The sequence below is a fragment of the Oculina patagonica genome, chromosome 4 (genome assembly GCF_052425735.1).
Source record: "Oculina patagonica isolate OP01 chromosome 4, crgOcupat, whole genome shotgun sequence".
Lineage (NCBI taxonomy): Eukaryota > Metazoa > Cnidaria > Anthozoa > Scleractinia > Oculinidae > Oculina > Oculina patagonica.
The window spans coordinates 24,601,656-25,110,795 of record NC_135761.1 but is presented as its reverse complement, the minus strand read 5'-3'; the positions used below and the strand labels follow the sequence as shown (position 1 = coordinate 25,110,795).

General features: G+C 38.6%; 31 protein-coding genes, 4 long non-coding RNA genes and 2 pseudogenes across 52 annotated transcripts in view; 13 read left to right on the top strand and 24 right to left on the bottom strand.

Moving 5' to 3' along the window:
* Positions 1-12,976, bottom strand: part of LOC144652054 (uncharacterized) — a gene marked incomplete at its 3' end in the record, with an annotated part of 17,565 nt that extends 4,589 nt beyond the window's left edge. Inside the window, exons 1-5 of the mRNA XM_078512093.1 lie at positions 12,804-12,976; positions 5,750-5,959; positions 4,911-5,126; positions 4,283-4,459; positions 2,593-2,772 (exon numbers count right to left, since the gene is read on the bottom strand). Of these exons, the coding sequence (XP_078368219.1) occupies positions 2,593-2,772; positions 4,283-4,459; positions 4,911-5,126; positions 5,750-5,959 (783 nt within the window). The remainder of the gene's footprint in view (positions 1-2,592; positions 2,773-4,282; positions 4,460-4,910; positions 5,127-5,749; positions 5,960-12,803) is intronic.
* The window catches only part of LOC144649952 (uncharacterized), a 73,237-nt gene extending 52,476 nt beyond the window's left edge, over positions 1-20,761 (bottom strand). Inside the window, exon 1 of the mRNA XM_078509548.1 lies at positions 20,604-20,761. Coding sequence (XP_078365674.1) covers positions 20,604-20,615 — 12 coding nt within the window. The 5' untranslated portion in view covers positions 20,616-20,761. The remainder of the gene's footprint in view (positions 1-20,603) is intronic.
* Positions 20,762-27,310: 6,549 nt separating this feature from the next.
* Positions 27,311-82,207, bottom strand: LOC144649961 (uncharacterized). Its single transcript, XM_078509563.1, has 11 exons — positions 82,034-82,207; positions 77,462-77,671; positions 76,206-76,418; positions 72,136-72,324; positions 35,639-35,818; positions 35,109-35,327; positions 34,800-34,943; positions 30,793-30,972; positions 30,384-30,620; positions 28,904-29,059; positions 27,311-27,941 (listed from the first exon to the last, which is right to left on the bottom strand). The coding sequence occupies exons 2-11, from the start codon at positions 77,669-77,671 to the stop codon at positions 27,741-27,743; spliced, it is 1,929 nt and encodes a 642-aa protein (XP_078365689.1). The 5' UTR covers positions 82,034-82,207; the 3' UTR covers positions 27,311-27,740.
* LOC144649972 (uncharacterized) lies at positions 53,838-67,870 on the bottom strand. The gene is made up of 7 exons (XM_078509588.1): positions 67,712-67,870; positions 65,970-66,188; positions 65,661-65,804; positions 58,072-58,251; positions 57,664-57,900; positions 55,824-55,979; positions 53,838-54,880 (listed from the first exon to the last, which is right to left on the bottom strand). Exons 1-7 carry the CDS (start codon positions 67,736-67,738, stop codon positions 54,680-54,682), a joined length of 1,164 nt encoding a protein of 387 aa, XP_078365714.1. The 5' UTR covers positions 67,739-67,870; the 3' UTR covers positions 53,838-54,679.
* On the top strand, positions 57,479-316,080 carry LOC144650012 (uncharacterized). Its single transcript, XR_013569997.1, has 2 exons — positions 57,479-57,649; positions 315,806-316,080. It is a non-coding gene; the product is annotated as an uncharacterized LOC144650012 (long non-coding RNA).
* LOC144650010 (uncharacterized) lies at positions 100,030-105,752 on the bottom strand. Its single transcript, XR_013569996.1, has 4 exons — positions 105,425-105,752; positions 103,045-103,138; positions 102,639-102,707; positions 100,030-101,255 (listed from the first exon to the last, which is right to left on the bottom strand). It is a non-coding gene; the product is annotated as an uncharacterized LOC144650010 (long non-coding RNA).
* On the bottom strand, positions 108,476-139,666 carry LOC144649965 (uncharacterized). Its single transcript, XM_078509572.1, has 12 exons — positions 139,431-139,666; positions 133,491-133,700; positions 132,588-132,800; positions 130,963-131,133; positions 129,826-130,005; positions 128,843-129,067; positions 127,896-128,054; positions 127,404-127,583; positions 116,093-116,315; positions 115,426-115,602; positions 113,811-113,990; positions 108,476-108,591 (listed from the first exon to the last, which is right to left on the bottom strand). The coding sequence occupies exons 2-9, from the start codon at positions 133,698-133,700 to the stop codon at positions 116,229-116,231; spliced, it is 1,425 nt and encodes a 474-aa protein (XP_078365698.1). The 5' UTR covers positions 139,431-139,666; the 3' UTR covers positions 108,476-108,591; positions 113,811-113,990; positions 115,426-115,602; positions 116,093-116,228.
* On the bottom strand, positions 141,731-153,793 carry LOC144649963 (uncharacterized). Its single transcript, XM_078509567.1, has 10 exons — positions 153,685-153,793; positions 152,161-152,387; positions 151,685-151,843; positions 151,059-151,238; positions 149,272-149,490; positions 148,962-149,105; positions 145,062-145,241; positions 144,654-144,890; positions 143,323-143,478; positions 141,731-142,365 (listed from the first exon to the last, which is right to left on the bottom strand). The coding sequence occupies exons 2-10, from the start codon at positions 152,368-152,370 to the stop codon at positions 142,165-142,167; spliced, it is 1,686 nt and encodes a 561-aa protein (XP_078365693.1). The 5' UTR covers positions 152,371-152,387; positions 153,685-153,793; the 3' UTR covers positions 141,731-142,164.
* Positions 164,920-194,068, bottom strand: LOC144649950 (uncharacterized). 5 transcript variants are annotated; one of them, XM_078509543.1, is made up of 14 exons: positions 193,668-194,068; positions 185,674-185,883; positions 184,909-185,121; positions 181,381-181,563; positions 180,368-180,547; positions 178,165-178,389; positions 177,258-177,425; positions 176,661-176,840; positions 172,510-172,728; positions 171,812-171,955; positions 170,949-171,128; positions 169,670-169,882; positions 168,440-168,589; positions 164,920-167,246 (listed from the first exon to the last, which is right to left on the bottom strand). In XM_078509543.1, the coding sequence occupies exons 2-14, from the start codon at positions 185,881-185,883 to the stop codon at positions 166,959-166,961; spliced, it is 2,553 nt and encodes an 850-aa protein (XP_078365669.1). In that variant the 5' UTR covers positions 193,668-194,068; the 3' UTR covers positions 164,920-166,958. The 5 variants fall into 5 exon arrangements, with proteins under 5 accessions (XP_078365669.1, XP_078365670.1, XP_078365668.1 ...); XM_078509544.1 differs by lacking the exon at positions 193,668-194,068 and adding an exon at positions 189,262-189,596 and having other exon boundaries at positions 180,368-180,481; XM_078509542.1 differs by lacking the exon at positions 193,668-194,068 and adding an exon at positions 189,262-189,595.
* Positions 189,618-191,097, top strand: LOC144649977 (uncharacterized). Its single transcript, XM_078509596.1, has 2 exons — positions 189,618-189,932; positions 190,358-191,097. The coding sequence occupies exons 1-2, from the start codon at positions 189,662-189,664 to the stop codon at positions 191,071-191,073; spliced, it is 987 nt and encodes a 328-aa protein (XP_078365722.1). The 5' UTR covers positions 189,618-189,661; the 3' UTR covers positions 191,074-191,097.
* LOC144649981 (uncharacterized) lies at positions 195,398-204,476 on the top strand. Its single transcript, XM_078509605.1, has 2 exons — positions 195,398-196,864; positions 204,051-204,476. The coding sequence occupies exon 1, from the start codon at positions 195,571-195,573 to the stop codon at positions 196,321-196,323; it is 753 nt and encodes a 250-aa protein (XP_078365731.1). The 5' UTR covers positions 195,398-195,570; the 3' UTR covers positions 196,324-196,864; positions 204,051-204,476.
* Positions 204,847-216,043, bottom strand: LOC144649966 (uncharacterized). Its single transcript, XM_078509573.1, has 7 exons — positions 215,370-216,043; positions 212,823-213,035; positions 211,555-211,731; positions 210,537-210,719; positions 208,624-208,848; positions 207,736-207,900; positions 204,847-207,359 (listed from the first exon to the last, which is right to left on the bottom strand). The coding sequence occupies exons 1-7, from the start codon at positions 215,577-215,579 to the stop codon at positions 207,132-207,134; spliced, it is 1,401 nt and encodes a 466-aa protein (XP_078365699.1). The 5' UTR covers positions 215,580-216,043; the 3' UTR covers positions 204,847-207,131.
* On the top strand, positions 219,968-225,697 carry LOC144649922 (uncharacterized). Its single transcript, XR_013569978.1, has 3 exons — positions 219,968-220,222; positions 223,184-223,211; positions 224,333-225,697. It is a non-coding gene; the product is annotated as an uncharacterized LOC144649922 (long non-coding RNA).
* LOC144649990 (uncharacterized) lies at positions 240,980-269,856 on the bottom strand. 5 transcript variants are annotated; one of them, XR_013569990.1, is made up of 8 exons: positions 269,718-269,856; positions 269,549-269,620; positions 264,932-265,102; positions 264,234-264,407; positions 263,187-263,318; positions 259,547-261,923; positions 241,966-242,408; positions 240,980-241,923 (listed from the first exon to the last, which is right to left on the bottom strand). XR_013569990.1 is itself a non-coding variant. In XM_078509618.1 (5 exons), exons 2-5 carry the CDS (start codon positions 265,079-265,081, stop codon positions 261,846-261,848), a joined length of 534 nt encoding a protein of 177 aa, XP_078365744.1. In that variant the 5' UTR covers positions 265,082-265,102; positions 269,549-269,706; the 3' UTR covers positions 259,039-261,845. The 5 variants fall into 5 exon arrangements, 1 of the variants encoding a protein (XP_078365744.1); XR_013569992.1 differs by lacking the exon at positions 269,718-269,856 and having other exon boundaries at positions 240,980-241,871; positions 242,024-242,408; positions 269,549-269,706; XR_013569993.1 differs by lacking the exon at positions 269,718-269,856 and having other exon boundaries at positions 240,980-241,817; positions 242,024-242,408; positions 269,549-269,706.
* Positions 243,030-252,471, bottom strand: LOC144649991 (plasmolipin-like). The gene is made up of 6 exons (XM_078509619.1): positions 252,334-252,471; positions 251,880-252,290; positions 250,722-250,886; positions 250,131-250,304; positions 245,511-245,624; positions 243,030-244,586 (listed from the first exon to the last, which is right to left on the bottom strand). Exons 3-6 carry the CDS (start codon positions 250,869-250,871, stop codon positions 244,509-244,511), a joined length of 516 nt encoding a protein of 171 aa, XP_078365745.1. The 5' UTR covers positions 250,872-250,886; positions 251,880-252,290; positions 252,334-252,471; the 3' UTR covers positions 243,030-244,508.
* LOC144650013 (uncharacterized) lies at positions 243,046-260,519 on the top strand. Its single transcript, XR_013569998.1, has 2 exons — positions 243,046-243,125; positions 260,307-260,519. It is a non-coding gene; the product is annotated as an uncharacterized LOC144650013 (long non-coding RNA).
* LOC144649995 (uncharacterized) lies at positions 271,163-276,926 on the bottom strand. The gene is made up of 5 exons (XM_078509625.1): positions 276,745-276,926; positions 274,761-274,868; positions 273,941-274,117; positions 272,842-272,976; positions 271,163-271,563 (listed from the first exon to the last, which is right to left on the bottom strand). The coding sequence occupies exons 2-5, from the start codon at positions 274,848-274,850 to the stop codon at positions 271,471-271,473; spliced, it is 495 nt and encodes a 164-aa protein (XP_078365751.1). The 5' UTR covers positions 274,851-274,868; positions 276,745-276,926; the 3' UTR covers positions 271,163-271,470.
* Positions 280,151-281,817, bottom strand: LOC144652723 (beta-1 adrenergic receptor-like). Its single transcript, XM_078512773.1, has one exon. The coding sequence runs from the start codon at positions 281,608-281,610 to the stop codon at positions 280,654-280,656; it is 957 nt and encodes a 318-aa protein (XP_078368899.1). The 5' UTR covers positions 281,611-281,817; the 3' UTR covers positions 280,151-280,653.
* Positions 283,616-285,810, bottom strand: LOC144652048 (tetratricopeptide repeat protein 28-like; annotated as a pseudogene).
* Positions 288,464-294,112, bottom strand: LOC144652722 (uncharacterized). Of its 3 annotated transcripts, none has more exons than XM_078512770.1 (5): positions 293,924-294,112; positions 292,126-292,199; positions 291,318-291,515; positions 289,414-289,560; positions 288,464-288,692 (listed from the first exon to the last, which is right to left on the bottom strand). In XM_078512770.1, the coding sequence occupies exons 2-5, from the start codon at positions 292,183-292,185 to the stop codon at positions 288,621-288,623; spliced, it is 477 nt and encodes a 158-aa protein (XP_078368896.1). In that variant the 5' UTR covers positions 292,186-292,199; positions 293,924-294,112; the 3' UTR covers positions 288,464-288,620. The 3 variants fall into 3 exon arrangements, with proteins under 3 accessions (XP_078368896.1, XP_078368897.1, XP_078368898.1); XM_078512771.1 differs by lacking the exon at positions 293,924-294,112 and adding an exon at positions 292,665-292,912; XM_078512772.1 differs by lacking the exon at positions 293,924-294,112 and adding an exon at positions 292,353-292,371.
* Positions 295,056-296,739, bottom strand: LOC144652721 (uncharacterized). Its single transcript, XM_078512768.1, has one exon. It carries the CDS (start codon positions 296,588-296,590, stop codon positions 295,562-295,564), a length of 1,029 nt encoding a protein of 342 aa, XP_078368894.1. The 5' UTR covers positions 296,591-296,739; the 3' UTR covers positions 295,056-295,561.
* Positions 299,533-323,020, bottom strand: LOC144649944 (trafficking protein particle complex subunit 8-like). The gene is made up of 28 exons (XM_078509533.1): positions 322,733-323,020; positions 321,247-321,429; positions 319,687-319,776; positions 318,858-319,029; positions 317,985-318,141; positions 317,382-317,834; positions 316,433-316,539; positions 315,396-315,546; positions 314,751-314,848; positions 313,785-313,890; positions 313,473-313,604; positions 312,765-312,836; positions 312,495-312,647; positions 311,595-312,012; positions 310,643-310,761; positions 310,435-310,509; positions 309,646-309,924; positions 308,480-308,847; positions 307,447-307,545; positions 306,993-307,047; positions 306,273-306,369; positions 306,057-306,122; positions 305,583-305,641; positions 304,725-304,868; positions 304,409-304,513; positions 303,971-304,104; positions 303,341-303,421; positions 299,533-303,249 (listed from the first exon to the last, which is right to left on the bottom strand). Exons 1-28 carry the CDS (start codon positions 322,887-322,889, stop codon positions 302,904-302,906), a joined length of 4,476 nt encoding a protein of 1,491 aa, XP_078365659.1. The 5' UTR covers positions 322,890-323,020; the 3' UTR covers positions 299,533-302,903.
* A 4,134-nt stretch (positions 323,021-327,154) lies between these two features.
* On the top strand, positions 327,155-332,791 carry LOC144649921 (calmodulin-alpha-like). The gene is made up of 5 exons (XM_078509515.1): positions 327,155-327,318; positions 329,908-329,938; positions 330,522-330,665; positions 331,338-331,583; positions 332,356-332,791. Exons 1-5 carry the CDS (start codon positions 327,316-327,318, stop codon positions 332,391-332,393), a joined length of 462 nt encoding a protein of 153 aa, XP_078365641.1. The 5' UTR covers positions 327,155-327,315; the 3' UTR covers positions 332,394-332,791.
* A 2,418-nt stretch (positions 332,792-335,209) lies between these two features.
* LOC144649999 (calmodulin-alpha-like) lies at positions 335,210-353,192 on the top strand. 2 transcript variants are annotated; one of them, XM_078509632.1, is made up of 5 exons: positions 335,210-335,325; positions 338,192-338,222; positions 338,691-338,834; positions 339,445-339,690; positions 340,457-340,667. In XM_078509632.1, exons 1-5 carry the CDS (start codon positions 335,323-335,325, stop codon positions 340,483-340,485), a joined length of 453 nt encoding a protein of 150 aa, XP_078365758.1. In that variant the 5' UTR covers positions 335,210-335,322; the 3' UTR covers positions 340,486-340,667. The 2 variants fall into 2 exon arrangements, with proteins under 2 accessions (XP_078365758.1, XP_078365757.1); XM_078509631.1 differs by lacking the exons at positions 338,192-338,222; positions 338,691-338,834; positions 339,445-339,690; positions 340,457-340,667 and adding exons at positions 350,735-350,765; positions 351,211-351,354; positions 351,900-352,145; positions 352,982-353,192 and having other exon boundaries at positions 335,224-335,325.
* LOC144650000 (calmodulin-alpha-like) lies at positions 346,052-358,624 on the top strand. Its single transcript, XM_078509633.1, has 5 exons — positions 346,052-346,179; positions 355,824-355,854; positions 356,529-356,672; positions 357,365-357,610; positions 358,419-358,624. Exons 1-5 carry the CDS (start codon positions 346,177-346,179, stop codon positions 358,445-358,447), a joined length of 453 nt encoding a protein of 150 aa, XP_078365759.1. The 5' UTR covers positions 346,052-346,176; the 3' UTR covers positions 358,448-358,624.
* LOC144652720 (uncharacterized) lies at positions 347,128-349,552 on the bottom strand (annotated as a pseudogene).
* Positions 358,625-359,026: 402 nt separating the features above from the next.
* LOC144649997 (uncharacterized) lies at positions 359,027-441,558 on the top strand. 2 transcript variants are annotated; one of them, XM_078509628.1, is made up of 5 exons: positions 359,042-359,558; positions 362,517-362,547; positions 363,732-363,875; positions 364,484-364,729; positions 365,827-366,121. In XM_078509628.1, the coding sequence occupies exons 1-5, from the start codon at positions 359,556-359,558 to the stop codon at positions 365,868-365,870; spliced, it is 468 nt and encodes a 155-aa protein (XP_078365754.1). In that variant the 5' UTR covers positions 359,042-359,555; the 3' UTR covers positions 365,871-366,121. The 2 variants fall into 2 exon arrangements, with proteins under 2 accessions (XP_078365755.1, XP_078365754.1); XM_078509629.1 differs by lacking the exons at positions 364,484-364,729; positions 365,827-366,121 and adding an exon at positions 441,271-441,558 and having other exon boundaries at positions 359,027-359,558.
* Positions 377,339-391,014, top strand: LOC144652717 (uncharacterized). Its single transcript, XM_078512766.1, has 14 exons — positions 377,339-377,447; positions 378,093-378,149; positions 378,644-378,787; positions 379,896-380,141; positions 380,488-380,529; positions 380,961-381,104; positions 382,533-382,778; positions 383,787-383,828; positions 384,785-384,928; positions 386,205-386,450; positions 387,198-387,236; positions 388,617-388,760; positions 389,531-389,779; positions 390,908-391,014. Exons 1-14 carry the CDS (start codon positions 377,351-377,353, stop codon positions 390,943-390,945), a joined length of 1,878 nt encoding a protein of 625 aa, XP_078368892.1. The 5' UTR covers positions 377,339-377,350; the 3' UTR covers positions 390,946-391,014.
* LOC144652045 (neuropeptide Y receptor type 4-2-like) lies at positions 412,948-414,123 on the bottom strand. Its single transcript, XM_078512086.1, has one exon. The coding sequence runs from the start codon at positions 413,947-413,949 to the stop codon at positions 412,948-412,950; it is 1,002 nt and encodes a 333-aa protein (XP_078368212.1). The 5' UTR covers positions 413,950-414,123.
* On the top strand, positions 421,589-425,037 carry LOC144650006 (calmodulin, striated muscle-like). Its single transcript, XM_078509643.1, has 3 exons — positions 421,589-422,204; positions 423,583-423,819; positions 424,509-425,037. The coding sequence occupies exons 1-3, from the start codon at positions 422,180-422,182 to the stop codon at positions 424,538-424,540; spliced, it is 294 nt and encodes a 97-aa protein (XP_078365769.1). The 5' UTR covers positions 421,589-422,179; the 3' UTR covers positions 424,541-425,037.
* Positions 432,929-469,753, bottom strand: LOC144649956 (protein VAC14 homolog). The gene is made up of 17 exons (XM_078509554.1): positions 469,570-469,753; positions 469,113-469,263; positions 467,291-467,458; positions 466,489-466,551; positions 465,985-466,092; positions 465,517-465,626; positions 464,640-464,746; positions 461,727-461,861; positions 460,687-460,934; positions 460,236-460,301; positions 459,186-459,415; positions 457,971-458,145; positions 457,453-457,571; positions 456,609-456,688; positions 456,008-456,164; positions 453,245-455,169; positions 432,929-434,239 (listed from the first exon to the last, which is right to left on the bottom strand). The coding sequence occupies exons 1-16, from the start codon at positions 469,668-469,670 to the stop codon at positions 455,013-455,015; spliced, it is 2,175 nt and encodes a 724-aa protein (XP_078365680.1). The 5' UTR covers positions 469,671-469,753; the 3' UTR covers positions 432,929-434,239; positions 453,245-455,012.
* LOC144649986 (retinitis pigmentosa 9 protein-like) lies at positions 441,413-447,840 on the bottom strand. 2 transcript variants are annotated; one of them, XM_078509611.1, is made up of 6 exons: positions 447,716-447,840; positions 447,536-447,566; positions 446,292-446,421; positions 445,316-445,407; positions 444,407-444,468; positions 441,413-441,825 (listed from the first exon to the last, which is right to left on the bottom strand). In XM_078509611.1, exons 1-6 carry the CDS (start codon positions 447,835-447,837, stop codon positions 441,759-441,761), a joined length of 504 nt encoding a protein of 167 aa, XP_078365737.1. In that variant the 5' UTR covers positions 447,838-447,840; the 3' UTR covers positions 441,413-441,758. The 2 variants fall into 2 exon arrangements, with proteins under 2 accessions (XP_078365737.1, XP_078365736.1); XM_078509610.1 differs by lacking the exon at positions 441,413-441,825 and adding an exon at positions 443,402-443,809.
* On the top strand, positions 447,912-451,307 carry LOC144652716 (NADH dehydrogenase [ubiquinone] iron-sulfur protein 6, mitochondrial-like). The gene is made up of 5 exons (XM_078512765.1): positions 447,912-448,051; positions 448,193-448,246; positions 449,623-449,704; positions 449,990-450,030; positions 450,938-451,307. The coding sequence occupies exons 1-5, from the start codon at positions 447,926-447,928 to the stop codon at positions 451,004-451,006; spliced, it is 372 nt and encodes a 123-aa protein (XP_078368891.1). The 5' UTR covers positions 447,912-447,925; the 3' UTR covers positions 451,007-451,307.
* A 2,932-nt stretch (positions 469,754-472,685) lies between the features above and the next one.
* LOC144649996 (uncharacterized) lies at positions 472,686-474,033 on the top strand. Its single transcript, XM_078509626.1, has one exon. It carries the CDS (start codon positions 472,805-472,807, stop codon positions 473,294-473,296), a length of 492 nt encoding a protein of 163 aa, XP_078365752.1. The 5' UTR covers positions 472,686-472,804; the 3' UTR covers positions 473,297-474,033.
* Positions 474,034-476,818: 2,785 nt separating this feature from the next.
* LOC144649978 (proline-rich transmembrane protein 4-like) lies at positions 476,819-505,827 on the bottom strand. Of its 2 annotated transcripts, none has more exons than XM_078509598.1 (2): positions 505,741-505,827; positions 476,819-479,074 (listed from the first exon to the last, which is right to left on the bottom strand). In XM_078509598.1, exon 2 carries the CDS (start codon positions 479,061-479,063, stop codon positions 478,080-478,082), a length of 984 nt encoding a protein of 327 aa, XP_078365724.1. In that variant the 5' UTR covers positions 479,064-479,074; positions 505,741-505,827; the 3' UTR covers positions 476,819-478,079. The 2 variants fall into 2 exon arrangements, with proteins under 2 accessions (XP_078365724.1, XP_078365725.1); XM_078509599.1 differs by lacking the exon at positions 505,741-505,827 and adding an exon at positions 480,996-481,037.
* Positions 482,949-506,667, bottom strand: LOC144649979 (proline-rich transmembrane protein 4-like). Of its 4 annotated transcripts, none has more exons than XM_078509600.1 (2): positions 506,606-506,667; positions 482,949-485,180 (listed from the first exon to the last, which is right to left on the bottom strand). In XM_078509600.1, exon 2 carries the CDS (start codon positions 485,161-485,163, stop codon positions 484,183-484,185), a length of 981 nt encoding a protein of 326 aa, XP_078365726.1. In that variant the 5' UTR covers positions 485,164-485,180; positions 506,606-506,667; the 3' UTR covers positions 482,949-484,182. The 4 variants fall into 4 exon arrangements, with proteins under 4 accessions (XP_078365726.1, XP_078365729.1, XP_078365727.1 ...); XM_078509603.1 differs by lacking the exon at positions 506,606-506,667 and adding an exon at positions 501,488-501,613; XM_078509601.1 differs by lacking the exon at positions 506,606-506,667 and adding an exon at positions 498,898-498,938.
* On the bottom strand, positions 501,495-503,274 carry LOC144649975 (proline-rich transmembrane protein 4-like). The gene has a single exon (XM_078509593.1). It carries the CDS (start codon positions 502,494-502,496, stop codon positions 501,495-501,497), a length of 1,002 nt encoding a protein of 333 aa, XP_078365719.1. The 5' UTR covers positions 502,497-503,274.
* Positions 506,668-509,140: the final 2,473 nt, after the last annotated feature.

The window sequence follows — 509,140 nt, the reverse complement described above, 5'->3', positions numbered from 1 at the left end:
TTCTGCACTTACTTTTTTTAACTGCGCACGAGTTCATGTTCTGCTCTTACTTTTTTTTAACTGCGCACGCAGTTCATGTTCTGCACTTACTTTTTTTAACTGCGCACGCAGTTCATGTTCTGCACTTACTTTTTTTTAACTGCGCACGCAGTTCATGTTCTGCACTTACTTTTTTTTAACTGCGCACGCAGTTCATGTTCTGCACTTACTTTTTTTAACTGCGCACGCAGTTCATGTTCTGCACTTACTTTTTTTAACTGCGCACGCAGTTCATGTTCTGCACTTACTTTTTTTAACTGCGCACGCAGTTCATGTTCTGCACTTACTTTTTTTAACTGCGCACGCAGTTCATGTTCTGCACTTACTTTTTTTTAACTGCGCACGCAGTTCATGTTCTGCACTTACTTTTTTTAACTGCGCACGCAGTTCATGTTCTGCACTTACTTTTTTTAACTGCGCACGCAGTTCATGTTCTGCACTTACTTTTTTTAACTGCGCACGCAGTTCATGTTCTGCACTTACTTTTTTTAACTGCGCACGCAGTTCATGTTCTGCACTTACTTTTTTTAACTGCGCACGCAGTTCATGTTCTGCACTTACTTTTTTTAACTGCGCACGCAGTTCATGTTCTGCACTTACTTTTTTTTAACTGCGCACGCAGTTCATGTTCTGCACTTACTTTTTTTAACTGCGCACGCAGTTCATGTTCTGCACTTACTTTTTTTAACTGCGCACGCAGTTCATGTTTTGCACTTACTTTTTTTTAACTGCGCACGCAGTTCATGTTCTGCACTTACTTTTTTTAACTGCGCACGCAGTTCATGTTCTGCACTTACTTTTTTTAACTGCGCACGCAGTTCATGTTCTGCACTTACTTTTTTTAACTGCGCACGCAGTTCATGTTCTGCACTTACTTTTTTTAACTGCGCACGCAGTTCATGTTCTGCACTTACTTTTTTTAACTGCGCACGCAGTTCATGTTCTGCACTTACTTTTTTTAACTGCGCACGCAGTTCATGTTCTGCACTTACTTTTTTAACTGCGCACGCAGTTCATGTTCTGCACTTACTTTTTTTTAACTGCGCACGCAGTTCATGTTCTGCACTTACTTTTTTTTAACTGCGCACGCAGTTCATGTTCTGCACTTACTTTTTTTTAACTGCGCACGCAGTTCATGTTCTGCACTTACTTTTTTTTAACTGCGCACGCAGTTCATGTTCTGCACTTACTTTTTTTTTCTCAGTGACCATACTGATGCCCCGCTCGGCCAGGCTCGGGTCACGCAATGTTTAAAAGCTATAAATAACTTACTAATGGGAAATTTTTAAATGCATTGGCTTTTAATAAGCATGTTTAGATGTCCGATTTTGAAGCGTTTTACTCAAAGAAAGTTCTCGATTTTCATGCGTTGAAAGAAAAATATATTTCCGCGGGCCAAAATCTGTAACTAAATACCATTGCGTTGGTCTCAAAGAATGTGCTGACATGACAGGTTTCACTTTCCATCGACTAGACATCGAGTCACGTAATGTTTTAAATAAATCAGCTTAAAAAAGGATTGATAGATAATCTAATTGTTCGAGTCTCAAGTCTATGCTCGAGTTTCGTGCTCGACGTATCCTTTTAAGGACGTTCGCGCGAAATTTTCTACTCGATCAGATAATGAGTGACTTGTGTCAGAAATTCCAAAAAAAGTTGGGATCACCAAATTCGTTTTAGAGAAAAAGCGTGTAGAAAATAAACTACCCTGAATTTGAAAAATTGGCGCACGCAATGCAGCACGGTTTACAGGGTTTATAGTTAAAAATACTAAAGATGCGTAAACGAAGGCAAACGACCTTGGGCATATTTTCGTCCGTTGCGTAAATAATTCCTTATGTTGCCATCCTTTTTGTAAGACTTAACCCTGAAAAAGGCACTTAAAACCGCCGTCGTACGGCAAAAAAAGAGAAAAGCTCAAAAGCGGAATTCGAACGTGCCTGGGACAAAAAAATCAAACTCTTAATCGATAGATTTTTCATTTTCTAGCAAAACGTAGATAATCGTTAACAAAAGTGATCCGTTACGAAAAAAGTAGGGGTAACCGAGAGCAAAGAGAGAGCAAACTGCAAGCGAAGTTATCGCAACGCCTACCGACCCTATATCATTTTTGTATGTTTTCCGGGCGCGGGTTCGATGCAAGACGTGGCATGACGCTGCGACACGAATTACGTGCACAGTAAGCAGGATGCTTATCCTAAATAGAACCTGCACTGAGATTTTTGTCAAACTTTGCCAATTCTTTATGTTATAGGAACTTAAATTTCGAAATTGGATTGCTCAACAAAAAGAATGCAGCCAAATTACAACTGTTCTTTTTTTAGCAATGTCCTTCCTTTTGTCGTTTTATTAATATTACATTATTTTGTCCTGTTTGCCTTTCATGAGAGCTCAGTGATTCGCATCTTCAAAACTATATTAAATAACAATTTTTTCTTTGAAGTTTTCTAGAGTGGGAATTTATTCACATCGTCCCCCGCTCCTAGCTTCAGATGCACATAAAAATAGGGTATGCATATTAACAAGCATATACAAATAGCAACGAGGACTTACAATTTCTATCAATTTCACATAAAACACCGGGGACCGTAAATAGTCCGTGTTGATATCCCAGGCCCGTCTTTGGGGAGAACCTTGGTCGGGGGGTGTCTCCTGCGCTCGCTGGCTCTGATACAACTTGTAGGTTAACACCATATCCACGATGAACATAATGCAGGATAAAATTCCAAAAGCCTGTCAAGATGAAGCACAGTTAGTACTTTCCGGGCCATATGCGCTTTTAGGGGGTTTTACCTAGGCTCTTACCGAAAGTGCTCGTAAAATAAGCATTAAATGCTAAAAGAAGTGCTCGTTTTTTGCCAAAAAAGTGCTAAAATAATGATATTTTTTTAAAAAGTGCTCGTGGGTAACATAAAAATGCTCACTTTTTTCCGATTTTTTTTAAACATAGAATATTACATTTTTCAGATTTTCAGTTACATTTTCAACAATAAAATGTAACGATCAATGTTTGATGTCAGAGTACGCTCTCGAGCTATCTCTGCCTTGGCTGGCTGACTTCCATTGTCCCTCGATGACAACGTGGATGACGTCATCTTGGAACGAGTGTGATGGACTGAGTTTCTAGAAGGCAACCACAAACGTATCAAACCTATTCCCCAGGCCTCCACGGCTCCCTTGACCAAAATGAGGGCTTATGCATCTTTGGACGCCATAAATAAAGTCAGATTGTGCTTTTTAACACAAAATATATTTATTATTATTATTATTATAAAATTAGACAAATAGTCAGTCGAAAATCCAAAATAATGCTAGCAGTGCTTTTTGGGATAAAATGTAAAAAAAGATGCTCGCGAAGCCAAATAATGCCAAAAAAAGTGCTAGCACTTTCGGTAAGAGCCTAGCTTTACCCTCGGACGAGCAAAGAAATTCATACCCCCACCGTGGTAACAGGGGGATGGATTCCCCGACCATAGGGTTTTCGTTCTATTAACGCGCAGCGACAGTATTTTTGCATTGAGTAGAAAGCCCTCAGCTTACTCTTTAAGGTGACATAATTTTTTGGGTGGTGAAGTCGAATGGCGTAATATGACGTCATTAGAGCAGCCATCTTGGATCCGTCATCTTGAATTTCACCATTTTCTTAGAAAGTCAGAAAATAACGGAAATTGATGCAAAAACAAACCAGGATGCTTATGCAATGCAAAATTAAACTAATCGTACAAATTTGTTTGAAAAAATGGAAAAATAAAGAAAAGTGACAAAGATGGCGATTTTTGGCCAGACTTGCTTGTAATTATGGCGTTGCCACCATGGCAACGTCAAAAATCATGGACACATGGCTACATATCAAAATTTCCACAAGAAGTAAATGAACAGCTACTGAACGTTTTAGTATTATATAGTAATCCGGCTTCTTTAAGGAAAAAACCTCCCCTGTACGTCCGAGGGTTAAGCAAGGACAACGTTGTTTAAAAAATGAATAAAAAATTCAGCATGTGAACGGAATGCATGGACAGTATGAAGTATGAAAAAAAAAATCGTTTTGGTTTAATCTGTTTTGTTGTTTAGATAAAAAAATGAACAGTTTTTAATTCATCGTCTTTCCAATCGTACCAATCAATTTGCTTTAAGATCGATATTCACTTGAGTTTCGAAAGTAGTTCGCATTAACTGAACATTCTCCTCTTGACAAATAAGCGTTTATGTAGTTTTGTAGTAAATAAATAATAAAACAACATACCGAGGAGACGCCAAGGGAAACGACAAGTGGCCTGTACATGTTTGTAACTTTATCTACAGACCTCTTATTGGCTTTAATAAACTTCTGCAACGAGTTTCCCAAGTGAGCAGTACGATACACCAGTTTTCCAGTATAGGCGAGCAGCAATGCAAACATGATGAAGTAAGATATCAAGCACTGCAATTTACAAAAAATATTAACAATTGACTCAGAATCTGCAGTCATACTTTAAGCTGATTTCCGGTCCATGGTTAATTTTTTGTTTGTTTTCGTATCTTTTTAATTTTGACTTCGTTGATACCTCAATACAATAAAGTTTGGGTCCACTAAGTCGTTTCGTTTAGGAATACTTGATAAAATGAAACGTCGGTTTAAAATATCGATGAGGTTCCTCTACTCGAGGATTTCTGACGTAATAATAAAAGAAAAAGTAAGTTTGTTTTCCCAGAAGTTTCATTTTGGCAAGTGAAGGGAGGCAGGAAGGGAAGGATGGATGGATGGATGGATGGATAGTTGATATGAAACGTGATAGCTAGTAAATAATTGTGAGTAAACGTAGTTCCGGTCTACAAATTAACTGGTTTAACAACAGTAATGTGGTGTTCTCCCTCTTTTTATGGAAACTTACCATTGCAGTGAACACAGACGGCCGTCTCCATTTGCAAAACGAAGTGACGCTGAACGTGTAAATTATCAGACAAAGAATAACCAACACCCAGCAAAATATTGCGACAAAGTTAAAGAATCTGGCTTCTTTGTCATCGATTTTGTAATAATATTTGTAAAGTTGTTGAAAGTCATCTATGTATTTCACGACACTTGCCCATGCACAGAGAAGAACGACCTGCAAAACGAGAAATCAGTTAAACATACGACCCTAATACACTGCAAAGTATATACGTAAAAGGGGATAGTTTCTGTGGCCATATTTGAACTCAAGATGTTTATACGTATACATCCTATATTTCAAAAGGAGTACTGATCAAATCTAACGGTTCAAGATCACTGGGGATTTCGGTAAAGAATACGAGTCATAAGCTTCATGAACAAAACAGTTAACAGACTTACGCTGCTTACGCTTAGGTGATAAATCTTACATTTCACTCATGTGGTGCCAGATCAGAACATCACATTCAAACAAGAGATGTAAAATCTACGTTGTGTCGAGCTCAAGAGACAAAGAAAAAACAAAGCTCACCTTTCAGCAACATTAACAAAAATAAAATGCAAGTTATTAACATCTCCACAGATAGATTCAAACCTTGTCCTTCCAGGGCGAATATTGTGAGAGGTTAAAACATATCTTGCCATTATCATCCAAATCAAACCTTATTTTGATCTTGTTAAATACTCAATAACAACATTGCTTCAATTTCAGTCTACTCGACCATGAAAAACTAACACTACATTAGAGGCAACCTCGTTCCGATGCAGAGCCTTTCCTTTTTCCAATGAATGAGTACTTACAAATTCTGCAATTTTAATGTAGCACAGAGGAGACTTGAGAAAATCGGTGTCAATAGTCAATTCAAATCCCTGCCCAGCCTGAGGTTGTTCTTGGTGACCAGGAGTGCTTTGATCATAAACCCGTTGTCCAGGTTGCACTGGTTGACCAGGAGGAGCCTGGGTCTGAATATCCGGTGTGACCGGAAGTTGAAATGGACGGCCATTATCCATCTGGGATAAAAAAAGAAGTAAAGTTGTGTGACGCAAATTAAATATTTTAGTCGAGGAAGGAGAGGACATTCAATACCCCTCCCCCGACATGCCCTGGGCAATTCACTTGAGGTTACCTCTGTAAAGCAGGGAATCTTACGCAAAACTTACCCCAGGTCGGGAATTGGACCATCGAAGAAACATGTGTCAGTGGTCGGCTCAAGCTAAAGGATTTCGTAATCCATTCGTAATCCAGTTTACTACGAAATCCAGTTTACTACGAATGTTTACATTGCATTACGATTCTTCGTGTTTAATTTGTTATGGCATCTTTTTACCTTTATCGTAAAACATTCAAGTGTAGATTATCTGTCAGAATAGCGGGTTTTTAACGCGTTATGCAAGAAACCTTTCGCAGAAAACGATGAGAAAGCTGCGTAGGTTGCTTGAGTGATTTAATACTGATGAGATGCTAAGTGAAGCGCGTGCGTTACTTACGTGTGTTGTTTTATTACAGGTTTTCAGTGCATGGAGCGGCTTATTCATATTATCTTTCTTTTTGCAACCCATTCTTAGACCAGGGGCGCTTTCCATTCAACCAAAAATTCCGGAGATTCCGGGTTGGGAAGCGAATGGAACAGAAATTTCCCGGAATGAAATTCCGGAAAATCGGAACAACCGGAAAATACCGTTCCATTCGACTGTTCCTGCTTGGGCCCAGCTTCTCCGAGCCGGAATCAAAGACAAGATGGCTTCTCAACACAGTGCTCGGCATGTTTGTTTGTCACCGAAAGCTTACAGCTCTTACTCGAGCATGAATAATTGGTAGTCCAGATCCGTTACGAAGTGGTATCCTTCGTGAGCATGGCCTGGCGAGTAAACAGCTCGCATGTTTCTCTCGTCCTTCGAAAGTGTCTCTTGGACTCGTCAGGAAAATATGCTGGTATCGTATATCAAAGTAGTCGCGGACATCTATTTAAATTCCTTCGCAGGTAACAGCTAGCTACACTGAAAAAAATATCATCCTCATCCCTTAAAATATCGTTCGTTTTAACTTCAGAGTCGTCGAACAACTGCAAAGCAAGTTAAAGAGGCAACGAGTCCGCCATTTGTTTTGCTTTGTTGGTGCAAACAACCGGAAAATACTATTCCATTCGCCACACGGAATACCCGGAATTTTAAAAAGCGCCCAGGTGTTGCTTCATAAGCCACGTTCACGCTTTTTCCGACAACCTTACACGAAATAGCTACTTCCCACGTGATCAAGCCGGAAGTACGTGAAACACGCCACGAACCTATTCTAGCACGCATTTACATTTATACACTGCGATCCGTCCATTCATCCATAGCTGACTCGAGTATGTTTTGCTAGCGACATTGAAGAAGTTAGTAAAATAATTTACTAAAGACAAAAGTTACAAAATGCGGCTTGTTTTAAAGGAAAAATTGTTCAACAAAGATCGATCAAAATTCTTCCAAAATGTACGCTGTGTAAGAACCAATGCATCCAAGCATCAATTTCGTTAAATGTAAATGTTTTTAATAGACTGGGACAACTTTGCTAAAAGTGAACTTCTGTCGGCAAATTCGAGGAAAAGTTGGTAAACACACTTTCCTAGATGAAAATTATGCGCTGAACACGAAAATTTTGTTTACCAAGCTGGATTCGGCCATTTTGACCTTAAAATCAGTCATTTTCATTTGCATTTACAATTAAGACATGAAAGCGAGGCTATATATCATATCTCCTTACAAAACACACAAAAACGGTTTAAATTTTACCCAGATCAGCAGAAGATACATACAGTGTTTATTAGAAAGATGCTGTGTCTACGACATGTTGATCACGTGGTCATCTGGTCACGTAACTTTTGAAAACGAGGCTAGAGTTTATATCGTAATTACGTGGAGGGAGGTGCACAAAAGTCGTCGAAACAGCGAAAAAGGAGTTGAAACTGTAATTGTTTTCTTCTAGCTTATGAAAATAAAGCAAGTGAATAAATTTAAATTAAGTTAACGTGACTCCATTGTGAGTTTTGGTCACGTGACTGGCGCTTCGATTATCGAATTCCACGTCAGCTATTTGAAAAACATATACTAAAAATAAAAATACTTTAAGGTGCTAAATTGTTTTACTCTACTGTACCATTTACTGTTCTTGGCTTCCAATAACACCACCACTAACATTATTTTGGCAGCAGTTCTCTGCAGCACTTCTACATTTGCATGCTACACTTCTTTGATTTGCATCCTGATTTGCACCCGCAGTTAACCATCTCATCACAACTTTCCGCTTCGGGGGCAAGAGACATCAGCTTGGGCACCAGCTTGTCATTCAGTTTTGTCCAACCCATGGTCTCTAGGAATGGAAGGATGGGTTGTGTAACATGCGCCTGTTTCCCCCGTCGGGGGAAGAGCTTCTGGTGACCGACATTTAGAAAACAACGTTGTGCGCGCTTCGTTGCAGCTCTCTGCGTCAGTTACTTTATAGATTCCGCTAATGAACTTCTCAACGGAACTCAGGGTGGAATCATCCAGATCTCCATTTCCTAAGTTTATTAGGAGCATGTGACGGTCTGTGAAGGTCTTCCACGATGTTTTCTTGCTGTGGCCAGCAAAGTAGGAGACTGTGTCACAGCCGGTTAATGCATGAAAGGAGAGAATGGTTTCCACATCAGAAATTTTTCTCTTCACATTCCGACGAATCGTGTGAATTGGGCTTCTTAGACGTCTCAGCTTTCATCCACAACTGCTTGCAGGACATTTTATCAAAGTGAGAAACTAAAAGGAGAAAGACATCCGTGCATGTCTTGGGATGAGACGACAAGGAACTCTGCATCTGAGTGTACACAAATTTATCCGCGAGATCATCAAAAGTGTTACACTCTGAAGGACGTCCCAGACCCTTGACTAATGCTTGACCATCTACTACTAGTGTCAATCGTCCTGCGACTGCATGGTGTGACCCGAGGACGTTCGGTCCCACTCGACAGCTGCTCTGAATCATCACCGACTTATTTCCAGTGCGCAGCTGACCATTGGTATCTGTGATAGCAAGAGGGACTGCCATTAAATCATGGCTGAGGATTCGAGGTAAATCTACACTTCTACCAGCATCATACGCTGTAATGATGCGTTGAAGGATATTTCTGTCGGCCTTGATGGCGGCAGACTTCTCACTCTCTTTCTTTTGGATTTCGTAAAGAGAAGAAAATGTCGGAGCTTTATTTTTGGGCAGAGGATCCCTGAGCTTCTTATGATGTCGATCTGCTTCCGGCGTCATAAGTCTTTTAGCCTTCACAAAGGTCAACAGTTTTTCCTGCCCAAGGCTGTTTGCTTTAAGTTAGGATTCTTCTATCCTTGGTGTTGCCACGTCTTTGGTGATGATGTTTTGCAACCTTTCAGGTACCGTTGGTTGTTAGTTGACATTGAAAACGTTGGCCTGATGCAGCAACTCGACCACTTTCTTCTCATCGGCATTATCCCGCAGTTTCCTGGACGGATTAGACTCATTGCAAATTATGTCGTCATCATCGTTAAAATGGTACATCTTCCTTGTTAATGCAGCAATATGCGCGCGAAGGTTAAACGACAGAGTCCATCTACGCAGCGCTGCTGTCGTCCTCGTAATGCCAACTATCCCTCCGCCTCTCTTTCCGGTACCATTGAGCCACTCCTGACTTTGGTCGGTATCGACCTGATTAAATCGCCAAGAGGAACCTTTAACGCCCCAGTTGCCCTTGTCAAACTCGGTTTGTAACTCTTCTGGGAGCTGCTTCATTTGCGCAAGGTACACAGGGCCCCATCGTGCATAATTTGTATGATCATAGCGATGGGAAAATGGCAGCATCTTGTGAAAGGCATAAAGATGTAGGTCCCAAATTCCCTTTCTTTGAGCTCTGATAAACAGCAGAAGGATACGGACCATTTCCATGTACTGCAACCAGTACTGGAGATTAGGATTCTTTTCCTTCTTCACCGCGATGAATGATGGTAGTAGTTCGCGGTACCTGCCAGATGATAGTAGATCAAGCAGATTCAAAAACTCTCCTTCCGTTTTTGACTGAACAGACTTCTCAAGACTTTGTTTCAGTTCGTTGCCTTTCTCTTCTATATGGGCCAAAAGTTGCGGCAGAAGTAATTGCCACATTGCCTGAAGAGTTATCTTGTGAACTCGTGTACCTTTGTTGTAATCTTTGCCTACGAGGGCACGCTCTACGGTTCGTGGACCTATATAAGATACCGATATATCTATGCTTATCTTACCCTTATCAGTATACTTTGCATAGCAGCTCTTGTGCCATTTTAATTCCTCTGGTTTCAGCTGCATTCAATATCCTGTCGATTGTTTCTGTGTTTGCAGTGTCTCTTAATTTTCGTCGCTCCTCGGATGATTCTTTCAATGAACGCAAACCTTGCACTGTTGCGCTGAACAGGATATCCTTTTTTGACTCCTGGCAAATAATACACTCATAATAATACATTCGCCCGTTCTTCAATTTTTTAAATGTTAACTTTGAAAACTGTACACAGCCCCTGCCATGGATCTCTCACAGTCAAATGCAACTAGTTCGAATTAGCAGCCAGGCAACTTAACTTTGCCCGATTGAGACTGTAACGTAGGCATTGCATTTAAACCTTTTGAACGAAACTCATATTTTCTTGAATGCAGCTGTCTTTCCCTTGAGCCAAAAAAATAATCTCTATCAGAACTTAGCGATTTTCTCTCCTAAGTCCTCTCCTAAGACTCAGCGCTTCATATTGTTTGTTTTTTCGAGTTCGATAACTTCGATTCCTTTGGGATAACAATTCGATTTATACACACATCGGCCGTTTCTGACCAGAATCAAACCGTAAAGCATATAAATGGGTTTGTTTTGAATGTTGAATCAAAACATTCATTTTCGTAAAGGACTGAAAAAGTCAAACCGAGTATTAGAATAACCACTTAACACCTAGAAAATTGTAGATTTAGTATATATTTTTTGACGCTTAAATTTCTCGAATGCAAAAAAAGCGTTTTTTGCTCCGCGCGCAACAAAACAAAAACACCAAAAAAAGAAAATTGTTTCAATGTGTCGTCTATTATTTAAGAAACCAAGATCAAATTATATTATAAAGATTAAGACAAGTATAGTTCGCTGTTTTGGAAAAAAAAATCGATTCCAAACAAGCTTTTAAATAAGGAAAACAGTTCAGCCTCGTTTCCATGTCGGGCATTTGGTTCCGTTTTTATTAAACCAGATTTCGAGATCTAAAACTCAAAATCCAGCTTGGTAAACAATTTTTTCGTATTCAGCACGTAATTTTGACTTAAAAAAGTGTGTTTACCAACTTTTCCTCGAATTTGCTGACAGAATTTTTAAAAGCAGCCTTTTTCTGAATTTGTCCCAGTCTATAATTCTGAGCTTAACCCTATCCAGACCGGGGGGGGGGGGGGGGAGAGTGCCCGCGCCGACTTTGAACGCTTATAACTTTTTTTAATATTCAACCAAACGCTGCCAAACTTTGCGACTTTATCTAAAATTTATCTGGGAATAATTTGGTAGGGTAGGTTGTTGTGTCAGAAACTTGACGTCACTATGGCAACGGCATTTTGACAGGCATTTTCCCAAATTTGTAATTTTCGTGTTTGTATTAATGAAAAATAACTTTGAAGCAATTATTTTCACCTGTTTACGGGTTTTAAGCACATTTTTATTGGTTTTGAGTATTTTCCAGTAATTTTGGGCGGTTTTCTGACGTTTTGGAAAAATTTCGAAATCCAAGATGGCGGATCCAAGATGGCGGCTGTTTTGACATTATGATGTTATTGTCACGTGGTGACGTCATCATCCCACGTGACATATACTAAAAGATAGATTTTGGGACATACTATTTATCCTGTTAGTTTCATTGCGATTGCTTAAATATTCTGGAAGTTACGGAGGGGGGGGGGGGGGGGGGGCAAGATCCGCCTCCCGTCGGTCTGAAAAGACCAAAAAAAGCCCGGTCTGAATAGGGTTAAAGCCCTGTTTACAAGGTAACCCTTCCGATTCCCTTTAGCTAGTGCTAGGGTTACCCTAGAGGGTAATAGACAACCCTGATTTTCACAGCTAAGGCTACTTTCGCCTTCTGCTCGAGCTAGACAACTGACAAGCTAGTCACCCTATTGTTGGTGACTTGATAAACAAAACACTTAACGGATAACATGTACGTTTAGCGTAAAAATCGATTTTTGCTTAATTTACGTAGTTTGGCTGTTAGAGTTAAATCGCCGGTATTTCTATGTTTGCTGAAACCCCAGATAGTATTTGACGGCATATATAATTATACCGAACAAATGACTTTTAATCGTGGAGCACCTGTAAACTAGCTAACAGCTAAGTGTGTACTTTTTTCCACGTAAAAAGTATGTATGTATGTATGTATGACTGGCATTCGCCGAATATTTTATAATGAGAGATAGTGGCAACAGGCATCGTAGCGAACATTTCCTCGATAAAACTGAACCCCTCGGTATATATCGGAAATGTTTTCTCCACTGACGCAAAATTTGAGCTGGATAAATTTGATGTTCCTTTGACCCGCACAATTTGTCGATTTATCGATGTTTTGGTCATATATTTTGTTTCTTGGAGCCAAAGTTAAGTTCTTGTTGTTCTGGGTACGCTAGTTGTAACTAGAAAACCGTTTTAAAACACCCTGACTTTCGCTGGGGTAGCCCAAGCGCACAGCTTGGGCTTTCTTATTGTCAGGGTAAGCCTGTTCTACTTTGTAAACACTCTGAATGTGCAAGTTCTCGGGTAAACCCGTGCTAGAGTAACCCTAGCACTAGGGGTACTCTATCTTTTTGTAAAAAGTATTGTTGATGCAAAGTGCTTACCGTATTTTTGGTTTATCTTCTTTGTGAAGTCTTTATAAGTACAGTTCAGCGACAAATATTGTAAGTTGAAACACTTATTTTCTTTTGTGAAGTCTTTCTGAGTACCGTTCAGCGAAAAATATTGTATGCTAAAACGCTTGCTGTAGAACTATCATTCCGTCCATCGAGTTGCGTACGACGAATGAGAACGCAAGCCCAATATTTTGTCGCGTGCTTTTTCGTGCCGTTTTCCTGTTTTGACATATAAAGATTTTTTAGGGACTAGCCTCGTTTTTAAGTTCGAATCCTCGCTTTCACGCATAAATCATGGAGTACTTCACGTCGGCAAGCCTCGTCTTCCGGAAAGTTGTTTTGAATAGCCGTGTGGTTTTGCGGTCAAAGATCCTGACGCTTTTGACGTTGACGTCCTGCGCTCAGTCATGCGTGTCGTCGCTTTCTTGCTTTATGTTGACACTTTTGCTCAGAATCTGACACATGTAATCAACGCATTTTATTGGAAATTTACTTTATCAGGCACTTGGAGTGGTCGCCTTAATGGGGTTTATTTCTAAAAAAAAAATGATGGGGACTCCAAAGCTGACACCAAAAGGCATGTTTAGTTTAACAAGGTTTCAGACAACAAATTGATTGAGCTTTTATTTGCTGGGACCGGTAAGGAATATAATAACAGGTCCGCAATGCAAACTTGTGTCTAGTGCAAGGTGGATACTGGTACTCGCGATCACACATGTAACTATGGTTGATTTCCGCTGATCTCTCGAGTCCAGATGTGTTTGGTTTTTCTGGAGGATTAGGATCTTCGTTTTGGGGATGAGCGTGGGCTGATTTTCTGGCTGCTAATTGAGCCTAAGATGTATGCTTTAGCTCTTTTCCTTCACGCTCTTTAATTATGGGTCGATTTGTACTCTTAAGAATAGATAATTCTGCAAAAAATTGTGTTACTCTGCCCCACCTCCCACCCCCCCCCCCCCCACCCCCCAAATCCCAATTCAAAGTTGTTTTCTGAATTTTGGAAATAAAATTGGGTGTCAATAGTCGAATGCGTGTCATAAATCTTAATAAGGTATTTAATTAGTTCACAGCAAAAATAGCTCTTAAAATCGACGTGTTTGGCAATAATATCTCATATTCAGCAATCTTTTCCAAAAATTATTTCTCAAAATGTGGATGTGTCTTCTAATGGCGGGCAATATAATAAACGGCACGCAGTGCATGCAGAGGGATGATGTTTCCTAACGGGATCTCAAATAAAGAAATTTGTAATAGCTGGCAACTTCTGTATTGAATGACTGTTCAACAAGATCTAAACAAAAGTTGCGTTATCTTGTAGCGTGACATTTGGTAATACATGCGACAGAGGTCAAACGTGGTCTCGTAATTGTATTACACAGGCCAATTGTAGAAGTTGTCTTTTTAAATATAATTTGTCTCATCCGTTTAAGTCCTTTCTAACTTTCCAGAAGAATTTTACTCTGTGCTCTTCGTGGCGATTTCTTGATGTGCCAATCGACGTTCACGTAGTTAGTTCGCAGTCCTATTTGGTCGGTCGAATAGCTACAAAACCATTACTTAAGACAAAAGACCTCACATCATCGCCTAAAATACTGTGTGTTTTTATACATTGCAAATTGTGAAAGGCGACAACCTTATCTCCACGATCTTGCCCTGTCGTCTTTTGAAAATGTTTGACGCACAAGCAATAGTGACAGTTTGACGCTTATTTTCTGTTCACACTGGAGGATCGCACTTCTTAGGCCTGTTTATACTTAAAACCCTGTTTTTTCAATTGCTTCTTTAGACATTAAAGCAGATTTGTTAATTTTATAAACAGCGTAAACACCAACAGCTTATCGCCGGGCCAACAAGGGATAACAAAAACTAACACTTTCGTGCCAATCACGATCAAAAGGAGGTAATGAAATTACTTCATTTATCTCGGAAGCACGCTTTTTCGCAATTCCGTAACAATACGTGCACGAACAAACTTTGCAAAACCTAAAACGTTTAAATTGACAGTAAATTGGAACAGGGTCAAACATTAGCGAAGTCTAAATTTATAAAGCGTGAGTAAAGTCAGCGCGCGTGCATTCATGCGGCGAATCATTGATCATCACAGATTAACATCGTAAGCGCGCGGCTTTATCTATTAAAGGAAACGAATGACAGAAGCTAACCTAACCCCAGTTGGCGCATTTCGCACGTAGTAGCGGGAGCAATAGAAGCGGCTGTATTCGCATAGTAATTAGAGTTTTGAGTTTCAAAAAATTTGTGGGCATTTGGAGGGCATTTGCACGCTTAATAAAGGCCATTGTTACCCCGAAAATTGTGATTTTTTTTAAGTGGTAGATATACTGTGTTTATAGAACTGTCTGCAATTTCTCGTGCTCTTAAAGGCAACAATCCCGTAAATATCGAAGCTCTCACTTTATAAGCCGTAATCAGTAGACGTAAATAGTAAAATTGACCAACGCTTACATGATTTGCAAGTAGTTTACCACTTCTATTATTACTTTGTCCACATAAATACTCAGCAGCTTTTGCAGATGTTTGGTCAGTCACAGGTGTTTTCAGTCGGGCAGCTTCAGCGTTTTCTTGCTCTACGAAATACAACTCTCAATAACTTCTCTGGGCTGGCTAGTTCCGCGGCAGTTCGCTACTAGAGGCAAATGCATTATCACTGACATAGAGCATCGCAAACGTCGCAGAATATTCGTTCTCAAATTCAATTGGTCCCGAATATCCCTTTTGTGATCATTCTCGAATTCAATTGGCTCCGAATATCCTCTTTGTGCTCGTGCTTGATTTCAATTGGGTTCCGAATATCTCCTTGTACTCGAGTGATTGCGAAATGGTCACGATGATATATCGAGTGGTTACACTTTTCCTGAATGTGTTCTTATCCTCATGTAAATGGTCACGGAACGGGAAACCCAGTGAAACTTTATGCGCATTTCTTGATATCTTAGGTTACATGAAGTATTTATCCGATTTTTCCCCTTCTGCATTGTGTCTGCACTAGACACAATAACTAGGTAATGACAATGTAAGGTTCCATGGTAATTTGGATTATTTTTCGTACATATGCAGAATTGTGGAAGATTACCATGGACATTTCATAAAGCCCCGTTTGTGCCAGTTTTTGGACATTTTATAAAGCCCTGCTTTTGCCAGTAATTTATGGACATTTCATAAAGCTCCGTTTGTGCCAATTTATGGAGATTTTATGTAGCCATGTTTGTGTCAATTTATAGAGATTTTATGGACGTTTTGTAAAGCCCCGCTTGTGCCAATTTATGGAGATTTTTTATATGAAGCCCCGCTTGTGTCAATTTATGGACATTTTATGAACTTTATATGAAGCCCGTTTGTGCCAATTTATGGACATTTTAGGGACATTTTATGAAGCCCCGTATGTGTCATTTTATAGAGTTTTTTGGACACCTCGTCAGTGTCATTTTATAATTTATTGTGTGTATTTTAAAAATGGACCTGTAACCAGGTGGTTGATTCATTAAGAAATAAAAACGTTACTCTGGTTAAAAAATTTTGTAGTAAAATGTTCGTAAAATATCTACAATGTCCCAACGTTTCGGCTTAAACTAAAGCCTTCATCAGGGGAAAGTGATAAGTGAATACAAAAAGCACGTTCTTATACAATATGCAAATCGAGAGCTAATGTTTGTCCCTAAAGGCTAAATTTAGAAATTCGTGCGGTAAATGCATGCCGTCATCGCGGTTTAGCGGATTATTGCAAGTGTTAATTTCCCAAGCCTCCAGAATACGTCTTTTGCGCCAATTTGTGCTTGTACGTAAGATCTTTGACGATTCCCACGAGATGGTGTGGCCAGAATGAAAACAATGTTCCGCTAAAGCTGACTTGTGTGAGTGTTTGTTTTCAACTGCTTTTTGATGCTCTTTGAGTCGGGTGGAAAATTTTCGTTTCGTTTCTCCGATGTAGCTTTTGTCACAAACTTGGCAGGGGATTGAATAAATTGCGCCACGAGTCTGATCTTTTGGCAATGGATCTTTCGGTTTTGGAAACAAATTGCCGATGGTTTGGTGTGGTTTTAAAGCGACTTTGATATTATAATTGCTTAAAATTCGCTTGATTGGTTCCGTAGTACCCTTGATGTACGGCAGAATGCAGAAACCTTTTTTGTCATCCGGTGCAGTTGCAGGCGTTTGTTGAGAAGGTCGTTTCGGTTTGCTTACATCAATCACAAAGCGCTTAGGGTAGCCATTCGCCCTGAGTGCCGCGGTCACATGTTGCATTTCCTTTGACTGTTGATCAACAGAAGATGGAATAGTTTTTGCACGATCAGTCAAAGACTTGACCACAGCCCTTTTGTGAGCAGCCGGATGGTGGGAGTCAAACGAGAGATATCTTTCTGTGTGTGTCGGTTTGCGATAGACTTTAGTGGAGAGTTGGCCATCGTCTTGTCGACAGACAGTGACGTCAAGAAAGGATATTTTCCGTTCTGTTTCTCTTTCAACCGTAAATTGGATAGATGGCTCGATACTGTTCAAATGATTCTGTAAGGTTAGCACCAGGTTGGATTTAACAGCGGCACATACATCATCTACATATCGTTTCCAAAAACACGGCTGGGAAAGGGAGGTGGATAGTGCTCGTTTTTCAAGGTCCTCCATGACCAGATTTGCCATAACAGCTGACACTGGAGAGCCCATGGCGGTTCCGAAGATCTGTTGGTAGTGATTGTTGTTGTACTTGAAGTTTGTTGTCGACAAACAAAAATCCAACAGATCGACAATGTCATTAACAGGTATGGTGGATCTATCCTGCAAGGTGACATCATTGGAAAGCAAATCTTTAGCAACTTGAATGGCGAGTTCCACCGGAATGGATGTAAATAAAGAAACAACGTCAAACGACACCAGCTCTTCATCTTCTTTGAGTGAGACATTTTTCATCTGTTCACAAAATTCCACACTGTTCTTGACCGTGAAATCTGTGTTGCCCATCAGAGGACTCAGGATCTGCGCCAAATGTTTCGATAACATGTAAGTTGGAGAGTCTATGAACGAAACAATAGGTCTTAAGGGGAAACCAGGCTTATGAATCTTTGGTAGACCATAAAAGCGAGGAGGCAGTCCGTCAGAACTGCGGAGTTTCTTGTAAAGGCTGTCACTGATCTTGTTTTCTCGTTTAAGGTTGGCCAATTTTTCATTGAGCTTCCTCTCCGTTCGCTGTGTAGGGTCTTTACCGCACGAATTTCTAAATTTAGCCTTTAGGGACAAACATTAGCTCTCGATTTGCATATTGTATAAGAACGTGCTTTTTGTATTCACTTATCACTTTCCCCTGATGAAGGCTTTAGTTTAAGCCGAAACGTTGGGACATTGTAGATATTTTACGAACATTTTACTACAAAATTTTTTAACCAGAGTAACGTTTTTATTTCTTAATGAATTATTGTGTGTAGTTCATAAAATTTCTTACGTGATTCCGGTACGTGTTTCAAACGTCAGAGTACATGTTGATTTACCGGCTCAGTTTAAAGCTTACCGAGGAACACGTGCATTGTAAAAGTTACACTACCAGACTGGATAACTCTTAAAACCGATCTTTTGTTTTTCGGACACCCATGGTCACTCACAAATAAATCAGCACTACTTTCTTAGTTCTTGCAATAACAATCTATAGCTTCAATAACGCACCTTCAATTATATGGTCCAACTGCAGTTGTCGGGTCTTAGTGTTATTTTCCCTCTTTATCACCCTCTCTCTCTTTTTTTCTCTGTATTCAGTACTGGTTTGGGGACATGAGGATGTGAAAATCTTACAGAGATTTTATGATGTTTTTTTAACCAATTCATTTGGTAAATGTACAGAGATTTTGTTACTTATCTTAAGAATTTATCATTTACAGACATTTAATGTGATAGTACTAAGCACAAAAACTCTCCAGATTTTCCCGGGAGTCTCCAAGTTTTTCCTCAAATCTCCTTTGATAGAGTTCCTTGTTTGTGATCTTCTGGGGCCAGTATATCCTGCGTATCTTTCTCAGGCAGGCTAAAATTGCTAGAATTTGCTAGAATTTACTAACATTTTACTAACTTTCTTTCAAACACAAGACAGAAAAACCATATAAAATGTCTGTAAAATTAATTCACAAACATTTTGTCTTTAACAGGCAAAACTGTAAGTCTATAAATTAGAGATTTACAGACATTTTATAAAGTGTGTAAATGGGTCAAATGTTCCAGCAATTGTCGACCGCGGGCCCACCCAGAACAACGACACTGGGTCATCTTGGCACTCCCTGAAGAAGGACAATAAAACTGTTCGAAACATCGATTTAAAAATACGTTTTAAAACCTCAAGGAAGTCCTGTCTAAACATAAAAAATAATTTTATTTTACAACGTTTTTCTTTTGTCTTAAGTTACTGGTTAGGAGGTGTTTTATTTTTTCTTGGCCAAAGACTTGTATTATATTAAGCATCTCTTTCTCTGCAAGCTAGCTGCCACACAAATGTCGTTCATTGCTAAAAAACTGAAACGTTTAAGTTAATATCTAAAAAAATTCCTTTTCTCACAAAGAGTTATTCTTACGGTAAGTGCTAAAGTTGCTGACATATGAAAAACCAAATAAATCTGTTTCAGCTGTAAATAACAGACAAAAAACACACAATGCCACTCTTAAAGCTGCAAAAAAAGTAGCGCTGCATTTGTAAATTTTTGTCTGATTTCACAATGAGACTACAGTTGAGTTAAACAACCTATTTGGTTTATAATGGCGTTTTTAAGATGGAGTCTCCAAGGAGTCGAGGGGCTCCAGGGCTCCGGAGCTGAACTAAACTGTACTACAGGCTCTGCGACTTACGCGCACACATCTCTTTTAAAATATATTGTTTTTATATGCAAATCAAAAGCCTTAGAATTTAAAATTGTATTGTATAGTTATCTTTACCCCTTTGTTGTAGGGGTGTATTCTATTAATGTTCTATTATATTCTATTCCATTCCATTCCATTCCATTCAACCTTGTTCTGTTCTATTCTATTCTAACAGTATGCTGCGGTTTGCAAAAATGTCAAACAAAGCTATCAACGTAATGAACCACTGCGGGTTGTCGCATATGTGTATCAGGTGCCTGGTCAGGTGCGGGTTGTCGCAGTTGTGTATAAGGTGCCTGGTCAAGTGCGGGTTGTCGCATATGTGTATAAGGTGCCTGGTCATGTGCGGGTTGTCGCAGTTGTGTATAAGGTGCCTGGTCAGGTGCGGGTTGTCGCAGTTGTGTATAAGGTGCCTGGTCAGGTGCGGGTTGTCGCAGTTGTGTATCAGGTGCCTGGTCAGCTTGTTGTGGGTGACGGACTTCTTCTGCTCTTTGCTTCCGGTACAACAATTCTCCAATCGAATATTTTAGCGACAGTGGCGACTGGCATTGTAGCGAAAATTTCGTCGCAAAAAGCCCTTATATTTGAAAATGTTTTGTTTTAAAGCAAAGTCTTGAACAAGTTTTGATTTAGTACTATGATGTTCCTTTTATCACAATTTGTCGTTTTGTCTCGTGGCCAAAATATTAAAAGTTGTTTAGGATAGGCGAGTTGTTCCTAGCAAAGCGTTTATAACGACAAAACATACGGACTGGCGCTATTGTAGCCCTAGCGCTTAGCTAGGGTTACCTTAGTGCCAGGGTAAACCTACTCTACAGAGTTAACGCAATGATGAAATGAAAAAAAAAATGTGCAAGTGCTGGATTAACCTCATGCTCTAGCACTGGGGTCACTCTACCTTCTTGTAAAGAGGGAATCGCTGGGATCGTCTTTGATGCTTACCGCAATTTCCATCTAATTTTCTTTTGTGAGGTCTCTTTGAGTACCGCTCTGCACAAAATGGAACTATTGCTGTAGAGCTACCAATCTGTTCAGCGGGTTGGAAAGGAGAACGCAAGCCTAATATTGTGTGTCATGTCCTTTCCCGTGTCGTTTTCCTATGTTTTTGATGACAATTAGGCCTTCAGCAGGTTGCCTCACTGCAGTAACTCACGTGTCTCCTTGACATCTGGAAGTTGTTTTGAATAGTGTGGTTTTGCGGTCTTAGATCATGACGCTTAACTTTGACGAAGTTTTGATTTACAAAGTTGTCTGTGTCTTCGCTTTTTTGCGTTATGTTGACACTTTAACTCAGAATCTGGCACATTTTATTAACGCATTTTTTTTTGCTATTCGAAATTTATTTCATTAGGCATTTCGAGAGGACGTGTCAATGGAATTTATTTTTAAACAAAATAAAGGTTGAGGACTTCAAAACTGACCAGTGGCGGATCTGGGAAGGGTCCTGGCCCCCCCTTTATTTTTAGAACAAATAGAGGCCCGGAGGGCCGAGAAAATGTTTTTCGAGGGCGTCCCGCTCTTATTCTAGGGTCTGGATGATTCCCCTCTCCCCCCCCCCCCCCCCTTATCTAAAGGATCTAAAGGTCTGGAGTCTGGATCCGCCACTGTTGACTGCTTTTGCTGGGAACAGAAAAGAAATGTAAAAACTACAATCTTGGACAAAACTGTTAAAAGACTTAGCAAATTTAATCCACTAATTTAGCTAACAGTGTTCAGTTTTGCAACCCCCTCTCCCCATTTCAATGTTGTTAATGCTTTAGTGCTTTCATAACAAAGCCTGTCGAACCGCAGACCTCAAGAAACAACATTGAGTATGGGGAAAGGGGAATAACATATTTTAACCCGTCATTTGTGAAAAATGCGTGAAATGCGTTTGTTTCAACAGTTCTGTCCAAGATTGTAGGTACAGAATCACAGTTAATGCAGCGTTCCATTTTTTTTTTTTTTTTTTTTTTTTTTTATATATATTTTTTTTTTTTATTTTTTTTTATTTTTTTTTTTTAATTCATTTATTCAAACAATGTAATACAAAATGAAAAGAAAGTTACATGCAAAAGGGAAAACAGAAAAAAAAATTAAACTAATAATAACACACTGTTTACATGTATAACTAGTGGGGATACATATGAAACAAAAGCCGTCAGTAGTGACCACTGATGATTAACAGGAAACTAATACTACTTTCTTAAATAAAAAGAAATTACAGCAAGGTTTACAGGCTAGGTCAAGATAAAAGTTACAGTTGAAAAGAAAGGGACGTTAATTACAATTTGACTTTACATTTAAGTTTTCTGACGGATATTGATTATTCAGTACATGTTAACAGACACACTGGAAAGACGTTAAGGAGGAGCGCATTTTTCTATTTTCCATTGCAGTAACATTTTTCTTCTGAACTCTTGAAGATGGGGTTTTCTTTCAAGCCTTTTACAGTTATATAAATACTGTTTAAGGTAAATGATGAACAGGTGTAATCTGTGTTTTGTTGGGGGATCAGACACCTGATATGCGGCAGTAGCGGTAATATCATTGAAAGTTATCTGTTTACTCGAAAAAAAGAAAGCAGAGCTATGAGCTTGATTAAACCAAGCAAAAGCGTCCGACCAAAAGGATGTTGTAATGTTACAATCTAAAAAAGCGTGTTCAATCGAATCGGGATTTTGACAAAAAATGCATGTTGCGTTATCGGCTAGACCATAGTTTTTAAGTTCTTTCTTTGTAACGATTATTCTATGTAGTAGTTTGAAGGAAAACTGCCTTAGCTTGTTATCTCGTGAAGATCTATAGATGAAGGAAAATTTGTTCTTCCATTCAGAAAAGTCTTCAGGGAACTTATCTTTCCATTTTTTGATACCGGTAGGTACAATGTTGCAGTTTTCATTGAAGAGTTTATAGTAGTGTTTGCAGCGCATGTTTGCTAAATCTAAAGTTATTTCCGTCCCAGCTGGAGAAAGAGCTATGATGGTCGAATACAGACTATCTGAGGACGGCTTATAGTCTTTAGCTTTCTTTTTTAAATTTGAAGGAATTGCTGCAATTAACTGAAAGTAGTGTAAATAGTTTGTCTTAATCTGAAATTTATTTTGAAATTCGCTTAAAGACAGGAAGTTTCCGCTTGAGTCTAAGAGGTCTTGTACAAAGTAAATCCCTTGGTCAAACCAGGTTTTCCAAAATAAAGGTTTATTTTCTATAGTTATAGTCTCGTTATTCCAAAGTATATATTCGCCATACGGGAAAAGGCCTTTACCTTGTTTTAATTCCTGAAAGTAAAACAGAAGTTCTCTGTAAAAGAGAGGCATTTTTTTGTCTATGGAGACAGGATTAAAATTACACCGGAGAAGAAATGACAAACCCCCATATTGTGAAAGGTAGTGATTTGGGATTGCTTTCCATACATCTTCAGAGTTACTCAATAGTCTGCTAATCCAGGCCAGGCGTAAAGATTTAACAACAGTTTCAAAGTTGACAAAATTTACACCTCCATGCTTAAGCGGTTGGTACATGACAGCTCTCTTGATTTTATCTTTTTTGTTGTTCCACAAAAAAGAGAATAACTGAGACTGAACCATTTTGATGACGTTCCCTGGGACAGAAAGCATAGATGCTGCATATATAAGTTGAGAGACACCTAGCGATTTAGCTAGAAGCGACTTTCCATAAAGGGTAAGATCTCTTGATAGCCACAAGTTCAATTTGGTTTTCATTTTCCGGATTTTTGCGAAAAAATTAGCTTCGATGTTCTTTCCTTGATTGTACGATAAAAAGGCTCCGAGAACTTTAATCGGATCCTTGGTAGTTCTAAAATCAAGAATCTTTAAGTTACTTTGTTTCATAGATCCTAGCCACATTGCTTGAGTTTTCTTTTTATTTAATTTAAGTCCAGAGAGGGACCCGAACCAATTTAAAATTTGTAAGCAAGACTTAAGAGAAGTCGTATTGTCGGCAATAATAGTTGTGTCATCCGCAAACTGTGAAATTTTTGCAACCGTATTATTTGGAAGTAGTATGCCTGTGCAAGTTGGGTCTTGACGGATCTTTAAACCTAGTAACTCAACCGCAAGAATAAAAAGAAAAGGACTAAGAGGACAGCCCTGTCTTACCCCCCTAGATATTTCAAAGTAATTTGTCAGGTAGCCACCATTCAATACGGCGCTTTGAGAGCCATTATAAATAGTAGAGAACCATTTGATGAAGTTTGAACCGAAGTTAAAAACTTTAAGAGTATCCAGAATAAAACTCCATTCTAAAGTGTCGAAAGCCTTTTCAAAATCGATAAATAGAAAAATTCCAGATAGATTCTTTTGATCTAGGTCTTCCATTAAGTCACTCATGAGTCTTATATTTTGACCTATGTATCTCCCTTTAACGAATCCCGTTTGGTCGCCATGAATCAACTTGGGTAAATATTTTTCTAGTCTCAATGCCAGAATCTTAGTCAGAATTTTGTAGTCGATGTTTAGAAGAGATATAGGTCGCCAGTTTGTCAGATCTGTCAGGTAAGTATCACCTTTAGGAAGGAGTGTTATTGTCCCTCTTCTCTGGGAGATGGATAGTATGCCTTTACTGAAAGCTTCGTTATACGAATTAAGAAGGTCGCCCCATAGAAGGTCAAAGAAAGCGACGTAAAATTCTTTTGTGAAGCCATCTTCACCTGGAGTTTTGTTTTCAGCAAAACAATTCAGTGCATCTTTTAGTTCTTGACATGATAAACTTTGATCCAGATCCTCTTGTTCTTCCTTGCTCAATCGGGGTGTATTGATATCCTTGATGTAATCACTGAAACCTTTACTTGGCTGCGATGTTTGTATATTATCAACCTTTGAAGTATACATATTTTTATAGAAGTTTTCGATTTCCTTGTTTATCATCGTGAAATTCGAAGTGATCTCCTCATTTTCTAATTTAATCTCGCGGATACATTTTTTATCATAATTAGTCTTCTCTAAATTATAAAAATATTTGGTTGGTTTTTCACCATGTTCCAACCATTTTGTTTTTGATCTAAACATAGCCTCTTTTCCTCTGGATTCGTGAATTTTTTTCAATTCTTCTTTAGCGGTTTCGTATCTGTCAAGTATGACCTCATCTAGCACATCGCCGTTGCAAATTTTAAAGTCAAGTTCTTGTAATTCTTTCTGAAGAGATTGCTCTTTGGTCTTCAGTTCACTTCTTTTTTGTTTTGAATATTTAATGGTTGTGGAGCGGAGCTCCATTTTTATTAGTTCCCATAATAATTGCTTGTCTGAAAGCTCAGAGTATTTTGCTTGTATCAGCGGATATTTAAATTCGATAAGTACTTTATAGCTTTCGTCTTCTAACAGAGTGTTGTTAAATTTCCACAAACCGGGTCCTCTTTTGAAATCACTTTTGATTTCTAAGCATAGAAATATTGATTTATGGTCGGGAGCAATGGACGTGCGGGTTTCGGATTTGAGCACATGAGAGACAAGGAAAAAATCGATTCTTGATTTTAACTTTAAAGGTTTTGATTCATATGTAAATGTTTTAGCATTCGGATGTAAATGTCGATATATGTCAATTAGATTAAGTTCGTCCATAAGATCAACAACGGCATTTCTGTAAGCTGTTGCTTTCCATGGTAGGCCACCGCGTTTATCTGTTTGATTAAGAGCAACATTCCAATCGCCGGAGGCAATAAGTCTAGAGGTATCTGACTTTGATATAATGTATTCGGTTAAATTTTGAATGAACATTTCTTGTTCGCGGTAGTCATTCGGAGCATAAATATTAACGACAAAAAAGGGCAGCTCGTCGATTGTAATTTTTGCAATTATATATCGCCCCTGAGGATCGGTTTGGATATTGCAAAGCTGAAAGGTTGAATTGGGATTTAGTAACATGCACACACCTTTTGAGTGTGCAGTCCCGTGAGAAAAAATCATTTGTCCGCCCCACTCCAGGGACCACACCTGTTCATCATTAGATTGAGAGTAAGTTTCCTGAAGACAATACAAGGTTGCCTTTTGTGATTTCAAATAGGAAAATATCGCTCCTCTTTTGTTCTGATTTCGTAATCCTCTCACATTTAGAGAAATGATTTTAAATTTACGTGACATTTCTGTGTTTTAAATTTCCATTGCAAATTTCTGGCTGACATCCCAATCTTTGTTGACAGTTCCAGCCGAGATCTTTTTCGCAACGCAATATTTTTTTTTTAAACCTTTGAAACCTTGGTACAAACACTTTTTTGGTTTTTCTTTTAAAGGTGGCTTTTTTACTAACTGAAGGAGTGATTCTGCATACTGGCTTGCTACACATGTTTACAAAAACGACAATAACAAAAACCGATCACAAGGACAATAAAAAAACACGGGGAAAATAATAATAATTATTTCTATATACCTTAAATAGAAAATGGAGTAATAAAAAAGTCTACTGTGAGCCTCTTACCTCCTTCACCTAAGCCTGTCCCCATCCTTTTTAGAATGTACAACGAGTAAGTTCAGTGTCTAATTGACTGATATTAAATAGTTCAAAAACTCGTAAACACAAGTTAATTTTGAAAGTTTTCCATGACGAAGACAGATTAAATTGCCTCAAGGTCCTCCTCGCAGCGGATTTTGGTAGGGCTACCATCCGGCGAAGTTTTTGCAAAAATCTTACCATCAATGCAGCGTTCCATGGTAATTTGAATTATGTTACGTATACAGATTGTGATAGATTACAAGTAAATTCTTTGAAGTAAGTTTTCCTGTTTACTTGTTCATAAACTGCCATGATCTACCACTAGGGACAGGGAGGCTAACAGACCAACAGAAACAGGAGGGCTTATTAGAAGAAATTAAAGAGGGGACTACAGAACTGAGGAGAGAAGTTTAATAAAGGTTTCATGAAGTAAAAAATATTTATTTGTCCACTACTAAAACAGTTAGATCGTCGAACATACACAATTTCCGTCTAATTATCTTAATACTTGCATGAAAAGAAGAACATTTTGTTCATTTCTTTAAGAGTCACTGTCTGGAAAAAACGTGAAAAAAATACCAAGAGGTGTGGGGAAACGTACTAGGGCTGTTCGAAAGTAATTTAGTACCCGATTTCGTGTCTTGTTTTTTATCCTGGTCAAAAGACTTGTATCACCCATTTCTTTCTCTGCCTAACATACAAATGTCTAAAAAATTTTTAAAGGTGCTGAAATACAGTAAAATCCCGCGTGTAAGAACCTAGGGATTTAAGAACCTTTTGGCAGAAATTTGCTTTTTTAATACCCCAAAATATAAGAACCTGTCTAGCCAAACAAATTTTAACAGGTTCATATATGTGGGGTTTAACTATTTAATTTATTTAATTTATTGGCAACATGGGCACATTAATAAATATTTATAATGAAGAACAGACCAGATTTTATACTATTTTCTGATAATCAACAAAAATGTCTACTCTGGAAATTAAGAACCTAATTAAAAACCTACCTAGCCTAAACTGTCAATAAGTACCCCATAATACAAGAACCTGTTTTGCCAAACTCTGAAAAAAGACGGTTTTTACATGCGGGTTTTTACTGTATGAAAAACGAAATAAATCATTAAGTGATACGCAAAAAAGTATAGTTTCATTTTTTTATTATTTTCTGATTCGGCAATGAGACTACACTTGAGTTTAACATCCTATTTGATTATAATGCCGTTTCTAAGACGGGGTCTCCAAGGAGTTGAGGAGCTCCAGGTGCTTCGAGACTCACCTAAACTGTACTTCAGGCTCTGCGACTAACAAGCACACATCTCTTTCGAAATATATCGTTTCGATTTGCAAAACAGTTTTGGTGCGTCTTAAAATGTCAGGTATTCACTTGCACAGCACAGCTATATAATGATATACGACCATAGTCTTTCAAATCTAGAACTCGGAGAACATGTATTTCCAATTATATTTGCAAGCCTTAGAATTGAGAAGTGTATTGTATAGTTATCTTTACCCCTTTTGTTGTACGGATGTATTTAATTAATGTTCTATTCTATTTTTTCTATTCCATTCCATTTTAATCTTTTCTATTCTATTTTACTTTTATGTTCTGTTCTATTTAAACAGTATATATGCCGCGGCCGGTTTGCAAAAATGTTAAACATAACTAGCCACCACAGCGGGTTGTCGCAGTTGTGTATCAGTTGTCTGGTCAGGTGCGGGTTGTCGCAGTTGTGTATAAGGTGGCTCGTCAGCTTGCTGTGGGTGATGGACTTCCTCCGCTCTTTGCTTCCGGTACAACATGCAAAGGAGGAAAATATCCAAGATGAAAATTAGCGAGGAGAGGTAACCAAAGGCCTGTCAAAACAAAGAACATAAACCATGTGTAATTGAGCCTGAATAGTAAAAGTATCCAATCATCATTTAATTTCTCTTTCAAAGTGACTGTACAAAGTTAAACATAGCTAAACTAAAAGCCCTTGAGAATAGAGGCATTGATGGCTGAGAGATCAACAGCAACAATTTACTCCAACCTATGATTTTTTAATCAAGTCATTTATCTGTTGGACTACATAGAGATCCAGTACATAACTAATTTGAAAAAAAAAACTGGTAGGTTGATACTAGAAGATGGAATTTAGTCTACCATTGATGTCATTCCTCGTGGATGATATCTCGAAGACAAAAGCAATACTAAAAGAACTTAGGTGTTCAAAAATGAGGGGGAGGGGTAGAAGAGAAATATTCGAATGTAGGGGAAGCAAGGGCGAACTGAGGATGGACCAGTTTCATGAACGAGGGCAAAGTAACGATGAGATTTATCTTCCATAAGTAGGCTAAACAAGGCGTTGATGACCTTATATTCTCCAATCAGAAAAGGTTTTGTCTCGTTCTGTTCTGCTTTGCTCGGCTCTGCTCTACTCTGTTCTGTTCATTCATGTCATGTCACGCCATATCATGTCATGTCACGTCATGTCTTAGCATAAAATGTCATGTCATGTTATGACATGTCGTGCTTTGAAATGACGTGACATGGCATGGCGGGCATGACGTGATGTGTCGTGATATGACGTGAAGTGACGTGACGTGACGTGACATGACATGTTATGTCATTTCGTGTTTCGTGTTTCGTGTTTCGTGTCAGGGCATTCGTGGTTAAACTGCCTGGCATATATATATAGTAAGCAAGTCGTTTTCGTCGTCTCTTGAGAACACTGGAAAGACCACATGGGAAGAAAAATGTCATCGTTTTTTGACCGCTGCATGCTAAAAAAGCTACAACTTGGATCAGTGTATTTACAGATGCGATATATACTTACTAAGCCAATCCGAAGGGCTACAGCCGGCCAATTTTCGTAATCTTTATTTGCCCAATTTTTGTATTCCTTTCCCAAGTCGATAGCCAGTGCACGTGGTGTAAGGTAACCGCAACAAGCGATCAACAAAATCAATAAGACGAAGTAGGTAATCAACGTCTGCAAATATTTCAAAAGAAACAAACAAAGACATAAATTAGTAAAAGTATTGAAATATATAACAGCTGTAGTATTTTGTCCTGGGAATTGTTCTTCAAGGCATCCCCACAATGACAAACATGCAAATCTTAATCACGGAGGCTTTAAACCACGCAGGTAGGGCTTGATGGCGCTGACTGTAGTGGAGTGCAAATGTGAAAATGCCCATTTTATTTTAATATGTATTATTATTATTATTATTATTATTATTATTATTATTATTATTATTATTATTATTATAATTAGTTGTTGTAGTAGAATTTTTATTATTATTATTATTATTATTATTATTATTATTAGATAGGAGGAGCATGCAAGAAGCTAGGGACACTGCGGTGACAAACATGACAAATAAACTCGAGTCGTCAAAACTTTGATTTTAAAAATAAAAAATAAAAGACTCAGCACTTGAATATATTATATTCCTTTCTAGCTAAAAATCTTAACCCTGGTTCGTGCGATCCTCTGCCATTTTTGATTGGTTCGTTTTGACCATGAGTATGCATTGCCAGGTTATTCTAAACTTTCACTTCTTCCGCCTGGGTCAACCCTATATATAAGGCGAGGAAGGAGGAATTTACGGTCTAGACTAGACTAATTCGATGATGTTGATGATGAAGATGACGTCGCAATTCGCCCGAAACAGCATTAGGTTTTCTATTCGAGCCGTTCTCTTATACATTTAAGAGAAATGTTTTTTTTTATCAGAAGGAAAATTTTAAAAGCTTTATGCTGATACTTAGTTTGTAGCGCTAACATTGTTATGCTAAAAAAGAGATGCCACTAAAAATTGAGTAAACAAATAAGTCCCAACTGGCAAGAGGAAGACCAGTTGGCTATTTACCAAAGGGTACCCGCGAATATGAACTCAGAGCGACCGACAACAAATCTACAACCATCGTCAGAAGTGTTGGCACGATTACCAAATTAATTCCTTCTCTCCCCCTCCCCTTCTCAATGTTGAGCTCCCGAACATATTGCACAAACAATCCATAGCCACAATGGGTTCAACATTAAAAGGGGGGAGGGGGCTCTTAAAATATTTGTATGCACCATTGAGAAAGTTTAAGCGTCAAGTTTACGCATATTTTATCTTCTTAGCGTAAGCGTTCCAACTTCTTCTGACTAGGTTTGTAGCTAGTGGCAGGGTGGAGGGATTGAACCTGGTTCCCTTTGGATTGCAAAAACAGCGCCCTAAGCCACTTTGCCTCCTCGTGTTTTTGGCTAAGGTAGCGTTATTATCTGAGATGTGGGCAGTTATTAATTAAACTGTGCCGTGATTTACCGTCAAAGTGCACCGGGAGGAGCGGCTGTAAAGTTTGTCCAAACGTAATGTGAATGTCAAAGCCAAGATATTGACCATCACCCAGCAAAGGACTGTGACTCCTTGAAAGAAATCTGCTTTTAAATCTTTATGAATGTTGTCTGGCCTGGTAACTCTGTACAAGTAACCCTTCATATTATATAAAAGGGCAAAGTCGAAGTAATTTACGATGCACACCCATGCTACAAACAGGAGAACCTGCAAATTGTATATATATAGATATATATTAACATATATGGCAAGAATAAAGTCAGACACTTTAATTAATTATTTAGTATAAGGTTGTCCAAAAATGGGATTAAGAATTAAAAAATTACAAAATCATATAAAAACGAAATTAATTTCTGATTGTGAGACTTCTAGGACTTACAATTTCTGCCAATTTCACATAAAACACTGAAGATCGCAGGTAATTGATGTTCACATTTTCGGCTTGTCTCTGGGGAGGTCCTTGATCGGGGGATGTCTCCTGCGCTCGCTGGGTCAGATACAACTTGTAGTTCAACACCATATCCACGACGAACAATAAACAGGATACAAATCCAAAGGCCTGTGAAATACAAACAAAAGGGAAGATGTCGGCCATGGTAACAGGGCTATATAACAGCAATCCAATCAATTGCAAACACGCAATTAAAGAACATCGTAGCCTTCTCTAAATAATTTATTTTTAAAAACTTTTAGCTAAGCTAGAATCGTTACTTAAGAACACCCACTCAAATTCGCGTCAAAAATTTTTTTTGCCTGAAACTCTAGCAAATGAAAGACTTTACTATGGCTAGAACTGAAACATATTTGGTTTGATTCAAAATGATTTTCAGGCGGCGTTAGGAGCCATCAAATATTTTGCCCCTTCGGGACCCGCCACAACGTCTGAAAAATTAGAAAAATAGGAATTCTCGAGCCGCTTTCAAATACTTTATTCGCATCAAAAACCAATTATTTTTATATCAAATTGTTTATAAACGTTTCTAGATTGTTTTAGAAAGTAGCAACTTTCCCCTCGATTTATCTGGAAATGCGAAATCAAGGATACATGTATAATGACCACTACTGATCGGCATCGAACGAAGGTTGAAAAATGGCCTTGACTTACAAGCGAATATTTCAATTTTGGGACGCAGCTGATAGCTCAAATATGCAAAATCACCTGTACGTTTTCAGTATTTCAAAAGTTATAACCGTTTGTATCAGCACATGTGCGAGTAATGACGACAATATATGCGGATATATTGTTATTACTTGCACAATTTGTGCTGATACCACGCTGATACAAATGGTCTAACTTTTGAATTTCTGAAAACGTACGTTTGATTTTGCATATTTAAGCAGATAAAAAACTACACTTTTCAGCTGTCTAGAGTAGAGTTATCAGCTAGGTCCCGAAATTGAAATATTCGCTTCTACATAAATCAAGGCCATTTTTCAACCTTCTTTCGATGCCAATCAGTAGTGGTCATTATATCCTTGATTTCGCATTTCCCGATAAATCGGGGGAAAAATTGCTAACTTCTTAGAAAACTAGACATGTTTATGAGCAAATCGATATAACGATTGTCGGTGTTCGATGCAAATGAAATATTTGACAGCGACTTGAAAAATGCCTATTTTTCTTATTTTTCAGACGTTGCGGCGGGACCAAAAGGGCAAAATATTTAATGGCTTCTAACGTGGCCAGAAAATCATTCTGAATCAAACCAAATCTGATTAAGTTTTAGCCTTGGAAAAGTCTTCCAGTTGCCAGAGTTTCAGGCAAAATTATTTTTGACGCGAAATTGAGTGGGTGTTTTTAAGAAAGACAGCCTCTTAATTAATACCAGTGATAATGATAACGATAACACTTTACGCATATACCTATATTGCAGTAAAAATTAAACCAAGGCTAAGAAGTTAAACGATGTATGATATTACAGTTTTTGAATAAAAGCACTATTTATTGCAAACCAATTGTTCGTGTAAATACGACTAAAAATTGGATAAAAAGCATGGACTGTGGTATATCCAGTGAACTCTTCTTAGTTGCAGCAACTATGAAGCTACAGCTTCGAAAAGCATTACCACGAGATGAACGCTCGCGCAGGAAACAGCTAGACATTGCTGCCAAACTGAAGTGTCCCAACATCAAGAATGCGTTTGCCCTAGCTAGAACTGAGAAATATTTTAATGTGCTTTTTATGAAAACCGATGAAGAAGACCATGACATTGACATAAAATGGATTTCCATCAAGAACATATACTGTGAAAATACAAAGCATGTTGTCGGATCATGTTGAAGGAAGAAAAAAAGGAGTGGCTAACACGTGATAAATGGTCGGAGGTTGATGGAAGAAAAAAGCAAAGAACAACTTGCTCGACACCAAGGCTGCAGGAGCAGGTCCAAAATAGTCTATAAGAGTAAGGAAAAGGACGTGAAGAGGTGCGAAAGCACTGAAAAAAGGTGCTATATAGAGGAGCTGACTGATGATACTGAACAAGCTGCAGCAAAAAAGCGAGATGAGTGTCGTTTTCAAGATTACTTAATACGTTTGTGGTAACAGCATCAGACAGTCTGTCCCTGACAAAGAAAGGACTGGCAATGCAGCACTTCCAATTACAAGTGCTTAACCATATGCATGCACCCAGAACCAGATTAACCAGCTAATCTCCCCGAGGCTGATGATATGCACGACAGCCCGACATAATACTGAAGTTGAAGTTAGAACTGCCATGAAAGCCATGAAGAGTGGCAAAGCTTCTGGCAATGATTCCGTCCATACTTAGATGCTGAAAGCTGACATTGAGACATCGACAAAAAATCTGACTGACCTCTTCACAACCATCTGGATCAAGGATACCATCCCAGCTCTCACTTTGAATGCAGTGTCACATCCTGGATAATAATATACTGTCTCCGAGTGGTTCCAAGTCAAGTCTGAAGTGAGGCAGGGGTGTATCTAACCTAAAATCAGGCGTTATTTTTCTCGCGGCTCGCAGGCTAGTGTGTATCCTCTCACCCATCCTCTTCCTTCTCATCATTCACTGAACCATGTGAACGACCACCTCAGAAAAGCCCAGAGGCAACTAATGGAACTTCTTTTCTCACCTAGAGGACCTTAATTTTACCGATGACCTAGCTATTCTCTCCACAAACCGTTCCAACTTGTTGGAGGAGACGATATTCTGGAAATCTATGCTAAACAAAGAGGTATTAACATCAACACAACCAAGACTCGAGTGAGAGTATGTCATGATGAATGCCATCCCGATCGCACCAATCACAGTCACTGGTGACCCAATTAAGTTTGTGGGCGACTTCACGTACCTGGGAACTCTCTTCAATAAAGACAATGGAGATGCAGAAAGATACTAAGGCTAGACGTGGAAAAGCTCGCAATACACCCGCCAACTCCAGCTCATCTGGAAGTCAAACCGTTAGACTTAAGACAAAGGTCCGACTATATAACAGCAATGTGAAATATATCCTGCTGTACGGTTCTGAGTGCTGGCGTGTCATGAAGTCTGACATGAGCAAAAGTTCTTCCACATTAATGGGTGTCTCCAAAAACACGGCCACATCTTCTGGCCAAATAAGACCTTGAATAGGGACATTTACCAACAGTAATTTGGAAACAACATTTACCATGTTTTCAGACAGGAAGGCCGATTTGGGGTCGTATTTTAAAATGGCCGTCTTCCTACAGCCTCTAAAACCTATCAAAGTACTGTCCAGCAACATTAACAAAAAAATAAATACTTTACACCCCATCGACCGACCCACTGACCGGGTAAGCAAGTATGCTGTGAACATTATTTTTTTCAGAAAAGGGGGTGCCTACCCAAGATTCGCTCGCCACTAAATAAACTTTGTTTTTTTTTTTTTTTTTTTTTTTTTTTTTTTTTTTTTACGAGGGTTGCACATAACAGTCTTTCGACTGACAAACCTGTGGCCCTCGGATTCCCGATCGAATTGGAATTTAGAGGTTTAAGTAAAAGATAGTAAACCCCACAATAGAGACAAAGGTAAAAAACAATTATCACAGTTTAGAGAATGTCAGGGTGTGCATACCTCGTGACATAAATTCGACTGTCTAAGTAAGTTGTTTTAGGCGAAATGTCTAAGAGGACTTCCGATTCTGAGCGTGTCCGCTCTGATTGGTTAAAAAAAAAACATGTTTTGGCAGAGTATAAAACACAGAAAATCCATGCGTTGCTAAAAGTTATATCATAAAGCAGATAAAGAAAGCCAAATTATAAAACCTTTCACTCGTCTTGAAAACATGCACGAAATACATTTTCTAAAATTCTCTGGTGTTTTCGTCGTGTTATATTATAATAAATGGCTTTTTTGTTTATCTCAAAGTTACCAAGTACAACGGATCATGCAATCAATATACGTACCAGCCCAAGCAGAAGAGCTAATTTGAAAGGCTTGTCTGTCTCAACAGAACGTTTGTAGGATTCTCCCCATTCAACAGCCCGTGGTGTCAGGTTTCCGCAACAAGCGCTCAACAAAATGAGCAAGATGAAGTAGATAATCAGTGTCTGCAAACACAAAAGATGCAAAAAAGAAAATAAGCAAGATTAATGTAACAGTTGTAGCAGAGTTTCATATTAGGCTTCCGCCACAGCCCGTCTCTCTTTTTCAAGGATACCCGAAATGTAAAATCAGAAGGTCAACAGATGGTGTCAAGGTTGTCTGTTACCTACCATCAGAGTCCAGCAAGAAGATCGTCTAAAGAGCTTGTCAAAACTAAACACGGACGTCAAAGCCAAAAGAATGACCATCGCCCAGGAAAAGATTGTGATTCCTCTGAAGAGAATTGCTTTTGAATCTTTAAAGGCTCTAAAATTGAATTTCCCGTCGTCGAAAGGGCCGGGAAAGTGAAAATACTTTAGTATGCACACCCACGCCGCAAACAGAAAGGCCTGGAATGCAACAAAGAAATAATGTGATGTTGAGTCACTGTTTGCAACATTGCATATACAGCCTAAGGGATATTTTAACTTTTAAATCTTACCAAGAATTCTCAATTTTTTAACAAATTGTACGTCAGCCATTTCCTGTACTAACATAACATAAGTGGCATCCAAAATGTTACGTTTTTTGGTTTGGTGTTTTTACGGTATAGGAAATGCTTTGCACCTTCTTCGTCTCTAGCTGTTAGCAATAGTATAAGGACTGCAGTTAAGTTCTAGTCTTACAAACTTACATGTATGCAAATAACAACATGACTTACAATTTCCGCCAATTTTACATAAAACATCGGGGATCGCAAGTATTTGGTGTTGACATCTCCGGCTCGTCTTTGGTAAGGTCCATGGTCAAGGGATGTCTCCTGCGCTCGCTGGGCCAGATACAACTTGTAGTTCAACACCATATCCGCGACGAACAATATACAGCAAAAAAATCCGAAGGCCTGTCAAAGACGAACAAAAGGAGAGGTTACTGCAGCATGCGGTTTGTTATAGAGAGATGCGGTGACAACAACGGCTACGCCAAACTCGAGGACAATGTTAATTTTCTAATTAACAATTAGACTACTCGCCCTCGTTTTCTATGAGCGAATAGTCAACGAGACGCAGCCGAGTTGACTATCGCTCATAGAAAACGAGGGCGAGTAGTCTAATTGTTTTAGTAGAAACTCTAAAGGATTGCAATCCAAAACCTACAATTTTGTGCACTTTGAAGGCAAAAATCAAGAAAATTTACCGCTTTAAGTGCTAGGCGCGCGACTGTTTTCTATCGGCGAATAGAAAACAGTGGGAGAACCAATCAGATTCGCGGATTTCCAATAGAACAGAGCTGAGTTTCTACTAATTTTAGATAAACTTTCCTGAGCAAAGTAAAAAAAGAGCTTTTCTACTTAAGAGAAGGTGGCAAAATGGGAGGGGGAGGGGTGGAAAAATATTTTACCCTCTTGGATATTTTAACAAAAAGAGAAAACCTACAAAGTACCTAATGGGAAGGAGATTACCACGATAGAGATACATGTAATGGAAAAAAAGGAATCACCACCGGATAGTCAGGGTGTTCATGCCACATAATTAACAGAAAAGCAACTGGCTGCGCAAGGCGTGTTCAGCCTTACAGAATTTTCCTACAAGACACTTGAAAAACAGCATAGAAAAAGGTCTTGTTGTTTTCCTACAAATTACAACGTATCAGTGTATTAAATTCTGCAATATACTTACCAGCCCTATCTGAAGAGCTAATATGTTAAGCTTGGTCATTGACTCTCTGGCATATTTTCCTAACACAATATTTTCGCGCTTTTTTAGTTCGACAGCCCGTGGTGTCAGGTTTCCACAAGAAGCGATCAACAAAATGGACAAGATGAAATATATAAACACTGTCTGCAAGAATCATAAAAGATAAAAAAAAGTTACATAATGACAGCAAAGTAACAATAGACCACAATATAGTTAAGCTTTCACACCTTCCTTCCTTAAGGAGGGGAGGAGGGCGGGAGGAATGCAGGATCGGGAGGGGGCGCGAAATAGAACATCGGTGACGAACTGTTTGTGAAGAATAACGAAGTCACTCGCTCGCGCAGTCACTCGCTCGTTCAATTCGTTCTGTTATTCTTCACAACTCGCGAATAAGAATCGTATGTGCTCACTAAGGATGAATAATTCTCTCAAAAAAGCATTTTAGATGAAGGTCATGTTTGCAGTCCTTTATGAGTTTCGAACAACTGTTCTTAGTTTTATAGGAGAAAAGATATGGGGTCTAAAAATTACTTGATGCTGAACTTTGAAATCTCTCCTTGCTTCTGCCGAGTGTTTTTATAAACTTGAATTTAAATTATCTTACATGATAGCAGACAAATCTTGTACTTTTTGCACTCTTAGAAACATTTTCAGTAAACGAGTCTAGTAAAGCTTCAGCAGGCTGCTGAATATAATCTAATCCGGCAGCTACCAGTTAAAAAACGAGCCATTTTGTAACAAATGTAGGCGGTTTTGCTGGGCGATCTTTCCATTTTTACTCGCACCACGCTTCCTCTATATTACCAATCCAACATCAGGGGGCTAAAATACTCAATCGAAATATTCAGCACTCACTTGTCAAAAATATTCGCCTGCTATACAGACCTTTTTGATAAGTTTGAATAATGGTAAGAGGAACTAAATCGTAACCTACCGTCAGAGTCCAAGGAGAAGAGCGGCTGCAAAATTTGTCAAAACTTAACGCGGATGTCAAAGTTAAAAGAATGACCATCACCCAAGATAGGATTGTGACTCCTTTAAAGAAAGCTGCTTTGGAACCTTCGGGTTGATGTTCATAAAAGAATGGGACATGCTGGTTTGTACGTGTTATGTCTGCAAAGTACTTTACGATGCACACCCACGCCGCAAACAGTGAAGCCTGCAAAGTATAAAGAAGGGTTTATACGTGCAGTGTTTATGACAACAACAAGCTTTATTTGTATGACTGTAAATTTGTTACAATATTGCAAAAGCGTAAAATTATTAAGTAATAATAATAATAATAATAATAATAATAATAATAATAAAAAAATAATAATAATAATAATAAGTAATAATAATAATAAAATAATAACATAATAACATAATAAAAAATGATGAGATATAAATTAATTTCGTTGATAGTATTTTGTTACGTAAATCAAAACAAGATGATATAAATTTAATCAATTGCATGGTCACAAAATAATCGGATGAATTCATTCATTCTAAAATCAAGTCAGGCACTGGTAGCCGGCTGACATTTAAGATGATAGGTTGTATTTTCTTGTAAAAGTTATCTCTTATTGTTGCATATTTGGAACAATAAAAGAGAAAATGAATTTCATCTTCGGTTTTATTACAATCACAGACTGGGCAAAGCCTATTATCTCTGGGCGTATTGTTATATCTGCCTAGTTCGATCATTAACTTATGATTACTAATACGTAGTTTAGCTAATGTTCTCCTACCAGAAACTCTCCTAGTTAACTCTAGATAATTGGAGGTAGCATATTTGTTCTTAAAAGATCTGTATCGTCATGATCGTGTAAAACATTTATTTGACAGCAGTTCAACACTATATTAAAGAACACTTTTTTCTTTGAAGTTTTCTAGAGTGGGAATTTATTCACATCGTCCCCCGCTCCTAGCTTCAGATGCACATAAAAATAAGGTATGCATATTAACAAGCGTATACAAATAGCAACGAGGACTTACAATTTCTATCAATTTCACATAAAACACCGGGGACCGTAAATAGTCCTTGTTGATATCCCAGGCCCGTCTTTGGGGAGAACCTTGGTCGGGGGGTGTCTCCTGCCCTCGCTGGGTTTGAAACAACTTGTAGGTTAACACCATATCCACGATGAACATAATGCAGGATAAAAATCCAAAAGCCTGTCAAGATGAAGCACAGTTAGTACTTTCCGGGCCATGTGCGCTTTTAGGTGGTTTTACCCTCGGACGAGCAAAGAAATTCATACCCCCACCGTGGTAACAGGGGGATGGATTCCCCGACCACAGGGTTTTCGTTCTATTAACGCGCAGCGAAAGTGTTTTTGCATTGAGTAGAAAGCCCTCAGCTTACTCTTTAAGATGACATATTTTTTTGGTGGTGACGTCGAATGGCGTAATGTGACGTCATTAGAGCAGCCATCTTGGATCCGTCATCTTGAATTTCACCATTTTCTTAGAAAGTCAGAAAATAACGGAAATTGATGCATAAACAAACCAGGATGCTTATGCAATGCAAAATTAAACTAATCGTACAACTTTGTTTGAAAAAATGGAAAAATAAAGAAAAATGACAAAGATGGCGATTTTTGGCCAGACTTGCTTGTAATTATGGCGTTGCCACCATGGCAACGTCAAAAATCATGGACACATGGTTACATATCAAAATTTCCACAAGAGGTGAATGAACAGCTACTGAACGTTTTAGTATTATTTAGAAAATAGCACAAAGTAAATACGTGCGCTGATTGGTTAAAAATTGTGTTTCTATAACTCGATGGAGACACAGACAGTTGTCGTAGATACGGCAATCAATATTCACGGCGCTGAAACAAGCAATGCAAAAATAACAACTATGAATTGTGCCAAATTTTAATGTCACAGCTGACAAAAACCAGGTTAAGACTAAACAAATATTTGCACACTTGAAAACAAGCGAGTAAGATGTTTACAGAGCCCGCTACACATTCTAAAATAGTCTGTGAAAGAAATTATCGAAGCGGCTGACCTTTCAAAGAAGTATATGAATTGGCGCAACTTCACTCCATTCTAGGCTTTGCAGCACTTCAGAACTATTCACAGCTCCTCAACAGGACAAGGTATTCGTTCAGAATGCCGAGTCAAACTTCTTTTAACAGGAAAATAATGCACTTTCACCTCCAAGGTTCGAGTCGCTCGATCGACAGCATCGGTCGTCAAACCATTCGGTTAGTTCGATGAAGCGAAATAAAACCACAATTCTTGACTCCTTCCAGTGCTCGACTTCAGTTAAACCATCGGCTTAGTTATTTCTTATAATTACGTTAACTTTGGGGCCTGTTTCTTTGTTTGTTTGGCCAAAAAACGGTGAATTTTAGCCTTGAATCAAATGTTGAACAGTGATTTATTTCTGTTCATCGACTCCCTTACTATGATTGGCTGATTATGTTCATGACGTAAAACCGCGAGGTGAAGAGAATCTACGTTTTGATGTTAAATAAAGCGCTATGTAAATATTACTTTGATGTGCGTTATTTACTTTGTGCTGTTTTCTAAAAGAAATAGAAAACATGTTTCCCGTGTTTCTATCGAGTTATAGAAACACTCGTGAAAGTTTGGGAGAACTCGAAAAAGCTGTGGAAACACTCGTCTATCGACTCGTGTTCCCACAGCATTTCTCGTTCTCCCAAACTTCCACTCGTGTTTCTATAACTCGATAGAAACACGGAACATGTTTTCTATTTCTTAAATAGTAATCCGGCTTCTTTAAGGAAAAAACCTCAAGATAAAGAAATCCACCGCCCCCTCCCCTGTACGTCCGAGGGTAAAGCAAGGACAACGTTGATTAAAAAATGAATAAAAAAAATTCAGCATGTGAATGAAATGCATGAACAGTATGAAGTATGAAAAAAATCGTTTTGGTTTAATCTGTTTTGTTGTTTGGATAAAAAAATGAACAGTTTGTAATTCATCGTCTTTCCAATCGTACCAATCAATTTGCTTTAAGATCGATATTCACTTGAGTTTCGAAAGTAGTTCGCATTCACTGAACATTCTCCTGTTGACAAATAAGCGTTTATGTAGTTTTGTAGTAAATAAATAATAAAACAACATACCGAGCCGACGCCAAGGGAAACGACAAGTGGCCTGTGCATGTTTGTAACTTTATCTACAGACCTCTTATTGGCTTTAATAAAATTCTGCAACCAGTTTCCCAAGTGAGCAGTACGATACACCAGTTTTCCAGTATAGGCGAGCAGCAATGCAAACATGATGAAGTAAAATATCAAACACTGCAATTTACAAAAAAAATATTAACAATTGACTCAGAATCTGCAGTCATACTTTAAGCTGATTTCCGGTCCATGGTTCATTGTTTGTTTGTTTTCGTATCTTTTTAATTTTGACTTCGTTGATACCTCAATACAATAAAGTTTGGGTCCACTAAGTCGTTTCGTTTAGGAATACTTGATAAAATGAAACGTCGGTTTACAATATCGATGAGGTTCCTCTACTCGAGGATTTTTGACGTAATAATAAAAGAAAAAGTAAGTTTGTTTTCCCAGAAGTTTCATTTTGGCAAGTGAAGGGAGGCAGGAAGGGAAGGATGGATGGATGGATGGATGGATAGTTGATATGAAACGTGATAGCTAGTAAATGATTGTGAGTAAACGTAGTTCCGGTCTACAAATTAACTGGTTTAACAACAGTAATGTGGTGTTCTCCCTCTTTTTATGGAAACTTACCATTGCAGTGAACACAGACGGCCGTCTCCATTTGCAAAACGAAGTGACGCTGAACGTGTAAATTATCAGACAAAGAATAACCAACACCCAGCAAAATATTGCGACAAAGTTAAAGAATCTGGCTTCTTTGTCATCGATTTTGTAATAATATTTGTAAAGTTGTTGAAAGTCATCTATGTATTTCACGACACTTGCCCATGCACAGAGAAGAACGACCTGCAAAACGAGAAATCAGTTAAACATACGACCCTAATACACTGCAAAGTATATACGTAAAAGGGAATAGTTTCTGTGGCCATATTTGAACTCAAGATGTTTATACGTATACATTCTATATTTCAAAAGGAGTACTGATAACAACTTCATACAAGTGGCCAACGACGGACTCGCCATTTTACTTGTACCACGGGTGTAAAGCTTGAATGCCAGAGAAGAAACGCAAGAGACAGAGAGGCACTCTCCTAGTCTAGGCCCCTCCACGCATGAAAAACGGAAGTGCCTGTTTTCCTTGATGTCCTCACATGCCAACCGAGGGGTTCAAGAGGATAAAGAGACAAGAGACAAAGAAAAAAGAGACAAAGAAAAAACAAAGCTCACCTTCCAGCAACATTAACAAAAATAAAATGCAATATAAGTTATCAACATCTCTTCAGAGAGATTCAAACCTTGTCCTTCCAGGGCGAACATTGTGAGAGATAAAAACATATCTTGCCATTATCAGCCAAATCAAACCTTATTTTGATCTTGTTCAATGCTCAATAACAACATTGCTTCAATCTCAGTCTACTCGACCATCAAAAACTAACACTACATTAATGGCAACCTCGTTCCTATGCAGAGCCTTTCCTTTTTCCAATGAATGAGTACTTACAAATTCTGCTATTTTAATGTAGCACAGAGGAGACTTGAGAAAATCGGTGTCAATAGTCAAGTCAAATCCCTGCCCAGCCTGAGGTTGTTCTTGATGACCAGGAGTGCTTTGATCATAAACCCGTTGTCCAGGTTGCACTGGTTGACCAGGAGGAGCCTGGGTCTGAATATCCGGTGTGACCGGAAGTTGAACTGGACGGCCATTATCCATCTGGGATAAAAAAGAAGTGGAGTTGTATGACGCAAATTAAATATTTTAGTCGAGGAAGGAGAGGACATTCAATACCCCTCCCCCGACATGCCCTGGGCAATTCACTTGAGGTTACCTCTGTAAAGCAGGGAATCTTACGCAAAACTTACCCCAGGTCGGGAATTGGACCATGGAAGAAACATGTGTCAGTGGTCGGCTCAAGCTAAAGGATTTCGTAATCCATTCGTAATCCAGTTTACTACGAAATCCAGTTTACTACGAATGTTTACATTGCATTACGATTCTTCGTGTTTAATTTGTTATGGCATCTTTTTACCTTTATCGTAAAACATTCAAGTGTAGATTATCTGGCAGAATAGCGGGTTTTTAACGCGTTATGCAAGAAACCTTTCGCAGAAAACGATGAGAAAGCTGCGTAGGTTGCTTGAGTGATTTAATACTGATGAGATGCTAAGTGAAGCGCGTGCGTTACTTAGTGTTGTTTTATTACAGGTTTTCAGTGCATGGAGCGGCTTATTCATATTATCTTTCTTTTTGCAACCCATTCTTAGACCAGGGGCGCTTTCCATTCAACCAAAAATTCCGGAGATTCCGGGTTGGGAAGCGAATGGAACAGAAATTTCCCAGAATAAAATTCCGGAAAATCGGAACAACCGGAAAATACCGTTCCATTCGACTGTTCCTGCTTGGGCCCAGCTTCTCCGAGCCGGAATCAAAGACAAGATGGCTTCTCAACACAGTGCTCGGCGTGTTTGTTTGTCACCGAAAGCTTACAGCTCTTACTCGAGCATGAATAATTGCTAGTCCAGATCCGTTACGAAGTGGTATCCTTCGTGAGCATGGCCTGGCGAGTAAACAGCTCGCATGTTTCTCTCGTCCTTCGAAAGTGTCTCTTGGACTCGTCAGGAAAATATGCTGGTATCGTATATCAAAGTAGTCGCGGACATCTATTTAAATTCCTTCGCAGGTAACAGCTAGCTACACTGAAAAAAATATCATCCTCATCCCTTAAAATATCGTTCGTTTTAACTTCAGAGTCGTCGAACAACTGCAAAGCAAGTAAAAGAGGCAACGAGTCCGCCATTTGTTTTGCTTTGTTGGTGCAAACAACCGGAAAATACTGTTCCATTCGCCACACGGAATACACGGAATTTTAAAAAGCGCCCAGGTGTTGCTTCATAAGCCACGTTCACGCTTTTTCCGACAACCTTACACGAAATAGCTACTTCCCACGTGATCAAGCCTGAAGTACGTGAAACACGCCACGAACCTATTCTAGCATGCATTTACATTTATACACTGCGATCCGTCCATTCATCCATAGCTGACTCGAGTATGTTTTGCTAGCGACTTTGAAGAAGTTAGTAAAATAATTTACTAAAGACAAAAGTTACAAAATGCGGCTTGTTTTAACCCTATTCAGGCCGGGCTTTTTTTTGGTCTTTTCAGACCGGGGGGGGGGGGATTCCGCCTCCCTCCGTAACTTCCAGAATATTTAAGCAATCACAATGAAACTTACAGGATATATAGTATGTCCCAAAATCTATCTTTTGCTATATGTCACGTGGGATGATGACGTCATATCACGTGACAATGACATCATAATGTCAAAACAGGCGCCATCTTGGATTTCGAATTTTTTCAAAACGTCAGAAAACCGCCCAAAATTACTGGAAAATACTTAAAACCAATAAAAATGTGCTTAAAACCCGTAAACAGATGAAAATAATTGCTTTAAAGTTATTTTTCATTAATAGAAACAGGAAAATTACAAATTTGGGAAAACATGCCTGTCAAAATGCCGTTGCCATGGTGACGTCAAGTTCCTGACACAACAACCTACCCTACCAAATTATTCCCAGATAAATTTTAGATAAAGTCTCCAAGTTTGGCAGCGTTTGGTTGAATATTAAAAAAGTTATAAGCGTTCAAAGTCGGCGCGGGCACTTTCCGCCCCCCCCCCCCGGTCTGGATAGGGTTAAAGGAAAAATTGTTCAACAAAGATCGATCAAAATTCTTCCAAAATGTACGCTGTGTAAGAACCAATGCATCCAAGCATCAATTTCGTTAAATGTAAATGTTTTTAATTCTGAGCTTAACCCTATCCAGACCGGGGGGGGGGGGCGGAAAGTGCCCGCGTCGACTTTGAACGCTTATAACTTTTTTAATATTGAACCAAACGCTGCCAAACTTTGCGACTTTATCTAAAATTTATCTGGGAATAATTTGGTAGGGTAGGTTGTTGTGTCAGAAACTAGACGTCACTATGGCAACGGCATTTTGACAGGCATGTTTTCCCAAATTTGTAACTTTCGTGTTTGTATTAATGAAAAATAACTTTGAAGCAATTATTTTCACCTGTTTACGGGTTTTAAGCACATTTTTATTGGTTTTGAGTATTTTCCAGTAAATTTGGGCGGTTTTCTGACGTTTTGGAAAAATTTCGAAATCCAAGATGGCGGATCCAAGATGGCGGCTGTTTTGATATTATGATGTTATTGTCACGTGATGTGACGTCATCATCCCACGTGACATATACTAAAAGATAGATTTTGGGACATACTATTTATCCTGTTAGTTTCATTGCGATTTCTTAAATATTCTGGAAGTTACGGAGGGGGGGCGGAATCCGCCCCCCGCCGGTCTGAAAAGACCAAAAAAAGCCCGGTCTGAATAGGGTTAAAGCCCTGTTTACAAGGTAACCCTTCCGATTCCCTTTAGCTAGTGCTAGGGTTACCCTAGAGGGTAATAGACAACCCTGATTTTCACAGCTAAGGCTACTTTCGCCTTCTGCTCGAGCTAGACAACTGACAAGCTAGTCACCCTATTGTTGGTGACTTGATAAACAAAACACTTAACGGATAACACGTACGTTTAGCGTAAAAATCGATTTTTGCTTAATTTACGTAGTTTGGCTGTTAGAGTTAAATCGCCGGTATTTCTATGTTTGCTGAAACCCCAGATAGTATTTGACGGCATATATAATTATACCGAACAAATGACTGGCATTCGCCGAATATTTTATAATGAGAGATAGTGGCAACAGGCATCGTAGCGAACATTTCCTCGATAAAACTGAACCCCTCAGTATATATCGGAAATGTTTTCTCCTTGACGCAAAATTTGAGCTGGATAAATTTGATGTTCCTTTGACCCGCACAATTTGTCGATTTATCGATGTTTTGGTCATATATTTTGTTTCTTGGAGCCAAAGTTAAGTTCTTGTTGTTCTGGGTACGCTAGTTGTAACTAGAAAACCGTTTTAAAACACCCTGACTTTCGCTTGGGTAGCCCAAGCGCACAGCTTGGGCTTTCTTATTGTCAGGGTAAGCCTGTTCTACTTTGTAAACACTCTGAATGTGCAAGTGCTCGGGTAAACCCGTGCTAGAGTAACCCTAGCACTAGGGGTACTCTATCTTTTTGTAATAAGTATTGTTGATGCAATGTGCTTACCGTATTTTTGGTTTATCTTCTTTTGTGAAGTTTTTATAAGTACAGTTCAGCGACAAATATTGTAAGTTGAAACACTTATTTTCTTTTGTGAAGTCTTTCTGAGTACCGTTCAGCGAAAAATATTGTATGCTAAAACGCTTGCTGTAGAACTATCATTCCGTCCATCGAGTTGCGTACGACGAATGAGAACGCAAGCCCAATATTTTGTCGCGTGCTTTTTCGTGCCGTTTTCCTGTTTTGACATATAAAGATTTTTTAGGGGCTAGCCTCGTTTTTAAGTTCGAATCCTCGCTTTCACGCATAAATCATGGAGTACTTCACGTCGGCAAGCCTCGTCTTCCGGAAAGTTGTTTTGAATAGCCGTGTGGTTTTGCGGTCAAAGATCCTGACGCTTTTGACGTTGACGTCCTGCACTCAGTCATGCGTGTCGTCGCTTTCTTGCTTTATGTTGACACTTTTGCTCAGAATCTGACACATGTAATCAACGCATTTTATTGGAAATTTACTTTATCAGGCACTTGGAGTGGTCGCCTCAATGGGGTTTATTTCTAAAAAAAAATGATGGGGACTCCAAAGCTGACACCAAAAGGCATGTTTAGTTTAACAAGGTTTCAACAAATTGATTGAGCTTTTATTTGCTGGGACCGGTAAGGAATATAATAACAGGTCCGCAATGCGAACTTGTGTCTAGTGCAAGGTGGATACTGGTACTCGCGATCACCCATGTAACTATGGTTGATTTCCGCTGATCTCTCGAGTCCAGATGTGTTTGGTTTTTCTGGAGGATTAGGATCTTCGTTTTGGGGATGAGCGTGGGCTGATTTTCTGGCTGCTAATTGAGCCTAAGATGTATGCTTTTGCTCTTTTCCTTCACGCTCTTTAATTATGGGTCGACTTGTACCCTTAAGAATAGATAATTCTGCAAAAAATTGTGTTACTCTGCCCCACCTCCCACCCCCCCCCCCCCCCCCCCCCAAATCCCAATTCAAAGTTGTTTTCTGAATTTTGGAAATAAAATTGGGTGTCAGGAGTCGAATGCGTGTCATAAATCTTAATAAGGTATTTAATTAGTTCACAGCAAAAATAGCTCTTAAAATCGACGTGTTTGGCAATAATATCTCATATTCAGCAATCTTTTCCAAAAATTATTTCTCAAAATGTGGATGTGTCTTCTAATGGCGGGCAATATAATAAACGGCACGCAGTGCATGCAGAGGGATGACGTTTCCTAACGGGATCTCAAATAAAGAACATAGATGTTTGTAATAAAAATAGCTAGCAACTTCTGTATTGAATGACTGTTCAACAAGATCTAAACAAAAGTTGCGTTATCTTGTAGCGTGACATTTGGTAATACATGCGACAGAGGTCAAACGTGGTCTCGTAATTGTATTACACAGGCCAATTGTAGAAGTTGTCTTTTTAAATATAATTTGTCTCATCCGTTTAAGTCCTTTCTAACTTTCCAGAAGAATTTTACTCTGTGCTCTTCGTGGCGATTTCTTGATGTGCCATTCGACGTTCACGTAGTTAGTTCGCAGTCCTATTTGGTCGGTCGAACAGCTACAAAACCATTACTTAAGACAACAGACCTCACATCATCGCCTAAAATACTGTGTGTTTTTATACATTGCAAATTGTGAAAGGCGACAACCTTATCTCCACGATCTTGCCCTGTCGTCTTTTGAAAATGTTTGACGCACAAGCAATAGTGACAGTTTGACGCTTATTTTCTGTTCACACTGGAGGATCGCACTTCTTAGGCCTGTTTATACTTAAAACCCTGTTTTTTCAATTGCTTCTTTAGACATTAAAGCAGATTTGTTAATTTTATAAACAGCGTAAACACCAACAGCTTATCGCCGGGCCAACAAGGGATAACAAAAACTAACACTTTCGTGCCAATCACGATCAAAAGGAGGTAATGAAATTACTTCATTTATCTCGGAAGCACGCTTTTTCGCAATTCCGTAACAATACGTGCACGAACAAACTTTGCAAAACCTAAAACGTTTAAATTGACAGTAAATTGGAACAGGGTCAAACATTAGCGAAGTCTAAATTTATAAAGCGTGAGTAAAGTCAGCGCGCGTGCATTCATGCGGCGAATCATTGATAATCACAGATTAACATCGTAAGCGGCTTTATCTATTAAAGGAAACGAATGACAGAAGCTAACCTAACCCCAGTTGGCGCATTTCGCACGTAGCAGCGGGAGCAATAGAAGCGGCTGTATTCGCATAGTAATTAGAGTTTTGAGTTTCAAAAAATTTGTGGGCATTTGGAGGGCATTTGCACGCTTAATAAAGGCCATTGTTACCCCGAAAATTGTGATTTTTTTAAGTGGTAGATATACTGTGTTTATAGAACTGTCTGCAATTTCTCGTGCTCTTAAAGGCAACAATCCCGTAAATATCGAAGCTCTCACTTTATAAGCCGTAATCAGTAGACGTAAATAGTAAAATTGACCGACGCTTACATGATTTGCAAGTAGTTTACCACTTCTATTATTACTTTGTCCACATAAATACTCAGCAGCTTTTGCAGATGTTTGGTCAGTCACAGGTGTTTTCAGTCGGGCAGCTTCAGCGTTTTCTTGCTCTACGAAATACAACTCTCAATAACTTCTCTGGGCTAGCTAGTTCCGCGGCAGTTCGCTACTAGAGGCAAATGCATTATCACTGACATAGAGCATCGCAAACGTCGCAGAATATTCCTTCTCAAATTCAATTGGTCCCGAATATCCCTTTTGTGATCATTCTCGAATTCAATTGGCTCTGAATATCCTCTTTGTGCTCGTGCTTGATTTCAATTGGGTTCCGAACATCTCCTTGTACTCGAGTGATTGCGAAATGGTCACGATGATATATCGAGTGGTTACACTTTCCTGAATGTGTTCTTATCCTCATGTAAATGGTCACGGAACGGGAAACCCAGTGAAACTCTATGCGCATTTCTTGATATCTTAGGTTACATGAAGTATTTATCCGATTTTTTCCCCTTCTGCATTGTGTCTGCACTAGACACAATAACTAGGTAATGACAATGTAAGGTTCCATGGTAATTTGGATTATTTTTCGTACATATGCAGAATTGTGGAAGATTACCATGGACATTATTTTCATAAAGCCCCGTTTGTGCCAATTTTTGGACATTTTATAAAGCCCTGCTTTTGCCAGTAATTTATGGACATTTCATAAAGCTCCGTTTGTGCCAATTTATGGAGATTTTATGTAGCCCTGTTTGTGTCAATTTATAGAGATTTTATGGACGTTTTGTAAAGCCCCGCTTGTGCTAATTTATGGACATTTTTAAAACCCCCGTTTGTGCCAATTTATGGAGATTTTTATGAAGCCCCGCTTGTGTCAATTTATGGACATTTTATGAACTTTATATGAAGCCCGTTTGTGCCAATTTATGGACATTTTAGGGACATTTTATGAAGCCCCGTATGTGTCATTTTATAGAGTTTTTTGGACACCTCGTCAGTGTCATTTTATAATTTATTGTGTGTAGTTCATAAAATTTCTTACGTGATTCCGGTACGTGTTTCAAACGTCAGAGTACATGTTGATTTACCGGCTCAGTTTAAAGCTTACCGAGGAACACGTGCATTGTAAAAGTTACACTACCAGACTGGATAACTCTTAAAACCGATCCTTTGTTTTTTGGACACCCATGGCCACTCACAAATAAATCAGCACTACTTTCTTAGTTCTTGCAATAACAATCTATAGCTTCAATAACGCACCTTCAATTATATGGTCCAACTGCAGTTGTCGGGTCAGTGTTATTTTCCCTCTTTATCACCCTCTCTCTCTTTTTCGCTCTGTATTCAGTACTGGTTTGAAGACATGAGGATGTGAAAATTTTACAGAGATTTTATGATGTTTTTTTAACCAATTCATTTGGTAAATGTACAGAGATTTTGTTACTTATCTTAAGAATTTATCATTTACAGACATTTTATGTGATAGTACTAAGCACAAAAACTCTCCAGATTTTCCCGGGAGTCTCCAAGTTTTTCCTCAAATCTCCTTTGATAGAGTTCCTTGTTTGTGATCTTCTGGGGCCAGTATATGAGTCATTGCCGCTAGCATTGCGCATGCTCACTAGTTTTTCTAGTTTGAGCACTCTGGCATGGCTTAGATGATACCACAAGTGTGGGATCATTTGGGGTGGCTATACAGCTTAACCTCCATCCTAGATTCAGCACTGCACTGATGAGGCCCAGAAGGCCGAAACAGTACTGTCTGCAGTTATATATATATATATATATATATATATATATATATATATATATATATATATATATATGTCTGAATTTATCAAAATAGGGTCAGAATTTGGCATGGTTTTGTTGTGGTTTTTATGTTAATTTTATCTTTGGTTTAAATTTTTTCAAACCAGTTTGATTTTTAATTTTCATTGTCTTACATTCATTATCACAATGTGAAACAAAGGGAAATAGAAATCAAACTGGTTTGAAAAATATTAAGCCAAAGACAAAGTTAAACCACAACAGTTATATTTTGCTTTTCCTGAGTGGAAAGTTCTTTAATCTGCTGTTTAGCAGGAGAGGGAAGAAATACGGTTAGGACTAGCTAACTATCCAAGTGACTACTTTGGTTATCTAAGCAGCCATCTTTTGTCAGTCACAGCTAACTACACCATGAAATTCTACACTGATTTGACGAATTTTGGACTCCGCGAGCCATGCTTGAAGGCCGACGACAGTCGGCCTTCAAGCCAGCCGCACGCGTAAAAATTGAGGGGGGGCTCCGTCACCGGAGCCTGTGCTGGGTAGCTTAGTCAATGACCTAACAGCCCAAGGGAGACCAGGGTCAGTCATTGATTTGTGGGCTTGCTGGGGGGGTGGTCCTAGTCAGGGTTTGGTCACTTTCCAAAAGTGGGATTTTGGGGCTGAATTATCGTCTTTGAACTTCCAGGTGGCGGCTGGGTGCAGGGTTGAGAAGCTGCCATGAGGCTTTGACACACAAGCAAGGTTGGTGTGCATGCTAACAAGTGACAGTTTGTTTTTGATTGATTGATTGACAAGGACGGTGCTTTTGCTGGAAAAAGTGCAGACCAGGCTTTTTGGTCTTGACCCGGTTTTGATAAATCCAGACATATATATATATATATATATATATATATATATATATATATATATATATATATATATATATATATATATATAATATAACTTCAGGTGGGTTTCACACTGATAAATCCAGAATAGTGCTCAACAATGAAGGAGCGGTAATAACAGTGATTTTCTACTCAGTATCGTTTCATATGGGCTTTAATACAGGTCTGTTTCGTAGACCAACAAAGAGTTGATCCACTCATCAATTACCAACCACAGCGGGTTGTCGCAGTTCTGTATAAGGTGGCTGATCAGCTTGGTGTGGGTGATGGACTTCCTCCGCTTTTTGCTTCCGGTACAACATGCAAAGGAGGCAAATATCCAAGATGAAAATTAGCCAGAAGATGTAACCAAAGGGCTGTCAAAACAAAGAATATGAACTATGCATGTGTAATTGAGCCTGAATAGTCTGAATAGTAAAAATATTCAAACATCATTTAATTTCTCTTTCAAAGTGGCTGTGCAAAGTTAAACATAGCTAAACTTAAAGTCCTTGATAATGGTGGCATTGATGGCTGAGAGGTCAACAGCAACAATTTAGTCCAACCATGATTTTTTAATTAAGTCATTTATCTGTTGGACTACATAGAGATCCAGTACATAATTAATTTGAAGTTGATACTAGAAGATGGAATTTAGTCTATCATTGATGTCATTCTTTGTGGTTGATATCTCGAAGACAAAGGCAATACTAAAAGAACTTAGGTGTTCAAAAATGAGGGGGAGGGGTAGAAGAGAAAGATTCGAATGGAGGGGAAGCAAGCTGTTCGATGCAAAGGCAAACCTCGTGGCCTTCTATCTTCTCGTTATTGCCGTTTTACGGCGAAGAAGCAAAAGGGAGGCCAAAATTAATTAAATTAATGCCCCATGGGACAGTTTGGATCGCTTCGATCGTTTCCCTCTGTGGCAGTAGTTCTCATATAATCGTTTGCAATCGCCGCGGTCTGCGACCGATCGCCCGGATAGAACACGGGCGATCGAAGCGATCGGATCGCCCCGATCGTCGCAGACGTCTCTGTAATGTTCTCATATGATCGCCCCGATCGCGAGCAAACTTTTTGAAGCGACAGAGACGATCGGGGCGATCACATGAGAACCAGTAACTATAGCTAACCGTTTAAAAAAACCAGCGCAAGCGCTCAGCTTGGGATTTCGTAGTGTCATGATCAGGGCAAGCCTGTTATTTTGTAAACACTTTGAACGTGCAAGTGCTATAGCTAGAGTAACCCCGTGCTAGGGTGAAGTAACAAAATGATAAAAATAAATCCACTAGGGGTTACTTTTTGTAACGAGTATTGTTGATGTAATGTGCTTACCGTATTTTTGGCTTATCTTCTTTTGTGAAGTCTTTATAAGTACTGTTCAGCAACAGATGTTGTAAATTGAAACGCTTGAATTCTTTTGTGAAGTCTTTCTGAGTACCGTTCCTCCAAAAATATTGTAAGCTAAAACGCTTGCTGTAGAACTATCATTCCGTCCATCGAGTTGCGTCCGACGAAGTAGAACGCAAGCACAATATTGTGTGTCGCGTGCTTTCACATGCAGTTTTCCTGTTTTCGACATGTATGCAGATTTTTTAGGGGCTAGCTTAGCCTCAGGCTCGTTTTAAGTCTGAATCCTCGCTTTCACGCATCAGTCATGGAGTAGTTCACGTATCAAGCCTCAATTTCTGGTGAGTTGTTTTGAACAGCCGTGTGGTTTTGCATTCCTTGATCCTGGCGTTTTTGTCGTTGACTTCGTGCACTCAGTCATACGTGCCGTCGCTTTCTTTCTTTATGTTGACCCTTAAATTGCTCAGATCGTGACACACGTAATCAATGCATTTTATTTGCTTTTGGAAATTTACTTCACCAGGCACTTGGAGTGGTCGCCTTAAAGGGTTTCATTTATAAAGAGAATAAAGGTGGGTGACTCCAAAGCTGACTCCAAAAGACATGTTCAGTTACTTTCAGTTTAACAAGGTTTCAGACAACAAATTGATTGAGCTTTTTTCTGGGACCTGTAAAGGAATATAATAACTGGGTTATAAGGCTCCATGGGAATTTGGGTTATTGTTCGTATATATACAGAATTGTGGAAGATTATCATTTAATTTTTTTTTTACTGAAAAGCAAAGGCTACCAATGGGCGCCTGAAGTTTCCTTGTCTACCGCATATGCATGCTATGTCTTGGTCCTTGGTCAGTCTCACCTAGCTTGCTTTCGCGTTTTTTATCCTGTTTGAAAAAATCGCTGTGTTCTCTAATGTATACTTGTTCTTCTTATTCAGATGGTATTTTGTAAACTACGCCCGGTCGTTTCTATCCCGCCTTTCGTTTTCTTTTCTCCATCTTAAGTTCTCGCTGGCTTGAATATCACATTGAAGAAGTGTTTTTGAGCAATTCTCATAACATGTGTTTTATATCCTGCAAGTTTCTCTTTCTCGATCATTCTCATCTTGTTCTTCTGTACATTGTAAGTCTCCTTTCTTCCTTTTTTCATGTATACTTTTCACGATTTCTCTATTGTATCCGACTGCCACGAAACGTCAAAACTGACATCCTCTGTGGAGGCGATTTTCATCAAAACATGGCCCGGAGGCAATCGGGTACGTAATTATTTCTTACAGCTTGAACATTGGAAACACCTACTAAATTGCTTCTTAGGTTCAGAGAAAGATCGGAATATTACAAGAATAAATAAAAGTTGATTCATAATAATCCATATAACGTGAACAAATTCTGTCCAGAGACTGTCGACCGCGGGCCCACCAAAAAAAAACAACAGTGCGCCATCTTGGCACTCCCTGAAGTAGAACAATAAAACTGTTCAAAACAACGTTTTATAAATGCATTTTAATACCTCAAGAAAGTCCTGTCTAAGATTAAAATTAATATAATTTCATTTTACAACGTTTTTCTTTTGTCCAAAGTTACTTGCTAGGAGGTGTTTCTTTCATTTTCGTTTTAATTCTTTTCTTGGCCAAAGACTTTTGTATTGTATTACCTATTACCTTTCTCTGCATGCCACACAAATGTCTTTCATTGCTGTAAAACTGAGACGTTTAAATTAAAATCTAAAAACACTTCCTTAAGTCGCTGAAATATGAAAAACGATATAAATCCATGACAAACTATGACCCACAAAATCTCATTCAAAAGGACGCAAAAAAGTAGAGTTGCATTGTTTATTTTTGTCTGATTCGGCAATGAGACTACACTTGAGTTTAACAACCTTTTTAATTATAATGTCGTTTCTAAGACGGAGTCTCCAAGGAGTTGAGGGGCTCCGGGGCTCACCTTATCTGTACTACAGGCTCTGAGACTAACGCGCACACATCTCTTTCGAAATATATTGTTTCGATATGCAAAAAAGGTTTTGGTTCATCTTTAAACTAAATGTCTTGTATCCACTTGCACAGCCTCCGTGATATACGACCATAATGATATACGACCATAGTCTTTTCAATCTAGAACTCAGAGAAAATCTATTTCCCATTATATTTGTAAGGCTTAAAATTGAGAAGTGTATTGTATAGTTATTTTTAGCCCTTTTGTTGTAGGGGTGTATTTTATTAATGTTCTATTGTATTTCTTTTTATTTCATTACATTCTATTCTTTTCTATTCTATTTTACTTTTTCTGTTCTGTTCTATTTAAACAGTATGCCGCAGCCGGTTTGCAAAATTGTTAAACATTGCTAGCCACCACAGCGGGTTGTCGCAGTTGTGTATCAGGTGCCTGGTCAGGTGCGGGTTGTCGCAGTTCTGTATAAGGTGGCTCGTCAGCTTGCTGTGGGTGATGGACTTCCTCCGCTCTTTGCTTCCGGTACAACATGCAAAGAAGGCAAATATCCAAGATGAAAATTAGCGAGGAGAGGTAACCAAAGGCCTGTCAAAACAAAGAACATAAACCATGTGTAATTGAGCCTGAATAGTAAAAGTATCCAATCATCATTTCATTTCTCTTTCAAAGTGACTGTACAAAGTTAAACATAGCTAAACTAAAAGCCCTTGAGAATAGAGGCATTGATGGCTGAGAGGTCAACAGCAACAATTTACTCCAACCTATGATTTTTTAATCAAGTCATTTATCTGTTGGACTACATAGAGATCCAGTTCATAATTAATTTGAAAAAAAACTGGTAGGTTGATACTAGAAGATGGAATTTAGTCTATCATTGATGTCATTCCTCGTGGATGATATCTCGAAGACAAAGGCAATACTAAAAGAACTTAGGTGTTCAAAAATGAGGGGGAGGGGGAAAAGAGAAAGATCCGAATGGAGGGGAAGCAAGGGCGAACTGAGGATGGACCAGTTTCATGAACGAGGGCAAAGTAACGATGAGATTTATTTTCCATAAGTAGGCTAAACAAGGCGTTGATGACCTTATATTCTCCAATCAGAAAAGGTTTTGTCTCGTTCTGTTCTGCTTTGCTCGGCTCTGCTCTACTCTGTTCTGTTCATTCATGTCATGTCACGCCATATCATGTCATGTCACGTCATGTCTTAACATAAAATGTCATGTCATGTTATGACATGACGTGCCATGAAATGACGTGACATGGCAAGGCGGGCATGACGTGATGTGTCGTGACATGACGTGACGAGACGTGACGTGACATGACATGTTATGGCATGTCGTGTTACTGATAGTCAGGGCATTCGTGGTTGCAACTGCCTGGCATATATATAGTAAGCAAGTCGTTTTCGTCGTCTCTTGAGAACACTGGAAAGACCACATGGGAAGAAAGATGTCATCGTTTCTTGACCGCTGCATGCTAAAAAAGCTACAACTTGGATCAGTGTATTTACAGATTCGATATATACTTACTAAGCCAATCCGAAGGGCTACAGCCGGCCAATTTTCGTAATCTTTTTTTGTCGAATTTTTGTATTCCTTTCCCAAGTCGATAGCCAGTGCACGTGGTGTAAGGTAACCGCAACAAGCGAACAACAAAATCAATAAGACGAAGTAGATAATCAACGTCTGCAAATATTTCAAAAGAAACAAACAAAGACATAAATTAGTAAAAGTATTGAAATATATAACAGCTGACAGTATTTTGTCCTGGGAATTGTTCTTCAAGGCATCCTCACTACCATCCACCTCATCCACCCCCCTTAGTACAAAAAATACCCCCCTTGCTGATGTAAATACCTTATATTGTTCAGCAACCTGAATAGTAAGTAAGTACTACTACATATAACAAATTCGGCTCAACTGTACACCTTTTTTCTTGAATTACAGTAATTTCTTTGAAAATTGTAACCACCCCACCCTCCTTAGTACAAAATCACCCCCATGGCCGGGGTCCATAGCTAATATTGTTCAGCAACTTAAATACTATCACCATGCTAAATTTGGTGCTTTTACCCCGAAGTGCACAATTTTTTCACCATATGGCAGGACTACACAATGACAAACATGCAAATCTTAATCACGGAGGCTTTAAACCTCGCAGGTAGGTTAAACGTGATGCTTCTCACTCGATGGCGCTGACTGTAGTGGAGTGCAAATGTGAAAATGCCCATTTAATTTTAATATGTATTATTATTATTATTATTATTATTATTATTATTATTATTATGATTATGATTATTATTATTATTATAATTAGTTGTAGTAGTAGCATTTTTATTATTGTTATTATTATTATTATTATTATTATTATTATTATTATTATTATTATTATTAAGGAGGAGCATGCAAAAAGCTAGGGACACTGCGGTGACAAACATGACAAATAAACTCGAGTCGTAAAAACTTTGATTTTAAAAATAAAAAATAAAAGTCTCAGCACTTGCATATAATATATTCCTTTCTAGCTAAAAATCTTAACCCTGGTTCGTGCGATCCTCTGCCATTTTTGATTGGTTCGTTTTGACCATGAGTATGCATTGCCAGGTTATTCTAAACTTTCTCTTCTTCCGCCTGGGTCAACCCTATATATAAGGCGAGGAAGGAGGAATGGCAGGGTGGAGGGATTGAACCTGGTTCCCTTTGGATTGCAACACCAGCGCCCTTAGCCACTCGGCCACTTTGCCTCCTCGTGTTTTTGGCTAAGGTAGCGTTATTATCTGAGATGTGGGTTGTCAGTTCAAGTTGAATTATTTTGCAGTTACAGTCGAAGCTCTCTTAACGGACACTCTCGTAAGCGGACAGCTCTACTTACGGCCACCTTGTTGGAAACCCCGTTTTAACTCCCATACAAACTCTGTATTTTTACATTCTCGTAAGCGGACATTCCCGTAAGCGGCCGCGGACACTTTCCGAGATTACGACTTAGACTTTTTCTTTGTTTTTAAGCTCCCGTAAGCGGACACCGCAAAGAAAATCATATAAAAAACCTCTGTATCTTGTATTAATCAATCAACTTCACATCGCCGTTCGTCGCAATGATTTTACTGTAATTACAGTACCATATTTCAGTGTTTGTTTTGTCGTAATCCATGTCCTGTTACATTTTGAAACACCACTAACATGCATATTACCATTATGTTAGCTGGGCAAGCTCCCGTAAGCGGCCATCTATCCCCTACACCTCTGGTGGCCGCTTACAAGAACCATTCTCGTAAGCGGCCAGCTCCAGTTGCGGACACTTTTTTCGCGTCCCAAGGGTGTCCGCTTACGAGAGCTTCGACTGTATTAATTAAACTGTGCCGTGATTTACCGTCAGAGTGCACCGGGAGGAGCGGCTGTAAAGTTTGTCCAAACGTAATAGGAATGTCAAAGCCAAGATATTGACCATCACCCAGCAAAGGACTGTGACTCCTTGAAAGAAATCTGCTTTTAAATCTTTATGGATTTTGTCTGGCTTGGTAACTTTGTACAAGTAACCCCTCATATTATATAAAAGGGCAAAGTCGAAGTAATTTACGATGCACACCCATGCCACAAACAGGAGGACCTGCAAATGTATATATATAGATATATATTAACATATATGGCAAGAATGAAGTCAGACACTTTAATTAATTATTTAGTATAAGGTTGTACAAAAATGGGATTAAGAATTAAGAAATTACAAAATCATATAAAAACGAAATTAATTCCTGATTGTGAGATTTCTAAGACTTACAATTTCTGCCAATTTCACATAAAACACTGAAGATCGCAGGTAATTGGTGTTCATATTTTCGGCTTGTCTCTGGGGAGGTCCTTGATCGGGCGATGTCTCCTGCGCTCGCTGGGTCAGATACAACTTGTAGTTCAACACCACATCCACGACGAACAATAAACAGGATACAAATCCAAAGGCCTGTGAAATACAAACAAAAGTGATGTCGGCCATGGTAACAGGGCTAAGAGCAATCCAATCAATTGCAAACACGCAATTAAAGAACATCGTAGCCTTCCCTAAATAATTTATTTTTAAAAACTTTTAGCTAAGCTAGAATCGTTACTTAAGAAGCCGTCTTTCTTAAAAACACCCACTCAAATTCGCGTCAAAATTTTTTTGGCCTGAAACTCTAGCAAATGAAAGACTTTACTATGGCTAGGACTGAAACATATTTGGTTTGATTCACAATGATTTTCAGGCCGCGTTAAGAGCCATCAAATATTTTGCCCCTTCGGGACCCGCCACAACGTCTGAAAAACTAGAAAAATAGGCGTTCTCGAGCCGCTTTCAAATACTTTATTCGCATCAAACACCAATTATTTTTATATCAAATTGTTTATAAACGTTTCTAGATTGTTTTAGAAAGTAGCAACTTTCCCCTCGATTTATCTGGAAATGCGAAATCAAGGATACATGTATAATGACCACTACTGATCGGCATCGAACGAAGGTTGAAAAATGGCCTTGACTAGTGTCCCAAGCGAATATTTCAATTTTGGGACGCAGCTGATAGCTCTACTCTACAAAGTCGAAAGTGTAGTCCTTTATCTGCTAACATATGCAAAATCACCTGTACGTTTTCAGTATTTTAAAAGTTATAACCGTTTGTATCAGCACATGTGCGAGTAATGACGACAATATATGCGGATATGTTGTTATTACTTGCACATGTGCTGATACTACGCTGATATAAATGGTCTAACTTTTTAATTTATAGGATATTTAGCATATTTAGGCAGATAAAAGACTACACTTTTCAGCTGTCTAGAGTAGAGTTATCAGCTAGGTCCCGAAATTGAAATATTCGCTTCTACATAAATCAAGGCCATTTTTCAACCTTCTTTCGATGCCAATCAGTAGTGGTCATTATATCCTTGATTTCGCATTTCCGCGATAACTCGGGGGAAAAATTGCTAACTTCTTAGAAAATTAGAAATGTTTATGAGCAAAGCGATATAAAGATTGTCGGTGTTCGATGCAAATGAAATATTTCACAGCGGCTTGAAAACGCCTATTTTTCTTATTTTTCAGACGTTGCGGCGGGACCAAAAGGGCAACATATTTAATGTCTTCTAACGTGGCCAGAAAATCATTCTGAATCAAATCAAATCTGATTTAGTTTTAGCCTCGGAAAAGTCTTTCAGTTGCCAGAGTTTCAGGCAAAATTATTTTTGATGCGAAATTGAGTGGGTGTTTTTAAGAAAGACAGCCTCTTAATTAATACCAGTGATAATGATAATGATAACAGTTTATTTGTAGTCTTACGCATATACCTATATTGCAGTAAAAATTAAACCAAGGCTAAGAAGTAAACTTGGTAAAGCGAGACTGGCGTTCAACATGCTTAGACCAGTCTGGAATGCCTCCTCGATTTCCACCAAAACCATTGCGCATCTTCACCACTAACGTAAAAGCTACGCTTCTCTATGGCTCAGAGACCTGGAAAGTGACACAAGCTCTATCAAATAAGCTACAAAGCTTTGTCAGCAAGTGCCTCAGAAAGATCCTCAAGATTCACTGGCCAGAAAAGATCAGTAACAAAGAACTTTGGAGCAGGACAGGACAAGAGCACATACCAACTGAGATAGCAAGAAGGAAATGGGCTTGGATCGGCCACACACTAAGAAAACGAGGCACTGACACCACCAAGCAGGCCTTAAAGTGGAATCCGCAGGGGAAAAGAAAGGTGGGAAGACCTGCTAAGACCTGGAGAAGATCAACTGAGGAGGAGTTAAAGAAAGCTAACATCAGCTGGAACGCAGCAGAGAAGGCGGCAGCAAATAGAGTTCGGTGGCGAAGCATTGTTGACGCCCTTTGCTCCACCAGGAGCCTAAAGGAATAAGTCAAGTAAGAAGTAAACGCTGTATGATATTACAGTTTTTGAATAAAACCAATTTTTTGTGTAAATACGACTTAAAATTGGATAAAAAGCATGGACTGTGGTATATCCAGTGAACTCTTCTTAGTTGCAGCAACTATGAAGCTACAGCTTCGAACAGCATTACCACCAGATGAATGCTCGCGCAGGAAACAGCTAGACATTGCTGCCAAACTGAAGTGTCCCAACATCAAGAATGCGTTTGCCCTATAGCTAGAACTGAGAAATATTTTAGTGTGCTTTCTATCAAAACCGATGAAGAAGACCATGACATTGATTCCTCGCGAAGCGAGGCCGAAGGCCGAGCGTAGCGGGGTGTATAATTTTGTCCCTCAAAGGGCTCAGGCGGGATGAAATCTCGTGTGGAGTTTACGGTCATATATATATATTTATTTGTGAGCTTGGTGTGTGGCGGAAATGACGTCACACGGCCACCGCGCGCTGGTGGCCTAATGGTAAGGCGTCGGACTTGTAATCAGATCTTCGGGACTGAGGGCACGGGTTCGAATCCGGCTAGGGTTTTTTTTTTTTTTTTTCTTTTTTTTTGTGGGTTCGAATCCTGAGCCTTTCATTTTTATCGTTTTTCTTTTCGGATTAAAATAACACTGATTTCCACATAATACACCCTCAACGCCTATTCAGGCTATAAACCTTTCATCGCCATCAGGGGCGCGCGGGCGGAGGGTTCGAATCCTCCTGCCGTTCGTTCTTCTTTTTTTTAATGACCTCAAATAAATGTCCAAAATGCGACTATCCAATAATTTGTCGATGATTTTGAAAATAGCCTGCGCTTCCCAAGTCCCAACGCTTTATACCTCTTTACGAACCAGAAAGAGCCGCCATCTTCAAAGCTGAGTAGACCCTGGGAACGAGGGTGTCGCGGCCATGCCCGTTACTAATTTTTAACAAATATATCTTCCTGCCTACTGTGGGAAATTGAATATGTACAATGTTCAACTTCAAATAATCCACTCCTTATTTATAACACCACCCCCCCCCCCCCCCCACCTCCCCAACCCAGAGCTTCGCGAGGCCCTGCGAGTCACGTATTACTAGTATAAAATGGAGTTCCATCAAGAACATATACTGTGAAAATACAAAGCATGTTGTCGGATGTTGAAGGAAGAAAAAAAGGAGTGGCTAACACGTGATAAATGGTCGGAGGTTGATGGAAGAAATCAAAGGCTCTATGAGCAAAGTCGTGAATGTGGTATATTATAAACTGATAGCCCAGAATTAGCCAAAAAAATTTAAATGTCTGCTGACAAACAACATTTTTTGTAATTGTCTATGAAATCTGTTAACATATGTCACAGTTGAGTCATGTTTAAAATTCTAGCTGGTAAGTGATAAAAACCCCATATTCTAACTGAAAACTAACCATCCAGTAGTCCATCGAGGCCTTCTAGCTAAGCAGCTAGAAGTGAAGATATTTCAGAGCTTAAAATAATTAATGCTGAGAGAGACACGTATAGTGGTAACAAGATATGAGGTACCTTAAGATGCTGCCAAGGTGGTAATGGAAAGAAGCTAGGGATTTTTTTCCACCAAACTGTTTCACATTTGCTAAAGGGTTCTAAAACCAGGTAGCTCAGCCATTTTATACAGACAGTGGTATATCATCATTTTTCTCTGTTAATGGAGACACTGTGAAGAGGCAAAAATAAAAAAAAACAGATGCCTCTACATGTGACTTCTAAGATGAAATTGGCAGGAAACAGTAAGAACTAATTAATCAATTTAGAGGCGTGATACATGTAACAAATGAAAACTCTGCTTATTTCCTTTTCTGGTATCTTTACTTGCAAAATTTACTTTACCCCTTTACATGCCACGAAAATCATCAATGCATTTTAATCAGCCTTATTAATTCATTTTTAATAATCTCTATAATTGCCAGCCTCCTCAAGATTGGTGGCCATGTTGGATAAAGGATCTGAACCTTAAAGCTTTTACTTTTACTCTTTGTTTTCAGAGTCATAAAAAATCAAAATTTTATTTTTCGCTGTCAGTCTTTCTAAGAGCAGTATTCACTTTTGAAAAAATATGAGAGTAATTTGAAAAATTTCTGTTTTTTTACGGCAGGAGGTGTCCCAGCCCACCTCTTGACAGCTGCCCTATGCAGAGTTCAGTGATGTGTTGTATTGCAGGATATTGTTTTGGCGAATCTATAATATTCAAAATTTGTGCCTTGTTAAAATAAATCTGTAGGACAACACGTAAAAAACATTTAAGTGTAAGCAATTTGTTATTTATCAGATGGCATGCAACCAGGTTCCTTTTTGGCTGAGATGGGGGGGGGGGGGGGGGAGGCATAGGACATGTACAGAAATCGACCTTAAGGTTACTTTTGTTATATTAGTGGCTATTACATTTTAGCGCTTTTAGTACTTGCTAAAATTTGTCTTGGTCAAATTTCAAGTACCCCGGTACCTCCCCGTACCCCCTTCCCACCCTAATGGAACACAAAAATGGATACTGGTAACTTTGTTCTTTTAGGCAATGCAATTTATATGCATTCAATGTCAGATATGGTAGTCTTTTTCTTTTACTGAACATTTATTTTCATCTTAGCCATATATTCATCACCAGCCAGTAAAAGCTGGTTTACACGATATATTTACTATTTTTTGAAGTTTTTGGAAAATCCCTATATGTCGCTTCTTGCTCAATCGTAAATTGCTGCTAATAGTACTCTCTCATTTCTTTGTGTCTACCCCATAGCACTCAGTGGTGTTGACAAAGCAAAAAAACCTGTGCTGAACACCCCTGGAGAACTACATTAACAGTTGAACTAATATGTACCTTTTTTGACAGACTGTGTATGAAGAAAAAATAATTGTAAGGGTTTGATGCATACTGTGTATATGCTAAAGGAACCACAAATTAAGGCTTGCTACCTAATGAGCTACAATGCAGAGGAATTTTGATTTAAGTTTAATCATGAGTAGATGTACTTGGGAACTTCGAACGAGGGTGACAACGAATATAAAATTACGGATAAAAAACTGAGACGTGCAATGAATGATCGACCAAAAAAAGAAGCATTAGAATCTCTATTGTTTCCAAACGCTCAAATCTTGCTGAGTGAGACTATTTGTAGCGGAAAATACTGCCTTATTTAGGGTGATTTATACTTACCCACTATTTATTGCTCTGAAGAATTCATTCCGCGACTTCGCTCGGCGTGCAAGTTTCTTGCTTCCTTGCTTGGCCTCCTCCATTGCATTGTGTAATGTGGATTCGAGCACTGGCCTCACTAGAAAAATTCCTTCCAGAAAGGAAAAAAATCGATTCTCCTGATGTACATCCACAAGTTTGCATTACAACTCGAAACCAGCCCTTGTACACGTTCATCCGCCATTTTGAACTTAATTTAAACTTAATATAAAATTGCCAGGTTACCAAGGGAGTTTACACAAATTTAATTGAATTTCTCCAGCAAACCGCTATAAGTCGTTCTTTGCATTCACGACTTAAAAAGCAAAGAACGACTTGCTCGACACCAAGGCTGCAGGAGCAAATCCAAAATAGTCTATAAGAGCAAGGAAAGGGACGTGAAGAGGTGCGAAAGCACAGGCAAAAGGTGCTATGTAGAGGAGCTGACTGATGATAATGAACAAGCTGCAGCAAAGAGCGAGATGAGTGTCGTTTACAAGATTACTTAATGTATTTGTGGTAACAGCATCAGACAGTCTGTCCCTGACAAAGAAAGGAATGGCAATGCTTAAACATCAGAGCGAGCAGCAAGAAGGGTGCAGCACTTCCAATTACAAGTGCTTAACCATATGCATGCACCCAGAACCAGATTAACCAGCTAATCTCCCAGAGGCTGATGATATGCACGACATTAACATCAGCCCGACATAATATTGAAGTTGAAGTTAGAACTGCCATCAAAGCCATGAAGAGTGGCAAAGATCCCGGCAATGATTCCGTTCATACTTGATGCTGAAAGCTGACATTGAGACATCGACAAAAAAACTGACTGACCTCTTTACAACCATCTGGACCAAGGATACCATCCCAGCTCTCACTTTGAATGCAGTGACACATCCTGGATAATAATATACTCTCTCCGAGTGGTTCCAAGTCAAGTCTGAAGTGAGACAGGGGTGTATCTAACCTAAAATCAGGCAGTTATTTTTCTCGCGGCTCGCAGGCTAGGGTATATCCTCTCACCCATCCTCTTCCTTCTCATCATTCACTGAACCATGTGAACGACCACCTCAGAAAATCCCAGAGGCAACTAATGGAACTTCTTCTCTCACCTAGAGGACCTTAATTTTACCGATGACCTCGCTATTCTCTCCACAAACCGTTCCAACTTGCTGGAGGAGACGATATTCTGGAAATCTATGCTAAACAAAGAGGTATTAACATCAACACAACCAAGACTCGAGTGAGAGTATGTCATGATAAATGCCATCCCGACCGCACCAATCACAGTCACTGGTGACCCAATTAAGTTTGTGGGCGACTTCACGTACCTGGGAACTCTCTTCAATAAAGACAATGTAGATGCAGAAAGATACTAAGGCTAGACGTGGAAAAGCTCGCAGTACACTTGCCCGACTCCAGCTCATCTGGAAGTCAAACCATTAGACTTAAGACAAAGGTCCGACTATATAACAGCAATGTGAAATATGTCCTGCTGTACGGTTCTGAGTGCTGGCGTGTCATTAGGTCTGACATGAGCAAATTTGAGTTCTTCCACATTAATGGGTGTCTCCAAAAACACGGCCACATCTTCTGGCCAAATCAGACCTTGAATAGGGACATTTACCAACAGTAATTTGGAAACAACATTTACCATGTTTTCAGGCAGGAAGGCCGATTTGTGGTCATATTTTAAAATGGCCGTCTTCCTACAGCCTCTAAAACCTATCAAAGTACTGTCCAGCAAAATTAACAAAAAAATAAATACTTTACACCCCATCGACCGACCCACTGACCGGGTAAGCAAGTATACTGTGAACATCATTTTTTTCAGAAAAGGGGGTGCCTACCCAAGATTCGCTCGCCACTAAAGGTTTAAGTAAAAGATAGTAAACCCCACAATAGAGACAGGGGTAAAAAACAATTATCGCAGTTTAGAGAATGTCAGGGTGTGCATACCTCGTGACATAAATTCGACTGTCTAAGTAAGTTGTTTTAGGCGAAATCTCTAAGAGGACTTCCCATTCTGAGCGGGTCCGCTCTGATTGGTTACAAAAAAACATGTTTTGCCAGAGTATAAAACACAGAAAATCCATGCGTTGCTAAAAGTTATATCATAAAGCAGATAAAGAAAGCCAAATTATAAAACCTTTCACTCGTCTTGAAAACATGCACGAAATACATTTTCTAAAATTCTCTGGTGTTTTCGTCGTGTTATATTATAATAAATGGCTTTTTTGTTTATCTCAAAGTTACCAAGTACAACGGATCATGCAATCAATATACGTACCAGCCCAAGCAGAAGAGCTAATTTGAAAGGCTTGTCTGTCTCAACAGAACGTTTGTAGGATTCTCCCCATTCAACAGCCCGTGGTGTCAGGTTTCCGCAACAAGCGCTCAACAAAATGAGCAAGATGAAGTAGATAATCAGTGTCTGCGAACACAAAAGATGCAAAAAAGAAAATAAGCAAGATTAATGTAACAGTTGTAGCAGAGTTTCATATTAGGCTTCCGCCACAGCCCGTCTCTCTTTTTCAAGGATACCCGAAATGTAAAATCAGAAGGTCAACAGATGGTGTCAAGGTTGTCTGTTACCTACCATCAGAGACCAGCAAGGAGCTCGTCTAAAGAGCTTGTCAAAACTAAACACAGATGTCAAAGCCAAAAGAATGACCATCGCCCAGGAAAATATGATGATTTCTCTGAAGAGAATTGCTTTTGAATCTTTAAAGGCATCAAAATTGATTTTCCCGTCGTCGAAAGGGCCGGGAAAGTAAAAATACTTTAGTATGCACACCAACGCGGCAAACAGAAAGGCCTGAAAGGCAACAAAGAAATAATGTGATGTTGAGTCACTGTTTGCAACATTGCATACAGCCTAAGGGATATTTTAACTTTTAACTCTTACGGAGAATTGCCAATTTATTTAGTTACCCATCACTCCAAATGACGTGTGACTAGGCGACTGTGCAATAATTACCTGGAATGAGGATGGGGTGGGGGTCGGGAAATGGTAAAATACGGCTAAATGTAACCCTACCCCCCTCCCATCACTAAGCAAAATTTAATTTAAACTCCTCCTTACTCACTGATAGTATTAAGGTCAATCCCCAACCCTGCTCCTTTATCGGTTCCCTCGTACCTAATTTACGTGTGGGAGGTCTTCCTCATGTACAAACATTACTTCAGCTCACTCTTCAACGTATGCGATCTCTCCATCAGAATCACTTGAATCTGATTCTGAAGTTGTGTCGTTTCAACACAAGCTAACAAGTATTCCCTGATAATTTGGTTAGTCAGATCTGCCTAACTTCTGCTTATCTTAAGAGTTCAAGTTCAATTTAAGCTGGTTGTTCGTGAGCGCTAAATCCACATTTTTTTCATCTTTTTTTTTCATTTTTCGAACGATTATTAAATGGAAGAGTGTCCCTTTTCTTACTTATTTTTTCGCCTTTGTTTTCAAGAGCTTAAGGTGTTCTTTTACACGAAGTCTTTTACACGTTGTACTGTGAAGAGAAAAGTTTCTCTCGTTAAGCAACTTGCAATCTAATAGCTTTTTGATCATATATTTAGTTTAAAGAAATACCCCCCCCCCCCGCGCGCATAGGAGTGTATCAAACTTTACATCCAAACCCACTTTCTAGTTGTGATTCTCTCCTATACCCCCTTTGTTCCCCAACAACCAACCACCCCCCCCCCCCCCCACCTCCGGTTAATTATTGCACCAGTCCCTAAACATTGTTTTAGCATGGGCATCTTGATGGAGAACAGTCAGGGATCTACAATTTAAGGCTTTTTAATCCAAACCTAAAAAGTAATTTTGGCCTTCTGAGGCAAGGCTGCAAAGATTCTGCTAAAGTTGTTAAGGGAATGGCTTTAAATATTACAATCATCGACTGGCTGGTCAATAAACACTCCATCATTCGATCGATCGCTCAGACGTATTGTGAACACGACTAAGGAATAACTCCCTTTTTCGACAAATCCATCTCAGTGCTGAGCTCAAACGTGCGGCAAACGGCAAGTTGCTAGCCGCAAAAATTGTGCGCCGCGCTAACGAGTTTTACATTATATCAGCTCCATCAATATAATTATAGTTTTTTGGCCAAGAAAGTGAATTTTGCAACAAAATTTACGTCAGCCATTTAATTTCCTGTGTAATAACATACTAAGGATTGCGAAAGTGGCATCCGAAATGATAAGTTTTTTGAGAAATTGGTGTTTTTAGGGTAGGAAATGCTTTGCACCTTCTTCGTCTCTAGCTGTTGGCAATAGTATAAGGACTACAGTTAAGTTCTAATCTTACAAACTTACATGTATGCAAATAACAACATGACTTACAATTTCTGCCAATTTCACATAAAACATCAGGGATCGCAGGTATTTGGTGTTGACATCTCCTGCTTGTCTCTGGTGAGGTCCATGGTCGAGGGATGTCTCCTGCGCTCGCTGCGTCAGATACAACTTGAAAGCTCAATACCATATCCACGACGAACACTATACAGCATAAAAATCCGAAGGCCTGTCAAAGATGAACAAAGGGAAAGGGAAATGAAGCACGCGCATTGTTATGAAGAGCTTCAGCGACAACAACGGTTACGCCGAACTCGAGGATAATGTTAATTTTCTAATTTTGAGTAAAAATAGAGCTTTTCTTCTTAAAAAAAAGGTGGCAGAGTGGGAGGGGGGAGGGTGGCAAACAATTTTACCCTCCTGGTGTTTTTAACCAAAAAAAAAGAAAACCTACAAAGTACCTAGTGGGTAAGAGATAACCAAGATAGAGATAATGGTAAAAATGAATCACTACTGATAGTCAGGGCGTTCATGCCACATAAAAGAAGAGCTACTGGCTACGTAAGGCGTGTTCAGCCTTATCAGAGACTTCCTACAAAACACTTAAAAACAGCATAGAAAACGCTCTTGTGGTTTCTTATAAATTACATCGTATCAGTGTAATAAATTCTGCAATATACTTACAAGCCCTATCTGAAGAGCTATTATGCTAGGTTTGAATGTCCATTTGCCATCAAATCCAAACTCGTCGTCATGTATGTTAGACAAACTTTTTTCACGCTTTTTCAGTTCGACAGCCCGTGGTGTCAGGTTTCCACAAGAAGCGATCAATAAAATGGACAAGATGAAGTAGATAATCACTGTCTGCAGGAATCAGTGAAGAGATAAAAAAAGTTACTACATGTACTGAGTGACAGCAAAGTAACAATAGACCTCAATAGAGTTTAGCTTTAACACCGCCCTTCCTATAGAAAGGGGAGGAGGGCAGGAGGAATGGGCGATTGGGAAAATCAGTGACGAACTGCCGGATTGTAAAGAATAACGAAGTCACTCGAGCTCGTTCGTTGCGCTCGCTCCGCAAATAGGAATCGTACACGCTTACTAACCATGAAGTAATCTCTATTTATAGTCACGCCATGAGTTTTCTGGCCCCTCGTCATCGAATTAAAAAGCATTTTAGATGAAGGTCATGTCTCCAGTCCTTTACGAGTTTTGAAAAACTCATTTTCGTTTAAATGGAAAAAAATCTATGGGGTCTAGAAAACTAATTGATCCGGAATTTTGAAATCTCTCCTGGTTTCTGCCGGGTGTTTTCCCAACCCTATAGTGAATTTTAATTATCTTATTTGCCAGTAGAAAATCGTGTACTTTTCACACTCTTTCGACCATTTTCAGTCGTTAAGTAAAGCTTCAGCAAGCTGCCGAATGTAGTCAAATCCGTTATCTACCAGTTAAAAAACGAGTCATTTTGTAGCAAATGTAAGCGATTTTGCTGGGCGATCTTCCCAATTTTACACGCACCACGCTTCCTAGATCTTATCAATCCAACATGGCGGCTAAAATGTTCAATCGAAATATTCAGCACTCACTTGCCATAAATATTTGCCTGCTAAACAGGCCATTTTTGTTTGACCAGTTTGGATGATAGTAAGATAAACTAAATCGTGACTTACCGTCAGAGTCCAAGGAGAAGAGCGGCTGCAAAGTTTGTCAAAACTTAACACGGATGTCAAAGATATGAGTACGACCATCACCCAAGATAGGATTGTGACTCCTTTAAAAAGATCCACTTTTGAATCTTCGGGTTGCCGTAAAAAAAATAATGGGCTGTACGGTGTTGAAACTGTTATGTCCGCAAAGTACTTTATGATGCACACCCATGCCACAAACAGAAAAACCTGCAAAGTATAAAGCAGGGTTTTACGTATACACGGCCAATTTGTATGTAACAATTCAGTTTTATGTGACAAATATATTTGATCGTGTAGATGACACAACAATTATTTGTCAGCAGTCCAAAGTTTCGCCAGTAAGCCTTGGACAGCAGAGAAACGCACAGAATTGAAGCGCGCGCTCACAGTGCCCAGTGGTATAGTGAAAATTTTGGGCCACATCACCCTGGCGCAATATTTGCCACACTATATGTGCCGAGTCGTCTACACGAGCAATTTCTCGTATGTGAAAACTGTTATTTGTCACATAAAAGCTAAGACGCTAGTTTATCAACAAATATATTTGTCACATAAAAATTGACCAATTTTATCATCTACACGAGCAAATAAAAATTGTGACATTAAAACGTTTCCGGCTCAGCAATTCTTATATCCTTAACCATCGCCGCCTGAAGTGTAATGGTTATTTTAGGCTTTTTTCAATTACTCGTACGGAATGGTGGGTACCCACTCCACCAGGTAAATTTTTCATCAAAACGGGATTAATAAGCATTTAAACGACAAAACCCAAGTAATTTAGTGCACCTTTCAAGGGTTAGCTAGCTTACATCACGATAAAGTAAAACCAAAACCGCCGAGAAAAAAAGTCAAGAATTTGCAACGTGAAAATGATTGATAGATAATCTACTTTTTCGAGTCTCAAGTTTATACTCGACTTTCTCACTCGAGGTATCCTTTTAAAAAGAAGTTGAACACAAATTTAATTTATAGAGCTCAATATGGAAACGCCATATTGGTGCCCCTCCGCGGGGCCCTGATACACTGGGGCACTCCATTTTACCCCACATGAATGTCGAGCGATCGAGGAGCTGCAATTTAAGGCACAAGCCGTGTCAAAGGTTTTTGCTGCACAAGGCTTTTACACAATATCTTCTCACGAGCTGATCAGTTCGCATTGGCTTCGATCGGAGTTTTCTAGGGTGGGAATTTATTCACATCGTCCCCGCTTCTAGCTTTAGGTGCACACAACAACAGGGTGGCATAAGAGTATACAAATAGCAACGCAGACGTACAATTTCTGCCAATTTAACATAAAACACCGGGGATCTTATGTAGTCCTTGTTGATATACAAGGCTCGTCTCTGAATAGACCCATGGTCGGGGGATGTCTCATGCGCTCGCTGGGTCTGAAACAACTTGTAGCTCAACACCATATCCACGACGAACATAATGCAGGATAAAAATCCAAATGCCTGTCAAAGATGAAGCTACGATTAGTAATTTACAGGCCATGCGCATTTTTAGGGATTTTATCCCTTGGACATACAAGCAAATTCATACCCAAAGCGTTGTATGGCGGGGGGGGGGGGGGGGGGGTATGACATCCTTCGCAGGGTTTTCGTTGTTATAACGAGTAGCGAAACTATTTTGCACTGAGTAGAAAGCCCTCAGCTTACTCTACATGACGACATAATACCTGATATGACGTCATTAGAGCCGCCGTCTTGGAACCTCCGTCTTGGATTTCACCATTTTATTAGAAAGTTAAAAAATAACGGATATTGATGCAAAATCAAGCTAGAATGCTAATGGAATGTAACTATTAAAAAAAGGGAAAATAAAGAAAATGTAAAAACTGAATAGTTTTAGCCAAACCTGCTTGTAATTATGGCGTTACCAACATGGCAACGTCAAAAATCATGGACACATGGTTACAAATCAAAATTTCCACAAGGAATAAATGACTAGCTACTGAAAGCTTCAGCATTATACAGTAAACCCTACCTCATCATCATCATCATCATCATCATCATCATCATCATCATCATCATCAAAACCTTTATTTATACACGATTGGGGGTTTAAGCACAATGCTTGTGGGGTCGTGTGTTAAACTAAATATTACTTAATACAAAAAACTAATAAATTTCTTTATTACTACAAAATACTTTTACACAAAATTGGATCGCAACTACTGTAAAAATAATTAATTACACAACAATCAGTAACATTTAAAGTCATTGTAATGCCTAGGGAGCGACTGAACCGACTAATCATGAGCACTGAAATTAAGCTCCTTAATATAATTATCATTTTTCAGTTTTCAAAAGAACAACGAAAATTGGGATCCTGTATTATACGACGAAACAGCATTCCAAAGAATGGCCCCCCTATGTCCAATTGAATTTTTTACAAAGTATGAATTAAATCTAGGGACCACGATGTTATTGTTTCTTCTGAGGCTGTAAGAAATCCTGGCTTTTTTTGCTAAGTGTGACAATGCAGCTGGTGCAAGAGGGAGGCAACCCCCCCCCCTCTCCCCTCCGCTCTACATACAAGAGTTAGCAAGGACAACGTTGTTCAAAAAAATGAATGTGAATGAAATGCATGAACAGTATGAAGCATAACAAAATTCGTTTTGGTTTAATCTGGTTTGTTGTTTAAATAAAAAAGTGAACAGTCTTTCCAGTCGTACCAATCAATTGAGTTTTGAAAGTAGTTCATATTCACTGAAAATTCTCCTTTTGACAAATAAACGTTTATGTAGATTTGTAGTAAATAGATAATAAAGCAACATACCGAGGCGACGCCAAGGGATACGATAAGTGGCCTGACTAGGTTTATAACTTCATCTAAAGACCTCGAGCTCTTATTCTGATTGGCTTTAATATACTTCTGCAACCAGTTTTCCAAGAAAGCAGTACGAAATACCAGTTTTCCAGTACAGGCCAGCAGCAATGCAAATATGATGAAGGAAAATATCAAGCACTGCAATTAACAAAAATATTAACAATTGACTCAGAATCTGCAGTCATACTTTAGGGTGATTCCCGGTCCATGCTGCACACTCTCGTGATTTGGTTTGTTTTCGTATTCTTTTTAATTTTGACTCCGTTGATACGTCACACTTGGTAATAACGTACATGAAGTATGAGTCTGCCAAACAAGTCGTTTCGTTTAGGAAAAATTGATGAACTGAAATGTCGGTTTGGAATAACGTCGAGGTTCTTCTACTCAAAGTTTTCTGGCGTAAATAATACAGGGAAAAGTAACTAAGTTTTCCCAGAATATTTTGGCAAGTGAACATTATTTCTGGCGTGTGAGACTCATAAAAACATTGTAGGCGCAGCACGGACCGGAAATTAGTATCATAACTTAAAACATGTTCGTCGGAGAAATAAACTCAATAAATGTATCTCATTCGTTTCATTTTGGTGAGTAGTATAACTATCTATTTTTGAGTTATTTTTTCAAAAATAGCTCTTAGTCGGCACGATGGACCTGTAATCAATGATGTTTGTTTGTCACACCAATCAGATTTCAGGTACTATCAGAACCAATCAAATTGAAGTTTATAAAGGGGAAGCAATCTGACACAGTTGTAGTGAGCGATTTCGTTCGAAGATTTTAGATTTGAAGGAGACGGAATTGGTGAGTTGTAAATTAACCCTGGATTAAAAACATGTTTTTCGTAACGCTCACCTCCTGGGGCTCGACTGCTTACAACGCTCACGCCGCCAGCAAAAGGCCCAACACATATTTGTTATTCGTCGTATTCGAACGTTCGTTTTGAAGTGGCTAGGTTTTCTTACCGTGGTACAAATTACATAAAGCATTTCATGCACACAGCAGATTATTATGATGTTAATACTGTGGGTATATTTACAAAGAGTCGAAGAAATGAAAACTGGAAGGAAAGGAATCTTCTTTTATAGATTCCCTAATATGACTGACCTCGCCGGCGCCAACTCCAAACTCCAAACCGTCCGAGAAAGACGGCGAACGACGAGTTTAAGAATAAAATTGGTAGAAACCGAACTAAAAACCAAATCAAAGTATGATCCCATTGCAAGTGAATGTTGTCAATGATTATTTCAGACGCAAGTATTAAATAAATCTTGAGTTTCACTAGCCTGAGTTTTAGACCTCTCTTTCTGGTCGCTACTGAAATTCAGGCAAGAGTTTCCGTAAATAAAACCGGGTCTTAAATTTGTGTTGTAAAAATTCTGTAGTCGGCAAACGAAACATTCGACGTGAAAAACATTGGAGCCGTAAAGCCCTCTGTAAATAAACAAATAGCAACTAGACGCGATGGCAAGTGAATGTGTTTTATTTCTTGTGAATTTGCCATTAAGTTTTTAAAACCTAAATTCCTCTTGAATGAAACTTGTCTTCATGAATAACACAGATAACGGCATCAATTGTTATTACAGCTTTAGAAAAGTTATACAATTTTTGCTTTTTAAAACCGGCGCCGTTTTATATATAGTACAGAGGGTTTCACAAAACTTTTGACGCACGGGTTCCGAAGTTTGTTCGGAATTTCCGAAGTTGGCGACGAACTTGACTATTTACTTGACGTACTTGCAATTCAAGTTTCGAACTTCGCCACGAAGTTGGGAACTACGTTGCGAACTTTGCTACGATTATCCAAAGTTATGGCCGATTTAGAAAATTGGATGTCGCTGTTTAGGGACAAACTACACCACAAAACCTACGATTACATTTTTCAAACTCTAGTAGCCAACCAGTTCACCTCAAGGCTTCAACTAATGTTGCCGACATCAAATCAAATCGACTACATGTTTTCGAAAGATCTCGCGCTGGGAGCGAAAGCTCTTCTTATATATCATGTCGATTTATTAAAGAATGAATCGCCGTCACCGACGAGAACCAAAGAACGAAGGAAGGAAGTACAGGGAAACGAAACTTTGTCGGCAACAGAAACACGCAAAGTAAGTTGGACATGTACAAGTTTGCACGTGGTCACTCACTGCTGAACCAGACGGAACATTTTGCGGTAAAAAGACGTTATTTTCCACCAATTTCGTTTGGATCGGGTTGTATTTGCTTGCAGTACTCTACGTCGTAGTTAACATCATCAGTTCGAGCGGAGCGTATTTTGTTTCCTGCCTTTCTCGGCTCGACATGTCCTTTGCGAACGAAGTTGTCAACAATACTAGAAATGGTCTGTTTGTCGAGTTTCAGCTCTTTTCCGATTTCTGTTGGCCCTTTACCTTGTAACCAGTCATCTACAATTTTTCCCTCACATTATTTGGTAAAGGTTTACTTTGCCGGGTGAAAGGATTCAGAATTATACCTCCGCTTCAGCAAACTAAGTTTCCGAACTACGTTGCGAAGTTCACGTTGGAATTTCGAACTTCGCTGCGAAGTTCGAAACTTGAATTGCAACTATACGTAACCAAATTGTCAAGTTCGTCGCCAACTTCGGAAATTCCGAACAAACTTCGGAACCCGTGCGTCAAAAGTTTTGTGAAACCCTCTGTAAAACTGGCCAAAATTTGCATATGTCAAAAGTAATTTGAAACCTTTCGAATAACTCCAGCGTAAACCTTAATTTCATACACATGTAACTGGGTTTTTCAAAAGAAAACTAAATGACAGAGTGAACTTTAAGATTTAACACTTGCATTTTAAATCGTGGCACAAACGATTGTTATGCGTGTCGACACTTCACACGTGCTTTATGTTTGTCCTAAGAACGCCTGATTGCAAATTATGTTTGTCCATTTTATTTCGGCGGGACCTCGCTAATTCCAACTCGGTTATTTGAGCTTCTTGCTCAATTCACCAAAAGTTGGTTCCGTTACCAAGAGAAGATTTCTTCTCTTTATGTAATTCCATTTAACAAATAGATTCCATTCTGCCGTGCGTCTGTGCAGTTATAGATCACAGACGACGTCAAAATGTGGTCAGAACAAAAAAGTGGTCCACGAGCCGTTAGGTGAGTGGGTCACTGAATAAGATGCTCTTACTACATTTCAGTTGACGTCTTTTGTGATCTATAACTGAACAAACCCACGGCAAAATGAAACTTATTTGTTTTATACAATAACAGAAGATTTTAGTACACTTTCAAAACAAACCCGGAGCAACCGAGAGGAAAAGTTGTTTTCAGTTCATGATAAAGTTTTCCGTTATCACGAAACACTGTTAACAAAATTAAAAAAAAAAAATGAGTCGACGAAAAAAACTAACCTTTATTCCATTTGGAAAGTTGTTCAAATCTGTAAACTTTAAACTTAGTGTCCCAAGAGAAGCGTTCAATCACTATTCATTGAATTCGCGTGGCGTCGTCCAACTGTTCAACATCGAACAAACTCTTGCAGATTTCGATAATTTCTCAAATCCTTAACTGTCTACTTCAAACTTGTTTAGCCCAGTTAAATGTTCCGAAAGGTGATTGATACTTGGCGGATTGTTTCTCACTGTAGATTTATAATTAAGCTGAACTTGTTCGTTCTGTTGTGGCCCCGCGAGTTTTGAAAATTTTTGCCGACAACACTGATTTGGACTATGATGTGACTCTGCATTCTAAAAGATAACAAGCATCAACCAATCACAACTCGCGCAGTAGCTCGGTTATTGTATGAAGATAGATAGATGCATCCGTGAACAAATGGATGGATGGATGGATGGATGGATGGATGGATGGATGGATGGATGGATGGATGGATGGATGGATGGATGGATGGATGGATGGATGGATGGGGGAGAGAGATGGATGGATGGATGGATGGATGGATGGATAGTTAATATATATGGAACATAAAAGCTAATTTAGTCTACAAATTAACTTTTTTACCGAACAGTTATGCGGTGTTCTAAATCTTTTTGTGGAAACTTACCATTACAGTGAACTCGGACGACCGTTTCCATTTGCAAAACGTAGAGACGCTAAACGTGTAAATTATCAGACAAAGAATAACCATCACCCAGCAAAATATTGTGACGAATTTGAAGAAGCTGGCTTCTTTGTCATCTATTTCGTAATAAAGGAAATTTTGATGAAAGTCATCCAAGTATTTCACAGTACTTGCCCATGCACAGATAAGAACGACCTGCAAAACAAGAAATCAGTTTAACATACGATCCTAAAACACTGCGAAGTATCTACGTAAAAGGGAATACTTTCTGTGGCCATATTTGAATCAGGGAGTTTATTCCTTCGATATCATTAGAAATGGAAATCAATACTGATGATAACTTCATACAAGTGGGCAACGACGGACTCGCCGTTTTACTTATACCACAGGTGTAAGGCTTGAAGCCCGAAAAAGAAACGCAGGTGATAGAGAGGGACTCTCCTAGTCTAGACCTTGGGACATGTCAAATACACGCACGGAGAACAGAAGTGTCTGTTTTCATTGACGTCCGCACATGTCAATCAAGGGGTGAGAAATTCAATAACAAAAGCGGAAACGTTTTATGGATGAGAGGAAGTTGTGCCAAATGATATTTTCTTAGGGATTATTTCGGAATGGGAGAAATATTTTTTCAAATCTAACGGTTCAAGATCATTAGGAATTTCGGCGAAGAATACGAGTCATAAAGCTACATAAACAAAACCGTTAACTGACTTACGGTTGCAATTGGGTGATAAATCTTACATTTCACTCATGTGGTACCAGATCAGAACATCACGTTCGAACAAGAGATGTAAAATCTACGTTGTGTCGAGCTCAGGCGACAAAACGCCCGATCTTATTGGTGCAGGAAACATAACCTTTAAGACACAGATTTAAGGCTCTCAGGTAGTAAAGCTACGACAGTCTCTGACGGAACTGGACAAACTGATATGTCATTTGTGATAAGATACAACACGCCTTCCAGCAACATTTATTCCGGGCCCAGCGCAAGCGTCACAAAAATAAAATGCAACTAGTTATCAACATCTCCACAGAGAGTTTCAAATCTTGTCCTTCCAGGGCGAACATTGTGTGAGATAAAAACATATCTTGCCATTATCAGCCAGATCAAACCTTATAATTATTTTTGTTCTTGTTCGACACTCAATAGCAACATCGCTTCAATTTCTACTCGAACATCAAAAACTAACACAACATTAGAGACAAACTCGTTCTCAGAGAAATGTAGTACTTACAAATTCTGCAATTTTAATGTTGTACAGAGGAGACTTGAGAAAATCGGTGTCAATAGTCAAGTCAAATCCCTGCCCAGCCTGAGGTTGTTCTTGATGACCAGGAGTGCTTTGATCATAAACCCGTTGTCCAGGTTGCACTGGTTGACCAGGAGGAGCCTGGGTCTGAATATCCGGTGTGACCGGAAGTTGAACTGGACGGCCGTTATCCATCTGGAATAAAAAAAGAAGTAAAGTTGTATGACGCAAATTAAATACTTCAGTCGAGAAAGGGAAGGACATCTGGGTAATGTATCAGTCAATTTCAACACCCCTCCCCTGATATTCCCCGGTCAATTTACTTGAGTTTAGCCTCGTACAGCGGAGAATATTAAGCAAAACTTACGCCATGTCGGGCATTTGACCATCGTAGAAACATTTGTCAGTGGTCAGCTCAAGCTAAAGGATTTCGTAATCCATTCATTTTTAAGTCGTGAATGCAAAGAACGACTTATTGCGGTCTGCTGGAGAAATTCAATTAAATTTGTGTAAACTCCCTTGGTAACCTGGCAATTTTATATTAAGTTTAAATTAAGTTCAAAATCGCGGATGAACGTGCACAAGGGCTGGTTTCCCGAGTTGTAAAGCGAACTTGTGGATGTACATCAGGAGAATACGAATATTTTTTTTCCTTTCTGGAAGGAATTTTTCTAGTGAGGCCAGTGTTCGAATCCACATTTACACACAATGCAACGGAAAGGATGGCCAAGGAAGCAAGAAACTTGCACGCCGATCAGTAGCTTATTTTGAAAGTCCGCGGATATGAAATTATCTTTCATTGAAATGCAATCAAATAGTTGGTAAGTAATAAATCACCCTAAATAAGGCTGTATTTTCCGCTACAAATTAGTCTCACTCAGCAAGATTAAACTGATGCGTTTCGAAACAATTAGAGACATCTATAGTTGGCTTGCTTTGTCTTTCGGTCGATCATTCATTTGCACGTTCGTCAAGTTTTTGTATCTAGTAATATTTTCTATTCGTTGTCACACTTTCGTTAACGAAGTTCCCAAGTACATCTATCTCGTGACTTAAACTTAAATCAAAATTTCCTCTGGCATTCGTAGCTCATAATTTAGGTAGCAAGCCTTATGTGAATGATAAATTTGCTCTGTTTTTGAAAGGCAAAACTACATTTGTAAACACAGTATTATGCATCAGTCCCTTACAATTTTTTTTTCTTCATACACATGGTCTGTCAAAAAAGGGACATATTAGTTCAACTGTGGTAATTGTACTTCTCCAGGGGTGTATCATTGCACTCAGGTAATTTTTTGCTTTGTCAACATCCACTGAGTGCTATGGGGTAGACATTCAAAGAAATTTAATTCAAAGGGTGAGAGTACTATTGTTAGCGGCTATTAATTTTAGCGATTTTTTCTGAGCAAGATTTAGCGACTATTTAATATAGGGATTTTCCAAAAACTTCAAAAAATAGTAATATCGTGTAAACCAGCTTTTACTGGCCGGTGATGAACATATGGCTAAGATGAAAATAAATGTTCAGTAAAAGAAAAAAACTACCGTATCTTGACATTGAATGAACATAAATTGCATTGCCTAAAAGAACAAAGTTACCAGTATCCATTTTTGTGTTCCATTAGGGTGGGAAGTGGGTACCGGGGAGGTACTTGAAATTTGACCAAGACAAGTTTTAGCAAGTACTAAATTTAGCGATTTTCGCCCAACTCACTAAAATCGCTAAAATGTAATAGCCACTAATATAACAATAGTAACCTTAAGGTCGATTTCTGTACATGTCCTATGCCTCCCCCCCCCCCCAAATAAATTCATGCAGTCATCTCAGCCGAAAAGGAACCTGGTTGCATGCCATGCTGATAAATAACAAATTGCTTACACTTAGATGGTTTGTTGTATGTGTTGTGCTACAGATTTATTTTAACAAGGCACATAGAATTTTGAATTAATTTACAGATTCGCCAAAACAATATCCTGCAATACAGCACATCACTGAACTCTGCATGAGGCTAGGCTGTCAAGAGGTGTGGGCTGGAATGAACATCCTGCAGTAACTTGTATGAAACACATGATCAGAAAAAGAATTTTATTTCAAATTTACTCTCATTTCACAAACAGTGAATATTGCTCTCTATAAATTGACTTTTAGCAGACCAGTTGTACAGCTTGAAAAATAAAATATTTGGAAGTTATTGTTATTGACTGCTGAAAAACAAAGAGTAAAAGATAAACAAGCTTTAAGGTTCAGATCCTTTAATCCAACATGGCCACCAAATCTATGCAGGATGGCTGGCAATGTATAGAGATTATTTAAAAACGAATTAATAAGGCTGATTAAAATGCATTGATGATTTTTGTGGAATGTAAAGGGGTAAAGACTTTTTGGTTGCATGTAAAGATACCAGAAAAGGAAATAAGCAGCAGTTTTCATTTGTTACATGTATCAGGCCTCTAAATTGATAATAAATTATGTTGACTTTACTGTTTCCTGCCAATTTCAATTCTTAGAAGTCACATGTATGAGGCATCTGTTAGTTTCTTTTAATTATTTGCCTTCTGTCACAGTGTCTGCCATTCTTTAACAGAGAGAAATGTATGTCGAATAATACCACTGTCCTGTATAAAATGGCTGAGTTACCTGGTTATTAATTAAAGAACCCTTTAGCAAATGTGAAACAGTTTGGTGAAAAAAATTCCCTAGCTTCTTTCCATTACCAGCTTCGCAGCATCTTAAGGTACCTCATATCTTGTTACCACTATACGTGTCTCTCTCAGGGGTTATTTATCACTTACCAACTAGAATTTTAAACATGACTCAACTATGACGTACGTTTAACAGATTTCATAGACAATTACAAAAATTGTCGTTTGTCAGCAGACATTTAAAATTTATTTTGGCTAATTCTGGGCTATCAGTTTATAATATACCACATTCACGACTTTGCTCATAGAGCCTTTGATTAATAACTACGAATGTTTACATTACTCACATCATTCCACGATTCCAACTCTGTCTTATTTGTTATGGTATCTTTTTACCTTTATCGAAAAACATTCAAGTGTAGATTCTGTGACAGTTGAGCGTTTTTTAATGTGTTATGTAAGATAGAAAGCGCGATTTCAGACTACAGGGCGCGAAACCAAACATCGGTGTTTTATTTTTTTTGACTCCCTTTTGTCTTTAAAATGGAAAAGGTTGTGGGAAATTTGACGCTCTGTGAAGCCTTCACCGGTGGGACATTTGACCGTCTAAACTGTCGACAAAGCGGAGAATTTACCATTTTTTTCTCAAAAGTCAAGTGGCGGCCCCCAGGGTGAGGAGGGGAGGGGTTGCCCTGGAGGAGGGTATAAGAAAATGCTTCTTTTTTCCTTGTTTACCATCTGAATCCCCTTTATTAAGGCTCACGTAAGAACTTTTAATAGCAACGAAAACGCTAAAGCTTAAGCTAATATCACAATAAGAAAGCTGTGTGGGTTGCCTGCATGAGTACGTAATCTAATAATGAGATGCTAAGTGAAGCGTGTGCGTTACGTGTGCGGCTCATTCATATTATCTTTATTTTTGCAACCCATTCTTAGACCTGCAGGTGTTGCTTTATAAGCCACGTTCACGCTTTTTCCGACAGTTTTGCACGAAATAGCTAGTCCTCCCGTATTGAAACGTGATCAAGCCGGAAGTACGTGAAACACGCCACGAACCTTTTCTAGCACGCATTTAAATTTATACACTGCGATCCGTCCATTCATCCATAGCCGACTCGACTATGTTTTGCTAGCGACTTTGAAGAGGTTGGTAAAATAATTTACTAAAGATAAAAGTTACAAAATGCGGCTTGTTTTGAAGGAAAAACTGTTCAACAAAGATCAATCTAAATTCTTTCAAAATATACGCTGTGTAAGAACCGATGCATCCAAGAATAAATTTCGTCAAATGTAAATGTTTTTAATTCTCATCCTATTGTTGGTGACTTGATAAACAAAACACTTAACGGACAACACGTACGTTTAGTGTCAAAATCGTTTTTTTGCTTAATTTACGTAGTTTGGCTGTTAGAGTAAAATAGCTGGTATTTCTAAGTTCCCTGAAACCCCAGATAGTATTTAACGGCAAAATAATACCGAACAAATGACTGGCATTCGCCGAATATTTTATAATGAGAGATAGTGGCAACAGGCATCGGAGCAAAAATTTCCTCGGAAATGTTTTCTTCTCGACGCAAAATTTAAGCTGAATTAATTTGATCTTCCTTTGACCTGCACAATTTGTCGTTTTATCGGTGTTTTGGTCATATATTTTGTTTCTTGGAGCCAAAATTAAGTTCTTGTTAATCCGGGTACGCTAATTGTAACTAGCAAACCGTTTTAAAATAGTCACCCTGACTTTCGCTGGGGTAGCCCAAGCGCTTAGGTTGGGATTTCTTATTGTCAGGGTAAGCCTCTTCTAGTTTGCAAACACTCTGAATGTGCAAGTGCTAGGGTAACCCTGTGCTAGGGTAACCCAAGCACTGGAGGTACTCTACCTTTTTGTAATAAGTATTGTTGATGCAATATGCTTACCGTATTTTCGGCTTATCTTCTTTTGTGAAGTCTTTCTGAGTACCGTTCAGCGATAAATATTGTAAGCTAAACCGCTTGCTGTAGAACTGTCACTCCGTCCATCGAGTTGCGTCCAACGAATGATCGAAAACGCAAGCCCAATATTGTGTTTGTGCTTTTACGTGCGATTTTCCTGTTTCGACATGTATGCAGATTTTTCAGTGGCTAGCCCCGCTTTGAAGTTTGAATCCTCGCTTTCAAGCACGAGTCATGCAGTAACTCACGTGTCGCCTCGTCTTCCGATAAGTTGGCGTCCTGCACTCAGTCATCCGTGCCGTCGCTTTCTTGCTTACTGTTGACACTTTTGCTTAGAATCTGATCACGTAATCAACGCATTTTATTTGCTATTGGAAATTTACTTCATCAGGTACTTGGAGTGGTCGCCTCAATGGGGTTTATTTCTAAAGAACATAAAGATGGGGGACTCCAAAGCTGACCCCAAAAGGCACGTTCAGTTTAACAAGGTTACAAACAACAAATTGATTGAGCTTTTGCTGGGACCGGAAAGGAATATAATAACTAGGTAATGACAACGTAAGGTTCCATGGTAATTTGGATTACTTTTCGTACATATGCAGAATTGTGGAAAATAACCATGGACATTTTATAAAGCCCCGTTTGTGCCAATTTATGTAGATTTTATCTAGCCGCGTTTGTGCCAATTTATGGCCATTTTATGGACATTTTTAAAGCCCTGCTTGTGCCAATTTCTGGACATTTCATAAAGCTCCGTTTGTGCCAATTTATGGAGATTTTATGTAGCCCCGTTTGTGCCAATTTATGGACATTTCATAAAGCTCCGTTTGTGCCAATTTATGGGGATTTTATGTAGCCCCGTTTGTGCCAATTTATGGACATTTTATAAAGTCCCGCTTGTGCCAATTTACGGACATTTTATAAAGGCCCCGCTTGGGTCAATTTTTGGACATTTTATGGACTTTATATGAAGCCCCGTTTGTGTCAATTTATAGAGATTTTATAAAGCACCGTTTATGTCAATTTATGGAGATTTTATGGACATTTTATGAAGCCCGTTTGTGCCAATTTATGGACATTTTACGGACATTTTATGAAGCCCCGTATGTGTCATTTTATAGAGTTTTTTGGACGCCTCGTCAGTGTCATTTTATATTGTGTGTAGTTGAAAAAATTCCTTACGTGCTTCCGGTACGTGTTTCAAACGTCAGAGTACATGTTGATTTACCAGCTTAGTTTAAAGGGAAACAAGGGTCTAGAAAAATTTTACCTTAAATGAAAGCCCATGTGTTCAGGACTTCAAAAATAGTTGTTCAAAATCACCGCTTTCGAACACCGACGGCCGCCATCTTGAATGACGTAGGCTATGACGTAGCATTAGTCAAAGCTGGTTTTGCAATGACCCAGATCTTCGGTGCAAAAGTACGTAATATCTAATAAAGCCCAGAATATTATGGTGCGCTGCCTGGATGCTGGCTGTAGCAACACATACAAAAAACTAAGGGATGGGTCAGATCACCCTTCACAAGTTCCTGAGGGTGAAAAAATCGAAAAAGTGGCACGCCAAGACATAACGAGAGGGTAAATGCGGTAAATGACCGAAACGCGGGAACTGTTTTCTCTGATCCGACCATTTTACACTAATTATAAAATGACTACGAACAAGATTTCCAGGTACGTAAATTGTTTAAATGTAATTTATATTTTGCATCCTCATGATAAGTTGTGTGCGGTATTCCGAGTTTATAACATTTATTTTTAAGTAGATATATGCTAAATTTGTTACTGAAATCAGCGCGAATTTTCTGACCGTAAGCGGCGATTTGTTCACGAAAAAAGCCGCAGCACACACAATCAGCCAGTGTTTTATTTTATTTTGTCTCAGGAATAGTTGCTAAATTTAAAGGAATCCTCCCATCTCGTAGGGATATTACACTGTTTATTGTTATCATCGCCTTTCTGATCCTTGTGTCACGCAGTTGATATCACCAATATTACTGACTGGTACATACTAGTTATGCAACGCTTTCGAGTGGTATACTATGGAATATCCCACGAGTCACTTGTATTTTCTCGGTATACACACGAGCCTTTAGGCGAGTGTGTATACGAAGAAAATACAAGTGACAAGTGGGATATTCCATAGTATACCACGAGAAAGTGTTGTGTAACTATTTTATACCATGCCATAGAAAATACGCTCACTAAATTTCATCGAGAATAAGATCGCAGCGCACGATGGAAAGGTTGGGTTGAATACAACGGCTTTCCTGTATTCTGATTGGCTGTATTTTCTATGGCATGGTATAAATGTATTTCCTTACAGACGGAGCTACTTGGAACCCGGCTTGGAACAAAAGGAAAAAAAACGCCACTAAGGGAGGAAGCTATTCCTACCATTTTCAGCTACACTTCTGAAAATAGAGTCCGTCCAGCTAGTATTGAGCTAGCAATCGTTTAAAAAATCAGGCACATATCACTGAACATGAGCGACCATGAGCCGATCGGCGAATGGTTTGCGATGGCTTTATTTATATTTTTCACGTAGAATAACAAACCTCTGGCGCCCGGGATAGTAGAGTCGCAAACTTTTACGTTTATGAAAACTGCAAGACAAGAAGAAAATAAAGACACCTTAGACTCTGATCGGGCGAAAATATTTCCCTGGAAATATTTATACTCAGATGAAATCAAAACACAATATTAAATTTTTGCGAAGCGAAGGCCATCAAAGTTACGACGATGGTCAATGAAACTTCTACACTACTCTAATTTGATATCTGTCAGTGACCGAAACTCAGTGAAGAAAAATCTCGTTCAAAGAAATGTGAGCAAATAAAAAAACATCTGAGTTGCCGTGCGTGCAAATAATTATAATAGGCTCTGGCGACAACTCGAGACAACGCGAAGACTTAATTAAAATTCGTCGATAAGCGAATGTTGCCATAGCATTGTTGTTCTACTTTTTTCAAGCAAGTTTTTCTTCTCATTTCCAACGCGGTAAACCTTTTACCATTTTTAGGACGAGTTAGTAGCCTAAAATAGAAGCTACAAGTTGTAGGATTTCCGAGAAAATCCACCGCGACTTGAATAGTCCTTTTTACAGTTGCCTGCCAAGTGACCTGGCCTTTGAATGGTAGTGAGGCTGGAGGTGACCTTGCTTTGATACAAACCTATCTGCTTTATTATGTAAATGCAAACTAGTTATATTAATTAGCAACATGATTAACACAACAAAAGCAGTGAGGTCTGTATCAAAACAAGGTCACCTCCAGCCTCACTTGCATTCAAACGCCAGGTCACGGAGCAGACAACTGTAAAATGGTCTATTGGTGTAATTTAATTAGTTTTTAGTCTCGCATCGCATGCAGTCGTCTAAAAAATTGTTTTACGTCGCGCAGAATTTTTTGGTGATTTTACCACTGAAAGAAAAATTGCAATGTTTTACTTTTTTCTCGAGTTGTCTCTAACAAATAAGGAAAAAACAACTCACCTTTAAAGTCGCATTTGTGAACTGACAAGTGGCCTGCGTGCTGGCTCCGTAAGGTATCTCTGTATTAAAATGTTTTCCTTTGAGTAAAAGTTCAAAAAGTTCGAAAGGTTTAATTTAAATCTTCGAGGACCAAACGGCATTAAACCCAGAATGTCCATCTCCTGGTAACAAATACTTTCTGTTTTTGTGGGCTAAACTTGGAAATTGTTGCAGCTACACCGGTCGCGATTGCCAAGATGCGATTTAGTACTGGTTTGGAGACTTGAGGATGTGAAAATTTACAGATATTTTATGTTTTGTTTGAACCAATTCATTAGGTAAATGTACAGAGATTTTGTTACTTATCTTAAGAATTTATCATTTACAGACATTTTATGTGATAGAACTGAGCACGGTAAAATCTTTGTAAATTTAGATTTTATGAAGTCTGTAAATTTTTAGTCTTTTCGTGTAATCCTTGTTGCTCGGAATCTACTAACATTTTACTAACTTTCTTTCAAATACAAGACAAAAAAACCATGTAAAATGTCTGTAAAATTAATTTACAAACATTTTGTCTTTAACAGGCAAAACTATTAAGTCTATAAATAAGAGATTTACAGAAATTTTATAAAGTCTGTAAATGGGTCAAATGTTCCAGCGATTGTCGACCGCGGGCCCACCCAGAACAACGACTGTGGGTCATCTTGGAACTCTCTGAAAAAGGACAGTAAAACTGTTCGAAAGATCGATTTAAAAATACGTTTTAACACCCAAGGAAGTCCTGTCTAAACATAAAAAATAATTTTATTTTACAACGTTTTTCTTTTGTCTTAATTATAAGTTACTGGTTAGGAGGTGTTTTAATTTTTCTTGGCCAAAGACTTCTATTATATTACCCATCTCTTTCTCTGCCAGCTAGCTGCCACACAAATGTCTTTCATTGCTGATTAACTGAAACGTTTAAGTACATATCTAAAAAATTCCTTTTCTCACAAAGAGTTATTCTTACGGTAAGTGCTCAAGTTGCTGACATATGAAAGACCAAATAAATCTGTTTCAGCGGTAAATAACAGACAAAAAACACACAATGCCACTCTTAAAGCTGCAAAAAAGTAGCGCTGCATTTGTAAATTTTTGTCTGATTTGGCAATGAGACTACAGTTGAGTGGAACATGATGTCACAGTGCTGAAGGCAAATTTTCATTTTTTTGTTATGGCACGAAAAGTACATGATTCTCAAAGAAGTCGTTTAGATAAAGTGAAATGCGAAAAAAAAAAATTGAAAAAGCTCAATCAGCCTTAAAGATATAAAGATCTGAATTTTGTAAATGTTCTAAAAATAATAGCAAAGCGCAACCCTATATCTTCAAGACGGATCGAGCTTTTTCAATAATTTTTTCACATTTCACTTTATCTCAACAAGGTCTTTCAGAATGTGGTGTATTCTATTCTATTTTATTCTATTCTATTCTATTCCATTCCCTTTGTTCTGTTCTCTTCTATTCTAACAGTATGCTGCGGTTTGCAAAAATGTTAAACAAAGCTATCAACGTAATGAACCACTGCGGGTTGTCGCATATGTGTATCAGGTGCCTGGTCAGGTGCGGGTTGTCGCAGTTGTGTATAAGGTGCCTGGTCAGGTGTGGGTTGTCGTAGTTGTGTATAAGGTGCCTGGTCATGTGCGGGTTGTCGCAGTTGTGTATAAGGTGCCTGGTCAGGTGCGGGTTGTCGCAGTTGTGTATAAGGTGCCTGGTCAGGTGCGGGTTGTCGCAGTTGTGTATAAGGTGCCTGGTCAGGTGCGGGTTGTCGCAGTTGTGTATCAGGTGCCTGGTCAGCTTGTTGTGGGTGACGGACTTCTTCTGCTCTTTGCTTCCAGCACAACAATTCTCCAATCGAATATTTTAGCGACAGTGGCGACTGGCATTGTAGCGAAAATTTCGTCGCAAAAAGCCCTTATATTTGAAAATGTTTTGTTTAAGAGAGGGTCCATATGAAATCCATGCAATATTAAAATTTGAGTCTACATCGACCCTCTCAGATTTCCTTTATATTTTGCATGGGGCTACATATTGAGATGATAATGCTGTATGTAGAATATGATCGCAAAATTCTTTAACGTGTGGAAGATATCGTGGTCAACGTGCCCATGGTCGGTTTTGAGCCAAAAAAAAACCTAAATTTTGACCCATCTTTTGACCAAAATATCTCTGCAAGAATTGAAGCTTTCCATATAAAAATACCACTGTAATTAGTATCACCTAGTACAATTTAAATGATATCATTAAGATTTTTCATCGCTCTCACGTTTAGTAGTAAACCTATTTTAAAAATAAGGTATTTCGGGCAATGCGTGACACTGTACTAGAGATTTTAGGGTAAAATTACGTTTGAATATCGCCGATGCGGCGTTATTCTGATGGTTCCATTAGCCATTATTTTGTAAAACATTTACTAAATAATAAATTAAAGTCCAAAAAAGTATGTTAAGTTCAATCGGCACGTATGATTTTAGCGTACAAAGAAGTGGTACATGTGAGCAAAACAAATACAAAGTTCTGAAAGTTTTAGAACGAGTTTCATAACATGATGGATAGGTCGGCTGAGGACGTGAGAAATCCAATAAACTTTTAGCATCTAAAGTGGTTCGTGATGTTAATTATCCGGCTATTTAATGCCCATAAATACAGACTTACAGCGTGAGAAAAGGTAAACAAGCCTGCACTTGACATGTTCATCATCGATCGAATTCAAGCGTATCTTCACGTGCAGATTGGAAAGAGAAAACGTCGCTCACTCCTCTCTACCTGGTAGTTATAATGTTCACAAACAATTCTGCAAGGATTTAGTTTCCACTTGTCTCGTAAGCGATGGCCTCAGTACTTCACATTTTCATAAACCTGGTAAGTTACTTTTTACCCGGGCGCCATGTTGTTTTGGACTAGTACCCAGTCTCTCAAGACTTGCCTCAGTGCTCGATCGAAACGCTGGAATGGACCATTGTTTTACTCGAAGCGTAGTATAGTTAGGGCTTTCCACAAGTTGCTCGAGATTTCCCAAAAAATTGCCCGTAATTTCTCTAAAAGTTGCTCAAAAGTTGCTCCAAAAAAATCCAAAATGCTGCTTCTTATCAATATAATTTATTTAAATATAAGCTAATTTTCCTTTGAGGGTTAGATTTCTAAACAAGATAAAGATTTCTACGCAGTTTTTTTGCAATTTTACAGCAAATGAAGTATCTTTATAACATATCAAGACGAAAATTTGTAAAATGATGACGTCATGTTTGCTGAGGATTTTTTTGTAATGTTTTAATGCAGAATGAGCCGAAAGTTGAAACGTCTTATGAGACGTTTCTCAAAAATGTTCGCCAAACTTCGTAAATCTTCGGAAACGTTCGTATGGCCTTTGAACAACACTCGGATAATCTTCGGAGACCTTCGGTCTGGAAATTGCTCAAAATGCAACAAGTTGCTCGAGAGGAAAAAAGTTGCTCGAAGGGAAAAAAGTTGCTCGAAACATGAAAAGATGCCAAAAAGTTGCCGAGCAACTTGTGGAAAGCCCTAAGTATAGTACAGTAAAGACGATTTCTTTCCGTGGCGCTCTCTGTCCAAACAATTTTTCCAGCTGCATCTTTCTGCAGACAATGTTTTTTGATGTCTTCAAACAATTTATGTGGGCATTTTACTATTGCAAACAATTTTTTTTCAGGATTTTTGATCCCACTTGGCCACTCCTCCAAAATAATGTTGCTTCCCTAACTGAATGTTTGATTTATAGTGTGGATGTCAAAACCATTAATGCCAATTGAAAGGTCTTTCAAAGGCCTTGTTAACAAAATCGAACGACCGCGCAGTTCGATTTTGTTAATAACGCGTATAATTACATACCCAATTGGACTTCACTCAATCTTTATACACTGGGGTTATATCCACCATCTCTCTAGCTCCTGTTCGTACCATATTGCAGATCAATGTGATATATGAAAAAGTTGAAGTAGCTTATACACAATATTACTTTCAAATTAATGAAAACACTAATGAAGTACTAATAAACCTTAAGTGAGGTTCTCTGCGACAAATCGCTTCGTGTGTACTACTTCAAAAAGTCCCTGCAACAAGGCGTTTGTTCGGTGCACCTGCAGCGAATTTGGAAGAGGGAGAATGTAAACTAGTTTTTGAATTCAATACATGAAGCTCTTTCATTGGTTAGTTTATATTTTGTCGCAGAAGTGCACACACGCTGCGACAAGGCTGCTTTCACTCATTTTGTCACTGCGATCAGTCGCACGAATTTAAACTGGTTTGAGTTCGTGCCTGGTGCAGCCTCGCCCTCGTGGATCATGTCTTTCGTGCGCTGTCGACATGTCGTCATGCTGACGCGTATATTTGCATTCTGCTCGCTTGCTGCAAGTAGTTTCTTTTTCGTTGCTCTAGCCGTGCTCTCCACTGGCTTCGGGCAGTGCGACTTAGGGCTTTCCACAAGTTGCTCGAGATTTCCCAAAAAGTTGCCCGTTATATCTCAAAAAGTTGCTCCAAAGATCCAAAAACGTTGCTTCATATAATAAAGGTTGCTCGAAAGTTGCTCCAAAAAATCCAAAACGCTACTTCTAACCAAAATAATTTTTTCTAAATATATGTTAATTTCCCTTTGAGAGTAAGATCTTCAAAGCAGTTTTAAGCAATTTTACAGCAAAAGTATCTAAATAACAAATTAAAGGGAATATTATTTTGTTAAGTAACAAAGATTCCTTTAACTGGGAAAAATCGTGAAGATATTGATGACGTCATGTTTGCTAACGAGTTTTGTAATGTTTTATACAGAATGAGCCGAATGTTGAAACGTCTTCAGATGTCCCTCGAAAATCTTCGGAAACGTTCGTTTTGCCTTAGAACAGCACTCGTATAATCTTCGGAAATCTTCGGTCTGGAAATTGCTCAAAATGCAACAAGTTGTTCGAGAGGAAAAAAGTTGCTCCAAGGGGGAAAAAGTTGCTCGAAACATGAAAAAATGCCAAAAAGTTGCCGAGCAACTTGTGGAAAGCCCTAGTGTGACTCAAAGGGCCTCGATGTGGAGCCGTTTTCTATAGCAACCGTCCAAGCACTTACCTCTCAGTCGGGTTTCCGCTTTCGCCTCGGGGCCACTCCGCTGGTGCCTCATTCCTTTTCATTCCCAGCCAAACCCCGCCTTCAATTCGTTGCGTAGCTTAACAGACATTAACGGCAGAGGTCTCGATCCCTGGCGCAGAACAGAAGGACCGTAGACTCTGGAAGCGAGAACGGATCATTCCATCTCAAGTCTCCGGTGCATGCGCACAATTAAACCGGAACCACAAATGGCCCAGAGGGCAGAGGACGGCCCAGTTCGGTCAAGGCTGACGGAAAATGCGCAAGTTCTTGGAACGAAATTTAATATCTAAACTCGTTTATCAACCGCTGGTTTAGGGGAACGAAGACCCTGGGAACAAGGATCCAGAACAATCTCAACAAATTTGGAATCACCTGTATCTCTGATAGTGCTCCTACTGATTTCCTAATTTAAAGCTAGAATGACGGACCGACGTATCGACGGAATTAAATATTTGTATAAGTGTAGATCAGCGTGCCTTTTTACAACTCATGATTCGTCTTTGCCTTGACCAGGTTGTTGAAAGTTCGTTTTCAATGACACTCATAATCATACTCTTTTGTTCTATTTTATCTTTCCTGTAGGCAATCCTTAGAATAAATGTAAATGAGTGAAATACTGTAAATGATTTAATAAACGCCCCACTCTCAAATAAACGCCTCCCCCTGAGGTGTAAAATTTGTATTAGAGGCCTCTACTAATAAACGTCCCGTGTCTAATACACACCCCTGCTCCTCCCATCACCCCCCCCCCCCTCCTCAATAAAAAAAGAAAAAATATATTCGCCTCAAAATTCAAGTAAACGTTTCATGGAGTAAAAAACACGCAATTTTCTTTAGTTAGTTAATTGATTCACTCGGACATCGAAGGGACCAAAGGAGCTAGCTAGCCAACATGGTTAACCCCGATGCGATGACGATGAAGACATCGATATCGAACAATCTGTGAACGACATCTTTAGCCTTTGCATTAGAAAAGATGAGAGTAGTCTCCAACTCACAAAATCTGTTTCCTATCTTTATCCGGGAGCAAACTACGCGTCATATTTACATACTTGTTTGTCTATTTGTTTCGTTACAGTTAGAGTGAAATCATGGGCTCCTGGTGAAATGAATGCCCCTTTTCTACTAAACGCCTCATATTTATTTAAAACTCCCGCATGTACCCCTTAAATTAAAAAGCCCTGGCGTTTATAAGATTATTTACGGTAAGTCGGTATTAAAGGCTAATTTTTCGATTTCAGATTTTCAAAATTAAAAAAGGTGGAAAATTTAAGCCATGGCGATTTGTGGCGTATTGGATCATTTATAGATGACTCAATACATATCCCATGGCCCCTGAATGTCAGGTCCTTCTTGAAAGCACATAAACGAAGCCATGACGATCGCAATATGATCTGAGTCAGAGTGAAATTTGAGACATGAAATTTGAGATAAAATTCACAAGTCGGTCTGTCACGCAATCAACTATTGTCGGTTTTCTTCGAAGAACCACAGCACCAAAAACCACTTGTGCCGCAGATTCTTACTGGATGAAAACGAGGACTACATAATTTCTTTGCAGTGGAAACATGTTTTTTATATGTGAACAAAACACGCGACCGAATTCTAAAACAAGTCGGTTTTCATGATCGGTGGATATTATATTTGATGCCTCGCCGCCAACTTGTTTTGATAACATCTGTTCTTAAATTACTATGGTGCTGGCAAATACGGCAAAACGCAGCTTACACACCAAGAGGGCGATGCCAAAAACCCTTGAAGGAAATGACTTTTATGCAATGATGCTTGCTTGTGGGGATATCTTTCAAATTGGTGCAGTACGACCAGCAGGTCGGTATGACCTTCTTGTTCGTTTGAATTTGTTTAATTTGCTTATTACCAGCCAACGACTTCAAGTAGTTAAAACTACTAACGATTTAAAAGTATTTTATGCAAAAAGCTTCATAACGATGTTTTACTTCTTATAGCAACATTCTATTTAGTTTATATTTTACAAACTCTGAACTTATCACGATTTCCGTGTTGAGCTCATTTGCATATTGTCACGAAGTTAACACCATTTATTGATGCGAACCTGTAATTCCTCTTAAACTTAACAGAGATTTTATTTGATAAATAGGGACACCATTTCCTTGGCAATCTATTGATACTTTCAAATTCGATTGAAGAAACGCCGCATGTCTACAAACAACGACTTTTGAAACCCCACTTTTTTGATACGAATTGAATAAGGAGATTTGGAATTTTGCTTTCAGCCAAACGCAGCAAATGACACAAGTTTACTGAACGTTTTTCTATTGTTCGGGACTTGATTTGTCTTATGTAAAAGTTTCGTATCATTTCTTTTTATATTTAGCTTGTAGCAGGGGATCAAACATGGTGAATATTTTTAGGTCAAATTTAAGTACTTTCCACTGTCTGACAGTTTGATTGACATTTCTCCAAAACAATAAACAATTGAACCAAAATATTGCACATGGTTAATGTACTAGTGAAGTTACACAAGTGTGCCAAATTTGAGGGAAATCGGTGAGATGCGCTGTAGACTCGCCTGCATGGTTCTCGTGCGGACTCACTCTTAAAAGCAAAGTCTTGAACAAGTTTTGATTTAGTACTATGATGTTCCTTTTATCACAATTTGTCGTTTTGTCTCGTGGCCAAAATATTAAAAGTTGTTTAGGATAGGCGAGTTGTTCCTAGCAAAGCGTTTATAACGACAAAACATACTGACTGGCGCTATTGTAGCCCTAGCGCTTAGCTAGAGTTACCTTAGTGCCAGGGTAAACCTACTCTACAGAGTTAACACAATGATGAAATGAAAAAAAAAATGTGCAAGTGCCGGATTAACCTCATGCTCTAGCACTGGGGTCACTCTACCTTCTTGTAAAGAGGAAATCGCTGGGATCGTCTTTGATGCTTACCGCAATTTCCATCTAATTTTCTTTTGTGAGGTCTCTTTGAGTACCTCTCTGCAAAAAAATGGAACTATTACTGTAGAGCTACCAATCCGTTCAGCGGGTTGGAAAGGAGAACGCAAGCCCAATATTGTGTGTCACGTCCTTTCCCGTGTCGTTTTCCTATGTTTTTGATGACAATTTGGCCTTCAGCAGCTAGCCTCACTTTAGAGTTTGAATCCTTGCTGTCACGCATGAATCACGTGTCTCCTCGACATCTGGAAGTTGTTTTGAATATTGTGGTTTTGCGGTCTTAGATAGGCTCGATTTCGGGAAAATGAGCCCGCGCTCCTCCCCCCAAAAGCACGGCTGGACGCGTGAGGTCTCCTTTGTTTGCCTTAGCTAATCAGAATTCCGCCTGCAGATTTTTGTCAGGCCGAACAGGCCGCATAAATAATCTTGTCAGACAAAGATGTTCAAAATGACGAATGTTGCGTGTGGCACGTGGACGGATTTTAGAGACGTTTATTAGAGCAAAAAGCGATAGAAAAGCAGGTTAGCGGCCAGGATGTCTTCGTAGTCAGCCAACAGGGTCAGGAAAGTCGTTGATCTACAAATCTACATTCGAATCTTGTACGTGGTACCAACGTTATGGAACGAACAAAGGAGGTAAAACCCAAACATTGAGCTCAAAAGACAAAGCGCTCGATCAAAGCAAGAACCATATCCTTTAATTACAACACAGAATGTCTCTCTGCAAGCTCCACTGCTCGTGCAAGCTCCACTGGGATGGATGTAAATAGTGCTGAGGGACAACACTCCGCTATCAAGAGCTGCGAGTCTCGTCGCAATGCTCCTCGCAACGTTCCAAGCAGTGAGAGCGCATCTAGTGAGAGAACTACGCCGCCCAACTTCGTCGCACTTCCCTATGTCAAAGGAGTATCCGAGAAGATTGCAAGAGTGTTACGTACTAACAACGTTAAAGTTGGTTTCAAACCACTCAACCCATTGCGCACACAGTTCCCCAGACCCAAGGACAAGCCTTCCTCCGAACAAACAAGGTGCGTGGTGTACAAAGTCAGCTGCCTCGACTGCGACTTTGCATATTACGGACAAACTGACCGAGTCTTAGCCACAAGAATCAAAGAACACCAAAGGGCAGTCCGTGTTGCTGAACGTAATTCCAAAGTGGCACAACACGCAAATCAGTTTGGCCATAATGTGGATTTTGATCATGCCATCATTGTCGACAGAGCGAAGGACTACCACAAGAGGCTTTTTCTCGAGGCTTGGCACTCTGAGCGAGATCCTAATGCGGGCAACGAACGCATCGAAATTCCTGCAATATACAAGTTATTTGCGTGAATAGGTCTGACGCGCAACGATCTTATGTTGACGTTTTGTCCGCGTAGCACACGCAAGACGTGATCCGTTAAATAAAGCCGTTACGGCTTTTAAGACCTTTAAAAACCGATGAAGACCGAAGATTTTCGTGTCGAAACGTCTTTGTTTTAGTTTTCAACGTTGTTTTACAACGTTAAATATTTTATGTCAGTGACAAACATTTAAAAAACTTTGTTAAGGTCCAAAAAAGCCTGGTCTAAATAGGGTTAATATTTACATGAAAAGAAGCACATTTTGAAATTGATTGTTCATTTCTTAAAGAGTCACCGTCTGAAAAACGTAAAAAAAAAAAACAATAAAGTGTGGGCCGACTTACTGGGGCTGTTTGAAGGAAATTTAGTACCCGATCACTTATCGTGTTTTTTTTTTCCTGGTCAAAATACTTGAATCACCCTTTTTTCTCTGCCTGACATACAAATGTATTTTTCATGTCCTGTTTAAGTAAATTAAATGCCTTAAAAACCTTTCTTTTCCAGCAAAGAGTTATTCTAAACATTAGTCTCGTGTCTAAGAACCTAGAACCTCTGAGACTAACGCGCACACATCTCTTTTGAAACATATTGTTTCGATTTGCAAATATCTAGTAATCACTTGCACAACACAGCTATAATTTATAATGATATACGACCATAGTCTTTCAAATCTAGAACTCGAAGAACATTAATTTCCAATTAAATTTGTAAGCCTTCGAATTTATTGTAATTTTGGCTTTTAGGTTTTTTATTTAGCTTTTAGTTTTTTATTCCGTTTATAATCTTGTGATGCGCTTCTACTACTACTACTACTACTACCACTACCACTACCACTACCACTACCACTACCACTACCACTACCACTACCACTACCACTACCACTACCACTACCACTACCACTACCACTACCACTACCACTACCACTACCACTACCACTACCACTACTACTACTACTACTACTACTACTACTACTACTACTACTACTACTACTACTACTATTATTATTATTATTATTATTTATTAAGAGGTGTATTCTATAGCATGTTATTTTATTTTTTTTATTCTAATCTATTTCATTATATTCTATTCTATAGGTGGTAACAGGTTGTAGAAAGCTACTATATAAACTACTTTTCCAAGTCTCAGGTCTGAACGGCATCCCTTACTTGAGTAATCCATCAAAATGTTTCACGAAATTTAGAGAGCACAGTATGGAAACACCATGTTGTCCAACTGCTTGGGCTCCAACATGGCGGCCGGAAATTGGCAAAAACATCTGGTATTCACTTCTGCTACAAAAAGTGGTCAGATTTTTAACAAGATCGTGCACAAGTAAACATTCAGATGGACACTTCTCGCAAAACCTCAACTGTTCATATTATTCTAAATAAAGTAATAAAGTATACGTGACAGCCTTACTAGTGTGGCGTGAAACTCCGAAATTCAAAATGCTCTGACAGCGAATGCTTTCGAGCTAAAAACCTTCAACAAAATATATTTCAAGGACGTCTAATAATCAGTTTGAAAAAAAACTAAGGGGTCTTGCGATTCTGGACTTTAGAATGTTGATGACGTCACGTGAAAACCAAAAATGTTTGTTCTGTTCTGTTTTATTCTAACAGCAAGCCGAAGTTTTCAAAAATGTTAAACATAGCTAGCCACTACAGCGGGTTGTCGCAGTTGTGTATAAAATGGTTGAGCAGCTTGCTGTGGGTGACGGACTTCCTTCGCTCTTTGCTTCCGGTACAACATGCAAAGGAGACAAATATCCAAGATGAACATTAGACAGGAGATGTAACCACAGGCCTGTGAAAAGAAAGAACACGAACCATGTGCAATGAGCCTGAATAGTAAAAGTATATCCAATCATTTAATTTTTCTTTCAAAGAGAATGTACAAAGATAAACATAAATATACTTAAAGCCCTTAAGAATAGAGGCATTGATGGCTGAGAGTTTTACAATAACAATTTACTCCAAGCTACATAGAGATCCAGTACAAAACTGGTAAGTTAGTACTAGAAGATGGGGTTTTACAGCGTTAAAGATAATAGTGTGGTCTATCACTGATAGTATTCCGCGTGGAGTTGTGGTGATGTTTTGAAGGCAAAGACAATATTGAAACTACTAAGGTGTTCACAAATGAGGGGGAGAAAAGAAAGAGTTAAATGGAAGGGAGGCAAGGGCGAACTAAGGATGGTGTTCCAACAACTATTTATTGTTGAACCCAAGCAAAACTAAACTCATGGTGTTTGGCAGCAGGCAAATGCATTCCAGACTGGACACTCCCAGCCTCACTTTCATGGGAAGAGAACTCGTACCGGAACACACCGCTAAAGACCTTGGGGTGATTTTGGACAAGAACCTAACCTATGACGAACACATTACCAAAACTGTCTCCTCCTGTATGTCTTGTCTCGGTCAAATAAGCCGCACAAAGCACGTTTTTGACAAATGCACCCTACTAACTATTATAAATGCCTTAGTTTTTAGCAAGCTTTTTTATTGTTCGAACGTATGGGCGAATACATCAAAAAGTAATATAAATAAATTACAAGGTATTCAGAACTTTGCCGCTCGAATTGCGACCAGTACGCACAAATATGATCACATCACACCAGTTTTAAAAGAGCTTAAATGGCTACCAGTTGCGACTCAGTTATATTTCAGGAGCGCTATCATGGCCTTCAAATGTCTAACATCCCGCGTGCCGGAGTATCTGTCTTCCCAGTTTAGTAAGCGAGGAGAAATAAGCGGACGTGCCACAAGAAGTTCACAAATGCTCAGTGAACATTCCTCTTTTCAAGTCTGCCAGTGGTCAGAGGACGTTTTACTACAGAACAGTCAGTATCTGGAACTCCATGGATAGCTCTCTAAAAACTCTCGAGAATGTATCTGCTTTTAAGTTTTATCTTAAACGTAAACTTGTCAAAGATTTTATAGATTCTTAATCCTAGTTAATTAATTTTAAGTATGAATATCATCTTAGAGTTTTTAAGTAGTTTTAAATTATTATTGTATTTATTTCATTGTCTTTGAAAAGCCTCTAGGGGGAAAGTCAATAAAGTATGTATGTATGTATGTATGTATGTATGTATGTATGTATGTATGTATGTATGTATGTATGTATGTATGTATGTATGTATGTATGTATGTATGTATGTATGTATGTATGTATGTATGTATGTATGTATGTATGTATGTATGTATGTATGTATGTATGTATGTATGTATGTATGTATGTATGTATGTATGTATGTATGTATGTATGTATGTATGTATGTATGTATGTATGTATGTATGTATGTATGTATGTATGTATGTATGTATGTATGTATGTATGTATGTATGTATGTATGTATGTATGTATGTATGTATGTATGTATGTATGTATGTATGTATGTATGTATGTATGTATGTATGTATGTATGTATGTATGTATGTATGTATGTATGTATGTATGTATGTATGTATGTATGTATGTATGTATGTATGTATGTATGTATGTATGTATGTATGTATGTATGTATGTATGTATGTATGTATGTATGTATGTATGTATGTATGTATGTATGTATGTATGTATGTATGTATGTATGTATGTATGTATGTATGTATGTATGTATGTATGTATGTATGTATGTATGTATGTATGTATGTATGTATGTATGTATGTATGTATGTATGTATGTATGTATGTATGTATGTATGTATGTATGTATGTATTATTATTATTATGTATGTGGATGGAGAATTTTCAAGAATGAAGGCAAAGTAACGATGGTATTTGTCTTCCGTAAGGGGGCTACACATAGTGTTGATGGCCTTGTATTTTCCAATTGAAGGGTTCTGTTCTGTTCTGTTTTGCTCTGCTCTATTCTATTCGTTCACATCACGTCACGTCACGTCATGTCACCTCATCGCGTCATGTCATGCCATATCAGGTCATGCCATATCATGCTTTGTCATGTTATGTCATGTTATGATATACCATGTCATGTTATGTCATGTTACTGATAATCAGGGCATTCTTGGTGGCGACTGCCTGGCATATGGTAACACTGAGGTGTTCAAAAAAAGGAAAAGAGGGAGAGGATTGGAGGGGAGGCAAAGGACTGCCTGGCATGTTAAGCAAGTCATTTTCGTCGTCTTATGGAGAACACTGAAAAGACTGCAGTGGAAGGAAGCTCCCGTGGTTCCCTGACCACGGCTAAAAAATTACAACTTGGATCAGCGTATTTACAGATGCGATGAATACTTACTAAGCTAGTAAGAAGGGCTATAGCCGGCCAACTTTTGTAATCTTTTTTTGACAGACTTTTGTATTCCTTTTCAAAGTCGATAGCCCGAGATGTCAGATAACCGCAATTAGCGATCAGCTGTGAAAAATCAACAAGACGAAGTAGATAATTAACGTCTGCAAACATTACAAAAGATACAAACAAAGACATAAATTAGTAAACACAGGGCGAAATGACACTTTTAAGGTTTCTTAAAGGTAACTTAAAGGTACAGTAAAGAATTATTTCCTGTACCTTTCAGTTTATCTTAAATTTCTTAAATGTTCCTTTTCTTAATCTTTAAGTGGATCACTTAAATTCAGTAATGAACCATTTAATGCATCTTTAAGAAATGTACTTAAAGATGCATTAAATGATGTTTTAAGAAATTTTAAGTGATAAATTAAAGGAATTAAATAAAATCTTTAAGATGCTTAGGCGCATTAAATGTGACTTAAAGGTTAAGGAATGGTCGCGTTTAAGTGACTTAAAGCGTTTAACTTAAAGGAACAGTTAAGACTGCTTTAAGAACATTTAAGTGGCAGCTTAAAGAACAAGAAAGGAATCTTTAGGATACTTTGCCACATTAAATGTCACTTAAATGTAATCGGAAGATAACCTTAATGTTCAAAGAGACTTTAAGTGGCAGCTTAAAGAACTAGAAAGGAATCTTTAAGATTCTATGCACCATTAAATGTCACTTAAATGTAATTAAAAGATAACCTTTAAGTTAATTTAAAAATGTTTCACTTAAAGGACCAGTAAGGAAAGATATCACTCTTTCAGATACGATGACACATCTAAAGTCCATTAATTGTAATGTCAGGGAAAGATAACCTTTTACTGAGTTATTTGAATGTGATGTACATCATCATTAATGTACATCTGGGATCTGTAAAGAGTACAATCCAAAAGCAATGAATGTGCAAGTTAACATCAAGGGAATCTTCTTGCAAGGACCTTCTTAGCATTATGTTCACTAACACAAATACAAATTATTCATGTAAGATTTCAAAGTAATAAAAGTTTATTGTCTCTGTAATTCTTTTAATACAAACCTACATCAATAACTAAGGTGTTGACAGGTCTACTTTTGTTGTAATTACAAAACAATCACAGTAACAATTATCTCCATAAACTCAAAAATTATTCATATAAAAGATACATTCAATTTATATTGTAACTGTATGTGTTACTCAAATACCGGTGGGTTACCCTGCCTGGCAGAAATAAATACTCCTGCCAAATATAATATTTAAAAAATAAGTAAATGTGTGTCCAGCAGTAGCAATGAAATAAATATTTGAGAGAATATTCAGGCTCCCGCTCAGAGCCTGAATTTTTTTCAGGTTTTCAGTAGTATGGCCACATTTGCATCTCTCAAATATTTATAATAATTCAACTTTTCCAATTTAGCTCTATAAATGAATAATATATTTATGTCCTAAATTATTAAAAAAATATGCTAAATGTAACTGTTCCAATCATTTTTTTTAATGATAAATAAACATACAATATTTGTAACACATATGTTGCAAATTGCTTTATTTCAGTCTATGAAAGCTTAAAGGTTCCTAGTCAGCATCTGCCATCAATGGCATCGAATTCATATAAATGTATGGTGAAGTGAAGCCTTATTGTATTGCTACAAGTTGCGTTATTGGGAGTCTGTTTAATTACCTTGAGCACTGAGTTTTATGGTGAGCCTTTTCATTTAGACGTACTCCCAGAAAAATATAATACAGGAATTCTCGCATGTAAACAAAAACAAAGGTGTGGCTGACTAGGGTCCTTTAAAGAAAAAAAAACTGTCAAGGTAAGTTTGATGTATATATCTTGGAAAATAATCATTAACAAAAACCTCTGTAATTTTCAATTTCTACTGAAAAGACATATCAGTATTGTTCCAATATTGATAATCTATCAGATATGTCAAATATTTCAAGAAAATATAATACTGTAAAATGTCATAGTCCCATTTAAGCTCTTTAAGAACTTCTTTCTGCTTGTTCCAATTTCTCAACATGGTCTAATGCCAAGGCTCCTTTGGTTAATCCCTACAAACAAAAATGATCATCACCATGTCAACACTTGATAAAAAATATGTTTTTATACCATGCCAGGGAGGCGGACACCTCTCTAAGACAGACAGTTGAGGCCGGTCCAAATAGGGCCAACCTTACAGAGAGTTGACTGTATAACATACATTGTACAGTAACTGTTCTTATTGTTAACATCTAGGCTCCTTGATTGTAAATGCTTTTTATTCGATATTGTTTAAAAACACTGACAGACTCAAACCACCACATTCCCATAGTAGTGTATGTTAAAATTGTAGTGTCCCAAAAGGTAAAGAAGTATGGCTTAGTTAGTGTAAGAAGTGGACAATAACAAGGTCCTGATTGAAGTTGTTTTAAAAAATATATAATTTTCATTTTTGGATAAATGGTCAATTTGCTATGAGATGTTGACCAAGCTATACATTGCCAGGGCTGTCACCAAGATTTGATGTTTCATGGCTCTACTAGCTTTGGGTTAGTAGACAGCGAACCAAGCAGCAAAGCTGCAAGCAGCTAACAGTTTTGGTTCTATTATTCTGTGTAATTACACTGGTCTCATGTTGATGTTAGACTGGAAAATCTATGGCCCCTGGCCTTAGAAGAACAGCTCCCTGTAACCGACTGTGGGTCAACTGTCAGCCAACAGGTTACCGACACGCCACCGACAGTCTACTGACAATTTTTCCAAAACAGAAATTTTACTTTTACAAAGTTCAATTTGTAATAAATATGTCGGTTGACAGACGACTGACAGTCAACCAACAATTAAAAGGGAGCTGTTTTTTCACAAGTACACCAACATTTTCCATATACAACATATAATAGCATGTAATTGTATCAATGTTGTGTACTTATATAATGATAAATGGTGAAATGTAATTTGATAGAATATACACTATGTGCCATAACAACTGTGATAGAAAGTTAGTATATTGGGAAAAACATTGTTTTTATTTATTATTAGCCTCATATTTGTGAGATTTTTACAAAGATTTCTATGCATGGTAGTTACCGGGTAACTCAGGTTATGCCCTGGTCAACAACTCATAACCCAACTGTTCAAAAGTACACTTAAGAAAAATTGAATGAACTTGGATTAATGGCAAAGTTCAGGAAATATTTTTCTTTGGAATGCAATGCAGGGCTAGCTGCCACTATAGAGCCAGGGGCCACAGATTTCTTGGGCAAAAATACATATTTAACATGAGCCCAGTGTAGTTACACTGTAAAACAAAACCAAACCTCTTTGCTTCTTACAATTTTGCTGTTCAGTTTCCTGCTCTGAGAATGCTAGCTAAATTGTTGTTTACTCTAGTTTTCATGTTAGGCAAATCTTTTCAAGATTTAGTGGCAACTAGTGTGTTTCCAGTGAAACCTCACCTCTCCTTTCCTGCCTTGTTGCCTGCATTTTTTGCTTTGTTTGGACATAGCCGCAGCACTCGAGTGCCCCTAAAATTAAAATATATATTTTTTTAGATTTGGTAAATCAAATACACAGAGCTGTGCTCTAAGGGTGCCCAGGTGCCTCAGGGGACTTACTTTTGTCTTTGGGCGACCAGATAATCTTATTTCTTTCATATAAGCTTTATGCTGGGCACCCTGGATCTCATAGTCTGGAACCTTTGGGCTCCTTGTGATTTTTCTTAGAGCACAGCCTTGATACATGAAAAAATTATAGTAAAGAATCAACACTTTTACCATCATTAGCATGCCATTCTCAAGACATACAATAAAATTAGATATGCGATGAGATTAAAGTAAGACAATTACAAGCAAGAACACTTACCTCAATTTAGGCCTTTTTCCATATATTCAGTTTTTGTCTCTTGATTACTCTTACTAGTGTGTTTACATTTCTTGCTGAGTTGCATGACTGTCAACTAAAGCAAAAACAAAAAAATGTTTCTAATTGCCTCAATGATTCAGAGGTTTTATACATGGAAAATACACTAGATGTAATCATCTGTAACACTGTTTTTCATTTTATTAAGATGCCTTTCTATCCTTTTCTGGATGGGGTGAACCTTTTTTTTGGAAGGGCAGAAAGATGATAGTAAATTTCCCTGACAAACAAATTAAAGCCAACTGCAAACAAACCGGTGTAAAGCTAACTGCAAGAAAACCAGGCTGAACATTACTGAACGCAAACTAATGACATTCCCTTATACTGCTATTCCGCTGAATAGGCCATTTTTAAAAATACCATAATACTCTTTGTTGTCCCTCCAAAATTTTGCATATGCATTGTTTTCAATTTCTCTTGGGACAGCAAGAGATATTGAAAACAATGCTTATGTAAAATTTTGGAGGGACAGCAAAGAGTGTTGTGTTGAAAATGGCCCATAGGGCAGGGCTCAAAATAATGGCTGGTCAATGGACAATGTCCAGCCAAAATGACAATTTGTCCGGACAAAGTTTCAGTTTGCCGGTCATTTTGACCGGTCACGTACATGGCTTTGAGAATGATAACCGATGACCAGAAGGGTATTAGAAAGTGATCTATTCATAAAAGTTGCAGCTAAAACAGCAGAAATGAGTGCATGGTAGTTTAAAAGTGCTATTTTCAATATTTTGACCGTTCAGAAACGACACATGACCGAGCTAAAATCTGTCTGGCTGGACAACATGACCGGCAACTGTCCGAAAAATTATTTTGAGCCCGTGGGGCCAGCATCCTCTAGATGCAACCTAATGATCCTGTGATGAATATTCAACTAAAGTTTCCTAAGAATTAAAAAAGGATGATGCTAATAATCTCCCTCTGTTCTGAACTCATATACTCAGGACCTTTCTCCTCAGCCGTTTGGTCTATGGCCCTCGCCACCTTTCTTACCCTTCTCCACCCAAAACACCTCACTCCTTCCTCCCTAAATATGACAATGACAATAATTTGGTTTGCAATGAAATACAGTGTAGACAGGGCAATAAGAAATTTCCCTGAAGTGTCCCTTCTGTGTCTATCAGAAAACTTTTCGTGATTTTGTCTATAAGAAATTCGGTGTCTGGCATTAATAATTAATTAGCAGAAAACAGAATGCAAACTTTACACTCAAGGCAAATACGGCAATAACTGAAAATACTCAAAAATACTCAAATACGGCAGCTCCAATTATTACACATACTAGGAAATTCATTCATATTACCCCTGTGCTTAAGAAGCTACACTGGCTACCAGTCCGCTATCGTATAATTTACAAAATTCTCTTACTAGTCTACAAAGCTCTCCATGGGGCAGCGCCTTGCTACATGCAAGAGTTACTTTACTATCACACCTCTCGGAGATTTTTAAGATCATCTACACAGCACCTTCTGGCGACCCCCAAAGCAAAATTAAAAACATATGGAGAGAGAGCGTTTGCCGTGGCAGCCCCAAGGCTGTGGAACACAATCCCACTTGAACTTAGATTAAGTCCTTCTATTGACATTTTTAAGAGACATTTAAAAACGTACCTTTTTAAACAGGCTTTTTAATTATTATTATTTTTTTAGGTACATTTGAACTTATATTTGTAAATATCCGTTTTTAAAATTTTTAGAGTTTTTAACTTTTTAACATCATTTTATTAATATTTTTTATTGTAAAGCGCCATGAGCAATTAGTGGATTTTGGCGCTATAAAAATACTTTTTATTTTATTTTTTATTTTTTTAAGGCTAGCCTACTACGCACTCTGCATTTTGCACTCTACAGTCTGCAAATGTCAGACACTGAAAAATTTTTTTTAAGAAAACACAAAGAAGCCGTAAGTTCAGATTTATAACATGATTTCTCAATACAAAGATTCAAAATTACACTGTTTGCTGTCAGTGTAATAATGCAGTGCTAATATTTTCCAAAACAAAATCATCATTTGTTTAGTTTAGCTTATCTAAGATAAACTGGTTTTAAGCCTTCAGTTCAAAATAATGCTAAATAACCCACCCCCACGTTAAATTTAGGCTTCCTGTGTGACTCTGGCATATAAAACTAGACTGCCAGACTCATGACTGGGCTGAATATAACGACCGATCAGTTATAAGCTGACTATAAACATCTGAAAGCAAAATTATAATCCCATAAGATAAACGGAACATTCATTTTGTTTTGAATATATATTAAATGGTGTACATTCGGTAATTAATAAAGTAAACTGGTGATATAACACAAAATGAAGTTCAAACACTTACCCGACAGCTTTTCAGAACTTCGACTTTTTGTTTCTGCGAGTCATCGATTCCCTTGTGTCGTGTTTTGGCTCATTTCTTTCAGGCGATTCAGCTCTTACTTCACCGAGCACCCGGACCGAGCATTCTCTTCGCGAGCTTGCATTTCTACAGTAATTTCTCGTTTTCGACTGGTACTTCTTTGATTTTTGCAGCGTTTCTTCGAAAAGATCATTGCACTCCTCTTTGATCTCCGCCATGATCGCCGAAATAACGTAACGTATTTCAAGATTTTGGCGCTCAAATATGAATTATTGCTGATGTCTTGGGGAGGGGGTGAGTAGGGAAAGTTTTTCGCCGGCGTTGGCGTTCTCCAGCGTACCATCTTTAAATATATAACACCGGAAGATAAATGTTTTTGTTTATTTAAAGTAAATAAGCATTCGGAAAAAGGAAAGAAATAGGGTAGCTGGGCAGATAGACTAAAGATTAATATTTCTACCCCGGGGACGGTCGGTATTATATTCGTCCTTTCCCCAGTCTTCGGGCGGCAAATTTATGCAGAAGGATTTGGCGCCAAGAATCACGCTTTTTCGAGGGGTAGTAGCTGGGGATATCATTTAGATGTTATTGTGCAAACAAAATTTGTTTCAACTAACTTCATCTACTTTTTTCTTGTGTTTTAAATCATTTACTTTTTCTCTTGGTGTGGAAAAATATGTATTATCAAAGGTTTATGATCCAATCACCGGATAGTGTAATTCAACTGACGTCCCACCCCTGGATAAATTAGTTTTGATTCGCGCGTAAAAGAGTCATTTCGCGCGAATCTCTTGTTTGTTTTAAGGATGGGCCGATACAGTTTTTTCAAAACGATACGATATCGATACGATATTTGCCTTTTTTCTCGATATCGATATCGATATCGATATTATGACGTCATTTCCATCCTGACGTCATTGGTTTGTCACGTGACCATACAAAGGACAGACCTGGCGTTATAAATGTTAGCCAAGAATGTTGATTTTGGTCTTTTCGGTTCACTGTTGCATCAGCAATGTGTGGACATCAAGTCAAGGCAAGAAAAATTCAAATACTGACAAGAACATCAATATTTCTTTGAGCAAAATCGCATTTTCAAACCTCACGTGCTGACCAGAAGACCGCAGGTTCAGGTCACGTGTGCAGTATCGAAAACGTATCGAAAGTGCGATATTTTTCGAAAGTATCGATACTTTTCAAAATTGTCAAAATATCGGTGTATCGAATATTTGGTATCGAGTATCGGCCCATCCTTAGTTTGTTTGAGGCCAGAGCGAAATGCAGTCAAAGCAATGCGTTGTGCGTCCACATCATTGTCAGGAAAGCTCTTCATGGTCCACCTTTCGGCTTTCGGAGGCATCATTCTACTGGGGACAAATTCTACTGGGGTCAAAACTGAAATGGAAGCGCGAAGTGACAACTTCAAGCAGTTGAATTCCCGGTGAATTTCGTTAGCTGCGACGAGTGCTCAAATATTTATTCATGCGAATTATCGATCCGGTTATTCCGATTTCCGGCGATTTCTAGCTTCTCGATGCTGTATAACCATTTTGAGTCATTATAGTGAAATGCTGTTCAAGTGGAAGATTTCACTCCTCACAAGATTGTAATCTGTATGGATCGGTATCAAATACATTGTTGATTTTGTTTCGGCGACTTGAAATGGGGAATTACAGCGACAGTAGACACCGAACGGGTGCCGTACATCGACAACCGCTTTGCTTTTCAAAAATGTCTCGAGGTCTTGCAGTTGGTACAGATTTCTTTTACGCACGCAAACAAAATTGTTCTGTCGTCGATCGGTGGTGAATATCCGTTTTGGTCTGTAGTACTGAAGCACGTGGTCCTCAGTGAAAGCTGCTGGCATGCATGTATGCAACCAGGAAAATATTAGTCGCGTCTGTTTATAGGTGTTTTGACATTGTGGATCATTCATTCTTTAAATCATTCACGAGTGAGGAGGATTCCAGGTAAGTTTGTTACATACATTGTTTTAACGAACGATAATGCAACAGTGTATGCTATTGTGTTGTGTGACATTGCGTGACCATTGTGTGACCTATATGATTGTTTCAGATAACCTGCAAAGCTATCGTTTTAATTAGACCTGTACTATCGTGGTTAGTGTATAAATGATGGTTACAGATAACTTGCAACACTTTCGCTTAAATCCATGACGAGCTAAGCTCTCAAAAAATTCTGTCCAGGAGGTATTTTATTTTTTACGGCATGCCAGGAAATTTGAAATGAAACCAGTGTGATTGTTAGGATATGTTGGTGTGTCACGCAGTTTTTGCTCTGGCAGTTTTTTCATACAGTTTGATGTAACCTGCAAATCTAATACTGCCTGCTTATATTTTTCATCAGTACTGGTGGGTGGCACACCTTACACAGTTCGATGTCACCAGTAATACTAATAGAGATTGAAATTGACTAAGTACTACTAAGAGGGTTCTCTGAAGACCGAGTTTTCTTAGCATTTTATAGACACTTTCAATGAACAGTTGCTTTGTGCAACTTCATGTTTTATTATTATTCATTGTTTTGTTGTAAAACAAACTTTCTACTCTCAAGAAATGGCGAAAATGTAATAAGCGCCCAGCCTCGAATAAGTGTCCACCTCGAATAAGCGCCCAGCGCTTGATTGAATAAATACAGTACTTCATAGGAACTGGTGGTTGGCAAACCTATACAAGGCATGACTCGCCGAGTATTTGAACTCGGGACGACCGATAACAAATCCAGCTAGTGTCAGGGTGGAGGGATTGAACCACTCGGCAACGCTGCCTCATCGTGCTTTTGGGTAATGAAAGGACAGGCTATTCTTTGAGATGTGGGTAGTCAGTTCAAAACTGAGCCATTTTTTTCGGTTATTATTCAAACTGTGCCGACTGACTTACTGTCAGTGTCCAGCGGGAAGAGCGACTGCAAAGTTTGTCCAAACGTAGCGCGAATGCGAAAGCCAAAATATTGACCATTACCCAACAAAGGATTGTGACTCCTTGAAAGAAATCTGCTTTTAGATATTCCTCTGGCCAGGTACACCACGTACAAGCCACGTAAAAGTCGCCATAGTATTTTTTCGAACCCTCTAAAATGGCAAATTCAAAGTAGTTTACGATGCAAACCCATGCCACAAACAGGAGAACCTGCAAATGAAAATTGAAAAACTAGTCACCGAAATGAAGGTGGCTAATGGTGAATATTTAAAGGGCCGCAAAGCGGCGAGGTAAATATCCACTATTAGTAGAAACTCAGCTGTGTTCTATTGGAAATCCGCGAATCTGATTGGTTCTCCCACTGATTTCTATTTTAACAATAGGGTGTTTCTGTCGAGGAACTATCGGCTGATAGTTGCCCCGCGGAAATTTGATGTTCTTAAAACAAATATTAGCCCGAGAGCGAAGCTTCGAGGGCAAATATGCTAGTGCTAAATTTTCTTCCGCGCGCACATACAAAAACAAGCATCGAGAATTATTTTTACTTTTGAGGATAAAAAACTCAATTGAAAGCCGAAATTCAACAAACGAAACAAAACCAGACGAAAAACCCACTAAATGCAGTGAATTTGGTTGGGTTTTTTTGTCTGCAGGCAGCTTGTTTACAAAAAACAGTCACGGGCGGGCACTATCGATCCGGGCATTTTTCACGGGAGGGCACTATGGGCTGATAGTGCCCTCCGGCGGACGGGCACTATCGCGTCACGTGTTCAATTTAAACCAATCAGAATCGGAGAAAATTTAGTGGTGAACTATAATCGCCGATAGAAAACAGTCGCGTGCTCGCGTAGCTCTTTAAGCGGTAAATTTCTTGATTTTTGGCGTCAAAGTGTACAATATTGTAGGTTTTGGACTGCAATCCTTTAGAGTTTCTACTAAAACAATTAGACTACTCGCCCTCGTTTTCTATGAGCAATAGTCAACTCGGCTGCGCCTCGTTGACTATTTGCTCATAGAAAACTTGGGCTCATAGTCTTATTGTTAAATAGCCGCCGACACTGTAGCCTGAATTTCAGACATCCCTCTGTGCTCGCCTGCTTGCCAGAAGAGACGTCTGAACACATTTGAGCCTAATGCCGTCCGGTGACATCACTACCCGAAAACCGGGTAGTGATTTTGATTGGTTGATTTAAAAATTATTTGCATAATTATGTGAAATTATGACTGAATTTTACCGCGCGAGGATTGTAATTTGAAAACGTTTGGAAAGAGTTCGAAAGAGTTCACCTTCCCAGAAATGAATTTATTAGTCATTTACCTTGAGTTTATTACTTTATTAGTTTACCTACGGATGAAGAATAGTAATGGAAATCGGTAGGTTTTAAGTTGGCGGCATTCGTCGCTTCGACATGCAGTGTTTTGCCAAATTATTGTTTTGTCAACAAAGCCGCTCGACGCTTATGTCCTGCAGCCTCGATGAGCCAGTGATTTCTGAACTCAGTGCCCACAGTCAAGTAGGATATTTTTGTATTGAATTCCGTTTCTTGATGCCTCTGTAACCGTCTAAATTGATTCATTTAAGTACTCACGAGTGTGTTGTATTTGTCCGCTGCGTAACATATTAAGCTTATATTATATTTTGATCGCTAGATAAGCTTAAAGCAAATCAGTTCAGATTAAATCGGTTCCGTAAAAGAATATAGCCTGCAGTCGATTAAAATCTCATTCATTTGTCTCAAGTTTTCAATAGTTTACTATTAAAACAATTTTATACCCTGTAATCCTTTATTGAAGCGATTTTTCTTTCACAATTTCATGGCCTCGACAGAAACTTTTCCGCATGAATTAAAACCAAAGTGTTGTGACGTCACCGGACGGCATTAGGCTCAAATGTGTTCAGACGTCTCTTCTGGCAAGCAGGCGAGCACAGAGGGATGTCTGAAATTCAGGCTACCGACACTGAGGTTAATTATTGTTTTAGAATACAGTATTTATATAATTGAGGACGTTCGCGCAAAAGTTTTCTACTCCATAGATTTCTTTATTTTTTTTTTGCTGCGGTCAGATTATGAGTTACTTGTGCCGGAAAGGCAAAAAAAAGCGGGGAAAAAATGGGAGTCACCGACTTCGTTTCAGAGAATAAGCGCGTGAAAAACTACCCTAATTTAGGAAAATTGGCGCAAGCTAATTCAGCATGGTTTGCCGGGTTTATTGTTAAAAATATCGAAGATGAGTAAACGGAGGCTAACGATCTTAACCACTTTTTGTAAAAGTAAGTCTGTTGCGTAAACAATTGTTAGTTTTGCCATCTTTTTTGTAAAATTTAACCCTGATAAAACGAATTTGAAACTGACGTACGGAAAAAAGGAAAGCTCAAAAAGTGGAATTCAAACTGTAATTTGATAAAAAAAATCGAACTTCCTCTCGATAGATTTTTTTTTATTTTCTCACAAAACGTACATATCAATTAACAAAAGTAATCCATTAAGAAAAAAGTAGGGGTCACCAACCATTAAAGAGAGCAAATTGCAAGCGAAGCGGGCGGAACGGCAACTCACCCTTTTTGTTCTAAGAAATTTTACTCAGCGCGCGCGCTCAAAGTATGACGTGGCATGGCGTTGCGACATGAATTACGTGCGCAGTAGGGATGCGCATAAACAAGTAGGGCGAACGTCCTTACGCCCGGGCCAAACGAGGATGAGAGTTGATAAGAGTTCAAACTCTCACTCTCGTTTGGCTCTCATCAACTCTCGTGCGCTCTCATGTGCACTCATCGACTTTGAACGTATCTGTCAACAAATTTTTCATGAGGGTCGATGAGAGTTTGACGGACTCTCGTTCCGCACGAGTTGATGATAGTCGATGAGAGTTGACGAAAACTTTCATGAGAGTCAACTCTCATCAACTCTCATCCTCGTTTGGCCCGGACTTTAAGTTTATTCCTTTCAAAGATTACATTTTTCTCGAGCGCGTTGCTCGGAGGTGAATAGTTAACAATAATTCTACGAACACGTGTTGGACATGAGATGGTTGATAGACCAAGGAGGCGCGTAGCACCGAGTTGGCTATCAAATAGATTTAGCCAAGCCTAAAAGCGGAGCTCCCAATTTACCGACCAATAACATAAACTCAGAGACTCAAAGGGTAGTGCAGAATGCAATATTGCCAATCAATTGACATTGTTATAGTAATTTCGATTGAGAATAAGTACAATGAGTTTCATTTTATGTTTACTTGTAAGATGTTAAACGACCGATCGTGATACATTTCGATTTTGACATGAAGCAAATCACAAAATCATGTGAGAACCTATAAACGGGAGAAGGGTTTCCATTTTTGAAACGTCACACACACAGACTGATAAGTGACGTTAGAGTGCAGGTGTTAAGTCCAGGAAGCTAGCTTTCAATCATTTCAACCGTTCTTTTTATGCTAACTTTCACTAATTGAATTTCAACAAAGAATGCAAATGTTCGAAATTGCGGCTTTTCCTCCCGAAATGGTCGCTAAAAAATTGCGGCTTTTCCCCCGAAATTGTCGCATGTCGTGCGCCAGGTCATGCTCTCGCCACGCCACGGTCTGGTGAACACGTCACACGCTCACTCAAGCATGAAGCCAAGAAGCACGTAGTGCAAAGATTTCTTTCAAGAAATGTCGGAACCGTCACGAAAGCATGTTCGAACACTAAAGAGTTTTTCGCTTACAAACGCAGCCCCTCTCTGGCAGAGATTTTACATAATAATACGAAAGTTAGTTCAACCGATGGAGAACAAATGAAAGGAAAGGAAGTGACGGATGTAACATGATACTTTTGTTTATCTCTCAGATCGCTGTGTTGCCTTTAAAGTCTAACTAATTTAAAGCCACGTACTCTAAAAGAATTCTACCGCATTGAAAAGCACACCACGTTAGGCTTTATTACAAAATTTCTAAACACGTCCTTGTTATTTTAATTTTCGCTTGCTTGAATTTCAGTTTGATATTCAGACAGCAAAGAGATACTTTTATTTTTGTCAAAAACATGTAACATGATACGTTTGTTTTTGTCGAAACCGGATATTACATGATATTTTTGTTTTTGTCGAAAATGCAACATCGATTTTAACACAAATATTACTGATAAATTCAAGTAATGGTTTGTCTAAATTGTGCTACATGCTAGATCACCTTTTCTAAGAAAACAGCGTTGTAACGCCAATTAATTTGCAGTTTTAACTTGGCGCCACGGAGTCTATAGGAATCCGTTCACGGGAAGAAACACGCGATGTTCGTGACGCATATTAATCTTCGCATGCGTTTGGCACAAAGTGTTTTGTTCCAGAAAGAATAGTACCACAAGGAGAGCTTAGTGCTTTCTGAAACAAATATATACCTTTGAGTTCTTTAATATTGTAAGTATCGTAAGTATATACTTCCCGTTTTACCAAAGGCAAACGGTCACGTGCTCTCCATCTCCTTCCACCTTCACAGAAATAATTACTTAATTGATATTAATTAATTAATTGGTGATTAGAGCAGTTTTCAATTGAGTGTCGTAAAACCAAAACCAAAGTAATTACTCCGGCCAATCACAAAGGACACAGACAATCCAGTGAGCCAACCAAAACTCGAAGCAAATACATGTAGCTGGCACGAAGCGCGGGAAAACATGCGTGAGCGAGTCACGATTGATTTTGGTTTTACTTCTGTTTGGCTGAGAAAGTGGCGCGAGATTTTTAAGCCAATTACTAAGCGTAGTAGAGCGGTTTTCACTTGAGTGTCGAAAGTAATTCGCGTTTGCATTGGTTTTGCATTACTTCGCTCAATGATTGATACGCTTACTAAGTTTCGTCGAGAATCAGATCGCAGCGAACGATGGGAAGGTTGAGTTTAATACCGACGAAGATACAACGGCTTCCTGAATTCTAAAAATTATCAGTTTACTTATTACTAGATGTTAAACGAAAACAAAAGCCTAATACTAGGTGTCTAACGAAAATTAAAAACAGCTACTATGGTCTATAAGTCATTAAATGGTCATAAGCCTCCTGTATATATGACATCTATGTTCATAGACCGTAGTGAAATATCTACTCATTCACTAAGGGGCTCTAAAGGGCAAACTAGCTGTTCCACTGCCCCGCCCAACTTTCAAAAGCAGCTTTAGCTATAGGGGTGCAGTGTTGTGGAACAGTTTACCTGCTAAACAATACACGGCATTCATGGAAAGCAGCATTTTTTTCTTTTTCTTTCATAGTTGCTGTTTTTATATTTAAGTAATTAACTTTATAATGTGTATATGTAATGAATTATTGAAAGCATTTAATGTAGATAATGCCCTTGTAATGTTTTTAACCGTGTTTAAATCGTTTAAATAATAATACTGTTCTATTCTATTCTATTCTAAAACCGAATTTAAGTCTAAATTGTTAGTTGTTTTTATGACTTACAGTTTCTGTCAATTTCACATTAAACACCGTGGATCGCAAGTAATCGGTGTTTGCATTTTCTGCTCGTCTCTGGTGAGGTCCTTGATCGGGGGATGTCTCCTCGGCTCGCTGGGACTAAAACAACTTGTAGTTCAACACCATATCCACGACGAACAATAAACAGGATGAAAATCCAAAGGCCTGTCAAACACAAATAACAGGCAGACGAAGACTGCATGAGGATGCTGGCAGTTAACAAAATATCTACAAAATATCTACAAAATAACAAAATATCTACAAATATCTCAAATTATTATTCAACACATGAGCGCGCTGCCCATATATGGTCAAAATGTTAACGATATCTGTCATCCGTACATAACAGATATCCTGCGGTATACGTAGGTTGCGAAGATTCGTCCGAAATCTTGTAAAGCGCTGCATAATTACCGTTTTTCTTTCTGCAAAATGTGTTTCGTTGACAATTTGTCGAATAATAAAACAATTATCCTGCTCAATCTTGCGGAATATCGTCTGATTTTAGCCAACTCGGCCTACGGCCTCGTCGGCTAAGTATCAGGCGATATTCCGCGCAATTTCGCAGGATAATTGTTAAATACTCGGATACAAAGAATGTTACTTTTTAAACTGAACAATACCAATTCGCTGGTTCACGAATAGAATCTCCAAACCACATTTAGTAAAAATGCAGAGAAAAAGAGCAGTTTTAGTTTTTTTATACTTGAATATCGAAATATGGATGGACCCCCCCCCCCCCCCCCCTCGGAGTTTTCGTCATATTAAGGCGTAGCGAAATTATTTTGCACTGAAAAGAAAGCCCTTAGCTTACTCTACAAGATAACAATCTATGGCATCCACCCCCCCCCCCCCCCCTTTTACGTTCGAGGGTTAAGCTTAGTTCTCATGTAATCACCCCCGATCGTACGTTTCTATACGTACGTTTCCTCTCTCACTTTAAAAAAGTTTTCTTGCGATCGGGGCGATTATATGGGGAGATTACACAAACGATCGCTAACGTCTGCGGCGATTGGGGCGATCTTGATCGCTTGGATCGCCCATGTTCTATCCTTCCTGCTTCTCTTTCCCTTAAACGCCGTAAAATTGCAATAAATCTTTCATTGAAGGCTATCCTTGTGTTGAATCAAGGTCTAAAATGATTGTGTTTCGTAGGCCTATAGCTCATACCAGCCGTTTGTGACGGTCGTAAGAACCCCCGATTTCTTCCAATCGTTTCGATCGCACACGGTCGTCTCAGTATTTTCAAACGATCGATGCGATAGAAACGATCGGGGCGATCACATGAGAACCAATCATTAGCACTTTTAATTCGATTTGACAAAATAACTAAGATTCTGCGCGCGTCTGCTATGACTGGTTTAAAAAAATGTCTCATCAGAATATAAAACATAGAAAATCCATGCATTGGTAAAATTTATATCATAAAGCAAGCCAAATTGCAATAAAAAATTACACTTGTCTTTAAAACACGAAATATATTAATTAATATATTTTTTTTTTATTCGTGTGCTCGTTGTGTTGTTTTTTCTTAATCTTCCTTGTTTCAAAGTTACCAAATACAATATAATGCAACAGATCATGCAGTCAATATACGTACCAGCCCAAGCAGAAGAGCTAATTTGAAAGGCTGGAATGTCTCATCATACCCTCTGGCACCCAGCAGGGTAGTCTCATTAGTACGTTTGTAAGATTCTCCCCAAACAACAGCCCGAGGTGTCAGGTTTCCGCAACATGCAGTCAGCGAAATGAGCAAGATGAAGTAGATAATCAGCGTCTGCAAACACAAAAGATGCAAAAAAGGAAAATTTTATCACTATAAGCTGCCGAATAAGAAAATGCCTTCACGAAAGCACGCGTGAGTGGCGGGCGGTTTTGAATTTGAAGGGCTGCAAACGCATTTACGGCCATGTTTCGGATTAGTGTACAGTTCATCAACCGATGAATATAAACGGTTAATTGACGCGGGAAAACCATTCAGGTGCGTACGCGCACAGTCAATCAAAATCAATTAAAAGTCAATCAAAGTCTATATGTTGTAAATGGGACAAAATGCAGCCAACCAAATAGGAAAATTTGATATTAATAAAATAATACAATATTTGACAATAGTTAATTTACAGTGAATACAAATTCAAGTCTATTAAAGTTCGCTTATATAGTTAGAGTAGAACCCCTATATTATCTTAAGCGGCCACCCTCGCGGAAATGGCAACTGGCAGCTCTACTGCTTAATTGCAATGTTGTCAAGGTTGCCTGTCACCTACCATGAGAGTCCAGCAAGATGATCGTCTAAAGAGCTTGTCAAAACTAAACACGGATGTCAAAGCCAAAATGATGACCATCGCCAAGGAAGAGAATGTGATTCCTTTAAAAAGAACAGCTTTTGAATCTTTAAAGGCATCAAAAATGAGTTTCCCGTCGCCGAAAAGATCCGGAAAATAAAAATATTTTATTATGCACACCGGCCCATGCCGCAAACAAAAAGGCCTGGAAGGCAAGAGAGAAACAATTATGAAGTCGAGTTACTTTTTACAACAATGCAAACAGCATAGATAAACTAGTTTATTGCAATCATTAGACTTAAGTGCCACTGTCAGAGAAAGTGTTCCAGACCTTCGAAGTCGGGGTCAACCGATTTTCCTGAAACTTACTGCAGAAGTTGGCCTTGATGAGATATTCTAAAAGCCATTTGGGTTTGGTTTTCTGACTTTTACTTTCAAAGTTCCAGGGGTGGTCCCATATTGAGCCTTCAAATCATGAAAAATCCTGCTTTTGAAGGAGTATGTTTGCACTTGTATAAAATCAACCTCACAAAACCTTTTGACTAAATACTTGTAGGCTGTGATTCTACTATAAATGCTCTTTCATTTCATATATGCTGATTTGGCATAGAGGGTTCTGACAGTGTGAGGCATAACACGAAACTTGGCCAACTTTTGATGAGAAAACCACTACCCAAAATTGCCAAAATTTAGATGTTCATATTTTTTAACTGCCTAACTAGAAAAAAAGGACACTTATATCAGGAGTTATCCCAATGCATGTAGAACAAAATTCAGTTGAGAAAAATTTGGGCCGTGTAATGTTTTAGTTCTTTAATGACCCATTTTGAAGCACACCCTGACCTAATTTGCATATTGTCAAAACCAAAAGTTTAACATCCATACTCATTTTATTTATTTTTAAACACTTTAATTTGCCTTGGTGAGGCTTAAAGTTCTTAGGAAAGCTGTTGTTATCAGTAATAAGACGAGTAAACATAAATTTTGACTGATAAAATTAGCAAAAATTAGAAAATCAACACTGATGAAATCAGTTTGTTCTTCTCAAAAGCATGTTCCTTAAAATATAATGTGCATACAATAAATGGAGTCCGTATAAGGTCTACGTGATAGTTTACTATACTAATACACTTCTTTTAAACATATCCATGCTTAACTTGCCAAAGCTTAACTTACCAAAGCGTATTAAACGCTCTTCAAGTAAAGTAAGTTTCCATATTTTTGAAAATCGTGCGGGTACAAACATCCTACGGCGTAATCGTACTTCCTGATGATCGTTACATTCTGCATTTGTTGACAGAATTCCTTTATAGTCCATTACAATCAAATAACATTTCTGAAGCCGCTCAGTTCTTTGCCATTGCTGTTTCGGCTGCACACTGTCCATCCGCCATTTTAGATGTGGTCGCAAGAGAACTGGGTCGAGAGTCGCCTGACTAAAAACGTGTGGACTCGACCTACGCGTTTTACATTATGAAGTTTTCCTGTTCAGAGGTTTTTTCCAACAGAAGTCCTTTGCTCAACTTTAAAGACAGAACTGATCGTGACACTCTCATTTTGGTCACATTTTATTAGACCTGGGCCGGGTGGAACTTGACTTTAAAGCATATGACACGGACCCCAAAATCAACTAAGTGGCCAACAGTGGCTCAAGAGTTTTTTGTTTTTGTTTTTAGATTGATGTTGAATCGTATTCCTGGAACTTCCGCCTGTCATATCGTTAAAAATTAAAATTTCTACTGTTTTTTTTTTTTTCGAGTTTAAAACTGACTTAATACACGTAATGATCATAATGGTGTGCCTCACCAAGCTTAGCCTGCGTTGCAGACGAACAAAACCCCGGTTATATGCGTCTGCGAATTAGAGCACAAAAGCTTGTTCCGGCCCCCCGCGCGTTACCAGGGATTTCTATAATAACCTCTGATTGGCTCTTGAAAAGGGCTGTTCTTTTGAGCGCCGTTATTGGTCGGTTGATCTTGTGAAACCATAGTTACGCGTTCGATGAATACCAGATACCAGTTACACTGAGGCGTTCTTGTCGTATAATACACCGATTCGCGAAAAAACCGGAAGTTCCATGGAAGCGAGGCTAAGTGGCCCTCGCCAGCTAAAAAATGTAAAGTTTACATGAGCGCGTGGGGCATTTCAAGTCGGAAAAAGCATTTCATTCACAAATTCGCTACAAATCTTGATCCTTATGTGCTCAAAAGTATAAAAGAAGAAATTCAGTTAAGGTCTAACAGGCGAGAGGTGAAATTTTACTTTTACATACAGTTAAGCGGTAAGATGCTGTTGACTTTTCTGTAATCGAATAATTTAATACTCAAAACCTCAATTTTATTCCTTCTTTGCTCAATTTTGGATTTTGTTGATCAATAAAACACCTTGTGATTCACAAGAACTTTAAAAAACAGATTTTGTTTTGGTAGGCTCTTCGGTTTTCAGTCCGACTGAAATTCCGGTATAAACAGATAATCTAAGAGCAAGTAGCACCTGTGTAGGCGATGTCTCCGGCAAATATTTTGAAGATTCTAATTTTGTCACTTTGACACATGTGCGGCAACTTTTTTAGTAGAATTTCTGATGGACATGAACTGTTTCAGGTGTAAATTGAGTTGTATATGTTTTTGAGTAGCAAGGAAAGTCCGTTTAATATCAATTAAATAAAGCTGCCTTTCATATCAAAAGAAATATTTACAAATAGAGCGGTTTGTTTTGACAGAGAAACTCGCATGTCATGCGGTTTGTTGTTACATGTATTAGTCAGAAAAATCCCTCAACAATCGAAACATTCAGCCTTTTTTATTAGTTGAGAGCATTTTGCACAGACGTGAATTACTTCATTTGTGAACTGGATCGAATTTTAACAGCAAGCGAAGGTATGGTCTGTGCGTAGTAGCGGAAGCGATGAAAGGCAGGCAGGCAACAACTCAACATTTGCGTCTAACAATCTATACATTTACCGTAGATTAATTGTAATGTCTTACCGCATTTCGGTCACACAAATTGGAGCGACAGCTAGATACCTCCACTTATATTTTAACAGTAACAGAATGTAGAAACGGTAAGATTGTGAGACATGTAAATGCGAGCTTCTCTGTCTATAACAGTTCTATAACTTCTATATAAAACAAAACAACTCTGCTTCGGTTCCTTATAAATATTTTTTGGATACGAATGGCGGCTTTATTTTATCGATATTAACATGAATTTATTTTCTCTTGCAACACAAATGCATGTTAAATTTAATTTGATTTTAACTTGAAAAAGTTCATGCCTATCACAAATTCTCAAAAATATATGCTGTATTTTATCAGTCACAGAATTATGGAAACTTGACATGTTTGCCACTGACATGTTTACACAAGTTTCTCTGTCAATACTGGAAAGTTTTTGTTCATATCGAAAACCGGCAAGATTTCCGCACAGGACCCTACATTAATTATGCATACAATTTTCTGACTGATTCGTTCTTTTCATGATTGCTGTTTATGTATAGGGATAGTATGAAATAGTTGCATACATAATTAATGTAGGGTCCTCTGCGGAAATCTTTCCCGAAAACCAAAGGACCTCCCATAGCAAAATCTGTTTTTTAAAAGTTCTTGTGAATTATAAGGTTGTCATTTTATCGATCAACAAAATCTTAAATTGACTGTTATCCACCTCAAGCGAGCGGCTGAAATTCATCCTTCGTTGGCGGAGGAATATTCATTCGAGCTAGCGCTCAGAAGTCGGCAGCAAAATCCATCCGCCAAGCTGTTAAAACTTCACCTGTCACCTGCTAGACCATAAATTACTTCTCTTTTACTTTTGAACTTATAAGGATCAAGATTTGTGACGAATGTGTGAAGGAAATGCTTTTTCCGACTTGAAATGCCCCACGCGCTCATGTAAACTTTATATTTTTTAGCTGGCGAGGGCCACTAAGCCTCGCTTCCATGCAACTTCCGGTTTTTTCGCGAATCGATGTATTTGTATATTTGCCGCTCTGTGAAATGGGTCATCCAATTTATTTCGCTTTTCACTTGTTTAGAAAGGGCACTTTATGCTGTAGGCTGTATTATTTGGAGGCGTTTTAAATTGCGTAGAGCCATAAGACTGTCGCCTTAATAGCAAATGTGTAGAGGTCATAGTCTGCACGGCTTTTTGTTTGTATATTTTGACTGTTTTGACACCTCTGTGTTAAATTTAATTGTCATATGTATAGTAATTACTATTGCGGTTAGTCTTTGAACAACCTCGAACATTCATGTTTGCAAGATATTTTTTGAGCTCTCGAAATATTTGCTCTGGTCCTAAATTTTCCGTGAAGATGTCGACTACTTGCATTCTGCATTTGTAACGTCGGGTTCGGCTGCTTATTGTGTTGCAAGGTCACGTTGCTTCTCATCACGGATGACGGATGGTTCGTTGTGTGACATTCTTTCACCACAAGACAATGACCTTTTTGCTTTTCAGTTGTGTTTGCTTCTTGTCGTTATTGTTTTCTTTTTTTATCAGATAGTTCGGACCGGTTGCTTTTTTACCAATTCAAACGTTTATTCTCACCGATCTGCCGTGATCGCCGCTTGTTTATTGTTTTATTGTGTATCTGTTATTCATCAAAAGCGTAACTATGGTGTTACGTGATCCATTTGACCAATCACGGCGCACGAAAGAACGGCCTTATCGAAGAGCCAATCAGAGGTAATTATAGAAATCCCTGGTAACGCGCGGGGGGCCGGAACAAGCTTTTGTGCTCTAATTCGCAGACGCATATAACCGGGGTTTTGTTCGTCTGCAACGCAGGCTACACCAAGCTAAGACAGCTAAATAAATGAACGATCGGCCAGAAGAACTAGTAACAAGTAACAGCATGTATATTGTATATGGTGTAGATAAGAGCCATCAATCGACATCAAAATGTTGTCACAACTCTACAATGATGCACAAGACCGAAAACCAGTCCTAGTTGCAGTTGGCAAGAATAGCCACATTCGTATATATGCATGTCAATGGTGCGCTCACCATTTCCTTCAGCTTAGCAGTCAAAGTGACCTGACTAGTGAATTACAACAGAAAAACGACAACTCAGATTAGATTTAGGAAACTACTGCAACCTTTTCTTCCAGATGAGTGCTTACCTTAAACGGAATTAACTTTCAACCATTGTCATGCTCCGTACCCAACGGCTACTGCGTAGTTTCTCTTCTAGAACTGTTGATGAGCACGTTACAGTTCTTAAAAAAACAGTCTATATTACTTAACGTTTTTTCCCTCACATCCCGCTATTACGGACTCTCGCTAATATGGACACTAAACGACGACGTCCCAAGCGTGTTGCTATAACGAAAGTTGACTCACGGTATTAATTATTTTAGCACAACACGAAAATAATAGATCTTCAGGCCGGTCACGGTTTTCACCGCCATCTGGAAGGATATGCAACGCCGTCACAAATTACAGTGTCTTATGGGAATCTGATGGACTATCCGAAGGAGCCTAGCTTCTAGGTAAAATATTTAATCAAACAAATTTGAATGATGTAGCTGGGATATAAAGCGTTCAGTTACGTTTTTAATTTTCCATTAATTTCTGCGTTTAAATCCTCCCGGCTTGTTGCGTGGGTTCAGCGGGTAGAACTTAGGGCCTGTTTACATGGAAGGCGGGTGCCCCGGCTAACCGAGTTACCCGGCCAACCGAGCTACCCTGGGCGAACCAACTTTCCATACGTTTCTTTAAAACACGCATCGAAGCGTTTACATGCAAGACGGGAAACCCGCCTTGCCGGGGCACTCGGTCTACTTGCCCGGGGCACCCTTCTAGGCGAGATAGCTTTTTGCCATGTAAACGGTTGACCGGGCTATCCCAGCTTGCCGGGATAAGTCTTCGCGCGTGTTGGCATAAAATTTATAAATTCTGGACCCAAACAGTGCTATTTGACCAAAATTAGATCAAATTAGTTTTATCTGTAGGCTAGAAAATTTTTCTTTGAGCAACAGCTAATTAATTCGAAATTTTCGTAGGAATGATTATCCTTACTCACGAAACAACAAATTTAATTTCAATTTGGCGGCCAAAGACTGTTGAATTTCGATTGAATTCCCCCATAATTGGACGTAGTAAAGTTCTGAGAGCTTGCACATCAAAATAAAATAGGTTTAAAGACGGCTAGCCTTGATTATTTAGTAAAAAATCATATTTTTCTTCAATCATTTGGAGCTACATGGTTTTCCCACGCTGTGACACGCTTAAATGACGCTGTCTCAACTCGGGTAGAAGGGCTGTGAATTTTGCATGTTAAGGCGGGCTAGGTTTTATCCCTTCTAGCCGGGTAACTCGGTTAGCCGGGGCACCCTCCCTCCATGTAAACAGGCCCTTATAGGCAAACGCCATGGAATAGACTCTTACCGATAGTGCTAGGGCTAGCACTTATTTTGGCATTATTTGGCTTCGCGAGCATTTTTTTCTACATTTTATCCCAAAAAGCACTGCTAGCATTATTTTGAATTTTCGACTGATTATTTGTATAATTTTGTGTTAAAAAGCACAATCTGACTTTTTTATGGCGTCCAAAGCCTCCCAGAACCCAGATGCATTTTGCCCTCATTTTAGTCACAGGAGCCGAGGAGGCCTGAGGAATAGATTTGATAGGTCAGCGTTTTCCTTCTAAAAACCCAGTCCATCACACTCGATACAAGATGGCGTCATCCACGTTTTCAGCTAGGAACAATGGAAGACAGCCAGCCAAGGCAAAAAAATGAAAAATGTTACTGAAAATCTGAAAAATGTAATATTCTATGTTTAAAAAAATCGTAAAGAGAGAGCATTTTTATGTAGACCACGAGCACTTTTTAAAAAAAATTAGCATTATTTTAGCACTTTTTTGGCAATAAACGAGCACTGCTTTAAGCATTTAATGCTTTTAATTTTTACGAGCACTATCGGTAAGAGCCTACTATCGAATCTTGACAATGTGCGAGCCCTCGAGTCGTGCAAGCCATTGCCGTTTGCTTAAAAAGCACATCGGTTACTCTAATATAAGTGACATTACATTACAGTAAACTCTCGTTATAGCGGACACGCTCGAGGCGTCGTTTAGTGTCCGTAATAGCGAGAGTCCGTAATAGCGGGAGTCATTTCCAGTCAAACCTTATTCGCCGGGGATCTGGATTTTGTCCGTAATAGCGAGTGTCCGCAATAGCGGGGTGTCCGCAAAGCGAGAGTTGACTGTATGCGGATATGGTTAGCGTTTATATTAGGATTTGAGGACAGAAGGCCCAACTATTGTTAGTTCATCGCTATATTATAATCAACATTCGAATAAAAATGAGACACTTTCAGTGGAAGGGGAAAGGTGAAAAGCATAAAAAATTAAAAAATAGGGGGAGCTCGTGGAACGACTCGATTTTTCCTTCCTTCTTTCCCAGTGTCCCGAGCGCTTTTGTTTTTCACTCCTCAGCCTCGCGCTAACTTTTCACCTCTCCCCATTTCCCAGCCCTTACAAAAAATTAAAGAAGAGGCCTCTGTGGAGGACAGAGTAAAGTTCATGCATGTTTAAGGCAGACACTGCCGTTTACGTACACTCCTCTTGATCAAGCAATCAGCCACGGGTTTTTTAGCCAATTTTTCAATTACTTCCAAATTGAAGTTTGTCTAAAAATAATATTTTTCTCACATAAAAAATGGCAACAGAGTAATTATGCAAGTTATCAAAACCTGAGAAAAAACACAGATGTTTTTTTTTAATGCCTGATTATGACGAAAAACTTTAAAAAATTGTCATTTTTTTCAACTGTGATGTAGTTCCTTTATACCCCATTGAAGTGTAATCTGCCGAAAAGAGAATATTTAATGGCCCTCACTCGACACCAGAGATAAAACACGTGTTGATACTTGTTTCATTTCATTATAAGAATGATTTTAATAAGCCATTTGGTTTGTGTCGCATTATCAATTGTTCCTCCCAGGCTAGGTCTCGGGGGCTAGGTCTTATAAAATGCGACCAAAATGAAAAAGTCTTAATATTATGTCAACAAGTTTATAACACAGCGTCAAAAGAGGCTAATTTGAAAACAAAAATAATTTTCTCAGTACATTTTAAAGGTATCTTAATGCGTTCTATGGAAGTTTCGTTTGAAAAACGTTGGGTCCACACGTTTTCAGCCAGGCGACTCTCGCCCCAGTTCTCTTGCGACCATATGCAAAATGGCGGATGAACAGCGTGCAACCAAAATAGCAAAACTATATGGCATAATGGCGAGGAACTGAGCGGCTTCAGAAACGTTTCTTGATTGTAAGGGACTATTAAGGACTTCTGTCATCAAATGCAGAATGAAGCGATCATTGCAAAATACGATTTGGCCGTAGGATGTTTGTACTCACACGATTTTCAAAGATATGGAAATTTACCTTTACTATAAGAACGTTTAATACGCTTTGGTAAGTTAAGTTTTAGCAAGTTCAGCATGGATACGTTTCAAACAAGTGTATTTATTAGTATAGTAAACTATTACGTAGACGTTATACGGACTCCTGTATTGTATGCACATTATATTTTAGGGAACAAGCTTTGGAGGGGAACAAACTGATTTTTTTCAGTATTGTGTTTTTTAATTTTTGCTAATTTTAACAGTCAAAATTTATGTTTACTCGTCTTATTACTACTAATAATAGCTTTCCTAAGAACTTTAAGCCTCGCCAAGGCAAATTAAAGTGTTTAACAATAAATAAAATAAGTATGAATGTTAAACTTTTGGTTTTGACAATATGCAAATTAGGTCAGGGTGTGCTTCAAAATGGGTCATTAAAGAACTAAAACATTACACGGCCCAAATTTTTCTCAACTGAATTTTGTTCTACATGCATTGGGATAACTCCTGATATAAGTGTCCTTTTTTCTAGTTAGGCAGTTAAAAAATATGAACATCTAAATTTTGGCAATTTTGGGTAGTGGTTTTCTCATCAAAAGTTGGCCAAGTTTCGTGTTATGCCTCACACTGTCAGAACCCTCTATGCCAAATCAGCATATATGAAACGAAAGAGCATTTATAGTAGAATCACAGCCTACAAGTATTTAGTCAAAAGGTTTTGTGTGTTTGATTTTATACAAGTGCAAACATACTCCTTCAAAAGCAGGATTGTTCATGATTTGAAGGCTCAATATGGCACCACCCCTGGAACTTTGAAAGTAAAAGTCAGAAAACAAAACCCAAATGGCTTTTAGAATATCTCATCAAGGCCAACTTCTGCAGTAAGTTTCAGGAAAATCGGTTGACCCCGACTTCGAAGGTCTGGAACACTTTCTCTGACAGTGGCACTTAAGGAGGCTCGATGTAGTTTTTATTTAGCCCAAGGGTGGTCGTTTTGAAAATGAAAATTTACTGGGCACTTTTACTGATCACAAATGTTACCGTAGCAACGATTGTCGTTTTCTTTTGTTTTCAAACGAGCTTGATTTTCTCGAAATCTACCTTATTGTTATTTATTTTCGCGGGTACTTAATTTCGCGAAAATGAAACGGGAATATTTCGCGAGACTTAATTTTCGCGATTTGGCCTAAAATACTTACTTAGCATAAAAAATACAATAGACATCGTTTAAAATTAATTTTCGCGGGTCTTTAATTTCGCGATTTTTTAAAAAATCGCGAAAATCGCTAAAAATTAATTCCCGCGAAATTAAGTAACAATAAGGTAGATTGACTCTTGGCATTCAATTTTTGATATGTTTGAGTATAGCGGATTGACTACCCGTAGACACAATTTAAAAATAAAAAAGATATAAGTTATTTGTAACTTCTTGTAGTTTCCTAAAATAGGCAGTCGATATATTTTAACAAATTAAAGGAAAAGCTCTCTCGCTTTTAGTTAATGGTCTTTGATGGTTTAAGTATTTATATTTCATTTTTAATAGCTGCACTCAAATACTACGAAACAATTTAAAAGCGCCTTTTTCACATTAAAACGGGATTTTTCTGAAAACTTTATCCTTGAGTAACTTGAAGAATTTCTAAAATTTCGTCAACAGTAATTCAATCTACTAAAATTTAAAATATCAAAAAATAAATACCGAAAGTCAATCTAGATTTCCAGAAAAAAGGCTTGTTAAAAAACAATGGTAATTGTAATATGGTAACCTGTGTGACTTAGTGACCATTAAAAAAAATAAACTTTGGTCATAAAATTATTTGATCATTATGGTGTAACTTGACAAAAATTGTGCATTGTCTTCTTAGATAATTTTCTTTTTTTAAACGACCACCCTAGGGCTTAAAAAACTACGTACATTGAGCCTCCTTAATTGCGATAATAAAATTTTAATGCGAAAAATGGGTTAAATGTACGGCTTAATGTAAGACGTTCCCCCCTCCCCTCACTAGGCAAAGATTCATCTCAACTTCCCCTCACACTCTGATTATATGTGGGTCAACCCCCTACCATGCTCCCCTTCTTCATATCGGTTCCCTTACAGTTAAGGTGGCTGGTAACGGTTTCCAGCACTTTGCAGCTCTTATACGTTGACGGGTCAGTACAACACATTTTTATCAGTTAATGCTGCAATAATTGTATCAGATAAATTCCCAATGATTGCTGAATATGTTGTAGTAATTTTCATAACGTCACTGGTAACTATAGCAACAGTATAACCTGTTAAAAACACCCTTAATATTTGCCTTTAAGTGCTTATAACTCGGTGATCCCCATTTTTTTTATCAGGCAAGCCTTAATTTAAATAGGGTGCCTCCATCAGCTTTTACAATAAAAGCTGTTATCAATAGAAGCCCTAGTAAAAAGTACAAATTAAAAGTCGCTAAAAGCCTTACAGCGTACCTAAAATAAAAGTTAAAAATATTGTTAAAAACACCCTTAATTTTGGCTGCCGGGGACCCTTTTCGAACCGGGCTTTTTTGGATCTTTTCAGACCGGGGGGGAGGGCTCCGTAACTTCCAGAATATTTAAGCAATCACAATGAAACTTACTGGATATATAGTATGTCCAATAATCTAACTTTTGATATACGTCACATCACGTGATAATGACATCATGATGTCAAAACAGCCGCCGTCTTTGATTCGCCATTTTGGATTTCGAAATTTTTCCAAAACGTCAGAAAACCGCCCAAAAACTCTCGTCGCATGCTCTTTGCATTACAGCAGAACTTATTAGTAGCACGCATCTTTGGAATCCAAAACTGTTTTTAGGGTAGGCATTGCTTTGGACCTTCCCCTTCCCTAGCTTTTAGAAGTAGTGTAAGGACTACAGTTCCAGTATAAGAAACGTACATGTGTGCACATAACAACAGGACTTACAATTTCTGCGAATTTTACATAAAACATCGGGGATCGCAAGTATTTGGGGTTGACATGTCCTGCTTTTCTCTGATACGGTCCATGGTCGATGGATGTCTCCTGCGCTCGCTGGGTCAGATACAACTTGAAGCTTAACACCATATCCACGACGAACAGAATACAGCATAAAAATCCGCAGGCCTGTGAAATACGAAAAAGGGAGAGGACGATGTAGCAAGCCCATTGTTATGAGGAGCTCCAGCGACAACAATCGTTACGTCGAACTTGAGGACATGTTAATTTTAGATGAAATTTTCTTTAGCGTAGTAAACATGGAGTTAAAAAATAAGCTGAGGGCCATTATACCTGAATGGGAATGAAACGCGAGGAATGAAAGGCGTGTTCAGCCTTACAGAAATTTTCTAAAAAGCACTTGAAATACAGTATAAAAAGCTCTTGTGATATCCTACAAATTATAACGTATCAGTGTATTAAATTCTGCAATATACTTACCAGTCCTATCTGAACGGATAATATGTTAAGTTTGATTGGCTCATCGCGATATATTTTGAGCAACCTTTCTTCATGCTTTTTCAGTCCGACAGCCCGTGGTGTCAGGTTTGCACAAGAAGTGATTAACAAAACGAACAAGATTAAATAGATAAACACGGTCTGCAAACATCACAAAAGATAAAAAAGTTAGTATAATAACAGCAAAGTAACAATAGAGCTTATAGCTACTCGCTAAGGAGGAAGGGGGGGGGAGTGAGGAATGGGAAATTGGGAGGGGGGTGCGAAAAAAAATCTGTGAGGAAATTTTTTTGAAGAATAACGTCATAAAGTATGTTAATATCCCCGGCACAAAAAAACCAAGCTAAAGGTCTCTAATACTTAACGTCACTCACTCTCTGCGCTCGCTCGTTCGATTCGTTATGTTATTCTTCACAACTCGCGAATAAGAATCGTACCCGCTCTTCAGCCATACAATAATCTTTTTATAGTACACCGTAATTCTCCTGGCCCCTGGTCATCAAAATAAACTGAGCATTTAAGATGAAGGTCATATTTTAAGTCCTTTACGACTTTTGAACAACTCTTCTTCGTCTTACAGAAGAAAAAAAACTCTTTGATCCGGCACTTTGAAATCTCTCTAGGCTTTGGCGGTTTTTTTTTATAGACTCGAATTTAATAATCTTAGATGTCATCAGACTAATCTTGTACTATACGCACGCTTTGAAACATTTTCAGTAGTTTTATAAAACCTTAGCAGGCTGCTGAATCTATCCGGCAGCTACCAGTTAAAAAAAACATTTTGTATTGAAAGTTAGCAATTAACCTTAGCCTAGGCATTCTTCCCATTTTTACTTGCACCTTCCATCTTAGCAACCCAACATTGCAACTCAATCGAAATATTTAGCACTCCCATGCCAAAAATATTAAAAAGTCAAATCGTGACCTACCGTCAGAGTCCAAGGAGAAGAGCGGCCGCAAAGCTTGTCAAAACTTAACACGGAAGTCATAGCTAAAAGAATGACCATGACCCAGGAAAAGATTGCAACTCCTTTAAAGAAATCTGCTTTGAAATCTGCGACTTGCCGTGCACGAAGGAATGAGGAATTCGGCAAAGTAGTTGTTATGTCCGCAAAGTACTTAACGATGCACAACCATGCCGCAAACAGTAAAGCCTGCAAAGTGTAAATTACATACGCTTTCAGTGTTAAGTTCATAGCTTTCTGACACATGACGTTGTGATGACGTAATCATGACGAAATACGCGTCATAGCACCACATATTCGAATTTAAAAAAACTATACGGTTATATTTTATGCAGTAATACTATATATTGCGTTCGTTCTGTTGCAAATACATTCATTGTTTTCGCGTTGAAGTAGCCCTAAACTTTTGCTCATATGTGTTCATGTGGCGGGAAATTTGAATTTCTTTAAGTACCTGTAACTTTACGTCGTTTTATCCGATTGAGATGGGGTTTTCACCGTTAATATTGTTTTTCAGTAACACAAATGCCTGTAACGTTTTGAAATGTTGTTAATAAAAACAGGTGTTACTTACCTCGTCATACTTTCCAGAAAAGCCAAAATACCTTAACAATTGAAAAAGTTTAAAGGAAAATGCCCTTCAAATAATATTTTCTAATGTCTTGTTTCATTTAAAATATAAACTCCTTCTTTGTAAACCAAAAATGAAGTTTAAGAATCTTCCGAGAGAAAAACCCTATACTAGCAACCGACCATCGTGGTTGGTGGCAACCTCGTTCCCAGGGCTTTTCCCTTCCAAATCACCAAGGGAAAAGCCCTGGGAACGAGATTGGGTTGGCGGAGCGGGAAGCTGGAAGGCGTAACCCGTGCCAAAGGTTCTTGCAACACAAGGCTTTTACACAATATCTTCTCATGGGCAAACAATAACAACGATCGCGACGACTTACAGTTTCTGCTAATTTCACATAAAACACCGGGGACCTTATATAGTCCTTTTTGACATCCCAGGCTTTTCTCTGAGAGGGCCCTTGGTCGGGGGATGTCTCCTGCGCTCGCTGGGTCTGAAAAAACTTGTAGCTCAACACCATATCCACGACGAACACAATGCAGGAAATAAAGCCAAAGGCCTATCAAAGATAAAGCTACGATTAGTAATTTACAGGTCATACGCATTTTAAGGGATTTCAACCTTCGGACAAACAAGCAAATTCATACCCCCCCCCCCCCCCGTAGTAATGGTTTGGGTGGGGGGGGGGCAGTGGATGGAGCCCCTCCCAACGGTTTTTGCTCTGTTAACGCTCAGCGAAACTATTTTGCACCGAGAAGAAAGCCCAAATCTTACTACGGCAGACTACATAATTTTGTTCTTTTAACGTCATATGGCGTCATATGATGTCATTAGAGCCGGCATCTTGGACTTTATCATGCATTTTGTTAGAAAGAAACAAAATAAGGGAAATTGAGGCAAACATAACCCAGACTCCTTATGGAATGTCAAATTAAACAAATCATACAATTTTGTTAAATAAATAAAAAGATAAAGAAACATCTCAAAAAGGTCGATTTTTGGCCATACGTGCTTGTAATTATGACGTTGATACCATGGCATCGGCAAAAATTATGGAAACAGGTTTACAGATCAAAATTTCCGAAAGGGATGAGTGAAAGGCTACTGAAAGGTTCAGCATTATATAGTTAATCCCCTTTTACAATTTACGAACAAAACACAAGGGGGTGCCAGGTGCCATCTAGCCCCCAACCCCCCCCCCCTTTCACTCCTCTATGTCCGGGTAAAAACGGGGGGAGGGTAACGTTGCTTCAAAAATGAATTAAGGAAATGAAGCATTATAATGAAATTCACTGGAAGGATGAAGCAAGAAAATTGACGTTTTGGTTTATTCTGATTTTTTGTTAAGAAAACGAACAGTTTGTAATTTGTCGTTTACCCAATCGTACTCAATCAATTTGCTCGAAGAACAATTTTCACTTGCACGCATGAGTGTCGAAAGTAGTCTGCATTTATTGAACATTCTCCTCATGACAAATTAGTGTTTTTATAGTTAGTAGTTTATAAAACAACATACCGAGGCGACGGCAAGGCATTCCACAAGTGGCCTTAATAAGGTTAATATTCCTTTATCTTCCTCATCTTGACCATCCTTTTGAAACCAGTATCCAAAGTAGGCAGTCCGATACACCAGTTTTCCAGTACAGCCGAGCAGCAATGCAAATATAATGAAGTGGAATATCAAGGACTGCAATTTACAAAAAATAATAACAATTAACTCATGATCTGTAGTCATATTGTAAGATGATTTCCGGCGCATACTGCAGGTTTTTGTGGTTTGGTTTGTTTTCTTATTATTTTTTGACTTCGCTGATCCGTCACGCGTACGTAATAACGTACATGAAGTTTGGGCCCGTCAAACAAATCGTTTCGTTTAGGAATAGTCAGCTTAGAATAACGTTGAAGGTCTACGCAACGCTTTCCCTCCTTCCTACTTTTTTTGCGCCAATTTTTCCTTCCTTCCTACTTTCTGTACCAATTGCTCCCTCCGGAGTCACCATTTTTTTGGCCAAAATTTCTTCCTCCTCCCTATATTTTTTAGCCAAAATCCCCAACCCCCTCCCTAAGTTTTTTGGCCATTTCTCTCTCCTCCCTATTCTGTACCTACTCCCTCTTTTGACATTGCGGGCGGAGATTGCGCAGCACGGACTGGAAGCTCATAAATGTATCTCAATAGTTTCCTTTAGGTGAGCAGTATAACTGTCTGTTTTTACAATTGCAAGTGTTGCTGTATTTGGGTGAGCCCACCGGGTGGGACAGAATATGAATATATAAAAAATATATATTCATATAAACATAACCGGCTAATACTACTGTACAAACACCATGTGACGTCACGTTTGTACTCGTTTCTCGTTTAATTTATTTTGATTGGAGTTGGTAATCTTAGTCACTCCCCCAGGGGGCCGGGGGCCATCTACTGGACAAAGGTAGCAACGAAATAAAATCTGTGGGAAATAACTGAGCAGGAAAGGATTAACATCCAGATTAGAAGGCGAAAGTGGGACTGTATTGGACACACCTTAAGGAAAACTAACTGCAATGTCATCAAGCAGGAGCTGAGCTGGAACTCACAGAGGAAGAAGAGCCGATGCCGTCCCAGGAACAGCTGAGGAGGACGGACATGCTACACCTGGTGGCAGCTGGAAAGGATAGCCCCAAAAAAATATAACAATAGCGGGCGACAGTTTCCATGGACCTATCGACTTCACTGGGAGTGAAAGGAATTGAATCAAGTCCTCCCGGGGGCCCTTGGTATAGGCCAGAACAATTTACCCTTGTCTTACTCTTTTCGCCCTCTTCTTCTCTTTCTCCGTTTCTCGCCTACTTTACGTTACTGCATAGATGGATAGATGGATGGATGGATGAATGTTTGGACCGATGGATTTTTTTATATTTCACGTCGTCTTGTAATGCATTCCAGACCTTTGCCCCAGCTAAGTAAAGCTTTTCCGTTTAATAATCCGTTTAAACTACAGGTAAATCTAGATTCTAAATTTAAAATTATACACCGAACTTCCAATGTTACTAGACAAAAATAAATGGATGATAAGTAGTTCCAGTGAGTAGTTCCAGTTAATCTACAATTTAACTGTTTCAACAACAGTAATGTGGTACTTCCCCTTTTTTATGGAAACTTACCATTAGAGTCAACACGGAAGGCCGTCTCCATTTGCAAAGCTTAGGGACGCTGAACGTGTAAATTATCAGATAAAGAATAACCATCACCCAGCAAAGTATTGTGACGAATTTGAATAAGGTGGCTTCCTGGCCATCCGCTGTGTCATGCATGTTAAGTTGATGAAGTTTATCAAAGTATTTCACGATACTTGTCCATGCGCCGAGTAGAGCGACCTGCAAAACGAGAAATAAGTCAGTTAACATACGACCTTAATAGTACGCTGCTAAGTAAATAAGTAAAAGGAGGTTTTGTTGCCATATATTCTAACTCGGGGCCGGGTGTTATTGCCTTTGCTATAAGAAAAGAAGTATTGATAACAATTTTACACAAGTACAGTGGCTAAAGATGGACTTGCCGTTTTACTTATATCACGGTGTTAAAGTTCCGAACGTAACGAGAGTACGGTCCTTTCGTTTGTAACAGTCAATTATCACCGTTACCGGTAATTTTTTTTTTAAAGCAGACTGCAGACTAACCCAGAACCCAAACCAAAAAGAGAAACCGGCTATAGTTAAACTCTAACACTTGTAGCCGCAAAATACAGTACATAACTAATTTTATTATTCTACGTTGTATCGGTCTCCGCTTTTTTAATTCCAGTTTCCTAAATTCAAGCAGTAAGTCCTAAAGTTAGGTAACCATTCCATCGAACGAGAGTGGCATGCCTCCTGGAATTAATCGTAGAGAGCTATAGCGAAACAAAGGCATACTTTAACACCGAAACAAACAAATATAACCGTAGCAGAAACGCAAACCATCTCAATAACAACATCGCTTCAATTTCTACCCGACCATCAAAAACCATTACACAAGGAGAGGCAAACTCGTTGCCTCTTCTTTTTTCCAAGAAATCTAGTACTCACAAATTCTGCTTTTTTCATGTGACACCGATGAGACTTGAGAAAATCGGTGTCAATGGCCAAGCCAAGTTCCTGCCCAGCCTGAGGTTGTTCTTGTTGACCAGGAAAGCTTTGTACATAAATGCGTTGTCCAGGTTGCACTGGTTGACAAAAAGGAGCCTTTGCCTCAATGTGCCGTGTGACCGGAAGCTTAACTGGACGGCCACGTTCCATCTGGGTTAAGAAGGACTTTAAATAAAAACCGCGCTTGCATTGGCAGAAAATTGAAAAATCAAATTTCTTCATTTTTTTGCTCATTAATAGCTTTTAGGTAGATAAGAAACCTGATGTATTTTGTTCCCCCCAGAAGTCTTCTAATTTCGAGAAAAAAAAACAAAGTCAGTTTTCGTGATCGGAGCCTCAAAGTGACACAATTTTCAACCCGAATTCGCTATCGTTAACTCTCGTCGCGTTCACAAACAAAGCCACATTGAAAACTTTGGATGCTTTCTATCAACAGAGACACTCTTTTCCATTCGCTAAAATAAATTTCAGGGCTAAGCAAAACTCTTCGAACTGAAATAATTAAAAAGGTGTGGAATACTTTTCACGATACTAGAAAGTCGAATTAAACGGCAGTTTTCAACGGAATTATTTAATATGTGGTATAACTCCAAATTTTCTCAATTGTCGTTTAAACACAATGTAAATGTTTATCTAAGAATACCTGAGAATTGGCTCGGGTTGTTGAAGGCAGCATATTTACCAATGCATCGTAGTCCCACAAAATGTTGTGATATCGATCAAAATAGCCTAACTGACAGCTAAACATTACTTGGTTCCAAAATACAACAAAGCAACTGTTAAGCGCGAAATTCCTTTTGCATCTTCATCCTTAGCAATTTTCCTTTATCGTGGTTCTTTTCTCTTGACGAAAGTGTGTACAGAACTCCAGAACGATCAATTTGCTTCCTCAAACTGCGTTGGCGGTGCTGGAGAATTGTTTTGCGTTATTTTAACTCCGTGACATTCTCGACCCCAGAGCTCTTACTGCGCAGACTCACTTACGTCACAATATCGTGTTTCATGTCACGTGTATTATGTCACGTAAGTCAAAAATCTAATCTTGTGGCAAAATGGCGAAGAGGTTTTGCGATCAAAATGGACCTTAATTGACCCAGGTTGGCTTTTTTATCTCACTCTTTCGTTGAAAAGGGAATTTTGCAATGGAACATTCGGCAAGAAGAAGGAAAGACGAGCATTTGGGGTTAAAACATTCATTATCGTGGCGTTTGGCAATTAGAAGTATTTACACAGTTTACGGTCATGCTGTGAAAATTTGCCGAAGTTTGATGCCCTCTAAGTGAGAATCTTTCCAATAACCCGAGCCAATTCTCAGGTATGTTTAATAAGAATATCTGTATGCACGTTTGAGCAAGAATTGAAAAAAATTAATGTTATACCACATGCTAAATACTGCCGTTAAAAATTACTATTTCATTCAAATTTTTGTTATCGTAAAAAGCATTCCTCGTCAGTTCATTTTTTTCAGTTAGAAGAGTTGCGCTAAAGCCCTGAAATTATATTCCAGCGAAAGAAAAAGAGTTTTTATGTTGATAGGAAGTGACAAATTTCTCTGCGCGGTTTTGTAAGCGAACGCGAGTAGTGTTCATAATAGCTAATTTCGGGTTTAAAAGTTAGGAATTTGTGACTTCGACCACCGAAATCGATTTTCTTTGTTTTCTTAAAATAGAAGACCTCTAGGGGAAACAAACTACATCAGGTTTCTTATCTACCTTACAGCTAATAATGAGCAAAGAACGAAGAAAAATCGATTTTCCAATTTCTGCCAGTAAATCAAATTCTTGCTCGGCCGTTCGTAAAAGTCACTCTTAAAACAAGAAGTGGAGTTGTATTAAAGGGACTATGTCACTGATTTTACCAGATTTTTGAACAGTCAAAATTTATGTTTGTGCCGCATGAAACCTGGAAATAATTGTCCAGTTTTATTACATATTGCTATATTAGAGCACTGAATCTGTTAACTAGCATTATTAGCTGCGGATGACGCGGATGGAAACGGATTGCAATTTTAAAACGTTAGGCAATCGTTTTCAAAATGTTTTCGCGCGTCTTCAAAAAATCGATATTTGTAGCCCTAGCTTGATTTCTATCTGCAAATTAAGATTACATCTTCCTTTAGAAGTTCAGAGATATGGTTTTTTGCCGGTTTAGTTGCCTTTCACTAATTTCAGAACAGTTTAGACTAAAAATTTGCGAAATTTCCGTGACATAGTCCCTTTAAGGTGGATTTCCACTGATGCGTAATTTTTTACGTGCGTTTACGTGCGTGAAAAAAATAGAGACAATGTATGAACGACTTGCGTAAGCGTTTACGCAAGTCGTTCAAAAAATTGTCTCTAATTTTTTTACGCACGTAAACGCACGTAAAAATTTACGCATCAGTGGAAATCCACCTTTAAAGCAAAATACTTTACGAAACTATCCAAGTTAAAGAATGTAGATGTGTTTAATGAACTGTGCACGTACTGATGTCACTTCCTATGCCTCTCATGAGATCGCTTCACCTTCACGAGTCGCGTAAGGGAGATCTTTTGTAATGTATCAATCAATTCCAAAACCCGATACAGGGCCCATTTTCTTTCTCCCAACTCAACTGCCCGGGGGAAAGGGGTGTTGCCCGGGGTGCGGAAAGAATAGATTACATCTATTTTCTCAGTAAACTATATTAGCTTGATACAGGTAAAATAATTTTCTCCTTTTTTCGATATCATCCTTGCTTCCATTTGCACACAACGAAAATTGAGCTCTTATACTGCAGTTGACTAAGGCCAGAAAACTGTCCTTTCCTGGAAAATTGTGTGCTTAAAAGGGCTCAAGTAAGACTTTTTAAAAGCAACGAAAACAATTCTAATAACACAATAAGAAGGTAGGTTGCTTGAATGATCTCGAGAGTAAAAGGCCTTCTTTCTTAAATCCCAATCTTAGACCAAGTGTTTCCGCATAAGCTGCGTTGACGCTTTTTGCGACAACCCCTTCCACGAAACAACAACCTTCCGTATTGAAACGCGATCAAGCGGTTAGTACGTGAAACACGTCACGCACCGATTGTAGCATTCCTTTACATTTATACACTGCCATCCAACCATCCATCAATGCATCGCCGACTCGAAAACGTTTTGCGAGCGACTTGTTTTACTTCATTTTACTTTTAATTACTTGTTACAAAGAACGGCTTGTTTTGATGAAAAAAAATATCCAACAATGATTACGATCAAAACTCTTCCAAAATGTGCACCGTACATGAAGCAATGTATCCAAGCATCAATTTCGTTGTTAGTAACAATAAGACTCGAAGCAATATCGAATGTTAATGTTTTTAATTCTGAGCTTAAAGCCCTGTTTACAAGGTAACCATTCCGACTCCCTTTACCCAGTGCTGAGTTCACAGCTAAGGTTATTCCAAGTCTTCTGCTCGAGCTAGAGTAAATAACTTGCTAGCTGTTCACCCCATTGCTGTTGACTCAGTAAAGAAATTAAAGCATTTAACGGATAACACATTTAGTTTCAAAACCGATTTTCACAAAGTTTACGTAGTTTGGCAGTTCCAGTAAAATCGCATCTTATCATTAACTTCTAATATAAGTTCACTTAAAAACCCCAAAAAGTATTTTGCGGCAAAGTTATACCGAACAAATGCCGAATATGTTATGATGAGCGCTAATAGCAACAGGCATTGTAGCAAAAATTTCGTCCATAAAAGCCTGTCAGTATGTCAGAAATGATTTGTTCTCAACTCAAAACTTGAACAAGCTAGCCTGAGTAAATTTGATGTTCCTTTGATCCGCACAATTCGACGATGTATTGGTTTTTTGATCATATATTTTGTTTCTTGGAGCTAGAATTAAATTCATGTTGTTCCAGGTACGCTGTAGTTAAGCCTGATTCTCATATGATCGCCCCGATCGTCTCTGTCGCTGTTGTCGTTTGCAAACTCTGAGGCGATCGAAGCGATTGGAAGCGATAGTTTGCGATATATACATATTCCTTTTTTAACGCCAAATTAAAACTCGAAGCTATTTTTTGGTGTTTCATGTTATTTATCAGTAGGCCATATATCGATGGAGCAGGGCTCCAGGTAGTAAAATGATCGGGCTCCGGGCTCCAAAGCAGAAATTTCAGGGCTCCAGGGCTCCAGGGACCCCCCCCCCCCTCCCCCCCCCCCCCTTTGGGACCCTGTTCGATGCAAAGGCAAACCTCGTGGCCTTCTATCTTCTCGTTATTGCCGTTTTACGGCGAAGAAGCAAAAGGGAGGCCGAAAGGAAACGTAGTTCTTGGTAATATTAATGCCCCATGGGACAGTTTGGATCGCTTCGATCCTCTCCCTCTGTGGCAGTAGTTCTCATATAATCGTTTGCGATCGCCGCGGTCTGCGACCGATCGCCACGGGCGATCGAAGCGATCGGATCGCCCCGATCGTCGCAGACGTCTCAGTCTGTAATGTTCTCATATGATCGCCCCGAACGCGAGCAAACTTTTTAAAGCAACAGAAGCGACAGAGACGATCGGGGCGATCATATGAGAACCAGCCTTTAGTTGTCAGTAACTATAGCTAACCGTTTAAAAAAATGGCACGTAATGCATGCAGAAGCGATGACGTTTTACAAAGGGTTTTAAATATTTTTAGGAAATTTGTCAAAAATTAACGTAAATTAAAGTTCAGTGGAACACCGCTTTAGGGCACCTGCTTAACACGAACAGTTTTGTTTGTCCATACATTTTCTCTAACATTAATTTAATAACGGACAACAGACACTTTCTACTGTGACCGAAGTGAAACGGTCTCGTACAAAGTTTACCTTGCTTTACGGATACTTTTTGGTCACTGCTTATATTATCTTTGCACCATACATTTTTCCATTTGTATTGATTTTGTCCTTTTTGCACCTCGTTAGAAAAATGAAAACTTTCTTCAAGCTATGCGTTTAATTCTAGTTGCGTTACCTTATAGCGTGACATCTAATCTACGATACACGATACCTTTCGCGAACGACCGGATATGCAAGGTCAAGTTCTGTTTCTGACCGGACCACACAGACCCATTGTATGATTTCGGGCGACTGCGTAGCGTATATAAACAGTGATGTTATATGCTGATTTTAAATGGTGAACATGGCGACAGATAAAAGAAATATGTTCCATACGTTTCGGGGTTTCTGTCCCTTCTTCGGTGGAGAAAAATCAACTGGCATTTCAATTTATTCCACAGAAGAAGGGGCAGTAACCCCGAAACAAAAGCAACATATTTCTTCTATCTGGCGCATTATTCTCGTTTACACAGGTCAATTGTACATATGTCTGTTTACTGAATCTAATAGAATTTGTCAAATATAATTTGTCTCTTTCGTTCATATCTTTTATTAGTCTTTTCTAACTCCCCAGGAGTATTTTGCTTTGTGTTTTTCGCGGCGCATTTCTTGTTGAGCTAAACTTTTTCCCCAAAAAAAAAAAAAAAAAAAAAAAAAAAAAAAAAAAAAAAAAAAAAAAAAAAAAAAAAAAAAAAAAAAAAAAAAAAAAAAAAAAAAAAAAAAAAAAAAAAACCACCCCCAAACACAGAGACTTATCTCCTGTGCTAAACTTGATCTTTGTTCTTCCTGTAGTTAGTTTCCAGTCCTATTCGGTCGTTCGATCGGCCCGGACAGAACCGATCGAAGGGCTCCAGCATAAAGCGATGTAACGCCATCGCTTAAAAACCAGCGCAAGCGCTCAGCTTTGGATTTCTTAGTGTCATGATCAGGGCAAGCCTGTTATTTTGTAAACACTTTGAACGTGCAAGTGCTATAGCTAGAGTAACCCCGTGCTAGAGTGAAGTAAAAAAATAATAAAAATAAATGCACTAGGGGTAACGCTTTGTAATGAGTATTGTTGATGTAATGTGCTTACCGTATTTTTGGCTTATTTTCTTTTGTGAAGTCTTTATAAGTACTGTTCAGCAACAGATGTTGTAAATTGAAACGCTTGAATTCTTTTGTGAAGTCTTTCTGAGTACCGTTCCTCAAAAAATATTGTAAGCTAAAACGCTTGCTGTAGAACTATCATTCCGTCCATCGAGTCGCGTCCGACGAAGTAGAACGCAAGCACAATATTGTGTGTCGCGTGCTTTCACGTGCATTTTTCCTGTTTTCGACATGTATTCAGATGTATGTAGAACGCAAGCACAATATTGTGTGCCGCGTGCTTTCACGTGCAGTTTTCCTGTTTTCGACATGTATGCAGATTTTTTAGGGGCTAGCTTAGCCTCAGGCTCGTTTTAAGTCTGAATCCTCGCTTTCACGCATCAGTCATGGATTAGTTCACTTATCAAGCTTCAACTTCTGGTGTGTTGTTTTGAACAGCCGTGTGGTTTTGCATTCCTTGATCCTGGCGTTTTTGTCGTTGTCTTTGTGCACTCAGTCAAACGTGTCGTGGCTATCTTTCTTTATGTTGACCCTTAAATTTTTTTTTTTTTTTTTTTTTTTTTTTTATTTTTTTTTTTTTTTTTTTTTTTTTTTTTTTTTTTTTTTTTTTTTTTCTTTTTTTTTTTTTTTTTTTTTTTTTTTTTCTTCTTTCTTTTTAAAAAAAAAATTGCAAAAAAATTTGAAAAAAAAAAAATAAAAAAAAAAAAAAAAAAAAATAAATTAAATAAAAAAAAAGATAATAACTCCCCCCCAAAACGAAAAAAGTCGACTTTAGCAGTGAAAGAGTTAAATTGCTCAGAGCGTGACACATGTAATCAATCAATGCATTTTATTTGCTTTTGGAAATTTACTTCACCAGGCACTTGGAGTGGTCGCCTTAAAGGGTTTCATTTATCAGAAGAATAAAGGTGGGTGACTCCAAAGCTGACTCCAAAAGGCATGTTCAGTTTAACAAGGTTTCAGCTAACAACAAATTGATTGAGCTTTTTGCTGGGACCGGTAAAGGAATATAATAACTGGGTTATAAGGCTCTGTGGTAATTTGGGTTATTTTTCGTATATATGCAGAATTGTGGAAGATTACCATTTATTTATTTTTTTTTACTGGAAAGCAAAGGCTACCAATGGGCGCCTTGATCCTTGGTCAGTCTCACCTTGCTTTCGCGTTTTTTATCCTGTTTAAAAAAATCGCTGTGTTGTCTAATGTATACTTATTCTTCTTATTCACATATTTACACGCCTTTCGTTTTCTTTTCTCCATTTCAAGTTCTCGCTGGCTTGAATATTACATTGCCAAGTGTTTTTGAGCCATTCTCATAACATGTGTTTTATATACTGCAAGTTTCTCTTTCTCGATCATTCTCATCTTGTTCTTCTGTACATTATACGGCTCCTTTCTTCCTTCTTTCATGTATACTTTCACGATTTCTCTAGTTGTATCCGTATGCCACGAAACGTCAAAACTGACATCCTCTGTGGAGGCGTTTTTCATCAAAACATGGCCCGGAGGCAATCGGGTACGTAATTATTTCTTACAGCTTGAACATTGGAAACACCTACTAAATTGCTTCTTAGGTTCAGAGAAAGATCGGAATATTACAAGAATAAATAAAAGTTGATTCATAATAATCCATATAACGTGAACAAATCCTGTCCAGAGACTGTCGACCGCGGGCCCACCAAGAACAACAACAGTATGTCATCTTGGCACTCCCTGAAGAAGGACAATAAAACTGTTCAAAACATCGTTTTATAATTGCATTTTAATACCTCAAGAAAGTCCTGTCTAAGATTAAAATTACTATAATTTTATTTTACAACGTTTTTCTTTTGTCCAAAGTTACTTGCTAGGAGGTGTTTCTTTCATTTTCGTTTTAATTCTTTTCTTGGCCAAAGACTTGTATTGTATTACCTATCTCTTTCTCTGCATGCCACACAAATGTCTTTCATTGCTGTAAAACTGAGACGTTTAAATCAGCATCTAAAAACACTTCCTTAAGTCGCTGAAATATGAAAACCGAAATAAATCTTTGACAAACTATGACCCACAAAATTTCATTCAAAAGGACGCAAAAGAATAGAGTTGCATTGTTTATTTTTGTCTGATTCGGCAATGAGACTACACTTGAGTTTAACAATCGGGTACACGAGTCTTCCTCCGGTCTTCGCCCATCACGGCTACTCCATCAGCTTCAACGACCAGACTTCATCATCGACTACACACTCACTCTCGACTCCCTCACGTCAGTCACCACACAGTCTCTCACTCTCTCACCCACATCACACTTCGAACTACTTTTTAATTATAATGTCGTTTCTAAGACGGAGTCTCCAAGGAGTTGAGGGGCTCCGGGGCTCACCTTATCTGTACTACAGGCTCTGAGACTAACGCGCACACATCTCTTTCGAAATATATTGTTTCGATATGCAAAAAAGGTTCATCTTTAAATTAAATGTCTTGTATCCACTTGCATAGCACAGCTATATAATGATATACGACCATAGAACTCAGAGAAAATTTATTTCCCATTATATTTGTAAGGCTTAAAATTGAGAAGTGTATTGTATAGTTATTTTTAGCCCTTTTGTTGTAGGGGTGTATTTTATTAATGTTCTATTGTATTTTTTTCTATTTCATTCCATTCTATTCTTTTCTATTCTATTTTACTTTTTCTGTTCTGTTCTATTTAAACAGTATGCCGCAGCCGGTTTGCAAAATTGTTAAACATAGCTAGCCACCACAGCGGGTTGTCGCAGTTGTGTATCAGGTGCCTGGTCAGGTGCGGGTTGTCGCAGTTGTGAATAAGGTGGCTCGTCAGCTTGCTGTGGGTGATGGACTTCCTCCGCCCTTTGCTTCCGGTACAACATGCAAAGGAGGCAAATATCCAAGATGAAAATTAGCGACGAGAGGTAACCAAAGGCCTGTCAAAACAAAGAACATAAACCATGTGTAATTGAGCCTGAATAGTAAAAGTATCCAATCATCATTTAATTTCTCTTTCAAAGTGACTGTACAAAGTTAAACATAGCTAAACTAAAAGCCCTTGAGAATAGAGGCATTGATGGCTGAGGGGTCAACAGCAACAATGTACTCCAACCTATGATTTTTTAATCAAGTCATTTATCTGTTGGACTACATAAAGATCCAGTACATAACTAATTTGAAAAAAAAAACTGGTAGGTTGATACTAGAAGATGGAATTTAGTCTACCATTGATGTCATTCCTCGTGGATGATATCTCGAAGACAAAGGCAATACTAAAAGAACTTAGGTGTTCAAAAATGAAGGGGAGGGGGAGAAGAGAAAGATTCGAATGTAGGGGAAGCAAGGGCGAACTGAGGATGGACCAGTTTCATGAACGAGGGCAAAGTAACGATGAGATTTATCTTCCATAAGTAGGCTAAACAAGGCGTTGATGACCTTATATTCTCCAATCAGAAAAGGTTTTGTCTCGTTCTGTTCTGCTTTGCTCGGCTCTGCTCTACTCTGCTCTGTTCATTCATGTCATGTCACGCCATATCATGTCATGTCACGTCATGTCTTAACATAAAATGTCATGTCATGTTATGACATGTCGTGCTATGAAATGACGTGACATGGCATGGCGGGCATGACGTGATGTGTCGTGATATGACGTGACGTGACGTGACGTGACAATGACATGTTATGTCATTTCGTGTTACATGATACGTGTTTCGTGTCAGGGCATTCGTGGTTGCAACTGCCTGGCATATATATAGTGAGCAAGTCGTTTTCGTCGTCTCTTGAGAACACTGGAAAGACCACATGGGAAGAAAGATGTCATCGTTTTTTGACCGCTGCATGCTAAAAAAGCTACAACTTGGATCAGTGTATTTACAGATGCGATATATACTTACTAAGCCAATCCGAAGGGCTACAGCCGGCCAATTTTCGTAATCTTTTTTTGCCCAATTTTTGTATTCCTTTCCCAAGTCGATAGCCAGTGCACGTGGTGTAAGGTAACCGCAACAAGCGAACAACAAAATCAATAAGACGAAGTAGATAATCAACGTCTGCAAATATTTCAAAAGAAACAAACAAAGACATAAATTAGTAAAAGTATTGAAATATATAACAGCTGTAGTATTTTGTCCTGGGAATTGTTCTTCAAGGCATCCTCACAATGACAAACATGCAAATCTTAATCACGGAGGCTTTAAACCTCGCAGGTAGGTTAAACGTGATGCTTCTCGCACGATGGCGCTGACTGTAGTGGAGTGCAAATGTGAAAATGCCCATTTTATTTTAATATGTATTATTATTATTATTATTATTATTATTATTATTATTATTATTATTATATTTAGTAGTTGTAGTAGTAGAATTTTTATTATTTTATTATTATTGTTATTATTATTATTATTATTATTATTATTATTATTATTATTATTATTATTATTATTATTAAGATAGGAGGAGCATGCAAAAAGCTAGGGACACTGCGGTGACAAACATGACAAATAAACTCGAGTCGTCAAAACTTTGATTTTAAAAATAAAAAAATAAAAGTCTCAGCACTTGCATATAATATATTCCTTTCTAGCTAAAAATCTTAACCCTGGTTCGTGCGATCCTCTGCCATTTTTGATTGGTTCGTTTTGACCATGAGTATGCATTGCCAGGTTATTCTAAACTTTCTCTTCTTCCGCCTGGGTCAACGCCTATATATAAGGCGAGGAAGGAGGAATTTACGGTCTAGACTAGACAAATTCGATGATGTTGATGATGAAGATGACTTCGCAAATTCGCCCGAAACAGCATTAGGTTTTCTATTCGAGCCGTTCTCTTATACATTTAAGAGAAATGTTTATTTTTTATCAGGAGGAAAATTTTATAAGCTTTATGCTAATACTTAGTTTGTAGCGCTAACATTGTAATGCTAAAAAAGAGATGCCACTAAAAATTGAGTAAATAAATAAGTCCCACCTGGCAAGAGGAAGACCAGTTGGCTATTTATCAAAGGGTAACCGCGAATTTGAACTCAGAACGACGGAGAACAAATCTAGCTAGTGGCAGGGTGGAGGGATTGAACCTGGTTCCCTTTGGATTGCAACACCAGCGCCCTAAGCCACTCGGCCACTTTGCCTCCTCGTGTTTTTGGCTAACGTAACGTTATTATCTGAGATGTGGGTTGTCAGTTCAATTTGAATTATTTTGCAGTTATTAATTAAACTGTGCCGTGATTTACCGTCAGAGTGCACCGGGAGGAGCGGCTGTAAAGTTTGTCCAAACGTAATGTGAATGTCAAGGCCAAGATATTGACCATCACCCAGCAAAGGACTGTGACTCCTTGAAAGAAATCTGCTTTTAAATCTTTATGGATTTTGTCTGGCCTGGTAACTCTGTACAAGTAACCCCTCATATTATATAAAAGGGCAAAGTCGAAGTAATTTACGATGCACACCCATGCCACAAACAGGAGAACCTGCAAATGTATATATATAGACATATATTAACATAAATGTCAAGAATGAAGTCAGACACTTTAATTAATTATTTAGTATAAGGTTGTACAAAAATGGGATTAAGAATTAAGTAATTACAAAATCATATAAAAACGAAATTAATTCCTGATTGTGAGATTTCTAGGACTTACAATTTCTGTCAATTTCACATAAAACACTGAAGATCGCAGGTAATTGGTGTTCACATTTTCGGCTTGTCTCTGGGGAGGTCCTTGATCGGGGGATGTCTCCTGCGCTCGCTGGGTCAAATACAACTTGTAGTTCAACACCACATCCACGACGAACAATAAACAGGATACAAATCCAAAGGCCTGTGAAATACAAACAAAAGGGAAGATGTAGGCCATGGTAACAGGGCTAAGAGCAATCAAATCAATTGCAAACACGCAATTAAAGAACATCGTAGCCTTCCCTAAATAATTTATTTTTAAAAACTTTTAGCTAAGCTAGAATCGTTACTTAGGAACACCCACTCAAATTCGCGTCAAAAAATTTTTTTGCCTGAAACTCTAGCAAATGAAAGACTTTACTATGGCTAGAACTGAAACATATTTGGTTTGATTCAAAATGATTTTCAGGCGGCGTTAGGAGCCATCAAATATTTTGCCCCTTCGGGACCCGCCACAACGTCTGAAAAATTAGAAAAATAGGCATTCTCGAGCCGCTTTCAAATACTTTATTCGCATCAAACACCAATTATTTTTATATCAAATTGTTTATCAACGTTTCTAGATTGTTTTAGAAAGTAGCAACTTTCCCCTCGATTTATCTGGAAATGCGAAATCAAGGATACATGTATAATGACCACTACTGGTCGGCATCGAACGAAGGTTGAAAAATGGCATTGACTTACAAGCGAATATTTCAATTTCGGGACGCAGCTGATAGCTCTACTCTACAAAGTCGAAAGTGTAGTCCTTTATCTGCTAAAATATGCAAAATCTCCTCTACGTTTTCAGTATTTCAAAAGTTATGACCGTTTGTATCAGCACATGTGCGAGTAATGACGACAATATATGCAGATATGTTGTTATTACTTGCACATGTGCTGATACCACGCTGATACAAATGGTCTAACTTTTGAATTTCTGAAAACGTTCGTTTGATTTTGCATATTTAAGCAGATAAAAGACTACCTCTGGGACTTTTTCAGCTGTCTGAAAAAAAAAAAAAAAAAAAAAAAAAAAAAAAAAAAAAAAAAAAAAAAAAAAAAAAAAAAAAAAGAGTAGAGTTATCAGCTAGGTCCCGAAATTGAAATATTCGCTTCTACATAAATCAAGGCCATTTTTCAACCTTCTTTCGATGCCAATCAGTAGTGGTCATTATATCCTTGATTTCGCATTTCCCCGATAAATCGGGGGAAAAATTGCTAACTTCTTAGAAAACTAGAAATTTTTATGAGCAAATCGATATAAAGATTATCGGTGTTTGATGCAAATGAAATATTTGACAGCGGCTTGAAAAACGCCTATTTTTTCTTATTTTTCAGACGTTGCGGCGGGACCAAAAGGGCAAAATATTTAATGGCTTCTAACGTGGCCAGAAAATCATTCTGAATCCAACCAAATCTGATTTAGTTTTAGCCTCGGAAAAGTCTTTCAGTTGCCAGAGTTTCAGGCAAAATTATTTTTGACGCGAAATTGAGTGGGTGTTTTTAAGAAAGACAGCCTCTTAATTAATACCAGTGATAATGATAATGATAACACTTTATTTGTAGTACTTCCACGAAGTGGCTCTTACGCATATACCTTTATTGCAGTAAAAATTAAACCAAGGCTAAGAAGTAAACGATGTATGATATTACAGTTTTTGAATAAAAGTACTATTTATTGCAAACCAATTTTTCGTGTAAATACGACTAAAAATTGGATAAAAAGCATGGACTGTGGTATATCCAGTGGACTCTTCTTAGTTGCAGTAACTATGAAGCTACAGCTTCGAACAGCATTACCACGAGATGAACGCTCGCGCAGGAAACAGCTAGACATTGCTGCCAAACTGAAGTGTCCCAACATCAAGAATGTGTTTGCCCTAGCTAGAACTGAGAAATATTTTAGTGTGCTAATTCTATCAAAACAGATGAAGAAGACCATGACATTGACATAAAATGGAGTTCCATCAAGAACATATACTGTGAAAATACAAAGCATGTTGTCGGATGTTGAAGGAAGAAAAAAAAAGGAGTGGCTACCACGTGATAAATGGTCGGAGGTTGATGGAAGAAAAAAACACAGAACAACTTGCTCGACACCAAAGCTGCAGGAGCAGATCAAAAATAGTTTATAAGAGCAAGGAAAGGGACGTGAAGAGGTGCGAAAGCACAGACAAAAGGTGCTATATGGAGGAGCTGACTGATGATACTGAACAAGCTGCAGCAAAGAGCGAGATGAGTGTCGTTTACAAGATTACTTAATGCGTTTGTGGTAACAGCATCAGACAGTCTGTACCTGACAAAGAAATGAATGGCAATGCTTAAACATCAGAGCGAGCAGCAAGGTGGGTGCAGCACTTCCAATTACAAGTGCTTAACCATATGCCTGCACCCAGAACCAGATTAACCAGCTAATCTCCCAGAGGCTGATGATATGCACGAAATTAACATCAGCCCGACATAATACTGAAGTTGAAGTTAGAACTGTCATCAAAGCCATGAAGAGTGGCAAAGCTTCTGGCAATGATTCCGTCCATACTTAGATGCTGAAAGCTGACATTGAGACATCGACAAAAAAATCTGACTGACCTCTTCACAACCATCTGGACCAAGGATACCATCCCAGCTCTCACTTTGAATGCAATGTCACATCCTAGATAATAATATACTCTCTCCGAGTGGTTCCAAGTCAAGTCTGAAGTGAGACAGGAGTGTATCTAACCTAAAATCAGGCGTTATTTTTCTCGCGGCTCGCAGGCTAGGGTGTATCCTCTCACCCATCCTCTTCCTTCTCATCATTCACTGAACCATGTGAACGACCACCTCAGAAAAACCCAGAGGCAACTCATGGAACTTCGTTTCTCACCTAGAGGACCTTGATTTTATAGATGACCTCGCTATTCTCTCCACAAACCGTTCCAACTTGTTGGAGGAGACGATATTCTTGAAATCTATGCTAAACAAAGAGGTATTAACATCAGCACAGCCAAGACTCAAGTGAGATGAATGCCATCCTGACCGCACCAATCACAGTCACTTGTGACCCAAATAAGTTTGTGGGCGACTTCACGTAACTGGGAACTCTCTTCAATAAAGACAATGGAGATGCAGAAAGATACTAAGGCTAGACGTGAAAAGCTCGCGTACACTTGCCCGCTCCGCTCCTGGGTCAACCATAGCTGACAGGTTCGACTATACAGCAAGAGTGCTGGCTGTCGGTCCGGCTGTTCTCCACATGGGTGTCTCCCACGGCCACTCTTCCCAATGACCTTGATGGGAATCACAGTATGGAACAACATACCTGTTCGGCGGAGGCCAGTGTTGTATGCTCTTTCTCCCCTCTAACCTATCAAATTACTCTCAGCAAAATAACAAATACTCCCCCCGACCCACTGCCGGGTAGCAAGTTACTGTGAACATTATTTTTTTCGGGGCCTACCCAGATCGCTCGCCACTAAAGGTTTTAGTAAAAAATAGTAAACCCCACAATAGAGACAAAAGTTAAAAAACAATTATCACAGTTTAGAGAATGTCAGGGTGTGCATACCTCGCGACATAAATTCGACTGTCTAAGTAAGTTGTTTTAGGCGAAATGTCTTAGAGGACTTCCGATTCTGAGCGGGTCCGCTCTGTTTGGTTAAAAAACAAACATGTTTTGCCAAAGTATAAAACACAGAAAATCCATACGTTGCTAAAAGTTATATCATAAAGCAGATAAAGAAAGCCAAATTATAAAACATTTCACTCGTCTTGAAAACATGCACGAAATACATTTTCTAAATTTCTCTGGTGTTTTCGTCGTGTTATATTATAATAAATGGCTTTCCTTGTTTATCTCAAAGTTACCAAGTACAACGGATCATGCAATCAATATACGTACCAGCCCAAGCAGAAGAGCTAATTTGAAAGGCTTGTCTGTCTTAACAGAACGTTTGTAGGATTCTCCCCATTCAACAGCCCGTGGTGTCAGGTTTCCGCAACAAGCGCTCAACAAAATGAGCAAGATGAAGTGGATAATCAGTGTCTGCGAACACAAAAGATGCAAAAAAGAAAATAAGCAAGATTAATGTAACAGTTGTAGCAGAGCTTCATATTAAGCTTCCGCCACAGCCCGTCTCTCACTTTTCAAGGATACCCGAAATGTAAAATCAGAAGGTCAACAGATGGTGTCAAGGTTGTCTGTTACCTACCATCAAAGTCCAGCAAGGAGCTCGTCTAAAGAGCTTGTCAAAACTAAACATAGATGTCAAAGCCAAAAGAATGACCATCGCCCAGGAAAATATTATGATTTCTCTGAAGAGAATTGCTTTTGAATCTTCATAGGCATCAAAACTGAGTTTCCCGTCGTCGAAAGGGCCGGGAAAGTAAAAATACTTTAGTATGCACACCAACGCCGCAAACAGAAAGGCCTGAAAGGCAACAAAAGAAATAATGTGATGTTGAGTCACTGTTTGCAACATTGCATACAGCCTAAGGGATATTTTAACTTTTAACTCTTACGGAGAATTGCCAATTTATTTAGTGACCCATCACTCCAAATGACTTGTGACCTAGGCGACTGTGCAATAATTACCTGGAATGAGGATGGGGTGGAGGTCGGAAAATGGTAAAATACGGCTAAATGTAACCCTACCCCCCTCCCATCACTAAGCAAAATTTAATTTCAACTCCTCACTTACTGATAGTATTAAGGTCAATCTCCAACCCTGCTCCCCTATCGGTTCCCCCATACCTAATTTACGTGTTGGAGGTCTTCCTCATGCACAAACATTACTTCAGCTCACTCTTCAACGTATGCGATCTCTCCATCGGAATCACTAGTTGACTCTGATTCTGAAGTTGCGTCGTTTCAACAGAAGCTGTGAAATTCATCATTTTCAAAAACTCTGGAAGTATTCCCTGATAATTTGGTTAGTCAGATCTGCCTTACTTCTGCTTATCTTGGGACCATGCTGTTTCAAGTTCAATTTAAGCTTGTTGTTCGTGAGCGCTAAATCCACATCTTTTTCATCTTTTTTTTTCATTTTTCGAACAATTATTAAATGGAAGAGTGTCCCTTTTTCTTAATTCTTTTTTCGCCTTTGTATTCAAGAGCTTAAGGTGTTCTTTTACACGAAGTCTTTTACACGTTGTACTGTGAAGAGAAAAGTTTCCCTCGTTGACCATTTTGCATTCTAATAGTCTTTTGACCATATATTTAGTTTAAAGTAATACCCCCCCCCTACGCGCGTGCGCATAAGAGTGTATCAAACTTTACATCCAAACCCACTTTCTAGTTGTGATTCTCTCCTATACCCCCTTTATTCCCTAACAACCAACCACCCTCCCCCCCCCCCCCCCAATATCCGGTTAATTATTGCACCAGTCCCTAAACATTGTTTTAGCATGGGCATCTTGATGGAGAACAGTCAGAGACCTACAATTTAAGGCTTTTTAATCCAAACCTAAAAAGTAATTTTGGCCTTCTGAGGCAAGGCTGCGAAGATTCTTCTAAAGTTGTTAAGAGAGTGGCTTGAAATATTACAATCATCGACTGGCTGGTCAATAAACACTCCATCATTCGATCGATCGCTCAGACGTATTGTAAACACGACTAAGAAATAGCTCCCTTTTTCGACAAATCCATCTCAGTGCTGAGCTCAAACGTGCGGCAAACGGCAAGTTGCTAGCCGCAAAAATTGTGCGCCGCGCTAACGAGTTTTACATTACATCAGCTCCATCAATATGATTATATTTTTTTGGCCAAGAAAGTGAATTTTGCAACAAAATTTACGTCAGCCATTTCCTGTGTAATAACATACTAAGGATTGCGAAAGTGGCATCCGAAATGATAAGTTTTTTGGTAAAATTGGTGTTTTTAGGGACGTAGGAAATTCTTTGTACCTTCTTCGTCTCTAGCTTTTGGCAAAAGTATAAGGACTACAGTTAAATTCTAATCTTATAAACTTACATGTATGCAAATTACAACAGGACTTACAATTTCTGTTAATTTCACACAAAACATCGGGGATCGCAAGTATTTGGTGTTGACATCTCCTGCCTGTCTCTGGTGAGGTCCATGGTCGAGGGATGTCTCCTGCGCTCGCTGCGTCAGATACAACTTGAAGCTCAACACCATATCCACGACGAACACTATACAGCATAAAAATCCGAAGGCCTGTCAAAGACGAACAAAAGGAGTGGGTACTGAAGCATGCGGTTTGTTATGGAGAGATGCGGTGACAACAACGGTTACGCCAAACTCGAGGACAATGTTAATTTTCTAATTTTAGATAAACTTTCCTGAACAAAGTAAAAACAGAGCTTTTCTACTTAAGAGAAGGTGGCAAAGTGGAAGGGGGAGGGGTGGAAAAATATTTTACCCTCTTGGATATTTTAACAAAAAGAGAAAACCTACAAAGTACCTAGTGGGAAGGAGATTACCACGATAGAGATAATAGTAAAAAGGAATCAGCCACCAATGATAGTCAGGGTGTTCATGTCACATAATTAACAGAAAAGCAACTGACTTCGCAAGGCGTGTCAGAGTTCAGCCTTACAGAAATTTCTTACAGAAATTTTCTACAAGATGTATCAGTGCATTAAATTCGGTAATATACTTACCAGCCCTATCTGAAGGGCTAATATGTTAAGCTTGATTGACTCATCGTCAAATTCTTTAGACAAACTTTTGTCACGCTTTTTTAATTCGACAGCCCGTGGTGTCAGGTTTCCACAAGAAGCGATCAACAAAACGGACAAGATGAAGTAGATAATCACTGTCTGCAAGAATCACAAAAGATAAAAAAAAAGTTAGTATAATGACAGCAAAGAAACAATAGACCACAATGACTCTATTCTAATCTGGCAACTAACAGGTAAAAAACGAGCCATTTTGTAGCGAATGAAGGCGATTTTGCTGGGCGATCTTCTCATTTTTACTCGCACCACGCTCCCTCGATCTTATCAATCCAACATGGCGGATAAAATACTTAATCGAAATATTCAGCACTCACTTGCCATAAATATTTGCCTGCTATACAGGCCATTTTTGTTTGACCAGTTTGGATGATATCAAGAGAAACTAAATTGGGACCTACCGTCAGAGTCCAAGGAGAAGAGCGGCTGCAAAGTTTGTCAAAACTTAACACGGATGTCAAAGCTATGAGTACGACCATCACCCAAGATAGGATTGTGACTCCTTTAAAAAGATCCACTTTTGAATCTTCGGGTTGCCGTAAATAAAAGAATGGGATGTCCGGCGATGTATACGTGTTATGTCTGCAAAGTACTTTACGATGCACACCCATGCCGCAAACAATAAAGCCTGCAAAGTATAAAGCCGGGTGACAAATGTGACAAATATATTTGATCGTGTAGATGACACAACAATTATTAAATTTGTCAGCCGTCCAAAGTTAAGTGCGCCAGTAATGGCCTCGGACAGCAAAGAAACGCACAGAATTGAACTGCGCGTTCACAGTGCCTAGAGGTAGTTTGGGAGATTTTGGACCACATCACCCTGGCGCAATATTTGCCACATTTTATGTGCCGAGTCGTCTACACGAGCAATTCCTCGTATGTGACAGCTGTTATTTGTCACACATAAGCTAAGACGCTAGTTTGTCAACAAATATATTTGTCACATAAAAATTGACCAATTTTATCATCTACACGAGCAAATAAAAATTGTCAAATAAAAACGCTTCCGGCTCAACAATTCTTATATCCTGCACCGTCACCGCTGAAGTCTAATAGTTATTTTAGGCTTTTTTCAATTACTCGTACGGAATAGTGGTTACCCACTCCACCAGGTAAATTTTTCATCAAAATGGCATTAATAAGCATTTAAACGACAGAACTTGAGAAATTTATATATTGCACTTTTCAAGGGTTAGCTAGCTTACACCACGATAAAGTAAAACCAAAACTACCGAGTGAAAAAGTCAAGAATTTGAAACGTTAAAATGATTGATAGATAATCTACTTGTTCGAGTCTCGAGTCTATACTCGACTTTCGCACTCGAGGTATCCTTTTAAAAAGATGTTGAACACAAATTCAATTTATAGCGCTCAATATGGAAACGCCATAAGGGTGCCCCTCTGCGGGGCACTGATACATACACTGGGGCACTCCATTTTGCCCAACATGAATATTAAGCGAGAAGCTGCAAGTTAAGGCACAAGCCGTTCCAAAGGTTCTTGCTACACAAGGCTTTTACACAATATCTTCTCACAAGCTGATCAGTTCGCATTGGCTTCGATGGCGATTCGTTCGTATTTGGAATTTTTTGGTCGTTTCTTTATTTTTCATAGGAATTGAGGAATCAGTGCATGCATTTTCAGTTACCAGAATAACGCGCGCATAAAACTAAGCATCTAAAAGAATGCAGCCAAATTACAACTGATCTCTCTTTTTAATGGCCTCCCTATATATATATTACTTTATTTTGTCCTATTTGCCTTTCATGAGAGCTCGGTGATCTGCATCTTCAAAACTCAGGAACACTTTTTTCTTTGGAGTTTTCTAGGGTGGGAATTTATTTATATCGTCCCCGCTTTTAGCTTCAGATGCACACATAAACAGGTGGCTTAAGAGTATACAAATAGCAACGAAGACTTACAATTTCTGCCAATTTAGCATAAAACACCGAGGACCTTATGTAGTCCTTGTCGATATCCAAGGCCCGTCTCTGGAGAGACCCATGGTCGGAGGATGTCTTCTGCGCCCTCTGGGTCTGAAACAACTTGTAACTCACCACCATATCCACAACGAACACAATGCAGGATAAAAATCCTAATGCCTGTCAAAGATGAAGCTACGATTAGTAATTTACAGGCCATGCGCATTTTTAGAGATTTTAACTCTCAGACATACAAGCAAATTTATACTCCCACCTTGGTACCCGGGGGGGGGGGGGGGGTATGAAACCCTTCGCAAGGTTTCGTTGTTATAACGCGTAGCGAAACTAATTTGCACTGAGTAGAAAGCCTTCAGCTTACTCTACATGACGACATAATTTCTGCTGTATGTGACCTGATATGACGTCATTAGAGCCGCCATCGTGGAACCTCCGCCTTGGATTTTACCATTTTATTAGAAAGTTAAAAAAAATGGATGTTGATGCAAAATCAAGCCAGAATGCTTATGGAATGTAAAATGAAACAAATCTTACAACTATTAATAAGGGAAAATGAAGAATATGTAAAAATTGAATATTTTTAGCCAGACCTTGTAATTATGGCGTTGCCACCATGGCAACGTCCAAAATCATGGACACATGGTTACATATCAAAATTTCCACAAGGAATAAATGAACAGCTACTAAAAGTTTCGGCATTATATAGTAAACTCTACCTCAAGAGGGAGGCACCCCGCCTCCCCTCCGCTGTACATCCGAGGGTTACGCAAGGACAACGTTGTTAAAAAAAATGAATGTGAGTGAAATGCACGAACAGTTTGTTGTTGAGATAAAAAAAATGAACAGCTTGTAATTCATCGCTTTTCCAATCGTACCAATCAATTTGCTTTTAAGACTGATATTTACTTGAGTTTTGAAAGTAGTTCCCATTCACTGAACATTCTCCTTTTGACAAATAAGCGTTTATGTAGTGTTGTAGTAAATAGATAATAAAACAACATACCGAGGCGACGCCAAGGGATACGACAAGTGGCCTCACTAGGTTTATAATATCATCTAAAGAACTGTCATTCTGATTAGCTTTAATATACTTCTGCAACCAGTTTCCCAAGAAAGCAGTACGATACACCAGTTTTCCAGTACAGGCGAGCAGCAATGCAAACATGATGAGGTTAAATATCAAGGACTGCAATTAACAAAAATATTAACAATTGACTCAGAATCTGCAGTCATACTTTAGGGTGATGCCCGGTCCATGCTGTACACTCTCGTAAATTGGTATGTTTTCGTATTCTTTTTAATTTCGACTTCGTTGATACGTCACAATTGGTAATAACGTACATGAAGTAAGAGTCCGCCAAACAAGTCGTTTCGTTAAGAAAAAAATGATGAACTGAAACGTCGGTTTGGAATAACGTCGAGGTTCTTCTACTCAAAGTTTTTTGGCGTAAATAATAAAGGGAAAAGTAACTAAGTTTTCCTAGAATTTATTATTTTGGCAAATGAACATAGTTCTGGCGTGTAAAGACTCATAAAAACATTGTAGGCGCAGCACAGACCGGAAACTACCTTAACTTAAAACATGTTCGTCGGAGAAATAAACTCATCTCATTTTAGTGAGCAGTATAACTGTCTATCTTTAAAATTGCAAGACGTGCTGTATCTGGGCGAGCCCGCTGGATGGGACAAAATGTAAATATAAAGAAAAATAAAATACAGTTGAATCCCGATAACTTGAACCTTCAAGGGAAATCAAAAAAAGTTCAAGATGTCGGGAGTTCGAGTTATCGAGGGTAAAATTAGTAAGAAAATGACCTGAAGGGAAATCAGGAAAGGTTCGAGTTAGTGGGAGTTCGAGTTACTGATCGAGGGTTCGAGTTATCGGGATTTTGTATATATAAAAGTTAATACTACAGTACAAACACCATCTTACGTTTGTACTCGTTTCGTGTGTTATTCTTCCCTACCGATTGAAGTTATATAGATAATTATATGTAGATTATGAAGTCAGTCCTCCAGGGGGCGCTTGATACGGCCAGAACAACTTTGCTTTTCAAAAGTTGGTTCCGTTACCAAGAGAAGATTTCTTCTCTTTATGTAATTCCATTTAACAAAGATTCCATTCTGCCGTGCGTCTGTGCAGTTATAGATCACAGACGACGTCAAAATGTGGCCAGAACAGAAAAGTGGTCCACGAGCCGTTAGGTGAGTACACTTTCAGTGTAAGCAAAGCCCGGAGCAACCGATGAGGAAAAGTTGTTTTCAGTTCACGATAAAGTTTTCCGTTGTCACGAAACACTGTTAACAAAATTAAATCAACGAGTCGACGAAAAAACTAACCTTTATTCCATTTGGAAAGTTGTTCAAATCTGTAAACTTTAACCTAGCTTAGCGTCCCAAGAGAAGCGTTCAATCACTATTCATTGAATTCGCGTGGCGTCGTCCAACTGTTCAACATCGAACAAACTCTCTTGCAGATTTCGATAATTTCTCGAATCTTTAACTGTCTACTTTAAACTTGTTTAGCCCAGTTAAATGTTCCGAAAGGTGATCGATACTTGGCGGATTGTTTCTCACTGTAGATTTATAATTAAGCTGAACTTGTTCGTTCTGTTGTGGCCCCGCGAGTTTTGAAAAATTTTGCCGACAACACTGATTTGGACTATGAACTCGGATGACGCTCGCGAGTCACACCACGCTGTGAGGTCATATGTGCCTCTGTACTCTAAAAGATAACAGGCGTCAACCAATCACAACGCGCGCCGCGCAGTAGCTCGGTTATTGTATGGAGATAGATAGATGCATCCGTGGACAAATGGATGGATGGATGATGGATGGATGAATGGATGGATGGATAGATAGTTAATATGGAACATAATAGCTAATTTAGTCTACAAATTAACTTTTTTACCGAACAGTTATGCGGTTCTAAATCTTTTTAGCGGAGCTCGCCGCCGGGCGCCGCCCCCTTAGGAACACTAATGAGTTAAACGCACCGGCGCGTACCGGCGTCGAGTCCAAGCCATGGGTAGAAGTGAAGCAAGACAGCCGTAACGCCTAAGTGAAAAAAAAAAAAAATCCTAACTAGAAGTATCGCCGCATGAATTGGAGCCATTCTCGTGCTTCGCCGCATCGCAAACATTCGAAGCTTCGAGAAATTTTATTGCTACAGTAAAAAAAAAAAAAGAAAAAGAAAAAGAACTTGACCCTCTAACTCACGACCTCCGATCCGCAGACTCACCCCTCAACTCAACCAACTTTTTTTTAGTCTACACCTCATCGCAAATTAGCTGACCCCCTTTTCTCTGCTGACTGGTCAGCTATTCTTGAACAAACCGCCATAAACAAGCCGCTTTCACTAGAAAAAATTTAGCTCCAGTGAAAAAAGGTTTGAAAAGAAAAAGAAGCAATGAAAAAAAGGCCTGAACAAGCGCAAAAATGGACATTGAGACAATCGTCGTGCTCTCTTCTGAGCAGCTCGGGGCTTCGGCTTCGGGTTGAATCATTTTTGCACGGGGTACTCGGGACTGAACTACGACCTCCGGATCGCACTGCACCGATTAGCTCTCTCGCTCGGTCCTATATCATGTACAGATTTGTGGAGTCTACTAACTGCTGCGAAACTATTTTCTATTGCTAGAGCAGATACTGTCTCTAAGTATCGTCCTGAGTTGTTTCCCCGCTTAGTTTTTCTGTCGTCTGCTCCGGTTCCGTGGCTTTTAATTTGTCTTGACCTATACCGCATCTTATCTTGGCCGCTTTTCACTAGAAATGTAGCTCCAGTGAAAATTAAAAATGGGGAGATCCGCTTTTAGGCTTGCCTAAATCTATATATTATGGACACTTACCATTACAGTGAACTCGGACGACCGTTTCCATTTGCTAAACGTAGGGACGCTAAACGTGTAAATTATCAGACAAAGAATAACCATCACCCAGCAAAATATTGTGACGAATTTGAAGAAGCTGGCTTCTTTGTCATCGATTTCGTAATAAAGGTAATTTTGATGAAAGTCATTCAAGTATTTCACAGTACTTGCCCATGCACAGATAAGAACGACCTGCAAAACAAGAAATCAGTTAAACATACAACCCTAATACACTGCAAAGTATACTGTACGTAAAAGGGAATAGTTTCTGTTCCCATATTTGAACTCAGGGTGTTTATTCCTTCGATATCATTAGAAATGGAATACTGATGTTAACTTCATACAAGTGGCCAACGACGGACTCGCCGTTTTACTTATACCACAGGTGTAAGGCTTGAAGCCCGAAAAAGAAACGCAGGGGATAGTGAGGGACTCTAACAAAAGCGGAAACGGCCGCGTTAACGTTTTATGGATGAGAGGAAGTTGTACCTTATGATATTTTCTCAGGAATTTTTTTGGAATTGGAGATAGATTCTACATATTTTTTTTCAAATTTAACGGTTCAAGATCATTAGGAATTTCGGCAAAGAATACGAGTCATAAAGCTACATAAACAAAACAGTTAACTGACTTACGGTTGGGTGATAAATCTTACATTTCACTCATGTGGTGCCAGATCAGAACATCACGTTCGAACAAGAGATGTAAAATCTACGTTGTGTCGAGCTCAAGCGACAAAACGCCCGATCTTATTGGTGCAGGAAACATAACCTTTAAGGCACAGATTTATGGCTCTCACGTAGTAAAGCTACGACAGTCTCTGACGGAACTGGACAAACCGATATGTCATTTGTGATAAGATACAACACGCCTTCCAGCAACATTAATTCTGGGCCCAGCGTCACAAGAATAAAATGCAACTAGTTATCAACATCTCCACAGAGAGTTTCAAATCTTGTCCTTCCAGGGCGAACATTGTGTGAAATAAAAACATATCTTGCCATTATCAGCCAGATCGGCAAACCTTATTTTTGTTCTTGTTCGACACTCAATAGCAACATCGCTTCAATTTCTACTCGAACATCAAAAACTAACACAACATTAGACACAAACTTGTTCTCAGAGAAATGTAGTACTTACAAATTCTGCAATTTTAATGTTGTACAGAGGAGACTTGAGAAAATCGGTGTCAATAGCCAAGTCAAATCCCCGCCTAGCCTGAGATTGTTCTTGATGACCAGGTGTGCTTTGATCATAAACCCGTTGTCCAAGTTGCACTGGTTGACCAGGAGGAGCCTGGGTCTGAATATCCGGTGAAACCGGAAGTTGAACTGGACGGCCATTATCCATCTGGAATAAAAAAAGAAGTAAAGTTGTATGACGCAAATTAAATACTTCAGTCGAGAAAGGGAAGGACATCTGAGTAATGTATCAGTCAATTCCAGCACCCCTCCCCTGATATTCCCCGGTCAATTTACTTGAGTTTAGCTTCGTACAGCGGAGAATATTAAGCAAAACTTACGCCATGTCGGGCATTTGACCATCGTAGAAACATTTGTCAGTGGTCAGCTCAAGCTAAAGGATTTCGTAATCCATTCATTTTAACTACGAATGTTTACATTACTCGCATCATTCCACGATTCCAACTCTGTCTTATTTGTTATGGTATCTTTTTACCTTTATCGAAAAACATTCAGGTGTAGATTCTGTGACAGTTGAGCGTTTTTTAATGTGTTATGTAAGAAACCTTTCGCAGATAGAAAGCGCGATTTCAGATTACAGGGCGCGAAATCAAACATCGGTGTTTTATATTTTTTTTTTGACTCCCTTTTGTCTTTAAAATCCGAATGGAAAAGGGTGTGGGAAATTTGACGGTCTGTGAAGCCTTCACCGGTGGGTTATTTGACCGTCTAAACTGTCGACAGAGCGGAGAATTTACCAATTTTTTCTCAAAAGTCAAGTGGCGGCCCCCAGGGTGAGGAGGGAAGGGGGTTGCCCGGGAGGAGGGTATAAGAAAATGCTTCTTTTTTCGTTGTTTACCATCTGAATTCCCTTTATTAAGGTTTACGTAAGAACTTTTAATATCAACGAAAACGCTAAAGCTTAAGCTAATATCACAACAGGCGGTGTGGGCACTGGGATCGCTATGCATTGTGGATGTAAAATTTTCAAGATGGCGGCGAAGCTGGGAAAATTTAGTAAGTTACAAGCTTCGTTTATCGATAGAATTATTTCTTTTCTGAGCTCCTTTTCTACAGTTACAAAAACTTATACTCACTAAGATTGTATCTCTGACAACAAAATAAGAAATGTATATTATTTTCAGCAAAAACGCGGACAACGAAAATTCGTCCCGTATGAGCATGTAATTTGTATCCGTCTTGTCTTGAGCTATAATTTTTCGTACATTGCACATTGAACGAAGAAATTGGTAGAAATTGTTTCTACAATGCTTGTTCTAAGCCAGGGTATAAACGCTCCCAAACGCTCCCCTCGTTGTGTTGTAGAATTTCCGAATTAATACAGACATGTTTTGGTGGCAAATATGGCTTCGAAGAGGTGATAGATACAAGAAGTGATCGCATGGTGTGACTCGTTTAATCATGAGATAGCGACGAACCGTTTCCTCCAACATTGTTTAGATTACCAGCGGTGCTTAAAATGTTTTACATCGGTGCATGGCTGATAGAAATCAACAGGCTAACCCAAACTAAATAAAAAATAAAGATTGAATAAATTGAATAAAAGTCTGTATGCTTGACTTGTGTTCATTGTTTACTTGTATAAAATGTGCCCATTGAAGACAGGTAATTGTTAAAAAAGAAAAATACACCAATTTGTGAATTTTAAAGGTGACGGCATGATAAAGATCATTAGATGACAACAGAAATACTCAGGGATTTGCTTATTTTGGTAGGCAGAATGTATACTGAGTGCTAAAATGGTCACCAGGTGAACCAAGGGCAGGGAAAACAGCTATTGCCATAAATAACTGGCATCAAAGCAAGTGCAGTCATTGAGATAAGTGCTAATATGTCAATGATGAGAGAATACATTCAGATGAGAGAAATGACTTGCAAAAAATTGCCTTAGATCACTACATTCCAAGATCCAGGTGCTGACACCATTTTATAATTCAATAAATGGGAGAGGGAAGGAGTTAAAAGGCATGAAAGAAGACTTGCATCATAATTTCTGATCTTGTTGCTATTTATAACACCTGCTAATGTAGGCTGATCTAAAGCTGAAAGGTTCATGAGTATGCTATTCACTGTTTTACAATTCGAGCAAGCAATTGCATGCTCATTTATGTGCGAACCTGTTTCAGGAGGTATGTAAACATGGGAATGACTTGTAGGCTTTTTGGGACATGTTTTGATAGCCTAATATAACAACGAGAGAACTAACTGAACATAAACTATGAAATTCTCCCAAACTCTCCTGGTGACTCCATCAGGCTGTATACCGTATTTATTCGATTAAGCGCCCAACCTTAAATAAGCGCCCACCCCCTAGGTAGGAAAACTTAACCAGCGCCCAGCCTCGAATAAGCGCCCACCCCTCCACCCCCCTTCAAAAAATTCTGAAGTGCACAAGAGGAGTACTTTGATTATGATTGAAATTAAGATTGAAATTGACTAAGTACTACTAAGAGACTTCCCTGAAGACCGACTTTTCTTAGTATTTACAGACACTTTCAATGAACAGTTTAAATTTTGCTTTGGTGCATCTTCATTATTCATTGTTTTGTACATGTTGTAAAATAAACTAACTACTGTGAGAAATGGCGAAAATTTAATAAGCGCCCAGCCTCGCCGAATAAGCGCCCACCCTCAAGGTCCAAAAATTTAATAAGCGCCCAGGGCGCTTAATCGAATAAATACGGTAAGCACAAATGCCATTTGCTGTTTCATGGCTATAACAAAACAGTTAAACTACTTTTCATAAGAATTGTACCAAAAAACTGGCAATGACAAATAAACATACAGTAAAATTCAGTTTTTCTTTTATTTGATTTAACACTTTCTAAACCACCTGTTACAAGTATTACTGAAGTGTTCTAGTTTAAAAAGAACAAGCCCATGGGAAATGTTGCTCAATAATTTTTAAAAAATGTATATGCAGGAGGAAGTCAAACCTCAACCGTAAATAACAAAAAAGAACTGCAACAAGCAGCAAAAAGCCTGGAAAAGCTTGTAGGCTTTTTGGGACATGTTTTGATAGCCTAATATAACAACGAGAGAACTAACTGAACATAAACTATGAAATTCTCCCAAACTCTCCTGGTGACTCCATCAGGCTGTATACCGTATTTATTCGATTAAGCGCCCAACCTTAAATAAGCGCCCACCCCCTAGGTAGGAAAACTTAACCAGCGCCCACTTATAAAGGATCTTGTTTATAACATTTTGTACCAACTTTTGATCAGTTTGTATAAACATAAACACAAGAATACATCAGTACAATTCTTATCATGCAGACTCGGTAGCTTATACAACACAAGGCAGGTATTAAATCAAGCCTTTTTAACGCAATATTTCTACAGTTAAAGCTCGAAACGATCAAATCGATTTCACTACTCAAGGTGGCACTGAAGTGACTGAACGGACAGAGAAGTCAAAACATTCGAACAGGCCATCTTACCTTGAGTTTGCTCACGATTTTTTTGGGATCACTGACTTTAAGGAGAGTCAAAAAAGTGCTGACTGATCGTGAATGATCGAACAAAGTGATATTGGGCCCAGGTATTGAGTCGTCTTGCAGTAGATGGTAGGCTATCGACCGCTATCGATGCACCGGCAGGGCAGATAATTTATCCTTCGCTCACATGGACCAACATGCGAATGTACGTATAAACAAACGGTATGTATCAAGAAGCGAAGACTGTTTTCGCAACCAAACTCGAACTTGTTTGTTCATTAACGTTCTTTTAAAGAAAACATAGCAAATTCGCTGATTTTCGCAGTGTATTTAACGAGTACAGCTTGCCTTCGTCGCCTGCCACGAGATGTGCACTTATCCACGACTTGACACAAATGACCAGAATTTTAATTTCGACCATGATGCATAGCGATCCCAGTGCGCACACCGCCTGATATCACAATAAGAAAGCTGTGTGGGTTGTCTGAGTACGTGATCCAATAATGAGATGCTAAGTGAAGCGTGTGCGTTACGTGTGCGGCTCATTCATATTATCTTTCTTTTTGCAACCCATTCTTAGACCTGCAGGTGTTGCTTCATAAGCCACGTTCACGCTTTTCCGACAACTTTGCACGAAATAGCTAGTCCTCCCGTATTGAAACGTGATCAAGCCGGAAGTACGTGAAACACGCCACGAACCTTTTCTAGCACGCATTTACATTTATACACTGCGATCCGTCCATTCATCCATAGCCGACTCGAGTATGTTTTGCTAGCGACTTTGAAGAGGTTAGTAAAATAATTTACTAAAGATAAAAGTTACAAAATGCGGCTTGTTTTGAAGGAAAAACTGTTCAACAAAGATCGATTTAAATTCTTTCAAAATATACGCTGTGTAAGAACCGATGCATCCAAGAATCAATTTCGTTAAATGTAAATGTTTTTAATTCTCACGCTATTGTTGGTGACTTGATAAACAAAACACTTAACGGACAACACGTACGTTTAGTGTCAAACTCGATTTTTGCTTAATTTACGTAGTTTGGCTGTTAGAGCAAAAATGGCCGGTATTTCTAAGTTCCCTGAAACCCCAGATAGTATTTAACGGCAAAATAATACCCAACAAATGACTGGCATTCGCCGAATATTTTATAATGAGAGATAGTGGCAACAGGCATCGTAGAAAAAATTCCTCGATAAAAACCCCTCAGTATATATCGGAAATGTTTTCTTCTCCACGCAAAATTTAAGCTGAATAAATTTGATGTTCCTTTGACCTGCACAATTTGTCGTTTTATCGGTGTTTTGGTCATATATTTTGTTTCTTGGAGCCAAAATTAAGTTCTTGTTATTCCAGGTACGCTAGTTGTAACTAGCAAACCGTTTTAAAACACCCTGACTTTCGCTGGGGTAGCCCAAGCGCTCAGCTTGGGATTTCTTATTGTAAGCCTCTTCGACTTTGTAAACACTCTGAATGTGCAAGTGCTAGGGTAACCCCGTGCTAGGGTAACCCAAGCACTAGAGGTACTCTACCTTTTTGTAATAAGTATTGTTGATGCAATATGCTTACCGTATTTTCTTTTGTGAAGTCTTTATAAGTACAGTTCAACGACAAATATTGTAAGTTGAAACCCTTATTTTCTTTTGTGCATGTGAAGTCTTTCTGAGTACCGTTCAGCGAAAAATATTGTAAGCTAAAACGCTTGCTGTAGAACTATTATTCCGTCCATCGAGTTGCGTCCGACTTTCATGTGCGTTTTCCTGTTTTCGACGTATATGCAAATTTTTCAGTGGGTAACCTCGCTTTGAAGTTTGAATCCTTGCTTTTTGAAGCACGAGTCATGCAGTAACTCACGTGTCGCCTCGTCTTCCGGTAAGTTGTTTTGAATAGCCGTGCGGTTTTGCGGTCAAAGATCCTGACGCTTTTGTCGTTGACGTCCTGCACATAGTCATGCGTGTCGTCGCTTTCTTGCTTTATGTTGTCACTTGCTCAGAATCTGATCATGTAATCAACGCATTTTATTTGCTATTGAAAATTTACTTTATCAGGCACTTGGAGTGGTCGCCTCAATGGGGTTTATTTCTAAAGAAAATAAAGATGGGGGACTCCAAAGCTGACCACAAAAGGCATGTTCAGTTTAACCACATGCAGCCCAAGCTAACGATAAAAGCCACCGACAGTACTCTAAAACTCAGGGACCCGGAGAGGTTGGTTTTTCTACCGGAAATAAAAGCTGGCGTTTAAAAATCACGTGCCGGTGGTTTTCTATTTCCTGTAGAAAATCGACCTCTCCGGGTACCAAAGCGTATTTAAGGGTTAGTAATAATATCGCCATGTCCTCCACCTCTGAGGTCGATTTTGTCGCCCTGAAGCCATTTTGTGTGTGGTTTGATGGGCCGCGCATAACAAGAAAAGCAAAAATCGCACTTTGGAAGAATTTTCTACGCTTCACTAGAGCACTCGGAACCAAATGGACAACGAAAGGAAATAGAAATTACCGGAGATAACGGTGCTGGAAATTCTGTAGCGATTTGACCCATTTCACGGAAGATATTTCACTTCGAGTGAGATGCTGTCGAAAATAGTTTACAGCCTTGGGAATATTTAATATAGTACACGTGTTCAAAATTTTGCAAAGCAATAACTCGTCCAAATCGCTTCAAATTGGCTCGAGGAGCTGGCAAACAAGAAATAATACGACACAGCAACAGTGTAAGTCAATTTTATTCATAAAACGTTCGAATTTCTATATCGTTAAAGAAAATTGTTTCATTCCCATACAAATTGATTGGGGTTTTGCTGGGACCGGAAAGGAAAATAATAACTAGGTAATGACAACGTAAGGTTCCATGGTAATTTGGATTATTTTTTGTACATATGCAGAATTGTGGAAGATTACCATGGACATTTTATAAAGCCCTGCTTGTGCCATTTTATGGACATTTTATGGACATTTTGTAAAGCCCAGCTTGTGCAAATTTATGGACATTTTATGAAGCCCCGCTTGTGTCAATTTATGGACATTTTATGGACTTTATATGAAGCCCATTTGTATCATTTTATAGAGTTCATGTGTAGTTCATAAAATTTCTTACGTGATTCCGGTACGTGTTTCAAACGACAGAGTGCATGTTCATTAACCGGCTCAGTTTAAAGCTTACCGAGGAACACGTGCATTGTAAAAGTTACACTACCAGACTGGATAACTCTTAAAACCAATCTTTTGTTTTTCGGACACCCCACTCACAAAAAAATCAGCACTACTTTCTTAGTTCTTACAATAACAATCTATAGCTTCAAGGACGGGCACTAAACGCACGTCCAATTATTTAGTCAACTGCAGTTGTCGGGTCTTAGTGATTTTTTCCCTCTTTATCACCCTCTCTCTCTTTTTCGCTCTGTATTCAGTACTGGTTTGGGGACATGAGGATGTGAAAATTTTACAGAGATTTTATGATGTTTTTTTGAACCAATTCATTTGGTAAATGTACAGAGATTTTGTTACTTATCTTAAGAATTTATCATTTACAGACATTTTATGTGATAGTACTAAGCACAGTAAAATCTTTGTAAATTTATATTTACAAACATTTGTGTGATATTTTTTGAAGTCTGTAAATTTTTAGTCTTTTCGTCTAATCCCTGTTGCTAGAATTTACTAACATTTTACTAACTTTCTTTCAAACACAAGACAGAAAAACCATATAAAATGTCTGTAAAATTAATTTACAAACATTTTGTCTTTAACAGGCAAAACTATTAAGTCTATAAATTAGAGATTTACAGAAATTTTATAAAGTCTGTAAATGGGTCAAATGTTCCAGCGATTGTCGACCGCGGGCCCACCCAGAACAACGACAGTGGGTCATCTTGGCACTCCCTGAAGAAGGACAGTAAAACTGTCCGAAACTTCGATTTAAAAATACGTTTTAACACCTCAAGGAAGTCCTGTCTAAACGTAAAAAATAATTTTATTTTACAACGTTTTTCTTTTGTCTTAATTATAAGTTACTGGTTAGGAGGTGTTTTAATTTTTCTTGGCCAAAGACTTCTATTATATTACCCATCTCTTTCTCTACCAGCTAGCTGCCACACAAATGTCTTTCATTGCTGATTAACTGAAACGTTTAAGTACATATCTAAAAAATTCCTTTTCTCACAAAGAGTTATTCTTACGGTAAGTGCTCAAGTTGCTGACATATGAAAGACCAAATAAATCTGTTTCAGCTGTAAATAACAGACAAAAAACACACAATGCCACTCTTAAAGCTGCAAAAAAAGTAGCGCTGCATTTGTAAATTTCTGTCTGATTTGACAATGAGACTACAGTTGAGTTAAACAATCTAATTGGTTTATAATGGCGTTTTTAAGACGGAGTCTCCAAGGAGTTGAGGGGCTCCAGGGCTCCGGAGCTCAACTAAACTGTACTACAGGCTCTGCGACTAACGCGCACACATCTCTTTTAAAATATATTGTTTTGATATGCAAATCAGTTTTGGTGCGTCTTCAAATGTCTAGTATTCACTTGGACAACACAGATATATAATGATATACGACCATAGTATTTCGGAGAAAATTTATCTCCTATTTTATCTGTAAGCCTTAGAATTTAAAATTGTATTGTATAGTTTATCTTTACCCCTTTATTGTAGTGGTGTATTCTATTCTATTCTATTCTATTTTATTCTATTTCCCTTTGTTCTGTTCTTTTCTATTCTAACAGTATGCTGCGGTTTGCAAAAATGTTAAACAAAGCTATCAACGTAATGAACCACTGCGGGTTGTCGCATATGTGTATAAGGTGCCTGGTCAGGTGCGGGTTGTTGCAGTTGTGTATAAGGTGCCTGGTCAGGTGCGGGTTGTCGCAGTTGTGTATCAGGTGCCTGGTCAGGTGCGGGTTGTCGCAGTTGTGTATCAGGTGCCTGGTCAGCTTGCTGTGGGTGACGGACTTCCTCCGCTCTTTGTTTCTGGTACAACATGCAAAGGAGGCAAATATCCAATACGAAAATCAACCAGGAGATGTAACCAAAGCCCTGTCAAAACAAATAACATGAACTATGTGTAACTGAGCCTTAATAGTAAATGTATCCAGTCATCATTTAATTTCTATTTCAAAGTGACAGCAAAAAGTTAAACATAGCTTAACTTAAAGCCCTTGAGAATAGAGACATTGATGGCTGAGAGGTCAACAACCTATGTTTCTTTAATCAAGTCATTTATCTGTCGGACTACAAAGAGACCCAGTACAAAATTAATTTGTGCTTATGAACAAAACTGGTAGGTTAGTACTAGAAAATGGAATTTTACAGCGTTAAAGATAACTGTATGGGAGGCGCGGTGGCCTAATGGTTAGTGCGCCGGACTCCGGATCGAGCGGTCCAAGTTTGAGCCCCGGCCGGGGTCATTGCTGTTTTCTTGGGCATGACACTTTACTCTCATAGTGCCTCTCTCCATCCCGGTGTATAAATGGGTACCGGCGACATAATGCTGGGGGGGGGGGGGACCCTGCGATGGACTAGCATCCCATTCAAGGGGGAGTAGAAATATTCCTAGCCGCTTAATGCTACGGGAACCGGGATAAGCTCCGGCAGTGTGGACCACATGGCTCGTGGCTTCCCCTAAAGATAACTGTGTAGTCAATCATTGATGTCATTCCTCGTGGAGTTGTGGAGATGTCTCGAAGACAAAGGCAATATTGAAACAACTAAGGTGTTCAAAAATGAGGGGGAGAAGTGAAATAATTAAATGGGGGGTCGGGGGGGGGGGGGGGAGGCAAGCACGAACTGAGAATGGACCAGTTTCCAGAACGAGGGCAAAGTAACGATGGGATTTAGCTTCCATTAATAGGCTAAACAAGGTGTTGATGGCCTAGCTTATATTCTCCAATTAAAAGGTTTTGTTCTGTTCTGTTATGTTCTGCTCTGCTCTGCTTTGTTCTGTTCCGTTCGTTCATGTCATGTCATGTCACGTCACGTCATTTCATGTCATGTCATGTCATGTCATGTCAAGTCATGTCATGTCACCGTCACGTCACGTCACGTCACGTCACGCCACGTCATGCCATGTCATGTCATGTCATGTTTACTGATAGTCACGGCATTCGTGGTGGCGATTGCCTGGCATGGCTAGCAAGTCGTTTTCGTCGTCTCTGCTCTCGTGGTTTCTTGACCACTGTTTAAAAGTTACAACTTGGTTCAGTGTATTTACAGATGCGATATATACTTACTAAGCCAGTCAGAAGAGCTATAGCCGGCCAACTGTTGTAATCTTTTACTGACAGACTTTTGTATTGCTTTCCCAAGTCGATAGCCCGTGGTGTTAGGAAACCGCAACAAGTGATCAACAAAATGAACAGGATGAAGTGGATAATCAACGTCTGCAAACATTTCAATATATATATATTTATATATATAAAGACATAAATTAGAACATGACAGACATGTGAATCTTGATCCCGGTAGCCTGTAGTGCAGGCGTTATCCCTGGGTGCGCGTAGTACTAGTTCGCAATCGAGTAGATTCGCCGCCATCACTCTACTAACCTAGGGCACGTTTCTCCTATCCCCGATCACGGAGGCTTCAAACATCGCAGCGAGGTTGAACGGGATGCTCTCCGCTTGATAGCGCGGATTATAGTGGAGGACAAATGTGTAAATGCCCATTTATTATTATTATTATTATCATTATTATTATTATTATTTATTATTGTTTTTATTAGACAGGGGAGCATACAAAAAAGGGACACTTCGGTGACAAACGTGACAAAACGAATCAAATCGTCAAAACTTTGATTTTAAACTTTAACGTTTAGTCTTTGTCTTGGCAGCTATTTGCATATAACTTATTCATTTCTAGCGAGAAATTTCAACCCTAGCTCGTGCGTTCCTCTGTCATTTTTGACTGGTTCGTTTTGAGCATGAGCATCCTGAACTCTCTCTTCTTCCGCCTGGGTTCAACACCTATATATGAGGCGGGGAAGGGAGAGTTTACGGTCTAGACTAGACTAATTCGATTATGTTGATGATGAAGATGACGACGACGATTCACCCAAAACAGCATTAGGTTTTCTATGCGAGCCATTCCCTTATAAATTAAAAGGAACTATTTTTTATCGGAAGGAGACTTTTTTAAGCTTTATGCTGATACATAGTTTGTGGTGCTAACATTGAGTAAACCACTAAAATTGAGTAAACAAATATGTCCCAACTGGCAGGAGGAAGACCAGTTGGCTATATACAAAGCGTGATCGAGAATTTGATCTCAGGACGCCTGAGAACAAATCCAGCCAGTGGCAGGGTGGAAGGATTGAACCTGGTACCTCCAGATTACAACACCAGCGCCCTAAACCACTGCCTCCTCGTGTTTTTGGCTAAGGAAGCGTTACTATTTGAGATGTGGGTTGTCAATTCAAAGTTCAGCCTTTTTTCAGTTATTAATCAAACTGTGCTGTGATTTACCGTCAGAGTGCAGCGGGAAGGGAGACTGTAAAGTTTGTCCAAACGTAATGCGAATGACAAAGCCAAAATATTGGCCATCACCCAGCAAAGGACTGTGACTCCTTTAAAGAAATCTGCTTTTAAATCCTCGTGGATTTCGTCTGCCCTGAGAGCTATGTCCAAGGCAAAATCAAAGTAATTTACGATGCACACCCATGCCACAAACAGGAGAACCTGCAAATTGAAATTTATATATATATATTAATATATATGGCAAGAAATAAGTCAGATCACTAAAATTAATTAATTAATATAAGATGGCGCCAAGAATCGAGACCAGAGTTTACGTTAAGCCGACAAACACGGGGCTCCTTCTTCATTACCAAAGCCATGTTGATAGTCGATACAAGCGCTGCCTAATCACCACTATGCTCGATCGAGTTTACCGGCTGCGTCTGATTGGTCCTATTTTTCACAGGAATGTGATCGGTTGAAGGATGTGTTCTCAAAACGTAAATACCCGCAGCACTTATTCAACTCAGTTGTGAAGCGCTTCGTTGATTCCAAAGTATCTGACCAGCAGTACACCCCCTTGCAACACGAGAAAACGAGCACGGTTCGAGTCGTTCTCTCCTTTAAAGACAAAGACTCAGCGAATATTGTTAAATAGCGTCTTAACAACCTAAGCTTAAAGACCAAGACCGTAATCCAACCACTTTTTGTCAGCCGGAAACTACATGAAGGCCTCAAAGTGCAAGAAATCAAGCCAGGCATTGTTAACCAACAATGTTTAGTTTATAAATTTCAATGTGGCCTGTGCGATGCAGGCTATGTTGGTTACACTCGGGGCCACTTGCACCAACGTGTTGACGGACATAAACAGAAATCGTCGTCCATTTACAAGCACTACGTGGACGATCACAATGTTCCAATGCCTGCGTCTCTATTAAATCAATTCCACGTGCTTGCAAAGTGTAAGAACAAAATGGATTGCCTAATCAAAGAGATGCTTTTTATTCGCAAACTTAAACTAATACTAAAAGTGCAAACGGACTCCGTGCGTGTAAAAGTTTTCACCTAAGAATTTTTTGCTTTATGAAAATTAAGAAACTCTTAAGCTCTTTAATTGACATTGCATATTTAATTTTATCTCAGTCTTGATAATGGCATCAAGATGATGCCGAAACGTCGACTTTTTTCTATAATATAAGGTTGTACAAAAATGGAATTAAGAATTTAGAAACTACAAAATCATATAAAAACGAAATTAATTCCTAATTGTGAGATTTCTAGGACTTACAATTTCTGTCAATTTCACATCAAACACTGAGGATTGCAAGTAATTGGTGTTCACATTTTCGGCTCGTTTCTGGGGAGGTCCTTGGTCGGAAGATGCTTCCTGTGCTCGCTGGGTCTGATACAACTTGTAGTTCAACACCATATCCACGAAGAACAATAAACAGGATGAAAATCCAAAGGCCTTTAAAATAAAACAAAAGGAGAGATGTTGGCCATGGTAACAGGACTAGGAGGAGTGCAATTAAACACGCAATTAAATGGCTCTTAAATAACATCGTAGTCTTTCTTAAATATTTTTTGTTAAAAGCTTTAAGCTAGAATCGTTACTTAATTAATACCAATGATAATGATAATGATAACAGTTTATTTGTAGTATTTCCACTAAGTGGCTCTTATGAAAATACCTATATTACAGGAAAAATGAAACCAAGGCTAAGAAGCAAACAATGCATGATATTAAAATTTAAACTAATCACTAGACTACGAGCAGTCCCTATTTTTTCGCAGAGTCCGTCGAGCTTGAAGCGAATTTTTTTTTTCGAAGAGTCCGTCGAGCTTGAAGCAAAAAAAATCACGCGCGGGGGGAGGAGGTGGGGGCGAGGCGAGATTCGCTTCCAGCTCGACGGACTCTCTGCGAAAAAATGGGGACTGCTCGTAGTCTAACTAATCACAATTCAGTTTGTGAATTAAAGTATAATTATTAATTGCAATAAAATTCTAACCTAAGCTGCCTAAGTGTAAATTCGATTTAAAATTTAATAAAAAGCATGTACTGTGGATATCCAGTGACCTCTTCTTAGTTGCAGCAACTATCAACTTAATCTTTAATCCAAGTACAACAGATCAGGCAATCAATATACGTACCAGCCCAAGCAGACGGGCTAATGTGAAAGGCTGGACTGTCTCATCAGAACGTTTGTAGGATTCTCCCCAATAAACAGCCCATGGTGTCAGGTTTCCGCAACAAGCGCTCAACAAAATGAGCAAGATGAAGTAGATAATCAGTGTCTGCAGACACAAAAGATACAAAAAGAGTATGCAGAGTTCCATATTAAGCCTCCGCCACAGCTCGTCTCTCTTAAGGATACCCGAAATGAAAAATCGAAAGGACAACAGAATAACCAAAATTACTGAGTTTACATTCAAATACATTCTCAAACAGTAAACACCCCGATATAAGAACAAGTGGATTAAGAAAATTAGGCTAAAAAAAGCAAAAACAAGCTACTTCTGTTTTACCAGCCTCTCTCTAGATGGTAAGTGATGACTAGATAACTAGGTAACGTTTCGATTTCAAAGGTATTCAGCCACCACATTTCTTATTTTTGCTTTTTTATGAAAATATGTTACCAAACGACACTAAAACAATTGGGACTTTCCTTTTCTATGATTTGTTTTTCATATTCTCTCTAACTGATGTATAATTTGAAACAAGCCCCACATCTCTAAAAGCCGTAAGCCCACCGGGGGCGTAATACAGCCTTTAAGGTATGTGAGATATGCTTGCACAATGAGTCCGTGTTAGTTTAATTTCTATGGTGTCAAGGTGGTCTGCTACCTACCATCAGAGACCAGCTAGAAGATCGTCTAAAGAGCTTGTCAAAACTAAACACGGATGTCAAAGCCAAAAGAATGACCATCGCCCAGGAAAAGATTACGATTCCTCTGAAGAGAATTGTTTTTGAATCTGTAACGGCCCCAAAATTAAAGTACCCGTCGTCGAAAAGGACCGGAAAGTAAAAATACTTTAGTATGCACACCCATGCCGCAAACAGAAAGGCCTGGAAAGCAACAAAGAAATAATATGATGTTCAGTCACTGTTTGCAACAATGCGTACAGTATAAGGGATATTTTAAATTTTAACTCCTATGAAGAATTGGCAATTTATAGCAGGTGCGGATCTAGGGAGAGGGTGCAGGGTGCCCTCCCCTCGCTATGATACAACTGGTATTCTGCCAAAAAAAGTCAGTTACGCCACTCTTTAGTGGTACATCACGTCCTAAGAAAAATCCTTGATGCCCCCATGTAAAAAGTGAGCCATCACTCCAACTGGTATATGTTCCAAATGTAGACCAAAAATTGATTAAGCGATTGTGCAATAATTACCTGGAATGGGGAGGGGGGTCGGGAAATGGGTAAAATACGACCAAATTTAAGACATATCCCCTTCTTCTCTCACTAAGCAAAAATTTAATTTCAACTCCCCCTCATGATCACCCACTGATAATATTGAAAGAGCAATGTCGCGATATTTTAATTCATCTTACTGATAACTTCCAAATTAAAGAAAACCTCAAAGGAGTAGCCAAAACGCTAAATTAACCAAGGATGGTTTCGACTGACGAAGATTAAGACTGATTACGAGCGACAAACTTGAAAAACTTGCCAGTTTTTTTTTTTTTCAAGATGGGTTTCCGTGACGCAGCTCCTTTAAGGTCAACCCCCTACCCCACTCCCCTTCCCCCCATTAGATCAGGTATACCTAAGGCACAAACATTACTTCAACTGACTCTTCAACGTATGCGATCTCTCCATCGGAATCACTTGACTCTAATTCTGAAGTTGTGTCGTTTTCCGCGCCGACTTTGAACGCTTATGAAATTTTTTAATATTCAACCAAACGCTGCCAAACTTTGCGACTTTATCTAAAATTTATCGTGGCTGAATAATTTGGTAGGGTAGGTTGTTGTGTCAGGAACTTGACGTCACCATGGCTAACGCATTTTGACAGGCCATGTTTTCCCAAATTTGGAATTTTCGTGTTTCTATTAATGAAAAATAACTTTAAAGCAATTATTTTCACCTGTTTACGGGTTTTAAGCACACTTTTATTGGTTTTGAGTATTTTTCAGTAATTTTGGGCGGTTTTCTGACGTTTTGAAAATTTCGAAATCCAAGATGGGGGGGGCGGATCCAAGATGGCGGCTGTTTTGACATTATGATGTAATTGCTCACGTGATGTGACGTCATCATCCCACGTGACATATACCAAAAGATAGATTTTGGGACATACTATATATCCTGTAAGTTTCATTGTGATTGCTTTTAAAAATATTCTGGAAGTTACGGAGGGGGGGGGCGGAATCCGCCCCCCCCCCCCCCCGCGGTCTGAAAAGACCAAAAAAAAGCCCGGTCTGAATAGGTTAAATAAAAGAATAAGAATGAGAATTTTGAATGAATGAATAAAAAGGAAAATGCCCAGGAACATACGTCTGAACTTACAATTTCATGTTATTTACTGCTATAAAAAACTAATAACAAACTATTACAAAAATTATATAAAATTGAAAAGGCATCAGTTCACAAAACAGCGTTAATGACGTTCATTTCTGACACGTGGCAGAATGTAAGGGTTCCAAAGGCTCCTTGATCTGTGGGGTGGAAGCAGTTCGTGAAGGGGATGATCATGAGTACTATCATGGAAGAGTTTTCCTTTTTATTTCTCTTTTTTCGCTTTTGCATTCAAGAAGTTAAGGTGTTCTAGTTACACGTAGGTGATCTACGCGCAGTCTATTCCACTTTGTACTGGGAACATAACTCTTGCATAGACCATTCTTGAGAGGTTGAGAGGAGAAACTTTTCACTCGTTTAGCAATTTTAATTCTAATAGCTTTTTGACCACTTTTCCATTTAAAAGTTATGCCCCGCATATGTATGTATCAAGTAACTTTACATCCAAACACCCTCTCTCTAGATGTGACACTCCCCTATACCCCCCTCTGGTTTCCTAACACCCCCACCCCCAACCTCCGGGTAATCATTGCACCAGCCTCTACACATTGTCTTAGAACGAGCACTATAAAGGATAACAGTCAGAGAAATGCAATTTAAGGCATCATAATCCAAACCTAAAAAGTATGCCGTCGCATGCCTTTTGCTTTGTAAAGGAACTTAGTAGCACACATCTTTGGAACCAAAAGGAAAAATTACCACCCGAAATGTTAAGAAGGACTTTAAATAAAAACTGCGCTTGCACTGACAGAAAATTGAAAAATCAAATTCCTTCATTTTTTGCTCATTAATAGCTTTTAGGTAGATAAGAAACCTGATGTATTTTGTTCCCCCCAGAAGTCTTGTAATTTCGTGATCGGAGCCTCAAAGTGACACAATTTTCAACCCGAAATTCGCTATCGTTAACTCTCGCCGCGTTCACAAACAAAGCCACATTGAAAACTTTGGATGCTTTCTATCAACAGAGAAACTCTTTTCCATTCGCTAAAATATAATTTCAGGGCTTAAGCAAAACTCTTCGAACTGAAATAATTAAAAAGGTGGGAAATACTTTTCACGATACTAGAAAGTCGAATTAAACGGCAGCTTTCAACGGAATTATTTAATATGTGGTATAACTCCAAATTTTCTCAATTGTCGTTTAAACACACATGTAAATGTTTTTCTAAGACATACCTGAGAATTGGCTTGGGTTGTTGAAGGCAGCATATTTACCAATGCATCGTAGTCCCACAAAATGTTGTGATATCGATCAAAATAGCCTAACTTACAGCTAAACATTTCTTGGCTCCAAAATGCAACAAAGCAACTGTTAAGCGCGAAATTCCTTTTGCATCTTCATCCTTAGCAATTTTCCTTTATCGTGGTTCTTTTCTCTTGACGAAAGTGTGTACAGAACTCCAAAACGATCAATTTGTTTCCTCAAACTGCGTTGGCGGTGCTGGAGAATTGTTTTGCGTTATTTTAACTCCGTGACATTCTCGACCCCAGAGCTCTTACTGCGCAGACTCACTTACGTCACAATATCGTGTTTCATGTCACGTGTATTATGTCACGTAAGTCACAAATCTAATCTTGTGGCAAAATGGCGGAGAGGTTTTGCGATCAAAAGGGACCTTAATTGACCCAGGTTGGCCTTTTTATCTCACTCTTTCGTTGAAAAGGGAATTTTGCAATGGAACATTCGGCAAGAAGAAGGAAAGACGAGCATTTGGGGTTAAAACATTCATTATCGTGGCGTTTGGCAATTAGAAGTATTTACACAGTTTACGGTCAAGCTGTGAAAATTTGCCGAAGTTTGATGCCCTCTAAGTGAGAATCTTTTCAATAACCCAAGCCAATTCTCAGGTATGTTTAATAAGAATATCTGTATGCATGTTTGAGCGAGAATTGAAAAAAAATAATGTTAAACCACATGCTAAATACTGCCGTTGAAAATTACTATTTCATTCAAATTTTTGTTATCGTAAAAAGCATTCCTCGTCAGTTCATTTTTGTCAGTTGTAAGAGTTGCGATAAAGCCCTGAAATTATATTCTAGCGAAAGAAAAAGAGTTTTTATGTAGATAGGAAGTGACCAAATTTCTCTGCGCGGTTTTGTAAGTGAACGCGAGGAGTGTTCATAATAGCTAATTTCGGGTTTAAAAGTTAGGAAATTTGTGACTTCGACCACCGAAATCGATTTTCTTTGTTTTCTTAAAATTAGAAGACCTCTAGGGGAAACAAACTACATCAGGTTTCTGATCTACCTTAAAGGTTATAATGAGCAAAAAAAGAAGAAAAATCGATTTCCAATTTCTGCCAGGAAATCAAATTCTTGCTCGGCCGTTCGTAAAAGTCACTCTTAAGTTTTTTTTTAGTTCTGCGTTTTTTGGTTAGGAATTGCTTTGTACCTTCGCCGTGTATAGCTTTTGGCAATAGTATAAGGACTACAGTTCTAGTCTTACAAACTTACATGTATGCAAATAACAACAGGACTTACAATTTCTGCCAATTTCACATAAAACATCGGGGATCGCAAGTATTTGGTGTTGACATCTCCAGCTCGTCTCTGGTAAGGTCCATGGTGGAGGGATGTCTCCTGCGCTCTCTGGGTCAGATACAACTTGAAGCTCAACACCATATCCACGACGAACACTATACAGCATAAAAATCCGCAGGCCTGTCAAAGACAAACAAAAGGAGAGGGTACTGAAGCATGCGCTTGACGAATTTGAGGACAATGTTAATTTCTAATTTTAGATGAACTTTTTTTTAAAAAGAGCTTTTTTACTTAAAATAAGGTGGCAAAGTGGGAAGGGGAGGAGTGGCAAAATATGTTACCCTCTTGGATTTTTTTACAAAAAGAAAAAACTACAAAGTACCTAGTGGGAAGGAGATTACCACGATAGAGATAATGGAAAAAAGGAATCAGTCACCAATGATAGTGAGGGCGTTCAGGCCACATAAAAGAAGGCTACGCAAAGCGTGTTCAGCCTTACAGAAATTTCCTACAAAACACTTGAAAAACAGCAAAGAAAAACTCTTGTGATTTCCTAAAAAAAACGTATCAGTGTATTAAATTCTGCTGTATACTTACTAGTCCTATCTGAAGGGCTAATATGTTAAGCTTGACTGACTTTAGAAAAATTTCGTCATAGAATCTTAACACAATATTTTCACGCTTTTTCAGTTCGACAGCCCGCGGTGTCAGGTTTCCACAAGAAGCGATCAATAAAATGGACAAGATGAAGTAGATAATAACTGTCTGCAAGAATCATTAAAGATAAAAAAAAGTTACTATAACGACAGCAAAGTAAGAATAGACCACAACAGAGTTTAGCTTTCACACTGTCCTTCCTAAAGGAGGGGAGGAATGCAGGATTGGGAGGGGGCGCGAAATAGAGCATCGGTGACGAACTGTTTGTGAAGAATAACGAAGTCACTCGTTCGCGCAGTCACTCGCTCGCCCCTCGCCTTCAATTCCTTCTGTTATTCTTCACAACTCGCGAATAAGAATGAAGGTCATGTTTCCAGTCCATTATGAGTTTTGAACAACTCTTCTTAGTTTTAAAGGAAAAAATATATGGGGTCTAAAAAATTACTTGATGCTGAACTTTGAAATCTCTCCTTGCTTCTGCGAGTGTTTTTATAAACTTGAATTTAAATTATCTTAGATGCCACAAGAGAAATCTTGTACTTTTTGCACTCTTTGAAATATTTTCAGTAAACAAGTCTAGTAAAGCTTCAGCAGGCTGCTGAATATAATCTAATCCAGCAGCTACCAGTTAAAAAACGAGCCATTTTGTAACAAATGTAGGCGGTTTTGCTGGGCGATCTTTCCATTTTTACTCGCACCATGCTTCCTCGATCTTACCAATCCAACATGGCGGCTAAAATACTCTATCGAAATATTCAGCACTCACTTGTCAAAAACATTCGCCTGCTATACAGGCCATTTTGTGATAAGTTTGAATAATGGTAAGAGGAACTAAATCGTAACCTACCGTCAGAGTCCAAGGAGAAGAGCGGCTGCAAAATTTGTCAAAACTTAACGCGGATGTCAAAGCTAAAAGAATGACCATCACCCAAGATAGGATTGTGACTCCTTTAAAGAAATCTACTTTGGAATCTTCGGGTTGCCGTGCATAAAAGAATGGGACATCCGGATGTGTACGTGTTATGTCTGCAAAGTACTTTACGATGCACACCCATGCCGCAAACAGTAAAGCCTGCAAAGTATAAAGAAGGGTTTATACGTGCAGTTTTTATGTGACAAATATATTTGATCGTCATGATCGTGTAAAACATTTGTTTGTCAGCAGTTCAAAGTTTAGTGCGCCAGTAACGAGCAATTTTCCTATATATGTGACAACAAAAGCTAACACACCAGCTTGTCTACAAATATATTTGCCACATAAAATCTGATTAATTTTTATCATCTACACGAGCAAACAAAGATGTTCACAGAAAAATTGCTTGTGTACTAGGCTTGAACTAAAGTAATGCTGCCGACTCAACAATTCTTATATCCTGCATCATCACCACCCGTGAAGCCTAACGATTCTCTTAAACTTTTTAACTGCGCTGCGCAGTTCTTGCTCTGCGTTTCTTGCTCTGCGCGTTGTTTATTTTTTATTTTTTATTTTTTTAAATACGCACGCAGTTCATGTTCTGCACTTAGTTTTTTTTAACTGCGCACGCAGTTCATGTTCTGCACTTAGTTTTTTTTAACTGCCCACTCAGTACTTTTTTAACTGCGCCGCAGTTCATGTTCTGCACTAACTTTTATTTTCTCAATGACCATACTGATGCCCCGCTCGGCCAGACTCGGGTCACGCAATGTTTAAAAGCTATAAATCACTTACTAATGGGAAATTTTCAAATGCTTTGGTCTTTAATAAGAATGTTTAGCGTAAGATGTCCGATTTTGAAGCGTTTTACTCAAAGAAAATTCACGATTTTCATGCGTCCAAAGAAAAATATATTTCCGCGGGCTAAAATCTCTAACTAAATACCATTACGTTGGTCTCAAAGAATGTGCTGACATGACAGGTTTCACTTTCCATCGGCTAGACATCGAGTCACGTAATGTTTTAAATTAATCAGCTTAAAAAAGATTGATAGATAATCTAATTGTTCGAGTCTCAAGTCTATGCTCGAGTTTCGTTCTCGAGGTATCCTTTTAAGGACGTTCGCGCGAAAATTTTCTACTCGATAGATTTTTTTCTTGCGGTCAGATAATGAGTGACTTATGTCAGAAATGCCAAAAAAAGTTGGGATCACCGAATTCGTTTCAGAGAATTAGCTTGTACAAAATAAAATAAACTGATTTTGAAAAATTGGCGCACGCAATGCAGCATGGGTTACAGGGTTTATAGTTAAAAATACTAAAGATGCGTAAACGGAGGCAAACGACCTTGGGCATATTTAGTAAGTTCGTCTGTTGCGTAAATTATTCCTAATGTTGCCATCCTTTTTGTAAGACTTAACCCTGAAAGAGGCACTTGAAACCGTCGTACGGCAAAAAAAAAAAAAAGAAAAGCTCAAAAGCGGAATTCGAACGTGCCTGGGACAAAAAAATCAAACTCTTAATCGATAGATTTTTCATTTTCTAGCAAAACGTAGATAATCGTTTACAAAAGTGATCCGTTACGAAAAAAAGTAGGGGTAACCGAGAGCAAAGAGGGAGAGAGCAAACTTACCACAACGGCTACCGACCCTACATCTGTTTTGTACGTTTTCCCGGCGCGCGTTCGATGCAAGACGTGGCATGACGCTGCGACACGAATTACGTGCGCAGTAAGGATGCTTATAAACAATTGGCGCGAACGTCCTTAGGGTTATCTACTGAAATAAAACCTGCACTGAGATTTTTGTCAAACTTGTGCAATTGATTCTTTATGTTATAGGAACTTAAATTTTGAAAGTGGATTTCTCAACAAAAAGAATGCAGCCAAATTACAACTGTTCTTTTTTTGCAATGGCCTTCCTGTAGTCGTTTTATTAATATTACATTATTTTGTCCTGTTTGCCTTTCATAAGAGCTCAGTGATTCGCATCTTCAAAACTATATTAAAGAACACTTTTTTCTTTGAAGTTTTCTAGAGTGGCAATTTATTCACACCGTCCCCCGCTCCTAGCTTCAGATGCACATTAAAATAGGGTATGCATATTAACAAGCGTATACAAATAGCAACAAGGACTTACAATTTCTATCAATTTCACATAAAACACCGGGGACCGTAAATAGTCCGTGTTGATATCCCAGGCCCGTCTCTTGGGAGAACCTTGGTCGGGGGGTGTCTCCTGCGCTCGCTGGGTCTGAAAAAACTTGTAGGTTAACACCATATCCACGAGGAACATAATGCAGGATAAAAATCCAAATGCCTGTCAAGATGAAGCACAGTTAGTACTTTCTGGGCCATGTGCGTTTTAGGGGGTTTAACCCTCGGACGAGCAGAGAAATTCATACTCCCACCGTGGTAACAGGGAAATGGAATCCCTCCACAGGGTTTTCGATATATTAACGCGTAGCGAAAGTATTTTTGTACTGAGTAGAAAGCCCTCAGCTTACTCTTCAAGATGACATAATTTTTTTGGGTGGTGACGTCGAATGGCGTCATATAACGTCATAAGAGCAGCCATCTTGGATCCGTCATCTTGAATTTCACCATTTTCTCAGAAAGTCAGAAAATAGCGGAAATTAATGCAAAAACAAACCAGGATGGCCAGACTGGCATGTAATTATGGCTTTGCCACCATGGCAACGTCAAAAATCATGGACACATGGTTACATATCAAAATTTCCACAAGAGATGAATGAACAGCTACTGAACGTTTTAGTATCATGTAGTATTTGCTGCTTCTTTCACGAAAAAAAAACCTCAAGATGGAGAAATCGACTCCCCTCCCCCCTCCCATGTACGTCCGAAGGTTAAGCAAGGACAACGTTGTTTGAAAAACTGAATTAAAAAAATCAGCATGTGAATGAAATGCATGAACAGTATGAAGCATGACACAAATCGTTTTGGTTTGTTGTTTAGATAAAAAAAGAACAGTTTGTAATTCATCGTCTTTCCAATCGTACCAATCAATTTGTTTTAAGATCGATATTCACGTGAGTTCCGAAAGTAGTTCACATTCACTTGTACTGAACATTCTCCTCTTGACAAATTAGCGTTTATGTAGTTTGGTAGCAAATAGATAATAAAACAACATACCGAGGCGACGCCAAGGGAAACGACAAATGGCCTGATCCTGTTTGTAACTTTATCTAGATCTGCAGACCCCTTATTGTCTTTAGTATACTTCTGCAACCAGTTTCCCAAGAAAGCAGTACGATACACCAGTTTTCCAGTATAGGCGAGCAGCAATGCAAACATGATGAAGTAAAATATCAAGGACTGCAATTTACAAAAATATTAACAATTGACTCAGAATATGTAGTCTTAGTATAATTTACAGAGGTGAATTCAATTCTGATTGGTCGAGAAGCTCGGCCTATGTCGCAATATTCACCGCGCTAGGCGGTGAATATAGCATCTCAAGGTTTGGCCACTAAGCCATGCCACGTTTGCAATCCAGGCCAGTGAGCATGGCGAGATTTGCTGAATGAAAATTTCCCTCGTTTAAAAGAAATCACTCCAAGTCCTGGATATTTAAAACATTGAGGATTTTGCAATTTAACTACCAAGGCTTTTGGACCGTAAAATATTTTCAAGAGATGGTTTTCAAGGCATTAGAATTGATCGTAAACATGGTGGTTTTGGAGATCACACGCCGGGCCATGTACTCAGTCAGATCGACTGTCAAAACATTATTTAGTTCTCTTCTCACTGGAGCTAGTAATTTTAAGAGGATTCACACGTACAATTGCTCAGAAGTCACCAACGATTTAACAAAGGTACCAGATATGTATCTTTTTCGTAGTGTTTGTTTTGTTCCGTCTTCTTGCTAAAACTTGAGTGTAAATTATGATTTCAATCGATGAATTAAAGTTGGTTTACACGTATGCAAGCTAGCACTTGTGTTTTTTGTGTTCGTGTTTTCTGTTGTTAATTTGCAGTTTTTGATATTCACCTCTGAAAATTATATTAAAACAATTCGCCTCGGGCTCAGTGATTATTCGGCGAATAATTGTTAAATACTTTAAGCTGATTCCCGGTCCATGCTGTACACTCTCGTGATTTGGTTTGTTTTCGTATTTTTTTTAAATTTTGACTTCGTTAATACCACACACTTGGTAATAAAATACATGAAGTTTGAGTTTACTAAACAATACTCCTGAACTGAAACGTCGGTTTAAAAAATCGTTGAGGTTACTCTACTCGAGGATTTCTGACGTAATAATAAACGAAAAAGAAAGAAAGGTTTCCCAGAATTTTCATTTTGGCAAGTGATCATTCTTTCCGGCGAAAGAGACTCATAAAACATTGCAGGAGGAGATTGCGGAGCACGGACTGGAAATCACCTTAACCTAAAACATGTACGTCGGAGAGATAAACTCGATAAATGTATCTCATTAGTTCCATTTTGGTACTGAAGCAGTATAACTGTCTACCTTTGCAATTGCAAGACTTGCTGTATTTGGGCGATCCCACTGGATGGGACAAAATTAATTATAAAACAAAATACTATAATTAAAGACAGAGACTGTACGGACAGTTACTCGAGTTTCACGCACGAAGCGATCATCAGACTACGTGAAACTCGAGTAACTGAGTAACACGAGTAACACGCTTCGCGCGTGAAACTCGAGTAACTGTCCGTACCGTCTCTGTCTTTAATTATAGTGTTCCGCTCTGTCTGCATAGATTTACATCGAGCACTTCTACGATTGTGTGAAACCTTTTACATTTTTCTTTGTTTATAAAACAAAATAAAAACATATATATTAAAGTAACCAGCTAATACTACTACAAACACCATGTGACGTTTGTACTCGTTTCGCGTGTTATTTATCCTCTACTGATTGGATGGATGGTTGGTCGGATGGATGGATGGATGGATGGATGGATGGATGGATGGATGGATGGATGGATGGATGGATGGATGGATGGATGGATGGATGGAAGGATGGATGGATGGATGGATGGAAGGATGGGTAGGTGGATGGATGGATGGATGGATGGATGGATGGATGGATGGATGGATGGATGGATGGATGGATGGATGGATGGATGGATGGAAGGATGGATGGATGGATGGATGGATGGATGGATGGATGGATGGATGGATGGATGGATGGATGGATGGATGGATGGATGGATGGATGGATGGATGGATGGATGGATGGATGGATGGAAGGATGGATGGATGGATGGATGGATGGATGGAAGGATGGGTAGGTGGATGGATGGATGGATGGATGGATGGAGGGAGGGAGGGATGATCACTTGATGAGTTTCAACAGTTCGCTGTTTTGATTCTCATTCAGAGAGACAGATGTCCTCTTGATCATCCTTTCGGCCCTTCGGCGAAAAATCTTTCGTTCTCTCCTCACATTCTCCTGCCGCGCTTTTTGATTTGCTGGGCTCAAGATGGACAAACGAACTTTAGAAGAAGCCTGTTGTCTTTCTTGCCGAACAGTTTCGTCTAAGTTTTTCCTATTCTCACGCAAAGCTAACAATTTCCTTCGAACTAGCTTGCATTCGCCGCACATGTCTTCTCCATTTTCAGACATTCCTTGCTGCTTTCGAGGTTTGTGCCATAACTTGCACTTTCACTGCACCTACGTGTCTCCATGGCCACTCCTCTAGTTTGACAATCGATGTTTGAATGCGAATGTCTGCATCAATGGCATCGTAATCCACTATGCCAGGGCACATCACGAACCCAGAATTCGCTCGTAATTTACAAATCACACGTTCTACTGCCTTGTTGTCACTCAAATCGATGTCTCCTTCTTCGAGTGTTTTGTACACGAAGACTTGGAATTTGTAATGTCCTGTAGGAGTAAAGAGCACTCGAACCGGTCGAAAACTTCCGATGATTTCTCTGTAGCACTTTTCCTTTTTAGGAAAGATACTGAGACTTACACTGTTTTTATGTTCGGTTAAAACTTCCATTTCACAATGCAGTGAGCCATCGAGGTGAGAAATTCTCGCCTCGAGGTCTTGCAAGGTCTACACGTCGTTCGATTTACGAAGTTCTTCGAATGCCTTTTCATTTGAACGTTCGCTTGAGTCTTTTTAGACAGAACGCTCTTCAAAGCTGTTACGACAAGTCTTGGACTTTTTCTCTGGGCTTTTACAGTGGGAGAAACGGATGGTCCAGATTCTTCGCCGGGCGACGAATCTTCAATTCCACGCTTTTCTCCTCTCGAATGAGGACTTTGTAAACTCTCTGAAGAAACACTACTTGCACTACTTGCTGGCTCGTCACTTGTAATTCCGAATTCTAAACGCCTGTATATTGCGCGTGGAAGAGACATATTGAATATTCAATAGCCTTCTACGCGCTCCGCCATTGTGATTAAAATTTCTCTTTCACTTACAACCTCAGAGCGAGGCTAAGCTGAATGCGGACGTTTTGGAAACAGACTTCCGGTGAATCTATAAATAACTTTTCTGTCTTTGACATATCCCTGCTAACGCCCCTAAGTACCTCTCTGTCCCCTTATCATCTCTTGATGGATGGATGAAACGCGTACGTGATAGCTAGTAAATGATTGTGAGTAGTTCCAGTCTACAAATTAACTGGTTTAACAACAGTAATGCGGTGTTCTCCCTCTTTTTACGGAAACTTACCATTGCAGTGAACACAGACGGCCGTCTCCATTTGCAAAACGAAGGGACGCTGAACGTTTTTATTACCAGACAAAGAATAACCATCACCCAGCAAAATATTGCGATAAAGTTAAAGTATCTGGCTTCTTTGTCATCGGTTTGGTAATCAGGGTAAAGTTGATAAAAGTCATCCAAGTATTTCACGACACTTGCCCATGCACAGAGAAGAACGACCTGCAAAACGAGAAATCAGTTCAACATACGACCCTGATACACTGCAAAGTATACTGCAAAGTATCCAAACAAGACATGTAAACTCTACGTTAATACGTTGTGTCGAGCACAAGCGAAAAAAACGCCCGATCTTATTGGTGCAGAAAACATAATCTTTACGACACCGATCGTGTCCTTAAAACAGATTTGTGGCTCTCTCGTAATAAAGCTGTGACATGTACAGTCTCTGACGCAACCGGACAAACAGATCTGTGATAAGACACAGCACACCTTCCAGCAACATTAATTCAGGGCCCGGCGTCACAAAAATAAAATGCAAGTTATCAACATCTCCAAATAGAATTTCAAACCTTGTCCTTCCGGGGCGAACATTGTGAGAGTAAAAACATATCTTGCCATTATCATCCAGATCAAACCTTATTTTTGATCTTGTTCAACTCAATAGCAACATCGCTTCAATTTCTACTCGAACATAATAAACTAACACTACATTAGAGGCAAGGTCGTTCCCATGCAGAGCCTGTCCTTTTTTCCAAAAAATGCAGTACTTACAAATTCTGCTATTTTAATGTAGCACAGAGGAGACTTAAGAAAATCGGTGTCAATAGTCAGGTCCAGTCCCTGCCCAGCCTGAGGTTGTTCTTGATGACCAGGAGTACTTTGATCATAAACCCGTTGTCCAGGTTGCACTGGTTGATCAGGAGGAGCCTGGGTCTGAATATCCGGTGTGACCGGAAGTTGAACTGGACGGCCGTTATCCATCTGGGATAAAAAAGAAGTAAAGTTGTATGACGCAAATTAATTAAATACTTCAGTCGAGGAAGGGAAGGACATCTGGGTAATGTATCAGTCAAGTTCCAACACCCCTCCCCTGACATTCTCCGGGCAATTCACTTGGGTTAAGCTCCGTACAGCGGAGAATCTTACGCAAAACGTACGCCATGTCGGGCATTTGACCATCGTAGAAACACTTGTCAGTGGTCAGCTCAAGCTAAAGGATTTCGTAATCTATTCATGTTAACTACGAATGTTTACATTACTCACATCATTCCACGATTCCAGCTCTGCCTTATTTGTTATGGTATCTTTTTACCTTTATCGATAAACATTCTGTGACAGAAGAGCGATTTTTTAATGTGTTATGTAAGAAACCTTGGATCAATTTAGGTTTCTGGAAAACTGCTCACCTACCCCTCCCCAAACCTAACATTAACCCTTACTTATCGCTTTGGGCAAAATGTTAGGTTTGGGGAGGGGTAGGTTCTCAGATAGAAAGCGCGATTTCAGGCTACAGGGCGCGAAATCAAACATCAGTGTTTTCTTCTTTTTGATTCCCTTTTGTCTTTAAAATCCGAAAAGGGCCGTACTCAGTACGTCCTGTGTCAGTTTTCACACATGCTAGGAAGACGTACTCAGTACGTCCTCAGTTAAAGTATTTGTATGCACATTAACGCATAGCGTAAACACAATCTAACGGCATATAAAAATACTTATGGGGGCCTGGTAAAGACTTGTACATTTGGTGACAGATACAACACCAGAAAGCCTTCAACCTTCTTGCTCATTTCCCAAAACACATGCTATCCGCCATCTAGGATTTGCGACAAGTGATTCTTCGGTGAATTATGTGCTTGTTTCATTCTTTTTTAGCTTGAAACTGGCAAGCAATGAGCAGAATTAATGTAAACGAATCTCCAGAGAGATCGTGGAACAATTCTGACATCGAGGAAGATATTTCTGGCGATGAATTCGACAACGGAATGAAGATTATTTGGACGGGTGTAAAAGCTCAGACCATTGACCTTTTCACATGCTTCCGAGGAAGGATGAGTTTTTATTGTTGTTCTATCATGAGTTTTTAATGTATGTTTGGTTAAAATTTGATTTATGTAGCTCAAACCTGTTTAAAACGTTAAATATATCAACATATTATACAAATTTGCAAAATACTCATTTTTTGTCCGCACTCAGGTGGAAAAATGGCGCGCAGCAAAGGGGTTAACGCTATGTGAAGCCTTTACCGGTGGGTTATTTGACCGTCTAAACTGTCGCCAAAGCGGAGAATTTACCAATTTTTTCTCAAAAGTCAAGTGGCGGCCCCCAGGGTGAGGAGGGAAGGGGGTTGCCCGAGCGGAGGGATATAAGAAAATGTTCCTTTTTTCCTTGTTTACCATCTGAGTTCCCTTTGTCAAGGCTCACGTAAGACCTTTTAATAGCAACGGAAACGCTAAAGATTAGGCTAATATCACAATAAGAAAGCTGTATAGGTTGCCTGAGTACGTGATCTAATAATGAGATGCTAAGTGAAGCGCTTGCGTTACTTAGTGTTGATTTATTACAGGTTTTTAGCGCGTGGAGCGGCTCATTCATAGTGGCTACGGTCATATCTACGACGTAACTAAATTTTAACTATAGTTAGTCTCAAGCTACGTGACGTCATACCTAACTTAGTGCTTTCTGTCGTCTTTGCGGTCACACCAATGCACGCCAGTTAACTATAGTTAGTTCTGATTAGGTTGTGAATAATTTCATGGTATTTTAATAAGTTCATGACAGCCCTTGTTGTTTATTTGTGTCCAGTTGTTCCTCTATTTTTCTATTTTTGCACGGCATTTCGGCGTTGAAGAAAATAAAATGAAGACAAGTAAGGATGCTAGAAACCGAAGAATTCAAGCTTTATTTTTGCTAACATTGATGATATGTAATTTCTTGGCATGTTGTTTTTCTTGTTTTCCTTCCCTTGACGCTTTGTTTTGCATATTTATGTTCATCTCGCACGTGTGAAAAGAATTGTCGCATTCTGATTGGCTTTTCGTTTGTAAACTTAAGACTAACCCATGAACCTTGCTTGGGTATAACTATAGTTAGTGTGTATTGTTTTGGATCAGCGAGGCGTAAATTTCCTAACTATATATACTTAGGGCGAACAGAGAAGCGGTCACATTACCGAAATAGCTAACTATAGTTAACGCCATCCTAACTATAGTTAGCAGTCTAGATGTGACCGCAGCCAATATCTTTCTTTTTTGCATTCTTAGACCAGTACACGCTTTTTCCGACAACCTTACGCGAAATAGCTACTTCCCGTATTGAAACGTGATCAAGCCGAAAGTACGTGTAAACACGTCACGCACCTATTCTAGCATGCATTTACATTTATACACTGCGATCCGTCCATTCATCCACAGCCGACTCGAGTACGTTTTGCAAGCGACTTTGAAGAAGTTAGTAAAATAATTTACTAAAGACAAAAGTTGCAAAATGCGGCTCGTTTTGAAGGAAAAACTGTTAAACAAAGATCGATCAAAATTCTTTCAAAATGTACGCCGTGTAAGATCCAATGCATCCAAGCATCAATTTCGTCAAATGTAAACGATTTTAATTCTGGGGTTTAAAAAGCCCTGTTTACAAGGTAACCCTTCCGATTCCCTTTAGCTAGTGCTAGCGTTACCCTAGAGGGTAATGGACAACCCTGATTTTCACAGCTAAGGCTACTTTCGCCTTCTGCTCGAGCGAGACAACTGACAAGCTAGTCACCCTATTGTTGGTGACTTGATAAACAAAACACTTAACGGATAACACGTACGCTTAGTGTCAAAATCGATTTTTGCTTAATTTACGTAGTTTGGCTGTTAGAGTAAAATCGCCGGTATTTCTAAGTTCCCTGAAACCCCAGATAGTATTTAACGGCAAAATAATACCGAACAAATGACTGGCATTCGCCGAATATTTTATAATGAGAGATAGTGGCAACAGGCATCGTAGCAAAAATTTCCTCGATAAATACCCCTTAGTGTATGTATGGCGGAAATGTTTTCTTCTCTGACGCAACGTTTTAACGATTTAACGGTGTTTTGGTCATATATTTTGTTTCTTGGAGCCAAAAGTAGGTTCTTGTTGTTCCAGGTAGTACGCTAGTTGTAACTAGCAGACCGTTTTTAAACACCCTGACTTTCGCTAGGGTAGCCCAAGCGCTTAGGTTGGGCTTTCTTATTGTCAGGGTAAGCCTCTTATACTTTGTAAACACTCTGAATCGAATGTGCAAGTGCTTAAGGGTAACCCCGTGCAAGAGTAACCCTAGCACTAGGGGTATTCTACCGTTTTGTAATTAGTATTGTTGATGAAATAATATATACTTACCGTATTTTCGGCTTATTTTCTTTGGTGAAGTCTTTATAAGTACAGTTCAGCGACAAATATTGCAAGTTGAAACCCTTATTTTCCTTTATGAAGTCTTTCTGAGTACTGTATAGCGACAAATGTTGTAAGCTAAACCACTGATGCTGTAGACCTATTATTCCGTTCAGTGAGTTGCGTTCTCCTTCGTCTTATATTGTGTGTCGCGTGCTTTTACGTGCAATCTTCCTGTTTTCGACACGTATGCAGATCCCGATTTTAAGTTTGAATCCTCGGTTTCACGCACGAGTCATGCAGTAACTCACGCGTCGCCTCGACTTCCGGTAAGTTGTTTTGAAAAGCCGTGTGTCCTAGGGCGCGATCCATTGGACCAAAATTTCCGGAAATTCCGGTACAAAATCGAATGGAACAGAAAGTTTCCGAAAACTCATTTCGAAAATTGTGGTCAACTTCTGGAGGTTGCCCTAAAATTCCGGAAAATCGGAATTCTCGGAAAATCCTGTTCCATTGGACAATTTCTGCTCAGGCCCAGTTTCCCCCAACCCGGAAATCGACAAAGTTCAACATGGACAACATGGCGGGCAACCCTGCTCAACAGTTTATGTGCTCATATTGTTATCTTTTCGCAGACAGCTTAACTGCGTTGTTGGAGCACTACTGCCCAGCGAACGTTGGTAAGTAGTACGAAAATACGTGTACACCCCGTATAATTGTCTTAAACGAATGTGATAAGAGCACATCTTGTGCATCCTGTTTCCCGCCATTTACGCTTGTGAATGTCACAAGGACAGATGTATGTTTTTCCAGTGAAAACGTCTACTTTTCGCATTCTTTACGTTTAAAAAAGCGCAGAGCTACGTTTCTGAGCTAAGTGAAATGAGTAGATGGCTTCAGAATTTATCAAGAGAGGAGTAATATCTGTGAGAGATTCGAACAGCACTTCACTAGCTTATTTACCAGCTGTAAGCTTAATTATTTTAATTTCAGCTTATCTCAAAGGGTGTGTGTAAATTAGGCTTTGAAAAGGTGTTTTAAACTGAAGATATAAGAACCTAATAATACTTAGCCTTAAGTTTAACTTAAAGCTTGTCTTCTTTAGACCTTGTTGAAGAAACACAGCAAAATCAAACACAGCAAGTTGTATTGCCTGGAGAGGCTGATGGTCATCCTAACTTGCTTCAAAAGTGGGAAGACAAATATATTCTTCTCCTAATTGAGAAGTATATTAAGTCAAAACACTTGTTGAAGAAACCCAGGGTCACGAAAAAAGAGGTTTTCGAAACCATTGCCAAACAGTTCAATGAGGAAGCAGATGTTCTAGTTGATGGGACTCAGTGCATGCGAAAATGGTCCAAGTTGGAAACCCAGTTTAAGAAGATAGAGGACAACAACAAGCAGACAGGACGTGCAAACAAGTCATGGAAATTCTATAACCATTTAGAACAGTGCATTGGTGATAGTCCCAGAGTGCATCCAGCATACACATTTGACACTGCCATGCCATCCACATCCTCAGCAAGTAGCAGTACTGATTCCGAGAAAAGTAGTGTGGTCCACTCAGACAGCAATGGCACTGATGATGATGAATGTGATGTTGATGATAGCATGGCAAAGGGCAAAAAGCCAAAAACACTTAAAAAGAGGCAACGTAAGAGAAAAAGCCACTCTTCTGCTTCTGAAATGCTAGCTTTTTTAGAATCATATACTGCCAAGAGGGAGAAAGTAGAGGAGGAAAAGTTGCAATTGATGCGAGAAACACAACAGAAAAAAGACAATTTTTTTACCCAATTTCTTGATATTCTAAAAAATAAGTAATGGGCTGCACATTCAAAGCCCAAGCTTAAGGCTATTTGTTGATATTTACATCTAAACAGTGGTATTTCCTCTGTGTTTTAGGTTTCAAATGTTTGGGCAACTGTCACGTTTTGCACACAACTGAGTTTGTTAAAAACTGCAAGAGTTTTTTTTTTATTTTACTTTTTGTTGTTAAATGTATTGCACTGGAAAAATAGAAAATGAATAAAAAGTTTATGTTGACAGGAAGGTAGGGTGTGTTACATGTAACTACATATATCTAGTCATATGACACATAATCATAATTTGTTGTTCCAGAAAATATTCATACCCCTCCACAGAAGGTTTTTTGATCTGAATCCCCCCTCCCCTCTGGATATTCAAGTCAAGCCCCATACTTTCCTTTAAAAATTTTAAAATAAAAATTAAAGGAGAGACCCCCAACCCCCAAGGAATTTCCAAATGACCTTCCTTGGGGTGGGTATGGATATCTTCTGGAACTGCACAATCAAATAAAGGCAGGCTTATTGGCAGGGTGGGCTTATACCAGTATTAAGCAGTGTAAATGGGAATAAACACAAGTCAATGTGTACATCTGCTGATCATAGACCTTTATTTAAATGTGGTGGCTCCTAAAGGAGCCGTTTGAATGATTTCCAGAGCTTCATGGACCACACACAACATTCATCAGGTGCGTTCTTTTTTGTTCCGCTCTTCCATCTGGGCATGGCACTTGATTATCATCACGATCATTGTCATCGTTCCCATCAAGCATGTACCCTGCATCAAAATCATCATGTACCAAACAGAAATTGTGCAGGACACATGCAGCAATGATGATTTTTACTTCCAGTTCTAAATCCAAATGATCTAGAAAGAGAAGTCTCCTCCATCTTCCTTTCAAAAGTGCTATTGCCCTCTCTACTGTTTGTCTAATTGAGGAAAGGATCCTGTTGAACCTCTGTTGGCGTGCTGTCAGATGTCCATTGTCTCTGTAAGGTGTTATAAGCCACCTAGAAAAGAATATTGTACATCTTGTTGACTGTAGCTTTATTTTTTTCTTTACATGTAAGTCACTCAGCAGTGAGATTTTTCTCAACTGGAACTGTTAAACAGTTCCCTAAAATGTCCAAGAAGTTTAAAAAAGTATAAACTTTTGATTGTGATCAGCATCCAATTTCTCTAGAGTTACTGATATACCTGAATTGAGAACTGTTCACTAGCACTATGAGAAGTGCATAATGAAAAGACTACCAATATTAAAAGGAATTTCCCAGTACGAAATTAAATACCTTAATAATGGATATCCACCATCCCCCAGTAGATGAGTGTCACCAAGAAACTTGTTTGCAGATGTGTGCCACAGCCCTGAATTTCGAAGGACACGTGAGTCATGAACTGACCCAGGCCAGCCAGCAAGAACATCTGTGAATACCATGTTGTTGTCACATACAAGCTGAAGAAAAATTGAATTTTTGTGGCTTATAATTCTACATGGGTTAATTCCTACCAAAACAACTCTGAACGTGTAACAACTAGAATCACCTGAACATTCATCGAGTGGTATTTCTTCCTGTTGATATAGGCTTCCGGTTCGTGTTCAGGTGCACGGATCCGAATATGAGTCCCATCGATCAAACCGATTATACCGGGGAATCCCCCATCGTCTTCAAATGATGTTTTGATTTCATTTGCTTCATTTCCTTTAAATTTTGAATAAAAAGAATAGTTTATAACAACATATATATTATTTATATTGTAAATATAGTAATTTGTGCCAGTTTATAAATGTTATGTGAGCGCCACAACTCACCATTCGGCCATCTGATGTATTGACCTGAGAGGGAAACAGTAGCGTTCACGACTCTGCGAAAAACCCTGTTGACACTGCTGACTGTGATGTCAAATCGATCAGCCACGGCCCGTGCGGGTTCTTGGTTCGCAATCCTCCATAAAAAAAACTAAAACCTGCTTTTGGGGTGCAATGACTTCTCGGCCACTCGGATTTCCCAGCGGTATGTCTCCGCTACGTACAATTTCTCGCACAAGAAGTTCACATGTTTCCCTTGTCATGCGAAAATGACTTTTAAACTCATCAGGCAGGTATCTCGGAATAGTAACCTCCGAATAGTCCTGAATGCGGGTTAAATTTCTCCGCATGAAACAGCTAACAGCTGAAAATAGCACCACATCATCGTCCTCCTCCACAAGATCATTTAATTCAGAGTCTTCCAAACACTCCGAAACACACAAGTGCGACATCAAATCCGCCATTTTGAATCGTGGCGGGAAATTCGTTCCGAGTGGGAATGGACCTAGCCTGTCCGATTCAAGTGGAAAATACCGTTCCATTTGACAGATGAAAATTTCGGAAATACCGAAAATTTTGGTCCAATGGATCGCGCCCCTAGATTTTGACCTCCTGCACTCAATCATGCGTGTCGTCGCTTTCTTGCTCAGTTTATGTTGACACTTTTGCTCAGAATCTGATCACGTAGTCAACGCATTTTATTTGCTATAGGAAATTTATTCCATCAGGTATTTCGAGTGGTCGTATCAATTACGGGGTTAATTTGTAACGAAAATAAAAAGTAAAAAGTATTGTTGATGCTTACCGTAGATACGCTTATTTTCTTTTGTGGAGTCTTTATAAGTACAGTTCAGCGACTGAATCAGTAAGTTGAAACCCTTATTTTCTTTTGTGAAGTTTTTCAGTACCGTTCAGTGAGAAGTATTGTAAGCTAAAACGCTTGCTGTAGAACTATCAATTCGTTCTCCTTCGTCGAACGCAAGCCCAATTTTGTGCGTCACGTACTTTCACGTGCCGTCTCCTCTTTTCGACATGTGTGCAGTAGTTCACAAGTCTCGTCTTCTTGTGAGTTGTTTAGAATAGCCGTGACGCTTTTGTGTGAAACGCGTGACAAGCCCTAAGAACATCTGCGTAGGAGGAGGCTACTTTGTCGTTGACGTCTTTCACTCAGTCGTCCGTGTACGTGTTGTCACGTACGCTCAGTCTGACACGTGTAATCAGTGCATTTTATTCTTGGTTCTCACGTGAGGTCATCAAAATTCGAAAACCCAGAATCGAGGACCCCTGAGTTTTTATCCTTTACTGGCAGCCATATTAAACATCCTAAATATGTATCTTGTTGAAGGTTTTTAGCTCGATAGCCTTCGCCGTCATTAAGATTGAATTTCGGAAGATGCCACAAGAGATCAAAGATGGCCGCCAGAAGTCTGTCACGCTTTCTTAAAAAAATTCCTCATCATGCGATTTTTAACAATCTGAACAGTTGACTGTTATTGCAAAAAATGGTTATTTGAATGTTTACTTGTTAATGATGGTGATATGACCGCTTTCTGTAGCAAAATAGATAGATAGAAAGTTTATTTGATATTTCTACAAAACAGTCGGAAACTGAATTGCTACATTTTCCTGTGGCAAGAACTTATGTAATTTATGGCTTCTATCGAGCATGATCTTATTGAAGAGTTTCTTCAGTTTCTTGTTGAAGGTTCTGTCATATATAATGTTAGAAGTTCTATCCTATATAATGCTAGACGTTTTCATTGATTTCCGGCAGCATGATGTTGGAGCCCAAGCAGTTGGACTCCAACATGGCCGCGCGTTTCCATACTAGTCTCTAAATTTGAGTAAAACATTTTGAGGGATAACTCGAGTACGGAATAACGAACAGACCTGAGACTTTAACAAGAAGTTTATATAGTAATTTTCTACAACCTGTATTATTCTCCATTTTTGACTTAATAGTTTTGGATGTATTTTTCGCGGCGTGACAGTGGCGTCACAGTCAATTAAAACCACCTATTTGCTTTTGGATATTTATTTCATCAAAAAAAATAAATGTTGGGGACTTCAAAGCTAAATCTAAAAGGCACGTTGTTTAACAATGTTTCAGACAAGAAATTGATAGAGCTTTTGCTGAGACCAGAAAAGGAATATAATAACTAGGTAATAACAATGTTAAGTTCCTCGGTAATTTGGATAATTTTTCGTATACATGCAGAATTGTGGAAGATTACGATTAAAGTTCTTTTAAAAAGCGAAAGTTACCAATGGGCGCCTGATACTACCTGATACCACTGTATCTTTTTGCATTGTCTATTACGCAGGTCATATGGCATCATTTGTATGACACAAGTTCATGCAAGGACAAGGGCACATTGTATGCTGCAAGAAACATGATTGATGCAAGGAATGTGACAAATGACCCGCACGACAATTTCATGGCATGTGGCGAGTTCTTAGACAAAGTCACAGATTTGCCTGATTTGGGGGGCATTACACCACTTAGGGATGGAGACATTGGGGAAGAAATTAGAATCCAAAGAAGAATTTCTACCCTGGGGATCCTGACGATAAGCAAGCAAAGCAAGACTATGTCAAGAAAGTATTGAAATGCTTTATTGAAGACCATGTTGTGACAAATGTACCGGAGCTGAGCCAGCAAGCACCCACTTCGAACGATTTGAAGTGCCGCTTTTGTGCCAGGAAGTATGCCAGGCCAAGTGCGCTTAAGAACTACGAGGAAAAGGAACATGGTTTTGATGTTGCCCAAAGCAAAAGCTCATCCCAACCCCCCGCCCCCCGCTGAAAGTGATCAGGACAAAGTGGACAATTACACCCACCAAGCCCTTGTATTGCTGCTGCTGAGAAAGAATCATGAAGATGCCATTACACTTGCTGATGGGGAGAGAATTGTAAGACTTTACAAATTCTTTTGTCTGTTTAACAAAGTAAGCAAATGCCCCAAGTATGCCATCGGAACTCTGCATTTTCTAGCTCAGGTAAAGTGCTTCCTTAGCCCAAGGCTAGTTCATGCCCACTCTCTAACCTGGAACAGATTTGCCAATCATCAAGGAAACATTGACTCAAACTTTCCAAAGGATAAAGAAGTTGAGCATGACAATTTGGCATTCAAGACAGACATACATAGTTTCAAGGGTGAAATTACTGACAAGAGCATTGCCAGAGTGAGTCATTTAACTAGTCCTACAGACGAAATCCTCAGTAGCTTTGACAAGTGTACTCAGGTTCGGAAGCCATCTTGGAGGCACACAGCAATGTCCACAGAAAGTGATGTCATCGCATTGGTCGACCATTTTTTGGAGGTAGACCTGTATGACACTATCCCTGGAAGAAAGCACTCTGCATTCCCAGAAATGAAGCACAATTTGCTTACAGTCTTAAAGGTGGATGAACTTAAAAATTGGGTTTCAATGGTAAATGCAGAAAATAATGTTTATTGAACTATCAAAATATTATGTCAGTGATTCAAAAGAGGGTCTTGAAGGGGGGTCCTAAATCCCAGTTCCCAGCCCAATTTTCGTCCAAATCCCAGTTCCCAGGCTTCAAATCCCAGTTCCCAGCCTTATTGTGGTCCAAATCCCAGTTCATAAACAAGAAATCCTATTCCCATACGTACAGGTTAAAAACCTGTGCATATAAGGACTATAAATTTGGCTTCATCGGTTCTGGGGTAAAGACACCCCCTTTTCCCATTCTATGCCATATGGGACCTCTTATCATATTGACTGTATTCTGACCACCAAGCTATTTCAGAGATTTGAAAAAATCTATGACTTCAGGACCCCACGAATATTCTGATGGGGATACATACACTTGCAGGAATCTTTGAAGGTACTTATGGAAAATCCCATTTTTGGTATTTTGCCCTGTTTGACAAGTTTGTCTAATCATGTAAAAGCAACATCATCCGCTTGCTCAACACATATAGGAAGCATATTATATTCTGCGTAATTTATTCTAAGTTGATCATTAATGACACCAGTATCCACTGGAAAATTTGAACCATTTACAGACTTCAATAAAGTTAGTGAAATCTCAGTAAAATGTCTGCATTCTCCTTGTAAATTGCAATCTCTGTAAATGTGCACACTTACAGAGATTTTGTAAACTACATAAAAAGTCCGTAGATTTCAGCACTTTTTCTTCGTTGAAATCTCATAAAATGTCTATAAAATGTTGCTACTTTTCTTGTAAATTTGGTGCAAAATTTACAGAGATTCTATGACATATATATAAATCTCTGTAAATTAACCGTAAAATCTCCACGTTTTCTCTGTAAAAAAAGTGGGGGATAAAATCTCTGTAAAAGCGAAATTACAAAATCTCAATAGAATCTCTGAAAAAAGTGAACGAAAGTCATTGCATAAAATGTCAGTAAAATATGAACAAAATAACTACATAAAATGTATCACAAAAGTACACACAATGTCTATAAAATGTATACATTTTATTGCAATAAATCTCTGTAAACGTCCACATTTTCTCTGTAAAATCAACGTGGAAAAGCAAGAAGCGTATGTGAAATATAGCATATAATTTCAATAAAATCTCTGTAAAATCATTGCATAAAATGTCAGTGAAATGTACACAAATTAACTACACAGAATGTTCTTAAAAAGGACAGGAAATGTCTACAAAAAGGATATACTTCATTGCAATAAATCTTAATAAAATGTTGACATTTTCTCTGTAAAATCAACAGGAAAAAAAACATTGTTATATGAACCACTCTAAAAGTTGAATACAAAATTTAACAGTTCATGTTTAAATGCCACTGGTATGGTAACATGGCAAAGAATTCATGTTGATTTCGATTTAAAACATACATCTTTGAATAAGACTTTTGCCTTGGAATACAAGCAATATTCGGGGAAAAAAGAACTCACTTGAATGGCCGACATGTCAACTAGACGATGTTTGCTCGCAGCTTCTACATGAATGGTTAACAATGGGTAATTAAAATCTCGAGAGAAGTTAGAGCCGTGAACTTGCAGTTTTTTCAAGCGTTTCGCGAGACGAGAATCTCGTCTCGCGAGAGGGTGATAACTTACTTTTGCGGTACTGTAATAACCAGTTAGCCAGAGACCAAAAGGAAAAAGGTGGAGTATCCATGTTACAGAGGTGTGTCTTGCAGAGGTAGAGACTGAGTGAAGTATTTTTGTCTATTTAAGACCATGTGAACAGTCTGTAATAGGGAGATGTATGCATTATAGATGTGCTCATAAGTTCAACTGTATTGACCTAAATTATTACAGTCCAAATTCTTTTTTACAGAAACCTTTAAAATATGAACACCTCCCCAAAAGGGTACAGCTCAACTGAAAGAGGCAAAATTGATATGAACTCTTCAAATTGTACCTCTGTAATGGGCACCTCCATAACATGGACACTTTTTCAAGGACTGTTGTGTACATGAAGCAGGTTGTCATTATAACAACAGTTATCCTCTTTCATAGTTACATGTACAGTGTATGCTACCATACCAGCAGTACATACATGTATGGTAAAGGTATAGGAATTTAATTCAATTACTGTAAAATAAAAAAGGTATTACTGTACATTCATTTTGTGTAACACAAATTATAACTAAATACAGTTGAATCCCTATAACTCGAACCCTCAGTAACTCGAACCTCCCGCTAACTCTAATGATTTTACCCTTGATAACTCAAACTCCCGATATCTCAAACCTTTTTCGATTTCCCTTGAAGGTTTGAGTTATCAGGATTCAACTGTAATTCAAACACCTACCCTACTCTACTTATGTCCAGGCTATAAAATATTATTTACATGTATATAAATGACAGCTCATCATCATTCGGTAGCCATGACCATCTACAGTTTGTTTGGTCACCTCTGTTGCATCAAAATTGAGAACTTTGTATGTATGTTAATATTTTTTACTTACATAACAACAACACTTTAAACCAGTGTAGGTGTTTGTGCCAGTGATGAAGCTGGACTCTGTTCTATCTTTAGCCAACACGTTCACAAAAAATACTGATGGTGGTAAAAAATAAAGATGGCAAATTTCAAGCTCGGTGATAAATAGTCAAGAAATTATTCAACATGACCTAGCGTGGGACAAAGAAAAACTCTGAGTCCCCGACAGGAATCGAACACATGGCCTCTCCCAACCGGTGTCTGGGAGGCCATGGGTTCGATTCCCGTCGGGGAATCAGAGTTTTTATTTGTCCCACGCTCGTGTCATGTTGAATAATTTCTTCACTGGTGATGTTTTGTCAATGTTCATTCACTATTCAAGGACAGTGTACATGTAAAGGTAATATACAAAGGTAACAAAACAAATCAAGCATTTATATATATGTACATAGTAGACAATTTGGCCTCCTGAACATGTAGCTTGATGCCTTATTTCTTTTCACTTTGCCATGTTGCAAACGTGCATGGTCATGCCCTTTTCTGTGGTGAACAGAAAAAAATTCTGTTAGTTAACTGCACACAAAGGGCCAATGTTCTAAACAGAACAAGTAAGCAAAATTACACCAACAGAGTAGGTGACAATAATTATTAGACCAACAGCTAAGATAGTTGTAATGTAATTAACATTTTTAAATTTAAGTATTTACAAATAAAATTTAAATATGACATAAAGTATCTGACACTAAGGCACTGTTCACACACTCATTTGTATCCATACTGCCTTTGAACTGGGTACGGGTACGCCTTTGCTTTAAACAGCCCTGACAGGTGCAGGGATGTAGCTAAGAAAACACTAATCATCAACAAGCCCAGCTGGCTTTTCTGGCCTTGGGAGCTCTACAAGTTTACCCATTTGCAAGTCTTTGTTTTCATGTGAAACTTCAGCCGGTTTTAAGTTCTCTTTCAGCTGGTAAATTTAGCCGGCAGCCGGCCCTTAATAACATCCCTGGGATGTTGAAACAGCATTGTTTTGAAAATGCTGAGAAAGTGTTCTCAAAAATTATGGTTTCATTGGTCTGTAACAGCAAAACCGCTCTATTTAAAAAAAAAAAAGGATCGTTGTGTTTTGGTGTGAAATTGGCTGGCTCCTAAAAAGTAAATATGGCAAACCACAGAGTGTACTGCTTGCTTATACACTTGGAAAATGGCTTATTGGTTTCCGTGAACAGTTTAAAGCCATACAGCTTTTGATAGGTCATGCATATGTAAATCCCTGTTGATTGGAAACCGCATCTGTGTAAACAATGCCTCAATCTTATGTGCAGTTACCATAATATAAACAAATCAAAAAATGAACCAGGACATAAGGGTTGATTTGGTAGCTTGAGTAAAAACAAAGGCTCTTAAAATAATAAATAATTATTTTACTAATACAATAAGGTGCAAAAAAATAAAGGAACTGTAAATGTAATAAGAACAAAACAAACCAGCACATTAATCCCCCTTTCGCCTGGGGAAATTGGAGGGAAAAAAAACGCCCCCGGAAAAAAAAAAAAAAAAAAAAAAATGAAAAAATTTTAGGCCCAAAGGGCCAAAAGCCAAAAAAGAAAAAAATTAACCTGGAGGGTTGTTAATCTAAAAAATATAGAGAGGATATGCTGAAATATACATGTAACATTTTTCCCTAGTAACATGCAGCACAAAACCTATAGTTGATGTTTCACGGATATTGCAATAAACAGGGAGGTGTGGTTGACTTAATCCCAGATCATGCAATCCAGGTTTGAGCTCTAGCTGGGGTAGCAGTATTCTTTTCTTGGGACAAAAACACAATATTGGGATAACTGAATATATGTATCTGCTATTATTAAAAACAAGCCATGCTATATTCCAATTTCTGAGTTTTGCCTAGTTAATAGGCAATATAATTTTCAATATGAGCTCATATATACAATGTACTGTGGACCACAAAATATGGTGGGTGTATGCATTGACGAGAACAACCCGGCCGGGACCTTAAATATTTCATTTCCTTTGGTGTTTAGAATAAAACAACAGTTCCACTCGTACTTGTTGAATATGAGTTAGTTGTAGCCAACTGATATTCAAAACATGCTAGTGGAATGACTTCTAAAGAACAACTGGATTTCGAAACACAATTGAAGCAAGAAGAAAGGTATATTTTAAGAGATAAACTTCAGTAAATGCCAGGACTTGAGCTCTGAGGACTCAGCCAGGGCTAGGGACTCAAGTCAGAACTATTTTTTAGTTTTTGAACAGTGTGAAACTGTATTAAAAAGTCCTTGTTCTTATGATGTTGTAATCTTTACACTATTTACATGTATAGTAGTAGTGACCTAAACAACAAATAAAAGCTAACCAGTCCTGAGCTCGAGTCCTGGCTCAAATGCTAGCTCCTAGCTGAAGTCTTTTGTTTTATTGAAAATGCCAAAAGAATTGCAATATTTGAGCTCCCTAGCTATTTTCGTTGACGCGTATCCGCTGCCAAATTTGTGGCCAATGGTATATTTAATGGAATATCCCACGAGCCACTTGTATTTTGGCGGTATACACACAAGCCTTTAGGCGAGTGTGTATATGAAGAAAATACAAGTGACAAGTGGGATTTTCCACAGTATACCACTAGAAAGTGTTGTGTAAGTATATACATGTACCATGCCATATAGAAAATACGCTTACAAAATGTCGTTGAGATTAAGATCGCGGCACACAATGGGAAGGTTAGGTTGAATACCGTCGAATAAACAATGACTTTTTTTGTATTCTGATTGACTGTATTTCCTATGGCATGGTATAGAAGCTCACATGCCATTGCATGTAAACCAATCAAATCAAATCTCAGAAATTGCAACATAGGTACCCTGGCTGGTTGTTATGATTCATGTCGAAAAAAAGAAGGATAAAATCTTCTTTAATACTTTCAACAGGGAAAGATTATCGTACTGAACTTCAATTTTCCTTATAAAAAAGTCTTACATGTAAGCCTTACATTTTATCTCCCTCATACATGTGCACGAACTTTTTAAAGGGACTCACAAAATCGTAATGTATGTACGAAGACTTCATCATCACTTATAATAATTTATAATAGAAATCTCATCAAGTATCTACTACATAATCTAACAGACCAAGACTTTCTACATTTATAAACGTACCTTGAAGTCCACACGAAGCAGCAAGCATTACAAAACTGAACCAGTATGGCGAAATTTAAACATGGCGGAATACTCCACTCAGTGACACTCGATTTCACTCGACTCTGAGCAAAAGAAGCCGTCGGGAGAAGATTATCGTCAGAAATACCGATAACTGTCATGAAGCGAGCTTTAAACTAATAGAAAAGCGACTCGAGCATCGAATCTTCATGTATAAACATTTGTAAACGAATAAAAGTTCGTTATCATGATTATAAAACAAGCGCCAGAACCCTTCAAGCGTTTGCGCATGACCGTTTGGTACTCAGACCTCCTCCGTCCGACCCTCCGTCCAATCGTCAAGTCTCGTTCCCAGAGCCTTCTCATTGTCCTCCGTCCGTTTGTTCGTAAGCGTATCAGCGTATGGACGAAAAAAAAGCGTTCGACGAAATAAAATTTTATCTTTTCAGTAAAATAGGGAAAATGTACTCAACTTTCTTTGATGTAATTAGTCCTTTTGTTTTTTTTGGGGAGTTTTGAGGTTTTTGTCGTCATGTGTCGTAGCCATGATCTGAAGGCTACGACAAAATGAAGGCTACGACAAAAATACGACATAAATCATACATACGCTTACATAAATCATTCACACGTTTCATATAATTTTTCTTTTCCATCGATTTCTCGAATCGTGAGTTTTGGACGCCTGTGATTTTATTGACATTTTATGAAGCCCCGTTTGTGTCAATTTATGGACATTTTATGAACTTTTTATGAAGCCCCGTTTGTGTCAATTTATAGAGATTTTATGAAGCCCCGTTTGTGCCAATTTATGGAGATTTTATAAAGCCCCGTTTGTGCCAATTTATGGAGATTTTATGAAGTCCCGTTTGTGTCAATTTATGGACATTTTATGAACTTTTTATGAAGCCCCGTTTGTGTCAATTTATAGAGATTTTATGAAGCCCCGTTTGTGCCAATTTATGGAGATTTTATGAAGCCCCGTTTGTGCCAATTTATGGAGATTTTATGAAGTCCCGTTTGTGCCAATTTATGGAGATTTATGAAGCCCCATTTGTGCCAATTTACGGAGATTTTATGAACATTTTATGAAGCCCCATTTGTGTCAATTTATATAAATTTTATAAAGCCCTGCATGCGTCATTTTATATTTGTGTAGTTCCCCGTTTGTGTCAATTTATGGACATTTTACGGAAATTTTATAAAGCCCCGTTTGTGTCAATTTATGGACATTTTATGAACTTTTTATGAAGCCCCGTTTGCGTCAATTTATAGAGATTTTATGAAGCCCCGTTTGTGCCAATTTATTGAGACTTTATGAAGCCCCATTTGTGCCAATTTATATAGATTTTATAAAGCCCTGCATGCGTCATTTTATATTGTGTGTAGTTCATAAACATTTCTTACGTGATTCCGGTACGTGTTTCAAACGTCAGAGTGCATGTTGATTTACCGGCTTACTTTGTAAGAGACTACCAGACTGGATAACTCTTAAAACCAATCTCTTTTACCCTACTCACAGGTAAATCAGCCGGCACTACGTTCTTAGTTCTTGCAATAACAAGCTGGGACCTCAAGGACGGGCATTAATTAAACGCACATTACATTATATGGTCCGACTGCAATAGTCGAGTCTTCTAAGTTTTTTTCCCTCTTTATCCCTCTCAATATCTCTTTCTCTCTTTCGCTCTGTTTTACTGGTTTGGAGACTTGAAGATGTGAAAATTTACAGAGATTTTATGATGTTTTGCTTAGACAAATTCATTTGGTAAATTTACAGAGATTTTGTTACTTATTTTGAGAACTTATCATTTACAGACATTTTATGTGATGATACTAAGCCTGGTAAAGTCTTTGTAAATTAAGATTTACAAACATTTGTGTGAGATTTTATGAAGTCTGTAAATTTGTAGTCTTTACGTCTTTTCCTTGTTGCTAGAATTTACTAACATTTTACTAACTTTCTTTTAAATACAAGACCGAAAAACCATATAAAATGTCTCTAAAATAAATTTACAAACATTTTGTCTTTAACAGGCAAAACTACGAAGTCTGTAAATTAGAGATTTACAAACATTTTATAAAGTCTGTAAATGGGTCAAATTTTCCAGTGATCTTGTGAAGTTTCCTCATCGAGTATTACAGATTCTGCATCACTAATCATCTCTGTAGGAGGGGGCGTAAGGGGGGGGTCCGAAAACCGCGTGCTGACAAGTTTGCCATGTTCCAAAGGTGAATGCGCCAAAGTTTATCGATAATAATTCGGAAATCTTCGGTTAACTTCGGCAATCTAAGGAAAAGTTCGGAAACATTCGTATGACCTTCGGTCAACAGTTTGAAAATCTTCGGAAATGGTAGGAAATCTTGGGAATGATCATCAAAAACCTCGTAATTAGTAGGTTTATAAAATAAAAAAATAATACATGGTTACTTGGAGATATGAAATTTATCTTCTCGTGTTCAAATCGATATCTCACTCGTTCGCCATGGAGTTGAACACTAGAAGATAATTTCATATCTCCGCACGACCATATATTCTCCATGTATTCTCTATTTAAACAAACCACTGATCACGGACGTGATATGACCGCAGCGTAAAGCCTGGAAAAATGCTGACTTTTTTGTGTCATCAAAGTAGGATAATTCGAGTATTTGTGTGAAATTATGCGGGGAAATTATATATAGAGTCAGAGACTAGCAAGTCTAACAAGGAAGAGAAATCCCATTCCCATTTTCCAAAGTGTTTGTCCCATTCCCAGTGGTAAAATCCCAGTCCCAGTGCACGAATCCCATTTTCCCAGCCCAAAAAGAGGCAAATCCCAGCTCCCATTTTACCCCTTCAGGACCCTCTCAAAATGTTCAAACCCCCACCCTCATCCCTAGATATTAGGGTAACTCCATAGATATTAGGGTTTGCACCAATGTTCAAGACCCTTAGCCTGACCTGATATTTTGGTCATGTGCAGAGTAATTGCCCTTTTTTAACTAAGAGGACTTGTCAGATAGGATAATAAGTCCACTGAATAAGAGACTTCTGTGAGTGCTAGAGCCAGGCAGAGGTCTTGATCCTTGTCACACCCTAGATCCGATACCATTACAAAGAAGATCTGTTTTAATTAGAGGTTGTTTTGGTTCTAGCAATTGATTGTTTTAACTTTAAAGGCTTTTCACATTGTCTAATTTTGTAAATACATGTTCTTTTATTGACTTGCCAGGATGTTTAAAGCTTGCTGAAGAATTTATTAAAGAATTATTGTCTTGTTCAGATTTTCCAAGAGAAGAAAATGTATACTTTTTTGTATCCTGTTTGCATGTAAACTTCAAACTTTGGTTTACATGTAGGTTCAGTATAATTTATGCATTTAACACAAGAAGATTTAAAATCAAATAATTTCTTACACAGAACAATCAAGTAATAATCAATTCAAAAAGGACTTTGAAGACAATATTTATAGTTGATGTACAACCACTTAGTTATGTTTGTATTATTTCACTATGGAATTTATGATAATATCAATGATGGAAAGAGTTTTGTATTACATGACATAACAGAGTTTGAACTTGTAAAAGTAGATGCATACAGTCATGTCAGAAATAAATTTAATGAACTGCAACTGTTTATATAAGCACTATTGTCCACCTCTACTTTGTGGAGAGGAAAAAGCATGCAAAACAAACATTAGTATTTTTTGTTATCAATGGGTGATGGAATCCTTAATCACATTCAAGGTGGTATTGGGCTGTGTTTCAGAAACAATACTGACAAGATCACAAATTCCCTATTCATGGTGCCCAGTGTTCTTACTTTCTTTCACATATTTTTAGGGATAGACCATCATTTTTTAGGGGGAAGGGGGTCCATTACTAAAAAAAATCCTTTCAAATAGATACAGCAGAAAAAATGGAGCCACGAGAAGAGAAGACAAGGAAAACTCTTTAAGAAATATATGATGCCCAGACCCCCCCTTAAAAAGTAATGGTCCATCCCTTGTACCATTTTGACCATAACAACTGCATAAACCAGGGCAGATTTACTTCGACCCATAAACTAGCATTTGGTAATTTCTGTTCTTATCAAAAATGGCAACAGTTGTATTCATGAAATTAGCAAACAAAAGCCAGAAATAAATTGACTCTTAAGGACCTAAACTAACTTGAGTTCCATGGAAGCAGAAGTCACCATTGTTAAAAGGTATTAATAAAATTACTCACTGTCATCCGAATCACTGTAGCTAATGTGCCAAATTCGCTTTCTAATGTAAATGTCACTATCGTCACTGTCCTCGTCAGAGCTGGAGGTACTTGGATCGTCAAAGACACATTCGTTTCTGCAATCACTGTCAGCAGAAGGTGAGATGTTTCCTTTACATTGTCCAAAATTTACCATGCTTGAATTGCATGATCTTTACTGAAAAAGTTGAACATGTTCTTCATGCTTGGAAGACCATTGATTTTGTCAACATTTTGTTACAATATTTTCCACCAAAGAAATTGAGAAGCCTGTGGCGATGTCTATGCCTGTAAGTAATTTTTCATTGGGCATGTTCAGAGCAAGCTTAGATCTGTAATGCAACAGTTCATCTCTCAGTAGCTTTTGAGTTGCCTGTGATTGCCGGTTAGGAACAGATGCTGATTGACTAACTGTTCCACTTTTAACAAAAGTCATTTTGACACTGGCACTCTCTAAAATTGCTTCCACTGGTGAGAAGAACTCTTCGCTGTTACAAACAATGTCACATGTGCATTTACTCTTTCACGAGCACAAACATCTGCATGTCTTGGCACAAATGTCACAGCACAGATGTGATTCAAGTTTGTTTTCTTCAGTCTGGCTTTCTTGGCTTGCAAGGAATGGCTGCATTAACAATGACCGTCTGCCCACTTCATTATTTCTTACATACTTCTTCATCTCATCGTTGATGTTTCGGCTCCTTGTACATCCTTTGTTCTTGTCACTGTTTCGACCAATTCTACCAACTTTTTGCAGATAGTCATCGAGGCAACTAGAGGGGCCAAAATGCAATGCGAGGTAGGCACCTTAAACATTTCCACCCATTCCAAATGAAATTGTGCAGAACACTACTCTCACTGTACCGTCCACTGTACAAAATTCTTTTTCTACAACTACTTTCACTAAAGGGCGTGTCTTCTTATGGTACATGGCAAAGAGTCTGGTTCTGTCATCCTTGGGTTCATTTCCTGTGGGAAGAAAGTAACTGTGCGGTCCGGAAACGGACTTTGAGAAAGTCTAGGTCCATGGTAGACTTGCCCCAAGTCGACTCTTTGGAGCGACGAAGCCGCGGTAAATGAGCGACGAAGTCGCGATCGCGAGGTGTCTCCTGCTCTCGCTGCGTCAGAAACAACTTGAAGGTCAACACCATATCCACGACGAACACTATACAGCATAAAAATCCGAAGGCCTGTCAAAGACGAACAAAGGGAAAGGGCAGTGAAGCACGCGCATTGTTATGAAGAGATTCAGCGACAACAACGGTTACGCCGAACTCGAGGATAATATTAATTTCAGATATATTTTTCTTTAGCGAGGTAAAAATGGAGCTTTTCTAGTTTAAAAGAAGGTATCAAAGTGGGACGGGAGGGGCTGGCAAAAGATTTTGCTCTCTTGGATTATTTAACAAAGAGGGGGAACCTACAATGTATCTAGTGGGAAGGAGACACTGATAGGCGTTATGCGACAAAACAGAAGAGCTACTGGCTACGCAACGCGTATTCATGGTCTAGCGATTCCCTACAAAATACATCGTATCAGTGTATTAAATTCTGCAATTTACTTACCAGCCCTATCTGAAGGGCTAATATGTTAAGTTTGAATGTGACATTCCCTTTGACATATATTTTAGACAAACTTTTGTCACGCTTTTTCAGTTCCACAACCCCTAGTGTCAGGTTTCCACAAGAAGCGATCAACAGAACGGACAAGATGAAGTAGATAAACACTGTCTGTAAACATCAGAAAAGATAAAAAAAAGTTAAGATAAATAAGATAAATAAGTTAGTATAATAACAGCAAAGAAACAATAGAGTTAAGCCTTCACTCCGTCCTTTCAAAAGATGGAGAGGAGGGCAACAATGAGAGGTGGACGCGAAATAGAAAATGGGTGACGATTTTTGTGAAGAATATCGAATACGTTCTGTTATGTTTTACAACTCGCGAATAAAAATCATACACGCTCACTAACCATGACGTTTTCTCTATTTAAAGTACACGTCGTGAATTTTCTGGCCCCTGGTCATCAAATTAAACTGAGTATTTCAGATGAAGGTCATGTTTGAAGTCCTTTATGAGTTTCGAATAACTCTTCCTCGTTTTATAGTAAAAAATCTAAAAAATTAGTTACTTGATCCTGAACTTTGAAATTCGTTGCTTCTGCCAGGTGTTTTTATAGACTTGAATTAAAATCATCTTAGATACCAGTAGAGAAATCTTGTATTTTTGCACTCTTTGGAACATTTTAAGTAAAGCTTCAGCAGGCTGCTGAATCAAATCAAATACGGCAGCTACCATCGCACCACGCCCCTTCGGTGTTACAAATCCAACATGGCGGCTACTGAATGATACTCAATCGAAATATTCAGCACTCACTTGCCAAAATTATCAGCCTGCTATAAAGGCCATTTTTTGACAGTTTGGATAATGGTTAGAGAAACTAAATCGTGACCTACCATCATAGTCCAAAGATAAGAGCGGCTGCAAAGTTTGTCAAAACTTAACACGGATGTCAAAGCTAAAAGAATGACCATCACCCAAGAAAAAAACGCGATTCCTTTAAAGAAATCTGCTTTGGAATCTTCGGGTTGTCTGTCTTTAAGCAATGGGGGATCCTGCGATGTATCTGTTATGTCTGCAAAGTACTTTACGATGCACACCCAGGCCGCAAACAGTAAAGCCTGCAAAGTATAAAGCCAGGTTTATACGGGCAATTTTTATGTAAAAAAATATATATTTGATCGCAAAAAACAATTATTTGTCAGCAGTCCAAAGTCTAGTGCGCCAGTAATGGCCTTGGACAGTAAAGACACGCGCAGTCTCGCGCACAGTACCCAGTGGAAGATTGGTGACCACATTATATTACCCTGACCCAATATGTGCCACACTCTATGTGACGAGTCGTCTACACGAGCAATTTTGGTAAATGACAACTTTTATTTGTCACATAAAAGCTAACACGCCAGCTTGTTATGTAACAAATATATTTGTCACATAAAAATTGACCAGTTTTTTATCATGTACACGAGCAAATAAAAATTGTCATATAAAAAAAAGGTCGTGTTAACAAGGTTTAAATTAAAGTAATGCTGCCGACTCAATAGTTCTTATCCTGCATATCCACTACATGTATCATGAAGCCTAACGGTTAATAATCTACTTTTTAATTACTCATGCGGAATGGTGGGTACCCACTCCACCAGGTAAATTGCTCATCAAACGTGATTAAAAGGGGGGAGACCCTTATTAAACTACAAAATAGTTGTTATGGATGACTTCTAACCGTCATATCTTGAACTCCATTAATATCCTGTCTTTAGTTTTTGGCCATGTTTGTTCTATTGAAGGTTGCCTTCATTTTCGGTAGTCATGACCATATTTGGAAAGTCACCTGACCAGAAGACGAAAACTCTAAAAACTTACACAGCTCACATTTCACACAGTTCATTCTCCCTTCAAAACAACACCGCGGGTAGAGTGCATTTAGAAGAAAAATTTGTAGCATGGATTTGCGAAGATTCAGGATATAAAAAACTATGACGTCATAGAGTTTTGTGACGTCATACCTTTAAAATTAATGTAAATTTTAGCAAATCCATACTACAGATTTTGCTTCTAAATGCATTCTACTCGTGGAGTTGATTTTAACGGCGAAAAATGTGAGTTTTAAGGGTTTTTGTGTCCCGGTCAAGTGACTTATCAAATATGGTCATGACTACCGGGAATGAAGAAAACCTCCAGTACAACAAACAGGGCCAAACTAAACACAGTTTACTAAGGGAGGCCAAGATATGACGAGTAGAAGTCATCCCCCCTTAATAAGCCTTTAAAGGACAAAAGTCGAGTAATTTCTATCACCTTTCGAGAGTCAGCTAGCTCGTTTTCACTGTCACACCACGAAAGAGTAAAACCAAAACCACCGATTAAAAAATGTCAAGAATTTGAAAAGTTACAAAGGCTTGATAGATTATCTACTTGTTTGATTCTCAAGTCTATACTTGATTCTCAAGTCTATGCATTTGTCTTCCATGAGAGCTCAGTGATATGCATTTAAAGCAACTGTAAAGTCAGACAAACATGGGTATATCTTGTTAGAGTACTTTTAAAAACATGAATTGATTACCGTAATAACTGTTTAATACGTGTCAGGGTCCCCGTTCCCCCTTTTCAATGTTGGCAAGTAGTAAGACGCTCTCATATGTCAGAAGAATGTTTTTGTCAACATTGCATAGGGGGGGGGGGGGGGAGGGGGGAAAATGTGTGTGAATAACTTTTTGCCAATAGTTGTGACCCAACCTCGTGTAGCTTCAGCTGCACACGAAAAGGGTTGCAGATTAACACGCGTGTTTAAAAAACAACGAGGACTTACAATTTCTGCCAATTTCACATAAAACACCGGGGACCTGATAAAGTCCTTGTTGATATCCCAGGCCCGTCTCTGGGGAGGTCCTTGGCCGGGGGATGTCTCCAGCTGCGCTCGCTTGCTCTGAAACAACTTGTAGCTCAACACCATATCCACGACGAACATAATGCAGGATAAAAATCCAAATGCCTGTCAAAGATGAAGCTACGATGAGTAATTTACAGACCATGCGCATTTTTAGGGATTTTAACGCTCGGACATACAGGTCCTGGGGGGAGGGGATGAAACCCCTTCGCAGGGTTTTCATTCTATTAACGTGTAGCGAAACTATTTTGCACTGAGTAGAAAGCCCTCAGCTTACTCTACAAGACGACGTGTTTTTTTTACGTCATATGACGTCATTAGAGTCGCCATGTTGGATCCACAATCTTGAATTTCACCATTTTATTCAAGCCAGAATTGATTGATGCAAAATCAACCAGAATGCTTATGGAATGTTTAATAAAGCAAATCGTACAAGTTTTTGTTTAAAAAAAATGAAAAATATAGAAATATGTCAAAAATGAAGATTTTTTTCCAAACCACCATGGTAATATCAAAAATCATAGACAAAGACAGCAGCATGGACAAAATTTCCGCAAGGGATGAATGAACAGCTACTGAAAGTTTCAGCAGAGTAAATACTCTTTTTAGAATTGCGAATAAACCTCAAGAGGGTGGCATCCCGAGGGCTAAGTAAGACAACGCTTTTAAAAATAGGATAAATTAGTGAAGCATGTGAATGAAATGCATGAAAAGTATGTAGCATGAAAAATTGTTTTGGTTTAATCTGGTTTTTTGTTTACATAAACAAAAACAAAATGAACAGTTTATAATTCATCGTCTACCCAATCGTACCAATTAATTTGCTTTAAGATCGATATTCACATGACTGTTCAAAAGTAGTTCACATTCACTGAACATTCCCCCTCTTGACAAATAAACGTTTTTTTGTAGTAAAGTTCTAGATAATAAAACAACATACCGAGGCGACGCCAAGGGATATGAGTAATGACCTGAATAATTTTTCGTGTTGTTCTTCTAGATCTTCCTCTCCGCCATACCTATTCTGCAACCAATATCCCAAGTTGGCAGTACGATACACCAGTTTTCCGGTACAGGCGAGCAGCAATGCAATAATGATGAAGTAAAATATCAGGGACTGCAATTAACAAAAATATTAACAATTGACTCTGGATCTGCAGTCATACTTTAAGCTGATTCCCGGTCCATACTGAACACTCTCGTGGTTTGGTTTGTTTCCGTGTTCTTTTTCTTTTGGAAATCAAAAATTTGATCATAGTAGCACCTTAATAGTTATAAAGTACATGAAGATGAGTCCGCCAAACAAGTCGTTTCGTTTAGGAATACTTGATGAACTGAAATGTCGGTTTGGAATAACGTCGAGGTTTTTTCTACTGAAGGTTTTCACGCCTTAATAATAAAGGAAAAATTGAGTAAGGTATCCTAGAATTTTTATTTTGGCAAGTGAACATTGTTTCCGGCGTGTGAGACTCATTTAAAACATTTTAGGTGCAGCACGGACTGGAAATCCCCTTAACTTTAAAACATACATGTTTTATATATATAAAAGGCTAATGCAGCAATACAAACACCATATCATATATAATGGCGTTTTGTAATCGTTTCTCGTGTTATTTATTCTCTACTGATTGGAGTTGGATAATTAAGTCAGTCATCCAGGGGGCGCTTGGTATAGGCCAGAACAACTTACCCTTTTCAAAAGTCGGTTACGTAACCAAGAGAAGATATGCTATTTTCACGTGACTCCATGGACGGACGGACGAATGGATGGATGGATGGATGGATGGATGGATGGATGGATGGATGGATGGATGGATGGATGGATGGATGGATGGATGGATGGATGGATGGATGGATGGATGGATGGATGGATGGATGGATGGATGGATGGATGGATGGATGGATGGATGGAGGGATGGATGGATGGATGGATGGATGGATGGATGGATGGATGGATGGATGGATGGATGGATGGATGGATGGATGGATGGATGGATGGATGGATGGACGGATGGACGGATGGACGGATGGACGGATGGACGGATGGACGGATGGACGGATGGATGGACGGATGGACGGATGGACGGATGGATGGATGGATGGATGGATGGATGGATGGATGAATAGCTAGATAATGACTGTCACTAGTTCCAGTCTACAAATTGACAACAGTAATGCGGTGTTCTCCCTCTTTAAATGGAAACTTACCATTACAATGAACACAGACGACCGTCTCCATTTGCAAAACGTAGGGACGCTAAACGTGTAAATTATCAGACAAAGAATAGCCATCACCCAGCAAAATATTGTGACGAATTTGAAGAAGCTGGTATCTTTGTCTTCGTTTTCGAAAAAATGGTAATGTTGATGAAAGTCATTCAGGTGTTTCACGATACTTGCCCATGCACCGAGAAGAACGACCTGCAAAACAAGAAGTCAGTTTAACATACGACCCTGATACACTGTTAAGAGGCTTTATTTTTAAAAACCGCCCACTCAAATTGGCGTCAAAAAATATTTTTGCCTGAAACTCTGGCAACTGAAAAGACTTTACCGAGGCTAGAACAAAAACGGACTTAAGGTGGATTTCCACTGTCGCGTTTTTGTTGACGCACGTTAACGTACGTAAAAATTGTAAACGTACGTAAAAATGAAATTTTACGCGCGCGATTATGTGCGTCGAATTTACGTTGTCCAATTTCCAATGCCCCTTTGATTTTCTTGGTATTTACGTACGTTACACGCACGTAGCGATCGCGAGTGTTTTCAAAAAAGTTAAACTGAGTTCAACTTTTTTCGCGGCTGTCTGCGGTTACGCGCGATCTACTCAATCATATTTTTGGATTTTGTCACATGACACCACTTACCATGTGAAAAACCATTTTGTTTTAAATCGCCGTCGATTTACATAGGAAAACATTCAGATGCACAAGCACTTCTCATCGAGAAAGTCCGAAAATTTCCAGCAATAATCTATAGAACTGACTACAGAACCAAATTACACGAACGCAGTAGTGAAAGAAAACGCCTGGCGTCAGCTGGTCACGTAGGCTGTGAACCGGCAATCCGGGAAGGTCGTCTCAAATCTTTAATTTTTTACTTGATGGTGTCTTTCGGAAGTATTTATAAAATGCCTCTTGGTCATATTCAATCATTTCTTCTACTAGCGTGTGGTACAAAGTGTTTTCATGGCAGCCATGCTGAAAGAGTCAAACAACAAGATATTTGCATAAAAATGTTAATGATTTTTTTCCCAAAGGAAACAAATTTATTGTTTCACTCCTCCAATATGGCCGCCAATAACACACTCTATTAACCAACTTGATAATTCAGGATGGCGGGCATTTACGTACGTTCAACGCACGTAAAAAAGAAATGCTTTTTCTTCTTTACCGTATTTCCTACGCGACTAGTGGAAATTACGCGCTGGAAATCCACCTTTAGTTTGATTCGAAATAATTTTCTGGCCGCGTTAGGAGCCATTGAATTGAATTTTTTGCCCGTTCCGGTCCGCAGAAAAAGAAAACAGGCATTTTACGAGCCACTGTAAAATTTTTCATGCGCATCGAACACCGACAATTTTTATATCAATTTGTTCATAAACATTTCTAGGTTTCTGAGAAAGTAGAAAGTTTCCCTTGATTTACCTGGAAATGTGAAATCAAGGATATAATGACCACTACTGATCGGCATCGAACAAAACCTGAAAAATGACCTTGATTTAGAAGCGAATATTTTAATTTTGGTACCTAGCTGACAACTCTACTCTACACAACCAAAAGTGTAGTCCTTTATCTAATAGGATATGCAAAATCCCATGAATGTTTTTTAGTATTTCAAAAGTTATGATCATTTGTATCAGGACATGTGCGAGTAATAATAACATTTTCGCGTATATCAAAATGGAGCGACTAGAGCAGATTTTGTCACAAATACAGCTTACTGCTCGCTTTTCCACCCCGTGTTTAACCAGCCTTTTGCCATTTTGCAATCCTCCAGATGGTTGAATTCCAATACAGTTTAAACAAAAAGGCAGGTATGGCTTCTATCGATCGAGTCTCTTGTTTATAGCCAACCAAAACTCACAAGCATGTCCATCTTTTTAACCTAAATAGCGTATCGAAAAATCAATTCAGAGCTTAATTCTTTAAGAATCAGACAATAAACTGTCCAAGGTTGGTATTAAATGAAAAAATCGAGATTCGAGGACTTAAATTTTGAAGAAACCTCCCCATTTAGATCGTTGAAGGATCGGCAGCTGGTTGATGCTGCTTCCACTGGGGTCCGCTCAAACGGTGACATCGCTGTTCGCATGCCTCAAGAAGCTCAAGACCGCTGATGTTGAAATAACATACTTTTTAGTTCTAATTCATCAAAAAAAAACTGCATCGGAATTCAACCATCTGGAGGATTGGAAAATTGCAAAAGGTGCCATACCCGAGGTGGAAAGCAGGTAAGCTGTATTTATGACAAAATTTGCTCTTACTAGTGGCTCGATTTTGATATAAGCGGAAATGTTGTTATTACATCCAACAAAAGTTGTATGCCTCCTGGAATTAAACTCAGGGTAGAGCTACAACAAAACAAAACCAAACTTCAACACCGAAACAAAACAAAATTATTAATAACCGAAGGAACGCAAACCATCTTGTTCAACATTCACCATGTCTACTTGACCATCAAAAACTAATCACTACATTATAGGCAACCTCGTTCTCAGAGCTTCTCCACTTTCCCAGGAAATGCAGTACTTACAAATTCTGCAATTTTAATGTAGCTCAGAGGAGACTTTATATAATCAGTGTCAATAGTCAAGTCAAATCCCTGCCCAGCCTGAGGTTGTTCTTGATGACCAGGAGTGCTTTGATCATAAGCCCATTGTCCAGGTTGCACTGGTTGACCACGAGGAGCCTGGGCCTGAGTATCCTGTGTGACCGGAAGTTGAACTGGACGGCCACTTTCCATCTGGGATAAAAAAAGAAGTGGAGTTGCATGACGCAAAAAACTTAAGTCGGAGAAGGGAAGGACATCTGGGCAATGAATCTGTCAATTCCAATTCTAATCCATTTCTCGGTCTTTTGATATTATCATGATTGCTTACCATCTGAACACAAAAAAAACATTGCTAGTCCATAAAATTTCCCTTTTCTAGAAAATTGTGTAATTAATGCTGAAGTTAGATCTTTTAATAGCTAAGGTATGTAGGTTGCTTAAGTGATCTTGGGTATTTTGATTTAAACCGGAAACGGCTCAAGCTTTTAATAACTGAATGAGATTCTAATTATAAGTAGCACGTACGTCGCTGAGTTAATCTAACCCCGGCTAGTAACGGACTTTTAAGTCCGTTACTACCTTAAAAGGAATCAATTAAAAGGAAAATTGGAGTTTTCGTTCCAAGTGAAATTGTGTGCAAACCATCAATGGTAACCCCAATAAAGTATATATTTTCTGAAAGCTTTTTAAATAAAGATTGTAATTTTGGATTTTGTTTTGATCATATAGACCCTAATAAGCAACGTCAGCATTTTGTTTGCAATTATGATGTTGCGCAACATTGGGTTTATTTGAGAACACATTTACGTGAGAGCCTAAACTTTTATGTGGAATTTGTTCTACATATACAGTATGGGGCCCAGCTCTCGGCCGGGTCCAGTTCTCGGCCACTTTGTGTTCAACGCGTTTTTTCACGTCCCAGTTGAATTAAAAGAAAAAGTTATTTCCATCAAACGATAGACTGATTCTTGTGCTCTAAGTATCTTGATTTTGATCCTTCAACTCGCTATAGAAAGCTCAAACGTCGAGTTTACGCGGAGGTAGGTGAATATATTTTCCCGAAAACTTGTTTGTTTACGGCTCTCTAAAATTCATGGATGTAGTTAAATTCGTATTTTATCCGAAAGCCCCTACCAAACGAGCTAATTTTTGACATGTGAAACGTAGAATAATTCACCTTTCTGCTTAAGTTAACTTTTCGTTGAACTGTTGTATTTTTTTGGTCTTAATTTACTTCAAAATTTTTTCGTGCGACTTATGCGTATTTGCCAGAACCTGCACCTAGCTAGGCGCAGCAAAAACCTTCTTTTCTAAAGTAAAACAAAGCCTCATAAAAATAATTTGGGATCGATATAACATAAATAAAATTACAGAGTGATTTTATGACTAAGAAAATTAATTGAGCCTTTTTATACAGAAAATTACGTACATGCTCGTTTGTGGCCTAGAACTGGGCCCACAAATGGCTGCCTCGTCCCCAGGCGTCCTCGTCCTTGGTCGTGCACGGTTCGCTTGGTGTTGTGGGACTGACGTGCACGGTTCGCTTAGCGTTCTGGGCCTGCAATCCCCGCGCTCCCTATTTTCCCGCCTTACCGCCTCAACGTCCGGCCAATTGGCGCCTGGGGACGAGGCAGCACAAATGGAGCCTTTATTTTTATTGATTATTGGTCGGGCAAATCAAATATTGACCGGCCGATAGCTTTACATCAATAAGCTGAATGATGAAGCTAGCTCTGGGAGAAATTTCAAGTTTCTTTTGTTATTCTGAGGAAAGAAGTACAAGTTTAGGCCTGAAGTGGCCGAGAACTGGGCCCCATATACTGTACTGGTCTAAAAAACAATGTCTCAGATTTTTCTTTCCTTGCTCCATTAATTTTTTATCAATTTTGGCTTTTTTTAGGGCTTCTTTAGGATTAAACATTACAATCTTTATTCAATAAGCTTTCAGAAATTATCAAAAACTAGCAATGGTATATCCCTTTCGTGATACCTTAACCAAGGGTTAAGTATCATCTGCGGCGAAGGTCAGATGCTAAGTGAAGTGCGTGCGTTATTCAGTGCTGTTTTATTACAGCTTCTATAACATACTGTAGTATCATTTCTTTTCTGCAACCCAGTTTCAGCAGGTATTGCTACATAAGCTGCGTGCACGCTTTTTCCGACAACCTTTCACGAAATAGACGTCATCTCGCATTGAAAAAAAAATCAAACCGGAAGTACGTGAAACTCGCCACGACGAACCTAATGTGGCACTCATTTGCATTGGGACTTTGAAGTAGATAGATAATTTTCTAAAGACAAATGTCCCAAAATGAGGCTTGTTTTGAAGGAAAAACTATTTAGCAAAAATTTTGATCAAAATTCTCCCAAAATGTACGCTGATTAAATTAAACTAGAAGCAATACCAAATGTATAAAATGTTTTTAATTCTGGGCTTTAAGTCCTGTTTACAAGGTAACCGTTCCGATCCCCTTTAGCTAGTGCTAGGTTTACCCTAGAGGGTCAAAGACAGCCCTAAATTTCCAAAAGAGTTACTCTTGTCTTTTACTCGTGCTAGACAACAGACAAGCTATTCACTCTATAGTTTTGACTTGGTAAACAAAACACTTGACGGATAAAACATTTCGTGTCACACTGGAAAAGTTGAAAATTTACATGCACATGTAAATTACAATTTACAAAATGTAAATCTTATTTACATTCTTTGTAAATTAAAATTTACATGTTGGAGTTTTGTAAAACAAAATTTACATGAAATTTACAGTCTTCAACGGATCATGTAAATGTATTGTAAAAAGTGATTTACATGGTCCTTTATTACAACGCTAATTGTAAGAACATGTAAAAAACATGTCAACTGTATTAACCACTTTTACAGTTTCTTTCTTTGTAGAAAACATGTAAATTTCTTTACTAAATCATGTAAAGAACATGGAAAATTGACAAAGGGGCGCCGTTCGGAAACATGTAAAAACCATGGAAATCGACAATGGGGGCCTGTTTGGAAACATGTAAAAAACATGGAATTGACAAAGGGGGCCTGTTTGGAAACATGTAAATACCCTGGAAATCGACAAAGGGGGCCTGTTTGGAAACATGTAAATACCCTGGAAATTGACAAAGGGGGCTGTTTGAAAACATGTGAACATGAGCTTTTAATTCATGTTGTAACCCACCAAATAACTTTCGCGTGCATTCATTAGTTAGACAGAACGCATCACGTGGTACGAAATCAAACGACGAAGAAGAAATCGGAGGGATTTAAGAAAGTATAAAATAAATATTTCCCCTTCCGGCTTGCTGGAGGATAATACTCCTTGCCTGAAAGATTATCCTCAAAATTTCACAGTTGCCTTTGAAGCTTAGTCAACTGTTCATTTTTTCAGCCAAGGGCATTATCCTCCAATATGCAACCGCCTGAATGAGTTTTTATTATTTACTAATTATCTAGATGAACGAAGCGCAAGACGAAATTTAGCGACTGATATCAGTTTTAACATAACTCATTACAAAAGCTCTTAGTTACAAATCTTTTACTAATGTCAAAAAGTAAACAGATTATAAATAAAAACCTTTTGATGCAGAAAACGAAGGCGACTATGACTTCGTCTAACAATATTTTAAACAATCTGGAGCAGTGGGGGGAAAACGCTAGCGTCCAACAGTTTGGCTTATATATTTTTCGAGACATGCGTTTTGGTTATCTTTATATTATAGACAAGGAAATTTTGCACGCGAACGGCGGTAAAATATTAATTACGTTCTAATTCGCTACGCTCAAACGAACGTAAATTATTTTCTTCTTCAATACTGCAAAAAATACACACCAAGGGAATGATGGTTGGATGCTCAGGCAATCCAACCTACGCGAGACATCACAAAGTAAAAAATATAAGATCTTACCGCGAGAAGGCTAAATTGCTAGTTGGTTAGAACCTCTTGAGAATACTGCGAAATTAGCGTCCGAATCCGCCTTCTTCTTTTCGGCTGACAGTCAATTCTCTTTGCATCTTCTGACAAGCAAGCTCGTCCGACTCGTATACATGTAGAGCCGACCACTCGTCTTTGCTTCTATCCGCGAGATTTATCGCCTTCTGCCGCGTCGTTGTGAGCTGTCCTCCTTCCGTTACCAGCTTGCAGACTTCTGACGGTTTATCCAGGCTGATCTCTAGCTGAGCGAACGTTCAACTCAAACAGCTTATAATTACTATAAATTTAAACTACAATGCTTCAATGTCGATTTTCGACTTTCCTCCGAATTCTAATTGACTATCCGAACTAGGACGACAGGTAATTCTTGAACAGCGAGGACACTTAATTGACTAACTCTGGATTTGAAGACTCTTGCTGCAACCATAGGATTACTCAAAACTTCGGGTTTACAACTTCAATGTCAGCATGGAGTGCGAAAGCGAGAGGACTGAACAACTCTGAACAGTCTATAAATACCTTATCAAACCAATCAGAGATACCCAAGGGACACGCCCAAGCGGCGTGTCATACACAGCGAAATAAATAACCAAAAACCTGTTAATGAACTGTATTGACTGCATACCAGTAGAAAAAACATATTGGTCGTTTGCCGTGTTTGACCTGGTCGAGAGGTAAGGCCGAGAAGCACTGGCGCGAACGAAAATTAATCCCGGCGTCCTCTCTGGTACTTTTTGGCGCTCGGTTCAACGGTTCGAAGATCGATCATTGAGAGGCCTTTTATCTCGCTAAAAAGGGCAATTTTCCTCTCTTTAAGACCTTATAACTTCCAAATTAGCTGCATGGAGCCTTCTTTCACCGGATCTCCAATCAATACGCCTGTTTTAGCCAAGTTTCTTTCCAAGGTAAGCTTATATATGACCGTTCAAATCATGTTTTGGTTGATTTCCTCTATGTAGCTTCTAGGTGAGATTGGTTTTAATATTTTAATAGAAGTTCAAAATGTAGAATTTCGTGTTTGTTCTTGCACTTCATACGTATAATTCAGCACTTCTTAAACATGAAGTTATTGTTAGAATAAATTGAATAATTGCGTGTGCATATAGAGATGTCAACACAGGACAGTTCAACATGTTTTAAAATATAAGCTTATATAATTTAAGAGTGCAAGGCTTAGTTATTCATGTTATTGTATGTATAGTACCGTAAAAAGCCGCAGATAAGCCGCACCTTTTTTTCCAAAAATTTTCGCTCGAAAGCGGGGGTGCGGCTTATCTGCGGGAACATTCGGAAAAGGTGCCGTAAATTTTCGTGAACTGATGCTAATTTATGGAAAATTATGTAAATTAGTATAACATAAAACTACAAGAGAGTACCGGTCATTGCTTTTGCCAAGTTTGTCAGCTCCTATACTGTTTGCAGTGTTGACAATGGCCTATAACTTTAACAGTAATATTGATACTTTACGAGCGAGAAAATACCACGAGTATTCACGAGTAAGATGGCCAATTGTTTCTTTCTCATTTTTCACTTTGATGGAAAATTTGTCGAACTGATTACGAAACTCTCTTCATGCAACAAGTTTATCTCCAATAGATGGCTCCCAAATCTCTTTAATTTGTCGATATGATAGCCACGAAACCCGAACGCCTCCATCGCCATCTTGTTTTGCTTTTCGTTCTCGCCCTAGTCCCATATTTCGCGTCCGATCAAATGCCTGGTTACTAAGCTACGAACGTTCTGCAAACGCAAGTTCTTGTTGTTGTCACACAAAAATCTATGGAAAAACTGCGTTAAATGAAGAAATACCTGTCAACAAATGCCAGAAAAAGATCACCCATAATATGTCAAAGTTGGTTTTCATTATATTAAAGAGCTCAAATTGTGGGTAAGACTGAAGTATTTTCTGTTTTAATGTTCATTGAGTTTACGTTCGATGAAGAAGACTTCCTAAAGACTCAACTTTGGATTTTTAATTGGACTTTGGATTTTCTTTGATTTACTTTTAAAAAACTTTTTTTTCCAACATTTGTGTTGTTAAACTCAGGGTGCGGCTTATCCGCGGGTGTTTGCGGCTTATCCGCGGGTGTTTACGGTAATTATTATTTTGCCGATTTGCAACAGTTTAAACTCAGTGAGGTTTTCAACTGGCAAATTATAAAGCAAACTAAAACAGCTTTAAAATTATCACCAAAAGTATTTAGCAGTATTTATCAATCTTATCTATATAGTACTCCTGCATATCAAACTCATTCGATTGGTTTTGTTAGTCGAAAAAAATCGAACGTCTATTTTGCTGTGAGTTCGATTATTCCCAGGGTATCCAATCGAATGTTCGGTAATCGAACTCAATCGAACACCAATTGTTCGATTGGGTTCAGTAATCGTACATAATCAAACTCACAATAAAATTTGGTCAATCAAACTCAATCGAAAGTTCGATTACTGAACTCCTGTTTGTTTATACTGCGTATATATTGATTTATACTGCGTACATATCGATTGATTTCAAGAGCCACAGCTGGGGCAGTCAAACAACGTTCTCGTCCGAAACTGAAGTCAATTTTGCATGCAAGTTTTTTGCTTATTACGATGATTTTGATCTTAAGAAAAAAATTATTTTACTTGTTCACTTATTATTTTTGTCATCCATGTTGATAGTAAGCACTTCCACCAATGTAATTGTTATGCTGGAAATTGCTCTTCTCCTGTCAACGTCGCTTTTGGCCGCCCTCGAGGGCTAAGACAGACTGATGGCGGCAGCGTTTTGGCTCCCTATAATGATTCTTCACATATTGAACACACTGATTGCCTGTGTTGCAGTAAATGAAATGGTGCAACTTCTGTTTGAGTGTAACGGTAAAAACTGCAGGGCAGAAACCATATCCTTCCTTCTAATATAGAAATGTAAACAATAGTGCATTTCAGTTATTTTACCGTCCTTCTGTTCTCTTCTACCAAATATATTTTACTAAACATTGACATTCAGTTCGATATTTGGACGTTTTTATATTTATTCCATCCAATAAAAGTTAATTTTGATTAGTCCTGCGTGATTTACTTATCAAGAGAAAGATTCAGAACTAGATCAAACCCGATTGAGTTTGATTGTGTTTGATTATGTTCGATTGGTTCGAAAATCGGACTCACAGCAAAATAGATGTTTGATTTTGTTTGATTTTGTTTGATTTTGTTTGATTATGTTCGATTGGGTTCGATTGATTTTTGGTTCGATTTTGTTGGATTGGATACCCCGGGGAACCAATCATACACAACCTAACACAACCAAACTCAATGTGATTCGACTTTGTTCGGAATCCATCTCTTGATAAGTAAAACATGCAGGACTAATTAAACCGAGTGTCAATGTTTGTTTATACATATTTTGTATATAAGAGAACGAAACAACAGTTAAATACTGATATATGCACTTTTGTTTACTTTTTTATAGTGGTGGGAAGGAAATGGTTTCTGCCTTGTAGTCACAGTAAGACTCAAACAGAACATTTTTTTCTACTTAAACAGAACTTGCACCATTTCATTCACCGCAACATAGGCAGTAGTAAAAACAAAATAATAAATAAATAAAAAACAACAACAACAAAACATAGGCAGTAGTGCACCATAATAAATGTCTGCATAATATACAAACAAGCAAGAGTTCGTAATCAAACATTCCATTTTGTTGGATGGACCAAATTTTAATTTTAGTACGGTTATGTGCAATTACCATACCCAATCAACCATTGGTGTTCGCTGGGGTTTGAATATGGAATGTTCAATTGGTTACGTCGGGAGTACTGAAGTGACTTTCTAATTGAGTCAGCAAATGACATTGAATTGTTTGGATGTGTTATTATTTTCAGATGAAAGAGTTGATAGCAAGAGTGGCATGTAAGTACAAGCCTCAATTTATGTCTCAATGACTAGCAGCTAATCAAAGTTTTAAATCCAATGTAGACTTAATGACTTGCAGTCAAAGGCTTTTTTCTGTAAGTCGAATAGCACTGCAGTAAGCCCAAATAGGACTGAGGTTAGCTGAAATAACAACCTGGTTAACCTCAATACAGTGGAACCCAGATATAATGATCTTCAATATTCCCGATTTAACGATGAATATGTTATGTCCCGGCAAAAATAAAATGTATAGGACAGCACCCTGATATAACGATTCCTTGATATAACGATATAATTTTACTGCCCCCTTGGCATATCGTTATATCGGGGTTACACTGTACATGTAGCACTATTGTTAGCCTTAATAGCATTGCACTTACAATGTAGCCTAAATAGCACTCCAGTTGGCCTTAACAGCACTTTGTTTGACCCTAAATTTTAAAACTCTGGTAAGCATGTTTATGGTTAGCCTTAAAATAATTAATAGTGGTAATGGTAACATAAAGTGTACTTTAAACATTCTGACAGTTGGCAGCTGGCCACTGTGGTTCAGTGGTCATGAGTATAGCTTACCATGCAATCAACTTTGTAGGAAATTTGCTACATGTACATTTACAGCTGCAGGTCTAGTACAAATTCCTACATGTCCAAATGTGCATTGTAGAGTGCTTAAAAAATACATGTTCAATTGTACATGTGCATATTTTTATGAATTTTGTGATACCATAAGGTCTTTTATTCTTGTGTAAAGTTTATATTTGAGTGCAACCAGTGGACTGCAAAACTCTACTTCTCACGTCCTTGATAACAACTGGATGGCAATGTACATGGAGCAATGTCTGCATGTAAAAAATTACTTCCAGTCAGCTGTTCTCAAGGTCAGCCCTCCCAGTTATCTTGAAGTCCCTAATGTGCAGGTTCAGAAGTGGTGATGTTGTGGTTTCAACTCTTTGTTGGCTTTAATTTTTCAAACCGGTTTTGATTTTGATTTTCTTTTGTTTCAGATAATATTAAGAAATGAGACAGTGAAAAGTAAAAATTGGTTTGAAAATTTTTTAACCACAACATTGATCTAACCAGAATGTCATTCCTAATGATTCTTTATAATTTGTTGTTAGGTTAAAGAAGGCTCTACCACTTTCACTGATGAAGTCTTGTACATACAAATACTAAAAAAGGTGGCAATAACCAGAGGTGGTTAAGGTGTAAAATCGTTTCACCTCGGGGTCAGTATCAAGACTGTACCATCACAATGAAGCATCTTGCTGAATGGTCAGTTGGTGTACATACATGTACATGTCGTGTGGTTTTCTGGTGGAAATTTATTCCATCAGTTTTGTTCTACTTTTGTACAAATTATTTGAATTCATGGCAGTTTTTAAATAGGACCATGTTAACAAAACCTGACAATTACAGTGATAAATGTGTTAAGTGAACCTAGGCTGGTCAGTGTTCGAAATCATTATTCAAGAGGTTCTACTATGGTTATTTGATGCCATAGCTTTTTTATCGATTGTAGTGCTATGATAGTAGTTGAAGGGTTGGAACCTAAACCATTTGCCAAATAACCACTGTTAAAGGTGAAGAATTATTCTACATCAGTGTCAGTCTTAGGTCTGTACTTTCACAATTAAGTGTTTATTCGATTAAGCGCCCAACCTCAAATAAGCGCCCACCTCGAATAAGCGCCCACTCTGTAGGTAGGAAAAGTTAAAAATAAGGTCTTGTAAATGTACAACAAGAGCGACCGAGCAAAGATGAAAATCAGCTTTTGTACAATTTAAATTCAAGGCATTTTTTTGGGACAATTTTAACATAGCTTAGCAATGAATGGTGTTTGAACTTACCCTGCGGGAAGGCTCACCTTGGGGCACGAAATATACTTTGGGGCACTCACGACTGGCGGGCACAGCAATATGGTGGGGAGGAGACTGGTGAAGAGGCACCAGTAAATTTCATATCTCAATGAATGTCATATCTTGTCAACATTCCTGTCAAACTTCTACTTTCTTTGAAATTAAATTGGCTTGTCAGTATTCCTGCGGTTTTCGGGGTGGGAGTGAAAAATTAGCAGAGGTTGATGCAAGTTCACTCGCGGCTTTGCCACGTAAATGTCGTTCTCGTTCGTGCTCTAAGGTGAGCCTACTCGCAGGCTAGTGTGAACTTGGCTGTTCAGTGTTCAAAATCATTGTGCAAAAGGTTCTGCAATGTTTATTATTCGTTTGATTTCATAGTTTTATGATATGGAAGGGTTGTGGTAGTAACTGAAGGGCTGAAAGCAAAATCATGTGCCAAACATTACATGAATTGAAGCAAAAGAAAAACATTCAACAAAAATTTAATCCTGAAATACCATGGTTTCATTTCCAACCCTTCAGTTAATGTAAAGTATATTTTATGCGGTTATTCAAAAAGACCATTTACGCCTATTAATAAAAGTGATCAATATCTTACCCATAGTATAACTTTTAAAGGCTCATTTTCATCCTACAATACATGTCTTTCATGATATGGTACATTTTCATACATATGCTAAGCTATTGCATAATTCACTTCATATTGAGTGCATGAAGACACTTCAGTAGAGGAACATAGGATAAATCGGGGCACATGCCAAGCAAAAGAGATTGGCTTTTTAAGAGAAAAGCAAACACCAGTGCAACATGCAGGATCAAAACGGGCCTTTGCAATAGAGGAGTAGTATTATTACTATTTGGAAATGAAGTCACTGATATGTTATTAGACAGTTCTATCAATTAATCATGCATAAATTTATCTTAATCTTTATTGTTTTCCATAATGATTATGTGAAGTTGTAATAATTGGTATCAGCAATTTTTGACCTAGTAAAACTGCTTTATTTGAACTGAAAAAACTATACAAGACTATACGATCTAAATCATTTTATTCTGAATGAAATGCTAATTTTTATTATATTTTTAAAGAATATTCCAAGTTATATATACATGCTTTATTGCAAGATACATGCAGACGAACTTTATTACTTATGGGGTATAAAATCATTTGTATGTATTATTATTAACTGGAAAAATATATGCACTGACGTACTGAAAATGAATGTAGTTAGGATAGTATCAAAAAAAGGTTCTAGACGAATAAAAGAAAACAGTGCCAGGCATTCTGTTCTTCATTTTAATTACAGGGGCTAGGCAGGTCCCCTTTGTCAATTTCCATGTTTTTTACATTTTTCAAACAGGCCCCCTTTGTCAATTTCTATGCTTTTTACATGTTTCCAAACAGGCATCCTTTGTCAATTTCCATGTTTTTTTATGTTTCAAACAGGCCTCCTTTGTAAATTTCCATGTTTTTACATGTTTCAAACAGGCCCCCTTTGTCGATTTCCAGGGTATTTACATGTTTCAATCAGGCCCCCTTTGTCAATTTACATGTTTCCAAACAGCCCCCCTTTGTCGATTTCCAGGGTATTTACATGTTTCAATCAGGCCCCCTTTGTCAATTTACATGTTTCCAAACAGGCCCCCTTTGTCGATTTCCAGGGTATTTACATGGTTCCAAACAGGCCCCCTTTGTCGATTTCCAGGGTATTTACATGTTTCAATCAGGCCCCCTTTGTCAATTTACATGTTTCCAAACAGGCCCCCTTTGTCGATTTCCAGGGTATTTACATGTTTCACGGCCCCCTTTTCAAACATGTTTCAAACAGGCCCCCTTTGTCGATTTCCAGGGTATTTACATGTTTCCAAACAGGCCTCCTTTGTCAATTTCCATGTTTTTCATGTTTCAAACAGGCCCCCTTTGTCGATTTCCAGGGTATTTACATGTTTCAATCAGGCCCCCTTTGTCAATTTACATGTTTCCAAACAGGCCCCCTTTGTCAATTTACATGGTTTTTACATGTTTCCAAACAGGCCCCCTTTGTCAATTTCCATGGTTTTTACATGTTTCCAAACAGGCCCCCTTTGTCAATTTCCATGGTTTTTACATGTTCAGTCTATTTATAAGCATCAGGTATAAATGTTTTTACATGCTTTTTACAGTGTTGATCGGATAAATTGACATGTTATTTACATGGTCCGTGGTCTTTCGTTCTGGAAATTTACATGATGTTCTGTGTTTTTACATGTTTTACTTCAAATATTTACATGTTTTTACATGTTTTGAGAAGAACATGTAAAAGGGTAAAAACTATGTAAATCATCCTTTACAGTGTCTTTACATGTTATTTACATACTATGTAAATTTTCAACTTTTCCAGTGTCAAAACCGAGTTTCGCTTAATTTACGTAGTTTGGCTGTTGCAGTAAAATCGTATCTCAATTTCTAGGCGTACTCAAAACCCCAGATAGTAATTGACGGCAAAATTATACTGAACAAATGATTGCCACATGCCGAATATTTATTTTTGGCAACGGGCATCGTACCGAAAATTTCGTCAAAAAACCCTACAATGTGCTCAACGCAAATGTTTCTTTGACCACAATTTGTCGATTTAATTTCTCGGTGTTTGCATCATGTTTTGTTTATCGGAGCCAAAATTAATTTGTTCCGGGAGGCTATTTGTTAAGCCTGGTTTTCACTAGCGACGCAAAAAAAAAAAAAAAAAAAAAAAAAAAAAAAAAAACAACACAAAAAACGAGGCGAAACACCCAATTCACACAAGCACAAGCGCAAGCACAAGCGCGATCACGCAAAAAGGACAAGTTTTGATGTTTGTTCTTGTGCTTGCCGCAAGCACAAGGACAAGCATCAAAATGCAATGCGCTTGTGCTTTTGCTTGTGTCCAAGCCGTTTTCACGGAGAAATAAGGGCTGTTATCTTTGCGCTTGTGTTTGCGCTTGTGCTTGTGCCGCTAGTGAAAACCAGCCGCCAGGCTTTACAAGCAAACCATTTACAAACATCCTGACTTGCGTAAGGGTTTGGGCGTCTCAGTGTCAGGGTAAGCCTGTTCTACTTTGTAAACTCGTTGAACGTGCAAGTGCTACAGTATTGTTGATGCTTACCGTATTCTCCGCTTATTTTCTTTTGTGAAGTCTTTCTGAGTACCGTACAGCAACAGAATATTCCAGCAACAAATATTGTAAGCCAAACAGCTAATGCTGTAGACCTTATATTCCATTCAGTGAGTTCAGTTCTCCTTTGTCTATATTGTATGTTAATGTGTGTCGCGTGGGGCTTTCACGTGTCGTTTTCGTGTTTTCGACATATATGCAGATTTTTCAGTGTCTAACCCCGCTTTGAAGTTTGAATCCTCGCTTTCACGCATGAGTCATGCAGTAACTCACGTGTCGCTCGACTTCTGGTAAGTTGCCGTGTAGTTTTGCGGTCCTATATTCTGACACTTTTGAAGTTGACGTCCTGCACTCAGTCATGCGTGTCGTCGCTTCCTTGCTTTATGTTGACACTTTAGCTCAGAATCTTAAGCATGTAATTTACGCATTTTATTTGCTGTTGGAAATTCATTTCATCAGGCATTTCGGGTGGTCTTATCAATGACAGGGTTTTTAATTTGTAAAGAAAATTAAGGTTGACAAGGTTGGAGACTCCACAGCTGACTCTAAGAGGCCCGTTGTTCCCATTAACGAGGCGACTAATTGATTTTCAGATGCGAAATTGATAATGATAATTGAGAGTTGTGGAAGATCACCGATAAAAGTTCTTTTAAGCCTCGGGGGCTTTTCCCGGGGGGCCTTTCGTGGAGGGACTTATGGTCTCCGCACACGTGGGAACATGTCGCAGGGACACGACGCAGCGAAATGTAGCAGCGACACAACCATGTGTTGTTCACACTGAGGGGGAGTGAAATGGGGACATGTCAGTGAAACAACAAAATCACAATGTGTACACACGCAAGAAAATGTAGGAGGGACATGTTCCAGGGACATGTCGCAGTGACACGTCCACTCGTGTGTGTTGATTATATTTGGCACTTTGAAGCTGTTTTGTCCCTGCGACATGTTGCACTGAATTCAACTCGTTGAACTTCGTGCAACATGTCGCAGCACAGGGCTCCCAGGCTCACGCTTTGACAACTCGGTCAAAATGGCGGCGTCGAAATTATAAGGATTTGTATGAAACTGTATAGCTAAAATTCATATCAAAAGAAAATATAATACACAGCCAGGTAAGTTCACATTTTACATCATATGTTGTCTATGTGATGGTTTTTGACTGTTATATAGCATTTAAAGCCTATTTCACCGATATTTTTAATTTTAGTTTACCCTTACCTAAATATATGCAAGGGTGAACACTTCCGACGCTTGATAAACAACACTGTTCGACAAAAACAAGCCAAATATTGCTTTTAATTTCATCCGCTCACTCCAAACCTTCGCATGGGTATAGCTGAAGACCATACTTTCGATACAGTAAATGTTTGATCCGTTTGCTGGAATTCTCCAGCCGCAGGAGCAGTATCCAAGGCAAGTCACAAGGTTGATTTTCTAAAGCTTTAATAATGGTCACAAGTTCACAAAGGTTCCACAGTGTCTTAACTCGAAGCTATGCCGATCTGGACTAACACCTAAATTGTTGCGCAAACTCTTATAATTAAAATGATCAAATTTCACGATGACGTAATATATGCCCCAGCCCCCAACACCCTCCCCCATGTAGGTTCCGAGAAGGGACTAACATGTTTCGTTCGGACTGGGCACAAGTTTCAACTAACAAAAAACGAATAAATCTATAACTAAAATCAATGTTCGCTTTCTCAATGTTCACTTTCTTAACGATCTAATGTCAATGTTCAAAGTTCAGGCTGTTCTGCAATTTCTTGTATGCGCACTGCTGCCGCAGCAGCGGCATCTCTTTGAGGCCTCGCACGGAACTCAGGGGCAGCTGAGTTGAGTCTGGTTGTCGGTGGCATCTGGGCACAATGTAACTCCAGAGGGTAAAGGTGTTGGACGGCACGTTCGAGGATGTCTCTGCTTGTCTTCAGTTTGGCTCCTCTCACGATACCGTCTCTGCCTCTGATTAAGTCGGTGACAACTGCAAGTTTCCAGTGGTTTCGGTTTTTGTTGTCATCTGGTATAATGACAACATCTCCGGAGTTGGGGTGGGCTGTTTGATCTCCTCCTGCTCGGCGATGGCTTTCTCGAAGGCCTCTGACGTATTCTGCCGTCCATCGTTTCCACATCACATCTTTGCACTTTATAAGGAATTTGCTCGTTTTTGCAGATCCTTATCCGGCTCATGATGGGGCTGTAATTCAGGAAGGTTGCTCGGGTTGATGTGCAGCATGGAGGTCGGGGTCAACACAGGAAGCTGGATCTCCTCTTCAAGGTAGCTCAAGGGCCGGTTGTTGAGAGCAATCTCGACATCAAGCACGACTTCTTCTAGTTCTGACCAGCGGAGGGTCCCGTTGCCAATGGTCTTGTAAAATGCATTTTTGGAGTGGCCAATAAGACGTTCGAATTGACCTCCCCACCATGGGGCGCGACTCAGGTTGAAACGATTGGATAGGAACTCGTGGAATCTTTCTTCTTGTTGAACTTTCAGTAACCACTTCTCGGCGGCTTGAAATGTTGAACCATTGTCGGAATAGATAATTTCCGGTCGCCCTCTTCGAGCCACGAATCCCTTGAGGCTCGCAATAAATTCAGACGTTTCCAATGATTTTAACAGGTCAAGGTGGACAGCTCTGGTCAGGCTGCATGCATACAATGCCAGGTACGCCTTGCTTTCGGTTTTGGGTTTATATGTGTAGCGGATCGGTCCAGCGAAATCTACTCCTATTACTTGGAACGGCCTTGAACCCTCTGTTCTGGTTGTGGGTAGATTTCCTGGCGGCGGTGCTTGATAAGCTTTGGCCCGGAATCTTATGCACCCGTGACAGCTTCCTCTCAACTTCTTGACTAGGCGTCGTAGCCGGGGTACCCAGTATTTCTCGCGAACCTTAGCCATAGTGAGACCAACCCCTCCATGCAGGGTAGATAGGTGCGCATTGAAGACCGACTTCGCGGTGAAGGGATGGTTGTCTGGCAGATAAATTGGGTATTCTCCCATGATGCGTCCTCGGCATTCTAAAACTCGCTGGTTGTTTTTCTGAAGGTTTAGTTGCAGTTTGTCCGCTTGGAAGTTGGCTTGTTGCTCTGCTGATTGTTGAGCTTGCTTGATCCACCACAGTTCTTGGCGTTGCATTTCATCGGTAGTGATCGGACCCCTCATTCGGTTTCTGGGCTGCGCTTGGCAATTGTGAATAAACTGCCACACCCACGCTCCGATTTGCAGGACTCTTGGTAGTGAGTGGTTGCTAAGCACTTGGTCTAGAACATCGCGTTTAGGAATGGCGATGGAGAGGACTTCTCGTTTCACTTTAGCTTCAGCCATGGTTTCAGGTGTAGGTTCTAGTATTATGTCAGGTGGCCAGTTTGAAGCATCACTAAGCCAAGTTGGACCGTGTTTCCAGAGGTTGTTGTTGATCACATTTCCTCCTCGACTCCCCAGGTCGGCTGGATTGTCTTCAGTTGGGACGTGATGCCACTTGACTTGTTCATGTTGTTGGATCTTGTGCACTCTGTTCGAAACGAACTGTCGATACTCCCCTTGACCTTTGATCTAGTAGAGGGCCACAGTTGAGTCAAGCCAGCCGTGAGCTGTGTGAGTTGGAAACTTAAGGCTGCTTGCACATTTGTTATCAGGTTCACGGCCATGTGACCTGCGATCAGTTCAAGTCTTGGTATCGTCAGGTTTTTCTTTGCAAGTCTTGACTTCGCGCAAATGAGTTGCTGAGTGAGTCCTTGATCTTGATGGACGACGGCGTAAACTGCAGCACTGACACCCGTCGCACTAGCGTCGCCAAATGCGTGTAGTGTGAGGCTCAGAATCGGTTGATGATAGGGAGAAAGTGCTCGCGGGACTGTGAAGTTCGCGGTGAGTGTGGCATTCCACTCCTTCCAGCGTTTCAGTAAAGGCCCTGGGAGTTGAGTGTCCCATGGTATCTTGCTGTCACAGATGTCACGATAGAGTTGCTTCCCGATAAGTGTCACTGGCGACGCAAGTCCTAAAGGATCGTAGATCTTCGCTAAGTGGGACAGCACGCCTCTCTTGGTTGTTTCGATTTGGCTGCTCTGGAGAATATAACGCTGATGATATCTTACTCTCTATCCCAAGGAAGGCCTAACAGCTTTCCTTCTGACGGTTTTGCCCCTCCAAGTTGCTGTTTGGCGTACGTTAACTCTTCACACGGTGAGCCACTGTCTGCTTCTAATTCGCGTTTGAGTGCCATTTGTGAATGGTGAATGTGGCGTCTTTGAATACTTTTGTGGTGATGACTTTCTTTTCTGCATTGAGTTGGACAGTCTCCCCACCAGTCATTAGATCGTCAACGTACAAGCCATCGCCAATTTCTTTTATCAGCTCAGGGTTTTGGCTTTCCCACGTGTCGAGATGCTGGTTAATAACTCCACCGAGGAGGAAGGGCGAGCAAGTCATTCCAAAGAGCGCTCGGGTGAATCGGAGAACGGAGGTCTTGCTACTGTTTGGAGGTCTCCAGTGGAAGCGTAGGGAGACTCTCTCTTCTTTCTTTATGCGAACTTGAAGGAAGCTTTCTTAAGGTCACCCGTTAACAGTACTGGGTAGAATCTCCATCTCACTAGGATGTCCCACAGACGGTTCTGGAGCGGGGGCCCTGGGTGGAGGCAATCATTCAAGGATGGCTGGTTATCTTTCTCTCTTGCTGAGGCGTCGTACACGATTCTTAGCTTGGTACTTTCGGCATTTTCTCTATTCACTTCTTTGTGCGGGACATATAACTCTTTTCCAGTTGGAGTTTCAGGTGCTGGTTCGACAATTCCCTCTTGTAGTTGATCTTGAATTATGCTGTCATACTCTTCGTATTGACCGTTTCGCTCCAGTTTGCGGATTAGTTGATCCAACTTTCTCTTACTTCCAGCTTCGTTTGTCGGCAGTGTAGGGTGGTTTGCCTTCCATGGCAGCTTTGTTTCATACCAGCCGGCTGGGTACGTTTCTCTCAAGCTGTTCTTTGAACTCTTTGTAGACTGCTTGTTGGTCGTTCTCATGAGTGTCGGCCAGGCCAAGCACGTCCAAGGCACAGAGTTGCTCATAATCCATTAGAGCTGATTGCGTTAGAAGCATAGGACTACTGACGTCTTCTCTTCCAGGTGACATTAAAGTCCATCCAAGGAGTGTTTTCTCGGCAACAGGTTGTCCAGGTTTTCCCACTCTTTGCGCGGTACTTGTCTTGATTGTGGCATACTCACTTGCGCCTAAGACTACGTGAATGGGAATTTGAGGTCTTGACTCCTTTGAGGTGGCTGTATTTACTTAGCAGAGCCTCATAGTTAGGGTTATCGAGTGTCAGGAGTTGAGGCTTATGAACTTTTGTGAGTTCAATGTTCATGTCAAATTTTCCGTCCACTGCTCCAAGGGTCGCTGAATAAATCTCTACGTTCGTGGTTGATGAGCCAAGCATCATGTCTATTCTTTTAGTTGCTGTCTCTTTAGGCCTTTTGTTGAGAAGATTGTTAAGTTTAGCCGAGGCGTAAGAGCTTCCGGCGCCGGTGTCAAGTAAAGCGTGTGTTTTTATCCCGTCGATTTCCACGAGAACGATAGGATAGACGACTTCTTTGTTTTCAGGTTGATGAGCTGTCAGCACTCCTTCAGTTTTCACTTCCTTTGACAAACCGCAGATTGAAGTATGATGCCGTTTACCACAGGTTTGACATGTTGAGGTACTTTGGCATTCCGATGATTTGTGAGGGCCTGTGTAATTAAAACAAAGCTTCTTCGTGGTCAGAAATTCTTTGCGATCCGCCGGGGAGGTGATTTTGCCACATTCTGATGGTTTGTGGTCATCCGCTTGACAGTAAACACACTTGCGTGGCCTTTTCTGCTGAGTTTGAAACGTACTGTCTCGTTTCGAATTCCTGTGTTGCGGTGGATCTTCTGTTTTGAAAATAAACCATCGGGTTTCGGCGCGTCCATAGGCGAAGAGCTTCAGTAAATTGGACGAAATCCCAGGTTTCCCAGTCAGGATCGTTTCGTACGAGGTCTCCTCTGATTGTTGGAAGTTTCTCGAGCGTCAAGGAAACCATACCATTAACTTCATGAAGCGATTTGATTGTTTCCAGGGATTGCACGCTGTAGGAAAGCTTTTCGTAGAATTCGTGAATTATTTTGGGGTTTCCGCCTGGCGTGTATGGCAGGTCAAGAATTTCCTTTACGTAGGCCTTCACAATTTCGCTCTCTTTTCCAAATCGATCTTTGAGGATTGATAAGGCTCTATTGTAACCTTCGACTGTTTTTCTTACTCTGGCGTCCAGTAACTCACGCAGGTACATGAATTTGGTAACAGGCGGCACATTTGTCTTGTCGATAGATTCTGAATATTGGCCCCAGAATCTTGGCCAGTCGGCGTATGTCCCGTTGCATTGAACTAAGTACAGTCGAAGCTCTCATAAGCGGACACCCTCGGGACGCGAAAAAAGTGTCCGCAACTGGAGCTGGCCGCTTACGAGAATGGTTCTGGTAAGCGGCCACCAGAGGTGTAGGGGATAGATGGCCGCTTACGGCAGCTTGCCCAGCTAACATAATGGTAAGATGCATGTTGGTGGTGTTTCGAAATGTAACCGGACGTGGATGACGACAAAACAAACACTGAAATATGGTACTGTAATTACAGTAAAATCATTGTGACGAACGGCGATGTGAAGTTGATTGATTAATACAAGATACAGAGGTTTTTTATATGATTTTCTTTTCGGTGTCCGCTTACGGGAGCTTAAAAACAAAGAAAAAGTATAAGTCGTTATCTCGGAAAGTGTCCGCGGCCGCTTACGGGAATGTCCGCTTACGAGAATGTAAAAATACAGAGTTTGTATGGGAGTAAAAACGGGGCTTCTAACAAGGTGGCCGTAAGTAGAGCTGTCCGCTTACGAGAGAGTCCGTTAAGAGAGCTTCGACTGTAATTACAAGTTTAGGCAGCTTTGCTTGGCTGACAGGCGTTTCCGCGGGCTGGTTTTGGTTTCCGATTTTGAGCTGAAGATCTTCTTGTAATTTAAGTTTGTATACGTAATTGGACTACATGCTGTCCAATTTGGAAATAATTTGATGAAAAAATTCCGAGGGCAGCCACAATTGGACGAGGCAGTAGGCTGAGTCCAATTTGCCTGTCAGAGGAATTTTTTGAATCTAATTATTTCCAAATTGGACAAGCATGTAGTCCTGTTACATATTAATTATATAGCTTGTAGTCAGTCAATCCAGCGTAAGCAATAAACTTATGTCCAGAACGGGAAACGCATTCAACAATAGTAAGCATAACACAGCATATGCAACTCACTCAAAGCATTGTCTTCACAAATAAAACTTAAACAAAACAGTGCAATTTTATTCACCTGAGTTTGCGAAACTTGCTACGAAGTGAGTGAAAACACTGCATCAATCAATGAAAGTCGTAAACAAAGTGTCCGAAGAGCTTTACAACTTCTTGAATCTGACATACTCCTTTCCACTATCTCGTTCGTACTTCATTGCCGTCTTTTCTTTTCGAATTTCAGCAAAAAACGACAAAGAATTGCATCTAGCTCATGGCAATGAATATCTGACAGATTTCTTGCTTCGCTTCGCTGCACTTACGTTCACTCAAGTTTTGTACTATTGGAGGTGTTTTGCTCTTGGCTTTTGCTTCTTTGTGTAGCTAGCTCCTCTTCTGACAACGTAGAAAATTTCTCTCTGTTGTTACTATTGATGAAAAGCTCAAAAGGAATGGAAAAACGTAGCAAACTTGCCTTATAAAATTCCGCCATTGTCGACTAACAATGCGACAAGTTGACAGGGCTGACGCTATGCTTTGTGCTAATTGGGTAATATCTGTCACATGTTGTTTTTCTTCGATTTGATTGGCTGAGACAAAACTGTCCAATTTTTCTTAAATTGGACAGTTTATGCATTTTACCTGAAAGTCCTAATTGAAACTATCCAAATTTAATTCCAAATTGGACAGTTCTCAGAAATTAAGAAAAAATAGCTGGGCTGACAATATAGGATTTACTGACAGCTGTATAATTATATTTCAAACTGCATCTTCTCTTCTCGCTCCTGGTTTTCTACTTCCATTTTCCTTCTCGCCAACCATTCTTCGATGTTTTCAATCTGATCATCTGCTAATTCTATTTTTGCCATTATTCCATTATTCCACGCTCTGATTTCTTCATCGCTAACTTTCGCTGTTATCTTCTCCGCTTCGAACGCTCTTCGCGCGTTATCCACTTCTGTTAGTATTTCTTTCAGGTTTGTCAAGTGTCTCGATATCGAAGATCGCTTCCCGCCTTTAAGAACATCGTTGGTTTTCTCTTCGGTCCTTTAGTTTCGTTTCGAGGGTAGATTCGGCGTTTGCCATGTTTCGAGGTTTCGAGGCTTCGTGTTTGTTTAGACGCAAACGAAAAGCACAAGGTAAATTGAGGACGTAAATTATACTTACAATCCTCCCGTCGTGGTCGCCACGTTGGGGAAAAAGGGGGGGTGTTTCGGGGGGGGCAAAAAAAAAAAAAAAAAAAAAAAAAAAAAAAAAAAAAAATTTTTTTTTTTTTTTTTACACAGTAAAAAAAAAAATTTTTTTTTTTTTGAAAAGAAATTCCCAAAAAAAAAAAAAAAAAAAAAAAAAAAAAAAAAAAAAAAAAAAAAAAAAAAAAAAAAAAAAAAAAAAAAAAAAAAAAAAAAAAAAAAAAAAAAAAAAAAAAAAAAAAGCGCAAATTTTTTTCCATACACACAACACCCAAAAAAAAAAAAAAAAAAAAAAAAAAAAAAAAAAAAAAAAAAAAAAAAAAAAAAAAAAAAAAAAAACACAAAACAACCCAAAACCCCCCCACCCCCAAATTTTACTCACGGCGGAACGAAAAAAGCGCAAATTTAAAATTGGAAAAAAATACTTCCGGCAGCCGTAGTAGCGCCTCGCCGTAGCGTATCTTAAACTGCCTGTTTGCTGGAATTCTCCGGCCGCAGGAGAAAATTAATTAAAATGATCAAATTTCACGATGACGTAATATATGCCCCAGTCCCCGACATCCGGCTGCCTCTCTCCGTGATTAAGAAATACGGGAAAAATATCCAAGATTTGTACACTTTTGGCTTTCTCCAACACCTTGACTCCGATAGAGTCGACGCATTTTTAATTAGCCTTGCCTTTCAGTGCAGCCTCACGCTATGATTGGGCGATAGTTGTCAAGGCGACGACACTTCTTTCCCGTAGGGGAGGGAGGCAAATGAGACCTTCGAGGGTGCTTTGCCTTACACGTGTACACTAGCCCTAGTTCTGCTACACGTCCCTGCTATATTTCCCCGCTATGTGAACAACACACGATTTTGTCGCTGCTACATGTTGCTACGACATGTCCCTGCGTCTTGTCCCCACGTGTGCGGAGACCTTAAGAGTACATGTAAAAGAATTACTCTGGCCTTTTTATTATTCGGATCGTCTGGCAGACATTAAGAAGACATTTAGAAGACCTCAAATAAACATTGCACAATGTTTTAGAAATAAGCTGAGATTAAGTCGTAAAGAGGCATGCACTATGATTACGTCGTAAATTTTACTTCGAAACATTAATTTGACACTATAATATGAGCATTAAGACGTGTAAATGTGTTTGCACGTCTAAAAAAGTGTTTTGAGCAGCAACGAACGCCGTATTTTAAGCCTGGTTCAATTTCACCAACAATTAGCCTGTGTACAGCCATCCCGCTCCGCTCAAAAAAACAATACAAGAACAAGCATAAGGATCAAAATTCAACGCGCTTGTGCTTATGCTTGAGTCGAAGTCTTTTTCACAGTGAAATTAAAGAGCTGTTATGCTTGCGCTTGTGTTTGCATCGCTAGTGAAAACAAGGCTTAACACATTTTCACGAAATAGTAACAGTAAAATTTAAGTAAAAGGTTTAAGCATAAAGCTACCAATAATAATAATAATAATAATAATAATAATAATAATAATAATAATAATAATAATAATAATAATAATAATAATAATGTTCTTTACCCAGGGAGCTCACATCACCAAAGGTGTTATTCAGTGAGGCCCTGCAAAATAATAGTTCAAATTTAAAATTAAAAGATTAAAAAATAGTTTAAGAATTAAAAGAATTAAAAAAGTTACAAGATAAAAAATGTATAGTATTAAAGTTCACAATAAAAGGCATAGGATAAAAAATTTGGCTAAAAACTACATTCTTCAGGGCTTGCTTAAAAAGTAAAATGGACTTAATGTCTTGTATCGATTTGTCAAGCTTATTCCAGTCTGCAAGTCCTTGTTATAAAAGGCGTTGCTTGCCATAATTACGTCTAATTCTCGGTAAATAAAAATTGGTTTTGCCACGGGTATTATAAGAATGAATGTCAGAGTTTCTCTTTGTATCAAAATTAAAATCTATGAGGCCATTTACATATTTGAAAACGAAAACGCAGCGGTGAAATAACCTGCGTTTCACGAGTGTTGGCCAACCAAGTGTATTTAGTGCTTCTGTAGACGAGGAAAAACTTGGTAAACTAAGAATGGTCTTGGCAGCCTTGTTTTGAAGTAACTGTAGCTCACCCATTAGGGTAGCATTACCCTTATCGCTCCAGATAATATCGGCGTAATCGAACAGAGGGCAAACCAGGCTGTTGTACAAAGTAGTCCGCGTTTCAAGAGGCAGCAAGTGTCTAATTCGTTTCAGCAAACCAAGTCTTTGATTGATCTTAGTGGAAATGGCTTCAACATGGTCGCTCCAAGTCATAGTCTTGTTTATGGTTATACCAAGATATATATTTAAAGGTATCGGTGTATTCGAGTGACGAATTATCAATAACGACATTGATATCATTACAAGATTTAATCTTATGGGGACTACCAATTAAGATAAACTTAGATTTAGAAATATTCAAGGTTAGACGATTTTGTACTAAACCACGAAGAAAGTTTAGACAAGTCCTCGTTTATAAAATGTTCTATCTCGTTAACGCACAAGCTGCTGAAGTAGATCACTGTGTCGTCAGCGTAAAGGGCCACTTACAATGTTCCAAACAGGTGGGAAGATCGTTGATATAGACCAAGAACAAGAGAGGGCCGAGGATGCTTCCTTGAGGAACGCCGACTTGGATCGGTCTCAGCAAGGACTGGACATCTCCAACCGCAGTGAGTTGAAAGCGATTGTTTAGATACGATCTAAACCATCCAACTACGTTATCACCAGCACCGATTTGCTCCAGCTTTTCTAACAGGAGGCCATGATCGACGGTGTCAAAAGCCTTCGAAAGATTGAGAAACACTGCTCCTGTTAACATTCCATTATCGAGTTTATCAAGAACCCTGTCCGTAAAATAAGCGAGGGCGACTTCGGTTGATAGTTTAGGGCGAAAGCCAAACTGTTTTGGTGTAAGTATGCTTGACTCAGTCAAATAGCCATATAGTTGTTGATGTACTGCTCTCTCAAGAATCTTACTAACGGTCGGAAGCACTGTGATGGGCCTATAGTTATTGCAATCAGATTTGTCACCTGATTTAAAGAGTGCTGTTACTTTGCCTTGTTTCCAAATGGCGGGAAAGACGCTAGAGTCAAGAGAGCGGTTAAATAGCTTGAAGACATATACGTATTTATTACTGAACTGATCTTGTCCAATCCAATCGCCTTGTTTGTTTTCAAGGTCTTGAGTTGTTTCAAAACAAACGTTTCACTCACAGGCGTGAAGGAGAAATCATTCAAGTGACCACTGTGTTTTGAGGCTGATTTAAGACATCTGCATACAGATTGAAATTTTTCAGCTAGTTTACTTCCAACGGTTATGCCGAAGTGCTCATTCAATAGACAAGCAATGGACTTTGGATCAGTCACTTGTATTCCATTAGACTGAATGAAAGATGGCTGGGAAATGTCTTTGCGACACGTTATTTCATTTAATGTTCTCCACAATTCACCTGAATTCCTGCTGCTCTTCTCAATGAGATCTTTGTAGTAAGAGGCTTTACATTCCTTAACTTGTTTATTAACTGCCTGTCTTAGTTTTCTATACTTTGACCAATGATGCTTGGAGTTAAATTTCACAGCTTTAGTGTGGTGGTAGTCGCGGTCGTGCATAAGTTGGCTTAATTCAGATGTCATCCACGGTGCTGGTATGCCTTTAATTCTAGTCTTCTTAATAGGGGCGTGCGAATTGGCAACATTAGAAATAATGTATTCCAGAGGTTGACACCTGAATCAACATCCATACCTTCAATAACACTCCAGTTGATTTCGCTGATATCCTTAATGAAAGCGGACTTGTTGTATTGTTTGTACGTGCGATGTTCAACAATACGAGGAGGTGCCTTGGGAACTCCAGATTTGAAGATGCCGTAGATCAGTGAATGGTCGCTAATTGCAAGAGGGACTACGCCACTATCAACAACACGATGGTTAACTATCAACAACGCAATGGGCTCCTGAAGTTACCTTAATCAAATATAATATAGAAAAGAGGGACTCGATAGATACAATAGAGAATAATAAAAAAAATTAACTTCCAGATAAAGGCTTATTAGACCGGGGGCTAAAAAGTGAGACCAAGTGAGACCAAGGTTTATAAAGCCCTAAGCGAGACGAAGAGCATCCTAGACCCTTTCATTAGGAACTACCATTTGTGGGTGGCTGGCATATCAAAGTAACAAGCTTAAGAGACTGCGAGTACTGTGTAAGTTCACTTGTGGGTTCCCTTAACGTGACCCACAGGTCTACGTTCTCATTTTAATAATGGGTTTTTATTTACAGATCAACAATTCTCAGGCATAAATAACAATAATAAACACAGCAATGCTAACAACTACGTTTATTGGACTGTGCATTTCTCAACAAAGGTGAATATTATAAGACAGTAACTGTAAGTTACATATATCTATTTCTTAAAAACTAGCAATGGTATATTGCAATTCCTGCATGAGTTTTGATTGGTTAACGTTAACAGGCAATGGTATAGGAGCTCATATACCATTGACCACAAAAACTGAGGTATACGCGTCAACGAGAGCTGCTGGGGTGCTCAATAATAATAAAACAATTATTCCACTCGCGCTTGTTGGAAATGAGATAGTTATAGCCAACTCATGTCCAACGCGCGCGATTGGAATAATTGTTAAATAGTCTGGATAAAAGCAGACAAACTACTATTTTTAAAAAATGTACAACAACTTTTAGTTTGCAAGACATGTTTCGATCGTTCCAACGATCATCTTCAGTAAATGTAAACGATTCCACAACTGAAGATGATCGTTGGAACGATCGAAACATGTCTTGCAAACTAAAAACTGTTGTACATTTTTTAAAAAGAATTGTTAAATAATGAATACGTATATGTCTTCAACATTTACCTAAGGTACTAATTTTCTGAAATTCCCGTTTGGGAAATAACATCACTATTCAATAGCTTTTATTTTAATGGTGACACACACTACGATTTCATCCACACAGACTTAAAGCCATAACTACCTCTTACAACATAGTTTTAGTTTTATCATCCACACAGACTTAAAGCCATAACTACCTCTTACAACATAGTTTTAGTTTTATCATCCACACAGACTTAAAGCCATAACTACCTCTTACAACATAGATGTAGTTTTATCATCCACACAGACTTAAAGCCATAACTACCTCTTACAACATGGTTTAGTTTTATCATCCACACAGACTTAAAGCCATAACTACCTCTTACAACATAGTTTTAGTTTTATCATCCACACAGCTTAAGCCACTTCCTCTACAACATAGATGTAGTTTTCATCCACCAGACAAGCCATACTTCCTCTTACAACATAGATGTAGTTTTATCATCCACACAGACTTAAAGCCATAACTACCTTTTACAACATAGTTTTAGTTTTATCATCCACACAGACTTAAAGCCATAACTACCTCTTACAACATAGTTTTAGTTTTATCATCCACACAGACTTAAAGCCATAACTACCTCTTACAACATAGATGTAGTTTTATCATCCACACAGACTTAAAGCCATAACTACCTCTTACAACATAGTTTTAGTTTTATCATCCACACAGACTTAAAGCCATAACTACCTCTTACAACATAGATGTAGTTTTATCATCCACACAGACTTAAAGCCATAACTTCCTCTTACAACATAGATGTAGTTTTATCATCCACACAGACTTAAAGCCATAACTACCTCTTACAACATAGTTTTAGTTTTATCATCCACACAGACTTAAAGCCATAACTACCTCTTACAACATATGTAGATCCCACTTAAACCATACTTCCTCTTACAACATATGTAGTTTTATCATCCACAAACTTAAACCATAACTACCTCTTACAACATAGTTTTAGTTTTATCATCCACACAGACTTAAAGCCATAATACCTCTTAACATATTATATCCAACTTACCTTAACTAATAAAACTATACTCAAAATAAAAATCAAAAAAAGCAAAGTAGAAAATAATGGGAAACAAAGAACGGACGAGAAGAGAAACGGAGTCGGTGAAGTTAGCAGATGGTGTTGACTTAATCTCCCTGGAGAATCTTTGTTGATGAGCTATGATTTTGTCAGATCCATAGAAGAATCGAGAATGAAGTTTATAGCAGGTATTTGGCAATGTAATAAAAGATAATCGCGTGACACAGTCCCAAGTTATAACTACATTTTATTATCACTCAGTGGACTATACGGGGAGGCTCTACGCGAAAGGAATACCTTTATCAGGTTTTTGTTGTATAAAAATGTAAAGATTTCACGAGTTGGAGTATACAAAAGGGAAGGAAAAACGAACTTTCATTTAGGTCTTTAAAAGGACCTTTTTTTATCCTTGAACATATCCACTGAACGATCTATTCATTAAAGTATTTAAAGGGTTTTTTCAAGTGAAAAATGAAAACTAGAGATGTAGTATTCCTTCTGTAGACATGTGAAAGGGGTACCTTGCTTTATTGAAGGTATATGGATATAAGGTTACCTTCTTAGTCAAGAATTGTACATGAAACTGAGGGTTTGGATCTCGGACAGAGCCTCCCCGTAAAAAGAAAAAGAATTTTGTGAGCCCCCATCCACCCATGGCTACGCCGAAATAAGCGGCCCTCGAAAGTGGCTAAAAGTAGAAATAGGCTACTAAATCTGAACGCAACGCAGCCACGACAATGAACGTTAATTAATCGTCAAATTCGGAACTTTACATCGATTTAATAACAGTATAGTGACTCAAATTTCGAAGCCGTAAGAAGTTTTCATTAAAGAGTAACTTGAATCTTGATGATCAGAGGGAGCAATTATTTGAATGCCACAATATTGAATTTTACCGATTCTGATTCCGGCAAGAACAGCTATTAAAATTTACCTAAACTCCCACCAGATCAAATCTCTGTTTTTTTTTTTTCGTTACCGTTTTATTGCAAAGTTAGGGAGGCACGACATGAGAATAAAAATCCTGATCAGCTCGAGAATAAACGTTTTGACTAAAATCGAACTTCCATAATAAAGTGAATAATACAAAGAGTACGAAGATCGGTAAAGATAATTTTGATACAGACTCTGGTAATAAATGGCTGTTAAACTCTTACAAAACTAGCTCTAGCACGATGTTTTTCTTGTTTTACGTCAGTTCGATTTTTCATGTGTATCCTTTCTGAAAGTATTTAAGGGTTTAGCACTAATCAACTGGTAACTGAATTGTCTGAAATATCACAATACGGTTTAGCTTGAAGCTATAGAATGACACTTAAGAAGCAAAGAAAAGTCAAGAAGGATGTACAAAATTGGAGAAAACGGATTGCATGCATTTGGATAAACTTGAAAAACGTCATTTATGCTGTTTGGAAATGATCCTGGTTTGTTAGCCGTCATTTTACCAAAAAAAGACTGTTGCTTAGCCAGTTTAGACATTAGAGCTTATAATTAATGTGAACTAGCCCCTTTTAACCCAACTTTTCAATAAGTAAGCGATATCGATGTTCTATGTTTAACACATAGATCAAGCAGTCTGTTATTACAATTAGTTCATGATAGTTTTCTGAGGGTTTGTTCCTCGCCAACAACCAGCTATCATTAGTAGACACCCACCGGGTCTATTCCAAATCTTGCCAATCTGATTAGTTCTCTCATAATTGAAACACGTAAGCCAAAAGCAAAATGGCGCCTGGTCATTTCAAGAATGAGAGAATACAAAGGAAGTAATACTTATCTTGATTTCATTCTCAAACTAATTACTTCTCGTCTTTGTCCCACAACAAACCACTCGGTGAATATATAAGACATTTAACCTCTACGCCACAAAGATAACTATAAAAAGATAAGAACCACTCCTCCTTTAGGAATATGTTGGATTACATCTTTCCATTGATTTTCAAGAAGTGCAAAACAGCATCTCCGATGAACACAAACATGGAAATAAATCCAAAAGCCTTTAAAGATAAAAATGAAAATTTATCAAATAAACAAAATTCTGAAAAAAAACCCTAGAGAAGAGGATAGATGGTAACCTGGGAACGAGTTTGTAGGTGGTTGTCAGACAAGCCCTTTGTCTAATTTAGTGCTACACATTGTGATTGGTTTATTGGTGTTACAAGAACATAGTTCGCATTAGTAGATTATCATGCACATCTGTATTCGACCAGCTAAAACTTGTTTTCGTATTTAACTGGGAGGCCTGGGGATAACCAATAAACCTAGCTCTTGCTTTTGTCGCCTTGTCCTGTGATGTATCCTACACTCTGTGTGGCTAACAACACCTTCAAATACCTGGGATGGGATGGTGAGAAGTGGTCTTGCCCATAAAAGCGGGTGCGGAGGGAGGGGAGGCTGAGGGATCAAATATAAGAGAGAAGGGGTCGATAAGTGAAAGGAAAAAGAAAAGAAAGAAAAGGTGTATTTCGATGTATAAAAAATTTTGCAATCAAAACTGGAATCAAATTTATCCTTCCTCCTTGATGTGTTTTCTTTTTGTTTTACTCGAAGCCAAGTTAGATGTTAATTTATTATATCATCATTAAAATGCAAAATAAGCTTTCGTGCGAAAACATCATGTTACGTGTGAGAATAACATGTCATCTTTGTCATCTTTGTCATCTTTACCGTGAAAAGATCACCGTTGTTAGGGTATCATAATTAATGGCACCTTTCGCAGCGAGATAGTAATGGGTTGGTATTTTATTGGTGTTTATATAATAAATTTCTCCTCTGGTATTAAAAAATATTTCACTCGTTCGCTGCGCTCACTTGTGAAATATTTTTCAACATTTTGTATCTCCGCGGGGCCATGTAACAACCTCAATATATCGAATGAGCCAATCGAAGTATCTTATGCTAAATGCCAAAATAAAACTCACCGCGGCAGCACGTAATTTGTCAAACCAAGACCCCTTCCCACCGTGTGCACTGTCAGCCATCAAAGAAGAACTAATCAAAAGAAGAATTGCCACTACAACGGCAAAGACCAAGACCTAAAATCAACGAAAAACAAGAATGTTGATTAGAGAGGTTTGTCAAATACAGTTGTTACATTCGCCCAACAAAATTTCGCCTAAAAATGATTGTTTCATACTTTGTATTTTTGCTACTTAGCTCAAAGAGCAATGCAGAACTCTCTAAAATGCTTCGTAACTACGTAGAGCGCTTTTATTTATACGGGTATCTGTCTACAGATAAATAATTTTACAATTATACATCTATACCCCACAATCTCTAGCTACCAGCTATCTCAGACTTAGTATAAACGGTTGGTTAGAAGGCAAAAAGGGAAATTGATGTAAAAATAATAAAGAATATATTATATGTTGCAGAGCATAGAGCTTAGAGCTTTTCTGTGCCCTCTTATGAGCGTTTGTAAGGTTTTTGTGCGCAAAATTTATGGGTAAGTGTACTAGTGGCTATCTTTTTCGGTACGGTGGATTCAGACCCCGATTCACCAATATCCGAAGAATTGCGCGTATTTTATTATACGGACGACAACGACCTGAATACGGATAATACGGATATGAATACGGATAATATGGACCTGAACCTTGGAACGGACATGGACTATGACAACATGGACACGGAGACCACGAATTTGGAATTTGGACTGGACATGGACTACGGAATTGAGAGGTATGAATGCTGCGGAAAGCGATTCAAGACCTATCATGGGTTACGTATTCACCAAGGAAAAGTGTGCAAGGGAAGGGATCCTGCTCAGCAGCGCAGGCCGCATGGCCAAGAGACGTGTGGTCCAACTCCCCAGGTGCCTAACCACAGTGGGAGTTATACCACAGTTGAGCAGAGTGGAGAGGAAGCGAAGGTAGCTGAAAAGAAACCCAAGATTAAGTGGCCAAAGGCGAATGATACAGCAACATACAATCAGTTCGATGAAGAAGTGAGTAAATTAGTAAGAAGGTTCAAGGGTACGACTGAAGAGAGGCTTGAGAAGCTGGCAGAGGTTGTGTATGAGGAAGAGTTTGAGGAGGTTTGGCCTGGAGAAAGAGCAATCGCCAAGGCAGGGGCAGAAGAAGGGTGGACCGTTAAGAAGGAAGAGCAAAGCTGATGAGTTGCGTAAAGAGAAAAAGAGATTAAGGACGTTGTGGCTGAATGCTGAGGAGCATGAAAAGGAGAGCTTAAAAGTGTTGTACGAGCAAGTGAAAAGGCAACACAGGGATTTGATGAGAAGAGAAAGGAGGCTGAGTCGGAGGAAGGAAAAGAAGAAAGTTAGGCAGCAGTTCGTTAAAAACCCATACAAGTTTGCAAAAGGGCTCTTCGTGGAAAGTAAAAGTGGAAAGCTTGAATGCGCGAAAGAGGAGCTGGAAAACCATCTGAAGGCAACTTATAGTGACCCAAAGCGAGAGGACAAGCTGCCTAGAATGGCAGGGCTGCAAAAACCCACATCACCCGGTGTGGCATTTGACATGAGCGACATCAAGATGAAGGAAGTGGACGACTTTGTTAGGAAAGCTCGTGCCAAGAGTGCTCCTGGAAATGATGGCATTAGCTACAAGGTGTATAAGAAGTGCCCGCTACTTAGAAACCATCTTTTTCGTCTCCTACACGAAATGTGGAGAAAGAAATCAGTGGTGGACAGATGGTGTTTTGCTGAAGGAATATATCTACCAAAGGAAGAAAATGCTAAAGGGATAGCGCAGTTTAGACCCATTTCGCTGCTAAACATTGACGGTAAACGAGTCGGTAAACGAGTCGGTTCAGAAGGCTGGAATTCCAGGTATACCTGGGGGTGTGGAGCATGCGTTTGCCATCTGGGATGCAATACAGGAAGCAAAGTCATCAAAGGGAGATTTAACTGTGATCTGGTTGGACTTAGCAAATGCATATGGCTCTGTGCCCCATGGTCTGATCGAAATGGCAATGGAGAATTTCTGGTTCCCAGAACCAGTGAAAGCAATGCTGATGCAGTACTACAACAAATTTCGGATGCGTTTCACAACAGACGGCTTCACGACTAACTGGCAAAGGCTGGAGGTGGGAATAGCAGCTGGATGTACGATATCGGTAATCCTGTTTGTCCTAGTCATGGAGATGATATTAAAATCAACCAAGGCTGACATTGCTCTGCTAAGAACACCATTGAGAGCATTCATGGATGACATCACTGTGCTTGCAAAGTCTACGAACGCAGCGAATCAGATCCTAGAAAGGCTAGATGAGCTGATTACATGGTCAAGGATGAAGTTTAAGGCCAAGAAGGCAAGGAGCTGTTCATTTGTGAAGGGAAAGCAGAAAGAGATTCGCTTCTCAGTAGCTGGAGACACTATACCCACTGTGAGAGAACAACCAGTGAAGAGTCTTGGCAGGTGGTATAAGGGCACACTGACTGACCGTCACCAAGGAGTAGAGACCCTGAAGCAGGCAGAGGAAGGCCTAAAGGCTATTGATAAGACTCGACTTCCTGGAAAGTTCAAGGTGTGGTGTCTTCAGTTTGGACTGTACCCGAGACTGATGTGGCCTCTTATGATGTACGAGGTTGCAGCATCAAGGGTTGAGCGAATTGAGCAAAGATGTAGTGTTTATATACGGAAATGGCTCGGACTCCCAAGACAGCTTAATAACACAGCACTGTATGGGAAAGGTGGCCAACTAGAACTACCTCTTGCATCCATTTGTGAGGAGTACAAGGCGGGTAAGGTGAGAACGGTAATGATTTTGAGGTACTCAAAGGACCAGGGCATTCGAGAGGAACCCCCCGAGGTACGTACTGGCAAGAAGTGGAATGCAGAGGAAGAAGTAGACAAAGCGATGAGCAGTTTGAAGCATGGAGACATTGTCGGTGCAGTCCAAAGTGACAGGAGGGGACTCGGTACGTATAACTTCAAGCCCTTTTGCAAAAGTAGCGCGAAGGAGAGAAGAGATGCAGTTGTGAACGAGGTGAAGCGGGTTGAATGCGAGAGAAGGTACGTGCACTTGGTGCAGTGTAGTCAGCAAGGACAATGCTTGAGGTGGGAAGAGCTCGTGATTGGAAGGAAATTGGAAAGATTGGAAAGAGCTGTGGGCATGGGAACCGGCGCGACTGAGCTTCTTAGTTAAGTCAACGTATGACACGCTACCATCTCCAGCCAATCTTGTACGTTGGAAAGTGTCTGAAGAGAGTAAGTGCCAATGTGGACAGTATGGCACACTGCGTCACATCTCGTCTGCCTGTCCCATGGGTCTAAAAGATCGATACACCTGGCGACACAACCAGGTACTGAGGGTCATCGTGGAAGCCATTGAAACGAAGGTAGCTGATATTAATCAAGGGAAGTTGCCTGTGAAGGAATGTCAGAACAAAGTTGTGTTTCACCAAGAAAGGAAGAAGGGAGCGACAAAACCATCCCCAAAGAAACAAGTGGTGGACGAGAGGTGGCAGGGAACATGGAAGGTGGCGGCTGATTTGGACAGTGCCCTTGTTTTCCCCATTGTAACAACAAGCCAACGCCCGGATGTTGTAGTGTGGAGTGACGATGCCAAACAAGTGGTCTTGCTTGAATTAACAGTGCCGTGGGAAGAGAACTTTGGAGATGCAGAGGACCGGAAATACAGGCGGTACGAGGAACTAATTGACGCTTGTAAAGAGGCTGGCTGGAATCCAGAATATTACCACCTTGCTGTAGGTTGCCGTGGGTATGTTAGTCGAGAACTGGCAAACTTGATGCGTGGTCGGTTTGGATTCACCACAAGAGAACAGAGAACGTTGGTAGCCGCCCTGCAACAGGCAGCAGAGAAAGCCTCGTACTTTATCTGGCTAAAGCGTGATGACAAAGTGTGGCTCGGCTAGTTTTTTATTTTCTTTTTAACTCATGTCCCAGCCAGCACCAGCTCTTGTGAAGCCTCCTTAGGGAGGGGCCCCGCCATGGCAGAAGACAGTCGAGGAGTAGGGGCCGAAACTGTCTGCCATGGTTCCTCCTGACGACTTCCAAGCTGGATCCAGCATTGGAGCTGCTGGCTGGGAAGCACCGCAGTGTTTTACTACTTCTTTTTTTAAACCAGTTTTACGTTGGTAGAGTTTAGTTTAGTCTATTGTTTTTATTTTTTTACTTTATCACAAGTTTATAATTATTTGTTTATATTCCTTTTTTCTCATTTTCCTTCTTCTTTTCAATATTGTAAAATAGTGTGTACATCTTAAGACTAAAACTGCAAGGGACCGCAAACGACAATCCTGCTATTCGTAGGATCTACTTAAAGATCTTATCAGCAATAAAAATGAAATAACAGACAACTGAAAACAAGGCTGTCTGCGGTTGCAATCCTGCTGTATCGGTTCTAGTCGTGATGGTGTCTCGCAATGCCAACTTTTCACGTAGTACGATCAGCCTTGCTTTCAGTTGTTTGTGTAAATCTTGTTTTTAATTTTACCCTTGACGTCCCCGCCTCGATAAGTTATTACTAGTAGCGGGGACAAGCAATCTTGTAAATTGTATTATAGAGAAGAAATGAATTAAAATTCAGTTCAGTTCAGTTCAGTACGTAGTTGTCAGACCTACCGGCATATTCCAGTCAATGCTGAGGTTAATCTTTGAAACCACATTGAAGGCAAACAGGAGAAACACGGCGATTACCAGTATCCATGAAAAAATGGTGACGAAAAGGAAAAACTCCATTCGACTCCAGCGATATGATGTGTCGGCAGCCAAAGCAAATGCTAGCATCAGTGTGAACTGAAAAGATTAAAGAGGAAACAGAGAGAAAGAAATAAAATGTCTCATTCACATATGCTTTTCAACACAGCCGATATTACACGTTAATTAAATGCATCTAAACAGAACTTTTCGTAAATTTGCGTTAAATTTTATTTATTACGCATAAATTATGTTCGCAATGTTAAAATGCCTCGTTATATTACTATAATAAGGTATTTTTCGAGAAAAGAAGGGCTAAATTTGGCAAATCTGTTGACGCACTTCAAGGGTTTCCGAATGTTATCTCGCAATCCAAATAGCGGGAAACGTCATGTTCCTTAGCAACGGTGGCGAAAATCGCGGGCTCATTCAAGGCGAGTAATATTGCTTGCTCAAACATTCTGGCAAGTATGAACATGTTAGATAGAACAATTATTAAGGTGAAAAAATACATACAAATTCAACTATCTTCAATATTCCAGGAATTGATGTAATGTACGACATGGTCAGTCCTATGTCCCCTCCAGCCGCTCCACCGTCAGATTTATCCGTAGGGGCTGGGTCGGACTGGGCTGCGGTAGTTTCTTGTTTCTCTGGATCTCCCATTTTTTAAATGAGCCTCTAAATGGAAAACAAGAACGTGTTATTAACCACCAAGACTAGTAATTATATTATTTCCTCAGACCACGTCTAAATGACACTTTCTCCTCGAGTATACGAAATGAACACGGTCAGATCCCGGTGGACGTCAGATTGTGAGTAGATGAAATCTGAGTGCAAATTGTTATATGAACAAAGGCAGGTGATTTCAAAAAAGTGAGGTGTTTTGGTTTGAAATGAATTCGAAGTCGCTTTACTAGCTGTTTGACATGAAGACTGCAACAAAAACAAGCATCTTTAAGATTACGTATAAAGCAAATCTTCGATCGTGTTACATCTTAGTTCAACAACTTCAATACAGGTTATTAAGATTTATTATTACGTCAATGTAGTAATGTTCACTATTTTTGTGTTCTATGTTGGCGGAGGAGTGTGTGACCATAGGGAAATCGGAGCCAATCAAAGCTAAGAACTGACAAAATCGAAACAATCAGTGCTAGCGTCGTACGATCCAAGAGCTGATCGACACAACTTTGCATTTTGGGAATTTGTAACTATTTATAAGCTAAATCTCGCAAGTCAAAGAGTTCTGTTTCAATTCTGTTAGTTTCTGTTTATCGTGAGATCCATGGTGTTGCACCGGAATCGAAGGAACGCTTCTTGCTGTTGTATAAACAACCTTGATCCCGCTATAGGACAGGTTCTGTTTAGAGTGTGTTTCACACCAATCACAAGATCAACTGAAACATGTCAAACAACGATTTGGAAAATATTTCGTTCAAATCGGTTTTGCACTTCTCACGCAAAAGTACCCGCCTACTTCTAACATGCACAGCTCTCTAACTGTAGTGGCGCTTGTCCACCAGCAAGACGTACCGAACAAGGTTTATGACGCACAGAGAATACCGTCATTATACGGGCGACCTTTAATAGGTCGATCATAACGTGAAACTGAAAATCAATAAGGAAAACCTAGAAATGATGAAACAAACGTTTCAGGTGAAATAAACTTACATTATTGCCTTATTGCGCGAGAAGTCCAATCGACAGCAATTTTTCTTTCTTTCTTTTCGACTAACAGATAAATGGACCTTCTAAGAACTTCTACACTTGACCGCTACACGGGCTTGCGAAATCTGATTTGTTTCAAGTGACGTAGTAACCTGGTAACGTGCGTGACGGGTCACCTCGATTGACCGGAAAATCGACTCCAAAGAGAAATCAGGATAAATTCTCGTGCGTTAGGGACACTTAGACTAACAAGGAAATATAAAAGAAAAAAGAACACTAAAATTAATTCGAAACTCCGATAACAAAACAAAACAAAAAACAATCAATCGTTCGTTGAATGAGATCATGATTCTAGCATTTGTTACGAGATAAAAGCTGTTTTGGAAAGTCTTTCGAATGAAGTGAGGTTGCAAGCTCTATAGGGTCTTATCACACATAAAATTGCAAATATTGCAACCGGATGAATTGTTTATTAATTAAACATTTAACCTTTCAAAGAGCGGCACGTTTATTAACAGCTTCTGTGGGATAAAATTAATTATAACTCTTTTGCTCAGAATCTGATCAACGCATTTTATTTGCTATTGAAAATTTATTTTATCAGTGCAGGGACGGCGGAGCCTGGGGGTTGGGGGGGGGGGAGGGGGGCTTTAGCCCCCCCAGAATTTCCGAAAAAGTAAAGACTTACTAAGAGAAGAGTCTTTTCAGGTCCCCCACTTTAAGTCACTAGTCAGCCCCCCTACTTGGAAAAATGCTCCGCCGTCCCTGATTCAGGCATTTCGGGTGTTCTTATCAATAACGGGGTTTTAAATTTGTAAAGAAAATAAAGGTTGACAAGGTTGGGGACTCCACAGCTGACTCCAAGAGGCTCGTTGTTCCCATTAACGAGGCGACTAATTGATTTTCAGATGCGAAATTGATAAGAAATTAACTTCTGCCCGTATGCAGAATTGTGGTAGATTATCATAACAGTTCTTTTAAGCCTCGGGGGCCTTTCCCGGGGGGGGGGGGGCTTTTGCGGAGGGACTCCGCACACGTGGGGACATGTCGCAGGGACATGTCGCAGCGACAGAACCATGTGTTGTTCACACTGAGGGGACATGAAGTGGGGACATGTCAGTGAAACAACAAAATCACAATGTGTACACACGCAAGAAAATGTAAGAGGGACATGTTCCAGGGACATGTCGCAGTGACACGACCCCTCGTGTGTGCTGATTATTTTTTGGCCCGCGCAACACGAACGTTGAAGCTGTTTTGTCCCTGCGACATGTTGCACGGAATTCAACTCGTTAAACTTCGTGCAACATGTCGCAGGGACAAAATGTTGCAGGAATTCTTGCTGCACATGTTGCACTATGTAATTATCACTTGCACATTCATTTGCACCTAAGAATGTATTAATAATTATATGCAATAGCACCTTTATTGCACTGTCACCACGTATCCTAGTAGTATGTATTTATCCATTCTTCACATATAATAAATTCAGTTTCGTACATGTTACCGAACGATCAATATGGTGGCAGCGGTGAAAGTTCTCTAATCTAACGGATCTAGCGGATCTAGCGTTTTTAGGATACAGCGATATGGCTTTCAATACTAACACCATTTCCTGCGTTCAAGACGACAGGCGATGACAAACGCGACTTGGAAACGTATATAGAGGACTTAACAGATTACTGTATAATGCAAAATTGGTTCGATCCGTCGAAAGAATCTGACGCAGAGAAATGGACGAAGCCCGACAAGGCAATGGCTTGTCTCCGCGCATCATTATCCCCGGCAGCAAGAACAGTGTATAAATATAGCCTGGGCCTTAGCGAAGCCAATCTAAAGAAACCTCATTGTGTTGTTGCCGTCCTTAAAGGATATTATGGTGCTAGCATTGGAGTGTCAGGCGAACGACAAAAGTTTCTTCGCTTGCTGCAAAACGAAAACGAATCAATCGCCTCCTGGGAGACGCGAATACGTAACCAAGCAGCACAGTGTGAATACGAAGACTTCGCTGATGAGCTAATGAGGGACCAATTTATCGCCGGTTTAACGTCTGATGCTCTTCGAGTGAAACTTATCGGGAAAGGACACAAACACAAAGACGCCGCACAAACAAAGGTTAAGTTAAGAGAAGTTGTCGAAGTTGCCAAAACGTTCGAAGCGACTATGGTTGCGAATCAGCTCATGAAAACTGTCCGGGACACACAGCAGGAACAAGTAAACATACAACAGGAACAAGTAAATTTTACGAGCAAATTGACATCTGTACATCCGAGGCAAGAACAGCAATTTTCACAGTGTTTCTGGTGTGGAGGCATCCATCAACAGCCCCGTCAAAGGCACTGCCCAGTCTTTGGCAAAAGATGTGCTAAGTGTGGTATCACTGGCCATTTCGCACGTGCCTGTAAAGGTGGATCAAGACGTCGACAAGGGCGACAGCAGCAATCAAATTTTGTCGATGATGACAACGGAGAAGAAGCGTTTGTGGCGGATTGCGAGACACCCCCACAGCTTGCAAGGAAATATTTTGCTCATCTTCACCTCATACAAGGTGGGAAAACAAAAGTTGTGAAAGCACAGATCGACTCGGCATCCACGTGCAACACTATACCTAGCAGTCTACTAAGCCAGTTGTTTCCTGACGTAAAGATTTCGCGGACCAAAAGCAAGATTAACACATATGGAACTGAAACCATTCGTCCTGAAGGCCAAGTAACGCTGTGTTGTGACAGAAGGGGCAAGATTCACACCATTGATTTTCTTGTGGTAAACGTGCCTAATCAGAACCCCCCACTTCTCAGCGGGAGAGACGCGCAAGCCCTGGATTACTTGAAGGTGTACGCTGATGAAATAAACGCAGTTGAAGAAGAGATTCCGCGCAATACGCAGTCACTTCCACCACTGGGAAAACTGACAAAGGAAGACGTGTTACACAACTACTCAAACGTATTTAGGCCGGGTCGCGGAAATCCACTTGGAACCCCTTTGCACATCGATCTTGATCCTAATGTTACTCCAGTGCACGCCTCAACGCGTCGAGTTCCCGTGGCCAAGTTGGACAGAGTAAATGACGAGTTAAAGAGACTTTGTGATGAAGGCATCATAAAGCCGGTCACACAGCCTACAGACTGGCTCTCAAACATCCTGGTGAAAGAGAAACCGAACGGCAAACTTCGCATATGCATTGATCCTAGTCAAACGATAAACAAGGCCATCAGAAGACCCAAGTTCACAATTCCGACTATTGAAGAAAAGCTTCCACAATTGACTAAGGCCAAAGTGTTTACCATTGTCGATGTATCCGAAGCTTTTCACACCATTGTGATGGATGAAGAGTCTTCTCTACTCACTACGTTTCAGGGACCAAACGGTCGCTACTGCTACACCCGCATGCCATTTGGGATCGCCTCAGGACCGGAGGAATACCAACGGCGCCAACATGAATTCTTAGACGGTTTAGACGGGGTAATAAACATTGCCGATGACATCTGTGTGTTTGGATGGGGAGATTTAAAAGAGGAAGCTGACATCGATCACGACAAAAATCTCATGAGCCTGTTAGGAAAGTGCAGCAGCCATGACCTGCGACTCTCGGCGAAAAAATTGCAGTTTAAATCTCCCTCTGTTACCTTCATGGGGCACAAGCTTACCGACAAAGGCGTAGAGCCTGATCCAGCCAAAGTAGCAGCAATCACAGAGATGCCAACGCCCACTGACAAATCTGGGGTGCAGCGTTTTCTCGGCATGTGCCAATACTTAAGCAAGTTCTGCCATAATTTGTCAGAAACAGTTCTTCCATTGAGGGACTTGACCAAGCAGGATGTTTCATTCCTATGGTCAAACAATCATGAAAATGCATTTAACTCGGCAAAGAACCTCATTGCTTCAGCAACTGTATTACGCTACTACGACGCAAACCTTCCCGTCACGCTACAAGTGGATGCATCTGAAGATGCGATCGGGGGCGTATTGCTGCAAAATGATCAACCTGTTTGCTTTACATCACATACCCTCAACAGTACGGAGAAGAACTATGCTCAAATTGAGAAAGATTGCCTTGCAATCGTCTCTTGCATGGATAAGTGGCACCAGTACTTATACGGGAAACGCGACATAACGGTACATACAGATCACCAGCCGCTCGAGACGATTTTCAAGAAGCCTCTTAGCAAAGCTCCTCGCAGACTGCAAAGAATGATGCTGAAGTTACAGAGATATCAGTTCACTGTCCGATACAAGAAAGGAAAGGAACTTTACATTGCGGACACTTTGTCTCGCGCACCTGTCACTGATCAGCCCACCTCCACTGACAAGCAAGAATGCGAAGTGTTCCGTCTGGAAATGGCTGAGATGGAATTTGAACCAAATCAAGTTACACCCGACACTCTGCAACGAATAAGACGAGAAACTGCCAAAGACCCAGTGCTAGCAGCTCTACATACGGTGATAGTGAATGGATGGCCTTCAGAAAGAAAGGAAGCCAATGAGCAACTAAGGCTGTATTGGAACTTCAGAGATGTTTATGATGGTGTCCTCTACAGGTCCCATCAAGTTATTGTCCCAGCCACTCTACGAGACAAGATGTTACAGAAAATACACAAAGCGCACCAGGGAGCCGACAGCAGCATATAACGAGCACGCGAGTCTCTGTTCTGGCCAGGAATGCAAGCCGCAATCAGGGAGAAATGCTTATCATGTGGACTTTGTGCCCAGTACCTAAGCGAGCGACCGCGAGAACCAATGCAATCCCATGAGATACCCACCAGACCGTGGTCCAAAATAAGTGCCGACCTATTTCAGCTGGACGGAAACAACTACCTCGTTATGGTGGACCATTACAGCGACTTCTTTGAACTAGACCCCCTCGGCAGGAACACATCAGCCAACACAGTTGTCCGAGCCATGAAAAGGCAATTTGCTCGACATGGAATTCCAGACGAGTGCATAACCGATAACGGCCCGCAGTTTGAAAGCCATGAATACTCACGTTTTGCTCGAGAATACGGATTCATTACACGCAAATCATCACCATACCACAGCCGAGGGAACGGAAGGCGGAGTCCGCAGTCAAAATTGCAAAGAACATTCTGAAAAAGTCTCGCCACAAGGACCCCTACCTGGCCCTTTTGGCATACCGAAACACACCACAGCAAGGATACAATTATTCACCAGCACAACGCCTCATGTCTAGAAGACTACACGACATAATCCCTACAGCTCCGCATCAACTTTTTCCACAGACAGTGTCCCCAAGCCTAGTACAAGAAAACATTGGGGAAAGAAGACGGAGGTCAAAGGCCCAGTACGACAAGAGGGCATCGGCGCCGCTTACCGAATTCTCAAAAGGAGAAAAAGTGTACGTGAAACCTAGGCCTACAAACAAACATCGACCCTGGATCTATGGGGAGGTAATTGGAAAACCTGCCCCAAGTTCCTGCATCGTGAGCACAGCTGTGGGACCAGCAAGGCGAAACCACCCACAAATCAGGGAGGCAAAGGCAGAACAAGTCGACAACTATGATAGAGGATTGGACCGATTTGAAACTGCATCCCTACCGTCTGAAAGTGAACCAATAGAAGAACCTGATCACCCAATGGAACACGAACTTGCACCTCCACTTCGCCGTTCAACAAGAGAACGTAGACTCCCCGCAAGATTTAGTAACTTTATAATGGAATGAACGCTCAAGCGAATTGAACTTTGACTATAAATTTGGACATTGCTTTCGATATTTAAAGACTCTCCTTGACTAACAACAGCTAAGACAAATAGTGTTTCAATTTTAATTGATGGAGCGTGTATGGACATTTCATAATTATTTTTCATCTTCCAAAAGGGGAAAGGTGTTGCACTATGTAATTATCACTTGCACATTCATTTGCACCTAAGAATGTATTAATAATTATATGCAATAGCACCTTTATTGCACTGTCACGCACGTATCCTAGTAGTATGTATTTATCCATTCTTCACATATAATAAATTCAGCCTTTCGTACATGTTACCGAACGATCAACACACATGCCAAATTAACCACGTGCAAAATTTATCAACACACATGAGAGGATGTGTCGCTGCGACATGTTCCTGGTGCATGTCCCCGATATACTCGAGCTACACAGTTACTTGTGCGTGTACACATGTTGATTTTGTTGTTGCTACATGTCCCTGCTACATTTCCCCGCTATGCGTCCCTGCTGCATGTCCCCTCAGTGTAAACAACACACGATTTTGTCGCTGCTACATGTTGCTACGACATGTCCCTGCGTCTTGTCCCCATGTGTGCGGAGACCTTAAGAGTACATGTTAAAGAATTACATTGGCCTTTTTTATTTTTCGGATCGTCTAGCAGACGTTAAGAAAACATTTAGAAGACGTCAAATAAACACTGCACGATGTTTTAGAAATTAGGCTGAGATTAAGTCGTAAAGAGACATGCACTATGATTATGTCGTAAATTTTACTTCGTAACATTTGACACTGTAATATGAGCCTTAAGACGTGTAAATGTGTCTGCACGTCTAAAATTAAAAGTCCTTAAAGTGTTTTGAACAGCAATGAACGCCATACTTTAAGCCTGGTTCAGTTTCATCAACAATAAAAGAATAAGCATAAGTATTAAAATGCAACGCGCTTGTGCTTATGATTGCGTCGAAGTCCTTTTCACAGTGAAAATAAAGAGCTGTTATGCTTGCGCTTGTGTTTGCATCGCTAAAAAACAAGGCTTAGCACATTTTCACGAAATAGTAACAGTAAAATAAAGTAAAAGGTTTTCACATATAAAGCTACCAATGGGCTCCTGAAGTTACCTTGATGAAATATAATATAGAAAGAGGCACTCGATACAGACAATAGATAATGGTGCATATAACAAATTTAACTTCCAGAGAAAGGCTTATTAGACCGGGGGCTAAAAAGACAGAACATCCTAAGTAAGACCAAGGTTTATAAAGCCCTAAGCGAGACGACGAGCATCCTCGTTCCTTTCATAAGGGACCACATTTGTGGGTGGCTGGCATATCAAAGTAACAAGAGACTGCGAGTACTGTGTAAGTTCACTTGTGGGTTCCCTTAACGTGACCCACAGGTCTACGTCATTTGAATAATGGGTTTTTATTTACAGATCAACAATTCTCAGGCATAAGTAACAATAATAAACACAGCATTGCTAACAACTACGTTTATTGGACTGTGCATTTCTCTACAAAGGTAAATATTATAAGACAGCAACTGTAAGTTACATATATCTATTTATTAAAAACTAGCAATGGTAGATTGCAATTCCTCAGTTTTGATTGGTTAACAGGCAATGGTATATGAGCTGATATACCATTGACCACAAAAACTGAACGGAGGTATACGCGTCAACGACAGCTGCTAGGGAGCTCAAATATTGCAATTCTTTGCGTGTTTTTAATAAAACAATTATTCCACTTGCGCTTGTTGAATATGAGATAGTTATAGCCAACTTGGCGCTACGCGCCTGGTTGGCTATCTACCTTCTCATATCCAACGCGCGCTCGTGGAATAATTGTTAAATAATAAATACGTATATGACCTCAACCTTTACCTAAGGTACTAATTTTCTGAAATTCCCGTTTGGGAAATAACATGGGTGACCCTGGTGACACACACTACGATTTCATCCACACAGACTTAAAGTCATAACTACCTCTTACAACATAGTTTTAGTTTTATCATCCATATAGAATTAAAGAAGCTGTGTCAAGGATTTTAGCCAAATTTAGGCATCGGAAAATGGCGACCAAATTGGGTGAATAATAAAAATAACCACTTAGAACAATGAAGGAACATTTTAATAACACAGCAAATACAAAAGAAGGAACGGATAGACAATAATTGAAGAAGACTGAAACGGATTGCGATACAGTTTTTGATCATGATACTGTCAGGCTGAACAGTTTTCAAATTTAGCCTTGGTTGTTTGCAACTTTAAATTCTCATGCACTGGAGAAATCTTTGGTTAAAATGAAGCTATAATTTTGTCATTTAGATCCATAGAAGTATAATTTATTCGCAAACATGAAGTTTAATAGCAAGTATTTGGCAAAACGTAATAAAATAGACTAAATTCAGCGTGACACAGTCCCTTTAAAGTTATAACTACATTCATTTTATAACTCCCTACAGTGGACTAAACGGGGAGGCTCTACCCGAAAGGGACACCTTTATCAGGCTTTTGTTATATAAAAATACATGTAGAGATTTCTCGAGTTGGAGTATACAAAAAGGAAGGGAAAACGTAACTGCCAATTAGGTCTTTAATAGGACCTTTTTTGTCTCGAATATACGTACCCACCGAACGGTCGATTCATTTAAGTATTTTAAGGTTTTTCAAGTGAAAAAATTTAGAATAGAGATGTAGTATTTCTTCTAAAGGTATGTGGAAGGGGTACCTTGCTTTATCAAAGGTATATGAAAAGGTTACCTTTTCAGTCAAAAATGGTTCATGAAACTGAAGGTTTGGATCTCGGGCGGAGCCTCCCCGTAAAAAAAATTGTGAGCCCCCATCCACCCTTGGGTACACCGAAATAAGCGACCCTCGAAAGTGGCTACAAGTAGAAATAGGCTACTAAATCTGAACGCAACGCAGCCACAATGAACGTTAATTAGTCGTCAAATTCGGAACTTAACATCGATTTAATAACAGTATAGAAGAAGTAAGAAGTTTAAAGAGTAACTTGAATCTTGATGATGAGGGAGCAATTATTTGAATGCCACAATATTGAATTTTACCGATTCTGATTCCGGCAAGAACAGCAAAATTTACCGAAACTCCCACCAGATCAAATCTCTGTTTTTTCTTTACCTTTTTATTGCAAAGTTAGGGAGGCACGACATGAGAATAGAAATCCTGATCATTTCGAGAGAAAACGTTTGGACTAAAATCGAACTTCCATAAAAAAGTGAGTGATACAAAGAGTTCGAAGATCAGGAAAGATAATTTTGATACAGACTCTGGTAATAAATGGCTGTTTAACTCTTACAAAACTAGTTCTAGCACGATGCTTTTCTTGTTTTCCGTCAGTTCGGATTTTCCTCACTGAAAGTATTCAAGGGTCTATCACTAATCAACTGGTCATTAAATTGTCTGAAATATCACAGTACGGTTTAGCTTGAAGCTATAGAATGACACTAAAGAAACAAAGAAAAGGCAAGACGGATGTACAAAAATGGAGAAGAATTAAACAGATTACAAGCATTTGGATAAACTTGAAAAACGTCATTTATGCTGTTTGGAAATCATCCTTGTTTGTTATGTGGCCGTCATTTTGCCAATAGCAGAATGTTACTTAGCCAGTTTGGACTTAAGGGCATATAATTATCGTGATCTAGCCCCTTTTAACGAGACTGTTCAATAAGTCAGCCTTCGATATTCTATGCTTAACATATTTATTATAGATCAAGCAGTCTGTTATAGCAATTAGTAATTAGTTCACGATCGTAACGTGCCTATAATTTCGCACTCGTTTTCTCGGACCTCTTGTAGGAAACTCGGATTGACAGCTTGTCAAACTGTCTAAATTTTTCACATAAAGAACGCTTGTTGATGCATTTGACTTTAATTGATCAAACTTTCTTAATACATTTACTTCCTAAGCCCCTACCCCCACTGCCTAAATACATAATATTTGTTTTTAACAGACATTACGTGACACACGTGACAACACACAATACGGGACGTCAGAGTTGACGTCGAAACGTCCACTTATTTTCCGTCTTGTTTTCAGGGTTCGCACGTCCGCCAATAACAAAATGGCGCCTGATCATTTGAAGAACGAGAGAATACGAAGGAATTTATACCTATCTTAATTTCATTCTAAAATTAATTACTTCTCGCCTTTTCCCTACAATAAACAACTCGGGGAATATTTAAGACATTTAACCTCTACGCCACAAAGATAACTAAAGAAAAGATAAGAACCACTCTCCTTTTGGAATATGTTGAATTACATCTTTCCAGTGATTTTCAAGAAGTGCACAACACCATCTCCGATGAACACAAACATGGAGATGAATCCAAAAGCCTTTAAAGATAAAAATATGAATATAAATAAATATATCAAATAAACAAAATTCTGAAAGAGACCATAGAGAAGAGGATAGATGGTAACCTGGGAACGAGTTAGTAGGTGGTTGTCAGACAATCCCCTTGTTTAGTTGTGATACGTAATGTGATTGGTATATTTTTCTCGCTGTTTGCAGAGACGTGTTGCAAGAACAGTTCACACCAGTAGATCATTGTAGGTCATTATGCACTTTTGTATTTAACGGAAGAAAAAACTAACCTTCAGTAATTTTTTGCCTTTTGAAGGACAGACAATTTTAACAACTTTTAACAAGAACAAACACAGCGATCAGAAGAAGACGATGACCTGGAAACTTATATTAGATCAGGGTTGGCATTATAACACGATCACATGCACAAGGCGAGTGTCACACTGTGAATTAAACAACATTAAGCTTCTTGTTACGGCTTACTCTTTATTTGCAGAAATCAAGTTAAGGCAAGAAAGAGGCACGGCGCATGCGTAGATCACAAAAAATGCATCTGGATAGAAAGAAAGGGCTAATGAAAAATCCTTTTCATGTTATTCAAGCGTTGTTCTAGTTTCAGGAATTGGTGCGAATATTTAATATTCATACATGCTTGCCTCCAATGCAAGTTCCAAATTAAAACATTACGTCATAAGAGAAAAAATTATCTTCATAACTTTTTCACAAACCAACAGCGTTGGCTGAAAAAATAGGTTTAATTTCAAATATGCTAAGGAGAACTTGAAGGCCTAACATTCGTTTGCTAGCCATAACTTTTCAAAGGACTTTTCGGATGTTATTGTCTTACCAATTGAGAAACTCTCACCTTTTTTCGGCAGGCCTCATTACTTTTTTTATTATTTTTATTTTTTTAACAAAAAAATGAAGGTAATCTTCAAATGCCAGTTTAAAGCTTCTTCATATTTCTTGTTTAAATTTGAATTGCTGGGAAAAGAGGGACGTACTCGAGCAAGTCTGTGAAAAACCCGACGAGGCAAGACATTTTACGAGAAAAGGTGTATTTCGATACATTAAAATTTTAATTTGGTGCCGAAGCTAACGGGGAAAACTGGAATCAAATTTATCCGTCCACCTTGACGTGTTTTCCTCCGTTTTAATCACCTTAGCCTCGAATCCGTGTTCTATGTCGTTCCCAGATCTTCGTACACAAGTGGTCTGGGGACGAGATTAAGCCGATTCAGAATTTTAATACTTGCCAAATGCAACTTGTTAAATGCCAAACTAAAACTCACCGCGGCAGCACGTAATTTGTCTAAGAAACTGCCTAGCCAAGAACTGATATGCTTCAAATCCTCGGCATCGTCAGCTATCAAAGAAGAACTGATCAGAAGAAGAAATGCTACTACAACGGCAAAGACCAAGACCTAAAATGAATGGAAAACGAGAATATAACAATAGAGTTGACGTGGTTTGCTTATTTTTTTAGAGGCAATGTAACACCCGGGATGGAACCTCGATTTTTGGTAGTCAAGACCATGTTAAGGTAAAATAAACTCGCTACTGTTGTGATTCGTTTTAAAAACAAAGCGCGTATGAACGTTCAGCCACTATCTAAGGGCGCGTTTGTTTGGAATCATTCCGGAATAAGAATAGTTAGAATAATGGAGTAAGCGTTCGTTTGACTGCTCTTCCTATTCCGGAATACTTGGATTTACATTCTCTGGCTATTCTGCTTCCAGGAGCAGAATAGCCGGAATATATTCCAGAATAATATTCTTGTTTCAGAATATTCCCAAACGAACGCGCCCTTAGATATTTACATCACGAAATTTATTAATAATGCGTCACGAAATAAAAACTATACACAATATAATTTGAAATGTATAGGAATTATATGAAAACAAGGCTCCGTCATTGCAATAAAAAATGGTTAATTCAAGAAATCTCTTAAATTTAATACCTCACTCATCAGTAAAAAAAAAATAACCGCAATAATGTAAACACTTCAAAGCGTAAAAATTTGATTTACCACCTCCCCAGCGTCCAGCCAGTCTACAGCGCATACCCCAACAAACCATACACTTCTCACACCCAAGTTAGTTAGGGCTAAATGGTTGGTGAGAAGCAAAAGAGGAAAGAATGATGTAAACAATCTAAAGCAAAAATAATAACCTTGTTTTATTTTAACCATTGCCTCCGCCTTAAAAAAGTTATTACTAGCAACAGGGAAGCTATCTGGTGAATGAAATTCAGCTCATTTCAGCACGAAATTGCTGGACTTGTCTGAGCAATGTGTCGGAGCTTTATATAAGATTCTAGTCGCCAGTATAGAAACCTACCGGCATATTCCAGTCGATATTGAGGTTGATCTTTGAAACCACATTGAAGGCAAACAGGAGAAACACGGCGATTACCAGTATCCATGAAAAAATGGTGACAAAAAGGAAAAACTCCATTCGACTCCCGCGATATGATGTGTCGGCAGCCAAAGCAAATGCTAGCATCAGTGTGAACTGAAAAGATTGATGGGAAAACTAAAAAATTAATAAATAATACTTCTCAGCAGAAGTTCATAAAGTATTAAGTCTACATCTAGTATTTGGGCGCGTGCAACGTCATTCGCGAGCAAGCTGTTTTTAAAATAAACTTGCACGCGCGAAGGATAAATTGCTCTGCCTGGCAAATGACTAAATTATCACTCGTAACTTCGAAAAATGAAAATTACTTTTACGTGTAAACGATCACGTTACTGAGAAGGAAATAATAATATTTTTGCATTGATGCACGGTAGAACGATATTACTTTCTGTTACTCGTTTCAAAATGTCAAATTGTATTTAATTTTTTACCTTTTTTTACGTTCAGTTAGGATTAGCCCAGTGAAAACCGTTATCAGCCACCTTAAAGAATTTCGAATGTAATCATCTAAATAAGAAAAACGAGAAAACCTTATGTTGCTTAGCAACGGTGGCGAAAGTCATTCTGACAAGTAGGAACATATTAGGTAGAACAATTATTAAGGTAAAAAAAATACATACAAATTCAACGATCTTCAATATTCCAGGAATTGATGTTATGTACGACATGGTCAGTCCTATGTCCCCTCCAGCTGCTCCACCGCCAGATTTCTCCGCGGGGGCTGGGTCGGATTGGGCTGCGGTAGTTTCTTGTTTCTCCGGATCTGACATCTTTTTTCAGTAAATGAGCCTCTAAAATGAATGTAAAAAGTGTTATTAAACAGCAAAAAAACAGTAAGAGAAGAATTTTCTCAGACCACGTCTAAGGCCCTGTTTACACTAATCCGGATACATTTGAAAACCGAGTTTTCGCAACGAAAAGGGCTAAAATGTTTTCCGTTCACACTATCGTTTTTGTATCGTTTTCGAAATGTTCACCGTCCACACTAATCCGAATAAATTCGACAACGATACGCGGCATCGGCCATAGATGAATGGCAGAACATGCGTGCATTATTTACTGGAGCCCGCGCTAAATTCAAATTAGGGAATTTTTAACAATGAAATGTTTTTGAAGTCAACGTTTTGAAAAGTCCCGTTTTCTGCCGTACACACTACATCACCTAGCCGGCGTTTTTGAATTTCTCCAGTTTGGAGACCGTTTTCAAAAAGCTCCGTTTTCGATGACCAAAAACGCCGGATTAGTGTGGACGGTTGGCTTATCTCCGGAGAAAAAAAGCTGCATTTTCAAATTTACCCGGGTTAGTGTGGACAGGGTCTAAATGACACTTTCTCTGCTAGTATAAGAAATGAACACGGTCAGATCCCGGGGTTCAGTGTGGGTAATAACAAATTGTTGCATCAACAAAAACAGCGTTTTCAACAAAATGGGGTGCTTGGCTTGACCGAATGAAGTCGCTTTACTGTTTGACATGAAGGCTGCAACAAAAACAAGCATCCTGCACTGAGAATAAATAATATATGAGGCAAATCTTCGATCGAGTTACATCCGTCTCAACAACTACAATACAGGTCACTTAACATTACGTCAAGCTACTAATGTTTACTATTTTTTGTGCGTTCTATGTTGGCCGCGGTGGAGAATGACATTTGTGTAACAGTAGCCGAAATCGGAGCCAATCAAGGCTTAGAAATAACAGAATCGGAAACAATCAGTACTAGTGTCGTACGATCCGAGAGCTGATCGACTCAACTTTGCGAATTTGTAACTATTTATAAGCTAAATCTCACTAGTCAAAGAGTTCTGTTAGCTCCTCTGTATACCGTGAGATTCATAGTGTTTCACGAATCGATGGAACGCTTCTTGCTGTTGTCTAAAGAACGGTATTTTAAATGAATCTGTAAGCTAAATCCCGCTAAATTGTGCAGGTTCTGTTTAGAGTGTGTTTCACATCAGTCACAAGATCAACTGAATCCACGATTTGGAAAATGTTTCACTCAACTCGGTTCTGGACCCTCGTTCTGCAATTCTCACGCGAAAGTACCCCCTACTTCTAACATGCACAGCTCTCTAACTGTAGCGGCGCTTGTCCACAAGACGTACCGAACAAAGATTATGAGGCACAGAGAATACGGGCGACCTTAGGTCATAACGTGAAACTGAAACAATCAATTAGGAAAACCTCTAAAGGATGAAACAAACGTTTCAGGTGAAATAAACTTACATTATTTTGCCTTATTGCGCGAGAAGTCCAATCGACAGCAATTTTTCTTTCTTTCTTTTCGACGAACAGAGAAACGGACCTTCTAAGACCTTCTACACTTAACTTGCATACACAGGCTTGCGAAATCTGATTTGTTTCAAATGACATAGTAACGTGCGTGACGGATCACCTCGAATGACCGGAAAAACGACTCCAAAGAAAAATCATGATAAATTCTCGTGCGTTAGCAGGGCCGCATTTAGGGGGGGAGGGGGGGAGGGAATTTGCCCCCGCCAGAAAAATTACATTTCTAACATAGTGCTTGATTTTGCTGGGCTATTTCTTGTAGCTATATTAAAGTTTGCCCCCACAGCGGAGTTTAGCGGAGTTGGCCCCCTCAGACAAAAAAATCCTAGGTACGGTCCTGGAGGGGCACTTAGATAAACAAGGAAATAAAAAAGAAAAAAGAAAACTAAAATTTAGTTCGAAACTCCGATAACGAAAAAAACAACAATCAATCGTCCGTTGAATGAGATGATTTTAGCATTTGTTACAAGATAAAAGATGTTTTGGAAAGTTTTTCGAATGAAGTGAGGTTGCAAGCTCTATAGGTTCTTACCACTCATCTCATCGTTAATACTTCGTTTATTAATTAACATTTAATCTTTCAAAGAGCTGCACGTTTATTATCAGCTTCTGTGAGATAAAATTAATCATGACTCAACAAGAAACCACGTAGAACAAGAAGTTTAATAATCCGAAAGAGAGTTGTTATTTGACGAATTCTCTTGGACTTGAAATTAAAGCAGAAACGTCTATCATTCTAAAAATCAAGATGGGAAGAATTGACCCTGGAAGTTTCGTACATTGTGTTGTGAATGTCACGCTACAATATAACGCAACTTTTATCTAGTGGCGAAAGGAGTTATAATTTAATTCTTTAGTGGATGAGTGAAGGTCTAAAGAGGAATAATATATTTGGGGTGAAGAGTCTAAATGTTTCAATAAGTTAGTTGTATGGTTATCAATTTTTAATTTTTTTTTGACAGTCTGAAGCCAGCAAAGTCCCCAGCAAGATAGCTTGAAAGTTATCTCAGTTCCTTCGCGCTTCGCGCTCGCTGTGTTTAAAATGGAGCTTAATATCTTACCATTCAATATCATTTTTGTTTTCTTTATGATCCTTGGATAAAAAAACGATGTAATTTCCTTGAATGTTGCACTGCGTATGATCGGTAGCGGGCCTTATTAAGGACCTTAAGAATTGGTCTTCTGCAGTATTAAGATTATAAAGCCGAGTTGGGCCTTAACTGCAAGCAAAAAATCCATTGTACGACCATAACGTAAATATCTAGATATTTCACTTCCGCATAACTGAAGTTATAAATATTGCTACTTTTTCGTTGAGCGAATTCTTCTCGAATAATATTAAGCTTTTAGAACGCTTCCAATACTATAATCCCACTTAATCCACAATATAGACTTCATTGCACATTAAATTTGTTAACTGTTTTTTAATGTGTTACTGTTAATTTAACAGTAGTTTTCCAGGGATAACTTTCGACCTCGAGGGACATGTTTTTGGATGTATCGTAAAAAATGTGTCAAAAGCGATCAGTTAATTTTTTAAAATGAAGATTTATACAAGATTCGGTCAGGTTGAGCACGCAGCTTTATATTAAATGGAGCTTATATTACCATTCATAAGCATGCATTTTTGTTTTGTTATGCTTTTGAACGCGGAACCATTATTCGCATAAAGTACAGAGTCGAGATGCTTGAATAAAAAGTGATGTTATTTCCTTGAATGTTGCTCTGCGTATGTTTTATAATTTTTATCAGGCTGAATCACGCACAAGTTGCGCATTTTCGCTTTTTTCCTTGGCGTTCTAAAATTTGCCTTGTTCGAGTTGGGATTCACTTGCTTGCAAGAACATTTTAGAGGATAAGACTTGACTTATTGCTAGAAAACTTGGCCAAAAGAGGCATTTTTCAATATTTAAAACATTTCCAAGCGTGACTTTTTCAAACTTGACGGATATTTCAAAAGCAACCAATAAGCAGCTAGCAGACATGACAAGATTGACATTTCGAGAGTCGACAAAGTGTAGTTATTTTACCCTAAGCCCTTACCGCCTTAGAACTACGCATAATAAAAATAAAATTAAAATTTGAATAGAAAGATAATAGAAATTAAAGTTGCTTTCTTAGAAGCTGCTCGAGTTGTACTTCAAATTTACTACTGTACATGTACGATGGAAGCCTCGTCTCGCGTCAATTCATTTCTAGTACTTCGCAGAATCAAATCATTTGTTCTCGATCACTGAAGCGCATGTAGAATGTACTTAGAGCGGGCATATACTTGTCAGTCCTAGCGAACAAAAGCCTGGATTTTAGCAGTTTGAGGTCTTTCAAAAGTAATTCTTAATGATTTTTTAGTCTTTTTGTACTTTAAAAACAACGTAAAAGGGTTATATGCCGAATGTTACGAAATAGACGGGAACATACATGATTTACAGGCAAAATTTTCAAAGGAAGCTAAAGGAAATTAGTATGCATAAACAACTGTGTTTTGTTATCTTTTGCATATTCAGTTATAATTATTTTTAGAAAAAAATATTCTTAACTGCCCTGGTTCGTTTTTCGCCTAAAAAAAGTTTACAGGTATAGCTTGTTTTCGAAAGCTGACCAATTTGTAGTTGGCTCAAGCCGAAGCGTCTAACAAAGATCGGAGATCGTTGACTCAATTTAAGTCTTCCTCGATCTGAAGTTACAATTGAGAGCAGACCACTCTGTGTACTATACTTTTAATACCGTTGACTGCTTAAGGCCTTCGAGAATTTCACTGAAAGCTAGCCAAGCATATGCTAGCACTTCGTTAGGTGCATGGTAACCGAAGCACAAACCGAACAAACGAAAGCAAGATAAGTCAATCGGACAAGAGCCATCAAAGCCAACGGATACGAACGCTTTGTTATTGTTGAAAACCTTAAACTATTACTCGAAAATCGCCCATATAAATGACATTTATTCTCACCTTAGATAGCTTCACTTGCTGTTGTCTTCTGGTTTGCTGTGGTAGCTAACTGTTTCGAGGCAGTAAAATAGCCTGTGCAATACAGAGGGATGGATTCAGGAAGCCAGATGTCAGTTAATACTGCTAATAATAATGTTGGCGGTCGTATGAACTGCGAGTCAACGCCTACCTAATTTAGATTAATTTTATGCAATGCTCAGTATACTTGCTAAGAGATCACTCAACCATAAGGAACAGGATAGCGAGCACCCAGTTTGTCGATCAACGTGCTTCTAACGCGGATAATTTCTAACTCTTGAAACAACAAATGCAAATTTTCGTTCGTTTTGTTTAATTTAAATTCATAAAACTGTAATATACGCAAATGAATGAGTCAAAAGCGGCCAGAATACTAAAAATTAAAAATTCAACAGCTGTTATAGATGTTGTGTTGTATAAAAACTTTTCGCTTTAGGGACGTGCGGTCGCAAAGTTCAAATGTTATTTAGCTCTTCGAAAAAAAAATTTTACCACAAAGATGAGACATTTTTCAACATTTTTAGCCTAGAAAATAATTCAGATTATTAAGTTGGATAAATTAAAGCTTTTTATGACGCCAAAATATTAACAACAGACCACAATAAGTAGGCCACAATTCCACCCTCTTTTATCAATTTAATTTTACAAAAATAATATATTTATGAAAATTCCGAACACAAAGGCTTTCCAAAAGCAAATATAATGGCGTTCTGCTTCGTTTTCAATTATTCATCTTTAACAGAGTTGATGGCAAACGACAGAAAGGTTATTCCTGCTGTTTCTTTATTCAACAAAATTATTTTCTCGTTGGATTGGAACTTATATATGGTAATGAAAACAAATGTGAGATTGATTGAATTTGTCGCAGTCAATGTGGAAAAATATTTTGTTAATTTTGTAGATGATTTAATTTGACAGTAAAATATAATTAGTTTTGAAGTAACTTGTCCCCAGGGCTTTCAATATGGCGGGGCGTTCATAATATAGGCAAGCAAGGCGTGCACAGAAATGAAATATCAATTGTTTTTCCTTCATTTCTTTTATTTTATGTTGTGAGAATTTTGTGCCAGTTCAAGAATATATCTCCTATAGGTTCTACTTGATATTTACTAACCAGTGTGAATACACCAGAATCTTCGAAAACTTCAAAACTTCAACTCTTGAGTTTTAACGAACAAGTAACACAGAGATGTTTTTTTTTTTTTGCATTAGTTTATATTAAAATTGCAGTCACAACTGCTTCGACCGATTCATTTGTTTTACTTTGTTTTGACTTTACATTCCTTTCTGTTCATTACCCCTACAGCACTGGGTTTTGAGGTCAGAAGGTTTAAAAACAAAACAGCATCATTCTGTAGTTCGCTTAGTCACGCATCATGTAACAATCGAAAAAATGAAAAGTGACTTGATTTCTTGGAAATGCCAGCTTTCTACGCTGTATGACACAAATAACAAAATTTTCCGCCTATTAAGGAAATAACATTTTCTTTGAAAAACGCAAAGGTTTTCAATGGCCACTTTTATCCAACGCCTGTAACACCCCCTGTACAAAATGATAACCAAACGATAAAAGCAACAAAAACAACTAAGCAAACCTGAACCTTGCAATTAGTTTTTATTGTAGGTTGATTTCTTTTGCGACGCAAAAAAAAATTACATCCCTTTGTTAAAAAATTCTTCTAATAAATTATGACCTGGTTGCTACTACTAACTAAAATTGACTAGTGCTAGTAGCACTGGTCAATTTTTAAACTGGAAAATAGAAGCAAAACTAACTTCAAACCGACAAAATAACTTTGACAGCTCTATCTAGTCTAAACGCAGTCACGCAGTCACTCGAACTTTCAGAGGGAAACTTTGTGTGACGATGCAAAGGGCCTAGGAGATGATCCATCGTTTCCAGTTTATTGCTCCTGCCTTCGCCTTAAGCGGCGGTACTGGAACAAGCTAACAATAATATCGATGATGAGTAACAACACAACAATAAATGCCAGGACCTGAAGAGAAAAAAAAATGCAGTTAACATTAAATGTGTCACGCAAACTCCAGGGTCATTGTTCTCATATCTGGCTGGTTGGTTGGTTACAGTTTAGCAGTAGTGATTAACCATCTTCTGCCTATCGAGTACTAGGTACGGTAAAGCTTTATTTATGCAGGGTGGCCCATTCAGCACAGGGGCCCTGCTAAATACAATTTCTAAAAATTTTAAATATCTAATAGTTTAAAATAGTTATAAAAAAAAAAACGACTTTTGAAGGGTAACACAATTACTGGTGTCCCAGTAGTTTTCATTGTGGCCCTGAATCCCTGATAGAATTGGAATTTGGAAGTGTTGGTTTTTGAGGAGGGGAGGAAAACCGGAGAACCCGGAGAAAAACCCTCGGAGCAAGGACGAGAACCAACAACAAACTCAACCCACATATGACGCCGGGTCCGGGAATCGAACCCGGGCCACATTGGTGGGAAGCGAGCGCTCTCACCACTGCGCCATCCCTGCTCCCCTATTAGCTTTTGCTCCCTGCTCCCCTATTAGCTTTTAACTCTCCCCTAAAAAGAGTTAAAAGCTAATGTTTAGTAATTGAAATAGTTATATCAGTATCTATTAAAATATGATAGAACACACATGAACACACATGAACAGTTCAGGCTTCCTGAAATTCCTTGTCTTTCTTGGATATGAGACCTATCTTGGACTAAACTTGTCGAAATAATAACTTTTCGGCACAAAAAGTACCTTTTAAGGGGCCTATGAACTTTTATTTTGAATAAGCATGGAGATTTTCCCTTTTTTTAATTCCATACAAGATACGTATCAAACTTTTTTCTTTGCTAGGCAATATCACAGGGAACCCAAACGCTCATTAGTTATTTTTTACCGGTTTTGGGGGCGATTTGAATCAGAGCGAAGGCGGTTTACGTTGCGAGTTTTAAACGGTAAATATGACGCGCCTCAAGTTTCATACTAACACCATTAACTATTAACTCTCCTCGCGGGAAGTTTTGGAGTTAATAGTTAATAATAACAGTTAAAGTAAAATTTGAGACATAATTGAGGCGCGTCGTATTGACATTGCGACAGATCGATTACCGTTTAAAACTCGCAACGTAAACCGCCTTCGCTTCTGATTCAACTCGCCCCCAAAACCGGTAAAAAAACAACAACACAGGAACGCAGGTAAATAAGAACATTTTTATTTTAAGATTATGAATAACTAATACATCGTTTGGGTTCCCTGTGATCATATCGATCATCCTAGGACGTGGATCTTACGTACCACAGCAGCGACAAGCCGATCATAGACCCAGCTTGTGAAATCACTTCCATGCCTTTCCCTGAAGTCCGCTTCACGAGCAAGAAGTCCACCGCTAGCTATGAGAAACACGGCTAGACAGCCACTGAAGATGACATCCTATAACATGACATGGCGAGAGAAATAAAAGCATTATTCAGTGTTACACCTAGAAGTCTTTTTGGAATTTTTTTCCCAGGATACTGGTAGTAACCCCTTAGTAACCCCTTTAATACTTATGTTAAATAAATCAGCCATAAGGCGGGTCTGTTCGAGATCTTTTGAAAGGCCCTATTAAATTCCTAAATCACTGTTTTTCCTACCTTTTTCTGTACTCCAAACCGTTAATTCCCAATTTTTTTATAACTTCAGTTTGATAAAAGTTCCTCTTTCGGAGTGGGCCTTCCTGCATAGTTCACTCTTGTGAATACTCCCCATTCCCCTTCTCGGGAAGGATTAATAAAGCACACTTACTGTAGTAAGTAATGTGTAATAAAATAAGAGAAAGATGACTCAGAATCGAGACGATCTTACTCGAATAAAGATGTCTTTCAAGAAAAGTAATTTGCTCATTTATTTGATAACTTTGTTCTCTTTGGTAATCAACGATTTACATATATTTTTTGTATACCGTAATGATTCCATTTAGCGCCCGGGGCGCTTATTTACTTTTGGTACCTCACGGGAGGGTGCTTATTCGAGACAGGGCGCTTATTTTAATTTTTTAGAAACAACCCAAATCTCAAAACAAAACTGTAAAAAATTTAAAATAACTAACAATAACAGAAACTGTAACAGTAACAAATTGTTGAAAGTTCAGTTACTTTTGAAAGAATTGTTCATTTTAGCAGTAAATATATACATTAACTGTACGGTGAATGTTCATAAGTTTATTTATGTATCCTGTTCCTACAAGATTAAATGCTATTCATAAGTTTATTTAGTCGACGTCGATGACTTCAGTAGGGGCAGTTATTCACAACAGGGGGCGCTTTTTGGAATAGGGGCGCTTATTGACAAAAACACATTCGAAGGGGGTGCTTATTGGAAGGAGGGCGCTAAATAGAATCATTAAGGTACTTACCAGAAGATACCAGTTAAACGTATCAAAATGTTTGTCCAACGAGAAGAGAAAGAAGACATAAAGTAAAAGTAAGAGTACAAATCCAATGAACACAGCAACGAAGAAGAACGGAAGATGAGGCGGACTGTAAAACGACCTGTAAAGCTGGCCAAATATGAAAGCCACTAGTAGGAGTATCTGTAAAGAGATTAAAACACGACAATTTGAGAAAAATCAAAATCTCCTCTGGATTACACAAGTAATGCTGACTTGAACTGGCGGGAAAATCTCGCGGTTCCTGACATGATGACGTCACAGCCCGTTCTGAAACCCGGACTCTTAAGCTTTCTTGTCTTGACTCGCAGTTATGCATTAAAGAGATGTACAAAAACCACAAAAAAGGAAAGTAGGGACACGAACAGGCAATAGTCACTCATTTCTACTAGAAAGAAATAATATAAGATGACATAGAGAGGGATGTTCTACCTTACTATGCAATATAGGTATGTGCGGATCCAGGATTTTGCACCAATAAACCACATACTTTTTTGCAGAATAGCAGTTGTATTAGAAATGCGCAGGTCATCTCGGGGGTGGGGCTAGGCACCGCCTGCACATCCCCCTGAATCCGCCCCTGTGTGGTGCCAAAAGGTATGATTTCGAGCCGTTTTGGTTTGAAATAGGCAGGGCAAAGATTTTGTCCATTTTTGTCTGAAGTAGTACGGTTTGTGAACTATGGTAGATAATTAAGTATAATTCTTCTCCAACTGTCTCATTGGAATAGAATGTTTGGCCTTTCGCCGGAGCTTAACCTTGTCTCCGGAAAACATACTGGACTTACACTTTCTATTATCTTCAGAAATCCTCGTATGGACAGTACATAGTCGCCATTGATGACAATAGTCTTATCACGTTCTGGATAACTGCTCATTGTGTGTCGTTAATAAACCTGTTGATAAAAAAATTGTTTTGGTTAAATGTTATACGTGTTAGTTACTGTGAGTTGCTGCAGTGCCGTTACCTAGCTATTTTATCCTTTACAGAAACAGTGTAAGATTCGCTACATTATGACGAGGAAAAAATGTTACAGCGCTCGTCCGCTTTCAATTTGGTTCATTCTTTATCATGATCTCACCCTTTAATAGTAAAACACAAGTGAGTCAATCGCTAGGCGCTGGAAGACCTGGAATAAGGCGATAAACCAATCAGAGCTCGTAGCAAAACCTTGCATTCGGTGCTAGGGACCGTTCATTTTTTATGAGGTAGCCAAAATAACATTCAGGTTCTGAAAATTTAAATTTTTCCGGGGGGGGAGGCACATGCCCCTGGACCCCCTTAATTTTTTGGGACCAAACGCCATCAACTCAACCCAACAGCTTATTGGTTACAAATGCAGTCAACCTATATACTAACCGGCCGCATCCACAATAAACAGTTGAGGCTGAATGTCAGCTATTTGGGGGATGTGGTTTTTGTACACTGATACATTCTTTAGTCACAAGGCTTGATAAACATGATAAATTTAAATTTCACTTGATTATTGTTTTTGTTTTTTTGCGTGGGGGTTATCGAAAAAAATATGGACTTCGAGGGGGGGTGGCAGGTAAAAACTTCCGATGAAGAAGGGGGGCATTATATATAACAATGACTCTCTATCAAGTTTTTAGGCGCTTAGAAGTAAAATAAACGTAAAGAGCATAGGGGTTGCGAAGACAGGCAATAAAATTACAAGTGCCTCTATAACATTTTTCGATTTTGACAAGCCTATCAACTCTACAGTGCGGTCATCAGGCTCAGAATCAGGCAACATGTCATTTGAGTGGTTGAGCTTTTTTGATCTAATCGCTTCAACATACTCATCTTTAGCACTCTGGCGTTTCTTCAAAATTGCCCATAAAAGCGAATTTCTTCGGAAGACATTTTTAAGAGGATTGAAGCTTGATGAAGCAAATGACTCAGGTCTGAGATGCTTTCGTAACGCATCCCCCTTGCCTGCGTTGCAGCCGTAAGTGTCACGTGTCACAGCAGTGTAGACTTTCAGTGTCGCAGGACAAATTAAACGAGGAACTTTTTCAATTCCGATACGATCGATCAGTCCTGAGAATCTACAAGAATTTAACGAAGAAAGATTCATTCTGCTGCAAATGCATGGTTGATAAGAATCAGAAATTCATGCCATTTGTTTCTTTTCAGAGTGGTCACAATATCAGCACGAAAAAAGTTAAGTAACTCTCGACTGGCGTGTACAAAATGTTGAATGACCGGCAAAACGCTGTTTTGTTTCGTGTTTTTTTTTAGCAGGACGGCTTCTCCACAAGCTTGCGTCTGTTCGTTAAATTTAAACAATTGCAACTTTGTTGTATATATCTGGTAGTTGAAAGCACAACGCGGACTGCCATCATAACAAATAATGTAGTAGTTCATGTTATAAACGAGTACTAACCAGTAACGAGTAACGAGGTCCGTTATAATAGACTGAGATCGTAGCGAAACCACAAAGTATGATCTGATACAAGAGTAAGAAAAACCAAACAGCGAATCGAATCTTATTTTGTCTACATGTTTACATCAGATGTTTTGCCGTTTAATCATATACCAAACACCCTTAAATGTTTAAATATAGGTCTACAGTAAGCATTTACACAGTTCTAGTCTTGACTTTAAGTAAGATATAAGTAAAGACCTCACTGATTTCGTGTCATTTTCGATTCTAGCCACGAAGCGTTTTCTAGAATTCCTGCTTCGTTTTGGCAAAACGTAAACAGACGCCTGCCTAGACGTTTAAGCATTCATAAAGCGAATCGAAATCCTTGACATTTTCTTACCTGTTTGTCAAAGTTCCTTTTGCGTCAAGGAAAATGTAATTACAATTCTATTTGTCCCAAAGTAGCGAAGACAATTCTTACAACACAACCTTAACACTCGGAAAAGTTGCGATTCGGTTATCGAGTTATTTCACAGCAGTGTACAATATATGCAGTTAAACATGCTAATTGTCGAAGGTTATGCATGGCGTAGCTCAATATTTGCAAGTATTTTTGAGTGATTGGTTAAAGACTTTAACCTTTGATGACAAAGGGCTCGGCGTCCTTGAAATTTGCCGCATAACTTTATTTTAATTAGTAACCATTATTTCAGTTGTACAATACACAATGGTTTCCACACAGTAAGAGAGCAGTAGGCAATAACTGTAATTCAAAAAGAACTCAGTAAGCTTAGGGGCTCTTATAATATATTAGACGATATATTTAATTGCGATACCTGCCTGTTTTGGTGATATAGGCATCTTTCAAAAAAAGGTGACCTTCCCTTGATGCATGCAGTGTTGTCTGTAAAAAATCCAGGCTTAAGGATTCCAATTTCACTGGATTCTTCTCGCTATGTCGATATTTTGAGCGGAATGTTTCTTATCGTGACGTTTGTGTCACCGGGACATAATCCGTTTGGTAATAACTCAAATTATTCAGGACTTTAATATCAATTCCTTTGTAGTGACTAATCAGTCAGCATATGATGAACATCAAGTGATCAAAAGTTTGGATGGCAATAATTTGCACCCTTTTATCATATGCTCTACATCGAATAATACCAAGTCAAAACGTCAGAGGTTAAGCACACATGTATTTCTAGGATTTACCTTAATTTTAACTGCTCGCAAGGGCTCGTTATAGTTTATTAGTATATACTAAAACAGCGGATAGCGTTTTCGGCGCGCGCAGATTGGCTGTTCAAACTCCGAATATCCTTTGCTATTCACCTCCGAGCAACGCGTGCGAGAAAAAATGTAATATTTCACAGGAATAAACTGGTCAATAACCATCTTTTCGGGCTATATTTTATCACTGTTTTGGTATATACTATAACAACTATTCACCTCAGTGTCGGTGGCAAGTGGTGCTGAATATCAACCACTTGACATCTTCACTTCGGTGAAAAGTTGTTAACTATAACGGGCTAACGGGCCAACAAATCTACAGAATCTAAACAACACAAGCTAGCATACGTCAAGTTCTAACTTGAAATCGTGAAAAGTAGCATTGTGAGATTAATTGCGTCAAAGAAAGTAAAATGGGTCACTTGTACATCAAGTTAGTTGCTTGACACTATAAATATTAATCGCCAAAAAGTATTTCAAATCAAACCGATCGGTTATTTTAAAGAAAATTCTAGCAGGAAATTTTTGCAAGAAATTTTCTTTAAAATGACTGATGTTTTTTAAAAATGGATGAAAAACCGCAGCTTGAATTTGCAAAATATTTTTGAATCTAATTTGTGTCACCTGAAAGGGCGTTTTAGAATTTTTGTTTCTTTCATTTTTGGTAAGCGCGCACACAACAACTGGACATATTCTCCCCTCTAGAGCTCTCCGTTCCACTTTGGAAGAGAATGGGCCTGATACCTAGATCTGCTTCCGAGTTACGTGTGTGGCAATAAGTAAACCGTGTGTAAATTAAGCTGCCACTACATTGACTTAATCAAAGTTTTTTATGTTGACTTTAAGCTGCCGGTTCAACTTCCCAAATCGATGAGTGCTAATGGAAAACGCTGACAAAAAATTCGGAATACATCCTTTGCCGTTTGGAAGGTGCTAAAAGCAATATCCTAAGATATTGCACTGTTTGTACAGATTGAAAAAAATTATCAAACAAGTGCGAGGATAAGATTGTTGTAGGAGTATTTAATTTCTAGCGTTCGGTTAGTTTTTCTACCAAATGAGTGTGGTGTAGTGTTGTCAAGGGTTACTTGACAGTTCCTTGAATGAAAATCAGTAAGTGTTCCCTCAGAAACCGATCTGATGTGCCGAAATTTATAAAAAAATTTCCACATGTTTTTTTTAACCATGTAGCATAAAATTTGTCGATAAATGTTGAAACGTGCGCCTCAAAACTAGTCAAATAGCCTACTTTGTAAGTCGATCTTGCCTGATGAAAGCGCAAAGTTACAACTGAAGTTATGGCTTCGCAAAGTCGGGCATTAGAAAAAGCAAGTCTGCACCCCCCCTCCCCCTCCCCCACCACCACCACCACCAAAGTATACATACGTATGTACAATTTCCCGACTCCAGCCCTGTAAAACCACATTTGCGCTATTTTTTCAAGATCAGATGACTCTATAGCTTGGCGGGAAGTTGACTTATTTTTGTATGCTCTTTTGCGCGCAATGTTGATAGAATTTCGCTACTTTTTGGGCGATATATATATATACTGATCTAAAGTTAAACAAAACATGGACGGTATATTTACGTTAAAATGCCGGTCCAGAAATAACGACTACTTCTGACTTGCGGTATTTGTAAGCAGACAAGTGTTCGAAACGAGCCAAAGTCCCATTTTAGAAGTGTAGTTTTCTTCAATAATAACAAAGAATTTACCTTTAGTATAGCTCAGAAGCTGGCTAGAATTTATTGTTTGGACTTGCTTGAGAGCGAAATTGCTTTTTATCTTATTTTATTGCAGTCAGAAGGTATAGAGACTGAAAAGTCCAAAAAGAATAAAAAATTTCGCTGGAAAAAAGCGCCTCTTACAAATGCTTTCCACGTACCACCCCTTGATTAATATTTACTTTGTATGTTATTGTTATATGTAAATAGAGACATCGATCAATTTTTTGTGGGACTAGGCTAGGTTTCAACAGCTGCCGGTACTTCGAGGTGAAGCGCTGCTTATTGAAATGCATGAATTATACTGACTTTATTCAACTGTGAAAGCCTGCTAGGTTAAAGAACAATACGATAGTTAGTTTATAGATGTTTAAGCAGTTTTATAGAGACAAAAAGGCCGAAAAAGGGCAACAACAAAACATAGTTTCAATTTCCTTGATAAAGGACAACTTATCTTTACAAAGTTTCAATTTCCTTGATAAAGGACAACTTATCTTTACAGCTAGGCAATGAAGTCGAAAATTGGTAGCTTCAGCAAAGGATTCGGCTTTAATTTCGGCTTCTCGTATCATGTAATTTCTTTGCGACTTGTCATTTTTTTTAGCCGCTGGTCAACTTCTTAAAGAGCATACCATCAAAATAATCACTAGTCATATACTACCAGCTTTTGAATTCAATTTTATAATGAGAAGTCAAATACACAAAAATCAAATAGAGCGCACTACGATATCGCTAATGTTGAAGTGTCTGATGAAAGAGTCAAGAACCAATCGACATTAAGCAAAGTCAAATAACTCTTTGCTTTTATTAGAGGTAGATAAGGTTTCAAGCAATAAAGCAATAACAAAATGTCAACAGACATAGAGTCAATTTATTTTACCTGCCGGTAAATGTACTCAAATATACATACGTTTTACAGTTAAATAATGGTCTTCAAATTTAGCCCCCAGTTCGCGTCGTTTCCCGCGGGTAAAATATTGAGATCAGCTGCACAACTTCCTAAATAGAGGGTTCTATATATAACAATGCAACTTTAAAACGAAACTGGCTGCGAATACAACTGTAGTAAATTATATACATTTAGCATGTAATACAGGCTATTCACTGAACTAAACAAACGCTCTTAGGCTTAATGTAGTTTTTATTAATTTTCTTTCGTTCGTTTCAAAACATATGCCTTAAGATAAACTGTCTTGAACAGCCCTCGTACAAAATGCTGCCTTAACGGTAAATCGAAAGAAAGATAAATAAACCAAATATATACAAGAATGGGCGTTTTTTTCGATAGGTCAAAGTCCGGTGTTTTTCAAGTACTTCGATCACTGAAACTGTTTTTTGACAAAACAACTGAAAGTTACGCAGTCTTGCAAGTGATTGTTCTTTTGTATTCTGCGCGAAACGATCGATTCATGAGCCCGTACAACACAGGGTTTATGGCTGAAGACATATAGATCGACAATCCGTAAAAGTAATAAACTTGCCTTGGAAGCATTGGCGCGCCATTGTTCATGTCGATTTGATCGATAATCAAGATGGGAAACCAACAAACTGAGAACCCAACAAGAACTGCCGCCAAAGTTTTGGTCACTTTCACCTCTTGCACGTGCGCGGTACGTTGGCTTTCTGCCTCCGAGTTGTTTCCTTGCGGGAATACAGCCCTCCGTACAGAGAGATAAATGCGACAGTACAGGCAAGACATGATGATAAACGGGGATGTGATTAAAGCCAATCCCATGCAAAGAGCGAAAATGAAATTCTGTTCCATGGCGAAAGCGCAATAGCCTTTTCCCGGGTGAAACGTGTAGCCTTCTCGCTGGTAAAACATTGGGGACAGGGTCGGGAAACTGGCTAGGCAAACCATGCCTATGGCAAATCCAATCGATTTTTTCGTCGTGAAGACCTGGCGGTACAGGCTGGGCTTAACTACACACAGGTATCTGTTCACAGAAATAACCGTCATCAACAATAGAGAAGTCGCTGCCAATGTCAGAGGGAACGACCCTTGAAATTTGCAGACTTCCTTGCTGTAAATCCATCGCCCCGATATTAGGACACCAACGGTTAGAGGCATCGTAGCAACTGACATTGTTATATCGGTCATTGAAAGCGCGAAGATGAGTATATTTGTCGGCGTGCGAAGACGGGAGTTTCGCACGATCGCCACGCACACCAAAACGTTCCCCAGAAAAGCGCAGAGGGCCACAAATGCTGTCAGAGTCGATTCTGCTACAATCACAGGAGTTGCTCGGGTCGCAAGCTCGCGGGATAAACGTGCGTTGTGAAATTTCAGCAGCTCCTCCAGCTTTGACATGGCAGAGTTCTCGAAAATTAAAGCAGGGATATAAAATAACAAACCAACTGTGTTTGTAGTAACTTGTTCTCACGGCAGGTGTAAGGTAGTTGTGTTTCTAAGCTGTCTTGTTATGGACTCTTATATAAGAAGTCACGTGACGCTTTACAACTTTCCGAAGAAACACACAGGTGTTAATGAAAACTGGTCTCTTTCCAATATTGTTACCCTCTACCAATATTACTTAATTCTTCATAAATTTCTTGGTGGTCTATCGTATTCCAAACTGTTTCTTTTTTTGGCAGGAAAGACGCTATAAAAAAGAAAAACCCTCTGGCACCCAGGATAGGGTCTTAGTTGACAATGTCTTGATTTCCTTAAGAAAAATTGGACGTTATCACTTCTTGGAAGTTTCAAGACATGTTAATGAAAATGATGTGTTGGCATTGACTTCCTAAATTTTATACTTTCCTGTTGAAATAAAACTTCCGCAATTGAAAAAAGTAGCCAATTAACTGAACCTATTTATTTTGAGTCCAAGAGTCAGGCTTCTGTCAACAAATTCAATATTTAGTTTTCCATCCTGTACTTTCTAGTCTTTGTTTGAAGTAGGCATAAAAAACCCTTACTTTGTATTGGATAATGAAGAGTCGTAATATTTGCAGAAGAACGCCTTGGAGTTAATGACATTTTCTCTGAATGCATGCAATAGGATACGCAGCAATAATTTTGATTAGGAAATTCAAAATTTTAATTGTAGAGAAAATGAAAAATATGTGAAAATATGTTTGAAGAATTTTCATTTTCCATGATCGCCATCAATTAAATTTCCTCTCTTTCTAATACAATCATCGTTACCCAGCCATTATTTATTTTAGTTAGCATAATATTCTTCCTTAGTGTAAAAATTAATTAGCCCTCGCTGTTGATTAATATTATTTTTTCCGATTCTTCAAGTGCTTTCAATTATAACCACCCTCGCAAATTTACAATTATTCCACGAAATCGCGTAGCAAGGCACTAGTGTATACCGAAATGGCTATTTGTTTATGGACAAAATTCTATAGACAACCCCTGTTTTACCTGCAAGCAATGTTATTGATTTACAAACATGTATAGAACCATATCAGCGTTAAAGGAAACATTTGTAACTGCTATTGGGCATTATCTTGTTGTGTTGTCTTAATTCCCGCGAAATTGCAAATGTTACCGGCAGAGTAACTAAACAAACACGTATAATTTAAGTTATCACTTGAAGTGTTGCAACTAATATCTTACAACAAGAACTTTTATAATTACATCGATGATACAATACTGGAAAAAAAGCTGTAACTTTATCCCTACAAGCATTACGTAACATTCAAGGACAAGTTTACAAAACGTTTCTTCTCGGTACTCATGTATACAACAATGTTTTGTTATTATGATTCTGAGAAGCTTAGAACATAAATCCGAATTATGAGAAAACTAACAACAATGGGTTGATCTTGTGGGCCAAAAAACTACAGTATCCCCTGATAAAAGAATGTGTAGTGTGAGTCATTTTTCGCGCCAAACAGATGAAGAATAGAAGTCGAAATGTCGCGATCAACAACTCAAAGCAATTCCATTGTAAGAAAAACGAATAAACCGAGTCAATAAGGCCGTTGTCTTGATAAATGTTACACATACACATATCTTTTTTGTTTAACGCATGTGATGTAGTTTTAAAAGTGCTCAATTTGTAACGAAACACGAATAACAAAATTGGGAGAAAAGTTACGCATTACGTTCTCCGAACAACAGGTCGTAAGAAACGTTTAATAAGGATAAAGTTTAGAAATACCTTCCTAAAACTTACTTCTGTCATAGTAACAAGGCTGTTATTAATCTGCAAAGAATTACCTTAACTCGTTTATGCCTCAAAAAGACTGAAATTTAAACTATCAATACATTTTAAGCTGATAGGCGGTGATCTTGAAGGCTCACCAAATCTTCTTAGACTTAGAATGTATGACAACAAAATTGATAATTAATAAAGAAGCGTTCATGTTTTAAGCTTTGGGCTTAAAGAGTTAATAGTTACACCAACAATCGAGAACGCTGCCCAGTGCTGTGGACTTCGTGTGTTTTCTTTTGCTTGAAGATCCTTCATGGCCCTTTGTAACGATACTGCAGCATCACGGGAAGCCTTGTATTCGCGGTAAAATGACGTCAGGAGCTCAGAAGCAGATTGGTCATCAATCTTCCACAGCGTGACAATCACGGAAGCTGCGCCAGCTGCCAGAAACGCGCGTGACAGACCTGTAAGTAGAGATGCAGACACTCGTTAGCAACAATGCAGACAAAGCGATTTTCGATTGATTGTCGTAAAACCAAAACCAAAGTAATCACTCTGGCCAATCACAAAGGACACAAACAATCCAGTGAACCAATCAAAACTCGATGCAAATAATGTACTCAGCACGAAGCGCGAGGGAAAACGTGCGCGAGTAAGTTACGATTAAAAATGTTCGGTGTTTAGCCAGGCATGTTAAAAATTTGTAAAAACGAATTAAAAAGTTCACACTGGCTAAAAATATGGTTTTTGGACGTTTCGGCCACTACTGTTGCCTTCTTTAGCAAGATAAAAAATGCAAATGTTCAACGGCGTCCTGTTAAAAATTATGTAACAAAAGTGTGATAAAAAGTAAATGAACTTTCTGAGTGCAACAATAGTCTCTAGAGCATTCTTACTCATTAAGAATGCTCAAGAAACGCTCTAGAAAGAAATGCTCTATAAAAAATGCTCTATGAAAACTAAATGAACTTTCTGAGTTCAACAATAGTCTCTAGAGCATTCTTACTCATTAAGAATGCTCTAGAAGTTATTGTTGCACTCAGAAAGTTCATTTAGTTTTTATCACACTTTTGTTACATATTTTTTAAAAGGAACGCCATTGAACATTTGCATTTTTTATCTTGCTGAAGAAGGCAACAGTAGTGGCCGAAACGTCCAAAAACCATATTTTTAGCCAGTGTCAAATTTTTAATTCGTTTTTACAAATTGTTAAGTTACGATTAGTTTTGGCTTACTTTTGATTCGTTGAGAAAGTGGCGCGAATGTTTTTTAGCCAGTTACCGTGGAACCCCGATATAACGATCTTCGATATAACGATATTCCCGATATAACGATGAATATGTCCCGGCAAAAGTAAAATGTATGGGACGGAACCCCGATATAACGATTCCTCGATACAACGATATAATTTTACTGCCCCCTTGGCATATCGTTATATCGGGGTTCCACTGTACTAAGAATAAAATACAAAACCAAAATAAGCGCGAATTACTTTCGATACCAAAATGAAAATCGCTCAAGCTAGTATCCGTTAATGAACACGCCCATTTCTCGACTACAACATACATACTAGTTATGCAACGCTTTCGAGTGGTATACTATGGAATATCCCACGAGTCACTTGTATTTTCTCGGTATACACACGAGCCTTTAGGCGAGTGTGTATACCAAGAAAATACAAGTGACAAGTCGGATATTCCATAGTATACCACGAGAAAGTGTTGTGTAACTATTTTATACCATGCCATAGAAAATACGCTTACTAAATTTTGTCGAGAATACAATCGCGAATACAATCGAGAATACAATCGCAGTTCCATGCCCCTCACTTCCTTGGCAGTCAAAATACCGTTACACTCGACCCCAGACTTCGTCAGAATAATGAGCCCCTTCATGCTAAAATCGCCGTGGGAGTCTGCGTCGTCAATAATAGCATGGGTAGCAAAGTGTAGGATTTTGTGCTTTGGCATGGCTTTCATCACATCTTTCTTCTTGGCTCGTGTTCCTATAAGAACTTCTGACTTCGGCGATTTTATAATCTCGCTGATCATGCACACTTCGAGTTGGGCCGAGGGAAGCTGTGGAAGCTTTTCGAAAGGCATTATGGGATTTCCCACTGCGAGAAGACTGAGTTCTAGTGGTTCCGTGGCCTGTTCAGCGCTCTCACGAGAGGCGCCGGCTAGTTCAAGAAAGTGGATTGCCGGACTTGTCGAAATAACAAAGTCCTCCATCATATAATGATCTCTTGCGTCGCCTTGGAGAGCAGCAAAGGGAACTTTGAGCAAGAAGTCCTAAGGGATAAAGGTAACCCGCGGACTGTTTTCATCCTTGTTAGGCAGGAATTCCACAATGAGCTCAATGAGGACCTTGTGAAGCTGGCTTAGCATCGGTACCCACGTACGGGTCCAATTCAGGATCAGTCTCGCGTTCACCAGGTTGTCCTTCATGTGTACTTGAGGGCCCAGTCACGACATCATTCAAAGGACCAGTTGGAGTACTTTCAGGAATGTCACAACTTGTTGTCACAGAATCGTTCTCGTCGGTTACACATGGGTTCCCTGTGGTTGTTTTATTCAGTGAGCAGGTCGCTGGGTCGTCTGCTGAATTTCCAAGGGTTTTGTTTTCTTCTGAAAGCGAACCTTCTTCCGTTTCTACTTGACTTGCCGCGACAGCACTAGCTTTAGAACAACATGCTGTTGGAGTGGATTCATGCAGAGTTTTAGTAGTCTGTAGCGCTTGCTCTGATTTACTTGTACATTTCCAGTTTGCTTATCAGGTTCTTGATATGCTTTTACTACTAAAGTGTTTTCAAGAGAGGAAAACGGAGGTTTCTCTTGGGCTTGAGAAGCGTCGTGAATAGCAGCTTCTTCGGTTTCACCATTGGAACTTTTGTCAATTTTCTCTCTACTGTGGGTATCACTTTCTGGATTTAATGTGCCGCTCTGATCGTGAAAACTAGATCGATCATATAATGCCTTTTCCTTGGTTTTGTACGGAAGATTTAAACTAGAATGGATAAGATTATTTTCATTCTGAGTCCTACTTTCACCCAGGCCTGATGCAAACATGATTTGGAGTCCTTTTAGCGAGTCTAACACGTCCTCGCTTCGAAGCGTTTCCATATGCGCTTTGGCCTCTCTAGAAACACTTAGGTGCTTTTCACATCTGAGAATGTTACCCAGGTCCACTGTTTTGGATGGTTGACGCATGGACCGCCTAAGAGACAGGACAAATTCGTCGTTCACTTCAACCTTAGTCTCACGGATACCTTGCTGGAGACGAGATTTACTGAAATTGATGCGGCCGGATGGATGCAGCACCCACGCATACACCCAAGTATAGAAGGCTCCAGACTCATCAAATTCTTTCACTACAGAGTAAAAAACCAGAGTGGTGGAAAGTTTACGGCCGACCTCTAGCAGGTTATTAAAGGATTCCGCTATAAATTCTTCATTAAGAGTGGTTGCTTCTGTTCCTGAGGAATTGTGGCCGCATAATCGCTTTCAAACAATCTGCTAAAAAGCACGTCGAGGATGTTTCATTCAACGAAGTAGATAACACTTATGACAGGGAGCAGTGCGAAGAAGAAGCTAGCGGGGCTGAATCTGAAATAAGCAAGTTTTCGGAAACTAGTCAGGCAAAGAAACAAACATTCGCCGTACCTGCAAAAGGAATTTTTTTCTGTTGCTTTTCTTTGCGTCTTCTTCTTGAGTCTTGCAATGATGTTAAAAGTAGGAGTTTTGCTGCAATTTGGTAAACGGCGCCACTTGTGTTAAATTACCGCTGACTAATTGTTACGTAGCGTCAGTAAATCCTGAATTTGGTACGACTCTGGCACGACGTCTGAATCAGAGTCTTGTTTCTGCCGTAGCTACAGTCGAACCTAATTTCAATTTAGTTCGGCACGGCAGAAGCACAACGTCTGAACTAGGCCTTATATTGTCAAATTATCAAAACCAAACACCAATAACTAGCCATACTGTCTAACAGATATAACGTCAAAAAAATAGATTGATTTTTAGTTTCCGAAGAGCATTTTCTCACTGCTCATCTTGACAGGCAGCGTTCAGTAGAAATTCTGTATTTACCTCGATATTGTTTTGTGTATTGTGTAATTTAGTGACAAGATCATTGCCACTGATTCCAATCAAGATGTTTTAAAGATGTAAAGTAAGCTTTTACTTAGAATTAATGGTGTAACTTTTTTTCAAGCGATCGGTTAAGTTTATAAGGATCTACCTAATTGTTAGTTATTTTCGCGGTAACTTAATTTCGCGAAAATGGAACGGGCATATTTCGCGGGACTTAATTTTCGCGATTTGGCCAAAAATACGTAATTAACATAAAAAATACAATAGAAAACTTTTAAAATTAATTTTCGCGGGTCTTTAATTTCGCAATTTTTTGAAAATTAAAAATCGCGAAAATTAAGTCCCGCGAAAATAAGTAACAATAAGGTAAATAACTTCTCAGGATTGAGGCGGAGACGCAAAGAACTGTGGGAATGGCATCGAAGGGCTCTACGCCCCAGACTCCTCTCCTTTTTGACACCGCGTCGTTCTTCGCGCGCAATGTCACGATATTTTAAGTCATTTTTCTGATTCCTTTCAAATTGAAGGAAACCTCAAAATCATAGTTTCTTAACATAAAAAGACAACAGAGGAGTCATAAAAACGCAAAAATAACCAAGAATGGTTTCCACTGGCGAAGATTAAAACTGATTACGATCGACAAACTGAAAAAACTTTTCACGATGCGATGTCTGTGACGTAGCCCCTTTAACAACTAACCGATCGCAAACTCTCGGACGCAATTGTTATTTTGGAACAAAAGGCTTCGGTAATATAGTGAGTTTACATAATAATGACTGGGCTTCGGGGATTCCAGAGCGTTTTACGGGATATTGTTATAAGCCCATTTTTAAAGAAATGTGAAAAAGTCGATATTGCGCAAACAGCTCTGTTAAGATTGTCACCAACTGCGCGCTCCACCACCCTATTCCCAAATCAAATCCATTAAATGATCGAACTAGCAAACCTATGAAATAACGCGGACTAAAAAGTTGAGGAGTTTAATGAAATTTAAAAAAGGCTTCCAACCAAGATACTACAAACGTAATCTTCCATACAAGGCTAACCATAACTTTTCACTAACAGCGGTTATAACTATTTAAAAATTGTGAATTCCCGGCGACTTTCCAAAATGCTCTTATTCAACCATTGACTTTCTTGAAAACAAGAACAGCATCCACTACAAGAAGAACAGCGGAAACGAAGCCAAAAAACTAAAAAGAAAAAGAATAAAGCAAAAACACATTAGGGGAGACTATTGGCTCATCGGCGCTCCTTACACTTTACTTGGATCCGCTACCGCATAATACTCTCCTTGTTAAAACGTTCGAGGGTTGCGGGTTAACCACCGGCATTTTGTCCCGGCTTGTTTTCCTAACACTGAGCTCAATTATACTGACTTCTACGTAAGTGGATCAGTAAAGTCGCTCTAAGTAGTGTCTTGACCAAAACTGAACTCGACCAGGGCTCGATCCGGAGTCAGACGTTTTTAACTGAAATAGTCAAACAGGCTTCACGCAAGTATATTGTGGGAAAGAACTTGTCAAAAGGCTGCGTTCAACGTTTTAGGAAGCTTCAGTGTTACTATACTTTGTTTGTTTGTTTTGCAACTGATGTTGGGAAAAGGGTTTCATTGTTTATACGCCTGAGAAATAAATTTCAAAGGGTAAGAAGTCTTCATAAACTGAACGGCAAAATGGTTAATTCCGTCAATTCCATGCATTTTCCTCGTTCCCTTGGCAGCCATTTTGAATTTCAAAACGAGGGGATCTGGGAAGAGACAATAACGATGTGACGTGATGTGATGTGACAGATGTGATGTGACGTAACGTGATGTTATTCCCTTTTCAAGTTTCCTCGACATGCGATTCAAAATGGCTCCCAGAAAAAAACTTACAAGTTATACAGAAATTAATTTAAATTTCGAGCACTTACCACAGAGACGGTTAGAACGTTGACGAATTTCTTTAGACCACGGCTCTTGTGCCAGCGGGCATCGTATAAGCTGTCCAGCGGGTAGTCCGCAATAAGGGCGGAGGAGATAATAAACAGCAAGGCGAATAACACTGAGAAGACCAGAAGCTACATAAAGGATAAATCAAATAGAACCTGTTAGTACCTATTGCGTCGTATTACAAATAAATGAAATGAGACACTGTGAATCCTGGCCACTGAAAAAATTCAGTGGCTCAGGTGGGACTCGAACCCACGACCTTCAGGTTGCATGACCACTGCACTACCATCTGAGCTACAAAAAAACCTATTGCGTCGATTGGACAGATTGTAACAGAGTGCTGTGTATGTATCTTAAGCAAAACGACCCTTGCGCGTACGTATCCGCGACATACACGGTGGCGGATCTAGGGGAGGGGTCCAAGGGAGCCTGCCCCCCCCCCCCTTCCTCATTTTTGGTAAATGAGGTTTTTTTTAGGACTCGCTCAGCTAATTTTTTGGGGGGTGTACACACAATAAAGGGCCGTCCCCTTAGTTAGAGGTCTGGATCCGCCACTGATACAAGGCAGTGACGACGACATGGAAATAAAACGTTGCACTTAAGACATGGTAGGTACGTATACACTATGTGTTCTTTCGAAAAGTCTCCGAAGAGAATCCTGACAGGCAGCGTTCAGTAGAAATTCTGTATTCACCTGGATATTGTTTTGTGAACTTTTTTCTGAGTTCTTTCTCTCCACACATCTATCCATTAATATTTATTTATTGTTTTGTGGAGACGAAAAGGACGGCGTGGCTTGTTATCGAAGGCTTCACACCCCAAACTCCTCGCCTTTTTGACACCGCGCTGGTGTCCGTTATATGGTTATAGCGAGAGTTGACTGTACTTTCAAATTGAAGGAAACCTCGAAGCTAGCATCGCTATACCTTAGTTCTTTAGTAAGTGAGCTAAGCGAGCAAGTAAATAAGTTGGCGACATTACAGGCGGGGGGTGGGTGTGATCTGTTTAACAAATAGATTTCATTTTGCCGTGCGTCTGTTCAGTAATAGATCACAGATGACGTCAAAATGTGGTATGAACAGAGAAGTGGCCCACGAGGCGCTAGCCGAGTGGGTCACTGATGTTCATACCACATTTTGACGTCTTCTGTGATCTATTACTGAACAGACGCACGGCAAAATGAAATCTATTTGTTTTATATAATAACACAAGACTTCAGCACACTTCTGTGTGAGCAATGCTGCCGTACCGATGAGCTAAGTTGTTTTGATTTCACTATTGAGTTTTCGTTAACACGAAGCATTGTTAATCCGATTGAATAAACAGAAAAATGGTCAATTGAAAGTCAATGAAAAAACTAACCTTTATTTCGATTTGCAAAGTTGTTTAAATCTGTAAGCATTAACCGATGCGTTCAACCGCAATTCGTTTGTTTTCCGTGGCGTCGTCCAACTGTACAACATCGGTTAAACTTTCATACAGATTTCGGATAATTTCTCGAATAATTCACTGTCTTCTTCAAGCTTGTTTCGCCCAGTTAAATGCTTCGAAAGGTGAACGATGCTTGGCGTATTGTTTCTCACTGAAGATTTGTAATTAAGCTGAACTTTTTTGCTTTGTTGTGGCCTCGCAAGTTTGAAAAACTTTGCCGACAACTCTGATTTGGACTATGAACTCTGATCACGCGCGCGAGTCACACCACCGCGTGACGTCATCCATGTGTCTGTACTCTGATAGATCATAAGTAAGAACCAATCAAAATGCGCGTAGAATTCAGGTTATTATATAATTTCCCCTATTTATGAATGCTTCCATCCCTGTCTCGCCAACTATACCAGAATGAGTATCGTATGATTACTTTTCGTAGGCACACCATTATACTTACTAAGATGTTCCAGTTCTTTTCCGTGGTTATTTTGCCTTCCAGGGCAAAGAGGAAGACGAAGAACACAAAAAGAACAACAACCCAGCCAATCACAAACACCGCCATAAAGAAATCGAAGCGTCCTTCATATTTGCTTCCAAATACGACTACATCGCGATCAAAGTCAGCCAGACATGAAAATGCGACACAGATCGCAATCTGTTGATAGGAGGTAGAGAAATAAAACGGTTAATAAGTAGGTTTGCAAGTGGTTGGGCAACAAAATTAAATCGCTGGCCTTTCTGATAGGGAGTTGAACCCTTAGTGGGGAAGAAGAATCAAATTGCCAGACGTTCTAGCTCGTCATGCAATATTTTATCACAAAGAAGGGGCATGGGGCCGTCCGTGTGTAAGGGTAGCATTGAGTGTTGGGCTTATAAAACCTTGTTATGGGTTTTGGTTGGGTTGGGAAACTTTTATCCCGCGTGGGTTATTACCGTTATCAAAACAACCTCGGTTGGAAATGAGCTTAAAAGAATGTCTTTAAGAGGCCTGAAGACTCTTGTTGAGGGATTAGTTGTAAGAGGTCAATGTAATTCATTGAATTTAACACCGTCGAGAACTGAAGAGATCAGGTAAAAGTAACGAGGAAACAAATCAAATGCCGGTCTCGACCTACACTGAGATTTGGAAAAACCGTGTTCTTTAAGCTGGCAGTCACGGTTGATTTCTATTCATGTTCACATAATGTACAAAATCATAATACCCTGTTTTAAGCTGACAGATAAACTTAAAAAGTTGCACTTTATGTTAATTCACGCATACTTACAATTTCCAAGATTTTAAGAATTCCTTGAATGGACTTCAAGTAGGCTGTATTTAGAGACATCTTTCTTCTCTTATCTAGAGTATAAATACCAGATTAAAACGTGAGGTGTCAAAGAACACGGAACAATTCAAGTGTAACGCAGTAATTGTACTGAAAAAACGGCACGATCGATATATGGCTGTTTTTGCCAAAGCATAAACTGGAGTTAATGTTTAGCTCAATTAAACCTTGCTCTCCCCGTGGATGTGTTTTTCCGGCAATCCGTACCCCGCTCTTTGAACCGTAAACATGTACTTGTATCTCTCTCTATTTATACTGGCCAATGAACGATAAGCTTGCACGCGTTCACAGATTGTCGGCCAATCAGATCCACACAGCCTTCCTCTGTTTACTCTTGTGATCACAGACGATCTTCACTCGCAATTCAGTTAAGCTGCTGGACTCAAATAGGTACTTGGATATTACTAATTTTAAAAACACGAAACAACTTTTTAAAGACATGTTTCGGCATGACTTATGCCATCTTCAGTTTGACTTACTTGGATATATCTTCGCTGTTAGCTGAATTAAGAGGTTTACGTTTAAAATATATGGCCAATATAATTCTAAGGATAAAAAATGTCTAAGAAAGAAAGAAATAATAATTAATATTGCTAGACAGCCCTGTCTGTACTTTTCCTCCAAAACAGCACGGATAGCGTTCTTTTGTGCATGTTAATTTTTGAATTTTATGACTTCTTTTCTGCACCAACTTTGGCGACAGCTTGGCATGTTGCTTCACAGAGATAAAAGGGTTTTAACTGAATTAATTATATTGCCTTCTGAGGTGCAAGATTGTATTAATTTAATATTAAAACATGGGCGTTTAGAAATGCTCATTCGAATGTAAGTAAAAAAGCGAATATCAAGAGTTTTATATAGGAGTCGATGTCTGTGCAATATTGAAATAATGTAACAAACAATTTGAAAGGTTCTGAAAGACGATACTTTTAAAAGATAACAAGAGAAATGGTGTGCCAATATTCAATAAGTATAAGTAAATCTGGATCGTAAGAACTTTTAGCTCATTTTTTTGTCACGAGGTTGCTGCGCGAGATTTTTCTCGAACCGATCAAAGTAGAATCATCAAGACATGATTAACATACAGGGAGTAGACATAAACAAGTTAGTTAATTAAACATGAATATGACATCGCAAAAAAACGCTATTCAGTTGGTGCATAAGCTATGGTCTTCAATTTTTAAGGAAAGGAATAGTTGCTCGTAACGACCAGGTACTGGGTTAAATATTCTTGCAAAGTAGCGAAATGTTTCTATGAACAATCTTGGATAAACATAAAGGAGCTATTCGTTTTTTTTTTTATAAAATACGTTCATGTTCATTTTGATCAAAGAACGGGTAATTACTTCACTTCACTTGTCCCCTGGTGCCAAGTTGGCGCATAGGGCCTCAAAGAACGGATAATGCTATCCAGTTAATAAATCACAAAGGATTGCGCGGATTGATGGAGTTTTTTTAACACTCTACGTGGAAAATCATTTATTCGATACTATCTTTATCCACCATTTGAACAACCGGCGGCGCCTAATGTTTAGGTTTTAATAATTGGGTGAGAACTGACTTTGCTGGAGAAGTTTCGTCTTGTTGTACTATCTTAAACGAAAGCCCTTTCTTTTGTACAATTTGAATGTAATAGGAAAAAAGGAGCCTGAGTGGTAAAAAATTTGTAGGTATTATATGTTACAGACGATCATAATGCTGCTAAATATTTAAATCACTTTAAACAACACGGACTTACCTTTCAATTGTAACCAATGCACTTGGCGAATAAAGAGTTCTCAGAGATGGCAAAAGTAAACGAACCCACAAGCCTTTATATTGACCTCTTACTTGGGTAGCAAATTCTTGAAATTCAACCAAGAAATACGGTCGAATAAACGAGGCTTTGGTGTTGAGCTAAACAAATAATCCCCACTGCTCTTTTCAGTCCTAATTTATGCAACGGGAATCAAAGACACGGTCCTTTGAAGAGAAAGCAATTTATGTCAATCATATATGCGACGGCTCAAACGGAGCTTATACAGCGTATATATTTTGACATAAAGACCTTTCTCGAACTGTCAACGAGTAATTGCTCGAACTGTAAAAAAATAAATGTGCAACAAATTTTGTTGCGAAATTAAAAAAAGAGAGTCCGAGGTAAAGAGTAAATCAATATTGTAACCAATTTCCTTCCTCGGCATCGTCAGTAAACCTCACTTCATAATGGACTCCTGTCATTTGTCGGGCATTGCTGTACAAAATAAAACCTTTATTTTGTTTTATCTACGTTTGCTAGTGAGCTTTAACCTGTCATTTGTCGGGCATTGCTGTACAAAATAAAACCTTTATTTTGTTTTATCTACGTTTGCAAGTGAGCTTTAAGAAATGTTACTAAATGGACATTTCTCCCTTAATTAAAGTCACGATTACCAGCTGCTGTACGGGGAGCTTGAGTCCCCACCCCTCCCTCCCTCCTACTACTTTGGGAAGAAGGACACCGAGGGTACCACCCAAGGGGTATACTAAATATCACTGTAGGTTTGCTAATGTGCTAATACACCTGGCGTACCAAGACAGTCGAGGGCTGGGGGGATAAGAACCACAACAATTCCGTTTTTAACAGTTTACTGACCTCGCACGGGGGGGGGGGGGGGTGGGGATGTTAGGGGGGTTCACAATCACGCGCCAACCGTCACGTGATTGTGAAAACGGAAGTGCTAGACCTCTTGCCCGTCTTTCTAGGACACTTCACTATCTGAGTCTTTGTGAGTTTCTAATTTTACTCTTCTTGTCGTAGTTATTGTTGGCTACTGTTAGGGAGAATCGAAATGTCATCGGCTATGAACAAACCAGAAAAGTTATCGCAAAATAAACGCAAACTGGAAATATTCAATACAACATTTTTATTTGTTTCGAATCCGCCTTTGACATTAAATGGTCCGTAATATCTCCGACAAAAATAAAAATTGACAATAAAACACAAAAGTGACTCTTTCCATGTTATTTAATATCTCCTGATGTCATGTGACAGTCATTTAAGTCCTTTTTAGGCGAATTGTACTCATTGACTCCATGTGGCTAAACGTATGGGTTTTATACATAACAGGAACAAGATGGCGGATCCAGAAAAGCTAAAAAAGAAAGACTAGGGGAAGAGAGAAGTTTTCTTTTTCGAGATAGGTCAGATAAAAGGGGAAAGGGGTTAAGGTGGACGGGGAGTAAACAGACCTGGAGTAAATGAATTACGATGGGGTGCACGTGTTAAGGGTGACATGGAGTAAGGAGTAATGGTAATAAAAGGGGTCGGGAATGAAGGTTGGTCATTCTGTAAACATTATTATAAGGGGTGTGGGAAGAGGGGGAAGGAGCAAAAACATTTTTGTCTGTTGGGATATTACATTTTCAAGGGGTAATAGTTGAAGGGGAGGGGGATGGCTCTCCTAAACCCGCCACCGAGAAAATTCTGCCGCAGTTTCTTTTGCCTGTCAATCTTCTGCTGTTGCTTCATCTTTCTTTGCTCGGTCTTCTCCGCCTTCTGTTCAATGGACGACTGAAGCTGCGTCTTGGCAAAGGCCTGAGCTGCGACAATCCTGCTTCTATTCCGTGACGCTTTGTTCCTAGCTTGCTTTCGCTTCGCGATTTCTTCATTGCGCTTGCTCTCGGCTGCCGCCTGCTCAGCTCCGATTCTTGTAGCAGTAGCTTGAGCAGACGCCTCTGCTGGGTGTGGTCGTCTCTCTGCAGCCCTACTGCGCGCGCGCTCTCGGATGCGCTGTAATCTCTTTAGTTTCCTCTCCTCAGCAGCGCGCATTTTCTCCTTCACATCTTCCAAAGTGCGTTTAGGTGCGATCCTTCGTTTTCTAAGGCGCATCGGAACTCTCGCGGATGGGTAGATGGTCTTCTTGTCTCCAGTAGGAATGTCGAAAGTGATCGAGATGTTAACTTTTCCTGGCAGAGTGGAGTCAGTTGAGCTGAGTGGCTGAACAGCGCGAACAGTATTGGAACTTGAAGAAGCACCGTAAGCTTCGGATGATAGGATTTCGCGCGCAGTGTCCATAAACTGCTGATCGAGACTGACAACAGGAAGCCTGACAGCCTTGTGGTTTCGACACGGGCCTGTAGTCTCGAGATCTTTTTCGCTAGCAAATGCGCGCGCGGCATCATCTTGCGCCGATGAATCAGACTCTCTTGAATATTCATCTTTCAGTGAGCTCTTGCTGAGGAGTTTTGCCAAAGAATGATCACTCGGTTCACCATTTCGATCTCCCTCTTTCCAAGACATTTTGTCTTGAAGGCATGCTGAGCTCGAGTCTTCGTTGGTGAACTTCATTTGGCTCGGAAGCCGTTGCCGCTCCGGAAAGATCATTATTGCTGGATCGATCTTGCTGTTTGGCCCTTTAAACTTGGAAAGTAGCGATCCACACATCTTTATATTTGAACTCTGATGACAGTGTTATAAAAATCACCTCAGTAATATTTGCTGTAGAACAGTTGTTCGCAACACGCACAAACCGTGTCATCAACTTTCCGAAATGAAAAAACTTCGCGTTGCCTTGGAATCCTTTATTACGCGCGCAAGAGTCATTAATTAAGTTGACGTAAAAATTCTGGATGATAGTAAAACGTTCTAATCAAACGCTGACATAAAAAGCAAAAGTAACATCTTATCTTTAGAACTTTAAGGGTAATTTGTGTTCGACAAAAATGTAAATTAATGTTCCCGATTTTCATTGAGCGTCAGGAAACAAAAATAAAATAAAACCACTATTCGGCAAAGGTTGCAGGCGAAATAAATTGACTTATACGAAGTGCCCACAGTGTAGCTAAAGCGGCAAATCAGTTCATTAAGACTCACGAGAAGAAGCTAAAAAACCTCACAAGGAATTCTGTTCTACTTGCATGAAGCTAGGAACTTCATTATTGCGGGCAATTATTGCAAGTCACTCCACGACTTTCGAATTGCTTTCAACGCCACAATCCCAGTCTAGAATTTAGTACTACCACAAAGCGATAAAAGAACTGAAAAATCCATACTTAAATGTCATATCAATGTGAAATCCTACTTTTATTTGTGTTAATTACATAACAACGAGACGGGAAAAAGATAAATCCCAGTTTGTGCAGATTTTTCTCAGGTGTTTCTCTGAACGTGCCGGCCTAAATATTTGCGTTTTTCGCGCACTTTCTCTTGTGGCTATTGGTTTACTTCCCGAGGTGTGTGATGTGTGCTGCTAACGGAGGATTAACTGAGCCCACAATGGACGTTTTGTGGTCAGCTGGGTTACAATGCGACATCTGATTCAGCGGCATTCAAACTAATCAAGAGCTGAAACTAATCCTTAGCCTGCGAACGCAGACGTATTTCCGGTTGTCTTTTCTCTCCCTACTTTTCGGCGGAGAGAAACGACAACCGGAAATACGTCTGCGTTCGCAGGCTAACTAATCCTGAACCGACCCCGAAACTTCTAAGACAAACGCCTCTTACCGCGCTGACACTGAGACGGATTAAAAGTAACAACAGCTAGAGAATATTCGTGTACGCAATTTAAAAGCAAACGAAATTTTCAGTGTAAATAAAAGCAAGAGCGTTTGATGTGATACGCCGGCAATTACTTTAAAACCTCATAACTCGCGGCACCCTGTTTCCTTGATGTCTTTTAGCTGAATAATCCTCGAGGAAGGTTCAATTTTAAAACAACGACAGCAAACAGAGCAAAATGATCCAAAGAAAACTCGTAAATTCCTCCCGTAAACTAGAAAGTTTGTGGCATAAGTCATGAAAAACACAGCTCTGGCCACAACAATAGGGTCCACGGATTGTAACTTTCCATAATGTTGCAGGATATTCGTCAAAAACAACGGAATGTACACCACAACGAAACACACAAACATTTCGATCACTGTTCTCGCCATTTTTTTCTGTTTCATTCGGTCAGTTTTACGATTTAAGCCATGAAGTTCACTCATTATCCGGTTATGCCGCTTTAGGATGGATCGTACGCGCAAAAAAGAGTGCACCATGGACAAAAACGAAAGCATTCCAGCAACAAAAACCAAGATCCGTAAAATTAACCCGGCTTGGTACTTTGCGCTCGATAAGTCCGAATGTTGTAGAACAAATGGATCTTCCTCGCGCAAAGAGTGCACGAAAATGCCGACGCCCGACGCCGAGATTAACATGAGAACCAAAGCAGCTTGTATTCGCCGCTCCGTTAGAAAGGTTCCTCGCATTGTCATCTTTCTTAGAGTATCATTCATGTCGCAACCGATTAAAATAAAACAGAAATAGCTACACCACAGTATACAGTATGTCACAATATTATGGGCAAGTAATATGGTATGGAGCTCATCGCGAGCAGGGCGCAGAACAAGTGCGGCGAACGCCAAAGGTATATTCACAAGACATGCAGTTAAATCGACAGCAGCCAGCGCGGTCAAAATAACTCTTGTAGTCTTGCTAAACAACGCTGGGGTCTTTAAGAAGATAAAAATCACCCTCGAGTTGCCAAATCCACCAACGATACCAATCGCAGCAAGAGTAAGTCCGGTGACAATTCTGGCTGAAACTGTTGGGTGTTTGAGTTCGGAAATGTCGTTTGCAGAAGCAGTGAAATTCGATGAAACGTTCGCTGTCATATTTGGGACTCTGTGGAAGATCTCAGCTTCGTACAATGTTAACCTTTGAATAATTCACCCATGTGAATTCAATGATCCACTGTTTAGTGAATCAACTTTACCAAGAGGCGTATATTTTTGGCTTCAGCCACGCAAACTTCGAGTTTTGACAGTACAAATCAGTTTCGTCCACTCGAATTGGGAAACTTATACCACTGAAATACCTAAATTATTAATTTCCAGGAATTATCTGTTACGTAAATCATACATAATCACACAATGTTAAAATGGTACCAAATTAAATTTCGGTGCCAAAAAATATGCGTGGGTTTCTTTTTTCAAAATATTTATTTGAAACAAACGATTCCGTATTAGGCAAAAGGTTAGAAAGCCAGTGAGAAATCATGTACTATTCTTTAAAGGAAGTAAAGGAAATTGAAATTGTTTCATCGCCGATATCACTAGCTAAACAATTTTACGTACTTTAGCAAACGAACTCGCGCGAAGAGATTATAGCGGTTTCTTTTGATCAGCCCACAAACTTTTCACTAGATAATCCTTTATAATTGCATCTATACAAAGCTATCGATATTGATTGGTTCTGCGCGCGCCTCTTTGTCCGCGTAATTGCGCGCGATCACGTGGGTGTCTAATTACACTCTTTCGTAATTGGATACCTGTAATTGGACACCTACGTCACTCGCGCGTCAATAACGTACATTTAGATGGGTTCTTTCTCGCGTTTTCCAATGGTAAAACTGACTTAAAATTTAATTTTTACAAAGTTTCTAATTTTCCAATGGTTAAACTGACTTAAAATTTAATTTTTACAAAGTTTTTAATTTTCTCAGTTTTCATAAACTAGAAATTTGTTGTCGACACGATATTTAAGTAACTGGACCTCGTGTCGTGCAATTCATAATGGTAATAGGACTAAGTTGAGTCCAATTCGGTCTGTAATCATACAAGTGCACGTGTTTAACAAAATTGAACGACCGCAAAGCAAGAGTCCGATTTGTTTAATTACGAGTATGATTACAGGCAGAATTGGACAACACAAAGAAATCGTGCTCGTAATTTCAACTTGGCCAGAAATTACTTGCCCGATTACTTCAGTCCCTAAACTGTACTCCACTCCGTCCAATGACTATTACTAATACTGTACTAATCTTCTATCAAAAACTTGCAAGTTACATTCACGGCGACACGGTCATTGCTCCAAAGAGCTCAGAAGCCAACAACGAGAAGATATATTCACAAATAAAATATTGTGAAAGAAACTGCAAGTTACACAGAAGTACAAGGTCCATAAACTATTAATTTACATAACGTTGGCAGTCTGTGGTTATCATAAATTATTAACCTAAAACAGCAGGTGGCAAAAAGAGGGACATTTTTAATTGCAGATAATGCCTTTGTAAAAAGACCCTTTAAGATTGACATTCAACACGAGGTTAATTTGACACCGATGGCTTTGGCCATCCATAGCTCTCGAGCAACAGCAGTGATTTACAGCAACACGATAAGAGCACCTGGGCTTGCGTCAAGATCAACCGTAAATCTGCGAGTAAGGAATTTCCAGTAAATACACGACAGAATAGAGCGGTTTTTACTTGAGTGTCGAAAGTAAATTGCGTTTGCTTTGGTTTTGAATTACTACGCTTAGTGATTGGCTAAAAACTCTCGCGCCACTTTCTTAGCCAATCAGAAGTAAAACCAAAACCAATCGTGACTAGCTCGCGCACGTTTTCCCGCGCTTCGTGCCAGCTACATGTATTTGCTTCGAGTTTTGATTGGTTCTCTGGATTGTCTGTGTCCTTTGTGATTGGCCAGAGTAATTACTTTGGTTTTGGTTTTACGACACTCAATTGAAAACTGCTCTATACTTGCTTCGAATGTGAACATAAAGCTAACCATATAAACGAAGGACTGTGTTCTCGGTGCTAATATGCCTCAATTAAATACACGCTCAAAACAACATGAAATGTCCATTTATGGGTTATTACGCGGAACTACAATAGAAACAACAACGCAAAAATACCGTTATTGTATTTCTTTAGCCATATTGGTTTTATTGCTTTTCTTAAAGTTACACAAATTTCCAGTTGACAGCAGTCTCGAGAAAAACAAAGATAGACACGTGTTTTGGGAAAACAGTGGATACTGATTACACGACTACGTATGATCACGTGCACGTGATAGAGCGATTTTTCAATCGACTGTCAGAAATTATCTGTTCACTTTAGTTTCGCGTTTTGGTTTAAAAAGTTGTGCAAAATATTTTTACCAACCAAAGCAAAGAAGTTTTTCTTAACCAATCAGGGGCAAAACTAAAACCACACGTGACTTGGCTTATGTGCGTTTTCTCCGCTTAGCACGAGTTGCATGTTTTCCCGCGCTTGGTACGGGTACAAGTTTTCCCGCGTTTGGTAAAGGTTACGAATTTTCTCGCGATTTGCTTTGCAGTGGCTTTACGACAGTCCTCAAGAAAATCGCTCTATCTCTTTTGTGATTCGTCACTTTAACTCAAAAAACCAAAGAAGGCACAGCCTGGCTGGCAATTTACCGAATTCAGATTGAATATTAAACAACGCATGACCAACTTGTATTTGCTTTCGAGAGAACAAGAAATCACTCTGACAGAGATTTGGTGCATGTACCAAAATCGAGCTACTTCAGCGATCAAATGAAAACCAGTCTTTAAATTTATTATGAGCGAAAGGTTTAAGCTTATGTTGTCTTCTATCGGAAAATTACAAGAGTTCTAACTTACCGTCGAATCAAAATAGAACTTAAAAAATCCATTCTGGTCCCCAGCCAGAATGTCCATACAAAAGAGACGGTGGTACTCGTCTTATCTTTAATAAAAGGACCACTGTTAAAGAAATCCCGGTGTCTTTGGGGGTATTAAGCCGAAAAAAAAAAACAATATACAAAATAGGAGCTACATCTCGGAGAAAAAAGGTATTTGAAGTAATTGTCTTCAGCGCTATCAAAACTTTGAGATATCAGTTAATTTTTTCATTTAAAATTTGTACCTCTTTGGGATAAATGCCTTTGAGCCAAGCCCATGCACTGAGATTCCTTTGCCTGTCAGGGGATGTGATCCCTTCAAAATTTTGCAAAGACCAGCCACCGTCACTTTTATACAGGAGTTCGGTGAGGGGTAGAGGGCAATGACCTTTCCTGTCCTTCTTGTCAATAAGAAGGACAATTTGACGCGGACTTATGAAAAATTAGCCTGCGTTGCAGACGAACTACACCGGTGTGTAGATCGTTTGCAACGCAGGCTAATGGAAAATTCGACCACTGTGGACTTGACCATAACGGGAATATGACAACGTTAGTGCCAAGTTTCTCTGACCATAACCATCAAAGACAGTGAAGACACTAGAGAAGAGACAAGCGTTCGACGTTTGACTACATGGCAGCTTAAGTTTCTTGAAAACAGTCAACTCATAAGCTGTCTGGTGTCTAGTGTGAGTTATTTCTGTCAGGTCAGGAAACGGAGCGTTTTTTCAATCCTTCTCGAAGTACTCTAACATTTCCCGATTGCTTGGACACTTGTCGCGTCATCTCTACGTCATAATTTTACGTCATGTTGCCTAGCAACACCACTGACAACAACAACCACAGGCTCGGCCAGTTCTCGGAAGCAGGCTTGTGATCGATTGTCAAACACCTCCATCAGAGAGGTGAGCCATTCAGCTGAAGTATCAACTACGCCAAATCGCGAGATCTTTGGTAGTCTGTAATCATCAATGTCGGGATGAACTTTGCGTATAGCCATCATTTGGATCCTAGTGACATGCCGTCAACTGGTCCACTGTTCATTAAAAATATCTCTTCTTTGCCAGTATTGGATATGTCATTAAAACTATCGGATGAAACACCTGTGATTTTTCAGTTCTGCATTCAGAACGTTCATTCAAGCAATATGTTATTTTTCTAACGTCTTTTTCTTCCATTGATTTGTAATCCTAGCTTTTCTTCTCTTCCTATTTAGTTATTTACAGTTTCTCAGTTATATTATCCTCTGCAAAAAATCTTGCCCGGCAATATTCGCAACTTGAAATTTACTGAACTTGATCCTAAAACATCTATATTCCACTCTGGTCCCGCAATCAACCGAGGTCGTTAACATTTGTAAAAGTGTTCTCGACTACGACAAAACTTGGAGGACATGGTTTCTGGAGAATCATGGCGCCGCCTGGTTCGTGATCTTCGCCAATTCTCGCGAGAACACGCAGATTGTTTATGTTGTAGACTCCAGGGAGGGATATTAGAGCGTTAAATTTTAACGACGAAGTCCCGTTCGAGTCAATTTGAAATCTCCTCGACGTCTGCCCAACCCAAGTGAATGAACTAGGTGATGACTTTGACACCTGGTTGCTTTCTGTGTCAAAGGAAACAGCGCTGTTTTGGGTATTGTTGGATTCACTTTCTGTCACTGTTGTAGAGTTTCCAACGCTACGTGGAAAGAAAAAAAGTTAAATTCTTAGTGATCGAGATGGCAAAATGGATTAGAACAACAGAAGCGGGAAAACTAAACTGCACAAACCTTGGAGCTAACTCTACAAACACGTCAACAGGCGTCGAGCAACAGTTGTGTAACGAAAGATCTACAACGAGACGGGCCAACCTGAAAAAGATATTTGTTCGTAAATCGCGACATTTTTCATGAGGAGAAGCGCTGCACAACGACTTAAATACTTTTTCATCGCTTTTCAGTACGAAGACACTATCAGAAATGATAGCACCAGTCTTCAAAGGGGAATTAGGTTTTGTAAACGTTTGCAATATACTCCAAGATCTTCACCAAAACTGATAGTCGTGTATTTGAGCTTCGCAAACATGAGAAGTTACGCGCTGAATGAGAGTATGCTACGACGACGACGAAACGTGCGCTTGTAGTCAAGACTATTTTGTAAAACAAGACCTGCAAAATCCTTGTGTCCCGGCCGTGTTTTCTTTGATCAGAAGCGTATCGATATCAATGCGATAAGGCCAGCGAGTCAATACGATATCACTTCAAGAGTTCCATCGCCCAATACCATCAGAAGGCTTTTGTGATAACGCGAGGTCTTCCGAAGACCGAAACCACCCGAAAAATTTCAAGAATTATTGATATCAACCGAAGACGCCGTGAATAAAAACGAATATCAAGCTCTTAAATTGTAATATTATTTACCTGCTGGAGGCGAAGTCGACTTGTAGTGACGAGGGATGCCGCAGCGAATACTTGACAAGCAACTCTCTGTTACTGACGCCATTTAACGGACCTGGTGAGGCGGTTTCGTGTGAGGCTGTATCCACTTGTGGTAACTTAGTGAAGACACAAACACATGCAATCAACAAAGATGTTAATCTGATACATAGTGTTTAGCCCTTTGTTTATGGGAAGAAGAGAGAAGGGAAGGAGGGAGAGAGGGAGGGAGGGAGGAAAGGAGGGAGGGATGGAAGAAGAGAGAGAGAGAGAGGGAGAGAGGGCAGGAGGGAGGGGGAGGGAGGGGGAGGGAGGGTGGAAATGAGGGAGGACGGGAAGAAGGAAGGGAGGGAGAAAAGGAAAGGGAGAGGAAAGGAAGGAGAGAGGGGGAGGGAGGGAAAAGGAGGAAGACCAGTTCCTTACCTGTGTTTGTGTGACAGCTGATACTGTTTCTGCCAATCTGCTGATGTTCACGTGACTCTGACCTCTGACAATTTGCTTTTGAAAGTCCTTGTCTATGTACGAAGTCTGAGATTCAAGCAGAAAAAATTCATTACCGTCTTTTATGGAAAGTACATGTACACTATAGGCAAAATTCAAGCAATCTAATTTTGGCACTTTGACTGTGCAAATTTATCACTCTAAAGCGAAAGGGAAAAACGAGCGTTATGGGCGAGAATATTTCGAGGGTTTTACAAGTTACTTGTATTTTTTTTCGTTGTTTTTACAGCACCCTTACCTCCCAGAAGACAATCAAACCAATGTCCACTTGTGACGTGTCGTCAACACTCGCGGATTCAAGGTTCTCGGTGAGTTTTCTCTGTTCCTCCCAGGCTCCTGATCTGAAGAAGAAGTCAACTGCAGGAGAACGCGAGGCAGTAATCTACAAATACAAACAGAAAAAGTAAAGTAATCATTACCTATATGAAATAAGACACGGCAAATGGAAAAACTAATAATAAATCTCCGAAGTGCTAACATTTTAGGAATTGTATGCTAAATGGTGTGCTAAAGGCGAATTTACCGATTCAATTGTACAGTTGAACCATATGGACAGAATTGACCGACAGTTGTCAAAAGATGACCTTTTGTAGGAAGGTTTAAAAAAAATGGATTAGCCGTCGGTCGGGACAAGAACGACGTCTGACCGTTAGTGGACGTTTCACTGTTTTTTTGTTAGGCAGAGCCAATAAATCTACTGTCATGTCTACTACCTCTAAGACGAACGCTAAGAAATACATGTACTTTCTGTGTTTGATTTGTCGAAGACATGTTTCTGGACGAAACAAACACAGCTGATTAATCTATAGAGCAATTTCCACTTGAGTGTCATAAGCTATTCGAGTTTGGTTTGGTTTTGCATCTACTACGCTTAGTAATCGAAGAAAAATAAAAACCAATCACCAATCACTTGGCACCGGCTACATGAATTTGCTTCGAGTTTTGACTGGTTCATTGGATTGTCTGTGTCCTTTGTGATTGACCAGAGTGACTACTTTGGTTTTGGTTGACACTCGATCGAAAATCGCCCTTACACCGTCATTAGGAAATGGGAATAATATTAGCAATTTATTATTGGTAATTCTGAAATTCTTACTTCATTCTCCACAAAGCACACGTGACTGAAATGGAGTTCATCCGACGAATCACATTCACCTAACAGAATGAAGAAAATAATAATGCAACACCAATAGGCCTTATTCGTATTCTCGGTATTGGACTGGAACTAGCTTGCAATGGAGGCTAATGCGGGTCATCTTTTCAAATGCAAATGACATAAAGCTGTTTTTAATGATATTCCCCCGCATGAGCCTCCATTGCATGCTAGTTCCAGTTCAAAGCCGAGAATACGAATATGGTCTATTTGCTTGTGTAGCAGAGAATAACGACACAAAAATGTGAAATATATGGAACTAGACGCTTTTTAAAAGAATATATTTTTACTGATGTTTCATTTTCTGTCAGTTCTAAGCCATAAATCAGTTCTGAAACGTTGGTTGTGTATGGATACAATATCAACTAGTGTAACGCTATTTGTTCGTTTGAACAAAAAACAAAACAGTTCTGTTACCTTGTTGCCTTGTTGCTTTAAACTGGACGATTACTGTCTCTCCATATCTTACTTTGATTGTCCCATCTGTTCATAGAAATATCAAAGAATAAAGAAATATTACTTTTAATTAAGTAGAGTATCCTTCGACATATAGTCAGAGCTTTGCATTAGTAATCATATTTGTATTGAAGTCTCAAGGGAGTTATTATAGTATCTGTGGAAGTTTGACTGTACCTGTGTTATGATGGCTCAGGGGCTGTAAGCTCCATTTCTTGCTTGCACATGATACTTGAACGACATAAAACTCGATGTGTTTTCTTGCAACATCACCCTACAGAACAAACAAGAGATGCATTACACTCTTTTTATTTTATAAGAATCTAGTTTATAGGGATATTAAGGCTGAAAGTTGCGAATTTTTAATTCTTATAACTCGTTCGAACTTACAGTGGCACCCGTTTGAAACGGCCTGTAGACTCGTTTAAAACCCGTTCGATAGTCGTCTATTTCACCCATTTAAAGGAAAGTCATTAGCGTAAGTTTTCCCGTGCAAGGTCACATTTTAAGAATAAACCTGAGGCTGTGACTTTGAAAAGAATATAATTTTCGTATTAAATCATTTATCTCTCTAAACGGCAAAACCTTTAACTATCCAATAAAACGATAAAAAACCTACACTAGCCAAAATGTTCGATACTTATGAAAGTTCGATGGTACATTAGTTGATACTCTAATACATACTAAAACGGAAATGTCAAACGATATTTAAGAATGTTCATAAGAATATTTTCAGCTTTAAATAGGCAGAAAATAAGAATATTCAGCCTGGGTCGGAAAAACAATATTCTTATAAAATAAAAAGAGTGTAACAAGCAGAATAAGAGATGCATTTATGACATGCATGTAACCTTGACGGATAGCAGTACCCATAAGAAATCACAAAAGTTTACTGACCTGTACAAGACTTTCCACATCCAGTGCAATAATCAGCTGATTTTGATCCTCAGAACTACAGGACAATGAAATACGGTAAGCATGCTTCATATGATCTGTCATCATATACCTGCACCGATCTAGACTTAAACAGCCTTTTGCTTTCTAAACATGAATAAACCCACATGAAAACAACCTAAACGAATCAAGTTTTTTTAGTTCGCACTCGCTTCCAGTTCGCTCGCGGTTCTTTTCGCCTGTTCAACGATCAAGCAACAATCAATCGTTTGATTGATCGATCATTCAATCAATCAAGCTATCAATAAACAGTTCACATTTTCCTTAACGATCACTTTAATTTTTCTTCCGCTTTTTCCATGAACATTTCGTTAGTTTCATGTATTTGAAGCCAAAATGTTCCCCACAGGAACTCCTTTAGAGGGAAAAGATATAATGACGAACGAGCAAAACAAACCTGTCTTTAAGACCAGCGTGCCTGTTCCGTCTTGCAGTTGCCCGCACCGTAACAGAACTGTTTGTAGTGATATCAAAAGCATGTTGTAGCACTCGATAACTGCAAGAAAATGAACAATAATACAGGTACAATAAGTAATCATTATTCCAAATTCGGAATCTCCACAAACAGATACACTGTACTGTACTCAGTCGTAAACATAAAAAAATGTTTGAATTGATAGAGCCGTTTTCATTTGAGTGTCGTCGCCGTTAAACCTTGTCAAAGTAATCACTCTGGCTAATCACAAAGGGCACAACCAATTCATTCAACCAATCAAAACTGAAATACATGTAACCGGGGCAAGTGCCGAAAAATAGGTGCACGAGTCACGATTGGTTTGATTTTACTTCTGATTGGTTGAGAAAGTGGCACGAGTTTTTTGAACCAGCCAATAAACAAAGTAAGGCAAAACCAATGCACTTCAGGATTGCTTTCGACACTCTGCTCCTGCTCTAATAAGCTTTTGGTGTTTGACCAATAGAGCGGTTTTCACTTGAGTGTCGAAAGTAAATCGCGTTTGCTTTGGTTTTGCATTTCTACGCTCAGTGATTGGTTTAAAAATCTCGCGTCACTTTCTCGACCAATCAGAACTGAAACCAAAACCAATCGTGACTCACTCGCGCACGTTTTCCCGCGCTTCGCGTCAGCTACATGTATTGCTTCGAGTTTTGATTGGTTCACTGGATTGTCTGCGTCCTTTGTGATTGGCCTGAGTGATTACTTTGGTTTTGGTTTTATGACACTCAACTGAAAACTTCTCTATGCACAATGTACTAACGTGCACCTAACCACTGAAGACATGGAGAACATTAATTTTCTTGGTCCCTATCGAATTCAGGGCTTGTTATTTAAAAAAAAAAAACAGTATAACTCCTGGAAAGTCCAACCCATAGATACAAATATAAACAAAAGCTATAGGAAGTCAATCATCGGGGCTTATAAAGTTGAAAACGATTTCACAATGCTTTTAATATACACTGTAATTTTTTACCTCATTAGGGATTTTGTTTTTGCTGACTGGTAGTAAAACAGCACCTCTCGTTTGAATTTGCCTGGTTTCTTGTGACCTTGAATCCAAACTGGTAGCTTGGTCGTAAAGCCTGGAGCAAGACGGCCACCTGGAATGGGAACTTCAGAAACTCTTCTGATGTTGCTCACAGCAGAATCGCATTTGACATTGCTCTCAGTAGTTGGAGGTTCACTCGGTGTTGCTTGCGCTGCTCCAAAAGTGAAGAATTCAGGATTGGCTGTGGCGATGTAGAGGTTCTCAAGGTGACATTCACTACAGTTAGTGAACTCAGCCATTGTTTGCACCACTTCATCACAAAGAAGTTTGGTTGGAAATCCAGAGAATCGAACCTGTAAAAATGATGGCTAGCTTAGCAAGATTTTCAAAAGGTTAAAAAGTACCTTCATGTATATTAAAAACAAGAAACCCACCAATAATGGTTTTGTAGCGTAATTTTGCACAAGAGCCCTCAACAAATCGCAGGGTTTGTTCTAACTAACACTGGCAATTATGGAAAATAAATTACACTTAACCACAAAATTAAAAGCATGGAGCTTTGTTTAAAGTTTTGCCTGAGATGTGCAAACGGTTTTTTGTGTTACAAACGGAATTCCTTCCGTTGTTTTCTTTGATTAGTTGATATATATAATACAAGTATGGAAGGCGCAGTGACCTTAAAGGTTAGTGGACTGGACCACGGATCGTGCGGTCCGGGTTCGAGTCCTGGCCGGGGTCATTGTGTTGTGTTTTGGACAAGACACTTTACTTTCATAGTGCCTCTCTTCACCCAGGGGTATAAATGGGTACCGGCGAATTTACTGCTGGGGTAACGTTTCAATGGACTAGCATCCCATTCAGGGGGAGTAGAAATCCTTAAAAAGAAATAAAGAAATACTAATACTCCAAGTTGCTTCATGCTTGATGGGCCACTAGGCTCGTATACAGACTTAACTTTACCTTACCTACCTTATCGACCAAGTGGGAGGGCCATACTAGGAGAATATCAGCCCCAGCCCTTGCATATGGATCTTCACAACATGGTCTGTACAAAAAGACTGAGGGCCAATCTTCTTCCAGTTAATTTTTCCTTTTGAACTTCAGAGATGTTACCTCCCGAAAAAAAAATTACATGTAACCTCAGTCATTACCTTAAGCAATGGCATCGGTGGCACAACATCCAAGTTTAGACGATTGTCTGGACCGTGCATCACACTTGTCTTCTCTGCCTTGGTGTTGTTCAACCTTGGACCCTTGATGACCAAGTCTAACCTCCCCAGCATACTGACTGCAGTCATGGCCGACTGTGCCCCAGCAGGGATGGAGAATTTCTCATCAACTGGCCCATTGATGGCCACACTAGTCAAGCTGTATTTGATGCCTGTGATGTGAAGCTGTCCCGTCTGACAAGGGATTACAGTCAGATGGGCCTGTATAACAAAACAGGTAATAACGTTACAGTCCAATATTGATATACAGTAAACCAGTATTGGTTCCAATGGGCAAAGTACATTTACATGAAATGTTTTCCTCGGAAACACAATGAGAGGCGGGATACATGTAATTATTGTACAAGCCCTATGTTCTATGGGGAGATGATAGGGATAAGGAAAATACTGTTACGTTGGTTACTTGGTGTTGCAAATAGCTGTGTTGGTTAGCAATTCTGTTCAGGTGTGGGCATTGTTTTTTGTCATTTTAATCTTTGTGTTGTGTCAATGGTGATTGCGACAACAAACAAATGTGTCAAGTGGCCAAAACCAACAATTTTTATGTGAACCAGTACAAAGTAAATAAATTATGGTAGAGGAACTGGTGTAAGGGGTGGCAAAATGTCACATACAATCATGTTCACCAGGTAGAACAAGTGCTGAATTCTAGTATTACAAAAAGGTCCTTATTCAAATTGTCAATCACTAGTAATGTTTATTTTTACTTACAGCTTTAGTTTCATTTTCACTGATATCAAAACTCTTGATTACTTCTGTTTTGATAATATCTTCCCTTGGAGAAAACTACAAAAGAAAGAAAAATGAAAATGAAAAGCACAGTGTACCTAACTTTTAAAAATTAGAAAAAAACCTCTGTCAGTTTTGACAAGTTTAGTGAAGTAATATTAGCTATGATTTACAGTGTACTGTATCTAACCTCATTGGAAATGCTGTCAGCATTGTCTTTTGGAGTAAATTTCCACAATAACAAAAGGTCTGTCAGGTTTAATGGAATCTTTAAAGGATTTTTCAGAACAACTTCTACCCCAACAGTTTCTGAAATAGCAAAAGAATAACAAAGTTATCAGGTTTAAACTTGCACAACATGTGTCACTTTTCATTTACCATTCAAAGTATTTAACTACATGACCCTACTAGATAGATTTCTCTTGAATGTATACAGTTACTGTACTAATGTAGAGGGAAACCTTAACCCATTCTGAAATACATTGATTGTATACAGTCAACTCTCTCTAAGAAAAACACCACAGGGACCGGCTCAAACTGTCTGTCTTAGAGAGGTGTCTGTCTTATAGCTAGGGTGTAAAGTTACAGTAAAATGACTGGAAAATGATTGGGACGGAACCAACAACAGGTGTCCATCTTACAGAAGTGTCCGTCTTATAGAGGTGTCCGTTAAGAGAGAGTTGACTGTAATGCCAATGTTTCCAGTGTTGTTCTTCTCTTATAGAAAACTGTAGGTCAGCCCAGCCCTTTGTAAACAGAATTACTTTTGTATTATAACTGAAGTCTGTGAGAAGGCTCATGGTTCTTGCGGTTTCCCCGCTTTGGTGTGCATTTCCCAAACATGAGCCTGCTCACAGGCTAAAATGACTGAAGAAAAAATATTGTAGAATGATAAAACTAAGGAATGTAAGTTTCTTTTGTACTCCTTGTACATGTTATTTAGACTCTAGTGAGTTGGGTTAAATATTAAAATCACAATGAACAGTTTCCTCCAGTGCTTTCTTAACTTTAAGTTAAGGCAAATCACTGTTGGATTTGCCTTTACTCAAAGGTGAACCTACATGTATCAATATTTCAACGCCAACATGTACATTGTACAAGTAACAAAATTAATTAATTTAAACATTTTAAATATGACATACCTCCAACAACACACAAGGGCCTTGTGCTGTTATCTGTCTTCAAACTTAAACATGGTATGTGAGGTCGAAAAAATGGTGGCAAAGGAGTTATATTAACACTCTCATAAGCTTCCTCTTCAAGTTGAATCCACCGCCGAGCCAGCTTTGGGTCAATTTTGTCCTCAAAAGAAATGCGTCCGACTGATGTCCAGTGGCTATTTTTTGCCATTTCATCATTCGCACCAAATGTTTGATTAAAAAAGTTGTCTTTTGATTCAAGAGTACTGTTGACCATTGTTCTTTCAGAGTGTTTTCCTTGAAAGTTGCTATGTTGGTAGCATGGTATAACCCTTGTCAAATCTTGATCAATCATGGGTAAAGGTAAAATGGGAAGCTTATCCATTTGTGTTTTTTCCTTTTCTCTAATGTCTTTCAGTTGCTGAAAGAAAAAGCAAGAAACTTAACTTCTTAAATGAACCCTGTTTAATAATAAGCAGTACTTTTGGGAGTTGCTACATTTATTGTGCCTTACAAAGTGCATCTTACATTTAAGTCTGTAGATTAAACCCTAGTGTGCGTCTATTCAAATTAAAGCTACTAAGCAGCAATTTCATGAAGTGTTTATTATTTATTGTGCTGTACAAGGTGGGTATAACTTTTAAGTCAACTCTGTAGAGAAACCCTAGTGTTTGACTGTTATTTATAACAATATTAAATTAAAAATATACTATTTTTTTGTGCTGTACAATGTGGGTCTTAATTTGCAGTCTGCGGATAAAAACTTAAGTGTGAGACCATTCAAATTGAAGTTACTGAACTGTACTTTCACAGGCAGCTGTTTATTTAACATGGCACCAACAGTGAATCTTTATCATATAATTATGTAGCTATACGTGACTTGTATGTGCATAATCCAAATACCTTAAAAACAAAGAGAAATTCTCTGAGGTAAGATGCCTGTTGCTCTGGTGCTTGTAGGCTTTCATACTCTAAGAGTTGTCTAAAGAACGTTTGGGCATCTTCTAATAAACGAAGGTTAAATGACTGTCGGCCAATAGTGAAGTGAATGTGGTCCTGCAAGAATAGGAACTCAGAACTTAGTTTAACATTCGACTTAATATTTAAGATAAAATATGACTAAAGTAGTTACTGTAAAAAAATATATTTAAGTGTTAATACAGTAACATGTACCTCAGCAAGGTGCCATGACTTTTCATTGTACACATGGAGAGCTTGGCGATAACATCTCAAAGAATGCTTTCTCTGTTGAGCATGGGAAACAAAAGCAAACAAATTAGTTACATGTACAATGTATATGTATTCAATCAAATTTTATAATAACATGTCATTGCAAGTCTAAAGCAACTAAGCAGTTGCATAGAAGGCAAATAAAAAGTCTGAAGATTCAATAGGATTCAACCCTTGTAGTGGGGAGAAGGGTGGGAGCTGCAGTGGCCTAATGGTTAGCATGCTGGACTCCCGATCGAGTGAATCATGTTCAAGCCCTGGCCGGGGCACTGCATTGTGCTCTTGGGCAAGACACTTTACTCTCATAGTGCCCCACTTCACCCAGGTGTATGAATGGGTACCAGCTAATTTGATGCTCGAGGGTAACCCTGCGATGGACTAGCATCCCATCCAGGGAGAAGTAGAAATACCCCAGCCTGTAGTCCTAAAACCAGGATAAGCTCCAGCCTGATGGGCCCCTAGGCTCGAACGCAGACCTCTAGTGTGGAGGGAGGGGGTACAATATGCATGTACATTTGTAATACATGTAGTCACAAGGGTGATTGCTGTACCTTTTAGGGTTTAAATTTGTGGCTTGATACTAAACTTGGGAGTGAAAATGAATTCAACCCATGCCCCCAGAAAATAATAATGATAACTACTGTGTCTTACCTGTGCTGATTTGCTATAGCGATGGCCTGCCAAAATCATATTAAAAGCATACTTGCGGATCATGGGTGGATCACTGTGTAGAAAACAATGGCCTGCTTGTTCCAGAAACAAAGCACAAAGAAGATCAGAATCCTGTGAAACAAAAGAACAAAGGGGCCATGTGTAATTGTCAGTCATTTTACTTTATTTAAGACGGGTGTTTTTATACAAAACCTTGAAGACAGATTTTTCGATAATGCTCCAAATTGCATATACAGTAAGTACAGTGTGAAAGTATTCATGTGATATAATTTATTGGTCTGCGTTTGTTACCTCAGCAGTCATCCGCATGAACTGCATGGCAGCATCAAGATAAATGTTTCGTGACTTGAGTGTTTCACTGCTCAGGAGAGTGGCTCTAATAGCAAACTGGTGTTGTCTGAGAAAAAACCAACAATATTTAAATATTAAATGTAATTCACCAAAAATGATACATGTACATGTAAGTAGTATTACCTTGTAGATTTTAAAAGTAGTATTTTGAACTACTGCACAAAGCAGCAGTCCTGGCTAGGCATGGATTTAGCTAAAGAAAAACCAACAGGGTTTACAAACGTAGCCTGCTTCTCTTGCCTTTACACCTTTAAAAGTACATTCTGTATCTTTAGTCTTAGTCCTCTAGTGAGATTTCATTCAATATGTTATAATAAGCTCTTTTTTCAGCTGGTGAAATTAGCCAGTAGCTGGCTCTTAGCTGTTAGCTACATCCTGACAGGATAATTTGGCTGGACCAGTTGAGATGAATTCTGCCTTGAAGTCATGTGAAAAAAGCTTCAAACAGCCCAGAATAATTAATTTTATGAGGTGGATCACGAGGTCCCAATTTTAATACAGATTTGCATTTCACTAGATGCACATACAAATTTCTCACCAGAGCTTGGTTTAGTCGTTCATACGGAGTAACTGTCATTCTGCATCACACCTACCAAAATTTCCATCCCACCTGCTAGAATTGCGCTTACAAGGAAAGCCCAGTCTTTCATGGGAACACAACAACATTTAACAGGGAAATGGATGAAATGAAGTAAAAATTTGTCTCCATGTAACTTGTCTAGTCAAATTTATCAGGCTAGCTCGACACCAATATGAAGAGGTTCTCCATGCAAATAGTCTAAAACATGAATCAAGAAACTTTTGTCCTGCACCAGAAAGCAGGGCAAAAGTTCAACCCTACAAACAATTATGGTGGCAAAGTTGTAAAAATATTAAGACAAAACTTTATTATAATAAACAAAATACCTGCATGCATTAAGGTATGTGGTGATGGATGTTTCCATATAGTGGGTGGGATACGGGCGTTGATTTGAAGCCATGAATGCTGATACGGCAGCCATTTCCTAAAACAAAATAATTAGTTATTTAATATTATAATCAATTAATTAATTTGCCATAAAAGAACAGAGAAGATACAGATTGATATACACCTGCCAACTTTTTCTGGGTGAAAGGCGTGAGATTTTTATTCTGAGAGTGCCAAGATTTTGGAAGACTATACGACAATGTCCGAAGTTTTCCGAAGACGTCCGAAGACGTTCCGAACATATCCCGATCCCAGTGCGTGGACGTGTTTTGCTAAACACAACCTTGTTCCCAATGCTTTTTTTGTCAAAACTCTGTGATTTCGGGGAAAGTATCGCCATTTACTCATTTTACATGGAGTTTTCGTTTCTCACATTGGTTTGAGTTTACGTTTTTTTGGAAAGTGTGTCGTTTGTGGTTGTAATAACTCACATTTTTCAGCCAGGCGTGAGGTTTTGGTTCGTAAGCGTGAGTTGGCGTGAGATCAAAGTTTTCAACTCATAGGCATGAGACTCACGCCCAAGGTGTGAGAGTTGGCAGGTATAGATTAATCATTGCATGGGTAACTTGGAGTCCTTCACTTACCAGTGCACCAGCAAAGTAAAACCAAGCATGCTCATGGTTGAAGTCCCTCTTTGCTGTATGGTAACAGTTGTAAGCAAACTCATAGTTTTGGACCAAAAATGCCAGATCACCCAGTTTACGCTGAAACAGTTCTGGCGAGTCATTGGTGTAGCTGAAAACAAAATATTAAATTATGGTTTATTAAAAATCTACATTATGAAAAAGAAATGTTACATGTAGGTATACTCTTGTTGATGCTCCATGCTTTGAAAATCAAGATTTGAGGCTCAAGGCCCAAGGCCTGCGATTCGAGTTTTAAGATACCGTAAAATAAAAATGTACTTGGTAAATTTGTAGGGATCTCGAATAAGGATTTTGAGGAGACAATCTTTATAAAAAAAAAAAAAAAAAAAAAAAAATGTGTTTTAAAGTGGTCATGCACTTAGCTTCATATCTCAACGAGATAGCTAGTTTACAGGCATGCCACTGAAACAGAGGAAACAAATAATTTATAAATGAACATAACAAGGTTAAAAATCCCAACTGGCAGGAGACAGGCCAGTTGGCTATATACAAAGCGTGACCGAGGATTTGAACTCGGGACAACCGAGAAACAAATCCAGCTAGTGGCAAGGGCAGGCCTCGAACCGGTGACCTCCGGATTACAACACCAGCGCCCTAAACCACTCGGCCACGCTTGCCTCCTTTTCTTATCTCCAAAACAATTTGGCAAAAAACAACTTTTTACACATAATTCATGCAGAACCAAGTTTGAAGTCAAGACTGTCATTTTACTGTTAGTAACACATCACTGAGAAATAGAATGCAGGCACACATGACTGTTTACATGCAAACAAAAGACTGTGTGAACTTAAGCGCTTGGATAGTGTTTAATACATGTACATGTACCGTATGTAAGAACTTTTAATGCTTTCAATACCAAAACATTCATTGCAGTGTACGTGTTTGCAAAAGTTGCTATCTTTTTCTTTTACAGTAGGTCTACATGTAAATAACACAATTTTATAAAACTATTAGTAACTTAAATCAAATCTTACATTATTCCCGGCACCAGTCCAGAGGCCAGTCCAGCTGGTTTTCCTCCACCAAACCACTTCTTAGTCGCACTGAAGATAGAACGATGGAGACCTTTGCGGGAAACAATCTGAACACACAGAATAGATAGCTTTCATTAAGTGATCCTTGTTAGGTTACATCTAAACATTACTTTAAAAAATAAGTAGAACAGAACCCCTGACATGTAAGTGAGATATTATGTCCTGTTACAAGAACACTGTGACTTTCTTAAACAAAACTCAGAGCTACAAGTTGTACAGAATACAGGGAACAACTTCTCCACTACCCTTGTACTGTACATAGCTCAACAAGAGGAGGGTTAGTACATTTATTAATACAGTGTACATGTAAACTAAATTAATTTTACAAAGTTATCACAACCCTATTGTCAATAACATTATTCAGGCAAAGATTAAAATGCAGTTATTTACATTAAACAAAGTTACATGTAAGAACAAAAAGTGCCTGTATTCCCGCAGCAGTCAGCTGTGTGTTTTAATATGCGCTTGCATGTGCAACAGAATTCCATGTGTCCTCCAACTGAGATGTGTTGGTAGCCTTTACAGTCACTGTGATAGTGTTAACAGTGAGCATTGCTTTGTGTGGGAGCACGTCTTTGAGACTGTTCCTCCCCCCCCCCCCTTCCTCCCTCTCTTTCCACTGTTTAATCAGTGTGACAGGACCCTGTCTTCCAGGGCCTACATGTATGGCTGGGTTGCCAGGATTTACCAGCCATGGCAGCAGTCTCCATCTAGAAGCTGGCTGCCAATAGTGGAAGCTCCTGGACGTCTCAGGCACCCAACGTCCATTATTTAAGGGATGCAGTTGTTAAACATCCGCCCCACCCCCGCCTTAACCTAAAAATTAATAAAATCTTAAAAATAAAAGAAAATGTGGTATTCATAACAATAACAATAAATATAACTATACCAGATCATTAAGATGTCTCATCAATTTCTCAATATACTGGAGCAGTCCTCTATAAGCTAACTCATGAACAAATATCTTGATCCTGTCATGATCACTCAGACTTAGGCACAATCCATGATTTCTATGAGCTGCCACACCTCTTGTGCCCCCAGAAAACTGACGACTAGAGAAGTATCGGTAATGACTAGCAAGGTGATGATGATGTTTCTCATTCTGTTTCGCAGGAAAATGTTTTGTTGGTTTCTTATCAACCAAGTCATCATTGTCAGGTTCTGGGCCATCATCAAACGTCAGTGGACCAATCAGAATTGGTCCTGAACTGCTACGAACTCGTCCTCCATCCGTCTCTTCATTAACTGCAGCTTCAGGATCAAAGTTTTCATCAACAGCACAGTTCTCAGGGTCATCCTCAACGGACTGGGCATCTGCGTCAATTTCGTCATCATCCCAGTCCTAAAAAAACACACAAAACTTTAAATTACTGGAGAGTTACATGTAGACCAGAAGGGAACTGAAGGGAAGCCCAATAAAAAAGGGGTAGCTCCTTCTTCTTTTCATATATTTAATTTTCTATTGTGTAGTCAGTTACAGGTGGGAACTTACCAACGTGTCTTCACTGGTCGGTATGATAAACTGACTCCAGGGATCAGGAAGATTGGGAATCGGATTGGAACCTGTGCTACTAACAGAGTTGATCTGTAACATGTGACAAGCATGTGTACCATATACAGACTTCATACTCTGGTAAACAGCTTCTGCCCTGCAAAAAAATGAAAAAAAAAAATACAAATTAAAATGTATTCCTTACCAGTAATTAAAGTTCTCTTGGCATACTGTTTTGCTGGAATAGACAAGTGTCTGTTACTTCAATCAATAGCACCTAGTTTCTATTTTGAATTGAACATATTATACTCTAATTCTAAAAGTAACAGAAATTCAAATTGGTGAACAGTTGGCTTTCAATTTTGCCTTGAGCAGCAATTTGTCATACCCCCTTATACATTGTACACAGTCATGCAGAAAAGCACAGAGAGTAAGAAATCTTACCGAAAATCACTGTATAATACTCAGGGGTTCAATGACAATTTTTTATAAGCGGCATCCAATAGTAGAATAGGCGGCTCTGACCACAGAGGGGCCTTTCCTTCTCATGGAGGGACTGGGGGCATACTCCCCCAGAAAACATTGAAATCTAGAAGCTCAGAAATGCAATTTTCTGTTTGTTTACAGTGTCCCCGAAATTTTAGCACAGCAGTGCTTAAGACATTGACACTTAAAGAATAAAGTGACAGAAGTACATTTTGCCTCACTGCTTGTATCATTTTTGCTTTGCTCTTGAATTTCAATCAATAAACTTGGAAACCTTACTTTTGCCCTTTAATCTTCTTGGGTACGAAAAAACATGGTAAAATATGAGAAATAATAATCTGTTCCAAGGGTGTAAATTTAATATAACACACAACCATGGGATCTTACTTTGACTCCTCGCCAACACTGACGTCATGTAAAAGCAGGTGATACTTAAACACAGAGTTGCTGAACCACTTAAAGTGACCATGCTGTTCAGACTGCTGTTCTATCTGCTGTGAACTCATGGTGGCAAAAGCATTCATGGGATCAGGATGGTGCGAAGATACAACAATAAGACCTTTAATGCAATCAACTGTCAAGGATGATACTTTGTACAAAAATATATACCGTAATGATTATTTACTTTTGGCACCTCAAGGTAGGGCGCTTATTCGAGACAGGGTGCTTATTCGGGACAGGGCGCCTGCTTAATTTTTTGAGAAACAACCAAATGTTCAAAACAAAACTTTATAAATATTAAAATAACTAACAATAACAGAAACTGTAACAGTAACAAATTGTTGAAATTTCATTTATTTTTAAAAGAATTGTACCTTTTTGCAGACTTTAATATATACATGTATGGTACGGTGATTGTTCATAAGTTTATCTATTTGACATCGATGACTTCAGTATGGGCAGTTATCCACACTAGCCCATTAGATAAGGGCGCTTATAAGAATGGGGGTGCTAATTAGAATGGGGGCGCTTATTAGAATGGGGGCGCTTATAAGAATGGGGGCGCTTATTAGAATGGGGGCACTTATTGGAATAGCGGAATAGGGGCGCTTATTAAACAAAAATTAAGGGGGCGCTTATTCGAATACACAGGGGGCGCTTATTGGAATGAGGGTGCTAAATCGAAGTACATGTTGCATTTAGTTTTTGATCTCAGTTAATTTTTTTTAACTTGTTAGTTTTTTTTTCTGACTTGTTTAATCTAGTGAAAGGATACAAGCCAAAAAGTGCCTGATAAACTCATGATCAGATGGTTTCACCAGCTGAAAGAAGCAATCTCGAAAAGCTTCAAACCAAGGTGCGGATGCTGTCAAGGAAAAAAAAAAAACAAATGTCAAAAGTTATATCCTGTACATGTACAATCATGTAGTTACAGTCCAGGGCCGGGTTGTTCGAAAGACGATTAACACTAACCCAGGATTAAAAGATGATCAAGATTTTAATTTCTCTTGTTTTAAAGGGTTTTCCAAAGCTAATATTTTGTTAAGTTTGAGATTGGTCCATGTCAAAACTGTGAGACAGAAAATATTAACAGAAAACCTCAACGAAATTATTTAAAATTGAAATCAAATTTCACGCTAATCCTGGATTAGCTTAATCATGCTTTGAACAACCGGGCCTAGGACTACTGCAAGTTCATGACTTGGACAACAGCGTCACACAGGACTTCATTTATATACTGTGGAGTGCGCATCACAATTTATAAAATTACTCTATACATGACATACATAAGAAACAAACTTATCCTTACAACCATTAAAAAACTTTTTAAACATTCTACATGCACAAAGGATCTGTAGGTAGGGGAACCATAGTACATGTACATTGTTCTTGAATGAAAGCCATATACCTTATTATAGAAAATTAACGCGTCACGAAATCAAAGCAAATTTCAAAAGTTCGCGTTAATTTAAGTCACGTTTACTTAATTTTTGTTAATGTTAATTTTCGCACCGTTAATTACATTGTTAGTGGAGCGTTAATTGTCATGAAGTTAATTTCCAATATTTTGGCTCCAATTTTTTGTTACAGTCTAGACGTTCTTGACTCCAAAGAAAAAACATTATTTTAACTGCCACTATCATCGATACTGCGAAGAACGCTCAAAGTGGGAAAAGTACCATGTACATTGTTTTTGTTTAAGATTATACGCTCTACAAGTGTTGAAATTAACTTGTTCCTGTTGTGGACGTCACGTTAATTTCCTCACTTGTAGGAAATTTTACCCCATTTTTAATTTTCTTTATTGGAAATTAATTTTTCCTTTGATTCGCGTTAATTTTAGTCGCGTTAATTTGAAATACCTTAATTAACACAAGCGTTAATTTCCTATAATAAGGTAGGTCCCCCATGCTCGTCTCGCCAACTGTGTTAATCAATGATCAATAAGATAGTATTAACATTTAAAGAAGATTGTTTTAAGCCGATCTGTTTTTCTTTTCTAAATTTTCGGTGACATCGGTTCACCTTCATCAGAGTTAGTGAAAATTTGTTGGAGCTCGCGCTACCAATCCAACAAATTTTCACTAACTCTGATGAAGGTGAACAGATGTCACCGAAAATTTAGAAAACAGATCGGCTTAAAACAATCTTCTTTAAATGTCTTCTACCGATCGCACTACTGGTTCCAGTATTTTCAGTAATATATTTACATGTACATATGTACACTCATTAGCCAGTACTTCTAATCAAGATGGATTGTTAATTCTTGTTGTAAAAATGCTTCAGTTGATGGATTTTTAGCATTTTTTGTTAGAGCTCAATTTCTAATGCTTACCTCTTTCCTGAGCTTCTGGAGTCATGGTACTGGGATCAGTGTTAAGCGGCTGTGTTCGTGACACAACTTCACTCAACAGTTTGTTTACAACGTGCTGAGGTGGGTGTGTGGCAGACATTTCAACCAGTCGGATGCGCCAGTTTTTCACAGCATGGATTATACCAGAAGGATCTCTGATATGAGCTGTAATTAAACAAAATGGAAATCATCAAGGACAGCTAAGCTAAAATTAAAATACCAAAAAAATACATGTATGTGGTGTTTCAATTTTACCTACAGTTTATGGTGCAATTTGTTAGTTTTCTTTGTTCTGGTGTATGGTAACATAAGATAATAAAATAAAATAAAATGAAAATACCAAATATCATGCCAAGGATAAAATTGAACTACATGTAATATTTATGCACCACTAGACAAAATATAATGCAAATTAATCAAGCCCATTGTACTCAGCAGCAGTTTCTGGGCAATAACACGCTTTGGAGTGACATACACGGGGTATCACAAGGCTTACATGTATCTGTTTGGCATTACAGCTGTGGGACAACATACAGTTGCTTCAAGCTTCAAATATGATTGTGTTGCACATTTTACACCCACACCTCTCCTCCCTTGTTGGTGGATGTGGGTCGGTACATGTTTACAAGTCTCTCTATTGATTTAACATGGATCAGTGATGGTGCTTGATGGTTGCCTGGCAGTTGCCATGGATATCTACATGTCCTTCTTGATGCTTGCATCTCAACACCATCCCTTTGTGCACCTTCCCCAAGTTCATCAATTGGTAGGACATGTATAATGCCTACCCGGTAATTACATTTGTTAATTATCCATGAGTTCCAAAGTATTCAATCAATATTAAATGTTCTAGTCCCAAGCTATAAATTCGCTTTACTCTATTTAGTTTATTTCTCTTATAACTTGGCTCAGAGAATTTTTTAGTTAATCAAAACAATATCCCCAATTTGATGATTTTATGAACTACAAGCTTCTGACCTGTATGTTTCTCAGTACATTGCTATTATTGCTTGATCTAAAAGAAATTGACTTGATTACTGCCAGGAACTAATTAGGATTAAGCCTTTTCTTCCTTTAACTACATACAGTAACACAAATGGAACTTCAGTCGATACAATCATGTCTACTGACTACATGTACATGTTATTAATGTGATAACGATCTGTTTCAATTTGTTTTATAAGTTAACGGAGTTCTTACTGTTTTAAGAAGCTAAACAAATGATAACAAAGCATGTATACATAATATTTTCAAAGATGCATGGTCTTGAAGGTAACAACAAAAAGAAGATACAATTGTCACGAAATCAATGTAAAAATTTAATTGTTCTAATTGCTTCCGTTTTATGTACCCACCTACCAGAACAGACGACAATGTTTTGCGTTTTATCAGGCTTATGAATTACTTATAATAAAGTTAAACAGCAATCTGATAACACTCCAGTAAACTGTTATCTTAAGGTAATTACCTTCACTTGATAGATGGCAAAACGGACGCACCATTTCCACAAAACTCAGGTTGTTTTTCTGGCAAAGCTTTTCGGCGTCTTCGCTGCACATAACAGCAACCATAGGGCAAAAAGCGCTCTGTATAAATTCGAAAGCGCTCTGCGTACACTGAGCCATCGTGGGTGATTGGTGTGTTAACGTTTCCTGAAAGGTCTGTGCATAAAATCAAGAGTTTCCTGCATTTCGGAGGAGTATTTCAGGTCGAAGCGATAATGACGGTAACCCGTCTTCCGTCCGCCATGTTGATATTCAATACTGCCACTGCGCACGTGCAAATTATCTAGCCCATATTGCATTGCGAGTTATCAAGGAAATGATAGGTCTGCAAAGCATGCACGAAAAAGCGTTTTTGACACCGAAATCGAAAACAAACCAAAAATGCGACCACTCTCACAAAAGAGGCTTTTATTTTCTAAATAAAGCCACTGCTCATCACTCTCCACCCTTAAAAAGGGTCATTTCACGATACGTCCGACCTCTTGGGTAGTATTCGACGAGAAAGTAAAAAAAAAAATTAAAACTCACGATGTGAAAAATAAAAAACCAAAAAAATTGCCTCCTCTTTATCAAACTCAAAAAACAAACCTTATCTTAACCTTCAACTCATGAGTTAAAGATTGGGTTTAAAAATCCAAAATACGAATCACCAATATCATATCTAACAACCTCTTTCAGCGGCAGACAGAAACGTAATCCTCTTGATTAAAAATATAACACAAACAGCGGTGATAAATATTATGAAAAATCGCATTTTTATAAACTTGACGTTTCGTATGCTAAGCTACATACATTTTCAAAAGTAAGACCGTTAAAATTTTGGCAACTATTTATATATTGTTATGAAAGGGGTCTAGAACCGAGACTGAGACAATTGATCTTCAGCAGTAACTTAATATTTACATTTAGGTTAATAAAGTAACAACCTCTCACTGCCGACATTGGCATTTAAAGAAGGTTGTAGTTCATGAACAAAAAAAAAACTGAACACTTTAAGGCCCTCACTAAATGCGACCATCCATCAGCTATTGCTGATCACATAAAAACCACAGGCCATAACATCAAATGGGATCATTTTGAAATCCTTGCGTCAGGCAAAACTGACCTCCACTGCAAGATTAAAGAGACCTTATACATTCATGAACTACAACCTTCTTTAAATGCCAATGTCGGCAGTGAGAGGTTGTTACTTTATTAACCTAAATGTAAATACCGTAGAATTCCGGTTATAAGCCCAGGGCTTATACAACTTCGTAAGGGTTTTTTGAGTGGGCTTATAAGCGGAGGGGCTTATATTCGGGAGGGCTTATAAGCGGAAGGAAAAAAACGTTTCGAAACGAGCCTCGGGAGTGTTGATCGAAATACGTTTTTAAGTTAAAAACACACAAAAAAGCAACATTTAGCCCTGTTCAGTACTGTCATCCGGTAGAGGGGGGCTTATATCCGGGGGGGCTTATAACCGGATGTATTTTTTTGTTTCCAGGTTGATGGGCCTATAACCGGGGGGGCTTATAAGCGGGGGGGGCTTATAACGGGAATTTTACGGAATTAAGTTACTGGCTAATCAAGTTACGATGGCCTAAAACCAAGAGTCTATGTAATCCTCTTGCTAAAACAATTTTCTCGGCCTCTGTCAAGACATGATGTAAATAATTGAAGATGATATCATCGATATCAAGTTTGACAACTGAAATTATATTTTTTACTATAAAATTATTATTTTTTCTCAAGCTTAAATAAGATGCAATTTTTAAACTTCAATGCTTTTGACTTACTTTTTACGTAAAGCGTGATTAAGGCTATTTTTGCCGTAAAACGTGATTTGGGCTTTTATTTTTAATTTTTTGTGATCTTTCACGTGCGCGTGAGTGCAATTTTTAGCTTAAACGTGACTTGTGAACGAGGAGTCTAATTAGATTAGACGTGAATGGTGAAACATCTTTTTCGTGATTTTGTTTTTGACTCTTTAGGTTTTAGTAAACGTACGCCTTTGTTTTAGCTCTTTGGTTGGGTTTAAAACATGGCTCCTGTTTAAAACAGATGTAACTTTTGTCAGCTATTTTGCCGCGTGCGTGATCTTGACAGACACGATCAATATCCGGTCTTACACCTTTAGAGCGTGACGGTCTAAACAGGGATCGCCATGATTTTGAGTGAACGTGAAAACATTTTTAGATTTATGTGACGCGTGAAAAACCAAATATATTTACGTGATTTCATTTTGCAAAGAATTATTACATCGACCTCTCCGTCACTTTTACAACTAAATAAAAACGTGGAGTACTGGAAACTTCTTGGAGCATACCCTGCCTCTTTCACAGGGGGTCCTCCTCCTTGGTCATGCGTAGTGCACTTTGTGTTACGGGATTGATAGTTCGCGGGTCGCTTGGCATTGTAGGACTAGGGAGAACATGCGAACATTTACCCCCACCCTCCCTGTTTTTCCTCCTTAACCGACCGCGCCGCAAGCACAGCGCAAGCATAGGTAGTTTGTTCCAAGTGAAAACGAACGTCGACATAAGCATAAGCACATGATGTTTACTAGCTACAAGGCCCAAATGTTCGGACGTGGGGGAAACTGGAACGAGTGCTTTAATTGGCCAGTCACGGCCAGACGTCGAAAACTTCTTTGTGCTTATGCGGTGTTTTTTATGAGAGCTGTTATGCTTGAGTCTGTACTTGCGTCACTAGTGAAAACCAGGCTTAAAGCGACCGCCGGAAGTAAACTGAGAATTAAGTGGCAAGCGAAAGCGAGAACGCAACTTTCAAATTCTCTTTTCCCAATTTCCGTGCGGCGAAGATAAAATTATCGGATGGGCTGTCAAGCTGCCAGACAGTGTAATAAGCATGCGAGTCTTCTCTTTACATTAACATTTCCAATTTCATTTTATGAAAACATTTGATGGTCAACTTTATCAGCGTTTGCTTACTCAGATTTGGAATCAGCGAATAGCAGCTGCTAAAATATTTTGTTCTGGAATTAATTAGTGTTTGCTTTGAACTAATCGACAGTTATAGCAATACGCAGCAAACACAATTTGGCACATGACAGCCTCTAGATCAAAACATTATTATTTACATGCAGTGGTATAGCATAAGAGTGTTTTCCGTGCTTTGCATGCAGTATTTAAGTTCTTTTTGTCAACACTTTTAATTTGTCTGCGGATAAATTAGAACGAATAAATGTAAAGAAAGATTTGAATAAGAGCCCGGCGCGCGTTAAGGCTTTTTTATTTTTATTTTCCCCTTAATAATTTTTCTGGCAACTTGAAAAAGTGTTAAATTGTACTTCGGACGCAACTATTTCTTAGACTTTTTTACAGAGTATAGTGTTGTCATTGTTAAAAATTTAAGAGGAATTTGGCTTAAATATTTAAAATCCTATTATACTGACACCCTGAAAAAAACAACTAAAAACCTTGGCATAGTTTGTGGAATTATATTTTTGGCAGGGATATAGTATTAAAGTGCACGCAATATGAATTCTTTTGGATAAATTTGCCAAAGAAAGGTCGTTATTTTTCTGAAAAACAATAAAAAAGCAACGGCTCAATTTCACTGATTTAAGGATAACAGCAAGTCCTTCATTGCAAGTTTAATTGAAACGTTAAAGATTTTTTTGCTTCCCAGATTTCCGTTAGTCACGTAGTTATTTTTGCGCTGATGTAAATGGATACATGCCATCAGCAGGCTTATTTAGGCTTTTAGCCTAAAAAGCAGCTTTGGAAAGCAATATTCGTTGTTTGGCAAAAAGGATAAGCGATAATTAGCATAATGCTGTAGATACTTCTTTGGCTACATTAGAAAAATCAAGAGAGGCTTATACAAAATGCCAAAAACATGTTTGTCGCGTTCGAATTAAAGTGCATATTTTGATAAAGCTGCCAATCTATTACCCAAGTTAGTGGCCAAATCGTGGTTACAAATATTCACATTGCCTCAGCCGAGAGTCACTGAGAACAATAAAAACGATGACAATACCCGAATCTGATCTTCGTTAGTTTCGGCAAGCTTGCTCAAAGTGTTTCGCGTCCGACGAACGTTTTCGAACTTTTTCGCCAAGTGATCGGGAGTTCTCGACAACCTCTTGGAACTCAAGGGCAACAACAAAATAAACGCGCAAAGACCGCTTATATATTAAGACCATTTTTTGGTCGCGTTGTAGTGTTTTACGGTTTGCATTGCTGTTATTTTTGGCCGCGCAAGTTGACAGCTTCAATACTCGAATTAATTAAACCTGACAAGATTTCCCAGGATTAATAAGAACCTCCTCTACTGTTTGTTTGAGTTTGCAAAGATAGGCTCCCCAATGACAGGTGAATGTCAAACACATGTGAAAATTCATGAATATTCTAGCGTCTCTCCTTAGCAGGAAGCCTTTTGTTTTCGCGCATAATTTGTTATAAACTGTCCAACGAAGGTTGTGCGCTATTTATTTCTATTGAATTCTGACTGCGACAAGTCGAGACAAAACTCAACTTCATTTCTTCCATTTCCAGTAGCGAAACAAAACAATACTTCGCTGTTGTAATCGTTCCTATCACAAATGGTAAGTTTCCTGACAATTTTGCTGCTAATATATCTTATATAAAGCGCTTCTTTTCTGCGAAAAGTCTAGGTTTTAGAATCAGACTTGCTCCGGATCTTAAATTTACTGACGCTTTGATGATGTGCAATTTATGCTCAAGGTTAGCGGTGGACTAATGGGTTTTTCTTTTCTTTTTTGCAATGCTATTTCTCGCAAAATTCGTTTGAATATCAAACTGACACAAATGCCCGGTTTCTTACAACAGAGAGAAATGAATAAACTCAATATTTTTTGTATAGTCATGAACTTGAAAGCCCTTTTCAATCAATTCATTAGGCGCTCGCTTCGGGTTGGGAGTATCAAGATCATTTCAGTTAAAACCACAAATATTAAAAAAATAATACTTTTAAAATTTTGATAATGTTTGCCGCGAAAAACTCGAACAACTCAAAATAGAATATGCGTGACGTCTTCGAAACCGGGCGCAGATTATGCATGGTCAAAAGATGTCTTAAAAATAAGCCGTGTAAATTCAGGAGCGACTAATATTTTTTTAAGAAGAAAATGGTTCAGTTCTAGAATTATACATAATCTCTTCGTTAGCATACACGCGAGATCTCAATATCAAAGGAATGAATTTATGCCAGAAACGCTTGTTTCTAAATGCACTAGCATGAATGATGTATGCAATGTAACTATTTTATTCCTATTATTGTAAAATAGCTTTAAACAGATGCATTTATTGCCAAAATCGTCTTTGAAGTTGAACCGTACAATTGGTTTTATATTTCTCTCGGCGTTAACGGATTACGCCCTAAAATCTATTTACTTTAAAGTACATGGCATACATTAACTCAAACAAATTAATCCTTAAAAAAGCAGAGGGAGTCCTTTTTAAACACAAATGAGCTAAAGTTTTAAAAACCGAACGGCTCGGCTTAAAACTGAAATATATTCCTGCAACTTCTTTTTCAAGTGCCTTAGGGAAAGCAAGATGTTGTTTGCCAAAACTTTTTTTTCCTGTCCACTCCCTTTTTATTGAGTGTGGATGTAAATAAGGAAAAAATAGTCAAGATGGACACTTTTTGTTATTGACGATAATATAAATAATTAATGTTACCACCCACAGTATTTCTTTCATGGCGCGATGAAGTGAACTTCGCCGCCCTCGTTTTCAATCGCCGTGAACTTATTCTCAATGTATTTTTTCCTACTTTTCTTGCCAAAACAGGGATTAACTTAAATTATTTAAGCGTTGCAAGGTTGAAGTAAGAAAATTATACCGCTCTTTAAAACATAAATAAAACAATTCAACAACGCTACATCAAAGCGAAGATGGCGGCAATATCAATTTATTCATGAAGTTTGTTTCTATGGCGAATTTTTCGCGTGTTAATAACGAAAGTCCTCAAAGTTAATGAGAAAAAAAGCGTCTTAACAGCAGGATCTCACAATGAGCTGTTAGTAAAGAATATATTCTCGATACCTGATTGGAGATACACGGCTGAATATTAGTAAAATGAAGAGACATAATGTATTTAGTCAGTTTAGAATTTCAACAAGCACAAGCAATTTCATTTCACACAAAACCGCTTAGCCGATGCGGTGACTATGGAGCTTCAATAATGTCAAAACTTGTATCGTTAGAAGAAATAATCAACAAACTGTGTCAAAACCTGTCAATATTATACTATTTTTACCACAGGTAATGTCAACTATTAAAAACTTGGCAAAAGAAATCATCTCTAGATGAATTAAATGAATAGTTTTCAGAAACCATTTGGAATTCTGACTGATATTTCGAAAGCTAAAACATACGAAAACATAAGCCCCATAGGGTGATATTGCTTTTTATTTTAAAAATTAAAGTATATAAAGAGTAATATTAAGCAACTCGACAGAGGCAAAATTTACATGTTCGATTGGCAGAGCTAAACAACTTTACATTTCGTTTAAATTAAAAACAAATCATTATTTTTTTTTAAAAATCAGGCATCGAACACGCCAAAAAAAATTGTATATAACAATAATGGGACATTATTTTCATTTTCCTACAGCCTTTTAAAGGGACCGTGTCACGGATTTTAGCCAAACTTAGGCATAGGAAATGACCATCAAAGCGTGAAATAAAAAAAACCTCTAAACAGTGAGGAAATACACACAAAAAAAAGGGACGGAGGCAAAAGGCGGAGAAACGGATTGCGAGGGGTGAAATGGTCGTCGGAAAGGAAATCGCGCGTAACTGCGCAAAACATGGCGCAGGAGCATGGTGTCAGAATCACAAAAACCAAATAGTAGCGAAATGAAATACATCGAACGGTGACATAGTCCCTTTAATCGTGTGGAGTTTTGTAAGGCTCCCTCAGGAAAACTAAACGTAACTTTAATAAAGCATCAAGCATGTAGTTTGTAGTTGTTTTTTTTCATGCATGTTAAATACTAATGCTGGTTTGAAGGTCTCGTAGTGTGTAATATTTGTTTTGACGGATTTCTGTTGATAAATTGATCTGATATATATATATATACCTTCAAGAGGACACTCAAAACGATTACCCCAGTTCTATATGCATAGCTATGTTGTTTTATCATTTATTTTCTTTTGCTTTTCAGGCTAAACGATTGACTCAATGCCAGCGTGAAGGTAAGACTTGCAGAAGTGTGTAAATGACACAGCAGGCTAGCTACCCCGAGCAGGTTGCTTCTTCATGTCAGGAAAATAAAAGTCATTTCTGTTTTACAGAAAAATCTTTTCGATAAAATAGGTGATTGAGCCCACAGTAGTGAGCCCATAGCTAGGGGGCTGCCTGCTGATAAGCATGCATATCCCCATGGTAACAACCTAGCGTAATAGTCGAGGCCGCTGTCCACATGTTGAATTCCTGAGATGCACTCATTCCTAAAGTGTATTAATAGTAGCAATCTAGAGGAAGGAAGGGAGTGGGGTCGGGGTGGGATGGTAGGGGGCATCCTGTGATTGACTAAGATCCCATTTGAGGGAGAGTAGGAAATGCTTCCAGTTGCTTTAGATGGCACGCACAGGAGTTTAAGCGCAACTAGGCTCAAACAAAGATTTAACTGATTTTTATCATAGAATTTGGAAGTATCTAGGCCTTTTTTATCCAGTCTTCGTCCAAATAGTTGCTTTTTTTAATTCAGTCTTCAGTGCTCGTATCTCGCAATTTAACATTCTTATTTATTTCGTTGTTGTATTTTTCTCACATTAGAAATAGCGGCAGCCTTCAAATTGTTTGATAAAAATGGCGATGGACAGATTTCAGTGGAAGAGCTTGGGGAAGCTATGAAGCAAGCTGGACAGGAGATGTTAGTTGAAGACCTTAAAGCTATGATTAAAGCGGTGGACCGAAATGGTAACATAAACGAACTTACAAGAGTTTTACCCCCCCCCACCCCTCAAACCACCTGTTTTTCTCTCTACAATTATTTGAGTAGTCGGGACTTTTCGCAATTCATGATCAGGGACGGCGGGAAGCGCGGTTCTCTGGACAGTAGGAGCGTTTTCCATATATATAGAGAAACCAGTTGTACCGGTGGAAATCAAATGGAACGGTCCTTCCCGACTGTGAAAATCTTCGGGAAAATGGAATTCCTTCAGACGTACTTCTCAATTCTCGTTTTCATCGGAATGCTAGGACTATCAACTGTACCATTTTGCAGAGAGTTTTTCGTTCTATTACCATGAGTCCTGAGTGACAGTAAAAACATTTCCCATGCAAAATTTCCAGAGACGGTACCACACTCAGTGCCCGTACTTATATAGGTGTCCGATAAAAGATTGTACTGCTCCATTTGCCGGAAAATTCTGACCATTTCCTCGTTTTTACCAGATGGAAAGCGCTTTAGAGAACCTATAGATTTGCCACAAGTCGATTCTTTTGAGCGACGAAGTCTTGCCATGCGCCGCGATGAAGAGAGCGACGCATGCGCAGCGCCGAAGTCAAATGACCTAACTACCGGAAACGGGCTTTGAGAAATCTCTAGAGAAACTAGTACCAGTTCATATGTTCCCGTTTCCTCTCCAGGTAATGGAAAAGTGGAATATTCGGAATTTGAAGACATGATGGCCAGTCAAATAGGCGAACCAATTACTGGTGACGACATGAAGTACTACTTCAAAAAATTTGACACCAATGGAGATGGCTTCATTACTAACGATGAACTTGCCTTGGTGATGAAGACGTTTGGTGGAAAGAGCTACTCAAAGAAAGAAATCGATGACATGATTGCCGAGGCTGATGTGGATGCCGACGGGAAAGTCAGTTATGAAGGTACTGTGCCATGGGGCTTGAGTCAAGTTTCGAATCAATCTCCTTTCCAGGGCCCTTTCGCTCGAACTCATTCTCGTCCCCATAGCCCTTTTCGTTCTCTTTTCCGGCGGGCCTTGGCAGAAGAAACGAAGAGCTTAGGAGACGCCATTCTCGTCCCCATAGCCCTTTCGTTTCTCTTAGCTGGCTGGGCCTTGGCACGAGGAAACGAAGGGCTCTGGGGACACAGAATTTCCAGTCCAGATTCCAGCTTCCGGTCTTCATGTATGCAGTCATGAAGTTTCAAAAAAATGTGTGAGAAAGTCGTTTGGTTTTCGACTTCCGTTTAGGAATTCTTTGTTCAAAACAGCCAATCAAAAAAACTCGAATTAATTCAAAAATCCTATGTCCCCAGGCCCTCCGTTTTCTCGTGCCAAGCCGGCGAAGAGAAACGGAAGGGCTATGGGGACGAGAATGAGGAGACACAGGATTTCCAGTACTAAATTCTAGGACTTCCGCTCTTCATGTATGCAGACGTGATCTTTGTGTATAATGTACGAGAGAGTCATGGCGATTTTGACTTCCATTCAAGATTTCTTTGTTTCAAACAGCCAATCCCCAAAGCCCTTCGTTTCTTGTGCAAAGGCTTCAATGGCTAAGAGAAGAACTAAGGGCTATGGGACATGACTTGAGCTGCGAAGAAAGGGAAAGGGCCCTGGGAACGAGTTTCAAATGAGTCGATGAAAAGCTCTTTCTTTTTTCCGTCGCTAATTTCGATCTTCTTTATTTTTTACAGAGTTTTGCCTGATGGTCGGCAAATCAAAAGGTGATTGAGGTACCGGTAACCACATTGTGTCGGGTTTGGTATATTTCACTGAGCTTGATGAGCAAGAGGACTGATTTCAGCTTGATGTTCGCCTGCTGTTTTAATGATTTATGTATGCTGAATGCTATTTGTAATTTTGGTAAATTGAACGGACGAAAGAAAGGCTAGGTACTGGCAGAGATTCACTTCTCAAATAAGAGAAACTTGTGATTGTCCTTAATAGATAAATAAATAGAAAATGGATAAAAGCTTGTAGAATTAAACCTTAATTGCTGTCATTTTTTAAACTATACGCCACTCAATCCTTATATTATGAACTATTAATCTGAAAAGTATCTATAACACGTGCAAACTTGTTCTGTATTTCTAGACATTAAATATTCCAATAAAAAGGTTTTTGACTGTTCAGATGTTTTGTCCTGTTTTCTTGGAACAACAAAAAAATGTGCCCTTCATTGATAGGTGGAGCAGGGGGGACACCACTATAAACCAATAACGGGGAGGTGTGAGGGAACTTTCTTAACGTAACCCTGTAGCTCCTAAGAGGAGCAAGGAGCATCCACCAAGGCACGCCATTTAAAACGATATCGGGATAAGATAGCAATCTTTTGCCCATCCGACTCAACTTGGCGCAGTTTCTGTTTTCACTCAGACGTACGATTCCAGCTCAATTTAGGGCGGCCCGTTTCCTCTTGCCCTGCGGATACCAAGAAAGCGCTTGTCTTGTCGCACAGTCGTTGTGTTTTCTGAGCGAGTGACCGATCCACCTCCACTTTCCACTAGTGCAAATTTGGTTAGTTCAAGTGAGGGAAATACTGGGTCGAATTTGGCGATTTTTTACTTCTCTCTGGTCAACATATTTTGGGTCAGTCTTGTTCAAAGATATTGATTTTTGAGTTACAACAACGACCTTAACTAAGACATTTTGGGGCCCGGAAAAAATTGACGTATGTTCTGGAATCAAGGTTTTATTTACACTTCCCCCGGTTTCATATTTCCTGCAGCAAATTCCCCCCCCCCCCCCCCCCTTGTAGACGTATTTGCGGGGGGAAATAAGAGTAAATGAAGTAACGCAACTTTATAACTCAACCAGTCAACGAGAAAATGCTGACAAGGCTCGTAGAAGATCTACTCTGTGTGCTCTGTCAGGTGACAATGTTCATGAGTCCCATAATTCCACTACACCATCACGGACCTTCCACGCATACATTCAAACAAAATGTTAATTTTGTTTCTACCTCGCGTGTAGAAGTTCAACACAAGTACATATGAACACTTTTCAAATCTTGAATATTTATTAGACCTCTTGATAACGTAATCAGTTTTATTAAAGACTCGAGTAATTTTGCACCCCTCCCACAACACCCCTCTTGTTTACTCTGTTGGCAATCTTAGTTGACCCAAAGCGCCCAATGATCGAGTAAACAGGATGGAAAATAAGATATTTATTTTGCAAAAATAAATGGGTCTATGTAGCTTGTTTCGTAAGTCTTTCCCAGCTTCCGGTGTAATCCCTTCCAACGATTATTTCCGGTCACATTTTACGGGCTCTTACATGTACATGTAGGTCGTGCAGGCGTGGTTACATCGCCCCTTTTCCTCATGGCCGGCTTTCAAGTAGTCAAGTTAATTTTCCCCTCCCTCTCCTCCCTCTGTTCTGTCGTCGTTGATTTGGGTTGGCGGGTTCTCCCTCACCTTTGCTGGGATAATAGTTTAAGGTTTCCATATTTTAAGATTTCTATCCTTGATATAAAAATAAACGGCCACACCCGTGGCCAAAATCTGCCAAATGGTAGTCTTGTCTTTCATTATCCCAGCAAACAGAGCTTCGCCAAAGCAACACATACATACTTTTTATATGCATAGCATTTAATCTAGTAGGAACAGGATACATAAATACCATTTACATGGAAAATGTTGTCCCCAAAGGGGTAATCCCATACTCCTTTCTTCTTAAACCATCTTTGGCAGAGCAGTTTTTATTATATGAAAAGACTTTTCTTTGGTAGGCGAGAAAAATATAGCCAATGAAAACGTTTTTTTTTTTTTTATGGAAAACGGGTGGCTTGGCATAAGCTTAAAAATCGTTCTTTTTATGCTCATGTATATGCTAATGCCATGTGAGGACAGCTTATAATTAAGAAGAATGAGTGTCAGTGTTGGTTCTAATTGTGCACTTATATGGTTGTACAGTGTGCATGCTCAGTGGAAAATAGCCTTTTATATAGCGACCACTGCTCGATCCCACAGGGTCTGAAAGTAACATACAGGGTGTTTCAAAATTTCGTGCCCCATTGACACTTTACGAACTGGAAAAAATATTGCTTTCCAAGTACAAGATCCATTTTTCCTTATTTATCGCCGGACTGTCGTTGTAGCATCAGATTGCCAGGTCTCTACTCAGTAGTTGTTTGGCAATCTTCCTAGAAGTAGAGTTACTTTGTTTGTTTAAGCAGGGCAGCGCGGGTGTTCCCCGCCAAACTTGGCTTGTCTTCGAAACATGTTCATAACAAACTGTTCAGCCAGACCTTCATTTATCTGTAATAATTTCCATGTTTAAATACTAAAAAAACAACCTTTAAATTGACACTGAATCGTTCTTTCGTATATATATATTTTTCTTTTGAGAGGATTCATCCTTACAAATAAAGTCAAAATTTTAAAACAAAGAAATACTAGAAGTAAGACTGTGAAAATAACAAAATAAATAAAAATAAACGATAATTTCAAAAAAGTCGGGGATGTCTAGACCCATTCGTACATTATCCAATAATACGCCGCCAATTGGCTCACTGAAAGTGACAACCAATAATAACCAGAAAGCATGTAAATTTAAATTGTATTTTATAATTATCTCTGTTATCGGGGAGCGCCACGGTACAGTAAAGTCAAGACAAACCTTTTTCATTCCTAAAAGCACAGCAATTTCAGTTACAAATGGTAAGTAGCCGCATGATACTTTGCTGGTAATATTTTATTTTAGCATTTAGTTCAGTGCAATTAATAGGTAGAACTAACTACAGACGATTCTGGGTAAAATTCTGCACAAAAGCGCCTATATCGCATGTAATATGCGTCTTTGCTCAAATTTTCGCTGACTTCATGACTGTTAACCTGTAGAAATTAACAGATATGATAGAACTGAAACCACTGTTCAAGACGCGCACGGATCGGTAATCGAAATAAAAAATTTTAAGCGCAGCGAAATTTCCATTTTTGAATTACGTAGTATGTGGTGCAAAATAATTCAGTTAGCCAACTTATTCAGTAATCTAGTCAAGTTTTTAAGTGCTCTAATATTTTCTTTTATTTACAATTCTGCTTTTAGATAGCTTATCAAAAGAAACGAAATTGAGCCTTATCAAAAGCTTTGCGCGAACACACCTAAACGGTCCTAAACTATACATAAATTACGTGCATAGCAGGTACAAGAGTTGTCGTGGATGCAGGAATCATCATCGTTCCATTAGCTTGGCGGGGCAAACAGTGATGATGAAGGGAGCAAAAAGGGAGAAAAAAGTCCCTTTGTTTATTTCTTGTGTTAAAACCAGAATGTATAGGAGGTGCAGGTATTCCGTGATTATCAGCGAATAGCGCACGTTTTATGCCCAACTAATTGGCATTTACAGCTTTTATTTTGACAAGCCAGGAATTACCATATGGACAGGGTAGCTCAACAATGTCAAACAAGACGCTGTATTAGCGTTCATTCGAACTTCCTTTAGTTTTGCTAAGAAATTAAAGTAGGGACGCAGTAACTTTTTGCAGCATAATCGCTTTAATCAGTCGGCTTTATGGTAATATCAGACCTCGGAAAACTGCCAACTCAGTTTCTTTGTGCGTTGTTTTCTATTGTTACCGTATGTTATTACAAGAAATGATGCATGCAGTTTTGCATTGTTCGTTTTCAGGGGTTGGCTGACATGTTTTGCTTGGCTCAAGTTCAAAACCTTCTACTACTCCCCTCCCCTTTTCTGTTGCTATCGCACGCAGTATCACTAAAAGGCTGCGATATATTATTCCATCAAATATTTTCTCTCCTCCGCGCGATTGGTTAAAAAACGTCACGTGACACAATATGCCCCAACTAAAATTGGAGAATATCCGAGTGATATTACCCAAGTGATATTTGTGAATTATGTTCACGAGTTCAGTTTTTTTCAGTTTTCAGTTTTTTTGAATAGAATTAAACATTTTGACAGACCAACAATATTTTGAACGCCAACAGAATTAGTTAAACGTGTGTTAAAAAGGTTTAGAGAAGATTTTCCAAAGTAAGTGGCCTTGTGTAAAAATATTTGAAGGATAATAAAAATAATAGCCTTAATTTGGCTTCAAAGATATGCTCACAGTTTTCCTCGAGCGTAACTGTTCGCTTCTTAGAAGAGATAATGTTGGCGGACAAATATCCGTCGCGTGCATATTTTCGCGCCAAATGGAGGCTATTGTTTATATGAAGTCAGCTGCCTAAAATAAACACTGAACGTTTAAAGAAAAATTTTATCATAAGGCTTTGTTTTAGGTATAAATTATCAATTTAGATGTCACATTTTTTATTCATTTCATTAAGTTTGAAAAGCGTTCATAAGGTACTTTTGCATTTTTCAATGAATGGGACACTGTCACCAGTTTCACTTCAAAAACTCAAGAGTAAAGACATATGGAAACTACTAATAGTGGTCCAATTTTATTAAAAAATCACCATGCAAGTGTACTGAAGCTGCCTAAAATAAACACTGAACGTTTAAAGAAAAATTTTATCATAAGGCTTTGTTTTAGGTATAAATTATCAATTTAGATGTCACATTTTTTATTCATTTCATTAAGTTTGAAAAGCGTTCATAAGGTACTTTTGCATTTTTCAATGAATGGGACACTGTCACCAGTTTCACTTCAAAAACTCAAGAGTAAAGACATATGGAAACTACTAATAGTGGTCCAATTTTATTAAAAAATCACCATGCAAGTGTACTGAAGCGATACACGAGTGATATTATTGCAATGCCATCAGGAACTTAAGATCTCATCTTGAAAAAGTCAGGCCGATTTTTTTCAAGTTTTGTCCTTGTGGAATGAAAAAACACCTAAAAATTATTAGACGGAGAGATTTAGCGTAATCTAAATGTGAACTAGATTATCATTATCATGTCTCTTGAGTTTCTCTGGTGGTTTTTAAGACTGCAAAACAGTCGTTTTTCTCTTAAATCTCGAGAGAAGCGCCGAAAGTTTGGATCATCGTTCGCAAAGAGCACGCGAGCCTCACCAGGGCGGGGGAAGCCCGCCGTTCACCGCGGTCAAACGTCTCAGGCAGTTTTTCTTTCCATTTCGCCGTTTTTTGTTCAAATTGAAGTGATAACGAGCAAGGATAGATAAAAATAGTTGCCGAGTGAAAGCATAACCCCATTCCCTCAGGTAAACCAGTGTTTTTACTTTTTCGCATCCGAACCAAAGGTGCTTTGACAAATGGCGCCGACAAGTCCGCATATCGCTATTTTCAAACACGTAGAATTTTTTTAGTAAAGCTCCAAAAAACTTAGTAAACCCTTAGGATACCGGTTATGTATCGAACTTTAAACTGTGAAAATTAAAACCTTATCTTTGCAGTACTTTTCTTATTTTTTGCATATTTCTGTCGTTTGACCTCGGTGGACCCGGCGTGGCCTCTCACACCAGTCCCACTCTCCGTCTTGACATTCGTCCCAGACCTCTCTTTCTAAAACCGCGTGTGTTCGCACAAATACGACTGTTTTCCGGGTTATCCAACATGTGCAATCATAACTGCGTCTTCCCTCTTTTATTATCACAGGCTGGACGATTGACTGAAGACCAACGTAAAGGTAAGGCTTCTAGAGATGTGAACGTACTAACAGTACAACTAAATACAAATCCCCAGAAAAAAAAAAACATAATAAAAAATAACGACAAACCTTTGCATTCACCATATTTTGGAATTCCTTGTGTGCTGTACTCATAAAATTTTCGGTAATAAAATTAATCATTCTGCCGGTGACACAAATCAGTTTCAACTAGTTCCGGTTATAACATGATTAAACCTAATTATTATACCACTACTACGTCATTGCACCATATAAGGTCAAGAGAACACCCAAAATATGAGACCATTTCGTTCATACCATAAATGACCCCACATGGGTATCAAAATTTTCTGGTGCTTGTATCTTACAAGGCGAGCGTTTTTTCTCAATTCTACGGTACTCGCTTCCAGACCACTGGGCTCCTGTCCAGACTAGGTTAACTCAATTCTGCAATTCAATCACACAGTTGTATTTGTTTTTGCTTTATAGAAATATCAGAAGCCTTCAAAATGTTTGACAAGAACGGAAATGGACAGATTTCTGTGAAGGAGCTCGGTGAAGCCATGAAACAATGTGGGCAGGAGATGTCAGCTGAAGACCTGAAAGCTATGATTAAGGCGGTGGACCGAAATGGTAACATAAATTTAATTACCACCCTGTCTCCATTAAGGTGCCAGACAGCGTATAAAGTAATATTTTTTTCTGTATTTAGTTTATGGCACACTTGCTTGGGATGTGCTATTACAGTAAACTGGCGAAGTCACTATTTTGTGGCAAGGGGGAATGGGGGGAGTATTATAGTTTGGTAGGAGAGCTTTAAGGGGAGGGCCTTGGTGGAGTGGGGCGAGTAATGTTAAGCCCGGGCCAAACGAGGATGAGAGTTGATGAGAGTTCAAACTCTCGCCCACGCTTGGCCTGAAACTCTCATGCACTCTCATCGACTTTGAAAGTGCTCAAAGTTCCATGAAAGTTGATGAGAGTTTGACAAAAGGGGGAAGTTAAGTATCAGATTAGGGTCATTTCTATTTCAATTTTATTAACTGAGATGAATTTTGCCCTGACGGGGGGGGGGGAAGGGGGACTGAAAGGGGCGGGGATAGTCGTCGTCTCGCTTATGGTATAAACAAGAGAGGATCCTCTCTTGGTATAAACTTCGGATTTTGGTCTCATTTAGGGAGTTCTGGACAAAATGCTCCCCTCCCCTCCCCCCGGAGAATTAAGCCTTTTTCAATTTCATTTCCAGGGAATGGAAGCGTGGAATATTCGGAATTTGAAGACATGATGGCCAGTCAAATCGGGGAACCAATGACTGCCGACGACATGAAGTACTACTTCAAAAAATTTGACAAGGATGGCAATGGCTTCATCACTAGCGATGAACTTGGCCTGGTGATGGAGACGTTTGGCGGGAAGAGCTACTCAAAGAAAGAAATAGATGACATGATCAAAGAGGCTGATGTGGATTCTGACGGGAAAGTCAGCTATAACGGTACGATCTTGTCGAGAGGTTTTAGTTTAAGTTTACATCAACATTTTATTTAATTTAAGACTCTTTTTTGTTCCTTTCTGGGGGAAGGGAGAGACGCATGTGGAAACGAGTTTGGCCATTTCATCGTACGTTTCAAAACGAGAAATAATGCAAAGCTTTTGATAAGAAATGAGTAAAATTAAAATTTGCACAAAAGTAAAGAGTAAAAATAATTGAGTAAAAATCGTTTTCAAGTGAAAGTTTTACTCATTTTGTAACGTTGTAGGAAAAAGTTGACTTGGAATAACTTGTTTACTTGTGACCCGCAAAAGCATGAAACACAAACAAAAGAAGCAACTTCAAGCATAATTGTACTTAGCCTAGTAATAAAACAAAACTGCTGCAACCGGTTCACTTTCTTGGGAAGGGAAATTTCATCCGCTAGACAATCAGAATTTGATATTTCGTTACATGTTAACCGTCTGCCCTTTGTTTTCAAAAAAGAAAGGGGTTTTAAACGTAACTTGTTAAGCAAGTTTCACTGCGTTAAAAAAAAAAACAGTTCTTTATAATTCAACAAAAAACGGATCGCAAAAAAATTAAATTGCTGCGGGAACAGTACTAAGCTGCGAATGATTTGTGCATTGCCTCGGAAATGTTTTGATTTTAGTAAAGCATTAAGTACGCGAGGGTGAGTAACAAAAGAAAGATGGAAGAGAAAATATTTTGACATTATAATCCTAATAATGCCCACGCACATTAATTCTTGTTTTCATCATCTTTACAGAGTTTGTCCAGATGATCCAGCAGAAGTAGATGTGAAACGTGCAGAACAAGAGCGGGAGAAATGTTTTTGTTTTATCACAACTTTGTCAGCACAAGTAGAACTTGCACCTCACAAGCCTTAGAGTGAACTCCCGACTCTGTAAACACCCATCAGACTTTGTAGCTATCGCCAGTGGGTTTATAGTCCAATAAAAGCTTTTACATTGTTCAGACGTTTGTTTACTTTGTCTTTTAACATCTCAGAGAAAAGTGTAAATCGATCTCGAAGACTGATCTTTGCACATTTATAACACATGCGAAAGAACACAAATTGCAGTTTTTTTTATAAATTTTAAAACTCAAAAAGGCGTTTTTAGTGCTTCTTCAAGTGTAAAAATTCACAAAAAATAATGCAGCCAAAAATAAAAAAATCTGAGACACCCATTTTAGACCAATATATGTAGATCAAATTCCACATAAAAGTTTAAGGGCTCACCTAAACGGTTCTCCAATTAACCTAATGTTGCGCAACATCATAATTGCAAACAAAATACTGAAGTTGGCAACTGGTCTATATCATCAAAACAAAATCCAAAATTACAATCTATATTTAATAGGCTTTCAGGAAATATATACTTTATTGGGGTAGGCATTGATGGTTTGTAAACAACCAAATGATCTGCTGTTAGTGATGTATTTTCACATTCGTTAAAAAGTCACTCTATGTGTTACTGCTTATAAGATCTGACGAGGAACAATTTTGCACAAGGCATAGAGAAGAAGGAATAAAAATGTAGGGATAGCCGACATCGCTGAAGGGGAGGAGGGTGGGGATACAAAAGCAGCTTCCCCGAAAGTCAAACGAGCCAGCGTATAAATGGAAAACGAAGAGATACTGGACATGATTGCTTCGGGGGAACTCGTTAGGGAACAATATAAATGAATAATTGCTGCGCAGCGAGCGTAGCGAGCGAAGCAGCAGTTATAATCTTGCTTATAAGGCAATAAAGGGCCTCAAATTCTCGATTTCTTCAGTTTTTCATTTTGTACCATAATCCCTTGCGTTTAGATGCATTCTTTACCACAATGCCTTGCGGCAAGTAGGAAGCACATGGTTTGAGCTCGATCATCTTCAGCTTCGTGATCAGTGTGAGTATATATTCTTGGCAATCTATTTTCCTTCCATTTAACGTTTTGCGTTCATTCCTGTGTTATTCAGTTATCTCACTTCATTTGAGTACCTTCTGTTGAATTATTTACAGTTACCGATCTATTCGAATTCTTCTTTTCGATAGGTTTTGGTTCTCGTCTTCGTCTTCATTAGTGTGAGTATATCCTTTGCAAATGACCTAATTCCTAGCTCACCTGTGGGAGAATAGGGCCATATTCTTTGCAAAAACCTAACTTATTTTCCTTTCATTTAACGTTTTTTTTCATTCCTATGCTATTCACTAAACTCACTTTATTTGATGTTTGAGTGCCTTCTGTTTAATTATTTATGCACCTATCAATGTAAATCCCGCGGGGAGGGGGGGGGAGTGCGGGCAAAGGCACGGGATTTGACAACAAGAACGATCCCCTCTGTCGGGCATTTGACTGCGAGTCGCGTCCCGGGGGTTGGGACATTTGACTTTGACCGGGAAGCGCCTGGATCCAATCTTCAGACGCGGTTACCAAGTTCTTCCTTCTCGTGGCTTTGGAAATCATATGCTTCATTGCAAGGTACGATTCTGAGTTTTTCATCGGCATTTATCTGCCACTTTTAACGCCATTTAGTCATAAAATAGCGATTTTAAGAATATTTTACTTTCAAGTACATTTGGAGTAGGAATCCTGAGGGAAATCTAAGACGTCCGTGACCTTTTATTGTTTTCAATATGAATACCGAAACGGTTGGATTGACAGAAAATAAAGGTATGTAGAAAGTACTTGTTAATTTGTTTTAGAATTCTGCCCCTGGGTGGGTCTTCTTAGGTACATTTGAACAAAAATATTTTTCCCACCCTCGGGAACTTGACTGCAATTTTTACTTTTCTGTCAAATCCCCACCCCTGGCCCGCACTCCCCCCCCCCCCCCCCCGCGGGATTTACATTGATAGGTGCATTACAGTTACCGATCTAATCGACTTCGTTCATTTCTATGCTATTCACTAAACTATCTTCATTTGAGTGACTTCTGTTTAATTATTTACAGTTACCGATCTAATCGCATTCGTTCATTTCTATGCTATTCGCTTAACTCACTTCATTTGAGCGCCTTCTGTTGAATTATTTACACTTATCGCGCTAATCGAATTCGTCTTTTCGATAGGTTTTGCAACTCGTCTTTGTCATCAGTGTGAGTATTCTTTGCAATTTAACTTATTTTCGTTTCATTTAACGTTTTGCGTTCATTCCTATGCTATAATTTTACTTATCTCACTGCATTTGAATGCTTTCTGTTGAATTATTTTCAGTCACTGTACATGTACTGATCCGATCAAATTCGTCCATTGATAGGGTTTTTGAACAAGAACAGTCAACAATCGTCTATATTTGTTTTGCCATCCTACTCTTCTCTCACTTAACTTAATTTCTTGTTGACGATTTTGATTGCCTTCTATTAGTTTTATCGATCTGAACTGTAGTAATATTTTGACCATGTAAACACGAGCGTACACATACCCTCTTAATAATATCAACATATATTAAGCGTCCTTTTGGTTCCCAGTTAGCACAGTTTCGTATTTTGTGTCCATAATAATTTAGAACACAGAGATTCTCTTCCAAAATGATAACACTGATCAGTAAAGTCTTTACATTCTTAAAGAGTTTTTAACTTTTTACGTCATTTTATTAATATTTTTAATGTAAAGCGCCATGGGCAATTAGTGGATTTCGGCACTATATAAATACTTTTATTATTATTTATTATTATTATTATTAAAACATCAGTTCTTTTTTTTTTCTTTCCAGAAAATGTCATAGTTGGATACCAACAAGATACAAACCAGTACCAACATTTACCGGACAGTGTGCGTCTTACCAGAGACGCACCCTACTTTTCAAGCGCAAGTATGAATCATCATCTCCAATAAAGCTGACAAAATTTCAGCTAAAAAAATGAGAAGACTTCAGAACAGGAACTTCTGATCAACAAGAGAACCAAACTTTAAGATCCAAGTGACAAAGAATCAGAGTTTGACTATCGACCTATAAACACAGAAGAAAAACGAACAAAAGATGCCACAGCAGAGGAAATATTGGACGGTGAACCAAACACTTACATCAATATTTGTGGAATAATAGCATTCACCGATGAAACAAAAACCCTTAATATCAATAGTAAATCCCTCCAAATGCAAGAAGCTGTGTTCACTGATAACACTGGGTCGGTTCGCACGTATTATGGGAAAACTATATACATAACGTAACATCAAAGCACTATTACGACATCAAACAAATTTCAGTACGAGAATACCAAGACAGCAACTACATGTATTAAACATTCAACAAGCACACGACAGTTCAAGAGGTCAACAAAACAATCGAAAGACTCAATGACTTATCCAATGCAACAGAACAGCACAAAATTAACTTTCCACCAGAGGGTATAAACTATGTACAAAGATTCCTTTCCTGCAACAAGTGTCACGCCAAAGTCTGATTGCTGCAGACAGTGGGAAGAAAATTCTCCAGTGCACTGAGTGCAAATTGTCACAGTTGAACAGTAGTTGAAATCCAAACCAAAAGCAAAATCCTTGCCAGTGCTTTTTTATAAACAAAAACAAAGACACTATTTCACTTCAGATGTTTGACGATGTCATCCAACCTTTGTTCACTCTCTACCAAGAACAGAATCCGGATACCGACCACAAATTATTTCCTGATCTGACTGATGATGATAATATTGAAGTTCTTTTAACTGTTCAAGCCAAAGCAATTTTTAATAAAAAAAAGACTGTTGTCACAGTTGGAAAGCTATAGACACAAACACTTCTTAATAATAAACAAGCTTTCCAACCTTGACAACTGCAGCATGCTCATGTCTATTGCTGCTTATTGTTGCTCATATTTGTTGTTGTTTATTGTTGAGTTAAAAAAAATGCTCTTTTATGTTAATAAAAAACTGTTTATCATTGTCATTACAAACTCTTCTACATCGCCCACGCCACTCTGCGCAGCAATCACTATCTATAAGATACACTAGTAATATATATTATAAATAATTAATATAAATACGTTTAAAAACAGGATTCTTAAATGTGATATAAGTTTACTGGTTGATGATGGCTGCAAGGACTGTTTCCTCTCCTCATCATGATTATATAATCTTATCATTTTATCTACTTTTTAGCGATTATCATTAAATTATTACATTATCAGACTAGCTTGTATTAAATTAGTATGATTAGTATTACTGAGATTTTTATATTTGCGGGCCCAAGAGAGGCCCGCAACCCTAATCTTGACAGTGACCAGCGGATTGCGGATTACGCGTGCGCGCCACGTTTATAAAGGCTATCTGCAAACCGGAAGTTGAAAATTTTGTTCTTCCACTAAGAACGATCGGAATGCAAAAAATGTGTCAATCACGACAGTTTGTCGTAACACCGGAAGAGAAAAATTTTGTCTCCAAGAGCGATAAGAATGCGAAAAATCAACAGTTTGTCACATTAGATCGAGGCTTCTGTCTTGCAGACATTACGTTTTGCAGACGTTGTTTTATAGGTGTTGCTTTTGAGAAGATCTGCTGTGATTGCATCACAGATAAACTACGGCAAAGCGAATGATTCCAACAACGGTTATTCTCGAAAAATTCCTTATAACACTGACAACAAAGCGAGTTTGCCGACGGAGGAAAATCACATCTCAATTCACACCGCGTGCTCGACTACACTTCGCAAAACTGTCAATCAAAAAAACAACTCTGATTGGTTCGTTAGCGGCAATAGGAAACATTCGTGACTTAAGCGTGACGCGTTACTCGACCTTACTCGGAATAATTTTCTTTTGTCCAGTGATTTATCGACACTGTCTGAAAAATTTTCGTGACCTGTTGAAAAAATTGCCGTGAAATGAGGTGACTTAAGTTATTTCTTCTTCCATCATGAACGGTTACAATGCGAAAGGATCCGAAGTCGAGGAATCTTTTTTTTCCGCAAAGAACGATGCACTGTTATTCTCGGTGGACAGACTCCCAATAAAAAACCGCAGTTTATAAAAGAAATCTCAATTACCACAGTTATGCCAACTTCTGGAAAACTTCCCATAAACTTCGACTTGAAGTAATTTTCCAAACTAACAAAAAACACTTCCCTCCCAGTACCTTTTCTTAACTGCATCGAGGCCCACACTTTCTAACCTGTGGTTACCACTAGTATTATTTGATATATGAACCAGTTTTTTAAATGTTTTAAAATGGTCTTTTTGTATCCATTTATGTTGTGTCCCCAAATTAGTATGAGATTTTCCCAGGCTATGTGGTATTGGCACGTTAGTAGCGTTTCTATTCTATATTCTATTCTAAATGCTTGGAGCACGAACGAAAATTTAAATAAAGTCGAGAATGTCTAGTCCCATTCATACATTGTCGATGAATAAGTCAATACGCTCAAGGTGACAACCAACCATAACACGTCAGAGAGCATGTCATTTTAAACTTCACTGAATTATCTCTGTTATCGATCGGGGAGCGCCACTGCACGGTAAAGTCAAGACAAACCTTTTTCGTTCCTAGAAGCACAGCAATTTCAATTGGAAATGGTAAGTAGCCGCACGATATTTTGCTGGCAATAGTTTATTTTAGCATTTACTTTCGGTGCAATTAATAGATAGTGCTACAGAAGGTTATAGCTGGGTAAAATTCTGCACCAAAGCGCTATATCGCATGCAATATGCGTCTTTGCGCAAATTTCCGCTGATTTCACGACCGTTAACCTGTTACAAAATGCCAGGAATGATAGAACTGAAACCAGTGTTCAAAGCGCATCGATGATCGAAGTTTAGTTTTTAAGCACATCGCGAGCGAAATTTTCATTTTTGAACTACGCAGTATTTTTAGGTGGTGCAATATAACACAGTTAGCCAAACATTTCTGGTGATCTAGTCTAGATTTTCAGTGCTTTAATATTTTCTTTATACACAAGTCTGCTTGTGTATTATATATATATCTGCCAAACATTTCTGGTGATCTAGTCTAGATTTTCAGTGCTTTAATATTTTCTTTATACACAAGTCTGCTTTTCATTAAACGGTCAAATTCTTAGTTACGGGATAGCTTACCAAGCGAAACAAAAATTGAACCTTATCATAATTTTTTTGCTCGAACACTCTTAAACTGTCCTAAGTTATACAAAGACGGGACGCAGCTACTTTTTGCAGCGTAATCGCTTATCAGTCCGCTTTAAAACGGTTATAACAGACCTCGAAAAACTGCCAGCTTTCTTTGTATATTTTTTTTAAATTGCTGTCGTATGAAATTACAAGAAATGTTGCATACAGTTTTGCATTGTTCGTTTTCAGGGGTTGGCTGACATGTTTTGCATGGCTGAAGTTCAAAACCTTCTACCCGCCCCTTTTCTGTTCCTATCGAACGCAGTATCACTAGAAGGCTACGATATAATAGCAATCAGCTGCCTAAAATAAACACTGAACGTTGAAACAAAGATTTATCATAAGGCTTTGTTTTAGGTATAAATTATCAATTTAGATGTCACCTTTTTTATTAAATTTTGATAAACATTTGACAATAAAAATAAGCGGCAGTAAGACACAACGTTTCGATGTCATCCTGACATCATTTTCAAGTGACAAATGAAATAACGGTTCAACAGTGTTATATATGCGGTTAGAGGTGTGATGTTTCATTAACATATTTGTTTTAAACAAATAGTTTCGCGCGGATAGAATCCGATTGCGTATTCAGGCTAGGTTTCTTCTTTCTAATAAACAACATTTCGTAAATCAAGCAGTCCAGTTTTCCGCTGCATTTCTTTAAGACGGAAAAGTTACTGGCAAGGTCGCCGATGTTATTAAGGCCGTGATCGTTCTTTAAATACTTCCCGATTGCGGAGAACCTATGTTCATCAATACGTTGGTGTAAATGCCGGCTGGTATAGCCGACATAATCTGCATCGCACAGATCACATTGGTAATTGTTGTACACAACGCATTGTTGATTTATTAAAGGTGGTTTTGGTTCACGCATCTTGAGATCTTCACCAATTTTGCGACTCTTTAATACTGGTTGAAGAGTGTGATCGATTTTCTTGCTCAGGTTAGATAGTTGTTTTTTGACTCCATCGGTCGACGTTTGATCTTTAAAAGGTAATACCACTCGGTGAATGATATCCTTGTTGTTAGGGACTGGTCAATAAGTACAGGGGGGGGGGAGGGGGTGGGCCGGAGCAGAAAGGGGGTGGGTCATCAGTTTTTGAGCCCTCCAAAAGGGGTGGGTTATGTAATATTGATCTACACATAGGGGGTGGGTCATCTTATTTATTCATTAACTTTAAACTGTTATAGTTCCAACAAAAGTTGTATTCATCAGTATATAAAATTGATAAATTTCTCCATGTGAGCAGTTTTAAATAAATTTCTAGCGATTTTAAAAGGCCCAAATATAAAAATTTCCCGGGGGAGCATACCCCCTGACCCCCCTAGATGGCTTGTGATCATAACATCAGTTTTGCCTGTCTCTCTTCAACCTGCATAGATTCATGCTTGGCTTTAGGCCTTTTAATATCAGTAAACTCTTTAGTAAAACACTTTGCAAATATTATAAATGATGGACAGTGGTTGTAGTTTCTATTATTAGTTTCTGTGTAAAATTAATATGAACTCTTCCATAATTGATTATGAGTTAATACTACAAACAGGTTCAGTTTTTTGCATATGTTGGTGTCTAAATTTCCCCAAGGACTTTACACACAAATATGTGAAAAACGAACAAAAAACTAGTATAAGAAGTGATAAATTCGTCCTTCTTTGGTGTGTTAAGAATAAGATGTACATGGAACAGCAGTGTCCATCAGGGAAAATGTCTATGTAAGGAATTTCACTTTCAAAGCTGAAGTCAAATTAAAAGCCTTCAACCCCTAACAGATGATAAAGAAATGATTGGTCCCGTGATTGTTTTTAGCAAAGGGGGTGGGTCATGTAATTTTCAACCCCCTATCAGAGGTGGGTCAGTCAGTTTTGAGCCAGAAAGAAGGGGTGGGTCACAAATTTTCGAGCCACCACTTTTCCAATTGCTCCGGCCCACCCCCCCTGGTACTTATTGACCAGTCCCTTAGGTACTTCAGCTGGCACGAGAGGATCTTCGGTCATCACTGAGGTGACAAAGTGAGAAATGGTTGAGTTAATTAGGCTTGCAGGGTACTTGAGGTTCGTAAACATCAGCTTCAGGCGATCACATTCAGTCACGAAAGACTCCCATGTAGATGACAGATGAAAAGCAAGGTTTACCATGGTTTTTATGAGAGGTTTCTTGTACCTTTTGTCGACATGGCTTTGGTGATGGAGCAGTTGGCCGGTATTTGTTGGCTTCCGGTTAACACTGGTTTCCAGTTGGTGACCTTTCTTAAGTATTTCCATACCAACAAATGGTAACTTGTTGTCAGAAGCTAGTTCCATTGTGAATTGTATGGATGAGTGACAGTTGTTAAGTGTTGTTAAATAGGCTTCTGCTGCTGGCACATCTTTCATCGTGGCAAGCGTGTCGTCGACATATCGCCTGTAAAACTCTGGGAGCTTGTTGTCATGTTCTAATTTCTCTTCGATGGAGCAGAGAAATGCATTCGCCATAAGGGGTCCCAAAGGTGAGCCCATTGCCACTCCGTCAGTCTGTTCGTAAAGCTTGCCATCGAACTGGAACAATTGGTTCTTAGTTGCTACTTCAAGAAGTTGAATCAGATCAGGCTGAGTGATGTTCATCTTGTGGGTTTCGTTAAACCAGTTGTCTACGAACGCCTTTTCAGCGATCATTTCGATGGTTTCTTGAAGTGGTACATTGGTAAACAAAGATGTGACATCATAAGATACCAATATGTCGTTCTCGTCGACTTTTAGGTTTTGAATCGAGCCACTTGGCGAGGGCATAGTTGTAGGTACCCGTGGCAGACAAGATTGGTCTCATTGATAACCTTTTGATAACCTCATTGACAACCTTTTTTATTCATTTCAATAAGCTTGTAAAGAATTCATATAGCACTTTTGCATTTAATTATATTTTACGATCACACAATACGAACAAATTAATTGTAAAATTTAATATGTATTTTTTTAACAAATGAATAAATATAATATTGTTATATTATTATTACTACTAGCACCACTACTACAACAACAAAAATTGAAATACCTTCTACGTAGCTAGAAAATTTTCAATTAAGTTCTTCTTCGAAAAGTTGTAGATTAGCTACTGATTATCTCCCAAAGCAGGAGCGGCAATACGGGCAATAAGATACAGGATAGCTCACCTTAGATAATCAACTGGTGGGTGTCGATACTCCCGGTTACGGTCGAAACGGGGCCAAAAATAATATGCGCTCCTTTTTTCACTACGCCTCTCCCCACTACCACTACCACTACAACCCCCATAAACCAACCCCCCCCCCCCCCCCCACCTCTGGATCCGTCAATGATGATACGAAATCCAGATTGTGAGCGAGCAACATGAACTTCGTAATCCCTAGCTCTTGATTCGCTTCCTCCTTTATTTCACTTAATTGCTTTCTTCTAAGGACCTCGTGAAACTGTTAGATGAAAATAAACCTACTTTCCTCTTTTAATTTAGTGACTGTTCATTGTGTTCATTGGCTACTTAGGTAAACAGTCTACAAAACCACTAGAAGTCGGAAGTTTTGCGAACACACGCGGTCTTCGAACGAATGGTCTGGAGTACATGTCAAGACGCTAGACGGGGAGTGAGATTTAGCCTAATCTAAATGCGAGCTAGATTATTATTTTGAGAATTGAGTGCATGTGGATTAGAATGTCTTTTGAATTTCTCTAGTGGTTTTTTAGACTGCAAAACAGTCGTTTTTTTTTCTTTTAAATTGCTTCTCGGAAGGCGCGAAGCGCCGAATGTTTGGATTATTGCTCGCAAAGCGCGCGCGGGCCTCATCAGGGAGGAAGAAGCCTTCTTCCGCACTTCCGTCCTGTACTGGCCGCACACATCAGTCTCACTCACCGTCTTTGACATTCGCCCCAGACCTCTCTTTCTCATACCGCGTGTGTTCGCAAAAATACGACTGTTTTACGGGTTATCCAACAACATGTACAATCATAACTACGTCTTCTCCCTTTATTATCATAGGCTGGACGATTGACTCAAACCCAACGTGCAGGTAAGGTTTTAATTCCAATGTGTACGTTCTAACGGTACAACTAAATACAAATCCCCAGAAAAAAAAAACAGCAAAAACATAATAAAAAATAACGACAAAACCTTTGCATTCACCATATTTTGGAATTCCTTGTGTGCTGTACTCATAAAATCTTCGGTAATAATCATTCTGCATGCCGGTGACACAAATCAGCTCCAATTAGTTCCGGTTTCAACATGATTAAACCTAATTATTATACCACTACTACGTCATTGCCCAACCCCACATGGGTATCAAAATTTTCTGGTGCTTGTATCTTACAAGGCGAGCGTTTTTTTTTTCTCAATTCTACGGTACTCGCTTCCAGACCACTGGGCTCCTGTCCAGACTAGGTTAACTCAATTCTGCAATTCAATCACATAATTTCTCATATTAGGAGGTTGTTGTATTTGTTTTTGCTTAATAGAAATATCAGAAGCCTTCAAAATGTTTGACAAGAACGGCAATGGACAGATTTCAGTGAAGGAGCTCGGTGAAGCCATGAAACAATGTGGGCAGGAGATGTCAGCTGAAGACCTGAAAGCTATGATTAAAGCGGTGGACCGAAATGGTAACATAAATTTAATTACCACCCTGTCTCCATTAAGGTGCCAGACAGCGTATAAAGTAATATATTTTTTCTGTATTTAGTTTATGGCGCACTTACGTGGGATTTGATATTACAGTAAACTGGCGAAGTCTCTATTTTGTGGCAAGGGGGAATGGGGGAGGTATTATAGTTTGGTAGGAGAGCTTTAAGTGGAGGGCCTTCGTGGAGTGGGGCGAGTATAATGTTAAGCCTGGGCCAAACTAGGATGAGAGATTAATGAGAGTTCAAACTCTCGCCCATGCTTGGCCTGAAACTCTCATGCACTCTCATCGACTTTGAAAGTGCTCAAAGTTCCATGAAAGTTGATGAGAGTTTGACATTTCTATTTCAATTTTATTAACTGAGATGAATTTAGCCCTGGCGGGGAGAGGGAGACTGAAAGGGCCGGGGATAGTCGTCGTCTCGCTTATGGATTTTGGTCTCATTTAGGGAGTTCTGGGCAAAATGTCCCTCCCCCTCCCTCCCCCCCCCCCGGAGAATTAAGCCTTTTTCCATTTCATTTCCAGGGAATGGAAGCGTGGAATATTCCGAATTTGAAGACATGATGGCCAGTCAAATAGGCGAGCCAATGACTGCTGACGACATGAAGTACTACTTCAAAAAATTTGATAAGGATGGCAATGGCTTCATCACTAGTGATGAACTTGGCCTGGTGATGAAGACATTTGGTGGGAAGAGCTACTCAAAGAAAGAAATCGATGACATGATCAAAGAGATTGATGTGGATTCTGACGGAAAAGTCAGCTATAATGGTACGATCTTGTCGAGAGGTTTTAATTTAACGGAACGTCAACATTTTTTTTGTTTCAAGACCCTTTTTTGTTCCTCTCTGGAGGAAGGAAGAGGCGCACCTGGAAACGAGTTGGCCATTTCATCGTACGGTTTCACTCGGTTTCAAAACGAGAAATACTGCAAAGCTTTTGATAAAAAATGAGTTAAATTTGCACAGATATTTTAAATTTGCGCAGATATTTTTTTTTTCAAGTGAAAGGTTTTACATCAAGCCTCATTTTGCAAAGTTGTAGGCAAAACCAAAGTTGACTCGGAATAACCTACAGCTGTTTATACCTGTGACAAGCAAAAGCATGAAACATAAACAAAATAAGCAACTTCAAGCATAATTGTACTTAGCCTAGTGATAAAAAAACTTCTGCAACCGGTTCACTTGCTTGGGAAGAGAAATTTCAAGCGCTGTTTAATGTGAGAGTAGCACTTATATATAAGAGTCATCAACATCCGCAAGACAATCAGAATTTTGATATTTTGTTACATGTAAACCGTCTGCACTTTGTTTTCAAAAAAGGAGGGATTTTAAACGTAAAATGTTAAGCAAGTTTAACTGCGTTAAAAAAACAGTTCTTTATAATTCAACAAAAAACGGATCGCAAAAAAATTAAATTGCTGCGGGAACAGTACTAAGCTGCGAATGATTTGTGCATTGCCTCGGAAATGTTTTGATTTTAGTAAAGCATTAAGTATGCGAGGGTGAGTAACAAAAGAAAGATGGAAGAGAAAATATTTTGACATTATAATCCTAATAATGCCCAGGCTCAATTGACATTAATTCTTGTTTTCATCATCTTTACAGAGTTTGTCCAGATGATCCAGCAGAAGTAGATGTGAAACGTGCAGAACAAGAGCGGGAGAAATGTTTTTGTTTTATCACAACTTTGTCAGCACAAGTAGAACTTGCACCTCACAAGCCTTAGAGTGAACTCCCGACTCTGTAAACACCCATCAGACTTTGTAGCTATCGCCAGTGGGTTTATAGTCCAATAAAAGCTTTTACATTGTTCAGACGTTTGTTTACTTTGTCTTTTAACATCTCAGAGAAAAGTGTAAATCGATCTCGAAAACTGATCTTTGCACATTTTTGCACACATGCGAAAGAACACAAATTGCAGTTTTTTATAAATTTTAAAACTCAAAAAGGCGTTTTTAGTGCTTCTTCAAGTGTAAAAATTCACAAAAAATAATGCAGCCAAAAATAAAGAAATCTGAGACACCCATTTTAGACCAATATATGTAGATCAAATTCCACATAAAAGTTTAAGGGCTCACCTAAACGGTTCTCCAATTAACCTAATGTTGCGCGACATCATAATTGCAAACAAAATACTGAAGTTGGCAACTGGTCTATATCGTCAAAACAAAATCCAAAATTACAATCTATATTTAATAGGCTTTCAGGAAATATATACTTTATTGGGGTAGGCATTGATGGTTTGTAAACAACCAAATGATCTGCTGTTAGTGATGTATTTTCACATTCGTTAAAAAGTCACTCTATGTGTTACTGCTTATAAGATCTGACAAGGAACAATTTTGCACAAGGCATAGAGAAGAAGGAATAAAAATGTAGGGATAGCCGACATCGCTGAAGGGGAGGAGGGTGGGGATACAAAAGCAGCTTCCCCGAAAGTCAAACGAGCCAGCGTATAAATGGAAAACGAAGAGATACTGAACATGATTGCTTCGGGGGAACTCGTTAGGGAACAATATAAATGAATTATAATATAAATACGTTTAAAAACAGGATTCTTAAATGTGATATAAGTCAGTTTACTGGTTGATGATGGCTGCAAAGACTGTTTCCTCTCCTCATCATGATTTTATAATCTTATCATTTTTAAATCAACGTTTTAGCGATTATCATTAAATTATTACATTATCAGACTAGCTATTTAAAATTATTATTTATTAATTTATTGAATTATTAGATTAATATGATTAATAGTATTACATTTTTATTTTTTTGATATTTTACACAGTTTTAAATATTTTTTAATTGTCTTTTTTAGCATCTATTTATTTTGTGTCCCTAAATTAGTATGAGATTTTCCTCGGCTATGTGGTATTGACATGTTAGTAAAGTTTCTATTATATTCTAAATGCTTGGAGCACGAACGAAAATTTAAATAAAGTCGAGAATGTCTAGTCCCATTCATACATTATCGATGAATAAGTCAATAGGCTCAAGGTGACAAATCATACCGCCAGAGAGCATGTCATTTTAAACTTCACTGGATTATCTCTGTTATCGATCGGGGAGCGAAACTGCACGGTAAAGTCAAGACAAACCTTTTTAGTTCCTAGCCGAGCACAGCAATTTCAATTGGAAATGGTAAGTAGCCGCACGATATTTTGCTGGCAATAGTTTATTTTAGCACTTTATTTCAGTGCAAATTAATAGATAGTGCTACAGAAGGTTATAGCTGGGTAACATTCTGCACCATAACGCCTACATCGCATGCAATATGCGTCTTTGCGCAAATTTCCGCTGATTTCACGACCGTTAACCTGTTACAAAATGCCAGGAATGATAGAACTGAAACCAGTGTTCAAAGCGCATCGATGATCGAAGTTTAGTTTTTAAGCACATCGCGAGCGTAATTTTCATTTTTGAACTACGCAGTATTTTTAGGTGGTGCAATATAACACAGTTAGCCAAACATTTCTGGTGATCTAGTCTAGATTTTTAGTGCTTTAATATTTTCTTTATACACAAGTCTGCTTTTCATTAAACAGTCAAATTAGTTATAATTAGTTACGGGATAGCTTACCAAACGAAACGAAAATTGAACCTTATCATAATTGTTTTTGCTCGAACACTCTTAAAAAAAAGTTATACATAAATTACGTGCATAGCAGGTACAAGGGTTGTCGTGGATCTTGCAGAAATCATCATCGTTGTGTTATCTCGGCGAGCAAACCGTGATAATGAGGGAAGCAAAATTGAAGCAAAAAAATCCCTGTTTATTTCTTGTGCTAAAACCTGAAGTATATATAGGAGGTATAGGCATTCCGTGATAATTAGCGAATGGCACACATAATGATCAATATGCTCATTAAAGTGGCAGTCCGGCACACAGTATCTTTAAAAGGTATCAGTTAAAAGCTAGTTATTTTGAGAAGCCAGGAATTTTCATATGGACAGGGCAGCCAATAAAGCCAAACAAGACACTGTATGAGCGGTTATTCGGGCTTCCTTTAGGAAATTTACTTTCGCCAAGAAAGAAGGGACGCAGTTACTTTTTGCAGTGTTATCTCTTTAATCAGTCTGCTTTATAACTGCGGTGATATCAGACCTCGGAAAACTGCCAGCTTTCTTTGTGCGTCGTTTTCTATTGCTATCGAATGAGTGCCGTGAGTGTCTCTTAAGTTTCTCTGGCAGTTTTGTAGACTGCAAAACAGTTGTGTTTTTCTCTTTCTTTAATGATCATCACGCGCGAAGTACGCGCGGGGTTCACACACCAATCTTTGACTTGACGGTCGCAGGAGAAAAAAAAAAAGAAAAGAAAAGAAAAGTAAGACCGCGTGTATTCGCAAATATACGACTGTTTTTTTTTTCAATCTATTGTCGACCGTGCCCTCCACGCACATCCAACATGTACAATCATAACTAAGTCTTCCTTCTTTTATTATCATAGGCTGAGCGATTAACTGAAGACCAACGTGCAGGTAAGGCTCCTAGAGATGGGTACATACGTACGATTTTTTTTTTTTTTTTTTTTATTTCTTTCCCCCCCCTTAAAACCCCCTTCCCCCTTCCCGCAATTCATTTAGACAGCAAAAACTTGGTAACACACCAATAAAACTCTCTACGGTACAACTAAATACAAATCCCCTGAAAAAAAAAAAAAACAGCAAAAAAAAAAAATAACAATAAATAACGGCGAACCCTTTGTATTCAGTATATTGTAGAATTCCTTGGGTGCTGTACTTTTATAAATCTCCGGGTATAAAATCCATTCTGCCTGTTGACACAAATATAATCATGCAGTTCCAACTAGTTCCGGTCATAACACGATTTAAAACCTCCTTATTTTTTCACTACTACGTCGTGCACCATGTAAGGTCAAGAGAACACCCAAAATATGAGACCGTTTCGTTCCTTTCAGGAATAACCCCACCCCGGTATATCGAGGATTTTGTGACGCGTCCGGCTGCAACGCAGGCTACCCCACTTGGATATCAAAATTTTCTTGTACTCTTACAAGGCAAGCGCTGTTTCTCGATTCTACGGTACTCGCTTCCCGGCCAATGGGCCCCTTGTCTGGACTTACCCAGTTCTTCCATTTCAATCCCACAGTTCCTGTTACTAGGAGGTTGTTGTATTTGTTGTTGCTTTATAGACATAAAAACAGCCTTCGAAATGTTCGACAAAGATGGAAATGGACAGATTTCAGTAAGGGAGCTCGGTGAAGCTATGAAAGAATGTGGGCAGAAGTTGTCTTACGACGAGCTTAAAGAAATGATCAAAGCAGTGGACCGTAATGGTAATAACGTAAACTTAATTAACACTAAATCGGGTTTACTTCGGTGTAAGAACCTGTGATATTTTTCTTTGTTTATATTGTGTGGGGGTGTTTTGTAGCGTTTTTAAAAAATGTAAAAAAAAAATGTAAATGTTGTTTATAGTGGTCATGCACTTAGCTTCGAGATAGACAGTTTACAGGCATGCCACTGACACAGAGGAAACATATGGACATATATGTAACAAGGTTAAAAATCCTCACTGGCAGGAGGCAGACCAGTAGGCTATATACAAAGGGTGATCGAGGATTTGAACACAGCACTTCCGAGAAACAAATCCAGCTAGTGGCACTGGGGGGCAGGTCCTAAACCGGGGACCTCCGGATTACAACTCCAGCGCCCTAAACCACTCGGCCACGCTTGCCTCCCTTCACGCTTGCCTTAACATTTTAAATCTTAACTATAGCCGTATCAGTCAGTAATTCACAACATTCCAATTGGATCCATTTGAATTCTCTTACATACAATCAGTCCTTATGCGCCTACTGGCGCGACGAGAATTGGTGATGATGACATACAATCAGTCGATTGTTGCTAGGGGTAAGCTCCTCAAGGAAAGGAGGAACTTTGACAAACAACATGGAATGTTAAGTATCATTTCTATTTCTATTTCATTAACTGAGATGAATTTGGCCTTTTACCATTTCATAATTAGGAAATGGAAGCGTTGAATATTCCGAATTTGAAGACATGATGGCCAGTCAGCTAAGCGACCCAATTACTGGTGACGACATGAAGTACTACTTCAAAAAATTTGACACCAATGGAGATGGCTTCATCACTAGCGATGAACTGGCCTTGGTGATGAAGACGTTTGGCGGGAAGAGCTACTCAAAGGAAGAAATAGATGACATAATCAAAGCGGCTGACGTGGATTCCGACGGGAAAGTCAGTTATAATGGTGCGATCTTATTGAGAGGGTTTTAATTTAACTGAACGTCAGCATTTTTTTTTTTCAAGACCCTTTTTGGTCCTCTCTAGAGGAAGAAAGAGACGCACTCGGCGAATTTGGCCAGTTCAGTGTTCTTTTTGCGTCGATTTCAAAACGAGGCATGGTGCAAAGCTTTTGCTTAGAAAATGAGTTAAATTTGCATAAATATTAACACGTGGGTAAAAATCGTTTTCAAGTGAAAGTTTTACTCATTTTGTAACGTTGTAGGAAAAAGTTGACTTCAAATAACCTGTTTACTTGTGACCCGCAAAAGCATGAAACACAAACAAAAGAAGCAACTTCAAGCATAATTGTACTTAACCTGGTTATAAAACAAAACTGCTGCAACCGGTTCACTTGCTTGGGAAGAGAAATTTCAAGCGCTTTTTACCGTGAGAGTAGCATTTATATATAAATATTGAGTCATTAACATCCGCAAGACAATTAGAATTTGATATTTCGTTACATGCATAAACCATTTGCCCTTTGTTTTCAAAAAAAGGAAGGGGTTTAAACGTAATCTGTTAAGCAATTAAGTTTCACTGAGTTAAAAAAAAACAGTTCTTTATAATTCAACAAAAAACGGATCGCAAAAAAAAAATTGCCGCGGGAACAGCCCAAATGTTTTAATTTTAGTAAACATTAAGTACGCTAGGGTGAGTAACAAAAGAAAGATGGAGGAGAAAACAAAGAAAAGGCTTTGATTTTTGACATTATAATCCTAACTGAATGCTCACAGTCAATTGACATTAATTCTTGTATTCATCATCTTTTACAGAGTTTGTCCAGCTGATGCAGCAGAAATAGATGTGAAACGTGCAAAACAAGAGCGGGAGAAATGTTTTTGTTTCATCACAACTTTGTCAGCTCAAGTAGAACTTGCACGCTGCAAGGCTTAGAGTGAACTCCCGACTCTGTAAACACCCATCAGACTTTGTAGCTATCGCCAGTGGGTTTATAGTTCAATAAAAACTCTTTACATTGTTCAGATGTTTGTTTAATTTGTCTTTGAACATCTCAGAGAAGATTGTAAATCGATGTCCAAGACTGACCTTTGCACATTTATATAACATGGGAAAAAACACAAATTGCAATTTTTTTTTATAAATTTTAAAACTCAAAAAGGCGTTTTTAGTGCTTCTCTTAGTTTAAGAATTTACAAAAAATAATGTAGCAAGAATAGAAAAATCTGAGACACCCATTTTAGACCAATATATGTAGATCAAATTCCACATAAAAGTTTAGGCTCTCACGTAAACGGTTCTCAAATAAACCTAATGTTGCGCAACATCATATTTGAAAGCAAAATGCTGACGTAACTTATTATGGTCTATATGATCACCCCAAACAAAATCCAAAATTACAATTTATATTCAATAAGCTTTCAGAAAATATATACTTTATTTAGGTTAGCATAGATGGTTTGTAAACAACCAAATGATCTGTTAGTAATGTATTTTCACATTCATTAAAAAGTCACTCTATGTGTTACTATAGCAACCTATAAGATCTGATGATATGAGGAACAATTTTGCATAAGGCATACATAAAAATGTAGGGATGGCTGACGTCACTGAAGGGGAGAAGGGTGGGGATACAAAATCCTCCCCCGAAAATGAAACGAGCCTAAATGCAAAACAAAGAGATACTAGACAAGACGGCTTTATAATTAGGGGAACTATTTGGGGTATTATATAAATACTCGGAGCACGATGAACAAACATTTAAATAACGTTGAGGATGTCTAGGCCCATTCATGCATTATGATGGCGTGACAACCATGACAACCATGCAACCATAACACGGCAGAAAGCATGTCATTTTAAATTATATTTTTATCATCTCTGTTATCGGCGAACGCCACAGCACAGTAAAAGTCAAGACAAACCTTAAGCACAGCAATTTCTGTTACAAAATGGTAAGTGGCCGAATAGTATTTTGCTGGCAATAATTTATTTAAGCATTTGCGCTCGGTGAAATTAAAAGGTAAAACTACAGAACGTTACGTATTGGTAAGAGTCTGCGCCACAACGCCTCTATCGCATGCAATATGCGTCTTTGCTCAAATTTTCGCTGATTTTACGACTTTTAAACTGTTAAAAATTACCAGATATGATTGAACTGAAACCACTTTTCAAGACGCATCGGTAATCGAAATTCAATTTTTTAAGCAAAGCGAAAATTTCAGTTTTGAATTACGTAGTATGTGGTCCAAAATAATTCAGTTGGCCAAGCTTGCCTGGTGATGAAGTCTAGTTTTTCAGTGCTTTAATATTCTCTTTATATACAATTCTGCTTCCTGTTTAACGCTATAATTCTTGATTAGATAGATTATCAAGAGAAACAAAAGAAGAACCTGATGAAAAGCTTTGCCCAAACCCGCCTAAATATTACATAAATTACGTGCGTAGCAGGAACAAGACGGTTGTCGTGGATGCAGGAATCATCATCGTCGTATTAGCTTTTCGTGTCAAACAGTGATGATGGAGGGAGCAAAATTTGAGAAAAATGTCCCCCTGTTTTTTTCTTGTGTTAAAACGCGATGTGAAGGAAGTATAGGCATTTCGTGATTATCAACGAGCAATTTACGGGTGAATGATATGCCACATAAAGAGGCATTTACAGTATGTAACTTGAACGAAGGTATTATTTTGACAAGCCAGGAATTAACATATGGACAGGGCAGCACAACAAAGTCAAACAAGACCCTGTATGAGCGTTCACTAGTTTTGCTAAAAAAGAAGGGACGCGGTTAATTTTTGCAGCGTAATCGCTTTAAATAATGAAAACATTATACCACCATCAAGCGCATTTTTCATTTTAATTATCGTTTTCAATTCGCTGGCAGTATATGCGCTACACAGTCACACGAAATTTCTTTAGAGATTTCTATGTTACTATGATATGTTCCTCTGCTTTACTGACGGTTGACGGTAACATCAGACCTCCTAAAAACTGCGGCCAACTTTCTTTGTGCGTTCTTTTCTATTGTTATCGTATGTTATTCCTCGCGAAGCGAGGCCGAAGGCCGAGCGTAGCGGGGTGTATAATTTTGTCCCTCAAAGGGCTCAGGCGGGATGAAATCTCGTGTGGAGTTTACGGTCATGTATATATATATATATATTTGTGAGCTTGGTGTCTGGCGGAAATGACGTCACACGGCCGCCGCGCGCTGGTGGCCTAATGGTAAGGCGTCGCACTTGAAATCAGATCTTCGGGACTGAGGGCGCGGGTTCGAATCCGGCTAGGGTTTTTTTTTTTTTTTTTCCTTATTTTTTTGTGGGTTCGAATCCTGAGCCTTTCATTTTTATCGTTTTTCTTTTCGGATTAAAATAACACTGATTTCCACATAATACTCCCTCAACGCCTATTCAGGCTATAAACCTTTCATCGCCATCAGGGGCGCGCGGGCGGAGGGTTCGAACCCTCCTGCCGTTCGTTCTTCTTTTTTTTTTAATGCCCTCAAATAAATGTCCAAACTGCGACTATCCAATGATTTGTCGATGATTTTGAAAATAGCCTGCGCTTCCCAACGCTTTATACCTCTTTACGAACCTGAAAGAGCCGCAATCTTCAAAGCGGAGTAGACCCTGGGAACGAGGGTGTCGCGGCCATGCCCGTTACTAATTTTTAACAAATATATCTTCCTGCCTACTGTGGAAAATTGAATATGTACAATGTTCAACTTCAAATAATCCACTCCTTATTTATAACACCACCCCCCCCCCCCCCCGCCTCCCCAACCCAGAGCTTCGCGAGGCCCTGCGAGTCACGTATTACTAGTTACGTAAAATATATTTCATGCAGTTTTGCTTTGTTCTTTTTAAAGGATTGGTTGACATATTCTGACTTTTAGGCTTTGATATAATAGCAGACAAAACGTTTTCAAAAATTTAGGTAGTTTTATTTATTTTCGTTATTTAAGAGCTCTAAACTTCAAATGGGCAGAGCAAAAGTCTTTTATTGGCAAAATCACGGCTATATAACAAACAAGGATGATTTTGAGCACTGTAAATGACACTTTCATACAAATTGAGATAGACTTGAAAAAAGTTGGTCCGACGTTTTTCATTACCCTAACGCAATCCGTTTTAATCTTCGCGAATTTTGCCCATCCATGTCCCTTTTTGGCCTTTCTGTGTTTCTTTTGAGTTCTTCTACAATTTTAAGCCGTTATTGTGATACTTAAGTTTATTCTATGACCAGTTGTTCAGTGCCGAAATTGCCTAAAAAATGCCTGACATAGCCCCTTTTTAAAGGGGCTATGTCACGAAATGTAAACAGGCCCTTTTTTAAGGGCCTGGTTGCATGGAGGAGAGTTGTCCCGTGTAAGAAAGAGGGTTACCCTCCATACCGAGCCACCCGAGTGAAAGATTGTTTCGTAAGTTTCTTTATAAATAGCTACGAGCCGTTTGGCTCGGGGGGATAGGGTGGCCCTGGGTGGAGGGTCACTTGCTTTAAAGGTAGGGTGACCCTGGGGAGCGAGCCAACTTTTTCTCCACATATATATGAACAGATTGGTTGTTTTAATCTCGCCTGCCAAGAACAAGTTGTAACATACGGGACATGTGCAATTGCTACAATCGGCCAAAACAAAATTGTTCAAAAAATGGTCTTGGTCGAAGTTCCAGCGTACCTGATTTTAGAAAAGGCCGCCAAAATAGATGTTTCTTTTTAACCGAGAGGGCCAAGTTTTGGCTGGGACAACTTTCTCATATAAACGCTCGGCAAAAGATAGCTCGGGGAAGAGGGTAACCCTGCTACAAGGGATATAAACAAGCCCTTAGTCATTGTTTGTAATTGTCGACCGTGCTCTTCACGCAATATACATCATGTAGAACCATAACTGCGTCTTCTCTCTTTTTATCCATCACAGGCTGAGCGACTCACTGAAGCCCAACGCGAAGGTAAGGTGTACGTATATGGAGGCGCGGTGGTCTAATGGTTAGCACGCTTGACTCCGAGTCGAACGACCCGGGTTCGAGGCCTGGCCGGGGCGCTGCGTTGTGTTCTTGGGCAAGACACTGTACTCTCACAGTGCCTCTCTCCACCCAGGTGTATAAATGGGTACCGGCGAATTTACTGCTGGGGGGTAACTCTGCGATGGACTAGCATCCTATCCAGGGGGGAGTAGCAATACTCCTAGTCGCTTAATGCTACGGAAACCGGGATAAGCTTCGGCTGTATGGGCCTCATGGCTCGGAGACAGACTTTACCTACCTATAGCAACTTTACAACTTAATACAGATTAACGGAAAAACACACCAAAAATAATAAAAAATAAAAACCTAGCGATACCTTTGCATTCACTATATTTTAAAATTCCTTGTATGCTGTACTCATAAGTTCTTCGATTTATAAATCATTTTGCCGGTGACACAAATCAGATCCACCTAGTTCCGGTTATAACAGGTCAGGATAAAACCTCATTATTACACTACTTGCAAAAAATTTCGGACGATTTTAATTTCGGACAAAAGAGTGTCCGAAAATAAAACCGTCCAAACCTTTTAAGCGTCCGAAATATAAACCGTACAGTTTACAAAAAAACCCGATGTGACAAGGAAGGTTTTTGAGATGGGAGAAATAGTGGAAGTTGTAACTAAGAAACTACAACCAGATGACCCTTTTAAAGATCTTGTAACAGATCATTAAGGCACTTTGAGCGTCAAAGCTTTTAGTTTCCTTTGTGGAGCGAGCTCTAGTTGAGACACGGCTTGAGATACGTAACGACTTGATGCGGTATCTGTTTTATTTTCAAGTCGGTGTTTTTGTAAAACCTTGAGGGTGCAGTAAAACTATGTCGTTTCAGTCTAATTTGTGTTTTGTAGGCGTAAATTTACTTTAGCTATGTTTCAGCGAAGTGTCCAAAATCAAATAAAAAGGGTCCGGAAATTAAACGTCCGAAATTTTAATGTCCGAAATATTTTGCAATTCAAGTTATGTATTCCACTACTACGTCATTGCACCATATAAGGTCAAAAGAACACCCAAAATATGAGACCATTTCGTTCCACAAAAATTTCCTGGTGCAATTTAATCTCACAGATTCTCGTCTGAGAAGGTTGTTGTACTTTGTGTTGCTTTATAGAAATATTAGCAGCCTTCAAAGTATTTGACAAGAACGGCAATGGACAGATTTCAGTGGAGGAGCTCGGTGAAGCCATGAAACAATGTGGGCAAGAGGTGTCAGTTGAAGACCTTAAAGCTATGATTCAAGCAGTGGACCGAAATGGTAACATAAAGCACACTTGCGTGGGATGTGGTATTACAGTTAGCTGGTAGTCTCTATTTTGTGGCAGGGAGGAATGGGAAAGGTATTGTTGTTTGGTAGGAGAGCCTTAAAGAGGACTGCCTTGGTGGAGTGGGGCGAGTTATGTTAAATAGAGATCTTTTTTGTGTTGTGGTGAAGTTGACAGGCAGGTATTATAGTAAGGCACGTTAAGCTTCTTCTTTGTGGTGGAATCGTTCGGTCCTACCTCTATGTTTTAGTAGGAAAGGATACGGCATCGCAGTTCAAGTGCATGCAGAAGGCGGATTGATTGTGTTTGGGCTGGGGGAGGGGAGGTAAAGCCTTTTTGTGGTGTTTTAAGGTCGACTGTTTAAAATTACCATTTTTAAATCTTAATTGTACCCATATCAGTAGTTATTTCTAACATTCCATTCATAAGATTTCTCTCACACACATTAAATAGTCGATGATTGCCAGGGGTAAGCTTCTCAAGAAAAGGAGGAAAGTTTGACAAACAAGGATAAGGGAAATGTTAAATGTCAAATTAGAGGCATTTCTATCTGAATTTCATTTACTGAGATGAATTTAGCCGTTTTCCATTTCATTTCCAGGGAATGGATACGTGGAATATTCCGAATTTGAAGACATGATGGCCAGTCAAATGGGGGAACCAATGACTGCTGAGGACCTTAAGTACTACTTTAACAAATTTGACAGGGATGGCAATGGCTACATAACTAGCGACGAAGTTGCCCTGGTGATTAACACGTATGGTGGAAGGAGCTACTCAAAGCAAGAAATCGATGACATGATCAAAGATGCTGATTTGGATTCTGACGGACAAATTAGCTATGATGGTACGATCTTTTTGAGAGGTTTTAATTTAACTAAACGTTAACATTTTTTTTTTCAAGAGCCGTTATGTTCCCCCCTGGAGGGAGGAAGAGACGCACCTTGAAACGATTTTGGCCATTTCGTCGTGCTTTTTGCCTCGGTTTCAGAACGAGACATGGTGCAAAAAGTTTAATTTAAGGTTGCTGGTAATGGTTTATATATTCCCATCTTTGGCATTCTATTTCAGCTACACCAATAATGTTGAGGTTAAACTTTTAGTACAACGTTGTAAAGTTTTTACCAAAAAAACAAATTTAAGTCACCGTGACATCATAAATCGTTGCCATAGCAACGACCAAAATGGCCAAAGATACCTTATATTTTACATTGCGAGGCTAAAATCTTAAAAACTAGAGGGTGAAAGTTTTTGTTTTAAAGATATTTTTAAACTGACTAAACTATTATGAGCCACCTTAAAAAGGAAATGAGTTTGATTTGCACAAAAACTAACACCTAAATAAAACTCTTTTTCAAATGAACTGCTCTACACCAAGTATCATTGTAAAATGTAGACAAAATTTGACTCGGAATAACCTGTTTGCAATAAAAATTAACGATGAGTCATTTTTAGGTTTGGTTATAATTAAAGGTAGGCTCTATATTGTTTCTTAAACGACCCTAAACCGAACCGCAAATTTGTAGAAAGTTTTCGCAAGGTAATCAAAATTTTGATTTTAAACTCTGCTCGTTTCTATATATAAAAAAGAATGGTTCTTCGCGTAATTTGTTTAGCACGTTTTACCACGTAAAAACTCGTTTCTTTAAAATTAAAAAAACAGGTTGAAAAAAAAAACAGCGGTTTCCATACGTCTTGATCAGTCAGTTCACTTTTGTATACCAAATGTTGTAATGTTGTAAAATACAAACGGATCGAAAAATATTAACGCTTCGGGAAGAGTACCTGCGAATGATTTGTGCATTGTACTCAGAAATGTTTTGAGTTTAGAACGCGAGGGTGAGTAGCAAAAGAAAGATAAAAGAGAACAAAAGAGAAGACTTTGATTTTTTCCATTATAATCCTATAATTGTTTTTAATTCTTGTTTTCGTCATCTTTTACAGAGTTTGTCCAGCTGGTCACGATTGAACATGTAGTTACGAAGTGAGCAGAACAGGAGCGGGATAAATGTTTTTTTTTTTTTTTTTTGCAATTTTTTTTTTTTAAGTAGAACTAATATGCTGCAAGCCTTAGTGTGAACTCCCGACTCTGTAAACACCAGAGTTTTTTTGTGCATTTTTTTTTAAGTAGAACTAATATGCTGCAAGCCTTAGTGTGAACTTCCGACTCTGTAAACACCAGACTTCGCAGCTATTGCCAGTGGGGCTCTAAGCCAATAAAAACCTTTTACAATGTTGAGATATTTGTTTTGTCTTTAAACATCTTAGAAAATAAACGGCACGCAATGCACAATGCACATGCAATGCACATGCACAAGCGATAACGTTTCACAAGGAGTGAAAAAGTAACGTAATCAAAAGCAGCTCGTATGTCACAAAGAAGCATATAATTATTTTTTCCTTTGTTCGTTACCAGGCTACCCTTCTTTGCAGGATCGCGGTGCGCCTGGACTTGTGGGCCAGTTACACTCGAATAACCTGATGTTTTGGATATAATGGTACCATTTTCAACATTTTAAACTGAATTCTTTGTTTTCACGAGATGCCATCAAAATTCTAAAATCCAAACTGAATCGCAAGGGTCCTGAGTTTTATCTTCCCTTTGGCTACCAGCCGTCCTAAATATATATCTTGTTGAAGGTTTTCAGCTCGAAAGCGGCATCCTTTGTCTTTAAAGTAGAGCACAACACATGACATTAAAATAGCCGCCGGATTGCTGTCAACAGCGTATGCTTAAAAAAAAAAAAAAAAAAAAAAAAACTTTTTAATACTAAGTGAATAGATGTTCCGGCCGCCAAAATTGTGTCGAGCAGCCCTTCTGCGGGATGCAAATATGGCGTTTCCATTCTGAGTTCTACAAATTTGTGTGGAACATTTCGAAGAATAACTCGAGGACGGAATGCCGTACAGACCTGATGCTCACAAAAGCAGTTTATTTATTTATCTTTTAGACAACTTTAAGTTCTTGACTTTTCTTACTCAGTAGTTTTGGTTTTACGTTTTCGTGACGTGACAGTGAAAGTGCGCGTAACTCACAGAAAATCCGCGACGTATTCTGTACATTAAAACAATGGTGCAATTGTGAGAATGGAACTGGTTGAATTATATAAATATTTGTAAGCATAGAAAAGCCGACAATGAGCAGCATGTGAGAGTCGGGTAGCTGTGGCAACCACCTGTCTATCTGTATAACCACTGATTTACTTAATCGCGAAATTCTCTCGAGGCAACAGCCAGGGAAAGGTTTTGGTTATATTAACTGGCAATTTTTTTGGATTAAAAATCCAGGAATCAAAGGATAAACAGCAAATAAAGATCTATGTGTTTTTATTTAATGGACTGGATGTTATGCTTTTATAGTTTTTTCACGGAGTATCCTTTTTTAAATGTGAAAGAAATTGTACGTTATTTCAATCATAATTAATCCGATCCCTTCAAATTGTTATCTAAGATGTAGTAGAAAGGGTCGTTAGAGAAGATACGGTTATACTGATTTTATCATTTCTAAAGAAGTAAAGCTAATCACTACTGGCTTAAATTTCACGTAGCCAATCAATTGTAGCCACGGCTACGATGACCGCACTGTTAAACGTGCCAGAGCATTTTTAATTGCTTCACAATTCTCAAACGAGTTCGAGGAGGTTGGTCAACGTTTTCAGAAGCTTAACCTCTAAAGATCACAAGATCTCAGTGACGAAGACAATGACGCGATTCATGAGGACAGTCTGTATCTTCACGGTTGCCTTTCTGTACATAAGTGCAGAAAGTTGTAACGGTACTCGTTACTTCAAAAGAACAGGTAAAACCGCAAAGTCAGCCTTGCTGGCAAGAGAGGTAAGTCATAAATACGGTCGTTTCTTTACGAATTTATGGAGAAAAATCATACGTTTTATATATAACTGGATTTATGAAAACCTGGTCAACGAAAAGTGACCTGAGTGCTTTTGACGACGTACGTTACACTGCGATATGGCTTAAAACACGCCGAGAAAGAAAAAAATGAGCAACGGCGCCGAAAGGTAGAGACGTTAGTCGGCCTTCAAGCCAGTCCCGCAAGAAAAATTGAGGGGGGGCAACGTCTTGGAAGGTTGTGCCGGGTAGCTGAGTGGTAGGCTAGCAGCCCTAGGGAGCCCAGGGTCAGGGGTTAAATTGCTGGCTTTCTAGGGGGTGGGCATAGTGGAGTTGTTTTTGTGTCATTTTCACCAGACCTAGCCAGACACAGCAAGGTCATGGTATTTTAATGAGTATTTTCTTGTGACTGTCAGGCAGCTTCAGCCCTGTGGCAGCTTGGCTGTCACCGGGCTGGACTAGGCACTCTGCTCGGTTCCCCTGGTCCTGGTCTAGCCAGGGGACTTCAGGGGGAGAGAGGGTGGCTGTTGGTGAATTTCAAGCCTCTTTCTCAGCCGGCCGGGCACCTTTTGTTGAAACAAGTTAGATATATATGTGAAACAAAGGTGAAAAGAAAATCACACCCTGATCACAAAACAAGCAAACTAGTAAACTAAGATAGGGTCGGACTTTGTCCCATATTTTGTAATGTTCATTTTGCTCTATTTAGTAGGTTGTTTTAATCTTGCAATTGACAATGAAGATGTATATAGTAGATGTACGATGCTTAATTTTCTTTGCTTTTTTAAAATGAAAAATTTACCCCAAAATTTGGGAACAAATAATTTCAGAGATACTTTTTCACAGCCAATACGCACTTGGGACAAGTTTGCAATTGGTTACATTTGGTAGATTTCATCATTAATGTGTCAACTGTTGCAATGCACAAGTGCGAACTCTGTTTTATGTGGCGCAAAACTTGTTCAACAATACATAATAACAAAGAAGCAGTTGTACCACGACTTGGTCGCGTTACACGGGCGATATATTTTTTGATTTTAGTGAAAACAATCGCAAAAACAAGTGCGAACAACTTGACTGGGACACATTTTGTCAAAACTGTTAAACTTTATAGAGGCTGTCGTCCTGAATAAAGGCAGGACAACTCCCCCGTTTGTTATTAGGCCACTGTGTTTTCTGAGAATTAAGGCGCGGCCTCAGGTACCATCCCAAAACGGCCAGATGATTGGATGCCAGCAGCACGTGAAAAGTTATTGTTGTAGTCATTTCCTCTTTTGTTCTCTTAAAAATGCTTCTAAAAACTTGTCGCGACATTTTTTTTTTTCTCAAAAGTGTCAGGGCATTTTACAAACTTGTCCGCTAGTGCGAATCACGGCCCTATATAGCTATAGTGCTTGGGAAGGAAACAAAATAACAAATAATCATGATGACTAACGATCTGTGGTGAATGATATCAAATGATGGTGAATGACATCCAATGATAGTGAATGGTATCTGATAATAGAGAATGATGTCTTATGATGGTGAATGATATCTGTTGATGGTGAATGATGTCTAATGACAGTAAACTGAATGATATCTGATAAGGGTGAATGATATCTTATTGAGTGATGTCTATTGATGGCAAATACTGATATCCAATGACGGTGAATGATGTAAAGTGGATGTGAATGGTGTCTAATAATGGATACAGGAGAAAATTAAAAAATAAAAATAAATAAAAAAAAAAAAAAAAAAAAAAAAAAAAAAAAAAAAAAAAAAAAAAAAAAAAAAAAAAAAAAAATTTTTTAACTTCTTCATTCAATCATCTATCCTTTTTTTCTTGCCTTTTCGTTCCTCTCCTACTCCATGCCTTCTACACAAAACCACTGGTTATGAACGGGGCCTTTGAACGCATTCACGTCCCGTGCTATTCTACATTCGCATTTTGCTTGCATTGAATGTGTTCGTGATTGAAGATCATGCTTTATATTAGAAGTGGTATACAATCATAACTACAATAAAATCTGCTAATATAAGTAACTTGACTACTTGGCTATAGAAATTCATTCGTTTGACTTGTTTCACTTGACGCTAAGAGGAAAAAAGATGCTCGTAGTCTAATTGTATTCCTTCTATTTCAGTTCGCACAACTGGAACGGCGAATGACCACAGAGCAGTTTTTTGGTATGATGGTAGAATTCCTAACATATCTATAAAATGATAAATTCGTACCTGAGGATTCGTACCTTAAAAGATACATGTATCTCCCAGTTTTTTTTAAATTTTCGTTTCGTGTTTGACACGTTCAATATTTAGAACTTCTGTTTTGAACAGCATAGCAAGACTTCTGAACGCCTCAAAGCTGAATTACGTTGATATTGTACACTTGCTTTGCCAGAGACTAACACCCAGACCTTAATTTTCAACTCTTGGCTGTATAAAAATAGTCTCCGTAGCGTGCTTACAGTAAAAACCCCGGGTTTAAAGGGTTTAAAAAAAAATTTTAAAATTTTTTTTTTTTTAGGCCCCCTACGGGTTCTTTTTTGAAAAAGAATGGCAAATAACAAATTATTTCACAGTTCAGCATGTAGCATAGTTGTACATAACATTTTCATTTGTCATTTGTATTTTCACTGCTGACCTTGTGGGCCCATAAAATTATAGCGATTCTCTTTTTAAGTAAGAGTAAGCTAATACGTATATTGTTACTTGTTAGAAATGGTAGATTTATTCTTCAAGCTTGACGAAAATAAAGACGGGAATATTACAATGGGGGAGCTCGGAAGAGTTTTGAAGAAATCTGGGAAGGCGCTGTCAACCGACGACCTCAAAACTATGATCACAGCAATGGACGGCGATGGTAAAACTTATATGCTATCTCCAGAAATCACCTTTCTTATGTCCGGAATAGCACGAATTTGTACCACGCTACCTACTGAGACTATACCACTCAATTACTAACTAAATTGTTAGCTATGAGAACTAAGGCCAGTTGCTAATGAAAATTGTATCCTTCTTCTGAATCTTAAGAGCAATATTTTTTTTGATATGCAAAATTATTAAAATAAAACGGCATTTTGAAAGAAGGGTCTCGCGCAGCCTTCCGGTTAATAGAGAGATTATCAGGTATGACTTTTATTTTTCCCGCGAACGGCAAAAATTTGAATGTGGGATTTTTTTTCAATTTTTATGAGGGATTAATTTTAGAATTCTATAAAAAGGTAACAAAATGAATTTCTAGGCATTTTTATGACGAAGGACGAAATAATTGCAAAATTAAACGAAGATAAGAGAAAATTGCTTTCTCAGATTCAGTTCTATTTGAGAATGTCGATGAGAGTCTTTTCTGGTTATTTCATTCATACTGTCCAGTCCGTTCATTAACCCTTTTTCCTTTTTATTCCCTTCCAGGGGATGGAAAGGTGCACCTTCTGGAATTTGAAGATTACCGGTACAGCCAACTCAAAGACGCAATTACTGAGAAAGACCTAAAGCACCATTTCAAGACGCTTGATCTTAATAAAGATGGCTTCATTGTTAGCTATGAATTGGGACTGGTAAAGAAGGTGTTTGATGAAAAGAACTACACAAAGAAAGACATCGATGAAATGGTCGCTAAGGTTGATGTGAATTCTGATGGAAAAGTCACTTTTCAAGGTATTACCATATGAAGAGGTTTAAATCTAGTTAAAAGGGGTTTTATTTTCAGGAAACTAACATTTTTAAATGTAGGTTTAAATCTGTACTTTCTCAAAGTCATTAATAATCTAACAACTTAAAACAAAGAAAATCATAACCGTGAAGGAGGTTTGGATACCCTGTCTTAATTAGCATAGATTTTTACGATTTTATTTCTCTATTTACTCAGTAGTTTTTATTGCAATTGAGAAGATAAATCATATCGCAAACTCGAGACAGTGTTTCAGCGGCTATCCACACACCTCGAATTTCAATTCTCCGCTTCGCTCTCTACTCTTCTCGGTATTTGGATATCCCGAAGAAAAACTGCCTCTCATGTTTGGTATATTACTTCATACCTTGCAGCTCTAAAATAAAAATACGCAATGATGTGGAAATTCTATTGTAGGAGAAGCCAAGTCCCTTTCAGAGCATGCCCTTGTATGTAGGAAAACGACTCGCAGATACAGTCAACTCTCTCTTAACGGACACCTCTATAAGACGGACACCTCCATAAGACGGACACCTGGTGATGGGTCCCTGCCGTTTTTCAGTCGTTTTACTAACCAAACTCCCTATAAGACGGACACCTCTCTAAGACGGACAACGGACACTTTGGAATCATTAACGGACATTTGAGAAATGTTTTTTATCACGTATTATTGTTGAAAATACTTCCAAACTTCGTATCGACCTAAAGCAAAGTTAATCATACGTGTGTACCAAGTTACTAACCAAAAACAATGGCGCTTACCGGATTACTTCTCTGTTTACGTGTATGGACACTAAAGAGGTCGTTTTCTACTTACAGTATTACAGTTTGTAGAAGCTCTCAATTTTTGTTAACAAGCAAATACGGTCCTTTTATTATTTTTGTCTTGTTGCAGTTAGGCTAGTTAGCAAGGTTAGTTGCATTGTGCAAAGGTTTAGCTTTGTTATCTCAATACTGGTGTCATGTTACCTCGACTCTCTACAAGGCGGACACCTCTCTAAGACGGAGAGCTGCGGCCGGTCCCGAAGGCGTCCGTCTTAGAAAGAATTGACTGTACTACATAAATGTATCTGATCAGTGTCTTACCCCCTCCCCCCCCCCCCTCCGTCACCCCAGTGTACAAGGCTACTATTTTAAAACAAGGAAAGAAATGGTTACTTACAGATTGATCTTAATTACAGTTTTCATGATCTCTTACAGAGTTTATCCCGATGCTCAAGTCAAAATGGGGGCAATTGACCAACGCCCAGTTAAAAGGTATTTCATTAAAAACGTTTAAGTAAACATAAAACAGCTACGGTCGGGAGGAAGACTGTGTGCTACTACTGTCGGCGTAGCACACGTGTGTTTAGCATTTTTGGCTCATTTTTAACTCGGAAAAGAGTTGTAGTGGGCGAAGTGAATTCACTCCTTCACTCCTTCACTCGTTTCCTGTTAGACATATGCACGCAATGCGTGCAATTGTTTTAAGGCCTCTAGAGATGAGACCTTTTCTCTGATACCTACATTTCTTGTTAAATTACATAAAATTAACATGCTTAGTCACCAACCGAAATATTGTATTAATGTCAGTTTTCTTGAAATAATATTATGATATTTATTATTATATTTATTCAGCTATAAGCCGACACCGTAACATCATTTGTATTAGGAAACCTTTATTTGTCATTTTGTTGTTTTCGATTCTTGTTTCATAATAACTTTTCCGAGTTTAGTGGCTTATAGCCACTTTTAGTTATTTGTTACAAAACCAGTTATAATTTTATTGACTAAGTTTGTTTAGTCTTGTTTATTTTTTGTTCTCTACTATGAGTGGTTCCCAAATTCCTCTAATGAACTAAACAGTGAACAAAGTGAATATTTCTACCGAGCAAGCTTGATCAATATAAGCCAAGAATGGTTCAAAACCTGTGTATTGAACTCACTGCAGAATTTCTAGCATAAGGATTAATGTGTCAAATTGGAAACCCTACGGGCTGACTTTATTTGCTCCTAAAAATATATCAAGATCGGTAACCTTCAAGATTAACAGCGGTACGACCAATAAAATTTTAAACTAGGTTCATGTAAGCTAATACGTATGTTTTAACTTGCCTTATTAGTAATAGAAAAATATTTCAAGAGGTTTGACGAAAATGGTGATGGGAATATTACACTTGGAGAGCTCGAAAGTGTTATGAAGAAATTTGGAAAGATGCTGTCGGCCGACGACCTTAAAACTATGATCAAAGCAATGGACGGCAATGGTAATACAATTTGTAGATACTCCAATCTATTTCTAACAAAAAGTTAGCCATAAAATGTAATCAAGCTCAATTTCTAGAGTAGACGGTATCTGGCTTCTAAAGCTTTACTGTAATTATATTACAATAGGTTTTTATTGATTTACAGAATATATGACTCTTAAAAAATGGATAATGAGAGCAGGGTCGCTCGACCTATTTCATTTTAACGTCGCGATCGGGTGATAGTGGTGAAGGAATTCGCCTGCACTGTGATAGAGGCTCTATGGAGCGATGGGTTTCAAAACAAAAATTGAATTAAGGTAGTAAATACTTTATTTCATGGAGACGATTCCCTATATTTTGATTTAGTGGTGGAAGAACAATTGAAGTTAGAATCGCTTCAAGACACGAGCCATTTGATTGGTTAACATCGGTTTGCGAACGACAATAAAAAAAATTTATATTAAAAAAAAAAAAAAAAAAAAAAAAAAAAAAAAAAAAAAAAAAAAAAAAAAAAAAAAAAAAAAAAAAAAAAAAAAAAAAAACAAAAACCCAAAAAAAAACAAATTTTACGGAACACCTCAAATTCTTGAGTGATGACTTACTTAATCTGCGGTTTCTCAGTGGGTTAATCTCAGTACGCATGAAATAAAATATCAAACCATACCATACCATACCATTCCATTCCATACCCCTCCATCCATACTTCACCTACCCAAATTCGCAAGTAGCCAATCAGAAGTGCGATCTACTGTCCTGATATCCTATGATATCAAGTCACTGGACTGATATGCCCAGTCCTTATTACGTTCATTAAACGTTCTCCATTTCATTTCCTTCCAGGGAATGGATTAGTAAACTACTTTGAACTGGAAGACTACATGGCCTCTGTTATGGTAGATCCAGTTACTGAGGAAGTCGACTTAAAGCTTTACTTTAACGGCCATGACCTTAATGGCGATGGCTTTGTCACGAGCTATGACATGGACATCCTAATGAAAGTGTTTTTTAAAGCGAACTTCACAAAGAAAGAAATCGATGATATGGTCGCTGAGGCAGACGTAAATCTTGATGGAAAAAGTACCTACGAAGGTAAGATCATGTGAAGATGTTTACAACCACGTTGCCAGGGTCTTGCAGGGTCTTCTCCGTCAGTGCAGTAAAAAGAACGAAAAAAGGCCTGGGAATCAGATTTGACTTTACAGTAGGGCTAGTTGAACCGGGTCAATTGGAACAAAGTCAAACAATAAAAAATTAACGTTAAACGAAAACAAAAGATGGCGACAAGAAAGAACCAAAAATGTTTAAACAAACAATAAAATTAACTGCTTTCTTGCTTACAAATTGTCATGAACGACCATCTTAGAAAATTCAGCGGACGGTGTGTTTGTGTGTGTGTGTTGGGGGGGGGGGGGAGTGGAGTTAATAGAGAGTGTAAACGTGTTAAGAAAAAAATTGAACTGTCAGAGGGTTTTGAGGGGGGAGGGAGGCTTTATAGAGCTTTTCGGCAGTTACACTGTCTTAGCGGAAATTTGAAACAAACAACATTTTACATGATGGAACTAGATCAGGAAGGAGTAAATTTATAAGGTCTTGTTAAAAAAGAGTAGTTAACAAAGTACAGAACCCAAACTAGCTCATATTTTTTAGAAAGTTGTTTTAGGCTAGTAGGAAGAGATAAGCCGTTCACCATATTTTTAGTAGGACTCGATCAAGACAAATTACTGATACTGTTTTTACTTCCACATGCAACTTTAAAAAACAAATAACATGATGTAGAAATTCCACTGTAAGAGGAGCCAAGTCCTTTTCGAAGCATGCTTTTGTGTGTTGAGAAAAACTTATGTAACGCGTTTGACTCCGCACATGCACAGATACTCTCCATCGTACCCACCCACTAAACTACGCTCCCCTCCCCCCTCCTCCACCCAACTTTAAAAGGCTACTATTAATGGTTGCTTACAAATTGATCTTAATTTCAATTTTCATGATCTCTTACAGAGTTTGTCGAGACAGTCATGGAACTGAGAGAACAGCTGAAATGTATGTCATCTAGAAAACGTTTAAGTAAACACAAAAAAGAAGCTATCAGGGGAATAAGTACAGAATCGAGACTCAAAAGGAATTCGTTGGTTAAACGAGCACTCGCGAGATTTTCCATCTGGATTACTCACATTTTTTTCCAGACCTCTCACGTGCGCTGGGCATTTTTGGCTTCATTTTTATGTCAGTGGAAAACCAGTTGTAATTGCTTAGTCTTGGTCACGTTTTGTTCTTTAGTAATCCTTGGCTTCCACAATATTTTTTACTATAGAATTCAGGTAGAATTGTTTATAAATTAAGTGGTAATTGTCAAATAAGAATAGATAATCGCATGGAGCCGAATAAAATTAAGGATAAATATCGCCCATGTTTTGAGAAATTTGCAACCGAGTTGCGTAGCAACGAGGGCATTTTGCAAAATCGTTAAAAGGAATTCGTCGCCATATTATCGAAAATCTCCTCAAGTCTTCGGGGTGATCTTTGGAACTCTTCTAAAATACTCGGGTCAACCTTTAGATCTTCTTCGAAACTTATCGGGTCAACTTCGGAACTCTCCGGGCCATCTTTCTTTACTTTGGAAGTATTCGGGACATCTTCGGAAATCTTCGGAAGTCTTTCAATACCCTCGGCAGTCCTCGAGACATCCTCAGTAATCTCCGGATGTCTTGAGTCATCTTCGAAGGCTTAGCTTGGGTCAACTCTGGAATCTTGATCTTAGGAAACCTTCAGAGTAATTTGTCCGTAAGGAAATCACTGAATAACGAAATATGTCCTCTATCTAAGCCAAACAGAATGCAGTAATGTTGTCCTCTATGTTATAAGAGTAAGCTAATACGTCTCTTGTAACTTGTCAGATATAAAAGATTTCTTCAAGAAGTTTGACGAAAATGGCGATGGAAATATTACAATGGGGGAGATCGGAAGGGTATTGAAGAAATCTGGAAAGATACTATCAGCCGACGAGCTTAAAACTGTGATCACAAAGTTGGATGACAATGGTAATACAAACTACCTTCAAAGATCACCTTTCTTCTCTCGAGAAGACATGAATTTGTATTACGATACCACTGAGACAACCACACGATTAAATACTAAATCTTTAGCCATGGAATTGATAAGAGTTATAAAATTAATTGCCACTAAACCTAACTGAGAGAGTAGCTTACATTTTGTGGTGGGGCAGATAGATCTAAAGATTGAAGCTATCCTGTTAGCAGGGCAGTGGGGTGGGTTGCCTGTTATTCAGTAGATAGCAGACCCTCGAAGTTTAATTTTCTCCTTTCTTTATATTTTTAGATTTACTTTTTTTAAATAGTTGACTTACCAGTATAGAAATATAATGTATAACATACCAATTATAGCCATGTTAATAGTCGTTTATTGCTGGGGACATATTCTAGGACGATGGAAGAAATCATTGCCAAACGATGTGATGTTTTTTCAAATGCAGCTCCGAGTGCCGAATAAGAGTCGTTCAGATTCTGTTTTATTCACATTGCCCAGTCCTTGTTATGTCATTAACCATTATTTATTTCATCTCTTTCCAGGGAATGGAAAAGTGGACTTTGATGAATTTGAATACTACGTGTCCAGTCAATACAAAGAAAACCCAGTTACTGATGCCGCCGTAGAGGAAGACTTCAAAACGTATGACATTAATGGCGATGGCTTCGTTATAAGCTCTGAACTGGCCCTGGTAATGAAGGTGTTTTTTGAAGGAAATTACACAAAGAAAGAAATCGATGACATGCTCGCTAAGGGTGATATGAATTCTGATGGGAAAGGCACCTTAAAAGGTATGACTATGTAAAGAGGTTTGGGCTACCGTCAGAACTCAGCCACGCTCCCAGGGCCTTTGTCTCTTAAACTTCCTCCGTCAATAAACGTTGGAAAAGGTCCTGGGAACAAATTTGTCTTCTGAGGTCTTGCCTTTATAGTGCGGCTACTATAGCAGGGCCACTGGGAACAAAATCAACCAATCCTACCTTTAACCAAAAACAAAAGATAACGAAACGAGTCAAACAAGGTTGAAAAAAGCAAACAGAAGTTTTTCAATTAATTTGGAAATGTAGCAAAGTTCAGCCGGAAAGATGCGACAGCCCTCTCTCAGTAGAATTTTAATTTCCGATTTTAAGGGGTTAGTTTCGATCCTAAATTGTTTACTTGGTGTCTCTGGATGGTTTGGGTAGGAATTTCTGAAACGTCAAATAAATAGTCAAAGCAATTCTACGCCAAGTATCGGATTTGCGAAGGCCCCCTAAGAGTACGCCCTTGTGTGTAGGGAAAAACTGTTGTAAGTCAGAGCTACTACATAAATTTATGTGATCAGTGGCTCTCCTCTCCCCTTCCCCTTTCCTTGTCCCAGAGTACAAGGCTACCGTAACAAGGAATGTAATGGTTGCTAACAGACTGATCTGAATAATTGCCATGATCTCTTATAGAGTTTGCCCAGATGATCAAGAGGAGACAGTGGAAATTGAGCAGCGCCAAGTTACAAAGTATGTCATCGAAAGACGTTTAAATAAACCCACAACATCTGCTGTCACGAGAAATAAGTTTCATTTCTTCTTTTTCTGTTCCAATCCGTGCGCTGTAAAGATGAACTGAATCAACTGCAATCTGATTGGACGAGTGCTAGATATTTTTCACCCTGGCCACTTGCATTTTTTGGTATCAAGACCGCAAACGTGCACTGGGAATTTTTGGCTCCCTTTTTATGTTAAGAAAAAAAAATAATATTATAAAAACAATTATAGCCTTATTGACCAAGCTTCTTTAGTCTTGTTTAAATTTTTTGCACTTAAATGGTCCTCGACTTCAGTAATGAACAAAACAGTAACCGAAGTGAAAATTTCCACCAAACAAGCTAGATCGCTGCAAGCTAAGCGCGCATAAAACCTGTGTATTAAGTTCACTGTCGAATTCCTAATTAAGATGAGGATTGAGAAGTGTTAAAAAATAGTAAGCTTACACGTCTATTTTAACTTTTTAGTGATCGAAAAAACCTTCAAGAAGTTTGACGAAAATGGCGATAGGAATATTACAATGGGGGAGCTCGAAAGAGTTATGAAGAAATCTGGAAAGGTGCTCTCAACCGACGACCTCAAAACGATGATCAGAGTAATGAACGGCAATGGTAATACAAACTATCTCTTATAGAAATTAGCTTTTTTATGTCAAGATGACATGAATTTGAACATAGTCAATGAAAAGAAATGGTTAGGAAGCCCGGCAAACATCAAAGAAGCAAATAAAGTGCCCAAGATTTATGTTGGAAGGTCCACGACCCTGCACATCTTTTACGCTGATACACTTTGCCTGAAGTACGTCATCGCAATGTTTCTTTTGGTCAGTTGAATAAACACACGTAACCGCCCATTGTGTGTTGTAAGGTTTTGTGGAGTGAGGTTTTTGTCGAGGGTCGAGGGTAAAATGTCGAGGGTCGAGAGTAAAATGTCGAGGGTCGAGAGTAAAATGTCGAAGGTCGAGGGTAAAATGTCGAGGATTCACTAATGTCAACGATTTGTTTCGCAAATATATTGGAATACGTAAAAATTAAGTGCCACACAGTAATATTTTTATTATATAAGGATTAAAAAGTGATGTGAGCACTTTACAGGCAAAAAACGCACGCATTGGCCGCACGGGCTTCCTAACCATTTCCCTCTATTAACTATGGTATAACCACTCTAAGCTACTCTACCACTAAGACTACCACACTATTACTTACTAAATTGTTAGGCATGAAATTCTAGAGATGGTGTTTTCCTTTAAAGCTTTACAGAAACTATATACAATATTTGAATTTGAACTATTGCTTCGTGGAGTGGGGTGGCTGCTGTAATTTAGATGACAGAGCCGCTTAGTTTGATCTCTGATATATTTAGTTCTCAGTTTAATAACAATATAATCTACAACACACTAATAGGTCACCTTTATGTTTTTTACATCCATGTTAACGGTGGGTGATTCCAAGGGGAAGTTTTTGGACGAAGGAAAGGATATTTATTTTGCAAAAATAAATGGTTTTATGTAGCTTGTTTCGAAAGTCTTTACCAGCTTCCGGTGAAATCCCCTCCAACTATGGTCCCCCCCCCCCCCCTTTTTTTCCCAATACTTTTTCGGAATCAGTTCTAAGTCATAAAGAATATCAAATTACAGTCGTTTTCATTTCTCTTTTATTCATACTGCCCAGTCATTGTTACGTTTATAAAGACATAATACTATATTTTATTTCCTTTTAGAGCATGGAGTAGTAGACTTTTTTGAATTTGAAGATTACATGGCCATTCTACTGAAAAACCCAGTTACTGAGAGAGAGATAAAGCGCTACTTCGATGCGTATGACCTTAACGGCGACGGCGCCATTATAAGCTATGAATTGGGTCTGGTACTGAAGGTGTTCAGTAAAAACAACTTTACAAAGGAAGTACTCGAGAACATGCTCGCTGAGATAGAAGTGAATTTTGATGGGAAAATCATTTATAAAGGTATGACATGTCAAGAGGTTTAAACAACGGTTAAACTAATCACGCTTCCAGGGCCTTGTGTCTTTCTTCTTCACGACTAAAAAGAATGAATGAATGCTCAGATTTGGCTCGTGGTATTTTCTTCACAAAGCGGGTAGTTGAACTGGGTTGCAACAACGTCAACCAATGGAAACCTTGATTAATAGCAAAAAAACTGGGGACCTTTTTTTAGTAAAAGGACCAATTTTGTGTTTGTATCTGATCATTGCCCCCCCCCCCCCCCCCCTCCATCCTATTCTGCATCCAAGGCTACTGTTAATGGCTGCTCACAAACTAAGCTTAACTGAGTTTTCGTGATCTCTTACAGAAATGGAAATTACTGTAAATCACCTGAATCAACAGGCTGAAGGTATGTCATCTAGAAACGTTTAAGCATAGTTCATTCAGGGAAATATTTCCCTCTGTTAACTATGGTTTAAGTAAACACAAAACAGCAGCTGTTGAGATATGGAATAAGTACTAGACACAATTTGTTATTTTCCTACTCCAGGTTGAATGATTAGACCGCAATTTTGCCTTCCTTATTTTTATGTAAAAAAAGAAAAACAAACAATTATAGTCTTGATAGCCAAGCTCTGCTAGTTTTGTTTTTTCGACTTCCACTTATGAAAAAACAATTAACGAAGTGAATATATCTCAGTGCCGAACAGGTTTGATCGCTATAAGCTAAGCGCGCATAAAACCTGTGTATGATGCATGAGTTTGCTGTAGAGTTCCTTTCAAAATTGTGTGATAATCTTGAAAAAAGATTAAGCTTATACCTGTATTTTAACTTTCTAGAAATAAAAGAATCCTTCGAGAAGTTTGATGAAGATTGGGATGAGAAGGTTACATTGAAGGAGCTGGAAAAAGGATTGAAGAAATCTGGAAAGATGGTGTCAGCCGACGAGCTAAACACTGTGATCACAGCAATGGACAAAGATGGTAATACAAACTATCGCCAGAATTTGCCCCCTTTTAAAAAAGAAGAAAAAAAAAAAAAATATAATAAAAAAAAAAAAAAAAAGGGGATAATTTATAAAAAAAAGGAAGGGGTAAATAAAAAAAAAAAAAGCCAAAATTCTGAAGGAAATGCATGCATGGAAATGGAATCTTTCTTCTAAACCTTCGCAGTCACTGTATATGATACATACATTACATACATACATGTATCTTATTATTAAAAACTAGCAATGGTATATTGCAATTCCTGCGTTTTGATTGGTTAAAAGGCAATAGTATTTGAGCTCATATACCATTGGCCACTAGTATGGTAGCCGATACGCGTCAATAAAAACAGCTGGGGAGCTCAAATATTGCAATTCTTTGGGCGTTTTTAATAAAACAATTATTCCACTCGCGCTTGTTGGATATAGGATCGTTAAAGCCAACTCGGCGCTACGCGCTTTTTCAGTTTGGCTATTTACCATCTCACATCCAACACGCGCTCGTGGAAAATGGTTAATTATCCACTCCCCAATCCTCGTCACTCTGATAACATTTACATGCGTAATGAGAGCCGGCGGTCTTATATTTTTTGATGGGACTGTAATGGAGAGGGGAATCACCCACATAGTGATAGCTCCAGAGGAATTGTGTAGTGGCGAGATTGAGCATGTAACTTCATACAGTCTTCATACATTTGAGCAACAAAAGGCATTATTTCATGGAGAAGGGCCTCAATATTTCGATTTTCTGGTGGAAGAAAAACTCAAGTTAGGCTAGCTAGAAGTGGCGACCGGAAGTAAACAAAGAGAAGTCTTTTTTGAGGTGGTGTGGGAGGTATTGCCATTAGTAGGGCTGGAGTGGTACCCTGATGACAGTTCTTAGATATCTAAAGATCGAAACGACTCTGCTAGCAGTGTGGAGGTGTGGGGTAGCTGTTATAACTTAGGGTATGTTTTTATGGATGATTCCGAGCAGAATCATTGATCGAAGATCACTCAAATTATAGTGCATCAAAGAAAGCAATTCCTCGGTTCCTTATAAAAGCATCATGATCCGAGTGATCTTGAATCATCGATCCGGTTCCAAATAATCCCAAAGGAATGCATCGTTAGATAGCAAATCCCCTAAGTTTATTTTTTGGTACATTTAGTAGTTTAAAGTTAGCTTATTGTTTTTAGTTTGACCAAAGCAAATAATCTACAACACACTCAAGGAGGGCCCCCTTTTTCCCTTTTTACCCGTGTTTGTAGTTGATGGTTCTAGGGGTATTTTTGGATGGAGGAAGAAATAAAATATTATTTTACGATTCAGTTCCTTTTTTAAAGTGTCGAATTAAGAGTCGTTTCTGTTTTTATTTTGTTTATATCGCCTAGTCCTTGTTAAGTTAATTATTGAAAAAGCGTTTTCCGTTGCATTTCCTTCTAGGGGATGGAAACATAGACTTAGCTGAATTTCAAAAGTACCGGGACAGTCAAATAAAAATCAAAAGTACTGAAAAAGACATGAAGGAATACTTCAAAACTTTTGACCTTAATGGCGATGGCATTATCAAAATCTGTGAACTGTCCCTGGTAATGAAGGTGTTTGGTCACAAGAACTACACAAGGGAAGAGATACATGACATGTACGATGAGGCTGATGTGAATCATGATAGAAAAGTCACTTTTCAAGGTATGGCCACGTGTACAGGTTTGGACTACGGTTTATCTCAACCACGTTCCCAGGGATTTGTCTCTTCCTACGTAAGGAATGGAAAAGGCCCTGACCTGCTCACTTGAAACAAAATCATTCAATCAAAACGTTAATCGAAAACACCAGATGAAGACATATTTCACAAAAGAGCCAATCACGTCGAATACAAACAATAGTTGTACAAAATTTGAAACCCAGCACAGTGTCGAAGATATAAGGTTTAGTTACAATCCTTTATTGCGAGGGAATCGATCATTTTTAAGCTTGCAGAATAGATCAAGACAAGTTTCAGCTTGCATTTTTAATTTCTAAATTGGACAATCTTTCACAAACAATTACTATAAAATACCAATTGGATAGTGTGGATATTTCACTGTAGCAGAAGCAAAGGACCCCTTAAAACATGCGTTTGTGTGTAGGGTAAAAATTACTGTAAAACTTTTGACTCACAGATACAGTCAAACCTCTTTAAAGAGGGTGTCTCACGAGAAGTCCTCTAATTAATTATTCCACTATTCTAGAACTGAGCAATAACCTTTGAATGACAAAAGAGAGGGTGTAATATATTCATTCTCCAAAATGTGAACAAACCATAATCAATGGCTTTTAATAAAAGATTCTCTTCCAAGTAACACTATCAAAGTTGAAAACGTCGACCCGACGTTTATAATGAGAAGCAGAAAAAAAACCAAGACACCCGGGGCGTCGTTAATAAACGTAATAGTCCGTAATAGCGGGAGGCATTTCCAGTCAAACCTCTTTCGCCGGGGATCTGGATTTTGTCCGTAATAGCGAGTGTCCGCAATAGCGGGGTGTCCGCAAGGCAAGAGTTGACTGTATAATTAATGTATATGGAACACTAGTATTGCCCAATCCCACCCCCTCCCCCCCCCCAAAAAAAAATCCAATGTATAGGGATACGATAAGTAGAGAATGTAATGGTTGCTTACAGCCAGACTTTAACTCGTATTTCATTATCTCTTACAGAGATTGTCTCGATGCTCAAGACAAGGAGAGAACAGTATGAAGGTATGTCATAATGTCATCAAGAAACGTTTGAGCAAACAAAAAACAGCAGCTGTTTTGATATTTTCCTGCTCCAGATGAGCTGTAATTTGTTGTTACCCAATTGTTGGTTAAACGAGCACTAAAGATTTTTCATATGGATCACTCACATTTATTATCCTGTCCACTCACGGTACGCTGGGCATTTTTTGCTCAAAAAAAAAAAAAAAAAAAAAAAAAAATTGTTACGGGAAATACCTACATCACTTACTGGATAATTACTTACAATACAACCTTTTTATGTTACGAAATCAATTATAGTCTTGTTGGCCAAGCATTTGTAGTCTTTTTGTTCTAAAGTAGTCCTCGAATTCTACATGTACTAATAAACAAACTAATCAGCGAAGTGAATACTTCTACTGAACAAGCTTGATCGCCCAATGTACAGTCACGCTAAGCATGAATAAAAAAAACTGTGCATTGAGTTCACTGTAGAATTCCTCAATCGTGTGGAATGATTGCATATCTGAGGATTTTCTTCAAGAATAACATGCACGTTTTTTTCAGACTTCAAATTTGCGTTTCCCTTTTTGCTGTTATTTACACATCAGTTTTCGACCCAGTAAATTGTTAAATCGAAATGCACTCAATTTTTTGAACAGTACTGCAAGACATTTTATTCAACCCTTCGCTGTGGAGCAAAAAAAAATCCCCGTAGCGCAAGTGTGTGTATTTGTACAACAGAAAAAAACGTTTAAAGTTCCAATGCTCCTAGGTTTTCTGCAAAAACAAAACATAAAAAATAGTTCATAGTTGTCCCGATCGTTTTACATTTTTTCATTGTTATTTTTTTTTTCATTGTTGACCTCAGATATTGGCTTGCAAAACTTCAGCCAGACTGTTAAAATTATACGGCGATACTACACACTAAAATACTAAATAAGTCAGAGTAAGCTAATACGTGTACTCTTACCTTTTAGAAATAGCGGGGTCCTTCGCTAGGCTTGACGAAAATTGGAATGGCATAATTACAATGGAGGAGCTCGAAAGAGTAATGAAGAAATCTGGAAAGGCGCTGTCAACCGACGAGCTTAAAACTGTAATCACAGCAATGGACATAAATGGTAATACAAACTATCTTCAGAAATCATCCTTCTTATGTCTGGATGACATGAATCTGTATAACTCTACCACTAAGACTTTCAATCTACTAGTAACTTAACCGTTAGCCATCAAAACTTTCAAGCCCAACATAAACGTTTAGAGGAAATTAAATATAATCTTTGGTTTTACGCTTTACGGTAACCGCGTTACAATAATGGGCATTTTTTCCTGACGTTCAAAATTTTTTTTTTTTTTTTTTTTTTATTTTTTTTTTTTTAAAAAAAAAAAAATTTTAAAGGGGAAAAAAAGAGAATAAAAAATTCAAACCGAGGATTCCTTTGTTTTAACTAGATGAATTATTAAAGAGTTTGAGAAAATTACGTCAAAAAAACATGCAAAGTCAGAGCACAAGTCTCGCGTATTTTCTTAGGCTTTTATATATTTTATTTTGGAATGAGACAAAAAAAAAAAAACCCATGGGGAAGGAATTTGCCTGCATGCTGACTCAAGCTCTTCTATGTGGTGGTGGGATGTAGGAGAAGTAGTTAAAAAAGGCCTTTTTTATGGAGAAGAGCCTCTACATTCTGATTTTGTGGTGGAATAATTTGTAAGTTAAGTTCGCTAATAGTGGCGACTAAACATGAACATATAGTAGCTTCTATGTTGTGGTGGGGGGAGGCGCGGTGGCCTAATGGTTAGCGCGCTCGACCGTGAACTCTCCTCCCATGAAAGGGGCGAACTGGGGGGTACCCCGGGCGCCCCGGGGGTGCATACTCCTGTCGCTTAATGCTACGGGGGATAAGCTCTGGCTGTTGCCTCTGGCTCGGACACAGACTTTACTTTTATGTTGTGGTGGGGCGGGAGGAATTAACATTTGGTGTAGTGAGTCGGTATCCTGCTGGTCTTTGCTACAAATCTAAAGCTCGATACTTCTCTTCTAGCAGTGTTGTGGGGCTGAGTGCCTGTTTTAAGCTAAAGTCAAGAGCCTCTAAATTTGGTTTTTACTTATTAAAATTTTTAGATTTACTTATAATAATAATTTAACTTTTACGGATATAAACCTTCAGATAGGGTGCTTTTAGTTTTCTTTATATCCTCGTTAATAGTAGGTTATTGCTGGGGGTTTTTCTTGGACGAGAGCGGAAATAATTCACAAACAAAAATAAGGAAAAATACTTTTGTTCAGATTCAGTTTCGGTTTATGTGTAGAATTAAAATCGTTCCTGTTTCCATTGAATTCATACGGTGCAGCCCTTGTTTCGTTTTTTAATCGTTCTCCGTTTAATTTCCTTCTAGGAAATGGAAAAGTGGAGTTTATAGAATTTCAAGATTACCGGTCCAGTCAAATCAAACTGCCGAATACTGATGACGACATCGAGAAACACTTCAAAACGTATGACCTCAATGGCGATGGATTCATCATAAGCTCTGAACTGGCCCTGGTAATGAATGTGATTGATAAAAAGAACTTCACAAAAAAAGAAATCGATGACATATTCGATGAGGTCGATTCGAACTCTGATGGGAAAGCCACTTCTCAAGGTATAGAAAGAGCGCTCGCCTATCACCAATGAATCCCGGGTTCGATTCCGACCTGGTGTCATATGTGGGTTGAGTTTGTTGTCGGTCCTCGTCCTTGCTTCGAGGGTTTATCTCCGAGATCTCCGGTTTTCCTCTCTCCTGAAAAACCAACTTTTTTAAATTCTAGTTCGTCTTGGATTGAGGACCCGCACGAAAACCAGCTAGAGCTGATGTGGCTTCCTCTCTAAATATAGCAATTTATTTTTTAAGACCGTGTATAGAAGTTTAGGCTATGATTGAAATCAGCCGTGGCCCTTTCTCTTCTTTCATGACAAAAAGTAATGGAAAAATCCCTGGGATCAAATTTGGCTTCTGGTCCCACTTGTAACTGAAATCATCAAAATGTCTATCAAAACCAAAAGGTGGCGACACTTTTCGTAAACGAGCCAATAACGTTGAAGAATGCCAACAATAGTTTTACAAAATGGTTGTTGTTGTTTGTTGTTGTTGTTGTTGATGATGATGATGATGATGATGATGATGATGATGATGATGATGATGATGATGATGATGATGATGATGATAAGGAGGAGGAGGAGGAGGAGGAGGAGGAGGAGGATGTTGATGATGACACAAAAACCAACACTACTTAATTCCAATTCGATCTTGAGTCAGTGGGATCGGAAGAGTCACTATATGGAAGATGACAGCGAATGTAATGGTTGTTCACAGACGGAACTTAATTTAATTTTTTATGCTCTCTTACAGAGTTTGCCAAGATGATCAATAAACAAGAACAGATTGGAGGTATGTCATCTGGAAATGTTTGTTAATGTCTTATAATGGATTGAGTTCAATGTCATCATCATCGATCCTTATCGCGCCATTGACGCATAAGGCCTCTACAGTCTCTCTCCAGCGGGAGCGGTCTTGTGTGAGTTCAATGTAGAGTTCCCAAATTTACACGCTGCGACTCGTTGGCCCGACCTTCTTTGCCTTATTTAAATTGCAAGTTTAAAATCGGCTCGATTTCTAAAATCTGTACCATTGCAACAGATCTTAAAAAATCGGGCCAACTTTGATCTGCGCACTTATTTTCCTATCAAATCTGGGCCAAATCGACAAATCGTAAACACCGTGCTGTAAAGCGGCCTTTTCAGTGAGGTCTTCTAGCTTGCGTGGTGCGTAGGTGAGGGTTTTCTTCGAGACACGGTCGTTATTATCTAGTTCTTCGATGTACAGTACAAATAATTCAGTAAAAATTCTCGCAGCGTAAGCCTATCTACAGTAAGAAACCAGTGAAACAGGTGTATAGTTCTATTTCGCTTAGGTCTCCTGGGTACACGACACAGAAACAGATCATAGTCTGTAGTACACTCTTCAGTTTTATTTTATAAGAGTCTAGTTTATAAGAATATCGAGCCTAAAATTTTCGAATTTTTAAGAATATTTTAATAATAAACCCGAGGTTGAGATTTTGAAAAGAATATAATTTTGAGTTGAAAATTTGTAAATACAATACAATTAAATATGTTTTTGAGTTGAAACAAAATCGACTTTCATTTCCGTCATTGTATCTATGTGTGGAATGCTTTGTTTAAAACCAAGAGAAAATAATTTACTATTGTTAAAAACAAAACGGCCAAGTGTCGTCTGACGCGACATCTTGATCTTGCTGGCTGCAAAAAAAAAGCAATGGTACATGTGTATAATATAACCAATACAGATCTGGACACCAAACACTTGTAATTGATAACCCGATACATGCTAAAACAGAAATGTCAAACGGTATTATCTAAGATTGTTCAGAAGAATATTTTCAGCCAAAAATCGGAGGAAAAATAAGAATATTCAGCCCCGGTCGGAAAAGCAATATTCTTATAAAATAAAAAGAGTGTATTGTAGCACATCCGAAACGTGTTTTTCAAACTGAAAACCAGGTGTTATTGTCGAGGTTAATAGTTCCCGACAGTGCTTCTAGGTGTCATGCGCACTAAACTAAAAAAAAATACAATTGAAGTATCGTTGTATTTTTCTCCTCGTCATTAATGTATTTTTCACTGCTAACCCTATGTTGTCGTTAAAATAAAGCAAGCCACTTACAACTGTACAGCAATACTAGCAATACTACACACTTAAATGTCAAAAAAGAGAAAGCTTATACGTTTATTAATTGTATCTTTTTAGAAATAATAGAAACCTTCTATGCGTTTGACGAAAATTTTGATGGGAATATTACACTGGAGGAGCTCAAAAGCGTTATGAACAAATCTGGAAAGACGCTGTCAGCCGACGATCTTAAGACTGTTGTCACAGCAATGGATGACAATGGTAACACAAATTATTTCCTCTGATAAATCACCTTCTGTATCTCGGGATAACATGAATTTGTCTCACACTAGTGCAAAGTCTATACCGCTATAAATTACACAATTTTTAAAATTAAAAAAAAAAAATTTTAAAAAAAAATTATTTTTCTCCTTTAAATAATCTTTTAAATTTTTGTGACGTTCAAAAAAACTTAAAGGGGCCTGAAGCGGTAAAATGGGAACTGCAGTTTGGGCAAATTTGCACTGGGAAAAGGGAATTCGGGTCACTAGGATTTAGCATCATGAAACAAATAAACAATAGTCCTGGGACTGTGATTTGGAAAATTGGGAAAACAATAGGCTGGGTAACATTTGGACTGCAAGATGCGATTTCCCCTCCAACTCCCAACATCCCCCCGTCTCCCTCCCTCCCCCCCCCCCCCCTCCACCGCTCACAAGATTAGGACAGAAATTGGTACTTAGCTAAATTAAGACTTGTTACATTTAAAACAAAGACTATGAGTGCAAATGTGCTAATATAACCCACATTGAACACACCAGCTCGGCCCCTTTATTGTTTTCTACATCCAAGTTTATAGTCAATCATTTCTAGGGGAATTTGCGTGGATAGATACAAATAAATAATAAATAATTGACAAATGAAGACAAAGGAAATTTGTTTTCAGATTCAGAGTGGACTAAATTTGAGTCTTTTCTGTTCACTTCTTACATATACTGCCTGCCCAGTTTTTGTCAAGTTCGTTAAGCATTGTTCATTTCATTTCCTTCCAGGGGATAGAGTTGTGAACTATTCTGAATTTGAACAGTTCATGTACAGTGAAATCAAACACCCATTTACCGACGAAGACGATATAAAGCACAACTTCAAAGTGCTTGACCTAAATGGCGACGGCTTCATAAGTAACGATGAACTGTCCCTCGTAGCCAAGGTGTTTTATGATAGGCACTTATCAGAGGACGACATCGATGCCTTGATCGGTGAAGCTGATCTCAACTGTGATGGAAAAGCCACTTATCCAGGTATGGAGTGAGCATGTGAAGTAGTTTGGACTAAAGCAGAATTCAACCATGTGTCGCCTAAAATGCCCAATATAACCAAAACAAGTACTGTAAATAGCGAAGCGCGCGAGTGACGTCGCGACTCAGACAAGACTCAGAAAAACAACCGAAATGGTGGACGATTTTCCCACACTTTCTAACGCAGTGTTCCTAAACACTTTATAAACGAAAACTTCGCCTAGATTCCTTCTATTTCTCTTAGACAAGCGGATGTTTGTAAGCCTCGTGGTGGTTATATTCATTTGCATTCTATTTTTAGACCTCGCGCGCTTCGCTATTCGTGAAAACCAACCGTTTATTCACAACATGGCGACAACCAAGAGGTCGCTAATAAACTTCTAAACACGTGACATAAACGATAGGCAGGCAATACGTACAAAAATGGAATGTCAACGTTTAGTTGCGACACCATGGTGTTACTCAGGGCCTTGTTTCTTTCTCCATCAAAAATGAAACGAAAAAACTGGGATCAAATTTGGCTCCTGGACTTGTGTTAAAAGTGCGGGTACTTGAATCGTGCCACTTGGAACAAAATCAACAAATCAAAATTTCAATCGAAAACATAGCATGGCGACATTTTTCGTAAATGAACCCAAAACGTTGAAGAATCAACAAAGTTTTACAAAATTTAAACACAACAAACTAGCAACAACAAGATGCAGACCTTCGTAAAGCTCTCGGTTGTATTTGCAATATACGCGTGTAGCCGTTGCATTTGCTCTTTTGAATGTTTTATTATTTTTGAGCTAAAAAGCAATAAAAAAATCCAACGAGTAAATGCGATGGCTGTACACGTGTTGTGCAAATTAATTCCCCTTTTTTACATGAAAAAAAAAACTACTGTACATTCCTAAGTTCTCGTTAAAAGAGTGGAAAAAGTGGAGCTAACAGAGTACAGTGCCCAAACTAGCTAGTATTTGTAGGAATTTGTTTTAGGATGGTAGAAAGAGTTTAGCCGTTTAGACCTCTTCCGAGCATGCCTTTGTGTGTAGAAAAAAAGACTACCAGATGCTACATAAATGTGTTAACAGAGAATATAATGGCTTCTTACAAACTGATCTAAACTTCAGTTTTCATGATCTCTTACAGAGTTTTCCCAGATGGCCAAGGAGTATTATAACTTGTGATGCATGTGACATGCAAAACTGCAACAAAGGTGCATGGGTTTGGCGTATTTCAGCATGACCTGCTGTCAGTAGCTAGAGTGCAGTGTTGTCAGCACATGCATTCAATAGCTAGATTAACATATATTTAGTATATATAGTTTGGTAAATTGAAACACGGTACTCAAATGTAGTTATCGAGGAAATAGATAGATTAATAAAAAGGCATTCATCATATAGATGTTCTGTTTTGTCTTGTCTTGTCTTTTGTTTTGTCTTGATCGCACGTGGAACTAAATTGGCCGCGTTTCGAAATTGCGCAGGGAAGCGGGGCGAGATTCAAATTTCAAGCAAGTTTGATGCTTTTAGGATGAACAGAGACGAAGTTATGGACCTTGAAACACGGTTCAAAATCCATACAATTTTTTACGGCCAATTTTTGTATTTTATAGGCGATAGGTGGAATAGTTGCTTTTTAACCTCGCACTGGGCCGGGAGCGGTGCTTGTTCTACTCGATTTTATGTTTGGTTGGTGACAAGACTGAAACCCCCACCTGGCCAGACCGTATCGTGCAATATTCACCAAGAGCTATAAAAAATCATTTACCTGTGAAACATTTACAGATACTCTGCTCTAATAACAGACCTTGATTTGAAGAGTGTACTGAATATTCATGCTTTGAAGCCAGAAACGTGTTTTCAAATGCAACTTTTATACCGTTAATTACGTTAACCCCGAAATATTAACTGCCTTTTACAAAAACTTCAGGCATCTGTTGAACTCTCCAAACCTCATGAAAACTAACATTCGTGTCCGTCTTATGGTGGCTGAACACAGTTTTTAATACTTGTGCCGCATTTGCCATTTTTCTAAAACCGTTAATCCCTGGGTCCCCAGAGTTGACAAGACATAAGTTTAAAGGATGAACTTCGGTAATCTTACAGTTTAATTGACGTGTGTGTCGTTGCCATTGCAACATGAATGGATATTAACATACCTTTTAAACCGAGTTTTGTACATTTGCAGAAAACTTAATCTTTAGATTTCCTTCATTATTTGCCTGGAACAAACTTGTAACAATTCTCGCATGTTAACAGTACTTTAACATACAGAAAGGCTCTTAGCTATCCTCTGTTGAAGGATAACTCGATTATCCACAATTTTTTTTGATAAATTTCAACTGTTTTGCGATAGTCCACTTACTTGTTTCCTCAAGTATCTTCCTGTCAGATTTTATGAAATTCTCATGAGTGGTAATTGAGAAATATGCGCTTTTTCGAAAATGGCACTAAAGCATTCAATCGAAATTTTTTGGCTAACTACGCATGCGCTGCATTTAACTGGGTTCTTACAGTAATGATAAAAAATAGGTCACCAAGGGTGACATGAGTCTAATGCCGTATGGCATAGTGATACAGATTGCGCGGTTTTCGTAAGCCGGTTAAAATTGGTTAGAGGTTTGTGTTCGGGAGTTTAATTTAAAATGCTTATAGCAAGCTAGGGGCATCGTGGATGATTATGGATGAAAACGAAACAGTCATAAATGTTATATGCTTCACAAAATTTAAAGTATGAACAGGAGTTGATGTTACTTCTTCCGTATTGTCCGTAAAAGCAGAAACGATTAAACATTTGGACAAGATTGCGTGACGATTTACAAAAAGCATGTTCATTACAACAAGGGTTGAAGAACTTCACATCGTTTTCTTTCAGATTTTTCACCATTTTGATGATGACTCTTGAAACAGATTTTGCAATAAAAGCACTTGAAATAGTGACTGTTACTCCATTGTACTGTAAGCACTTAGTGACAGATTTTCCTAAAAACGGGTGTAAATGCTCACGTCAATATAATGATGACCTTTTGAACGCTGGAAACTAGGCAATTATTATCGAGCTACCATACACAGGAGCGAAGACTGTTTATCATGATGTACAAATTTCGCGAATCATCACTTCCATATCAATGTAACCATTTTATGATTTTTCTAGCTGTAAGAAGAACTTTTAAAAGATCTCTGAGAGTCGTAAAAGCATGAAATTCGATTTCAGTGTATGGCAAAGGCCGGGACAGTGTAATACTGCAAAGCGGCCAAACAAACGCATTTTGATTTAGTCGCGTAACTTGATTTACATTTATCCATGTACATCTTTTATTTTTGAAGGTTTTTGTTTGCACTGTAAAGAAAAAAATGGTCAAAATTCGAATGACTTAAATACAAAAACCGAGGTAAAGTTTTCTATTTTTTAAAACAAAATAAATATTTGGTCGCATTGTGTAAATAAACGCGAGTCGCCGTCGAAATATTTTTTCTCAAAGACGTCTTGCTTTTTAAGCAAGACGAAAACACAAGTGCTTAACTGAACTGAAAACGAAGATTTATTTTCACAAAAAGCTTACAAATGTCTTAACTGGAAAATTATTTCGTCCTGTTCAAGTGTTGAATAATCGTGACTTGAGAAAGAACTTTTAATTATGCGTGGGAACACGTGTCGCTGATTGGCTGTTTTTAATTGAAACTAATCGTGCGTGTCCGTACGGAGTCCGTTCTTGCAGCTGATCATTGTTTTCTACATTACAGCGAACGATTATCGATCCCGAACCATTCCCTTGGGATTGCTAACAGCTTTTTTCATATAACAAAGAGTCTAATGCGCATGCGCAAAGCGCACGCAAGCATTAGACTCAAAAAAATTCAAAATTGCAGGATTCTTTTCATCTTCACTAATCTGAAAGACACACACTTGCAATATGAGGGTTTTGGCGCAAATCCAAAAAAATGCGTTCGGGGCTTCGCCTGGCTCGCCTGCCGGCTTCGCCATTCTCGCCCCTCACTGTTTTTTTGGATTTGCGTCCAAAACCCTCATATTGCAAGTGTGTCGGGGTTAGATGACAGCCTTTCAACCCATGCACATGTATCTAGGCAAAGGCACCCTTTTAACACTTGTTGAGGACTGTCCTAAAACAAGTGGCCCCCGCCAAGCCCCAAAGAACAGGCGCGCCAGAATTATTTTTCAATTGAACAAATATTTTTTACTTTGTATATGCACCAAATGGCTGCCGCAAGATATTCGTCAGAAGTTTTGCAAGCTATGATGGAGGAAAACCTCCGTGAATTTCAAAGAAACCCGCAAAGAAATTTGTCTTTTTTACTGGCCAACACCGATTTTAACGATTGGCTCCGAGTATGGAAAATGGACATACCCGAAACCGAAAAAAACAACAAAGATCTTTTAATTTTTGCAAAAAAACACAAAAAAAAGTTTTATGATCTTTTGGAAAGTGAAATTGAAGAATTGAATGACATAAAAGCAAGCTTCGGGCTTAAAGTAAAATTTTCGATGAAAAGAAACGGAGTTACGCAACACATGGAGCACTATTTCAGAGAAAGAGAACCGCGTCTTTTTACAAAAAACACCAAAGACCGAATAAAAAAAGAGTTTGACGAATTTATTGACAAAGCAAAGGGAGAAATCGAGGCTTGGTCGGAGAGTGGCTCGGGGTGGGTTGTTGAAAGAATAACAAGGGCGTACACCTATGTTGCGCGTTATCGGCCATTGCGCGGAGGAACTTACTTGCCTTTGCCTCCCAAACTGGCAAACAAAAAAGCAATTATTAACGTGCAAAACAGTGACAACCAGTGTTTAAAATGGGCTTTGAGAGCTGCTTTATTCCCGCCTGCGAACGGAAAAGATCCTCAAAGAACAAGTAAATATCCCGTTGATGACGGCATAAACTACAACGGAATCGATTTTCCGACACCCCTAAAGCAGATTGACAGGCTTGAGGCGCAAAACAGAAACCTTGCAATAAATGTTTTTGGGTGGCACTTGAAAGACGGGTGTGTGATACCTCTCAGACAAAGCGAAAAAGAAAACAAAATACCCCGTATAAACCTTATGTTGATTGAGTCAGGATTGAAACAGCACTACTGTTTTATAAAAAGAATTAGCGCTTTGTTACACGACCAAACCAAACACAGTAACAAAAAACACTTTTGCATGATGTGTTTGACAAATTTTACAAGAGAAGACTTGCTTGAAAAGCACAAAAAGTATTGCAATGGGGTCAAAGGCAAGCCAACAAGAATCGAAATGCCAGATGAGGAGAAAAACACCCTTTCTTTTAAAAACTACCAAAAACAAATGAAAGCGCCTTATACGATTTACGCCGACGGCGAGGCATTGTTAAAAAAAGAGCGCCGAGAAACGCCCGAGAACCGCCAGAAAAGTTACACGTACAAAACAGAAAAGCACGAGGCATGCGGATTCGCTTACACGCGTGTAAGAAGTGATGGTGAACACGAAAAACCATTCGTTTACAGAGGAGAAAACGCCGTTGAAGTATTTTTGAACTGTCTTTTAATTGAAGAAAAGAAAATAAGATATGAATTGTCAAAGCCAAAACCTCTCCTTATGACGCAAAAAGACTGGGCAAACTTTAAAAAAGCCGAAAACTGCCACATCTGCGAAAAATCGTTGGTGAAACAAAACTTTTTAGACTCTTTGCCGGTTTGGCTTAAATCTAATAAAAAGGAGTTTGGTTACTTAGGACAGTTACACAAAAAATGCTATTACGAAAGAATAGAATTGGCGAATACTCTTAATAGCGGGAACCATTATAAGCTAAAAAAGCTTGAAAAAAAATCACACAAATTAGCCGCTGAAAACCAAAAAAACTGCCTAGCGTGCAAAGAGCCGCTTATCCAGCCGAACTACAAGGATGCGGTGAGGGATCATTGTCACATAACAGGCAATTTTCGAGGAGCCGCGCACAACGTGTGTAACTTAATGATGAAAATAAATCCAAAAAATATTCAAATACCAGTTGCATTTCATAACCTGAGTGGCTACGATGCTCACCATTTGATGCAGTCAATTTCGAAGATTTCAAAAGAGGCACAGAAAGAGGTAAAGTGTGTTGCAAACAACATGGAAAAATACATTACATTTTCACTGGGGGGTTTAAGGTTTATTGACACTTTGAACTTTTTACTTGGAAAGCTTGAAAAACTTGTAGAAGATACGCCGAAGGATGCATTAAATATGACGAAAAAGGTTTTCTTTGAAAAAAGTGAACTGTTGTTAGACAACGGAAAATATCCAAGCGAATACGTTGAAGTGTGGGAGGAATTTAATTATAACAACTTGAGTGAAAGTTTTTTTAAAGGTGGGGACGAAACTAAAGAAAAATGGCAAATTGTCAATAACATCCACATAACAGATGAAGGATACAAAGAAGCAAAAACCATTTTTATAGAAAAATTTGGCTTGTTAACACAAAAGGGGATTTATCCCTATGAATACATGGACTCATGGGAAAGATTTAAAGAAACAACTTTGCCGAAAAAAGAAAAGTTCTACAGTAAACTTACAGGCGAGCACATAACAGACAAAGAGTATGCACACGCGCAAAAAGTGTGGGAAACCTTTGGCTGCCAAAATCTTGGAGACTACCACGATTTGTATATCAAAACGGACGTTACCCTGTTAGCGGACGTTTTTGAAAACTTTCGAAAATTATGCCTTGAGAAGTACAATCTGGATCCCGCAAATTATTACACGTCGCCAGGTCTTTCTTGGGATGCGCTTTTGAAAAAGACAGGTGTGGAGCTTGAGTTACTCACAGACTACGAAATGCACCTCTTCGTCGAAAGGGGAATAAGAGGCGGGATTTCGTCGGTAAGCAAGAGATATGCAAAGGCGAACAACCCATATGTTAAGGGATTTGATCCGAGTCAACCAAAAAAATACATAATGTATCTCGATGCGAATAACCTTTACGGGTGGGCAATGAGCAAGCCGCTTCCGAAAAGTGGTTTTAGATGGAAAAAGGTTATGCCAACAGAAAAAGAAATAATGACAAAAAAAGAGCATGCAAAAACTGGATGGATTATGGAGGTGGAGTTAGAATATCCGAAAGAGCTGCATGACGCTCACGACAGTTACCCATTAGCGCCAGAGAAAAAGAAAATAGACAAAGAAATGTATTCGCCTTACCAAAAGAAATTAATGAATGATCTTGAATTAAACCCCCCAAACACTGAAAAGCTTGTTTTAACGCTTGAAGACAAAACCAATTACGTCGTGCATTACCGAAACTTGCAGTTTTATTTAAAACAGGGAATGAAACTCAAAAAAGTGCACAGGGTTTTAGAGTTTGAACAGGAATGCTGGATGGAGCCCTACATCCGGATGAACACAGAATTCCGAAAAAAAGCAAAAAACAACTTTGAAAAGACCTTTTACAAGCTAATGAACAACTCGGTTTTTGGAAAAACAATGGAAAACCTGAGAAACCGTGTAGACATAAGAATAGTAAGAAGCGACGAGACAAATAAAATAAGAAAATTGGTCGCAAGTCCATTGTATTCAAGGCACGTGATGTTTTCAAACGATCTTGTCGGAATAGACATGCGAAAAAGTAAGCTGTTTCTCAATAAACCGGTCTACACAGGCATGACTATCCTTGACGTAAGCAAGCTATGCATGTATGACTTCTTTTACAACCATCTGAAAAAGGAGTACGGGGAGCGTTGCGAGCTTTTGTATACAGACACAGACAGCCTTTTGCTTGTGATAGAAACAGAAGACGTTTACGCGGACATGGCAAAAAACATCGGCGAGTACGACACAAGCGACTACCCCGAAGAGCATTCACTTTATTCGAAAGAAAACAAAAAGGTGTTGGGGAAAATGAAAGACGAATGCGCAGGAAAACTGATTTCAGAGTGTGTTTGTTTGAGGCCGAAAATGTATTCAATAATGACAGAAGGTGAAAGCGAAAATGAAATCGAAAAAATAAAGAAAAACTTTCCTGAGGCAAAAATAAAAGAGTGCACTTGCGAAGGGGAAAAAATGCAGGTAATAATGGCAAACGACGAAGAATTGGTCAAAAAAATAAAAGAGAAACATCCGAAAGCAAGTGAGTCAAAATGTTGTAACACGCTGAAAGTGGACGAAAAAAATATAAAAAAGGCAAAGGGGGTGAAAGAGTGCGTGACGAAAAATGAGATAAATCATAAAGACTTCAAAGATGCACTTTTTCAAAACAAGGAAAGCTTTCACGAAATGCACATGCTAAGAAGCTATGCCCACGAGATGCATTCAATAGTGGTAAACAAAAAATCGCTGTCGCCATTTGACACAAAGAGATGGATAAATGAAGATGGGATAAACACTTTGGCATATGGGCACTATCGGATGGGTGCGGAGCACGAGAGCGAAGCTCTTGCAGAGAAGGGGCAAAAAAAAGAGCCCACCGCCCCATAAAAGGGAGTGAAAAAACTAACTAGCCGCCAAGCAAAGGTCTCTCTAGAGTGCTTTAATAAATAAAAAGCCACTCAGGAGTGCCCAAGGGGCTCAAGCACTAAGGGCTTGGTGGTAACTGTGTATTTGGAGGAATAACAAGCAATTCTTCACGCACGAAGCCGCGCTTTGGACCATCGTGCAAGTAATAAAGAACTGGCTGATTAGGTTTAGTAACAGACCTTTCAATGCTGTAGACTTTTAATGACCAAATCGGATCTGTAGCCCTTTTTACGCCGCCTTCCAGCTCGCCAGGTTGGTAGAGATAGCGCACATTAACGAGAGAGGGGAGTTTTTTTTCTTTCTTGCCAACAGGTCTTGTATATTTTGAGGACGGTTTTGACGAAACAGCCTTTTCTTTGATTGCAGCAGCAGGTTTCTTACCAGTAAGACTGGTTACTTCGTTGTTCAGAGCGGCAACAACTTCGGGTAGCCTTTTTACCCACGCTGTCGACCGCTGACCAGATGGCAGGTTCATCTCGACACCGTACTGATAACCAAACAGGCGCCCTGCCAGTGTTTGATTAAAACGTTCAACAATAGCTTGATCTCTGTGAATGTTAACACGCCCGCGTCTAATATAGGTTTTGTGATTTTCCATTTCTTTGGTAACAGCTCCCATGAATTCGCGACCAGGGTCAACTTGCAGCATCTGTGGCCATTTTAGTGCACTTCGCCTGTAAATTGTCTGAAAACCTTTTGCAACCTCAGTTGAATCTTTGGAGGTCAAAGGCTCGGCCTCTTTGAATCGGCTGGCAACGTCAACAACAGTCAGAGCGTATTTGTAAACTTTTCGCCCTCGCGGCAGTTTGTCGTGTGGCAGAAAAAGAAGGTCCGCCTGGTGGACCGCGTTTGGAGAAGAAACATCGAATTTTGGGCGAGGAACGTATCGTGGTGCCGGAAGGTAGATCTGCCAAAGGGCCTGCTTAACGAGCCACTTTTTTGCGGCATCTTCGGAAACCTTGGCCGCCTCGGCTAATTTTTTTATCGCTGCAATTCCCTTCCAGTAGCCCTGGGGGCTATAGTAGACTTTCGAGATTTTCTTCGAAAAGTTTTGCTCCGCAAAAATCTTTGCATCCATGTGTATACAAGAAAAAAAGAAAAGTTTAAAGAAACCGAAAGGCAGCGTACCCAAGTGCAAGCGCGCCAGCGCCAACGAACATAAGTTCACCTTGTTTCTGCTGCTCACTTGGCTGATAGAAATCAGAGAACTTGGGTTCTTTCGGAGGAATCATTTGTTTGTCAGGATGTGCCTGGTTGTAGAGTTTGAAAGCGTAGTCTGTGTTCGTAAAGTTTTGTTTCGCTTGCTGTTTGATCTCATTGTTGGTTTCGATCCAGTCGAGAAGCTTCGTGCGGTCGCGAGAGTACTTCGCGTAAGCTGCCTGGTAAGCCTCGAGAGCTTTGTCGTGTCTTTCTTTTTCTTTCAAAGCGGCGTCATCTCCGCCACCCAAAGCTCGAGCAAGATAGTTGCCGCCAATGAAAGCAGCAGCGTTCAAGATAGCTCCGCCAGCCATAATCGCGACGCTTGCCATTTTGTTATTATACTATTCTAATTTTTTTTTAATTGGTTGGGAGAATTTTCTGGTCCTCGAGATACTGTTTAAGTGCAACGCTGCCAGCCATGACGGCTGTGAACTTTACATAGTTCATAAAACTGCTGCTTGGGTCGGATGTGAAGTTTTCTTTTACAACTTTTTTGGCAGCCCAGCCGATTCCGGCGGCAAGGCCAGTGAGAGTCGCGGCATCCATGAGTGTTTTTACGAGTTTGTTGTCAGACATGGCGGTTCAGTATAAAATAATAAAAAATATTCAATTGAAAAATTTTTTTGTTTATTCTTCACCGTTTTGCGAAGCAAAGTTTGCAACTTCTTCACCAGATTCAACTTCTTTTGTTTTTTTTATACCTCTTTTAAAAATTGTATCCTCATCCTTTTGCACCCGAATAGCGGTTTTAACGCAAGTTTTGGAAAATTCAAACCAAAGTAATGCAATACCAGCCATAGCTGCACCTTTAACAAGGTTGTCAAGAATAAAACCAAGGGACATTGTCGGTATAATAAATGAAAAAGAAATGTTCAAAAGAAATTTTTTAATCCATCGGACGGATTCCTCTTTGTTTGCGAGGTCTAATGGCATTTTGGATTGTCGAAGGCGTGTCTGAAGAACGCGTTGCAACCCTTCCAATACTTTCTGCTGTAACGCGCAAAGCGCGGGGTTCCTCTGGGACCCCTGGTGTGTCATCAGTTATAAGAGTTGGCGGAGCTTTAAATGTTGGACTTCTTTTTTCGTTTATAAAGGCTTTTATGTCTTCGCGTTTCACATAAGTTGTAACGATTGCAACGCCGATACCAAGCAAAGATATCCATTGATTTGTGGTGAGACCGCTTGATTGCGGCTGAGCCTCGGGCGGAGCTGGTTCCGTTACGGCCGGTGGTGTTACATTTCGCTTTGCAGCAGCAGATTTCTTTTCCTTTTCTTTTGCAATTATTGCAGCAGCCTCGACAGCAGCTTTTTTCTGTGCTTCACGAGCCTGTTTTGTTTTTTCAGCTGCAAGCTTGCCAGCAGCAACTCGCTTTGGATTTTTGGCAGGCTTTGTTGCTGGAGTTGTTGAAGTAACTTGTTTCTGTTCTTCTTGAGCGATCGGAGTTGGTTCGAGCTCGGCCATTTATAATAAAAAAAAATAATATTTAAATAGAAAATTGCTCAGCAAGATTTTTTGCTAAGCAATTGCTAAGCATTGTTCAGTAATTACTTAGCATTTTCTTAGCATTGCTCAGAAAAATCTTCAGTAGTGTTTGTGTCCGCATCTTTGGAAGCACCTTTGGTTTCGCACAGCGAAGTGTGCGACTTTGTAGCTTCGTTTAAATCAATGTGCTTTGTTGTGATGAGCGCAGCATTTGCAACGGCAAGAAAGCGGCCGCATTTCAAAGCCAGACCGCCTGCCAAAGTGGACAGCTCTTTGCTGATGATGTAGTCGTTTTTGAGTTCCTTCTGATAATCATTGACGTCCTTGATATTTACGGCCATACCAACGACTTTAGTAACAAGAAAAATAAAGCTGTCAATCAAGCTGTCGGTTGTTTTGGATCCAACGTATGCCTCATATCTCTTTAAGTACTTTTCAACTTCTTTATCTGTCAAGCGCTTCACCTGCTCGTGTGTCAGTTGCACACCGATTGCTTCTTTGGCTTTTCCTGTTGAAACAAGGATTGCAAGCTGTTCACGCAAAGCAGGAATGTCAGGGCCTTGAATGAGTGCCATAGCGCTTTCTGTACTTTCTGGTTCAGCTCCTAGCAGTTCCATTACGGAAGCTAATTCTTGTTCACTTGCAGCGCCCTTGACGCTCTCGGGAGGAGAAGTTGCGAACGGGTCAGCCATTTATTACTCTAAAAAATATGTTCAATAAGAAAATTTTGTGCCGTAAGGGTGGCGATGAGAAATGACAAGATGCGAAAACTTATTTTTTTTTAGCTTTAAAATGATTTCTTTGTAATCCTCATGGGCAAGTTCGCCAGCGTAATCCTCAAAGATTGCCTTCGTGGTCTTGGCAGAGGGGGTGTAAAAGAAAACGATTGCCGCAACATTTTCGCGGAATGAGGATGTTATGCTTGTCAATTTTTGAGTTAACACCCATATGCTCAAGCCTGCGTGGCGAGCAGAGAAAGCAAGATTCACCAACTCCCCTGTTCTTCCTTTTACATCTTTCGAAGCAGCACAGTCGTCGAGGATGATAAGCGTGTTCGTACCCTCAAAAAGAAATCTTGAAAGCCTTAACCAAGATTCCACCTCGTGCTGCTCACAAATTAAAACAAAAAATCGAAGATCTTCCTCAGCAAAGCGATAATAAGTCTTGTTGTGCGCGAACGTCGGGCAGATGAGCACGATGTAGTCAAACTTGCCTCGGAAAGGGCCACAAAGCTGATTGACCACGTATCTTGTTTTTCCTGAGTTCGTTGGTCCCACAATGAGGGCGTTGAAGGGTATATTGGCAGGATCCATCTTCGTTCGTATATGTACCTAAGGTACACTTTTTCAAAGAAAAAATTATAAAAGCACAGATTCTAACTGCCTGCCAATTATATTCATTTGGGCGTCGCTGATTACGTAAATGTGGCAGTTCAAATTACCTGAGCCGCTTGCTTTCCTCTCTAGCTCAAGCTGGACACCGTCCTTTGTGTTCACAAGGCGCGTGCCGCTTCCGTGCATCGAGTGGTCAGCCATGGAACGCAGATCAATAAGAAGGCCAAACTTGTCTTCTGTGTAAAACTTTTGCAGAGTCATGTGCTGCGTTTTATTTTTTTCTTTCATGTAGAATCTTTTAACTTCTCCCCAAATGTCCATTCCTTCGATGCCGTTGTTGTACAGCATGTTTGGCGAGCCGTTGACAGTGATGCTTACTTTTGTAAGGTCCGGGTTAATGTACTTTTCCGAGCTCCTTGCACCTTTGTTATATTGCTCAATAAATAGGAGCAAGATACCTTTCATGGACCTCCTCTGCGGGTTGACCCTTAGATTCAGACGTGTGTCGGAGCCTTTTGCAAAAGTCACCACTTTAACACGCTGGATGTGGTCGTAAGCGAACTCTTTGCCGCCCGAATAAGCGCTGAACGCTTCATCTGCAATTTCCTTGCTTCTTATCATCTCGTACTCCAGCTGGATGTTTGTCAACTTGTATTTCAGTTTTGTTGTATCTGAGCCTCTGACCACATGTTCGGCTGCCGCGAGCTTCAGTTCGAACACAAGATCGTTGTATAGTGCCTGAGGATAAAATGCCCCATGGTCAGTTAAAATCTGGTGATCCAGGCGGATGCGGTATTTATTTCCATATAGCTCATTCAGCTTTTTTTCTGCTTCCACACCTGAAGTTTTCTTATCGCCAGCATTTGAGCGAATTTTGTTAAGGTCCTCGCTCTGAATGCCCTCTGGCACCCTGTCGTCGCGCTCCTCCTGCGAAAGGAAAAAATCCTCAAATATTTTGTAGATGTCATAGCCAACCGTGTCCTGCACGACGGTGCCTTCGTACTTTACAACAAAATCGTCGACCAGAGCTCGGCTGACGTTGTCAACCAGAAAGTTGTTGGCATGGCCTCCGCTCAAGTCGATGTTGAAGCGCAGCGCCAGCGAGCCGGGCACAATGACCTCGTTTTCGTTCAGCTTGGGCACTGAAACATACAACGTTTCCTCTGGATTGGCTTCTGTGCGGTCAAAAGTGATTCGTTTTACCGCGCGCTCGGCTTTCAGTGCGCCGAGTATTTTCTCTGTGCGTCCCGGTCGAAGGTTTTCTTGAACAGCAGCCATCTCTCGATTGGTTTTATTGTTAAATTGAAAAGTTTAATTTGAAAATATATATATATAAATTAAGTGATGGCGGAAGGTGGTGGTGAGTTTGGATACGAGGACCATGATTTGGACCGAGATCTTGACCACAACAGTGATAACGATGATGAAGGGGAACAAGAGGTCGACACAACCCGACCATTTCAGCCCGGGGAGGCATCCACACCCTACCATGGGGGTGAACAACATGAAATGCAAACGATGCAGCACGAACAGAGCGGGCTGCCAGACACATCCTACGAAGAAACACCTTTGCTTGACAGTGCGCAATCAATGAGCGAAAAAGCATGGAAGTCTCTAAAAGGGGTGTTTCCAGAAAGCTCATCAACAAATCTTGAAGCTTCTTACAGTCTAAAGGGCAGATTACAAGTAAAAATGGCCGGAGCTGGTAAAAAATTATATGACCTTTTCACCACCAAAAGGGGTACAGGTGGTAAACAACAGCTAAATCCAAGTCTTACAAAAGAAATCAGGAAAGAACTTGGACCAATGGCACAAGAACTTATTGAGAAAGAAAATGAAGAAATACGAGAAACCAATAGAAGATTAAGAGAATCTGAAATCCAAGTTCAAGAGTCCCAAAAAATCGCATCAGAAAAAGAAAAAGCCATCGAAGAAGTAGAAAAAAAAAGAATAAAAATCGAGCGAAATAACGCCATTATTGATCAACTTGGGTCAGCTGTTGAAAATAAATCAGAAGTAGAAAGACTTAAGCTATTAAATAAAAATCTTGAAGCTGATGTAAAAAACTCAGAAAAAGAAGTTGCTGCTCTTGAAAAACTGGCAAAAGATAAGGCAAAAGAACAAAAAAAAGGCGACCAACTAAGGGCAGTCCTCGCTGCCCAAGAGAGCAAAAGAAACACTTTGGAAGAAAATCTCAACAACACAAAAGGGTTGGATGATTTAAAAGAAAAAGAAGCCGAGATAAAACAACAAAACGAGGAAGACAAAAAAATTATTGAAGATGATAATGCCTCGCCATCTGAAAAACAAGCAGCGGAAGACAGAGTCGCAGAAAGAACCGAGGAGCTCGGGCGTTTGCAAACGCAGATTGCAGAAAGAGAAAGGGCGCTTCCACTTCGTGAGAGGATCAAAGAGATCTTCAAAAAATATGGCGTGACAGTAACAGCAATACTTCTTGCTGCTGGTGTCACGATTGGTTCTGTTATTGGAACAATTACAAACGCGTTGAAGGCAACCGGCAAAGCGTTGGGGAAAGGCCTAAGTGATATTGGCTCAAAGGTAGCATCAGCTCTGCCTGGTCTCATTGGCTCGATTGCGAAATTTCTTTTCAAAACCGCTGGTCAAGTAATTGGATTTCTTGCAGAGCACACCTGGCTGCTTATCCTTGCTGTGGTTGCTTTTCTTGTTGAAAAATACATCAAAAAGAGACGTTAACGCATAAGGGTGTAGAGCAAAGCTGCTGCTCCAACCGCGCCAACAGCGACAGTTGCTTTGTTTATTTCGTGTGAATCATTGGCTACGGCCTTCGTAGCTTTAGCGCTTTGCGCGTTGCCCCCTTGAGGGGGGGCGCAAAGGGCCCTAGCTGGTGTTTCAGCAGCGCTTGCGGCGGGTGCCTGATTTTTTTTTGCTGTGGCGCTCTTGTGTATAGGATTTGAAGGGTGGCTGTTTGGTGGGTTGATTTTTGATTTTCCTCCGGCCATCAGTTTAAGAGCTGCTTTTTTTGTAGCTTTATTAACCTCATCATTCACTCCTAATTTCATCCCAACAACAGCCTGCTTAAGCTGGTTATTGTAACCAACAACGCTTTCTGTGTTTATCACCATACGAGCGGGCATCAGCCAGGCACCTGGGCAGACTGCAAGGTTAAGCCGAACCTTAGCTTCGTCGATGGCTAATTGGTATCTTTGGACCGACTTTGCCAGATCAGGTTGCCTTATAGCGTCTTCAACCAACACGAGGAACTCACTTTGCGCTTCCTTTGCACGGCCGCCTGTTCCAAGTATGCTACTTCGAACGTTCACCTGCGAACCGAGAATACAGTAGACAAAAGCCTCTATCGACTGGTTTACTCTCGACAAACCTGCCTGAGTAAGCCCTTCAGTGCCGTTAGGACAAAACCAGTCTGCCTGTGCATATGCAGCGTCGTCTGGCTCGATGTATTGAATCAAGTTACCTTTGCTTGCAGTTCCACCTTCATCCGAAAATTTATCGTAATCGGGGTATTTTGCTCCAGTTTTGTTTGGTCCAATGTTAGTAATCCAGATATAAACGTTACCAAGTCCGTGGTTTGCGCCTGTTGTGAAACGGAAATCGCTTGACGGGTCGACACCGAACTCAGCGCATATTCTTTTGTAAGAAGCCACGTCGTACTTGTTGTCGAACTGGCTAAAAGTGGGGTCGCCTGGCAAGGCGCTTACGCTCTGAATTCCCCCCATCTGAAACAATATTCGCCTTATCGTGAAATAAACGTGAAAAAGATAAAAATTACGCACAATCGGTGGCAAGCTAAGAGCTGAGTGCTCTTCATCGAAAATATCTCGACTTATACCGCAGCCTGTTGTCGCGCACCATACCGCAAAGTTAAGTTGCTGTGGCCAATAGCCCATATTTTGGCTAGCAAGCCACCTTTTTGACTCTTTTCCTGATGTATGCTTCAGTTTTGTTTTTTGAAAAATCTCTCTTAATTTCGTTGTGAAATATTGGTCTGGTGTGACGTAGATGTTGATTTTGCTGTTAAATATTTTTTTCAAACTCGGTGCGGCTTCGTGAAATCCAACCGCGGGAATTGGCAAAGATGAGCCTTTTGCGCCGCTTGGTGACAGCTGTTGTGGAAAACCGCCTGAAATTTGATTCACCCCCAGTGCTTTTTTCATCTCTGGGCTCCAATATTTGCTGTCAGAGCCAAAAACATTTATCAAATGGCCTTGCCCTGCCTTGTAATAAATGTCTGCCGTTGCTGTGTGGTTGTACGCGAACTCAACCTGTGCAACAAATTTTGTTCGGTCAGCGTTTGGATATTTTGCAAGAAAAGGTTTCCATGCATTGTCTTTTGCCGCTTTAGAAATTGTAGTTGCTTCTGGGGTTTTCATCCACTTCATAAAACCTCTTGTTTTTGCATCCATGGTCCTCTTTTATATTAAACATTTTTTATTTTTATTTAATATAAAAATGGTTGTGCTGACTGTTACCACAAAAGAAAATCCGAACACTGTTTATTTTGACCAGCCTATTCCAAAACCAAGCTATATCCGGCTTTTAAGTTGTTCTCTTTACAACAGCTGGAATAGTTTGGAAAAGGATGGAATAGTTTTTTATAAACAAGTGAACAAGGAAGAAAAGGCGCGTTATATACGGCAAGGAAACTTCTCACTCGATGACATTGGGAGTATTTTTGAAAAAGGATTTCCAGAGAAAAACATGTTTTCTGTAACAAAAGGCATTGCAGGCCGTTCATTGATAATAAAAGCAAAAGAGCCCAATTTAAAAACTTTTGGACTGAATGAAAGTCTTATTAAGTTCTTTAATTTGCCTGGGTTTGAGAATTACGCAAGTATTGAAAAGGAATTTTTTGAAACAATTGAGGTAAATAATGTTTCAAATCCTAAAAATTACTTCATCAACTGTGACCTTATCGACAAGCAACAAAGCTTGCTAAATGGTAAGCCATCAAGCCTTTTAGCGTTTTTTGACATACGTGGAAAACCGTATGAAAAAGTTTATTACCAAAATACACATTTTAACGTCTTGCGCGACGTTTCTGCTGAAGAAAATGTATCATCTCTGACTCTTTCGATTAGAGATGAGAATGGAAAGCCATTCGATTTTAACGGCTCAAATCTTACATATGAGTTGGAATTGAATTAAATTAAATACAAAATTAACTTTTATGTATACGAGACCATGTCATCTGCTAATGTTCTCCCGAGTGCCCCTGCTTATGGTGATCGCGAAGAAACACAACTTTATCCAAGCCTCCCAACAAATGCCGAGAATTTTCGGCTGACTGAAATAAGTAAAATTGAAAAAGAAATATCCGCTGAAGCTGAGCATTACAGGCTTGTGTTAAAAAAATATAAAAAAGTCCGGAAAGTTATTCACTATTCCGTGGTCTGTCTTGGCGCCGTGACGGCAGCTCTGTCTTCTGGAGCTGTTGCGACTTCACTTACTGGTGTTGGAATTGTTATCGGCGTTCCTGTTGCAGCAGTAGCAGGTATATCTGGCGCAGCTTCCACTGGCCTGTCAGTTATCAACAAAAAGCTTGAACGTAAAGTTAATAAGCACTCAAGAATCCTCGCTCTGGCTGTTGCAAAACATGACTCGATAAACAGCTCTGTCTCACAAGCTCTGAATGATAATCTTGTTTCTGACAAAGAGTTTCAACTGATCACACGAGAAATGCAGAAATATCGCCAACTTAAAGATACTTTACGCTCAAACTTTGCACAAAAACAAAGAAATTCACTCCAGCCAGACATCGGGAAAATTCGGGAAGAAATCAAGAGAGAAGAACGCAAAAGATTGGAAAAAAAACTTCTCGAAAGCGCCACCGACATTTCGAAATAAAATTTCAGTCCAATAAAACATTTTTTCATTTTATAAAAGAATGATTGTCTGCGCACATCTTGTCGTTTACTTTGTGATGGAAGCATTGTCGTTCGAGTTGCAAAAAAATGTTCGAGACATCACAAGAGAGGTTGTTGTTTGCCTGAACGAGGCAAAATAAAAGGTTAAAGCGTGCTTAAAGTTTCAGCCGAGTCGAAATCAGAAAAAAAATAAACACTTGATTTAATCCCTACAGTCAAGGGCTTGTCTGAACAATGCATGCAAATTTTTTTTGTGTGTGGGTGAATGTCCCACAGCGTCAGACTTATGCAAATCAACAGCTTTTTAATGATATAATAAGCAATCAATAAACATTACAAGTGTGTTCAGTAAAATAATTTTATTCAGTTGCTAAGTTAAATGTTCGTTGACAACGGCGGACATCTATGGCCGCGGTATCCAAGGTAAATTGTTCGTTGACAACGGCGGACATTCATGGCCACGGTATCCAAGGTAAATTGTTCCTTGACAACGGCGGACATCTATGGCCACGGTATCCAAGGTAAATTGTTCGTTGACAACGGCGGACATCTATGGCCACGGTATCCAAGGTACATTGTTCCCTGACAACGGCGGAATATTTAAGGTTGAGAACTTGGCTGATTTTGTCAATTCGGGTTACAGCGTAACCCATTTGAAATTTCAAAGTGATGACGTTTTGAGGCCTGTGACTAAAATAATTTTGTCAATTCAGGTTACGGCGTAACCGATTGCATTCCAAAGTGATGACGTGTTTTGGCTTGTAACTTGGCAAATTTTGGTCAAGTTTGGCAAACGCTTTAGTTGTATTAGGCTATCGTTTGACATCTACAAATGATTCATGTCGATAAACTGAGTTAAATCTTCTTAATTTTGATCGAAAAATGTTTGAAAAAACGTCTACAAGCATCCGATATACTTAACCTTGCGACCAAACTTCACGACCAAGCATCTGATTGTTGTCCGTAATTGCTTAGGTTTCGCGAAGCGAAGGCACGAATAGCTGATGTAAAATATTATAATCAGATCCTAGTTTGTCGTTTCCAAATGATTCATGTCCGTAAGCTGCGTCTTTGCTTTTTTTTTTCGATTAAAAGGTTTGATAAACGTCTCCATACATCGGCCATACTTGCTTGTGTAATACAAAAAAGCTTATGTGAATATTATAAAGTTATAATTTTAACTGTGATTGGTCACAAAAGACGTCATTACATCGGGAAATAACCTATTAACTAAAAATAGTAATGACGCCTGGTGAATAAACTTACCGTGATCTGATATTGTTCTTTTATGTGCTAGAAAGTTCTTAGCTCAATATTTCACGTTATATTTACATGTTAGTCAAATTAAATATTGTTGTTGAATAAATCATAGCTCTCAAAACACACATACAAAGAGTTTGAGTTGTTTTCCGGCTAAAAATATTCAAAATGAAAAAAAAAAAACAATTAGATTACGTCAAGGGGGTTTCCCACGCAATTGGCACAGGGTAAACAATGACTTCCTGTGTTACTCGATAATTTATGCACTCACCGGAGCGTGCAAGTTTTGTTTAGCTTGTCAAAACGTTTGCGACAACACTGCTGTCTAGTTTTTTTAATTTTTCAATCAGCTCGTCTGTTAAAAAGATTGTTATTTGTTTTTCATTTTCTTTAGTTTTTTTGTAGGTTGTAAACGCTTTTCCACGAGATCTTTTCAAGTTTTTCTTTACATTCAAGTTAATTTCTCCAGTTCTCCCTCTTCCCATCTTCGTTTACTCAATAAGAGCATTTGTTCAATTGAAAAATAATTCTGGCGCGCCTGTTCTTTGGGGCTTGGCGGGGGCCACTTGTTTTAGGACAGTCCTCAACAAGTGTTAAAAGGGTGCCTTTGCCTAGATACATGTGCATGGGTTGAAAGGCTGTCATCTAACCCCGACACACTTGCAATATGAGGGTTTTGGACGCAAATCCAAAAAAACAGTGAGGGGCGAGAATGGCGAAGCCGGCAGGCGAGCCAGGCGAAGCCCCGAACGCATTTTTTTGGATTTGCGCCAAAACCCTCATATTGCAAGTGTGTAAGACCACTTAAGCAAAAGACTGAAACCTACGAACCTGAAACATCGGGCTTCGTTCCTGAATCCCTGCATGTCTGTTGTCCAAAAATACTGCACATAAATCCCTGAAAAGCAATTTTCTCTGCCCAATATTTCTTATGTGGATCTAAATAAATATTTTCATTGATTTAGTTAGTGACGTTCCTTAAAGTACCTCTAATCATTAAGCGCATATTTGCACTCGCCCAACAGCCGCAACGTGGGAGGTTTCGATGCCCCGTGGATAAAAAAGACGTAGATTTTTTAAACGGGCTTTGTCACGAATTTTAACAGATTTTTGAACAGCCAAAATTTATATTTTTGTCATAAAAAATGGTCCATTTTATTACAAATTGTTATCATTAGAGCACTGAAACTGTTTATAAGCGTCTTTGGCTGGGTATGGTTCGGATGGAAATGGATTGCACCTTGACAATTAAGGCTTTAAGGCTTTACTTTTCGAGTTGTTTCCGCGCGTCTTAAAAATAATCGATATTTAAAGCCGCAGCTTGATTTCTATCCGCAAATTCGTTTAGACGTTTAAAGATAATGGTTAACATGGATTACCACTAATTTCAGAACAGTTTGGGTCAAAAAACTGCGAAATTTCCGTAACGTAGCTCCTTTAACTTACCACATCGAAATTTCTGTTTCTTTTTTTAACAATCGGCCGAGAATTGGAAGAAAGGATGGTGGGTTCGAACGATCTCCCACTCCCCCCCCCCCAAACCAAAGCCCCACCCCCCATTCCCGACACCCCCGCTTCCTTACTAATAATGACATCTTTTTTTTAGACACGATAATTTTTTTAACATGCGGTAAATTAAAGATCCTTTTCTTTTTATGCCACTAAACATTGGAACGAGCTAACTTTTTATATTAAACAGTCCGAGAGCATAGCGATTTTTTAAAAGAACCTTTAAACATTTCACAAGCCACTAGTAAGTAGTAACCGTTTTCAAAACAAAACACAAATTTAACTTTGGAATAAAAATACGTAGGATCCCGCGTTTTCCTAGCCTGCGAATACAGCCGCCTCTCACGCTCCGATGCAGCAAGCGGAGCGAAGCGTGAGAGGCTGCTGTATTCGCAGGCTAGCGTTTTCCACACCCTGCGTTTTCCACACCCCGTGTTTTCCACACCCCGTGTTTTCCACACCCCGTGTTTTCCACACCCCGTGTTTTCCACACCCCGTGTTTTCCACGCCCCGCGTTTTCCACACCCCGCGTTTTCCACACACCGGGACCCCGGGACCCCGGCCCAGTGATTTCCACTAATCCCAACGACAACAATCTTTTTGACCAGCAGCATAAAAGAACTTTAGTGACGAAAGTAAATGAAAGGGCGCCCTTTCTTTTACTTTCCTTTAAGCAATTTTTAAAAATTATAATTCTTCAGAATTTGATAAAACTTAAATGAGCGTAGTGAACAGACACAGAAATAAATCTCAAGACCCAATTACCACTGTCCCCAAAAAAGAAATCTTCATCGTTTTGCCCTATTTAGGTTTCCAAAGTAAAATTATTACAAAGCAAATTAAATCTTGTGTCTATAAATTCTATGGTTGTTTCAATCTTAAAATTATTTTCCAAAACATTCGCCGTATTAAGTCTTTTTCCCCTTACAAGGACAGACTCAGCCGCTCTCAAATGTCCAATGTTTTCCGACATGCGTTGTCTTGTCATGTTTGTCACCGCAGTGTGTTTTTTATTTTTATTGAAGTTAAAATGGCCTAAGAATAAGAATGTCTAAGCTTCAGAATTTGATTTATCTGCGTTGCCTAATCTGTATAGTTTGATAAAAGTCAGTTGAAATGCCACAGTTTGAAATGCGTATTGGTCCGTATTCAACTTTTGACCGGCTCGAATGTTTTTATGAGACAGTTAACACCAAAAATTAAAAATTAATATGATAACGAAAATGAGAGCATGCTTAACAGAATAAAATAGAACTGGATTTCTCGATTTGCATAAAGCCACCGTCCAAAATCGCTTGACTCTCAGACGCACTTCGCTCGATAATAATCGGGAACCGCGTTTAAGACATCAGAAATCAGAAAAACTAGCGTATACATATAATTAATGTTAACGTTTTACAATTCCCCCGAGAGTAAACATTTCCTCTTTTCACAATAATAGCGGTTGCAGTTGGCATTTATTGCCAGTTGCAAATACAGCAAAAAAAGCCATATAAAAACTCAACAAAATCCAACATTGTTCGTAAAGATTTTTGTCAACTCGTAGAAAGGACTATCAACTGGTAGAATACTATAAGGCCATCCCAATAAAATGCTTCGTTTCCCATCGCCCGACCGACCCATTTTTTTTCGAAAAGTAAAAAAAGAAATTCCAGATTCACCAGTCAAAGAAGCAAGTACTTCAATTTACAAGCACGCGATCTTGTTTTATTAACGACAATTGATATGATGTGATGTCTCTGTCTTTAATAAACATCGATACTACGTTATTTAAAGACTGTTAAGGAATAACGAACGAAAAGACCACGTTTTCGAGTTGACTTTGTAATTAGGCTTTCTTACTTAGCAGCCCGGCCTTTTCTGGAACCCAGAACCCTTCAAGTGTTCCTTCTTTTTTTTTTTTTCCCGACCGACCGACCCACCATCACAAGTGACGGGGCGATGGGAAACGAAACATTTTATTGTGATGGCCTAAGTAACTCCTCCGCTGGGAATCCTTGAAACTCGAGAAGCTCGAAGAATCGGAATCAGAAAACAGAATGCAGTTCGCATGTCCATCTGCCATCAGTCAAATTTACAGCGCAAAATCTTGTAAACTTCTTTTCTAAATGTTCGGTTCATGATTGAAATGATCCACGGATTTATAACACTGCTCAATAAACCCAATGCAGTGCAAGTCAAAGCTAAGGTTCTGTCAATCTCGTGCCAAGCGTACGCAGTGTTCATGACTATTTCAGTGACAAATACTGGAATCCAACATAAAACGTAAACGAATACGATTACAAACATGGTTCGTGTCATTTTAAGTTCTGCTGCTCTTGAAGATAAACTGGATCCGTGAAGTTCAGGGTTTTGCAGAGTGGACGCGACATTGATTCGGTGACGTCTTACATGATGGAAGATCCTCGCGTAAAAAAATATAAAAATTGAGATTGGTATCATTATAAAGCCAGCGGTCGAAGCGTAATTCGCCAAGTGCGACAGAATGACTGAATCCTTTACAGGAGCCGTGTACAACACACAGGTCACTTTGAAGGGATGGAAGTAAAATGAAAATAGTTTGAATGCATAGAACGCGAGCATTGTCCCAAAAACTACAAGCCATATTAAAATGACAAACATGAATGTCGATTTATAAGAAAAAATTACACGGTATTTCTCTGGTTTTACAACACAGTAATATCGATTTACAGCAATCAAAGCCATTAGATAGAGCGAAACGCCTACAAGAGCATACATCGCCACTGCTTGAAACTTGCAGACAGCGTCGCCAAACATCCATTGGCCTGACTTGAGAACAGCGAGGATAAACGACGCGATAACAGAGCAAGTTAGAACGTCGGATATAGCCAGGGCGGCCACAGCGATATTGGTAGCTTTTAAACGAAGAGACGTGTTTCTGAAGACTGCTAAACAAACGCAGACATTTCCAAGCAAGCCTGTAACGGCGAAAACGACAAAGACAAATGACTCAACAACCACTGTTATCGTTCCGCGGGATCGTAGTTCCCTTTTAAGCGAGGTGAAAACATCCAGACTTTGATTCAGATCTTTAGAGTTATTCATTACGTAATCGGACTAGCTGATCGTCCAAGGAAATTGGCCCCTTTAACGTTCACAATCTACAACTACAGAAGCTTTTTAAACTCAGTAGCTTTTAAATCCAACTGAGTGCTTTTAAACCCAGTGTCACAGAAGGCAATGCAATGAAACAATTCTCTTTCTTGTTCAGCTGCTACTCTTAAAATGTTCTCTTAACTTGAAGCAGTTTGCAAAGGAAATTAATTAAAAATCGCGTTTTGTTTACCTCGGTTCTGGACAATATGTCCCAACAAAAAAGATAAAAAATAATCACAACTATATTGCAACCGTATTTTATTGCCAATTTAGCACTATACAATATACTCTCAGTCAGAGAGATTTTAATTGCATCGCTCCCGCAAACAAACTGCTTCAAATAGAGCTCCATGCATGTGATAAAAACTAAAAATTAAAACAAGATACAATGAAAATGAAAATGAAACTAGAAATTGCTTTTATGGGAAAATTCCCGATGGTGTACTATTTGGGAGAAGGCTTAAATTATATTCACTGCACGCGACGAAAACAATACAAACGGTACCAAATTTAAATTACATGTAGACGATGTTGTACTTTCTTGGCTGTTAACTATTCCAGGAGCGTCGTTTTAATTTAAAACATTTCGCTAGCATCACGAATGAAAACAATAAAGAGCAAACAACCTTACATGAGTAGGAAAGCATCATGCAAGAAAACTTTTCATGGCCTGTCAGTGAAGTTCGGACCCATGATGGGCCGGTCCGCCGAATGATCTATGGAATGGACAGCGTGCAAAGAACTGGTGTTATTATACATTGGAATTACTTTGAAACATGTGATTTGTCGAGAGCATTCAGTCAATATATACAGTAGCATGTGAACTTGGCATGATAACCCAATATCTGCAGCAGATATTGGGTTATCATGTCGAGTTCAAAGTCCACCTAGTTTCCAAGCCCCTCGTCCGTGTAGTGCTGTCACTTTTGAAAATATGGCTGAGCGATTCGCCTCCATTTCCGAAGAGGAATTGAAAGTTTTGATCGAGAATATAGATTCTAAAAATACCAAGAGAACATCAAAAACAAGTGTAAAAATTCTGAATGATTATTTGAGGGAGAATAACCTGGAGGAACCACAAGATAAAACCGCTTTGGCCAATGTTCTGACGAAGTTTTAGCTGTCGCTAAAGAAAGTAATGGCAAATTGTTTGAAAACGTATAATAAAACAATTATTTGTACTTACACTTTAATTTGTTACCATCTCAGCTTTACTTTGAAAAAAAATATTGACATTAAAGCTGTCTACGTTAATAAAAATAACGTCATTTTAAAGGGGCAGTGTCACAGGGATTAAGTGCTACACGAAAATCCAAGGGAGGTGTTGGAATTAATTGAAAATCCACTCATAGTGGCCTGGCCGTGCTAAAACGTACCAAACTAGTCGTGAAAATTGTTAAAAAGTGGTGTGGCTATGGATGGGTAGGAGGAAAGCGACTTAAAATTCGACAGTGTTACTTGGAAGAAACTCACATAAAAACCATTGATTAGGGTTTATTGACATATAAATTTATGCCTTTCTTTTTTTAAAAGCTAAAAAGGTTATTTTGTTGATCAGAGTACACCCTTACAGTTATAGCATAGATTTACTTTACACAAAACGTAGAAGACTTCTCGTGACACTGTCCCTTCAAGAAGGTTTTACGATTAAGAACACCTCTTAATTTGAAATTGTGAATAGGAGATAAAAATCTTTGACACTATCCCTTCAAGAAGGTTTTACGATTAAGAACACCTCTTAATTTGAAATTGTGAATAGGAGATAAAAATCTTTGACACTATCCCTTCAAGAAGGTTTTACGATTAAGAACACCTCTTAATTTGAAATTGTGAATAGGAGATAAAAATCTTTGACACTATCCCTTCAAGAAGGTTTTACGATTAAGAACACCTCTTAATTTGAAATAGTGAATAGGAGATAAAAATCTATTGTCCCTTCAAGAAGGTTTTACGATTAAGAACACCTCTTAATTTGAAATAGTGAATAGGAGATAAAAATCTTTGACACTATCCCTTCAAGAAGGTTTTACGATTAAGAACACCTCTTAATTTGAAATAGTGAATAGGAGATAAAAATCTATTGTCCCTTCAAGAAGGTTTTACTATTAATAACACCTCTTAATTTGAAATAGTGAATAGGAGATAAAAATCTTTGACACTATCCCTTCAAGAAGGTTTTACGATTAAGAACACCTCTTCATTTGAAATAGTGAATAGGAGATAAAAATCTTTGACACTGTCCCTTCAAGAAGGTTTTACGATTAAGAACACCTCTTAATTTGAAATTGTGAATAGGAGATAAAAATCTTTGTGAAATCTTTTCACTGTTGAGAAACCCACAAGTGTCAGTCAGCTGCAGTATCAGAAATTAAATTTTAAGTACCTTGTGATCGACCAGATGTTTCATTATTACATATTGTTTGGTTTGTATCATTTTTAAAAGAAACCAAATTTGTTTGACTTGTTTGGGGCATTCTTTGTGAAAGTACGGCAAATGAATAGAAAGTTTAAGGACGACAAAGTTACAAGGCAAAATGAATTCGCCGCAACCTAAATGTCTCGGAAATATTTGTAGTGAATGATACCTAATGATGGTGAATTATGTCTAATGATGACTATTGATGTCTTATGGTGGTGAAAAAAGTGTAATGATGGTGAATGATACCTAACGATTGAGAATGATACTGAGGGTAAATGATATCTAATTATGGACAGGTGAATGATGCCTAATGATGGTGAATGATATCTGATGATCAAGAATGATGTCTAATGATATCTGATAATGGTGAATGATGTCTAATGATATCTAATGATGGTGAATGATGTCTAATGACATTATTCACGGATAAGCTCTGAAGAGTTTTGAAGAAACTGAGGGAGAAGCTATTAGCCGGCCACGATATAAAAATTATTTTAAGTCATTTTTCTGATTACATTCAAATCGAAGGAAATCTCCAAATAGTAGTTTTTAACGTAGAAAAACACCAAATAATAAAAACCAGAAAAAAACAAGGATGGTTTCGACTGACGAAGATTAGGGGGACTGATACGAATGACAAACTTGAAAAAACTTGCCAATTTTTTCAAGATGCGTTGTCCGTGACGTAGCTCCTTTAAGATGGTTTCCGCCCAACATTCAAGCAATACAGGCAAAAATACAGTTACCAAAAAGACCTCTTAGCATGGTAACAGTTTAGGTACAGCTAACAAAAACCTGCCAAAAAATTTGCACTCAAGCCTACCCCGCGAGAGAATCAAAGTCTCTTCGAGATATCGACGTTTTTGCATGAAGTATGAGTCGAAGGTTTATCCTGTGCATTGTTCTTCGAACTTATCATTACAGTTTCTTTGTAGTTTAGTTTAACGATTTCCTATCTTCGCGGAGGAAATGCAGCCATATAATTTTGTCAAAAATGGCTCGTTCGCGCCGGATATTTATACACATATTCCTTAACATTACACAAATAAACAGTGCAAATTTCAGCGAGATCTGACAATTCTATACTTTAAAACTGCAAGGATCTTTCGAGGCAGTCGATTACGGCAGCGAAATTAGCAAATGAAACAGCAAAATATGCGTTCGACGCTTTGTTTTTGCGACGCTATATTTGAATTGTTATAGGTAGACCGCCGTTCAATGTGTTCAAGGCCGTATCGTTACGATTGCTCCATGAAAAAGCACGAAAAAAAATACGGATATTTCCGACTACTGTCGGAGAAAACATTGCGTAAACAAATCGTTACATTCAAGCTGCGTTTAGTCTAGGCTCGGCGAGGGTCGGATATCAAGACCCAGGATTAAACAAAAGCCACATATACAGTGAATGCTTTCGAATTATATTTATTCGTGTTTTAGTTACGCAATCCATTGTTTGTGCGACGCTTTTTATAGATCGCCTTTCAGACACACGTGCGTTGAGATACGAAAGCTGACATGTCACTTTTAAAATTGTTATATGACGTTTGTAAATGTGACAAGTCACGTTTTTTCCACAAAATCGCAAGTGATCACCCACAGCGGAAAGTAATCCCTTGAGAAATTAAAACAGTCCCTTGAGAAATTAAAAAAGTCCCTTGAGAGTTTACAAATATGTGGTTCCAAATTTTGTCTACTAACCCCTATTCTACGTTTTTAGCTTGTAAACAAGCAAAAACGTCGAAAAAATGGATTTAAAGTTGACAATATTTCAGTTAAAACGGACGTTTCGCGCCAGTTCAAAACAAAATGGCGCGCGTTATAAACATTTTTACGAGGTTTGACTTTAATTTTCTCGAGAATGCTTTAGCATTTTATTACGGGGTCACTAAGACAAATGAATTTCGATAAGATCTTTTAAACAGTATACAAAATGTTGCTGTACTATGAATAGATTTTTGGTACTTAATTTTCGCACTCGTTGCTCGAACTTTCAGCGGAATCCGTCTTAAATAAAGTGAACAGCAATGGTAATACAAAAATCTTTCAAGTTTAAGTTTGATTTTTATGTTAGTTCATTAAATTTTTTTAAAAACTTTTTTTTAAGTTGAAGAGTTGGTAATTTCTAGAGGCACTTACTTGGACAACGTTTCTTGGGCGTAATTTTTGTGTCTAGTTTATTCAATATTTCAATTAACAGAAAGTATCTTTTACGTAATTAGTGTTTTTTGCCATGTAGAAGTGTAAAATAGTTGTATTTTGTTTCTATTGTTTTGATCATGAGTAATGAGAACAGATTGTAATCTAAGTTTTAGTAGACAGGGTCATTAGGAAGAACAGTATCACTCTAATTTTATCGCTTCTTTAGAAACAAATGAAGCTTATCATTATTGGCTTAAATCAAAAATGTTGAGATAAGTTTTCGTTATCAAAGTAGCCCAGGTTACGGTGACCGCACTGTTTAATAGGCCAGGGCGTTTTCAATTGATCTAGAATTCTCAGACGAGCTCGAGAAGTTGGTCAACTCGTTCAAAAGCTTAACCTTCGAAGATCACAGATTTCAGTGGCACGGACGATGACGAGATTCATGAAGGCAGTTTGTATCTTCATTGTTGCCCTTCTGTACATAAGTGCAGAAAATTGTAACGGTTTCACAGTGCACTCCAAACGAGCAGCCAAATTACCAAAGTTAGCTATTTTGGCAAAAAAGGTAAGTCACCAGTTCGAAGGATTACTGACGAAGTTTTGGAGCAAAACATAATTCATTTGTTTTATATATGAAAAAAGGGGAAAGGAGAAACACGGAGTAAGAGACAGCGATGAATAAATATTGACATGGACAACCTGATCACAAAACATGTAACTAGTCAACTAATACAGGACAGGACTTTGTCCCATATAAAAGGAGCTATGTGATGGGGATTTCGCAGATTTTTGGTCTCAACTGTTCTGAAATTAGTGGTAGGCAACTTAAACCATGAAAAACATTATCTTTGAACATCTAAAGTAAGATATAACCTTAACTTGCAGATAGAAATCAAACTACGGCTAAATCGAGTTTTTTAAGACACGCGGAAACGATTTGAAAAAGTAAGCCTTAATTTTCAAGTTGCAATCCGTTTCTATATGAGCCATCTGCAGCCAAAGATGTTCGTTAGCTGTTTCAGTGCTCTAAAAGGGCAATTCTTAATAAAAATGGACTATTATTTTTAGGTTTCCTGCAACACAACTTTAAATTTTGGCTGTTCAAAAATGTGATAAAATAGCGTTTAATAAGATTATTACAATCATGTGCTGCTTTTGGTCTATTTGTCGAGCAACAAATAACCGCTTTCCACCGCACTCTATTTAATAAGTTGTACTCCGGCCCTATCCCCCACCCGGGGGCAAGGAACTAAGAGATAGTTGTACTAGCGGATCTTATATCAAACGAAAATGAGCTAATCGTTAAACAAAACCTAAATAGCTCCAGTTTTTCTCCCTTGGAAGTTTTCTATCTAATGAGAGTTATTGATGCTCTTCCTGCACAATGGCGAAATTCTCTGATGTCTTTTGAACCTCGACATAAAAAGGATTTTGTTTTGAATGATCTTATTCAACTGCATTTTAGAAAACAGGACGCGTTCCACTTAGTAAAGCAGTCTCCAAAACCATTTACCTAGAAGTACGGCGCAAATTTGAAAAGGCTCCCACGGCACAAGCAAGATTTACTGATCAATTTTTCAATTCTCCTCTTTATTGGAAAGCAATCTACAAGTTACCTTTCAAGGTCGCCATGGACACTAAGACCCGCGAATTTCACTACAAAATTCTAAATAGATATTTACCAACAAACTCCTTTCTTCACAAAGTTGGTTTGAAACCTTCCGCTTTATGTACCTTTTGTGATAAAGAGAGCAAAAGCCTCGAACACCTATTTATTCACTGTGTCATGCTACAGAAAAATTCTGGCTGGATTTCATTTCTTGGTGTAATAAATTGAATATAAGCTTAGATGAACTGACCGACATAGATAAGCTCTTGGTTAGGAATTTGGGAAAGAAACGAAGATTTTCTATTACTCAAACACCTTTTACTCATTGCTAAACAACATATATATGACTGCCGCAATAAATCAATTCGTCCTTGCTCGTAGAGTATTTAATAGTAAACTAAAATACATTTATCAAACTGAATCTATATTTATGAAATCTAATAATAAGGAACACATTTTTAATGTCAAATGGAGGAAATATGTAGGTAATTAAGATGTTTAATCTCTTAATCTCTTATCTATATCTGTCAGTTTTTCACTTCCCCGTCCTTGTTTGCACATGTCACTTTAGTTTATGGACTATAACGAATCCTAGTTTAATCAACCTTACGTGTAATTTTTCTTCTTCTATGTAGGTATATTATTTTTGTTGTTGTTTTTGTTTTTTATTGTTCTTTGTTTTAGAAAAACAAATGTTATTATATTTTTTGTGCATTTATGTATGTAACTTTTATTTATTTTTTCTAATAATCAATAAAAATTTAAAAAAAGAGCAACAAAAAATGACCGTGGGGAATCTGGGGCAAGACTTTCTTTTTCGCACGTCTGAGCTGCTCGTAGTCTAACCGTACGCCTCACCATCTTTTTCAGTTTTCACCACTGGAACGGCGATTGACCGACGCCCAGGCTAAAGGTATGTCATCTAGAAACGTTTAAGTAAACACGAAACAGCTGTTGACGGGGTGGGAGAGGGGGAATAAGTATCATTTGTTATTCCTTTGCTCCAGGCTGTGCGCGGTCCAGATGAACTGTATCAATTATAATCTGATTGGTAAAACAATCGCTCAAGATTTCCTATCTAGAAAAAGCATTTTGATTTTTTGTTTATCCATACCTCTTACGAACCTGGGATTTTTTTTGGATCCATTTTATGTTAGAAAAATTAAGAAATCGAATAGAACTGCGAGTTAATTCATAAACTCCTCGTGCGATTAGCATTTTTAGCAATCACTTTTTATAGACAATTTTTTAGCATTTCTATGATTTTTATTCTATCATTGTAAATAGTTTTATCAATAATTTTTTTATAAACTTTTTATTATATTTTTATTGTATTTTTATTATTTTTTTCATTGTCTCTGAAAAGCCCCCATGGGGAGTTGACAATATAATTTGTATTGTATTGTAACTGAATATTTCAACAGACTAAGACTTTTAAACGCATACTGGACTACTTCATATCGAATCAGCTTGGCCGAGATCCTCCCAAACGGTCCTTATAGTCCAAATCTACACTTAAAGAAGAAATAATCTCCGTAACGAGAATACAAAAATCCTACAGTAAAATATTTGTACAGTGGGGAAGTCAAACAAGATTTATAGTTCTAGTCCTCTTAGTCCTCGTAGGTTGCATGTGCACATAACAAACGCACACAAAGTCTCTTTGGAAGCTAAAAATGTTGATTTTAGTATGTGGTATATAAATTTTACTCGTTAATTGTTTTGTTGCTGGCCCTATGCCCTATGGGCTCAGCTCGTGAAAATATAGCATATGTATGTATCAGCCACCTCAGAAAACCCAGGATAGCTTGTCATATGACAAACATGCGGCACTACACACTAAAATGTAAAATAAAGTAAGCTTAAACGTATATTGTAACTTATTAGAAATAGAAGAATCCTTCACGAAGATTGACGACAATGACAATGGACAGATCACAGCGGAGGAGCTAGGACGATTTCTGAAGAAAACTGCCGGGAAGACGCTGTCAGTCAACCAGCTTACAGAAATGATAAGTGAAGTGGACAGCAGTGGTAATACAAAATTATCTTAAGTTTAAGCTTGATCTTTATGTTGAGCTCATTCGATTTTTTTAATTGACTTTATTTTTTCGCCTTTTTTTGCTTGTTTACAAGTAGAATAGAAGATATTTGGACAAGGACGGCACCCTCTTACCAAATGTTTCGAATTTTTGTAAACTATCAAGGGACTGTGTTAATTTCTTAAGAAAAATTTTTAGTTTCCCAGGGGAATACTTTTCCCTGTGGGTGATAAAAACGTCATTCAATAGGAATGCGTCCGCACTTCCGGTTCCGAAGTGTTATGCAATTTCTCGATGGTCTCAACAAAAGAAAAAGGTACAAGGCAGGCATTTTCAATGGCCTGTCCGTTTCGAGACTACAGTCTATATTTTTCCATTTTTACGCGTCGCTCGTCATCTAGCCTATTGCAATTTTATAGGTAAGTATTTTTCAAAAATCGCTGCCATTAATCGATTGAAACGCAAAGCGTTACAGTCAAAACAGCTCAAGCGTTCATATCAAGGGTAAATTAATTTGATTTCATTCTTAGCTTTATTATTCCATTCTTGAATTGAATATTTGGATGTTCAAACTGCGACTCGATTCAAATCTAGAATGTTGATTGGATTGTTGTCTGGCTTCACGGACAGGCACGTGGGAATTTGGCCTGAATTTGCATTTCGGACTGTCCCACATGATGTTTTCTCATTGTTTTGTTCTTCACTTGTTTTGTTTTCAACCCTATAATACCAAAAGAGAGGCAAGACATTTTGGTGCACGAAAAAGGCACAAAAATACTACTGGCAGAAGAAAAAGTGGCGAAAATGTCGTGGACCATTTTATGCAAATTCGGGAACCTTTTCAAATTCTCACGTGTATGTCGCATAAAACCAGACATTACGAAATTAACATTCGGTTTTGAATCGAGTTGCCATTTGAACATTCAAAGACCTTCAAATATTCAATTCAAGAATGGAATGTTGAAGCATAGAATGAAATTAAATTTCCAAAAAAAATATTAATTTATAATCACCCTTGTCGATACGTGACAAGTCAAAGGAAACGGTGTCCTGTAGTCAAAAACACTGAATTTGAAATAAACACGTACACTAGTCAGAGCCGCCCCCGAATGCCCCTCAAAACACGAACTGTCCTCAAAACTGTGCCACACCATTGACTTGCTAAGGACGTACAGTTTGTTGGTGGAGGATACTGATTCTTTCAAATCGAACCTTAGAAAACCTTCAAGGATAATCGATAGTAATAGATATGTTATGAAGTGTCAGGGCGTATTGAAAGTAAATCGCATAAACTCTGTAGCAGTAGCCTGACGTTCTCTTTGGACGAAAATGACATTTAGTTTAGCGTTCTCCAATTCATTTTCTCCCAGGTAATGGGAGAGTGGAATTTGCTGAATATAAGAACCATATAATCAGACTAAACACCATTTCTGACCGCGTGTGGAAAGCATTCGACAGCTTTGACCTTAACGGCGATGACTACATCACTAGCTATGAACTGCAACGTGCACTAAAAAGGATGGAGGGTAAACATTACTCAATGAAGGAAGTCCGTGGCTTTATCGCTGAAGCTGATTTGAATAATGATGAAAAAATCAATCCTATAGGTATGAATATCTGGTGGTACTAGGGCCCAGTTTCTTCTCCGTCAAAAAAGGAATTAAAGAGTTGAGGCTTTGGGATAAAATTTGGCCTTTAATTTAGCCTTGTCTATAGATAAAAATGTGATCTATATAAATATAACTTTTAGAGAGTGTTTGGGAAATCATCGCTGAAGCTGCATTGCAATGCAATCACTTGTTTTAGAATTCTCTTTTTATGCTGTTGCGAGTGAAATCTAACTGAAAAAGTATTTGACAGAGTACAGAGCTCAAACTAGGAAAGCTTTAGCTGGTGCTGGTATTTGTATAAAGCTGTCTTAGGCTGGTAGAAACAGTTTTCCTCTTCACCAATTTTTAGGCTGAATAGTTTCAGTGTTTCCAATAATATTCTAGCGCTTAAAATACAAATTATATTTATGTGGAAATTTCACTGTTGGAAGAACCAAGCCCCCTTTTCATGAGTATATTTTGTGTGAAGGAAAAACTACTGTAACACGTTGTACTCACAGATACTGCGTAAATTTTTCTTGTACGCTGGCTTCTTTAACACCCCCCCCCCCCCCAGTCTGCTCTTGACAGAGAATGTAATGGGTTGCTTACATAGCATCAGTGACCTCTTGTATCCTGTGAGAGAAGAGGGTGGGTATGGTTGCTTACAGCTTGATCTTAATTTCAGTATTCATAATCTCTTGCAGAGTTTGACGAGATGATCAAGAAACACTCATGATTCTGACAAGTGAAGCGACGTAGCCACAAATGACAAGGGTGCTTGGGTTTGGCGTATTTCAACATGAACTAGCTAGAGTGCATATGTGCTCAATAGCAAGATTCACATATCTTAAATGTTAGTCTGGTTAATTGAAGCATGGTAGTACTCAACTGTAGTTATCAGAAGATTCATTCAAATCAATAAAATTGTTCATTGAACATGCATTTATGTTTCGTCTTCATTGGTAGCTTGGAAAATAACCACACATGGCTTGATTCTTAAGAGTGATTGTCAGAGAATATCGAGAATCGTCGAACAGACGCGAAATTTCGCATTTCTTTCTATGTTGCCCAAAGTATTTACTAATTAAGGCATTTAAAGGTTCCGATTTCTTTTACTTTTTTCAAAATTCGATAAAGCTGAAAATTGGCCCGCGATGGCGGCCATTTTAGGCATATTGCAACAATGTTGCAATATAAGTAAAAAGAAAATGTTGCTCGTATTACTGCGCCTAGCCTTAAATGTGGTTTATAAACTGCCTTTCCAAACAGCAACTTTGATCATGGGTGACAATCATATACGCAGTTTATTGACAGCTAAATTTATGGAGCCATCACTCCCGGGCCATCACTGTTCAATCGACACTATCAAATCAAGGAAGAAATCCAATGCTGCATTGTAAATTAAGTCCGGCGTCCACTTAATAGAGGTTTTTAAACAATATGGAAGGTACAAAAATCAAATTCATTTTGGTGTTCGCGTCCGCTTTATGGAGGTGTCCGCCGAATAATAGTTTGTTATAAAAGTAAGTGTAAGACGTTAGTTTCGGAACCAGACAAGGTGTCCGCATGGTGTCCACTAAATTGGGGGTCCGCTAAATGGAGGTTTACTGTACTTATATATGTGGTAGACCACATGCTATTCTCTTCTATATTTCTATATTTATTTCTGTTCTTATATATGTGGCCTAATGCTTGTGTCGTGTTCTTGGGCAAGACACTTTTCTCTCGTGGAGACTTACCCTTTTACTCTTTTAAGCGAGAGTACTTGTGGTTCAACACCAGTAGAAAAATGAAGCAGGTAATTGATCACTACTCGAAAAGCTAAATACATTTGCTATCTGGGCATCATTATCTTGTCTGGCATAATTTTTAATTACCTCATGATACATGGTTGGATCTGGGCCAAAACCTATATCATTTTTGTTCTTCATCACTATTAGAATTATTCACTTTGTGCAAAGTTGTTGAGGTAAAAGGGCAGTAAGAAGAAGGAACGATGTTGATGATGTAAATAATGAAAACATCGACGACGACAATGATGATGATGATGATGATGATGATGATGATGATGATGATATGATGATGATGACGCCTTATCGTGAGAACTACTATATCTCTTTAGACAACAGCCAGAAATAGTTTTCTGTCACGTTTACAAGCTGTTTTAGCGCTAAAAATCTAGGAGTGAAAGGCCAAAAAAGCAGTTAAAACCCACGTATTTTTAATTTATGCATACTGGATGGTAGACTTTTATATTTTCATAGAGTATCTTTTTTTACCTAATTTGTGCTATTTGACAATGTAGAAGTGTAAAAAAACTTGTATATTGTCTCTGTTGTTTCGATCGTAAATGATCCATATATAATGGTAATAGGACTGAGTGGAGTCCAATTCGGTCTGTAATCATACGAGTGATTAACAAAATCGGACGACCGCGAAGCGGGAGTCCGATTTCTTTAATCACGAAAAAATCAGGAAAAAAATTAGCAAATATCTAAATTAGAAAGCCTCCTAAGGTGTTGACAATTTTAAAGACGACTTTTCTTTTAGTGTTTGGAAGAAAACAACAGCTGAATTTCTAATTTCTTACATCGCAGTAGAAAAAACTAGAATCGATGTTCGGGGACCCAATTTCTGTTTTGCAAAGGGCACGAAAATGCGAGTGCAACAGTTTGGATTTAAATGATTTATCATTTTTAATGGCAATATTCTTATTTTACAATTTGTACTGAAAGTCCCTGATTCTTTTATCGAGCATAACGGCTTAAACAATGGCGAGGAAATGTCTTTACACTTCACAAAAAAATAAAGACGGGATATTTCAGATTCATTTTGATTTTAGTGAAAGGCACAGTATGCTTTTTAAACTTATTTGAGGGAGCAGGGATTGCGCAGTGGTGAGAGCGCTCGCTTAATTCCCACCAATGTGGCCCGGGTTCAATTCCCGGACCCGACGTCATATGTGGGTTGCGTTTGATGTTGGTTTTCTTCCTTGCCCCGAGGGGTTTTCTCCCTTGACAAAAACCAACACTTCTAAGTTCCAATTCGATCGGGAATCTAAGGGCCACAATGAAAACTACTGGGAAAACAGTGAATTATGCTAGTTTAGCTTACAAAAGATTGACATCAGCACCGTCCACGTTAATATAGAAATGTATTGCAAAGGGGGGAGGAAATGCTGTCTCCATTCTTTAGGTTATACCTTTAACGACACTTATTTATTTGAATAGGAAATAAAAATGTTTATGAAATCTTTTCGCTATTGAGAAAACCACCCGTATAAGCTGCAGTATCCAAAATTAACGAGTGATGGGCTCCTGATCTTAACTATTCTGTGATCGAACAGATGTTTCATGTAAGACGATTGTTTTTCGAAAAGAGTGTACCTAATGATTATGAGTGATAACTAAATGATGGTGAATGGCATCTAATGATGGTTAACCTTTGAACGCATTTAGATCTCTCACTCTTCTCTATTCGCATTTTGATTACGATAAATTTGTTTGTGGTTTGAGATCTCATTTCAGACACAAAATTCAATCCTTACTACAACAAAACCCGATTTCAAACAAATATTTTACTGCTGGTAACATTTTCCGTGCTAGAGAATACTGTACTCCAGAGTACGGGCAGACCCTCGATTTTCCTAAGGAGTGTTTACATATCATGATACCGGCATGACTTTCATTCCGGATCGAGTTTCGTTCCAGAATGAAGTTTGTTCTGCATTCACATGACAAAATCGACCGGCTTAGCCTGAGGCGTTTACGCGTGTGCGGTTTTCGCGCGAGATGAAAAACAAAGATGAGGCAAGTATCGCGCAAAATGTTATTGCATCTGCAATGTTAACGAGCAATTTGACCATTGGGCTGCTCTTTGGGCTAAACAGAAAGGAAATTCACGTTTTCTTTGCTCTGAGATCAATCTGTGGACTCCGTATGCGGGCTCATGAGATGCGGTTTTATCTGGGAGATGTCATTCAAGAACGAAAATTTCATTCCGTGTGCGGGAACGAAATTTCGTCTCGGTATCATGTAAACAGATCCAGAGAAATATATAGGGATGGAATGAACTCGTTTCGGAATAAAAGTCATTCCGGTATCATGTAAACAGGCCTTTAGTTTGTCAAGTGTGAAGCAACAAAGAGCGCGGGTGCAAACAAAAAAGACCGTTGGAAAATCTCGTTGCAAAACTTCTTTTTTCGCGCGTCTCGCCCCCAGATTTTCTTACTACTATTCCATTCGCGCTTTTTTACTTCACGCTTGACGGAATAATATAAAACGAAGGCTGTTCGTAGTCTAACTGTGCTTCTTCCTTGTCAGTTTTCACAACTGGAGCGACGAATGAACGACGCTCAGTCTAAAGGTACGTCATCTAGAAACGTTAAAGTAAACACAAAACAGCTGCTGTCGGGGGAATAAGTATCATTAGGCTACCTTTTTAAGTTAGAAAACCAATTATAATCTTATTCACCAAGCCTATTTATTCCTGTCCATCTTGTCCTTTAGTGGTCTTCGACTTCCACAAACGAACAAAACAATGACCGAAATTAATTTTCTTCACAGAACACCTTGCTCAATATATGCTAAGCGGGCATAAAACCTGTGTATTAAGCTAGTTGACTGCAAAATTCCTAACCTGTGTAAAAATAAGTGCGTATCTGACGATTTTCCACAAGAGATGATTCCCCCGGGTTTTTAAAAATTGCGTTTTGAGTTTGCACGTACAGTTTTCGTCCAAATAAATTATGCCAAAAAAATCGAATAGAACTGAACGTATTGAAGAGACTAGCGAGACTTGGAAACGCCTTCTGAATTACTTTGATATTTTACACTAGCATGGCCGAGATCCTCCCAGACCGACCTTATTATCCACCTCTTGTACGCCGAGGACTACAAATAATCCCCGTATGTATTTTTACAAACAGAACCAGCTAAACAGGTTTATATAGTTCAAGAGCCCTTAGATCTCCTGTGCACGCAATGCAAAAACAGTTGATAGTTGTCGTTTTTATAATATTGTTGGTTTTTTGGGAAGAAAAATGCCAGGCAGTAAATCCGGCATTTATTTTGGTATGGGGTATCGTTTTTACTGCTGTTCTTACGGGCACGTAAAATGACGAATAAGACCAAATAACAGTAAGCTAATACGTGTATTGTAATATTTTACAAATAGCAAGTACCTTCACGTCGTTTGACGAAAATGGAGATGGAAAGATTACACTGGGGGAGCTCGGAAGAGGTTTGAAGAAATCTGGCGAGATACTGTCAGCCACCGAGATTAAAATTTTATTCACAGAAATGGACCATAACGGTAATACAAACCATTTCATTTTTTTAATTTACTTATTCAGGAGCCCATGACTTATTCCAATACAAAACAACTGTTGGGCAATGGTTTCCATTTAGAGTATTAAATTAGAATCGTTTCTTATTTCCCATTTTATTCATACTGCCCAGTCTTTGCTACGTTCATTTATAGTTCTCTATTTCATTTCTTTCCAGGGGATGAAAACGTGGACTTATTTGAGTTTAGTCAGTATATGTTTGGTCATAACACCGACCCAGGTACTAAGGACGACATAAAGCTATATTTTAAAACGTTTGAGTTAGGAGGAATGGGGTGCATTGATTCTCATTTCTTTGTCTGCCCGTCGATTTGACAAAAAATTTATTATTAGTTTTTAATTTTAAATCCCTTTCTACAACTTTAACATTGATCAATAAACCTATTTTATTCTTTTATAATTAAAACAACTCTGATAAACGATATACCGATTTTTTTTAATATCCCGTATCCCTATAAATTTTTTCCTAAATATCCCGTATGTCGATAACCCCTATTAGGGCCTCAAAGAAGGCGTTTGATAATGAGAACTGCTCAAAGGAAGAAATCGATGCCATGGTCGATGAGGCTGATGTGAATTCTAATGAAAAAGACGCTTATCAAGGTATGGCCGTGTAAGAGAAACAGTAACAGTAGTATATCGTCATTGTGCCTTACACTCCAAAGGGAGGTATTGGTCTAATGACTAGATTTGGACTACAGTTTAACTCAGATCAAGCACGTTCCCAGGGCCTTATCTCTACCTCCGTCGATAAAAGAATGCATTGAGACGGCTCTGGCTTCTGGTCTTGTTATTATAGTGCGGCTACTTGAACCAGGCCACTTGGAACAAACCAAACCAATCAAAACATTAATCGAAAACAAGGAGTGCTGACATTTTTCGTAAACGAGCCAATAACATTGAAGAATACAAACAGTAGTTTTACAAAATTTAAAACCCAGCATAGTGGATTTAAAAGGAAGGGAAAATAACCATGACACATGTGTTCATATTTCTTTTATTTATATATTTACACCGTTTTCACGGAAATCAGACAAACAAAATTTAACATGATATATAAAAGTAGATAATCTAATAAACACCCGGGGCGTCTATTAAATTTAAGGGATCCTGAGGCGATATGAGGCGTTTATTTCAATTTTACTGTAACGACATCAACAAAACAAAAAATATGCGTATTTTGCTCGCGGAATAAGATAGAAAATAGAGTGCGAATGGGTGACTAATATAATCTACGCTAATGCAAAGCCTAGAGATGTTGTTCATAGCTCGATATCGATGTCTTCATCGTCATCGGGGTCAAACATGTTGGCATCCTATCGTTGGACTCTTTGATGTCCGAGTCAGGCAAAAACAAAAAAAATGCGTGATTTTACTTTATGGAGCGTTTCCTTGGTTTTTGAGGCGATTCTTTTATTAGGAGGCATCTATTAGACACGGGGCATCTAATACAATTTTTACACGGCAGGGGAGGCGTTTATAAGATACGAGACGTTTATTTGAGAGTGGGTGTTTATTGGATTATTTACGGTACGTGTACAGTATATTTATTTCGTTTAAAAGAAAAGCAGTCAACCGCAGAGTACAGAGCCCAACTTAGAAACGCTTTAGAGTTGGCTGGTGTTTTTAGAAGGCTGTTTAAGGCTAGTGGGGATAATTGTACCCATTCACCATAATTGTAGGCAGTATAGATCAAGATAAACTCCTTGTATGTTTCTAATACAGCTCTAAAATACAAATAAGATGATGAGTTGTGAAAATTCCACTGTTGAAGGAGCCAATCCCCCTTTAGAGAATGCCCTTCTGTGTAGAGGAAAAGATACTGTAACACCTGTGACTCAGAGATACTACATAAATGTATCTGGATCACTGGCTTCCACCAACCAACCTCTCCCCCCCCACCGCCCTCTTCCCCCTTTCTGCTCCCCCCCCCCCCAAAAAAAAATAAACAATAAGTAGTGTTCAAGGCTACTATTAGCGAAGAATGTAATGATTACTCATGGATTGATGTTAATTTCAGTTTTCACGATCTCTTACAGTTTGCCTTAATGATCAACTCATGGTATTGCATGGAATGACATAACCACAACAAGGGTGCTTGGGTTTGGCGTATTTCAACCTTTCCTGCTGTTAGTAGCTAGAGTGAAACTGATGTCAGTAGATGTCTTCAATGGCTATATTCACGTGCCTATAATGTTAGTTTGGCAAATTAAAGCAAGCTACTCAACTTAAGTTATCAGAAGATATATTTCAATCAATAAAAATGCCGTTGATCATACAGATGTTTTGTTCTGTCTTAGTGGCTTAAAAGCAATGAGCAAAATATCCGCGCGTATTCATTACCATTTTCCCAAAACCCTTTTTCTAGCGTATCGCACGTTCTGTTTGAGATTTTGTAATTATCTTTTCGACAAATAAAAATTAAATGCTTTCTCTAAGTAAGTTTTGAAAATTTTGACCAGATTTTGTTAACAGTAACCTTAAACCATTTACATCCTTACAACAGACGCGCGCGCTTGTATAATGGTCCTAAGTCATGTCGTAGGCCTGCAGTAAGCTTGTCGCATGCAAGAAAGCCGTACCATGTAAATAGGCCCATAAGCGGACACCTTTGGATGTGAACTGAAGTGTTCGCTTGGGATCGATCGAGAGGTGCCCGCCAATGGGACGTTAGAAATGTAGTGTTTTCGTGTAGCTGGGACCGTAACTAACTGAATGTTGAAACCGCAAATGGGAAGTTTCCGCTAACGCACGTTCAACTGCACTTAAAACGTTGAAGGACCTAAGGTTGTAAAGGTCTTATGCGCCTACTGGGGCGAAAACGATGAAGACAACGACGACGACGATAATGCCTTGTCATGAGAGCTACACTCTTTTTATTTTATAGGAATATTGTTATTCCGACCCAGGCTGAATATTCTTATTTGTCTGCCGATTTTAGGCTGAAAATATTCTTATGAACATTCTTAGTAATACCGTTTGACATTTCCGTTTTAGCATGTATTGCGGTATCAATTTATGTCCGTTTCATTGAACTGTCAAAAGCATCGAACATTTGGCTAGTGCAGGTTTTTATCGATTTTTTGGCTAGTTAAGATGGTTTCCGCCCAACTTTCGAGCAATACAGGCAAAAATAAAGTTACCAAAAAGACCTCTTAGCATGGCAACAGTTTAAGTACAGCCAACAAAAACCTGCCAAAAATTAAGCGCTCAAGCTGACCCCGCGAGAGAAAAAAGGATTTGAAGTTGTCTTTATTTCAGTTAAAACGGACGTTTTGCGCCAGTTCAAAACAAAATGGCGCGCGTTTTTAACATTTTTACGAGGTTTGACTTTAATTTTCTCGAGAATGCTTTAGAATTTAATTGCGGGGTCACTAAGACAAATGAATTTCGATAAGATCTTTTAAATAGTGTACAAAATGTTGCCGTGCTATGAGTAGATTTTTGGTACTTAATTTTCGCACTCATTGCTCGAACTTTCAGCGGAATCCGTCTTAAAAGTTTTGCCGTTTAGAGTTATAAAGAATTTTTTTTACGGTTCAGTTAATTAAAAACGTATTTAATTGTATTGTATTTACAAATTTCAACTCAAAATTATATTCTTTTCAAAATCTCAGCGTCGGGTTTATTCTTAAAATATTCTTAAAAATTCGCAAATTTCAGCCTTGATATTCTTATAAACTAAATTCTCATAAAATAAAAAGAGTGTTATTGCATTAACATTGTCATATGGAAAAGAAAAATGAAAGTAAAAAAGAATTTATTAGCTTTATCCTCTCGGCCTGGCATCACTCACACGGAATCCATGTTACATGCGCACAATTTAATTCAAAACTTGTTATTATTAATACATCGAGAACTGCTGTGGGAACTATTACACGGCCTAATTTATTCCTATTTGCCTTTATTCATTTTCCTTTCTTCTATTATATTGTTATTGCAATTAGTAATATCACTTTGAGACAACAGCCAGAATCAGAAAGCTGTTACTCTCACTAGCTGTTTGGAGCTAAAAATCCGAGTCAACGCCTAAAAAGGGAGTTTAAATCCATGTATTTCAGTTTAATATGTCGATACTGGATGGTAGAGTTTCATTTTACATAGAGTATCTTTTTTACGTAATAAGTGTTATTGAACAATGTAGAAGTACAAACGTAATTAGACATTGTTTCGATCATAAGTAATAATGAGAACAGATTGTAATCTTCGTTTTAGTAGACAGGGTCATTAGGGAGAACAATATCACTCTAATTTTATCATTTCTGTAGAAACAAATAAAGCTTATCATTATTGGTTTAAATCACAAAAGTTGGAATACATTGTTCCCTTGTTTTACGCTGTGATTGGTTACGGGTTACGGTGACCGCACTGTTAAATGAGAGCATTTTCAGTTGCTCTAAAAATCTCAGACGAGCTCGAGAAGTTGGTCAACTCGTTCAAAAGCTTAACCTTTGAAGATCACAAGATTTCAGTGACAGAGACAATGACGCGATTCATGAGGACAGTTTGTATCTTCATTGTTGCCTTTCTGTACATAAGTACAGAAAATTGTAACGGTCAGTGGCGTTTAAATTTGGCAGATAAACTAACAAAGTCAGGAACAAAGGTAAGTCAGCAATGCGAACGCTTGTTTACTAACAAACTGAGAAAAAAAGACAAGATTTATATACAGAACACAGTGGTGGTGGTGGGGGGGGGGGGGGGGGGAGGAGCACACAGAAATAGCCAAAAATAAATACATATTAGGCCACCCTGATCACAAAACAAGTTAACTAGGTAACTTAAGCAGGACAGGACTTAAATATCATATAGAGCAGTTTTCAATTGAGTGTCGTAAAACCAAAACCAAAGTAATTACTCTGGCCAATCACAAAGGACACAGACAATCCAGTGAACCAATCAAAACTCGAAGCAAATACATGTAGCTGGTACGAAGCGGGGAAAACGTGCGCAAGCGAGTCACGATTGGTTTTGGTTTAAGTTCTGATTGGCTGAGAAAGTGGCGCGAGATTTTTAAGCCAATCACTGAGCGTAGTAATGCAAAACCAAAGCAAATGCAATTTACTTTCGACACTCAAGTGAAAACCGCTCTAATGTAACGTTTAACAAGTTCGTTACTATCGGATGCCGTTTTTGCTCCATTTGGTCAATTGTTTTAATCTTGCAATTGGCTTTCAAGACGTTTATAAGATGTGCCATGGATAATTTCCTTTTTTAAATGAAAATTTGCTTAATAAATTAAAAAGTCTCCTACAATGTTGAAAACTCCAAAGCGAACTTTTCACAGTGTTTGGGAAGAAAACAACTGTTATTAGAGCCAGTAAAATATTGCAAAAAAAAATAATAAATGTTCGGGGTATTCAACTTCTGTTTTTTGTAGGGCACAGAGGGATGAACCAATCATTTTAAATTTTAATAATTTGTCATTTGTATTAGTTGTCATGAAATTATTATTGTTAAATAAAATGAAATGAAATCCTCTGATTTCACTTTTGAGCCCGGGGGGGGGGGGGGGGGTACTCAAAAAAGTTTTATACGGGGAGGCTCCGCCCCAAGTTCTAACCCCTTACCTTTTTATATACCATTTTTGACAGAAATTGTACCCCTTTCGTATACCTTTAACTGAAAAAAGGTACCCCTTTCATATACCTAAGAGACATGGCGTGGACTTAAAATAGGACGTTTTTTTGTCATTTTTATGTAGCGCTTAATAAATTAAAATAATACAGCCATATAAATTGCGTCTGTTCGAAATACATTTATTAAAGGCCCTTTCGAATAGCCAAATGACAGATTTCCATACCCTTTCATATACTTAAACTCGTGAAATCCCTACCCTTTTACATACCTGAGGCCTGAAAAAGGTATCCTTTTCGGGCGGAGCCTCCCCGTATAGGCCATTATAGGGAGTACCCCCCCCCCCTCGGGCTTTTGAGAACCCACTGGTGTCCGCGGTATCAAACATTAAATCTTAACTATTCTGTGATCGACCAGATGTTTGAAATACAATTAATTTTGGGAAAGAGTGTACCTTTTATTACGTTGTTTTTAAACAAGTAAAATTAAAATTCGGTTGCAACATCTTCATAGGAAACCGTATTGCTCGAGGTATTCTTTGCAAAATAATAGAAAGTTTTTGAATGTCAAATTTACAATACAAAATGAATTTTACCGCACACGTCGCCTAAAGATGTGTTGAGACTATTTTTCCAAGGGCTGAGGTGTAATTTTAAATTTACTCTCAGTAAAAAAAACATCATTTTAAAAGGAACTTAGGGTTTAAAATTGAAAGCTTTCTCAAAATTAATCACTTCCAAAATTCCAGGTCTATTTATACGTGTACAATCGAGGGTATCGTCGATTGTTCTTACTGCGTCAGATTGATCTACCGTTAATAAATGCATCTTTGCTGTGATGAAGAAATGATTGTACGATTGTGGTGAATGATGTTTGATGATGGTAGATGGTGAATGATATCTGATAATGGTAAATGATATCTAATAATGGTGAATGACATCTAATGATGGTGAATGACATCTAATGATGGTGAATGATATCTCATGGTGGTGAATGACATTCAATGATGGTGAATGATATCTCATGGTGGTGAATGACATCTAATGATAGTGAATGATATCTCATGGTGGTAAATGACATCGAATGATGGTGAATGATATCTCATGGCGGTGAATGACATCTAATGATAGTGAATGATATCTCATGGTGGTGAATGACATCTAATGATGGTGAATGATATCTGATGACGGCGAAAGATGTCTATTGATGGCAAATGATAGCCAATGATCTGATGATGGTGAATAATATCTAATACGGGTGAATGAAATCTAACGATGCTAAATGGCTGGGGGACTCTCCTATAAAAATGACGGGGTTGCTCGTCGTACCTTTTACGAATTTGTGGACTTGTACCGCTTTGGGCGTTAAAACCTAAACTGGCCACCACTAGAGTTGTTGTGGTACCTTTTAGAGGCCTTTTAGGTCACTGATCTGAAAATGGGAGGAACTGTTAGGCAAGTAACTTTTATTTCTTAACAACTTTTAAATTGCGAGTGCCAGTAAGTTTTTATTATAGAATGGGTACCTTTCAGAGGTGAAAAATGAATTTAAACCACACCAACAAAACGGAAATTTATACCTCAGCTTTAGAAGTGTTTTCGAAATTTTGCGACGAGCACCCCCGTCATTTTTAAGGGGAGTCCCCCCGGGGAAAATTATATGTGATGACGATGAATGATATCTGATGAGGATGAGCAGTATGGAATCATAGCTACAATAAAAGCTGACTATATTCTTGGTTTTCACGTGACGTCATCAAAATTCTAAAACTCAGAATTGTCCAGAAGACCCCCGAGGTTTTATCCTTCAGTGGCTATTTGACGTCCTTAATATATATCTTGTTGAAGATTTTTAGCTTAATAGCATTCACCGTCTTTAAGATAGAGCATTTTGAATTTCGGAGTTTCACGCCACACGTGATCAAAGATGGCCACCAGAAGGCTGTCACGTTTTCTTAAAAAATGCCTCATCCTGTGATTTTTAACAATCTGAACAGTTGAGGTTTTTGCAAAAAGTGTTTATGTGAATGTTTACTTGTTCATGATTGTGATTTGACCGCTTTTTGTAGCAGAATTTAATGCCAGATGTATTCATTGATTTCCGGCCGCCATGTTGGAGCCCAAGCAGTTGGGCTCCAACATGGCGTTTCCAAACTGTGCTCTCTAAATTTGCATGAAACATTTTGACGGATAACTCGAGTACGGAATACCGTACAGACCTGAAACTTGGACAAGTAGTTTGTATAGTAGTTTACGACAAAACGGGTAATATTCTTGATTTTTTACTCGGTTAGTTTTGGATTTATTTTTCGCAGCGTAACAGTGAAACCACCTATTGGGAAAATGTGTTCGTTATAACAGGTTTCTCTTTCTATGAATTTTAGTCCCCAAACGTCCCCGACAACTTTGCCATTCAAGCCTTTTTTTTCTCTTCACGCTTGACGGAATAATACAAAAAGTGGGCTGCTCGTAGTCTAACTGCACTTTTTCGTTTTCAGTTGTCACCACTGGAACAGCAACTGACCGACGCCCAGGCTAAAGGTATGTCATCTAGAAACGTTTATCAGATACCTTGGAAAACAAGTAAAACCGGTTTAGAGTTGCAGTCATCTTTGGTCTCCTGTGCACACAACGCAAAATACAGTTTATTGTCTATAATTATTTTGAAGGAAAAATGTCGAATAACACACTGATCATTTATTACACATTTTAGTACGTAGTACCCTTTTTTATACCATGCCATAGAAAATACAGCCAATCAGAATACAGGAAAGCCGTTGTATATTCGACGGTATTCAACCCAACCTTCCCATCATGCGCTGCGAATTGTATTCTCGACGAAATTTAGTAAGCGTATTTTCTATGGCATGGTATAAAATAGTTACACAACACTTTCTCGTGGTATACTATGGAATATCCCACTTGTCACTTGTATTTTCTTGGTATACACACTCGCCTAAAGGCTCGTGTGTATATATACCGAGAAAAAACAAATGACTCGTGGGATATTCCATAGTATACCACTCGAAAGCGTTGCATAACTAGTATATATTTTTACTCCTCATTTGTAGTTTTCACTGTTGACCATATGGGCACGTCAAAATATAGCAAGAAAACCCTCTTGCAAACGTGTTCTTATACCGACCCAATTATTAACCGAAAATTTCCGAAAGTTTTCCGAAGACTTCCAAAGATTTTTAAAGATATCTGAGTAAAATCTGAAGATGATGAGTTTCCCCAACAGAATTAAAACAAGTACGGAAAATTACCAAAAAACGGTCTGTACTTTTAAATCCTGACCGTATAAGAACAGCCAATCAGAGAACTCAGCTTATCCTGACGAATCACTTCCCATGTAATATTAAACAGCAATGCTACAAAATGTCAAATAAAAGTAAGCTAATACGTATTTTAACTTGTTAGGAATAAAAGAATCCGACATCTTTCTGGATGAAAATGGTGATGGACATACTGCTCTGGCGAAGCTCAGGAGAGGTATGAAGAAACATGGGAAGATGCTGTTAGCCGATGACATTGACGATGTGATCGCAACAGTGGAAAAACAAGGTAACACAAGCTTATCTCCAGTTTAAGTTTAAAGGAGCTACGTCACGGGAATTTCGCAGATTTTTGGTCGAAACTGTTCTGAAATTAGTGGTGGGCAACTAAACCCATAAAAAACATTATCTTTGAACATCTAAAGTAAGATATAACCTTAATTTGCGGATAGAAATCAACCTGCGGCTATACACTCTTTTAATAAGTCGAGGGGCCATTTTGAATTTTTATTTTTCCGCGAATGACGTCATTAAAAAATATTCAAAATGACACCTTGGCTTATTACAATGGTAGATACTTCATTTTAATACGTCGAGGCGCAGATGAATATTTCATTAACAACGTCATTCGCGGAAAGTTAAATATTCAAAATGGTGTCTCGACTTATTAAAATGGTGTATAAATATCGATTTTTTGACGACGCGCGGAGACAACTTAAAAATCATAGCCTAACTTTTTCAAGTTGCAATCCGTCTCCATCCGAGCCATCCGCAGCCAAAGATGCTCGCTAACAGTTTCGGTGCTCTAATAATTTTCAATACAAATGGACTATTATTTTTAGGTTTCCTACTACACAAATAAAATTTTTTTTCAAAAATTGCTGTTCAAAAAATCTCGTAAAGTCCGTGACATAGTCCTTTTAATTTTTATGTTTAATTTACTGCGCCATTAATAGACCTTTTTCGCTTGGGCGGTTTGTTTTCCCATTACAGACCACGTGATATTCTCTAGAGAATTTTCCTTTTATCTACCTTAAACTTATTCATTCATATACACGCGACTATTTGAAAATCTGAAAGCAAGAATTCTCAAGAGTGTCATCATATGGTCTGTAATGGGGCAACAAAACGCCCAAGCGAAAAAGGTCTATTAACACTCGAACTCTGAGGTTCAAAAACCAACCAACTATTTTCGTTTTTCGCCGCCGTCAATCATCAGACGTGACCTTTTGAACCCCTTCAAGTGAACTTCTGTTTCCTGAGAGGTCCGCTTAGATGATTGACAGCGGAGAAAACTTACCATTGATTGAGCAGAATTCGCGCGTTATAAACAGGTGTACGTAGTAAATTTTTAATGTACTTATTTATGGCCCCCTTTATTGTCGCTTCATATTCATTTTAAAATCGGTGACTTATAAACCCTGACCGTGTATTGGTCAATCAGGCAACTTTTTTATCCTGAAGAATCGCTTGCCGTTAAAATAAAGAGCGATATATACTACACATTAAAATGTCAAATAAAAGTGAGCTAATACGAATATTTTACTTTTTTAGGGATAGAAAAATCGTTCATTTTTACTGACAAAGATGGCGATGGCCATATTACACTGGATGAGCTCAAAGCACTTATGAAGAAACTTGGGAAAACGATGACAGCCGCCCAGGTTAAAGCTATGATCACAGAATGGGACACAAGTGGTAATACAAACTTATCTATAGTTTTAGTTTGATTTTTATGTTTAGTTTATTCGGTTTTTTTAAATTCACTTTGTTTTTCTAACTTTTTAAATAAATTAGACTTGCGCAGTATAATCCACAACCCTGAATTAAATGACCACTTCTTTCAGTTCTTGGCTAGAAAGGCACGGCGCCGCACTCACTTGAGAAACACACAAGTCGTTTTTGCGTGAGTCAAGGAGTTTGGGTGACATGAATTTCCTTCTCTTGCTTTAATCCTCTTTGTATGCAAACATCTATTTTGTTCCGAATGTTCAGTAAAATAAACCCAAACCAGTTCATGAATGGCATTAAAAAGAAGTCCATTTCATGCCAAAATAAAGAGTAGACTAAGTCCATCCCGTTGTATTTCTCCCTTTTGCGTCATCCGACAAGCTTTTGCAAGTATAAATAGAGCCAGGGCGCTGACTGCGTGATACAGCAGGTATTTCCCCTGGCACAATGACGTGTATTTCGTGCCTTGACACATTCTTGCTGAGCTTGCAATTTTCGCTTCAATTCCCAAAAATTGGAATGTCCTGAAAACAAGTTGTTGTTTTGAAATATTCAACACGTTCCGGGTAAATTGTACGAGTTGAACTCGCTCCGAGCCAAACGCCTGAATAACACAAAAATTAAATATTTCACGCAAACAGAGCGCAGAGTATTCGTAACCCTTTTATATTTTAAAAAATAGGTGAATGATTATTTACAGCTACAGGCGAGCGATCGCGTGGCATGGGTCTGACGTAGGGGTAGTTTTAAATAGCTTGCACATGTCCAAGCGGTCTTTGGTTTTGCTATGTGACTATTCAGTCCTCTCTTCTGGTAAAACTTTTGAACGACACAAAAAAAAACATTTCACTCTAAACGTTAACAGAGGGCAGAGTGTTCATGTTAAACGAGTGACCGCTAGTAAACATCAAATCTTGCGTGACCGTGACCAAGGAGCCCGCTGGGCCGCGTGGGTCTGGAACGATTTACCGACGAAAAAAATTCCTGGTAGATTATGAACCGGCTACGCACGGTTAAAAAACATGTTTACATTACATTACATTACATTACATTACATTACATTACATTACATTACCATACATTACATTACATTACATTACATTACATTACATTACTATGATTGGGCAAACTTTCCTTGATATCCATTTAAAAGTCGGTGATCGATTTCTAGGGCATTTTCATTTCTTGGGCGAAGAAAGAAATGACTGACAAACAAGGATGGGGGATATATCTTTTTCAGATTCAGATCCAATAAAGAGTTTAGAATAAGAGTCGTCTCATTCTCGTCCCCAGAGCTACCTGTCCCTTTCAGCCGGCGGGGGCTTTGCACGAGGAGAAGGTGGCTCTAGAGACAAAAGGTTGGATTGGCTAGATTTTAACAAAGAGAATTGAAAATCTAGCCAATCAAATCATATGTCTCTGGAGCCAGTTAAGAGGGACGACGACAATGGAGTCGTTTCTGTTTCCACTTCATTTACACTGCCTAGTCCTTGCTAAGTTTATTTATAGCATCGCCCATTTCGTTGCTTTATAGGGAATGGAAAAGTGGAATATGTTGAATTTCAGGACTATGTGGCTAGTCGAATCAGGGACCCAGTTACCGACAGCACAAAGACACGTTTCAAAAAGCTTGACCATAACGGCGATGGCTTCATCACTAGCGAAGAAATGGCCCTTGCAACGAACGGTCATCGCTCAGTTGAGCAAATCCAAGGTTTAATTAAACCGTTTGATGTGAATAATGATGGACAACTCAGTCTCTTAGGTATGAACATGTGGTGGGGTTTTAGAGCATGGTAGAACTTAAACACTTTACCAGGGCCCTTTTTCCTCTCTGTGAAGAACATAGAAAATGTAAGGCTCTGGGATCAAAATTGGCCTCGTGTCATTCCTATATATTAAAAGAAACCATTGTTTATAGATATATAACCTGCAGATAGACCTGGAGAAAGAATCCTTCGCTTCTGTTACCTCATGTGTTGTGATGGCGAATGTTCAAACTCCTTTCCTGGCTGTTGTCTCTTAAGCTTTAGCATTTCTTCGACGCCTTTGCATTTCTGCAGCTATCCAGACATAAGTCCCACAGTATCTGGTAAAAGTGGCGTCGTGTATTAGTCAGTTGAAGCCATTTCCTAGCTTGTTTTTTCCTACCACGTGTTCCCAAGTTATGTGATATTTGCCTCACAAAGGTTGTACGCTTATGTTTTCTTTTGCACTTGCTTCACTCTTTTCCCCCCTTTTTTCTCATACAAGATTTGTACACTCTTTCTTTCGTTGTGTTGAGCCTACATTTAGATTGTTTTTTCACTTGCTGATTTTGTTTTATTGCCATAGTTTGCTCGGTTTGCTGTGCTTGCCTTTTTCTGACATATTTTTAAAATTTGATATTTTTGTAGTCATTTGCTTCTTCATTCATTTTCATGTTCTCTTACAGAATATAAAAAGTTCCTTGAGAGACAGAAGTAATAATGGCAAGTGATGTGATGTAACCACAGCTAACAAGCGTGCATGGGTTTGACATATCAGTTCAACGTAGTCTAGCAAGAGTGCATATAAACTTTATAGCTAGATTCCCTATCTTTGGTGTTGGTTTTGCAACTTGAAGAACAGTACTACACTGTAGTTATCGGAATATGTACTTCAATTAATAAAAGGGCATTGACCATACATCTTTGTGTGTTTTGTTTTGTGTTGGGAATTACAGAGCAGCCATGAATTGTTTGATTCTCAATCAGTTAACGGACATTTGCAGACCATGAAAATCAATATTATGTCTTAATATTTTTTCTCGACATATTTTTAATGGAACTCAATATTTTCTGTCTTCATAATTTTCTCAAGCACAAATAAGTACTGTAGTAATAAGCGTTGTCCGAGCTTTCTGCACTCACATGTATACGGAAGATGCCGTTGCCGAATGGATAGCATTCAAGCACTGGGAGAATCAATTTGTTGTGTTATTCTCATAGTGCTCTTCCATCCAAAAACGTAAATGTGTCCCAATCTGTTGGAAAAACCTGCCAGCAGGTAGCTAGAACAAGCATCCCATCCAGGGGGATTAGGTTAAATCCTAGTCACTTCATGCAATGGAAAAACTTGTGGAGAAATGTGGAGTTGCTTCAGTAGTGCAAGAGGGGGGGGGGAAAAAAGCAGTAGCCAGGTACAAGGTGGCAGTAGGCTGCTTTACGCACACACTAACACTAAGAGAAATGAGTGGAGTGGCTTCAGTAGTGCAAGAGCAGTAGCCAGGTATAAGGTGGCAGTAAGAGAAATGATGACAGGGTCGTCGGCAGCAGCGGTGGCGTCACTGTTGTGGTCATGGTCATGGTTGGTGGCAGCAGTGGTGGTGACGTTGATGATGACAATGACAACGATCATCATCATCATCATCATCATCATCATCACCAGAGAGAGCTTGCTCCCAGGCTAGAGAGTCTAACAATGAACCATTTAAAATGCAAGACAGCTAGCATTCCAACAAAAATTGGCTTGTACAACCAAGCTCATGCTTGACAAGTCCTTCAGTAGGAAAGCAACTCCTTCATCACACCTCTCATTTCTTCATGAAACCTGACCTTAACAAACCAGAAAGCAAGTGAATGGGGGAGGGGGCATATCCCCTAGTGATAGGGAGGTTGAGGAAGACAACATCCACTGTGACAAAACCACCTAACCTGTTTATTTTATTTGGCTTTTGTCTTCTCCTTTCCAGCAATTTTTGGGGCCTGAATTGATGCTACAGCTCTACTATCATACATTATGTGCGTGTAGCAATACAGCTAGGCTCCACTTCTCTGCCTGTATCTTTTCATCCTCATTTTATTAAAAAAGAATTTCATCGCTCACTCTTCCTCTCCTTTGAATACTTTTTTCTTGAATCACTGTCACTATCAGTGTGTTTTGATGATCTCCGATGTTTGTGTTTATGTTTCTTTTTCTCCTTCTTTTTATGCTTTGCCTTTGATTTTCTCTGCCGTTTTCTCCTTTCTCCATGACTTGAATTTTCACTGCTTTCATCTGAATCACTTTCACTCGTTGTGGACTCTTCAAGTAATGCCTTGAGCTGTTCGATTCTGAAAAAATTAAAATTTTGCCCAACTGAGGCCGTGATTTTACTCCTTGGTCAGTGAGGTGACATTATGCAGTGGTGTGACATTGTGTTGTAGTGTGACATTATGCAGTGGTGTGCCATTATGTGGCGATGTGACATTATGCAGTGGCATGACATAGTGAGAGGGATACACATAGTTCTTTGTCATGTAACGATGATATGACAGCAAGGACACATTCTTTAGATTCAAACCCCCATCTGCTGTCTGAGAAGCTTCTGATTCTATCAAACTGAAAATCTTGCAACCACATTCTGCTTTTCACAGTGAGGATGTGTCATGTACGTAACAGTATCCTGGCTTTACCCTTTTCAATTTATAAATACCGTTCAATTTAAGACATTTTCTTCATGTCATGACAAGTGCATGGAGAAATGCCAAGTCAACGACCTGCTGATCTCCATAAAAAACATTTTGTCGCTGTGATGACGCTTACACTTGCCACCTCTTAAACTAAATCAACGTTTCTTTTCTTTTCATTTTTGATGTTGTGAAAATTAATGAATGCTTGCGATTTTTTAAGTAACCTTAAAACTTTTTTGCCATAAATTATGGTCCTACCTTCTTTCTTTTTCTGCTCTCTTTTTATCTTGGATGAACTCATGCATTGGGTCTTCGTGTGCCTATAACAAGAAAATCCCCTATTTTTATTGGACAACAGGCAAATGTTTTCCAGCTGTTTTGTTTGCTGTATTCCATTTGGCACACCAAGAAAGATCCAAATCAGACTTTTAAAAACAGCTTGAAATATCGTCTGGTAAAGTAATAGAATGTACATCCATAGTGGAAGATGCATCTCAACTTAATTTCGTCTAAAATCTAGGGTTTCAGGATCTTAGCCCTACTGGAATTGGTGATGTGACCTTAATCCCTAAATCTCAATTTTTACAATCATTGAAACAATGAACATCTCAGTATAAAGAAAAAAGAAGTTAATTGAATAAACCAACTAGAAAATCTATTTAATGTTAGAGCATGTAATTCTGCACTAACATTAAATCTGAATAATATATCGAATCACTGCAATAAAGGTTGTTAGGTTTTGGTAAAATCACAATCTGAGTGCAAAGAAGCACAGTATAAAATGTTCAGGGATGTAGCTAAAAAAGCTAAGCCAGCTCACTAACAAGCCCAGCTGACCTTTGCACCTTCAAGATTACACCAAGTTAAATCTCTATTGTCTCTTGAATTTTCAGCAGGTGATAAGCTCTCTTTCAACTGGTGGAATTTGCTGGTAGCCAGCCCTGAATGTTTAGTTCATGAAAATGAAAATTAAATTTAAATATAAACACTGGTCACGGCCCTATGCCCACTTAGGGCTTTGGCCATAAGTTAAGTTAAGTAATAAACACTGGTCAGAATGATAAGTTGCATATTAAAACTATATATTCTGAATTTTATTATAGTTCATGTTAGGACTTGAATTTAAGGCACTGAGGGTTAATGCCAATGTTGTTATTAGAATCTCACCATTCGGAATTTTTCAATATCTCTGTTGCCACTGATAAACATGGGACATTCTCTATCACCTGTCCTGTGACCATAGCTTTTGCAACGCCAACCTGAAAGGATCATTCATCGTAAACATTCATATTATCAGGTAAAACCTGTCCCTCCTTTATGCTTTATGATACAGGAACTGAAAGTGCTGACACTGGAAAATCCATATGGCATCTCAAGTTTCTCAGACCAGATCAGAAATTAATCCAACATGATAACATGTAGTCACTCTTGACTGAAATTAAAATAGTGTGTTAGACTTTAGATCAAGTAGTTCAGGTTCAAGCACTGGCTGTATCTTTGTGTTGTGTTTTTGGGCAAGACACATCACTCTCAAAGTGTCTCTCCGCTAACCACCCAGGGTATAAATAAGTATGGGAAAATTGTTGGGCAACCCACCAAAAGTGCTGAATTCCAGCTTGCCTTTTGGACTGAAGCAGCTCTCAATTTTTGCTTACCCTGGGTAGTTGCACAATTGTTTAACATTGTTAGTAGTAGGGTTTTCTTTTTTTGAATGATGTAAGTCAGCAGATCACTTGCTTGGGTCCTTTCCCGTCACAAAAGTGAGAATGATGCTGTCCAGTCACCCCAGTCAACTGGATGGCACTTTTTTCAAGTCCTGTTTATCATTTTTAGTGGACTTGCAAACAAATAGGAATACTCTTTGCAACTTCATGCTTCAGTAGCAGAGTTAACAAGTTTGTGCTGTCAACCCACCCAACTCCTACAATAGCCTACCCTGTTTAAGGTGTTTAGTTAGTTGGGGTGCAGCTTGAAAAACGGCGAGCGAAAAAATATGGGAGGGGTTTGGGGATCTGAAAACCCCATGCCATTTTACCCAACAACTGTTCATCCCGAATTGCCTTGCTCCCCAACTAACCACATGTCTGAAACAAGCTACCAATACCCTAGATCAGAACATTCTTTAATTATGGGCCAGACTCACACTTCATAACTTTCACTTCCTTTCCAAGCGGCATCCACAGTCCTTTTGATGGGGCATGAGCAAGGAACTCCCTGGCATCCTTGTTTTCTGGTAAATCAGGAATACATTCTTCTGGGAGCTCATCTTTCTCCTGATCAGAAATATATAAACAGAAACCACATAAGATTATTACACATTTCTAGTTATAGACAGCAAACAAATACCGTAGTTATTCGGTTATAGGCCCTCGGTGCGCCCCTTGGCAACATTTGCTGTCCTCTCCCACTCGGTTGCGCACCTGAGTTGGAGAGTTGAGGGGACGGCAGTTTTGGTGGTTCCCCCGGCTACATTTGACGTGTCCACGCTCTCCCGTCTCTTCTGCTGGCATGTCAGTGCACTGCGTACGTCCTCACCGCTCCTCGGTGTCCTCCTTTTAGGTTCCGTCATTTCCCTTCCCGCGAAAGGCGAGTGTTCCCCACTGCATTCAGGTGTACCGTCATCTCTTTTCTGTCACAAAGTGTTCACTTGTTCCGGTATGGCGGTCATGTTGGGATCTCGGCTGCGCACCCCAATTTGGCATGAACTTCCCACAGAAAAACTGATTTTCTCGAAAACCGTCGCCTATACCGAATAACTACGGTATATAGCTCAGGTTAGATTAAAGCCCTGGGCATTTAAAAACTTTAATATTCTGCTATGCAGGCATTTTGATAGGTGAGTGTCATCTTTTTTTCGACAGTCCCTTCACCCCTTTCTCTTCCTAACCATTTTTTTCATCAATATTTGTCCCCTGCCCCCCCCCCCCCTCCCCTCCTACTTCTCTGGATTTCTTCATCCCCATCCCATCTCCTCAAAGAACTAACATCGATTTACTGACCATTCAGACTGCTTTTATAGAGGTAGCATGAAGCAACTAGGAGTATATCTTCACCCCCTGGATGGGATGCTAGTCTTCAGGGTTATCCTCCAGCACCTAAATTCACTACTACCCATTAATTTTTATACACCACGGTGGAGAGAGGCACTGTGAGAGTATTAGAGGGTCCTGAAGGGGGCATTATACATGAAAATCCGATTTCCCAGCCAATTTTTTCCTGATTTTCCAAATCCCAGTCCCAGTTCTATTGTTTATTTATTTGTGATTACCAGTCCCAGTGACCCAAATCTCATTTTCCCAGTGAAAATTTGCCCCTCACTGCCCGAGGACAACAACATTTTTACCAGCTTTACCATTCAAGCAAAATCTCCTAGACATGATCACTGACCTTTATGATACCAGGGGGTGGTTGCTCATAGCTGTAAAGGCAAGCACATTCTTGAGTCACTGACAAAGAAGTCTTGACAAACTGAACTTTGCACAAGGTTGACATGATTTGCGCGCAAAACGAACTCAGAGCAGTATATAACTAGTATACAAAAACAGTTTAACGAAATAATGTCCTTACAATATTTCATAGTGTTTAGCAAGTTCTATCTCATCATTTTCACTGCGTTTTCTCTTTCTCTTCTCTTCTTTTCCTTTACTTCTTTCGTCTTTTGACTTTCGCTGTCTTGTCTTGTCCGCCATGTTGTTGTCTACAAAAATATACCGCTGACCAAATAGCACGCCATAAAGCTATTAGCGCCAAATGAATTGTGGGATTGTATTGGCCAAGATGGCGGCTTCCTTGCGTCTTGGTTTTCGACGATTCGTTGTTAGAAACAACCTCCGTTCCGTCGCAGCTCTTCATTGCTCCGTCCGAAGTTTTGCTTCTCCTGATAAAGTGACACATACTGGACAGGTAATTTGGGTTTTAATAGAAATTAATGGGACAGAAAACTATGAGCAAGACCTATCTCATCTATCTTCTGCTCTTGCTATCTTGAGGTTGTTGATTAATATCATCTTGATCTTAAATGATTATATTCTCATGAACTTGTAGCACTGGGATGCAAACGATTACAGACTTGCTCGCTTTACTGACAGGCCAAAGGAGGTAAGGCTACCAATAATTGTATCACAATTTATATCTTCATTGAAAGCCATAAAAGCTTATTTAAAGACCCCCGTACAGGCATGTACAGTACAACAAGTAACAGCAACTGGCTTGTAAATTCACTCAGCGAAACAGTGACGAGCTGATCGGTAATTGAAGTAAAACATACTTCACACTATTGGGGTGCTCAGGTTTTTCACATGCACATGCATGGTTGTTTTTAAAAATTTAATAAAGAATGATAATAAATAATTGTCTACATTATTGCGGTTTTCAGTGAAATGGAAACTCTGAAATTCTAAAAAGGAACTAAGGATTGTGTTTTTTGTTGCCATCAATCATAATTATGGCAACAGCCAATGAGCCATGAAAAACAGAAACACACAAAATGGATCAAAATCTTCCAATCACAACTGACAGATGTAAACATCTGTTTACTGAGAGGGGCCGCTAAGATGGTTGACAGCAGCAAAGAGTTCGCATATCACGGAAAACTGTAATAAAGGATGGTCAAACAGAGGTGCAAGTAGTCACAAGTTAAACTTACATACGGACTTGCATTGGGTGGCCGAATGGACTCACGTTTACTCACAAGTGCATGCAAGTTATCAAAGAAACCATTTCAATGCTACTTGCACATACTGCAATTAAGTACTTTAAGTAAACAATAAGACTTGCGTTGACTTGTCTTAGGTGGTCAAACATTGAAAAATGTGCACTGACTTGCTTTATGCAAATTTGATCAAGACCAAAGTGAACGCAAGTTTCAAGTAATTTCAAAACAAAAGAAAAGGCATTGTCCATTTTCACAATTTTTAAGGAAATTATACAGTGATGAATTTGACCCAGTTTTGAAATAACTTCCCTTGTTACATTTTTACTGCCCTGAGTTGATCACTTTTCACGACCACATGTACATTAACACAGTAAGCAGCCATACAGATTTGGTCATGTTATTGTGCTGCCTCGTAGAAAGGAATTACTAGTACCCAGCCATCTAAGACTGGGTTTTTGTACTAAATGACATGTCTCCTACCTTGTGAGATAAACTATGTGCCCTCTAAGAATCACTGATTAAGTGGCAACTTGTGGAATAAATTAATAGCCATTGTCTCAGAAGAATGAGGCCTGTGTACAGGCTTTAGTAGAATGGCTACAGGTATAGAGCAGCAATGTTTGACAGAATTAACTTTGAAATATAGTACTATAATCAAATGAAATATTAAAGTTTAAAAAAACAAGTCCTGCTGATATTTGAGAAAATTAAATCAGTACTAAATTTTGCATATAAAATTATCTCAGAAATACTGGAAATTATTAATATTGTACTGAGCAACACATGTATTTTGAGTGCAAATATTTTTGTGTGCTTTTAGGTGAATGAAAAGTTTGCAATTGATCTAGTTGACGAAGAACCACCAAAGGAAATTCATGGACGCCATGTATGGTGTGACGGAGGTTAGTACTTGTAACTTTCCAGTGCAGGGATTTACTTTCTCTGGCATTTAGCAATATTCTTCTGACTTGATCTGCTCACTCCTATTATCTATAATAAATTAATAATTCACACACACAAAATTGAAGCCTTTTTTCCTAACTTTGTGACACTTTAATTGATTCTTGGGTTCTTTTCAGTGGAGAGATATTCAACCAGTCTTTTTTTTTTTTCATAGAAACTTTGTTTACAAGTTGTTAATATTATTACAAAATTGTTGTTAACACATTTTTTGTTTTGTACTTTAGGGGGTGGGGCTCTTGGACACCCAAAAGTTTACATAAACTTGGTAAGGTTTTGTTAGAAAATGTTTTTTGCAGGCAGCATGTTAAACTGCCCTGCACACATCATCTAACCTTTTGTCTGCAAAATTATGCAGGCTAGCAGCATGTTGGCTTGAAAATAAATTAATTATAGGTTTATGGTGCTAATGTGCTACATGTATATATTGGCAGTTGTCAGTACAGTGGAATCCCAATTTCTAAAACCCTAAATTTCCGGAACCACCCTATTTCTTGAACCAAAAATGGTTTCCCTTGGTGGTTCGGGATAGAGCGGTTTTAGCTTGAGTGTCGAAAGTAAATTGCATTTGCTTTGGTTTTGCATTGCTACGCTTAGTGATTGGCTTAAAAATCTCGCGCCACTTTCTCAGCCAATCAGAACTAAAACCAAAACTAATCGTGACTTGCTCGCGCCCATTTTCCCGCGCTTCGTGCCGGCTACATGTATTTGCTTCAAGTTTTGATTGGTTCACTGGATTGTCCGTGTCTTTTGTGATTGGCCGAAGTAATTACATTGGTTTAGGTTTTACGACACTCAATTGAAAACTGCTCTATCAGGAGTCCACTGTAGTTGTTTTAATTGTTTTGAGTATTGTACATAGTGGGTCAGGTTCTGTATTAATTTTATTTTAAAAGCTGTTATTTTTCTCGTAACTCCTAAGAAAATAGAAGGCTCTCTTTACAAACAGATTTCATCTTCAGCTAAAGATACATCTTACCAAAATATTTCACAATAAAGACAGAGATCCATGTAGTATCTTAGATTGGTAACAACTTGTGTGCAAAAAAATTCAAAACTGAGCAACAACAATTTGAGACACTTGCTGTAGAGCTGCATCTTGAGATGTCTTTACTCATAGGTTTTCTTAACACTAAGCTTTATTTACATTCTTACTTTTTCTTTTTTTGCTACAGGACCCAGAAGGACCACACTCCTGTGGTTATTGTGGATTAAGATTTGTTATGGCTTCTGATCATCACTGAAGGAAGCACTATTTTTTGATGTCATTGTGAAAATATGAAAATGTAAATAACGTTTACCCCCATCAGTTCTATGTGTTCAAACCTTGATCTTGATTTCCTGTCTTGAAGTCACGTAACATGATTTTTTTCACAGAAACAGTTTAGAGTAAAGAATCCTATTTTCTTTGAGAGGGTGTCAAAATTAATGCCTAAACTGACATTGTGTGAGCGGTCATTGCTTTCATTAATAGTATAATGCTATAAGATCTGTCAGTGTAAGAGTTTTGAATTAAGAAAATAAATAAAAAATATTCAAACTTTATTTTTGCTGTTTTTTGTTTGTTTGTACTGACTGGACACTCCCAAGGGCAATATTTTTGCAGAGGTAGCAATAATTACATGAATCGCTTTAAACAAATTCGCCAAATTCACAAAAATAAAACATTGCCAAATCCCAAATTGTGTAGTTTCATAAATTATCCATACCTCTCCCACGGAATGGTTTTTTCTCCCCTCCCTCCCTCTAACCCCTCTGGAAATTCCAATTAAGCTTCATACATATCCTTAAAGTTTCTCGCCTCTGAGAACCCTCCCACTCCCAAGAATTTCCGATCACTTTTGTGGGGGAGTGTTACGCCGCAATACTGACGCAAAATGTAATTAAGTTTTTAACGCAAAATGTAATAAACTTTCTAACGCATAATGTAATAACACAAAATGTAATAACTCTAAAATTAATATACATTTTGAAATTGTTTAGCCAAGCTCAGTCACATTAACGTTTTGTTGGTTTAACGTGAGTTCAGCATAATAGACGTACCGCTGCTTTGCTTTAACAAAAGCCCCGGTTGAACTCAAATTGCAGACTTGGGAAGGGATATGTTAATATGTTTGCAAGGCTACGAGTGTATGTAATTTATCCATGGGACTTTGTGGTCATAGTCCTATTCTGTGTTCGGTGTAATTAAATGATGCTGTTTTTATTAAATTGTTTATTTGAGTTTATCTTTCACCTACTAATTGTCCGCTTTCAATGTAGCCGACAGGATATTCCTCAACAAAGCAGACCAAAAAAGAGAATTTCTGGTTTGAAATGAAACATAGATTTTGACCATTTCAATACAAAATGGAATTTAGATTGCCCACTTGCAGGGTCTGAAATATTGTGCAGACATTGACTGTTTTGATTGTAAAAAGATTTTAAGGGATAACGTCGGAAAAAGGAAGTTTTCGGTGGTTGTAATTAGTCTTGAGTTAATAATATTTTAAAATCAGTGTGTGTTTAATATTTCCCAAATTTACTGGAAAAGCCCTGAGAGGCTACCCTGGGTGCCAGAGTTTTTTTCTTGTGCGGTTTCCGGTGTCGGTCATGTGTTGTACCCAGGGTAATGAGAGGTGAAACTGTCCAAGTACAATTAACACATCAATGTTCCTGTTGTCAGTATCCTATTTACTTCTTGTTTACCCTCTTTAATGAGCAGGTGTTAATTGCATAGGAATGTAGGTGACAAAAATGAGGTATGGTTGAAACGGACTTTTTGCTTGTATCTGTTTTGCTTATGTCGGCCCTTATCTGTTTTCACTTGTCTCGGATGCTTAGAGGACAATTTTGCATTTTCTTTGAAAACGTTTGGTCGCTACTATTTAATGTACAAAATATACCCAAACTAACAGATAAGAGTCAAGCTCCATCTCCTCCCCATCCAATGTTAAAGGACGGCGTGGTTAGCGGAGGTACAAAATTCCTAACTCAAAAAGTAACTACCTGAAAGAAATAGGTCTGGGAGGGGCAGTTCTGATTTGGTCCTTGGTAACCTACACGAGGTAAATTATTGAGTGCTATTCGCTTAATTCAGGAAAAGACATGTAATTTTAGAGTTATAACATTTTGCGTTATAACATTATGCGTTAGAAAATAATTATAACATTTACGTTAAAAAGTTATTACAATATGCGTAAACTTTATTACATTTTGCGTAATTTTATTACATTTTGCGAAATTATTACATTTTGCGGCGATTGTTTTTACATTTTGCGTTAGTATTACATTTTCGGCGTTGTTTTTACATTTTGCGATAGTAACATTTTCGGCGTAACAGGGGAGTATGGAGATTTTCTGGAACAGTTCCCATCCCCATATATTGTAAACAGAAAATAACCGGGCCAACATATAACCAACAGTTGCAAACATTTTCTGTAATAATACTTAACTAAACTACTAAACTAAACTACTAAATACTTTCACACTCAAGTGAAAACCGCTCTATGCTGTGACTAAAAATAAACTACCGTTATTTTCTCGATTAAATGCCCCTGGTTTTTACCGTATTTCAAACTTAGCCTGGCGGACCCGGCAATAATTTGACTCGTGTAGTTTCTTTGAGCCCTATGTTCGTTAAGTATAGGTTTTTATACCTCAAATAAATACATGAGGGGGCTTTTTTCAACTCCGCCTTGTTTATTCGGCGTTCAATCGAGAAAATACGGTAGTATACCTGCTACCATGTACATAGTAAAGGACTATTTTATTAGTAACAGTTGTCTGAGAAATTTTATTTGCTATTTTTATTTTATTACATATTGGAGATAAGATAACTACTATGAGTACTGTTTACAAAATGAAAACACTATTTTACAAAAGCATGTAACATGACAAATACCAAAAATTTATTTAAAAAAATGAATTGTGTTAATCTAGCTACATGTGTACATCTTGTCCAGCATTGACTTCAACACTTGCAACAATTTTTAAAAGATATTAATGAAAAAAAAAATCCGGCACGCGAGGGTCTCTTTATAAGGAGCCGACATGACTTATTCAATTTTTTTGTATAAAAGCAAGAGAATTCTCTTGATAAATGTTTTAATCACCGGATTTTACTCTAAGTCAAGGAAAAAACTATAGGTTTAGCTCTTTAATGCTCAACATTTGACTTCAATTCATGAGAAAAAAACATGAAATAAACAGACTGAATTCAAATTAATCCTTTCTAACGATAAAAGACCATAAAAGGGGTAAAGATTCTTTGCCTAGCTTGTTAACAACAAACGTACAATCCCAAGTTAAGTCTTGTCAGATTTATATCCTCCTCACTGTCTTTCATAAATTCTTTTCATGTAAGCTGGGAGAATTTCATTGTTCATTGTTCAGGTCAACATCCCTCAGCTCATGATGTTCTCTACCCTCCTTACAGTTTGGCTTGACAGTGTATTGGAAGAATAATGAGGAGAAGTTAGGTTAATTTTTTATCACTCTTGAAAAAAAGAGAACCTTGAAACAACCTCCATTTGGTGCCAAAATATTTAACACATTCGTCAATGAGGCTGCAAGCTGAGTTGGCTAAAAAAAGATGATATTTCTCGAATATTAAGAGGATCCCAAAGTTAAGGGCTCCAGCCTCCATCACCACCATAAAAAACACTGCCTGGTTTGTGTCAAACGTTTTTAAGGCTTAATGCAGCAAAATAATGTTAGGGGTCTGAGCAGCAAAACAGTGAGGTTCCACAACAAACGTTTTAGGGCTCCCACGCCCTGGCCATCCCCATTTGGGACCCTGAAAGGTATTTGTTAGATATAACAGACACCTGTCCTACTAGGAAGTAGACAGTCCATGAACTTGAACGGATTATTTTCCATAAGTTTAAACATTTTTCATACAAGTCAAAGCTGTTTGGGATATCTTGGGCAAACTATCATAATTAAAATTTTTCTATTGAAACAGCGTGTAAATGTAAAATGAAAGTTTGCTCATATTAAGTGCAATTTATACAAAATAGTCCATGTAAGTATCCTTCTATCTTAATGCAGTGTATTTGACACTAGCAACCTTTTCTTTCGTGTGTTAAAAATTTAACAGTGGAGCATAAATCTTCTAATAATCTTTTATAACTATTTTCTTCTTAAAAGGGAAGATTGTCTTTTTATATAATTTTTGATCAAGCCATGCTTGCAAATAACTAATTTACGCTCAAAAAATATCTTTACAATTATCTTAGATTTAGCTAATTTTATCTTTTATATCTGTGACTACACATTTAACAAATTCTTAGCTAGATGTGGAGAGCGAGAATGTTTGTTAATAAAGTGTTTTTGCTGTACGGTCTTGAACTGGTGTAAGAGTTCCTTGAAATTGATATTCTGTACATGTTCACGCAAAGGGAAGTCATGTGCATCTTGTCTATCACTGAAAAATAGAACAGAGACTATCACAATAAATATAATGGTCATAGCCACTGTCTATTAATGGTCCCCCTATGGCCCCTTTTTTTTGTTTTTTTTTTTTTTTTTTTTTTTTGTTTTAACAGAACTATTTGGCTTTAGACTTCTCAATTACGCCCATGATGGTGTCTCTTAAAAAGGCTACATCACTGAGATTTTTCAGATTTTTGGTCTAAATCTCTAAACTGTTGGAAATTAGTGGTAGGCAACTCACCCTAAGAAAATCATTATTTTTGAACATCCTAAAAGCAAGATATAACTTTAAATTTGCTAAGAGAATTTAAACAACAGCTTTAAGTAGCAATTTTTTTAAAACAAGCGCAAACAACTTGGATTACAACTTGTGGCAATTGTATGTTCAATTCCATCCATCCGCAGCCAAAGATGCTTGTTAACAGTTTTCTAAACACAAGTTATATTTTGGATGTTCAATATATGTTAAACTTGACAAAGCCCTTTAGGATATCTGATAAAATCCTATTCAAACTTACCACTAAGCATTTCTGTGCCAATCAGCTTTTCGGTGGCAATTCTTTGCCTTTCACAAAGGGCTATCATTTGAAAACGTCAGCTATTCAAAATTGACTACAGCAGTTCAATTACCTCAATCAACTTCCAGTTGATAATCAACATTTTAATTTAGTGTTTTACTTGCCTGTGGCATAACACTTTCTTTAGAACTACATGTAATAAATCTTTGCCAAAAAGTCATACTGTACTTACAGAGGTCTTAGTGATTTAATTTCAGTTATTTACCTTACCCCCTTGAGACAATAAAATTGAGCATCACGTTGCATTTTTACCTGATATTAGAAGAAAGCACTCTTCCATTTGGCACACAGTCCAGTCTGTTTCTTAATGTTGTAAATGCATCACTTTGTGGGAGAAGCATTAGCAAGCCATATAATGACTTCAGAAGAAAATGGTTGTGCTGTGTGTCGAGGAGCTGAAGACGTAAGTCTGTACAAATGAAAAAAGCAAAGTTATCACTTTTATTTATTCCTGTGTGACATTAATTTTTTCTTCCAGATGATGGATCTGTATGTGTATTTTGATGCGCTTACTGTGGAAGTTCCAAAGAAATCGAAGAACATCATAATTATGGTAAAATTAACCTGTAACATGCATAATGACTGATCATCAACCTAACACTTACTGTACATCACATCTCTGTAACTTCAATAATAATAATTATTGAGAGAGGAAAAAATAATTAAATGAATGGTAAAACCAAGGAGTATTTGTAGTTCATATAGTGTGAACATCCAGGTGGGAGTAAAAGTCACGTAGTTCTGAAAAGAACTGTTTAAGTTGCCAACAACAGTTCTTTCCCCTTCTTTCACCTGACCCAGATGATCATAATGTACACTCTACATAAAAATAATTACCAATGCTTCTACTCACATGTAAATATAGGAGACTCTATGAGCTGAACCAGTTTATCAATCTGAACAAGAAACTCAACATTCACTTCTAGATGGCCACTGATAAAAACTCAGTCAAGGAAAACCTCTTTGGAATACAAACTGTTTGAAGTCAAAAGAAGACATTGAACTTTTTCACATACCAACGGTACACACTGCACCCTTTTCTATTCCCTTCGATTGAGTAGCCTTAGAAAATACGGCTGTTCAAAGTACATGTACATGCAGAGCCTGTTATGTTTTGCTATTCAATATTTTGAAAGGACCTTTTTCTCTTTGACAGTTTTCCCTATCCTTTTTCTTCTTTCAACTAATAAGTCCCTGACCTTTTATGGCTCCGTAAAGGATGTAACCCTTTTAGGCAGAGCCTCCTTGTATCAGGGCCGTAACTAGCAAGAGGCAAGACGAGGCACTTGCCTTGTCTAGATTTTTTGACCCAAAATTAAAAACAAAATATGCTGTTGGGAAAATAATCCCCAGAAGAACAAGATTGATCTTTCTCAGGAAATGCATCAAGAAAAATGTCTCTGAAAGAGTTTCAAAGCTTCTAGATTTTAAAATTTTATGAAGGGCCTGTCCCCAAAACCCCTTAGCAAAATCTTGCCTCGTTTATTGCAAAGGTCTGGTTACAGCCCTGCTTATATAGTCCATCATAGGGTATGCCCCTTCCCCATAGGAAATTACTGTCATTCAATGATGTCATTTGAGATGCATTTTAGATTTATTATTTTCTGATAATAATAGTGATTCTTATAGATCAATATTCTCTTTATGCAAATAAATCTTAAATCTATTCTTGCCAGAATATGATCTTTAAAGGATACAAGATCATGAGCAGTTCACATGCATGTTGGTAGTTCTGTGTCAGCAAGCACAGGGACACCGTTGCCACAGGATTGTGACACCATGACTGGTATAAACAGCAGAACAGTGAACAGCTCTCCTAGTAACAAACAAACAAAGATCATGGGAGTTAAAAAAGAAAAAAAAAAAAAAAAGAAAAAGAAAAAAAAAAAAAAGGGAGAAACAAGGGAAAGGAAGCGCGAGTGGCGGGGTGTCGAGTACCGAGTTCGAGTTACCGGGGTTCTACTGTATTTCCACAATGTCAAACAACATCTCCTTTATTCAGTACTAACTTTTTCAAAAGAAACACACATCACTCAGAACAACAGATCAAAGGCTTCTGTGAGCCAGCTAATAGACGCATTGGATTAAATGCATAAATTAATTGTTTACCAGAATGGAGTAAGTGAGTGCCATTTGGGTCCATTACTAAACCTCATTACATGACTATATGTCACTACCATGAGCTAAAAAAAAAAAAAAACTGCAGTCTTCTTACCGCTGTTGCCAGTTCCCTTAGCTGATCTCTGAGATCAAACAGCTCGCTGGACGTAAGTAGAATCATGTTTAGATATCGCACCATCAATGACGCAAACTGAAAGTCTTCTTCTTGAAGAAGGATTTCTGACATTGCTCTGTAAATATCCTCTGCATTTAACAGAAGACACAGTTGCCTGGAAGATAAGATAACATAATGACTGTGTAAGTGGACTTAAAAAATAATACAAACCAAAACTAGTTACTTTTCACGCCATGTCAAGTACCGGTACATGTCACATCATGTCATGATTATTTTGTCAAGAACAGGCCACATCATGCTGCATCAAGTACATGTCATGCCATTTAATGTCATGTCATGGGAAGTACATATATGACACACAGTATATTGTGCCTTGTCAGGTTCATGTCATGTCATGTTATGTACAGTACACTTCACATCATGTCACCTAATGTCAAGAACATGTCATGCCATTTTATGTCATGTCATGTCATTTGGGAGGCATGGTGGCCTAATGGTTAGCGCGTTCGCCTCCGAGTCGAACGGCCCGGGTTCGAGGCCTGGCCGGGGAGCTGCGTTAAGTGTTCTTGGGCAAGACACTTTACTCTCACAGTGCCTCTCTCCACCCAGGTGTACAAATGGGTACCAGCGAATTTACTGCTGGGGGGTAACCCTGCGATGGACTAGCATCCCATCCAGGGGGGAGTAGCAATACTCCTGGTCGCTTAATGCTACGGAAACCGGGATAAGCTCCGGCTGTATGAGCCTCATGGCTCGGACACAGACTTTACCTACCTACCATGGGAAGTACATATATGATACACAGTATATTGTGCCTTGTCAGGTTCATGTCATGTCATGTTATGTACAGTACACTTCACTTCATGTCACCTAATGTCAAGAACATGTCAAGTCCCATCGTGTCAAGTACTGTACATGTAAATGCCATTTCATGTTACGTTCATGTCACATGATCATGTCATGTTTAGTTCATGTCATGATCTGATCATACTATGTCAAGTTATGTCATGTCTATGTCAAATCATGTCATGTCAAGTACATTGTATGTGTCATATGACAATGTCATGTCAAGATCATGCCATGTCACATCATGTCATGTCAAGTTTATTGTACATGTCATAACTATATCATGTCAAGTTATGTCATGTCAAGTACATGTACATCAAATTCCAATTATAATTTATCTAACATTACCTCAAAATGAATGACCCTCTCTCCTCTAACAGCTTTCTGTCTGTTCTGAACAGGGACATCACATTGTTCATGAACTTATGAAAGTATTTGTTAAGTTGTCTGTGTGGTGCAGAGGTCTGCTCTGAGGCTGGTGAGCTTGACTCAGACATACTCTGTGAGGGACTGTTCCTTGGTGGCCCAGCTGGGGAGGCCGAAATCTCTGCAAGTGCTTCAAGAACAAGTAGAACAACCTGTGGAAAAGAAAAAAAATGCCTCAGATTTAAACTTACATTTGATACTCAGTGGAGTGCATGCATGTACATGTACATTTTCATGTACATCATAATATCATTATATCATCAATAAATTTTAACAGGTACTTAGGGGTAATTTGATTTCATATAATAATATTAATTGCTCGTAGCTGTTCATCAATGATCATAATCTTTTATCAAATTCATCACTTGAATCTCCTCTCGGTTAGTTTGAATTAAATGATCACTTGAAACAAAAGTTTCTCCAGGATAAGGGCACTATCAGGTCAGGCAATGAAATCAGCAACATTGTCAGTACTTGTAACAGACATTTTTGCATGTTATGCATAAATAAAAACAAAATAAACTACAATATTTAGAAAGGAAGCCAGGTCAAACTAGAATTTGGAAATGTTGGTGTTTCAGGAGGGAGGATAATTGGAGAACCCAGAGAAAAACTCTCAGAACTAGGTGAGAACTAACCTGAGATCATGCCCTCCCTCGCTACTTACAGTACCACTCCTTTGCAAGGGAAAAAAACGCCTGATCGCAGGTTAGGTGAGAACCAACAACAAACTCAACCATATATGGTGCCAAGTAAGTCCGGGAAGCAAAACCAGAGGCGAGGACTCTCACCACTGTGCCATCCCTGCTCCATATGTTGATATGTTTTGTAAATAATCTTATGGATGTTCACTGGTTGACGTCGGCATTTCTTTTAGATTTTGCCATTTAAAGTTGAGCATGTGAACATAATTGCGAGTTTTTTCATGGAAAGCACCTTATAGTTAAAACAAACCTGTAGGCAATTTCTTACCTCATCTGAGGGATCTGACAAGGTCTTTAAAAGTTCTGGAAAAAGCTGTTCAATTTGACCAAATATCTGCAACATAATAATCAAAATTACAGACTGTGTCTAACCACAAAATGTTGTACAATTTTCAATCTATTACTGATTTAAGACCAACTCGACATTTAATATCCAGTTGCTTCATAAAAAGAGATTGCCTTTGCAACATCACCATTAGACAAGTATAACTTAGCATCATAGGCCTGCAATGTGTGCAAAGAGCTTCAGCTTCATAGCCCTATAAACTGATTGCACTCTCTGGACAAAAAATTATACACTCATGTGCAGTTGTTTTCAGGTTCAATGAAGATTGTCTTACAGCATTGATCTGTTTAGTAAAGCTAATACATTGGTTAACTACATGTGTACTGACCCAGTTCAAACCTCACACTATTCACTGTATGACAAGCAGACTCACCTTATTAGGTGTCTTCATGTGAAGCAGTAGCACCCATCGCAGCACAGCTATTCTTGTCTGTATTGACTTGTGTGATAACTGGACAGTCAGAACATTAACTACTGGGCCGAGATCCAACTGAGTTTGAGTTTCAACAAAATCATTATCACAGTCCATGGATATGGCATCGCTGTCAACATCTTTATCGTCATCTTCTGTGATCAATCGCATCAAACTTTGATTGACAGTTTTGGCAACTTCCTTGATATATGGACATAGTTAAGGATAGAACAATCTATCAACAAGTAATTAAATTAACTGATCAAATTATAACTATAATTTGAAGGGGTGCGTAGAATAACGCCCTAAGCTATAAGTGACTCCTGATCTAAATGAAATTCTCCCTTTGATTTACAAGTATATACAAGGTAGATTAGAAGGAGAATCTAGCAAATTATCAAAGGTCACTTAATAGGTCTTTATTCCAGGCATCCCACCATTCATTTTGTCGGCAGTATGTTTATCATAACCAGGGTACATGTAGGAATGCTATTTATTACATCTGATATTAGCCTATCAAAATCTCCTCACAGGTGTCCAAACATTTTTAACAAGTCAGCTGGGAGAACATGATTTAATGACAAAGGCCAGTCTTCACATTCCCAAAGAAATGGCAGGATCATGGAACACAATATTAGCGACAACGTCATGTAAACGTCCATTTCCACATGAAGCAAATGAAACATGAGATGTCTGCACACAGGCTATTTTCCCTAGTATTTACAGTTCCTATAGTCACATAATCTACACGTTTGAGGAAGAGAGATATTAATCACTCTAATTCTGATTAAATTAAGTCAAAGACTGTTCTTGAAGCAGGTTTCAACAGTAAAAACGTTCTTTTTAATGTCAATTGTTCCAAAAAATAAAACAAAGTATGTTTGCAATTTAAGGTTTAAAACTTTACTCCCTTCTTTCCTGTTGACAACTAAAAGAGTGAAAGAGGCAAACTCTCTGATCAAACTCTATAGATCCTTGACACTCTAGAAATAAAAGGATATTTTGCTTGTCTTGTTCATATGCCATACAAGGCAATATTGCTTTTAAAATTCCTGCACTGAATGGTAACATTGTCCGCCCTGAAAGAGCGATAAACTCTCTCAGCCAAGTGATGGCTGTAAACTGAATCACCTCATCTGCAAAGAAATCAAAATGTCATAATTTATTGGTCATGCATTAGATTATACCTCACCTACAAAAGTCAATCATTTCACTGGTTGGTGCCTTTAGAAAAGGGTTTTCTTTTAAAAGATAAATTTCCAAATGATGCCTTGGATGTTCTGGAGCTAAAATTGAAAGGAGGCATGAGAAATAAAGATAAGATGTTCTACATGACACGAGCATGGGACAAAGAAAAATTCTGAGTCCCCGACGGGAATCGAACCCATGGCCTCCCAGATACCGGTTGGGCGCTCTAACCAACTGAGCTACGAGAGACTCGTTGTGAGCTGGGCCATTTTACTAGGTTGATATGTGACACGCGTCCTGCATACTGCTAGGATCAGCAATGTCGAATTCATCAAGTTTTGTAGTAAATAATAAAGATGGTAAATTTTAAGCTCGGTAATAAATAATAAAGATAAGATGTTCTACATGACACGAGCATGGGACAAAGAAAAATTCTGAGTCCCCGACGGGAATCGAACCCATGGCCTCCCAGATACCGGTTGGGCGCTCTAACCAACTGAGCTACAAGAGACTCGTTGTGAGCTGGGCCATTTTACTAGGTTGATATGTGACACGTGTCCTGCATACTGCTAGGATCAGCAATGTCGAATTCATCAAGTTTTGTAGTAAATAATAAAGATGGTAAATTTTAAGCTCGGTAATAAATAATAAAGATAAGATGTTCTACATGACACGAGCATGGGACAAAGAAAAATTCTGAGTCCCCGACAGGAATCGAACCCATGGCCTCCCAGATACCGGTTGGGCGCTCTAACCAACTGAGCTACGAGAGACTCGTTGTGAGCTGGGCCATTTTTACTAGGTTGATATGTGACACGCGTCCTGCATACCCAGGGGGGGTACTTGCAGTATACATGTACATGACGGGGAGGTCCGACGTATTTTTTTCGGTTGAAAATTTACACCCTCGGTATTTTTTTGGGTCAAGAGATCTGTCATATATTTTTTTAGGTCTTAAAGTCTGTTTTATTGAATAAATCAGTATAGAGGTGCTAGGTCTTGTACTTTTTGGGGTAGAAAATTTTGATGTCAGGTTATTTTTTTGGGTGTAAAATTTCAGGCTCATGTATTTTTTTGGGTTCGCAATATGAAGCTCCGTCGGACCCCCCCGTCATGTATACTGCAAGTACCCCCCTGGGCCTGCATACTGCTAGGATCAGCAATGTCGAATTCATCAAGTTTTGTAGTAAATAATAAAGATGGTAAATTTTAAGCTCAGTAATAAATAATAACGATAAGATGTTCTACATGACATGAGCATGGGACAAAGAAAAATTCTGAGTCCCCGACGGGAATCGAACCCATGGCCTCCCAGATACCGGTTGGGCGCTCTAACCGACTGAGCTACGAGAGACTCGTTGTGAGCTGGGCCATTTTTACTAGGTTGATATGTGACACGCGTCCTGCATACCCAGGGGGGGTACTTGCAGTATACATGTACATGACGGGGAGGTCCGACATATTTTTTTCGGTTGAAAATTTACACCCTCGGTATTTTTTTGGGTCAAGAGATCTGTCATATATTTTTTTAGGTCTTAAAGTCTGTTTTATTGAATAAATCAGTATAGAGGTGCTAGGTCTTGTACTTTTTGGGGTAGAAAATTTTGATGTCAGGTTATTTTTTTGGGTGTAAAATTTCAGGCTCATGTATTTTTTTGGGTTCGCAATATGAAGCTCCGTCGGACCCCCCCGTCATGTATACTGCAAGTACCCCCCCTGGGCCTGCATACTGCTAGGATCAGCAATGTCGAATTCATCAAGTTTTGTAGTAAATAATAAAGATGGTAAATTTTAAGCTCAGTAATAAATAATAACGATAAGATGTTCTACATGACATGAGCATGGGACAAAGAAAAATTCTGAGTCCCCGACGGGAATCGAACCCATGGCCTCCCAGATACCGGTTGGGTGCTCTAACCAACTGAGCTACGAGAGACTCGTTGTGAGCTGGGCCATTTTACTAGGTTGATATGTGACACGCGTCCTGCATACTGCTAGGATCAGCAATGTCGAATTCATCAAGTTTTGTAGTAAATAATAAAGATGGTAAATTTTGAGCTCGGTAATAAATAATAAAGATAAGATGTTCTACATGACACGAGCATGGGACAAAGAAAAATTCTGAGTCCCCGACGGGAATCGAACCCATGGCCTCCCAGATACCGGTTGGGCGCTCTAACCGACTGAGCTACGAGAGACTCGTTGTGAGCTGGGCCATTTTACTAGGTTGATATGTGACACGCGTCCTGCATACTGCTAGGATCAGCAATGTCGAATTCATCAAGTTTTGTAGTAAATAATAAAGATGGTATATTTTACCATCATGAGAAAGCGAGGCATGAGAAAGTTACAATTTCAAACCTCCCACCCTCTCCCCCCTTACATGATTTTGCTGATTAAAAAACCCAATCTCTTTTCTCTTCATCCAAGATTGAAATTTTCCTTACTCGGGAGATTACCAAAAAGTTTAAAGAAATAGTTAGTTCGCCAAATATACAGACTCTCAAAACTTCACTTAGTCTAAAAGACACATGTTCCATGTACCTGATGGTAGATCTCAATTACATGTAAGTGTATCACTTATAAGAGATAACAATCTGCAGGTTGCATTGATTTAAATATATACGTGCGTCCTGATATTCCTTATTCACTATAGTTTCCATTCATTTTTCTGTTTCATTTGTGTACATAAAGATGAGAAAAAGAAGAAAAATCAGATACTTCACCTTCTGACTGCGAGTGGATAACCAAAATATTGACCATGTGAGCAAAGTTGACATTTTTTGATTCTCTTTTGATTCCTCTGAGAAATTCACCAAGTACTGCCTCACACCTACACAACATCAATTAGTAAATAAAGACAATCACTTAACAGTGATCTGAAAGCACGTACAGTGTACATGTTCCTGAGTTTGAGAACAACGCTAATTCAGTAGTCGCAAGTATGGTACAAAGAAAAAAATTCTGAACCCCAATTGAAGATGAACTCATGACCTTAGAACTGCACATTGATCAGACGTCCTTACCATTGAGTAACAGGAAGACTCTTGGTGAGCTACATGTAGATCACTTACTAGAGTAACTTTCTTTTAATAAGCCCCTTTCCCTTAGGGCCGATTTTCATGGTACAACTTTCTTGCAGGCGACAAGCTTATAATTTTATCAGGTCTACAACATGACTTAGGACTTTTTACACATACTATTTACACGACACAAGTTGTGTTGTAGTCATGGTGTAAACGTGTCACATGCGATTTATAATCATAGGCAAAATCGTACTGTGTAATTTGCCCCTAATCAGCCCCTCTCTATATTAAGCCCCCCTCTGCTCTTTCCAAAATGGTCAATCATGACAAATTTGTGAACATAATATTTACAATATGGTATCGTTGTTTATGTTTTAAAGTTATTCATCCACCATGTTTACTTTGAAATGTGTAACTAGTCAGCACTAAAACATTAAAAAGTCCACTTCATTTCACATGTCAGACTAACATATATGGTTTGAAATAACCTCCCCCGATAAAGTCCCCACCCACGGTCCCTATCCCAAGAGCATTTACGATAATCTTTATTTTTAATTAAGGGTTGGCAATAACTAACATTTTTCTGATTTCAGCATTGCGATCCTTGAAAATATTAAACAGCCCATCAAGGAATTCAGGAAGGTGTGCAATAAGATCCAAGTCAGGAACAGCATCTAAAACCATCAGCTGAAAGACATGCAATAAAATGTTACCACTGAATACCTCATACTACATGCTACAACTCTCAAGCTCTTTGTTTACATAATAGCATGATTGCAACCCTAATATAAAAGCGATTTTCACTTGAGTGTCAAAAGTAATTTGCATTTGCTGTTGAATTGCATTAAACTTAGTGATTACTTGTGCTACATTCTCAGCAAAATTAATGAGAAGCAAAACGAAAACCGATCGTGACTTGCTCGCGCACATTTTCCTGTGCTTGGTACCGGCCACAATGAGTCGCTCTGAGGTTTGATTGGTTCACTGGATTTTTTAATTTGTATCTTATTCAAATACTGACTAGACGTCTAAACAGTGTACTTACCCAAGAGACCAGAAATTGTTTTGCAAAGGGGTTAGCAGTATAAATTCTGTCTCTTAACAATGGAATAAATGACACTAAGTCAAAGGAAGAGCTTTCTGTCACAATATCCTGCAAATATAAGGAGAATGAATGATCTTTAATTTATTCTGAATACTGAGAAAAAAATCTCCCGCAATGATCTACTTACAGAATGCAACTATGCTATTTTAAATAGCAAAGTAGCATAGTTATGTACAGTGTATAAAATCACAGTACTTTTTTGGTGAAATATTCATTTGAACATCATACATGTAATTATCTTCATTTTCACAAAACTGACAAATCTCATCACACATTAAAATTTAATTAAATGAAGACATAATCCAACTCTCATGAAAAATGTGATCAGTTTCCCAACAAGGACAGACGGCCACCATCAACAAGAAATATAAATATTCTAACTACATTGTACATGTTGCTGATCTGTCAGTCTATTTAGATTATAAACTACCACTGTTGACTAACCTTTATTAATCTATCGAGTAGTTCAGCTCCATTTTTCACATTAGGATCAGGATCAGCAGCAAGCTAAAAGTAAAGTGTGTAAATATATTACTTTCATATACAGATTGGCTCAGAATGTTCACATACATGTACACCCTGTATCTAGTACAATGTTACAGCTGCCTTCTGTAGAACATGTGCAACTTGTACAAGAGGGACTGCATGCAAATACAGTCATTGTAAAAAAGGTAAAGTCTGCATACGAGTATAGTGGCCCATCAAGCTGGAGCTTATCCAGCCTGGATTCCATAGCCAGGGCACAAAATTACCGTTACCTTTTTATTCCTAAATATTTTAGAATGGTAGCCAAATCTAAAAATTAATTTTTGTTGCCAAAAAATAAATATATAAAACATTTATACTCTGCCACTTTACCAGATAGAACCTCTAGAATTCTGCTCCCCCCTGGATGGGATGGTAGTCCATCACAGGGTTACTCCCCGGCATTAAATTCGCTGGTATCCATTTACATGTATACACCTGGGTGAAGAGAGGCACTGTGAAAGTAAAGTGTTTAGCCCAAGAACAAAAAGCAGTGCCCCAACCTGGGCTTATTTTCTATTTTTTTTTTTAACCCAGACTGCTTGATTGAGAGTCTAGCGCACTAAGCATACACATGTAAGGTCACCATGTCTCCCAACAAATACATTGTAGACACAAGTTAACAATCTTCACTGGAATATTGTTCATAATTTCCTAAACCATCCAAGAATATTCTAATGAAAAACTACTTATTTCATTTCAAACCAATGGTTTTACTTACCTTGCTCAGGCCATCAAATACATCATTGAAGAACGGCAACACGGAACCTCTTGCTACCTTGGCAATATTATACAGGGCTTCACAAGCATAGTAACGCACTCTACTGTCCTGATCATAGAAGCAAGTGAGTACTGGAGGAATGAGATTCTTCAAGTACAGGCCAGCATCCTGGAAAAGAAGACAAATAAATCAATGTTATTATATAAACATCAGTGAAATACCAGGAAATCTTTCGCAGGAAAACATCATATCTTCACACATGAAAATAACATGTTATTTTCACATGTGAAGATATCAATCTCAGAACATTTTCTGACAAGTTTGCCCTGTTTCAATGCTGAATGAGCAAAAGAAAATCGATATTAAGTCGAAACATCCTCGGATCTTCCTCGGCAATCTTCGGCAGTCTTCGGATATCTTCGGAAATTTTCAGAAAAGTTCGGAAAATGTTCGGAAACATTCGTACGACCTTCGGACAACATTTTGAAAATCTTCGGAAATCTTCGGAAAATCGTCAAAAACGTCGTAATTAGTAGGTTTATATTATAAACAGAATATTACATGGTTGCTTGGAGATATGAAATTTATCTTCTCGTGTTCAAATCAATATCCCACTCGTTCACTGCACTCACTCGTGAGATATCGATTTGAACACTCGAAGATAAATTTCATATCTCTGCGCAACCATGTAATATCCTCTATATCAATGGCAATTGTAAAAAACAAATAAGAATGTTATTTATGACGTTTCTATGTCCTATGTTCAATTTGTACATGTACAACAACAAAGTCAAATGCACTTAATAGTTAACAATACAATTTCTGTCTGGAATTTTGTTTCTTCATGGAAACAATAATATTAAAAATACAGAAATTATTTTGCAAATTTTGATCCTGTATTAAAGATAAGGAACAATCCATTTGGTATACAATTAATTTTGTATATAACCAAGATTAATCTTTATAGGTACAGGGCTGCATTGAATAATTTGTTTTAGTTGAAAGGAAATACGTCCTACTAATACACCATCTTGGTTGGACAAAACAAAATTCTGGTCGGACAGAGTTTTATTCATCGTTGCCGTAAAATGATTTACGATCATAAAATTGACTGGACATCATGTCCGACCACACTTTGGATTTAGTCGGACATGAGCAAATTTTGGTCGGCCAATGTCCGATGACCGACTGTTATATGCGGCCCTGAGGTATATCATATCCTATGTTACATGTAAATTTCCTTTTAGAGAAAAATCAATTATCAGTCAATTAAGTTTAGAGATGCTTAAAGATGATTTCCAGTCCGTACTGCGCAGACTCAGGGTTTGTTTTCATTTTTGTTTTGAATTCGTTGAAACGTTACACTTCGGTGATAGCGTACATGAAGTTTTTTAGTTCGCCATTACAGATCGTTTCGTTCAAGAATAATTTCACGATGAGCTAAAACGTCCGTTTGAAATACCGTCGAGCTTCTTTTACTCGTCATTATTGTTTTGCAAGGAAATCTGGCATTAATAATGAAGAAAAAAGTAAGTTTTGTCCCGGAATTTTTATTTTTGCTCGTAAACATTATTCTGTTTGTGAGACTCACAAAAATTGCAGGCAGAGATTGCGCAGTACGGACTGGAAATCATCTTTAATGTACATGTACCATGTTAGCCCTTCATCGGCGTGCTTTGCTTCGACAAAGGGCTAACACGGAAATGTAGGCTTTCCAAAATTTGCTACAGGTGTTTATTTACCTTTATCAACATTCAGTTGATAATCAACCAAATATCTAATTAACGTGTATATTTTTGTCTAGTTTGAAAACTATCTGTACCTTTCCCAGAGCAATAGCTGTAGCAGCAAGCCCAATAAGGCCTCCTTTTCTTGAATGATTGTTGTGTGAAACTGCAAATTCCTCAGCAAGCACAGAGGTCAGTCGTTTGATTTGTCTCACGTCATTACTGGCCACAAACTCTTTTACCAGGCTGTAATGAAATCGGAGATTGATGAATGAACAAGCGAGTACTTGTCTTGAACAAGATCAAGACTGTTTTAAATCGCCATGACCAATTGATACTCCACATGTGAGAAGATGCAAATAAATGTTGTTTCTTACAATTTTTGCGACTTGCAGGACGATGATAGCGCAAGAATCTTTCAAAATCGAACCAGAATTCTTGTAGTATAATCAAAACAAATGAAGGGTGATAACATTTACGGCATGCTACAATAAACGTGAAGGATTGTCGCGAAATGTAAACTCACAAGCATTTTCAACGAAGTTGACCTACCGTTCTATTTCAAGAGCTGCTGTTTTGCGTTTTTCATAAAGTTTATCGTTCAACCCACGGACAACATTCTGTGTAAGTGGTAAAAGGTCCTTTTCTGCCATTGTAGAAAGAAATCGCACCACATTTATGCGATTTTTTCACGCTGCGAAATCTCAAGACTGAAAGCAACTATCCTGCAGGCGCACCATGCAGAGAGCACGCTCGCCCCAGTCCTATTTAATTGCCACTTCATTTAAAACAACCAGAGCGTCCACTCACGATATATTAGTCTTTTCATTCGGTTCTTGGGCATGAGTTTTCTTTTCGTTTCCACTATTTCATTTATCGAAGATATACATTTCTTCGGATTTACAACGATAGGCTTAAGAAAATGGACGTGTTCGTTTCTCTTGTTGAAGTGTATTTTGCGTGACCTTCGGTATCGGCTCAGCTGGTATTTTCGCACCCCATGTTGTTACGGAAGACTGGATACCTACAGAAGTTCTGTGGGACTTCTACGTGTTCATTAATCAGTGTATTTCTTTCTGATTTCTCTCTGCGAAAAAAAAGCCATCAAGCCCTCTTTATTATATATATTTTTACTTAATAAATCCGCTCTAATGGTTGGATAAATATTTATTTTTTTCGATATCATATCCATGATAAGATAAGTTTTATGGGGTAAATAATTCCCAGTGCCCGGTGTATACCGGGGGGTAAAACGTAAGATATATCCAGCCGGGCCTTTCTAAAGCAAATTAAGATTTTCAAACTAAACTCTGCTTTCTTATTTCAAAAGAACTGGGTTTTATTATAGTGTTGCGATTAGAAATTGACATTGATTTATCAGTTTGTTACAAACGTTCAAATCTCTATAATATTATGCCGTAGAGCTTTGTGCACAAACTTCACAATAACCTTCCTTGAGTCTCATGAAGTCTGTAGGTTCTTGAAAAACTATCTTGAAGTCTATCGCAGGTCTATCTTGAATTAAATAAGTGTTAAAAACTCTTGCATTTGCGGTATAGGAAAAGTCGTAAACGGTGTAAAATAATTAAAAACTGAACCTAAAACATTATAAAAAGCTACAAACTGAAAGGAGGTTCAGACCGTCCGGAACGCAGGCGAAAAAAAATTAATTAATCACTCATGGTCGAGAAAATGTGACCTTATACTGTATTTCACTAGTTCAAAGTTCAGGTAAGTTTGTTTGTTAATAAGTTTTATCTTCAACTTTTTATCACCATCGCTGTAACCTAAAGGAACGTACATTCGCATCAAAGTAAAGTTGCTTTCGGATAAAATTCAATCATATTCATTTTCCACCATACAATCTCTCTAATCCCCCCCCCCCCCCCCCCGCCACCCCCTCAATAGAAAAGAAAGGAGGCCTAGAATTGAGAATGAAACCACATGGGTTCGTTCGCATGGTATTAATAATATTATTGGGCCGCGTAACCCGCGTTCTTTAGGAAAGATCAACTCTTCCTCAAAGCTTAAAAGTTTTGCGTTGCTTTTAAAAGATTTTTCTTAGGATCGGAATATCAATCAATGATGACGGCTCATTGGAGCTGGCGCATCGCATTCTGTAGCATGAAAGACCACCTTTCTGGCCTGGAATAATGAGATGACGAGTCTATCGCAGGTCTTTCCTATTATAAGATCATGCCCTCCCTCCCTTCCCTCCCTTCTCATCACTCTTGTTTTGATCGCAGGTTATCGCATCCCTACACCCCCCCCCCCCCCCTTATCCCCCCAACGAAGTTTTTCAGCTGCCTTATGACGCATTTTAGGATTAAAGTGTCTCTCAAAATAGCACAACAAACTGACTCCATCCGTAGCTCGTTCCAACACTGTTAACCTTCAATGACCTGCATTATAGGCCTAGAAATTAACAAGAGGCGTGGTTGTCAACAGTGTGGTTATTAGGAAACGAGTCCCCGCCCTTTTCAGCGGCTCCCACGCGCTCATTTATTACACGACCACGACAACTGAGAATGCTCTACTGCCGATCCAATATTTTTTCAGTATTAAAAAAACCGCGACCGCGGGTAAAGTTTCTGTCTATCAATTTTTATTAATTTTTAAGCTGTTTAATAAATATTTTATTAACCAGGCTTGTTCGTACTGTGGAATGCGGGCCACCTCGCTTTGATCCGTTCGTACCTGCCAAGACCTCAGGTGCTAGGCCTAAGGCTAAAGTCAAATTTTCCCAATACGACCCTCGTGATGGACCCTCTCGAGAGAGAAGAGCTACTGACGGTCTTTGATCGTGAGCGATTGCACACTCTGGCTATTCTTGGCTGGAAGAGTGTGGCACGCAACGAAGCACTACGTTTTTTTGGCGCACGGAATTCAAATCATTGTATTTTAGCGATTGTTCGATCAGTGTCCTGCCGCCTTCTTCACGAACTTCTCCGTTTACTCGGGACTCGTTGAAGAATGATGATTGCACCAACTCTTTCTCTAGTTCTCAATTAAAAATCTGCTAAAGACCAATGGTTGCTTTTGCATTTCGCAGCCAAAAATACGATTTGTCCAAACGCGACCCATACTAACGCAAATTTAAGCCCCTTCATCTGTCGCGCAAGATTATGATCTTTTAAAAGTTAATACTCATGCAAACGTACTTTGGACGGCTCAGATATAATTAATTTATGCAATACGTGCACGGCACTCATGCGCAAGACATTTTAAAAATTATCGGATAATGAAATTAGAACAACAGTCTAATCATATTTCCATATTTCTGCACAAGTCTTTATCAATGTATTCCAAAACACAACACATTATAATTCCGTGTTTTATTTGGAACTGCAACAGAAAATCAGACATGATGTAATTTATGCGCGATAAGTGTTTTGTTATTTATCATTCAACATGGCGACATGAATTAGCACCTTGGAAGCTCTTGTTTTGTTAGTCACGCTTGATGAAGGCAAAAGTTACTAATCCTAAATTTTATTTGATTTTGGCCTAATAACTAGCTGTTAATTCACAACGATCAACGCCTGTGTTAATTCACAATAACTTCAATAAAATACCCGATATTTTTGTTTTCGTGAACCAATTGAAAAGGTTATCAAGTGAAACATGATATACTAAACACGCGGGGGAGTCTCTTTCAGGTCACGCAAACTGCATGGGCCAATATAAGATGTAAACAGAATTTTTAATGAGGTATCCCGCGCGGCAAAAGACTTACATACGCAGTAGCTGATTTTAAACGTATTTTATTTGGAAATAGTTTATAAAAATGGCCGATTGCCCTAGCATGCAGATAGATGATGAAGTCGCCCCGGTGCCCATGTCAAGTTGGGAAGCTGAAGCAGTACATGATTACGGTAAATCGTATGAACAGAAATATTCCGACTTCAGGGACGATCAGGCGACTGTTTGGACGAGTATGTACGAGAAGAACCTTGGAAGAAAGGTCAGTCGTTTACCGCCGTGGGAAGTGTCTCAAACAGGTCGAAAGGAGAGCTCTGAAAAGCACTTCGGTGATCCGACCAAGAAGGACTTTGCTTCCGTTCACTTGGAGAGGGCCGCCGATTCGGGAGCGCTGAGCCACAAGAAACATTTTGACACGGCGGAACAGCGGCGAGCGAAGAGAAAAGTTAAGAAAACGCGAAGCGGTTCTGATTCGAGCAAAGAAGGAGATGTGGGGAGCAAGGACAAGAGGGGAAAGCCAAGAGCATCGTCGCTTTCTGAGCAAAATAATGAACAAACAGATGTGAAGAGTGAATGAACCCGAACCAATACACAATATACTACTCAGCACTTTTCTGTTCTTTCCATACAAGGAAATCAAGGTACTTGAAGACAATTGAACTACCACAAGTATTGCATCTTGTTCACCAAGAGCGTTGAACTAAATATAAGTTTTTAATCTAGCTATAATGTTGTTTGCAAGGGGGTGAAACGTGGACCTTTGTTTTGTATAGTTATGATTTGGCGGGAGAATCAGCCTGCACTATTTGAAAGAGGTAATGAAATGTTTGGCTCATAAAAATTAAAAATGCGTTGAGTTTGTTATTATATTCACCCTGTTTGATGGCTTTGTAAATACAGTTTCTAACCATTCCAACGGCACTACAAATTTTACTTTGCGGTGCGAAAAGTGTGTAATCACACTCACAGTATTTTAACAATAACACCGCTATCAAATAAGCCCTGTTAAAATCACGTGAAAGAGACAATAATGTCGATTTCACAAGACAAAGGCTTCCCAATTCACTAAGTAAACACGTGTAAAATTCGCTTATTTGTGTCAAGAAAAGTAATCTTGAGAGCACTTTCTTAAAGTGCCTTCTACAGCAGATATTTTGTCAATATTTTAGAAGCGTGACCGCGGTTTGTTCAATCAGCCTCAAAGCCACTATCGTGCTGATATTGAAATACAGTAAATGGTTTGTAATGAGATTATTCGATTTTCGCCACACAAGGATAGGAAGTGTTCGAATAAAAGATTGATTAGAAACTCTACTCTTTTCGCTCTTTTCTTTTTAAGTGTGATCGTGATCAAGGAAAAAGTTTGATGGAGGTATTTAAACACGACACGATTTTAATATGTATGCATTTTGATGGCTTCTTCTTGAAACGGTGTTTATGTGTAATGTATTCATATGGTCACTGTGTCGAAAACAGGCAACGCACTACATCTTGACTGCAACACTTCAATGGTTTTAATAGGGCCAAGACAGGCTTGACTCAAAATATTAAAATACAATAAATATCTCAAATTATAGCCATGAACCTTAAACCTAGTGTCGTTCGTGACCATCGGAAGTCGATCATGTGTCAAACATGTCTAAAAACAATCGGAAGAGAGCTTCAGGCGAGCTTATCTTGCCAGCCAAACTTCAGCCATCCCCGTTTGATCATCTTTGTAAAAATAATTATATATTTACGCAAGAACCAGTCGACTCCAATTATATTTTATCGTGTGTTTTCCTCATTTTCATATATTTTTACGAAGGCCTTTAAAATATAACCTGCAGTAGTTTTTCCAGAAATCTATGCGATCCGCGAAAAGCATTTGAAGTGCTTTTCACTGCCATTATGCAAATTTCAAGTACAGATTATAACATATTCACGCGATATTCACGCAGATCAGATAAGGTTCCAAATAAGCGGAAATTTGCATCAAGCTTTACCCGAGGCAGGTATTCTTTAGAAATGGGCAAATCGGATTAACGAGATGCGAAATCAGAGGCGATAATTTCATAAGAAAAATGTCTTAATTCTATTTTTGTAAGCTGTGGAGCACCGTTTCTCACGTTAGACGACTGTTAATAAAGGGGAATAAATTAAAAACATTGCGTCGGTGTTTTTCAGTGCGAAAGCTTGAGAAAACTCGAAACAGCTGTAATTTCAATAGCATTTGTCAGTATAATTTAAACGTGATAATGTTGAAACACGGAAAATGTTTCACCCTATTTTACATAGATTTCACATTCAGAACGCGGGCAAAACACGGCCAGTCCATCGACCCACCGGGCCTGATTTTCGTCGTTCACCTTCCTACACTAGATACAGTATGGTGCCTTGCGCACGTGTTTGTTTACACTCCACTTGGCTTCTTTTTCAAGTATTTTTTGACTGTACACATGTATTTCTAAGCTAGACTTCGTTTACAACGAAACTAGAAATAGTTCGTGACAGGGCTCCTATCCTGTTCGTGACTGGCCCAGTCCTTCCCGTTCAGTGCACTTGCGATGGAATGATTTGTCTTTCAGAAAATAATATCAAGCGAAATTAAGGAGGACAACAAGTCCCCAGTCTAACCTTACATTAACAGGTACACTTTGCTTTCGACAATATGGGGTGGTCCATCACATGGTCCATGGAAAAGGTCCACAGGGATGATCCGACGCCCTCTATATCTAACTGACATTCTCTATAACAGTATCCGACGCCTTCTATATCTTAAGTGTCGTTCAAAATTACTGTTTTATACACCTCGAGTGAGGTCTAGTACATTGTGACATAGTCTTCCTAACGTTGTGTGGCCCTCTACATTTAATCGTTCCACTTATTCATTCGGCCCAGAACTTTTCCAAAGATGGCAGTGCAACTCGTCTCCCCTTAGCCTGTTCCAGGACCGTCTTTCAGGCTCTCGGTAGTTGAAGGAAAGCCTGCGTTTTTCGCTTTCCCTCAACTACCGAGACCCTGGAACAGGCCAGTCTCCTCTTAGCCGCAAGATGCTCGGCATCTTTTCACTGATTTCGAATTCAGTGGCAACCTTCTATTAATTTATGCAACTTGTGATGTTTCAGTACCAAATTCTCTCTAGTCACCAAAATGTGATATATGACCATATATGTAACAATAATATTTGACAATTGGTATATTTGATCCTTTTTTTGCTGTGACCAGAAGTACATTATGTACAGTAGAAACCCGCGTATAAGAACCTAGAATTTTCCAACTTAGCCTAAATAGGTTCTTATAGAAATGATTTTTAGTGGGATTTTAGGCTACTTAGGTTCTTAAATAGGTTGTTAATTTGATAGAGGCACTAGCGATCAGCACAGATAACTACTACAGGGCATATGTGATATGGAATATACTGCTGTATTAAATAATTATCTAGAATACAGATAAGATGATAACCATACAGTAAGTTTATCTTTCCAAAGTACTAGCATGCATGTCTTTCATGCTGCAGTGTCCATAAAATTCATTTTTGTAAAAAAAATATATATATATATATATATATATGAACCTATTGAAAATTTTAGGCTAAATAGGTTCTTATGAAAAGGGGGTTTAAAATTTAAATTTTAGCCTAACAGGTTCTTAAATTTTAGGTTCTTATACGCGGGTTTTTACTGTACTTCTGCTGTGACTGACACGCAACTCCACAGGCGGTCAGCGGTTAGCCTGGGTAGTACCCAGCGCCTCGCGACTCGCAATAATGTTCTACTAAATTGATCTAACTTTTACTTGTTTTTTTTTTTTTTATATAGTTCCTGTTTCATGTAAAGTGCTTTTGAATTAACAATTGCTTCATGCTTAAGCGTACACTATCGAGTTATGGTGCACGCGGGAAGTTTGGAGAGCACAAAAGAAGCGTTAACTTCCCGGGTGCACTCGTAACTCGTTATATAGTACACAGCTTTAAGTGTGAACCATAATTAATAGAGGAACCAATTGTTTTATGACATTGCCGGTGGAGATGTTCAAACCCACGCCAGCCACGTAGACATGAAGCTGTTTCTCGTGCGTTTAACCGTCTCTGTGTACGCAATTGAAAACAATCCTTCCAGCGAACCACGTCCATGAGTTGTTTAATGCAATAATCATGATAATGTCGTTGCCTAGTTTAAGTTCAGACAAAACAAGGCCAAGAGGGCTTGAAAAATCTCATTCAGTGTTTTGACAGTCTTTGTTTGACTCAGTTAAATTTGGCGAATGAAAGCTGGGTTCGAATGGGATATATAAGCTTGCAGGCTACACTATTGTTACATCACCCGAAGGCGCCTGCAAACTAGTTGAAGGACGAAATCCATTGCGCGATATCTACAGGTGTATATGACCTTAAACAGATATGTTATTCAGCCAGACGTGTATCAACCACAAGAACATATGCAAACCAAGTAAAGTTTTTAATCAAATTTGCACAACGGCTATCTCGTGTATGCTAATTATAACAATTTTCAACGTACTAACTTTTTTTTAATCAAACTAGATTCTATATATCTGTACTGCATAACAGAGCATTATATTCGCTTACAGGTATAATGGTATGTACTATTGAACAAAAGCAAGGTTTATCTGTATTCCCGCTTACAAATGTTACAATTTTAATTTAAGGGACACTGTCACGGGGATTTTAATGCTTTTCGGTAAAAAATACTAAAACTGCCGAATAGGTCTTCTCGTACATGAAATGCACCTAGTACATTAAGGACAAAACTTGAAAAATCGGCCTGACTCTTTCAAGTTGAGATCTAAAGTTCCTGTTGGCATCACAATGATATCACTTTTTTATCGGTTCAGTACACTTGCATGGTGTTTTTTTTTTGACAAAATTAGACCATTATTCGTAGTTTCCATGTCTTTTGGCTCTTGAGTTTTCAAGTGAAACTGGTGACAGTCTCCCTTTAACTACAACATCCAATTAAAGTTTTAGCAGTATGAAACGTAGATTAATATTTCAGGGTAATTAGTACTATGTATTTTTTTGTCACAAGCCGTGACTTGTCAACTGACTCTTAAGAAAACTACCTGGGGCATAAATAATAAGCTAATTTTTCAAATGCAAGAATGCAACTTGCGCTGGTACTCTACACTTCACAGCGTCTTTAAATTGTACTTTATATTTCCAGCTGTTCTGTACTTAAGCTAGCATCAAGTTCAGCTTAAACTGATAAACCAGGGTTGTCGGCTTTGCATGAAAACCAAATCCCTGGCTCAGCTTAAGTTTATATCTCTCTTACGACCGGTGTAATATCCGAACTGGCTTGTTTGTTACGATTTGAAACGATCTTTCTCTAGGGTACAGGACATCAAGGCTAAACATCAGTTCATTTTATGCTAACGGTTTTCTCCACTGGGGCCATCTTTGACTGCACAACCACGCTAGTGACGCTTATTTTCTTCTTGCCTCCTTCCGGTTGCATCACACTGTAAGCGATGGTTCCAGCCATGGCAAGCTCAACCAGGCGAAAACTTGACTGAAAAGCCAACCACGGCCAAGGAGAAGGATTCACGACTGTGCTGTACATGCCATACACGCCTATCATGGAGTAAAACTGCAAGCCGCACACAACGATGCCCAAGAAACTTGTGCCTAGCGTGATCTTGGCCACTTTGGTCGTGCTGGGCTTTTGTTGCTTGTTTCTTAGACGTTCGTTTCTTTCAATGGCATCGAGTTGCCCCTGAACGTTTTCCACGCGGTTGATCACCTTGCATCCGCTGTAGATGAAACTGCCGGAGAGCATCAAGCCCCAGAGAATGAAGAACGACTGACACACGATCAAAAGGGCGTCCAGTTCTGGCTTTATGGACGATGATGACTCTGCTGTGAAGACGATAATAAAGTGGATAACAATGACACCAGTTAGGAATTTTACATTCTGCAGCTTGCTCGGTACAATTCTCATCTTTGTGACCTCAAGGAAAGCCAAGTGAATCAGGGAAAACGCTGATGTAAGGCACGGGTAGGCAATTCCGAAGAGAAGTAGCGTCATCCACTTTGGATCTTCCACGCCATTTTCTCTGGACTCGTACGGATCTAACAACAAGTACACGGCTCGCGTGGCTCCAAGGGTAAACAGCAACGCGTTGATAGCTACAAACAAGGGCTTGCGACCAAATCCTTTTCTTTTCGTCACCATCACCAGGGCAATTAAAGAATGAATTGCTACTAAGCCAAACAGGACGCCGAAGCCAATCCAATGCATCTCCCATGCCAATCCCCAAATTTTCTTCGCAACTGGCCAATCGGGTCCCGGCTCGGCTAAAGCTTCCGTGGGTTGTTCAACACGTTTAGGTGTGGAGCTCGACATACTTCATAAGTCTGTGCGGATTAAAACTGAGATATTAACATAATTCGTTGATTACTGTTGCAGTTTGAATGAAAAAAAAAACATTATCAGTAATTTATACCATTTAAAACAAATACAGCGTTCTAAAAATATCGAAATTAGAGGGGAAAAGTCAACGGTCAAGGAACTCGATCTTATCGAAATATTAACCGTGCACAAAAATATTTAATTAAGGTAGGCAAGTAAAATCACTTATTTTTTAAACTAAATTTCATCATCTACAACTCAATTTAACTGGTTGTAATTTTCAACAGTTGACATGACTTCAAATGTTAACTGCTTATATTGAGACTTTCGCCACAGCAAGGTCACATAAACTCATTCATTAGAAGATGATTGAATTGGCGTAGTATATAGGTCTTCAATTTTCAAGATCGCTTGCTAAAATCAAATGGCGAGAAACGCATTTGAGGAGTAAAGTTTGGTTTAAATTTTTCTTGTGAAAACTTACCTCCTTACGGGCTTACGCTAATGTTGTTGTGAGAGAGCCACCTGACAGAGTGGGTTTTTAATTAACTGGTGATTTCAATTATGCATGGATTCTTTTTTCTGCCCTCATTTCTATCACGAGGTGTTTGCGATACGAAGCGTGATCGGAAATACCTAACAAAGCATGAAAAATACATATTTCATGGTATATCTAAAGCGAAAAAATGACTCATCGAACATCTTCCCACGATAAATAAATCTTTAATGGCTCGTTAACTTTTTTGAAACTTCAGGGGGTGTAATGAGAAAAGCGTTACAAAAGTTGAGCGAACGAGGTTTTCTAAAATAAAACTCTAAACTTTGGGTTTATAGGAAGTCACAACAAATGTTCATTAGGAACTGATTCTCTAATATCACCTTATTTATTGACTTTGCACATTTATGAACATATCGCCTGAAGCGATTTTTTAATTCCAATATCATGACCGTCCACGAGGTCGCTATAATTATGCATCTAACAAACACAGCTTCAAGCCGAGATAACTTTGAATTAAATCTCATGCAACTGAATCTGCTTTTTGTAATACTTCTTTTCAAGAACAACTGGAAACAGTTTTGTAACTGAGTCATCGCGAAATAATTGAAAACTCTGAAAAAACAACTGTGAATAAGCCAATTATGCAATATATCAACTGCGTTTCAAAACATTACCCACGCTATCGATTTAATACGAAGACTCATAAAAAAGCACTCGAAATCGAAAACAATTCTATTAATTCAATTTACTGTGGTACTCAAGTTATTTCTTTATCTCTTCTGTCTCAAGTTTCACAACAAGAAAACATCACCAAACCTCAAAATTAAGGCTACGTGATTAAATATTAAAATACAATTCAAATAGAGGCAGGTGTGATAGCCTTTCGTGTAGATAAAAGTTTTGCAAATAGTCTTATGTGCGTCAGTCGTTCGTAATAGTTCAGTAATGTTTTCCGTGATGTTTGAAAAATACTGCATAAAAGAAAAACAAATTAAACTCTTCTCAGCACAAACTTTGAGGTGTATTTTTCCTCTTATTTTGTTGCATTCTGCACTGAGTACATTTTTTAGCTCATTTATCGACAAATTCTAAAAATACGACGACCGGGTCCATAACTGAGCAACAATTAATGCTTGGGTTACCGTTTAACGTAAATTTCCATTATCAGGATAATAATATAGGTAAAGACCTTCTAAATCAAATGAAACCATTTTTTTACCGTAAATTTGAAAAGGTGTTGGACCCCAAATTGTTTGGATCAGAAGCATATGAACAAGCAGAGCTGGTACGAGCCTTGAATACCTCGTTCTCCCGTGACAGATCCAAGGTTATGCGGAGGCACTTGAAAAAGCGGCTGTGCTCGCTTAAAAAGAGCATTTCTACCTACCGTCGATGCTTAAGATCGATAGCTTTAAAGTGAAACTTACCTTTCCTTTGAAACAAAAGCTGATTAACAATGTCACCTGAGATGTGTATCACATCTAATAATATCTCGCAGTACAAAGCCCTAATATTGGACGTTTTTCTCTAATGTTGATACTTGATCTCCGCCGGAAGAAAAGGAAGATACAACCAAAAAATGACGCTTTACGCACGATATTAGGTGATACATGTACAGATACAGATATATAGCTTCACCGTTTTCCAAAAGCGTCCACTTTACCAGCTAGAAATGAAACATTTCTTTGACGGTAAGTCAAGTTTCTTGAACTAGCTACAGCCTGTTTTAATTAAGAATTGGAACCGGATTCAGGCCGGTAGCGTGGCGTCATCGGTCAGCCAACAGTCAGCATTTTTCAAACAGCTTTGGGCGTTTTCTGCACTAAAACCTATGACTCTGCACTTTCAAACCTCCTAGGATCCCGCTAATAACACCTGCACTGGTAAATTGGTATAGGAAGACAAAACTTTGTGAATTACCATGTGAATAGGTCTAAACATGTATCATATAGACTCTTGGTTTTAGGCCATCGTAACTTGATTAAAAATATAACACAAACAGCGGTGATAAACATTATAACATCAAATGGGATCATTTTGAAATCCTCGCGTCAGGCAAACTGACCTCCACTGCAAGATTAAAGAGACCTATACATTAATGAACTACAACCTTCGTTAATGCCAATGTCGGCAGTGAGGGTTGTTACTATAACCAAAATGTAAAATTAGTACTGCTGTGATCTTGTCACGTCTCGGTTCCAGACCCCTTTCATACAATATATAAATAGTTGCCAAAAATTTACGGTCATACTTTTGAAAATGTATGTAGCTTAGCATACGAAACGTCAAGTTTATAAAAATGCGATTTTTCATAATGTTTCTCACCGCTGTTTGTGTTATATTTTTAATCAGGTCTAAACATGATAGGCAAGAAACCGTCAGTGCTATTAATTCTTGCCCAAACTGGAAACGTATTAACATTTTAAATGTTGAAGATTTTCGATCTTAGTAGGAATAAGTATTTATTATTGGTCTTATCGAGACTCACTGAGATTCGATCAGAGAACCCTTCGGTAGTTAATTCTGGTGAAATTGAATAGAGAGGACCCGCAGAAATAACAGCAAAAAGTCATTCTCTTCAACGATAATTTTACCAAAAAATACGACGTTACGTTATACCAACATCTTGACAAAATAAACTCTCCTGTATCAGAAGTACAAAAATTGGGGTTTTGAAACCCAAGTTCATACAACCAAGTTTCATCTGAATACCAACAAAACGTACTGATTAAATCGAATTGAAATTTCCCAGCCCTGTCGGTCTTAAGAATGTGAAACGAGTCACTATTTGATACATTTAGTCCCTAAACTTTCACGAGATAAATAAAATGTCTTAATCACTCCCAAAAGCGAAAGGAAGACAAATATATTACCTAGCAGTAATCAAAGATAAGTAAAGTGCGTTCGACGGGATATTTTGTGTAAGAAGAGAAAATTGGGAGACAGTCTTGAGCTACACAACTCGGTTAGTTTGTTTGGCACAATGCATATGGCCACCAAAGTCAAGAGCGTGGCGATTCTTCATCAAGTTAGCAACCTGACAACAAAATGCAATACAGCACAGAGCGGTGACTTAATACTCTTACCAGAAGTCGCACATACTTCCCTCAGTCGTCGATCAATGCAACCTGGAAGAATTTGAATCACATGCTGTACTATTGAAAGATTGGAAATGAATATTAAATGTAGGTAACTTACTAATCAGAGAGAGGGAGTCCACACCAAAACGAACCACAACACAGTCAAAACAAGGCTCCCAAAACGTCGAAAACAACGGGAAAATAGGTGCAAACGAAAACGAGGTAAGCGAGGTGCCCCACCCCGAAAAATTGCCCAGGGAAGGTGTTTCAGAATAAACAAAAAATTATGTACATAAAACATCGATTTTTGCATACTTTTATTTATACCCTTCGTAACTAAACCGCACATCAGTTTGCTACTCGCAAGCAATTGAACCTTAAAAATGTCACAGACTGTGACTTGTCAAGAAATACAACTACCAAATACAATTAAGTGCTCTAGAGCACTAACATTGCTATGATCTTCTCTCATTCCAGACACACATAACGGTCCTCAACTTTATGTTTTAGCATGAAAACAGCGTCCATCTAAAAGACATTTAACCACCCATCGAATTCTTCACGTTGCAAAAGAACAACGTTATATACAGTACTTTTCATCGGTTGCCAATTTCGCAAAGCTACCCAATCTCGCAGATTAGAATTAGAACTAAGCTGCTTCATTATGTACAAATTTACATCTACTAACGTTTTCATCCAAATGTCCGTCTAAACCGGACAGCAGATCGCTACCCGCAGGTAACATAAACCATTATACCCAATTATTTTTAGGAAGACTTATCTGAGATCGAGATTTATTTTATTTATGTTAATCACAAGATGTGATCTGTGATCACAATGTCTGCAATGTGGTCATTTTTGCAAACTTTGCAGTGGTGCAGGCTTAAAATTTGGAATAACGTTGATTTTAAGTTTAGCTAGCATCAAGTAGTGCACGTAGAACAACTTTTACTGACTTAAACTGAACGCCAGAGTGCACCACTTTAAGGTTCAGTGCATCAGTTAAATTGATAAAGAAAATTAGCAACACTTTTAGATTTTTGAGCAGCTGACGTTTCGAGCGTTAGCTTTTCGTTGTATAAATCTCGATCTTTGTCTTTTTAAATTGCCTGTTGCTCTCATGGCCGGGAAATATCTATTTACAGAAAATAGCTGTATTTTACACCTTACAACGTTTATCTGTCCTTTTAACTCTAAGAAGAATTTTTGTTACGTCAGGGATTAGTGCCCTCGATTGTGATGACGTCGACACTCTTGTTCTTTTTATCTTACAGAGAGATAAATACATCATGCACGCTACTCCACTTCACGTCAAGTCATATTACATGTCACGTCACGCACGTCATGTCATGTCACGTCACGCCACGTCAAGTCATGTTAAATGCCTTCATGTTGTGTTATGTGTCATGTCATTTCATGTCAAATCATGTTATGTCATGTCATCAAGTCATGGCATATGCCATGATGCCATATGGTATGACATGTTATGTTATCTTCAGGGTTTCCATGCACTTTAAAGTCAGCTAGCTGTATTCTACTGTGGCTTCACTCTCGAAGACATATTCATTCCCTCCGAAGTATCTGTGCGGTTTCTTTTCGTCTTGCCTCCTTCCGGTTGCATCACACTGTAAGCAATCGTGCAGGCCATGACAAGCTCAACCAGGCGAAAACTTGACTGAAAAGCCCACCATGGCCAAGGAGAAGGATGAACGACTCGACTGTACAAGCCATACACGCCTACCATTGAGTAAACCTGCAAGCCACACACTACGATGCCCAGGAAACTTGTGACAAGTGTGATTTTGGCCACTTTGGTTGTGCTGGACTTTGGTTTCTTGCTTCTGTTTCTAAGACGCTCGTTTTTCTCGATGGCATTGAGCTGCTCGTGAACGTTTTCCACGCGGTTGATCACCTTGCATCCGCTGTAGATGAAACTGCCCGAGAGTATCAAGCCCCAGAGAATGAAGAACGACTGGCACACGATCAAAAGGGCGTCCAACTCTGGCTTCATGGACGATGTCGTCTCTGCAGTTAATACGACGATGAAATGGATTACAATAACCCCAGATAGGTATCTTACATCTTGCAGCTTGCTCGGGCCAATCTGAAGCTTTGTCACTTCAAGAAAAGCCAAGTGAATCAAACAAAACGCTGATGTTAGGCACGGGTAGGCAATTCCGAAGAGAAGAAGCGTCATCCATTTTGGGTCCTCCACGCCATTTTCTCTGGACTCGTACGGATCCAACAACAAGTATACGGCTCTGGTGGCTCCAAGGGTAAACAGCAGCAAATTGATAGCTATAAACAAAGGCTTGCGACCAAATCCTTTTCTATGCTTTGCCAGCGCTAGAGTTATTAAAGAGTGTATTGCTAGCAAGCCAAACAGAACGCCGAAGCCAATCCAATGCATCTCCCATGCCAATCCCCAGATTTTCTTCGCAACTGGCCAATCCGGGCCGGGCTCGGGCATGGCTTCCGTGGGCTGTTCAGCCGGCTTACTCGTGGAGTTTGACATCGCTTCAACTTAAAAGTCTGCAAATCGAATATAAGGATATAAGTTCGTCTGATTAATGATCCTTTTTTTTCTATTTAAAGTAAGGACGGCCATTTACATGAACCTATTGCAAAGAGCATTTCATAAGAACTGAGATGAGCTCAGTATACCATCACGTCACTAAAATACATAATATATACATTTTAAACATTTCTGTATATTTCAGTAACACAATTACTATCCAAGAATACAGAAAAATAAGAGAAAATAACTATCTAAAAAATTCTCTTAATTAAAAGCTTCATCTTTAAAGTGTGGCTAAAATGGTTGGTTCATCTACAAAGTCAATTGAGTTTTTAAATAGAGAGTTCCATCCATAACGTAGCAGCCCTATAATGACGAAATAGAAACGGGAATCGAAAACGAATTTGGTCTTAAATACACTAAAATAACAGTAAAAGTGAGTCCGCTATGCGAACATGTGTGGACTTTCATTTGAATAAAAGTTGACATTATGAATTAATCAATGAGTTACTGTAGCAGTCAACAACTTCAAGTTTCGAATCGAGTAATTCGAGATACAAGGCGAAAAAACAAAGAACTTATCAATCAAATTTATTTTTACAAGACTGTTGGAAGAACAAAGTGTTCTATTACTTGTCTTATGTACTACGCTTCAAGAAACACACGTTACCATTGCCGCTTGGGATGTCACGCAATTTCAATGAGCGTGGTGTGACCCTTTGTCACGTCGTTCACGACAGGTGCCTTTTTTTCATGCAAATAAAAACCTAGAATCCTACAAGAACAGCAGTTATTAGACCAAAGGCTTTCCTTACCGCTAGCAAGATAGGATACTATTTTCATTAAAAAAAAAGAAATGTTGCGTGGAGCACGTGAACTGTCTCGCATCGCTTGTTTACACAACCCTTACTTTTTGTGTAAAGCTTGTGTAAACAGCTCATCGAAAAACTTGTTTTCTTTCAATGAGTTCTTTTTTAACCTTTTTGGAATAACAACGTTTCAATAAGCTTTCACAAATAATTTCTTAGTAGCTTGCGTAGAAAGGCGGAGAAATATATTTTTCTGTTCACGAAATATTCACTTGGAGTCGGTGTTTTGAGAGGCGGCGAAGGACGTTATTTAAACCGACAATTAAATTATTTTGTCGCACGGTTTGGATATATGCATATTCTACGGTTCGATGTTATTTTTATTCTTTTCATGACAATGTTTTAGTTCAGTTCTAAATTCGACATCGGTCTTTTGCTAAATATACTACTTGAGAGAAATGGAGCTGGTGAATTATATCCCGGAGTCCAAGACAAGTAAAACAACATGATCAGCGAACTTGTTTTGATACAACTCGTCGTGCATTCATTGTGTGTAGTAAAGCTGAAAGAAATAAATAACCAGACATTTGATTCGTTTTAATATGCGAATCAAAAGTGCTCAAGCCGCACAGAAAAACAAACAATACGGAAAGTGAGTCAAAAGTGTGAAAAAAAAAAAAAGAAACGTGACCTGCGACCGCAGTTGTTCAGCTTATTAGATATGCAGATTTCAGCCGTCGCGATTGTTATTTCACTTTTCATCTACGCCACCGCTGCCTTTGAAGTTCTTCCTTGATGTATATTTTCCAGCCACCACACGCTCTTCGAAAGATGTGTCAAAAAGGCTTCTAGATTCAAGAATAAAGTGCCACTTACTCGATACTGATCGAATTTCTGGGTTTACTGCCTTGGCTGCCCATCTCACCGAAACTTCGGATTCTCCGATCACTGTCGAAAACTTCCGAAAGCACTAACCCGAGTTATCACGGAAAGTGACCCCCCAATCGGAAAAAACTGCATGACAACAATGTGTAGACTTTAAAGTCCACACAAAAATCGAAAAACAGAAAATAAGCGATAGGCAAGGGAAGACACTTATCTTGTATGCTGTTGTTATTCACTTAATTTGATTAGTGTTATAAACTTTAGCCGAACTGATAGCGAGATTATGGGTGTTTACTGTTTGCCTTTCGTCAAACGCGAAGGATGAAAGCATCGAATTGGCAAAAAAACTTGCTGATTTGACTGATTAAATAGTTGCATTTAAGCCAGGCAGCTAAGTGCAGACAGTTTTGGAAACAGAATTAGGTAACAAATTAAATTTCAGAGCTTGCATTCCCTTGATCAGGACTTACCTCTGTACTATTCAGGGCCGAAGAGTGGAATCGATGATTTGAAACCCGAGGATTGCAACTGTTATTTATGCGTATACAGTATTTATTTTTCAGCTGCTGTCACGATATCAGTCGTTAGCGGAAAAAAGCTAACAAAGCTTGAAACCGCAATTAAGAGTTTTGGATAAACAAGTTATGGTATACAAAAAGCGAAAAATGACTGCAACGGAAATCATCCCACCTTAAATAAATCATTAATGCTCTTCAATTTTCAAACCTGCAGGAGAACATGTCAACAAAATGATACCATAGGCGAACTTATAAAGTTGCTTAAAAATTGTGGGCTATATTTTGAAAAAGCGGGGTAATATATTTTGAAAGGTATGTCAAATTAATTTTGTGAACTGACCTAATATCACGAAACATACTAACTTGCACTTGTTTTAGCATGTTACCGCCTGGTGCTTTATACAAATGCCAACATCATTTATGACCTTTCATAAGACCGCCATGGACCGCTCTTAGCCAAAACAGATAATAAGTTCAATTACATAAACGCTAGCTTCTTTATTAAAGAAATCTGCTCATGGAGCCAGTTTTTGGAACTCTTGGGAACATTATATAAGATTCTAAAAATCATTTATTCAGATCATTCAAATCATACTTTCCCGCAAGGCCTACGTTTTCTCGTCCCGGCAGCTCGCCGAACAAGAGTGACTCTAATTACTAAAAAACTTCCTTCTAACGCCTACTTTTTTAGCTAAGTCTTTATAACGTAATTATTCGCGTTTAAGTATTACCTTTTCGACTACCCACGCTATCGTTGGACGTGAGAGGCGAAGACGTCAATCAATGAAAAATAATTCAATTTAACTTTTGATGTCGTACTTAAGTGAATTCTTTACCTCCTGTAGTTCAAGTTTTTACAATAAGAAAATAACCAAACCTCTAAATTAAGATTTCGTGATAAGCTGTTTAAATTTTAAAAAGGGGCAGGTGTGATACTTTCGGGTAAATAAGTGTTTTGCAAAATAGGCCTGAAGCGCCCTGAAGTCACGATATTTTATTAGTGTGAGGTCCATATCTAGAGTTTTTTTTGTAGACAAAGTAAAAACCGAGGTCAATATTTCACAATCTGGACTGGAGTTGGTCAATAGGATCTGAGAGAATTAGGGGATCGGGATGAAATATTCCGGAACCGTTATTTTTATACCGGTTTTTTTATGAAACGCCTAGATAATATTGACAATTGATGTTTTAAAACTTGAGCAAGACATAAGAAAAATACCAGCAAGCCGCAAAAAGTCTGGAAAACTAAACTGGCTCTTCTCCACTTTGTGAAAAAGCTTCACAGACGCGGGGATGATGGGAACGAGCAAAAGAAGAGGACTCTTTCCTCCTTCCCATCATCCTACGCGTCTTAACATTTTCTCACGAGACAGACTGGGGACGAGTGACGTCGTGATCTGTAGATGATCAAAATATCAGACCATATTTAAGCGGATTGAGAAAAGCAAAAAAGGTAAAAAACGCAAGCACTCAATTAAATTCAGCAATAGCTCTTCAAGAAATAATAATTAACAATTATTCGCCGAAGGCGTAGTGATTATTGTTGAATAATCTTTCAACAATAATCACTGATCCTGAGGCGAATAATTGTTTTAGTATAATTTTCAGAGGTGAGTATCAAAAACTGCAAAATAACAATAGAAAACAAGAAAACAACAAACAGAACTCTCACAGAAGTGCTCGCTTGCATACGTGTAAACCAGTTTAATTCATCGATTGAAATCAATCATAATTTACACTCAAGTTTTAGCAATAAAACGGAACAAAACAAACTCTACGAAAAAGATAGATATCCGGTACCTTTGTTTAATCGTTGGTGACTTCTGAGCAATTGTGTGAATCCTCTCGAAATTTCTAGCTGCAGTGAGAAGAGAACTAAATAATGTTTTGACAGTCGATCTGACTGAGTACATGGCCGTGTGCTATCTTCAAAATCACCATGTTTACGATCAATTCTAATGCCTTGAAAACCATCTCTTGAAAATATTTTCGGTCCAAAAGCCTTGGTAGTAAATTTGCAAACTTTCCAATGTTTCAAATATCCAGGGTTTGGAGTGATTTCTTTTAAATGAGAGAAATTTTCATTTAGCAAATGCCGCCATGTTCACTGGCTTGGATGGCAAACGTGGCATGGCTTAGTAGCCAAATCTTCAGATGCAATATTCACCGCCTAGCGCGGTGAATATTGCGCCTTAGTCCGAGCTTCTCGACCAATCAGAATTGAATTCACCTCTGGAAATTATACTAATCCAAATTATTATAACAAGTTAATCGTTTGATTTGTTAAATTTAGGGATGTGTTGGAAGGCAATATTTGTTGGAAGCAAGAAAATTAATTAAAAATGGTCAGATGTTTAATTACTCTTCCTTTTAAACAAACTTTGGTTGTTCAGCACATGCGTATTGAAGAAAAGATTATCAAAAAAGTAATTTGATCAAAACCTGTGAGGAACTGAAATTCTTTGCCCAGTTAAATCAGCCAGCGGGCTCCTACCAGCAGCCATAATTTTATAGTTTAAAGTCTGTTTGGCCTCTTTATACAAAGAAGACCGATGATAATTAAAAGTTATTGCACGAGGTTGAGCAAAATAAGGTGTTTTGTCAGTGGCGAGCAGATCAATAAGTTCAATTATTATATGGCTACCATTGTACGCGCGCTCTAATTGGCTGCTGAGCGGGCATTATTTTCTTGTAATGACCGGGCATTATGCAAAATTTTTTTCGGCTCGACGGTTTTTTGAGTTGTGAGAAAAAGCTACTAGCGAGGGGGCAAAAACAACAAAAAATGCCGACAAAATATAATTATCTTTTCAATAACTGAAAGAAAAATATAAGCATACCGATACTTCTTTAGTATGAGCGACGAAGAGAGCCACAGAGAGCGAGTTTTACCTCCAGTGTTTTTCCCCTTGTTTATACTCTTTTTTTAATAGTGTTAAAGGCCATATAATAAATAACTTATTAACCTCGTCCGTTCGGTCATTACAGGGGAATCGCAGACCTCGACCTTGATGTATTGACCTCGCTATCGCTCGGTCAATACATCAAGGCCTCGGTCTGAGATTCCCCTGTAATGACCTCACTCTCGGTTAATAAGTAGTATTTATTATTCATTCAAAATGTTTAGACCGTGTTTCTGATTGGCTTTCGAACCCCGGCTAATTCCAGCTATTCGGCTAGCGCCGACCAAATTTGGAGAAAAATCCAATTATTGGATCGCAATATCAAAAATCCCAATATCAAAAATTATTATATGACTAGCTCCGTGAGCGGTCAAGATGAAGCGAAATTCGTGCTCTGATTGGCTACCCGAGCGGTCAAGATGGAGCCATCTTGACCGCTCGGGATCGCCCGCTGTGCTCCCGCAAGCGAAAAACTTTTTTCCGACGCTACTTGATAAAGATTTTCGTCGTATTTTTTCGCTATGAAAGTATTTTCCGAACAACAACACAAAGATTGTCTGTCTGTTTCTAGGGAAAGGAAGTCTGATAACAAAGAAATAGGTTTTGAAGCGAATGAAAGCAAACAAATTAAACTACAAATGTTAACGAGTTTCGTGAATCTTATTTGCCGCAAAAACCGGCTAATACAAAAATTAATTCGCAAAGCGACTTCAAGACATGATATCAGTCAGTTGTTTGGCGGAAAAGGGAGAGACTGAGGACAGTGGCATACCTGAAGAAGTACTCAACTTGTGTAACATCTTCAAACCTGCATGGAATAAAGCGGACGGCACAGCGAACCAGGCACTGCAAGCTTAACATCTTTTCACCGAAGCCTCTCACGCTCACGTCGAATAATGGGTGGGTCGAACATTTAAATTAATGATGTAGAAAAGTTCAAGCTTTTCCCGTGAAGTGGAAAGTCCCAAACGCTTTCAACAATCACAATTTCAGCTCGTGTCGCGGTAGGTTTGCACAACTGAAGCGCCAGAAGCGAGCAAATACTCTGCAAAACGTCCAATACTCAAAAGCTGGTGGCCAGATGGAATGGACATTCTTGTTTCAAAGCTTCAAAGTCAACGTTGATTCGAAAATTTAAGCAATTTCGATATCCTTTTGATGGTTAAAAAGAGCTAAATTCCGCTGTTGTCGCATCGTGTTTCTTCGTCTCGATTCATTCAAGAATTTGACAGTCACTCATTAAACTTTTAAACCGATGAAATGATTTTAGCGTGCGCCATTGATTGTGCATGCAACTGGCTTCCTTTTTAGTACTCAAAAAAGCTTGTTCGGTCAAGATGGCAGGATATTGGCCTCGTTCTTTTTTGGCGTGTTTATCGACCTCGACTTCGTCTCGGTCCATAAACACGCAAAAAAAGAACTTGGCCAATATCCTGCCATCTTGACCTCACGCTTGGTCAATAACCCATGTTTATTGGATAGCAACCTAGTTCTCAAGGATGATTATCCGATCGCAACCTCGTTCCCAAGAACCGCTGACGTCACAAGACTGAACGGCTTTGCTGCCGAGCAGGTTGAAAAGCGAAAATGGCCGCTAAATTTGAGCATTACGAAGAGGTAAAATTTAAAGTTATTAGAAGACAAGGAAAGTCAAAACACGGAAAAAGCAACGAAGGGGAGTCGATCGATTTTGAAAGCGTATCTTCAAGAGGAAAAGATCCCTGATCCAGCCACAGCGGAGGACTTGATGGAGCGGTTTTACGAAAATTCTACGTCGAAGTAGCAAGAACGATGGAAACCTGTACTCGAAAACATCGCTTTGTGTCATCAGATTAAGCTTCAATAGACACTTCAAGCAAGTGCTAAATACCCGCCCCGGGGCTAAATATCGACATTATAAAGGACAAGAAATTTAATGAAGGTAACCGAGTTTTTGAAGTTTAAATCAAATTTAAAAGCGAACGTTGTTGTATATTTGTGTACTATGCCTAATGTTAAAACCCTATTAAATCGATCATTTTGTGCATTTGGAGTTCTGGAAATATTTTGAATGAATAATAAAACAATTATTGAATTCGGCTTTCGTATGATTTGAGGAATTATGCAGATCGAGGAGGGTGTTATCCGTCGAAGCCGAAGGCTGAGGCTGTTAACATACCTCCCAAATCTGCATAATTCTTCATATCAAACTCGGCCTCATCCAATAATTGCTAATTGTTTGCCGACGGCTGAGACAAATAATTGATCTGGTAGACACAGACAAATCATGAGATTTGTGTCGACCGAGTTCAATAACTGTTTTATTATTCGATTACTGAGCCTGCTTTAGCGTAGTATAAATTAAAAAGGCTTTCTTTACTTTTAAGGGACTCGAGCTATATAGGGAAAACAACTGTCTAAATGCACGCGCAAAATGGCGTAAACAAACTGTAAAAGCGATGTACGCGCAAATTTACAAATTTATTGAAAAAACGCATCACGTTTGTTCTTCAGTTTGCTTGCGGTTAGTTCCACTCCAGTTTGCTTGCGGTTAGTTCCACTCCGGTTTGCTTGCGGTTAGTTCCACTCCGGTTTGCTTGCGGTTAGCTTTTATTTGTTAGTAAGGGCAGCACTTTTTTAAAAAATTGATAACTGTAGCACTAGCGTAGTACTAATTTTGTTTACGCCATTTTGCGCGTGCATTTAGACAGTTGTTTTCCCTATATAGCGCGAGTCCCTTAAAAGTAAGGAAAGCCATCGTTCTCCAACAACTCTAGAAAACTAGCTGTCATTTTTCTCGGAAGTGGACAAAGCTACGCATGAGCAGAATTTTTTTCCACCAAAATCACTGTCAGACGCTATTGCCGACATGAAAAGACCATTATTTGAAGGCAGTTATTTGCAGGTCACGTGGTGGACCCTCGACCAATGAAAAGGAAGAGAAAAATAAATCGAATGATAATAGGATTTATAAATTATTTATATCTTTATTATTGCACCCCACTGACATGAATAATCTACAAATTTGCAATAGTTGTAACCCTTTGAAAATCACCACAGCACCTAAAATAAATATAAATTCAGCAAAATTACCTTGTTTTCTGGTTTCGACCCTTGCTTAGAATGGTGAATAATTTTTGTGTGATCCAAAACAGGATAATGACACTTATTTTCAACAAAATGTAAATCGGCTTAAATTGAAAAATAATGTTCGCTTCGGTAGAAACCATGTCACCCGATATCGTAGAGTGAGAGTACAATATCAAGTTGATGAATTCAACCAATTTGAAATCTTTCCTCGCAATTCTGAAATTAAAAGTGCGTGGCGTGTCCCCTTCGCCAAAACGTCGCACGCAATCTTTCTAACACTTCTTTGTTGTTGTTTTTTCTGGTTCCTTAAGGAAAAACGTCTTCACGTGTCTTTTTGAAGATTCATAGTTAACTATATTTTTGATATCTTTACAAATCAGATTCGCAGTACGCGCGCTGCAATAATAAGCGGGCGAAATATCAGTAAAAGTACATCACTGTTATTAAAAAAGCGAGCTCAGTAATCTACAAATTGCAATCGTTGGTTACTGAAATTAGTGTTCACAAGATTAAAACCGGTTTGATAGTTTTTAAACATTTTCGTGCGATTGAACTTACCAGTAAGTGTCGAATTTCGGTTGGTAGATTTCGTCTTGCTCATAGCCCTCGCGAGTACGAATTGTCTAGCTTAACGTTTGTGACCAAAAACTATGATTATTATCAGCAAAACCATTGTTATTAATATTGTGCAGATCCAATATGCATTTCAAGATTTCTTCAATAGAAAATTGTCCTGTTATTATCTGTATTAATATCCAAACCGTAATTAAAATGAAAAACTATACTTGACTCTAATGTTTTTCAAGCCATTAGGAAAAAGTCTGCTATCATAATTATAAAAAGGTATATATACTGAGTGGAGCTTAACGACTTAAAGAAACTAAGGTTCAAAAGAAGATTCAAAATTATAATAGAAAATTTTAATTAAAAATCGCTTGTCAAAACATTGAGTATCGATAAGACAGTCAGATTCCGGCCTTGGGTATTGATTCCGAATAACATACAGTGGGAGATAAAGCGAAATGCTAATATTTCTCTGTCGGGTAAAGCATTTCCAACCGGAGTAATTATTACAAGATTAAAAAGAATTTTAAGATGCCGCAAAACCATTAGACTTCAATTTCTTTACAACTTGTATTAGAATGTAACTGCAGATCCTGGGAAAATGGCTTTAAAGGCCATACTGTTTCAGATTAGTGCGTAATTTACTTTTTTGTCGTTAATGTGTTTGTCAATTTCACAGTTAAAGCAAAGAAATACATTGACAGCTAGACATGAAAGCGAACTAAAACTAGATTTTTCAACTGCGAGTTGTAATTTTTTAATGTCCACACCTCTAACAAAAAGTACATTCGGAAGTTCTTTGGAACTGAACAACCGTAACCACACACAATCAGATGTGATGGAAACATCCGTCTTTGATGTTGGTTTCTTCAAATAATTACGACAACAAAGTATAAAGTTGTTATGATTTCGCCACGCGCCTAAAATGCGTGCACTTTGTTGCTTTTCATACATTCAATTTGGATGCGTTTTAGAAAAGCCCAAATGGTTCTAGATAAAAGCGAGAACTATCAACCTTCAATCAATTAATATACCGAACGAAAACAAAGCAATTCAATCAATACAAACAAGTGTTTTCCAGAAACTCGCACACCTATCTGTAATACACTGTAACTGGTTCGTTTCTGTTTTCAGACAATGATTCGCTTTCATACATTCGACTTGGATGCGTTCTAGAAAAGCCAAATGGTTCTAGATAAAAGCGAGAACTATCAACCTTCTATCACTGAATTAATACCGAACGAAAACAAAGCAATTCGATCAATACAAACAAGTGTTTTCCAGAAACTCGAACACCTATCTGTAATACACTGTATAGTAACTGGTTCGTTTCTGTTTTCAAATAATGATTCGCTTTTAGTATGTTAACCCTTGAAAACTGGCCATGTAAGAGCGAGCGACTTTCCTAGCCTTGCAAGAATAATGATTTCGTCTTATTGTTTTCTGTTACACCAACTTTCAAATAATAGATGGCCTAAAATGGTTCTGTCTTGCGTTGTCTTCCGTTGTCTTTCGGTGGCTATTTGAACATAGTTTGGACAAAATGCAAATTCAAGTATGGTTAACAATTTGCTTTGGATATCTCAACACCGCCATTTATTCTTCCACTATTGCGCTATTTTACCATAATGGGCAACAGAACGCCCAAAATATGCCACGTTATTACACTGTAAAACGGGGCAAAAATACGGGCGGACAAAATTACCGAATATGGATCCAATCGTAGTGGAAAAAATAGTGGAATAATAGATCCCTTATTTGATGGTATAACATATAATACGAGCGGACATTTTGCTCATTGCTCGTATTTTTACTACTAACTCGCAAAATATCCATGCGTATTATATGTCAAACCATCGAATGAGGTGTCTACACAAGAGATGTTGAAGTAGCACAAATTTGTCATTTTTATCTCAACCTGTTAGCTAAATTTCATGATAATATATTTTTGTAAATAGAGTAACCGTTGCTTTATTGGAGTAAGTCAGTCGAATGCGGTTTGTTTATGTAGTTTTGTGTCAGTGGAAAGCGTTAAATGCATGCTAAGTCAGTACAATTTTCCGGTGTGCGGTTGCTTTTCAGTTTTCAGTTAATGTATTTTTTTACCGCCCTCAGCTGCCGACTGTTTGTCGATCGACTAGCAATTATCCATTGCCAGAATTATATTTAGGTTCCAAAGTAATTGAAATGAAAATTTAAACAAAGGGGATGTTCTAATGTCATTCCTAAGCAATCACTTACTTTCTTTGAAATAAATTTTAACAAATTAACATTGAAGAAAAGTAAATAATCAACGGAAACGTAAACGTAGCCAGTACTCGTGAAAATATAATTGAGGCCACGATCACTGCATGCTAGGAATAAGTCGAATTAGTGTCGAGTGAAAATGCGTGCCTTTATCATGTAACATACAGTAGAATTCGGTAACTCGAACTCGGATAACTCGAAAACTCCGCTAACTCGAACTAAATTTCGTTTCCCTTGATCCAAATTTGGGTCAAATTTACCCCGATAACTCGAATTCCGGTTCTTGCAACTCGCCACGGATGCCCATTGATTAAAGCAACGAACAGATCACGTATTTGACGGCCTTTTTCCACTCTTATCATAAGAATTTATGATTGTGTTAGTGTTTCTGACGAGATAAGTTTAATTTGCACTATACTGGCTGTAAAATCAGTTAACTATCAATTATTAACTGGCTAATTAAATATTCAATCGACCCCGATAACTCAAAACCCCGCTAACTCGAAATGTTTTTCGTTTCCCTTCAGAGTTCGAGTTACCAGGGTTCAACTGTATATTATATTGTTCCTTGAATTCGATGCAGAGTACATCTATTAATATATTTCATGTTTTGCTTTCTTCCTATTTTTCTGCTTCCATGGTTCAAGTAACAGCGAGCGTTTCTGAGACTATGGGGTATTAGTCCTCGCGATATAAACAAAAATGCGAGGCCCTCTTTCAAAATTAAGGTCGTGCTTTTACGATATATGACCAACAGGCAAAAGTATGAATCTTTGACGAAAACCTATTGTCAGTTCTATTTCGTGGACTCAGGCAAACGACGAACGCCGGGGTGACTCAAGGTTATGTGACTTTGATATCTGTGCCTGTTACTATTCGAATATTCCAGTCGGGGGACTGTTGGTGTACCTCTTAGGGCCTGTTTACAAGCAGGTAGGGTAACCCTAGTGCTAGGGTTACCCTAGCGCTCCCACATTTCTTATTTTTTCATCGACGTGTTTACAAGGCAGCTAGGGTTACCCTAGCGCCTTGCAAACGCTCTGCTAGGGATAACTCGCCTACCCGGGACAACTTTATTTTGGCTCCAAGAAGCTAAATATGTTTAAAAATACCGACAAAAACAGCGAATTGTGACCAAGAAACATCGTGTTCATTCACAATTTGTCGTATTTTTGCACTGGAACGGAATTAACTGAAGCGTAACCGGTGTAAGTGGACCCGGGTAGTAGGGTTACCCTACCTGCGATTTTTTGCTTGTAAACCCGGGCTTTCTTCTAACCCTCTTGCTAGGGTAACCAGGCCCTTAAAAACTTACCGTTTATCATATCACAATGATTGTTGTCCGGTCGGGGAAACTAGTCTTTCCTTTTCCACTTCTACTGACCTCCAAAATGTCAATCAATATTGCATTCTGAAGTCATTTTAACGGGAATTTCTTTTTCATTTTAATTTGAGAATTTTAACCAAACAGAAATGTTTTAAATAAATAACCCTTCTATAGAAACATAATATAGGACAATAGAACAAAGTTTATAATAATCCTATACCACAGACAATATTGGCATAAGGGAATGAATCACACCTTGTCAGTTGAGCTGCAAGACTAATAAAATGACTGACTTCTCCGCCTAAATTAAATTAATTTTTCCAAACGCTTCCGATTTGCACAGTTTAAATTAACGAAAGACACTTTAAATTTGCTGTTTTTATTGTCATGTTCGATTTACAGCGGTGAACGTGTATCGCATTCGAAGTCAAATAAACACAGCTTTTTAATCGCCGAATGCAATTATATACGGCCTTTATTGAAATTAATATCCTACCGCTCTTTTCTCGACTAGTGAAATAATTTTCAATTATTTATGTGCCTACCATTTCCTTTTAAACTGAAACATTCTCTTGATATGAGTATTCAAGCTCTCTATCGCGGCACTATCCTGAATTTTCAATCCGTCTTGGGTTCCAATGCAACAAATAAGTATTTACTTGATGGTCTGCATTTTCACATCTACTTTCCACTTGAATCACCTGTCATGGAAATTAGCAGTGATATGATGCCAAGCCATATAGAAAGAATAAAGTTGAAAGTTGAAAGTTGTAACCTCTGCTAAATCTGACCAAATGTAAGAAATAAAAATAAAACTTTGTTACTTTGTAAGTTCTGTAACTTACTATTTTTTAAGAGGAAAAATCTTGTGTGAATAAAAGTATTACCATTTCAATATTTTTGTTTTTGCAGTGCGGGGTGGCCACTATTGTGTGTGTTGGTTTTTTTGCTTTTCTTCTTATTTTGTAAATGCAATTTTTACGTTTACATTGTTGCAACATGGCGAAGCTGATAAAATAGAAATTAAATAAATTGCAATATCTAACTGTCCACACCTTTCGCGATCCCCGATTTAACCGGTGCGTTTCTGTTTTGCATTCGCTTCAGGCAAGGTCGCATCCTATCTTAATTTTTTAACCTTTATCTTAGTATGACTTTGACGGGGCGCTTTCATGGATCTTAAAAAACTAAGGGAGAGGTCAGATAAATTATCTTTTTGGTGCCCCAGAGGGCGAAATATCAATGCAACGTTTTATATCACTGCAATTAATTAGTCGAGCCCATACTGCAAAGTTAACCATAAATATCAATTTTAAGGTTGTCCATCTCAGTCAATGAGATGGAAAATAAAATAAGTGTTGGCATTATAACACCTCTTTGGTGGTCAATTTTGGGAATATTGCACTTACCAGTAAGTCTGAGTTTGTTGATAAATTTGCCCCGCCTTGCTCGAAGTCGAAGTGAGATCATTTTGTTGAGCTTACTGTTCTAAATGCAAAAAATTGTCATGGTGACACCGTGAATAAAACTGAAATGTGAACTTTGAATTCGATTGGTTCCGTTTACAGGCCTTCACTCAATTTGACAACTAATTTGATCATGAGCAGTTTAGCTGTACAATTACAGCTGCTAGATAACACATTTTGGTAAACAGATAAAACAATTGCTCTAAATCGAAATTCTTTACCGTAATGCACGCGAACGAGTTAAAGGCAAGCTAATGTGCTCGTTTGAGCGAATGACCAAAAATTTATTAACAAATCGAATTCTCTTTGACAAATTTCCTTGTTGAGAAACAAACGTGCCAGATTTTCGACAAGAAACACGTATCAAGGGGAAACGCCACTTTCAGAAGAGCAAACAAAATTTTTGAAGTCATGGTAAACTTGTCAAGACAAAGCGTGGTCGTATGATGATGTCATTTTTGGTGATCGTGAAGGAATTCTAAAAAATTAAAAACATTGGATCCAGTTCTGAATCCAGTTCCGTAATCCGCCATTCCGTCGAGTAGGTAAGCATATCAGAAATAACTGTGGCTGTATTTTGTGTATGGGAATCCAAAGTCACAAGTTTCTAGCAGAATATAATTTTTAATTCTAACGATTTACGTCTCGGAAACTCGAGATAACCATGAAAGGATTTTAGCTAAGCGACTTTGAATTATATAAAACGCAAGAAAAACCTGCAATTTAATCTCAAGTCAAGGTCATACGTTTTAATGTAAATTAACAACGTTCCGGAAATTGCGGACCATAGGGTGAAACTTAAGATATAAACGTATTCAAGTAAACATTTCAAGTCCCACCTATTGCACCTATTTGTACTTCGCATATCGAGCCATCTGGCTCTGTTCAGTTTTGCTCTGCCATTTGCTTTTTGCGTTCCGTTCTCTTTGTTATTCGCATCATCAAATGTCCTTTTACACCTCATTCGCGCTTAGTTTCTTTACTTATGCATAAGTCTAAAATACATTAATAAAAAGCGTTCGCATTTGCTGCTTCGCTGTCATGACAACTGCACCTTTTTTGTCGCCTGTCAAAGCGGGATGATTTTTTTTTTGCACGATGCGCATGCTTCGTTTACTTATTTTTGACTTCGTGCGTGCTTTGTAGATGCAATGGGCTGGAAAAAGTTCTCCGAATTAACATAAATATATAAAATAAATATTATTATAAACCTCTACCTACAAACCCAGCCAAATAACCTAGTTTTGGTGATTTATTTCGCAGCTTGATCATCATACTTATATAGGACGACAATTTTGTGTCATTAAACATCGTTTTATTGCTTTATGTCAGCAGTCGGTAAAGGAACACTTCGTTAAAATTTCTGCTTCTCAAGCTTTCTTCAAAAGGCTAGTTGATCGTAACATTACAACAACTACAACACTATTACAGATGGTAAACTTATATGGAAAAGTGAAATTATCACTTTTCATGATTTCGTGCAATGAGCGTACTTCATGTGCTTTTCAACAAAAATCGCACTCTTTCTTTTTAACCTTAAGTTTACCCTGTTAGTTCCGGATCCTTCCGCAAAGAGAGAAATATCTAATCGCGTCGACCTTTTTAAAACACAAAAGCGTAGATACGACTCTCGCCGGTACACTACAGATAAATCGATCCGACTCATGATAATAGTTATATATTCTGGCTTAGACTGAGAACTTACTAATCTCAGCCAGGAATGTCCAGTCGATTTCGATGAGAATTTAAAAGTATTCAAATTGAATGTTCGCGGCGAAAAAAGACACTTCTATTGCTAGGACTTTTTTCTTAATCGATTCTTAATTTCGGTGAATTTGAACTCACCAGTAAATCCAGATTTGTTCAGTGATAAACTTCCGCGGTCGCCTTGCTTCAACTTTGGATCATTTTGTCACTGAAGGTGACTGTTCGTCACAAACTTAATTATTGTGGTGAAATTATTGTCATTTTAATAACAATGGAGTCGATAAAAACCAGAAATAAATAAGACCTAAAATGGTTCTTTAGTTTGTAATTTACATCTTATTTACACTGTTTTATTAAGCCATCATGAAATTGCATGTGAAAGTTCAAACTGAAAAAAGGAAAGATTGCTGGTATAAGCTGTTCGGTTAATAAAAAGAGAGAAAAACGGGACTTATCTGAGACTTCAACAAATCCCTAAACTGATTCAAATCCATGAGCTACGGAATCGAAACATCACAAACTAAAGTAGATGACTTGTAAGAGTAAACTATATATTCGCTAAGATTTGCAGATTTACATGATTTACATATTTACAATATATAATTTGTCATTTGTTGACTCCTTTTCCTCTTGTTTGCACTTTCGGTGTTCAACAATTGTAATGCCGAAAAGTATTATCACATTAAAACTTGACTTTTACAGAGTAAACCTTTTAACTGTTGTCAAACGTAGTAAGTGAGAAATTCTTTAAAATTGACTTTTTGACTGGTCACTGTCCTGTTAAAAAACATCTTAGCTTAATTAAATTTCAATCATAAAAAATTACCTTTTGTTCATGTTCCTTCAGTTTTCAGGCGCGTTTTTGAGTCAGTCGTGTTTTTATTGTTATTGTTTGCAACCGGCTCCGACCGTTGCATAATACTGTAGGCTATAGTGCAAGCCATGCAAAATTCCACCAATCGGAAAGATGACTGAAAAGCCCACCATGGCCAAGGCGAAGGTTCCACTGCTTTGCTATACAAGCTGTAAACACCAAATAATGAATACAGCTGTAGTCCACAACAAACAAATCCCAAAATAGTCGTTGCTAATGTGACTTTTGCGACCTTAATGGTCCTTGTATGCCGTCGATTCCCACTTGCCCTCTGAACTGTTCCACTTTCGATCGTCTCTAGTTGTTTCTGTACATTTTCAGAGCTAAGAATCACTTTTAAACCGCTGTAAATGAAGCTTATTGAGAGAAGAAAGCCCCAAAGGATGAAAAATGACTGACACACTATCAGCAATGGCGTTAACTTCGCATTAATAGCAGTTGTAGTTTCTGCGATTATGACAATAACGAAGTGAGATGTAATGACCCCGCCTAAAAAGGGGACACTTTGAAGCTTTCTGGGTCCAAATTGGACCTTGGCGACTTCCAGAAAAGCCAAATGGATCAAGCAAAAGGACGAAGTTAGGCAAGGAAAGGTGATTCCGAAGAGTAACTTCGTCAACCAATGAGGGCTATGAAACCCATTATCTCCGGATCCGTAAGGGTCCAAAAACATAAACAACCCTCGCGTTCCTCCTAAGGTTAGAAGCAAAGAGTTGACAGCTACAACTAGAGGCCTTCGACCAAATCCTTGTTGTTTCTTCACATGCGACAAAGCGAGGAAAGAGTGTATAGCTAACATGCCAAACAGGACTCCGAACCCAGCCCAGTGTAGTTCCCAGGCAAGTCCCCAAAGCTGTTTTGCCACAATCCAGTCAGGTCCTGGCTCGGCGTGGGCGACACCAGTGGGTTCTGCATGAAGTGAAATATTGGTTGATCCCGGAGACCTTTCAGACCTTGACATGGTAAAAGAAAACTACAGGCGAGAAGATGTATTATGATTGTTTCGCTGACTGGAACAGCTAAACCAACACGTTGTGTGAAGCAATACCCACTCTGGAATTGTGGGAAATCGTTAGGACACAACGTGCTGCAACAACAAATACAAGCGACCCACGATCAATACAAAAACAGCGTTCGTCTATTGTTCTTTGCCGTGCGTTTGCTAGGGCTGTTGTTAGCACCTTTCAACTGAAAAACGATTAAAAACTAAACAATGGATTGAATCGTTGTTGGCGATGGCGCACCGTACTGGAAGAGAAGTGCGACGCTTATATTATGATCCGTACTTCACAGTCCTATAGTCCTGTCCTTTCCTGTCTTTCGTTGAATAAGGACCTCGAGTAAGGAGCTTTCACGTGCAATAAACTCTTGCTAATGAAGAACGGACGACTTTTCCTTTCAACGATAGTCGACCGAAATCGAAAATTCATATAATTTCGGCTTTAAAGGTCGTTCAGATTGGCCCATAAACGGATCTTGTCTTCAAGGTACTGCTCAGGTCAGTACTGAATGCTAACAATGCAAACAAGACGCTTAGCTTTGACAACAAAAATCCGGAATGGTTGACTCAAGAAGCTTTATCAGGTAAATTAGTAGCAAACTGAAGCTGGATCCACCTTCACGTCGCTCCAGGCAATCAGTGGTTTCTACCAACTGAGCCTTGTGTGATAATGCTGGACCTTGTCTATACCTCCATGCAGAGAAGTAATGACCACATTACGAAATCTATGCTTAAAGCCATTCAATAAATAACAATGTCACAATGCTTGGGGCGTGCGATACGCTAATTATTTAATGTCTTTAATAGCTTATGTGCACGAAAGACGTGATACCTGTCGCTAAATTGTTTGCTTGGTTTTGTTAATATGCAAATATTAATATCAATTCTGTCAGTTTTAAATGCTTTTCTAAACAGGCTCACACATCAGTAATGTCGACAGCAAGCTGAGAAAAATTAATTTTGTTCCATATTTTCCGGTTAAAAGCGAAATATTACCTGTGATGGAAATTAGATCATTGAACACAATTGAAAAATGGTGATGTTGTAAGTTGGAAATGGCCAATAAGATAAGAGCTAAAGAAATTCCACTGAAGTTAATTAAAAGATTGACAAACCGCTCGAGAAGAAATTCGTCCTTTTATAAATAAAATAACCTTCAATTATCACAAACTATAATTAAAGATGAATTTTTTGCGTTGATGATCTGACACTAACACATAAACTTCTAGTCTATCCCGTTGAAGCCCTGAATTTTTTTCAGGGTTAACTGTTCCCCAATTGTTTAACTGGTGGGCACACGGTATGAACGTGTTATTGCTTGCTAAGCCCTAAAATTGATTTTCAGGCTTCTTTTCCCAAACTGCTTAGATTGGTGGGCTCATGGTGTTATGGAACATTTTTCGGGAAAAATGTAGATTTTGAAATTCAACAACACAATCCTTCTGTTGTCGTTAGGCTAGTTGTATAGGTGTTTTGCACCTGCTCTTAGAACAAAACCTTCGAATAAGAAATGCTGAGCTCTAGGTTTTAAGGGCGTGAAAAGCAATATCCTTAGAATCTCCTCTATTTGCTTAGCTTGCGCTACACAGTTTTTTTTTGTGATTTATGTTTTACGTAAGTCTAACTGAGTTGCCGAAACACTATTGGCCACAAACTCGTTATCATGACAATTATCCTTTATGTAATAACTTCAGTTGAGTTCTACTTGTGAGCGGGAGATTCAAGGTCACCACTAAACACAATGTTCCTTGATGATGTCTTGGTCCACTTGATATAAAAGATCCCGGAAGGAAGCAGGGCACCTCCCGCTCAGCAATAGAGCTAAATCCCCACAAAAGCCCCTGTTACAACAGTGAGAATCGTGTCGAGTCATTGCTTGTTAAAACTTGTAGTTTCACGGTATAAGTAACTAAGAACAGTCGGTGAGACGCAAAGAATATATGTATTAAAAGTCAATAAATTCATTTTCAAATGTTTCTATATTTTCTGTCTAGGAAAGACTAAAATGGAATAAAGATCCCCCAGAAACAAAACCGTATACGCCTATAAAGCAAAACGCTTTTAAACTAAACGAACACCTTTTGCCGTATAAAAAACAAAACAAAACACTGACAAATCTGTACTGAAACGCTTACTCCTATTCTGTTGCTTGCTTCTGTTTAAATCATGTAAAATTAAACAAAAAACCAGCTGAACGAAAACAGAACGAAAATTCCAGAGATTTCTGAAACAACCGGGTTTTCGTTGTGCATAGCCTGCGAGCAAGGTTTCTTTGGGGTGGCGCAAACAGAGAAGGCCACATGGCGGGTAAATCATACAATACTGACATACAAACATGATTAGTTTAAACAAGTGTAAGTAGATTTCAGTGACAAGTGACAAGCTTAAAGAGGCTGTAATTTTTGGTTTCATTCAGCAAGACAACTTTCATTTACAAGGCATTAAAAAAAATGTTTAACTATTGATTTTACTGTTTAGGTTAAGAAATAAGCGTTTGTGTTAAGATTATTAAGGTAAATGAAAGAGTGAAGTCGCTCAAAGTAAATTAAATTAGCGCGAATGACAAGGCCGTTAATGCTGCGCGATGTAGGAAATAAATGCCCACAACACAAAGAAAACACTTTTGTACTTGACAGCAGGAACAAACTTTTAATTTAGTGTAATTAAACAGATCCGGAGCGCTCGATATATAAATAAACGACATTGAGAGCGAGGACGAGTTTTGCAATTATGTAAAAGATCGATTTTGAGAACAGAAAACTGATGAACTAACTTAGAATTTTCATATTTGTTCTAGAAAGGTCGTTCGAGCTCCAAACACTAAAAACTAGTGTCTTATACTTTATTAAGGACACTGGAACTTCATAAAGTTTAGCGGTAGGAGCTGTACGTGACCGGTGAATAAACTTTCCGCCCACAGTTTTCGACACTATTGACAATTTCAGTGCGTCGTTTAGAATTAGAAACAAAAATGTTAGTTACATTTAACAATGTAAAAATAGAATGATACAACCTTTAATTTGGCAAAAATTAAAAAGTCACTTCACATATTGTACGAATGGCAATTACCCATCGAAATATTTTGTAAATATTAAGACCCTATACGTTTTACTTCAAAACCAGGGAGGAGGTTGAATTAGTTGACATGTAAAAGAATAAGCTAGAATTAGAAAAGGACTTACTTCTAACCTTTCGAAAGACTTACCGATTACGAATCCTTCTCCCTCTTTCTGTGAAATGATAGTTACTTCTTTAGTGCGCTGCACTTGGTCTTCTCGTTGCTTGAAGGAAAATTGACGGTGTTGACCCCAGAGGTGATTCGCATCTGAACGAGCGCGAAATGCGAGGAACTGGTTACAAGACCCTTATAAGGGCAAAGTGCGTGGGACCATGGGAAGTAGAAGGACGACCCGTCTCTCCTTGCGCGCCCCCTTTTTTTCGGAAAAATTAGACACGAGGCAGAATTGGTTGTCTGTCTGTGCGCATGCTAATCAGCAAAATGATAGAGGGGAAATTTTTGAGAATATTAACTTTCATGATGATGGCAGGAACAACTGATACAATCGATGTCTGAAATAATAAGTTACCCGTAACTTTGTAATAGTGTAGAGAGATCGATTTCAAAATCAAACTAACATGCTCGCTGAAAGAGAAAAATGTTGTCAAATGTCTAAATCTCCTCTTCAAGAAGACAGGATTTTGTATTTTGGGTCAAAACAAGACAAGTTCACTGATTGCTGTCTACTACTATAAACGATAAAAATCGAAGAAGATAACGCATTAGTTTTTACTTAAAAAAATTAATTTGGTAGGGTACCGGAGCTGTGACAGTTGGACACAGCCGTTTTTTTTTGAAGAAATCAAACTGAGGTAATCAGTTTTTAATGTAAATGGTAATACGTGTAATGCAAAGTACCGTTAACGATTTATTTGTTGGTATTTTTCTGCAAAAATTAAAAGAAACTATGGTTTATAATGGACCATAGAAGAATATATATTTCAAGGTTTCAGCAGTAGTTCGAAAAGGGGCGAATTAGTAAATAAGTATCAGTATAGAAAAGAGCACTTACTTTTAACCTTTCGGGAGAACGAAATGATTCCAACATCCCTCCCTTGTGCTGCGATTGACTCTGAGTGATTCTATTCCACGCTGCATGTCTTATTTGGATGCTTATCAGCGGGTAAAGAGGGGAGGAGAAAAACCATAAATAAAGGCTTGATCAGATACTGTTTGTCAATAGTTGTTTCCGAGAAGAGATGGAACTAGAGACGAAACTGATATGAGAAATATTGTAAAGCGATCGAGCGAGAACAGGATGTCCTTGAGACAAGGTGAATGCAGAAGATAATATTTTCTTATCAAAACGAAAAAGGAAACGATTGCAGAAGCTTATCAGAGCTGTTATGAAAAGTGGCTGGAACTCATACCAAGTTTGAGATGTTGGCTTAATTGCAAATTTCCGAAAGGGAAACTCTATTTATGCGATTTTTTACGACGAGGAACTAAAAGTTTAATTCTGTATGAAACTCTGTATGAATTAACTAACTAATTTATCTTTCAACTCGTACTGAATAAAACGCTTAAATCAAATAAAATCGAAAATTCAGATTTAGTAATGGCTTTCTTTCTGTGACGCGCGTAACCTTCCACGGTCATTTGCGTACATATTTGTATCCATGGCTTGCTGATCAATATTTCGTTGTAGGCCTGATTTTTCAGATTTAGAGATAATTTTCTACCTACTTAAAGTCCAGTTTTAAAATTCAGCGATGACGATATCTAATCAGTCAAAACTGATAGTGAACACTTCAAAAATGGTTGAAATGCACAACTCATTCTCAGCTGACAAGTTGAGGCCAATATAGGAACTGATCCCAGTCCGCCCGTAAATGCTAAATATGCGTAAACAGTGAAAACTAAGCCCTAATACCGGAATTATTCCCAATAGGTGAGTCAGCTTGATTACAAACGTCCACAGCTTGCAAAATGATTGGCACAAATTAAAACCACCGCGAAGCCAATGGAAAATTAAATCCGTATATATTAAAATAAAGAATCTGGAAAATAAAATCGAGCATATATTAAATTTTTCACATTGCTGAGTCATAAAAAATAAATAAAATAAGAATAACGGTTATTTTCTGTTAAAAACAATTAATTTCGCTATTTTAAACCTGGTGAATATGGTTTCAGGTCAACAGCATGACGAGGCGTTCGTCAGCAACTTGCTTTTGGTGTGTTTGATGAAATATTTTATAAAAGGGCTGAAGTCTTTTAAATAATTAATATTTTTAAGGCTGCAGGGAAAATGACTCGACAACATAACCATGAATGGCTAGCTAGTAGTCCTGCTCCTAAATTTCATATCAGTGGTAAGATATGGAGTGTTATTGACTGCTCTTTACTGCTATTTGCAATATCATCATACATAAATAAGTGGTCCTTACTTTTTAAACGTATCCACGAATAAAACTTATTAATCTTTCTTCAATTTATCATATCTTTCATTCTCTTCAAATTCAGACAGAAACGGTCTAAAAATATTATAGAAACTGTGTTCGCCCAATTTCAATATAGTTGTAATGCATATGACGAAACGGGCTGCAAGACATACAACTACATGTCATCTTTTCACTTCAGAAGGTAAAAACTTAAATTGTTACAGAGTGCTGGATAAGTGATTTAGCGAGGTTTCAATCAATAGTCAGCTTTTTTTCTGTTTTTTTGCCCATTGGCAAACAAATGTCTAGTCTACTTTACGACTTTACTTTCTCTCTCAGCAAGTTTCGTCGCCAATGAGGGTTTATAATTTTGAACATCACTAAATTTAGTCTAACTAGAGTTTTCTTTCTTTAATATTTATGAGAAATTTGACATTTCTGACCATTCAACACTCCTGACACGATTCCTTTAAGATTATTTTGAGCAAAGCGTGTCATAACTAATTTTAAAACGGATAGAAGCATAATAAAGGTTAGCATTGTCTCATAAAAGTCATTAGCTTAGTAATTAGGTAAGTTATTAGCGGTTACAAAGCGGAAAAATCGTAAACCCACCTCACGGGAGCTCACGAAAACTTCATTAAGCTTAATACAAGGATTAACTCCGTTCCATTTGAATGATATAAAATTTAAATATAGCTAAAAACCTTTTTCTTTCCCGTGGGAGAAGCGGTACTTTGGGAACGATGCAGTTAGCCACGCATAGGCAGGTAGTGAGGACAAAACTGCCTTAAAACGACAAAAAAAAAAAAACAAACACAAAAACGACCGTGTAAATCGCCTGTGATCTTTATTTGAGGACTTATAAGCGTTAAGGAACTCACCCGATTCAAATAAAATGATATTTCACTAAATTCTCCTAAGTTCACGAAGGCAAGTTGGGAGAATCAATAAGTTGAACTTTGGGATTAAAAGCAACTTACGAATAACAAAATCACTGAGATTATCTGTCTTTGAGGTTTTTCAGTAACGTTTAAAATTATTCGGATCAATTGGCTTAATTTTATGGCGCTCTGTGCACCACAATTAAACGCCCATGGAATTTCTGGCCGCGAATCCTTGACTGTCTCTCTTCGCGTTTCGCACGTAGTAACTAGAGCGAA

What these genes read in the sequence shown, in the direction of transcription:
- LOC144649972 (XM_078509588.1), bottom strand. Translation starts at nt 67,738, where the DNA reads ATGTTTTATGTGAAATTGGCAGAAATT. An exon ending in ATGTGAAATTGGCAGAAATT is followed by an intron (nt 66,189 to 67,711) that starts GTAAGTCATGTT and finishes GTTGCCTTTCAG; the next exon opens with GCCTTTCTGTTTGCCGCGTT. An exon ending in TAGCCCTTCGGATTGGCTTA is followed by an intron (nt 54,881 to 55,823) that starts GTAAGTATATAT and finishes TTGTTTTGACAG; the next exon opens with GCCTTTGGTTACCTCTCCTC.
- LOC144649961 (XM_078509563.1), bottom strand. Translation starts at nt 77,671, where the DNA reads ATGGATAACGGCCGTCCAGTTCAACTTCCGGTCACACCGGATATTCAG. An exon ending in CGTCCGAGTTCACTGTAATG is followed by an intron (nt 72,325 to 76,205) that starts GTAAGTTTCCAC and finishes TGTTAATTGCAG; the next exon opens with TGCTTGATATTTTCCTTCAT. An exon ending in CCTCCCGGTGCACTTTGACG is followed by an intron (nt 29,060 to 30,383) that starts GTAAATCACGGC and finishes AAATATTTGCAG; the next exon opens with ACGTTGATTACCTACTTCGT.
- LOC144649965 (XM_078509572.1), bottom strand. Translation starts at nt 133,700, where the DNA reads ATGGAACGTGGCCGTCCAGTTAAGCTTCCGGTCACACGGCACATTGAG. An exon ending in ACATGAAAAAAGCAGAATTT is followed by an intron (nt 132,801 to 133,490) that starts GTGAGTACTAGA and finishes CTCGTTTTGCAG; the next exon opens with GTCGCTCTACTCGGCGCATG. An exon ending in AATGCCTTGCCGTCGCCTCG is followed by an intron (nt 130,006 to 130,962) that starts GTATGTTGTTTT and finishes TATCTTTGATAG; the next exon opens with GCCTTTGGCTTTATTTCCTG.
- LOC144649963 (XM_078509567.1), bottom strand. Translation starts at nt 152,370, where the DNA reads ATGGGTGTGCATCGTAAAGTACTTTGCAGACATAACACGTATACATCG. An exon ending in CTTCTCCTTGGACTCTGACG is followed by an intron (nt 151,844 to 152,160) that starts GTAGGTCCCAAT and finishes TGATTCTTGCAG; the next exon opens with ACAGTGATTATCTACTTCAT. An exon ending in TAGCCCTTCAGATAGGGCTG is followed by an intron (nt 151,239 to 151,684) that starts GTAAGTATATTA and finishes CGTCTTTGACAG; the next exon opens with GCCTTCGGATTTTTATGCTG.
- LOC144649950 (XM_078509543.1), bottom strand. Translation starts at nt 185,883, where the DNA reads ATGGATAACGGCCGTCCAGTTCAACTTCCGGTCACACCGGATATTCAG. An exon ending in ACATTAAAATAGCAGAATTT is followed by an intron (nt 185,122 to 185,673) that starts GTAAGTACTGCA and finishes CTCGTTTTGCAG; the next exon opens with GTCGTTCTTCTCTGTGCATG. An exon ending in ATGTGAAATTGGCAGAAATT is followed by an intron (nt 172,729 to 176,660) that starts GTAAGTCCTGTT and finishes GTTGCTTTCCAG; the next exon opens with GCCTTTCTGTTTGCGGCATG.
- LOC144649977 (XM_078509596.1), top strand. Translation starts at nt 189,662, where the DNA reads ATGGAACAGAAAGTTTCCGAAAACTCATTTCGAAAATTGTGGTCAACT. An exon ending in CTACTGCCCAGCGAACGTTG is followed by an intron (nt 189,933 to 190,357) that starts GTAAGTAGTACG and finishes TGTCTTCTTTAG; the next exon opens with ACCTTGTTGAAGAAACACAG.
- LOC144649981 (XM_078509605.1), top strand. Translation starts at nt 195,571, where the DNA reads ATGCCAGGCCAAGTGCGCTTAAGAACTACGAGGAAAAGGAACATGGTT.
- LOC144649966 (XM_078509573.1), bottom strand. Translation starts at nt 215,579, where the DNA reads ATGGAAAGTGGCCGTCCAGTTCAACTTCCGGTCACACAGGATACTCAG. An exon ending in ATGTGAAATTGGCAGAAATT is followed by an intron (nt 208,849 to 210,536) that starts GTAAGTCCTCGT and finishes TATACTTTGCAG; the next exon opens with GCTTTACTGTTTGCGGCCTG. An exon ending in TAGCCCTTCAGATAGGGCTG is followed by an intron (nt 207,360 to 207,735) that starts GTAAGTAAATTG and finishes CGTCTTTGACAG; the next exon opens with GCCTTCGGATTTTTATGCTG.
- LOC144649991 (XM_078509619.1), bottom strand. Translation starts at nt 250,871, where the DNA reads ATGGGAGATCCAGAGAAACAAGAAACTACCGCAGCCCAGTCCGACCCA. An exon ending in TATTGAAGATAGTTGAATTT is followed by an intron (nt 250,305 to 250,721) that starts GTATGTATTTTT and finishes TAATCTTTTCAG; the next exon opens with TTCACACTGATGCTAGCATT. An exon ending in GCATTGACTGGAATATGCCG is followed by an intron (nt 245,625 to 250,130) that starts GTAGGTCTGACA and finishes CGTTGATTTTAG; the next exon opens with GTCTTGGTCTTTGCCGTTGT.
- LOC144649990 (XM_078509618.1), bottom strand. Translation starts at nt 265,081, where the DNA reads ATGTCAGATCCGGAGAAACAAGAAACTACCGCAGCCCAATCCGACCCA. An exon ending in ATATCGACTGGAATATGCCG is followed by an intron (nt 263,319 to 264,233) that starts GTAGGTTTCTAT and finishes CATTCATTTTAG; the next exon opens with GTCTTGGTCTTTGCCGTTGT. An exon ending in ACAAATTACGTGCTGCCGCG is followed by an intron (nt 261,924 to 263,186) that starts GTGAGTTTTAGT and finishes TTATCTTTAAAG; the next exon opens with GCTTTTGGATTCATCTCCAT.
- LOC144649995 (XM_078509625.1), bottom strand. Translation starts at nt 274,850, where the DNA reads ATGAGCAGTTATCCAGAACGTGATAAGACTATTGTCATCAATGGCGAC. An exon ending in TTCTGAAGATAATAGAAAGT is followed by an intron (nt 274,118 to 274,760) that starts GTAAGTCCAGTA and finishes ATCTCTTTACAG; the next exon opens with ATACTCCTACTAGTGGCTTT. An exon ending in CGTTTAACTGGTATCTTCTG is followed by an intron (nt 272,977 to 273,940) that starts GTAAGTACCTTA and finishes GTCATGTTATAG; the next exon opens with GATGTCATCTTCAGTGGCTG.
- LOC144652723 (XM_078512773.1), bottom strand. Translation starts at nt 281,610, where the DNA reads ATGTCAAAGCTGGAGGAGCTGCTGAAATTTCACAACGCACGTTTATCC.
- LOC144652722 (XM_078512770.1), bottom strand. Translation starts at nt 292,185, where the DNA reads ATGTCTCTAAATACAGCCTACTTGAAGTCCATTCAAGGAATTCTTAAA. An exon ending in TTCTTAAAATCTTGGAAATT is followed by an intron (nt 291,516 to 292,125) that starts GTAAGTATGCGT and finishes TCCTATCAACAG; the next exon opens with ATTGCGATCTGTGTCGCATT. An exon ending in ACGTTCTAACCGTCTCTGTG is followed by an intron (nt 288,693 to 289,413) that starts GTAAGTGCTCGA and finishes TTTTCTTTTTAG; the next exon opens with TTTTTTGGCTTCGTTTCCGC.
- LOC144652721 (XM_078512768.1), bottom strand. Translation starts at nt 296,590, where the DNA reads ATGTGTGGATCGCTACTTTCCAAGTTTAAAGGGCCAAACAGCAAGATC.
- LOC144649944 (XM_078509533.1), bottom strand. Translation starts at nt 322,889, where the DNA reads ATGGCTCAGTGTACGCAGAGCGCTTTCGAATTTATACAGAGCGCTTTT. An exon ending in GGACTGGTGCCGGGAATAAT is followed by an intron (nt 315,547 to 316,432) that starts GTAAGATTTGAT and finishes TTTTGTTTTCAG; the next exon opens with CTACACCAATGACTCGCCAG. An exon ending in TGTGCTTTGTGGAGAATGAA is followed by an intron (nt 304,869 to 305,582) that starts GTAAGAATTTCA and finishes TTGTATTTGTAG; the next exon opens with ATTACTGCCTCGCGTTCTCC.
- LOC144649921 (XM_078509515.1), top strand. An exon ending in GACTCAATGCCAGCGTGAAG is followed by an intron (nt 329,939 to 330,521) that starts GTAAGACTTGCA and finishes TTCTCACATTAG; the next exon opens with AAATAGCGGCAGCCTTCAAA. An exon ending in CGGGAAAGTCAGTTATGAAG is followed by an intron (nt 331,584 to 332,355) that starts GTACTGTGCCAT and finishes TATTTTTTACAG; the next exon opens with AGTTTTGCCTGATGGTCGGC.
- LOC144649999 (XM_078509631.1), top strand. An exon ending in GACTCAAACCCAACGTGCAG is followed by an intron (nt 350,766 to 351,210) that starts GTAAGGTTTTAA and finishes TTTGCTTAATAG; the next exon opens with AAATATCAGAAGCCTTCAAA. An exon ending in TAAAGCGGTGGACCGAAATG is followed by an intron (nt 351,355 to 351,899) that starts GTAACATAAATT and finishes TTTCATTTCCAG; the next exon opens with GGAATGGAAGCGTGGAATAT.
- LOC144650000 (XM_078509633.1), top strand. An exon ending in CAAAGCAGTGGACCGTAATG is followed by an intron (nt 356,673 to 357,364) that starts GTAATAACGTAA and finishes TTTCATAATTAG; the next exon opens with GAAATGGAAGCGTTGAATAT. An exon ending in CGGGAAAGTCAGTTATAATG is followed by an intron (nt 357,611 to 358,418) that starts GTGCGATCTTAT and finishes CATCTTTTACAG; the next exon opens with AGTTTGTCCAGCTGATGCAG.
- LOC144649997 (XM_078509628.1), top strand. An exon ending in CACTGAAGCCCAACGCGAAG is followed by an intron (nt 362,548 to 363,731) that starts GTAAGGTGTACG and finishes GTTGCTTTATAG; the next exon opens with AAATATTAGCAGCCTTCAAA. An exon ending in CGGACAAATTAGCTATGATG is followed by an intron (nt 364,730 to 365,826) that starts GTACGATCTTTT and finishes CATCTTTTACAG; the next exon opens with AGTTTGTCCAGCTGGTCACG.
- LOC144652717 (XM_078512766.1), top strand. Translation starts at nt 377,351, where the DNA reads ATGAAGGTGTTTTTTGAAGGAAATTACACAAAGAAAGAAATCGATGAC. An exon ending in GAGCAGCGCCAAGTTACAAA is followed by an intron (nt 378,150 to 378,643) that starts GTATGTCATCGA and finishes TTAACTTTTTAG; the next exon opens with TGATCGAAAAAACCTTCAAG. An exon ending in CAGAGTAATGAACGGCAATG is followed by an intron (nt 378,788 to 379,895) that starts GTAATACAAACT and finishes ATTTCCTTTTAG; the next exon opens with AGCATGGAGTAGTAGACTTT.
- LOC144652045 (XM_078512086.1), bottom strand. Translation starts at nt 413,949, where the DNA reads ATGAATAACTCTAAAGATCTGAATCAAAGTCTGGATGTTTTCACCTCG.
- LOC144650006 (XM_078509643.1), top strand. Translation starts at nt 422,180, where the DNA reads ATGATAAGTGAAGTGGACAGCAGTG. An exon ending in AAGTGAAGTGGACAGCAGTG is followed by an intron (nt 422,205 to 423,582) that starts GTAATACAAAAT and finishes ATTTTCTCCCAG; the next exon opens with GTAATGGGAGAGTGGAATTT. An exon ending in TGAAAAAATCAATCCTATAG is followed by an intron (nt 423,820 to 424,508) that starts GTATGAATATCT and finishes AATCTCTTGCAG; the next exon opens with AGTTTGACGAGATGATCAAG.
- LOC144649986 (XM_078509610.1), bottom strand. Translation starts at nt 447,837, where the DNA reads ATGGCGGACAAGACAAGACAGCGAAAGTCAAAAGACGAAAGAAGTAAA. An exon ending in CACCCCCTGGTATCATAAAG is followed by an intron (nt 446,422 to 447,535) that starts GTCAGTGATCAT and finishes ATTTCTGATCAG; the next exon opens with GAGAAAGATGAGCTCCCAGA. An exon ending in ATATTGAAAAATTCCGAATG is followed by an intron (nt 444,469 to 445,315) that starts GTGAGATTCTAA and finishes TTCTTGTTATAG; the next exon opens with GCACACGAAGACCCAATGCA.
- LOC144652716 (XM_078512765.1), top strand. Translation starts at nt 447,926, where the DNA reads ATGGCGGCTTCCTTGCGTCTTGGTTTTCGACGATTCGTTGTTAGAAAC. An exon ending in AAGTGACACATACTGGACAG is followed by an intron (nt 448,052 to 448,192) that starts GTAATTTGGGTT and finishes ATGAACTTGTAG; the next exon opens with CACTGGGATGCAAACGATTA. An exon ending in CAAAAGTTTACATAAACTTG is followed by an intron (nt 450,031 to 450,937) that starts GTAAGGTTTTGT and finishes TTTTTGCTACAG; the next exon opens with GACCCAGAAGGACCACACTC.
- LOC144649956 (XM_078509554.1), bottom strand. Translation starts at nt 469,670, where the DNA reads ATGGCAGAAAAGGACCTTTTACCACTTACACAGAATGTTGTCCGTGGG. An exon ending in ATATGAACAAGACAAGCAAA is followed by an intron (nt 460,935 to 461,726) that starts ATATCCTTTTAT and finishes AACTATGTCCAT; the next exon opens with ATATCAAGGAAGTTGCCAAA. An exon ending in TGTGAACTGCTCATGATCTT is followed by an intron (nt 456,689 to 457,452) that starts GTATCCTTTAAA and finishes AGTTTTTATCAG; the next exon opens with TGGCCATCTAGAAGTGAATG.
- LOC144649996 (XM_078509626.1), top strand. Translation starts at nt 472,805, where the DNA reads ATGGCCGATTGCCCTAGCATGCAGATAGATGATGAAGTCGCCCCGGTG.
- LOC144649978 (XM_078509598.1), bottom strand. Translation starts at nt 479,063, where the DNA reads ATGTCGAGCTCCACACCTAAACGTGTTGAACAACCCACGGAAGCTTTA.
- LOC144649979 (XM_078509600.1), bottom strand. Translation starts at nt 485,163, where the DNA reads ATGTCAAACTCCACGAGTAAGCCGGCTGAACAGCCCACGGAAGCCATG.
- LOC144649975 (XM_078509593.1), bottom strand. Translation starts at nt 502,496, where the DNA reads ATGTCAAGGTCTGAAAGGTCTCCGGGATCAACCAATATTTCACTTCAT.